We start from the raw sequence: 524,244 nt of genomic DNA, 5'->3' as shown, positions 1-524,244 counted from the left end.
ACTCATATAAATGGGAAAGAAGACCACTGTGAAAGGTAGAGAAGAATCATGGCTCTAGATAGAGCTGTACTAACAGGAGAGAAGAGATTGAAAATGTGAGCCCAGGTCCCAAGGAGCAAAGAAGCATGGTCAGGAGGTTGGTGGGAACAGGACAGAGGCAGCCAGGCCTGAGGTATCTGGCAGATCTGAGGAGGGCAGGGCTAGAGGGTGAGGGGAGGAGTTGGGCCAGAGTGAGGCTTGAGGGATTCAATGGAGGGGGAAAGTGCTGGGAAGGGAGGAGGGATTGGAAAGAAAGGAGAAGTAGGCAGTGGTTTGGGAAGGGGCTGCTGAAAGGGAGGGCAGGGTAAATAGAGAACCAGGAAAGGGTGCTAAGAGCATTAAGAGAAGGGAGGCTGAGAGGCTACAAAAGGGAGAACTGAGGAGGAGGAAGAAGCAGGTGGGAGACTCTCGGGCAGCAAACATCGCAGAACCAGGCAGTAGGTGGTGTCCTTCAGAGGCTGTTGGAGAAGAGCAGCATTGTTTGTTCGCCTCTGAAGAGTGAAGGTCATCCATGCACATCCCATACTATCTTTGGACCGTCGGAAGGCCAGAGCCACCCTTTGCAGAGCACTAATGCAGAGGGAAGAGCAGAAAGAGGCACGTCCACAACTACACTTTGATAGGACTCATGGGGACAGTCAGGCTTTTTGGCTGGACGGTTTTTCAGGCCCATGGAACATGCCACCATGCCTCTAATCTGGGCAGGGCAAGGTGAGGATGGAGTGGAAGGCAAGAGTAATTCCCTTAGAAGGGAGGGAAGCTTCTCATGGCAGCTGGGACATATGGAAGCTGTGCTGAGGGAGAAAAGATACTAGGACACAGTCTCACTAAGGTCCCTGACCACTCCCCTTTTACTGAGTTGGTAGGGTCACAGCATAACCATTGAAGGAAAAAGAGAACATTCCTCACCCCCACCCCCACATCCATGCTGAGGAAAGTGTTATCATGTGGGTAAAAACTCAAGAAGTGTTGCAGGCAGCATCCAAGAACAGAGATGTGGCCAGGGAACGCATCTCACATGGCTCTTTTCTCGGATTTTGACCTCGGGTCCCAGGACTAAGCCCCAAGCCAGTTGTAGAATTTGCTGGAGTTTCATCAAGTGTCTTCACAATAGCAGGTTTCACAATAGCAGGTTCACAATAGTGGGTTTCCATTCCTGGAAATAAAAGAAAAATGTGAGGGTACAAGTCCCTGACCAAGCATATTTGCTGTGAAAGTCCACTAGTCACAGAAGTTGCAATCAATTTTCAGTATTTGTTCATCCGCAAGAACCACCTAAGGATTGTGGAGGCAGCATGGAGCAGTGGTTGGGAGCCTGTATCCATTTTGTGAACTTGGCCACGTTACTCACCTCCTTTGGGCCTCCGCCTTATCTGTAAAATAGGGATAATACCTACCTCACAAAACTATCATAAACTTTAGGTGAATTCCAGGGCAAAGAAACAGAACCCAGATTCATAATATTTTTTAAATGGCCATTTTTTAAACCATTGTATTTTTATTGGACCACATTTGTTCTCTGAATAATTGGATGAAAGAACGTTTGTTGAATGCCTAATGTACACTTAACACTAATGGATACAGAAAGAGCATGTACCCTAGCTTGGTCAGGCATCTGAAATCTGATAGGAAGATGAGACAATGTGAGACCTTGCCAGGCTGCTGTAAAATTGAATGGTAAACTATATCATGTCCTTCCATGCCCTCAGCATTCATGAAAAGAGGGGCCGTGCCAGCTGCATTGGCTAAGGTAGGATGCATGAAAGGAAGGGTCTGGAGCAGAGCCTTGAAAGATAGGCAGGATTGGCCGGGCGCAGTGGCTCACACCTTCAATCCCGACACTTTGGAAGGTCAAGGTGGGTGCATCACTTGAGGTCAGGAGTTCAAGACCAGCCTGGCCAACATGGCAAAAACCCATCTTTACTAAAAATACAAAAATTAGCTGGGCATTGTGGTGCATGCCTGTAATTCCAGCTGCTCAGGAGGCTGAGGCAGGAGAACTGCTTGAACCCAGGAGGCAGAGGTTGCAGTGAGCCAAGATTGCACCACTTCACTCCAGCCTGAGGTGTTTGGCAGATCTGAGGAGGGCAGGGATAGAGGGTGAGGCTCTGTCTCAGAAAAAAAAAAAAAAAGCAAAAAGATAAGCAGGATTTGGAGAGGTGGTAGGTGAAGAGAGAGCATTCTGGGTCAGGGCGTGAGCTGAGCACCTGGGGCAAGGGCTCAGTAAATATTTAGCAGCTGGATGAATGAATGAATGAATGAATGAGCACAGATGACAATGAAATTATCAGCATAGTGTAAGATCAGCCTGATGGATGCTTTGTTGAATGAATGAATGCATGATTAAACAAAAAAGCAAAGACACTGAAATTAGAGAATGGTGGACATAGCCGTAAGAACAGCCTGACTGAACTGTGAAAATTGGGGAGTTGTGGAAAATAAGGTAGAGATGGAGCAGACAGTGGAAGAGCTTTTGAGACAGTAGAATCTTCTGGGAGGAGAATGGAGTCTGGATCCAGAGGGAGCATTTGGACTCTATCACAACATGTTGACCATGTGACTTTGAGTGAGTTACTTAATCTCTCTGTGCATTAGTTTTCTTGTCCAAAAAATATAGGAATAAATTGATATCTGCTTTATAGTGTCATTTTGAAGATGAACTAAGAAACCTATGAAATGTAAGCATGGTGCCTGGCACATTGTAAGTACCTTAAACTGTTAGCTTTTATTATTAGTAGTAGTAGTTTTATTAAGGACTGAGCAGATGGGAATAGATTCAATATGAAAACTTAGGGAACCACTGAAGTTTCTTGAAGTGGGAAATGAGAATGGAATGCAGTGTTTGGGAAGAATCACTTGGTTTTCAGGCTGGGTCAGAAGGCAACGGTACAGCCCCAAAGTGTGAAGAAGGGCTGATCAGGGACTAGAAGGAACCCCTCCTGAAAATGAGACAGACTAACCACTTGCTGATACATGTCTGAAAGTGGGAGCCTGGTATCTGCAGGCCCCCAGTGATCCTATTGAATGAAAATCTACTGCATCAATTGAACAATTATAATTTAGGAGCTCACAGGCTCAATGGCAAATACTATCAGAATTCTCCCTCAGCCAAGTATAGAGAGTTTTAAAGCACTGGAGAAGTTCACTAAGACTTGGTCTCTGGTTTATTTCAATTTCTCCTCCCCCGTGTAGCTGGCGTGTTTTTGTTTGGTTTTTGTAGAGACAAGTTTCACCATGTTGCCCAGGCTGGTCTTGAACTCCTGGGCTCGAATAATCCACCCACCTCAGCCTCTCAAAGTGCTAGGATTACAGGCATGACCACTGCACCCAGCCCTTTTGCCTCTTCTTTTTTCTGATCTATGTTTTCAAATTCCAGTTTGCTAGTCAGGAATTTCTCCATTGTAAGTTCTCAAACACTATTCAAATCAGCTTAAAGAAAGAGGGAGAGATAATGTATTGGCTCATGAAGCCAAAAATACAGATGAATCTCATCTTGTGGTATAGCTGGATCTAGGCACTCAAACACTGTCATCAGGGTTCTCCCCTCTTTCTCTCTTTCTCAGCTTTTTTCTTTGCATGGCTTCATTCTCAGATGTTACCTCTAAGGGTGTCAGAAATTCATTCTCACAGTGAAAAGTCTCAGCAGACAAAAGGATTTCTCTTTCCTAATGATACTAAGAAAAGCTCTAGAATGGAGCTTAGTTTTTATTTATTTATTTATTTATTTGAGACAGAGTCTCACTCTGTCACAGTTCAAACAATTCTCCTGCCTCAGCCTCCAGAGTAGCTGGTATTACAGGTGTGTGCCACCACACCTGGCTAATTTTTTTGTATTTTTAGTAGAGACAGATTTTCACCATGTTAGCCAGGCTAGTCTTGAATTCCTGACCTCAAGTGATCCACCTGCCTCAGCCTCCCAAAGTGCTGGGATTACAGGCATGAGCCTGGTAGTTACAGATTGGTCAGAAGCTTAGTTGGGTAACTTGCTTTTTTCTTGAATGTGTGGCTGTGGCCAGGGGATGTGACACATTGGCTGGTTCCATGTTCTCTTCTGGAGCTGGGGGTGAACTCAGCCTCTCCCAAATCCCACAGTTGAAAGTGTGGAAGGAATGTTTTCCCAAGGAAAATTGAAGTTTAGTTACCAGAAGTAGGAGGAATGGATGCTGAGCAAACAAAAAACACAACTGACCCCTACAGGCCACCAATACTGAAACCACAAGCATCTTGAAATCTCCTCTTATTGAAAAGTTCTGTAATACACTACTCCAATAGGCTTGAATTCACTTGGAAATCAACTTACCTTCTCTTGTATTTTCAGAAAAGTTGTATCTAATGAGAAACAAACCCTGGCACTCAGAGGTTGAGCTGTGTTGACATCATCACATAGAAACTGCCATTGGTTTTACCTAACTGCACTCTCCTTTTTGGGAGTATTACTTCTGATGAAAGGGTTTCAGGAGCACTTAATGCTTTAAATGTGTTTGTATAGCACCTTGAGTTCTCAAGAGGTATCACATAAATGCATGCATTTTAAATTTTGACTTGAAGCACTGATTCCTGAAGTAGCCTGGCCCTCTGATAGTGATCTTAGAAAATTGATCTAGAAGAAGAATACATTTTTCTCCCGAGCTGTGACTCAAATTATTATGGCAATGAATTTCTGTCAACTCTGAAGCATGTTCCTGCTTTTTAATCTTTTCACTAATAAGAAATTCGTCCAGGTGCGGTGGCTCACACCTGTAATCCAAGCACTTGGGAGGCTGAAATGGGTGGATCACTTGAGGTCAGGAGTTTGAGACCAGCCTGACCAACATTCTGAAACCCCATCTCTACTAAAAATACAAAATTAGCTGGGCATGGTAGTGCATGCCTGTAGTCCCAGCTAGTCAGGAGGCTGAGGCAGGAGAATTGATTGAACCTGGGAGGCAGAGGTTGCAGTGAGCTGAAGTTGCGCCATTGCACTCCAGCCTGGGCAACAAGAGCTAAACTTTGTCTCAAAAAAGAAAAAGAAAGGAAGGAAGGAAGGAAGAAAGAAAGAAAAGAAAGAAAAGAAATTCAACACACATAAATTTAAAATAATCAGCTTATAAGTCTACTTGCATATATATTTTTAAAATGGACCGATGACTTGCACATGATCTAAGAAGAATAAAAAGTCAGGGAAATATTAAATCCACGTATTCATTTAACACGTTTACTGAAGACCTACAGCCTACCATGTGCCAGGGACTGTACTAGGCCCTGGGGATGTAGCAATAAGCAAAACAGATTTTTTAAAAAGTCTTTGTTTATATGAAGCTTATATTCTAGTAGGTGTGTCCATTTACATACAGTCTTCAAGTCTCTGTGTCATTGACAAGGACTAGTACTATACACCAGGAAGCATGCATGGTGAATCTTCAGATTCCTCTATGCTAGGCTTTCTGCCAGTGCTCTGCATATATCATCTCATTATTCTCTTCTTCCTAAGGACTAAAAACAGCCTTTAGAGAGATGTAGACACCTGTTCAAGGAGCCACAGGAAATGAGTGGTAGGGTCAAGACTGGAACACCTATATCTATATCTGCCTTTTAGCTCATACTTGGGGTGTGGATGTCGGAGAGTGGTAGGGACTGGGGTATATCAGATGACAAGCTCTGTGCAAAGGGAGCAACTACTCATTCAGATCCAGCCACTTGACACTCAGGAATGTAGCTCAATGTGGTCAAGTTTTTTGATTTTTCAGGAAAAGCCAGCAAACAGGATATTGACGTGAAAACCAATTTCAAAATACTGTGAAAGCCAAACCAAATCTGTCTGGGCATAACTCAGGCCACAGATCTGCCTGTCTGTTAGAGCTCATGCTGTGACCAGGAAGGTGCCTGGGAAGGTAGAATTCCAGATAGCCATCTTGAAACTAGCCAGCTGAGTGCAGTGGTGCTTGCCCGTAATCCCAGCACTTTAGGAGGCCAAGGTAGTGGATCATTTGAGGTCAGGAGTTGAAGACTAGCCTGTCCAACATGGTGAAAGCCTGTCTCTACTGAAAATACAAAAATTAGTTGGGCGTGGTGATGCACGCCTGTAATGCTAGCTACTCAGGAGACTGAGGCAGAAGAATCACTTGAACCTGGGAGGCAGAGGTGTAATGAACCAAGATTGTGCCACTGTACTCCAGCCTGGGAACTCTATCTCAAAAAAAAAAAAACCAAAAACAAACTAACCAGAAACTAAATGTGGGTAGAAAACTGCATGTACATCTATGATGCTTACACAGAGTGTTTCTCAGGTTAATTTTCAAAGATTCAGATAGAAAAATGGGGCCCTTATTTACCAAAAAAGCAAAGGCCTTTAATGAAAGCTACCAGGGCGGCAGCAGCTGGGGCATTGCAACCCCCAAGCCATGGAGGAGGTCAGCGTGGACCCATTTGATGGTGGGCTGACAGGCCACACTTCTCTGAAAAGGAAAATTTAACTTCAGGGCAGGCTTCATGTTACATCTGAGATCCTAATAATGATCATTATGCTGTCAGCACACAAGAAATGGTTCAAAATAATTCTCCTCCTGAAAGTCACATTCTGTGTGCTTTCTGGTATTTCCTTGCCTCCTCCACCCTGTGGCCTCCAACACTCAACAAACCTTTCCTCTTCCCCACCCATTTGCCAAGGAACTGTGGCCATCAGACAACATATGGAGGTCTCATCACCGGGGTGGTCTGTAACTGGAAAAGAGTTGGTCAACTGGTGTTGGCAGCTCCTCTTCCTGTCATGGCCTTTGGAAGGAAAGAGGGAGGAACTCAGAATAGCATCAATGTTAAAAAACATTTGCACCATCAACAGACTGAAACTCTACAAGACAATAGTCTTACTTTAAAAGTGTAAAGGAATTCCCATCCTCTTGATCTTAGCAAGATCAGAAAACCTCTGTTTACTACAAGAATTGTTTCAGAAAGGGAAGTGAAATCTGGCACATGAAAAATCCCATTTCTATCCACTCTCAAGATAGTAACTTTGTAGCCATATGCCATGTGTATTTCATCATAGCAACACAGTACTGTAGTGCACTGGGGACAGATTTGCTGCCACTGCTGCTGCTGCCGCTGCTGCCACCACCTCCACCACCTCCTTCTGTTGCTTGGGTAAAGCTGAGGCATGTGGCACTGTTGTGAGATTCTTAGAAGATCCAGGCAAGTACTCCTGGCTAGGACCCTACAACTCAGTTTGAACCATGAGGCTCTAAATCTCAGCCTCTCTAGGTCCTGGTACCATGTATTTAGAAGACATACACAGGAAGGACTTAGATACCTTCTGAAATAGATGGGACAAAAAAAAAAAACCTTATACTCCCCCTCTCACCTCCTCTTGCTTGGAAGATCATTTAAGGTTAAGAGATGAAGTGACTTTTCCTACTAAAGGGGAAGCAGACATACATTTTTATTTCCTTTGGGTAAATACTTGCCTTAGTCCATTTGGTGCTGTTCTAACAGAATACTTGAGATAGGTAATTTATAAAGAGGTAGAGCTCACAGTTCTGCAGACTGGGAAGTTCAAATGGTGACAGCATCCACTTGGCTTCTAGTGAGGGCTTTTGTGCTGGGTCAAAACATGGCAGAATCACAGGGCGATGCTATGATTCGGAGTGTCCAGAGGTCTGCATTTCAGCCATGGTTCCCCTTTGTCTTCATCTTGGGACCCAGCACTACTTACTCAACATTTTTGAGTCTCAGTTTCCCCATCTATAAAACGGGAATAATAATAGGACCAACCACATAGAGCTGTTGTGAGGGTTAATTAGGCGAGATGCTGCATAGTAAGAGAGGCTTCCTTTGAACAGAGCTTGTTCTTTAGTTTACTGCAGCCCCCAGTAATCCCCTTCCTGCCTCCCTGTCTGCACGCTAGGAGAAGGTACAAATTAAAAGGCAGATCTCAGATCTATGTTCCAATTGTGGCCCCATCTCTTCTTTCTGTGGTTCCTTGGACTGGTGATCAGGAATCATTTTTCTGCATGATGACCAGGGCCACTCTACCTCAGTTCTTCAGCTGCAGCCGTGGAGACACATATTACCTTTGCTCCCATCACATCCAGGTCCTCATTTGAGATGCCACCTTTGTCTGATTCTCTGAGCTGCTTCAGACACAGTCCAGATGAGTGTGCTTGTCCTGCCCCTTCCCCAGCCACACTGGCAGCCTGGAAAGTGTGGCATGCACCTGCATCAGAGTAGAGAGAGTGTCACTTTTTGTGTATGCAGATTCCTGGGCTTCATCCTAGACCCACCGCTTCTGAAACCCTGGGAGCCAGGGCCTAGGAGTCTTCAGGTGTGACAAGCCTGCCAAGGGAGCAGAAGCACATGAAAGTTAGCACTTATGGCTCTCTGGGGCCTCAAGCTCTGGAGAGCTTTGCCTCAACCAGGACAGCCCCAGTCGCCGTTTAGCAGTTTGGCTCTACTCCCTGCCCCGCCCATCCCTGCTTAGTCCCAGGCCCAGTCCCCCATTATCTCACACCAGAACCAGTGGCCTTGCTTTCTGCCTGCCAGTCTGGAGGTCTTGATCTGAAGTGTCAGCCTGCCCTGATACTTCCTTACTTCCTGACTTTAAATTCTGCAGGGGTTTCCCATGCCCTGCAGGATCATGTCTGACAAAGCATTCAAAGCCTCTCTCTTCAGCCTCAGATCTCCTGCCACTCCCCCTCCTAGTTGGGAAAACTCCAACTAGGCTTACATTATGCTGAGGTCTCTGAATGTTCCATGAGGCTGCATGTTTCTGTGCTTCTATAGGCACAGTACCCTCCACCAGAATGACCCTTCCCCTCTGCTACTCTTCCAGTCTCAGCTGAAATGTTACCTCCTCTGGGAAGCCTTCTCAGGTGTCCCTAGGTAAAACTGCACACTACTCCTCTTTCCCTGTACACTCCTCAAACATATCACCCATGATCCTGAATTGCCTTTATTTGCTTATATGTTTCTGCCTCACAAAACTGTAAGGGATTTGTATTTTATTCATATCAAATTCTAAAACTTTATCAGGGCTGATAAGGCTCAGCATGATCTGGCTCCCATATACCTCTCCACCCTGTCCCCACCATTCTCTGCCCCACCCACTCCACTCAGTCACTGCTGCCTGCTGACTGTTCCCAAGCTCACCAAGCTCTTTCCTGATCCGGGGCCTTTGTTCCTGTAGTGCCCTTTGCCTGGAATGCCTCTCCCTCGATCTTTCCATGGCTGGCTCCCTCTTGACATCAGATCTTGCTCAAATGTCACCTTTTCAAGGCCAGCCAATCAAAAATAGTTTTGTTTGTTCTAGAACTTCATTTAAATGTAACAATATGCTATGTATGCTTCTATCTGGCGTCTTTCACTCAGTATAAAGTTTTTGAGGTTTATTTATGATGTTGTAGCACTTATCACTACTTTTTTTTTTTTTTTTTTTTAATTTAGATAGAGTCTCGCTCTGTCGCCAGGCTGGAGTGCAGTGGCACAATCTCAGCTCACTGCAACCTCTGACTCCCTGGTTCAAGCAATTCTGCCTCAGCCTCCTGAGTAGCTGGGATTAGAGGCATGCAATACCACACCCAGCTAATTTTTGTATTTTTAGTAGAGACAGGGTTTCACCACATTGGCCAGGATCGGGTCTCCAACTCCTGACCTTGTGATCTGCCCACCTTAGCCTCTCAAAGTGCTGGGATTACAGGCATAAGCCACCGTGCCGGGCTGTTCTTTTTCACTACTGAGTAGTAAGCCATTGTATGAAAATACCACAATCTGTTTACTTGTTGATGGACACTTGGGCTATTTCCACTTTTTGGCTATTATGAATAAAGCTGCTCTGACGTTTTCATGTACTAATCTTTGTGCAGACATATATTTTTATTTCCTTTGGATAAATACTTGCCTTAGTTCATTTGACATAGTCGTAACAGAATATTTGAGATAGGTAATTTATAAAGAGGTAGAGCTCACAGTTCTGCAGACTGGGAAGTTCGAATGGTGGTGGCATCCGCTTGGCTTCTAGCGAGGGCTTTTGTGCTGGGTCAAAACATGGCAGAAAAGGTTAAAGGGGAAACAGATGTATGCAAAGAGATTAAACAGGAGGAGAAACTTCACTTTATTATAACCCCTTGCTCAGGAACTAATACATTCCTTGAGAATCGATCCAGTCTCTTGAGAACAACAACAATAACAACAACAAACCCACTCATTACTAGGACAACAGCACCAACCTATTCATAAGGGATTCACCTCTATGATCCAAGCACCTCCCACTAGGTCCTACCTCCCCAGAGCACAGAACTGGCAAGCAAACTTGAACGTGAGTATTGGCACAGACAAATCACATCCAAACCATACTTATAATGGAGATTGCTGGGCATTGGTAAGTGTATTTTTAACTTTATAAGATACCACCAAACTTTTTCCCAAGTAATTGTTCCAGTTCACACTCCTGCCAGCAATGTATGAGAGTTCCAATTGTTCCATATCATCACCAATACTTGTTATTACTAATCTCTTAAAGTTTAGCCATTCTGCCAGGCACAGTGGCTTCTACCTGTAATTCTAGCACTTTGAGAGGTGAAGGCAGGTGGATCACTTGAGGTCAGGAGTTCAAGACCAGCCTAGCCAAAATGGTGAAACCCCATCTCTACTAAAAATACAAAAAATTAGCTGGGCGTGGTTTTGGGTACCTGTAATCCCAGCTATTCAGGAGGCTGAGGCAGGAGAATTGCTTGAACCTGAGAGGCAGAGGTTGCAGTGAGCCGAGATCCTGCCATTGCACTCCACCTGGGGGACAGAGGGAAACTCCGTCTCAAAAAAAAAAAAAAAAAATTAGCCATGCTAATGAGTGTGTGATGTTATCTCATTGTGATTTTAATTTACATTTCTCTAATGGCTAATAATGTTGAGCAACTTTTTGTGTGTTTATTAGATGTTTGTATGTCTTCTTTTTGAGGTATTTGTTAAATTTTTTTGCCCATATTTTATTTTGGTTGGGGTCTTAGTATTGAGTTATAAGATTTCTTGGCCGGGCGCGGTGGCTCAAGCTTGTAATCCCAGCACTTTGGGAGTCCAAGGCGGGTGGATCACAAGGTCGAGAGATCGAGACCATCCTGGTCAACATGGTGAAACCCCGTCTCTACTAAAAATACAAAAAATTAGCTGGGCATGGTGGCACGTGCCTGTAATCCCAGTTACTCAGGAGGCTGAGGCAGGAGAATTGCTTGAACCCAGGAGGCGGAGGTTGCGGTGAGCCGAGATCGTGCCATTGCACTCCAGCCTGGGTAACAAGAGCGAAACTCCGTCTGAAAAAAAAAAAAAAAAAAAAAAGATTTCTTTAGGCTGGGTGCAATGGCTCATGCCTGTAATTCCAGTATTTTGGGAGACTGAGGAGGGCAGATCACCTGAGGTCAGGAGTTCAAGACCAGCCTGACCAACATGGAGAAATCCTGTCTCAACTAAAAATACAAAATTAGGCTGGGTGCAGTGGCTCACACCTGTAATCCCCGTACTTTGGGAGGCTGAAGTAGGCAGATAATGAGATCAGGAGTTTCAGATTAGTCTGGCCAACATAGTGAAACCCTGTCTCTACTAAAAATACAAAAACAAAAACAAATTAGCTGGGTGTGGTGGTGGGTGCCTGTAATCCCAGCTACTTGGGAGGCTGAGGCAAGGAGAATCACTTGAACCCGGGAGGCTGAGATTACAGTGAGCCGAGACTGTGCCACTGCAGTCCAGCCAGGGTAACAATGGGAGATTCTGTCTCAAAAAAAAAAAAAAAAAAAAGAATTAGCTAGGCATGGTGGTGGGCATCTGTAATCCCAACTACTAGGGAGGTTGAGGCAGGAGAATTGCTTGAACCTGGGAGGTGGAGGTTGCAGTGAGCCCAGACTGTACCTTGGCACTCTGCCTGGACAACAAGAGGGAAACTCCATTCCCCACCACCAAAAAAGATTTCTTTATATGTTCCAGATAGAAATCTTTTGTCAAAAATATATATTACAAAACCTTCTCCTAGTTATCTTTTAAATGCTATATTTTTCCTCCTTTTATAGTTAAGTTTTTTCTATGATCTCTGCCTACCCCATGGTCATGAATTTTTTCTTTCTTCCAGAAGTTTTATAGGCTTTTTTTTTTTTTTTAAGACAGAGTTTCACTCTTGTTGCCTGGGCTGGAGTGCAATGGCACGATCTTGGCTTACCGCAACTTCTGCCTCCTGGGTTCAAGCGATTCACCTGCCTCAGTCTCCTGAGTAGCTGGGATTACAGGCATGTGCCACCACACCTGGCTAATTTTGTATTTTTAGTAGAGATGGGGTTTCTCCATGTTGGTCAGGCTGGTCTCGAACTCCCAACCTCAGATGATCTGCACCTCTCAGCCTTGCAAAGTGCTGGGATTACAGGCATGAGCCACCACGCCCAGCGGTTTTTTTTTTTAAACTAGTTCTTTGATTATTTTGAGTATGGTATGAAGTAGGGATTGAGATGCATTGCATTCCATATGGATATTCAATTATTCCTACACCATTTGTTGAAAAGTCCACTGCTTTACCTGTAGTTATTTAAATTTTGTTTTATTTGTATTAGTTTCTCATGCTAGTCTGTAAGTTTCATATATTTGTTCTAATTTAACCTGGACTCTTCTCTAGCCCTTTTACCTCCTTACAGGTAGAGAAAGAGCATGTTTGCAAGTTAATTCAGGACTTAATCCCAGGGAGCAGCAGTAGGGATTAAGCAGCAGTAGGGATTCTCTGGAGAGAATGAAGTAGGAACGAAGGCAAGCCAGTGCCATGGTGTGTTATAGAGCTGGTCTCCACTGTGGGCAGCTGGGGCTTGACTCGGCCAGGACGTGATGAGGAGCAGCATAGTGTGCACCTCCTAGTTGTCCACCGAGTGTCAGAGAAAAAAGCCTATATCCACCAACTCCAGCCACCAAGGGCCTGGTGTTACCCCCAAGGGGTTAACATCCTCAGATGTCCAGGTTGCAGCATTCAAGTCCAGAGAGGAGCCTCGGCAGAAGCCAAGATCAGAGCCCTGTGGAGCAGCTGAGTGTCACTGCTTTCACCTGCTCCAATCTGGTTGCCACAGTGATGGCCAAGTAAAAGGTGGGCTGAAAGGATGACAGGAGGGTCACAAGAGGTGTCCCATACACATTCATTCCACAAATATTTATTATTGCCTCCTGTATGCCAGGCACTGTTAAGCACTGGAGATAGTCATCAAAAAGCCGAGCCCTGTCCTCACGGGGAGACAGACAGATCGCAAGTCAACAATTGATATAGTATCATATCAAGGAGAGATAAGTGCTATGAAGAAAATAAAACAGGATAAGTGAACCGAGGGTGAGTGCAGGGACGGGGGCTCATTTTGACCACCAGGGAAGGCCTCTGAGGAGCTATTTATTTCTCATTAGACAGATAATGAAATGAGGAACTGAGCCATGTGGATACCCAGGGCAAGAACATTCTGGGCAGAGGGAACTGCAGGTGAAAGCCTATGGGAGGAAAAAGCTTAGGGTATTAGAAAAACAAGGAAGTCACTGTGGCTGGAGTGGAGTAAGAGGCAGAGGCATAAGAGATCAGAAGAGATGGTCTGGCAGGCCCTCTGAGTTGGAATTTTATTCTGAGGTTGATGGGAAGCCACTAGAAGTTTTTAAGAAAGGTTATGGGTAGGGCACAGTGGCTCTTGCCTACAGTCCCAGCACTTTGGGAGGCTGAGGTGGGCAAATTGCTTGAGGTCAGGAGTTTGAGACACACCTAGGCAGCATGGAGAGACCCCGTCTCTAAAAAAATCCAACAACCCCCAAACACCTAAATTAGCTGGGTGTGACAGTGTGCACCTGTAGTCCCAGCTACTTGTAAGGCTGAGACGCTGAGGTGGGAGGATCACTTGAGCCCAGGAGGAGGTCAAGGCTGCAGTGAGCTGTGATCACAGGACTGCACTCCAGCCTGGACAACAGAGCAAAACCCTGTCTAAAAAAAAAAAAAAAAAAAAAAGGAGATTTATGACTTGGTCTTATTTATGTTTTAAAAGTCATGTGGGTGAGACTGGCCTGGCCAACATGCAGCATGGTAAAATCCAGTCTACTAAAAATACAAAAATTAGCCATGGGTGGTGACACAAACCTGTAGTCCCAGCTATTCAAGAGGCTGAGGCAGGAGAATCACTTGAACGCGGGAGGTAGAGGTTGCAGTGAGCTAAGATTGCACCACTGCACTCCAGCCTGTGCAACAGAGTGAAACTCCACCAAAAAAAAGTGGGGTACCATTACACACCTATGGGGGGCAGGGCTAAAATCCTAAAAACAAAAACAAAAGAAGTGGTAATATCCAGTACTGGCAGGGATGCAGAGAAACTGCAACTCTCACACTGCTGGTGGGAATGCAAAATTTATACAATCAGTTCACAAGAATTTGGCTGTTTCTCATAAATATAGTCTTACCATATAACCCAGCAATCCCACGTGTAGGTATAATCCCACAGTGAAATGACACTTCTGTTCACAGAAAAACCTGTACACAAATGTTATAGTGACTTTATTTATAATGTCAACACCTGGAAACAATTCAAATGTCTTTCAACTGGTAAATGTAGAAACTGTATAAATGGTGGTACAGCCATATAAAAAGGAACGAGCTATTGGTAATGTGTGCAACAACTTTGAGGGACCTTGAGGGCGTTATGCTTGGTGGAAAAATTCAATATAAAAATGTTAGATACTATGAGATTTCCTATGTATAACAATCTCAAAATGACAAAAGTACAGAGATGGGAAACACATTCATGGTTGCCAGGGTATAGAAAGAGGGACAAGGAGGAATGAAGTAGGAGTGGATGTGAATGCAAAGAACTGTCACTAGCAAGTTCTGTGGTGATGTAACAGCTATCTATCTTAGTTGTGGTAGTTACATGAATCTACACATGGGATAAAACAGCACAGATATATACACACCCACATGTGTGAATGAATGCAGGTGGAAACAAAACAGTGTCTGTTGTCTAGTTGATAATAACGTGCCAACGATATTAGTTTCCTGGTTTTGGTGTTGTACTGCAGCTATGTATTAGGTTGGTGCAAAAGTAATTGCGGTTTTAACCATTACCTTCAATGGCAAAAACTAAAATTACTTTTAAGTAATAAGATGTCACTATTGGGGGACACTGGGAGAAGGGTACAGGAGACTATTATTTTTGCAACTTCCTATGAATGTACAATTATTTCAAAATCAAAAGTTTAGAAATACAACAGGTAAAAAACTATAGGTGGCCTTTTTTTAAACTGGGGAAGTTTGCAAATGGATGGGCATTAGATGACATTTGGGAATTATTGTCAACTTTCTTAGGTGTGATAGCATATGCTTATATGTAATATATTATATATATTATATAATATATATTTTTATTACATAAAATAATCATATATATTTACATAATATAATTTTCATTTGTATACACTCGCATATAAATATATTATATATTTATAATATATATAATATATGTTCATACATTTTTAGGTGGTATATGTTAAAGTTTTAGAGGTAAAGTGTCAAAGTGTCTACAAATTACCTGCAAATTATTCAGCAAATATATGCCTACACACATACATAATTTTAAAATATGGCAAAACACAGACAATGCAGAGGAACCAGCAACAGCTCTAGGAAGTGGCATCTGGATGCTTCCACAGAGGCCCACGTAAAGGCATCAACCTTTCTTCTGATACTTACACATGAAAACCAGACTTTCTTCCCCATGGTGCAAAGACTAGCTCTTTTTTTTTGTTTTTGAAAAAAGAAAGTTATTGGTAATTTCCTTTGCAAACTTAAAATGCTAAATAAACATGACACTTTTTTTTTTTTTTTTTGGGAGACAGAGTTTCGCTCGTTACCCAGACTGGAGTGCAATGGCGCGATCTCGGCTCACCGCAACCTCTGCCTCCTGAGTTCAGGCAATTCTCCCGCCTCAGCCTCCTGAGTAGCTGGGATTACAGGCACGCACCACCATGCCCAGCTAATTTTTTGTATTTTTAGTAGAGACGGGGTTTCACCATGTTGACCAGGATGGTCTCGATCTCTTGACCTCGTGATCCACCCGCCTCGGCCTCCCAAAGTGCTGGGATTACAGGCTTGAGCCACCGCGCCCGGCCGACACTTTGTTTTAGAACATAATAATAGCTATTTATTAGGAGTTTTCTCAATGCCAGGTCCCTTTTCAGGCACTATGCCATCCTCATAGCAATCGAATGGAGTAGCTATTTTTAGTTGCCCCATTGTACAGGTGAGGAAGCTGAGGCTCAGAAAGGTGGGATGATTTGCCCTTGGCTGCACCCTAGGGTGCTCTGATGCTTACCTCTCCAGAGGTGGCCTCTTTCAGAGCTCTCCTCCTCCCCTTCAGCCACTAACTCTACCCCTACCTAGGGACAGCCTTTACGTAGTGTCACTGTGGGTCCAGCAGCACCATTTAGGCCACAGTCATCTTTTCCTGGCTAAGAAGGCGAAGGTTCTCTCTCTCCGCAGTGGGGTGAGCGGTTGCATCTAGGTCAAATATGGGAGGGAAAGGAAGGGGATGGAGTGAGGGACCCGGAGGGAAGCGGGGAGCATGCAGAAAACACCAGATGCTCTTTATAGCTTCTTCAAAAAACATAGGCATTAGGGAACACAGGTTTTTATCAGTCTGTTAGGAGGGAGGAGGGAGAAGGGGGAGTAAAGGTTGTGAAGGATGTCTAACCAGACCTCAGAATTAGGTCTGGGGCCCAATGTCAATGACGGTAAAGATGGTGATGATGACAACAATAGCAAACACGGTGTGCCAAGAGCAGTGCTAAACACGCCACGCAAATTATCTCAGGCAGCCTTTTCAGGAACTCTACAGTTTAACTACTATCTTTGTCATCCCAATTTTCAGATTAGAAAACCGAGGCCCACAGAGCAACAACAAATTAACACATTTTCATTTGTATACACTCACCTATAAATACATTGAATGGGGTCATTGTACACACTAACACATTAAACTAACAACAGTAGGTACCTGAGGAAGCGTGAGTGTGATCAATGTGGGGAGCTTCAGCTTTGCATTGTACTGTGCATTTTTGTGTTTTTACAGTGGGAATGTGTAACCATGCCTGTGACATTTCTTTTAAAAAGTGGGTGATGTTAAAGACTGTGTCCAAGGAGCCCAGAACTAATTTGGGGCCACACTTCACACACTGCAGATCCCAGGTCTTGACCAACAGGCTGCGCAGCCTTTCAAAGGGAGCCCTGAACCTGCCCCATGTTTTTTTTGTTTTTTTTTGAGACGGAGCCTCGCTCTGCCGCCCAAGCTGGAGTGCAGCGTTGCGATCTCAGGTCACTGCAGCCTCCCACTCCCAAGTAGCTGGGATTACACACATGTGCCACAATGCCCGGCTAATTTTTTTTTTCTTTTTTCATTATTAGAGACGGGGTTTCACCATGTTGACCAGTCCTGTCTGTAACTCCTGGCCTCAAGTGGTCCGTCCACCTAGGCCTCCCAAAGTGTTGGGAATACAGGCACGAGACCCCGCGCCCTGCCTGCCCCCACACTTGGATGGTAGAGAGGAAGGAGGAACGACTTCTGAGAGGCGTCGGCCCCTTGCCCCATCCCCCTTCCCTGGGTCTCCTGGGGGACTGGGCTAGCCAGGCGTCCCGGCCTTGGGGGAGCCCAAGGCCGAGTGTCCAGTCCGGGGGCCCGCCCATTGTCACGGAGCGGACTCCCGGCCAATCAGACCCGGGTGATGCCACTCCGGAGATGAGAGTGGCAGGAAATCAAGGTCAAGGCCCCGGACACAATGGGGCCATTGTCGTTCTCCAGTCAGTTGACTTTCAAGCAGCAGTTCCCCATCCACCCTCGCTCCTTCTCCCACCCCCGCCCCCTGCCAGGAACTTACCCAAACCTATTGCCTCCTTATTAGCCACCACCTGAAGAAAGCCGCTTTCTGGATCCTACCCCAGACGCGGGAGGCGGGGCCGTCCCAGCATCGCCTATTATGTCCACCAGGTGGCGACAGAGCATCACATTTCTGAGTGCGAGGAGGGAGGCCCGGGGCTGGCGGCTCAATCACTGATCTGGGCGTGTGAGGGAACCCTGCCCTTCCTGTTTTATCCAAGAGAAACAAAACCAAGTCAGATTATACTTTCCCTCACCCTTTACTCTGAGGCCACAGGAATCTGGAATCTCAGGGACGCTTCCCTTACCAAACGGCAAAATGGCCGTGGACTGCAGCCCTTTTTCCCCCTTGATCTGGAGGGGAAACCTCTTCACTCCGCAAGTCACAGCAGGTGGAACCCTGCCGCCTCTCTAGCTTGGATTAATCAATTGGCTGATTGATCGGTTGTGTTAGTGTATAAATGTCACCTCTGAAAGGACTTCCCTGGCCCCCCAGTCAAAATTATGCCTTCCTTGTTGTTCTGCCTCAGAGCTGGCTCTAGTTTTCCTTCTTTGCATGTATCTGTTTGTAATTGGACATATTGGTTTGATTATTTTCCACTAGAATAGACTCTCTGTGAGAGCAGGGACTGGGTTTAGTTTTGTTCATCAATTTGTCCTTGGTGCCTAGTACAGTGTCTAGCACATAGTAGGTGTGCAGTAAGTATCTGTCAACATGATAAATTAATGAGTGCCCTATTGAGCAATGGGGGTGGAGGTGGGCTTCTGGTCCCTGAGAATTCAGCATGTGTGAATTCAGGTAGGCCCACTTAGCAGGCTGCACCTGGCCCAGACTATCACATTAGAGAGGCATGCCCCAGAGGCAGAAGAGATTTGGAGTTAAGACATCTGGTCTGGGCTCTGGTGACCTGGCTTCATGATCTCATTGTCCTCTCATGTGCTGGGCAACTTTGTGTGCATCAGCCTTTCTGAGCTTGTCTTATCATCATCTGCAAAATGGGGATGAACATGGCATTTATCTTCTAAAGCCATTGTGAGGGTTCTGAGAGAATGCATGGCAGGTGCTTAGCCCAGGGCCAGGGACCCAGTATGCACTCTGGGAATATTCGTCATTACTATTATTGCTGCTGCTGCTGTTAGAGACAGAGCCTTCACTGAGGCTGTAGCCCAGATGCTCCAGGCAGGTGCCAGCTGAGGTGAGGGGTCTGGGGTTGACAGGACATTCCATTGGTACCTGCCCCTTGGCAGTTCTCCAGTTTGATTTCTCTTATGAACTGGTCCTGGAGCTGAGGCTGATAGGGCCTGTTCCTCTCTCCTGGTGACAAAGGTCAGATCTGCCCCTGCTGCAGTCATGCTGAGGATATCCTCCTGCCGCCTCTCAGACTTCCTGGGACACTGTGGGCCCAGGCAAGCCCATTGGTTCATTCCTTTGTTTAACTCGAGTATGTCAGGTGCTGTACAAGGCCCTGGGGATAGCGGTGAACAGCGTCATCTTGTTCCTGTTCACAAGAAGCACATGGGGTTGGGGCATGAGGGGAGATGGTGATCAAAGCAACATGGGGAAAAAGTGCATTTATTTTAACTGTGATAGGGGCCAGGGCCTGGTTTAGGACATTCCCGAGCAAGTGACTTGTGGACCAGGAGCTGAAGGAGGAGGAAGAGAAGCTATTCAAGAAAATCCCTCCCTTAAAGCAACCACCCCTGGGGAAAGCTGTGATGACCCAATGGATCCTCAGGCTCTTCTTGGCCCAGTCAAGTGGACAGATTTGATTAAAAACAAACACACCCCAAGTACATAGGCTCCTCCTGGGGTCTACTGTCCCCACTCATGTTACCTGGACACAGACCCATACAATGTCAAGTCCCAGCCCTAACCCTGGCCCCAGCCCTGGGGGAAGAGGACCAGTCTTAGGGAGGTGGCCAGGAGAAGTTGCCATGTGTTCGAAAAGACCTGGAATGATGGGATCCTGGCATGACTCCTTGGGGTCAGCGTTCTGGGTGGGCTAGGGAGCAAGCTCGTGGTTCCAGGCGACCAGAGGCACCGCCCATCAGCACATTAGGGGAGCTGAGCGCGTGACCTATGTTATCTGGGTGCTGGTCACTTATCCCAGCTCTAAGGCTTGCCAGCTTTGGCAAATTACTTCACCTAAGCCTCAGTTTTCTTGCCTATAAAATGGGAGCAATAATAATAACACCAACCTCATCGAATATCTAGGAAGACTTAGTGAGATAATACAGGAAACGTCCTGCCACATAATGGGCACTAAACAAACATTAGTGTTATCATATATTCTTTTATTCGCTCCTTTACCACAGGATTCTGCCGGTTTGGGAACCCAAGACCCAGAGAGGCAAACTAACTTGCTTAGGGTCCTGCCGTTAAAAAGCAGAGGAGTCAGGATTTGAAGCCAAGTTTCTTTGGCTCCAAAGCCTGTGCTCCTAGGAGGTGAAGGAGGGAGCAGATCGGTGGCTGCCTGGGAAGAAGCGAGGGTCCTGTTAAATCATATTTTCATGGATTCAACAGATGGGCGTAAATCTTTCTGGGGCTGAGGGTGGAGTACACATCTTTTTCTAAATGTGGGAGTCAGGCAGGGCTCCCGCCGGTCCCAGTTGCTCTAACCATGAGGGAGTCAGGGCAGGCTGTGGGGAGGAAGAGAAAACCACTGGGGGAAGGGGGCAACTGAGTCCCAGGGCTTGGAGCTGGGCTGAGGCCACTCATGGAACCCTGGCAAGTCTTTCTTGCCAGCCTGAGCCACAAATCTCTGCTCATTCTCACCCCTCGGAGTTTGTGGCACCTCCTCCCTTTCCCATCTCAGCCTGGGACCCCTCCTTTCTCTCCTCCCTCCTGAATGCAGAAATTCCAGCTAACAAAAGCGACCATAGCTACTCTGACGTGTGGGGTGTGGGACGAGGATGCTAGCCAGGCCCTACCTGGTCAGTGTGCCAAGCTCGGCTCAGGCCCCTTCCCACGTGCCAGGTGCTCTGGCCCTGCTGTTTGCTCCCTCCCCATGAAAACCCAAGCAGCCCTCATTTTTGAGACAATGGAATTAAACAGCTATGGGGCAGGTGGAAGTGGGGGAGTGGTGTGAGGGTAGGGAAAAAGCAGAACCTTCCTGAGCCCGTCCTTCCTCCTCTCCAGCTCTGGAAGGATGAGCTGCAGACCAGAGCTTGAGAAGGAAGAGGTCAGACGGGATGCAGAGTGCAAAAGGGACTTCCCTAAAGGCCTCAGGTTTGAGGGTGAGCTGGCATGGTCAGGGAGGGGCAGTGCCAGCCCTGCTTTCCCCACCCTCTGGCAGGCTCTGGAGTCAGTCAGACCAAGTTTGAATCCCAACTCTGCCACATGTAAACTGTGTAAACTTGGGAGGTCACTTAAATTCTCTGAGCCTCAGTTGCCTCATTTGTTAAATGGAATTAATAAACTCTCCTGAGGTTTGTTTGGATTAAAAAACATAATGAATGAAAAATACTTAAGCATAAGGCCAGACACATAGCGAACACTGGATAAATGATCTCCCTTGCCGCCGCAGGGGCCGCTGGTGCTGTTACTGATGAGGGCTCTGAGCCATGGCCACGCACGCTTTGGCCGGCTTCCAGGGGACGGTCAGCCAGGTCTGCTGGGGAGCCTTCCTCCCTGCCTGGTCCTGCTGATAATGACACCAGGTCCTTCGGCCTGATACAAGAAGAGCAGACATCTTGCAAGGGAGAGTCACCATCCCCTACCTCATTCCCAGCACCCCACCCCCACCTTACCAGAATGCAAGGTGTCCTGGTTAGCCTGTGAGGTGGGATGGGGACCCTTTAGCTAGAGGCTGCCTGATTTCTCCTCCTTTCCTTTCACTGCTTCTCTGCCTTTAACTTTTCTGTTTGCCAATGCCAGAGACCTGCTTTCTTATGCCAAGGAAAGAAAGGGGAGGGGGGAGGGGGGAGGGGGAGGGGGGAGGAGCTGGAGGACGCGATCCAGTGTATAATGAGGAAGAGGCTTCTGCTCTTTTTAATGTCAAGTTGAAATTGGTGACATTGGGTTGCGTATTTAAGACATCTGTCCCCATGCCCTGTCACTCCCTTAGGAAAAAAGCTGCTCTCTGCATAATAGAATAGAAACTTTAATTAAAAAAATAAAAGTTTTATTAAATAAGAAAAGAAGCTTAATAAATAAAAACTATTACACAACAACAGAGTCTGCGGTCCCATTGGCCACCTGACCACTCATTTCTGGGCTGGGGGCTGTTGCGCCCATATCCTGGCCTGTGTCCTCCCACTCTGTGGGACGCGGGAGCGGCTGGACCTGGTAGAGGCCACAGTGTAGGCTTGGGCCCCAGCTGGGACTGAAATCCTGACCCTCGGCCCTTTTGGATAATAGCGGCCTGAGCAGGGGACCCTTGAGAACTAGGATCACCAAAGTCATGGTCCTGAGGCAGGATCTTTTCAGCTACCCAGCTGCTCAGAAGCTGGAGAGATAAAAACTCTGGGTCTCCAGATAAAGGACTGGAAAATCCTTGAGGACCTGGAAGCCCCCACTGCTGCCCCACCACACTTTGGGGCCGACCTCCACCCAGGCCGTGGCAGGCACCCTGGGTGGAGGTCGGCCCCAATGTTTGGTGCCTCCGGAGCTGGCTGATCCGAGCTGCGATTAGGCTGGAATGTTCCCAGTCCAGTTCACAGCGATGTGGCTGTGCTGGCCTAGGGAGGCTGTGCGAGGGTCTGGCTGTCCCAGGTTCCTCCTGCCTTGAAGGTCTGTGATTTCTGGCCTGCCCACCCCACCCCCATGACTCCCCTCTTTTCTCTGCCTACCGCACCCACCTTTCTCAGCAGCCCTCACACCCCTTAGGCTCCCCATGGCCTTGTACATTTGTCCCCTCCACCTGAAAGCCCTCCCCTACACCCGTCATCCCTCTTGCCTGACTTATTTCTATTCTGTCTTTCAGACTCCTCCAGGGGAGCTTTGCTGACCCCGCCACGACTCAAGCTGGGTTGGCTGCCCCTCCAACTGCTGCACTCTCCAAGTTCCCTAGTGCTCCTGGATATGGTGAGCATTAGGCTGTCTCCAGAGTACTTGCTTTGCAAAGTGTCTGTCCTCTCTCATCACTGCAGCTGCCTAAGGATAGAAACCGTGTTATCGCTGAGCCTTGATACATAAGATTTGCGTGGGGCAGATGCTCAAATGGAGTGGACCCATGAGTGGTGATTACACCATTTACCTGCGGATGGAGTGGGGAAGACTTCCTGTTCGCAAGTGCTGTTCCCAAAGCTGAGACTGCCTTTCTCCTCCCTAAGCCCTGGATTTTAGGTGCCCTTCCTCTTCTACCCACGCTCAGGCTCCTTGTCATAACTTGATAAGGGCTGAGGGACGAGGTACAGGAGATGAGTTAAGCATGGGGCCACCTGCCAGCTAAGAACCATTGACCCAAGCTTCCTTTTCTGCAAAATGGATAATAACAGCACCTTCTTAGTTAGAGTGGCTATAAGGACATAACAAGCCCCTTCCCTCCCCCTGTCCACACTCAACAAGGGGCTACATTCTTTCCTGAAGGTCTGTGATTGCCTCTGGAGGCAGGAGGGCAGCTCTGGAGTCTGGCTGGCTTGGCATTCTATTTGCAGCCATTCCATATCCCTCGTCCCTGCCCCCACTCCCTCCCTACGGCCACCCCTCTCCACAATGCAGAAGCTTTAGGTACTCTGGGACTTATGGCTGTGTTGTGTAGGGGAAGCTCCCGGAACAAATGAGTGGTTGTGCATGTGATTGCGTTTGGTTTTGGACTTAAGAGGGCACCTCTGGCTTTATGGGTCTGTCCTTGGTCTTATGCCGGCTTCCTGCCAGGTTCCAGGGGTCTACATCCCTGGAATTACTACCTAGGCCCACAGTGGGGAACAGAGGCAGATAACCCACGTGTCTGGGGCTATTTGCTGTCAGAAATATGGAACCTGACAGCAGATGAGCTGCCACTTCCTGACATTTGGAGGCCTTACTGCCCCACCCTCAGGTCATCACCTCTAAGGCCTGGCAGATATTTTTGTGAAGACAGAATGAAACTGAGTGAGGGTAGAGGCCAGCATGGCACCCACTCTTTTCCTTCAATGCTCCTCCCTCTCTCAGCTCAGGGGCTTAGAAGTATGGTATACAGGGGAGATGGAAGGTATGAACCCTAGAAGCAGACAGGCCTCAATTTTAATCCCAACTAGCTGTGTCTTGTGACCTTGGGCAAGTGACTTCATTTTTCTGAGCCTTGTTTCATAAGCTATAAAATGGGGATAACAATGGCACGTATCTTTTAGAGAGTTATTAGGATTAAACAATTAAATGGGGTTAAATGACTAATTAATTTTAAAGGACTATATAATAAAATTCATGCATGTACACACATTAAGTGAACAGTAAATGGTAGTAATACTCTTATTATCTGTCCCTTGCATGTTTCCAGCATCTATCCCGGGGACTTTAATGCTGTCCAACTTAACAGAGTCTGAATTTGTTTAACATTTACAGTACCTTAGAGAGAAGCTCAAATGAGCTCAAATGAGAGGAGGAAGGTAGCCACCAGGTTCTGAGCAGGGTCTGCTATCCTCTTCTGGACCCCACCCCTGTCCAGGGTGCCAGATGGTCCTGCTGCTGTCCTTACCTCTTCCAAAAGCTTGGGGAGGTCTTGCTTCATCTTCACATGTGGGAAACTCAGGCAAGCAGGCAGCCCTGCCACCCAGGGACCAAGTGCACTGGCCTGGAGGCCAAGGGGTGTTCCAGTAACTAGAGAGCAGGGATGGAGTCGGATGAATGCAGGGTCAGGAGAGTGGGAACAAGGATCATACCTTTGCTTGGATAGCTTTGTTCGGTACCACGCTTCAGGCTTTCCAGAGAGGATTCTCAAACTTTTCTCTCCATAGAAATGGCTCATGGGCAATGACATTGGGAGCAGAGGAAGCCCCTTTTTCTGTGCTGGGGTCTGAGTGGCAACCAGACCAGTGTTGTGGCCACCCTGAATATGGAGTGACTGAAGAAGGGAAAGGGGGAGGCTGAGAGACCCACATCTGCAAAGGCCAGGGCCATAGGAAGAAAGCAGGAATATAAAGCACTTCCCAAATTCCTAGGCTCTGGCCAAACTATGTAGAGCAACTCAAGGGTTAATACCCATCCCACCCCACCCCCATTGTCTCATCCTGATCTGTAAAGAGAAAAGGAAGCAAAACAGAGACCAGGGCTGCCTGAGGTGATAGGTGACCTCATCTGTTGTGGCTGCTGCTGGATAACCTTCGGCACTGGTATGGGTACTTGTGTGCCAGCTGAGGGACCTTGGCATTCCTGGGCAGGCAACCCTGGAGTTCTCTCCTGGTGAGATCAAAAGGCATGAGACAGAGGCTATGCCCAAAGAACTTAGGCCAATTGGTAGCCCTGGCCACATTTGCTCAAGGCTGAGGCCTGGGTCAAGCTCCCAGCACTGCACAGCACCCTCCCCTCAGCCACCAGCTGTGGGTAATGTTGGCACCCTGGTGAGGAGCTGGTCCTGCTGAGGGGTCCTATACCCTTGCTGAGGAAGAATAGAAGGATCCTCAGCCTTCTCTGAGCCAGCCTATGGTGTGTGGGCCTTGCAGGGGCTGTCTCTTGCCCAGGTACGGGTATTCCTAGGGGTGGGCTTTGGCTGCATGGGTGGCATAGTCCTTACCTGGAAGCAGGGCAGCCTGCCCCACCCAGATCCAGGCTAGAGTGTGGAGTGGACAAGAAGTCAAAGCCAGGCAGGACCAGGCATCTGAAATGGCCGTTTTGTTGGATGGGTCCCAGGCCCAGGGCTCTGCTGCCCAGGCCCTGCTACTCTTCTGAGGGGTGGGGGTGGGGAACTTATCCTAGCCAGGCCTTAAAAATGAGAAAGCCAGAGAACCGGTGGATTGGAGGCTAGGGGGTGGGCAAGGTGTGTGAATGTTAATGTGCCAAACCTCTTTGCTCCTCTCCTAGGAGTTCTTTTATTAAATGCCCCAATCCCAGTTCCTCTTCCAATGGCCCATGGAGCACAGAAGGCTGGGACTCAGCGGCCCCACAGGCCTGAAGTACCACCCCTTAGCTGTCCTGAAAACTTTAGTGGAGCACTAGAACCTACTGTTGCCAATCAACAGGCGGCAAGGAGAGAGGCTGGGGCATCCTCAGAGAGGGAGGGACCATACAGAAGGGCTGGCAGATTTCCTCTGTGTGGGGAATGAGGGATAGGGCACAGGAAGGGGCCTTCTCAAGGGTCTATGGCCATGTTTCAGGAGGAAGATAAGCACCAAGCCAGGTTCTGCCAGGTATATGCCTGGGTCCTGCGCCTCCCATGGTCCCTCCCACTCAGCCTGGCTTCCATCTCCTGGCCTTTCTACAGGTGCTCAAAGCATCCTGTGATCCTCTTTATCAAGGCTCTTAATTCTCTGCTTGCCAAGTGGTTTGATTAATGTCTGTGTCACCTATGGACCATGAACCTACATGTTAGCATTCTGAGGATGGCAGGTGCTATACTTGTCTTCATCGCTGTCTGCCCAAGCACTTAGCATTCCCCAGGGCTTAGCACACAGTAGGTGCTCAATGTACATTTTAGTGAATTAATGAATGAAGGAATAAATTCCCCTATCAAACACCATGAGCTCTGGGAGGGCAGGAATTGCTTCTTGTTGGTTTTCGTATCCCCAACCTGTAGCCCGGTACCTGGCACAAAATAGGTTCCTATTAAATTCTGTGGGATACTCACAATTTACGTATCTCTTCTGGTAAGAAAGGGGCCCCTGGCAGGGATAAGAAGGCCAAAGGGCAGTGCTAACTGGAAGAGGGTGAGAGGTGAGGTTTGGGTGGCTGAACTAGGGTGCTCTTCTAGGCAGGTTTGGGTGAATGGGGAAGCTCTGTGGGAGCCACTCCTGGTAAGCACTCACCTATGATAAAATTTGAGGAAGACACAATCCGGCAGCAAGGTCTAGGCCAGAGCCAGAAGCCATGGCCACACAGGCTGTTCACCCACCCCATTCCCAGAGCCTCTTAAGGGTGGGGACTGGGGGCAGGTCTCCAACAAGTGCCACTCTTTAGACCTGAGAGTCTTGTGGTCACGTGAGGCTCTGGAGTTCAGGTCACTCCTTGCCGTTGCAGGGCCAGGGAGTCTGAGACACACGGGAACTGAAGGACAGAGGGAGTGGGAGTGGCGCTGGGCTTGGAGCAGATCCCCGGTACTGTCAGAAAAGCGTCAGTGCTGTGTTCTGGGAGGTGAGGCTCCCCTTGGGGCTGCAGAGTCACTGAGGGCCTCTAAATATGGGATAAATTGCTGGATCTACTTTTGATGTCTGGATGAATTAAGGAGGAGATAGCCTCCTAGGATCCAGGTTCCCGATGCTAAACAGATTTAATGTCTGGAGTTTACAACCCAGCCCCACATCTCAGAGTCTGAAAGACACTTAGGTTATAAAGTGTCTCATGGACACCCTGGTGAACAGTTCAGCGACCTCATCCAAGACTTCCCCTCCTCAATGATTTGAGCATCTATCTAACAAACCCTGAATCAAAATAAGGACTGACACATATGTCAGACCTGGCACTCTCCGTGTGTAAACCTATGCTGAATGATAGGATTTGAAGCCAAAGTGTACATGAAGTTTCAGAATTAACTTTTAATTCTTGCTTTAAGTTAAAAACAACAACAACAAAACAAAACTCACCGTCTAACCAAAACAAAACGAAACAAAACAAAATGTGGGTGATTAGCGACAAGTAGTTTTGAAACAGCAGACAAGCAGAGAGGTGCTGCTTCAAAAACTTCCCAGATAAAAACTTGACTTCCTTTTACTCAGTGGTAGAAATTTTTACCTGGAGTGGATACTGGCTAATATGTGGACACACAGGGGATTTTTTTTTTTTTTTTAAACACTGGTTTATCACCAACTCTGGCAGTTTTGGTAAAGGCTCACTCGAGTTCCAAGGAACAGAATTTTTCTGTGGAAACTGCATCTCAAGCTGGACGATCCCCAGCAGTGCCAAGGCCCGGGAGCAGGTCTCCGTCCTCAGCTCTCAGCTCGTTGGCTGCAGCCCCAAGAGACCTACCGATATTTGGTCCTCATCAAGAGCTGACCCAGAGAGTCCATGCATGTAATCGTAAACCTCCCCCCCCTCCACCACCCATTTTATTTTTCTTTTAAACCTAAACCCAGCTGTGGTTACTGTGCCGCCCAACGAGCCTGTGTCGTGGAGGCCCGGCTCAAGTCCGAGCAGGCAGAAGCCCACTCCAACAGGTGCAGAGCGCGGCGTACTGCGGCCAGCTTGGGGCCACACAGCGCCCCCCACCCCCACCCCGCCCCACAGCTCGCCCTGGGTCTCTCACCCTGCAGCTGGCCCGACTTGGAGCCCGAGGGCACAGAGAACGGCGGGAGGTGAGAGGGTACAGTGGAAACAGAGCTGCATCTTCCTCGTCCCCTCCTTAAATTCCGGCATTCTCCATTCGCAGTGCCCCGGGTGTGGCCTACTCTGTCACCCTCCCCAAAACCCAGGTAGCCACGAGAGCAGAGTCGGAGCTGCCGGGAGGGCTGCGGAGGGACGGGAAGGGAGCTGGGTGACCCGCTGGGCATTGCTCTATGAGCGGGGAGCCTGGCGCGCCGACGGCCCGCCCACCTTTGCGGGGGCGCGGCGCCTTCACCCCCACCCCCCAACCCCTGGCTTGGGTGCACAGAATCACCAAGAGGGCCTGGGGGCGGGGCTGGAAGTCGCTGCCCGGCTGGGCTGCAGCGGCAGAGGGAAGCTGATTCTTGTCTGGCCGGGCCTCTCCTCTCCCGAGCGCCCGGAGTCCGAGGAGCCTGCGGGCACCCCATTCGCCCCCTGGCGGTGCCGGGGACAAGCCGCCGGGAGCCGCCGTAGCCGCGGCGGCGGCGGAATGAGCTGTCCACAGCAGCACTGGGTGCCGCCCGAGGTCACGCAAGAATCTGGCGGGAGGCTGGGAACTGGGGAAGCAAGCTGCCTTTGGGAGGCATGGGGAGAGACGATAGAATAAAGCAATTACGAGATTTGGGGGTTCCCCTGGATCCACATCTTCCAATTCCTGCATGGGGTTCTCCACTAGTGTGGTGACCAACACCTAGAGATCTCATCCTGAGTGGTCATCCCTCCTTCACCCAATCTCCCTCTGTTCTCACCCTTTCTAGAAAATGTCCCCTTATCTCCCCTCCTTCTGCAGTGACCTGACAATGACAGCCTTAGCAGGCCCAGCCACACCCCAAGGAGCTCTGAGACAGGGCCAGCAGGTCATTAGGAAGGGAGCAGCATTCAAAATGGTGCTTTGAGTGCACAATGGGAGCATGGCATTGCCCTTGGCCTTATGGGAAGTGGAAGATGTTGACCTCTTGGTGCTTCTAATCTCAGAAGACAATGGCACAGCAGTGGCCTGGCGGCAGGAGCCTCAGGGGAGGGCATGGCGGGGATGGGCTGGAGTATGAATACTGGAGTTACCAGAACTTGCTAAGTGGACAGGATTTGGAAAGAGAAAGAGAGTATTCCTAGCCCAATCTGGAGCGTAACAAGGGCTGTCATGAGAAAGCAAGTAGGGCCAACCCCAGAGGCCCTATAAAATATCTGTTTCTGCAGCACTAGAGACAGGGGAGGAGGAAGAGCTGGAGGCTGCAAGCCCCTTTGGGAGGCAGCAGCAGTAGCCTGCTCTGAAGTGATGGCTGAGGCAGGGAGAGGAAGGCTGCTACTTTTACAGTCCTGAGGGGCAAGTCTGCAGGTGGGGAAGCAGGGTTCCCAGGCCTCTTCAAGAGGCTGGGTCATATACTACAAAAAAAGAGACAGAGACAGAGACAGAGACAGAGAGAAAGAGACAGAGAGAGAGAGAGAGAGAGAGAGAGAGAGAAAGAGAAAGAGAGAGAGAGAGAGAGATTTGGTCAGACTCAGGTTTTTGTTAGAAAGGAAGAAGCTGGGGCTGGGCACAGTGGCTCAAACCTGTAATCCTAACACTCTGGGAGGCCAAGGTGGGTAGATCACCTGAGGTCAGGAATTCAAGAGCAGCCTATCCAACACAGTAAAACGCCGTCTTTACTAAAAATATTAAAATTAGCCAGGCATGGTAGCACGCACCTGTAGTCCCAGCTACAGGTTGACTCTGGGAGGCGGAGGTTGCAGTGAGCCCAGATCGTGCTACTGCACTCCAGCCTGGGTGACAGAGAGAGACTCTTGTCTCAAAAAAAAAAAAAAAAAAAGCCAAGTCACAGCAGGGGAGAGGGAGCAGCCCCAGGCTAGGTACGAAACTGAAAGGACTAAAAAAGAGTGAGATGGGGATGGGCAGAGGTGAGGCAGTAGTTACAGATACTGAGGCAAGTAGGAGGACCAGAAAAACCCCTGGGGAGAAAGAAGGAAGCCAAAAGGTGCCTGTCTGAGGGACCAGCAGGGGGCGCAGGAGCCTCCGAACTTCAGGCTCACCAGAGCTGGCTTGAGATGACAGTCTGGGGGTCTATTTCTGCCCCATTTCCCATTTTACTTTCCTTGCCAAAGCCATCTCAGGTAATTGGGGAGATTCCCTTCCCACTCAGCTTCTGGCTTTTTACAGAACCCACAATGAACCTGTCAGGCCTCGTTGTGCCCTCCAGCCCAAATCTGTCCAGAAAAGGTCTTAGGGCTGCTGGTCATCTTGCCCTAGTGTTTGATGTAGGAGAGCCATCTTTCTGGCAGCTGGAGACAGACAGACCACTGGGTCCTGTCTCAATGGCAGGTCTCTCCACTTGGTCTTGGCTTTCAGAAAGGCTTGTCCATTTCTGAGGCTGAGCTGCTTCATGGTAATTTCCCAACCTGACTCTGAGGCAACCTTTAATAGGGTCCAGCCTGGAAGACAGACTGAAAAGCCCAGACACTCAAGCACCGGTTTTGCTGTCACTTCTACAGGGAGAACTGAGGCTGCCAAGACAATCAGCTGAGAAAGTTAGGGGCTAGCTGTTTAGAGTTAGCAACCACAAAGAGGGCTTTGAGCAATGGGACTCCCCTGTAACCACACCAGCAGGACAGCTGTGAGGTGCTTATCAGGTGTGGTGACCCTGGAGGTGGCAGAGGACAGAAGGAAAGCAGTGTCACCAAATCCCACCACAGTGATGGCTTTGTCTGGGCACTCCACAGGAGAGGGCTAGCATTGCCGTGGGGCCTAAGGAAACACCATGTGGAAGAAGGATCAGAGCCAAAACTTTCTGGGATAAGTCTAAGGTGAGGTTCTGGTGTGCACAGGAACAGGGGCCAGGGAAGGTAGGGAAGACGGTCCTGCTCTAGCAGTATAGGCCCATACTCCTTTACCCAGGGCAGGTTTCCTTTTCTTTGCAGTTAAATTACAGCTAAAGGAAAGACTACATTTACTTGTGCTTTGCTTGAATTCCTCCGGAGTCAGCCACTCCTACCTTCTCCGTCTTCTAAAAGGGTCCTAGGTTAACATAGGGAGGATCATGCCTTACTTACTCAAGTATGATGCTCATGTGTGGGTGCCTGAGGGTCTGTGTCCCATGGCCTCTGCTACCATCACTTCTCTCTCCCTTGGAAGAGGCCCCAGAGGGGAACATGGTCTCCCAGTGACCTTTCTCTGCCACTCCTTTTTAAAATTTATAAACACAGCTATCAATTTCTAAGTCCTGGCTATGTGTCAGGTATGGTGGTAAACATGACCACTGTGGTCAAGCATGTTAGATGCATGACCTCATTCACTCCTCACAGTAGCTCAGAGGCCCATCAACCTGACTCCTTGGCTGGTTTCTGTTCCCAACCGAAGCCAGGTGCAAGGGGTTGAAGTCTATTGCCCAGGCTGATACACAGAACACAGTTCAGTCTTGGCGTCACTCACTGAGTGGCTACTCAGTTAATATTAGTTAACTCTGAGGACAAGCTGCACTTTGACTCACCTCTGGCTAATTAAATAAACCTGCCATGTAAATCAGCAGAGGGAATAGAGACATTAGGCTGTGCTGAATGGAAATGGGGCTCTCAAGGGTGAGACTGTTGACCTCCAAGTAGAAAATCTACCTTGGTCTGCTCTGGCTCTCTTCAAGTTCTCCAAGACTAGGGCCAGAGTAGTATCAATGAGGAATAACCCTGCCTCTCAGAAAGCCTTGCTCCTGAAGTGAAGAACTGAGAGGAGGGAATCCGTGTTTGAATGCCCTTGGGTACCACTGGCCCATGACGACATAAGGGTTCTCTAAGGAACCAAGACAGAACTGCTTGGCCTTCCCTCTCCCCTCTTCTACACCACCCCCATCCCGAAGGCATCATGTCTTGATGGTCCTGAGTCAGCTGGGGGAGGCTTAAGGCCTAAGGAAAATACATGGTGTGAATGTTCCTTCCAGCCATGCCTGGCAGTTTTTGACTTCTGGGGCTGGCAGGTGCCTCACTGTGCTCTGCCTCCTTTCTGCTCCTCCCTGAAGAAAATGAGCCAGGGCAGTGTCCCAGGCCTTTCTGACCAATGTCAAGCTCTTTCTGACTAACTGGAGCAGGCCACTTAACCTGCCCAGGCCTTGTCTCTTCTTGGTCAAACAAATAAATTGCAATGTCAGCCTCACAAGAGGGCAGAGAAGAGTCACAAAATATGTAAACTGCTGCCCACTGCTTTGCACAAACTAAGGGCCCAGTCAGTTGTGGCTATTCTACGATGACGATGTTGATGAAGATTGTATGGTCCATAACAATCAATTGTATCTCCCAGTAATGCTGGGCTGTCTTGAGACATACCTAGAGTAGCTACTGTCATTGAGCCTTAAGCTGTCACTTTGAAGGGAGCCTTTTTCTATATATTAAAAGAAAGAACACCATCTTAAAATAATGTCTATGAAGGTAACATGTAAAAATAAAATAAGTAAGGTAAGGGTGAAGGCAAGGGGAGAGTGAGAAAGGACACATGGGTAGAGCAGGATGCCTGCATCCCTTCCCCTCCCATCCTCGTCCCCCTGCAGCCAGCTGGGATCCCATGCCTCTCAGAGTCCCCATCCCTCCTCCTCCCCTGGGCTAATGTTTGGAGCACGGCTTAGGGTAAGGGCCAATTAAGGGTGCCTGTAGCTCACAGTAGGCAGTTCCCCACTAGGTCCTCTCCTATGAAGAGATGCACCTGTCACCATTGTGGGCCGGCAGAAGTCCTGCAGAGTTCTCAAGAGCTGGCAAGTAGGCACAAGACAAACATTTACATTCAAGACTTTGGAACAGATCAAATGTGGTTCTCAAAAAGCTCAGACTTGCAAGCTTTGGAGAAGGCCCAGGTTTGGCTCCCTTCAACTCCCCAACAAATTCTTGTGGGATGTTGCAATTACTTGTGACAATCCCTCTCCCTGCCTGGGACTTTGATTTCAGATTTAGACATGTAAAACTGGGTAGCTGGCTAGGTCTTAAGCAACTTGGGGGGTGGGGTGGGGACTGGGGAAAATTCTTTGTAGCACGTTGTGTTTAGAAGAGAGAGCTCGAGGAATTAGATGCTGTAGCTGTTTGTGTTACCAGAACTTTTCAGCCACTGTGGCAGATTTTCTGTCTCTGGAAATTGGTCCCTCTGCTGGGGAGTGGCTCATTCTGTCTTTTGAAACACAAATTTCTAGAAATTATTTTCTGCGATAGTCTTATGTTAGAGTAACTTTTCAATCACTGTACAAATTCGTAGTCTTTACCCTGAAATCTTGTCCCCTGTATAAGTAACAGATGAAGAAGAGTCAAGCCTAGGCAGAATATTTTAATGGTGAAGTGTGTTGACCTGGCGTCAGAGGAGCCTGGAAGCAGGAGGAGGTGATGCATAGAGAGCCAAGTAGATGTTGAAATGAGAGAGGAACATGGCTGAGAAGAATGTGTCTGGGTGTAGGGACTCTGGGCCTTTCTGGATGCTGAGGTGTATATGCAAAAGGCTTTGGGCAAACTTCCTGTGTCTTTACTTTGCTATTGTACCTGGTCTTAAAGTACATTCAGCCTGTTGGGGAAACTTCAATCCTGTATTGGGCTCCTGTTTCCTACTTTTTGGCTGCTGCTACACCTGGTCTGAGAGCCCAAACAACTTTAGTTCTGACCCTTTTGGGTTTCACATTGGCAATTACACAATAATTACACAATGGATAGTGCGGTCCCTGAAAGGGATTTGAGTGAAGAGGCTAGGGCCTTCTTGCTTCACCCCTAGGCTTCTGGCAGTTAGCCTAACCTAGAAGCCTGATTCTTGAGGCTGGTATACATGACAGAAATCAGGGAACAAAAATGGCTAGGAATTCCTAGATGGTCTGTGGAGTTCAGCCTGTTGGCAAATCTGGGGGCGATAAGCACTTGCCTTTAGAGTGGGCAGATGTCATAGAATCACCAACACTGCCATTCCTCTTCCACCCAAATACCCTGTGAACTCTTGACTCTTCTCTCAGGATATCACTTTGTCTGGACAAAGCTTAGAAATTACATAAAACAATGTGAAGGAGAGAGAAGGTCAGTGTGAGGGGTTTCATTTTAGGTCAACCAGGTTATCAGGGTAGTATGGGGAACTTTAGGGAAACATTAGGCTGTCCATCTCTAGAATAGAAGTATTAGAATTCCTGGGGGAACAAGAGGAGAAGGGAGATCCTGAGAACAGGATGTGAAGGCAGGGGAGAAAAGAGATGTGACAATCCCCCAGGAGTTCTTATAGGTCGTGGAAAGATAAAGCTCTGAATTCCTGAGCAGAAGCAAATGCTCATCTGTTTAATCCATTTCTAGATGGGAGGAGGGAATGAGTAAGCTAGGATCATAGGGCATTACAATACAAGGGTCTGGTGGCTCAGGGAACCAGCCAAGGGAAACTGAGGGATGTAGGAGTCAGGAAAAGAGAGAAAATCTTCCCTGGGAGCCTTTAAGAACATAGCCAAGACATTCTGTTCCTGGATGAGAAGACTCAATATTGTGAAGATATCAACTCTTCCCCCCAGCTTTTCTATGTAATCAATAAAATCTCAACCGCAATCATAATAGGACTTGTTAAATGAAACTTGACAAGCTGATTGGAAAGTACATCTGGAAAACATGTGAGAATAGCAAAATGATTTTTGGAAGAAAAAAACAAAAGAAAAATATGCTGAATCAAACCATACCTAAAAGCTACATCAATTAAAACAGCATGGTTGGTAGAAGAATACAAAAAAGTTCAATGCAACAGAGAATCCAGGAAGAGCCTCATGTATATATAGGAGCTTTGATTATGAGAAGAGTAGTATCTCAAGACACTGGGGAAAAGGATGGCCTATAGAATGAATAATTCTGGACAGCATGCAACTTTCTGAAAAAATAAAAATAAAAAAATAAAAATAAATAAAAATAAAAGTTAGATCCCTAACTCACACCATTTATGAAAATAAATTCCAGATGGGTTAAAAGACTAACATAGAAACACAACTATCAAAGAAGTATAAGAAAATCCAGGAGAATATGTTTATTATCTGGAAATAGGGGAGGCTTCTTTGAGAACCATAAAATACAAAGCCATAAAGGAAAGGAGTAATATATTTGATTACACCAAAATAAAAAGCCCCTGTATAACCCAAGGCATTGATAAGGGTAAAAGAATGAGTTGGCCTGGACTGAGGGGTGGCATATTCTGCCAGGGAGCAGACTGTGAGACGAAATGGCCTTGGAGGCCTATCTGCTCCCTCACAATTCCCTCAAAAGAAGTCAGGGTTTGAAAGGAAGCAAATATATGCCAGAGGGTAGCCATTCCCCATTGTCTATCATCTGTACGGCCCTACAATCAAGACATAAGTCATAGTTATCAAGAGCCAGCTCAAAATGAGTGGCTAAGTGGAGCAGGGTGCAGGAGACAGTAAAACGAGATGGAAGGAGCAGAAACAATTTTGCTGGCCTCAGGGGAGGAGCAGGAGGAAGGGCTGCCTCTTTTAGAAATCAGTCTCCAGTTCTTGGGCCCATCTTTCAGAGTGGATGTGGTACAGGCAACTGCTCCCAAGACCTCATTTTCCCTGAGTAGGGAGTTTTGGGGAGAGCATGTGGGGGAAATGTCACCTTATGTGGGCTTTAATAATCTCCATGAGACCCCCTGAGCTCTGTGGGTATCAGGGCTGTCCTGGGATAATGGCCTCTGCCCAGACCCCCAGTGGCAGTGATGATAGATATGCTCATGTTCTTGGGTGGGCTTGTATGGTCTGATAGCTCCAAGTCAGAGAGAGGCCTACGTCTTGGAGACATGACTCTGATGTCTGGAGAACACTCTGATATAAGGCCCCCAAGGCAAAGTGAAACTGTTGTCCCATGGAGGCTTTATCAGCCAGCTTACCCTATGGGGATCAGGCTGCTTCCTGGAGAAGCCAGGGAATTACTGCACTCAGCTACTCTCAGCCCATACTTCCCACTTGTGAGCTGACTGAGCTCAGAGGATGTTTGTCTGATTCAGGTAGGATGGCAGCCGCGTTCAAGTCTTAGGAAACCTCTGTGGCATTCTGATGACATTTGGTAAACTGCATTGAGCACATGGACCTGGGGTTGAGGGAAAGGGAAAAATTTGCAGCAAGCGATGTCAATGCCATTTTCTAATATGAACAAGGGGATATAACAAAGAATGATGGTACTGATAAAAGCAGAAGACAGTAACAGGACTGGCCAGAATTGAAGCATAGCCTCAGTGATGGAATCACATTCGAAGAAGCATCAACCAATCTCACGGACCCCAGTCCGACTTTCAGAGATATGGTTCAGGATTTGGAGAGTGAGGATTAAGGAGTAAATAAGCACAGCTGAGGATAAGATCAAGGTATCTGACCCCTCAGGAAAGGATGGCACAGGGGTAAAGAGAAATCACTGGCCCCTGAGAAATTTTTAAAAAATGGACTGTGGAGCTTAGATTCAATGTCTCTAAAAGGAAAGGAAACAATTCCTTTATGCAAATGCATGAACAATGGCCGAGTACCAACTGTGTACCACGTATTCAAGTGAGGGCAACATAAAACAACCTTTGTGCCTCCTACAATTACTACTAGCAACACACACCTAGTGAAGTCACCAAGCCTTGCCTCCCATCTCTGAGATGACACCAGACCAGCCCACTTATTTGGCACAAAGTATGTCAGTTTGAGTACCTTCTAATATGCAACCAAATTTCAGGGAAAATAGGGGATATTTAGCAAGCTCAAAAACTCCAGCCTCCCAAATGGATATGGGAGGCTACAATTAGACAACACAGGTCCAATAAGGAGGGTAGCTGTCTCCTCTCTCAAGGCCCAAGCAACATCACTTCCAGGACCTTTTTCACTAACAGTTCCTGATGATCAGCCAGATTGAAGGGTGTAGTCTTTTAGAGACTCCATGGAGGAAGATGCTGTGTTTACTCTCAGATCAGAACCAGTGATTCTGAACCTATGTGGACTGTGGCTCCCCTTGAGAGTTTTGATGAAAACTATGAATCCTTTTCTCAGAAAAATGTACATTGTACTTACAGATATAATCTTGCATAAAATTTCAGGAGCTTTAGATCCCCAAAAGCCCCAACTTAAGAATTCCTGCTAAAGACAAATCACTCCTTTTCTTACTCAAGAGCTGTTTCCTGGGGCTGATTAACTGCCATCTTACATGTCCAATAGGTAAGTGAATATTCAGCATTGAACCCTAGTCATCCCATAACATTGGCAGACGGCCGGGCCTCTGCTGTTGCCTGAAGCCAGAAGGAAGCAAAGCCCCTAGACTGAGACCACATTTTGTTTTACAAAGAAGTACTCTCCTCCACCTCCACCAGAAAACCTCAGACTCCCCAGGCCTGGAACACAGACACAAGTGACAAGCCAGAAATAAATCTGGTGCAGTATACGATTACATCTGTGAAGAGAGCCACAGACTGGGCTGTTCTTGGGCTGGTGGCTCAAAGCTGAAATGGAGAGTCGGATGGGTCCTCCTTTAGCTAAATGCAGACTAGCTGATTGTTCTAAAGAGGCACCTGCCTTTTTTTTGTTTTCTTGAGACGGAGTCTTGCTCTGTCACCCAGGCTGCAGTGCAGTGGCATGATCTGGGCTCACTGCAACTTCTACCTCCCAGGTTCAAGCGATTCTCCTGCCTCAGCCTCCCAAGTAGTTAGGATTACAGGCGCCCGCCACCACGCCTGGCCAATTTTTGTATTTTCTGTAGAGACGGGGTTTCACCATGTTGGCCAGGCAGGTCTTGAACTCCTGACCTCTACCTGCTCTTTTTCACGGTCCCTCTATCTCGAATGTAGTGGCTGCTAGAGGCTATGCCCTTATCAACTATTTAGTTCCGTATTTGTTTCCCTTTTTTCCAATAATGATGATAGCAGCATCAATGATTAAACATTAATACTGAACAGTACTCTGTGCCAAGCACTATGCTATAAGCTCTTGGCATAAATTATTTCATTCTCCCCAAAATCAAATGAAGTAGGCACTCTTGTTATCTCATTTACAGATCAAGAAATGAGAGTAGGAGAGGCTTAGTAGAGTTGCTTAAGGCCACAGAGCTAGTGAGAGAACAAGCCTGAATTTGTATCTAGGCTGGATTTCAAACCAGTACTTTAACCTCCACTCTCATGCTCCTTCCCAAAAGACCAATACTCTGACAAAGGCCTAGGAAATCCTCCAGAGTGATAATCTCCCGAGTGAGGGCTCTAGTTCTTGCTTCCCCGTCCCCATTAGCTGTCTACCATGTGGCAGCCTGGTTCTCAAAAGGGACTCACTTTATGGAGAGTTGGTTGGAAATCCTCAAAATCTATCTCCTATCTCTGTTTGACTTTGCTGTTTGAGTCCATACTCTATAGCCTTAAATTTATCTGGGAGCCTAAATTTATTTTAAACTCAGCTGAGCCCAGGAACCTTACTTCCCTTCAGGTTTAGAATCAAGGAGAAAGACTCATTTCTATTTCACCACTGGAATGTTGTTGGTGGAGGATTAGTTGTCATCACTCCCATGTTTTGTTTTTTTTTTCGAGACGGAGTTTTGCTCTTGTTGCCCAGGCTGGAGTGTAATGGCCCTATCTTGGCTCACTGCAACCTCCGCCTCTGGGGTTCAAGTGATTCTCCTGCCTCAGCCTCCCGAGTAGCTGGGATTACAGTTATGAACCACCACATCTCGCTAGTTTTGTATTTTTAGTAGAGATGAGGTTTCTCCATTTTGGTCAGGCTGGTCTCGAACTCCCAACCTCAGGTGATTTGCCTGCCTCAGCCTCCCAAAGTGCTGGGATTATAGGTATGAGCTAACGTGCCTGGCCATCACTCCCATTTTAAATATTTGGTGTGTGTACATGTGGAATGCTGAGGAACAGAGAGTAGAGTAGGCCAAATTTGGTAAAGTGTCACCAATAGTGCTGCTGCACTATGGGGACCAGGATTCTCTAGACACCTCCTACCCCTCAGCATCTGGAAACAGGGCACTTCACTTCTCAAATAGCTAGTCTCCTCTGTTTCCTCAGTTAGTGGATTCCAGGGAGAGTGAGTTCCCAGCTCATCAAGAGAAAAGTGCAGAAGTATGTTGTCCATTGTATGTCCAGTGGCCAAGGAGTCCCTATGTACATGCTGAATGACTAGAGCCTCAACTGGGTTTTGGGAGGCATTTGGGGGCAGAGTGGGCATTAAGCTATTGCTGAGTCCAGGGTTGCCTGTCCTTGCTCCAGAGCCTCATCTCTGAGATGAAATAGGGAGAGGAGATGCTGGGCCTACACAGAGGTGGGAGGTGCAGGAAGCTAATGAGGTTGACTGCAGGTGAGAAGATCATCTCATCTTCAAGGTGTCTGTTCTATACCACCTGTAGGACAGAGGAGAGATAAAGCAGTAACGACGGTACCCGCCTTTGAAGTGGATGAGGAAGTCAGCCCCAAAGGCACAGGTGACTCCCAAAAATGTGACTCCCAAAAATGGCCTGGACTCACTGGAGTCCAATCATTTTGTCATCAGATGTTTACAGAATGTGTGCTACGTGCCAGACTCATCTGGGCACTGGAGATGCCATGGTGAATCCTGCTCTCAGTGCCAGACCATAAACAGAAAAAAATACATGAGCAAGACAATGTGGACAGTGATAAGCACTAGGAAGAAAACTGAAACAGAGCAGTAAGGGAAAGTGATTGGAAAGGACTACTTCAGTTTGGTTGTCAGCAGAAGCCTCTTTGAAGAGAGAACGAGACCTGAGGCTTGATTATGAAAAAGGGCTAGCTATCTGAAGGTCTAGGGGAAGTACATTCAAGGAAGAAGGAAAAGCAATGCCAAAGGCCCTTAAGTGGCAGGTGCATTTGAAAAACAGAAATGAACAAGTGGGTAAGAGGAAGGAGAGAAAGCTGGAGAGTTAAGTAGGGCCAGATCATAGATGCCTTGTAATCACAGTAGAGAGTCAGACTTTTATTCTAAGAGTAATGGGAAGCAGGGAGTGATATACTCCAATTAGCACTTTTTAAAAGATCACTCTAGCTGCTGTATGAATGGATTACAGAGGGCAATCATGGCAGTAGCAGGACCAGTGAAGAGGCTGTTAGGTGAGAAAATCGGTGTACATCATTTGTCATCCAGACCAAGATACTTGTGCAGGTAAACAGGGGTGCTACAAATAATTAAGCAGGGACAACAGGCATAACCAGATGGTCTCTGGCAAAGTGGGACATATGGACACCCTGGATATGATAGACTAGGGCAGTGGTTCTCAAGGTGTTGTTCCTAGATCAATAATAGCATCAGCACCACCTAAGAACTTGTTAGAAATACAAATTCTCAGGTTCCTATCCCAGACCTTCGAATCAGCAACTTGGAATGAACTCAGTGGTATATGTCTTGACAATCCCTTTAGGTGATGCAATCTAAAGATTGAGAATCACTTGAGCTAGAGTGACAATGGTGTAGGTGATAAGGTGTGGCCAGACACAGGATATAGTTTGAATATGAGGGGTGAAAGAAACTAGAATGTGGAACCAGCTCTTTTTGTTTGAGTGATGTGTATATGGTGGTGTCCTTTACTGTAATGGGAAGGACTAAGATGGGGAGAGGAATGGGTTTTCTGAGGGTTATTAAGCTTTTGTTTTTGATATATAAAGTGAGAATGCAGACACAGGCCTTTCTTTCCTGGGCCACCTCTCAGAACAAGGATACATTCTACCAGTCAGAGGGCAGCCCAGTTCTGCAGCTATGGGCACTCTTTTCAGAGTCAGCCTCCTTCTTATGAGTCCCTGAATTTAGAGAAGGAACTTTTTTCCAATCAAGTTGCTCTGAGTACCAGTTCAAGGCATGGCCCAAGAATGACTGTGGAGAAAAAGTGGAGCACTGCCCTTCGAGTCAAGTAACTGGCTACTCAGGTGAAAACAGCTTAAGAAGGTACAATTTGAGATGCCTTTATCTAGAAAATAAAAGTTTGTGCCCTGACTTGGGAGTTCTGTTGGGAGACCAAAACTGGCCAATGACAAAGCTCTGGCTGTGGTCAACATAGCCCAGCTAGGACTGTCACAGGAAGTTCAGCAGTTTTAGCAGTTGTGATCTGACACACAGCTCCTAGCTCCAGGAGGAATCACTTTTCTATTTGGTCCTGGATTCCTAACCTGGCACCCCATGCCTGAGCATCTGGGTTTTGCTCAGAGCACATGGGCTATGGTTGCAGCACATACAAGGAGTAGTATGCCCTTATCCCTGTGCTGTCTGGTGCAGGGAATGCACACCCTCAGTGACATCCAACAGTACACAGATGAAAGGAGAAACAGGGAGTATGTGGCCATGCCTCCTTGTGGTACTAGAGCAGGTGGAAGCCAGAGATGGATGGACAAGCTCTATGCCCCACAGCAAGGATTCTGAACTTGGACCTTTGGGGATCTGTAATGCACTGAAGACAGCCTCAAGCTTTCATCAGATTCTGAAACCTGAGACTCCAAAAGAGATAAAGAACCTTTGCTTTAGAGAGCAGTGATGCTCACACTTTAGTGTGCTTCAGAATCACCTGGAGGGCTTGTTAGAACAGGGATGCTGGGGCCCAGCCCTAGCGGTTCTAATTCAGTAAGTTTGGAGTGGGACCCAAGAATGTAAGGGGATGCTAATGTTCTTGGTCCAGGGGCCATGCTTTGAGAACCATTGCTTTAGAGGATACCAAAAACCATGAGGAGTCCAAGTTCAAATTGTGATCTTTCCTTTTCAGACAGGAGTTCCAACAGATGCCATAGCCCTTGAAACCACCCCAAGGTCCCAAGGAACTTGAGATTTTATTTTTGGAAGAAGCCCCTGGAGAATTACAGACTCTGGACCTCTCCTTGAGGTCAGGAAACATCTGGGAAACAGCATTTTATAGGGTGCAGGAAAATGCTTCCAGAAACTTAAAAGTCCAAGCAAAACTGAGCTGAAAACTACATAGCTTTCTCTGGCTAATCCAATTGCTGCACCAATTGTGAACAGTGAGGTTTTGAAAATCTGGGCAGACCCAGATCCTCTCCTAGAGACTATCTCCTGACCGTTGTTGTTGAACTTGTATCTGAAGCCACATGGGCTAAGATAGGAGGTTGGCTCTAAGAAAGGGTATCTGCTGTAGGATAGAATCTGGGCATAGGAAGGAAATCAACAACTCAAGTAGACAGAATTCAAGAGCCTCATTCACAGAACCCTTTGATCAGGTCATTGTGGTAAGGGGGAAGAGGTAGGAATAGTACTCGGGGCTGTGCTTACTTTAAGCGAGAGCAGTGGAGAGAGGCCTAGTAGGGCCATCTGCCAGCTTCCTTCAGACCTGCTCTGAGTAAGTCATTCCCCCATGAAAGGGGAGGGGGAAATGAAAATGTGGATTCATTCATGAATCAACCTCTGAAGCAGGAACTGTGGCTTTTGAGCTATGCAGAAGAATCCTCCTTTGCTCAAGGTAACATTGGCTTTGACACTGAGCTATATACATCCTTGGGTGAGGCAAAGTCAAAGTCAGGGAGACCCTACAAATTAAGAGATGAGGAAGCAACTTGATAGAGAAGGCAACACATTAGAGTGACTAAGACTGTGGATGTGCTTTGCCATCATCCTACTTGGATTCCAATCCTGACTGTGGAGTTCTGGGCATGTTATTTAATCTTTGTGCCTTAGTATACTGATCTATAAATTGAGGGTAATAATAGTGCCTATTTCACAGAGTTATAGTAAGAATGAAGTAAAATAACCCAGCTAAAATGCTTAGTTTGGTGCCTTGAATGTTTTAAGCACTCAGTGTTTAAAAAATAAAGTGTGGTGAGCAAGAAAAAATTTGGGATGGTGGCAATACAGACCTACCTAAGTGACACTGGCAGAAACAGAAAGTGGAGCTATGTTATAGCTACTGCTAGTCTCCATAGAAGGCTGACAGAAGTCCGAGGTGTGAGATGAGTATGCAGGGAAAGCCAGGATGCCTACGTTGGTGGGGTTAACTAGACAACCCTGCTAGTTGTAAGGTAGGGATATCCTATTCCTTTAAGCCCTGCAACATTCAATGAGTTTGTTTTGTGACATTTTCTCACTGCCAACCTAAGTGCCAAATAGCCTAATGTGAGGAAATCGAAGTGAATGAAAATCAATATTGCTAGGAAAATTGTATTGATGTCATTGGAAACACTCTGAAGATTTGCAGTATTTAGGTGGAACCCCCATTTTCAGGGGAAAAACTGTGGCTCCTCCTCCTGAAGTTCAAGAAGGTAGTGGGGGAGGGTTGCTGAAATAAGAACAGTGGAGGTGTGTGCTAGCCCTGAGGTGAACTAGCAGGTAAACACTGAAAAAGAGAACTCTCTTTCCTCTGGTCCTGAAAGAGCAGGACCTCTTCCAAAACTCAGTACCCAAGACAAAACAGTCTTGACTGCTTAGAAATAAATTGTTACTGAGACAAGGAACAACGAGAATGGCTAAAAGCCATGCAAAATAGCCGAAATAAATGATATAGCACATGGTTAAATTAAAGTTAACATCCATCGGAGCTGGAGGTAGGAAGAGACAGCAAATTAAATCTTAGAAAAGAATGACTAAAGAAAAATGATAAATAGTTACGTTTGAGCATGTTGGGTTCTTTTCTTGTGGGACTTCCCATGGCCCTACGAGCATTGCCTTGTAGTTCCGACCTGGCTGTCTGGGATGCCCCTCCTGCAGCCCTCACCTCAGGGCCTCTTGCTGTCCAACTGACCATTGGACACATTTAATCACGGTCCTATTTGAAGTCTTTTTTTTTTTTTTTTTTTTTGAGACAGAGCCTAACTCTGTTGCCCAGGCTGGAGTGCAGTGGTGTGATCTCGGCTCACTGCAACCTCCGCCTGTCAAGTTCAGCAATTCTCCTGCCTCAGCCTCCTGAGTAGCTAGGACTACAGATGCTTGCCACCATGCCTGGCTAATATTTTGTATTTTTAGTACAGATGCAGTTTCAGTGTTAGCCAGGATGGTCTCAATCTCCTGATCTGGTGCCTACCTCAGCCTCCCGAAGTGCTGGGATTATAGGCGTGACTATTTGGAGTCTTTCAAAGATGACGGGCCTGACTCCTGTCTTCTCACTCCCATACTTACTGGGAGTAAATCATGGCTGGAATTTCTACCACAACCTCCTGTGCTTAAGAGTCCTCCTCTTGGACAGGGACCCACAGGGACCCAAGGATTTATCTGATCTCTGCAGAGGAGACAGCAGAATCTGGTTTCTTCTTCAGGAAGTAGCCACCTGTCTTCTGTGTGAATCCCCCAAATCAGGGAAACTGAACTTTCTTAGGCATCCCACCTACCTCACTAAAACAGTGGCACCCTGGCATCCTCACCTTTCAGTTTTCTTAAAGCAAAGTTTCTCCATTATTTTTATGGAAGTTGGTGCTTGTCAGATGTGGAAGCTAGTCCATCCTTCTGTCCACTACAAAGTAGGGCCTTTATATTTACTTATTTATATTTTCTTTTTTGAGACGGAGTCTCACTCTGTCACGTAGGCTGGAGTGCAATGGTGCAGTATCTGCTCACTGCAACATCTGCCTCCCAGGTTCAAGCAATTCTTATGCCTCAGACTCCCGAGTAGCTGGGATTACAGGCATGTACCACCTGCCTGGCTAATCTGTGTTTGTTAGTACAGACAGGGTTTCACCATGTTGGCCAAGCTGGTCTTGAACTCCTGACCTCCAGTGATCTGCCCACCTAGGTCTCCCAAAGTGCTAGTATTACAGGTGTGAGCCACCACGCCCTGCCAAAGGAGGGCCTTTTTAGCAAGAAAACAACAAAACAATACTTATAATTAACTCTCTTGGGATTCCCCCAGGGAAGCCTGGAACTGTAATAAAATGAACTTGAGCTAGCCTATGGACATGTATCAAGTTTTAGAGTATAACTGCTGTTGTATATCCTTAAGTAACATTGAGAGATTTTTCAGTGTAATTTTTTCCAGGTATCTTGGAGAACTACTTGCTCCAAGCATTTGCTGTATCCAGCTTGAAGGTAAGTGAAAACATAAAAAAAAGATAAAATAAAAGAGAAAGCTACAAATAAAACTTCAAACTCCACTTAAAAAGGCTGAGGAAAATATATAGCTGAGGATTCTGAGGCCCTTGTTGGTTTTTAAATTAGAGGTCAAAATGAGTGGTTCTTGTTGGTCAGACAATCTACTCTTCTAGAAGGCCCCACTGAAACTATCCTGAGGGATGGCTCCTGTGTCTTGTTTTTATTGGTAGCTTCATTCATCATCTGCCATTCCACTCACTAGAAAAAGTTTTGAAAGAGATTTTATTTTAAACCATATCCTCTATTTTCTAAGTGTTCAACAGCACAATAGGGCAACTATAGTTAAAAATAATTTATTATATATTTCAAATAACTATAGTGGAATTGGAATGTTCCTAACACAAAGAAATGATACATGCTTCAGGTGATAGATACTCCAAACATCCTGATTTAATTATTACATTGTATGCTTGTTTCAAAATGTTATGTGTACCCCATAAGTATAACTAGTATGTAACCATAATTAATTTTTTTTTAACTGTAACTGACAGAAAACAAAAAACCTCCCATGAATGGAGCATGATATATGGGAAAAGTTTTTCCTTCTCTTCAACATGATAGCTAGGTTAACTGTCATACCACCAGAGAATTTTTTAAATAACCCAATATGCCAGGATAGGGAGGCCATTCACATAAAATTTTTAAAAATAAGCCTATTTTAAAATAGAAGATAGCGTTCTCTAGTATGAAAGAGCACACTTAATGCCTGCAGCCAATAAATGATTATAAGTAACAGGCAAATATACCTGCTACTGAGTCCTAAAAACACTTTCCACCTATCCAAAACAACAACAAACAACAAAAATCCAAGAGCAACCAGACCCCTTCCCCCCAAAAGCACTGAAACAAAAGACTGATCTGTTTATACAGTCACATGAAAAATAAACATCTTTATTTTTTTGCCTACTTTATTTCATTTTTTCAAATAAAATTTAAATCTGTACAAAGTATACTGTTACAGTATATATTTTATAAGAATCAATGCCTAAAAGAATCACAATACTTCAATAAGCAGTACAGCAGACCTCGCTAGTTTTCAGCTTTGATATTGAACAAACTCAAGCCGGCTGATGCACAACACGTTTGCTTGGTTTCCACATGGTGAGTTCCCAGCACTGAGATGGGAGAACATGACAGCAAATATGGTAATATTACAGCCCGACACACTGCGTTTCTTCATGTGATAATAACTGCACATATTTAATACAGAATGCTCAAATTTACTTTTTAAATTGTATTTGCTTACTTCTTAGTTGGCAAAATTCAGCATTCTTAAATGGGGTCCCCAAACAGTGCAACTTAATGATATTCTAACTGTATATTGGCACATCTCCAATAAGGATTAACTTGTAAACTCAAAGAATATCAACAACTTAGTCCTAAATTTTAACTAATATACATCTGGTCCATTTAACCAAAGTCATTTTGGAAAGATATTAAAGAACAATTCTATTTCTGAAAGGATATTGTTTTGACCATTCTTTAGAGAAGATAAATTTTTTAATTGTCATTAAAATGTTTCACTATAAAAATTTTACAAACTTGATTAGAAATTTCAAGATCATGATTCACAGCAGACAAATACAAACTGTATATTCCAACAATACCTATTCTTAGACTTTCAAACAGAGCACAACCATGTCAGCTGTGTTAACTAAAATTCTGAACAGTGTACTAAATTTATAAGTGGTGCTGGGTCTAGCAAGTGTAAATACACAGTATATTTCAATGAAAAGAATTGTCTTCTTTATACTTTATTTGTTTTCCCATAAGGAAACATTAATGTTTACATTCTTTAATAAAGTTAATCTTACATCAGAATATAACTTAATACTGTCAGCAACAGGGACCACACACAGTAAATAAGAAGCACATTTAAAATAAGTCTGAATTCACATAGATTAACATTTGTTGGTTAATAAAATATCGACAGTATTACAATCTTACAATATTTACAGTAAGAAAAATCTAGAGTAATATATACCTTTCACAGCAGGATTCCTTTTTTTTAAAATTTCTTCCAGTTTGGGATTGTGTATACACGAAAAGCTCAAAATAAAGCAACTCTGCAATATAATCTTAAAATAATGGCTACTAGGGGGAAATTCTATCACAACCATTGAAAATAATGGTGACTTCTCACGGAGTCTGTGGCATCTGAGAACCCAGTTAATTAACCAAAGTCTTGCTCACATTAGCCTCAGTTACCCAGATTAAAGCAGAACTCCGGCCTTCCCTGACTGCTGAAAACCCAACAGATTTTCTCAACATGCTATAAGAAAAGAGGAAAAATTGGTTTCAGCTCACACCTCATGGCTGGAAGCCTCCAGCCAGTGCACACTCCCCAACTTATGCTAAAAGAGGGCCAATTTCATCCCCACAGCATCACAAGAGTCCCCTCTCTAACCACATAGCACTCTGACACCAAGCTCACCCATTTCTCAACTCTTGTGCCTTAGGATAATGCATTAACTTAGCCCATATAATACATACCAGCATCTTAGAGACTTGGGACCAGGGCAAAGAAACAGACTAGTGTAGTTTGCACTGAGATCAATAGGAAAAATGGGAAGTGATGCACATTTCCAATTAGAATGACAAGAAGAAGACCCACATCCCTAAACTGGAATTTGGTCAGGGCATCAGAGTTAGCACCCCCTCTCTGAGTACCACTAGCAATTAGGATGTGTGCTCTGGGCCTCCTCTAAAAGAGAGCGTCTACAGTAAGTAACACGGTATGGGACATCAGTTCAGTGACGACTCCCAAGAAAGCAGATACGATTCTTGAATCTGGGGCTGTCTATGGCACCTGAGGTCAATCATCCAAGCTGTGACCTGTCCCAACTCTGCTTACTTTAAGATATCTGATGGGCACAGAGCACTCAGGGATATGGCTGCTGGCTACTTTGGACTCTAGATCTCACAGGTAATCAACAGGTATCTGGGATTGAATTAGCAAACTGTACCATAGCTCCTTAAACAGACACTGTCAAGTTTGAAATCATGTCAAGCATGAATATTCACTGTCAGGTCAGAAATCAAAGTGGGAGTCTTCCCACATCAGCCAAGGTTATTTTGTCAGAACCTTAGAGGAGTTGGACAGTTTTTCATGTTGCAAGTGATTAGTTTACTTATTTCAGTCAAGCTGGATTGGCAAATCAGACTGATTTATTTAGTGAGCTTTGTTTTCTTGATTCTTATATGTGTGCTAACCCAAAGCTGTTGTATTTGGGCTAAATACACTGACAGAGAAAATTCAAATGACAAAAGTTTTCAGCAAACTTCTGTGGCATTTTTTTCTTTTTGGAAGTCAATACAAGATCTAAAGGTATTTCTACCCAACAAAGTCTGTTTAAGTGTTTAATGTTATTTCCTTTTTGGTCCTATACAGAATGCTATGACTTCTATATAGGTCTGAATGCTGCTCCATGTAGATTCCTTCTGTATATCTAAAAATATATACTTTTCAGTAGTTCAATACATGGTTAATCTTCCCACAGAGGAAGATTTTTGTAATCACATGTTGCAAAGTAGAAAACATCTCCTTTCTAAGAAAGGAAATATACTTTCCTATTGTACACTTTTGAATAAGCCCAAAGGCATGCACCAAAAATCATTATTAAAACTAATACATGCAATAAAATGGTGTAGAGTTAGACTTAAAGTGCTGCTTCTCGATTTTTTTAATTTGAAGAAGACATTTTGTCAGTTGTAGACTGAAAGATCTTTCCCCCACCCACCCACCCCACCCCATGGCATTAAGAGAGAAAAGTAAAAAGTATGCATAAATCTTTAACTATTCTTTACATGGGGAGAAGAACAGATATATCAACTATCCTATATATAAACTGGATTCCCAGTTTTAAATAAAACCAATATTTACTGGTAAAAATTGTCAAAGCGAATACACCCAAACAAATGTTACTAGTAAATAAATGTTCTACATAGAGAATAATTTACTTTGGTTTTATGCACTTTCTCAAAAATAACACTAGTGTCCCAACGTCGCCAAACTGATGTGTTCCAGCAAAGTTGTAAGGCAAATCTTTTTTTCCCTAGTGACATCTTGTTTCCCAACAGACAAAAACTAAAATCTTTTGGTGAGGAAGGGGTTAAGATAATGGCTAACCCCTTGGCATCCTGAGCATTGTGGTTTATCAGACTCTACCCTGCTAGAAATTGTCAGGCACCCTGACCCCTGCCTTGAACCAGGAATGGCTCCCATGTCTAGAGATGCCCTGACTCCTTATAAATAGCTTTCAGAGCTTTGCTTCTTTTTCCCCTCTCTCTGGATGTTATAATGTCTAACAAAGCTGGTTGCAATGTCACATTTTGCTAGTAGGGGCCACCATTTAACATTAATTCCAATCTGAAAGATTTTAAGCCAATAGTTGGTTCCTAATTTTATCAATGATTTGAGCTAAAATTCTCTACAATTTACTTAGAGCAGAAATCCTTAACTTGGGTTTCAGAAGATATGTGATGCCCCTGAGGTTATATGCAAAATTACCCAGGTTATGTGCATTTTTTTCCCCTGGGGAGAGGATCCATCACACTTTTCATCAGATTATCAAAGGTATCTGTGACCCCCAAAAAGGGTTATAGGGACTTAGAGGGATACCCGTAATTCATTTTATACCAGGACTGGGAAATGGGGGCAGAAAACTGAAAATGGCCTCAAAAAAGGCCAGAGACAAATTGCTGATCCTTTCCCTTTATTCACATTGGGAAAATAAGTACTTCGAACTAGGAAAAATCATTAATTAAGCTAGTTAAACTCCATTAAAAAATAATCAAATCCACTTTCTAAAATTTTTTCATTTTCGATATGCGGTAAATTTAGTCTCCCAAGAAAAGGTTCCAAGACTGAATTTTTCTCTTTTCCTAAAGGAAATTCATAGCTATAATGCTGAATATCATCCACATTTAAAGATTAGACAACATAAAAGTTAGATAACTCTTGATGTGAATCTTTGACTTACAATTTTGAGTAAAGGATTATCTAGAATCAAATATTCACTTATTAACCTTCATTTCCCAAAATTGGTCCATATTTAGACAATTACCTGACACAATTTCACTAGATAAACCTAAAATCTGAACAGTGGAAGTTAAACTTCTATCCAAAGCAAAAAACAAAGCCAACTGAATTGCCACAAACATTCAGACTATATTATAGAGGACTTTCTCATTTCAAATACATCACTGAATTTTCAACAGAATTTGCAAACATAAGATCCAGAATGACTAGCAAAACATGCTAAGAGCATGTCAAGAAGTAAAACACCCGCCTCCCCAATCCGGAAACACAGTCAGGCATTCCAAAAATAAACCACATCTGAAAAGAGGCCTATCACTTGGTTTTAAGTATGAGGTGTGTACAAAGCTATGAGAAAGGGAATATGAAATGAAATAACCAAATAACTTAAAAAATCATTTTAGTCAAAAACCCATCTCTCTGTTCCATTGATAAAACTATCAATTTTTAAATTTTTTTGCAATTCTGTGTTGCATAATATCACCAAGACAAAAAATATGTTCACAGGTATACTTTTTGTTATTTTCTTTCTGGAGCACAACTTTGAGGTCGTAAGACCACATCTGGTTAAAATAAAGTCTCTTATCCTTGCTTCCCTTCCCCCTCAAAAAGTGATTCAACCCTGAATTCCAAAAAGGAATATTCAATATAATTACTTTAAAACCAGTTATATCACTTAGACCATGAGGAAACTATATGAACATTATGGAAAACTACACAAAAGAGGGAGCTGCCACTTGCCACCCACCTCACTTCCAGCTTTGTAAGCATGTACCCAGCTAGACTCATATCTCACTGACTTTAGTGAAACAAACCAACACACCAAAACAAGGCCATCTCAGGCTGGAAGTTGAAACTCAAAGACATCATTTCATATACACACACATATATATTTCCTATCCTAAGCTGTCTATTTAAACAGTTTAATAAAGCTCACATTTACAAAGGATTTTATCAGCAAATAAAGGTCCATATTAAAAATTTTATCAAAACAAATTTTTGTTTTACACAGCTAACACTAAGAAATATTTTCTTGGTCTTATAAAGTATATTTAATTGCATATAAGTTTTGCTTTGGGTGGGATATTGAAAACATAATTCTGCATGAAATTAGAAAAGACTAGAAACAAAAGTGAAAGTGACTAGTCAACTTTCAAAAAATCAAGTGCAAAGATAAATAGTGCAAATAATGAAAACTAGAAATTTTACAGGCAACTTTACATAGTCTTTCCTGCTTTTGCACTTTTACACATTGACAAACTTTATAAACCCTAACAACTATATGCAGCATGGACATGGGCTATCGTTTATCTCCACTGACTAGGCTTAAAGAAGCCTTTCAAAGACTTGTCTCACAGTCATTTAAATCACTAGTTCTTGACACAGGTTTGGGAATTCACTTCTTTTTAAGCAAATTTCTAAGGGAGGGGTTATTTAAGAAGGCTCTGCACTGACTTAAATTAGTTATAGTATGTAACTTTATAATTTAAAATCTGACACAAAATGTGAAAATTATACTAAAGTGCCAACTCTATAAAACAAGCTATAGTAAAAACAATCCTGCTATTAATGAACTTGACATTCATAAAAAAGAAAAATTACCTTCAAAGTAGAAAATCAGATCCTCTTTTTTGCTATTTTTAAAAGAGATTTTTATCACTAACATATAGAGATGTGAGTAAAATGAAACTTGAAAGTAATCTGTCAAAATCACCAGGAATAAATCCACACTAAATTTGACAACAAAGAGTTAATCCAAACATACTTGAATTATGTAACTTTAAAAACAAATATTACAGTAATTCTTTGTCTTAATTTAAAATACTAATGGAATAATGGGAACAGAAATCTAAACACTATCAGCTTACCCTACAAAGGACATATGAACCTCCAAGATGTACTATTAATAACTTATTTTATTAATATTTGCCACCACTGAACTCTTGGGAATACTACAATTTTGAAGTAAGAGACCAAGTGGGGAAACAGGAACATGAGTTTAGGGGGTATGTTGTCTAATTTTAGAAATATAGTATTATTAAGTGCCTCATAAGGTCCACAAGGTTAAATGATTGCTATGGTTGCAAATATAAAAGAAATAAAAAAGATACCTAAAATTGCAAGTTAGTGTTTTTATCTGGTTTATTGTCCTTCGTCTAAGAAATCTGTGTGGGCCAAAGTCTCAAAGTTCTATGAAAGCAAGGAATAATAAGTGTCTTTGTGGACTGCAAAATCAAATAATCTAAGGACCATTTTGAAAAGTAAACTACATTGTAACAAGAGCCCAAGAAAATAGATAGTATGTGTGATAAATATTTCCGATAGTTTAAAAATAACTGTGAAAAGCGTAAAATTTCCTTCTCTTTTCCTCAAAATAACTCCCAGCACCCACTTGCCTTGACCAGAAAAGCTGTCATTCCACAATTGTGCTACTTAATTTGTCCCAGAAAAGCAAACATCCTATACATGAAAACAGACTTGTATAATGCTTCATCACCATCATAACTCTAGCTGTAGTAACTAACAGTTTTCTCATAATCAGTGAGGCACCCATTTTCTCCGGTTTTATTGAAACTTCCTTAGTGAAGGTCAACTTCATTTCCTTAGTAAATAACTCTCATTCAGACTCCATCATAGTACCTTTTCCTACCTCTAGTAAAAATTCCTCCCATTTTACTTCCAAACCATTCCCTATATACCTTCCGAACGCCCAACCACAAACATGTTAAACAGCTCTCCTCATCCTACTCTCAAATTTCCAAACCAGTAAGTCTCAGATCCCAGTAACTTGCCTAAAATACACATACCTCTTACTATCTTCAGTTCACAAGTTTCTTCACAAACATTAATTTAGATACCCTTCATACTGTCAGCTTAAGACTATGGGGAAAATAGCAATTGGAAAAAAAAAAAAAACTGCCCAGTTACCTCATAATACTGAAATCGTTCTGGATCATCAGTTAGCTATGTTCTAAGGCAGGAGTCAGAAATTTATTTACTTCTCTCAGAAGAAGTAAGCTTGAGTGCCACTGGTAGGCCTACAACAAGAATAAAAAAGAAGAGAGAAACAAAAAGAAGGATAGGAGAGAGATGCCAGATCTACATGGTAAGGAGGTAGGTCAAGTGCCACCAACAACTACCTGCATTGAAAACTGCCAATCCACTCCGGCTAAATGCAAGTTTGATTCAAACTCAACATGTGCCTGGTAAGTCATTAGCTGATGGCCGTCACTGAGCTAGTCAAGATGAAGAGGTAAGTCACCTGTCCCATAACTTTAACTGCCACTTCACAATAAGGACATATTTTCTTAAATCCTCCTAGGATCCTTCTGTGTTAATCTACCTTAGACCAAAACACACACTAACAAGAGTATTTCCATGTTTTTCACAACACTAGAATATAAGGACTTGGTCCTTGAACTTGGAGGCCTCTTGAATTATTAAAGTAGAACTGAAATCAAGAAAATTAAACTCTTTAGCTTAAATTTTTTTCCATGAAATGCTACAAAATAAGCTAATTGCTAACAATAATCAAATCAAAACAATGTATTTATGAAAACATGACAATCTTGTGATTCCAAAATGAGTGAAATATTTCTGATGTGTAAGAAGCAACTTTATTTTACATAGAGGATCACCACCATGTTTCTGCCTATCAACAGGACAATTTTCCACAAAAGCAAAGGACATCAGGAAGGAAAAAGACAAACCAAAACAATAAACATGGGGACAAAATAAAAATGAATGAGTAGTTATGACATTCTTGTTAAAAATGTTAACAAGTGACCTCTGCCACACTCAGCTTTCCTAAAGACATAAATTGCCTGGCCCATTCAACATCAAAACTTGGTAGTTAGTTTAGCAGATTCATTGGCTCGGAACCAATCATTATTTCATTTTTCATCTGGTTGTTCTTGTATCATGAAATTCTACTTGACTCGTGCTAATTCTGGCTTATTTTCACTTAGACTACAATAATGAAATTTCTGTTCAAAAAGAACCTGTCAAATGGCCTATGCCTTAAATTTAGGTTTTGTTTTAGGATCAAATACCTTCTCAAATATTAATAGGAAAATCAGCTTTTCTTTAAAAAAAATCACAAATTCTGCAAAGAAAACTCTACAATAATTAATTCATGAATAGCAGTGATCACTTTAGTTTTATATTGTACTTACAAATGGCCAAAATTTGGTTAATATGCAATGAAGTAAACAGAAATATTATGATTTAAAAATTGATACACTTAAACAAATCTGCACAAATAACTTTTGTGAATTTATGTAAGCAATTCCAATAAATTCTCTCTCCTACTTATTCCACTCTCATGGAGGGGGGTGTGTGTGTGTATACATATATGTGTGTATATATATATATACATATATATATATATATACATATATACATACATATATTCGTGTGTGTGTGTGTGTGTCTGTGCGCATGCGGGGATATCTCCCCCAATTATGAAGATATTCAAATTCAGGGATAATAAACTATAAACGTTAGCATCATCACCAACTATTCCAAACCTAAGGTGCTATAGATGCCCTTGTTTTAGCATCCTTTTATGTAGACAGCAAGATCTCATTCTGATACTCAAAAGATTTTAAAAAGGCAAAAAAGTCATTAGACTTGGTATCTCACTTTTTATGGTGAAGAAAATCTTAAAATTATGTTCACATGTAAAATAAACTGAATTGTGGAGCTATGAAAGCTACTCAAGCATCAGTTTCAGAAAACCCCATTCTAAAATCATCTGGAAATCTCTGTGTGTATATCACCTGAAAAAAAATGAGTGGGAATATTGTAGATGAGAAGGTAAACGATGTGTGGAAGATAAAAATAATCATGCCCACACAGTGGGGTCACCAGGGCTAGCAGATGACCCAAAATGTCATAAAAGAAAAACATGTTTAGAACGTTTCAACAGGGCCAAAACACAAAGTGTTAAAAGCACACAAAAAAAAATGAATGAGAGAATCCCCCCTCAAACATCAAGTTACATAAGAAAACAGGAAGAAAAAAGTCGACATAGTATCTTTTTAAATATATCAAATCTTAACTGACTTAAAAAATGATATAAAGTGCTTGGGCCATGATACCCACCCAGATTCTCATTATCAATGGATTTACCTTTTCCCCTCCCTTCCACCCAAATTTAATTCAGTTTTCCTGAAGAAAAAGTACAGCATCCCTATATTAATAAGAAATGAAAACAGTGAGTACAACTGATATAGATCCATTGACTTTTATTACAAATGTACTTGATCACTTGGCTTCAAAAAGTTTAAAATCAATACCCTATTTTCTGTATGCCAGTACAAAGCAAACTGTTTTACAAATTAAATACCTAAAAATTTGACAAAAATATTAAAATTTGATGAAAAACAATTATAAAAATCCTTAATCTCTCTCTTCAAAAAAGGAGGCAGTCTTCCCAGTCCTATTATACAATATTAATAATATTCACCATTTTTAGAATAGGTAGCTAAATTATATCTTTCTGTTAGCATACAAAACTTAGACTAATAGATTTTATTTGTATATGCTCCAGTTAAGTTTGTGAATGCCATCTGATTGCAATATAATCAACTATCTTTAACTGAATCCTAATTTACACTTATTTAATAATTTGCATAGTTTGAAAGGGATAAAGGTTATTCTACAACTAATTATCATAGGCTATTACAGTGCTACTTTTCAAGGCAATAAGTATTTGCTCCCAAATGAAATTATCTGTCTTTCTTTAGGCAGGGGTTACAATTACTAGCAGCTTTCTCTATTACCTGAAAAATCAAATTGGAAGTTAACCATCTCTAGATGTGAAGGCCTAAAAAAACATACTTTCCGCTTTGAGCCAAATTTCAACCCCTGCATGGGACAACTAGAAAGTGAGACTTTCAAGGTTTTTTATTTCCCTGTTGGTTTTGGTTTCTACTCTCCATGGCTTTTTGAGAAGCTGGAAAACAGTTTGTCTTTCCTGACTAGCATCGTCTTTTTTTCCATTTGGCAAATATTCATCTATCTCCAATCTGTATCTAGTAGAGGAAAAGCCAACATGGCTTTTCTTATGAACTTCCTTTGTTGTCAAAGGCATGTATAATGATTTCTACAGTTCTGGTTAGTTAACTTTAGCTCCCTCTGTGGTTGGATGACTGTTGCTTCTAACACCAGCATGATAAATAGGAGGCACAAATAAAAGTAGCTTAAAAAAATTTGGTGATTTAAAAGAAAAAAACCAAACAACTCCAAACACACACACATACATGAGCATTTCAAATCTGGTGGCTGATCTCTGGATTAAATTACTTGACAGTGTCTCTCATTTTAAAGAATGTCAATATTGCAATGCAGTTCAAGTTTTCTTTTATACTTAGGCAAGTAATACAGTTTAACCAAGCTCTTGGACCTTAATTGTAAGACAAAGCAGATCAATAAAAATAAGGCATACTTCTCAGGAATTAAGTTTTGTTTACTTGTTTTTGGCACATTTGATCATACTGTCTTCTATGAATAACACATATGGTCAAATATACCATTTCCTTATTTGTGTCAGCACAAACAGGGTTTGCCAACTACTAAAATAAAAACAAGGAAAAACTCCAACATAAAACACTGAGATATAGAACCTTGGTAAAGTACCGAGCACCTGGGAGGGAAGGGTAGGGAAAGAATGAAACAGGAGAGGGAAGACAAGGTTTGGGAGGGTGCTTGGGGAGGTAAAGTGAGATGCTTAAAAAAAAGAGCATCTTTACAGTCACTTAGTCTTTTCTACGATCACTTTTTAAGTCTTAAAAGATCTGCATGTGGATTTCTTTTTAAACCCACTGACCATAAATCAGACACTGGTTTCAAAATCTTAGTAAGATTGTATTCAACTGTTTTAGTGTAAAGACAACTGCACAATACATGTGCTTCTTGAGCCGGTGGGATTCCAAGCAGAATCTGTAGTCTATAGGTAAGAAAGGCTTCACTTTAGGTAACTCTGGCCCTAAAGAAAACCTCATGAAAGAACTCGCATCTCAAAGGAAGGACACTTTGCCTAAGTTTGCTGTTTTTGTTGACTTGCACTACTTATTGCTGGCTACTATGAAACAGTAATCTAGGAGTACTCCAACAACCTGTAGTACAAGGCTTAACTTTAAGAAGCTATAGTAAACAAGAGACAAAATCAAAGCAATTCTCTTTCCTAATTAGTAACAGCACAGAGAATGCAGTCTTTTCCATATCACAGTTAAAGTACAGTGAACAAAACAGCTCAACAAACCTTAAGACAAAAAAGTGCAGGTTATTAATGTTTACATGCAGTTGATAAGCATTCCAAATGTCACATTATGCACTGTAAAAGCTCAACTTTACTATATGGAAATAAGAAAAATGCACCTCTGGGGAGGGGGAAAAGCAATTTAATCATTTCCAGTGATTTTGTAAGTAAAGAAACTCCTAACTACTGTACGGTCACCTCATATTTAACATTTTATGAATATTAAAAGCAAACAATTTAATGAGAAAATGCACAGTACAATGAAAATAGCTTGTTATTCAACATATACAGTAGATCTCAAAAACGAAGACAACACACTAAACCAGGGAGCATAAAAATATCAAATCAAAACCCAAAGAACCAGCAGAAAAAAAAATCCTTCAAAAAGACAACTGTTTGCCTTCCTAGGCCAATGCTTTACAATATGAGAAGCACTGATACCTTCCCGCTCCTACAGGTGGTGTCTTATACATACAGCAGTTAGATCTATATGGCTGGATTTGCCAAGAAACAATTCCATCCCCAGAACTCTCTCTGTCAGACAAGACCCTTTTTTTTTTTTTAATACCAAAATACTTTCTACAGAATTCCAAACCAAAATGTACTGTTTAAGGCATCTTTTTTTTTTTTATAACATTTTCTCTTCACTCAAAGATGATAGTCATGCAGCAGTTTAATGATAAAAATATATTAATATTTTACTATACAGCAGCAAGAAGTTAGTCGTCAATTAAAAGCACACAAACATCTTTAAATGAAAACCTGTAAAAGACTATCGTTACAAACAATTTCAGTTTGGAGGACACCAGCTTGGTAAAGTGCTCTCCTAAACTTTGCATTTTTATACCCTACACCTTGAATATATGAGTTATAGAACATACTTTTGATAGAAGGCTTGTACACTTGGGGAACACAAATACACTTAGCATATAATGTAGCCAGTAATAACTAGCACCACAGCTACATGGAAATCCTTTACATACACCAACTTGGCTTTCACTTTAAAACAAAACTCAGAATCCATGGCTCAGTAGGATAACTATAATTGTGTTGCTCTGCTTTTTAACAGGTCTACATAAGTTAATAGCACTAGCGAAAATCAAAGGATAGCTTCAGACCTCTTACAAGTTTAGGAGACAGTGCTAGTGACCACAAATAGACTCACTACCTGATGTCCAAGTACAGGTTCACTGGAAATTGCTGCACGTTAGTTAAGTTTTTAAAATCTTTCTACACATAATAAAAAAAATATATTATGAACGATACAAGTACATCTCATATACACAATAATGACAAAACGCCTACTCAGTCAAAGCAAACAGATGCAGAAAAATATTATGGGAGATTTCCTTTTTCTTTCTTTTTCCTTTTACTATTTGAACAACTTTGGTTCCAACCATAAAAATCACAACTTAGCAAATTTCATTTAAATGCCTTTTTTTTTTTTTTTAATAATTTCTTCATGTTCACAGAAGTTTCACTGACCATTTTTATGTTTAAGGTCCAGATGCAATGCATATTGTATAAAAGAGAGCACTTATTGTTTACCTTGCATGAATTAAACCTACGTACCTTTAACTCTACAAACTTCTGCATAACATTTAGACAAAGCTCAGACACACAGCATGCCTAGCCCTCATATATATACACATCTCTAATCACAGGTATATAGGGTGTCAAATATACTATAATAACCTCCATGTAAGGTTTGAAATTTGGTAACAAAATGAGAAAAACTAAAAATATTATTTTACGTGTTCTAAAATATCTCTTTTTTTGTGCTAAAGTCAAATGTTAGCTCAACATGAAAAGGACTTTTATATAATTCAGCAATATTATAATCTTGACCATTTTGCAAACACTTTTTAATAATAATAGCTTAAACGTGTACAAAAGTTCTTGGTTAATTAGGGAAATAAACACTCAGTTCTTTATATTTTTTAATCAAGTAGGAAACACAGTTCATATAATGTTATTACTTTTTGTATTTTTTTGTTTTTAGCAGCTGCTTACTGTTTTATATGGTGGATAAAGTGGACAACATCCAGCGATGAGTGGCAAGTCAAGAAGAGAAACTGTCAGTTGGTGGAGGTTCTGTGGGTGGTGCTCCCTTGGAGTTAACAGGTTTTTTTTTTTTTTTTTTTTTTTTTTTTACTTTTTAACTTTTTATTTTCTCTCTTTCTTTACAGTATATTTTCTCTGTGTGTGGCTGTGTGTGTGTGTGTGTGTGTGTGCGTGTGTATGCATGTGTGTGTGGGGTTTTCATTCAGTTTGATCAATCTTCTTCCCCTTCTTCCTCACCCTGCAGTAGCAGGGTGGCAGCGGCGGTCTCCTCCTGCTGCTGCTGTTGCTGTTGGTGGAGCTGCTCACAGGCAGCCCGCTTCTCCCTCTGCTTCTCTTGAATCTTCTTCATCTCCTCCGAGTACTTGCAGAAGGTGTGTCCGAACTTGGCCCACACCTTGTAGGGCACGGTGATGGAGTTGCGGTAGGTGGGCTTCACCTCGCTCACTCGCATAAACACGCCGTACTTGTTGGAGCCCACATCGAAGAAGAAGCGCTTGTTGTCCACAGTCAAGGAGGTGCCCTCGGGCAGCTCGGCCGGCTCCTCCTCCACTCCGTAGTCGTCGATGAGCTTGGCCAGAGCGTCACGGAACTCGATGAGCCCCTGCGCGGGCAGCGCAATGGTCTGGCCCTGCGTGGAGCCCAGGCCAGGCCCCCGGTTGACCGTCTGGCGGATGCGCAGGAAGCGGCCGCGCTGGTTCTCCTTGAGATCCATGTAGTACTTGCGGTTCTCGCGCACCAGGAACTCGCTCTTGAGCGCCCGGCGCGGCTCGTCCTGCGCCTGGGCCAGGTCCGGCGGCTGGCTGGGGCCCAGCTGCGCGTAGTGCTCGATGAAGTCGCCCAGGTAGTCGCGGAACTCCACGGCCACTGACATGGAGAGAGTGAGGCGGCTCTTGTTACCGCCCGCGCCCACCTCGGCAATCTTCAGGAAGCGGCCCTTGGCGTTCTGCTTCACGTCCAGGTAGAAGCGCTTGTTCTGGATGTCCACCCGCTTGGAGGCCAGCTCCTGCGTCTCGTGCTGCAGCCCCCCTGGGGCCCCGCCGCCGCCGCCGCCACTGCCGCCGCCGCCCCCGCCGCCACCACCGCCCCCGCCGGAGCCTGAGCCCGAGCCGGGGTGCCCCAGGGAGCCGCCCGAGCCCAGCGCCGCACCACCCTGCTCGCTGCCGCTGTCTCGGTCCGCCATGATGCTGCGCTCCGCTGCCGTGCCGCCGCCGCCGCCTGCCGCTCCGCCCGCCGCCTCAGTCGCCTCAGCCGCCGCTGCTTTCCCTCCCCGGCTCCGCCTGCTGCCGCCGCAACCCCCACAGCCAGTCAGCCACTCTCGCGAGATCTGCGGGAGAGACGAGACAGACGAGACCCGGTAACAGGGCACTGACTCCCCAGTACAGTAGCAGGGCGCCCTACTGTACGCGCCCACCCGCCCGCCGACACGTGACCTGCGCCCCCTCCCCACTGCCAGCCCCCCGTCCGCCCGCCCGCCAGGCGGCGCCCACCCACCAGCCCTCACCCTACAACCCTGGCTGGGTGGGGGAGAGCAAGACGCGCCGCGTCGCAGCAGCTGCTGCTGCTGCCGCCACTGCTACCACCACCACCACCACCACCACCACCACCACTACCACCACCACCACCGTGGCTGTTGCTGTTGGCCAGACCCTAGGCGGCCTCAGCCTGGGGAATTAGGGGACTAGGGGTGAGAAGGAGTCTGCCATACTAAACACAAGGAGTGGGCCTAACCTCTGCTTTCCAGTGACCCCCCCCAAAAGAGGATGTGGGGGGAGGGGCCTGCGCAGCGCAACAGAGCCCGCTGCAGAGAGGGGACACCGAGTCACGGCCACCCCTTCTTCTTATGCGGGCCTCAGTCAGACCCTGAGCCAAACCTAGACAGGCCCGCCCGCCACCCGGTTGGACTGTCTCCTACCGCAGAGCCCTGGCTGCTGAGGCAGGCGAGGAAGAGAGGTGGTGCGGTGGTAAACCTTAGCTGCAGAGGGGGCTGCTGGGGATGAGGACGGGGTGCAGGCAGCAGTGGCACGGAGCAGCAGACACCTAGCCTGTCCCTCCCCTCTCCCTCCTCTCTCTCCCGCCGTTCCCCCTCCCCGCGCACACGGCAGTGGCTCTGGCCTCAGATGATCCCGCTCCCCCCTCCCCCCAACCGCAGCCCCGCACAGTCGGGCGGGCGGGCGGGCGCACTCACCGATGGGGGGAGCCGAGCAGAGGACAGTAGACGCACCAGGGCTAGGGTGCCCGCAGTGCCTGTTCCCATCGGCTCTGCCCTTCCCCACGAGCAACAATCAAAAAGAAACTCCACATTCACCCAAAAACCTGCAGCCAGTCCCCCTTGGGACCACGACTGCCTGCCTGCCCTCCCGCCTCCCCCTCCTCCTTCTGAGATTTGGGGAAGGGGGGCACCCTGCTCAGGGCTGAGCCCAGCCTGTGTTGCTGGCCAGCTCTGCGGATGAACCAGGCCCTGTGAGCATTCAGACCCTAGCCCACTCTTCTTTTCTGGAAGGACCCAGAATGGAGGAGAAAACCAAGCAGGCTTTCGGAAATTCATGAGCTAAAAATGTTAGGAATTTCCTGGGAAACGCAGTTCCTTAACGCGATTCATTAAAGCAGGTTCGCTTGCCCCTTTTACTCGTCCTCCCAGAAACTTGTGTCAAGGAGAGACCCTACTTCCAAAAGTAAAACATTAAATGATCAATGATTTTTATGCAGACAGCTAGGTTGCTGACCATTACTGATCCAGTGAATCTTTGGACGGTGACAGCTAAAAGGGATTTTCCCTGGTGTTAGAAAGGAGCTCAGGAGTAAAGAAGGGACTCAGAAATAACTGATTTCTCTCTTACTAGACCTGATGTATAACCCAGGGCCTATTTCCAGATAGGTACTGAGTGCTCATACTCTCTGACTGCAGTCTGCAGCCCTGGCACTGTGGAGAAAGCTAAGGCCTAACTCCAGGGGACCCCCTGCCAATGCTCCCACACTCTCTCCCCCATCACATTCTACAGGCAGCTGAGAGGATACAGATCACACAGCTCTGCGACTGGTTTTCTCAAGCACAGATTGCTGCCACTATCCTGAGAAAAGTGTACCTATTCCACCCGTGGGTTGTATTCCCATTGAGCATCTCTTCCCCCAAAAGTAAGGAGACTTGCCTCCCGCACTCCTAGCCAGAAGGACAACTGGAAATATGGTTGCCCAGCTTCTGAGAAGAGATTGGACTAACGATCAAAAAACCAGGAGCAGCCTAGGGAGTAAGCCTTGTTAATTCCTGAACCCTCAAAGCCCCCTAACATATCCCTTTGCCTCCTGAACAAACCTGCCTGCTAGGTATTCACAGCTTCCTTTTTCTCTTAGCAAGAGCCCCATTCTACTTAGCATTAGCTACTTCAGCCCTGGGCTGAAGTTTGCGACTTCCCACTGAAAAGAAACAAGCAGCACCTGGCCACCAAAGAGCAAACGGAGGCAGTCCTGTGCACCGGACCCAGAACAACCTACCTATGTCCAGTGGTCCCTGAAATGGCTCCCTGAAGGGAAGGCCCACGCTAAGAGATAAAAACCCAGGTTTTAGGCTCCATAAAGAACTTGCCCACTTTGGGGGCAACCTCTAGTACCACGTAGTATCATTTCCGTGTTGATTTTTCTACACTCCCTTCCCTGTCCCAAAGTCTATTGGGAAGGGGACACAGAACTTTTGATGCACTTTCCACTGCATAGAAATAGATGTGTGAAGAAGCAGTAGCTCCTCCAGGCTCAAACAGTGGCAATCAGGACCCTGGATAGACCCCTGCCCCTCCAGGAACAAAAAGGCGGAGTAGCAGGATCTCCACAGAGAATGGAGTGGGGCATTGCGCTTTGCTAGTAAACTGAGGCTAAGATCTGGTAAAATCCAATCTAGAAGGGCTGCTGTTCTTCCTCAAGATTTTACCTTGCATCAAACCAAGCCCCTGCTCCCTAATGAGAATTCAAGGCAGCAGCAAAGCCAATGAGAATACGATGAGGGCCCCACCCACCCCCTGCCAGTTCCTGCCTTTCTTCTGTGCTGATTGCTGCCCCCAGGACAGAAGACTTAAGACTCGAAAATGCCTTCCGTCCGATCCCAACTTCCAGTCTAAATTTTCTTGCCCTCCGTCCTAGACGTCTATATACAAGGATTCCGAAGCGATTTGTTTGGAAGTACCCTGTTTTTCTGAAAAAGTGACTGCTACCAACAACTGACTTCTCGTTCCCCAGCGCAAAGCCAATTATGAAGTTTCTAGACAGAACACAAGTTGAACATCATGTGTACACTTAAACTGAGAATTTTAAGCTCAAATCAGCAAATGACTGAGACCTAGATCTCTCCACATAAATATGTACTTATTTTATGCTATTTATTATCTATGTATAAAACTTTTCCCTTATATGCCAGCTTCTCTCCTACTTTATACGTTTCTGAAAAGCAAACAAGATTAACATGGCATTTCCAAAATAATTCAGTGATAAATAGGATATTTAGCATATTTTCACTATTGAAACCAGAGTTAATTTCAGGATAAGCCTTTAAGTATGGGTTTTTCCTCCGACTAAAGAGGTGAAAGGCAGCTTTCCTTGGGAGAAATGAATATAAACTTTCAGAAAAGTCTTAAAACAAAAAGTTTAAACTTTAAGTAAAACTTCACAGTTATATTTGCATTGTAACACTGAAAAGTCATTAGAAAATGAGTGGATTTTAAGACTTCTAACCATTCGTTAATTATCTAAACAATATACTAACTTGGTGAATGAAAAGTCTGTTCTAGTAGCCAGCTGTTTGAATTTGTTACTGTAAAACAAATAGTTGTAAAACTAAATGTGTAATTTCATTACAATGTAGGAAAGACAAAGGGAAAACGAAATATACAGCAAATTATTATGCAACAAAAATCCATGTTAATGAAAAACTTGTCAAAAATAAACATTTCCTTTCTCCTCAAAATTTGCTTACATTTTAAAGACATAATGTCTCTGGATTTCTTGAGCCCTTTTATTATTAATACAACAGACACATTTTAAAAAGAATAGAGACTATTTTATTTTTAATCCCACTGTCTCTGGGTATTTAACAAACTCTTACCAACAAAAAATTGTGCGCAAAGAAATAGACATTAGGCAGAACAAAAAGGGAAAAAAGCTTTAATTTTCTTCAGCCTGAACTACAGGTGATTCTGAAATAATCTAATTCAGCTTTGGTTTTATAAAGTAAAAATCAACACACATTTATAAAATAGAAAGAGGCTGTCTACCTCTGGGTAGTAACCCTTTTGATTATAGCGTTCCTAATAGAAACAATATGTTGATTAATATTTTACAAAATCACAAATTTCCAAAATAAAGAACATTAGCGCTTGTGTTTTCAAGTTCTTAGGTTAAATACCAGTCTTAAACCAGACAACTATCTTCAATACCTAACTCATTAAAACTAACTGGGATGTTGTACTGCAAATGTTCAAAGTGGAGAAATGAGCCATTTCTTCTCATGAGTATCTACCAAAATAGAGAAACTCCCAAATCAACATTTAACAACAACAGCGACTAATAGTAACAGCATTTCCCGGATCGTTCTTTAAAAGGGTATCCCTTTAGCTCACTTAATCTTGAAAATCATGACTCTTCAATGCTATTTTAATGTTTAGGATTAAAGATACGAAGTTAACATTTAAAATATGAAAAGAACAATCCACATGATAAAAATTCTTGCATTTCCAAAATGTTTTCATTTTAAGCATTTGCAGAAGAGTTAAATAAATGTAGCAGACATTCTAAATTCGATAAAAGATTCAGAGAACCCGACATTTTATGTACCCCAAAGGTCCAAACAGAACCGACGTAAATGTCAATAGCTCTCTCCCTTCCGGTTGATACTTAAATGATTTTACTAGTACTCAAAGCAATGAAATCAGCAACTCTCTCTCCACACTCTAGTCAACATTCCTATTTTCAAAGCCGCAATTCGCAAACGTCAGTTGGGCGGGGGCGGTGGGGGATCTTGAAGTAATCCAAAAATTTCCTTTCCCCTTTGACAGTCCACCAAAAGATGTCAAACCAAATCCAGCCTATTGCAAAGCTCTGGGACCTCCCTTCCAAGGACACCGAACACAAGCATAGACACCGTTGCGAAAAGCTGTCCAAAAGCGCCTGGTCGGACAGAAACGTAAGGAGCCCAGACCAAAACGAATTAGAACCCTCAACAGAGGGTCCCGCAGACACCGCGGAAAAGAACGTGGCATTTATTCCAGGGTAGACAGCTACGAACCGGAGTTACCCAGCCAGTCTCTTGGGCCTCTCCAACCCAAGTTCAGGTTTATGGCAGATATATTGGTTGGGTGCCTTCCCCTACATACATCACAGCCCGCCTCCGGGGTCCACTGCCGCTCACAGAGAAGACCCCTCAGCTTCACATCCGTTCCTTTTGCCCTCGGACAAAGGCAGAGGAGCTGTGGAGCTGACCCAGCGCTGTGGGGCAGTAAAAATGCCTTGTTCGGGTCACCCATCTTTGGGCCTGGCTTCATCTGCGATGTCAGCAGCAAAGGTTTTTTTTTCTGGTTTTGTTTTGTTTTTACAGCGCATCCTGGGCGGGTGTAAACATTTGGTGGTGGTGGTGGTGGTGGTGGTGGTGTGGGGGGAGCTGAAGAGAGGAGGGGTTGGCAGTAAAGCCTGGGTTATAGAACTCTCCTTCCTCTCCCTCCTCCCAGGGTTGCGTGCAGGGAGTGTCAGCCACGTCTAGCGCACAGTCCCAGGCCCCAGGGCGAAGGCGGCCAGGGGAAATGGGGCTCAGGGATTGCTAAGCAAAAGCATCATTGGTGGTCTCCAGCGCCTGCGGAGGTAGGATTGTCTCTTTTCTTAAGGAGCGCGTTATTTTGTTCTCTTTCGGAAGTAGGAGGGGGTTCATTCGTTTCTCGCTGCGGGGGGTGGGGGAGAACGTTGCTGCACCGCCTGGGTCTCCGAGAGGGAGGGTGCGGGGATGTCTGCAATGGTACTATAATTATTTCTGGGCTGAGAGGGCAAGTAGAGGGGACGGGGCGGGCGGCACCTCGAGCTGTGGCAGTGGCAGCAGGGAAGGTCGCGAGGGGCTTACCCGGGCGGGCGGGCGGGCGCTGTCCTGCCGCAGGTGAGGGAGGGCGCAGGCTGGCGGGAGGGAGGACGCGCGCAAGGCAGGCGCGAGGAAGGGGGGAGGGGAGGAGGGCGCGCGCGCGCACACCTGTCCTGGACAGCGGCGCTAGCCGAGCTGCGCCTCACTTGGGCTCTGCGGGCTGAGGAGGGAAGAGGGCGGGCTGGCAGGCGGGGGCGGGACGCCGAGGGGAGGAGGAGGAGGCGGCTCTGTTGGCAGGCTCGGCTCTCGCTCGCTCTCCCTCCCGCGGGCAAGTCCGGCTCACACCCTGCTTCTCCCGCTCACTCACAGCCCCCTTGGCTCTCCCTCCTCCTCCTCCTTCCCTGCGGGATCCGCTCGCCGCCGCCGCCGCCGCCGCCGCCGCCGCCGCAGACGGCAAGTCGTGGCAGCCAGACGTCGGCGCGTAACCCGGCGCTCCGTGCGTGACTCCGGGCGACGTCAGCGCGCGCACCGCGTTCCCCACCCCTCCTCCCCACTCCGCGGCTCGCGCTCTCCGCTCTCGCGTCCCTCCGTTTTCGCTGCCGCCGCGGCGGCCGCTGAGCGCGCTCTTCCCGCCCCCATCTCGCGCGTGAGCGCGCCCTCTCGGCTGTTGGCGCGTCAACATTCCGCGGCACAGGCCTTGGGGCGCGACTGAGGAGGGGGCTGTTTGTGGCCTCTCCACCCACACTTCTTCCCCCACCGTCCGTAGCGCCCACAGAGAACTTATTCCTCGTTGGGCTTCTGAAGGCCGAAGCCAGCCTCAGGCGGGGATAGAACCCTGAAGGGCCTGCGCCAGCTCCAACTTAGGGCCCTGTGCGTCGTTGCGGCTGCCGCTGCCGCTGCCACCGGATCACGCCGCACCCCCGCCCCAACTCCGCTCGGGTCTCTGAGGAGGCAATAGGCCTTTCATCTCCCGGGAGGGTCTCACCTTGGCCTTCAGACACCCGCCGAGAGGGGTTGGAAGGACAGAATTGGCGTGAAGCAGAGAGGCTAGACCACTTTTCAGGCTCTGGCCCCAGGAATCCTTGACAGGAAGCGTGGGGTTGCTGCCCAGCCGCCCACGCAGTGTAATATATTGAAGCCGGGGCCCCTTTGAGGGAATGCGACTTCCTTGAGCCGAGGGGGAAAGAGTAAAAGTTAGTTTTCATAAATTGCTATGCAAGGACAAAATGTAGAATTATAAAATGTGTTTCACATGGTCTTAAAGACTTCCAGTCTTTAAGACAGTCTTCTTGAAATCGTATCAAGTTGGACAGGATTTTGGGCGCACGGTAACGGTTTTCCTCGCCGCCTGTGCTGGCACGTCTCCATCCTGCAACACTGAGTTAACATAGATGGAACGTGGGTCCGCTAATAACTGCTGCAAAATAAATAGGAACTGCCTTTATAATCTTTATCTAATTATTTAAATAGACCTCCGAGAAGACAAACTGTGATTTAGGAAAACTCATTCATTGCCTCAACCTATTTAACTTAGTGTATTTTGTTTTAAAGTTACTTTGCAAATGCACAACAAAATGTCCCTTTATTAGGCAATAGTAGACTTTTAAACTTACTTCTTAGAGGATCTTTTCCAAGAATTATATCTAATTGAGGGTGCGAGACAAGTGGGAGTAAGGTGTAATTAATCCCATTTTACAGATGAAAACTGAGTTATCGAAATGTAAGTCAGTTGTTCAGCGTTGCGACGAGTCGGTCACTGATGGAGGGAAGAGTCTAAGGTCTATTATTGCCTGCTTTATCCACTAAACCAGAAATCTCTCAATTGTTTCCTTCCAAGTATCTTTTTTTTTTTTTTTTCCAGGAGCACGTGCGCTTTATTGAACCACTGTAGAAAAGTGTGTGAGGGTAAAAGGTTGATACAGGATGGGCCGTGGGCAGGGCGAGGGACGGAATCTGGATACTAGGGAGACAGGTCACGGGCAGAGCCCCTGGCCCGGGTGATTCCTCTGGATCTACTGATAGGCTTGCAGAATCAGGATTGGGATGATGATCATCAGAATGGTCGTGATGATGCCCAAAATCAGGGCCCAGATGTTCAGGCAGTGGAGGCGTAGGCCTGGGCCCCGGTCAGGTCGCCAACCATCTTCCTGTCCCTAGACTTCACGGAGTAGGCGAACGCTATGAAGCCCAGGCAGCAGGAGTTCATGAAGAGGGTATTGAACAGGGACCAGACAACATGGTCGGGCACGGAGGTCTCGCTTCGGATGTGGATCACGGTGGATGTCGGGGGTGCAGGGTTGTGGGACACCCCCAGCGCAGCCACCTCATGCTCCTCCTTCAGCATCTCATAGTTTGGGGGACGGTCGGTGCTGGCAGGAGTGAAGAAGGTTTGGACAGTGTGGTTCATGGTGTCCGGGAAGACCGGCCGTGGTGGGGTTGCTGGGATGCTTCTCCCTTCCAAGTATCTTTTGCTACCCGCTCTTATATATTGTAGGCAGTGCCTGATGGCTGAGAAGAATTGCAGAGGAGTAGAAAAGGTTTGAGTCTGAAATTTTCTGACGCAGAGAATTACAGCTCCGCAATAAGTTATCGCGAAACAGTTCAACTCGCGTATTAACAACAACAACAACAGCGGCAACAACACGCTTATTCCTAGCTGGAGGTGAGAAAATGAGACTGGCTTAAGGGTGTTAGGTTATTTCCTTTGAATTGCTTTTTTATTCACCTCATCTTTAGGTGGCAGCACTACTATGTAAATATCCTTCAAAGTACAGTCTTCTGCAGCTTATCCTAAAGGATATTCTGTCCGAAGTGTTTCCAACTGTATTATGGAGATTAGAAGCCGGTGATTTTTTTCTTCTTATTTTTGAGACGGAGTTTCGCCCTTTTTGCGCAGGCTGGAGTGCAACGGCGCGTTCTCCGCTCACCGCAACCTCCGCCTCCTGGGTTCAAGCGATTCTCCTACCTCAGCCTCCCGAGTAGCTGGGATTAACCGACATGCGCCACCATGCCCGGCTAGAAGCCGGTGACTTTATGATATAAAATCAGAGCTGAGAATTACAAAAAGGCGGTTCGAGAGGAGGCGAAACAGAAAAGCTATCAAAGACATTACTAAAATACGTGGAGCTATGGAGGGAAAACGTTGGAAAGTTTCAAGAAAAAAAGCTTTTTAGGTGTATGAGAAGCAAATAACATCTTTAAATCTGGTCTTTCATTGAACCTTAGGACAAGATAACCTTCGAAACAAACCATCCTTTCTCAGTGCTGCGTATTTATCAAGCATTTACAAGTTTGAATTTGTGAGTTACATAGTTGCCTGTACGCAATTGTAATTTTAAAATTCAGATGCGGTTTTTCCTAATTAACAGCACCAAGCTTATGAAGATTCCAAATAGGACTTTATTGTTGACCCTTGTTGAAGAGAACTCCACTTGGCTTCTTTCCTGGCTTTCCTAAATTGTTCACATACAAGATAAACTACCATCGCTCAGACTTACGGAAGTGAGAAGGCAAGCTGAACCAAATGTAAAATGATAGCAATTTACAGGTAATTCTATATCTTAATTTCTTTTACATTTTTATGGTAAGAAATTGTGATATATAGGGGTTATTTGGATCAAGTGTTTTCTAAGTAGAACTTTATCATAATTAATTTTATTTATAGTTCTCCCTGTGTCCCTTTATCCAAGCAACCCAATACAATTGAATTTATATGCATTTCGAAGTAGACTCCGTTTGATTTACTGTGGAAATGCAACCACCAAGTAATATAGAGGTATGAAAATCAGGAATGAGAAATAAAAGTACTTCTGGATAGAGGATGAAGTGTTAATAGTCTTTCTTCATGGCAGCTTCCATCTTTCTCAAGTCAAACTTGGAGGAGGAGTCTCAAGCAAATTGGTAGTACTCAAACTCCGCAGTATTATGTTAAGAATTTTAAGCTCTCTGTTGCCAACAAATCGTGCAGCCTGAGGGCCTTTGCTCCAAACTTCTGCCAACTCCATTTTGGCAGCAAAGTGTTCTGTTGAACAAAGTTTGCACGTGTTTAGGGTGCGAAGTGGTTCTTCAGGCATTTATCTGGTTTTATTCCAGTTTAGGGACTTGAAGACAAGGGTCAGAAGCGTAAGACTTGTAGAGTTCATATTCGCGCTGAAACAGACTATAGTTGCAATCTTGAATTTTTGCTTTAAGCAAGGACAGCTTTTTCTATGCTGATGTTGGAATTATTAAAGTGAATCCTTTCGTTTACTCCTTAAATGCTAACGTGATATTGAATTGGTTTTTATAAACAGGTAAGCATAACCGCTGGGGTAAATCATTCCTCATCCTCCTAACTATACCACCACCAACATGTTTTTATCCGGATGAAACTCACTAAACAATAATATGCAACTTGAGAGGAAAGGGACCAGTAATATTTAAACTTGATCTCATTTGTCAAATTTTATGTAACTCTGAATCTCTGATCTTTTTTGGTATCAGTTGTTGCCCTTCATCTTTTTGACCCATCTCCTCCTCCTCCTCTAGAATCATTTCACTGGTTAACAACACCTGAGTGAGATATGTGTGCTAATTTGTTTTATTCCAAGTATTTCTCTTCCTATAGAAAATCTATACAATCTCAATTACCTTTTTTCCCCCAAGTAATTCTCACAGAAAATCCTGACAGAATCTGGAATAACAGTTTGAAAGTCATTAATTAAGTAATGTTGGAGCATATTTTTCATTATCATTTTAAAGTAATGACAAGAATAAAATGCCAAAGTAGAAGTAATAGATGTTGAAATGATACTGTTGTCTTACATTTACCATAATCAGCAAAATGTAAATTTGTAGGCTACAAGGATGACAATTTGAAAATGGTAGTTATCCTTGATACTTTTGCAAAGAATGTGACCTAAATTCTTATTTGCACCTTTATTTTCTTTCCTTGTTTTTAAATGTAATTCAGATGTCAGAACTAACAAATGGATGAACTTAGCGATGGAGAAGAAAGCTGGGCATTTCCAAAGAACTGCATAGCACTACTGAACTTTGTTGCATATTTTATGGTGACTGTAAAACTCCTTTGCTTGCTTACTTTTAAATGCAATGTGTTGCTATACATATGTACAACCAGACACTATTGCCTTCTGAGGCTAATCCAGGCCATTTTTATAACCTAATGCAGTAGCGTTTTGCAATTAGATGAAGGTCAATGGGATTTCTTTTCGTGATGATTAAAATGTGTCAGGAGAAAAAAATCCAGACAGTACTCCAAGTGAAAAATATAAAGTCAGTTATTTCTTTAATATTTTGTGTTATAGTAATCATTTTTATCTTTTGACCATATTTTTTCTTGTCTACTTACTCAAACAAAATACTGAAAATTAATTATTAAATGTAAATATAACTGCAGTGAGATAGCATCTCATCCCAGTTAAAATAGCTTTTTTCAAAAACCAAAAACCAAAAAACAAAACAAAAAAAAACCAGGGAATAACGAATACTGGTAAGGATGTGGAGAATGGGGAACCCTCATACATTGTTGGTGGGAATGTAAATTAGTACAGCCACTAAGGAAAACTGTATGGAAGTGCCTCAGAATACTAAAACTAGCACTACCATATGATCCAGCGGTTACACTAGTGGGTATATATTCAAAAGAAAGGAAATCAGCATAGCAAAGAGGAGATAGCTGCAGTCCCATGTTTATTGAAGCCCTATTGAAATAACCAATATATGGAATCAACCTAAGTGCTCATTAGTGGATGAACGGTGAAAGAAAATATGATTTATATGCAATGGAATATTATTCAGCCATAAAAAAAGAATGAAATCCTGGCTGGGCGAATGGCTCATTCTTGTAATCCCAGCACTGATCTCATGAAGATAGATAGTAGATTGGTGGTTACTAGAGGTTGAGAAGGGGAGAGGAGAGGAGAGATGAAGAGAGGTTGATTAATGGAATCAAATATACAATTTGATAGAAGATATGACAGTATTTGATAAATCAGTAGGGTGACTATAGTTTAATAATCATTGTATATTTCAAAATAGCTAAAAGAGAATAATTCAAATAACATAAGGCAAAAATTGAAGATGATAGATATCCCATTACACTGATTTGATTTTTACAGATTATATGAATGTATTAAATTGTTACATGTATCCCCAAAATATGTACAAGTATTTTGTATCAATAAAAAATAAAATTTAAGATAAAGTAAATGTAATAATTAGCTTTTATTTCATAGCTAGGAAATAATTATTTACTTAAGTATATGTATGATGAAGAGATTTTTTTATATTACTATAAAAATAGACATGTTACATAAACATATTACAGTTGGTGTTTAGATGGCTTTTTTTTTCTGGCCTTGAACTTCTGGAAAGTAGGTATGACCTGCTATGTCAGGACTAGTTCTTGGAATCCTTTGTTATTTTTCAGTCAGCCTTATTTTCTTGGGTCATATTTTGAACAATATTTATCAAATGTCTGTTTACCAGATATTGTTCTAGATGCTTAAAGAAAATGAAGTTTTACTGTCATAGAGTTTCCAGTCTATGTAAGACAGATAATAAACAAATGTACAATGCTAGATAACAATAAATGCTAAAAGAAGAAGAAAATAAATACGGGTAAGGAGAGTTTCTGTGTGATTGTGTGTGAAAGTGTCCATGCATGCTGCTCACCCAGTATTTTGAATAGAGTGATTAAGGAAGCCTCTCTGAAGAAGTAACATTTGAACAGAGATCTGAAATAGTCAGTCATGGGAACATTTAGTGAGATATTCCAGGCAGGCATTGTGAACAATTTATGTCACAAAAAAGTCATCCAAGTGTAAGCCAAGTAACATCCTGTATGATAATTATATATACATTTTTTGTTTTTTCTTAAGTGAAAAATAAACTCATTAGGTTTTCTGGGTACTCACTAGGTTTTCAGAAAAGTTTTCATTTAATATCATTGCTCTATATTTCTCTTAATGATTATTCTATTATTTAATATGATTTATGGCTGTACAGATACAGCTTCACAATTCCTTATCTGTAATTCCAAAATATTAAAAAAAATCATTTAGTGGCAAAATCTGAACTGACATGAATCTATTTAAAATTATCCTTATGGGCCAGGTACAGTGTCTCAACCCTATAATCCTAGCACTTTGGGAGACCAAGGCAGGAGAATCACTTGAGGCCAGGAGTTTGAGACCTGCCTGGCCAACATGGCGAAAACCCATCTCTCCTAAAAATACAAAAATTAGCTGGGTATGGTGGCAGATGCTTGTGGTCCCAGCTACTTGGGAGGCTGAGGCACGAGAATCACTTGAACCTTGGAGGCAGAGGTTGCAGTGAGCCAAGATCAGGCCACTGCACTCCAGTCTGGGTGACAGAGTGAGACTCTGTCTCAAAAAAAAAAAAAAAAAAAAAAAAATTATCGTTTATTCCATTTAGTGTGACTACTGATACATTTCATTATAGAAACATTAGTGTGTTTGACTAAAGGTTGCTATGTATTAAGTAAAATATAGATAATACAATGTATTATACACTAAAATGTTAAAAAGTCCAGAAGCACATGTGTTCCCAAGGATTTTGGATAAGGGATTGTAGATCTGTGTCAGATTTCTTCTTGATTTTTTGATTAAATGTTATCATTGTTAATCTTTATATTGTATTTAGAAGTATAATACCATATAGTGCCCTTATATGCTGGTACTGCATAAGCACTCTTTATATATTAGCTAATAAAATGCTAACAACAACCTTATGAGTAAATTCTATTATTCCCATTTTATAGATGAGAACACTGAGATGCAGAGATTAAGACATCTGCCAAAATCACAGTTACTAAATGGCAGAGCTGGAACCCAGTCTTCCTCCATAGCTTGCACAATCGTAAACTAACTCTGCCTTTTCCTCCTCCTCCCCTTTCCCCGACCCGATTTCTGTACTATTTATATTTAACTTACTTTGAAGAAGTTTTTTTTGTTTGTTTGTTTGTTTTTTGAGATGGAGTTTCGCTCTTGTTGCCCAGGCTGAAGTACAATGGCTCAATCTCAGCTCACCGCAACCTCCACCTCCCAAGTAGCTGGGAGTTCCAGTGATTCTCCTGACTCAGCCTCCCAAGTAGCTGGCATTACAGGCATGCATCACCATGCCTGGCTAATTTTGTATTTTTAGTAGAGATAGGGTTTCTCCATGTTGGTCAGGCTGGTCTCAAACTCTTGACATCAGGTAATCTGCCTACCTCGGCCTCCCAAAGTGTTGGGATTACAGGCATGAGCCACCGCACCTGGCCTACTTTGAAGAAGTTTTGAGTATCAGCCCTTTCCAAGAGCATGATTTTTATATCTACTTTGAAATGTCAGCCATCAACATTTTACATTTTCTTTACAAATTGGTATCTTTCAATATTTTTTAAAATTTTATTTGTTCCTGCTCTAATTTCAGCCATTTCTGTTTCCAGTTGAATTTGGAGATTTGCTTATCCTCATTCTTGGTGTGATAAGTTTTCACTCGAATGCTCGCTTTCACCATCCTTTTTCTTTCCTCTGAATATCTTTGGATAGGGATGAGGCACTTCCTTTACTGTTGTGGCTTTGTCAGATGTCATATCACATCAAAAATTTGGATCTACTAGGATATACAAGGAACTCAAACATCTCAACAGCAAACAAACAATCCAGTTTAAAAATGGGCAATTGATCTGAACAGACATTTCTCAATAGAAGACATATAAATGGCCAAGAAATATATAAGGAAATGCTCAACATCACTAAGCATCAGGGAAATGCAAATCAAAACCACAATGAGGTATTATTTCACCCCAGTTAGGATGACTATTATCAAAAAGACAAAAAATAGCAAATGCTGATGAGGATGCAGAGAAAAGGAAACTCTTCTGTCCTTGCAGGAATGTAAACTAGTAGAGCTACCACTGAGAACAGTATGGAGGTTTCTCAAAAAACTAGAAATAGAACTACTGTATGATCCAGCAATCACATTACTGGGCATTTATCCAAAGGAAAGGAAATCAGTATGAGAAGAGACATCTGCACCCCCATGTTTATTGCAGTACTATTCACAACAGCCAAAATATGGAATCAACCCACAAGTCCAACGGGTGAATAGAGAAAATGTGGTATATATACACAATGGAATACTATTCAGCCACAAAAAAAGAATGATATATCCTGTTATTTGCAGCAACATGGATGGAACTAGAGGACATTATGTTAAGTGAAATAAGCCAGGAACAAACAGAGAGTTAAACACCGTATTCTCACTCATATGTGGAAGCTAGAAAAAGTTCATCTCACGGAAGTAAAAAATAGAACAGAAGATAACTAGAGGCTGTGAAGTGTAGGGGGAAAGGAGAATAGGGAGAGATTTGCTAAAGGATACAAAATTACAGCTAGATAGGAAGAATAAGTTCTAGTGTTCTACAACACTATAGGGTGACTATTGTTAACAGTAATACATAGTTTCAAATAGCTAGAAGGAGGCTATTGAATGTTGCCAACAGAAAAAAAGACAAATGTTTGAAATGATAACTATGCTAATTACCCTAATCTGATTATTATACCTTGCATATATCAAAACATCACTATATACCAATAAATATATACAATTATGTGTCAATTAAAAAATCAAATTAAAAATATTTAGATTTAGTTTGCAGAGCAGAAGCACCTGTTAAGTGAAACTCTGTAGGTTTCTCTCACTGAATCACATTATTTGCTTCAGATCGCTTTATTTTAAGCACAATAAATCTGTATTTTTTAGCTGGAATTGATTTCATTTTCATTAGTTTGTCCTTAGGCAAGAGTTTTTCTGCAAGCAATAAGAAATTGAGATAAGCTGGACGTGCTGGCTCGTGCCTATAATCCCAACACTTTGGGAGGCTGACATGGGCGGATATTTGGAGCCCAGGAGTTTGAGACCAACTTGAGCAACATAGCAAGACCCTATCCCTAAAAAAAAGTTTTTTTAAAAAAGAATTAACTGGGTGTGGTGCACATCTGTTGTCCTAGCTACTTGGGAGGCCAGGTGGGAGGATTGCTTGAGCCCAGCGTTGGCCATGGTAGTATGACTGTATTCCAGCCTGGGTGACAGAGCAAGGCCCTGTCTCTTAACAAACAAATTTTAAAAAGGAAAGATAGATTTTGTTATTTTTATTTTTAATTTAATTATTTCTGGCTATATACAAGCAAGATGAATTGAGGATATATTGGATCATGAAGTTTGTCCAAGACTAAAATGCCCGTGTAGCATTAGTAGGATCAATTTGAATACGTATAGGATATTGAACTTCCCAAGTATCTATTCCTGATTGTCGCAGAGATCTATTGTAGATATTTAAAAGAATCACATTTGTTGTTCTCTGTTAAAATTAATGTGTTGTCCCTGAATACAAAGATAAAGGTTCTGACATACTTTATGTAAAGCATTATCTTTTGAATAACTGATAGACTTGTTCTGAGCCAAACACAGTTTCTCTGAGGTCACTCAACAGCTCATGTTTGCTAAGATTAGGGGTGCAGTTTATGGCCACCAGAATTGAAAGGGAATTAAACCCATCAATTTTACTTTATTAGCACCATGCTGAACCAAATTAGCCAACAAGTCCATTATTAAATTGCTGAGAAGACAAAAAAGAAACTGAATAAATATGTACGTGTATTGAGATTGACTATAAAGTATATCAGTCTATTATATGACAAATTGGAGGCTTTGCTAAGACTTTCTGCCTCCATCTCATGAGGAATCAAACAGGAGATTTTCTGATAAGACTAACCAGAGACACAGCTGTTCTCCACTAGTTCCTCTGTAACATTCTACCTGTAGGGTCTACAGTACTAAACTTTTGAGGCACACCCAGTGTTATTCACCAAGGTGTAACAATGTTTTGGGTGTGCAAATTTAATAGTTACAATATACCTCAATTGTATAAGAGCACACATTAATGAATTTGTGTGATGAACAACTTTTGAAAATCTTCTGTTTTTCCTTTTATTTAGAACATCCCTCCTCTGTTCAGTGTGATGGTCAAGAACATGGATCTATTTAATCTAATCTCCTGGGTGCAAAACTCTGCTTTTAGATTCCTATGCAACTTTGGGCAAATTCAATTATTTAACCTCTACAGGCCCTAATTTCTTCACTTATCAAATGAGGATAATAGTAACTACCACATAGATATATTGTGAGGATTAAATTAGTTAATTCATAAGATGCATTTAGAAGAGTATCTGAAACAGTAAGAACTCAATAAATGTGGACTCCCACCCACTGCGACATCATTTTTTCCTGCCCTTCTCTCCAGGTCCAAGCCAAGCACAAGCATTCTCTCCCCCTTTCCGCCTCCTCTTATACTGCAGGATCATAGAGGATAAAGCACTAAGGCACTGTGGTGTCTAGACTCCCATATATTACTATCTTCTAGCCTAAGTTTAAAACTCTCCTCTTCCTCACCAACTGCATTGTTCTTGAAAACTTCCAAGTATTCTTCCGTTTCATCAGTTTTGGGCCTCTTGATAACTAGAGTTCCTTGAGTGTAGGAACTGTGACTTAATTATCTTGATATCTCCAGTCCCTTTCCTTCTCCCTGATGCAGAGTCTATGCTAAAAAATATTTGTTGAATAAGTGAATTAATTTATTTAACCTTCGTGTGTTTTTCCTCATTTTCTCCTAAGTATTCTATTCTGACTCCAGTTTTTCTAGAAATTTCCCTGCTCGTTTTTTAAATTTTTAATTATTTTTTAATTTGATACCAAGTTTAGCCCTTGTTGCCCAGGCTGAGTGCAATGGCATGTTCTTGGCTCACTGCAACCTCTGCCTCTTGGGTTTAAGCAATTCTCCTGCCTCAGCCTCCCGAGTAGCTGGGATTACAGGCACCCAAGCACCATGCCTGGCTAATTTTTTTTGTATTTTTAGTAGACAAAGGGTTTCACCATGTTGACCAGGCTGGTCTTGAACTCCTGATCTCAGGTGACCCACCTGCCTCAGCCTCCCAAAGTGCTAGGATTACAGGCGTGAGCCACCGTGCCTGGCTTTCCTGCTCCTTTATCTCTGGAAATCTGAACTCTATCTAGTGATGACGAGATTCCATCCTGTATCATCCCAATTTATTTCCTGACTGGCAGGTAAGAGGTTCAGTTTATGGCACATTCCATTAACATGTTAAGGAGGAAAAAGTTCCATTTAGTTCACGTGGATTTAATTCACTTACATTCTCTTGTCTCCAGCTGACTGATTATTCCCTTAAAAATCTGGCAGTAACTTTGAGATAGGTTCTATTTTGCAAAACTCTTTATGTCATTCCCCATTTGAGGATAGGGCCATGCCACCCTTAATTTCTTTACATGCAGAGTAAAAATCAGCTTTTTTATTTTTTCACTTGGAGGAGGTAAGGATGAATTTGACCAATCTCTTAAAAATTTGCTTTTTTTTTTTTTTTTTTTGAGACAAAGTCTCACTGCAGTGCCCAGGCTGGAGTGCAATGGCATGATCTCGGCTCACTGGCAACTTCCACCTACCACGTTCAAGCAATTCTCCTACCTCAGCCTCCTGAGTAGCTGGGATTACAGGTATGTGCCATCATGCCTGGCTAATTTTTGTATTTTTAGTAGAGATGAGGTTTCACTATGTTGGCCAGGCTGATTTCAAACCCCTGACCTCGGGTGATCCATGCAACTCTGCCTCCCAAAGTGCTGGGATAATAAGCGTGAGCCATTGCATCTGGCCAAAAATTTGCTTTTTAATACATACAAAATATATATGCAACACATATATTAAGTATAACACTTAATAACATAATGAATATTCATGAACCTCTAGCCACCCCAAGAATTAGGACATTTCCCAGTAATTTGTATCTCCTTTGTGTTTCTCTTCTATTTCCCTCTATATGGAAAACGAGTATCCTAAATTTTATGTTTATTATTCCTTTGCAGTTTTCTTTTCAAAATTTAATTTCATCACAAAAATGCTAAAGCAACATATTGTTTAATTGCATGCTATTGAGTTTTATAAAAATGCTATCATCTAATGTATAGTTTTCTGGAATTTATTTCTAAGATTCATCTATGTTATTGTATACGATGATAGTTCTTTCATTTTCAACACCATGTAACATTCTATTGTGTGAATATACTGCAATTTATTCTTCTGTTGATACATACTTGGGGGTTGTTTCCAGACTTTTAAAAATTATTATTCTGAACACTGCTGCTATAAATATTCTTATACAGGCCTCATGGTAATATATGCAAGTGTTTCCACCTAGGAGTAGAGTTGCTGTGTTGTAAGGTACGCAAATATTCAACTTTATAAGATAATTAATGCCAAATAGCTTTTTCTCTTACAGCGTGCAAGAATTCTTTTTTTTTTTTTTTTTTTTTTGAGACAGAGTTTCGCTCTTGTTACCCAGGCTGGAGTGCAATGGCACGATCTTGGCTCACCGCAACCTCCGCCTCCTGTGTTCAGGCAATTCTCCTGCCTCATCCTCCTGAGTAGCTGGGATTACAGGCATGCGCCACCATGCCCAGCTAATTTTTTGTATTTTTAGTAGAGACGGGGTTTCACCATGTTGACCAGGATGGTCTGGATCTCTTGACCTCGTGATCCACCCGCCTCGGCCTCCCAAAGTGCTGGGATTACAGGCTTGAGCCACTGCGCCTGGCAGTGTGCAAGAATTCTATGTACTCTTTAATGCTTGGTATTGTTATACTTCTTAATTTTTGCCAATCTAGTAGGGGTAAAATGGTATTTGTCTATTTTTTATTCAGTGGAGGAAAGAGTCATCCTTACTTAAAGTAAATTTCCTCTTCCTCTTCCTTTATATATCAAGAACTTGCAGCTTGATTTGACATTACTGTGCCTGGGAGTTTCCTTGAGTGAAAACCATTTATTTGTGTGATAGTTTCTGCCTGGGTTATACAAACTGAGATGGGCTGGAAGCTGCTAACTGGATTGTTTGAATGCTGCTTTTAAGTTGATCTTGCAAACAAATGCCAAATTATACACACTCTAAAATTTCTTGTTAATAGTCTACAAAAACGGAAACGTATAAAATTACATTCTTTATTGTTTCATACTATCACAAATTAATCTGGTCTTGAGCTTATATACCTATCTGCAAAACTATTTTAAATAAAGCTTCCTTCAATCTGTTGATCTAGACTATTTCTACTAAATCAAGTTTAGTAAAGATATCTTTGTGCATTTTCATGTATATATATATGGCAAATATGTAGAGACAGAAAGTAGATTGGTAGTTTCCTAGGGCTGCTAGGCTGGAGTGCAATGGCACAATCACAGCTCACTGCAACTTCTGCCTCCTGGGGTTCAAGCAAAATCTCGTGCTTCAGCCTCCTGAGTAGCTGGGATTACAGGCATGGGACCCCACGCCCAGCTAATTTTTGCACTTTTAGTAGAGATGGGTTTTCACTACACTGGCCAGGCTGGTCTCAAATTCCTGGCCTCAAGTGATCTGCCTACCTCACCTCCCAAAGTGCTGTGATTACAGGCATGAGCCACTGCTCGTGGGCCTGCATTCCTCTATATTTTAATTTTTTTAAATTTAATTTTTATTTTTTTTAAAGACGGGGTTTCACCATGTTGGTCAGGCTGGTCTTGAACTCTCGACCTCAGGTGATCTGCCCGCCTTGGCCTCCAAAGTGCTTGGATTACAGGGGTGAGCCACCGCGCCCGGCCCTATTCCTCTATATTTTAATTGAATCAAAGAGATTCAACTTACCTTCTTTTGACATGGTTACATGATGCAACACAAATTAATCTGTCAATGAAATTTCAAAACACCAAATACTCATTACTATTATCTCCTGAATTGACCCACACACATTAACCAGAAAAATAAGCCCAAACGGATGGTGCTGCTACATTGTACCCTAAAATATGTTTGTTTTTTTTTTTTTTTCTGAGACAGAGTTTTACTCTTGTTACCCAGGCTGGAGTGCAATGGCGTGATCTCGGCTCACCGCAACCTCCGCCTCCTGGGTTCAGGCAATTCTCCTGCCTCAGCCTCCTAAGTAGCTGGGATTACAGGCACGCGCCACCATGCCCAGCTAATGTTTTGTATTTTTAGAAGAGACGGGGTTTCACCATGTTGACCAGGATGGTCTCGATCTCTTGACCTCATGATCCACCTGCCTCAGCCTCCCAAAGTGCTGGGATTACAGGCTTGAGCCACTGCGCCCGGCTATGTTTTTTTTTTTTTTTTTAACTTGAAAAGTCCATTTTGTATATAAACAGTTGCACCAATAACTAAAAACACATGGAGATGGAAAAAGAGATTCAAGACAAATGGCAATATATGTTTATTTTTAAGATGAACTTTCATGGCTACTTGTGTTTATTTTTCTTAAAACCAAACAAATACCATTTTGTAATGCATGTGTTTTTTTCCTGTCTTCGAATGAAAGATTTCTGAAGGAAGGGACTGTGTGTTGACTTTATGTTTCTTTATTATATTGTTATGTATAGTGTCATATCCCAAAGGGGCACTTGGAGAATATTAATTGAGTGCAAAAGTCCCTTCTGGACTATTAATATTTGTTGACTGACAAAAATACTGAGTGAATATTCATGAACAAACCATAAGAAAGCTGTAGTTACTTTCTCCTGTATGGTACTGTAGCTGTTCTCGGAAATAATCATTCACCAGGTGAATACACTTAGGCCAGGTGAGTATTTTTCAACTTTATTTATACAACTAACACTGTATTTAGTCAAACAGCCATTGATTTCTTTCAATGTTCTCTTTTAAAGGTAGGTGTTAAGCTCCATTTCCTCATTCCTATAAAGGTGGATATTTACTTGTATATTCATTAAGGGACCTCAGGTGCTGCTGAAGCAAAACTGACTCCTGTCAAAGCTCCCTCTAAGTAGGGGCTACTCTTTTATATCATGCAGTGTGAGTTTTTGTTTGCTTGTTTTTGTTATTCTGGAGGTGGTGATCTATAAGATGGGGCAAAGCTAGAGCTTAAGCCTTTGCTTCTAACATGGATTGCAACATGACCACATCCTCATTACAGTAGCAGCTTCCATCATGGCCCCCAGTGATTCCTATGCACCCTTGTGTAGTTCTCACCCACATTGCACTAAGGTTGGTCTGTATCACCAACAGAACATGGCAGTATTAGTGATATGCCACTCGCAAGATCAGGTAATAAAAGACTGCAAGGACCCAGGGATCACAGACCAAATTAGAACCTCAGCTAGTTCTAAAGAGAATTGTTCCTGAAGCTAGGAAGTGTTAACCTGGAGCCTGAGCCAAGAAGGTCGAGGACTTTCTTGGATCTAGAAAAGTGAGAGAAAGAAATATCTGAATATATAAGCAGAAATAAAAAGGAATTTCACCAGAAGACAATGAAAAAAGGGAGCACCTAATAAAAAAAATTGAAATACTTACACATGCTACAGCATGGTTAAACCTTAAAAACATACTATGTAAAAGAAGTCAGTAACAGAAGACCAGACTGTATTATTTCATTTACATGTGATGCCCAGAATAGGCAAATAGAGAGAAACAGAAAGCAGATTGGTAGTTTCCTAGGGCTATAGGGTTGAGGTAGAGTTGGGGGTGATGGCTGGGTACGGGATTTCTTTTGGAAGTAATGAAAATGTTCTAACATTGATTGCAATGGTGGATGTAAAACTCTAAATGGACTAAAGCCATTGGATTGTACACTGAAAATAAATGAATTGTATGGTATGTGATTATATCTTTAAAAAGCTGTTTTAAAAAACACTGCAAGCCAGGCGTGGTGGCTCAAGCCTGTAATCCCAGCACTTTGGGAGGCCGAGGCGGGTGGATCATGAGGTCAGGAGTTTGAGACCAGCCTGACCCACATGGTGAAACCCCGTCTCTACTAAAAAAAAATGCAAAACAAACAAACAATCAAAAAAACATTGCAACTTTTGTCTTGAGCTCTCTCTTCTCTCACTTGTTCTGAGGAAAGTCAGCTGCCCTGTCTTGAGAACACTCAGGCAACTTGCCTATGGAAAGGCTTTCATGGCAAAGCACTGAGGTTTCCGGCCAACAGCCAGCAAGCAACTGAAGCTTGCCAATAACCTTGTAAATGATGTTTGCTAATCTGTTGGTGGAAAGTAGTCTCTTATTAAAGTTTTAATATGCTGTTCTATTTTGAGCTGTTAGGCATATTTTAACATGTTAAAAGGTATTTGTATGAGGAAGACAAGAAATAAAAACACAAACTTCATATTCAGTGCCATTAGGAAACATCTTTAACCCCAAGGCATAGATATGAAGGCTAAAAGTGGATGGAGAAATGATAAATGACTTAGCAAAGCAGAAGAGTTCAAACCTAGGTACTGAAGAGGAAGAGAACAACAGCAAGAAGCTCACTGATTTGTCTTGTGAAACCTCAGAAAGCTGAAGCCGGTGAAATACATGTGCAAGGAGAAAAGGGGCTGAAAAGGGCTGGATTATTTAAAGTTCTATGTAAGGATCAGATAAAACCCTGACCCTTACTCCTTCTCCTACCCCAAATAGACACTTTCCTCGTTTTCCCCATATAGGAGACAGAAGGTGTCTTCTCTGGAGAAATTGAACTAGAAAGATTCTGGACTTGGGTATCTCAGGCTCTGAGGAAGGGGTATGAAAACAAGGATATGATATAAAAACATGAAAGTCTGCACCCTAAAACAGAATGTTATGCATTTTTCCTGACCCAGCTTCAGAAAGCTAGCAGCCAGACTGTCGCTATCTCTAGGCAGGAGATAAGAGGATCTTTCTCTGGAGAAACTGAATTGATATAGATTAAATATTTTCATGTACATCAGCAGCTTCATAGTATAATAGAATTTATTACATATCCAAAATGTAACAAGCTCTCACCACATTCACTACTGCCATCCTGATGCCAGCCACCATCATTTCTGACTTGTACTGCTGCAGCATTCTCCTATCTGGTCACTTGCTTCTACCTTTATTCCTGGAGTCTTTTCTCAACCTAGCAGTCAGAAGAGTCTTTTTTATTACAGAGTCCAGATCATGTCATGCTTTTATTGAGAACCTTCTAGTGATAATAGGTCTCAATCAGAATAAAAGCTAATGTCCTTACTATGGTCTACGGGTCATACATGATTTGTCTCCTCTGCCTTCCACCTCTCTGATCTTGTGTTCTTCTAGTCTCCAATTTGCTTACTCTGCCTCAACCATTTCAGTGACCTTAGGAGAATGCTTAGCACTCTCCCACTTCTGGACTTTTGCATTTGCTTTTCTCTCTGCTTGGAATGATTTTCCCCCAGATGTTCCCTTGGCTAGCCTTCTGACCTCCTTTAGATCTTGCTTAAGTATCATGTTAACAGAGAGGTCTTCCCTGGTCACCTATAGCATCCTTCTCATCATTCTTTATGTTTTTAGCCTGGTTTATTTTCTTCATAGCACTTATCACTACCAGATGTTATTATTATTTGCTGAATTATTTGTTGTATATCTTCCTTGACTAAAATGGGAGCTTTTGAGGGCAGAGACTTTTTCCATTGTGGCTCATTGCTATATCTCAAGCATCTAGTATAGCACTTGGCACATACTAGGTGCTTAATAAATATTTGTCAGGATGAATAAATCAATGAATCACTGAAAAGAAATGGTAACATACTTTTTCTCTTTTGACTGTTAATATGATTATCACAATAAGTTTCCTAATGTTGAACAATCCTTGCATTCCTAATATGATCTCACTTGGTCTGGTATTTAATTCTCTTAAGATGTCACTGAATTTTGTTTGCTAGTATTTTAGTTACTAGTTTGCATCATTATTCTTAAGTAAGATTTCTCAGTAGCTTTTATTTAGTTATAATACCTTTATCAGATTTCATTCTTACATACACATTGGATTAAAACAAAGAAGCATCTTTTGTTTTTTCTCTCAAGGCAGCCAATATTATCCTTCTAGCAGAAGATAGAAGAGTTTTTTCTAACTTAAAGAACAAGGATTGGCTGAGCGCAGTAGCTCATGCTTGTAATCCCAGCATTTTGGGGGGATATCTTGAGCTCAGGAGTTTGAGACAAGCCTGGGCAACATAGCAAGACCCCATCTCCAAAAAAAAAAAAAAAAAAAAAAAAGAACCAGATTATTTCAGTTCTTATTTTTCTCCAATGTGTGAGACTGAATTCCTCTGAACTCATGTCTTCTTAATTGATCTGATCTTGTCCATCAAAGACAGTAAAAAATTATCTGAGAAGATGTTTATCTTCCTTGGGAGTTCTAAACTTCCCATTTGCTGGGTTAGAAATAGTCTTTCTAGGACCTTTAGGTTTCTTTTAATTGGAATCTTTCTCTGGGAGAGGGACTTCTGTCTGAACCTTGACCCTCTCTTAGAGTATTGACTTTTAAAATAAATCATTTAACTTTTAACCCATACCTTCAGGGTAGTTATTAGGAGTGGCAGTTATTTATGTGTACCACAGTGATATCCTCATTGGCTATTGTAGTAGGTAAGTGTGTTTGCATTATCTTACATAGGCCCATACTTACTATGCATTTTGTTATTTTGTCAGTGTTATTTTCATTTTTCTGTCTCTTCCTTCTTAACTTTTCTCTTCAAAATCAACAGTTTTATTTGTCCCTATCATCTCCCATGGATTTGAAAAACATTGACACATTTGTTAAAATTGTGCCTAAAATGAAAAGTCAGTAGGTCTTTAGCCCAAGGGAATCCCTTATGGTAGTATGAAAAACATTAAAAAACTTATGACATCTCTTTTGACTGCCAGAATTTTTTCATCATGTTTATTATTTTGCTCTAGATTATTTACTATACTATTAGATAAGTGCAGGTACTTTATAGATGTTTGGGTTCAAATCATGGCTAGCTCTGGTTTTGGAGCAAGAATCACAACTTTTCTGAGCATCAGTAACATGGGGATGATAATTAGATTTATCTCATAGGGTTGTTATAAGGCATAAATGATTTAATACATGTAAAACATTTAAAATAGTGCCCAGAATATATTAGGTAGTCAATAAATTTTACCTTTGATTATTATTTATTCCTAGAATAGCTTTCCCTGATGTTCTTCAAGTGCCTGATAAATATAGACAAAGACTGTCAAAGCCATGTTTAAATATCCTTGTATCAGCAGTATGAGTGCAATATTATTATTTTCCTTTTTAAAAAATTTTTTGGTATTTTGAAATGGAGTCTCGCTCTGTCACCCAGGCTGGAGTGCATTGGTGCAATCTCAGCTCACTGCAATCTCCGCCTCCCAGGTTCAAGCAATTCTTCTGCCTTGGCCTCCTGAATAGCTGGGACTACGATTGTGCACCACCACATTGGGCTGATTTTTGTATTTTTGTAGAGATGGGGTTTCACCATGCTGGTCAGGATGGTCTCCATCTCCTGACCTCATAATCCACCTGCCTCGGCCTCCCAAAGTGTTGGGATTACAGGCGTGAACCACCACACCCTGCTTATTTTCCTATTTTTTAAGTAAGAAAATTGAGTCAGAAAACAAAAGTGACTTACTTAATCATGCAAAACTTTTCTTTTCTTTTTTTGAGACTGAGTTTAGCTCTTGTTGCCCAGGCTGGAGTGCAATGGCATGATCTCGGCTCACTGCAACCTCTGCCTCCCAGTTTCAAGCGATTCTCCTGCCTTAGCCTCCTGAGTAGCTGGGACTACAGGCATGTGGCACTATGCCTGGCTAATTTTGTATTTTTAGTAGAGACGGTGTTTCACCATGTTGGCGAGGCTGATCTCGAACTGCTGACCTCAGATGATCCTCCACTTTGGCCTCCCAAAGTGCTGGGATTATAGGCATGAACCACCATACCTAGCCTCAATCATACAAAACTATTAAAGGCCCGTGAGTAATACCCAACTTTCTTCATTTTTCCTTTTGAATTTTTTCCACAAATCAATAATTATTATCATGATTATTAATATACATTGAAAAAATGAATTTCACATCCAGTGGCGTTGGATGCACCATTCATATGGCATTATATTTTCTGCTATGTTTAATTGGCTGTTAAAACAGTCAACATTATCACTACCATATTCATTGAAAACCCAGATTGTCTTGAAAATATGACGATAAATCCTAGTATAAGAAGTTCAATTGCTCCAGACTGGGTGTGATAGCTCATGCCTGTAATCCCAGCATTTTGGGAGGCCAAGGCAGGTGGACCACCTGAGGTCAGGAGTTTGGGACCAGCCTGGACAACATGGTGAAACCTCGTCTCTACTACAAATACAAAATAAGCTGGGCATGGGTGGTGGGTGCCTGTAATCCCAGCTACTTGGGAGGCTGAGGCAGGAGAATCACTTGAACCTGGGAGGCGGAGGTTGCAGTGAGCTGAGATTGTGCCATTGCACTCCAGCCTGGGAGACAAAATGAAACTCTGTCTCAAAAGAAGGAGAAGGAGAAGGAGAAGGAGGAGAAGAAGAAGAAGTTGTTCAATTGCTCAAAACCTAATTATTTCTCTATGAAAGTTGGGCTAAGTAAAAGATAGGGTTGAATGTTTGAGAAGCACTAAGATCTAGCTATAATAGAATGACATGGAGGGCAAGTATTCTAGTTCCAGGGTCCAGCAAGGGTGGGACTTAATCGATTATTTCTACTCTTGTTGTGCTATCCTGTCGAAACAAATTACTCTATGCTGGCCAGGCGGGTCTCAAACTCCTGACCTCAGGTGATCCACCTGTCTCACCCTCCCAAAGTGCTGGGATTACAGGCGTGAGCCACCGCGCCTGGCCGAGTCATCCTTCTTCACTGTACTATCTACCTGTCACACAGATTGCAATGCTCATACCCTCTGGTTAGGTACCTTTTTGCTTGAACAGGGCTGAAGACATACTGACCTAGTCTTATTTATCAGCTCTATTTTTTAAAAACAACTCTATAATGAGCTTGCCTTTGTTATTTACAATATCAGTTTTTGTCACACGGAGCTCCATCTCCTTTTGGGACTGGTAGTCCACTGTCCACTGGCTGGTTTCTTTAGATGAAATCCTGTGCAGCATTCATACCATCTACTCTTTTCTTTTCCTTAGTTCTTTCAGCTCCTAAAGGGGCTCGGGGGGCATGAGGAGCAGCACTCCTTCTTTTCCTCCTTTTAAATCTGTTCCTCAGCCACTTTGTCTCAAATGGAGGAATCAGTCGTCAGGAACCCTTGGGCTTTCCATACTTTAAGTGGCAACTTAAAGGAGGAAAAGAGGAACAGCTTCAGCTTTTAGGGGCTCTTGGCTCAAATTTCTACAAGAATGGTAGGGAGAAGGCTGGCTGTTTTAGTCATGAGTGATTATGTTCTTCAAGGCTAAACCTATAAATATTAAACGCCAATTTCATGGTGGTAAATGCCACCAAATTGGATTGCTTTTAAACTACACACAATCCTGGCAAATATAATTTCGGTTCTTTTCTCACACTGCGGTATCCTTTTACTTACTCTATACTTTGACAGAGAAAGAATGGAACTAGCTTCATTTTGATTCATGAATGTTGTTTTTATTCTAAATGCCCCATGTGAGGGGAATGCAAATGGACACAAGATATATGCAAATTCACTTGCATATCCAGAGAAGGCAAATGAGGCTTAGTTCTTAGTTAGATTCCTTGATCAGGCTCCCTGGGTGAGAAGGCTAAGGAGAGGTGTCTGCAACTGAATTACAGAGAACGTCATGTTTGAGAAGGGAGAGAAGAGATGTTGGCTGCCATACAGCTCCCAGCATTCCAGAACCTGCATATAAAAGTGAGTGCAGCTGCCAAGGCAAGTGAAGGAGCTCAATGAAAGCACGGCCTTCACTGGCATGAGGGCGCCCAGGGCACAGAATGCAATATAGCAGGATCAAATGGAGTCTCCAACTTTCCTGCTTTAGGTCTTGACCCCAAGTCTCTGCATAAATCTTTAAATCACTGATTGTCTTCCTATCTCCTCAACCTCTCTCTTACAATACAGGCAAGGACTAAGGTGACATGAGCAAGGCCCAAAACTTAAGGGGAGCCAAAAACTCCCCCTAATTTCTACTATCAGTAACTTTTAAATTTTCACCATCAGTACTTGAGATAAATGATGTTTTGGTGCCTTAATTTAAAAAAAAATTCAAAATTAGGCTGGGCTCAGTGGCTCATACCTGTAATCCAGGCAATTTGGGAGGCTGAGACAGGAGGATGGCTTGAGGTCAGGAATTTGAGACCAACCTGGGCAACACAGTGAGACCCCATCTCTAAAAAAAAAAAAATTAGCCAGGCATGGTGGCGCATGTCTGTGGTCCCACCTACCTGGGAGGCTGAGGGAGGAAGATCTCCTAAGCCCAGGAATTTGAGGCTGCAGTGAACTATGATCTTGCCACTGCCCTCCAGCCTGGGCAACGAAGCGAGACCCTGACTCAAAACAAAAAACAAAAACAAGCAGGACATACGTTTTTGGCAGAGAGGTTTTGTCATTTCCACCTTTCTTTGCCTTCCTCTGAAACCAGTTCCCTGGCAGAGCCTCCTTCATTGTCGTTTTCTGTCCTCTTGTCACTCCACTTCTCTTTCTCCAAGCGATGTCTTCTCAGCTTCTTGGTCCCAGCTATTCGAGTTCAGAACCTGACAGCTTTGTTATTTCAAAATGCCCCGTCAGCTGCCGTACTGACTGTAGATAAAGAGGAGGAAAGAGAACTCTGATCTGCTTGTGACACAGGTCCTGTTGCCTGAATAATGTTCATTCACAGGGTAGGCTAAGATGGCTTGCATAGAAGAATGGACTTTGTGGATATGTCTTGACAAAGACGGGTCAAAACAACCCTGAAGTATTTATTCCTGTGCTGTATTTGATAATAGAGGATTTATTAATATTCTCTACTTTGGAATACCTTAGCATGGATGGGGATTTATTTATATTCCTTACTTTGGGGTACCTTAGCATTTTTGTTCTAGTCTAGATTTGCATTACAGCAGAGTAATGTCATAAGTACTATTTTAAAATTATTTACATTCAACTATATATACTCAGTGAGAAAGAGGGAGGAAAGGAGAGGAGGGAGAATTTAAATTTTGAAGATAAATCTTCATCCATCCCCCTAAATGAGGCTATATCCTGAGTGAGCATAAGAAGGGAGATGTGAATCTGTTGTTTCTTTACAAATCTAAGTCTAGAGAACTGTACTTTATGTGCAATTTAAGGAATTTTGGAGATAATCAGCCTATATTTAGTTTTTCCCTTTTATGTTCATTTAGAAACTAACCCTCTATTAGATGTTACTCCACTGTACAATAATGCATGATTGTTGCTATTGTGTTTTAAGAGTGTTTCTCAATTGTTTAGTGCACTTGAATCATCTTCACCCAACTAAATTGATCTTCTGTGAAAGAAAATGTGAGGTCATAGATATCATACGATGTTACACTTAACCTTGTCTTCTCAGGGTTTGCAAAGGGCACAAGTTAAGACCATGGGCCACAGGAGTAGACCGCTTGGGTTCAAATTGTAGCTCTGCCACTTATTAGTTGAGTGACTTTGGACAAATTGCTTACCGAGCCTCAGTTTTTCTCATCTGTAAAATGAGGATAATAATAACACTGATCTTATAGATTATTGGGAGGATTAAGTGAAATAATACATGTAATGTACTTGGCTAGTGCCTGGTGTTTAGCAAGTATTCAATGATATTATCTATTATTATATCAGGTCTAGAGTTGCCTGCTGCATGGCAAGTCTGCAGTTTGAGAAGTTGCCACTACAAATAGTGACCCTGGGCTAAGACGGTAAGGTCCAAACAGGCTTCTTTCTTTCTTTCTTTCTTTCTTTTTAATTGTATTTTAGGTTTTGGGGTACATGTGAAGAACATGCAAGATTGTTGCATAGGTACACACACAGCAGTGTGGTTTTCTGCCTTCCGTCTCCTCGCCTGTATCTGTCATTTCTCCCCATGCTATCTCTTCCCACCTCCCCACCCCCCATCCCTCCTCCATTTCCCCCCAATGGACCCCAGTGTGTAGTGCTCCCCTCCCTGTGTCCATGTGTTCTCGTTGTTCAACACCCGCCTATGAGTGAGAACATGCGGTGTTTGATTTTCTGCTCTTGTGTCAGTTTGCTGAGAATGATGGTTTCCAGGTTCATCCATGTCCCTACAAAGGACGTGAACTCATCATTTTTGATGGCTGCGTAATATTCCATGGTGTATATGTGCCACATTTTCCCTATCCAGTCTCTCATCATTGGGCATTTGGGTTGGTTCCAGGTCTTTGCTATTGTAAACAGTGCTGCAATGAGCATTCATGTGCATGTGTCCTTATAGTAGAATGATTTATAATCCTTTGGATATATACCCAGTAATGGGATTGCTGGGTCAAATAGGCTTCTTTCTAACAGATATCTGGTCAGCATGGGATTCCAGTTTGTTATGAGTTTTTTCCATAGTAATGTGTTTGGGTAAATTTACAGATTTGCACACAAAGATGTGATACATTTAGACCATAATGTTAAGAAATATACGTAAGCAAAGTTTGGGTCACTTTTTAATTTCTATTAACAGTTAACTAATTTTCAGTTCCTGGTTGTATTTCCAGGTGTTAATAGGAAATAGCCTTCCTGCCACCCTTAATAAAATTGCTTTGCTGTTTAAAACCCAGCTTTGATAATGGTGCTGAAAGATTTTAGCAGCTTGGCAAAAAAAAGACACTGAGCAGTTTGCTAATTCTCTTATCTGGTTGTTGGTGCTCAGTCCTCATTCCATCAGATTTCTTAAGGAGAATTATTTTATTTCTCTTTTCTTAGTAAAAACTTAGAGGAAAAGGTAAAAAGAGAATTGTGAGTATATTGTGTACCTACCCCCTACTTTTTTTTTTTTTTTTTTTTTTTTTTAGCTGGAGTCTTGCTCTGTTGCCCAGGCTGGGGTGCAGTGGTGCACTCCACTGCACTCAGCTCATGTCAACCTCCACCTCCCAGGTTCAAGCAATTCTCCTGCCTCAGCTTCCTGAATAGACATGGTGTGCCATCATGTCTGGCTAATTTTTGTATTTTTAGTAGAGATAGAGTTTTGCCATATTGGCCAGGCTGGTCTCAAACTCCTGACCTCAGGTGATCGGCCTGTCTTGGCCTCTCAAAGTGCTGGGATGACAGGCGTGAGCCACCGTGCCTGGCAGGACATAACCCTTTTCTAATCAAGGGTTTCCTTTGTAGCCTTAAGCGGAGAAATTCCACAGCTTCCTTCATTCCTTTCTAATAATTGCTTAATATTATTATAATTGGTTTCTCTAGGGCAGGGATTGGTGAACAATTCACATGCCTGCCACCTGTTTTTGTAAATAAAGTTTTATTGGAACACAATACCAATTTACTATTATCTATGGCTGCTTTCCTGCTACAATAGCAGAGTTGAGTAGTCCCAGCAGAGATCATATAGCCCACAGGCTTAAAATATTTACTATCTGGGTCTTCAAGAAAAAGTTTATAGACCCATTGCTCTAGAATGTCTATATCTTTCAGCTTTGTATTAGCCATCTATTACTGAATTAAAAAATTACCCCAAAATAATGATGTGAGATAATAAATAACAAATATTTATTATTTCACAAATTGTGTGGGTCAAGTATTCAGTAGTTTAGCTGGGCGGTTCTGGCTCACAGTCTCTCAGAAAGTTGCAGTCAAGATGTTGGCCAGGACTCCAGTTATCTGAAGGCTTGACTGGAGTTGAAGGATCCACTTCTAAGAAGGCTCACTCACATGGCTGTTAGCAGAAGGCCTTAGTTCCTTGCTGGCAATGGGCAGGAGGTCTCAGTTCCTTGCCACATGGACCTCTCCATAGGGTTACCTGAGTGTTCTTACCACATAGCAGTTGTTTTTACCTAGCAAAAGTGATCTGAGAGAGAGCAAGATGACTTTACCACCTTTTATGATCTAGTCTCAGAAGTCATCCTGGTTTACATTGAGCTCTGTTAGAAGAAAGTTGCCAAGTACTGCACACACTCAAAGAAAGGAAAATTAAGCTCCGTCTTTTTTTTTTTTTTTTTTTTTTTTTAATGAGACAGGGTCTCATTCTGTTGCCCATGCTGGAGTATGTAATGACACATCATGGCCTACTGCAGCCTCGACTTTCCAGGCTCAGGTGATTCTCCCATCTCAGACTCCTGAATAGCTGGGACTACAGGTGTGCACCAGTATACCCAGGTAATTTTTTGTAGTTTTAGTAGAGATGGAGTTTCACTATGTTGCCCAGGCTGGTCTTGAACTCCTGTGCTCAAGCGATCCACCTGCCTCAGCTTCCCAAAATGCTGAGGTTTTAGGCTTGAGCCACCTCACCCAGCCAAAAATTTTTCTAGAAAGGACCAGTTAGTAAGTATAATTGGCTTTGTGGGCCATTTGGTCTCTGTTGCAAGTACTCAACTCTGTATCAGGAAAGTAGCTCTAGACAATAGGTAAATGAATGGGCGTGGCTGTATTCTAATAAAAATTTATTTACAAAATAGATGGGGAGTTGTATTTGGCCCACAGGCTACAGTTTGCTGATTCCAAGTCCAGAAGGTCTTTTCTCAAGAACACCAATCAACAAGTTGACTCACATAGAAGACACATGATTCAAAACTAGATATATACTATGCATCTTTGAATCTACTCAACCAGAGTGTAAACTCTTCCAGAACAAGAACCATGGCTTATACTTATTTTTATTCTTCTTCAGCACCTAAGAAGGTTCTGGGTATATAATTGCTATTTATTTAATAATTATTTATTATGTAGTTGGTTTATAGTATTTTGTCATATGAGATGGATATTCTATGATATTTAAGCAATTATTTCTGGTCTTCTGTTAGTATAAACAGGCCGCAATAAGTATACTTTTACATAGATAGATAAATAGACAGATAGATACAGATAGATAGATACTTGTATATACCTGTGAGTATATTCTAGGAGAGAATCCCAGAACTATAATTGCTGGGTTGACGTTATGTATATATCAGGTTTGGTGGTGTGCACCTATAGTCTCAGGTTCCTGGGACAATGGCTTGGGCCATGTGCAACATAGGAGACCCCCTTCTCAAAAACAAAGAAACAAATTAAAAAACCAAAGCAAAACAAATCAAGATTATGCATATTCTTAATTTGACAAAGGAGTTTCGGATTAAAATTAATGTTCCACTTGTTTCATATAACATATGTATAATACTTCAGGACAAAAGAAAATAACAAGTTGCCTTTAATTTTGTTTATAGACTTATACTTGCTATATGATCTTCATAGAACCCTGTATACTGTTTTTACAAAGAGTAGTACAACTGATTGTCAAAGTGGGGTCTGGAAGTCACAGAGCAGGCAGAATTTAAATATGTTTCCCATTCCTATATGCTTTCAGAAATTTCTTGAGATGCTTCATAGAACTTTTAGAGTCTCCATAACACAGTGTGTAGAAACCATGACTAGCACTGTCCTTGCCACATCAAAAATTCCTACCCCAAAAGTTTTGAAAAATACAAATATATTCAAGGGACAATATATCTCCTTATCTCACTATCATGTCAGTGTATCCTGTGGGAAGTGCCAAGGGATTGGCTTTGCATCAGTGCACCAAGAAGGGATGACTTTTTTTTTTTTTAACAGAGTCGTGTTCTGTCACCCAGGCTGAAGTGCAGTGGCATGATCTTGGCTGACTGCAACCTCCTCCATCTGAGTTCATATAATTCTCAGGCCTCAGCCTCCCAAGCAGCTGGGGCTACAGGTGTGTGCCATCATGCTCAGCTAATTTTTGCATTTTTAGTGGAGCTGGGATTTCACCGTGTCGGCCAGGCTGGTCTTGAACTCCTGGCCTCAAGTGATCTACCTGCCTTGGCCTCCCAAAGGGCTGGGATTGCAGGCATGAGCCACCATGCCCGGCCAGGGATGACATTTTAAAGAGCCATTCTTAACTAAGGTAATTATTGTGGGAGAGTAGAGGAAGAGACTAAACTGTACTAAGTATGTACTAAGTGTCAGATTCCTTACTCATGTTTCCTATTAAAACAGACATTATCATCTAGCTCTCTTTCACAGATGAGGAGACATACCTGACGAATTTATTGCCTTTCTGGTCATGAAGCTCTTAAGTGGTAGTCAGGATTGATTTGAACTGCGGTCTTTTTAACTCCAAAGCTCTTTCTCCTATATACTGCTGAGAGGCAGCAGTGTACTCAGGATGCACTGATATCCCCACAATGGAGACATGGAGGATTCCAGAGCACAGATTTTCCTAGCCTGACCTTGTGGCGCTAATGAATCAGGAAATCTCAGCCACTGCTCTCTTTTGCGCTGCCCAAGAAGAAGAAAGCAGGAGCTGTCCATCTGAAAACAGACTTTTCAGCAGATAAAGAGAAGCCAGCAGATGAACTAGCTGTAGTAACAAGAAGTCATTACTTTGCCATAGAATTGGGAGAAGTGCAATGACTTACTTTAGTCATATTTTCTGGTCATTTTGCTAATTAGAGGAAATAAATAGGGGAAAAAGAAAGCGAAGGTGAATGGAAAGGAAAGGGCGGTAGACGGATGACTACCTGAGAAGGATGAAACCACTTGCTAATTATGGTTCCAGTGAGGCAAAATCAAAACGGAAACATCTTGTCTTTTATAATTTTACTTTAGGTAGGGGAAAAATCTATTTTATTATATTTCAGTTTCTCCACCTAATAAATATTAGAAAAACACTCTTTGTGATCCTAATAACTACACTCCCTGTCTTAGGAAATCATTCCTGCATTGTATTTCTTCCTAATATGTAATACATATGTTATAACTAATGAAAAAACTAAAGTAAATTTTATTCATTTGGATTCCAGTAATTTAGAATTTATAATAAAAATCAGTTATATGTTGTGCTGAAATTTCTATCATGAGCAATTCAGGTTTCAAAAAAGACAATGATGTCATTGAAAAAATCAGTGGTGATATTCAGCTCATTTAAGGGAACTAATTGCCTATCAGCAACTTAACACCTATTTCATATTTGCTGCTTCAGTCTACCTTCAGAACAACACAAAACCTTAGATTTATTCACCAAAAAAAACCCCTTGAGCCTAGCCTGGTGGTGCACACCTATAGACGCAACTACTGGGGAGGTTGAGGGAGGATCACAAGCTAGCTCAGGAGCTCAGGACCAACTGGACAGCACAATGAGACCCTACTCTCAGAAATAAACCAAAGACCAAACCCCTTATGAACATGAAATAATATTTGAGTTAATTCCTAAGGAAAGAACACAGGGGTTAGATCAACTTTTGAGGAATGTCGAAAATGAGAGATTAAAAAATAATTTTGAGAGCCGGGCACAGTGGCTCGTGCCTGTAATCCCAACATTTTGGGAGGCCAAGGCGGGCAGATCACCTGAGGATGGGAGTTCAAGACCAGCTGGGCCAACATGGCAAAACCCCGCCTCTACTAAAAATACAAAATTTAGCCAGGTGTGATGGCGTGTGCCCGTAATCCCAGCTGCTTGGGAGGCTGAGGCATGAGAATCGCTTGAGCCCAGGTGGCAGAGGTTGCAGTGAGCTAAGATGGCACCACTGCACTCCAGCCTGGGCATGACTCTGTCTAAAAAATAAAATAAAATTTTAGAAGAAAGGGGTCATCAGCTATTTCAATGCCAAAAGGAAGTAGAGGGGAATTAGGGTTAGAAACTATTATTAGAATTGACACGGAAGAGGCTTTTTGGTGACATCAAGAGGTTAGTTTTGGTAGTGTGCTATAAAAGCAAAAGTTTGAGGACTTTAAGGAATGGCTAAATAGTAAAGACTTGAAGGCTTTGGGAGATCATTCATTCCAAATATTTGGCGGGAAAATGAACAGTGACAATGAGGAAAGGTGAGGATTTTTGCAAAAAGTGGGAGAATTCTGCATGACTGAAGACAGAGAACGAAGACTGATAGAATCAGATGGGAAGATATGGGATTAAAAAGCTAGGTAGAAAAGGAAAAATTAATGAACTGGATTTTATGAAACAAAAAAAGTCTGCTCTTTGAAAGAGAAAATGAGAAGACAAGCCACATACTGGGAAGAAACATTTGCAAAACTTATGTCTAATAAAATATTTGTAACCTGAATATATAAAAGACTCTCTGACCTCAATAATAAGAAAGCTACCAACCTAGTAAAGGGCAAAAGATTTGAACAGATACTTTATTTAAAAAGATATACAGATGGCGAATAAGTATATGAAAAGATGCTCAACTTCATTAGTCATTTACAAATTAAAACGACAATGAGATACCCCCTCATGCCTACTCAAATAGCTCAAATTAAATAAAAAGACAATGTCAAGTGATAGTGAGGTTGTAGAATAACTGGAACTTTCATGCATTGCTGGTGGGAATGCAAAATCGTACAACCATTTCAGGAAACAGCTTGGTAATTTCCTACAAAGTTAAACAGAAATATTTAAGTTTATGAGAAGAGATTGGAGAAGCAGGCATGGGCCAGGTCATGCTAAGTGTTGTTGGAAAATGTTGGGATATTATTCTTTCTCATACGAAGCCACTGAAGAAATTTTGTTTGTTTGTTTGTTTTTGAGACAAGGTCTCGTCTTGTTGCCCAGGCTGGAGTGCAGTGGGCCAATCTTGGCTTACTGCAATTCAACCTCCTGGACTTCAGCAATCCTTTCACCTCAGCTTCCTGAGTAGCTGGAACTACAGGCATGCATCACCATGCCCACCAGTTTTTTAATTTTATTTTAATAGAGATGGGGTCTCCTTATGTTGGCCAGGCTGGTCTCAAACTCCCGGGCTCAAGCAATCCTCCAGCCTTGGCCTCCCAAAGTGTTGGGATTATAGGCATGAGCCAAAGTGCGTGACCCACTGGGAGATTTAAATAAACATAATGTAAGAGGAAATGGTAAGCGAGAAAATTGCTAACCATGTGAGCATACCTAAATAAGCACTGATTGCAAACAATATAACAATGATATTAATGTCTAAATTGAGAAGATGGTAAAACTAAGTCCTAGATAACAGTAATGAACAAGACAGGAGGGATGATGATGATGGGAGGTAAAATTTCCAAGGCCCTTGATCATTCAGGAAGGGAACAGATAAACTGATTCACTTTAGACTTCAAATGCGCACATTAAAAATGTAAGGGCAATTACCAAAATAATAGACATAAAGGCTCTGCACCTTTATAAATACCTCATGAACAGTAAAGAAAGAGGAAAAAATAAAACTAGACCAAGCCAATAAAAGGTATACAAGGAGAAAAAATTTTAGAAAATACTATTGTAAATCATTATAAAAATCATACAATTGTAGAAATAAGTCCAAATATGTCAGTAGTTTCAACATATAAGTAGATTAAACTTGTCAGTTAAAATCAGAACTGCTCAGATTAGAAACAAATCTGGTTATATTATATTAACGATAGATATAGATAAATTATAAATGGATTGAAAGTAAGTAAGTAAAGAAATATATGGGAGGCAAATATCATCCAAAGGAATGCTAGTGTAACAATAGAAATGCCAGACAAAATAGACTTAAAGGTGAAAAATGTTGTTAAGAATAAAGGTATTTTTTAAGATGAAGTTTCACTCTTGTCCAGACTGGAGTGCCTAGTGGCGCAATCTCAGCTCACTGCAACTTCCTCCTCCTGGGTTTAAGCAATTCGCCTGCCTCAGCCTCCCAAGCGGCTGCGATTACAGGCATGCGCCACCACATCCAGCTAATTTTGTATTTTTAGTAGAGACGAGGTTTTACCATGTTGGTCAGGCTGGTCTCAAACTCCTAGCCTCAGGTGATACATCTGTCTTGGCCTCCCAAAGTGCTGAGATTACAGGGGTGAGCCACTGTGCCCAGCCTAAGATTTTTAAAAATAAACATTAAAGGAATAATTTACCAAAGAGATGTAGCAATTCTGACTCCACATATAATTTACAATACCCCTTCGGTACATGTAAAGCCAAAATGTCATTGACAGAATTGCAAGAGTTTAACAAACCCACCATTACAGTGGGAAATTTTTCTTTACCATATTTCCTACAGGAACTGAAAAAGGTGACATAATATTAATAAGGATAAAGAAGACCTGAAAAACATGATTCACAAGCTTGATATAAAGGATATAGCCAAAATCCTTCACGTAGTGGAGAGTACATATATGTTCTTGCTAAGTAAATGTGAAAAACTTGAAAATTTGGCTATGAAGCTAGTCTCAAGTAATATTAAGAGAGTTGATATCATACAGACCATGTTCCCTTTTACCATAATGTGATATAACTATGAAGCAACAATAAAAAGCCATGCACCCCACAATAGAGTGTCGTTTAGTTTCTGGCTTAAGCAATTAAGTAGATGGTGCTTATGTCATTTACTTAGATTGAGAAGACTGGAGAAAAACTTTTTTAAGAGGGTGTGGTAATGGGGTCACAAAAAAGATCAATCAGTTTAGAGATGTCTGGCCAACCAACACCTAGCAAGGTATTGGGATATATGTACCTCAGATAATTCACCAGCCATAGATTTAATGTGTTTGCCTAAACCACACTTCTTTTCTAGGAATCCTTTTTCTATTTTGGGATTTTGTGAATTTGAGTTTGAAAATCACGAGTTAAAGTAATATTGCCAATTAATTGGTTATGCTGCCACCCAGTGGTAGACTTTAGAATAGCAGAATTTTTTTGGTGAATTCATGGTTCTTTAAATAAAAGAAAGCAAAGATTATAAAATCGTCTATTTCATTGTTCAAAATATTGCCATTATTATATTTAAATTATAAATTATTTTGTATATGCCAAAATATCAGTATTGCCTTTATATTCAACTATTAATAGTGCAAAATTTAGATCCCCTCAAATGGAAAAAGCTTAATGCACAAAAGTTATTCAAATAGCTAATATTTGTTGAATGTTTAGTATGTTCCAGGCACTATTTTAAGTTCTTCTTCTTGTTCTTTCTTTTCCCTTAAGACAATGTCTCCCTCTGTAGTCCAGGCTGAAGTGCAGTGGCATGATTTTGGCTAACTGCAACCTCCACCTCCCCAGCTCAAATGATTTTCCTGCCTTAGCCTCTGATGTAGCTGGGACTAGAAGGCACGGGACACCAAGTCCTGCAAATGTTTGTATTTTTTGTGGAGATGAAGTCTCCTCATGTGGCCCAGGCTAGTGGGAGCTAAAATGGTACAATATTTCCTTCCAGGAAGCTAACTTGGTGATATGTATCAAAAGCCTTATTTAATGCACACTTCCTTTGGTATAACAATTTCATTTCTGCCAGTTGATTTTAAGAAATTAATTCAAGGTATATATCTATTACAATGGCCAAAGTCCAGAACATGACAACAACAAATGCTGGTGAGGACGTGGAGCAGCAGGAACTCTCATTCGTTGCTGGTGGGAATGCAAAAGGGCACAGCCTCTGTGGGAGATAGTTTGACAGTTTCTTACAAAACTAAACATACTCTTACCATACAATCCAGCAATTGAGCTCTCTGGTATTCACCCAAAGGAGTTAAAGACTTATGTCCATATGAAAACATGCACATGGATGTTTATAGCATCTTTAATGATTGCCTAAACCTGAGAGCAACCGAGTTGTCCTTCATTAGAGGAATGAATAAATGGTGGTATACCCAGTAAATGAAATACTCAGTGCTAAAATGAAAAAAGCTATCAAGCCATGAAAAGACATGGAGAAAACTTAAATCCATATTGCTAAGTGAAAGAAGCCAATTGTAAAGGTTGCATGTTATATGATTCCAACTGTATCACATTCTGGAAAAGGCAAAAGCATGCAGAGAGTAAAAGGATCAGTAGTTGCCAGAGGTTGGGGCGAGGGACGGATGAATAGGTGGAGCACAGAAGATTTTCAGGGCAGTGAAAATACTCTATCTGATGCTATAATGAATAGATGTCCTTATGCACATGTGCAAACCCATAGAAGGTACACTGCCAAGAGTGAACCCTAAGGAAGCTATAGACTTTGGGTGATAATGGTGGTCAATGCAGGTTTATCAGTTGTAATGTATGTACCGCTCTGGTGGTGATGTCGTAGTTGGGAGGCTGAACATATATGAGGCAGAGGCCATATGGGAAATCTCTGTATCTTCCTTTCAATTTGGCTCTGAGCCTAAAATTGCTCTAAAAAGTCTTAAATACAATAAAATTGGACCCTATCTCATACCATAAAAAAGAAAGACACTAATTGGATTTGTATGAAGATTAAGGTACAAGGATGTTCACTGTAGACCTTTTACTGGAGCAAAAAATATTATAAACAACCTAGATGTGCCATAAGAGCAGACTGTTAAATTATGGAAACTTTGTAAAATAGAATATTCCTTGCCTCCCACATCTAAGTCATCAGAGCAAATTCTTCATTACCTCTAAAATATACTCTGATTCTATTCGTTAGTCTCCATCTCAATGACCACCATTCGAGAACAATGCCCCACCCTCCTTCATCTGGATGCTAAAACACCCTAATAACTGGTCATCCTGTTCCAGCATCTGCTCCGTTGATATATTCTTCATATAGCAGTCCGAGCTGCCTACTTTGCTGACTGGCTAGCTATCCATTTGTTTAAAGTATTAAAAGCAGCAATAATCCTGCCACCAAAAGTAAAAGCTAGGATCTTGACAATCACCTACGTCTAACCATTTGGCCCCTACCCATGCCATGTCCTAACTCCTCACATGCCAGGCGGCCATCAACCTGAATCCTCACTCCCTTTCTTTCCTTTTTATATAGTGTTATTGCATTCATAAACATTCCTAAATATGCATATTTAAATGTTTTTAATTCAATAAAAAGTATATCATGTGGCATGCAATAATCTTTGCACTTGGTGGTATTTGTTAAGATTCATGCATATTGTTGCATGTCACCACAGTTCATTCATTCAAACAGCTGTGTGATATTCCACTGTGATTATAGACTTAGTTTATTCAGTCTCTTCTTGATGGGCATTGAAGGTTTTTCCCTAAGTTTTTATTATTGTGAATGATGTCATGAGCATCATGGTCCACATCTCTTATTGTATATGTGCAAGAATTTCTGTTGGATATATAGCTAGGAGTGGATTTTTTGCATTTTAGGGTGCATAAATGTTAAACTTTCTTTGCCAAACTCTTCATCAATTTACATTCTGACTAGCAATTTTAATCGAATTTTACTTTGCTTTATTTTGAGACAGGGTCTCGTTCTAACACCCAGTCTGGAATGCGGTGGCACCATCTTGGCTCACTACAACAACCTCCTCCTCCTGGCCTCAGGTGATTCTTCCGTCTCAGCCTCCCAAGTAGCTGGGACTACAAGGTGCACACCACTACACCAAGCTAATTTTTCTATTTTTAGTAGAGACTAGGTTTTGCCTTGTTGCCCAGGCTGGTCTCAAACTCCTGGGCTCAAGCGATCCTCCTGCCTCAGCGCCCCCCAAGTAGCTGGGACTATAGGTGTATGCCACCATGCCAGGCTGTATATATCATGGCTTATGGCTTTTGGCCTTAAATACGTCAGCATTGATTAAATGATTGAGAGATAGGGTCTCAACATGTTACACAGGCTGGCCTTGAACTCCTGGACTGAAGCGATCCTCCTACCTCAGCCTTGAGGAGCTGGGACAGTAAGAGCTTGTCACGGGGCACAAATCAGCATGTATTTCTGAAGGAAAGGGCTTCACTCTACAGTTACTGACTTCATAAATTTTCACTGATATAATGCTATCATCTAATTTACTGTTCGTATTTCAGAACTTTTAGCTGATTTAATCATGTCATTCACAGGTTTTGCCCCTTCCAGTACAGGTTGATTTTAGGGTCAAATATTGCATTTAATTGCCATGTCTTTTTAGCCACCTTAAATCTGGAACATTTCCACAGTCTTTCTTTGTCTTTTTTGACATTGACGTTTTTGAAGAACACAGCTCTCCCACCTTTTTTTTTGTTTGTTTTTTTAATAGAGCACTTCGTTTTCTGTGTGTCTGAGGTTTCCTCATGATTAGACTGCGTTTATACACTCTCAGCAGGAATATCGCATAGGTGATGTGGTGACCTTCTCAGGATATTACATCAGGAGGCACATGATGTCCATCGGTCTCTCAAAGTAATATTAATTTTGATCATCCAATCAAAGTGATGCCTTAGTTTTCCACTGTATAATCACTTTTTTTTTCTTTCTTTGCTGCAACTAATAAGTCTGCGGGTGAGACATTTTAAGATGATGCCGATGTCCTACTCCTTACCAAAAATTTCCTTTAGATTTAACTTCTATTGATGATTCTTGCTTGAATTAATGTTTACCATGAAAGTTGCAAAATGGTGATTTTCCCGTTTAGCACATGGTCCCCACTGGCCAGTTGTCCCTCGCAGAACAGCCTTATGAATTTCATGGGCCCTCGGCACTTCTGCCTCCATCAGCCCATTCCTCCGTATAATTTTTTAAAAACTGTATTTGATGACTTTGCTGCTATAAAGATGAATATAATCCAGGATGTTATTGCTAGTGCATTTATTTTTCTGATTTCTTTTAAAAGAAGTTAAAATTAAAGCATTTTCATGGGCCTTTGAAAATATCATGGGTCTCAGACACTATGCCTAATGGATCAGTTGGCTCTGGGCCCTCACTGTTCTACCAATGGTTTATAATTCATTACTATATGTACTTAGTTTGGTGCTTAAATTGTCTTAGATTTGGCCAGTTGGGCCCCTTCAAGTTAGTCCTCATGTCCTTGCAATATGCTGTCACAATTTTTTTTTTTTAGCACTTCCTTAACAGGATGGCATAACAGGATGTCCTAGGCTCCAACGTATCTATGCTGCCCCAGCCCTGGAATCAGCCATTTCTTGAAGGAGCACAGATTCCTTTTAGTGGGGAATGCTGCTAGAAACCAAGATCTAGGCAGGAAGTATACTCATTGCTACCAGGTTGTATTTGCTTCTTGGACTTTTGGACAGACAGAGACGGGAGGTAAAGCCATGTATACACAAGCGCATACACATACATATATACCTATGTATGCACATACATAAGCATGAATATACATATTCACATTTTAGAAATCATGAGTTATACCAGTTTCTCCAATTCCAGTTCATCTCCACAAGTTTCTTTTGTTGCCTTTCCCCATTTCAAACTTACATATTCCTTTTCCGCAGTGAGAACCCTGGCTCCCAGTAACAGCAACACGTTTACTCATTTGCTCATTAAAATAGTTTCAAAATTGCTTCACCCATGCCACTACCATAACAACCCTACTAAAAAGAGTTCATGACTCATTTGCACTTTTCTTTCCTCATCCCCTCCCAAACTGAGGCCATAATGTTTTCATACATTAAGTGGATTAGTTCTTTCTTTAAACCTTTTCCATTTATTGTGGTATGTTACTCACTTGAAATAGATTACGTTTATTTATATCAATTAGCATTTGGTTTTAGGTTCCCCCTCCTCATTCTTATTGATTTATTTTTTGAATATGTAAGATATTAACATGCTTTCAAAAGTCAAAACTATCCAAAGAGTTATAGTCAGAGAACAACCATCCCCATCTTTGTCCCTTCCACTGATCCCCTCACCCTTACTCCTTGCAGAAAACAAATTTCATTGTTTTCTGGTTTAACCTGCATTTCATTTTGTAATGATAATTTATATTTTCTTATTTCCCCTCTTTCTTCACCAAATATAACATATTATATGGTCTTTTGCATTTTGCTTTTTAAAATTTAATATCTCCTGGAAATCATTCCATTATTTTTCCTAGAGATCTTTCTAGTTCTTCTTTACAGCTACATAGTATTCCAGTGCGTGGATGTATTATAGTTTATTCAACTAACCTGTCCATTTAGATATTAGGTAGTTTCTAAAACTTTGATATCACAAATAATGCTGCAACAAATTACTTTGTACATGTGTGTTTTTCAATTATTGGGGGTGTAACTTAAGGATACATATTTACAAGTGGGACTGTTGTGCTGAAGAGTAAATTTGTATGTAGTTTTGTTACCTATTGCCATATTCCCATCAGCAATGTATGAGAATACCTCTCATGTGAAAGATACCCTCATACATTGCATCTTATATTGAGGATGAGATGTTTTCTTGCATCCTTACCAACAGAGTGTATTGTCAAATGTCCTGAGTCCTTTTGGACTGCTGTAACAAAATATAGTCATGTGCTGCATAGTGACATTTCAGTCAACAATGAACCACATTTATGATGGTGGTCCCATAATATTTTAATAGAACTGAAACACTGCTATGGCTTAAGTGAGATTGTAGCCATCATAACATAGTAGCACAACACGTTACCTTTTCCATGTTTAGATATGTTGAGATACAGAAATACTTATCATTGTGTTATAGTTGCCTACGGTATTCAGTATAGCAATGTGTCTGTCGTAAACGTTTGCAGCCTAGGAGCAATAGGCTATACTATATGGTCTAGCCGTGTAGTAGGATGTACCATTTAGGTTTATGTAAGTACATTCTATGATGTTCACACAACAAGTCAATTGCCTAATGACACATTTCTCATAACACTGTTGTAAAGTGATGCATGATTGGCTTATAAACAACAGAAATGTGTTCCTAACAGTTCTGGAGGCTGGGAAGTTCAAGATCAAGGCACTGGCAGATTTGGTATCTAATGTGGGCCCACTTCCCCTTAGAGGGTCTTTTCACTGTGTCCTCACATGGCAGAAGGAGAGAAGGATCTCTCTAATCCCATTTGAAGGGCTGTGTCCTCATAACCTAATCCTGCCAAAGGTCCCACCTCCTAATGCCATAACCTTGGGGATATGCATTTGTGGAGGATATAAACATTCGGTCCACTGTATCAAGGTTTTGACTTTTTTTTTTTTTGTCAATGTGATGAGTGAGAAATGATATCTTAACATCATTTTAATAATTTGCATTTCTCTTAGTATGAGTAGAGTTGAACATCTTTTTTTTTTTTTTTTTTTTTTTTTTTTGAGGCAATCTTGCTCTGTTGTTCTGGCTGGAGTGCAGTGGTGTGATCTCGGCTCACTGCAATCTCCACCTCCCAGGTTCAAGCAATTCTCCTGCTTCATCCTCACCAGTAGCTGGGACCCACCACCATGCCTGGCTACATTTTACATTTTGTTTTAGTGGAGACAGGGTTTCACCATGTTGGCCAGGATGGTCTCGATCTCCTGACCTCGTGATCCACCTGCCTCAGCCTTCCAAAGTGCTGCGATTACAGGCATGTGCCACCGTGCCAGGCCCAACATCTTTTCATATATGCTTAAGACTATATAGCTCTTAGTGGATTGTCTGTTTATGTATTTTGCCTGTTTTTCTCTAGAATTTTTGGTCATTTTTGTTATATTTTAAAGAGTTTTTTAAGAAGTAAATTCGGCCAGGTGTGATGGCTCACACCTGTAATCCCAGCATTTTGTAAGACCAACACAGGGTGATGACTTCAGTCAAGGAGTTCGAGACCAGCCCTGGCAACATGGTGAGACCCTGTCTCTACAAAAAAATTAAAAAATAAAAAATGAACCAGGCATGGTGGCACAAACCTGTAGTCCCAACTACTTGGGAGGCTGAGGTGGGAGAATCATTTTACTCCAGGAGCTCAAGGTTACAGTGAGCTATGATTGTGCCACTGCACTCCAGCCTAGGACAACATAGTGAGACCCTGTCTCAAAAAAAAAAAAAAAAAGAAGAAGAGGAAGAAAGAAAGAAAGAAAGAAAAATTAATTTGAGGTATCAGCTCTTTATCTGTGATACATGTTATGAATATTATATCCCAGTTTTTCATTTCCTTTTCTTATGTTTTGTCATGTAAAACATTTTTATGTCATCAGATTTATCGATCTTTTATTTGTCTTGCCTCTGTATTTCAAATTATAGCTACAAAGCCTTTCTCTACACAGAGGTTAAAAAGGAATTCACTCAAGTTTTCTTCTAGAACTTGTATAGTTTATTATTATTATTTAATAAAACTCTTGATCCATTTCGAGTTATTCTTGTGTGTGGCGTGAAGGGTGAATCTAACTTTTTTTCCTCCAAATAACTCTAATATGTTTTTTTAAAGACTAGAAGGTAATTATCTGAAATGTTAGTAATAATTGGTTTTAGATTCTTAAAACTATAGTTGACTTAGTTTTTCCTCTTTTTCACTCTTGCCCAGGCTGGAGTGCGGTGGTACAATCAGGGCTCACTGCACCCTCAACCTCCCAGGCTCAAGGATCCTCCTGCCTTAGCCCCCTGAGTAGCTGGTACTATAGGCACATGCCAGCATGCCTGGCTAATTCTTTGCGTGTTTTTAGAGAGAGGTTTCATCATGTTGCCCAGGCTGGTCTCGAACTTTTGGGCTCAAGCTACCCTTCCACTTCTGCCTCCCAAGTGCAGGGATTACAGGTATTAGCCACTAAGCCTGGCCCCAATCTTCCTTTAGTGATTTTTTTTTAACATGGGAGAAAAGATTTTCGAAAAACAATGGAGAGCTGTGACAAGGACATTGGCATTCTAGAAGTCGTGAGTGTCATTAATATCGCTTCCGTCCTCAGAACTGATAGCATTTACAGACTTTACTGTGTAGCTTAGGGCTTCGTTTACACTTCCTTGTGTTATTGCTGTTTCATAAATGTGTTTTCTTCTCAATTAGATTGTGATTGTGCATCCCATAAGTGCACATAGACTCGATATAGGCATTTTTTTCTGATTTTTACTTGAGTACACATTGTAACTATTTTTACATGCCCTTGGATAGTTCATTGTATATCTAACAGTAATAGATAAATACTGATATTGGTTAATTTAAGTATTCCAGGCTGGGTCAGAGAAAGCGATAGTAGATTTAATTCTATTTCTTTATCTCCTTTGTCTAGGCTCCAAACGCTTTTTGTACATATGTATATATCTCAATCTTAACAGGGAGATTATACATTAATTAACATACCTTTACAGATGAGAACATAGAGACTTAGAAAGTGGAGGAAATAGTTTTAATGGTTTTTAAATTTTTTGAGCCCTATCTCATTTTAAAAGAAATTAAAAATTTTATTTATTACACTTTGCTTTATGTGAGAATGCATCCTAGAAAAGTTTGTATAGGTAATTTTTAGTTCATTGTATCATTATTTCAATGCTGGCTAAATGATAATAAATAAAAATATGCATACATGTATTCATAAATGAAGCCCCAAACACATACACACAATCTATCACCAAGATTAGATGGCCTGGCTTTTGCTCTTTTGCAGACTAATCTAACATTTAGTCTTTGTTTGTACTTTTTCTCCAAGACTTGCGTTGCTATTTCTACAAAGGTGATATTGCCCATAATATATTTTGGGGAGATGGACACACTGTGTGATTTATGCAGGTATCTGTACCCCTTTATGAATGCCACTTTACGGTTTATGCCTTTGCCTTATATACTTTCCTCCTTGTCCTCCTGGTGAATTCCAATTTATGTTTTAGAAATATAATTGCATCATCACCTCCTTTGTGATATGTTTCTTGACAGAATCAATCGGTCCTTCTTGTTAGTGCATCTGTGCCTTGTACATACTTCTTTTGCTGTATTTATCATACTGCAGGGCATTTATATGTTTACAGGTGTTTCCTCTACCAGCGTGTTAACTTCTTGATACTTCTTAATACTGAGCTGTGTGCTCAGTATTTGATTACTTAACTGACCGGATATTGATAGAGGAATAACATGAATGGCTATCCAGGGGCATCAGCCTGGTGGGAGAGTTGAGGGCGCACTATATTACTGTGGCTCTCTGGGAAAAGGAATTTCTTAAATCTTCTTTCTACTCTGTGAATGTTCTAATGGGAAAAAGCAGGGATATTTGTAGGACCTAGACTTCTTCTTATGAGTTGTATTTTTTATATGAACAATAATTAAGACAATTTAAATGAGAAAACATACCCACGGTGTCACTATCAAATCAACAGCTATTTTCATTTTTCCCTGTTAACAAGTAAGAGATATTTATTCTTAAAATGTTGGATTGCTTCTGTAAATAAAGTGTTTTATTGTTTCCTATATTTTAATTTTATACAATAACCCCTCCTGATTTTAGATCCATTGTAAAGAAGGATCACTGTCACAATGCATTTTTATATCAACTCTACCACTTAAGCTTAAAGCACGTATTCAGATTCTTTAATGATTTTATTCAAGCCACCAAAGTATTTTTAGAGCCCTTTATATTTCAGATACTATATAGGATCTCAGTATACAAAACAGAGTAAGGTGTAATCCTTGCCTTTACAAAAAAAGTTGTAATCAAGGAGTCATAACTAAAGTATCATGTATACATAGTATACAGAAACCATTCATAGAGACTAATAGAAATATTTATATTACTATCTATATAAAGTTCATGAACTAAACCAAGGTTAAAGAATGACATTGTTATTATTATTATTATTATTATTATTATTTTGAGATGGAGTCTCACTCTGTCACCCAAGCTGGAGTGTAATGGTGCCATCTGGGCTCACTGCAACCTCTGCCTCCTGGGTTCAAGCTAGTCTCCTGCCTCAGCCTCCCAAGTAACTGGTATTACAGGCATGTGAAATCGCACTTGGCTAATTTTTTTGTATTTTTATTAGAGATGGAGTTTCACCATGTTGGCCAGGCTGGAAGGATGACATAATTATAATTATTATCCTTATTTGGCATGTATTCATTTAACATACACTTTTGAGTGCCTACTAGGTGCTAAGGAGTAGCCCCCAATCAATCTCTAGAACATGTCATTTTCATTATAGCAATTCTAACTCGCTGAGTTAGAACCAATATGGGCTCTTTTCACATGGAGCTTATATTCTAGTGGGAGAAAATAGAAAACAAACAAATATGCAAAAACCAAGTAAATAAGCAAGTGAGAATTACTATAATGAAAATGACATGTTCTAGAGACTGCTTGGGGGCTACTCCTTAGGTGGCATTCATTTAAGATCCCTCTGAGGAAGTGACCACCAAACTGATACCTGAATGATGAAAAGGAGCCAGCCATGCAAAGATCTGAAAAGATCTTTAGGCATAGCAAATAGCAAATGCAAAGGCCCTGAGGCTGGTATTTGGTTGGTGTGTTTAAAGAACAGCAGGTGTTTGTGTGGCTGGAACTGGCTGAAACTAATGAGAAAGTGACAGGCCATATGGTTGGAAAAGTAGGCAGAGGCCAGGTAATGCAAGACCTTGTAGGTTAGGGTAGATAGTTTTAATTTTATTCTAAGTGCAGTGGAAAATTTTGGGGAATTTTGAGCAGGGGAATGATATCTAATCTACATTTTAAAAGCTCTTTCGTAGGAAATTCATGGTTAGGAGGTGATTATGGTAGTCCAGGATGGAAATGATGGTGACTTGTCTAAGTGATGGTAGTAGCTGGTAGCAGTGGAGACAGGAATAAAGGAAGGATTTGCAATATATTTTGGAGGTAGAGTTGACAAGACTGGGATTAAATGTGGGTAGTTACGGAAAGAGTGGATTCAATGTCTTGTAGAATTTTTGGCTTAAGCATCGATCTATGTAGAGGGCAGGGCAATTTGCCAAAATAGGGAGGAGTAACTTTGAATTGACGTTCGTTTTTGAGAATGTTAAATTCGAGATCCCTGTTAGACTTCCAAGTGGAGATGGCAAGAGGATATGTGATTCTGGACTTCATGAAAGAGGTCAGGTATAGAAATACAAGTGTGGGAATCATCAGCTCTTAGATGTATTTAAAGCCATGAGAGCAGATGAGATTATACCTATGGTATGAGGGTAGATGGAGAAAAGAAGGTCTCTGTATTGATGCCGGGGGACATACTAACTATTTGAAGCTGGTCAGAGGAGGAACAGCCAGAAACAACTTTAAGAAAATAGCCAGTAAAATAGGGTAAAAACCAGAAGTGTGAGAAAGAAGAAACCAAAAGAAGAAAGTGTTTGAAGAAAGGAGTGATGAATTGTGTCAAACATCACCGAGAGCTGGAGGAAAATGAGGAAAGGAGATGACCATTCAATTTGGAGACAAGTTGGGATTTGTTGAGAAACAGTAGGTGGGAAAGTGGAGACAGAGACCATGGACACCTGATTCAGGATTTTTATTTTTGCTATAAAAGGAAGTAGAAAAATGGGACAATGGGTGGAGGTGATATGAAATCAATGTTTTATTTTAGTGGATGGTATTAAGGCAGGTTTATTTACTGATGGAAATGAGTCAACAGACATAAAAATTTACGATGTCGCAGAAGGAAGAGAGAATTGAGTGGAGTTCTTGAAAAGGCAAGAAAAGATGGGATCTGGGAAGCAACTGCAAGTGCTGGTTTTTGACAGGAACAGGGACAGTTCTTCCAGTGTCACAGGAGAAAGGTAGACAGTGTGAGTACAGGTGTAGAAAGGTCAGCGTATTTGGTGGTAGGAAGAAGGGAGAATGCCTGTCTGAATTTTTCCTTTCTTCTTCTATGACGTAGTTGAGTTTATCAAAACAAAATCTATGCCTACCATTATGTATGAAGAAAGCATGCTAGATAGTCTCCAGATAGTCCTACCTAAGATATTGTTTCAGTATCCATTTCTCTCTAACAAACTACAGCTGATCCTTGAGCAATATGGCGTTAGGGACACGGACATTCTCTCTGCCTGTGCAGTTGAAAATCCACACATAACTTTTGACTCCCCCAAAACTTAGCAAGTTAATAGCCTACTGTTGACTGAGAAGACTCACTGATAAGATAAACAGTCAATTAACACACATGTATGTTGTATGTGTTGTATACTGTATTCTTACAATAAAGTAAGCTAAAGAAAAATGTGTTACTAAGAAAATTATAAGGAAGAAAATATATATTTACCATCCATTGAGTGGAAGTGGGTCATCATAAAGGTCTTCATTCTCATGGTCTTCACGTTGGGTAGGCTGAGGAGGAGGAGGAGGAAGAGGAAGGGTGGGTCTTGCTATCTCAGGGGTGGCAGAGGTGGAAGAGGTGGAGGTGGAAGGCGAGGCAGGAGAGGCAAGTGCATTCAGTGCATTCAGTGAAACTTCTACTGGAAAGTGCATTCAGTGAAACTTCTACTGGAAAAAATCTGTGTGTATGTGGTCTCACGCAATTCAAACCTGTGTTGTTCAAGGGTCAACCATACTTCCAAACTTAGTGGCTTAAAACAACAACTTATTATTTCTCACTTTTTGGTAGATTGACCAGGTGGTCCTTCTGCTTCACAAGGGTTGCCTGGGGTGCTGAGAATGGTGAAATGTCCAGAATGGCCTCACTCTTATGGCTGGCAGTGCTGTTGGCTGCCAGCTAGAAGCTCAGCTGGGCTCCCAGCCAGAGGCCTTGGTTTTCCTCCATGTGAGCCTTTTCATACAGATGGTTGGGTTTCCTCACCCCATGGCAGTCTCAGGGGAGAAGGACTTCCTACTTATTGGTCAGCTGGATTCTTTGGGAGGGATTCAGTATTAGGTTAGTTTCAGCGTTGGGGACCACATTGTATAATTTATCTACTTGTACAATATAGAACTGAGAAACCGTATCCATATTTTGACTTGCTAATTAAAATTGTCTGATAAGAATTCTTAACAACAACAGCTGTGATTTTTCTCAGACCTAGAAAATAAGTAAAGCTTCATTTCCCCTTTGGTGACTTGAATTTCTTTTCCCAGGTAGAAAACTGCCACCTACCACCAGGACTCCTCTTATTTTTCTGTGCACATGGCAGATTCATTCTGGGTGCAAATTTTGAAAGTCCCACCCTCCCTACACACACACACACACACACACACACACACACACACACACACATTAGTTACAGCATTTTTCTGAGGCACTGTCAAGTACCACTGAAAAGGGAGAATTGACTCCATGATCAGACACAGGAAAACGCAGAGCTCTTGCTTCTGCCCCCAGGGATGTAAACACGGTCAATGTGAAATTATACTTGAAGCTTTGTGTCCCTGAGATAATGAGAAAAGGAAACCTGAAAAAGTGGCATATTCATGAGTAAGAAATGGTGAAGTCCAAAATATGGAAGGGAGTTAACTGACAAATCCCCAAATCATGTAGCTTCTGGGAAAAGCCGCTTGGCCCATACAGATATCCCTATAGCTTTTCATTGCCCCCCTCCCAAAAAAAAAGTTAGAACGTAAGCACTATAATTCATTATAAAGTGAATTCTGATTTCCCCTGAAGTTACATCACAAAAAAATGCAAACAAAAAATACCTGAAATTGAATATAAACTTCCATTAGAAAACTGTATTTTTGGTGAGGAAGTGGTAGGGAGGGGAACTAGTCCATGCGATACTGTGAGCTCGTATCTCCCTTGCACCCTTATGTCTACTAGAAATTGAACTAATGGTTAAGCTGAAAATTCTTATCTTTGCCACAGCTTCTGCATCTTACAGCATTTTCCCTGCTTTTGCCACCACCTCCCCTTTCCAGACTATGGGGATTTCTTTTTATATCTGAGATTCTTTCACAACTGAAGGGTTCTTACATATCTGAGGGCCGTCCAATAAATGTTCTACAATGTTAGAAATCTTCTATATTTTCACCATTCAATACAGTAGCCATTAGTTTTATATGATGACTAAATGCTTGAAAAGTGACTAGTGCAAAAGAGAAACATCATTTAAAATTTAAAATTTTATAGTTAGTTTTAATTATTTACAACTAAAATGTAGATAGCCACATGTAGTTAGCAATGACCACATTGGACAGCAAAGCCTAATGTCTCACTTGTAGCTCACGGAATTCTGCTCCTCCTTTTCTCTAGATAATGAAAAACCTGAGCTGATAAACAATGTCCACAAGTGTATTGTAATATTGCAGCTCAGATTTTTTTATTAATGTAATTACTACAAATAAATACTATGTGATAGTGCTTAGTAGTGTACTATATGATAGTAAATATCATATATTGTTTATTTGTAGTAATCTGTGTTTTGTTTTGAGACGGGGTCTTACTCTGTCACCCAGGCTGGAGTGCACTGGTGTGATCTCGGCTCACTGCAACCTCCGCCTCCCAGATTCAAGCAATTCTCCTGCCTAAGCCTCCTGAGTAGCTGGGATTACAGGAGCACATCACCATGCCCAGCTAATTTTTGTGTTTTTAGTAGAGACAGGGTTTCATCATGTTGGTCAGGCTGGTCTTGAACTCCTGACCTCTTGATCCACCTGCCTTGGCCTCCTGAAGTGTGTCTTTTAATTAATGTTGTGTCTGTCCCTCACTGGATCACAGGCTTCTTAGGAGCAAGGGCTTTGTCTGTTTTTTTTTTTTTCTCACTTTTATATTATTCCCAGCACCTAGTAGAGCACCTGGAACATAGTAGGTGCTCAGTAGAGATACGAGTAAATGAATGGATTGAAGAGTATCCAAATACCTTTGATATAAATGAGAAGTGAGGACTCCACTATCTACTGTGTGTGTGTGTGTGTGTGTGTGTGTGAGAGAGAGAGAGAGAGAGAGAGAGAGAATGAGAGAGAGTGCGATTGATTCTAGAGAAGAATCTAAACATATGGAGAGGAAACAAAGACAGGTTATTAAAGAGAAATGGAATTGATTGCATAATACTTCAGAATCAGAAAGTTGACTTTATTAATAGTAAGACTCTTAAGCATTTACTGCATGCCAGACAGTGCCCTAAGTACTTGACATGAAGTATCTCATGTAATCCTCATACGATAACCCTACAGAATAAGTGCTATTATTATCATTTCCATTCTACAGATGATATGGAGGATGACAGGAGTAATGTGATGGGGGTCACACAGCTAGTAAGTAGTAGAACATGCATTTAAACCCAGGCAGTCTGGAGTCAGAGCCTGCCTTCTGTTTGATTATGTCCATGTAGTGACAGAAGCTTAGTGACCTCAAATGTCTGCATCAGGTCTTTGTCCAGATTTAAGCTTCAGTAAGCCAGTGTCTCCTGGAGGCTTGGGCCTCTTTCCAGCGGTGCATGTGGAGGGGAGGTGGGAATAGTAGTACTAAGATAGAGTACCTCTTCTCCAAATCTCTGGTCTAGTAAGAGAGATGAATGAAAGCTAAGAGTTACTGTTGTCTTCATGTGAGTGAGAGTTTTACTTCACTTTCCCTCTCCCCTTCCCTACTCTCTATCATACATTTAGTCCTCCATAAAAAGTACAAGGTTGGCATTCCTATTTAGGTGCTACTTTAATTGTTTCACGTAAGAATAGCTTATCTTCCTGAATTAGCTATACTGTTTGCCCCCCAACTCCCACCCATCAGATTCACTCTCTGCCCTTCCCTGTCCTGTCTAGAACCCTATACATTGACCTCTGTGGGTTCCCTCATCCTCGGCTTCTGACTGTGGTTCATTCAGCAGAAGCTTGGCATGGTGGTAGGAGGAAGATCAGAAAGGAAAGATTGGAGTGTTTCTTCCCCCTTCCTTCTCCCTGCTTTGGTGCCACATTCTCGCAGGAGATGCCTGATGGGCCCTTTGGTATGGCTCCAGCACTTACTGGGATCTGGTGACACTCCTTCTTCACCTTGCCCTTGTCGAGGGAAGGGAATGTTTTATCACTCTTGCTAGCTCCTGGGTGTCTCTACTGTACTGAGTCTTGTTTCCCTTAACTTGGCCTACATCTTTGTAGATAATCCCTTTAATAAGTTATTTTCAGTAAACTGTTTTGAACAGAATACCATTTCCTGCTTGGGACCCTGCCTGATATATTTTGCCGCTAGTGGTTTTCAATTTTCTTAATGGCTGAAGGAGGTTCGTACTTCCAAATAGATGTAAGATTAAATGGGCCTCAGGTAAATTGTTCCACAAACTGGGTTATGAGATTGTGTTGCCTTTTTTCCCATATTGTTTAGGGGAGAGATACTCTGAATGTAGCAGACATGTGTGCCCTGTTACATGTATCAGAGATAGCTCATCCGGCTTTTTTTTTTTTTTTAACATCTTGAATGAAATAAACTCAAGATTTTCATTCCTTTTACCATGAGACTCTGATCAGCGAGCAACCTTGTGATTACTAAATTGATTTCCTAGGTATAGTGGTCCAGAGAAAGGGGTAACTTGGAGGATGGACCCCAACAGTTCAGATCCTGGAAAAGTGGAATCCTCTTTTATATTGATCAAATGGATTTTTTAAAAGAAAAAAAAACACAGAATACAGTGTCTCATCTTCCCCTCCCACATGCATACCACCTTTTTCCTTTCCAGCTTGCATTCCTCTTTTCTCTATGTGTGTGATTTTTTTCTTTTTTTGGTCTTTGTTTGTTTTTGCTTATGGCTTCAGCCCCGTGTTAAAATGAAGATTCCATTACTCAGCTCTATACACTCATCTGCATCCATTCTTCTTTACTGTGTCCATAGTCTGTCTTCCTTCCTGTTTTGACAAAAAAAAAATAATTTTTCCTGTCAAAGACCAGTCCCTCTCTTTGTGCTTTTGTGCTCATCTCTCTTGTCTTCTCCAGGATTCCCATTCCTCACTTACCATCCACTTCCTCCCACGGTTTCTTCCTTCTTCTTGCAACATTCCCATTGCCATAGGAGCATGCTCTGACATCTTCTATTTTAGTAAAAACCCTTCCTTGACTCCATATCGCCCTCCAACTGGTGCTCATTTCTCTGTTCCTCTGCACAGCAAAACTTTTTGAAACAGTTGTTTATACTGGCTGGCACCACTTCCTTGCTTTTCATTGCCTCCATTCTGGCTTCCCTCCAGGAAGCCATCGCTCCACTGAAGCAGCTTTAGTCAAGGTCATTAGTGACCTCCATGTTGCTGAATTCTATTGCCACTTCTCATCTTACTCAGCCTCTTAGAAACACTGGACACAGCTGACCAGTCCCTTTTAAAAATGTTTTCCTCTCTTGGCTTCTGTGGCACCATTCTCCCAGTTTCCTTTCCTGACTTCTCCTCTTCTATTCAACCTCTAAACATTGCGTTGTCGAGCACTTGAAATGTGACTAGTGAGAAATGAGATATGCCTTAAAGCATAACACTCACTCTGGATTTCAAAGACTTAGTATTTAAAAAATAAATAGAAAATGTCTCATGAATAATTTCTTATGTGGGTACGTGCTGAAATAATATTTTAGATATATTGAGTTATAAAAATTAATCTGTTTCTTTTTCCTTTTTAATATGGCTACTAGAAAATGTAAAATTACACATGCAGCTCACATGTGTGGCTCACACATTTCTAGTGGACAGTGCTGTTCGAGACCCTCTTCTCTATCACCCTTCTCATTTTATTATCTTATCTAGTTCTACAGTTTTAAATACCAACTATATGTTGACTCCCAAATGTAGACCTCTAACTCTAACCTCTTATTTGGAGCTGAGACTTAGACTTACCTACCCACTTGTACTTGAATTTCCACTTGGATATCTAACAGGCGTCTCAGTATTAATATGTCAAAGATGGAATTTTCTATTTCTTCTAGCCCTATTATGTTACTTACTGAATTTCTCATCTCAACCAATATTGCTATTCTTTGTCCAAGCCAAAACTTGAGTCATCTGTGATTACTCTATTTTCCTTGCCCACGTCATCCAATCTAGCAAGTCTTGCTGGTTCCATCTTCAAATTATATCTTAAATTCTATCCATTTTTCTTTGTCTGTATGGCTACTACACTAGTTGAAGCCACTGTCATCTCTCCTAGACTACTGCAACAGCTTCTAACTGGTCTTGTTGATTCTACTCTTGTACCACGACAGTCTCTGCCTTGTACCTCAGAGTGATCTCTTTTAATTATAAATTACATGACGTCTACTTCAACTGTCTGGTGACTTCCCATTAGGCTTAGAAAATAATTCAAACTTACCTTAGTTTGCAAGACTCAGCATGAATCTGGTCACTACCTATCTCCCTAACCTCATCCCATACCATTCTTCTTCCTTGTCAAGACAATCTCTGACCCCACTGGTCTTCCTTCCCCACTTTGATCATGTCAAGCTTATTATTTCCTCAGGCCTTTTGTATGGGATTCTTCTCTCTGCTTCAAATACTCTGCTTCCAGAGTTTTGTGTGGCTGACTCCTTTTCATTTTTCATGTCTCAGCTCAAATTCTGTCTTTGTTGAGAAACCATGCCTGTAAGCAGTGCCCTGTCTTTGTCATTTATTTATTTATTTTTTTATGAGTCTTGCACTGTCACCCAGGCTGGAGTGCAGGGGCGTGATCTCAGCTCACCACCTCTGCCTCCTGGATTCAAGTGATTCTCCTGCCTCAGCCTCCTGAGTAGCTGTGCCTACAGGCACCCACCACCATGCCTGACAATTTTTTTTTGTTTTTTGTTTTTTTTTTTTGTATTTTTAGTAGAGACAGGGTTTTACCACATTGGCCAGGCTGGTCTCAAACTCTTGACCTTAGGTGATCTGCCCACCTCAGCCTTCCAGAGTGCTGGGATTGTAGGCATGAGCCACCTTGCCTGGCCTGTTCCTGTCACTCTTTACTTCTCCCTGTTTTCTTTCTCTCACTGGTTTTTGTTTGTTTGTTTGTTTCCTTTTAGTGTCTGTCTCCCTTTACGAGTGTAAGCTGTTCAAGGGCAGGGACCTTATGTGTGTCTTATTTGCCTCTACGTTCTTAGTATCTGATAGAAAACTTGGTCCAGAGTAGGTGCTAACATCATTTTTGAATGGTAAGTTCTAAAATAAGTATTAATCAAACAGATGTTTTAAAATAAGAATGAAATAAAAATAGTATTGGAATGCACAAGTTCATTTTGAAATGAATAATATGGGATGCCTTAGAAATGAAGGCATAACTTAAGGAGTTATGCATTAGGCTTTAACAGATGTTAATCCTTTAGTTTGACTGAATTTGTCCTATCAGCAAATATTGAGGGCCTAGCATTTACAAAACACACCATCTCTGCCCTTAGAATTGGGAAAGCCGAGAGAGCATTGGGACACTGAGCCGCTGAGAGACAAAGGGGAAGGATGACATTAAAGGAGAAGTGAGTGTGTGTGTGTGTGTGTGTGTGTGTGTGTGTGTGTGTAAAAGAATCAAGGACAGGTGCCAATTCAACAGATAACAGCTCACCTGACTCACTCCAATTTTGCCTAGATTTTAGCTCTAGCAGAAACCATGATTATCATTTCTTTAGCATCTGGGGCAGTGCTATGCATAGTAGATTTTCAATAAATGCTTTTTGGTAGAATGAATAAATACATTTATGAATTGTAACAAAAACTCAGGGAAAGTAAAGTCTGAAAATTACTGACCTCAGGTGATATTGGAAGTGTCTAGAACCACATGAAAAAGAATGCACATGAACTAAAAATTATAAAGTAGAAACAGATTAATTGGACACTCAAAGGTACACTAGCATGAGCATTTGGGACTAAGAGAATAATTCCTTTTTCTTGTCCTGCTTCACGCCCCCAGAGTTGAATCAACCTCAGAGTTCCTGTTGACCTCAGGAGAGGATTCCAAAAACACAAATCAGGAAAACAGAGGGGGGCAAATATTTGAAAGTTGAACAGAAAAACCATCCATCTTGAGGACATCTCATTTTTTCCCAATCCAAGTTAGATTTGCTATGACATGTAAAAGAAAGTGAATGATGGTATTGATCATGAATATATTATCTGGTTGTGATAATACTGGACAGATACAGCTGTGTCCACACTATACTTCTGCTATGGTCTATTTTAGGGAGCTTCTGGATTTTGATCTAAAAGTGATATCTGGAAAAGAGATAATAATTTGTGCTCACATAGCACTCTTCAACCAAAGGTCTCAAAGTACTTTACAAAGAAATAATTATTATTATCCCAGATGGAACAACTCAGACAGAGGGGCTGCTGCCCTTTTCAGCAAATTGAGGAGTGGAAGCTCCTTCACTCCAAATGCAGCCATAGGCTATAAATTATTGAATCCTGGCCTTTTTTGATTGGGAGCTGGAACTACCAATGAGGAGCCTTTTTTAAAAAAAAAGTAAAGCAGAACATCAAGCTCCAGTCTTAAGAATTTCAGCATGTGTTCAAAATATATGAAAGTGAATGCTTTTAAAACTGATTAATTGTGAGCAGAATATGGCTACTTCAAATAAGAAAAGTGGCGATTACAGTCAAACTAATAATGGCTAACATGCTGAACATTATTTTAAGTGAGTTTTATAGATATTATTTTATTTAAGACTCATGACAATTTTAATGAGGTAGGAACGTACAGCATTTTACTCATTTTACAGTTGAGGAAACTGAGACAGAGAACTTAAGTAGCTAGGCCAAAATGTCAGTCAAGCAAACTGGCAGAGCTGGAATTCAGACGTAGGCAGTTTGACTCCAGAGCCATCACTCTTAGCAGGTTACTCTGTGCCAGCTACTGTGTGAAACATTTTACATGAATTATCTCACTTAATCCTTACACAATTCCTAAGAAGTAGATATTTTACTGGGGACCCCTTCCAGTAAAGGAAATCAGAGAAATTAGAGACCTCTTAGATGATAATGAAAATGACATTAAGAGACTGCCTTTTACCCAGAGAGCTCTGACGGGGCTGTGCATGACAAAGTGCTTTGGCAATGGGCACGCTTGGATTAGAGTCCCAGCTGTGTCTGTCATTTGGGCAAGTTATTAAACCTCTATAAATTTTCAATTTGTAAAATGCAAAATAGTTAAAGCACAGAAATTAAAAGGCTTAAGAAGGTGAAGTGACTTGTCCAAGCTCATGTTCCAGTAGAGGTGGAGCCAGGATTTCGAAAAGTAGACAAAAGAGCACTGGGTAAGGGGTCAGGGAATGAGGGCTGTTCCTGCTGCCAACCAGGCTGTGTGACCTTGAACAAATCAAATATTCTCCATGGTCTCTACGCTTTCCTCTGTAAAAGAGGGACATCAGGCTCCATTGATACTGAAGTCTTTCCCAGGGCTAACATTCTGAGTCTCAAAATCTGTTTTCTATTTAGTCCCTTGTTTGAAAATCCTTGGAGGAAAAGAAATTAACCACACAGAACCTGAAAGTGACTCTGGAAGCCAAATTTAGAAAACAGATCTCAAAAGGAGAAAAAAGAAGTTTACAAAATTTCTTTATTTAGAAAGCGAGACTGCCCTGTAAAGTGTTTGGCTTGATTTGTGAGACTCAGTGACCAGATAAAGGCCATATAGAGCTCCTTGACTAGCCAGTTCTCCTGGCTACAGTAAGTCACAGAACCTGGTTCAGTGGCCCTTTCTGGCCTGCTATACTGGCTTAAGCTGGAAGAAGCCCATCCTGTGTGGGAGGGATCTGAGAAAAGAAGCCAAGCTTTTCATGTGGGTGTTCTATCTTGAATTCAGAATGTCTATACCATTCTGTCTACTTCTGTTTTTGTTCTTAGTGATTATTATATAGTGACACAGCCCACTGCTACCATGAACCAGTTTTTTTTCACAACCTTGTGGTAAGCCATGGTATAGTGAACAGGTCTGGCTTCCATTTCTCCATGCGGTTCTATTCAAAAGTATGAGCTTGAGTTTGTGATAAATCTTGGCAAAAAAAGATATCCACAGCTTTGTGATCTTGGAAAAGTCACTTAAATTCTCTGTGTGTCAATTTTCCTCGTCTTTTTTGTAGAATGATGCTTATCCCACGTGCTCTTCAGTGTTATGAATTTCAAATAGTGTATATGTGGAAGTAGTCTGAGGAAATTAGAGATCTCTTAGATGACAATGAAAGTGATGCTGACTGGGCGCGGTGGCTCAAATATGTAATCCCAGTACTTTGGGAGGCCAAGGTGGGTGGATCACTTGAGGTCAGGAGTTCGAGACCAGCCTGGCCAACATGGTGGAACCTCTGTCTCTATTAAAAATACAAAAATTAGCTGGGCATGATGGCCAGTGCTTGTAGTCCAAGCTACTTGAGAGACTGAGGCGGGAGAATTACTTGAACCCGGGAAGCAGAGGTTGTAGTGAGCCGAGATTGCGCCACTGCACTCCAGCCTGGGTGAAGAAGCGAGACTCCGTCTAAAAAAAAAAAAAAAAAAAGTGATGCTAAGAGACTACCTCTTACCCAGAGAGCTCTGACGGTGCTGTGCATGAGGAAGTGCTTTGGCAATGAAAAAGCTTGGATTACAGTCCCCGCTGTCTGTCATTTGGGCAAGTTATTAAACCACTATAAATTTTCAATTTCTAAAATTCAAAGTAGATGAGACACAGAAATAATAAACACAAAGCTTCCGACAACAAGCCATTAATAGACAATCACTGTTTTTTTTTTTATTATCAGTTATTGAATTGCAGTGCAGAGTTAGCAGGTTTGGAATACTAGGTCTTATTTTCTAAGTCATACGTACTAATTCACTGGGAACTTCAGGAAAAAGCCAGTATAAAATTGAGCTGTGCTTCTGGGAAACCAAATACCCTAAATGGCTGAGACCAATTTCAGAAGCTTATCCTCATATACATCACACCTGGAGGAAATCTGGACAGGCACTTTTCTTCCCTTTATCTGTTTGATTTTTTTCCCATTTTTATGGAGAACAGGATCTCACTATATTGTCCAGGCAGGTCTTGAACTCTTGGGCTCAAGCTATCTTCCCACCTTTGTCTCCCTAAGAGCTGGTATTTCAGGTGTAAGCCACCGTGCCTGGCCCTTTCTTCCCTTTAGAAAACGCTGCCTAACTCCCAGCTTTCTGTGGCTACAGGAATTCTTGTGATCTGTTGGAATCTCAAAATTTATCTCAGCATTCTAAGTTTATTTGAACACGATAGAATTATAGCAAAATAAGTCCCAATGCTTTTTAGCATAAAAATATCATTTTAAGATAAAAAGAATTTTACCCCATGTAATAGTAGATCCCATTATATAGAATACTCTTTCTATATATAGGATCCAATATAATAGTAGTTCTACTTTAAGTAGCCTTTGATTGAGAAAAACACATGATAAAAAATCAGCAACATTAACAAAGGTCCCCATAAACATTAAAAATGTTTTATGAATAGATAGTACATGAACTTGATATAAAACTCGCAAGGTACAAAAGGGAATACCATGAACGTATCCTTCTTTCACTCCATCCCTCATCCACACACTGCCTTTCTCCAGAGCTGCCTATTATTTCATTTCTGCTGTATTTTTTCAAAAATAACTCTGGACTACAAATATTTACATATTTTCCCTTTACAAAAGACAAAGTGGTAGCATCTTACCACTCTTCTTCACCTTGATTTTTTTTCCACTTAATATCTTGTTATACTTTCTTATACTTTAACGTGGATATGTTTTGTTTTGTTTTGTTTTGTTTTTTAAAGGCAGGGGGCAGGTGTGGTGGGTCACACCTGAAATCCCAGCACTTTGGGAGGCCAAGGCAAGAGAATCACTTGATCCCAGGAGTTTGAGACCAGTCTGGGCAACATAGTGAGACCCTATCTCTACCAAAAAACAAAACAAAACAAAACTAGCTGCATGTGGTGGCATGTGCCCATAGTCCCAGCTACTCAAGAGGATCGCTTGAACGCAGGAGGTTGAGGGTGCAGTGGGGCCGTCATGGCTGCACTGCACTCCAGCCTGGGCAAAAGAGCCAGACCCTGTCTCAAAAGAAAAGGAGAGGCCAGGCTTGGTGGCTCACGCCTGTAATCCCAGCATTGTGGGAGGCCGAGGCAGGCATATCACCTGAAGTCAAGAGTTTGAGACCACTCTGTCCAACATGACAAAACCCTGTCTCCACAAAAAATATGAAAATTAGCCAGACTGGTGGCAGATGCCTGTAGTTCCAGATACTCGGGAGGTTAAGGCAGGAGAATCGCTTGAACCTGGGAGGCAGAGGTCACAATAAGCTGAGGTCACATCACTGCATTCCTGGAAAAGTGGAATTGACTCCTTCTCAAAAAAAAAGAAAATACATAAGAGACAGGAAAATAATATTTTATTCTTCATGACCTGTACTATTGAAAAATTGTATTGCTTTTTTTTTTTTTTTTTTTTTTTGACCTAGTGCTCCGTTGCCCAGGTTGGAGTGCAGTGCAGTGTCACGGGGCTCACTACAACCTCTGCCTCCTGGGTTCTAACAATTCTCCTGCCTCAGCCTTCCAAGTGATTGTAGGTGCATGCCACCATGCGTGGCTGTTTTTTTTTTTTCTTCTTCTTTTTTTTTGTAGTAAAGATGATGTTTCAGCATGTTGGCAGGGTAGTCTTGAACTCCTGACCTCAAGTGATCCACCCCCTTCAGCCTCCCAAAATGCTGGGATTACAGGCATGAGCCACCTTGTCTAGCTGCATTTTTTAATATACAGAAAATCATAGTGAATATTTTTAATATACAGAAGATAAACGCCACTTAGAGATTCTCAGCTCTTAGATTGGGAACCACCAGTATAAGTAAAATATTAATAATATTCAACTTAATTTTGGCCCTTACTGTGCACCAGACATTGTTCTAAGCACTTTACACATTATCTCACATAATCCACATCCTCCTCGTCCTTCTAGTCTCAGTTTAAATGCTGTCTCCTCAGAGACCATCTCAGCATCTGCTGGGAGATGCAGACCCGTTAAATGGCTGCTTGAAATACAGTATGGGCCAGTATCCCAACAGTAACTCTACGTGTGAGGCTCATGGCAACACAGAGGAGGAAGGGATTAATTTCATATTCCATCATGTATGTGTACGTTGGTGGGAGTAGAGGTGACTATTTAGGAAAGCAGAATGGATCAAGGTATAATGCTGAGCTGGGCTATGGGAAAATAATAGTTTTGCAAGTGGACAAGGTGGGGGTGAGGGTTTCTGGATACAAGCGACATCGTGCACAGAAGCACACTGAGAAACAGCATGAAGTGCTAAGGATTGCTAGGGTAGGGGGTTGGCTCTTAGGATATGAAGCTGGCTAGGCAAAGAGAGCCCATGAAGAGCCTTGCTGAGGAGTTTGGACTTTACTTCTGAAAGCAGTAGTATGGCCAAATTATATTTTATTTTTAGAAAGATTACTCAGGCATTGTTAGGACTGGAGGTAGGTGATGAGATGAAAGGAGTGGAGACCAGTTAGGAGGCTTCGAAGTTGTTCAGGTGAGAGATGATGGGGACTTGGACTGAAGGTATTTGCAGCGAGTTGGAGAGGAAGTAGATAAATTGGAGATTATTTTAAAAGGTAGAGTCAAAGGCCTAGGTGATTAATTGGATGAGGAAGAATAAAAGATGAGATGAAGGGACTTATTGTAATGGATTGATGTAGTATAAAAGAATAAAATAGCGGCATTAATAATTATAGGGAATTTGGAGTGAAGTGGAAGAAATAATGATGTTGGCTTTGCATATGTTGAGTTTAAGATGTCTCTTAGACAGCCAGGAGGAAAGGTACAGCTCTCTCCTTCCTTTCCAGAATAGCAGTCCTAGCCTAAGTCAGTCATCCTTGGACCAGTTTCCTGTGGGGCCCAATCAGGTATAAAATTCGCCAAGATCTCACTGGCATTTCTGAGCTCCACATCCTTCAAGGTTAAAAGCTGGATGTTGAAAACTCCCTGGACCCTCATTGATATGCAAATGGATTATGGACGTACGTGTGTGTGTGTGTGTGTGTGTGTGTGTGTGTGTGAAATCAGATGCTGGCTCCAGTGCAGCAAACTCTTCCGCCTCTTGCAAGCAACAACCCTGAAAAAAGAAAACCTTTTTTTACGAAGCAGCCTCTGTCCCTGACAGGTTCTGGCTCTCTATTGGCTCCCAAGAAGCTCCCCAACCTCTCTTAGCAGATTTTTAAAAGATAAGGTTGTACAGTGCTCAGCCAGATCCCCACGTGGCTGCTGAAGAAAGCCCAGAGTGTTGGGGACTCGACCCTTTCTCAACCATCACCTCTGCTTCGGTGTCCTCAATGCTGAGACAAGACACCTTGTAGCCCAACTCTTTCCAAAATGACGGGGCTGGGATCCTCCCCCACAAGTCGAATATCCAGCGCTCACCAGGCGGTGGCAGGACCGAGCACGTGGTATCGTTTAGGGGCTGGGCTCCAGGGTCCTCCTAGGAAAGAGGACAGCCCAGGAGGCGAGAGGCTGGCTGGCCACCCTGGCCATGGCAACCTCTCTGGCTCCTACAGCTGATGGCCAAAGGCAGGGGGCACGCCCTGAGTCCCATTCACACGTTCATAGGATGGTGCCAGGAGCCCGTTATCTCTTCTCCGCCTTCTCCTCACGCACCACCCCCACTGTCATGCCGATAAATCCCGAGAGCAAAGGGTGGCACGATTCCTCCCGCGCCCCTGCGGGCTGAAGGCGGGCACTAAAGCAGTGCAGTCCCAAGCTTCCCCTGCAGAAGCCGCGCTCCCCACTCAGTCCGGGGGCAGAGGGGGCGCGAGAGAGCAAGTGGGCGGGCGTCCCATCCTCCGCATCCTCCTCCAGGTCCTGGCGCACAGGGTGGGAGCGCTGCGCTGCGCCGCGCTGCGCGTCGCGGCCCGCTTGCCGCCTGCCCCCTGCCCTAGCTGGGCCACCTCCCCGGGCTGCGGGTGGAGGGCTAAGAGGCGCTAACGTTACGCTGTTTCCGGTTTTCCTGCGGGCTCTGTTTCCCCTCCCAAGGCGGCGGCGGCTGAGCGGCGGAGCCCCCCAAATGGCCTGGCCAGATGCGGCAGGTTTGCTGCTCAGCGCTGCCGCCGCCGCCACTGGAGAAGGCTCGGTGCAGCAGCTACAGCGACAGCAGCAGCAGCAGCGAGAGGAGCAGCAGCAGCAGCGAGAGCGGCAGCAGCAGCAGGAGCAGCAGCAACAACAGCAGCATCTCCCGTCCCGCTGCGCCCCCAGAGCCGCGGCCGCAGCAACAGCCGCAGCCCCGCAGACCCGCAGCCCGGAGAGCCGCCGCCCGTTCGCGAGCCGCAGCCGCCGGCGGCATGAGGCGCGACCCGGCCCCCGGCTTCTCCATGCTGCTCTTCGGTGTGTCGCTCGCCTGCTACTCGCCCAGCCTCAAGTCGGTGCAGGACCAGGCGTACAAGGCACCCGTGGTGGTAGAGGGCAAGGTACAGGGGCTAGCCCCAGCCGGCGGCTCCAGCTCCAACAGCACCCGAGAGCCGCCCGCCTCGGGTCGGGTGGCGCTGGTGAAGGTGCTGGACAAGTGGCCGCTCCGGAGCGGGGGGCTGCAGCGCGAGCAGGTGATCAGCGTGGGCTCTTGTGCGCCGCTCGAAAGGAACCAGCGCTACATCTTTTTCCTGGAGCCCACGGAACAGCCCTTAGTCTTTAAGACGGCCTTTGCCCCTCTCGACACCAACGGCAAAAATCTCAAGAAAGAGGTGGGCAAGATCCTGTGCACTGACTGCGGTGAGTCGCCCCCTCCCTCTGCTGGAGAAAGGGGGGAGGGGCGAGGTGGTGGAGAATGGGGGTGGGGCGGGGAGGTGCTGCAGGTGCCCGGGCCTGGCAGCGTCCGGGCTCTGGGGGGTGGGGCCGCCCCTGGGCAGGGCGCCTGGCACGGGTGGGTGAGGGGGTTGGGGTTGGGGAGAAGGAGGATCAGGCTCAAAGTGTGCCAGGGGCGGGGGGCGGAGGGAGGCGCTGGCTTGTGCCAGCGGGGATCTGCGGCTGATGTATGGCATGTGGGGCTGGAAAGCTGCCATCATAGCCCAGTAGCGGAAGGAAAGACGGAGAGGTCCTGGCAGTGCTGGCCTGAGGCTCAGTGAGTCAGGAGTGACCCTTGGAGGCCTTGCCCACTCTGCTCCCGCGGGCCTGCCGTGCCCAGGCTGGCAGGGTCTGCAGGAGCAGCTGGGCAGACTCCCAGGCTGTGAAGGCCTCCGCTTACAAGTTCTCCTAGGGAATGATCGCCCCCGCCCCCTCCTTCCTCTCCTGGGCTGGTTGCTCTGCTCATCCACACCGCTGGCGCAGGCAGAGTTGGACTTTTTCTGCTACTGTTTTCCGTCCTCCATGTGGCTCCGTTTTTTTTTCTCCATCGTGATTGCGTGTCTTTGCTAAGCAGGTAGCACAGCCTTTTCTTAAGACTAGCAAGCAGACCCCCCCCACACCTTTTTTTTGGCTGTTTCTGGGGGCTATTACAAGGTCTGCTGATTGTGATGATGATGAAAGAGGATAACGTACTTCTGCTGAATGCTTTTAAGTTCAGCTCTAACGTCTTACTCGCCGGATGTATTTGACTGCATCTCTCATCTTCATGATGTTAGATGCTGCACAGGAATGCAGGTGATTAGAAACAAAACACTGAAATCTGTCTATCTGTGCAGCTGGAAACGGAAGTCTCCCAAGTTAGAAGTCAAAGAAATGTCAGTCTAAGAGCTTTTTCTTCTTGTCCCTGAATCCAGTACTTACTTCTTAGTAAGATATTTCAAACTGACTTGTCCCACACTGGAGTATTTGGTGTAAGCCTGTCTTGTGCTTACTCACATTGGGGTTTCGTTTTGTCCCAACTAAAGCCGAATTTGTTGGCATGCAGTATGACTTGCTGGACTGTGTAATTGTTGAATTATGATAGACGTCCTGTACTCTCATAGAAGTTGGTATGTTTACCAGTTTACCAACTGATTCTGGGTAGTGTAGGCAGGCTTTTTGTCTGAGTAGCAAAATATGTGTAACAGCTTATAATAAGTTTTGCTGCCCTCATCTTTCTAGATTAATACCTATGACTTTTGGAAGCTTTCCTCCCCCAACCCCTTCAGGAGGCAAATTTTAGGAGCTTAGTTGTGGGAGTATATCTAGACACTAACTATGTTAAATTGTGGTCACTGTAATAAGAAGAATCTTGGCAATGTCTTAATAAGGAGGGGAAAACTTTGGGGGATAACAGCAGTTCATCACTCTGACATTATCCTTAGGAATATCGTTGACTGCTTTTTAATACTGGTTTTATGTTCTGAAATGTTTTATGATGACAAGTAGAGACCAGCTAAGAATTTCTAATTTTTTATTCTTTTAAGTATTTTATCTGAGATCCCCCGGGGAGCTGTGAAACAGTATTGTACAGTGGAAAATAGATAGTAAAAATATTTATTGAACCTTGTCCAAGGACAGCTTCTGTTTGGTTGTTGATGAGTTGCTCCTGCATATGCACAGTGTTCATCTCCACATAATCCCTAGTCTGGGCCGCTAAGGACTTGATGGTCTTTGTCAGGTAACCCCAGAGTAACTGGCTTCTCTGCTCCCTTGTCTCCCTCCTCCTACTCTCTCCTTCCCCCAACACAATACACCTTATCAATTAACACATTGTTTGTCCTAGTGACTAATAGCTTCACAGTTGAATGCAGAAATCATGAAAGATTTGAGGGTAAGAAAAGGTTTGTTTCTAGGTTATAGTCATCTCATTATCAAAATAGCATGTGTAGTAGAGTTCTTAAAAAGATACATTTAGAACTGCAATCATTAGTAACGGAAGGGCCCTCACATATCACAAATTATCAAGAATCAGAAATGAGTAGGGCAGCAAACATTTCAGAATGCAAAAAAATTGCTTTGAATTGATGTTCAAAGCAAAGTACATAAACAGGTACCATTTTGGGGAGCCTTATATAAGTGGATTAGAAATTAAAGGACATACTTGTGAAACGTGTGGGATTGATGGTAATGTGACAGAAGAGCATAAACTGTATTTTCTTATTTTCTATGATGTGGTTAAAGAAAACACATACAGGTAATGGTATATTAAATAAGGAAACAAAATCATCCGAACTAACCACAACACTGTCCTTGTGCTCAGCAGGAAATAACTAACAAATTCATTTTCTGTTTTCTATTCTAAAGAAAGCCCTCTGGGCCACAGGGTCATTGGGAACATTTTCTCCTTGGAGCAGATTTGCCCATTGCAAAATAGGGAAACTGGCACTTGGAAACTGTCGTCGTGGCCGTTACATTGAGCAACTGAGGTTGCATTGTTGCTTTGTTTAGCTAGTTTCAGCTCTGAGTGTGTGTAGGTTCTGAGAGGTGTGGTTCCCTGGGAGGTCATCTAGAAAGCTTGTGGGGTTTGTTAAGGGGAGGCATCATATGGAGGGATAATATTGTGTTTAAAAATTGGCCTCAGGAGCATCAATGTGGGGGTCACACTGGACCTCTTTTAAACAGTCATCATAAAGGGCTAATTTCCACTGTGAAATGTTGATTTGAAGTCTATGATCTAAGGTGAGGAATGGTAGACAGGGGTCTTGTTGGAATAGCAAGACCTGCTAGCGTGGTATTTTTACTTATTTAATGTGTATCATTTATCCAGAGAGAGTACATCTGGTGACAGAGTTGAGTAAAATCTTTGCGTTTCTTAGAAGATTGCATGTATGGAGGGAGGTGTTTTCTGTGCCTTCTGTGGAAAGGCGAGGAAAAAGAGTTAGAAAGGCCTTGCAGGGATTAGCAACTCTGTACAATGTTATAAAAGCATCCTGTTCTGCAAATAGTCCTGCATTTTAAAAGATGGTTGCATATATTTTGGTATAATTACACCCTATCTTGTTGTTTTCTTGTATTCATGTTTTTAAGCAGTTTCCTTATTGAATAGATGCAGTAAATAGCACAAAAAATAAAGATAATTTCTTTCTTTGGGACTTCCTGATTAGCAGTTTTCCAGTGTACAGTGTACTCTGTAGTTAAACAAGGAAAGGTGTATTCCTGGGGGGATTTTACATTCTTTAGGATAGTTTTAAATTAATGTGGCACCCAGATTCACATATTAGAGAAAGGTGGCTCATAAAACTCAGTATAGGAAAAGCGACTGCATATTTTTAAAATGCTGTTTATTTAAAGAATCTTTTCTTCCCCAGCCAGCTGGAAACCCAGCTGTGCTGCAGCTTGAAGATGGGAAAGTGAAACTAGATTAGAAACTGACCAGTTCCAGTGATAAGGACAAGGCATGGCTCTAGATTTAAGGATTGAATTACCACCATAATGTCATTATTTCCTGTAGTGGCTGCTTTCCTCGGAAGCCTGCAATTCTTGGGGCAGGAACAATATCTTATCTTTGAGGTCTTCTTTCTCCTAGCTCTCCTGCCCCCAGTGTTTCCTACTTTGTCTGGTTTACAGAAGGACTCTCCATCAGTGTCATTTGAATGGATAAAGTCAAGTGAAGTTAAAGAAAGCCTCCAGATTAATACTAAAATAATCTTAACTCTCTGACCTGTGACATCAAGTCCTGTGCTGAAAAGCTGAGTTTGATGATAGCTTTTACCTGTCGCTATGGGAACCTTTTTTCCAAAAGAATCATTATCAAGTAGAGTACTTAACCACAATGTGGTTAATCATTGTGCTGATTAGTGTTAATGGGATTTCAGTGGTGGAGAATAAAGATCTTGCTGGAAAAGACCCTCTTATTTTTTTCTTTTGGAAGGTAGATTACTACTTGCCCACCCCCAAATTTAAACAAAAATAAAACAACCGTCAGTTAGAATTAACAAACAGTTTGGGAGCTAGGGATGGTGGTATATTAACAATCTAGGTGACTAACTTCCTCTCGGCCCCTAATCAAAGCAAGTGTGCTTCCCCTTTGCTATCCTCTTTTATCTAGGGCATTTAAATTTTATTTCCTAATATCAATGAGTTTTTTCTTTATAAAATTATATTTATATTTTTATTTTCTGAATTTTGAGCCATGTAAATTATTTATTTAAATTATATAAATATAAATTATACATATACATATATGTATATATACACACATATATACATATAAATTATATAAATATAAATTATTTATATGGCTCAAAATTCAGAAAATACATAAAAATAAATGATGAAAAGTTTCCTTTTTAACCCCTGTTCTCAGCTACCCAGCTTTAAGGCTCTGTGGTAAAATATTCAAGAATAACTTAGTCTTGAAAGTGTGTTTTCTCTAAAAACACAATGTTTTTCAAAGTGGTCTCATTTTTTTTTCAACAGATGGAGAATGCTAATTTTGCCATTAAGCCAATTTTGTGGTAAATTCTTCCCAGGTAATACATATTTTCTTAACCTAGCCCAAGATCTTGTCTACCTAGTTCCCTGAGTTCTTCTCTATCTCAAGTATCTAGTTAAAGGCTCCTCTTTTTTCCTCAACCGATACTCTACCTCCCAAATATAATTCTAGAGTCAGGAGTGAAAATACCAACTTATTTTTCGGATACTTTGCCATTAAGTTTTCAGTGACAGTAAGTTTTGTAAGTCTTAATTGGGATGCTTCAAGGAGAGATCCAAAGGGTTATCACTGAGATTTAGGGCTGCATCTCAACCCATACAGCAATTCTTACTGTTTCACACGCTTGGTGATCTCACAGCAGAGTCCATGCGGGAGATCACATGATTTCACAGATAAAAAGAGAAAACTCCACTGTGCATGATTGCTTTGATTTTCATTCAGAAGCCAGAGACCCCAGTTGCCAATGAAGAGTTTGATTTTGACCATATTCATGCACATCTGGTACAATTCCAGGGAATTTAGCCACCTGAATACTGTTCTGAAGTATGCTTAAGGTAACTGATTTGAACATAGTGTTAAAATTTCAGAGGATCAGGGAATTGCCATTTGGATACATAGGAAAAAAAGTAAATACGCAAATATCAAAACAGCAGGAAATCTTAACCCTCTAAACCCTGTTTGCTTAGTGGTATTTGGCAATTTTGAAAATTTGGGAAAGGAATGGTGATATCAGTATCATTGAAGTTTCCCCAATGCAGTTTCCAACAACTTGTTCTTAGATCTTTCTTTGCAAGGTCTGAAGTGCTGTTAGTATAATTTGCACTAAAGGTAAAAGAAATTTCCCCCAAAATTTTGTGTTCGGATGGATGGGTGTATATGGTACAGGGATTTTTGTTTTACGTGTTTCTAGCAAAGTAACCCTCTCCTTCTGCTTACTTTTTGGAATTTGTACATGGAAATAAGTTCAGTTTATGAATGTCAAGAGATGATACAGGGAACTCTTTAGGAAACTAGGGAAATTAGATGAATTAATCTGTAGAAGCACTAAATTATGACAAGTTTGAACAATAACTTTTATATTTAATTAAAGTAGACTTCTTTAAAAACAGTAATACATACAGATGAATCTTGCTGAGCTAGAGCTCCATGTTAGGTTGTAAGAACTGAAGCACATATAGAGGATGATTAAAAGGTATTAGAATGGCATGAAAGGACACGTTGTACCCAGGCAAAGAGCTGGGAAACTTTTGTCAATCTGGGGCCAAAAGACAAATTTGCACTTATGGAGTGTGATTAGTTGCTGCTAATCAGCTATGATGCTTTTGATAGTTATGAAAGGAAGTTAAGTTAGGGAGCCTTCCTTCTCTGGCTAGTTGGGAGAGTGTGGCATATGAGCTCTGTTCTACAGTAACATTCCCTTCCCACTTTGTACACGCAGTAAGATCCAAATGGCCTCTCCAGGGATCTTCTCTGGGACAGAGGCCTGATGTTTCCGGAGCCTGTCAGCTCTGCTCTGTACTTCTGTTCAGGACCTGATTGTGCTGCTGGCCTCCTGGGTGTGGGGCAGGACTGGTGGTTAACATTTCATTTACCCTTGCAGATGTTTCTAGAGCGGCAGAGGCACAGCTACTGTGGAAGGTTTCTGAATTCTGCTAGCAACACAGACCTCCAAGATATGATGGTCAGGTTACTTTTTTTTCTCTCTCCAGAAACAGAATCCATAGTGTTTCTATTTAACATTCACAATTTCCTGCCCTGTGCTGAGGACACTGGCTCCCTTACACCTTCTTTCCCTGATCTGTTATATAAAGACTGAGGATCTGTCTTTGTCCTTTATGCTGGGATGTTTTACTTGGTCTTGATCTTGATATTGATCCAACTAACAGAAGCCAAGCTGAATTAACATTCCTCAGAAGTGAATGAGAGGAAGGTCACAACATAGCTAAATACCTGGTCCAGCCCATGCAAAAGTCAGGACATCATGAATTCTATTGTGACAGTGATGCAATTTGGTATCCCAGAAGTTTTATTACAGAAAGAGCTTTCTTTTAATTTAATCTTTTTTAAATGTTTGCTTCAACAAATATTTAAATATCTATTCTGTGTAAAGAACAAGGTACTTTAAAGGAGCTGCATCAGATACAGTTGCCTTCATCAACGAGCTTACGATCATTTAACAGTAATTTAACTTAGAATATGATAAACACTATAGGATAAGCCAACATAGTGCTTTTGGGAGGAGGAGAAGAGTCACAAGGACAGAAAAAAAAATCTGGTTGGAAGATTAAAGAAAGTTTCTTGGAGAAGTAGTTGGAGACGGGTTTCCAATAGTCAGAGGTAGTTGAGATGAGAGTGTGGTTTGGGGATAGAGATGAATCAATTGATTAAATCTATTTCATGCAGTAAGAGCAGCATTCTCAGTAGTAGAGGGGGATGTTTGTGGTACATAAAAACAAACAAACAAACAAACAAACAAACCCCAACCAGAATGAAAAGGGAAAATGAGTGAGGAGGCTGGAGAGGTAGATTAGGGTGATATTGTCTTTCTTTCTTTCTTTGCAGAGATGGGGTTTCGTCATGTTGCTCAGGCTGGTCTTGAACTCCTGAGCTCAAGTGATCTGCCAACCTCAACCTCCCAAAGTGCTGGGATTACAGGTGTGAGCCACCGCGCCCAGCCTAGGGTGATATTTTCATCAGTCTTGAGTGCTAGGCTGCTGAATTATTCTTAATTACGTAAGTAGTATTTGAAGGCTTAGGTTAAAAGTAACTCAGTAAAGTTCGGTGAATGGGTCTTGCACGTACTTCGTTAAATTTATCTGGAAGTTACATGTTTTTTGCTATGTTATTCATGTTATTATAAAGGGTATTATTCAGGTTTCATTTTTCAGTTACTCATTGTAGTATATAGAAATATCATTGTTTTGTTTTGTTTCATATATTGACTTCGTATGTTGTGACCTGAATACATTCACTTATTTGTTCTATTAACTTCTTTTCTGCATATTTCTTGGAATTTTCTATGTACACAATTCTGTTGTCAATGAAAAGAAGACATTTATTTTTCCCTTTCTAATCTGTGTTTCATCTGTTTCTTTTTCTTGCCTTATTACACTGGCTGGGACTGCCAAAGTAAAATGTTAAATAGTAGTGGTAAGAGCAGACATTCTTGTTTTTTTCATGCAGGAAAACATTCAGACTTTGACTATTAAAGTCCTTTAAAGATTTCAGCTGAAAGTTTTTCATGGCTGCCCTTCCTTTAAAAAAAAAAAAAAAAAAAGTCGATCCGAAACAGTGTAATGACTGAGTTTGGTCTCTGCAGTCAGATGGACCTGGGTTTAGAAACCATCTTTTGCATTTTCCAGCTGAGTGATATTGGGCAAGTTACTCTCTGCATCTTAGTTTCCTATAAAATGAAGATAGTGATAATACTTAATAGAATTGCTATGGGTATTACATGTGATAATGCATGTCAAATAATTAACATATCACTTGCTCAAAAAATGTTAATTATTAACCAGTGTGAGCAGGAAGACTAGGTAAATGAAAATATTAAGTTCAAGAAGCAGACTGAGGGAAGACAGGAAAAATTTTCATGAACAACCCTTTTTCACCCAGATGTTCCTATTTGTTTCAACTTGAGTTATTGGGCTGGATCTGGTGGAAGTGATGGTGAGAAGAGAATGGGTTATTTGTGTGATCTCATTGTAGAGACACCCATGTGAGTCCCAGGATATGAATGCTCATTCTATGGAAATCCCAAATAGCCTACAGATCTTGATGGGTGTATTTGTTGGTCAATTTTTTGAGAAGGCTGCAGATAAATATTGTTTTTCTCTGTTTCACAAATGGGAGAACTAAGACCCATACTCCATAGTGTCTCTTTTAAAATCCCATCATACTGGTGAGGTAACCAAGTTCTGGAGTCCTGCCAGTCTTGCTCATTGACTTCGGTAGGTCTTATATTACTTTTTTTTTTTTTTTTTTTGAGATGGAGTCTTGATCTGTCACCAGGCTGGAGTGGAGTGGCGTGATCTCGGCTCACTGCAACCTCTGCCTCCTGGGTTCAAGTGATTTTTCTGCCTCAGCCTCCTGAGTAGCTGGGACTACAGGAGTGCACCACCACGCCCAGCTAATTTTTTGTATTTTTAGGAGAGATAAGGTTTAACCATGTTGGCCAGGATGATCTCAATCTCTTGACCTCATGATCCACCCCCCTTGGCCTCCCAAAGTGCTGGGAGCCACTGTGCCTGGCCCTAACATTTTTACTGTCGTCAGAAGTTGCTGAAAGTCCCTGGAAAATGGCTGAAGACTTCCTTATTTTCAAAGAAGGGTCCCTGACTCATCCTGTTTTGATTTGGGGGTTTCCAGGGTTGGGGATGGGTTCACACTGAATCATTCATCCTTTCTCTTTTCTTGTTTCTGTAATGAGTTGTAATGTATCTGGTGGCTTCCCAAGGTCAGAGGAATAGAGATGTGATCATGTAACAGGTGACATTTTTTGAGTCTGTGTGATTTTATTTTTATTTTAAATAATTGATATGTGAAACCAGATGAAAGTATGAAATTTTTTAAGTGTTTGTAGGACAAAGACTGCTAATTGTTTTACATGCATTATCTCATTTAATACCCACAGCAATTCCATTAAGTGCTACCACTCTCTTCATTTTATAGAAAATGAAAACATAGAAACTAACATATTTGGGGGTTCTTCCTCTAAATATTTGTTGGTTATTATTACCCCTCAGGTCCTGGGCTGGCTATGAATCCCCTGACCTCAAGAAGTAGTCTTTACTTTTTCTTATTCTTAAAGTCTTAGTATTTATGGCCTATATTATTTATATAACACTTATCATTTAATGCCATTTGTTGCTAATTATCCTTTGATGGGCCAGTATCTTATCTCTTTTACGTGGTGGTAAGATCTTTGGGGGCAGTAACTTAAAATATGGTAAAGTTAATATTTGATTGCTGGCGATTGCCAAGTAAAAAGGGAACAGTGGGACCATTTGCTTTGTCTGCTGCCCACTTTTGTCTAAGATACATTTCAAGATTCATCAAATGACAGCCCAGGCTAAGAAACAACCATAGAAAGTGACTTCAGAAATGTTGATAAGAGCAGAATTTTGCTTCTTGGTCACATTTTGGTTCTATTTTTTCCCCCCTCAATAGGCCATAGTTTCTTTATTTTCTTTTTTGTCCTCTTTTATCGAGTTTTAGAATTATCTCTGGGTAGTTTTCCTCATATATGTCAATATTTTGGCTTGTGTTCTTTTCTGCGTTTTGGTTAGTTGGCATTCTGCAAAATTTACCAGTTTCACTTGCCACCTGAACTTTTTGGATATTCCTGATTCTAGTCTCTCACTGGAATGCCCAGCTGCACTCTTAATCTGGCCTATTCATGCTCTGGGCTGAATGCCTTCAGAGGTATGAGGTATGACCAGGTGCTTTTTCTGTAGTAAGCTGAGATCACAAATTTGGAGTGTTTGCACCTTTTTGCCTAGTAGACAGTTTGGGGGCTTCTGGAGTCCAGTACTGGTCCTTTGATCATTGGTTTTTGTTTTGAAAGGGGTGTGGTGGGAACCCAATGCTTTCTTCTAATGTTTCTCCTTTGGCATGTCCATTCTTTGACCATTCCCTTGAAATGAGGCATTTTTGCCACCTCTGCTTGGATGAAGTATTGGGTAGGGTGTGGGCTTCTCCTCCCTTCACTTAGGTCAGGTCGGCATTCCCAAGGACTGTTGGTCACTGCCTTGCAGAAGGCTCTGGCATTCAGCTTCCTTGAGTCTGAGTCCCTTCCACTGGTGCCTTTGGCCATAGGTATAACCTCAGTACAGCACCTTGCCCCGCTTGCTTAGACCAGCAATGGATTTCTTAAGCACTGCTCAATTGATGCCTGTTTTCTGGAGTAACTTTGTATGACTTCAGAGAGACGATCTATTTACCAGTCAGGATGGAACAAGTAGTGATTAAGTAGATAATCCGTCATGTCTGAATCTCTGTCTCTGGATGAGGGAAAACAGCAGGGCTGCGTCCAGGGCAACTTTTCCAGCATTGTTGTTGGTTGATTTGATTTTAGGGAAAAAAAGTAGTGAAAAGAAAACATTTTTTCAAAGAAAGAAAGGAGTCTCAGACTACGGCAAGATCCAGTTGTTACAGAGTAAATTCAGGGCCTGTAAGTGAAGAGTTTCTTTTAAAGGACTCTGGGACTTCCAAAGACAGCCTGTCTGACTGCTTACTGTTGGCTGGTTTTCTTTTTCATAGTCTGTTCATATGGGTTTTACTTCTGACATTCTCTTCCCTGAGGCTTCACCTCTCCCACCTCATCCCACCTGGCTTCCTTCCTTCCTACTTAGGCCTGAGGATTGTGTTTCTCTGAATTTCATATTCTTTCTTCAGCCCCCATTGTCAAGAATCAGGAAGATTTCCAGAAGTTTCTAGTATAAAAGTTTTCTAGTATAAAATTTTCAACTCTTCCTTAGACTTTAGGTCTAACAGACCTAGCGGGAAGGTAGGCACAAGCCTGGAATAGGATAAGGCAGAACCAAATCCAGTAAATCTGACTGAGTTTCACTTAGGTCAGGTTCTTTTGGACATAACATGGAATTTTTTTCCAGAAGTCACCTTCCATACTTCCAGGTCTCATTTTCAAATGGAATTCTTTCTCCAAAAAGGCTACTAACATTCACTGGCCTCTTAGTAACATATGTAGTAAGTTGACTTGGCCAAGTACTGACAGAGATTCCTTTCAGATGGCACCTCTAGAGCTCAGCCCAGGTGATTCAGGCCAATGCTAAGAAAATCCCACGACATAGAGCCAGGTAGTATTACACTCTGGGCAAAGCCAGAGACTACCACCTCTGAGAAAAAAGGAGAAAGGTCTTTCTGCTGGAAAGAATCTAATTTGTAAGTTGAAGGGAGGTACATGGGTGGCTCCCAGATTGGAAGGGAACTTGCCATATTTGTTTCTCACTGTGTAAATTATCTGAGCAGGTTTCCACTGTGTATGGTTTACACTTAGCCAACTGAGAGGGCAAATGGGAGCTGGAGCTGAGACTGGTTCCCTCGGAAGTACTGTTTTCACCTCTGCCAGGTTTGCCTCTGCTTCTACCTATGCCCACATACAATGTGGGCTTTGCACTTCTCCCTCATGGGGTTGCAGCCTCAGGGCCTCTGGCATATGGTCTGCCTTACACCAGAATTTGTACAGAAGTAAAAAAGTTAAAGGCATTGGTTTTAGATTAGATCTATAAAGGGATCAGTTAAAACTAGTGCATCCTAAGGAGCTCTGTCTAAAAGAAAACATTGAGTTGGTGAAGAGTCCCCCTGGGTTTGATGGGCTTCACTGGGTCAAGGTCATGAATCATATATTTTTTTTAAGTATAAGAATGTACTTTTCTCATGTCTGAGGTTAAATAACAGCCTTATCGTTCCAGAGTAGGGAAGAGGGTTGTCATTGTAAGAGGGAGGAAAGGGCAATCGATAGTGCTGCTCTGTCCACATGACTCAGGGAGTAATCCAGTGGACATCACTCTCCATTCTAGGGTTTAAAGATTACTTTCTGCGGAGGAGTTTGCTACTCGCAGTGTGGCTTTGGGAGAGGAGCCTTATGGTTGACTGGCAGTTGACCCAGTCAGCCTTAAAAATTGAAGCTGGTTTGTGGATCCTGCCGTGGGTTCCTCCAGGAATGCTGTCACAGTGTTTGGTTTTCCAACACACCTCTTTCCCTCCTTCCTTCCTTCTGAGGTCATTCCATCACCATGTCTTCTTTTGACCACTTGGTAGAGGGTACAGTCCCTTATGGGTTGTCCTTGGTTCTCCTCTCAATTTATGAAATCTGATTTGGAGGGTTCATCTGTTCATAGTGAATGGTTATGGCTGCGCACTGGAGATTTTTTTTTTTTTTGAGACAGAGTCTTGCTTTGTCACCCAGGCTGGAGTGCAGTGGCGCGATCTCAGCTCACTGCAACCTCTGCCTCCAGGATTCAAGCAATTCTCCTGCCTCAGCCTGGAGCTGACTTTTAAAGGCAAGTATTTACTCTGTGACTTACCAGCTGGATAACTTGGGGAAAATTAATTAACCTCGTTGTGCCTCAGGTTTCCCAGATATGTTATGGGGCTCGCAATAATAGCTACCTCATAGCACTGTGATCAAGATTTGGTGAGGTACTTCACATTAAGTGCTTAGAGAACAGTGCCTTCCTATAGAAAACATTCAATGCAGGCTAGCTGCTGCAATTACCGTCATGTCTGTCATTAGTGAAAAGAGAATGAATAGCTTTGGATTCAGATGGGCATGCTACTCCATTCCTGACTGTGTTCCTTACTGTTGGGTGAACTTGGGAAAAGTCCCTTAATTTTTTTGAGTCCCAGTTTCTACCTGCCTATTGCAGTTTTCGATTGCTGTATGGCAAAACACCCTAAAATGGAGTAGCTTAACACAGCAACAGTTATTTGTTATAATCTCTCAGTCCTGGGAATTGAGGGGCTCAGCTAGGAGGTTTAGTATCTTTCACGTATTTTAGTCGGATGGAGGCTGAACAGTCACACAGTGGTTGCGACAAGGTCATTTCAAAGTTTCTTCTCTGACATGTGAAGCAGATAATTCTGGTTGGTTTTCATCTGGGAGTGTAGCCGGGGCTGAGGACCAAGGACCAAGGACCTTGCCTGAGTTTCTTCACCGTACCATGGCTAGGCCCAGGAATAAGCATCCCAAGAGAGGACCAGGTAAAAGCTCTATTGTCTCTTAGGATCTAGCCTCAGAAGTCACATAGCATCACATCCACCACATTCTGCATGTTAGAAGACAGTTACTAAAACCTGACCAGATTCAAGGGGAGGAGAATTACATGCCACCTTTTGGTGGAAGGAGGGTCAAAGAATTTGTGGACATTACAGTTTGACCTCTGGTATAAATTATTTATAGTCCTCAGACATGAGAAATATACTCATCCCCACACAAAACCTCCCCTCGGCCCCTTGGCCAATGTCTCGTCTATTACGACATTAGGCTCAGGTTCAGGAGCCAAGGTCTCATCATCTAAATCAGGCCTATGTGAAGTTGAGACTCCTCAGTGTGGTTCCGTGAGTACAGCAGCTCGAGTACTGCTCCTTCTGATCTGAAGACTGTGAACTCAAGAGACAAGTTGTCTGCCCTCTACCCTAAATACAACGCTGGGACAGATTTAGGGTTAACTACTATAGATGCCTGTTTTAAAAAATTGGTAACACTTCCATTTTAAAATGACTATTTTAATTTTTTTTACTTTAAATTTTGAAATAATTTCAGACTTACTATAATACAAGAAAGTTACAAAAATAGTACCGAGTTCCCAAATACTCTTTGGCTAGCTTCCTCAAATGACACAACATGTAAAATGATCAAAACCAGAACATTAATAGTACTGATGCAATACTGTTAGCTAATCTATAGACCTTATTCAAATTTTGCCGGTTGTCTTACTAATGGCCTTTTTCTGGTCCAGGACCCAGGCTAGAATCCCACATCACATTTAGTTGTCATGTATCTTTAGTCTTCTGTCTACGGTAGATGCTTCCATTTAGAAACGGGGGAAATACCAGTCGTTAGTCCCTAGCAGTTTTGAAATCCAGCCTGGCATGTGTGTAGGGCTCAGTCCTATTACCTGAAAATGATTCTTCACTGTTTGTAGTTCTACCCTATGAATTCCTGGTTCTGTCCTCTGAGTTATCCTTCTTTTTCCATAAGATGTAGCCCGTGTTTGCAGCTAAGCAGTTTTCTCAGACTGCTTCCTACTTATAGGTGTCCCTTTTTATCCAAGCTGGTGATGTTCCTGCTCGTATAGTAGTCCCTCCCATCCATGCTGGGTATGTTCCAAGACCCCCAGCGGATGTGTGAAACCGCAGATAGTACGGAGCCTTATATATACTATGTTTTTTCCTATATGAACATACATATGATAAAGTTTAATTTATAAATTAAGTACAGTAAGAGATTAACAACACATAAGAATGAAAAGGAACAATTATAACAATAGATACTGTAATAAGAGTTATGTGAATGTGATCTCTCTCTCAAAATATCCAATTGTATTAAACCATGGAAAGTGAAACCATAGATAAGGGGGGACTACAATATACTTCCTTTAAAAGTGTATGGTTTTCCAGTGAATCTTATTAGGGTTTACTGCATTAGACAAAAGCCACACCCCCAAATCTTCTTAAGATAAACTCTTCTCTACTTTGAGTTCCCTCTGAGGCTGCAGAGGGATAATACTCTTAAGATTTGTAGAATTTCTATTTGTTAATAGAAAGGATCTGTGAGGCACATTCTTAAGATCTATGGAGAAGCATGCTGCAGTGGCTAATGCCTGCTGTAGTCCCAGGTCGCAAAGTCCCTTTGGGAGGCCAAGGCAGGTGGATTGCTTGAACCCAGGAGTTTGAGACCAGCTTGGGTAACATATGGAGACCTCCTCTCTACAGAATTTTTTTTAAAAAAATTAACCAGGCATAGTGGAGCTTCCCTGTGGCCCCAGCTACTCTGGAGGCTGAGGCAGGAGGATCACTTGAGTCTAGGAGGTTGAGGCTGCAGTGAGCTGTGATTGCACCACTGCACTCTAGCCTGAGGGACAGAGTGAAACCCTGTCTCAAAAAGAAAAACAAAGAGGACCCACAGAAGGACTTTTTTGTCTCAAACATTCTTTGAGGTATTGCCTTTGATCTTTCCAGGTCTTAACAAATGATATAATTCAAAAAGTCTCAAACTGAGTTCAATATCTTCTTGCCATACTTTGTTATGTTTAGGACACTCATATCTTAAATAACAGCATTTATCTAGTCTTCCAAGCTCTTAGAAATGTCAAAGTCATCTTCGGCTCTTTTTTCACTCTCATTCCCTGTATAGAGGACATTGACAAGTCATGACAGTTTTTACTACTGCAAAGTCTCCTCAATCCAATTCTTTTCATTCATGGTGCTCTAGTTGGATACTTTTATAGTTGGATGCTTTTATTTTATTTATTTCTTTTCTTTTCTTTTTTTCTGGAGATGAGATCTTACTGTGTTGCCCAGGCTGGAGTACAGTGGCTATTCACAGGTGTGATAATGGCACACTACAGTTTGGAACTCTTAAGCTCCAGCGAGCCTTCCACCTCAGCCCCCCAAGTAGCTGGGGCTACAGGCATGTGCCACTGTGCCTGGCTTCTAGTTGGATACTCATATCTCACTTAGCCTGCCTTAGTAGCTGTAAAAGGAATTCCCTAATTTCAGAGTCTCTGTTCTCTTTTATTATCTATTGCTAGAATTAGCTTTCTAAAACAGAGTAATTATCTCTCCCCAACCCAGAAATCTTCAATAGTTTCCTTTTGTGTATGGCATAAAGAGAAACTTCTTCACAGGGCTGGCAAGACCTTCCACAGTTTAGCCCCTACCTACCTGTAATCCCTCAGTCCACGCTTCCACACTTACTCTTTGCCATAGCCAAAATGATCTACTTGACAATTTCAAACAAATTTTACATTCATATCCTTTAGCGCTTTTGCTCATTCTGTTTCCTTGCAGGCTTAGTATGCCTTTCCATTTCCTCTTCTCAGTCAGTTTCTTGCCTCCTCTTCCTTCTGGGCTTAGCTCAGATTCCACTTCTCCTCAAAGCTTTTTCTGATCCCCTCAGTCAGAATGAATCATGGCCTCCTGTGTTTCTGTAGCAATTCATTGCTCTTCTGTAAACATAAAGGCCTAGTCTATCACTTGGCATAGTTGGATGGGGGAGGAGGGCATGTGTGTGTGTGGTTGTCCAGACTGTGAGCTTCCTGAGTGCAAGATGGAGCTGCAGCAAAAGATGTATCTTATTTATCTTTTTGTGCCTTATGTAAGTTAGCTGACAACTGCTGGGTAACTTGAAGAGAGTGACCTTAGGATTGTATCTTGGGATTAAAACTGTCCATTGGGAATAAGCGTCTGGCTCATGGAAGGAAATTGACCTTAGGTATGTCTATATTGGTAGAAATATGAAGGGAGTAAATTGAGACAGTTACTTTAGAAAAAAGCCAAATCTCTGATATGTGGATTGGAGTCTGTGTTTTATTAGCTTCTATGGGAAGCACCTTAAAAAGGTTTTTCAGGATCGGAGAATATGGCTGTTTTTTATACCACTATATCCCGACCAACTTTCTGGTACGTGGTACATAATAGGAGCTCAATAAACATTAATTTAGGGGAAAATGAATGAAGAAACAATTTCTTCTGTATGACTCTTCAGTGTACCTACATGTGGCATACCCAAGGAACATAGCCAGGAAAGCTGGTTTAAAATCAACCCGAGTTAAGAGAAGGTTTATTTATCATAAGTGATTTATCCAGGGCCCTCTTGATACTGAGAGCCTTCTGCTGTGCTACAGAGGAGTGGCAGATATGTGCACAGGATGACTGTTGAAAAGGAATGGCAGAATTTCAGTCTGAATCCGGCAGGCAGAAGTGACAGCAACTTCTTTTAGGTGGCCCAGAGGAATGTTGGGCTGTGTGTCTTTAGTTGAGGAAAAGGAGACTAATCCAGCCTTGTCAGGGGGTTGTTTTGTTTTGAAATAATGAAAGTCCTTCCTGGAAATCAGTCTCCCTGAGTTCAGTCTCAGTCCACTGCTTTCTATATGGCCTTGAGCAGGTTGTACTTACGTTCTGGGCTTTTGTTTTCAGCAAATTGTGGTTTCTTCTTCAGCTGTGAGAACTCATGCAGAGAGTGTTTTAAGCCTATTAGGTAAGTGGCATAGCCTCAAAATATAGAGCCTGTGTGGATTTATAGTTTTTCTGTGAAAATTTTAGCAAAATCCTGGGTTGAGAGACAATCTAGATGTCTCAAATGTTGAATGTTTTTCTTGAAGCTGGACTTCTCCTGTATTTCCTTCTGAGTCTCAAACCCAAGCAGCTTCCATAAGTCTGTGATTGTGATAATTGGATGGGAGGGGTTGGGACAATTTAAGAAGATGATGGGAGCCTGACCTCCTCCTGCCTTTGAAATCCGCAAAGGAGGGAGCATGGGGAAATGATGACTAGTTGATCAAAAAATGAGGATCGTCCCTCTCAAATTAGGACAACTGGCTCGGTGACAAAATTGTTTTACTCTTTACTAGCCCTCAGGATCAGATACTATGAAAACAAAAATCAAACTGTGACTTTGGGCAGCTCTCTCCATGCAGTGGGGATAGTGTAACCTCTTCCCTCCGCTTTGCCCAACTGGGTTCCTCTAGGATAGTTGAGAGTCCTGGGGGAGGGAGCTTGTTGCTGGATTCCAGAGAAGGGGTAGATTCAGTTGACAGATCTCTCAGGGGATGTCAGTTTTCCGTCCGTTTGACCTTTGGCTTGTCCTTGGAGGTCTTGTGCCTTCCTGTTTTTGGTAGGGCCAGCACAAGGTGACCTCTCTTCACTCCATAGATAGGAGACTTGGCCTGCTTGGTCTCTTTGATATTCCTGAGAAACCAATTTTGCTACAGGGCTGGGCGAACCATATGGCAGCCTAGATTACAGAGATTGTTGGCGTTTGTCAACAGAAAGAACAGGGTTTTGGCTATAGCAAATCCCCCAGGTAGGGTTTCCACACCATCTGTGATCACAGCATATAGGATCGGTTAGGTGGGTGTGCCGTCCCATTCTCATCCACTTCCTGGCTCCAAAAGAAAATAAGAGGCAAGTTCAAAATCAAATATTGGTCAGTGGATTGTCTTTTAAGCTCCTTGATTGGTTTTTTCTTTGAAGGATGCTAAGGAGGTCTAGTAATCATGTATCTTGATCTTGAGAGGTTTACAGTCCATTTGGGGATATCAAGCTCATGTGAATCAGTAGCAAGTGGCATAAAGCAAAAGATAATAATAATTGCAAAAAGGTAAGGTAGACTATAGGATTCAGAGAATGAGAATATTAATTAGGGCTGGTAATTTTCTAGTACAGAGTTAGGACTGGAGGTTAGCCTTGACGAATGAATAGATTTGGGGGATTTAGGCAGACAAGGGGTAGGCTGCTGGGCCAAAAGGACAATGTGAACAGAGGTAGAAACAAGCAGATGTCTTTACAGGACCACAAGGAGATTTAGAATGGTTGGGGTAGAGATATAGGGGAGATAAGATTAGGAAAGGAGGGCAGGATCAGATCAAAGAGGGCCGGTAGAGACAGACAAAGGAATTTGGACTTGGTTCTGGAGGTGAAAGGGTGTCATTGTAGACATTGGGGCGGAGATACGATAGGAAGAGAGGAATGTTTGCAAATACTTTGTACACACAGTTCATACTGGATTGATAGAGATGCATGTTTTGGGCTGGGTACAGTGGCTAACACCTGTAATCCCAGCACTTTGGGAGGCTGAAGCAGGTGGATCACGAGGTCAGGAGTTCGAGATGCATGTTCTGGAAATCAAGGAGGAAGTTGTAAAGACCTAGAAGCCACGGAAACTGGGGAAAGAGGCAGGTAAACTGAAAGACAATATCTTTCATGAATCTGTGAGACTTGGTGATGAGCTGAGTAGCAGGCATACAGGAGAAAAAAGGGTCAAGGTTTTGATCTTGGAAAGCTGGGAAGAATAGTAGCACCATTAACAAAAATGGAGAAGTTATGAGGAAAAGCAATTTTAAGAAGGAAAATGATGCATTTGGCAGTTATTTTATTTACTTAACAAATACTTATGTGACACTTACTATGTACTTGGCACTGTTCTAAACACTTTATAAATGTTAACTCATTTTAGTTCCCATAATAACCACATAAAATAAATACTGTTAGTATCATCTTTATTACAAAGGGGAAGACTCAAGTATAAAAATCACAAATCTGTAATAGCAGAGCCAGGATTCTGAATCCAGGCCATCTCTGCTAGACTTCCTCTTGTTGTTAGGAGACTGAGCAGAGATACGGTAAATAGTAGATGAAATGTTTATTGGATGCTTTCTTTGTGCAGAGCCCTTTGCATGAAATGTAAAAATGAGTGCAAAGTGGACATATCGTTAAAAAGCTTGTAAAGGTCTAATGGGGAAGTGACATATGGTCAAATCATAAGGGTACTAAGTCATGTGCTGTAAGAGATGGTAGCACATGAGGAAGGAGAGAGGGAGGACAAATATGTATTTAGGGACATCGGAAAAGACTTCCAGGAGGAGACGGAATTATTGCTAGACCCTGAAAGATGGGTCAAGTTGGATTTTGGTAGTGGGTAGTAGGGGAAGGTCATTCTTGGTAGACATAAAAGCTTGAATAAAATCATGAAGAAAGAAAGTTCAGAACATGTTTGGGACCAGCACACTGTACAGTGCCTAGCTCAGTACCTAGTTTTGCAAACCTGAACTAGGATGGCAGGTGGTTCTAGTTAGGCTGCAGCATAACGCATGAGTTGGAGAATCAGTAAGAGAGAAGGCTGGGACCGCCTTGAGAGAAAGCAGGAGCCTGAGAGAGAGGATTGGACTGGAGATGTAGAATTAGAAGTCCAGGCAAACAAATAAGGAAGGGATGGTTGATTCTGTAAGAGTACAGGATTCCTGGAGGGATGAGTGTAGGAAGGAAAGAGCTGAGGGCTGGGGATGGAGCCTTCTTTTATTCATGCAGATATCTAAGCTATTCTTTAGGATGAACCTAAATATTCCCTACAGAAAGGCTTATTAGCTTGTGGCAGGCAACGTGTTCCCCTCCGAGACCAGTAGACCATTTCTGGCTCTCTGCCTTTGCTTTTCAGAGGTCTCACTGCCAACAGAGGTCAATCAAATTCTCATTGTCGTTGTTTGTGTATTCAGAAATCCCATGGCCCTTCTGTCTGAACTCAAGAAGCCACTGATAAAATACTAAGCCATGCTCATGTTGTTGTTGCAGAGGTGATATTTTAAGGAATCCTCAGTTCCTTGTATAGTATGACATGAACGTGCTGAGATTGTTCTCTCTTAGGTCATGGACAGTGACTTCCAGGGCTTAGGCAAAGTATGGTCCATTCCGGCATTCCACACCACCTTTAGGCCTTAAAGGACCATTCTTAGCAAAACAGTGGTGAGTCGCAGCAGAACTTCAAAATACAGAGGTCAGACATGACTTGTGGAATTTTTCACTGGACATGCTGAAATAGTCCTAACCTCAGACTTTGTCTCATAAAACAGAGAGCACAGGTATAGCAGAGACAGAGAGATGTCAGTTTAAACTCCATTTGTCACTTACTGGCTGGCTCTGTGACCTTGGGACAACTGACCTTTTTGAGCCTGTTTTAACTGTAAAATAGGGCTACTGATATTTGCTTTTCTTACCTACCAGGGATATTGTGAGGATCAGAGGAGACGATGTCTGTGGAAGTGCTTTAAGATTGCCAAGTGCTGTATGAAAGTATGCTGTGATTATTACAACTCTGAACCAGCTTGCTCACTCAGAGATTAATGCTCTGGGAGTGCCTTTTGCATAACCTACTCACAGTCCTTCTGCCAAGGACTTAAAGGGCAAGGACACAGAGTAGGAGCCTGAGACATGGAATAGAGTATCTCTTCTGGCAGGCGTGTCCTACTTCACTGGCTCTGAGAGGTACTCAGCACACTCTCCACCCCCGTATGTGAACATCTCTGCAATTTGTCTGTGCTTTATAAATGATGGCATAGAGGATGTGATGACAAAAACTAACTCTTTTCCGAGGCAGGTCGGCCCCGTATGCAAACTTTCCTTTTCTCCACATGAAAAGCTATTTTTTTCTCAACCTTTGCTTGGAGAAGATCTTGCTAAAATGCACTGGGACATTTGCTGCTTCAGTAAGTGTAAGACTCTGTCTTTGAGCGTCGTTCAGTGTGTCCTGGTCATTCTTTCTCATTGCACAGATGTCTGGAAGTAGAAAGTTAGCTTGAACATATATGCCCAGATCTTGGGACATATCTTTTCTATTGATTAGAAAATCTCTAATGACATTTTGGCATCATTCCTGTTTTCTTTTAAAAGTGGAAGGTGAGATGCATTTTGGTTAACAGTTTATGTTATGCTGGATTTGACTGTATTGGGCTTTGAGGTGTTAGAAGTTGTAGAGCTGGGTCTCATACCTCTGTCCTGGAAATCCATAATATAAACCTTCCAAGTGATAGGTCAAGAAATCAGCCATTCACCAAGCTTCTCTTTAGGATGAATTAACCAAAGAAGAGAAAGGTCTCTATAGGATGAATTCTGTCCTTGTTTCTTTTTTACTTTTTGAAAGTGCATCAGATTTGACTACAAATCCAGAGCTGCTTACTTAGTACCAATTCTTATTGTTTCAGTCTCTTATTGATTCTCTGGGTGTAGACTTTCCACCTTTTGAGTTGAATAGCAAGGAGACTTCTGAGCCACTAACCCTCTGTCCGCTTGCTGTACGTTCAGGGTAAACAGATGAATAATTTAAAATTAAGAATATAAATCCCAGCTGGACATGGTGGCTCATGCCTATAATCCTAGCACTTTGGGAGGCTGAGGCGGTTGGATAATTTGAGGTCAGGAGTTCGAGACCAGCCTGGCCAACATGGCGAAACCCTGTCTCTACTAAAAATCCAAAAAATTAGCCAGGCATGGTGGCAAGCACCTATAATCCCAGCTACTTGGAAGGCTGAGGCATGAGAATTGCTTGAACCTGGGAGGCGGAGGTTGCAATGAGCCAAGATCATGACACCACACTCCAGCCTGGGCCACAGAGCAAGACTCTTTCTTAAAGAAAAAAAAAAGAAAAAAAGGACATAAATTCCCAGGTAAAGAGGGGTGAGAAAGAGCACTCACACTTATTGAGCATGTACTTCTACGTACATTACTTATTTGAGTCTTACAACAACCCAGGGTGGGGGGGCCCTCCCTTCCCAATTTTACATCTAGGAATCTGAGTCTCAAAACAATTAGGAGAGTTCCAGGCTAGTCATATGTGTTATAATGGGACTAATTTGAACTTCAACTTTCTTGAAAAAGTTACTTTTAAGGCTAGTCAAGGGAAGCAGTGGGAGTGGAGAAGGGACAAAGAACTCTGTAACTTGTGATCCATTAGTTGTAAACACTGCACTTGGACCAGCCTGAACTTATACTTTCTAGGAAGAGCCAGTCTGAAAACAAAGAGGACTGATAAGGGGATTATTTGCTCTTGCTAAAAAACCCAGTTTTTTTCCTCCTGCCTAATGTGGAGGCTCAAGAGATGACTGGACTTGGTTCTTTGAAGCGTTCTGTGGTTTCTTTGACTGTCCCCAACTCTGGGGTGATGGAGTGACCAAAGCCCGCTGGTTGGAGCTGGGCTGTGTTTTTCAGCCTCTGATTGGCCCTTCTGTGGCCCCTGCTTCCAGTGGCTCCTGATTCAGGTCAATGCTGCTTGATGCCCTAGAAATAACCGGGTTTCTAGCCCAGTGTGACTCCCTTGAGCCCTTGGGCCTGCTACGGCAGCACTGGCAGCACCTCTTCCCAGAGCTGTGTTTATTTGTCTTATGTCATTTGCTTATTATAGGCAGCCTGCTAAGTGTTAGTTATCACCTCCCCGTGATTCCCTGTCTTTTCTTTTCCTTCTGTCTTCCCCCGTGCTTTGGGAACTTTGGATAATAGGGACCTAGGAGGCAGCATTCTCAGTAGGCTCCCTCTACATTTCTTCTGCATTCAGAATTCAGCTTTTCTGCTGACTTTCCCTTGAGGATGAGCTTTTGTTAGAAACACTGGCACTGTAAATGAGTACCTCCTCTGTGGTCCAAGAAAGGAGTGCTTCAAAGATTTGAAAAGAGAGCACGCTTAAGGAGCAGGACCCAGACTGAGGAGGGTGGTGTTGGTTTGGAGCTGCAGGAGTCAAGTGTTGACCTATGATTTGGCAGCATCTGCTTTGGTGGTGTGCTTCCTTGTCACCTGGGCATGCACTTGTCCTCTTCAATCCCTATGGATTAGTGGTGTTTTCGCAGTTGGGCTGAGAGGTGCTGATGGATTCTCATCCTAGAGTCAAGTGCCACAGCTATGAGACAGTAAACTGGACAAACTGCACTCGATTCCAGGCTTTGGGAGCTATCAGTCAGGTGGCCGGGCAATGACATGGGTGGCATTTCACTACGGACCGTGCGTAAAACCAGATCCTGTTCTGTCAGGCACCGAGACTGTGCCTCCCTTCTCCTCTTCTAACGTTGCCACATGAAGGAACGGTGTGGCAGCTTTTCCCTGCTAACACACCCATCCCTTGTCTGCAGGCTGGCGCTTTGAGACTTTTCTTCTACTTCATTGCCATTTTCAATCACTTCCCCACATTTGACCTGGTTATTCCTGGGCCATCTCCCAGAGATCCTGTCACATGATGTGTGGATGGCTCAGCCTGCAGCCGTTCCCATTTTACCTTGTTCTGACTCAGGACCTTTGCATAGAACAGAGTGGAGTTTTCTACCAGGTGTCAAGATAAGGCCTATAGAGGTTGTTTGCTTCCTGGGATCTACATTGCCCACCAAGAACACATGGGCCTGTAGATTTTGAGGTTTTTCTTAGGAAAATTGGCAGAACTAACTTTATGACTTTGCATATTTGACGGGATGCATGTGAACTGATCTTTTTACTTACTGGTCCTCTCTTTCTCCCCTCTGATGCAACAGATGTTCCTAGTCTGAGGCCAGTCCTCCGACTGTGTCCTGTGGTTCATCCCTTCTCATCTTCTCAGGAGCCTAACACCACTGACTTTTTCTTCTCTCTGCTGTACATTCTCTCTCTTCATCTCTACCGAGCCCTTTCTGCTCATTTTTCATCGTACTCACGTCTCTCCCATCTTAAATTACCACCGATCTTTCTCTTCTCTTTCACAACCAATCTTCTTGAAAGAACAGTCTGTACATCTTGTCTCTGTGTCACGGCCTCTTCTCTTCTCACCCCCATTTCTCTGCTCTCCCATCTCCAACTCCATCGAAACGGCTGTAAGTGAACTTCCGGCTCCTGACCCTCATGTTCATGTTTCCTTCCCCATCTTCTCTCACCCCTCAGCACTTTGACACTGTTGGCTAATCCTGACTTTTTGTAATGTGCCGCTGCCTTGGCTTTCATTATGTCACCTCCTTAGTTGTCCTCCTTTCTCTCTGAGGGGTACTTCCCTTCTCTGTCTTTTAGCGCTTTCATTTCTCTCTGAGGGTTCCTTCTATTCTCTCTCTTTTTTTTTAAGTCCTTTCTATTTAAAAACTACAGAGTTGTTGAAGACCTTTCAGCTTCAGATTCATATATTCACCTTCTAACTCATCTTCTCTACCTGATATCTCACAGGTATCACAAACTGGACATGCCCCGATGAAACTCTCACCTGCTTTTCCACACTTGGCCCTCTAACAGTGTTCCCTCATCTAACCACTCAGGCTGCACTTTGTACTCCCTTCCTTCTTACCCACTCCCCACATCTTATCACTTTTACCTCCTAAATCTTTCTGGAGTCTATCTGCTTTTTCAGACATCACCCATGTCAAATACTGTTCATCTTTCCCCTGTTGTACTGTATTCGCTTCATAGCTGGTCTTTTGATATGGACTTGTGTTTCTTGGAGTTCATTCTTCACATAGTGAGCTTTTAAAAACCCAAGACCAATCACATTTCCGTCTGCCACTCCTACTCTGCTCCAATCTCTTTAGCATATATTATCACCAAACCCTGATGTGGCCTCCAAGGACCTGTGTGATTTCACCTGTGCTGACTTAAGAGCAACATCTCTGCCCCCTGCTCTGCACTCTGCCCTTGGCCACACTAGTCTTGCCACGAGAGGACTGCGCTGCAGGGCGTCCGTATGTGCTGTTCCCTCTCTCTGAGATGCTGTTCCTCCTCCTCACCTAGTTCACTGCTGTGTGTCCTTCTGAGCTCAGCTCAGATGTTACTTCCTTAAGGAGGTTTTTCTAGAATCCCACATGAGGCCATCGATGTGCTACATCTGTTCACACAGTGCCACTGTCACTCCACGTCTTTTGAACTCTTGTTCATGGTAGTAACTAAAAAATCGTTTGATGTCTCCCTGTAAGCTCCTGAGGGCAGAGACTGTTCTGTCATATTTGCTGCTGTATACCAGCCGTAGCACAATGCCTGGCACATAGTTCACACTAAGATATGTTTAATTTTATGAATGAATGACAGCTGAGCTGAGGAAGAGAGAGTCAAGATGGATGTTCGGGCAAGTGGATTGCAGACAATGCTGTGTTCCCAAACTATTGATTTAGAGAGATCAATAATAGTTCAGTTTTATTAGAATCATATAGTGAGATTATCTGATCTAAAATTTTAGTTTCAAATATGAGAAAACTAAGGCCCTGAGAGTGAAATCATTTGCCCCAAAGTTATAGAATTAGATCATAGCAGAATTATAACCACTCTCCCTGACTTCCAGGTTCACAAAAGCTCTCCTGCACCACCACCCTTTCTGCCTCTCCTGCAGGTGACAACCTCTATGTTCTCCAGTTGAAAGCAGGGCTTTGGAGTCAGGAAGGCCTGTTGCTTCCTCCCTAACTTGAGGGTTTGGCAAGTATGAGCCAGCCTATCCCATAATCTCAGCATAAGGAGCCATTTTACTCCCTTCCTCCCCAGTGTAGAATGAATGATGGGATACAAAGGTGTCTGAGCCAATGCCAGCCATACCTATTGAGATGTGGAGCCTCGAAAGGAAAAACACAAGGGATGTGTTTGTTGAAGTAACTTGATTTTCCAGTTTCTGGATTACTAGAATTTGGGGCTTGATGTAGCAGCTAAAGCATCTGGGAGCCTGTTTTGCATCTGTTACTTTTGAGATCACCATGTGCCCACCTGGAAACCCTACCTGTGCAGTCAGATGGTGAAGCCTTGGTTAAAGCCTACAAGGAAGCCCTCCTTGAATGAGGCGTCCCTTTCTCCATTGTGTTTACTGGACCACTTCATTCTAGTAATTGAGAATTGTATCCTGAAAGATCCAGAAATGGAAAGCTCCAGGCTGGGAGTGGCCATGGAGGAAGCAGGATACTTAGACATCAACCCTGGAATGCTGGCACTGCACAGATCCGGTCCTACCTCATTTATTTTCAGATTTTTTTTCTTTTAATTAACCAACATTTATGGAATCTCCATTAATGTCTTGGGTACTGGGGACACAAAGATGAATAAGTCACATCTCTGCCCGTAGAATACTTACAGTCTAGTGATAAGTAGACCATTTATTCCTCTATTCACTCACGTATAAAATATTTTGTAGGCATCTATTATGTGCTAGGCATTACATTGGGCTTATCCATTCATTCAATAATATTTGACTTCCTCCTATGTATTCATACTCCTTCCACGTGCTCGGAATATTTTGAAAAGACAGAAATCTCTGCCTTCATGGAATTTACTTTCTGGCAGTGAGAGACCAATAATATACATAGTAAATAAGCAAATTAAATAATATTTAGAAAGTTATAAATATTATAAGAAAAAAGAACAGAGGGAGATAATGAGAGCACAGAGGGGTGGATTGCAATTTTGAATAGAGAGGTTAAGGTAGACCTAAATTACAAAGCACGTTGGCAGAGACTGGAAGGAGGTAAGGGAGCTAGGCAGGTAGACATCACGGTGAAAAGAATTTCAGGCAGAGGGAGTTCTACCTAAGAGGGAAGCATACCTGGCATGTTTGGGGGACAGCAAAAAGGCCCATATGGCTGCAGTAGAATGAATTGAGTTTAGAGTGGCAATGGTGCCAGATCATGTAGGGCCTTGCGGGCCTTTGTGAAGACTCGGCCTTTTATTTCAGTGTAAAAAGGATCTGCTGGAGGGTTTGAGCAGAGGAGTAATATAATTTGACTATTTGAAAGGGATCACAAAGTGTGCTATGTTGAGAATAGACATTTAGGAGCAAGAGTGAAAGCAGGGAAACCAGTTAGGTAGCCACTGAAGAAATCTGGCGAGAGATGATGGTGGCTTGGTGTATTGTGATAGCAAAAGAAGGGATGAGAAAAGGCTGGATTGTAGGTATTTTTAAAAGATAAAGCCCAAAGACTTCTTACCTGTGCAGTCAGATGGACTTCCTTTGGGCTTTATCTTTTAAAGGGAAGGATAGATAAAATATGGAATGAGACAGAAAAGGAGGAGTAAAAAAATGAGTCCAGGCCGGGCGCTATGGCTAATGCCTGTAATCCCGGCACTTTGGGAGGCTCAGATAGGCTGATCGCTTGAGCTCAAGAGTTTGAGACCAGCCTGGGCAACATGGCAAATCCCATCTCTAGAAAATATACAAAAATTTGCGGGGCATGGTAAGGCATGCCTGTAAATCCTAGCTACTTGAGAGACTGAGGCAGGAGAATTCCCTGAACCTGGGAGGCAGAGATTGCTGTGAACCGAGATTGTGCCACTACATTTCAGCCTGGGCGACAGAGCGAGACTCTGTCCAAAAAAAAAAAAAAAAAAAAAAAAAATCCATTGAAATGAGAAGAGTGTAAGTGGATCAAATTTTGGAGGCAATTAAGGGGTTTGGGTTTGGATAGTGTGGATGTGTTAAGTGGACAGTAAGATAGAGGCTGGAGTTATAAATATGGAAATCAATAGCATATAGGTGGTATTAAAAGCTATGAAAGTAGTTGAGATCACCAAAGGAATGAATATAGGTAGAGTAGAAGAGAAGAGCAAGGACTTGAGCCCTAGACACTATAATATTAAAGGGTTAGGGGAAAGAGGAGAAGCCAGAAAAGATGATTGAGAAAAAGTGACTAGTGAGGTAGGAAGAAAAACAGGAGAATGTGGTGACCTGGAAGACAAGTGAAGAATGTTCACCAAGTAGGGGGGAGAGATTGACTGGTTCCAGTGCTGCTGAGGGGCCAAGTTAGATGAGTACTAACCTCATTAAGTGATGGATTTGGCAATGTGGGTGCCACTGGGGACCTTGACAAGAACAGTTTCAGTGCAGCGGTGGGGGTTAAAGCTTCATGTAAGTAGATTTAACAGAGAATGGAAGAAAAGAGAAGGATTTTATTGCAATTTTGCTACAAAGGGGAACAAAGGAGTAGGGTGGCAGCTGTTAGGAGAGATGCAATCTGGAGGGGTTTTAATTTTATTATTTTTTTTACTGTGGTAAAGTACACATAATACAAAGTTTACCATTTTAACCATTTTAAGTGCAGTTCAGTGGGATTAAGTGCATTCACGCGTCACCACCATTCATCTCCAGAACTTTTTTGTCTTTCCAAACTGAAACTCTTTATTATTTTTCAATACAGAAATAACAGCATGGTTATATGCTGGTGGGAATGAGCCAGTTGAGAGGAGGCAATTAATGGTGTGGGAAAGTGAGGGGAGACTGTCGAAATGCTTTCTTAGAGTGGGAAAAGAGTGAGATCTGGCACACAAGTAGAGGGACTGGCTCTGGGATCATGGGTCATTCATCTACAGTAACAGGAGGGAAGGCAAAGTTATGTGTATGGAAGCTGACAGATGCATATATGTTATGGTGGGAGTCAGTGGAAATTCTCTTCTGATTGCTTCAATTTTCTCAGTAAAGTAGGAAACAAGGTCAACAGCTGAGAGTATGAGGGAGGACTTGTTTGAAGTTTGAGGAGAAAGAGGGTGTGAAGTAGTCATCTAGGAGAGTAGGTGGGTGAATAGAGTAAACTTGGGAGGTATCGTATGATTGTCAGGCACATTAAGGGCTCATCTTTGGCTCATGGATATGAATTTAAAGTGAGACCAGTCTAGGTGATTATGTGCATTTCTCCAGCTTCATTCCATTGCGTGGGCGCAGGTACTGGGTTGGATTTAACTAGAATTGTGGTTTTGCCAAGTGAAGAAATAGAATTATTATAAAAATTGATCATGAATGAATGGAAGAAAGGGAAGAAAGAAAGAAAAGGGAAGGAAGAACATCATATTCACTGTGGATAAAAAGATGACGGTATTAATGAATTTAAATCCTGTTAACATAAAAGAATTGCTGGAGTCCAAACAGTAAAGTGTGTAAGCTGGAAGGTAGGAGTTGATGGATGGAGCGTAGGATGCATGCATTTCATATCATGACAGAGTTACATTTCTTGGTAATAACAAGGCAATGGCTAAAGATGACTCTCAAGTATGAACGACCATTCGAGTCAGTAGGTAGAATTGGGTTGAGCACAAGATGACTAGAGAAGAAGAGTTCAAGGAACTAGGAAACCCGGGTATTGGAATGACCACTTATGATTACAATGAGATTTCTGAAAGTTAAGACAGAACTACATTGTATACACAGTGAATGACAGATGTGTGCCCTGTCCACAAAGAACTTACAATCTAGCCGTGAAGATAAGCAAGTCAGAAGCATTTGGCATGATGGCACAGGTGCTGTGATCGGAAAAGTACGAGGTAAGGGGGAGCACAAATGAAGGATACCTAAACCCCACCTTGGGAGTTGAAGAATCTTTCTGGAGGAAAGAGATTTGGGTTGGGATTTTGAAGAACAAGTTAAAACAAATGAGGTAAAAAGGAGGGAAAAGTACTTCAGAAACGGGGAACAGTATGTACAAAGGGATAAAGATGAGACTGGGGCACAGTGAGGTAACTGAAAGGAGATTCGATGTCCAGGTACCGTGGACAGTGGTGCAAGATGAGTTTGGGAAGGTGGCTATATTAAGGAGTATGAATTCATCCCATGAGCAGTGGGAGAGATGGACTAGGGGAACAGAGAATATTAAGAAATGCTTGATACATGAGTGATTTTTGAGTTGGGTCCTCTTATTAGTTATTTGTGGTTGCACAACAAATTACCCCAAAATGTAGTGGCTTAAAACAACAAACATTTATTTTCTCATAGTTTCTATCAGTCAGAAATCCAGGAACTATGTGATCCATAGTTTCTATGAGAAACCCAGAATCCAGAGTTTATCAGGCAGGGAGGAGGAACCACTTAGAGAAAGGTGGCACAGAGTTGTAAGGAAGAGGTTATAACATGGGAAGTAACCTGAGGGCACCAAATGCACTATGTATCCAAGGGGGCAGAAGATGCTATTGCTAAGATATAAGATAGGCTGTGGCCAGATTGTTAAAAGTCTGGTAGGCTATGCTGAGAAATTTGGTCTTTACTCTTTATACCAAGATAAGATCACCTGAAGCCTTGTATAAGAAAGTGACCTGTTTCGTTTTTGGTCTCTGATACTGTATGTGGGACAAATAGGAGTGGGAAGGAGCCAGGAGGACCCTCTAGAGCTAGGATCTAAAAACTGTCAGTGGATAGATGACCAGGGCCTGCACCAAGGCAATGGCAGTAGACGTTGGGAAGCGGGGCCAGACTCAAAGAATGTTTGAAAAATGATTAACAAGTCTTAGAGAGCCTGTGGGGGAGCATGGATGTGTTCGATACTTTCAAAGTTCTCCACCTGGATCACTGAAGGTTCTGGCTATAACTGAAGGTATCTAATATAGCATGAGGAAGACACTGTACCTTGTGGATGGGAGGGAGACTCAGTCCTGGCACCTTCACCTGTGACCCTAAGGTATACATTCCTAGTTCTATTCACTGACAATAAAGAAGTATTTAGTTCAAAGCATATTTTCTGTCCTGGTTTTTAAAAAGACTTTATTTTTCTAAGAGAAGTTACAGGTTCACAGCAAAATCGAGAGGAAACACAGAGATATCCCATGTACTCCCTGCTCCCCTCAACATGTACAGCCTCCCAATTGTCAATTATTGTTGTTACAATTGATAATCCTACAACTGATAAGTTATAAGTAGTGTTGTTACAATTGATAAGCCTACACTGACACACCAGTATCACTCAAAGTCTATACATTAGGGTTCATTCTCAGTGTTGTACATTCTATGGGTTTGGATAAGTGTATAAGGACATGTATTCATCATACTGTCATACAGAATTTTTTTTTTTTGAGACTGAGTCTTGCTCTATTGCCCAGGCTGGAGTGCAGTGGTGCAATCTCAGCTGACTGCAGCCTCCACCTCCTGGGTTCAAGCAATCTGGTGCGTCAGCCTCCCAAGTAGCTGGGATTAAAGGCACCTGCTGCCATGCTCATCTAATTTTTGTATTTTTAGTAGAGACAGGATTTCACCATGTTGGGCAGGCTGGTCTTGGACTGCTGATCTCAAGTGATCCACCCTCCTTGGCCTCCCAAAGTATTGAGATTACAGGCGTGAGCCACTGTGCCCGACCTCATACAGAATTTTTTGACTGCTCTAAAACTCCTCTATGCTCCACCCATTTGTTCCTCTCTCCCCTCAGGCCCCAGCAAACACTGACCTTTTTATTGTCTTCATAGCTTGGCCTTTTCTAGAATGTCACATAGTTGGAATTATGTAATATGTAACCTTTTTTGATTGGTTTCCTTCATTTAGTAATACGCGTTTAAGTCTCCTCTGTGTCTTTTTGTGGCTCGATAGCTCATTTCTTTTTAGTGCTGAATAATATTCCATTGTCTGGATATACCACAGTTTATTTATTTATTTACCTACTGAAGGACATCTTGGTTACTTCCAAATTTTGGCAGGTATGCATAAATACTGACAACACCCAAAGCTGGCAAGGATGTGGAACATCCTCCCATTCATTATTGGTGGGAATGCAAAATGGTACAGTCACTTTGGAAGAGAGTTTGGCAGTTTCTTACAAAATTAAACTTACTCTTAGCATAAGATCGAGCAATTTCACTCTTTGGTATTTTCCCAAGGGAGCTGAAGACTTATGTTCACATAAAAACCTGGAGAAGGATGTTTATAGAAGCTTTATTCATAATTGTCAAAGCATTTTTAAAAGTGCCTCCTGTATGTAGGATCCCATTTAGAATATTATGGGTAACATAGAGTACAAGGGCCCACTCTTGGAAAGCTGTCTGCTTCGCTCTCAGTTAGAAGAGATCTGGTTCTTAGATTTAGGACACTCACTCTGAGGCCACTTTCAATCGGAGACAAGGCAGTGAGAGACTCCATGTGCTCCAGTTCTGCAGCAGCAGCAGAGGCAGCCACAATCAGAGATGCTGCTGATTTCTTCTGTGGGGCTTTGAAAAGCAATGAATCTTCACAGGATGCTGAGCTTCTGCTTTACTGATGAAGCAGCTCAGGGAAGTTCGTGGTGCCATTTTGCCAGGATCTTTTGGGGGAAAGCATAGGATCAGATTGGAGGATGAGTGCTAAATGGCTCCTAAGTGCCAGAAATAATGGTGACTGAATAGGCACTAGTGTGCTCCGTCATTGTTTTGCTGTGTAATTGTTTTGCTATCTCACTGAGTCCCCGCAACAACCCTGGGAGGTTGGTTCTATTGCTATTAGCCCATCTTTCATACGGGGAACTGAGACTCAGAGAGGTTAAGTAACTTGCTCAAGGCCAAACAGCAAGTAGCAAAGACAGGCCTGTCTGATTTCTGAGACTATATTCTAATCATAATACTAGACCTCCTTGTTTCATGCTTTGATTTTTTTGAACTCACCAATTTAGTCTCTGATCCTATCATTTGTCAGGTTATTTCTCCCCGACTGCTAGGGATAAATAGGCATTCTCTTACATTCCAGGTTTTAAGTTGGCATTTAATGCTGACCCATCTGGAATTCATTGTAGTGTATTATACATTTCATTTGGTTTTAGTTTTGCTCTTTCAGTCACAAGCCAAAGTTAGAATCTCCCAAGCTAGGTCAGGTAAAGATGAGCATACTATAGGGAAACTTGATTTGGTATGGAGTAAGGGATGTCTAAAGCAATCTCAGATGTGGGCCTATAATAGGACTAGACCTTAGAGAGAGTAGATCAGACCCAAATGATCATTGCCTAGTTCAGTTTCTGGCACATAATTGGTGCACAATAAATATTTGTTGAATAAACGCATCAAGCAGTTGTATGGTCAGCTATCCAAAGAAAGGGGTCAGCAACAACCCCAGTGGAACCAGAGACCTTTTGTTTGGCTGAAATCAGGTTTACTAGGCTACTCAAAGGACGTGGCAGTAGTAACACTAGAGCTTCACGTCTGCTGTGGAATAGATCTTTGATTTCCCTATGCATCTTCTGCATAGACTCTGAACTTGTCCTCAGTGGCCGCCGTAAAATAGGACATACGGATGTCAGACTGCCCATGTGAACGCATTCCTGTGTGGTGCTCCCCACATCTGTTCTCATGTGAAATGACACCAGCGAGTGACAGCTTCCTCCTACAGGACTGGCGGCTGTGGGTCTCACAGTATCAGACTTCCTGGTGACTGAGATGCTGTTAAGAATAGAGAGAATGGAAGATCTGGGTTCAGATACTGGCTTCACCATAGCTGTGTGAGTTGGGCTTGATTCCTGGCTTCCCTGGGACTTGGTTTCCTGATCTGTTAAAGGACAATGTTTGGGCCAAGGTTCTTTCTAGCACTTGAGTCCTGAGTTGCTAAGTTGGGCCCAAGGTCACAGGGAGAAGGAAATGCTGGCATCATATCTGTCTTCCCATGAAACCTCCAGATAAGTCCAAGGAAGTGGCCCCCTTTGATGGAGGAGAGTTCCCAAAAGGAGAAAGAATCTTTCTCAGGGAGCTCTTCCTTTTTCTCCTACCCTAAAGATACTTGGAAGTGAAGTCTAAAATGGTCACCCAGGACTTGTAGCGTCCTGGAGGTGAAGATGCAGAGAGAGAACCTGCAGGCAGGCCTCCTGCTCCTGAGTCCAGCTGGTGTTACCTGTCAGCACACACTCCCCACCTGCCGTCTCCAGCTCCTGGCTCATCTCCTCTGTCTGAGCTCCTGATCCTAAGCTGTGTTCTGTTTGTGTCTGTTGTGGCTCTGGAGTGAAATGAGCAGTTTATTTTTCTCCAGTTGGAAGCTGAAGGTTGCTTATTATAAGTAATAAAGTCCTCAGTGCTTTGTACCCTGGGGTGTTTCAACTGCCTATTCGAAGCAGAAGGCATTCAGCTCACACCGCATGTGAAGCAGGTTGGAGATTCCTGTATCTTTGAGCCACCTGAGCTTTTTCAAAGTCCAGTTCCCTTCTCCTAGAGCAGAGTTACTCAACGGTGGCCCTACTAGCATTTTGAGCCAAATGATATTATTTGTTACGGGGTACAAAACTATCTTGGACATTGTAGAATATTTAGTAGCATCTTTGGCCATTCCACTAGATGCCAGTAGCATCCACTTCCCCCGTTACCACAACCAAAAATGTCTCTGAACACGACAATTGTTCCTGCAGGGCAAAATCACCCCAGTTAAGAACCACTGTCCTAGGGTTACCATGGTATACATGTAGGCAGCTTGTGAGATGAGCTAGGCTTTTGAGAACCGTGGGATTTATTTTTGTTTTCACTTCCGACTCACAGAAGACCCTAGGTCAGGTTAATGAGCCTTTCTATAATGAGGACTATGGATTTTCCTTGTTTGAAAAGTAGCGTGTTTGTTGGAGAAAATATAGAAGCAACAGAGAAGTACCAAGAAGAAAAATTTAAAGAATCTGTCAGCATCTCAACCACCTACAGATAATCAGTATTAAGGTGTATTTTCTTCTTGCATCTTTTCCTAACACGTCTCTCTTCTCTCCTACCATATAAACACACCAAATCAGGACCATATTTTAATATATGGCAAACCATTCTCAGAAAACATGATTTTAATGGATGTATATTAGACAATCTGATGAATGCCCCATATTTATTTAATCAACTTTCAGTTGTAGAAAATTTCAATTTACTTACTACTAGAGATAATACTGAATGACAACTTTGTACATTAATCTTTGTGTGCGTCTCTGATTTCCTTAGGTTAATTCCTAGAAGTAGAATTTTGGGGTGAAAGGATAGGGACATTTTTAAGGCTTTTGATGCATGTTATCAAGTTGCCCTCCAGAATACTTATGCCATTTGACATCAGCAATGTAGGAGAGAGCCAAATAGGGCAATCTGTACTTAAAAGCTTTCTTTGAGAGCTCAGCCTTCTACCGAAGCTGAACAATCTCCATTTTGTTTATAATACCGCACAAGAGCCCTACAAAGCACAGTGGTGGTCTGCTTTCATGTTTCAGCTGGGCAGAACATGTACTGACCACAGTGAGTGACAGACAGCATATTTTAGTATTATTGACAGAAATGAGACCCAAGACTGGAAGACCCTCAGCAGGTCAGGCCATGAGTTAATCCTTGCTTTTGCCCTAGGAATGGAGCAACAAGTGCTAATGGCCCTTTTCTAACTGCTCTCCTGACAGGAGCACTGATTTTCAGAGCCTTTGACCCAGACATCTTCGGCATCTAGTTTTCTGGAGTAGGAATCCAGCTATGAGTAGAAGCATGACCAGTCTATGCTCACAGTGCTGGGGAGGATGATCAGTGTTGGCTTTGTTTGCCATGCCGCTAGGGCGAGGAGGGGAGCACCAGCTTCCAGTCTCTGACCACCTTTCTCTGGCCAGTAGAATCAAGAGTAGAGGTCTCTGGTGAACTGACAGGTGTCATTAATGGCAATGTCAGACCTATTATCAGGTCCTTTGATGTTCACAGGAGGAGTTTTTATATGTGGAAAGACAGATACTTCTTTTTTTTCTGGAGATGGTCTTGCTCTGTTGCCAGGCTGGAGTGCAGTGATGCCATCTTGGCTCACTGCAACCTCCGCCTCCTGGGTTCAAGCGGTTCTCCTGCCTCAGCCTCCTGAGTAGTTGGGACTACAGGCTCACGCCTCCACACCCAGCTAAATTTTGTAATTTTAGTAGACATGGGGTTTCGCTGTGTTGGCCAGGATGGTCTTGATCTCTTGACCTCATGATTTGCCCACCTTGGCCTCCCAAAGTGCTGGGATTATAGGTGTGAGCCACCGCCCCTAGCGGGAAAGACAGATACTTAAAGCTTTGGGGTTTTCCTTCCCTTATTAGCTCAAAACCTCATAGTCATTTTTTCAGGGCAGGTGGGGGAATCCACCCAATTCTACATCCCCTGAGAAGATGTTAGGTTCATTCTAATTTACAGGTAAAACCAAGGAAAATATGTGAAATTACAGAGTGGTGTTTAATCAATGGTAGATTTAAAGACAGAATCTTTCTTTTTAAACATTTTTTGGAATTAATTTTAGATTCACAGAAAGTTGCAAAAAATAGTATGGAGAGTCTCTTCACAACCCTCACCCAATTTCCCTAATATTATCACCTTACATAACCGTAGTGCAATGATCAAAACTAGGAATTAACATTGGTAGAATACTATTAACTAAACTATAAGCCTTATTTGAATTTTACCAGTTTTTCATTTGTGTCCTTCCTGTTGCATGAGCCTACCTGGGATCCCACATTGCATTTAGTCATTATTCCTCCTTCGTCTCTTCTAATTTGTAACCATTCTTCGGTCTTTCCCTGCCTTCCATGATCTTGACACTTTTGAAGAGTGTTGGTTGGTTATTTGGGAGAATGCACTGTACCTCAGTTTGAGTTTGTCTAATATTTTCTCATTATTGAAGTGAACTTATGCCTTATTGGTGAGATTAATACAGAAATGATGCTGTGTCTTTCCCAGGGCATCTTAGTGGTGACAGTAACCTTGAACACGTGGTTAGGTGGTATCTGCTGAATTTCTCCACTTAAAGTTACTGTCTTTCCCTTTATAGTTTAAAAAATATCTTAGAGGACATTCTTTGAGACTGTGCAAATCCTTTTTCTCATCCAACTTTTGGCCACTAATTTTAGCATCTATTGGTAGGTCTTGTCTGTAAAGGTTGTTTGTGGTGTTTGCCTGATGGTGGTCTTCTACTGCCCAAGTACCTTCTACGTTGATTAATTGTAGAATACTGTATTGATAGAGCTAGAGAATAATCTTAATAAGACGTATCATTCCTTGATCAAGTCTTTGCTCAAGAGCAATAGCTCTTTCTAAAATATGATCTGTTTATCTCATACCTGTCTGTATTAGTTTCCTACTGGCACTCACAGAAAATTTGCAAAAATAGTCCAGAAGGTTCCTGTACACCCCTCACCCAACTTTCTCTAATATTAACGTGTCACAGAGCCACAGTATAATTATCAAAAATGAAAAAATTACTTAGTTTATTTGAAGGCCACTCAGACAACTAGGCAAGAGATAATGGTGGCTTGGGCAAGTAGCTAATTGGGGAGGGGAGGTGAAGCTGATTCTGGATATATATTGAAGGTAGAGCTTGCAGGATGTGTGAAAGAATTGGATGTGGAGTAAGAGAAGAAAGGAGGAGTCCATGATGGTTCCAAGATTTTTGACTTGAGCAACTGGTCTTGCTGTTTTTTGAATTAGGAGAAGACTACAGATGGGATCCAGGGAATTTTTTGCTCAAATGACAAACTCCTCTTTTTAACGACAGTGCTGAAAAAAAATTACCACGACAAATTGCTGCAATGTAATGGCTTGAAACAACCCAGATTCATTATCTTATGATTCTGGAGGTCAGAAATCCAAAATCAATCTTAGTGGGCTAAAATCAAGGTGTTGGCAAGACTGTGTTCCCTCTGGAGGCACTATGGCAGAATTTGTTTTCTTGCCTTTTCCAGCTTTTAGAGGTCACCTGCATTTCTTGGCTCCATTTTCCATCTTCAAAACCAGCAATGTAGTGTCTTCCCACCTCTGTCTGTCTGACTCTAACCCTCCCACCTCCCTCATACAGGGAACCTTGTGATTACAGTGGGCCCACTCAGATAAGCCAGTGTCCTTAATTTAATCCATCTGCAATTTCCTATTTGTCCTGTGAGTAAAATACTCACGAGTTCCAGGAATTAGGATGTGAACATATTGGGACAGGGGGGCATTGCTCTGACTACCACACTCTGCATCTCTTTCTATCTCTATATAATGACATTCTGTTTTATCTGCGTTTCTTTAGTCAGGACTCCCGCTGATGAAGTAGCAGCTTGTCTGGAGCATGGGTTTTCTGATCAGTGATTTATATTGGTCAGTTTATGAAAAAGCACATTTAGTACCTCTTGTGTTGCCAAGCACTGTAGCTGAAAAGGAGAATTTATCAGTTGATGGGGAAGAAAATTGCCTGGATGTCTCTTGTGATCTTCCCCAGTTCCAAAAATGTTAAGACCAGTTATTCGGGTCAAAAATCTTGGAGCCATCTGGGATTCTCCCCTTCCTCCACTCCACACCCAATCCTTTTACAAATCCTGTGCATTCTGCCCTCAAAACACATCCAGAACCCAACTAGTTCTCCTCACCTCCCCAATTATCCACTTGGTGCAAGACACCATTATCTCTTGCCTAGTTGTTTTAATATCCTCCGAATTGGTCTCTCTGCTTCCACTCTAGCCCCTCTTCAGTCTATTCTGAACACAGCAATTTGACCAAAAAAAAAAAAAAAAAAAATCAGCTCGTGTGATTCTCCTGCTCTAAACCTCACGTAGCTTTCCTTCTCACTCAGAGTTGATGACTGAAGGCTCACTTGCGTGCTTTGGTCTGTGGCCTGATGCCAGCTCCTACCTCTCCCTTTAGTTCTCCTGCTTCCTCCAACTTGGCCCTTATTATTTTTTGAACCTGCCGGACATGTTCCTATCTCCAGCTTTTGGTATTCATTGTTCAATCTACTTGGAATATGCTTAATAAAAATCTGGGTGGCTTGTGTCCTTACTTCTTTCACTCCTTCAAATTCTGCCTTCTCAAGGAGGATTTCCCAGGCTATCCTATCTAAAATAGCAACGCTATAACCCTCCCAACCCTCCTCTGTTTTATTTTTCACCTCAGCTCTTATCATTATCTGACATTTTACCAACTTTTCTTATACATGATGTTTACCTCTTTCAACTAGAATTGTAGACTCCAAGAGAACAAATATTTTTGTCTTTTCCCCCGTCACATCTCTAATATTTATTTATTTGTTTTATTAGTATTATTATTTTTGAGACAGGGTGTTTATCTGCTACCCAGGCTGGAGTACAGTGGTGTGATCAGGGCTCACTGTAGCCTTGACCTCCCAGGCTCAAGTGATCCTCCTGCCTCAGCCTCCTGAGTAGCTGGGACCACAGGCTCATGCCACCACTCCCAGATAACACTTTTATTTTGTGTAGAGATGGGGTCTCCCTGTTTTGCCCAGGCTGGTCTCAAACTCCTGGGCTCAAGCAACCCTCCCACCTTGGCTTCCCAAAGTGCTGGGATTACAGGCATGTATCACCATGCCTGACCTACTTAATTATTTTAATTTTAATTTTTAAAATGTATTTATTTTAGAGACAGGGTCTCACTCTGTGGCCAATGCTGAAGTGCAGCGGTGGGATCATAGCTCATTGCAGCCTCAAACTCCTGGGTTTAAGCATTCCTACAGCCTCAGCCTCCCAAGTAGGTAGGACTCCAGGTACACGGCACTATGTCTGGCCTTTTTTTTTTTTTTTTTTTTTTTTTTTTGGTAGAGATAGGTTCTTGCTATGTTGCCCAGGCTGGTCTTGAACTCTTGGCCTCAAGAGATCCTCCCACCTTGGCCTGCCAAAGTGTTGGGATTACACACATGCGCCACCAAGCCCAGCTCACATCTCTAGTATTTAGAATAGTGCTTGGTGAATCGGAGGCAGTCAATAATTATTTGTGGAATGAATTATATCTGCTTTTATAATTGGGCTATAAATTTTCAATCGCTTCCTAAGGAGTATAAGGTACTATGTTATATGTTTTGAAGGATAAAAAATAAATGAAGACATGACCTATATTTCCAAATTGCTTATAATTTGGTTAGGGTAATGAGACACCCATGTGTGAAAAAAAAAAAAAACGAATGGTATCACCATCATAAGCTGTAGGTGTGTATTAAATACTCTAAAGTGTGGGGCACCGTGGTAGGTACTAGGGACAAACAAATGTGTCAGACACAATTTCTTATTTCAAGCTTTTTAAGGCTAGTGATGAGGACACAAAGGAAAACAAGCTCTAGCCAAGCACCAAACAAATGATATGGATACCAATGGGAGATCAGAGGAAGAGGAGTCCAGCATCAGACTCGTGTCACAACTGGGTCTGGAAAATCCAGGAAACTCTGAGAGGTCGGATCTAGGCAGAATAGGGGGTGAGGGTGGAGAAAAGGCAGAAGACAAGGCTACTGAAGTAGGTCACAGAGAGATCGAGAAGGACCTTGAGTCCTATATTACAATTTGATGTCATTCTGTAGGTGGTAAGGAGCCACTGAAGTTTTTAAAGACGGGATTGAAACTGTCACATCTGCTGTTGATGGGGATGGATTAGAAAGGATTGAAGGTAGGGAGAGCCATCAGGAAGTTCCGATAGGAATCCGGGGAAAAGATGATAAAGGCCTGACATACATCAGAAGCTGTAAAAAAGAAAAGAAGTAAACGGATTGGAGAGAGAGTTTGAAGGGAAGGTCAGTACATCTAGGTAAGTCATGACAAGTGGGGCAAGAAGCTGATGCTGAGGTTTCTGCCTTGGGTGACTGGCAGAGCATAGAAAGAAGAGTAGGGCTGGGTGTTGGGGGAAGCAGGAGCAGGGAGGTTGAAGGGAGGAGGTGATGTTAGTAAAGATGAGGAAGTCCATGTTAATCAATGGGGTAGAGTCTGCCTTTGACCTCCTTGAGTACCCTGGTGCCTAGCTTACATAATTTGTATGGCTACTGGGCCAGGAGGGACTGAGTCTGTCCCCAGGTCTGACTCCTGGTGCTCCAGGTGAGAGCCGCTCCTCTGCCCACTGCCTCCGGCTTCCAGAGTAATAGTGCAGACAAACCCAATCCTGGCTGTGGCAGGAGGAGGTGTGGTGCCTTTTCAAGGGCTCTGAAGGGAGCCGACAGAGAGCAGGAAGGAGGCTTGCAATGCCTGGGAGCCAAGTTCAGCTCTGCTCTATTTTGGGTGGCAACATTTACAATGTTCCTTCACCCAGAATCATTCCGCCTGCCTGCCCGCCTTCGGTGTTTCCAGCTGATGGGTTCTCACGCCTACTTAACAACTGGCTAGGTTCAGGGGCTCCCTGGCTCACCAACTGCTGCCCTTCAGTTCTCTCCCTGTTCGGCAGGATGCCTAAGTCCCTGGGGTGGCCAGAGTGCTAAGCCTGGTCCTCCATGCCTCTTGGGCAGGGGAAACTGGAAGCGTAGTGCAGAAGCTGGAGGAAGGGAAGGGTGATACTGATAAATGCCAGAGTCCAGACACAGAGGTGTGTAGGCAATGGACTTGTAGTTCTGTGCTTCACTTCCTCTGAAAAACCAAGTTATAAGGGAGAAGATGCCTAATAATGATGTTTTGTGTTCCAACATACCCTGTCTGAGAACCTCCAGATACAAGATCTAGATTGTGCTGTTGTCCCAGATGACCCCATTAACTGAATCTGTGGGCGTTTATAGGTCATTTTTAGGGCTCTGTGGATATCGTAGCATAGAAGAGACAAATGTTGATTTTTTATAATTAAAAACCTAAGAGTATTACACATTCATTGCAGAAAATGAATGAGAATATAAAGAAAAGAATAAAAATAACCCATAATCCCATCTCTTAGTGAGAGCTCTGGCTAATAATTTGATGTTTCTTCCTGCTTTTTCCCCCCGGGTATGTGTGTTTCTGTGTGTCACACATGCATGACATATTTCCCCAGGCTCCCTCTAGGTGGGTATAGATTGGGGCACCCACCCTCAGCACTGAAGTGTTCTCACCCAGAGTATATTTCCCATGTAGTCTGGGTAATTTCCCTCCTGCGATTCTCCTTGGTTAATTTCGCTCCTGTGATTCTCCTTCTCTTTCAAAAGTGAAACGATGTTCCTTGTAAAGACTGTTCTTCCAGGAGGGACTGATGTTTGGAGGACAGCATGGGACAGTGCACAGTGGGGAAAATGAGACTGAAGCTGTATTGTAATCGTTCCTTTTGAGCAGTGATTCCAAAGTGCTACCGAGTACAAACAGAATGTCTGGTCCCTTCACTCATTCCACTCATTGCTAGATAGGGCAATGCAGGCCAGGTTTGCCATTGAGTTGAGTAACTGGACCTGGTGGATTAATGAGGAGCCTGGTGCATTGAGGAGAAAACTTTTCAGAGCAATTCGGCATCCCTTGAAAAAAGATACCAGGTCACCATAGAACCTCCAACCAGTTTGTAAGCACCAGATTCTCTACTGATATTTTGGGTTGGATTCACCAGAAAGCAGAATCTGGTGCAAGAATTGAATACAGATATTTTGAGAGATAATTTCAGGAAGCAGAAATGAGGGAACAGCGTGAGGGGAATGAGGCAGGGATAGAGGATAAGCTGACATTAGGGTGTATTATTAAGGTTCCTACTGCGGGCAGTGGGGACTCAATTCCACCAGAGCTTCATGAGAACTACACAGAATGCCTCATGGAGTTGTCTGCTTGGAGGATGAGGGACTCCAGCTAGCTTCTGTCCCCTCCTGGCTGAGCCTTGTCCTTAGGACCGTGAAGGTCTTAGAAGGTTGTGTGTTTGAGGTGTGACCTTCAAGCAGGAAGTAGATCCGAACTCGCATAGGACAGCTGTGCTGAAAGAGGAGGTGGGCCAAGGGCCTATGATGCAGGGATCAGAGACTTCTGCTGTAATCTAGGAAGTTTAGAAGCCTTCTTGGTTTCATTGATTTGAGCAAATTCATTCCTTGTCTTAACTCCTCTTCCTATCTTCCTCTATTCCTATAATTCTCTAGTCTTCCCAGGTCTAGTGAGAGCAAGTGTTTAACAAAGTATGGTTCTTTGCCTTGGATGATAGATAGTGTTTGTTTGTTTGTTTGTTTTCAGCCAACTGGAACATTCTGACTCGTAACTCTAAGCTCATAATTCTTTCAGACTTGTCAGGAGCAAGCATCGGGCCTCTTGAGCATTGAGATTCTCTACTTTGGGTGACTCTGAGTTCTGTACTTCTATCCATGTCACCAGTAGAGACCAAACTTGGAGAATTCGAGGGAATGAGAAGAGTAGAAGGGGTGAGGCTGACTATCTTCAGCTGCAGCCCCATGGCTAGATTAGGTCCCGGTTTGGAAGTGGAGCAGCTCCTGTGTGGCTTTGGTCTGGGGTTGATCTGCCAGTAGATGGGAACACAGGCTTCCTGCGTATACCTGAGATGGTCACATGGCCGGCCCGCCGGGCTTTCTTGGCTTTCGATTGGTCTGGATATACAAATGTTGACCATAATAGAGGCATTTTTGCAGCCCTCTGGGGTTTTCTTCAGAACAATGTTCTGTGGGCAGTATTGGGGTTGGTCTTGCTTCTTTCCAGGGTAGAAACTAGAGGCCCAAAGAAGTTAAGTGATTTACCCAAGGTGGTGTCATTTTTCACTGGTGGCAGAGCTAGAACCAAGGCCTTTTGACTTTCAGTCTAGAGTCTTTGACTTTTGACTCCCTACTTCCACTCCCACCCCTTCCCACCAACGTAGAAACAGAATATTTTTGTTCCTGTTCTATCTCTCACTTTGGACTCCTAGCCAGATTATAACTCTGTGAAGAGAGGACTCAGGCCCCCCATCCCCCACTGCTCTTAGCCCAGGTCTAACCGGAGCAAGTATTTAACAAAAGCTTCCTAATTTACTTGGAGGGGCAGTCCTCAGGGCAACTGGCTCCTTCCCTGCTGGACCCTGGCCCATGGCCCTCCCTCAGTTCCAGGCTCCATGGAAAGGGGGACCATATCCATCTGTGATAGACCTTAGCCTGTAGGCAGCAGGCTTGGAAGTTCTTGATAAGCAGGATTCATATGCTGGCTGTTCCCAGGAATCTGCTTCATTCTAGGGCCAGTTGAGGGCTAAGTGTGGGTGTCCTCAATGACTCCTGAGCCCTTGGCTCTGGAGGCTGGTTTCTATCTATTTCTGCTGTTTGGCAGATGATGCCCCATACAGCAGAGTCAGCTCTGCCCTGTCTATCCTTAGTCTAGGATTAGACAGTGGTGTCTTCCCTTAACCTTTGGGGGCAGACCTGTATTGTTGACCATTGTTCTTCCCTCTTTCACTAAAGAGCATGTAAAGCACTGTTTGGAGATAGAGGCAGCTTACTACTTAACCCCTTAGAGCCAGCCCTGGCAGACCATGTATCAGATGGTCTTCATAAGATCATTCCAAGTATTCCTGCTACTCTTTGAGTTATAGTCAGAACTTCGATTGTTTAGGGCCAAAGAGCTGGGTCAAAGGCTGAGTGCTGAGCTTTAGCAGTGCCTCTGGATGGGTAAAGGAAGGGTGGGTTTATTTTCTAGCTCCTCATTCCCAATGACTACCCGTAAGTCCTAATTAAAATTGGAGGATTTCTCCTTCATGTTCCCTTCAAGCTTTTCTTTTATTTTTATTTCTATTATTTATTTATTTATTTTGTGTGTGACACAGGGTCTCATTCTGGTTGCCCAGGCTGGTGTGCAGAGGTGCGATCTTGGCTCACTGCAGCCTCGACCTCCCGGGCTCAGGTGATCCTCCCACTTCAGCCTCCCGAGTAGCTGGGACTACAGTCTTGTGCCATCATGCCCCGCTAATTTTTTATATTTTTAGTAGAGACAGGGTTTCACTATGTTGCCCAGGCTGGTATTGAACTCCCGGACTCAAGAAATCTGCTCCCCGTCAGCTTCCCAGAGTGCTGGGATTACAGGCATGAGCCACCACGCCTGGCCACCCCCTCAAGCTTTTAAATGAAATAAGGTAACAAATACTTGAGGACTCATTACATGTGCCATCATTTTGGGACTAAAAGAGGTAATTGATGTGATCTCTGCCTTCAAGGCTCTTATGGTATACTTGGAGAGACACGGGGCACATATGGCAAAGAACACACTAGACAGGTTGTAAGTGCCAAAGGAAGGGCGGGCCTGCTAAGCAGGGCATCAGAGTACTTGAGAGAGAGAGAAAGCACTTTGGATTGATCTTGTCAAGAGAAGCCTTCTTGGGAGAAATGAGATTTCAGTCAGGTCCCTGAAGGGATGTGCTTTCTTTACAACAGGTTTATGACTCTCTTTCTTTGTGGTGAGACTTTATTGCACATTCAACAATGACAACAATGTAAGGATCCTGGGACAAGGTAATTTTGTTCCTAGATGTTCATTATAGTATTGTTTGTAATAGCCAAAGATTGGGAACAGCCTAAGGATCCAGTGATGAGGCATTGGTCAACTAGACTATGGCCTCCCGTATTCCCCATGTTGTAGAATATTTTGTAGTTGTCATACATCATTTATGCAAAAGTTTATTTGTCAGCATGAAAGAATATTCACAATAGGTTGTTCATTGAAAAAAAATCAGGTTCCAAAATAGTATGTACAGTATGAGTCCATTTATATTTGTTAACTTAGTAACAAACTAAAACATGGCTTCTTAAAATCTTCTTTTTGCTTACTCATTTTCTAATTTTTGCTACGTGCACATTCTTGTAAGTAAAATATCTTTCTCTGCATACTTGTTTGAGGATTAAATAAATAAATAGATAACTTTCTGATGTTTTCTCTTCTTTTCTTTCTTTTTTCTTTTTTTTTAGAGACAGGGTCTTGCTCTGGCTGGAGTGCAGTTGTGTGATCATAGCTCACTGTAGTCTCAAATTCCTTGTCTCAAGCCATTCTCCTATTTCAGCTGCCTAAGTAGCTAAGAATACAAGCACATGCCACCATGATGCCTCATTTTTAATTCTGTAGAAATAGGGTCTTGCTGTGTTGCCCAGATTGGTCTTGAACTCCTCCTGGCCTCCATAGATCGTCCCTCAACCTCCCAAAATGTTGGATTTAGAGGTGTGAGCCACCATGCCCAGCCCTCCTTTTTTTCTTTTTTTTTCTTTTTTTTGAGACGGAGTTTCGCTCTTGTTACCCAGGCTGGAGTGCAATGGCGCGATCTCGGCTCACCGCAACCTCCGCCTCCTGGGCTCAGGCAATTCTCCTGCCTCAGCCTCCTGAGTAGCTGGGATTACAGGCACGCGCCACCATGCCCAGCTAATTTTTTTGTATTTTGAGTAGAGACAGGGTTTCACCATGTTGACCAGGATGGTCTCGATCTCTTGACCTCGTGATCCACCCGCCTCGGCCTCCCAAAGTGCTGGGATTACAGGCTTGAGCCACCGCGCCCGGCTCCCTTTTTTTTCAATAAGAACTTGGAATGCCCCATGACACCTGTAGGTGGACAGGTCCAGTGGAGTCACATGTCCCTTATTTTGTGGGAAATATTGCTCACAGCTCACTCTGGTCCTCAGTTTCTGAAGACAAGTTGGCTTGCTTGAGACGGGAGGCACTGGGGAGCCTGCCGGCTCCTGGTCTGAAGAGCAGTGCCTGGGAGGGAGCCTCTAGGTACTTCTTCCTTCTAGTTGTGGGAACCTGTATATTTCCCAGGCATGCGGCATCTGGGGCTGAACTGCCCGCCGGTCTGCATCTGTGGCAGCTCTATTTTTTTTTTTAAATCCACTTTCTTCATACTTTGCATTTTAGTCAGGAAATCACTGCTGTCCACTGTCTACCTAATTAGAGTGCCAGGAAGAAAAAGGTACTTCTGCCATTCGGAGCCTCTCTGGGAAAAGGTTATGAGACAAGAGTGATAGAATTCATCTTTTTGCATTAGTGGTGGGGGGCAGGGTCTCTGTTCCCTGAAAAGCTTATTCAGATGACCTATTTGGTCTAGACTCTGTCTGTCTCAGCAAGAGCTGTCATCTGAATGTCACTTTAGAAGGTTTGGGTGCATCCTTTTCCTTCCCTTTCAGCATGTTTGAAGTTAATGTGTACTATATTACAATTTGAATGCTAATTAGTGTTTTTTAAAAGTACCCCTTTTATCACACATTTCCCAAAGCTGAAACCTTTTATCTCTCCTCATTGCCTCCAGGCTGAAGTTCAGACTCTTCAGTTTGGACTCCAGGGCCTTTCACATTCTGACCCAAGCCCCCTTCACAACCTCCTTCCATCTCCTCATTTTAAAGCCCCTGTAGTTCATCAGAGTCAATCCATCCTTTCATTGACCCCAAATACTTTTGCAGGCCACCTTCTGCATACCCCTCTCTGAATCACCCTCCTTTTGTGGAACCCACTTCTACTCTTCTTTCTAGGCCAGCTCAGTCCTTCCTCCTGAAGTCTACCCAGACCTCTATGGGCACAGTGATTTCTCCTGAGCTCAACTCTTTTAGCACTATCATCTATACCAGTCTATACCACTTTATTTGGCATTTTAAAAAGTGATAGTAAAGAACGCATAACACAAAATTCACCATCTTAACTATCTCTAAGTATGCAATTCAGTAGTGTTGTGTGTTTATATTGTTGTGCAGCAGATCTTCAGAACTTTTTTATCTTGCAAAACTGAAAGTCTATACCCATTAAACAACTCCCCATTTCAATTTAGTTGGCATTTTATCCAGAACCATGTTGTGATATTACATATACTGAACTGTTTGATTCCATTGGATTTCAGTAAGCACCAGTGTTCCAGGTAAGCCATTGGTAGATTCTAGAGCAATACAAAGCTGGATAAGACACAGCTACCAAATATGGAGAGTTTGCAATTCTCAAATAAGAGTTTGCCCTTGTATTTATGTGTCTCATGTCCCTAAATAGATGAAATGAGAACAACCTTTTTATGAGCCACAACAATTTCTTTTTTTGGAACAAAGCAGAATAAAGTGACTAAATAAATGCAGGTATCGTTCTTGTGACACCCAGGATAGAAATAGGCATATACTTACTATGTGTTGTTGATAATTACATATGCTGATGTAAATGAGTTCCTGGGCTATTTGGGGAGTCTGTGTTCTTTCAAATAAATCATACATTTTTTTAAAAAGAAAGAAAGTGTTCTTTCATTATAATAAGGTTACTTTTTTATATAGTAAACACAATATGTGCCTGTCAGAGAAGTAAGAAGACAGAAAAGTCAGACAAGCAAAATAACATAAATGCCAGTCATAGTGATGACTGCTGTTAACCTTTGGCTTCTGTCCTTTCAGATATTTGACTATACAGATTCAGACACACACACAGGTGTATTTTTTTCTTTTTAACAAAGATAAAATCACATCACTGACCCATACTCCTTTTATCAGCTTAACATGGTTTGAATATCTTTACCTGTCCATAGATAACGTCCTGTAATGTAATTTTGATATAATAAATGTTTATTGAGGACCTATACTTTCCCAGGGACTAATTTAGGGATTATGAATAAAGCAATGAATAAGACTTGCAGAAAGCTTACGCTATGGGATGGGGCAAGATGAAAATCAAGTAAATAAATGGATAATTCCAGATACTGATACTGATTATTAAAACAATGAGGTGAGACTGACCATTTTAGATTGGATGGTCCAGAAAGGTCTTTTGAGGAAGGAAATTTTGAGCTAAGGCTCTAATGATACTAGGGAGCTCCCATGTAAAGATTAGGAAAAAACTAAAGTGGCATGTTCTGAGGAAAAAGAAAAATTTAAAAGAAAAAGGAAAAAGATTAGGAAAAAGCATTCCAGGAAGAAAGAATAGCTAATGGCCAAAGCTTGAGAATGAACTTGGCATGTTTGAGAAATCATAAGAAAGCCACTGTGGCTAAAACGCAGTGAGGAAGAGGGAAATTGTATATTAAATCAGAGAGGTAGATGTAGATGAGACTTTCTGTGGGTCTCTTGTGGGCCTCATAGCCCATGGTCAAAACTTTGGATTTTATCCTAATGTCAATGAGAAGCCATTAGAGGGAAATGACATGATCTGCTTTGGATTTTGAGAAGAAAAAAAAAGATGGAGGAACAACCTACAGATGGAAAGAGAGCCAAACGACATGCTAAAAATCGGGCAAAACCAAACCGTGGTGTTTAGGGATTCATGGTTGGTTGAGAGAACTGTGAAAAAACACCAAGGAGATGATTACCAAAAAGCCAACAGAGCATTTACTCTTAGGTAGGAGGAAGGAGGGGCTTAGAGCTAGGAAGAAACGAGCAAGGCTTTTGGGATGGTTAATTTGTCTCCTTTCATGGGTAGTGGTACAAAGGTGTTTGGCTTAGAATAATTAAGTTCTACTTTTAGGCTGTTTTCTACATTTTTGTTATTTTAGCTATGAAAACGTGTTTTTTAAATTGACAATTAGTCATGATAAATGGAATGATGGGAACTTCTAACCAACTAAGAGCAACTGTAAAAATACTAGAACAAACATCTTTCTAATAGAGACATGTTAGAAGTAGTCACTTTAAAACCAGGAATGAAGCAAACGTACCCATATCATCAGTGCAAAAAGACAAGAAAAAGAAATGAGAGACAAAAGAATGAGAAGGGAGGAAATAAAATGGTCATTTTGGCATTATTTGTTATTATTTCCATAAAAAACCCAAAACAATACATAGATAAATTATTAGCAGTAATAGGAGAATTTAGTCAGTTAGCTTTGTGTAAGATGAATATGTAAAAGTAATTTGCGTTCTATTTACCAACAGCAAGCTAAAAAACATAATTAAAGAGAAGACATTTAAAATACTACCAGAGAAAATAAAACACTTAAAAATAAATCTAACAAACATTGCACGTCTTATACTTTAAAAAATATGCAATTTCATTAAGAGATATTAAGGGAGTACTAAATAAATTAAGGGAAAGAGCACATTCATAGATAGGAAAATTTAATATCATAAAGATGGCAATTCTCCAGTTCTCCCCTATTTGACCTACAGGTTTTTTTACGTTGCCTGATAGGGATCTTAAAATGCTACAAAAAGAAAAGTAGGAAGAGAAGATTTGCCTTACCAAATATCAGGACTTACTATGAACTTACAGTAATTGAGACAATGTGGTTTTGGCACAAGGAAAAACAAATTGACCAATAAAATATATTAGAAAGCTTAGAAACAGGCTCACATAGATCGGGAACTTCTGTACATGACAGAAGTAGAATGTCAAATCAGTTGGGAAATAAAGAATAATATAGTACATGGAACTGGAAAAAAAAAATCATATGCAAAATGTGAAACTGGATCCCTGCTCGCATCCTATACAAAAAGTCAACTCCAGATGGTTTAAGAATGGAAATTTAGGTCAGCCTGGTGGCTCATGCCTGTAATCCCAGCACTTAGGGAGGCTGAGGTAGGTGGATCACTGGAGGTCAGGAGTTTGAGACCAGCCTGGCCAAAATGGTGAAACCTCTTCTCTACTAAAAAAACACGAAAATTAGCTAGGCTTGGTGGCGCACACCTGCAATCCCAGCTCCTCAGAAAACTGAGGCAGAAGAATCGCTGAACCCAGCAGGTGGAGGTTGTAGTGAGCCAAGATTGTGCCACTGCCCGCCAGCCTGGGGGACAGAGTGAAACTCTGTCTCAAATAATAATTATATTAATAATAATAATAAATTGAAATGTAAAAAACACTCCATAGCTTTAAAATTCTTAGTAGAAAATATAGGTGATTATCTTTCATAAATTGAGCAGGGAATTATTTTTAAACAAGACACAAAAATATTGACTACAAGAGAAAAATAAATACATTTGACCATATTAATATTGAGAATTATTATATACCCAAAGACACCTTAAAGTAAGTGAAAAGATAATTTACAGACTGGATAAAGATCTTTGCAGTACACACAACCTGCGAAAGACTAGTGTTAGGAATACACAAAATGCAACTCTTACAAATTAATAAGAAAGGCGCAAACAACCCAATTTTTAAAAAACAGGCAAGTAAGCATTTCACAGAATAAGAAACACTTAAAATAAACAAAACTATGAAGAGATGTTTAACATCATTAGTGATCAGGGAGATGCGAATTAAGAATACAATTAGATAACTTTTAGCACCCATTTGCTTGGCAAACTTTAAAAGTTTGACAATACCTGTGTTGGAAAGAAGGAAGATCCCTAGGATTTCTTCAAAATTGCTAGTGGGTGCTGAGCACAGTGGCTTATGCCTGGAATCCCAGCACTTTGGTAGGCCAAGTCGGTTGGATCATTTAAGCCCAGGAGTTTGAGACCAGCCTGGGCAACATGGCGGAACCCAATCTCTATAAAAATACAAAAATTAGCTTGACGTAGTAGTGTGCACCTATAATCCCAGCTACTTGGGAGGCTGAAGTAGGACAATCACCTGAGCCCAGGAGGCGGAGGTTGTTATAGTGAGCTCAGATCACGCCACTGCACTCCAGCCTGGGTAACAAGAGGGAGACTCCGTCTCAAAATAAAATAAAATATTGCTAGTGGGAATGTAAATTGGTGAACAGTTTGGCAAACAAAGTTTGACATTTACATACCCCAAAATGCAGAATTCCACTCCTAGATATATATCCAACAGAAATTCTTTCACATACGCAATAAGAGACATGGACCACAATGTTCATGACAGCATCATTCACAATAATAAAAACCTAGGAAAAGACCTTCGATGCCCACCAAGAGGCTGAATAAACTTAGTCCACAGTGGAATATTACACAGCTGTTCGAGTGAATGAACTGTGGTGACATGCAACAGTATGCATGAATTTTGACAAATACTACCAAGTGCAAAATTATTCCATGCCACATGATATTTGTTTTATTAAATTAAAAACTTTAAAAATATGTATATTTAGGAGTTCTTACAGAGGCAATAACACTGTATAAAAAGGAAAGCAAGGGAGTGAGGATTCAGGTTGATGGCTGCCTGGCATGGGAGGAGTTAGGACATGGCATGGGTAGGGGCCAAATCGTTAGACGCAGGTGATTGTCAAGATCCTAGCTTTTACTTTCTGTGGTAGGTTTATGGATGCTTTTAATACTTTAAACAAATGGTTAGCTAGCTAGCCAGTCAGCAAAGTAGGCAGCTCGGACTGCTATGTGAAGAATGTATCAATGGAGTAGAAGCTGGAGCAGAATGACCAGTTAGGAGGGTGTTTTAGCATCCAGATGAAGGAGGGTGGGGCATTGTTCTTGAATGGTGGTCATTGAGATGGAGAGTAATGAACAGAATCAGAGTCTATTTTGAAGGTAATGGAGAATTTGCTCTGATGATTTAGATGTGGGAGGCAAGGAATATTCTATTTTACAAAGTTTCCATAATTTAACAGTCGCTCTTACGGTACATCTAGGTTGCTCACAATGTTTGTTGCTCCAATAAAAGATCTAAAAATGAACATCCTTGTACCTTAATCTGCGTACAAATTCAATTCATGTCTTACTTCTTTACGGTGTGAAATAGGGTCCAATTTTATTATAGTTAAGACTTTTTTTTAGAGCAATTTTAGGCTCAGAGCCAAATTGAAAGGAAGGTACAGAGATTTCCCATATGGCCTCTGCCCTCATATATGTTCAGCCTCCCAATTATGACATCCCCACCAGAGTGGTACATACAACTGATAAACCTGCATTGACCACCATTATCACCCAAAGTCTATAGCTTCCTTAGGGTTCACTCTTGGCAGTGTACCTTCTATGGGTTTGCACATGTGCATAAGGACATCTATTCATTATAGCATCAGATAGAGTATTTTCACTGCCCTGAAAATCTTTTGTGCTCCACCTATTCATCCGTCCGTCGCCCCAACCTCTGGCAACTACTGATCCTTTTACTCTCTGTATGCTTTTGCCTTTTCCAGAATGTGATACAGTTGGAATCATTTAATATGTAACCTTTTCAGATTGATTTCCTTCACTTAGCAATATGGGTTTAAGTGTCTTCCATGTCTTTTCATGGCTTGATAGCTTTTTTCTTTTTAGCACTGAGTATTTCATTTACTGGGTGTACCACCGTTTATTCATTCCTCTAATGAAGGACAACTTGGTTGCTTTCAAGTTTTGGCAATCATTAAAAATGCTATAAACATCCATGTGCATGTTTTTGTATAGACATAAGTCTTCAGTTCCTTTGAGTAAATATCGGAGAGCTCAATTGCTGGATTGTATGGTAAGAGTATGTTCAGTTTTGTAAGAAACTCTCAAATTATCTCCCATAGTGGCTGTGCCCTTTTGCATTCCCACCAGCAACGAACGAGAGTTCCTGCTGCTCCACGTCCTCACCAGCATTTGCTGTTGCCATGTTCTGGACTTTGGCCATTGTAATAGATATGTACCTTGATTTAATTTCTTAAAATCAACCTGCAGAAATGAAATTGTTATACCTAAGGAAGTGTGCATTAAATAAGGCTTTTGATACATACCACCAAATTAGCTTCCTGAAATGGAAGATGGTACCACTTTAGCTCCCACTGGTATGAGGCAATATCCACCAGGGAGTATTGACCTGCCCTTTTCTCCATTCAGAGTTCTGTATTCAAGTACAGTCTTATTGGCAGTGGAAGATAGGTAGGTCTTTCTAGTGAATTTCTCCTGGACTGATGTATGTGTGGTTGCTCAGCACTCTCTGGCTGGACTCTTCCCATTTAGAGAGAGCATTTACTTCCCCTGCTTCCTGCAGTGGGCAACCTTAAAGCACAGGACCCCTGTCTTGGGTCCTTTCCTGGAGCATGAGTCAGGCTGTGAGGTGGCATAATATCCTTTTTCTTAGGAAAGGCTCCTTAGCATATGGATGAAAGAGATCTCTTCCCTTTTTTCCTGACCAGAATCTTCCACTCAGACTCTGGCTGCCTCCCACCCCTAAAGAGCCTTTGGGGATTTCTAACAAACCTGGGATTTTTTTCTGAGTCAATTTGGAAAGGTTAAGCAGACACATAAAAGAATTAATTAATTACTGAAGTTTATGTCCCCTCAGAGCCTCTAAAGCTGTGCTGTCCAATACAGTAGCCACCAGCCACAGGAAGCAATCTAAATTGGAATTTAAATCAATCAAAAGAAATAAGATGGAAAAATTCCATTCTCCAGTTACACTAATCACATTTCAAGTGCTCAAGAGCCACATGTGCTGGTGGCTACCATATTGGAAAACCCAGATATGGAATATTTTCCATCAGCACAGAATGTTTTACTGAACAGCACTGCAGGAGTTGGGTTACTCCAGAAATATTCCTGGGGCCCTTTTAGGTGTGCGGTTGAGACGGTCAGTGAGGGTGGGTAGGAGTTATGGTTACCAATCAGTATGACTTGATAAATTTCTCCTTGCTCATCTAGAAAGTAGCTCTCATATGTTTAGGTTCTTTTTGCTTCTTTCTATCTGGTCTTGATTGAGTAAGGGTCTCCAGTTGTGTCACAGTTATATCTTAAAGACTGTGTGTGTGTGTGTGTGTGTGTGTGTGCTTTGTAAGAGAAGAAGTCTGATCACCAATTTATATCATTGACTATGCCAAAGCCCCTTTCCTCTAGAGGGGGTCCTGGGATGTGGGAGTCTATCCCAGCGCCCACGCCCGACGTATAGACAGGCTGAAGTTTTGCCTGTATTTACAGTGGTCCTAAGGACAAATGTTAGGCTAACGCCAGAAATTCCGAATTTTTCATTCCTTCCTGTTACCTTAGTTTCTTTTTGTGCAGTATAAAGATGGAGTTGCTCCAGAGAGCATTTTGGAGATGCAGGAAGAGGGTGCTTAGGGTGACGAAGCTCCAGATTCTGTGTTCTTTCTACTAACCCTGGAGCTGGGGCAAACATGTGACTATGTTTATACCCTGCCTATGTCCAGACCCCGCTGTGAGAAGCAGCTCTTCCCAGTGGCCTAAATATAGCCCTGGGAGCCCCACATGCCACATTCTATCTAGTCTTGGCTTGCACACTGACTCATTGTATGACTCTGTGAAAGTCACTTCCCCTCTCCTCCCAGTGGGTCACTGGGAGTTGGGGGGAAGTGTGGATAATTGCCCTGACTCACCTCTCAGAGAAGAGCTAATTAGGGCTCAATGAAGCAGAAAGGTGTAAGCTGAAAGGGCAAGGGAACAAGCAACTCTGGGTAGAACTCTGAGGAGGGGGCTTGGCTTTCACACTGCCTGGGCAAGCTGTGTTCTGAAATCGGGAAGGCTGGGATCCGTGGTCAGCTTCGGAAGGTCTGTAAACCTCTTTGAATTATGAACAGGGACATGTGGATATAAGCCTGCATGCATTTTTATGGGGAAGGTCTATGGCTTTCATCAGATTCTCAGAAGTTAAATAACCCCAAATGGTTCTGAATCACTGCCTTGGGAAGTTTGACTTGTTGGGTTCTGAGGAGAGAAGGTGATGTTCCTGTTTAGGGAGGGGCAGAAAAGGTTGGGCTTCCCCAGGAAGTCAGAAGGCAGCTGCGCTAGGTACAGTGCTTAGAACAGCCCGTGCAGAAAGGCCAGCAACTATTTAATAAGTTCCTACCAACTGCCTGGCACTCTTTTGGGCCCTTGAGGTGGAAATGAAATACTTATTTTTCTTTTTTTGAGACCGAGTCTTACTTTGTCACCCAGGCTAGAGTGCAGTGGTGCAGTCTCAGCTCACTGTAGCCTCCAGGATTCAAGCCATTCTCCTGCCTCAGCCTCCTGAGCAGCTGGGATTACAGGTGTGTGCCACTACACCTGGCTAATTTTTGTATTTATAGTAGAGATGGGGATTCACCAAGCTGGCCAGGCTGGTCTCGAACTCCTGGTTTCAAGTGAGCCACCTGCCTCAGCCTCCCAAAGTGCTGGGATTACAGGAAATGAAATGCTCTGACTCATCTACATCTCCCATCCCCTGCTCTGAAGTCTGCTCTTCCCAGGTGTTTGGCCCTAAGTGGGCACACCCGAAAGACAAGGTTGAAGAGCATGTGCCTGAGGATGTGAGTGTGTTATGCTATGCAAGGATCTGGGCTGAAAGCAAACCATGAGTAAGGAATAGAAAAGCAGTCATCTGTGGAGGCCGTGTCACAAAGCAAAAGGGGTGTTAGAATGGGTCTGAGGCCACCTGGGCCCTGATTCTTATGTTGATCCTAAATCACTTTGTGACCTTAGCGATCACTTAGCTTCTCTATGTTTATTGTGCCATCTGTAAAATGGGCTAACTTCCCTTGACCTAAATATTGGCAGTAGCTGTTGTGAGAAATAAAAAGGAATTTAGCAAAAATTAGCATTTGTTATATTCTTTTATTTCAAAAGGTAATAAATGCTCATTGCAGGAATATGAAAAGCCCAGAAATATATGAAAGAAGAGAAAAATTATTGGCAACCTCTCCATTCTGAAGTATATCTTCTTATAAAGTCTTGGAAATTTTCCTTACAAATCACTTTTTCATGCATGTATTTTTTTCTCCTTACTCGATCTTAATGTTGATGTAATTTCATATACTGCTTTTCTCACCTGATATTATGTAGTGACCATTTATGTCATTAGTCATTCTTCAGAAACCTCATTTTTAATGGCTCATGTTCTATCATTGGAAGGCACCAAAATTTATTTAACAAATTCCCAAGTGTAGGCCGTTTATAAGTTGCTTCCAAATTATTTCATTATTGTAAATAATGATATGTTGAGCAGCCTTGTGTATAAATCTTTGTGTTTATCTCTCTTGCCTTAAAAGAAATTCTTAGAACTGAGATGACTGGGCCAGAATGTAAAGCTGATATAATTAATTATTTTAATATATGTAAAGCACAAGGCATTGATGAGACTTCTGGCAAATACCTATTTGTTCATTATTAATGTGATTCCTTGCATTTAAAACATTTCTGTGAATGAAGGGTGAATGTTTCCATGCTCCTGGTGCAGGGTAGTGCAGTTGAATTAGTGTCTATTTCTCTCTTTCGGAATTGTCTTATACCAGGAAAACAAATCATTTATGGTAAGAAAGTTTTCATTATGAGAGAACAGGGAGTGTCAACGAGGTGTCCTTTTAAAAGGATCAACAAACAAGCTCTTGCCAAAGTTCTGAAACTCAGTTCCAGTCAATACCCTATGTATCTGAATAACACGAGCAAGTCCCATTATTTCTCGGACTTCTGTAGCCCCACCTATTAAAATAGGGACACTAGTCCTTAACCCATCTGACATAAAGGAATATTGTGAAAATCTAATGAAATCGTGCATCTGTGAAAGTATAATAACATAAGCAAAGGTTGTTCTTTGCCTTCTCTTAATCATGAGACTGAGGGCTGCTGGGGGTGGAAGGAAACAGTGGAGAACCAGGGGCAGTGGAGGGAAGCATCTGAAGGACTCAAAAAAAAAATAAGGCCAAGAACTAGCACATGGAGTTTGTTAGAGGTCGGGCGTGGAAAAGCCCTGGAAGAGGAGCAGATCCAGATGGGCCCGCCTTCCCTTTAGGCTGGGCCTGGCCTTGGGCCAGCTCTGTCCTGGGGACCACTCTGAGACGCAGGAGACTGATACCTGCCCAAAAGCAGAGACCTGTCTCATTTGACACTGGATGCCTTGGGACTCAGCTCTCTGGGAAGCAGTTATTAGTGACTAGTCTGATCAAACTCACAGCTACCTTCTCCTCCAAATCTTCAGATAGGCTTGATCCTGTGCTGTGGAAATGGGGAAGGGAACGGGGTCCCTCTGAGCCAACTGCTAACCTCCAGGGGAGTGACTGTGAGAATCAAGGAGAATCCTATGAATGGCCCCTCTCTGTCCACAGAAATGTGCAACACTTCCCAGGCTCCCAGAGCCAAAGACCTAGTATTATAAACAGAAGCTGTGGTCCTGACCTGTCAGAGAGGTTAATCCCCCAGACATCAGGGCCTGGCCTGGTGGAGTTGGGAGCTGGGCTGATAAAGCCTGATAAAGGGAAACAGCAAGAGGAGAGGAACTGCAGGGGTGTGGCATGGACCCCCATGAAGGCAGTTTCTGATGGAGGCAAGTCATAAAACTTTCCCTCATTCATTCCTCTGCCCCTGAGCAAGACTGCTCCTCAGCCAGCTAAGAGTACTACACAAAAGATCTGTCACCTGCTCACTGGACACCTTGCAGGGGAATGGGAGAGGGTAACACCTGAAAGTTGTAAAGAAATAACTCCTGGCATTTTCTGAGCTGCCCTGAGGCAGAAGAGACAGAAGAACAATTCCAACATGGTTCCAACTCTCAAAGAACCGGAAACTCACTGTCTAGGACTGATGCGCTCTGCTGGCTCTCTTATAGCTCTTCCCTTCTAATTGACTTGAAGAAAAGCAACTAATGAACAATGTGAGCTGCTGGAAATGTGCCAGGTCATGTGGTACAAGCCGGGAGTGCTGTAGGAGTTTAGAAAAGGCAGAGATTGGTGTGGGTTGAAGTGATTAGAACACAGGTTTCCCGGAGAATGGGGGCCAGGACACAGTCACCATTCTGGAGGTTTGGATCCGCTGTAAAGAGGGCAGAGAGGTGGAAAGGAGGAGCTTTAGGAGTGAAGGGCATGTGCCTGGGCAGTGCTGAGGCTCACGAGTGCCCTGGGATGGAGCAGGGCGGCTGTAGGATGAGTGGCTGGGAGCGCAGGAACAGGTCGGGGGAGGAAGCCAGATTGTAGATTGCTTTGAATTCTAGGCAGAGGAGTTTAGGCTTCACTTTACAGCGAATGGGGGGGGGGGAGGTAGAAGAACCCCCAGAGTGAGGAAGTGTGGGAAGCCATGCCTTGCTGTTTACTCCCACCAAATTAATTCTTTTTTGCCCTCGGTGAGGCCACTTCAACCCCTGAGCCCTGTAACTTCTTTTCTAAGAGCTAGATGTCCTCCAGTCGTGCTCTATGCTGGCACAGTCTGGAGACTGCCGTCAGGCTCTTCTTTCTGCAGCACCACCCCTAGAGACCACTGTCATTCTTCATTGTTTTTCCCATGCCTTCTGTCCAGCATCCCCTCTAGGTTAACAGGCTCAAGGAAGGAGGGCAGACACTGGGAGCTTGCTCCGTGCTAGGGCATAGTCTTAAACAGGCTCCAGCTTCTGTCTACAAAGCCCACAGCCTGGTAGAGCCAGATTAAATGGACATGCAAAGCATGACAAGAATCTTTTTGGCTGGCAGCCTGGAGCCTCCAGTGCTGAACTGGGTCTTCCTCACAGTGCTTCTGGAACCATGGAGCCCTCGATGGAGTTCTGGGACCTATCCCTAGACCATTCCCTTATTCCTGAGGGAATCCTTGGGCTTTGGTGCCTGGGATAGAACCAGAATCTCAGCCTGGTTCTGCACGGGACTCTCTCTGGATTAGCTTCCCGGTGTTAAGAGAAGGGAAACAGCCACAGGGAATGCTTTCCAGAGGCAGGACTCGAACACTGCCAGAGTTAAGGGTTAAGGCTCCCTAAGAGTCCCACATGAGGGAGACCCAGGCCAGGACCATGGGTATCTGGAGGCCAGCCCTTCCCACTGTGGCCATGTGGGGTGAGGAGGCTGCATTTTCCTGCCTGTGAACTCCAGCCCTAGGAGTGGGAAGAGTGCTCCGAGCCACCTCTGGAACAAGGGGATGTCAGAGGGGCACAGATGGTAAGGGAGCAGCACCCAGTCCCAAATGAGCAGCTTGCTCAGGCTGGTGCTGGGTGTGAGCAGTCGCTCTGCTCAGCAACAGCTCTCGTCTGCCTGGCCTCAGAGCATCTACAGCTAGCCTAGCCTAGATGCTGCTGGCTCTATTCTGGGCCCTCATCTCTGCATCAGTCACACCACAGGGAGCCCTTCTTAGGAAGCTGCTGCCACTGTTGATGCTTTTCCCAACTCTTCACAGCCACGCTGCACCCCAGGAGCTGAGGCTTAGTGTCTCCATCCTTCTGCCTGCCCCCCTGAGAAGCATTTACAGAAACCACTTCTCTGCACAACCAAGCTCCTAGTAGGGGGTAATCAAGTCAAGAGATGCATAGATTTCAGCCATTTGGGACAGGAAAGTGGGAGGGAGATTCCCCAGGGAAAAGGGAGCTGCCTGGCAAGCTCAGAAAAAAAATTGTGGGGAGGATTTGTAGTGGTAGGAGGAAGAGAGAGGGAAGGAAACTGGGTGGCAAATTCTGTACTGAAGCCACCTGATTGTAGAGACTGGTACTGGTGTTCAGGCGAAGCCCATCCTGTCTGAACAGACGGTTCTCTCCATCCTGTCCCCCTACGAGCTCACTGAGGTTGGAAGTGCTGAATGGCAGTCGGTGACCCAGACTCTTCTTGACAGTCAGTGACTTAGACTTTTCTTGGAAGGTAGATTATTTTCCTGCCCCCAACCTTCAAGGATACCTGCCTGGGAAATGGCGGGCATGAGGATGGGGTGTCTGCCTTGGAGAGTACACACCGAAACTAGACTTGGGCTGAGAATAGAGCTTATTTATCTGCACATTCCTATGGGTCTAAGGCTTGGACTCTGACTTCAAGACGTTCTCTATATCCTGAGGACAGCCCTAGAAGGAACAAAACAAGGTACAGTGAAGATATTATTATTATTATTATTATTATTGGTGATGCAGTGAACATCCTGGGAATTAGACAAATCTCCCAAAGAGCTGGGGCTGGATATGCATTAAGATAACTGTTTGGCTTGACCTGAAGCAGGGCCCCTGTATTTTTAAGAGTCAGGAGAGAGCTGGGCTGCCTCACCTGTGTGTCCCCAGCCCCCAGGACTGCTGAGCTGTTTCCAGTGTGGGGAGAGAATTTCATGGCTGTCATCACCAAACCCATCTGCCTCCGGCTGTCCAGGGAGTAAGAGGAAGGAAGAGGCAGCGATAAGCAGAAATGGCATGGGATGTGACAAAGTGGAGTGGCCTTCCATGGGATCTGGTGAGCCTGAGGGTTTTGCTTTGTTTTGGTTTGTTTCTGGCATTACCAAATTTCTTAGTTTCCAACAGAGAATTTTCACACATGGCCTCTTACATTAGTTATTTATTACTGCGTACAAAATCATCTCAAAATTTAGACTTAAAGCAACAAACATTTGTTATCTCATAGTTTCTGTGTATCAGGAATGCAGGTGTGACTTAGCTGGGTGCTTCTGGTACATAGTCTCTCGTGCCATTGCAGCCAAGCTGTCCTCCAGGACTGCAGTCATCTTAAGGCTCAGCTTGCTCAGCTGGGACTGCAGGATCAACTTCGAAGTTCATTCATGTGTCGTTGGCAGGCTTCGGAAGATCTGCTTCCAAGCGCACTCACATGAGGTTCTCCACAAGGCTCCCTTGTAACACGACGGTTAGCTTCCCAGGGACAAGCAATCCAAGATGGAAGCCAGTCCTTTTATGCCCTAATCTGAGACATGACATCCCATCAGTCACCATATTCTATGTGTTAGAAGCACATCAAGTCCAACCCACACTCAAGGGAGAAGATTACACAAGAACGAGAATCCCGGGAGACGGAGATTTTCCGGGGGGCCGACCTAGAGGCTGCTGACCACATGTCTCATTTTGACCTGATAACAACTCTGTGCTCTGACCAGGGAGAAACAGTCCACAGGTAAGCAGGGAAAGGAGCTCCAGGGAGGTGAGGGGCTCTTTTGTGATCAAAGAGCGGTGAAGCGGTAGATTTAGAATTTGAACATAGGTGTCCATTTGACTTCAGACTTAGTAGTCTTTCTCTGATACCCTAATGCCTGTCAATCCCATTGTCTATTGATACCTCTGATTGGCAGTTGAGTTGATTGAACATGAAGGGATTAATGCTGGCCAACTTACCACTTGATTCTTTCTGGCTGTATCTGGATTCTTAGGGACATGGTTCATCATCCTCCTCCTCTATATAACAAGGACAACTTCTACAAAACTCCTTTTTATATTTTTTACCAAATTTATTATTTTAGAACTTTTATGTTTATAGAAAAATTGTGAAGATAGGCCAGAGAGTTCCATATATCCCAACCCAGTGTTCTGAAGTATTAACATCTTACATTAGTGCGATACACTTGTTAAAATTAGTGAACCAATATTAATATAGTATTATGAACTAAAGTTTATACTGTATTCCGATTTCCTCACTATTCCTTTGTAATTGAGGCAGGCACTGTGCAATCCATTCGTTTGATTAATTCTTAGACTAGTCCTTCGAGTTGGCACCATTATTATCTAAATTTCACAGGAGAGGAAAGTGAGATACAAAGAGAAGTAACTTGGCAGATCACAGAGCTGCGCAGAAGCAACGTGAGCACTTGAACTGGGGCTCTCTCGCTCCCATGGAGTGCTCTTAACCATTTATGCTTTCTTTCTCTCTCTCATCCTCTGACTCCTGCTCAGAAGGAGGGAATTATGCACATAAGTAATAACCTCACTGGTCCTACCCCGAGGTTCTAAGCTTATGGAAACATAAGAACCTGTCGGAAGACTGGCGGTGTTTCAGTACCTCCTCCTTCAGCCTCAGCTTTCTCATCTGTGAACTGATAGGATTATGTTAATGACCCTGGGGTCTCTTCTGCCTCTGACTTTCTGCAACCCAGTGATTCTATCTCAGAGGATTTAGGGGCTACCAGTGGGAAGTTGGGAAGAAGGTGGGTTCTGCTTCCCCAAGCTCAGTGAGTCATTGGCACTTCAGGGAATGAATCCACCTGTTTGACCTCACTAGCCTCTTTTACAGATCAGTGTAATAGATCACTCATTATGTAGGATTGAATCATGTGGCTGCCCCATCAAGTTAAGGCCCTAAGACTGTTGGCTCTGCATTTGAGGTTATTGCCTTTAAATACTTCGGGAATCAAACCTCTGGGGAAGGCATTGTGAGCAATATTTTTTCTATAGCACAAATGAAACCTGTTCTTTGAGGAGCACGAGCCTTATAGAAAGAATTTTTCTCCTCATATAAAGTGGTGGGGAGGCTCTGATAACCCTGACTGGTCAGGAATTCCAAAGCAGGATTGCTGAGGGTGTCTCAGAGCATTGAAGGGCATAGACTTGACAATCACATAGACCCGGCCTGCCTCTCACAAGTCGGTGACCTTGGACAAGTCTCAGCCTCTCTGTGTCTCTGTTTCAACATCTGTCACATAAAGAAAGTATAGGGATACCTGCCTCACAGAGTTGTTGTTAGATTAAATGTAATAATTTAGGTAAAATACCTAGTTGAACCCGTAATAAACACCTAATAAATGGTAGCATTTTTAGGACTTGTTGGAATAATGTATCAGTTTCAATTCCAGCTCTAAAAGTTATTCTCTCTTTTATTCTGAGGTCTATTACCCTATTGGAGTCCTAAGTATCTAGACAGCTCCAATTTTTGAAAAGTGTATTCAGCCCCAGGGAACAAGGTTTTCTTCTGGTGGACTGAGGTGGAGGTAGGGGCGGTGATCTGTTGAGCTTCACCATGTCCTTCACTGTCAGCTGCAAAGGAAGCCGGTGGCCTTGGCAGGACAGTCCCAGCCCAGCCTAACGGCCCCAGCCAGCCAGCCTTGCTGTCATCTGATGTTCCCCAGATGGCCCTTGGGCTCTGTAGGGCCACCTCCCTTGTCTAAGGAAGTGGGCAGGACTGCCCACAGGGTTACTCCAGACCTGGCACCTGGCTTTGTGTCTGCCCTCTCTGGCTCTTCATATACCAGTCAGGCTGGGGTCCTGGACATCAAGCTCAGGGAGGGGCACTGAGGCTACCCCTCCATAAAAGTAGGACCGGGGTAAGGGTGGCAGACTAGGCCAGGCTGGCCACACAGTGGGGCTGGCTCCTGTAGCCGAAGGCTCCCGCCTATGCCTCAGAGGCCCTGGGGCATGCAGAATAGGCAAAAGGGTCTGATCACGAAGTGCTGGGTAAGGTGTTTAGACCTGGCTTTTTTCCCCCTTTTTCACCAGAAAGCACTGCACCAGAGAAGCTGGACTTGATTTTGACTCTAAGTCCTTTGCTGACTGGAGTTAGAATTGGCTGAGTGGTTCCAAGAGATGTAAGGATGGAGAGGTACAGGGACATTGCGATATTATTGGGGGTGGCCTGCACGTTCGTACACATGGCAAGCAGACATGTACAACACTCACATGCGGTGCTTGTGTATCAGCATTCAAGAAACCTCTTTTCCAGAGGCAGGTTAGCTGCCAGCCTACACAGGGGGCTTATGGCTCACATACAGACCAGGAAATGGGTTTTCCACACCTAGAGAACATTTACTGCATCTAAGCAGCCATTCTGTGGGCCTGTCCCCCTCTGGGTTTAGAAAGGAAGTAGCCTCAAGCTGTGGACCAGAAGCAGAGGCCCCCTAAAGGTAGGAGCACCCCACAGGCATGTGTGCCAGGTTGGAGAGTTGCTGTCCTCAACCTTGGTGCTGACAACAGTTGGTCCTGAGGCTGGGGTGGAGGACATTTCTGAGGAAATTTCTGAGGCTTCTGATCTATGCTGAGAAGACAAGTAGGGGCTGGTGACAGCCAGGGAAGAAGAGGAGGCTAGAATCTTACATTTTTAATGATGTAGGCTCTCGCTGGTAGAAAAAAAAATATTGATGAATTATATATTTTTTTAAAATCATGACTAGTTGAGTGTGTGATTGCTTCGTGTCTGACCTGACACCTTGCGATTCAGTCATCTAGGTGGCGGCTCATCATCGTCACATTCACATGTTGTCAACTTAGCCCAAGCGCCCCTCTGCCAGACCACAGCCTTCTCCCTTCCCCCGGCTCAAAGTCACCAGCGTGGCTTGTGCCTTTTGGGGTACCCTGCTGCCCTCCAAGGCACAGTCCTTCCCCATTTTGCCAGGGACAGAGGGACTCCCCTTGGGAATGGAGGGAGGGGAAGAAGAAAAGGGGGAAAGCTTGGATCCTTGTCATGTCATAGCCTTTTGTGGTAGTTTTCTCAGTGAGGAGGAGAATCCTAGTGAGGATTTGGAATGAAACCATCTGGGGTTGGGGAGTATGTATTTTTAAGTTACGGGATTATTTTTCCTGAATGAAACATTCTCATCTCCAGAGCAAAAAAGACCAGGGAGGACTGGGTATCTAGGAATTGTAAGTGGCTCCTAGTTTTGCTTTTAAAAAAAAACTTTTAAATTACAGAAGAACTATTGAATTTTGTAAAGTTAGATGATATGGGTAATCAAAAAGAAGAAAACAAGAACACTCATAATCTCACTACTCAGCAAGAAAACTGAAGATTCTGGAGGACATTCTTCCAGGACTTTTGTTGTGTAGAAAAACTGTTTTAAAAATGGGGTCACACTATACCTACTCTTTCATAACCTGCCCCATTTTTCATTTAAAAGTACGTGGGGCCACCTTGTGAGGGCAATCACCATGGTTGTCTGTGAACCAGGACATGGGCCCTCACCAGACACTGAGTCTGTCAGCGTCTCTATCTTGAACTTTTTGGCTTCCAGAATTGTGAGAAATAAATACTTGCTGCTTAAGCCAAAATAAAATAAAATAAAATAAAAGTATATGAGGAACATTAGCAGGACGTGGTGGCTCACACCTGTAATCCTAGCACTTTGGGAGGCAGAGCAGGGGGATCGTTTGAGCTCAGGAGTTCGAGACCAACCTGGGCAACATGGAGAAACCCTGTCTCTAAAAAAACACACAAAAATTAGCCAAGGGTGTTGGCACATATCTGTAGTCCCAGCTGCTTGTGAGGCTGAGATGGGAAGATCATCTGAACCCAGGAGGTGCAGCTGAGCTGCAGTGAGCTGTGATTGTGCCACTGCACTCAAGCCGGGGCAACAGAGTGAAGTGTCAAAAAAAAAAAAAAAGTATGTGACGATATGAGGAAGGAACATCTTTCCGTGACAAGAGCTGTGTTTTTATGCCATCATTTTACAAGATCACATAGTATTTTATTATATGAATATAACCATAACTTATTTTATCAATTATTTATTAGAAATTTAGTTTATATTAAATTTTTTATTATGCCAGTTGCACTTCCAGATAAAGGTTTTTTTTGTTTTGTTTTGTTTTTTGCATATTCTTACTTCTTTAGGATGCATTCCCAGATAGAACTGAAGAAATTAAAGATATGTATGTTATAAGGCTTTTGGTTCTTATTGCCAAATTACAGTTCAGAAAGACTGTGCCAATTTATGCTTCACTTCCAGTATGTGACTGCTAATTTCTGTACACATTCACCAATGTTCTTTTCACTTTTACAAATCTGATATGCAAAATGTTATTTCATTTTAATTTACTTTGATTATGATTTAGGTTAACATTTTAATAAGCTTATTAGCATCTTATGTTTCTTTTATGTCTTTGCCTATTTTTCTATTGAAGTATTTATCTTTTCCTTATTATTTTACAAGTTTCCTTATATATCTAGGTTATTAATCTTTATTTTGATAAATGCTGTATAGAGTTTTTCAGCTTATTGTTTGCCTTTAGTTTGCAACATTCTTTTTTTTTTTTTTTTTTTTTGAGACAGACTCTCACTTTGTCACCCAGGCTGGAGTGGAGTGGTACAATCTCTGCTCACTGCAACTTCTGCCTCCTGGGTTCAAGCGATTCTCCTGCCTCAGCCTCCCAAGTAGCTGGGATTACAGGTGTGTGCCATCACACCCAGCTAATTTTTGTATTTTTAGTAGTGAGGAGGTTTCACTATGTTGGCCAGGCTGGTCTCAAACTGCTGACCTCAGGTGATCCGCCTGCCTCGGGCTCCCAAAGTGCTGGGATTACAGGCATGAGCCACCACGTCCAACTTGTGACATTCTTTAACACAGAAGATTTATATATTTTAATGTGGTAAACATTCTAAATATTTCTTTTTGGTCTACTTTTTAATTTATTACTAGAAAGACTCTTCTATTCCTCCTGTGTGACATAAACATCTACCTAAATATCCTGGTGTTTTATTTAACATTTAAGTCTCTTAACCAACCACAACTTATTTTTGTGTATTATCGACCTGGTGTTTTAAAATTTTAGTTAGCTTGTTATTCCATGTCATTATCGGACAGTCCTTTCTTTTTGTCTTAATACAAAATGTCACTTAACATTTTACACGTATCTATAATATTACATTTTATCTAAGTACTGATACTGTTAGCAAAGCCTTTGTTCAACACCTGGAATTGTTTCTTGGCTTTATGTTATGTTCCATGGACTGATCTGTTCTGGTACCTGAACATCATTTTTTAAATTATTGTAGCTTTATGTATTTTAATATCTGGTAGTGCACGTTCTCTTTTTTTTTATTCTTCTTTATCAGTATTTTTCTTGGCTAGTCTACATTTATTCTTCTACATGAATTTGAGAATCAGTGATGCCCTTGGGATTTTTAATTTGGAATGGTATTACATTTAGAGGTTACGATCTACATTGTAAAGTACTACATTTTTATGTTCATTTATTCCTTTTATTCCTTTTCGTTTGTTTCCTTTAATAGAGCTAGAGCACAATCTTCTATTGATAGATCCTGCATATTTCTTACTAACTTTAGTCCTATCATTTTATGTTTTTATTGATATTACTAATGGGATGGTATTTTCATTATATTTTATAATTGCATATTGCCCATGCAGTTGAGAATGCTTGATTTTTTGTACATTTGTTTTGTAACTGGAAGGCAAACATGCTGTCTTCTGGTCTTCCTTTCGTGGGTTTGGGCCAAAGGCATATTTGACCTATTTTGAAGCCACTTAATTTCCTTCTGGGTCTGGGCCACAGCTCCACCCCTCCCCCCACCCCCACCCACCATTCCCCGTCATTGTGAAAGGCGGGGGCTTGGGTGAAGAATGGCAGGCGCAATCAGCTCCTTGTTGGCTGCCCCTAAGGACAGATGTGTTGCAAAGCTAATGCCTACCTAGTTCTTTCCCTACTCCAACCCCAGCTGTTTGGATGCCAGGAAGGTGACTTACCATCTAGTGGAAAATAGGCCCATAAATTAAAGCTGACACGGCAGAGTGATCATGGAGGAGTTAGGGTGTTTAAACGAAATTTGGTGCCAACCCTGGAGGCTCTCAGGGAACCCTTAAGGGCCTATAAATATCATCAGCTTGGTGTCTGGGCTGGTTGAATGCATCTGAGATCGTCCTTTACTGTGGCCCAGAGGCAGAGGTAGATCTGCTTCTTTTCTTCCCATGTTGGGGAAACTGAGGTTGAGCCAACAGGATAGTCTCCAGGATAGTGGTGTTGTAGCTGTGTGCCCTTTCTAAGAAGGATGGATATTCATGAACTTTCAAAACCCAAGGGTTGGGGGTAGGGGGAAGAAAAACTGGTTATGGAGACTGGCCTCATTTTCAATTCTGAAGCAAACACATGTTTGGAAAGGTTTCACAGATAGTGCTAACTAAGGATTCCCAGCAGGTTTTACACATTCTACTTTGGTGGAATGTAAAGATTAGCACTGCCATTTCTGTCTGATTTTTAGCACTTGGGGTTATATGCCAGTCGTGAGCACTCTCTCAGCTCTCCTGCGTTCCCACTACTTCTGACCACAGGCCACCTCTTCTTTGCTCTGTGGTCTTTCATACACAGGTTGCATGCTAGAGGAGAAGATGGTCCCAGAGCTACCCTGAAAAAGGAGAGCAGCTCATCAGGGGATCACAAGGCTAGAATAGGCAGAGAGAAACAGAAGGATAAAGGAAGTTGGTGGGAGTGGTGAACACAGGGTAGAACTTAGAAGCCAAGTGGTCAGCCCAAATGAGCCTTGCATGCATCTTCTAGTGGCTCACTCTGAGTGCCCCTCCAGTGGAGGTGGGGATGTTGCTCTAGTCTTGGTGGTCCTATGAAGCCTACCTCCTTGTCACGTGGGGTGTTTTCAACCTGGCTGAAAAGCTCTGATCCTGTACCCAGACCTTATGTACTGGCCAAACCAGTTCATTTTCTCTACTCCTTTCCTTTTATCCCTAGAACCAAATGAATATCCAGGTTGTTGTTCAAGTGTTCCAAAGAAGGAAACATCACCGTCCTGGTTGATGTTTTACTCCAGTGTTTTGGACCATCTTGTTCCCAGGATGTTCTCTTTTATAGCTATCCCAGCTCTTCTTGTAATATAACCATCATCTTGTGGCATGAATTGGAGAATGTGGAGAACAGTCAGACATCTTTTTTTTGTATAACCCTTTAGGGACTTCTAAAGGTTATTCGGTTTGTCTTTGAACTTTTGCTGGCACGATTAAGTAAAAATAATACTTGTAAAGTAAGGGGCACAATGCCTGGCACATAGTAAAATGATATTCACTGTTTTGATTGCTTTATTTATATTATTCTTAGGCAATGATAGCACACTCTGTTTGTGATATTATTTAAGTTCATATGTCAATGGGTGGTATGGAATTGTTCCAGTAAGGACAGGAAAGGCACATAGTGCTTCCCTTGCCTTTCCTGTTTGAGAGGTAAACATAGTGAAAGCCAAAGGTCATCATCTATTATTTGAGGTGGAACTAGAGGCTAGAGGCTCACTGCTCCACTAAACTCTAAAATATTTGAGGGCAAGAGTTGTGTCTTATTTGGCTCTGAAATCTCTGGTTCTGAGCATAGAGTTGATTCAGTAGACATTTATAAAGAAAGGTAAGGAGACAGGGTGAAGCTGTGTGGCATCTCAGCATTGCAGGAGACACTAAGATCCCTGCACAAAAACTGTCCATCTAACATCTCTGCTCAACTGGGGATCCAGGCCTCTTGCTTGAACACACCTGTTGCCCGATAGCACACTCCTTTTGAAGGCTGCCAGGGGGTCAACTCTAATTAGTAGAAACGTTCCTTCCATCGAGGCAGAATCTGCTGTGCCTTGACTTTTGTTAGCTTTGTATCTGTCCCTTTGAGCTACACTGAATCAATTTAGTCCTTTTTCCAGATAACAGCCCTATCAATATAGCGATCATTTGTTACTTCTTATCATATCTTATTCTTGTCTTATTCTTATTTCTTATCATTTCTTCAAGATAGCTATCATTTCTTATTTCCTTTTTCCAAATCTAGAACTTGCTTCAGAAAAGCTGCAGGAAACTGTGTCTGAGTCATAATAAGTTATTAAAAGCCAAGGATGTTGGCCCTAATCTCGGAGGGTTAAATTAGAATGTCCCTTTCCTAGCACTGCCTCAGGGCCAGAAGCTACTCCTGGGGTCAGAAGAATATGGCAAGGCCTCTCCGAGCCCTAGAACACTACAACCCTTCACGTTCTAGGCTAGGACTTTGGGCTGCCACGCGGCGGGGCTGACTGCAAGCTCCAGAACCCTCTGCCGGCAGCTTTCCACCAGGTGGCGGGGCATTACCTGGCTGAACGCGGGCCCGCGCACCTTCCTCATCTCTCCACCAGGTGGCAGGGCAGGCTGTGTCTCAGCTCCTGGCACCGGCCTCGGAGTGCCTTCACCCGCTGGGCTGAGGCTGGAAGGAGGGCTCTAGGGGCTTTGGAAAGGTCGGCTGCCCTCCCCAGTGAGGACCAGCAGATGCCTCTGCTGCCCTGTGGGGGTGATGGAGCTGGGTTTTTGCTGGGCTTGCTGAGTCCTGGGCAGCCTGTCCAGTAATATGCCGTTGCTTGTTGGAGTGGTGTGCAGAACACAGCCTGCTGGGAGGCGGCCATCAGTGAAAGGCCCCTGAATGGAGAGCTCCCAGTGTGGACGCCGGCCCTGGCGCTCGGGAGCTACTCCTCTGCCCTTCCCAGCCCTCCTTCCTCCTTCCAAACCCCTGCAGGTGTGGAGGAAGGTGCTGCTGTTTCTAGCCCATCTCCTTTGGCGGGGATCGACAGGTTCCTCCCCGCACACAACTAAGATGAAGTCCCGGCTTGCAGAGTGAGCCAACGCTGTGGTCCCCGGGCCTCTTCTCTGCAGGAGGATGTTCCAGTGCTGCACTGTCCTAAACCAGACCCCTGTGGTCCCCAGGCCTCGTCTCTGTAGGAGGATGTTCCAGTGCTGCACTGTCCTAAACCAGACCCCTGTGGTCCCCAGGCCTCGTCTCTGTAGGAGGATGTTCCAGTGCTGCACTGTCCTAAACCAGACCCCTGTGGTCCCCAGGCCTCGTCTCTGTAGGAGGATGTTCCAGTGCTGCACTGTCCTAAACCAGACCCCTGTGGTCCCCAGGCCTCGTCTCTGCAGGAGGATGTTCCAGTGCTGCACTGTCCTAAACCAGACCCCTGGGGGCTCCGGGCCCGGCCTTCTGCACCCTCCCCTCCCGCACGCCGGCCCTCAGCTCCGGGCCCACCACGGAGGCCCGTTCCTTCTCTGGCCGGCCTCAGCGGCTGTCTCTGGCTTCTCATTTCCACATCTTTCTCACCCCGTCTCAGCTCGTCGGGCAGGCATGGTGATTCTGGGCCCAGCTTCGCCATGTCACTGGGATGGGACTATCAGAGAGCGGGAAGGCCTGACGTCAGGCCGCCATGCCTGCTAGGAAAGCAGAAGCTGTTTTCCTCAGCGGCCTGGGGGGGTCAGCGCAGCCTCCTCCCCTCAGAGCAGAGCACTAGAAGGGTCTTGAGTGAGCATGCGGTCCTGTTCTCCTTTCATGTTCTTATTTATATTTATTTTTTATTTTTTTTTTTAACAATTTTTGAGACAGAGTCTTGCTCTGTCGCCCAGGCTGGAGTGCAGTGGCATGATCTCGTCCGCTCACTGCAGCCTCCACCTCCTGGGAGGCGATTCTCCTGCCTCAGCCTCCTGAGTAGCTGGGACTACAGGCGCGTGCCACCATGCCTGGCTAATTTTTGTATGTTTAGTAGAGACCAGGTTTCACCATGTTGGCCAGGCTGGTCTTGAACTCCCACCCTCCTCAGCCTTCCAAAGTTCTGGGATTACAGGCACAGGCCACTGTGCCCGGCCCTTTTCTCCTTTTATAGTTAAGAAAATCAAGACCCAAGGTTAAAAGAGTCTTCAGGGCTCTGACTAGAGCCCAGGCATTCTACTTCTCTGATGAGGCATCTGAGGGCCCTCAGTTACCAGCCTCTCCTCAGAAGTGTCTCTGCTTTTCTTCCCACCTGGCCACCACCTGCCCTCTCCTGGGCCCACTTTGTGCATGGCAGCAGCGTCTTCATCAGCTTTTGATGTCTGGCCTGGTCGGAGGGTACATTGGCCACCTGTGGCCTTTGTTGGGTGGCAGGATTCGGAAAGAGAGGGGAAGGACACTTGTCCTTCAGTAGGGAGACTGTTGCGGTACGGGGTATGTGGGTCCTGAGAATGTCTCAGTGGGTTTTCTATGCCTCTGCTCAAGAGTACTTCTTGGGCATCTACCTTGTACCCAGGGCTGAGTGGGATACGGGTAATGGTCCCTGGAGTAAAGGTGCTTGTAATCTAGGCGTGAGGTTGTCTCTAAACAGCTTTCTTTCTTGAATCCCACGATCCCCGGCCCCAGCACCAGCCACTGCCTCCTCTTCCTTTCCAGGCACTCCCATTGACCCTACCCGCTTGGGCTGTGCAGTGTGGAGACCCCTCACATGTGATTCCGACATGACTGGCACCTCAGGTCTCCTGTAATCCCCTGGGTGTTATCTCTCGGAGCAAGGGGCGAGCAAGTTCTATTGATGTGGAGCCACTGGGGAAGGCTGGGGACTTGCACAACCCCTGTTCCTCCCAAGCCTTTTTTTTTTTTTTTTTTTTTGAGCAGTTCCTATATTCTCCTTCCCATCCATTAGGGATGGGAGAAGCCTCACCAGCCTCCTGCATGAGCAGGTATGGTCTGAGCTTACTTTTCTGTGCACTTAGGGAAGCTTCTAAACCAAAAGCTTAGATTCTTTTACTTTTCTCTTTATAGCCCATCAGCACTCACCGCACTGTTTCCCGGGCCCTCTAGATGCTCCTGCTTCTGCTCTCCACTCTCGGCACCTCCTCAGCATCCCTGACCATGCCAAACTTCCCTGTTCTCCTTTTTTAAATCACATACCCTCTCATTTCTAGACCCTTGCATATACTAACCTCTTTTTATGAAATCGTTTTTTCTTCCCTCTTTCCTCCTCCAGTCTTTACTGGCTAATTCACACCACTCCTAAGAACTCATTTAGAATGTCGCTCCTCAGGGAAAGCTTCCCATCTGCCTAAGCCTAGGGTGGGTCCTCTGATCTTACCTCTGATGGTGCTTGTCAGACTGAATCGTAGTCATTTGTTTCTTAATATCCCTTCCTTACCAAAGTTATGTCTCCGTAAGGGGCCGGTGGTTTTGTGTGTCTGTTTCTTGGAGGGATCCTCACATTCCAGTGCAGTACCTGTCACGTAAGTGCTCAGGTTAGACTTGTGGAATGTGGTGTGAGTACATGGGTGGATGGGACGGCCAGTGGGCCTTCCTAGAAGAACTTCCTGCCATCTCAGATCTGGATTCTCTGGGTGTTTAGGCACATCGCTCCTGTGTTTCTGTGGCAATGGAGCAAAGTGCACAGAGGTTCTATGGACAGAGACCATTCATTCATTCATTCGGTAAATATTACTGCGTCCCTGCTATGTGCCAGGCACCATACTGACACTGGGGATAACATAATAAATAAGCCTGACGTGGTTCCTAAAGTCATGGGACTTATAACCTCGTGGAGGAAACAAATAATAAGTAAGCAAATATAAAAAGAACATAATTATCAACTGTGAAAAGTCCTAGGAAGAAAATGAATAGGCTGATATAGGGCAATATGAGAGAATGGTAAGGGGGATCTTGCCCACAGTCCCCTCTCCCCCTGGCCAGCACACCTCTCCCTCTGCAAAGGCCATGAGCCTCACATCCATACCTCTGCTGGCTTTACCTCAGAGTCACATCCTGACCTTGGCAAGAGTTGTCCTAATGAACACTCCTGAGAGTTTTTCCTTTTAGCACCGTCTGCATCTGGGGTGAAGGCTCTGCCAGACTGGGAAGGAGGTATATCTTGGCAGAAAGTATAGCTCTGTGCTTTGCTGCTGGTAGGGAGACTTTCAGGAGGGCCAGGATTCATCAGCAGAAGTGCCAGAGTCTCTCTCTCCAGGGGCCTGAATGGGTAAATGTTCAGGCCCCGTTATGCATTGGGGCATTAGCAGCACTGCTGTGAGGTGGCATGAAAGCCATGGCCTCCTGCCGGCAGCTGGGGCTGCTGCTGCCGTCCCTCCCTGTTCATGAGGACTGACTGCATCACTCTGTCTTTGGCATGGTCTGGGGTTGGGGAATGCCGTGCCTCCAGCTCTGTTGGCAATTATGCTGGTATGGGTTGCTTTCTCTGAGCAGCTGTTTGCCCTCTTGGAAAACCTGTGGCTTTGGTTTGGGAGGAGTTGAGGGAGTCGGGGTGTCCCTCTGGGGAACTGTTCCCTGACCCACAGTGGTATACATAGTGAGCTGTCAGACTCCACCCATCTCCCCACCTAGTTCCCCTCTGAACCATTCATGCAGGCTCTTAAAAGTCTTAGAGCATGTGACAACTGTGCCTAGGGTGGGAGGAGGTTGCTGTTGTGGAGCCAGGTGGGGAGCTGGAGAGCTAGCTCAACCATGAGGGGTCGACAAGGTGGTGGCAGGGTTGCTGCCCTGGGGCAGTGCTGATATGTCTGCTGCCACCACCAATCCTAGTGCCCTTGCATCAAGACACCTTTGTCATGGGAAAGTTGGGAAGGACCCTCCTTCTCCCTGGATAAGACCCAACCACTTCAGTAACTTCAGGGGTTGGGTAGAGCAGGCAGCCAAGAAGCAGAGGTCCCGTCAGCTTTGGGAACCTCTCTGACGGAGGAGTCTAACTCCAGCATCCTTCGTTCTTTGAGCCTGTCTGCAAACGCCTGTGTCCAGAGACCTGGGACACACTCTTGAAGCATGCATGTGACAGTATTTGTGTCTAGTAGAAAGGGCATGTTTATGGCAAAGTTTGGAACCATGTGATTGTGGGTGCATGTGCTCATGATTATGTGTCTTAGCTTCAGGGGATTTTGCGTCTTTTGAGGTTTTGGGTACCTCTGAGAATTAGACTGGGCTGGGATGTGTGTTTATAATAGTCTCTGATTCTAGAGCGGGCACTTGTGTGTGTGTGTGTGTATGTATGTATGTGTGTGTGTGTATTTGTATTTCTGTGTGTGACTAACCATACATTCTCTCTGGAGCTATTTCTTTAGGCCAGAAAAGAGTTACATAAAGTTCCAAGAGAGTAGGGTAGACATTGGAGGGCCGGGCTGGGAATTGGAATTATGACCATTTTCCTGCACCTTTCTTTGATCTGCTTTTCTTCCTATCCCTTCTTTGTTCTCTTACCTCAGCCTTGGCTCTAAAGGAAGAGAAGACCCTAAAAAGGCTTTGTGATCAACGTTCCTGCTAAATCTGGGGGCCAGGCATGGCTGGGCTTGTCCAAGAGTCCGGGAAGTGAGGAACCGGGCAGCGCAAAGAGACGTTACAGTTCCTGGAACAGAGGCCCCCCCCCGCCCCCGTTTTTTCTCCCTTGTTCTTTATTCCTGACTTGGAAATAATAGGTCTTCAATCTGAGATTAGGAGAAAAGGAAACAACCAGAAGGGAACCAGTTTGAACAAAGACAAGTTGCTGGATGTGAACAACCCCCACTGTTGTGATCGAGTATTCTTACCTAGATGAGATTCTGTGTGCTGGGGTGGGGCTTGGGGCTAGGCAGGGACCAGTGAGGACATTCAAGGCCACCAGGCCTAGAGAGAGGCAGGACAGCAAGGGTAGGCAGGAGGGCGGGCTCTAGAGTCAGGCAGACTGGAGTCTAATCCTGTCTCTTTCTTTACTGACCAGACTTCACCTCTCCAAGTCTCAGCTTCCCCTTCTATAACCTACCGGGTGCTTGTGAAGACCAAATAAGAAAATATATATAAAGTGTTCGGCACAGTGGCTGGCACATGGTAAGCATAAATGGCACTGTATGTATAGGGCTCAGTTCTTTCCTTACATGAGGATCAGGGGGGTGAAGATGAGGGAGGAACCTCAGGGGAATACGTCTTAGCTGTCTGCAGAAGAAACACTCTTTATCAAGAGACTCCAGCACAGATACCAACCTGGTTGAGATGGAGGCAGTTTTCCCCCAGGGGCTGGCAACCATACTTTATTTGTACATGCAAATACATGTGTATGTGAGTGTGTGTCAGAATAGATAAGGAAGGAAGATACTCATCCTTTTAAAGGAAGAATATGGCCTAAGGATACCTCCAGACTACCCTGGACAGTGGTTATAAATATATCACGTCAGGTTATTCAGTGAATTTAGGGATGTTGGAGACTTCTACTTGAGAGCTACTTTATGGAGGTCAAAGTGTTGTGCTTGTCTGGAAACTATTTGTCTGTGTGTTCATTTATTCACTATTCATTCATTTATTTAATTCACTAATATATGTGCCATGTCAATCATGAGAGGCTTAGGCCTGTAGAGATCTGTTGACATTGAACCTTGAGAAGAGAAATCTGACCTGGAGAAGGTCAATCTTGAAAAATGACCTTCAGGTCTAGAGAGGGCTTTTATATGACTCCATCTTGCCTATGAACCAGAGAAGTTATATATTTAACTGCAACATGGTTAGGCGTAGTCTGAGGCCCAATTTGTTGGGATCTGGCCTGCTTGGGGCAAGAGACAGAGTAGGTCACTACTCTTGAGGACCCCTCCAGGCCTGGGCATCTAGAATATTCCACCAGCTTGGTTGCTGACTTACTGCAGGACCTTGGACAGATGACTAAGCACTAATGAGCCTCAGTTTTCCTCTCTGTTAAATGGGGATGAGAATGTTTTCTTTCAGTTCCTCCCTGCCTTCTGGGGCTTGGGAAGGATGAAGAAACCCCCTGTGTAACTTCATGGGGCTTCCTGTGAAGATGGTCTGAGTGAACACCCTGGCTGCCCCTGCACTCCTACCCTGCGCTTCATTCATTGCCCAGGATTCCCAAAGCAAAGGGTCTCTCTTCATTGACCCCATCCTCGTATGCCCTGTCAGAGCTGATTCTCCTAGAGATGCCAAACCACTTCCCTCTTCCACTTCTGGCTTTTACTAGTACCCCTGCCTAGAATGCTCTCCCCAGCCTTCTCCAAGTGAATCTTGTTCTGTCCCAATGGTTTCAAGCCATGCTGGCTCTGATTACCCTTCTCCCACTGGAGAAGGTTTGGCTTTCTCTCTTAATCCTCCGTAGCTTGTCTCCAGCACAGCCTTCCTCTTTCTGTGCTCTCTTCAGCTCTCCCCCATTCTGGCTTTCTGTGTCTGCCATGTGATCAGCTACAGGGGATTAGCAGCACTGGTAGAAGGAAGACTGTCAGGGGCTGAACTTGATGACCAGGGGGAACTGGAGGGAAGGATGAGAGGGGAAAATATGCTGGAGCAGTCAAGGGCTAGTTCATGGGGCCAGGGAAACAAATAGATTGGAAGAGGCAATCAGGTCACCACTGTGGGTGCCTCCTGCCACACCCGGCCGTCTAAATCCCAATGACCAGCTCTCTGTGCTCATCAGGAAACCAAGAGCCTCAGTGGAGAGGAGACAGTTTGGGAGGCCGGGGGGGCATATGCATGGGGTTGCCTTGGCCCCCACGTTATACAGGGATTGAGGCTGGATGAGTTTGCATGTCCCCAGGCTAATGCCAACTCAGGACAGCGGCTACTGCAGAGGCTTCCTGAAACTGGACTGAGCTGCCAAGGAGAGAGCTCTTCCTTTAGGAGGCTGGGGATGGCCTGATAGCAGCCGCTCTTTGCTTTGCCAGCCCCTCTTTCACCTCCAGCTCTCAGTGGGGAGCAGGGGCCAACCACAATCTAGAGACTGAGCTGGTGACACATAGCAGGAATGGCCCTGTTCTCTGGTCAGCCTCCCATGAGAAGCTCCCCAGGGGGAGGGAGGGACCTGCAGCATCTGACCAGATGTGGAGGTCACAGAAGGAGTCCAGCCCCATGCTGATCGGCCCCTTCTGGGTTGCTGTGGGCTGGTGGGAGAGGGAGGGCCTGGCCTTGAGGAATGTTTTATTCTTCTGGCTGCAGCAGCCAAAGACCATGGGTCCCACATGTTTCTAAACAGGCTTGATTGTCCTCTGGAATGATGTGTCACACGCAGGGCTGGAGCCTGAGTCCTGGCAGTGGGGGAGGAAGGGGGCAGGAATGGGGGTGAAGGGCACTGAAATTCCCAGAGAGACATGGCAGTAGGGCCTCAACTCAGGGAGTGAAAGCCCTGCCCAAACCTCGATCATGGCAGATGCACTTATGTATGGTGGCAGGGCAGACGAGGGCACGGTCTGGGGCTCCCTCTTCTCCCCAGACCACAAACCCAATCAACCCTCCCCAAACCCTACTACCAAGGCAAGAACCGTAAACAGCCTGAGTCAGAGCTGGGCAGCAGCGTACAAGCGTATTGGTTCTGTCATTAGCCATAATAGCAGCATCTCACCTGGCTGCCTATGCCTTTCATCCGAGCCTCTCAAAGAACTTGACAGACAGCAAAGGGTTCTATTATCTTCGTATTACTACTGGAGAAAGCAAGGCCCTGACGAGCCCGACAACTTCTTCAGAGTTCATGGAGGAGCTGGGAATGGGCAGGTCTCCAAGGTCTTGGGCTTGTTGGCCTCTCCTCCGGCATCCCTGACTATGCTGACATGTGCTAGGAGGCAGTGGGGTTAACTTGTTCCCTGAAACTGATGTTGGGAGGTTCTGTCCAACATAGGAATTAGGTTCTGAGTTCTTAGGCATCTACTTGTTTATTCTTTCTTCCATAAATTGTCAATATTAAGCAATTAACAGCAGTAATAGCTGCTACTACTTACATGGCATTTACTGTGAGCCAGAGGATGCTGTGTTACTTCCATTTACAGATGAGGAAACGGAATCACAGACAAGTTAAGTAACTTCCAGGTCATATATCCAGTAAGTGACGAGTTAGGATTGAGGCCCAAAAGTCTGATGCCATCATTTTTTTTTTTTCTTGAGACGGAGTCTTGCTGTTGCCCAGGCTGGAGTATAGTGGTGCAGTCTTGGCTCACTGCAGCCTCCGCCTCTCAGGTTTCAATGATTCTCCTGCCTCAGCCTCCCAAGTAACTGGGACTACAGGCATATGCCACTGTGCCCAGATAATTTTTGTATTTTTAGTAGAGACAGGGTATCACCATGTTGGCCGGGCTGCAGCAGCCAGCCTCAGGTGATCCGCCCGCCTCGGCCTCCCAAAGTGCTGGGATTACAGGTGTGAGCCACTGTACCCGGCCCAAAGCCATAATTTTAGCCATAATATTATATTACCATTCTGGACCATACCTACAGCAGACCTCTTTTATCAAAGCAGAGCTCCAACCTCAGCTCTGAAGAGAGGAAGGCCCCAGTCCTCTCTTCCTTCCTCATTTGGGGGCAATTGATGTTTGGAACAAGTTTCCAGGAACCTTGCCCTGGATCTTGGTTATAGGGACGTTGTGGAGTAAATTCCTGATTTGACAGTTTCTGATGTATCAGAGCCCGGGACCCAGGGATAGAGGTGCAGCATTACCAACCCCTACTCACCTTTTCCTCAATGCCAGTTGTGTAAGAACTGGGGAGAGAAGAGCCTCCCAGGCTACCTGGTAGTGGCTAGCACAGTGAGTATGCTCTTTGACAAGAGGCTGCCAAACTCATCTTCCAAGACAGGGAAGTCTGCTGGGTGTGGTGGCTCATGCCTGTAATCCCAGCACTTTAGGAGGCTGAGGTGGGCAGACTATCTGAAGTCAGGAGTTTGAGACAAGTCTGGCCAATGTGGGGAAACTCTGTCTCTACTAAAAATACAACAACAAAAATTAGCTGGGCATGGTGGCATGCCCCTGTAGTCCCAGCTACTCAGGAGGCTGAAGCAGGAGAATCACTTGAACCCAGAAGGCAGAGGTTGCAGTGAGCCGAGATCAAGCCACTGCACTCCAGCCTGGGTGACAGAGCAAGGCTCTGTCTAAAAAAAAAAAAAAAAAAAAAAATTAGGGAAGTCTTATTCTCTGTCCCAGGCCAACACCCTCTCTTGTACAATGCTCACCTTCTCCACGGTGGGCATATCAAAGCACAGCCACAGATGGCTACTTGTCCTGGCTTCTCAGAGAGGCCCACGGGCCCTACCCCAGTCTGCCCTGCAGCATTTCTGGGGATAGGGTTGATCGTCTGGTAAAAGCCACGCTGGGAATCTGATTGTGCCAAAGCTTGTTGTGGGGACTGGGGCAAGTCACTCATGCCATCAGCGGGCCTCAGTTTCCTCATCTGTGGAATGAGGGTGTTAATCTAGTGCCAAAATCTCCCCTAACACTCTGTTCTGTACTTGGCTCCTGGTTTTTGGATACCTAGAAGGTAAAATCTCTTACGAGATGCCTGGGTGAATCACAAACATGAGTGGTGAGCGAGGGTGGCAGGAAATAGTGGGAAATTGAGCTAAGCAAGGTCGCCAGTCATTTCTATTACATGCTTCTAGTTCAGCTATTTGTGACTTTCTGAAAAGTTTATGGTTTGGGGATTTTTATTTTTTTGGTAATTTTTTCCATATTTGGTCATGGCCTAGAGCAGTAATTTTTGGAAAGATACAGTAAAAAACCCCTTCAGCTGTTTGTAAGCATTGCAAACACCCACAAAAAATATCCTTTTCCCGTTTAGAAGAAATAACATAGTTATGTTTTCCTTTTCAGTTCAAATAACTCCCAAACAACTCCAAAGACTTGGCTGGTAATTAATCCTTAATGAGGGGGACTGGACAGTATGTGCTCTGCAAAGTTTGGAAAAGAGAGATTTCAAATAAAAAAGTATTGATGCTTGAAAAAGTTCGCCATTTTTTCCTGCTTGCTGGCCCTACCCGCTACACAGCAGCCCCTTCCCAGGAAACTCAGAGTCTCAAGCTATAGCTCATGTGAGAAGGAAGTGAGAGCAAGGTGAACACACCTTCTGCTTGAAGAGACTGGTGGTTTTCTTTCCCACACGAGTGGTCTTTGCCTATTTCACAGACTGAAAGACTGAGGTTGGGCAAAGTTGTAGTCAGGCCTTGCATTGCTTTGTAAGATGAATTGAATGGGCTTGTGAAAGCTTATATTTGGGGTCCTTGTCCCAGGAAACTTCCAGGAGGAGCCTTCAAATCCTAGGCAATGTGTCCAGGGAAGTCACTGGTTCTGGAGTCTAAGTCCCACCAGAGTGAGAATCCAGAAGTGCTGTCCCTTGCAGAATGAAGCAATGATGGCCAAAGTGCCCAGAGGAAGTGGAAGGGCTCTCCTTTGGATCAGCAAGGAACCTTCTTCCTCTTATCAGAACACATCCTCAGAGACTAGTGCTTGGGGCTTCTCTTTTCCATCTACCCACTCTCAAATCTCTCTTGGTTTCTTCTTTTCAACACTTTTATCTTGCCGACTCCAGGAGGAATGCTAGTGCTAACCTGGAAGAGAAATTGCCATCTTTTCATTGTTCTTCCTCTCTCTGACACCTGCATATCATCACCTGTAGCTCTTGACAGTGAGTGCCTCACCCCAGGAAAGAGAGGCTGCCCCGACTCTGCATGTCAGGGCAGAGATTGGACCTGGTGGGTTGGCAGGTGAAACAGAGTGGGAAGAGGTGGCAGTATGGAAAGAACACTAGACTCTCGACGCCTGAGATCTGGTCTACTAGACCCATGGCTGACTTCCTCCCGGCCCCTGCAGACCTCTCCTTCTCTCCTTCTCAGCTGCCTTACCTATACAGCAAGTGGGTGGGGCTGCATCCTCTCTGGGGCCCTTTTGAGAGCAAGGGATCTGACCTGGCCTCTTGCTCTTGGGATTCTTTATGTGAACACACACACACACACACACACACACACACACACACACACACACTCACCCTCACCCTCACCCAGATTTCTGAGTGGGGGAAGGTGACCAGCTGGTTCTCATCTCTGCTGAACAAGAGAATGCATAGATTCTGGGGTGGACCAAACCCAGACGTGAGAAACTACTTGGCCAATCATGAGAGTCCTGCAGCCTCAGGCCATGTAACCAAGGGAGGTTTGCAGGCAGGAGCATGGACAGAAGGACCTTGAGTGGACCTCGCCAGCGGGAGAGTTGAGGATGGACTCTGAACTTGCGTACCAGCCAGTGGCAGCATGTCATTTTCTCACATCTGTTTTCACATCTGGTTCCACATCTGGAACCAGCCAGATGTTCATTTCAAAGTGCTGATGAGCCCTGCCCTGATTGCCTCAGGGGGAAAGCCATTTGGTGACACTGTCCTCCAGGCCCTGTCATCTTCTCCAGATGGTAGCCCGTTTTTCAGCTTTGCGTCCTTGGGCACACCCACTGTACCACGAAGCTGGGGAGGGGTTGAGGGCAGCTGCTTGGATTGAGGCCTGGCCTCAGCCCCTTTGTCGGGCACTGAAACCTACAGTGTATTTCCATTTCTTTCTGAACAGCCATTAGCTTCCTGGAATTTCCACATCCTGACTGTTGGGATTGGGCCACTAGCTGCCCTGCTGAATTAACCTTTCCATCTAATGGCCATGTGGCCACTACTTCCAGTTTATGACCTTTGCCTGGTGAATCTGTTGCCATCCCTGGGTTCCAGCTGTGGCCCATTCAGACTGTCATGTCCTCTTCATACCTTCAGAAAGGAAGGGGCTGGAACCAGCAACCCCAAGCCTTTGAGAAGCCTGCACTGGGGACCCTGGAGGATGCTGGAGAGGCAACAACAGCCTGATCCTGCCCTCAGGGACCTTAGAGTCTTGGGGCTAGGAAGGGCCATCTGAGAGCCCTTAGAGAGGTCAGTCAGGTACTTCACATAGGTAGGGCCTGAAATTGCAAGAGTCAGAGAAGGGGGAGATCACTGTGAGTTGGGGGTTAGGGAAGGTTTCCTGGGAGGTTCCAACTGGTCAGGACAGGGACAGCCCGGAGCCTCCTGACCTGACTATCCAGGTGCCCATATCGTGCAGGTGCTGGGAAAGGTGACTGGATGCTGCGGATTGTTGACAGTGATTTCTACAAGCTGGGGAGGGAGAAATGAACAGAGGGACACATGTGAATGGGGTGGGGGAGCTGCTGAGAGGCACACATTTGTCTCTTTCCTTCTTGGCTTGGGCTTCCTTCATCAGGCTCCGGAGCCTGCCCTGCAGTGGTCCCACCTGCCCCTTTCTGTCTCAGCATCTGCCTGCTCCTGCGGAAAGAGCCCACCTGCGCAGGGCTTTCACCTGCACACTCATGTGTGGTGAGCAGGTAGACAGATGGCCCAATGCTCACCTTACAGAGGAAGAAGCTGAGGGCGAGGATGTTTCAGTGGCTTGTCTCAGGCTGCCTAGGGCTGATCTGACCTGGAACTCCCCTCTGGAGTGCAGAGCACCCTCCCGATTTGTCACGTTTCTCTTCCTCCTCCCTCATCAGACTTGCATGGAGGCCCTGCTCTGTGCACAGCACAGTGTAGCCCATGGTCTGCCCTCAAAAAAGCATCAAGTATCTGCTTACTGATATCCCACCTCACTGATAAAAGAGATGTGAGAAGGTGCTGGGTTATAATCTCCTGAGGAGACAAGTCTGGCAGCCGTGAGAGTTATCAACAGTCCAAGACACATGTGAAGGGTCAGCGTGAGCACCACAGCCCCTCCCATGATTCCCCACTGCCTGCAGGACTGGGCCCCAGTGGGCTAGCCCAGCTCATGTAGCCTGTCGCCATCTGGCTGCTGCCAAACCTCTCTAGCCTCAGCTTTCACCATTCCTTCTCACAGTCCCTTCTTAACTTTCCTGAGTTCATTGTAGTTTCCAAATCCGTCACCCTCCCTCTCCCCTCTGGGCCTCTGCCCCGGCTGCTCCTCCTCTTTGCAACACCGCTCCCTCCCTCCACTCCGCTAACTTCTTTTTGGCTTTCAGGTCCCCACTTGTCCATCACCTCCTCTGAGAAGCCCTCCTGTCCCTCAGTACTGACCCTCCCCTCTGTTCGGTGCATTTGTACCCTAAGCTCAGCATTTGCATATCTGTAACTACCTTTTACTGTTTGACTTTCTCCAGACTGTAACCTCTTCGAGGGCAGGGCATAACCCTCTCATTCTCCGTTTTCTCCATGCTGTCTAGAATGGTGCCTAGCGTAGCAGAGGGCGCCTGACAAATATTGTTTAAACATACATGAACTGAGTTGGCAAATGCAAGAAGGAGGGTGATGAATATCGTGGGTGGCCAGGTCAGGGAGACAGTGCCCTACAGAGAAGGCAGAACTTGGGCTCAGACTGGAAGGGTCATGAATAGAATAATAATAACAACACTAATAGCTAATGTTTACTGCATGCCAGGCTCTGTTTCAAGCATTTTCTGATTTTATCCTTACAAAAACCCTGTGAGGTAGGCATTAGTACTCTCTCGATTTCACAGGTGAGTGAAATGTAAAAGGGGAATAGTAATGAATTGGTAGAGACAAAAAAGGCATTTTGGGTTAAGAAAAGTGCGTGAGCAAAGATAGAGGAACTTGGCAGGATATGTAGGGGCCTCTGTGGAGAGTCGCTGGGGTGGAGGGCCTGGCCTGGAGAGCCCTGGGAGTGAGGATTGATGACGTCCAGGGTTACTAAATCACAGAGAACCTTTAAATTGGGGCTTAGAAGTTTATTTATCTTGACTGAGGCGTTGAGAAGCCATTGCCACTTCCGCAGCAGGGGACTGGGCGGTGGGACCGAATTTGGCCACAGTGTGATTGATGAATTGGGAGGGAGAAAGCAGGCAGGACAGCCAGGAGAGTGTTGGCATGATTTCCCTCCCTTTCTCCCCTCCAGCCATTTTAATTCTTCCTACTCAACTGTTGTCCACTATCAGTGCTGACATGGGCGACCTTGGGACCTGGAGCTGGACAGCCGCTGCAGGTCTCCTGGGGCCCCAGCCTGCTCCTCTCTGGCTTGGCTGCGGCTGGCTGCTTAGGACTGTGACCGTGACCTGGGTTGGGCTGGATTTCTCCTCCACGGTCACTTTTGCTAATAAGAAGCAGTTGTGCTTGCCACAGATCACGCAGGAGGCAAGGGGAGAGAACCGCCAGCCTGGCCTCATGCTTGCTCTGTGTCCCCCACCCCTCTCTGGGTCCTTTTTTTCAGCTTCCAGCCACTCCTCCCACCCCGCCCCTGCCTCCTAGTGAGCAGGCTACCTGCCCTCAACTCTGGCCCGCTTTTTCGGGTTCTCTTCAGGTTTCCAGTGCAGAGAAACGGCCAGGGGTGGGGTGGAGTTTCCTGAGGGCCCGTGAATCCTGTGTGGGGGACCTTTCATGGTTTCCTCCTGCTATTCGCCTCTTTTCTGCATCTTCTCCCTATGGTCCAATGGGGGGCTTGGACCACCTGGGCTCTGAGATGCTTCTGGTTCCTATGCGGTTTTTCTTCGCTTTCAGTCTGCCTTTCTCTGTCCTTCTCTCTCCCTCTCAGCATCTCCGGGGCGGGCCGGGGGCCCTCCTAGGGTGAACAAGATATGTCCTTTCCTCTTCTCATTATCCGGTCAATCCTGCTTATCTTTTGAGACTCCATAGCCTCCACGAATCCTGTTGTGACCACCCTACCTGGTCAGGTTCCAGAAAACGCTGGCTGGGCCCTGGTGCAATACCCTAAGGGTATCAGACCACCCACCCCTGATAGCCTTTCGCTGAGTCTTTGTGGCTCGTCTGGCTGGTTCTCTCGGGATGAGAGCCGGTGGGAAGGAGTCGGGGGATGGTGCACAGTGAGGATGGGAGTGGGGACAATGGGCATGGATATTCTAGTGTCTTCCCCACCAGAAGCATCCAGAATGCCTGGCATCATGAAGGCAGAGGAGAGGGGCCCAGAGCGTATCTCTGGCTGACCTCCTTCCAGCTCTTCCCAGACTCAGCACCCCCTTCCCCGGGTCTGTTAACCCTTCACACCCGGTCACAAAGGCCCTTTTTGGCTGCATCCACAGCTCTGAGTTTCAGTAGCGCTGTCTGCAGAGCAGAAGACCCACCTCCCAGCTCAACCCCATCTCCTCACAAGCGCAAGGGCGGCCACGGCCCAGGGTTAAATGCTAGTCCAGACTCCCTCCCCACGTCACCCCCCAACCCCAGAAAGTGTGTCGGAGGCCCACTGACAACTCTTGAGGCCTTGCTGTTTCTTCTTCTCTCTTTATTGAGGCCTCTTTTTTATGGCAATGCTGTTGATAGTGCACATATTCCAGAGTAATATGTTCAGGATTAGGCCGCACAATGAGGTTATGACTTCCTCCTGTGCAACCCCCACCCAGGGGAGCTTGCCCTCCATCTGGCCGGCGCACATCTGGCTCAGGCTTACAGCTGGCCAGATGTTGCATCCCTCTGAACCCAGGCCTGCAGCCTCCTCTGCTAAGGGCTGGAGCTGCACACATACACATGCGTGTGTACACACACACACACACACACACACACACACACACCCCGCCCCACTCCGTTTGGAGCATTGAAGCACTGAGGTCATCTGGCTCTCCAAGGCGGAGGAGGAGGAAGCTCGGCCTTGGTGTGATTATTCCTCCTCCACTGTGGTAGGGCAGGCAGGCTGTTGGGACACATCTGCGTAGGTATGGAAATATCAGGTTCCCTGCTTCCAGCCCAGACAGGCTAGACGGAAGGACCCACTTGAAACCAGGCTGTGAATCTGGAGCCTTCTCCCACCCCATCCAGGGGCCAGCTGCTCTTAGCAAATTCCTCGTGCACTGATTTCAGGGTGCTCTGGGGTCTCAACTACATAAGCTCTCCTGTCTCGTGCTGAGGCTGCCCTGTGCACCTTTTTTCTGGCCGCCCACCTGTTTCCCACCCTTGCCTCATTGTCTTTTCCTCTTCCCGCCTTTAGTAGTTCACGGATTGTGCAGTTTAAAGGACAAAATGTACAGAGGCTAGGTCCTGGACCCTCAAATAATTGAGAAGTGATCTGCCAAGTTTGTTTGCTCACTGGTGTTGGCAGAGGCCGGGCAGAGGAATAGGGTGGAAAAGACAACTGCATTTATTGGGTGCCAACTATGTGTCAGGCACTGAGCAAGATGCTTTGAATATATTATCCTGGTTGATTCCTGCAACCACTCTGCAAAGTAGATATTATTATCTTTATTTTACACACCAGGAAAGTGTGTCTCAGAAAGGTTAAATCCCTTGCCCATGGTCACATGGCTAGGAAGAGACAGAGCGAGAATTCCAAAACTTGACGACAAACTAAATGACCTTATGCCATGCTTTCTTCATGGCGATGTAGTTGGTAAATGCCTCTACCCATCTGTAAGTCCTCCTGGCTGGCCACTGCATGCCCTGGATCTTCCAGGGCTAAGACCCTGAGGCTGCGAGCTTTGTCCTTCCTACCAGGCCAGGCCGAGCTGTCTGGGTGAGCCAGGGTAGGGCGTGCCTCAGCAGGGCTGAGGTTGCAGTGTTGTAACCAGTTGGGTTTTCTGCATGGTCGGTCAAGTGCCTGGGGATTGAGGTCTCAGAAACACAATTAGGAGTTGAGAAAGCTGGGTGGTGTAGGATGAAAGGCAGGCGGATGGGCCAAGGAGGCATCTCGGGGAACTTGGGAGCTTTCCATGGCTATGGGACAGAGGAACCTCATTAGAGAGAAAAGGGAGACACAGAGCCCAGGATGCTATTGTTACCTCATCATTCCATCAGCCCTCCAAAGGGCTCCCAGCATAAGGACTATTCCAAGGGCCCTCCAGGGTCCCTTCTTCCTGACCACAGCATATGGCACCCCAGAGAGGCAGCAGGGGGTGGACAGGCACCCTCCGGCCTGGCCATGATCCACTAGGTCCCCATGGCAGCAGCTGCATTTGACTGCCCTGGGCTTGGAGAGCAGGAACAATGGAGAGCCTCACTCCTACCTCCTAATACATAGCCAAAGAGAGACATAGACACCCAAGACACATACACAAACACTGCTCTGTATCTTTCTGCCTCAAACAAAACTGTCATTTTAGAGATGAAGCTGAAGCACAGAAAGTGAGGGACTTGACAAGGTCACATAGCCAGCAAATGTGTCCCTTCTCAATCTGGTCCAGAGCTTGGCCCACAGTAGGGAGGCAGCATGGGGCAACGGAAACAGCACAGGCTTGGAGTCATCCAGGCCTAGGTTGAAAGCCCAGTTCTACCTCTTCTCTGCCATGTGACAACTCTTGGAGCCAGTTTCCTCTTCAGTAAACTTGCAGATCTGCATTGAGGATTAGAGACAACATCACAGATGCTCAATAAATGGGAGCTGTTATTGGCAGTAGTGGCCAGGATATTGACTGGGCCAGTTAGTTGAGATGCAGCTAGGATGGTGGCTGGGAGAGGGGCCGAGCGGTGGGCTGGAATGGTGGCAGTGATCATCGAAGTGATGGTAACGATTATGCGAAGCAGACCTTTGTTTGGGGGAAAGAGTGGTCCATTCAGGGTAGGTCTCTCAGGAAGTTCAGACCTGAATTTCTTTCCCATCACCAGAAGGCTTGATATGTGGGAGCCTTGTGGTTGGATATGACCAGATGTTGGTCGCAATGGGATTAGTTTAATTCTGGCATGTGGAGAGTATTTGCCCCAGGAAAGGCAGCAACTGTGAGTGCAGTCACCTGCAGGAGGCATGGTTAGCTTGGAGATGACCAAGGCCACCTTTATCCTCCCCCTACTGTGGTTCTCCAGGAAACTGCAAGTCACAGTACAGCTTTGGGACCAGAACCTTCCTAAAAAGGCGGGAATGGGAAGCTCTTTAGATTTCAGTGAAAGGGGAGAGTTTAGCTCTCTTAACATCAGGGAATTTACTATTTTGAAAGAAGCTAAACGTTCTGCAGAAGGCATATCACACTCCTGGGTGTGAGGGAAGTACTGGGATGCCCAGCACTGTATCCCAGCTCCCAAGGGACAGGCAAACCCTCCAGCTCTCCCCTGGAGTGGGTGGAGATGGTCCTGCCAGTCATGGAGGGGGCCAGTGTTCATCGTCTGTGTCCCTGGCATTGGGAGTTTGGTCTGTGGTTTGTGGCTCACTCTGGCTGACCTTCTGAAGGACATAGAAGAAGTGTTGAAACAGAGCTTGGTTCCAAGGCTGCTCTACCCTCGGGAGCCTGAAAGTCTTTTTCTACTAATGATCCTTTGAAATAATCCTTTTAATCAGGTTCCCCCTGGGAAGAGTCTGGGGCACTGCTCTTAACAAATTTTCCCTTGTGCCTTTCTCACAGGCATGCCATTCCCAGCAGCCTTTTGCTATTTAGACAGAGGAAGGAGCCGTGCAAAGAACGTAGCTGTACTACTTGCCCTGTGGGAGGCCTTCTCCCCGACCAGCGCCCTGCCGAGCTTTGAGGATGTCTATTACTTTCCTTTTCTCGTGCTCCAAACCCAAGGCGAGCAGGACTTGTCTAGGGGCAGCTGGTAAATATAAACGCCTAGCCATGGCCAGACACCCAGCAAAGCCTTCTTTAGAAGCAACCATTTATGTGTGAACCTTAGAGATGTGACTTTTGAAGACTAAAGGAAAGTTCTCTGCACCAAATAGCAGTCATACTGGAGTTATTCCTTAGTGTAAGATGTTCTTCTTAAGTAAAATGTAAGTTCCCTAGTTGAAACAGAACATAAGCATAGAAGGAAAAAAAATAAAATTATGTGTATGTATATATATCTATATAAGTCTGGCAAGATATACACCAAAATGTTTCTAATTGTTATCTTCAGGTAGTGGATGATCTAGTGACTTTTATGCCTTACTGGTGCTTATTGAGAATTACTTTTGAAAGAAGAAAAAATATATTCATTCGAAATTCCCTTAAAGGAAGGTCACACTCCATTACTCATCTGTTCTTTCATAAAAATTAGTTCTGGGTCTTTTCCTAAGAGCAGGATTTGCTGGAGAGGGGGAGGTCATCTCTGATTCCTTAACCCTAAAATAGTGATATCATAGCTTGTACATAGCATGACCATTATGTCTGTGGAATAATGTATTGATTGATTTTTAAGGGCTGTTGGAGAGGTGGAAATGATGAAAATTTGAGAGAGGAAAGATGGGGGCCCCTGAAGCCTCCTTAATATACAGCTTCTTTTTCCCTTAAAGGGGGAAACAGGAGATTATTTTTATCGTGGTCAAATTAGTCTTATTCGTTTCATTCCTCACTGAAGTGTCTACATTACGGAGTTTTGGAGAAGCCCGTTGATAGGGAATTGAGGGATCTGATCCTAGAAGCCTCAGGGTCACCAAGACTCAGAGGCCTTAATTGTTTTTTTTTTATTTGTTTGTTTGTTTGTTTGTTTGTTTTTGAGATGGAGTTTTGCTCTTGTTACCCAGGCTGGAGTGCAATGGCGCGATCTCGGCTCACCGCAACCTCCACCTCCTGGGTTCAAGCAATTCTCCTGCCTCAGCCTCCTCAGTAGCTGGGATTACAGGCACGCGCCACCATGCCCAGCTAATTTTTTGTATTTTTAGTAGAGACGGGGTTTCACCATGTTGACCAGGATGGTCTCGATCTCTCGACCTCGTGATCCACCTGCCTCGGCCTCCCAAAGTGCTGGGATTACAGGCTTGAGCCACCGCGCCCGGCCTTGAGGCCTTAATTGTTAATGGAACATGGCTGCCTGTGGCTGCAGAGCCTTCCTGTGGTGAGGGAATCTTGACTCTAGCCTCTGTCTCATCCTCAGGTCCAATCTGAATTCAAGTCCTGTAAATTCCACCTCCTAAACACGTCTCAGATTCTACTGGTTATCTTCATCCTCACTGCCACCACCCTTATCTCACCCAGGACTCCTGCAACAGCCTGCTAACTGGGATAACTCCTGTCAGACTTCTATTCTGTGTGCTGCAGTCAGAATAAATATTTTAATATGCAGATATTATCTTATGATTATACTGCTTAAAACCATTCAACAACTTCCCATAGCACTCAAGATAAAGTCCAGACCTCCTGGTATGCAGTTTTGCAATGAGGATTAGACACGACGTAGCAGATGCTCAGTAAATGGGAGCTGTTATTGGCAGCAGTGGCCAGGATATTGACTGGGCTAGTAGTCAAGACGCTGCTAGGATTGGGAGAAGGGCTGAGTGATGGGCTGGAACGGTGGCAGTGATCATGAAGTGATTGTAACAATTACATGTGAAGCAGACCTCCGTGTGGGGGAAAGAGTGACTCAGGCTAGGTCTCTCGGGAAGTTCAGAGCTGAACTTTCCCACCACTAGAAAGGTTGGTATGTGGGAGCCAGCAAGTTGGAGATGACCAGATGTCAGGTGCAATGAGACTGGCTCAGTTCTGGCTACGGAGAGTATTTGTCTCAGGGAAGAAGCCTTCTGCCTGTTTTGGTATAGTTCATTAACATTATGCTGAATGAAATAATCTAGTCACAAAAAGACAAATACCACATGACTATTGATATGAGGTGCCTAGAGTAGTCAGATCCATAGAGACAGAAAGTAGAATGGTGGCTGCCAGGAGTTGGGTGGGGAGGAGAAAACAGGGAATAATTGTTTAATGCATACAGTTTCCATTTTAAAGATGAAAAGAGCTCTGGAGAAGGAGAATGGTGATGGTTGCACAAAAATGTGCATGTACGTGATTCCACTGATACACTTGAAAGTGATTAGAATGGTAAATTTTACATATGTCCATTTTACCACAATAAAAAGAATTGGGAAAAATGGGAAAAGGATCTAAATGGGCACTTCTCCAGAGGCGCTATACAGATGGCCAATAAGCATGTGAAAAGATGTTCAACATCATTAGTCATTAGGGAAATGCAAATCAAAACCACAATAATATACCACTTCACACCCACTAGAATAGCCAGACTAAAAAACATGCATAATAATAAATGTTGGCAAAGATGTGGTGAAATGGGAACACTCATACGCTGCTAATAGGAATATAAGATGATACATGGAGCTGGTTTGGAAAGGTGGTGACCCACCAGTGCCATTCCCAGGTATATATATACTCAAGAGAAATGAAAATGTATGTCTTTTAAAAACTTGCACACACAAATGTTCATAGAAATATTATTCATAACCAAAAAGTAGAAACCACCAAAATGGCCATTAACTGATTAATAAAATGTGGTGTATCCACAATGGAATATTATTTGGCAACACAAAGGAACAAGGTACTGATACATGCTCCAACGTGGATGAGCTTTGAAAACTTTATTCAAAGTGAAAGAAGCCCGTCACAAATGACCAAACATTTGTATGATTTGATTTATATGAAATGTCCAGAATAGGCAAATCTTTAGAGACTAAAAGCTGATTAGTAGTTTCTTAGAACTGGGAGTTGTGGGTGGCCAAAGAGTTGTGGGTTACTTTTCAAGTTGATAAAATATTCTAAAATTGATTGTAGTGGTGGTTGTACCACTCTTTTAATATACTTAAAAATCACTGAATTGCACACTTTAAATGTGTGAATTGTATGATATACAAATATGTCTCAATAAAACTATTTTGCCAGCAATGCACAGGCATTCAAATTTCTCCACATCCTCACCAACACTTGTTATTTTCTTTTTTTTTTTTTTTTTACAGTAGCCATCCTAATAGGTGTGAAGTGGTATCTCATTATAGTCTTGACTTGTGTCTCCCTAATGATTAGTGATGTTAAGCATCTTTTCATGTGCTTGTTGACCATTTTTATATATTCTTTGGAGAAATATGTATTCATGCCCTTTGAGTAGACATTTCTCCAAAGAAGAAATTAAAGACATTTCTCCAAAGAAAAAAAATTAAACCCATTTTTAATCAGATTGTTTTATTGTTGTTGAGTTGTAAGCATTCTTTATATATTATAGATATAAGTCCCTTATCAGATGTATGATTTGCAGATATTTTCTACAATTCAGTAGGTTATCATCTCACTTTCTTAATGATGTTCTTTGAAAGACAGATGTTTCCGATTTCGAGGAAGTCCAGTTTCTCTATTTTTTCTTTTCTTGTTCATACTTTTATTTATTTTTTATTTTTATTTTTTTTGAGACCGAGTTTCGCTCTTGTTACCCAGGCTGGAGTGCAATGGCGCGATCTCGGCTCACCGCAACCTCCGCCTCCTGGGCTCAGGCAATTCTCCTGCCTCAGCCTCCTAAGTAGCTGGGATTACAGGCACGCGCCACCACGCCCAGCTAGTTTTTTGTATTTTTAGTAGAGACGGGGTTTCACTATGTTGACCAGGATGGTCTCGATCTCTCGACCTCATGATCCACCCGCCTCGGCCTCCCAAAGTGCTGGGATTACAGGCTTGAGCCACCGCGCCCGGCTGTTCATACTTTTAGTGTCATATCCAAAAAGTCATTGCCTAATCCAATGTCACAAAGAAATAAATCTATTTTTTTTAGAGTTTTATAGTTTGAGCTCTTCCATTTAGGTGTTTGATCCATTTTGAATTCGTTTTTGTGTATGATGTGAGGTATCCAACTTCATTATTTTGCATGTGGCTATTTAGTTGCCTCAGAACAATTTGTTGAAAAGACTATTCTTTCCTGATTACATTACTTTCATACCATTGTTGAAAACTAATTAACTGTAAATGTGAAAGTTTATTTCCGGATTCACAATTCTATTCTATTGATCTATGTTTGTCCTTATTCTGATACCACACTGTCTTAATTATTGTGGCTTTATAGTAAGTTTTGAAAGTGGGAAGTATGAGTCTTCCAAATTTGTTCTTCTTTTTCAAAATTGTTTTGGCTATTTTGGGCACCCTGTCAACTTGAATTTTAAGATCAGCTTGTCAATTTTTGCAAAAAAGCCAGCTGGGACTTTGATTGGGATGGTGTTAAATCTGTAGATTGATCTGGGGAATATTGCCATCTTAACAATACTGAATCTTCTGATCTATGAACAGAGGATAGCTTTATATTTATTGGGAGTTACTTTAATTTCTTTCAACAGTATTTTGTAGTTTTCAGAGTTTATATTTTGCACTTCATTTGTTACATTTATTCCTAGTTACATTACTCTTTTTGATGCTATTATAAATGGAATTGTTTTCCTGAATTTCATTTGCAAATTGTTCATTCCAAGTGTATAAGAGTATAATTTATTTATGTAGATTTAGTATCCTGCAACTTTGTTGAATTCATTTATTCGTTCTAATGGCTTTTCTTAGTGGGTGCCTTAATACTAAGGAGTATTTCGATATATAAGATTATTTCATCTACCTATCAAAATACCAATGACATTCTTCACAGAAACAGGAAAAAAATCCTAAAATTTGTGTGGAACCACAAAAGACCCCAAATAGTCCAAGCAATACCTCCAGTTTTATTCTTTTTGCTCAAATCTGTAGTAACCAAAACAGCATGGTACTGGCCTAAAAACAGACACATAGAGCAATGGAACAGAACAGAGAACCCAGAAATAAATCCACATATTTACAGCCAACTGATTTTTGACAAAAGTGCCAGGAACATTCATTGGAGAAAAGACAGCTCTTCAATAAAGACCTATATGTAAGACCAGGATTGATGAAACTACTAGAAGAAAACATAGAAGAAATGCTTCAGGACATTGGTCTGGGAAAATATTTTATTAATAAGACCTCAAAAGGACAGGCAACAAAAGCAAAAATAAACAAATAGGATTATATCAAACTAAAAAAAGCTTCTATACAGCAAAGGAAACAACCAACAGAGTGAAAAGAAAATACAATGGAAGAAAATATTTGCTAACTACTCATCTAATAGGGAATTATGATCCAGAATGTATGAGAAACTCAAACATCTCAATAGAAAGAAAATATACAGTCCAATTTAAAAAATGGACAAATGGTCTGAACAGATATTTCTCAAAAGAAGACATACAAAAGGCCAAAAAATATATGAAAAATGCTCAACATCACTAATCATCAGGGAAATGCAAAACAAAACCACAATGAGGTATCATCTCACCCAGTTAGGATGGCTATTATCAAAAAGACAAAAAATAGCAAATGTTGGTAAGGATGTTGGTGGAAATGCAAACTGGTACAGCCACTATGGAAAATAGTATGGAGATCTCTCAAAAAAAATACAAATAGAACTACCCTATCATTCTGCAATCACACTACTGGGAGTTTATCCAAAGAAAGGGAAATTATATGTGAGACACATTTGCATCCCCATGCTTATTGGAGCACTGTTCACAATAGCCAAGATATGGAATTAACCTAGCTGTCCAGCGATAGATGAATGAAGAAAGAAAATGGGGTACATACACACAATGGAATACTATTCAGCCATAAAAAAGAATGAAATTCTGTCGTTCACAGCAATATGAATGAAACTGGAGGACATTGTATTAAGTTAAATAAGCCAGGAACAGAAAGTTAAACACTTCACATTCCCACTCATATATGGAACCCCCAAAAAAGTTGATTTCGAATATGTAAAAAAGAAGAGCAGAGGATACTAGAGGCTGGGAAGCATATGGGGAAGGGAGGATATAGAGGGATTTGTTAAAGGATACAAAATTACAGCTAGATAGGAAGAATAAGTTCCAGTTCTATAGTCCAGTAGGATGACTATAGTTAATAATAATATATAGTTTAAATACCTAGGAGGATATTCAATGTTCCTATCACAAAGAAATGATAAATGTTTGAGATGATGGATATGCTGATTGCCCTGATCTAATCACCATATCTTGTATGTGTTGACATATTTTTTTTTAAAGATCATCTCATGTGTATTATCTGAGAGTGAATTGAGATAGTTTTGCTTCTTCCATTCCAATCTGGATACCTTTTATTTATTTTTTTTGCCCATACATTTTTTTTAGTGGTTGAAAAAAAATAAAATAACTACAAATGAGAATAGTTGAGAAAATACTAACTCAGTACAAAGAATATTTGTAATGTGAAAATTGTATGAAATTCAAAATTGTGTCTATAAGTAGTTTTATTGGAGGGCATAGCCATGCCATTTGTTTGCATATTGTTTATGGGTTTGTTTGTTTGCACTACCAGTGAGTAGTTGCCATAAAAATCGTATATGACACTCTCATCACTGCATTGCTGTAGTGATAAAGTTATAACCTAACAATGTTAATAAGTGACATGTGGTGTACCATACTGTGGTATTTCATTTTATTTTTTATTACCAGTGCATCCTCATTATGTTAAAACAAGAAAAGAAAAGTGGACTTTGATTGTCATGCTTTTGAGGCACAATGTACTGTATATTATTTTATTATTAAATTAGATACCAAAAAATAGGTTTATTGAACAATGGCATTATAGCTATGCTGAAAGAGTACAAAAATGTCAATATTACCAAACACTTAACATTCATCACAATATTCCCAACTCACAGACAAGCAACAGTCAGAAAAATCAGAAAATTTAAAAGCAAATATCTCATTACAGCAAAATTTCTTCACAAAAATAAAAAGTGAAGCCAGGCATGGTGGCTCATACCTGTAATTGCAGCACTTTGGGAGGCAGAACTGGACGGATCATCTGAGGTCAGGAGTTCAAGATAAGCCTGGCCAACATGGTAAAACCCTGTCTCTACTAAAAATACAAAAACTAACCGGGCATGGTGACATGCAACTGTTGTCCCAGCTACTCAAGAAGCTGAGGTGGGAGGATTGCTTGAACTCAGGAGGCAGAGGTTGCAGAAAGCCAAGATTCCACCACTGCACTCCTGCCTGGGCAACACAGTGAGACTCTGTCTCAATAAATAAATGAATAAATAGTGGAAATATGGCTGCATCAAACTAATTTTCCAAGTGGCTGATTTGTTAGCAGAGCAAGGAAAGTTGTTTACAAATAGTGAGTTAATTAAACTGTGTACAGAGAAAATAAATTCACTGAAGACTATTAGTCTTTCTGCAAAAATAATTGTTCAAAGAACCACAGACATTGGGGGAACATAAATAGTAAATTTAAAGACAAGGAAAATGATTCTGAGCGGTTTTCCTAGGCTCTGGTTGAGTTGACATGTGTTAACAATACTGGCCAGTTACTATTGTTTATTTGAGGAATGGATGCCAAATTTGAAGTCACTGAAGAATTAGCCTCTAAGAATAGTGTAGAATAACTACAGATGAGAATAGCTGCAAAAACACTAACTCAGCACAACCTGAAGTGGAATCTGCTAAGACGTGTTATAGCTAATGATCACAAAAATATGTATATAGCAGAAAAAAAGGCTTAATTAGGCAAATTTGCAAAACTTGTGAAAATGTAAGATGTTTAAAGCCTATGGTCATTCATTGTGTTATTTATGTACAGGTACTTTGAAGGAAATATTTTAATCTGTCATGTATTATTGAACCAGTGGTGTCAACAGTGAATGCCATTCGCTCGTAGGAACTTAATATTGACAGTTGTGTGATTTTTTTTGTCAGAAATAAGAGCTAAACGTTTTCTATCATACATTTTGATGATTTAACAGGAGTAAAATTTTGTTGTGATTTTTCTTTTAGCTCAGAGCTGACATTGATATTTTTCTGGATTAAAAAAACTGCCCTTAGCCAGTATTATTAAATACTAAATGACTTTGGATAATAGCTTTTGCTGCAGATTTGGTATTTCTTAATGAATTTAACCAAATATTACAAGGTAAAACAATGCTTATTTGTAAAATGTATATGGTAGTAAAATAATTTTGACTATAACTAATGTTGTTTGAATCACAAATCATGTCAAGCTGTTTTACACACTTCCTGTGCTATGAGAAATTGAAACAGGAAGCAAACTCTCCGTGCCACACAAGTTTGCGATGGACATATTTTCTGAGCTCAAGCTATAGTTTCAGCAGTGTTTTTTCCCCAATATTGATGCAAGTGCAAATGAAATTTCTATACTTCAGAATTCACTTACCTGTATAATTGAGGGACTTCCACCTAACCTTCAATTGGAAGTAATTAACCTGCACTGTAATGACAAGCTAAAGACAAATATCAAGAGAAGAATCTATCAGAATTCTATAAATGCCTCCCAAGTGACAAATATGCTCAATTAAAATCACATGCTCATGGCTTGATTATCAGTATTTGGCATTACTTTTCTATATGAAAAACACATTTTCAAAGATGAAATCAGACCTCATTACAGATCAGCATTAACAGGTGAATATTTGCAATCAATTTTGATAATAAGGAAAACTAGCTTTGGATCACAGTTAAGTGAAATGTTTTTCCCCACCCCCAAAATTCTCCTATTCTCATTAATAGACCTGTATTATAAAAAAAAAAATACTCAATTATTATAAATTGATTTTTTTCAATTCAAAATTGTAAAAATTTTGTGTGTGTCTTGTGCAAATACCCACAAAAATTATTTGATTTTTGCCTCTTGGCCCATTAAGTCAAAAATGTTTAATATCTGGCTCTTTACAGAAAAAGTCTGCTGAGCTTTAGCTCACAAGATGAAAACCCAGCTCCCATGTATATCATCAGTCTCATATTTGTTCTTCAATATTCCAGCTCCACAGGACTACCCTGTAGTTGCCCACTGTCACATTTTCTTTTTCTCCTTGTGATCTTTGTATATGCTATTCTCTCTGTTTGGAATGATCTTTTTTTTTTCTTCCCCACTTCTGTTGACTAATTCCTTACTGTCCTTCAGGTCTTAGCTTAAATATAACTTCTTCAAAGGAGTATCTGCTGACACTCTCCACCACCGTGAGATAGAAACCCCTCCTATGAACTTCCACAGAATCCTGCAACTCCTGGTATCCGTGTCTTTTTTTTTAATGTACGTGGCAAAAAAAATCCCAGAATGTCTGATGGAAAATGAAGTCTCCCACATTATTTCAGACTCCAGACACTGAATTCCTATTCCTAGAGGCTATCATTATTACATTTTCTTGGATATCCATCTAGAGATATTCTCTGCCTATATGGCATATACCTACGTGTTTTCTTTTTTCCCCTCACAAATGATGCATACTGTATCCTTTTTTCTGCACCTAATTTTTTCTTCTTAACTAGTAACTTTGAAGTCTATTCCATATGCACCTTGTAGAGCTGCCTCATTTTTAAAAATTGAGATAGAATTGAGACAATAAATTTTACTAATTTTAAGGGTGTAATTTGATGAGTCTTAACAAATATATGCAGTCAGGTAAACACCACTACAATCATGTTATTGGATGTTTCCATTACTCACAAAAAGTTTTCTCATGCCCCAAGTAATCACTGATTTGCTTTCTGTCAGTATGAAATCACATAGTATGTATTCTTTTGTGTCTGGTTTCTTTTGCCAAGAATAATGTTTCTGAGATTTATCTATATTATTGCATGTATTAGTAATTCCCTCCTCTTTATTGCTCAGTAGTATTCCATTGTTTTTATATATCACAATGTCTCTATCTGTTTCCATCTTGGACATTTGGATTGTTTCCAGTTTAGGGGAATTAAAACTGCTATGAACGTTTGTGGAGAAATCTTTGTGTGGACATGTTCTTATTTCTCTTGGATGAATACCTAGGAATAGCATGGCAGGGTTCTAGGAAGGTCTATGTTTAATATTTCAGAAACTACCAAACTGCACCATTTGACCTTCCCAGCAGGAGTTACTAAGGAGTTCCAGTTGCTCCATGTCTTTCTCAACCTTTTGTATTATTATTTGTTCTAATGTTGACCATTCTAGTGGGTGTATAGTAGTATCTCACTTTGGTTTGATTTGCATGTTCCTAATGACTTGCATGGTAAGAATCTTTATGTGTCCTTTTTTTGCCGTTGATATATCTTTTTTTGGTCAAGTGTCTGTTGAAATTTTTGCCCATTTTTTGAATGGACTTTTTCATCTTTATATTAGTTAAGAGTTTTTTAAAAAATATATTCTAGACATAATTCCTTTGTCAGATATATTTTGCAGATTGTTTTCCAGTTTCTCATTTGCCTTTTTATTTTCATAACACTGTCACTTGAAGAGCAGAAGTTTTAAATTTCGAAGTCCTATTTATATTTTTCTTTTACGTTTCCTACATTTTGAGTCCTATTTAAGAAATCTGCCCAGACATAGTGACTCACGCCGGTAATCCCAGCACTTTGGGAGGCCAAGGTGGGCAGATCCCTTGAGGTAAGGTGTTCACGACGAGCCTGGACAACAGAGCGAAACCCTGCCTCTACCAAAAATATAAAAATTAGTTGGGTACAGTGGCTCATGCCTATAATGTCAGCTACACAGGAGACTGATGTATGAGAATGGCTTGAACCAAGGAGGTGGAGGTTGCAGTGAGCTGAGATGGCTCACTGCCCTCCAGCCTGGGCGACAGAGCAAGACTCCACTTTTAGAAAGAAGGAAAGAAAGAGAAAGAGAGAAAGAGAAAAAAAGAGAGAGAGAGAGAGAGAGAGTAATCAATCTTTGCCAAACCCAAGGTCACTAAGAATTTCTCCTTTGTTTATTTCTCAGATTTTTTTAGCTTTTACATTTAGGTCTGTGATCCATTTTGAGTTAATTTTTTTATATGGTGTGATATAAGGGTCAAGGTTCTCTCTTTCCTCCCTCCCTCCCTCCCTCCCTTCCTCCCTCCCTTCCTTCCTCCCTTCCTTCCTCCCTTCTTTCCTTCCTTCCTTCCTTTCTTTTCTTTCTTTTCTTTTTTCTTTCTTTCTTTTTCTTTCTTTCTCTTTCTTTCTTTTTCTTTCTTTCTCTTTTTTTCTTCTTTCTTTCTCTTCCTTTCTTTCTTTCTGCATATGACTATGCAATTGTTTCAGCACCATTGTTAAAAAGATTATCCTTTCCCCCAAGAATCTCCTTGAGTTGCCTTAGAAACTTTGTCAAAAATCAATTTGTGTGAGTATATTTCTGGATACTCTATTGTGTTCTGTTGATCTACATTCTTGATTATTATAGCTTTTAATATGTCTTGAGGCTGTGCATGGTTGCTTGAGCCTGTAATCCCAGCACTCTGGGAGCCCAAGGTGGGGATTCATCACTTGGGCTCAGGAGTTCAAGACCAGCCTGGACAACATAGTGAGACTTCATCTCTACCAAAAATTAAAACAAAAATGAACTGGGTTTGGTGGCCTGGGTTTGTAGTCCCAGCTACTCAGGAAGCTGAAGTGGGAGGACTGTTTCAGCCCAGGAGATTAAAGCTGCAACGAGCTATGATCACACTATTGTACCCAGCCTAGGAGACAGAACAAGACCCTGTCTCAAAAAAAAAGTCTTACTGGCCGGGCGCAGTGGCTCAAGCCTGTAATCCCAGCACTTTGGGAGGCCGAGGCGGGTGGATCACGAGGTCAAGAGATCGAGACCATCCTGGTCAACATGGTGAAACCCCGTCTCTACTAAAAATACTAAAAATTAGCTGGGCATGGCGGCGCGTGCCTGTAATCCCAGCTACTGAGGAGGCTGAGGCAGGAGAATTGCTTGAATCCAGGAAGGCGGAGGTTGCGGTGAGCCGAGATCGCGCCATTGCACTCCAGCCTGGGTAACAAGAACGAAACTCCGCCTCAAAAAAAAAAAAAAAAAAAAAAGTCTTGAAATCAAATCGTGTAAGGTTTCCAAAACTTTTTTCTTCTTTTTCAAAATTGCTTTTGGATATTCTGGGTCTGTTGCATTTCTACATACATTTTAAAATTAGCTTGTCAATTTCTACTAAAAAGCCTGCTGGGATTTGATTGGATTTCATTGAACCCATAGATGAATTTAGAGAGAAGTTACAGCTTAATATTGAGTCTTCTCATCGCATGAACACATCTCTCCATTTATTTAGTTCTTACTTTTTCTCAGCAATGTTTTACAGTTTTCTTTATCATTATTATTATTATTATTTTCATAGACAAGGTCTCACTCTGTCCTCCAGGCTGGAGTACAGAGGCATGATCATCACTCACTGCAGCTTCAAACTCCTGGGCTTAAGCAATCCTCCTGCCTTATGCTCCCTGAGTAGCTGGGATTACAGCATACACCACCTTGCCCAGCTTGTTTCATAGGTTTTGGTGTGTAGTTTCACACCGAAAACAATGTATGTGTAAGAGTTTTAAAAAAATATATTCTGTATGTTCACAGAATATATATGTGTGTTTACAGTTTTCATTGTGTGGTTTTAGTGTGTAGTTTTATATATCTTACGTACATTTTTTTTCTCTAGGTTTTTTTTATTTTTGATGCTATTGCAAATGATATTGTTTACAGCTATGTCATAGAATATTCCCTTTATCCCCAAAAGTTCCCCTGTGCCCTGGGTAATCACTTTTAATATATAGAAATACATTTGACTTTTGTATAATGACCATATATCCTACAACCTTGCTATACTCATTTATTAGTTCTGGTACCATTTTTGTAGATTCCTTAGGATTTTCTGCATAGACAACTATGTCATCTGTGAATCAAGACAATTTTACTTCTTTTCCAATCTGTATGCCTTTTCCTCCCCCGCTTACATGTTTGCACTGGCTAATACCTCCAGTACAATGTTGAGTAGAATTGATTCCTGGCCTTAATCCTGATCTTAAGGGAAAAGCATTTAATTTTTCACTCTTAAGTATAATATAGCTATAAGTCTTTTGCAGATGCCTTTTATCAGATTGAGGGAGTCCCCTTTTGTTCTTGAGAGTTTCGTCATGAATGGATTTAGATTTTATCAAATGCAATTCTACACCTATGAAGATCATCTCTTTTTGTTTGTTAATAGAGTGAATTACATTGATTTTTGAACGTTAAATTAATCTTGCAGTCTTGGGATAAACTCCATCTGATCATAATGTATTATCCTTCAAAATGTTGTTAAACTTTATTTTCTGGCTGGCTGCGGTGGCTCACACATATAATCCCAGCACTTTGGGAAGCCAAGGTGGGCAGATCACGTGTGGTCAGGAGTTTGAGACCAGCCTGGCCAACATGGTGAAGCCCTGTCTCTACTAAAAATAAAAATGTTAGTCAGGTATGGTGGCACACACCTGTAATCACAGCTACTCAGGAGGCTGAGACAGGAGAATCACTTGAACATGGAAGGCGGAGGTTGCAGTGAGCTGAGACTGTGCCACTGCACTCCAACCCGGGCGGCAGAGCAAGACTCCATCTCAAAATAATAATAATAATAATAATTTATAAAAACCTTTATTTCCTAAAATTAATTTATAATTTTTTTCATGAGGAATTTATGAGGAATATTGGAACATAGTTTTCTTTTCTTGTAATGTCTTTGTCTGGTTTTGGAATCAGAGCAATACTAGCCTCATAGAATGAGTTGGGAAGTGTTCCCTTGTCTTCTATTTTCTGCAGTAGTTTGCATAGAATTTGGTATTCCTTGTTTCTTAAATATATTTAGTAGAATTCACCGTGAAGCCTTCTGGGCCTGGAGCTGTGACTGTGAGAAGGACTGTAACTACAAACTCACTTGGTTTAATAGATATAGGGCTATTTAGGTTATCCACTGCTTTTTGAATAAGTTTTGGTAGTTCAATGATTTTTAAATAATTTAATCTAAATTATTAGCATAACATTGCTCATGAGATGCCATTATCATCTTTTAGTGTATGTGGAGTTGGTAGTGATGACTCCTTTCTGCTTAATGCTGCTAGTTTATGTCTTCTCTCTTTTTTTCTGATTGATCTTACTAGAGGTTTAGCAATTTTATGAACCAGGTTTTAGCTTCATTGATCTTTTCTATTATTTTTGTGTCTCTATTTCATTTATTTTGTTGCCTATTTTATTATTTCCTTTTTCTCTTTATTTTGGGTTTAACTTGCTCTTTTTTTCTAGTTGCTTAAGGTGGGAGTTTTATTTCATTGATTGAAACCTTTCTTTTTTTCTCATTTAAGAGTTTAATTCTATAAATTTCCCTGTAAGTACTGCTTAAGCTGCATCCCACAAATTTTGATTTGTCATGTTTTTATTTTATTTTATTTTTAGACAGAGTCTTGTTCTGCATCCCAGGCTAAAGTGCAGTGGTGCAATCTTAGCTCACTGAAGCCTCCACCTCCCAGGTTCAAGCCATTCTCATGCCTCAGCCTCCAGAGTAGCTGGAATTACAGGTGTGCACCACCATACCTGGCTAGTTTTTGTATTTTTAATAGATATGGGGTTTCACCATGTTGTCCAGGTTGGTCTTGAACTGCTGACCTCAAGTGATCCACCTGCCTCAGCCTCCAAAAGTGCTGGGATTACAGGCATGAGCCACTATGCCCAGCCTTTATTTTCATTTGATTCAAAATATATTCTAGTTTCTTTTGATTTCTTCTTTGACCCATATATTATTTAGAAATTTATTGTTTAATATATAAGTATTTGGATGCCTCTCCATATCTCTTTCTGTTATTGATTTCTAATTTAATTCTGTTATGATTAGAGAGCATGCATTGTATGATTTGAATCTTTTAGAATTTATTGAGATTTGTAGTATGGCCCAGAATATGGTCTAATTTGGTAAATGTTCCATATGCACTTGAAACAAATATATTCTGTTGTTCAATGGAGCATCCTATGAATGTTAATTAGGTCAAGTTGGTTAATAGTACTGTTCAAGTCTTCTATATCCCATTGATTTTATCTACTTATTCCATCAACTATTGTGAGAAGGTGTTGAAATCTCCAATTATAGTAGTGAGTTTTTCTCTTTCTCCTTTCAGTTCTACCAGTTTTTGCTTCATGTACTTTAAAGCTCTATCATTAGGTGCCAAATCTTAGGATCCTTCCTTCTTTTCCCTCCCTCCCTCCCTCCCTCTCCTTCTTCCTTCCTTCCTTCCTTCCTTCCTTCCTTCCTTCCTCTTTCTTAGTGAGATGGAGTCTCACTAAGTCTCACACCCAGGCTGGAGTGCAGTGGCACAATCTCAGTTGACTGCCAACCTCTGCCTCCCAGGTTCAGGTGATTCTCATGCCTCAGTCTCCCAAGTAGCTGGAACTACAGGTGCGCACCACCACACCCAGCTAATTTTTTTGTATTTTTAGTAGAGATAGGGTTTTGCCACGTTGGTCAGTCTGGTCTTGAACTTCTGACCTCAGGTGATCCACTGCCTCAGTCTCCCAAAGTACTGGGATTACAGGCATGAGCCACTGCGCCCGGCCAGGATTGTTATTTCTTATGAATGAATTGATCTCTTTGTCATTATAAAATGACCCACCTCATCCCTAGTAACATTTGCTTTGACATACACCTTGTCATGTATCAGTATAGTTCCTCAAGCCTTCTTTTGGCTAGCATTGACATCCTTTTCCATGCTTCTACTTTAACCTACATTGTTGGGTCTTTCTTTTTTATTCAATTTGACAATCTCTTCCTTTAAAATTAGGATGTTTACACCATTTAATATGGTTATTGATGTGGCTGGGATTAAATCTACCATTTTACTATGTTTTCTATTTGTCCCATCTGTTCCTTTTTTTTCCTTCTTTTTTGTGATTTCATTTTATCTTTTTATTGGCTTGTTAGCTTTACATTTTTGCTTTTTTTGATTTATTTTTAGGACCTATGGCATACATGCTTTAGGACCTATGGCATACATGTTCAACTTACCTATCTTCAAGTAACATGATACCATTTTAGGTATAGTGTAAAAATTCTACAATCACATACTTCCATTTCCCATTGCTTAGTCTTTTTGCTATTGTTGTCATACATTTTACTTCTATATATGTTATAAATTCCATAATACATTGTTATTTTTGTCTTAAATCATTTCTTTTAAAGGGATTTTAAACATAGGAAAAATATGTTTGAGGATTTTCTAAATGTTTTCTTTTAATTAATTATTTTATTATTTTGTTTTATTTTATTGAGACAGGGTCTCACTCTGTCACCCAGGCTGGAGTGCAATGGCACAATCACAGCTCACTGCAGCCTCAACCTCCTGGACTCAAGCAATCCTCCCACCTCAGCCTCCCAAGTAGCTGGGACCACAGGCATATGCCACCAGGCCCAGATAATTTTTGTACTTTTTGAAGAGACAAGATTTCTCCGTGTTATCCAGGCTGATCTCAATATTCCTCCAAACTCCTGAGATCAAGCAATCTGCCCACCTTGACCTTGAAAAGTGCTGGGATTACAGGCATAAGCCACCACACCCAGTCTCTTTTAACTCATTTTTAACTTTAATTTTATCATGGTCAAAAACCATATTTCTTAAAATCTACCGAGGTTTGCTTTATGGCCCGGCATATTATTAATCTTGCTAAACATTCTATGTGAACTTGAATGTGCATTTTTCATTTGGGGGGTATAATTTTCTATAAATATAAATTAGATAAGGTAGTTAATAGTTTACTCATTTATTTCATTTCCTTATTGAGTTTTTGTGTAACTAATCTGTCAATTACCAATAGAAATGGGTTAAGATTTCTAGCTACGATTGTGGGTTTTTCTATTTTTCCCTTTAGTTCTGTCACTTTGCTTCATCTAATTTGAAGATCTCTGTTTAGAGGCATACATATTTTTAAATGTTCTGTATCTCTCATGTATTGACCTTTTTATCATTATTAAATGTCTTTCTTTGATTCTAGTATATTCCTTTTCTTGAAGCCTATTTTGTCTTGTATTAAAAGAGCCATTCCAGTTTTCTTACCTTTAAAATTTGTGTAATTTCCAGCCTTCTGCTTTTAGTTTTTACTTTTGTTATTGGTATTGCTCTATAGTATTTTAATTCTAGTCTATTTGTATCTTGGTATTTATGTATCTTGGTATTTAAAGTGTGCCTTTTGAGGAAAGCACATATTTGTTCTGGCTTTTTAATTTAATTAATTTATTTGAGACAGAGTCTTGCTGTGTCACCCAGGCTGGAGTGCAATGTCACGATCAAGGCTCACTGCACCTTCCGCCTCCTGGGTTCAAGCCATTCTCCTGCTTCAGCCTCCCAAGTAGCTGGGATTACAGGCAGGCACCACCATGCTTAGCTATTTTTTGTATTTATAGTAGAGACAGGGTCTCACCATGTTGGCCAGGCTGATCTTGAACTCCTGACCTCAAGTGATCCACCCACCTTGGCCTCCCAAAGTGTTGGGATTATAGGTGTGAGCCCACTGCTCCTGGCCTGGTCTTGCTTTTTAATATAGTCTGTCAATCTCTGCCTTCTCATGGAGTCAGTCCACTTACATTTAATGTAATTATTGATATAATTCTTTTAAAATTTTAAATAAATACGATTTTATTTGAACCTTTTTCATTTATGGTTTAACCATCCAATATGTCTATTTACTTTATTCTTTCTCTTCTTGACACTTCTATGAGATAGCTTTCTCTAGTCTCTCTTCCCTCTTTCCTGAGTGAATTTTGTTGCATATACTTAAGATTTACAACATGCTATTATGGGATACACATAGATAGCGAAATACTTACTATAATAAAGAAGATTAACATATCTATCATTTCACAGTTACTTTTTTGTGTGATAAGAATAGCTAAAATCTACTTAATGAGCCAAAATCCCAAATACAGTACAATTCTATTAACTGTAGTCTTCATGTTGTACCTTAGACCTCTAGATCTGTTCATCCTACATATCTGCTACATTTTATCCTTTGACTGCCATCTCCCAATTTCCTACCTTGCCACTCTCATAGTAACTAATGCTTCATTCTTTATCTCATGTATTTGAGCTTTAAAAAATATAAATAAAAGAATTCTTTTTTAATTCCACTTGTAAGTGAGATCATGCGATATTTTTCTTTCTATGTCTGGCACTTAGCATAAGATCCTCCTGTCCTCCTGGTCTATCCATGTTGTGGCAAATGACAGGATCTCCTTTTTAAAGCCTGAAAAATAGTTCACTGTATGTATACACACACACACACACACACACACACACACTACATTTTCTTTGTCCATTCATTCATCTATGGGCATTTAGGTTGTTTCCATCTCTTGGCTAATGTAAATAATGCATCTGTGAACATCAGAGTGCAGATGCCTTTCTGAAGCGGTGATTTTCATCTCCTTTTGGGATATACCCAAAAGAGGGGTTTCTGGGTCATATGGTAGTTCTGTTTTTAATTATTTTGGGAATCTCCATACTGTTTTCCACAATGGTTGTACCAATCTACATTTCCACCAGCTTTGTACAATGGTTCCCTTCACTTCATGCCCTTGTCAACATCTTTTATTTCTCGTCTTTTTTATAATAGCCATCCAAACAGGTGTAAGGTGATAGCTCATTGTGGTTTTAATTTGCATTTCTCTGGTATTTCATTAAATAAGACAGTTTCTTTTCATTTGTCTTCAAGTTAACTGATTATTTCTTCTCCCATGTTAAATCCTCAGTTGAGCCCATCTAGTGGTTTTTAAATTTTACATTTAAATTGTACAACTTAGCTCTGTAGTCCATTTTATCATGTGTTTCCATTTCCTTGTTGAGATTCCCTACTTGTTTGTTTCTTGATGACATATTTTCTTATAATTATTAGAACATATTTATAATAAATCTTTTGAATTCTTTATCGTCTAAATCCAATATCTGGATCCAGTTGGGGTTCCTTCAAAACTAACTTGGTTGTAATGGCCTTTGGGCTTCGCTCTTTAAACTTGGCCCCAGCATTTTCCCATGGCCTCGGAACAGGGGAAGGGCCTCCTTTCTGTTTCATCTCTTCCTACTCTACTCTCAGGAACCTGCTCTCATTCCACCTGCTCTACTCTGACTTTCCTGATGATTGTGACCCTCAGAGATCTTGTTACTCTCTGAACTGCTATGTTTAAATTTATATCCCCTAATCTAGTGCCAGACCATATCCTATTGTTTGCTAATGTTTATGTAGTTTGGATTCCTAACTAGATTGTAAGCTCTTTCAGGATTCGGAGTATGGCTTTTTCTCCAGAATATCAGTAAATTGAGTTCCTTCTGTATGACAGGTCTTGTCCTGAGCACTTTATACTATCTTTCATTTAGTCTTCAGAACACCCTTGTAAGACAGGTATCATTGTGCTCCTTTTCCATATGAGGAAACGAAGACCCAGAAAGGTTCAATGATGAAGCCAAAGTTCCAAGCTAGTGAGAGAGAATGACTAGGCTAGCATTCAAACTCAGATCTATCTGACTCAAAGCCCATGTGGCCATGGCTTTTTATTCTAGTTGGACTTGTAACCTCTTGTTCTTTCTGGCCACTAGTCTGACTGTTACTGTGTGAAACAGAGTCAGATAAATCTATGGATTCGTTGAATGGGGTCTGGCGGCCCAGTGTTCCCTGCACAGCTCTTATTACTTCAGACAGCATCCCATGGCCTGCCTGCCTGCTTTAGCCCTAGCTGTGCTCTTCATCGGGATCCACTCATGGGCTGCTGCACTCGGAACCCCTGCTTGGTAGTCCAAAATAGCCTTTGTTTTCTCCTGGTGGCTGGTGGATTTTCTCCAGCCATTTTTGCCAAGTGGAGCCATTGAGTGGGACTAGCAACAGATGGTAAGTATCTAGAAGCCAATGAGGCATGCACGTTATCGTCAGAAGCAGAAGTGTGTTCCGCAGAGATGGAAAGCAGACCTCCTACCAGGAAAGGAAACACAAACCAAAGGGAACCTTCCCGAAAGTTTGAGCCAAACTCTGTTTCTTTTCTGTCTTTGAGACCTGGAGGAGTGTGGTCCTCTTTGTTGAATCCTTTTCCAAACATACCCTACACATGGCTAAAACGGGTAAAACATAAGCCATCTCTTTGCAGGGATTCTTTAGGATACATCTTGTTTTCAGTGCCTTATAGACATGATCACCTCCTTGCTGCTTAGCCAAGTCCTTTGGTTTACAACAGCATCAGCAGACTGGAAGAGAAGACTTCTCTTTTAACTCACTCCCCTTCTTTCCCCTGGGAAAGTATGAAACAGCACATTTGTTGAAAGAGACAAGTTGTGCATTAGGCTGGTTGTTTACGTGGGTCTGAAAGGCAATAAACCCAGTCCTGACTTGGAGTCGGAGAAACTTAGGGAAAAGCAAGGGTGCTGTGGAAAAACGCTGTAATCCTGGTTTGTCCCACAAACAACCGTGTTAAAATGTTGGTACAGAAGCTGAAGAGAAGACCTTGGATTAAGAATCTTGTCACAGTGGCTTACCCTATGTTCCATCACGAATTCAGGCAAATGAGATGTGACTGTCCCGCTCTGGGGGATGCTATCCTATTTGGAGATTTTCTTGCTTTTTCTCCAAGGTAAAGTCAGAATCTATTGAAACATCAGTCACTTTGTCACTGACACAGTAGCTGATGGGAGGGCTGACCTGTGAGGAATTTGTGGAGCGTCAAGCCCCAGCCAGAGGAAGGAGTCAGACTCTTGAGAAGTCGTGGCATCCGATCTTTTGACCAAGGTGGGAAGCAATCCTGTGGTTAAAAACATTTGAGAAAAGAGGCCTACAGATAGCCTCTTGTGGGTACTGTTTCCTTGGCACCCATGTGGAAGTATGGCTTCTCTGCTGGGCAAGCATTTCTGTACAGCTGTGACCACTCTTCGTACCTGGCTTCTGAGGAATGCATAGCCCATACCTGATCTCATCTATTATTTTGCATCCCCTAGGAAACAGGAATTATATTTTCATTCTTCTTACAAGCCGGATGAAAGCCATTGTTACGTGCTGGTAGTACAATAAGGAATGAAAAAACATCCCATAAATCAAAGATTATGGTCAAATCAGAGCAATGAGACCACAGGATTCATTGCAGTAGAAGGTATGACATGGTTAATGTCATTGGAGAGAAGCAACATAAGATTTTGTTCTTTAGGGATGGGTAGGTTTAGAATAGCAGATATGCCATAAGATACCTAGGAGCCAAAATAAGAAATGTTGGGCAGTAAGGTATGTGTGGGAACCATGTGACCAGATGACAGACCGTGAGGCAGAGCAATGACAAAGGACACAAGATGGAGTGTCTTGAGTGGCAGGCCCTGCGGCTGGACACTCTTGAGAGTTGGCCAAGAGCTCAGAAGGACTTTCGAACAGAGAAGTGACAAGATAAAAGCTTTTGGGGGGAGATTAATAGAGCAACTATGTGTGGAACTTTTTGTGGGGTGCTAGAATAGAAAACAAGGATAAAAGGGGAAAGTTGAGAGATGCTGGAAGGCTTGATTTTGATGTTATGATGAGAATGAATAGAGAGGAAGAGGCAAATGTGTTAGACCAACACTGTGCAGGCAGAATTAGCCAGGTGCAGCGAGTGACAGAATGTGATGCCACACCGTCAGTTAGAGACAACTGGATTTTCAGCTCAAGGGACTGAGGAAAAGCTGAGGCAGATAATAGATGTCAGAAAGTCAAGAGCCAGAGAGCAGGCTCAGGGAGAAGACGGTAAGTTCCATTTGTAGTGGCTGAGCTTCATCTTCCAGGGGCAAGTTTCCAGCTAGAGTTAAGAACACAGAGTTGACCATCAGGAAAGACCAGCATCAGAGACACAATTGGGTTGTTCTAGGAGAAGGGATAGCTATTGCTCTGGGGGGTCATAGAAATTCTTGAGTGGAGAGTAGGAAGTAGATGACCAATGCCTTGGCCCAGGTCAGGGCTCATATGCTTACAGAAGACAGAAGTAAATTAGTGGATGAATGAGACAAGGGCAGAATCTGGAGAAGCACTTCCATGTAGAGTGGTCATCAGTGAAAAAGGAAGACGCGACCTTCAGAAAACTGGAAGAGCCAGGAGAGGAACGCTGGGAGAAGAGGGCAAGGAGGGGCAGGAACTTCAGGAAGAAGGTGACCCACAATATTCATTGCTGCAGAAGAAAATGGACCTCCTGAGAAGGCTATCAGGGTGGCTGGGCTCGTTGTTCTGATGGGGAAAGACAGAGTTTGCCTCGGCGATGGGACTTCGGCCCTGGGCATTCATGCTCACTTGTTCTCTTTGGCACCATGGCTGCTCTGGTTATGAGTCCTGGTCAGAAAGGGCTAACCGATAGCAAGGGAGCTCCTTTCTGTCTCTAGCCTTTGGCTCTTGGTTGGGGACTCTGGGATGTGTAGGGGGGTGATTGTGTGAGGATTGGGATGGCTCATGCTTTCTAAGATAAATGGGGACTTTTCTAGAGTAAGAGGCAGAGTAAGGGCATAGCACCTATCTCTGTAAAGATCATATCTTGGCCTCCCAGAGGGGAAGTAGATAAAGCTATGAGCTGGTGGCCATCTTATCCAAGGCCAGTGAAATAATCCTGGGGATAGTTTCCTTTTGGAACTGAGATAAGGGGAGAGGGGACCAGAGAGTGCTACAAACTTGTCCTGTAGACTTTGCCAGATTACTTTGTTATAATTTTATTTCTCCTATCTGATTCATTCTTTGAGGAGCTATCCCACGGTTTCTGAGCAGGGAATGAGGACTTTGGGACTAGGAGCAAGAGTAAGGGCGGTGGGGGAAAGGAGGGAGAGAGGAGTTGGCTAGAGCTCACTGCAGTGAAGGTTTCAAATGGAACAGGGCAATAGGGCAGGTGTGAGGCATCTGAGCCCAGAGTGAGCCAAGAATAACCACAGCAGGGAGGGGAGGGAAGAAACACTACTGCTCCCACTTGCAAACGCTCCCAGTATGGTCTCCTGGAGACACAACTGTGACCCTTGCTAGGTACCACATCCTTTTATTAGGTTCTTCTTGGCCTCATAGAACAGGACTGTATGAGAATCTTGAATGTGCACAATAAACTAAGGTTAGGCACAGTAGAGACAGCCCAATAGTGGAGTCCTGGGGGTGTGTGGTTGGCACAAGGCCCTGGACTCCTTCCTTGCAGGAGCCAGGCAGCCCTTCTTCCTTCCGTGGTCACAGAGGATGCTGTGTTCAACTGCCTGGCAAAAGGTCTGGTTGGAATGTCCTTGGAAGGTGAGCTCAAGTGATAGACTTCACAGATGGGGTCCATCGCAACCACTTTGGAATGGAAAGAAAGTTATAAGGAGTAGTATCAGACTTCCCAAAGGAAGGGGAATGGGGATTCATCCCTGGAGAGGGTAGGGATTCAATTGCTGGACGGATTTACTTGCACCTGACCAAGACAACATTAAAGAAGAAAACCAGACAGTAGAAGTTATGCATCAACTGGTAGATACATTCATGTGTCACCTTCGGGCTAGAGGCAGCCTTGCCTGAGCCTGGAGGCTGGAGGCTGACCACTTCTAGCCTAAAGTACAGGTAGGCTGTTTCCTGCCCACAGGTATATGCGCAGCCCTGCTCATGCTTACTCAGCAGCACACTTGACGCAGGCCATACTGAGGCCATAAGCACTGCATCATCACTCACTGCAGCCAGCCTGAGGTCTGACAAGCAGGGAGAATCAGAAAGGGGTGGCTACCTTAGCAGACCGTAGAGAGCCAGGCTTATGTGACCAAATGCGACTGAGCACGACCATGTGTGCTGCGTGTGCACAGGGCTCACACACCAGCACTTCTTCCTCTGCTGCCTCTGTGGGGCCATCCTTCCCTGGTCAGCATCCATGACAAGCTCAGAAAGTACGGAGACAGACGTCAAGTGCGGGGAGCGAAGATGCTCATACCCACACCATGCTGACCCCGGCAGAGCAGCCAGAGCATGTGTGGGATGACACATTACCTCTTGGGGACCCAAAGAAACAAATCTTCAGGTGTTAACTTTGTGGGTGTTAAAGGTACAGGCTGGGCGCGGTGGCTCACGCCTGTAATCCCAGCCCTTTGCGGGGCCGAGACGGGTGAATCATGAGGTCAGGAGTTTGAAACCAACCTTGCCAATGTGGTGAAACCGTCTCTACTAAAATACAAAAATTAGCTGGGTGTGGTGGCAGGCGCCTATAATCCTAGCTGTTTGGGAGGCCGAAGCAGGAGAATTGCTTGAACCCGAGAGGCAGAGGTTTCGGTGAGCCAAGATCACGCCATTAGACTCCAGCTCTGGGCAGCAAAGCAAGACTCTCTCTGGCGGGGATGGGGGAGCAGAGAGGGGAGAGATACTTTTACTCTCTTCCTGTGTCAAGCGAAGGCCCTAGGTTCTCTCCACACCCTGCTGCTGCTGTGTTAGGGGCAATGGGGTGACTCAGAGGCTGCAGCGGCCACATTGGCTGCACCTGCTGGGTGCATAGGGCAGGGGGCTGAGTTGAAAGGAAATAAGATAAAGTTTCCTGGGCAGCCAGAGTGGAGCTGGCCGGCTGTCAGGAGCTGCCTCTCTACATCCGTAGATGGGTTGCTCGGAAGACCCTGTGGAATAGGTAGAAAGGTGGGGCCTGGAGGTCTGTGCTGGCCAGGCAGGTTTGGGAGAATGGACCGGAGGAGTACCTGACATCGTCCCTCAAGCTCCCCATCCCGGTAGATGTCCTCTACCAGCCCTCAGGAGCCTGTGCTGCAGGCTACTGCCCATGGCCTCGGCCAGCATGGTTGTACATCCCAGGGCTTGGTTTGGCTGCAAAGCCTCTGCTTTACCCTTCTCTCAGTTGGCTCAAGAGCCTAAACTGTCTTAGTCCCAGGGGCTAGCTAACCTACAGATAGAAGGACTCCTGGAGGAAGCTTCTAGTCTAGATCATAGTAGAAATCAAAGGATAATATTTGCCAGGAAAGAACTGAACCCAGCCACTTAGCTGCAGGCTTCCCCTTCAGAGCCCTTCAGGGTACACAGTGGGCACCAGCCCTCCGGACCTGGGATTGTTAGTGCTTTGGGGAGCACCATCTCAGTTCCCTAGCAGTGCGGAAGCTCCTTGAGTATAGCGGAAGGTCCCCCCAGCACAGTGTTTCAGGCTTCATGAGTGTCCAGCAAACACTGATGAAGCTGAGGAGCAGCGGAAGGCAGCAGAGGGGCGAGCGCTGAACTTGTGCGATGCAGATGGCTACACGGTGCCACCTCAGTCGGAAAATAGGACATTCGTTTCACGGGGATTTTTCTACCTTGCTAGTCAGGATTTTGCTCCTGACCAAGAAAACAGCAAGAACATCATACAAGAGAACTTACGGGTGAACAGACACACTCTGTCACCCCTACTTCATCTGAATACCTTTATTAGCTTCACATCTTCCTTGAGTTCTGGGCTATCCTCCTGTTCCTCCTCCCCATGCCCTCCCTGCGGGCTGCTCCCAGGCTTCATGTGTCCTACTCTCCTGAACTCGGGCCAGCCCTGGGCAGCAGTCCCCATCTCTTCTCAAGATCCCCACCCCTGTGTCATTTTCACTCTTCTACCTTGACCCCATTCCAAAAATCTATTAGCAACTCAATGCCTTTGCATTCCTCAGATCCAGGCTCCAATGAGCAGTGGTCTTTGTTCCAGAAGTAGCAGCGAAGAGACTTCAGCGAGGCCCTGGAAAGGGAGGTGGCTGAGGGAGCCTGTGCCAAGCCCTGTCAGCCCAGAAAAGCCTTACAGAAAGATTCTTTCTAGAGGAAAGAGGAGATTAGCTGAGCCTCCCCAAAAAAGACAAGTAAAAAGGACACAGAAATATTTCCTTTAAAAGGGAGCAAGAGCAGATGGAAAGAGGGTTTATATTAATGAAATCTCCGGATATTAAGGATGAAATGAATGCCAGGGAAGGTTATTATCATTTCATTAGAACACAAAGGAAGAAACAAACACGTTATTATGTGAAACCAAGAAGTTATGAACAAGGGAATCCAGCAGGGAAGTTATTAGCTGGGTTAATTAAAACAGAACAAGCCGGTTGAGTAATTCCATCTGTAGAACCCAACAAGGAAGGCATAATTCACTGCCCTTAAGAAAAATACTCAGGGTATTTTCCTTTTTCTCCTTTGCCAGAAATTCTGCACTTTGGATATTGTCTCACAAACCAAAAAGATTTATTCCTATCAAAGCTGAACTGGTTTAGCACTCTTGTGAAAGAGTTCAATTCTGACCAGAAGAGATAGCAATCGCCCAGAGATTGTTGAGCCGAGACAGCCAGGGGCTCTCCCCTATCTAGGATCGGGGGCCTCTCAAAGATCCCTCCAGCGCCTAGCCTACAGGATTGCGGGAGGTGGCAACGGAACGTGGGACCAGGCCCTATTCATCCGTCCTAGTGAGGGCTGGACCAGGCCAGGTTTGCTTGCTGTTTTCTCTTCACGTCCTCTTGCCATCCTGAAGCTGGAAACTCCTTGGCACAGTACCTGCTCCCTAGAGCTGTCAAAGCCAATCTTTCCACCTAGCTTTGCTGGCATCTAGCAAAAGGGAGATGACCAACAGGACAGCTGTTTGCAGCATCGAGCCATCTAGCCATATTGTTTGAGTAGTGCTCATATAGCTGAGTTGCTGGCTCCCTTCAGGAGGCCTAGAGGTCCCAAGTGTGATAGTCCCAAGCCGGCCAAATGGGTCCCATCAGTCCTCGGGATTTTGCTTGTCTCCCATTTGTTAAGCCTTATGAATTAAAACTGGGCTCTGGGTTTGGGTGAGCCCTTGGAGGCTGATCTTCAAGTGCTATTTCTCAAGTTCACATACCAGAGGGCCAGAGCTCCCAAGTTCTTTGGCCTGTGAGCACAGGTACAGGATGTGAGAGCTGGAAGGGGCCTTGCTAAGGGTATAGTCCATCAAAACCTTTTGTTGGAGAGGAGGAAACTAGACTTTGGAGTGAGACAGGAAAAGTCTGAGACCGATCTGAGGCTGCAGCACTAGCTCGTGACTGAGCAGGACAGGAACCAAGGTTTCTTAGCGAGTCCTGGTAACCTACTTCTGCCCTGTCCCCCTCATGCTCTGTCCCTCCACTTTGGAGCTGTCTCCCACAGAGTGCCTAGGAGATTCCTGGAGAGGACAAGATACATTTTAATAAGGGTTAGAGCATGTGGCACAAACACTGCTTCATAATTGTCTATTGCTTTTTTAAATCGATGTACCTTTTTTAGGGCAGTTTTATGTTCACAGCAAAATTGGGCAGAAAGCACAGAACATTCCCATACGCTCCCTGTCCCACACATGCACAACCACACCCTCTAACCGTGTTCCCACCATGGTGGTACATTTGTTACAATTGATGAACCTAGATTAACACATCATTCTCACCCCAAATCCAGAGTTTACACTAGAGTTCACTCTTGGTGTTGTGCATTCTATGGGTTTGGACAAGTGTATAAGGACATGTATTCATTATAGTATCATACAGAGTATTTTTCACTGCTCTAAAAATCCTCTGTGTTCCACCTCTTTATCCTTCCCTCCCCTCAACTTGTGGAAATCACTGCTCTTTTTACTGTCTCCATAGTTTTGCCTTTTCCAGAATGTCATATAGTTGGAATCATACAGTATGTAGTCTTTTCAAATGGACTTCCCTCACTTTGTGATATATATTTAAGTCTCCTCCATGTCTTTTCATGGCTTGATAGCTCATTTCTTTTTTAATGCTGAGTAATATTCCATTGTCAGAATTCACCAAGTTTATTTATTCATTCATCTCCTGAAGGACATCTTGGTAGCTTCCAAGTTCGAGCAATTATGTATGAAGCTGCTATAAACATCCTTGTGCAGGTTTCTCTGTGGATATGTTTTCAACTCATTTGGATAAATACCAAGGAGCATCATTGCTGGATCATATGGTATGAGTATGTTTAGTTTTGTAAGAAACAGCTAAACTGTCTTACAAAGTGACTCTACGGTTTGATATTACCACCAGCAAAGAATGAGAGATCCTGTTGTTCCACATCCGCACCAGCACTTGACGCTGTTAGTGTTTTGGATTTGGGGCATTCTAATAGGTGTATCATGGTATCTCGTTGTTGTTTTAATTTGCAATTTCCTGATGATAATATGATGTAGAGCCTCTGCTCATATGCTTATTTGCCATCTGTGTATTTTCTTTGCTAAGCCACCTCTTTAGGTCTTTTGCTCATTTTTTAACTGGGTCTTTTGTTTCATTGTTGCGTTCTAAGGGTTCTTTGTATGTTTTGGATAAAAATTCTTCATTAGATGTGCCCTTTGCAAATATTTTCTGTTTGTTGTTTGTCTTCTTAGTTTCTTGGCATTGCCTTTTGCGAGAAGTTCTTCTTTTCTACTCTTTTATTTTCTTTTCTACTTCCTTTCTTCTCTGGAAGATGTAATCCTTACTCTCAAGAAACTAATGGCTTATTTGGAAGACAAAGAAGACAAACCACAAAGGTGAAAGTAATAATAAACTAACACTTAGCTCTTTTCTAAGAACTTTACTTTTACTTTTAACTCATTTAATTCTCACAGATGTGAAGATTAATGAGAACTGCTTTCCAAAACCCTCAGAAACTCTCCTCAACCTATAAAATTGAATCCAGACAGGTTAGATTGGCCTATATGCCTTCACATCAAGATCTCAATCTACATTTCCAAACTAAGCTGGTTTACTCACTATGTCTTGATATAGTCTCTACGTTTTTACCTCTGATGGCTTGCACATGCTATTCTCCCTGTTGGGGATGTTCCCTGTGGTCTCATTTCTCTATGACCATTCCATCCTCCACATTCTTATTGCACTTATTTTCTGGACCATTCATTTTTGTTAGGAACCTAAGCAAGTTTACAGGAACAGAGCTTATGGGATGCCAAATGGGTCAGCTCTTACTGCCCTCCACAGTCTTTTGGCTTTGGGTTTCGAACACTGCATAGCTGTTTCTGGTATGGTCTCTGCCTAATCCGGTCTCTGCCTAATCCAGTTGCTGTGTTTTATTTATAATCTTTGTACACTAACATAGCCAACATATTTGTCATTGAAGTGGTTACTTAGTATTGCATGATGTGCATTCATTGCTTCTCTTTTAAAGTCCTGTATTAGTATTGTGATTCAATTTTGTTTTCCCAAATATTTGCATGCCAAGTATATGCAAGAAACCACATCTCTTGTCATTAGTCTGGCAATTGCGAGCTCCTCCAGAGAGACTGTCTTCAATATTGCTGCATCCTCCACCGTCTTTCGCTTGCACGTCCTAGATGCTCAGAGAACCCTGTTCAATTGAATCAAACTAGTGTAAAGCCAGGAATTTAGCCATGTAACTAACCCCCACCTCTATGCTGATAAAAACGAATCTCATGAGGGCTAAGATGTGTAACTGGAGAGGATCCAGTAACTTTCTCCAGGTGTTTGATCAGTCTAACATCACTTCTCTCATCTTGTCACCTCCTCTCTCCAGAGTATCATTTAGCTACAAGGATTCAGGAAACCTTAAAGATCATTTTCTCAAGCAGCTGATGCATATAAGCTAAACATAAGGATGAGATCCCTGGAAGTGCTTCTTGCTTCTAGTGATACAAGTCTGTACAGGGGCCCCAGGGGTCGTGGGGTGGAGTGGGTTAGTGATCCCATACTTGCCATTTCTCTGACTTTGAGTGAAAGCTCAGAACTCCCAGCATTGCCTGCTTAATCTGTACTCAAATTGCAGAAACCTGGCCTGGCTCCTCTGCCTTTGGGAGGGTAATCATTTCAAAAGCATGTTGTGCTTACTTCTGCAACCAGGCACGGCTAGATTTAAGCAAAACTTTTTAACTTCTTTATTCAGTGTTTGCTATTTGTTGACCTACCCTATCCTTTTAAGAAAATTCTCCTCTTGCTTTTCCCCATCCACTGTTTTGCTCCCTCCTGGCCTCTCCACCAACGATTTCTTCCTGGCTTCTAACGTATGGGCATCTTCCCATGAATCTCTCTGCCTCTGTCTTCCTCTGTCTACCCTTTCTCCCTAGCGGTCTTGCCTGCCATGATGACTTCACTGATACCCCTCAACAGTGACTCCTCAAACCCCACCTTCAACCCTGACCTCTTGAGCCAACTCTAGGCCTACGTTTCCAGATGTCTGCTAGGGATTTCCTACTGGCAATCCAAATCTGACCCATCTCGCTAGCTCAAGTGGCTCTCCCCCACTGTTTTCCCAACTTCTGTCACTGTTCTAGTGTCTGACGTTAAGAACCTTAGGGCTTGTCTGTGCTGCTTACTAACCACATCTTGGACCCTCAGTTTCCTCATCTGCTATGTGAAAATGGTAATGCCCTCTCTATCGCACTAAGAGCACTGAATGAGACAAGCTATCAGGAAGCATGTTTTAAGCTGTAAAGGGGTATGCAAAGAAGAGATGTAATAATTGTATTATCATCTTTAGTATTTTAGCTAAGAAAGCTAAAAGCTACTATCATCTTTAGCCACAAATTCACCCCATCACCTTGTGTTACCATTTCCTTTATGCCTATACTTCTCATCCATCCTTTTATCTCAATTCTTGGTATGACCACCAGAGTTTAAACTCTGTCACCCGCTGCCTCATCTACTTCTATATCCTCTGACTCAATGGTTCCCAGACTGCAATCTACATAAGAATTACTGGGAGAAGTTTATAAATAAATGCAATTATAGTCTCTTTCACAATTGTGCTGGGACACTGAATACCAACAAACCTCATACCATATACAAAAATACCTCATACCATATACAAAAATTAACCCACATAGGTCAAAGATTTAATAGTAAGAACTTAAAATACAACACTCTTAGAAGACAAAATCAGCATAAATATTTGTGACATTTAATTAGGTAATCGTTTCTAAGATATAACACCATAAGCAATAATATAAGTAATGTAGAATTCATCAAAATTTTTAAAATGTTGCACTTCAAAGGACACCATCAGGAAAGTGAAAAGACAACCCACAGATTGGGAGAAAAAATTTTATCAGATAAGAGACTTGTATATCTAATATAAAGAGCCCTGGCAATTCAATTACAAAAGGATAAATTACCCAACTAAAGATGGACATACACAATTTTTATTTGTCAATTATACCTCAATAAAACTAGGGAGAAGTGAGTCAAGGATCTGAATAGACGTTTCTCCAAAGAAGACATACAAATGGCCAATATGTACAAAATAGATGCTCAGCATCATTCGTTATCAGGGAGATACGGATCAAAGCCATAATAAGGCTAAGCACAGTGGCTTACACCTGTAATCCCAGCACTTTGGGAACCTGAGGCAGGCAGATCACTAGAGCACGGGAGTTCTAGACCAGTCTGGGCAATGTGGCAAAACCCTGTCTCTACAAAAACATACAAAAACATACAAAAACATATCCAGGCATGGCAGTGCATTCCTGTAGGCCCAGCTACTCAGGAGGCTGAGGTGGGAGGATCGCTTGAGCCTGGGAGGTCAAGCTGCAGTGAGCTGTGATCACACCACTGTGCGCCAGCCTGGGTGACAGAGTGAGATCCTGTTTCAAAAAGAAAAATAAGTAAATAAAATAAAACCACAATAAAATAATATATGTTCCAAAAACCATTGACTTGTACACTTTAAATGGGTGAATTGTATGGTAATGTGAATGACACCTCCATAAAGCTGCTTTAAAAAAAAAAATTACAAGATACCATTTCACATCCACTGGGATAACTGGAATCAAAAAGTCAGATAATAACAGGTGTTGATGAGAATGTGGAAAATTAGAAACCTCATACACTGCTGGTGGGAACGTAAAATGGTGCAGCTGCTTTGGAAAACAGTCCGGCAGTTCCTCAAACGATTAAACATATGAGTGAGCAATCTTACTTCTAAGTGGGATTTCAGGTATTATACATACCCAAGATAAATGAAAGCATATGTCCACATAAAAACTTATACACAGGTGTTCATAGAAATATTATTTATAATACCCAAAAAGTAGAAACAGTCCAAGTGTCCATCAATTGTTGAACAAATAAATAATGTCTGGTATATGTACATATAATGGAATATTATTTGGCCACAAAAAGGAATGAATACTGATCCATGCTACAACATGGATGAACCTGGAAAACATTATACCTAGTAAAAGAGGGCAGTCAAGAAAAGCCACCTAATGTATGATTCCATTTATATGAAGTGTCCAGAACAGGCAAATCTATAGTGACAGAAAGTCCATCAGTGGTTGCCAGGGGATGAAAGGAACGGCAGGGAAGGCAGTGCTAAAGAGTGTGAGCTTTCTTTTGGGGATGATGAAAATGTTCTAAAACTTACTGCAGTGATGGTTACACAGTTCTGTGAATAGACCATAAACAGTGAATTATATACTTTAAATGGGTCATTTGCATGGCATGTGAATTATATCCCAATTAACCTTAAAAATGCAGTTATAAGGGGAAAATTGATGGTGGGGAGATTTTACAGAAGGCTTTAAATGCCAATTTGAGCAGTGAGAACTGGATTCTCTGGGACCAGTTTTCTCTAAGTGTGCTTCATATACCGTCTGCCTTGCAATAGTTACACATACCAAGTACTGGCTGCGCCCCAGAGACTGTAATTCAGAAAGTTTTCCGTGGGATCAGTACTTGCATTTGTAGCAAGCATCCCACAGAGGCTGCAGGCTCCAGCTGATCAGTCTTGCTGCCTCCAGACTCTGCTCCATTCTGCCCTGCATGTTGCTGCCAGATGAGCCTCCAAGAGTATAGTTTGGGTTGGGTCCCCTTCCTGCTCGGAACCTTTCAATTTCCTTTCATTCCCTTAGCATGAGCTGCAGGTGCTCTGGGCAGCCTGGTTCCCACCCAGCCTTTCTAGCCTTATCTCCATGACTTCCTACCTGTCAGTCAAAATGTAATATTCGTCATTCTCTGAACTTGCTTTGTGGATTCCCACTTGATGCCTTTGCCAGGCTGTCCCATATTCCAGGAAAGCATCCCCTATACTCTTATCTTGTCTTCTGGGATACAAATGTCACATGATCCTTCCTTTCGTTTTAACTAGCTGATCATCTAGAATTTACCACACAGTCTTTCATAATCTTTTAAGCTATGCAGATCTGATGCTTGTAAATCAAAAGAGTTGTTATGAGAAAACACTGTGGATCAGGCAGTGCAGCCTGACACCTGGTCAGAGTGCAGTACCAGGAATAAAATCCTGGTAGCAATCTCCTTCGAGGAATTCAGTGTCCTCCCTGGTGATCCAGAGATCAGGGGTCTGCATCAGGTACCAGTGGAATATAAGCAGGGCCTGGGAGGCCCTGGCTACCATCCAGTCTATCAAGCCTTAGCAGCTTAGCTGGTGCCACCTCCTTACAGAGGCTGGAAACTGCTGAACTGAATCCTCATTTCAACTGGTGACACTAAACAGAAATGCTGTCCCGATTCCATTGTCCTCTGTCCTCTGTCCGTGAAAGCATCCCATCTCAGTAGGAGAAGAGAAGGCTGGAAAGCCCTTCACAGCCTATGTGGTAATAAGCTCTTAAAAATAAAATGGTGGTTGTTAGATTATTATTTTACAATACAGCAAGAGCCCCCTTGCATCCATTTCCATAATTACATTAAGCCAGTTTATTTGAAAGAAGCTTAATGGGAAACGAACTATTAATTATCATTTGGTCTTTTCTCCCACTACCCCTTCCCCCTTGAATTACTGGAGCCCACAACCTAGGGCCACGTATGAGGGTGCGGCTCCCCTTGAAGATGGGAAGGCCAAGGTTCACTGGGAAGGAAGAATAGAGAGCAATGGAAGGTACAAGGTTGTGGTGGCCCCTGTAACCAGCCAGGGGGCCAGTGCTGCTGTACATTCACTTCTTTAGACCCGGAATGGAGGAACTGGGAGCTGTAGGGCAAGCTGAGCCCAACATGGGCATGTTCCCTGGGGCCTCAGAGCTAGTGGGTGGGGCGGGCACCTGGGCAAACAGAACTAAGAAACGGGCAGGAATGAATCAAAGACAGCTTAAATATGCAGAAATGCAGTTCATACCTCTGGGCAAAACTAATCCCAAACAGAGTTATGTAATGGGCAGGTAGTATGTGATAGGAGGGATGAGGCTGGGAAGTATGTATACAGGCATGAGGGAATGAGAAAGAGAGGTTGAGAATGGAGTGGGAGGGTCCTGGGGAATTTGGCAGAGGAGTTCATGAAGCTGTTGCTTGGAGGTGGGTGTGCATGTGTGTATATACACATACTGGGAACCCTGGAAAGCAGCAAGAGGAAGGTAGCTCTGAATGAGGCTGAGGTCTATGCCTGGTGTGGCCTTAAGACCACTCCAGATGTGTGCACTCCTTACTCTTGAGGTGGCAGGGACAGAGAAAGGCCTGAGGGCACAGGTGTGGGGTTTGGAGCACCACCCTTATAAGTTAGTGTACCTCCCTCTGACCACCATACTCCCACCCCGAGCTTGCTCGCATCCCACCCATCTCCAGCCCTTTCTGCTAATTGGAATCTTCCCCTTCCTTTTATAAAAAATCAATCATGACAGACCACCCCAGGTCACTTTTTTTTTTTTTTTTGAGACAGGGTCTGCCACTCAAGCTGGAGTGCAGTGGTAGCAATCTTGGTTTTTCACAACAGCCTCAACCTCCCGGGCTCAAGCAATCCTCCCACCTCTCAGTCTCCCGTGTAGCTGGGACTACAGGTGTATGCCACCATGCCTGGCTAATTTTTGTATTTTTTGTAGAGACAGAGTTTCACCATGCTACCCAGGCTGATCTCAAACTCCTGGGCTCAAGCAGTCCACTCTCCTTAGCCTCCCAAAGCATCGGGACTACGGCCTTGAGCTACTGCACCTGGCCCCAAGTCACATTTAACTATCCCTCCAAGGAACTTCCAGGATACTTAGTCTGATCTCTCAAAGGAAATTGTGCGTAAGTTGCTGCTGCTATCTTAGCTGTGATTTCTGTCCATCTGTGTAAGTGTTGTCCCCCCTCTAGAGTGTAAGCTTCTTGAGGACAGGCTCTTTGTATGCTGTAATGGCCAGTACTGTGCCTGTCACTAAGCAAGTGTGGAGTAAGCATTGTCTGGTACTGAGCCTGGTAGCCCAAGGAGCAGGCAAGGGCAAGGCAGGGGAAAGGGCACAAAGGCTCTGGTAGGGGCCCCTTGGGCCATTCAGCTATGAATCCTCTGGCTGCCAGGGGAGCGGCTGGGCCTAGAGGGTGGGTTAGTAGTGTTGAAGCTACAGAATAATTTTGGGGAAAATTGTGGATAAAATCATGTAAAGGAAGTACTCCGCTGGACATCAGTCAGAAACCCAAAACAATGCAAGCAATTAGACAAAGGCTTGTGGTGGACACCTCAGTGACCATAATTTTCAGGACCCACTGCTTCAGAGTAGGTGGAGAGGCCACTGGACTCATCAGAAGCCTAAGTGACTGGGGGCAGAGTGTGGGAAACAGATATAGAGGTGAGCACAGATTCACAAGGCCATCAAGATCAGCAAGTTGCATGGTGAGTGGGATGCTGATGAGCTGCTGTTGATTAGAAGCCTGCAAAGACCTGAAGCATCCAATAACCAGACGCAGGGTCTCAGAGCTCCCGAGGTCATGTGTGTGCACACTCGTTCCCCTCAGCAGCCCCACATACATCCACAGACTGGGCTTAGAAGAGTAGAAGTTTCCAGAGAACCAGTAGTTAACCTTCAAAGATGGGAGGGAGGCTGGCAGAGGGCCATCTGTGGAGCAGCAGCTGATGGCAAGGAACAGAGGTCCTAGAGCTAGAAACATATGTGGAGACTCAGGGCTCCTCTTTGAAGATTTACTGCTAGAAGGGCCCTTGGAAAGCATCTCGGTTTTCCCTTGTGTCACAGGTAAGTAGACATGGAGGCCCAAAGAGAAAATATGACTTCCGCAGGAACCATCAGAAGAAAACCGATTGAGCTAAAAGGATAATTCAGGTGTTCTGACCCTATCTTCATATCATTATCTGCTTGGAATTTGTGTATCCTGCTCCTGGGCCAATTACGGTATTTGCAGTCCCAGGGTACCCCAAGAGCCAGCAGTCTAGCAGGTCTAGTGGTTCTTGCTTTGTGATTAGGGCTGGGACTTTCATAAGCTGTAAGTGCATGCTCTGAAGAGAAAGATTGGGGTGATTTGGGGAGTAGGAAGGAGGGCAGGGGCAGAGCTGGGTCTCCAGGCTCCCTGAGACCTGCCATAACCATTGTGAAGTTAGTGTCTGCAACATTGTCCATTGGGGAAATTCCCAAGAGGGCTAAGTGTGGCATGGGAACCAGCACCCAGACCAGGCCAGGGAAGTTGGGCTGTTGTCCCAGGAGCAGCCAAGCCTGGGGTGGGCAGGGCTGGGCTGGGTTGGGCTAGGCTGGGCAGGGCTGAGAGAAGAGAATTTTTTGCCTCTGGGCTCATAAATGCCTATATTGGGCAAGGCCTCTTGTTTCCTTGGGCGGTGACCAGGAGTCTCTCCAAATTTGCCAACCTGGCTTGAATTGTCTCTCTGCCTGGTAGGAGACTGCATCCTTCTAGAGGATCCACCTCAGTCCTCAAGGGACTAAGAATGGATGCTGACCCCAGCAGCCTGACCTCCCAGAGTGGACAGAGAGATATGAGCAAATTCCATCTAAGAGGCTGGGCTGCTCATTACCTCTGCTAGGCTAGGATGGGACCCACAGTAGGGGACAACTGTTTCTGGGAACCATGGTTCCTGTGGGTTGCTGGTCCATGCAGTCACTGTGCCCCAGAGCGGTGTAGATAGTAGCTAAGGCCTTGTCCATGGTCCCCACAGCCCCTAGGCCAGTAAATAAGTCATTATATCATTACATAAATAAATAATGTACTTACACAGGCCTTGGTGTGTAAGTGCCAGTTATTATTATTGCTGTGTAATTATGCAGTTAGCTTGATGAGGGAGGCAGGTAGAAGGGTTGAATCACCCCCCATCCTGGGGAAGGCAGACAGGCTCCCACTTCTCATCTCAGTGGGAACTGTGGCTCTGGGTCACCCAAGATAAAGTTCAAGAGTCTCCCAGGTGTCTCCCTGCAGATGGGGCAGTTTACCACAAGGCATGCCCTAGAAGAGGCTGGCAGCAGGAATCCAGGCAGCTTACTCACCTGCAGCAGGGCCTGGTACCATGCCGTGGACTTTCTGCCAGCTCCTGACTGCCTCTCCCAGCCTAGCAGAGGGGCTGGCAGACAGCAACCACGGAAGGTGGGGGCTGAGAGATCATGGGGCTGGGAGAAGGGCCTGTGGACAGAGTAACATCTCTTCTTCCTCATGGGGCTGAGGGCCATCTGCTCCTCTAATCCCAGCCCTTTCCCTCTCGCTGGCAGGTTTGGAAGCTTAGGTTCCTCGGGTGGGAGGATCTCTCAACATCGCCCAGCCCAACTTCACATTTTCTAGACGGGGAGGCAGGCCAGGGAGGGAAAAGTACTTACCCAAGAGCACGCAGCAGGCCCTGGGGACACGGATTAGAGCCTGGCCTGCCTCGGGGGGCCTCTGCTCTGCTGGCCTCCTTTGTCTTCTTGTTCACATGCTGTCCCCCCACCCCACTGTTGGGACTGCTCCAGCTTCTCACTTCCTCTCCGCATCCTGCTCCCAGCCCTGTCCAGGCCTGCCTGTTGCCTCACCTCTCCCCTCGTTCGCTCTCCCATTGCTGCCTGGCTTCCTTCTCCTGGCCCCTGGAGCCAGAGGAGGCTCCCCACCTTCTCTTCGGCCAATGCTTTCTTCTCTGTCCTGGTCCCTCCCAGTTTGCTCCTGAGGCTCCTCCTGCGATGGGCCTGCCTCTTCCCTTCCACCTTCTGCTCTCTCCAGAGAGGGTCTGAAAATGAAGCAGGGAGCATGAATTCTCTTCTGGGTTTGGGATTGGGTGGGTTGAAGCAAGAAGAGCCTCCTAAATGGTGGGAGTGGGGACAGAGGTGCCCACGGCAGCTCCTACAACCGGAATCCCAGCTCAGGCACTGTAACATCTGATCTTGTATCCCGTAGGCGCAAAGGAAAAGGGAGCAGGGTCAAAAAGGCATGGCAGGGCAGTGCAGCTCAGCACTGTTGGCAAGGGCGTCTGGACATAAGGAGCTGCCTAAGACTGGGTCCTTTTCAAGTGTCCTCATTTCTGGGAGATCAGAGATGAATTTCCTCATCCACTCTGACATCCCTGTGAGAAAGGCCTGTGGGGCCACTTTTTTTGTTTGTTTGTTTTTGTTTTGAAGGGGAAACTAAGTCTTGCTCAGAACGTCACAGTCAGTGGAGGACTGGGTTTGGAGTCTGGGTAGGTGGATATCAATTTCTCAGCTGTTTCAGGGATCAGTGAAGTTCATTCACTTAACGAGGAATGTGTATGTGCATGTGCTGAGCAGGCAGGCACAATTCTGAGGGGAACAGCCAAGGTTTACAGGGCTGTGTGTGTCTCTAGAAGCATTCTCCCCTGGCAATCAAAAGCTTTTCTGCAGGGATCTGTAACTCTCACTCCTTCAGCCATCCAGATTCTTGTCGCCTTTCTGGGTTGGCTGGCAGAGGAATCTGGAAGCGTGTCTCCCTGGTTCGTAGCCTGAGTGCCTGGTGTGTAAAATGACTTTTTCAGATTAACCTGATCTCAGGAGCAAAACTGGGCCCAAACCCAAGTGTTCTCGTATCCAAGCTTGCCCTTTTTATCCAAACCATACAGCCCCCTTCTTTCTGGCCACCTAGTTCTCTGCACTGACTGAGGGAGGTGGAGGCATGAACAAACTTTTTAAAGAGAAGAAACCAGTTGCGGCTTACTGGGATACTGAAGCTACAGGCCATGATGCAGATTTGGCAAGAGACCCTCTCCCTTCCTCTGATGCGGCAGGGGCTCTCTAGCCCTGGGAAGCTGGGTCTGGCACCCATGTACTCCTCAGGATCTGACTGGCTACAGCCAGGCCTCCACTGCATCCTAGAGTTATGTGGGGAATGGGCTTCCAGGCTTTTCCTAATCCTTCTGGATGACTGGGAATGTCTCTGGTCCTGCAGCGAGTGGCATTTTGATCTATTTTCTCCTCTGACAGCCTCACTGAGTGAGGAGTGTGCCTCATGACTTTGAGGCACTAAAATCAGGGTGGCTAAGGGTAAGAGTAGCCTTATTTTCTTCAAGGCCTCTTAACTCACGGGCAAACATTCCATGGGCTCAGGGATGGCTTCTCCTGGGATGGAGGGAGTGGATTCAAGGAACTGCTTAAGGCTCTCCCTAACCTGAGGCCACTGAAGCTCTCCCTCAAGAATTCCCGTGAAATAGTGAGTCCAAGGGGAGTGGGTAAACTTCAGCATGGTCCCCAAGACCCCTTTGCAGGAAAATTTTATAGGTAAGACTTGGAGTCCCAAATTCTCAGGTCAGGGAAGCAGCAGTGTGGGGTTTTTTTCCCCTTTCACTCAAAGGCATTTCTGCACATGACTCAAACAAGTCTAAACTTCCCTAAACTTCAAAGTTTGCCCATGGCACGGCCTCAAAGTGGAAGGGAAAATGTTAAAAAGAAAAAAAAAAATGTTTGTAAGCCAGTCAAACATTGTGTTTTTTCTCCTTAAAGGAATTGAATTAACTTGTTATGTTACTATTAGTGTCCCATTGTGAAACTAGGGTGGGTCTTTTCTGGGTGATGTGGTCTCTGGGCCCATCCCCAGGACCTGCTCACTCTGCATGAGGTTGTACACGGCATTGCACAACCTGTGGTAAGAGGAAGGAGTTCCCATAGCAGCAGGCCTGGCTCACAGGGTCATTCTCAAGCTCCTGGCAAGAGCCCTGGTCCAGGCCAGAGGTGCTTCAAATGCCTGGCTGTCCTCCCTCGCCTGAGAAGCCTTTGCTGTGGGAACTGGGAGGCTGGGGAAGTGGGAGTCCAGCTGGCACACCCCAGGGTGCCACGTGACTCTCTCCACCTGCCCGTGATCCAGCACTGAGCATCAGTCATAGTGCTGTGGGGACTGTGCAGGTCCTGAGGCCCGTAGTAAGGCTTGAGGGCTGGGGGCTTTCTCTACTGCCTCTCATCTATCTTCTTGAGCAACACCATAGAACTGCGCTTGAGTGTGAGCTCTGGGTACCCAACTGCATGGGTCCCTAACCTTGCTCTGCCACTTACTAGGTATTGACTTAGACAAAAATTACCTCACCTCTCTGTGCTTCGGTTTCTTCCTCTGCAAAATGGGAATAATAGTAGACCTACTTCATAGTGTTGTCGTGGAGAATTCAGTGAGTTAACACTATCATATTAGTGACTCTTCCTACTGCCCTTTTCATTGCCTTTACTGCTGGTTCCGGTACTCCCTACGTGACCCTCAAAATGTTCGGAGCGTGGCTCATAAAGGGCTCTAAGGAAATATTTGATGGTTGACCTGCTTCACTGGTCGCCTTTTCTCCACCATCTTCTCCTTCCCATACATCCTGCACATCCCAGTCAGATTAATTTTTCTAATACATAAATCACTTCTTTCCTCAAAAAAGCATCCTCAACTTCCCATTATTTACTAAATAAGGTCCGAAAGCCTCAGCTGGCCGTCCAAGTGTGTCTCCAGCCTGCTCACAAGCAGTTTAGTCTCAGAGGAAAGAGCATGGGCCCTGGTGAAAAATGGCAAAGGCTAGAGTCCTTGCTTTGCAGCCTCCCAGGTACGTGACTGTGAATGAGAAGCCTCATTACCCCTAGCGTTTGTTTTCTCATCTGTAAAACAGGAATAAGAGTTGACCTTCCTCACAGGATTGTTGTGAGGATGACAAGAGATTAAATGTGTGAAGTGCTTGGCACTAGGCGGAGGCAGATAGCACGTGTCCCGTCAGTGTTTTCGGTATGTATGTATTCGCAGCTCCCATAGTTTCCTAACATAAACCTGGTCTGCTCATTGTCTGCTGGGCAGATGTCCTCTCCCTAGATCTTTGCCGTATCCCACTCATCTGGAATCCCTCGCCTCCCTGTCATCAAAATCCCACCCATTCTTCCAAGCTCTTCTTCAAGCCCAACCTCCCTCGGCACCAGGTCTGGATCCCCCAGCCCAGGGAGAGTGCTTGTGCCCCCTTTGAATTTCACGGCATTTCTGGCTCATATCATTCATTTGATACCAAGCCATGAGCTGCTTTGGACGGCAGGGAGAGCTACCCCCGCCCCCCCAGAGAGAATGTCTTCAGCTGGCCTGCAGACTCCCACTTTGAGCCATTTTTTTCTTGCTGATACTCTTGGCCATTCTTTACTAGTGAAAAGGGGGTGACTAATCTATCCCACAAAGAGGCACCTACTACCTACCGTGTACTGGATACTGGGGTCACAATCCTAAAGGGGCTCTTCCTGTCATGGAAGAGACGGAGGTGGAAACAAAAAACAATACAAAGTCAAGTGTTCTTACAGGGATACATTAAAAGAATTCAGGAAGCAGAGGATCTCACCATTGCCCTCTCCCACCCCTCACATACATGCTGAAGAGCTTTCAGTAGCAGACTGCTGCTCTTAAAATTAAACCCTAATGTTTCCATTGAAACTACAACTGTCCTGCTTGATCTGACCACTGCCTGCCTCCTCTCCAGGCTCCTTTTACAAATTTATACCATTCCCCCACAGACCCCCTCCAACAAACCCCATGTGTACACACACATCCCTTAGACACAGACATACACCCATATGTACACACACCTCATGCACAGACACCCATGTGCACACTGACACTCATACACACGTGCACACACACCCCTCCACACACTCTCTTGCAAAGGAACAAAAGCTCCTTCCTGCTTCAGGGCCATTGGATGTGCTTCTGCCAGGAATACTCTTCCCCCAGTACCCCTTTAGTCTGGCCAACTCCTACTCATACCTCAAATCCCAGTTTAAGTGTTTCCTGGGGAAAGCCTTCCTTCACTACACTTTGTTTCCTCTATCAAGCGGTATGTCAACATATATAAAGGTTTGTCGAATGCATGTCTCCTGAATACTTCACACAAATTTTAATCAATCCGTTATTTGTGTAATCAGCTATTTGTCCGTCCCCGCTAAACTTTATGTAACTAAGGCCCATGTCTGTCTTGCTCACTGCCGTATCTCCAGCAGCTAGCACTGTGCCTGAAACACAGTTAGCCTGACTACCTGTGTGCTAAACAAATTAATACAGAGGTCAGCTAGGCCAAAAAGGGAGGAAGGCCATCCTGGGCAGAGAGATTAGTATAGTGTGTGCAAAGGTATGAGAGGAGACAGAGTAAGTGGGCGTGGCTTGTAGGTCAGTGTGGCTGAGGTATAGGCTCTGGGGCTAGTGAGCTAGGGCCAGGTAAAATAGAGCTTTGGATGCCCATGAAAAGTTTAGGTTTAACCCATGAGTTACAATGAGTGAAGTAATCTAGGTTGTGTTTTAGAAGGCATATTCTGATGGCCTTCGAGAGGTCAGAACTGAGAGGCAAGACTTCAAGCAAGGAGACCATCATCTATGGTATAGGAAGAGGGAGTGACCTGAGGCAGTACCCGAGTGGCTGAGGAGGGAGGGACATGAGTGCCATTTTGGAAACCGAATGAGCAGGGGTTGAAGCAGAAGTGAGACCTGGCCCCTGGCTCTGGCTCTGCCCGGGGCCCCTTGCTGCCCACCTCACAGAGAGTGATACTGTGTGAAGCAAGGTGGGTGCTCATTCTCCCTCAGTTGGGGTGGGGTACAAAAGTTGTCTCTTACACTTGGCCTCCCCAGAGCTGGCCCCTGCTGAAACGGGCTTGTGCCCTGAGAGCACCGGAGATCAGCCCTTTGCGTGGTCATCACCTCCAGCTTCCCCCTTTCTGTGCTCCCACCCCGCAAGTTTGGCCTCAAGTTCTGGCCGCATCCCCAGACAGCCCTGGAGCTCAAGTCTCTGGCCTTGACCCAGAGTCCTAAGCCTGCTTCAGGCTCTCCTAAGGAGAACACTGTCCAGAGAGGCCTTGGGACCCTTCCCGAGGAGACAGAGGACTGGGCGAGATGATCTTTGACTTGGATTCTTGTTGGGATGGCTGTAAGGGGACACCTCAGGCAGCGCTAGGCAGGCAAACCGCAGGCTCGGGCTTTCTGGGAGCCAGAAGAGGGAGAGCTTTTGCTATGTAACCCTTTCAGCACCACACCCAGGCGGGAGGCACGACGCTGTCCTCTCCAGCAGCCCCTACCCAGTGGTTGGGTGGGGGCGGGGAGTCAGTGTCTGAGTTCACCTCGGCAGGCCTTGTAGAAAGGAGCCAGCTGGTGCCGGCAGCCTGGGCTGTCGGAGTTGCAGCCAGAGTGTGTGTGTTTGGGGGGCGGGGAGCTACAAGCCACCTGGGGCACCCAGGTTCCCTGCAGACTGCAGCCCGCCCTAGCTGGGAGGGGCTCTTGGGCCACAGACCCCCTGCTGCCAGGCACAAATGGTGGTTGCGTTAAAGGTGTTCCCCAGATGGCGATGTCCCACGGGGTTGAGGCCAGTCCTGCAGGGATGAGAGGCACAGGCAACCCGCCTGTACGGCCGGGGGAGCCTGGAGGCTGTGGAGACCCACTGCAAGAGCCAAGGGTGCTGGCTACCCACCTGGGCTGGCTAGCGGGCTTCATTTAGACCCCTTCCTGGGCCCTTTTCTCGCTGTCTCCCCACCCCCATGCTGTCCTTAGCCTGGCCCTCGCTGGGGGATCTCTACTCCGCCCTCCCCAGTCATGCTCAGGCCCCCAGCCCAGCTCTAGCCCCCTCTCCCGCGAGGAGGTCCGTGGAGCCCTATTTGGGCGCCGGTCCTGCCTACCTCGGGGGGCCGGGGGAAGGGGCCTAGGGCCCAGACCGGCCGCCCACACGCCCTCGCGGCACGAGCCGGCGGGGAGGGGGGCGAGGGTGGCCGGCGCGGGAGGGGAAGAGTTAAGGCTCGCTGCTCCCCTCCCCCGGAGGGTGTGACCGCCTATAAGAAAGGCGCCGCGCTTGGGCACTGAGGCTGCAGGCGGCGGGGGCGCAGCGCAGCAGCGTAGAGCTGAGGACGTCCCACCGCCTGGGACCCGGTGCAGAATGTCGGAGTCCAGGAGGAGGGGCCGCGGCCGCAGCAAGAAGCACCGAGAGGGGAGGAAGCGGGAGCGGGAGCGGGAGCAGGAGCCAGACCCTGGGGAGAAAGGTAGGGCACCTCCGCGCGCCCAGAAACCCGGTTTCCCTGGGAGAAACCTGCCGCCCGCTCACCCGCCCTCAGCGCCGCGCGAGTGAGCCTGGGCTGCTCGAGCGGCCGCCGCGGTGACAGGCATCGAGGGCGCGCGTGCCTGCATGCGAGCGGGTCGTCGCGCCCGGGTGGGCAAGGGGCTGCGTGCCAGGAGCCCGGCGGTGGCCGTGCGCGCCTCTCCCCGGGCAGCCGCGTCCCTACGGAGGGGCGGGCAAGAGGCGCTGCACGCCCTTACCGGCCTGCAAGCGAGCAGCCCCGAGCGAGCGGGGATGGAGCCGCGGGTACCAACGGAAAGGCGGCGACGGAGCAGACCCGGGGCCCGGCCTGGCCACCGAGCGCTCCGGGAGCTGTCACTGCCTTCGCTTCCTCGGAGGGATCGGAGCCCTCGGGCTTGCCCCCACCCATGTGCCACACCCCCCTCCGTTCTGCTCGGCCATTGGAGCGTGGGCAGCAGCGCCCGCCAACTCCAGAGACTCGGAGGGGATGCCCTGCCCCGCTCGCGAACCCCAGGGAGTAGGGGAGCCTCTGCTTCTGTGACAGATAGTTCCTTCAGAACTGGACCAGACATTGGGAAATTGTCCCTCTTGGTTTTTGGGAGTGACTCCCTTGGGCCTTTGGATTCTGTTCTTGCCTGGAGGAGCAGAGCCAAGATTTGCGACCCACTTTCGTGCCCTCCCTGGGCAGCTGCAGAGTGAACGAGGAGTGCGCTGGTCTCGGGCTTCTCAGAGGCCCCGGGCATGTACATCGGTTCCGCAGAACCAGGCTTGCACTGGGGCCCAGTTGGGGAAACCCTGGATTCTCCATTCTTTTCTCTTCTTCAGGCAAGCGTTCTGTTAATTTTGTGCTAATTTTATGTGTTTTGTATTAGTCACAGGCGAGCCATGTTCAAATGCTTCATCTCCATTTAATCCTCATAACAATCCTGGGAGCAGGTAGTCCTATCTCCATTTTACAGAGGGAGTAACAGAGGCTTACTAAAGTTAAAAGTAACAAAGTACGTTCCAGAGATAAGACTGGACTTCAAAGCAGCATTCTCAGGACAAAGATGCCTATCTTGCTGGGTCTCTATCCCCTCACTGGAGTGCCCACCATATCGGCAACATAAAAATGCCTTCAAAAGAGCATTTGACTGGAAGCTGGGAGGCTTCGATTCTGCTTGAGAATTTGGCCAAATCCCTTTCCTTTCCTGAATTTCTGTGTAATGATGGAGAGGGGTAGCAAGCTTCTCAGGTCTCTATTGGGAAGAGCCTAGGCTTCAAACACTGTTTTCAGCAGGGTAGAGAGAAGCAGCTAAGGAAACTTAAGAGGCCAGAACTGTGTTCTCTTCTTTTTAAGAGAAAACCTCTTTGCCCATTTCTGCTGGACAAGTGTGTCTTAGAGTGCTCCCTAAGGACGTTGGTGGTCTGCTATGAGGAGCCTGTGGGTCAGCTCAAGCTGGGCTGCTGCAGTGTGGGATGAGCTCCCAAACTGAGATCTGAAAGAATGCAGGGTGCCTCTTTTTAGGATCGAAAATTTATGGATTTGGTTCAGTGAGCCACCTCCATTACCCACCCCACCCCCACTTCCCCTACATACATATCCTACCTTGGGCATTTTGGAAGGCAGGCTAGGTAAGGGCACTCTCTCAATGTCAAGGATGCAGGAGCTGAGCTAGTAGCAAACAGCACTCAGTGGGCTTCGGCTGGTGGGAATCACAAGTGCCAGGGAAACGTACATGGAAAGTATGAGCAAGTAGTTCATTAAAACCTTCATCTTCGATGTAGGGTGGGAATCTGGAAAGTGGGAGGGAGAAAGGAGGGGAGAGGGAAGGGGACACTAATTAATTGTCTCCCCCTGGTCCTTGACGACACACTCAGCACCCTCCAACAACTCCTTAATAAATAGCTGGAGGAGGTACATCTCTCCACACACACCCAGGCCAGTGTGGGGAAATGGGCTTTTCCCCTGCCTCAGTGCAGGAGTTCTGGGTGGGGCTGAACTGCAGCTCCATGACTCACTGAGAGTTTGTGGGGCTGACGCCTGGTATCCCTAACCCAGGGCTGGGTCCCCTCACCCCCATTTCCCCTTCCCCCAGCTCAGAGCCTTGCCAGCCTTGGCAGCAGTGCTGGGGGCATTGAGTAGTAAGCTCACTCATGGTATAGTGGAATGGCATGGCTGGAAGCCAGGCACCTGGGGTTCATCCCTGTTGGGCCTCTGTGTGACCTCGGACATTGCCCTCCCTTTCCGTGGGTCTTGATATGCAGTCTACTCTCAGCCCTCACCTACATGGGAAGGGCAGTGTGAGCCTTCATACCCAGTAACTCTGAGAAGCTCCAGAGGAGGAAAACTGTCAGACTGGAGGAGTGGGGAAAATTGGCCTTAAAGAAAATCAGAATCCCTGGAGTTGCTGTGTTGTTTTAAATAATGACTTTGGAAGGGGATTCTAAGTTACCAGCCTTTTCTGTGTGCACCAGTTGGTCAGGGTTTGATAAAAAGGTCTCCTCTGCTGGAGGTCCCCTAGGAACTGAGAATCTGAAGCTGCCTATAGGCAGACATGGGGCAGGCTTTGGTCTTCACCAGAGTGTCCTGGAGTGTGATGGTAGACTAGCGTCACTGGCTGAGGGCTCTGGACACATCTCATTTGAGTTCCCTGGACACAGATAAATCTTTCCAAGGTCTTTCTTTGCCATCTTTCCTATCTCCTGCCTCTGATGAAGATGCTGCCCTGACTTCTAAAACAAACTCCCTTTTATAGGCTGTCCAGGACCAGGTCAGAGGTGGGATGTGCTCATGTGCATGTGTCGGAGCCACATGTGGGGGTTGCTTCTGGCAGCCTCCACCTCTGGTCTTGGCCCCTGGCTGACCCTGCTGAGCCAGGCACCCGGAGCTGTCCTCCTGCCACTCTGGAGCTCAGCCTATGCCTCATTCTCTGCTCTGGCTCCCTGGCACCTCGGGGTTCGTTGCAAACAATAACAACAAGCAGAGAGTGACTTTGTACTTCCCAACAGTCTTTCATCCCGAGAGCTCAAAGCAGTTTACAGACCAGGACTCATCAGTCTTCATCCCAGGTCCCAGGCATTCAGTAGGGGTGAAGAGGGGAGAGAGAGCTCTAGTCTTTCCAGATTGGCACAGAAGTATGGCTGGGGTAGGGCAGTGAGTCACCCAGGATGGCCAGTAGGTCTGAGATAGAAATAAAATTGGACTATTGGCTTTAGGTCGCAAGTAGAGGGGATAGTCCCCTTAAAAGAGTATGAGCTGGGCCCTTCCTTCCCCAGGTGGAGGCCTGGGCCCTCTGGCCTGTGTGGGCTCATCGAGTTGCTGGAGGAAGAAGCAGTAGCTTTTTGGAAGCAAAGTCCCTTGGAGTCAGATTTTTGCAGGAGTCCCAAAGTGATGCCTGTTGCTGCCTTCTTCCCCTTGCTGCTGGGAGCTTCAGGGCCAAGTCAGAGAAGCCCTAAGCCTCTGACATTAGGGCATTACCAGAGTGAAGATTCGTGGAGGAAAAGGTGCTGGGCCACCCTGGGCAGGCCCTAGCCCTGGCCTCGGGATTGGCTTCCCAGTTGCTACCCATACCTGGTCAGCCCCTCTTACTCCACGAGATCCTCGTCTGTTCGTTAGCCCACTGGCCTGAGGGATTGCTACTATAGGGAAGAGGGGCTTAGCAAAAAATGAAAACAACCCCTGACAAAGCATTGCCAAAACATGAGACCTGGGCCCCATTCGAACCACATTCTTATTGTATTTTCCACGATTTCTGAGCCGGTAGCACCCCCTTTGTTAACTTGACGGGAAGCAAGTAGCAGCCCATTTTTCCCAGTCTTCCTCCAGCCTAGCCATCCTCTCATCAAGGCTTCCAGGCTCTGACCACCTGGTAGCTACACAAACTTCATAAACTACATGTGCTTTCACTCACTTTTGTGTCTTCAATTCTGCAAGCATTAACTGAGCTTCTATTATGTGAATAAACCATAGGCCCTGCTTTCAGGAAGCTCAGAGACAGATCCTTATACAACTACCTGTGATCGGAACCAAGAGTAAGACCCAAGATAAATGTGCAACATATGGTGAGGAGAGGAATGATTTGTTCTCCTAGGAGGGTGTAGGGAGGACTTCACAGAGGAGATGACATTTGAGCTGAGCCTGGATGGTGAATAGGAATTTACCAGGGAAAGGAAAGGGACTTCTTAGAAGTAGAAACATGTCCATGGCCAAATTGCATTGGAGACAGGGAGGCAGTACTGGCATGTAATGAGTGCTATAGTATCAGTACTGGCATGTAATGAGTTCTTAGTAAATAAGCTGATACTATAAAGGGTAGGTATTATTTTGTCATCCTCACTTTACAGGTGAGAAAACTGGGGTACAGAAAGTCCCATGATGAACCATGAATTAGTGGCAGGATGGGATCTAAGTTCAAGTCTGCCCCCTGCCCTGCTTCAGTCATGCACTGTCCACCTGGTTCTGGGCCCTTCCATGCGCCTCAGCAAAAACCAGGGAGAACAGAGGATCTTTGCTGGTCCACTTGGAGCAGGCCCCTCCCTATCAGGTCACCTGGTCAGATATCTACTTCCTGGGCTCTTGGGTGGGGTTTAGAGGATACAAAGATAAGCAGGTTGGGTTCCTGCCCTCACAGGGAGCTTGTAGTGTGACTGTGGCTGTAAGGTGTGAACAGGAACCATGGACGCTGACACAGGAGGGCAGCCCTGAGGCCTTGTGGCTGCACAAATAGGCAGGAGCTCCTAGAAAGATCGTGGTTTATTGTGGTCAAATGCCTAGCCAGAAACCAAGCTAAAGGTCTAGAGTCTGGCTAGATCTAGCACCAGAATGGGTAGATGTCTGTGGAGCTCTTTGTGCAAAAGATGAACATTTAAATTAGTAGGAACCTGACTTAAAGCACAAACTGGGGACTTGTTAGAAATACAATTTCTTGGGACCTATCCCTGACCAACTGAATCAGTAACTATGGGTATGGGGGCCAGTAATATGCATTTTGCCGTGCCCCTCCCCATTGATTGTGTTTAAGAAACACTGATGGAGCTGGGTGGCCCAGCCTCCTGGAGCAGAGCCCTGTGGAGGGCATGTCAGTTCCATAGGTGTTCACCCAGCTCCGTGGTGTCAGGCATGAGGCTTGGGGTCTGCAGTGCTGGCTGAGATCCTGTCACCTGGCAGGACAAGATAGACATGAATGGACCGAATTCCAATGGCAAGGCCCAGAACAGATAGAAGAGATGAACTCTAACCAGAGGAATCTGAGGAGGCTTCGTGGAGGAGGAGATGGGGTTGAGGCCGACTTTGGAGCGTGAGAAGGACTTTGGCAAAGGGGCTAGGTGCTCAGATTGAAGAAGTCACTTAAGCAGGTATGGAGGCTGGGAAATGGGATATTTGGGGAAATCAGGCACAATCCAGAAGGTATGCTGCCAACACAGTATGTAGGAGGGAGAGACCAACAAAGCCAAACAGTGGATTTTCTGAGTGCCAGGCTAGTGAGTGTGGACTTATCTGAATCAGCAGGGAATGAAGGATTCTGAGCAGGAGGGTGACCTGGTCCAAGCTGCTCTTTAGGAATCATAGCCACCCCCAGAAAGGACAGGAAAAGGGAGAGCATAGTCAGGAGCTCCTGCAGTAGCCCCTCTGAACGTCAGGATGTGTGTGTGGTGATGGGTGGGTAGAGGAGGCCACAGACTTTGCCTCAGGATATCTTGCCAGCTGCAAACACTTTGGGAGGATTCTGGGGATTTGGGTCTGGCAAAGGAGCTGTGACTTCTCGTGCAGTCAGGTGAGGCCTGGATCTGAATTCATATTTCACTCCCTTCACTGTAAAGATGGAGAAACTGAGGCCCTGAGAGGGAAGTCCACACACCAACACAAAGGACTTGACCCTATAAGGCAAGAATGAGGGTAGCAGGCTGCTCCCCTCAACCAGCCACTGCAACCGGGGTCTCACCACTCATGCCTACGGTGCAGTTGGATTCCACTCAGTTCCGTGAGTGCATCATGGTTCCTTCCGGCCTTGTTCCTGTGAACCTGCCGTTCACTTTTCCTGGCATACGTTCTCTCTTAGTAAACTCTTGTTCATCCTTCAGGCTCAGCATAGGCTTTGTTTCCTCCGCAGGGCCTCCCTGGTCCCTAGGGTGAGGAGCACATTGATCAGCTAGAGTCTCCACCAGGGCCAAGGCCACATCAACTTGACCCTCAGCACTTGAAATGTGCTCAGTGCTCAATCCATTCTTGAATGAACACATGGATAAGAACATTTTCAAGCTATTTCACCCTTGTATAGCTTGGGTGAAATAGCTTGAAAATGTGGAGACCTGGCTGGCCCCTCCTGTTCAAAGAGATCAGTCTCATGGAAGGAGGCTGCCCCAGTCGAGCATCCTGCCCAGGCTGCAGCCCCTTAGTGATTGGGCAATGATAGGCTGAGCAAGAGTCATCTTTCTTTGAGGGCCCCGACTTCATCATCTATTCTGCCATTCCAGGGCAGATGCCTGTTTGGACTGATGGGGAGGGAGAGGGATGCACTGGAGAGGAGTGTTGGGTAGAAAAGGGCTCTGGGATTACCTGTCAAGGGACCCCACACTCCAACGAGTGCTCACAGTCGTCTCGATCTGGGCCACTCTGAGGCACCCATCAGTTACAGTCCAGCCTTACATCATTAATTCATTTTCTTGGCCTGTGATCAGTGAGTACCTACTCAGTGGGAAACATGGCCATGCTGCAGCACGTACCCCACCCAGCTCCTCACAGTCTAGAAAGATAAGAACCTGATTTTCTCCAAGGTGAGAAGCCCCTAGAAGAGCATGTGAAAGGCTCAGGGAGTCTGTGTGAGGCAGAGACTGCTTCTAGCTGGGTGGATTAGTGAAGGCGGTGGCATCTGAGTTCTCGGGGGATTTTGATTAATAAGAGCTGCAGGTTATTAAGCTATCTCTCTGTTTCAGGCACCATGTGAACTTCTTGACATACATTACCTTCATTTAATTCTCACCACAATCTTAAAAGGTGCATGAGATTGTCCCTGTTTCACAGACAAGGAAATAAAGGCTCAGAGAGATTAAGGAACTTCCCTAGTTATACAAGATGCTGGGCAGAGCCAGAATGCACAGTGGCATTAGTCTGGCCCCACAGCCTGATGTCTGACTGTCTCAACTCAGCTTCCTGTGTGAGGGATGACATTTAGGGGAAGCAGGAGCAGAGGGCATGGAGGCAGGACAGAATAGGCATGGGCATGTTTGGGGAGAAACCAGTGATTTGGTTTGCCTGAAATATACGATTCTTGAAGGGAAGTGATAAGGGAATGTAGAGAGGCATGTTTGGGAAGGAGGCCCATTCATTCACTGACCTAGCAAACATGACCTGAGGGCCCTGGCTGCCAGGTAAGGAAGGTGGGCGGCCTTTCTCTTCAGACATCACAGAGCCAAGGAAGGTTTCTGAATGGCCACGAGGCACATTGAGTTGGAACTGCCAACTGTACACTGTTCGTGTCGTGGTACCGCGGCATGGGGACCAGTATGGCCTGAGCCAGGGCCTGGCAGATGCTGGAGAGTTATGAGGATAAGAGGATTGGTAGAAGCCAAATGGACTCAGCCTTTGGGGAAAGTCAAGAGAGACACAGGGTTGTCATGGATGACAAAGTGACCGAAAGAGGGAACTCAGGAGGAGCACTCTTGGGAGAGAAGACGGAGAAACTGGTTTTCCACATGTTATATTTGACCTAATGACTAAATACTCAGGTAGGAAGGTGTTCATTTTGGGGTGAGTTCTTTCCAGCCCCCTTGCCCTCACTAGCCTGGACCACAAGGACCACATCTTAGCCCGCCCAGGATCCCAGCATGCCTAGCCTGGGACTTTGATGCTTGTAGTTGAATTTGAAGGGAAGGAGACAGGGCCTCTGGCAGCCTGGGCCCCCTGTGCCTATGGTGAGCACATGAGCCTGTTCCTGCTTTGCTTCAGGCCAGCTAAGACCTTTCTCCTGAAATCCAGCATTTCTTCAAAACCTTGTACTTTTCTTTCTTAAAAATCCACATGAACTTAACACTCTTCTCCATCATATGCATTTGTTCTGATATAAAGGTACTGCTTTTCCTTATTAATAAGCTTGGCAGATCCTCAGAAACAGGCCCTGAGATCATCCTGCGGCTTCGCATGTATCCCGGTTTGAGAAGCCAGTCTTTTCTGCGTGTACAAGGCGCTTCCCCCTTTCCCCAACCCCTGCTACATTTCCCCAAGACTCAGAGCTTCAGAAACAACTTTCTCCAAACAGGCGAGGAGGCAGGAAGCGCAGGCCCACCCCAAAGGGGATGGAGCTCTGGGAATCCCTCCTTGGCCCTTTCTGAATTCCCCAAGCAAGAGGCAGCCTAGTCCACCAACAGCAGGCTCTTTCCACAGAGGGTTCTCCTGGGCCAGGGCCCACGACTTTGGCCCAGAGCCCAGCGTTCCCCAGTAGGGAGATTAAACAGAGTTTGGGTAAATGGTAAGTTTTTCAGAACTGTCATCTCTGCTTTGTCCCCAACCTCCGCCCTCAGCAGCTGAAGAGATGATAATGGTCAGAGGCCTTCCATCCCTCCATAGAGAGCTTTCTCTTCCTTCATTCCTCTAAAATAGACAGAGCCTGGTTTATAAATGAGTCAACTGAGGCTCAGAGAGGCTAAACGACTTACCTAAGGGCAGACAGCTGAGAAAGTGGGAGACTGGGACAAAGACCTGGATTGCTGTGTCCTCAGCTGCCTCTCTTTCCCCTGTTCCTGCTCTGCTTCCTCTGTGCCTCATCCGTGCCAGCTCTAGGTGTCTGCAGCCTGTGCCCCAAGCACTGCTAAGAACCCAGGGAGACGGAGGCGTCTGTGCTGAGGATCCCTATGCCACCCCAGCAACTGCTGCCCTGCTCTGTGAACCTGTGCCGTCTCTCATAGACATGGGTGGCATCCCCCTCCGACCCCACTCTCTGCTGCTCATGTGCCACACTGTGTCCCAGTCCTGCACTGGGTGGTGCACTCTGGGTGCACCATATCCCAGTCCTACACTGGGTGGCGGCGTGACTCCGGGGACTAGGCATCTCTCCCTGGCCTTGCAGAGTCCTGAGGAGGCCAGTGTTTCTCTCAGGATGCTTGACTCCTAGCAGAGGGGGCTATGGGTGGGAATAGTGTTGTCCCTGCTGGTCAGGCCTGGGCCTGTGCATACCTGCTGTCACATTGCAGGTTGGGTGTCAGTGGATGGATGCTTCTGTATGGGCAGGTGAAGCTTTAAGGCAGGAATCATTTCGGTTGGTCTTGGTGCTGCCGAGTTTTGCCGCCTCCTCCTCCTCCTCCTCCTTCTCCTCCTCCTCCTCCTCCTCCTCCTCCTCCTTCTCCTCCTCCTCCTCCTCCTCCTCCTTGCCCCTCCCCCTCCCCCTCCCCTCCCCCTCCCCCTCCTCCCCCTCCCCCTCCCCCTCCTCCTCCCCCTCCCCCTCCCCCTCCTCCTCCTCCTCCTCCTCCTCCTCCTCCTCCTCCTCCTCCTCCTCCTCCTCCTCCTTCCCCCTTCTTCTCTACCTGCCCTCCCGTTGCAGTGTCTGCCTTCCCTCTTTAGTTCTCATCCCAGCCGGCCGGCCTGTCTTCTCCTTGCAGCTGAAGTACCAGGCACCTGGGCTGCTGAGCTGAAAGCCCATCAGGTCTGGGCTGGTTTTGCTGGTGCAGGGAAGGTGGTCCTCTTTGAGGCTCTACTCCTTTCCCGGCCTCTGTGGGAGCCCTCAACGGGAGGCAGAGACCAAGCCAAGGGCCGGGCCATGCCTCATTTCCCACCAAATCCCCAGTGACTGGTAAGTGCCTGGTACATCATAGGGACTGTTGCATGTGGGTATTTGTTGGATGGATGTAAGAAGAGGGCAAAGCCAGCCCAGGCGTCGGGCTGGGCCTAGATGGCTGAGGAGATGTGGCTCAGGGAAAGCCAGGCAGCCCAGCTGGGCATACACTCCCTTTGGGAGCCTGTCCTGTGAGTGTGAAATGGCTCTTCTGCAGGCCATGGGGAGGATGCCTGGCTGCCTAGGCCGTCTGTGCCCACTTAAACCAGCTGTGTTTTTAATTTAGTGGGTTTTCTTTTTTCCTCATTTGAACTTGGAGTCTGTAATTAACCTCCAATAGGTTGCAGTCACTTTGTGGGTGGGAGAAGGGTGGGAAGGGGGCCGGCCCGCAGCTGGCCAGCAGCAGGACAGTGGGAAACTTTGATGCCAGGCAGGCTGGCCACGTTGTCTCCAGGTGTTGCTCTGCAAAGGGAACTGCTCAGCCTTAGTCATGAGGTGAGGATCATTAACCCTTTTAAGAGCCTGCTGCCCCTGCCCGCTGGGTGCCAGGAAGGAGGCAGAGCCAGGTCCTTTCTGGCTGGGTTGCCCAGCCATGTCCCGAGCGTCTGTCTTGCTCTCAGATCTGGGTAGGCTCCGCACCCACCGCCCACTGCCGAGAGGAATGAGATTAAGCTGCTGGCAGCAGCGGCACCTCCTGGCCTCCGGGCTGGGATGTGGGAAGGAGCAGTCCTGGTTGTCGCTGTTGTCGCTATCTTTAATGAGGTGCTTTCTGGGGATGGCCTGTCAAACAGATACAGGCCAGATGCCCCGGCTTGGCACTGGGAGATAGGAAGCAGAAGCCACCAGATACCCTGTGGCCCAAATCATGGCAACCATGGGGCGATGTCCTAAGGTTTTATGGATTCTGTTCTGGCAGAAAATATTTTTGTGGAGGCCGAGGCCATCCTTGAGAGAGCTTCTTCTTGTTCTTATAAAGCTGCCAAAGGAGATCTCCCCACACCTCCACTACAGTAAACCCTAGTCCTGTTTAGGTGAGCCCTCTCCCAGAAGGAAGACGACTGGATAGAGTAGCCACTGGGCTTCCCCTGAAACGAAGGAATATGGGAACTCAGCAGAGGGGGCTTGGTCTGAGGAGGAAACCCTAGGGGAAGGGAGAGCCGCCGAATACCCAAGGACCCACCTGGGTCATCAGCTTGCCGCCTGCCTCTTTATCTCTGGGGAAGGAGCCGCTGCAGGGATCAGGGTGTCAGTGATGGTCATGGGTGCAGAGTGCTGGGAACTTCCCCACTTCTTGTGCACACAGAACTTCCTCTTGCTTTTGCTCTATGCTGCTCATCTGTCCACTCTCCTGTGTGCTGGACCTTTGAGGGTCCCCTTTCTGCATGAGAAAGCATGCATGGACCCCCAGGACTGCTGCTTCTCCCTTCAGCCACAAAGCTGAATTTATGGAGAAATTCATTGCTATATTGTTATTATTAGCAGAACATTGGAGACAACCTAATACACTCATCTGAACAATGAAATATTATGCAACGATTGAAATGATTCTAGACTTGGAAAAATGTTTGGAATGTATATTGACTGAGAAAAGTAGGATATAAAGCATTTTGGAGAGCAAAGTCTTTTGGGAAACATTTGAAAATGCCTACAGTGCCTTTCTCTCTGGTGGCAATTGAATTGATTTAGATGTGTTTTTCTTTTTCCTTACTTGTGTAATTTTTTCACAACAAAAATTTCTTATGTAACAACACAACAACAGAAGGGGACGAGCTAAACTCTTTGGGGAGTAGGGGGCGGTTACTGCATATACAGCTGGATCATTTCTGTCTGGGGCCAAACACAGAACCTGGCTCAAAGCAGGCATTCAATAAACAGGGGAAAGGAGAGGTGCTCAGTACTCAAGGGCTCAAGTAGCCATGGGCTTGCTGCCCACCCCTCCATCTGTCGGGAAGGAGCAGCGGTAGGGATCACTGTCGATTGAACGGGGAATAAGTGCCTGCCCACTGCATTGCTTCAGTTCTTTCCTCGACAGATCCTGTGCATCCCAGGAAGCCTGTTCCTCTGCTTGGTTCAGCTCTGGCCCCAACACATTCTCGGCACATGGTGCGATGGTCTCTACACCCATACGCTAGCATTGCATTCTGGGCCCTGGGCCTTGTATTGTTACAAGAGACACAGATAATACCTGACCTCGCTCAGAGAGGGTGTCTAGGTAAGGGGCTGACCCAGCCCAGTCATGTCTGAGGCCCCGTAAGAACTGTCTCTGGATGCACATATGTCTGCTGTGCAAACAGCCCCTCAGCCTTACCCCATATGACCCCAGGGGCTGGTACTAGATCCAATGGCTAGATGACGCATAGAGAAAGGATGGTGGCTGAGAACAAGAATGAATTTAAAATGTAGAAAGTAAGATCAATCATCCCCCAACTTATAAGCCTCTAATGCCTTCCCAACACACCTACAAAACAAATCCAGGGCCACCTTGGGGAGGTCACCTCAATCCTTGCCACAGAAAACCTGGCAGGGCTCTAGGCCCAGGAGTTAGGGTCGGGAGGGCATTGTTCCAAAGCCATCTGGCATACATTCTTCTCTTTCCTGCCACCTATGCTGCTGCCACTGCCCCCTGACCCCAAGAAACTTTCCTACAAGGTTTGCCCGACCCTGGCTTTCAACTTTCAAATGACTGCAAACTAGGATTTCTGTGAGCAAAAGACCAGGACTGGCAGCTGCCAGAGCAGGAGGCATGGCTTTTAGCATCACAGATGATGAACTGTTAAGAGCTATAAAGGAAAACTCTTTGTAAAGAACATGGCATGATTCAAATATATGGTTATTTTTATTTTGTCATGCTTTAAACCAGTGCTGTCCAATAGAAATATAATGTAATCCACGTATCTAATTAAAAAACTTCTAGTAGGCACATAAAAAGGTCTTGTTTTTCTTTTAATGCGCAAAACAAATCCAGACTTCTCATCCTAGCTTGCGCAGCCCATGTCAGCCTGGGCCCTGCCTACCTCTCCAAGCTCCCCTCACACCCTGCCCACCTTCTACTACCTTCCAGCCACATACGCCTCTTTTGGCCCCATGAACTCACCAAGCCCATTCCCACCTTAGGGCCTTTATCCAGCTGCATTTTGTTTTTACTGTTGCATATTTAGCGCTGGCTTTTTGCTTGTTGTCCCCCTCACTAAAATTGAGACTCCCTAACAGTAGGATGTTTACCTCTTGGTGTGGTTGAATGAATGAATGAATGAATGAATGAATTCATTTGGAGTGAATTGAATAAATACATAAGGAACAGGTGAACTAGATAGGGTTGTTCTGAAGTGAGTGGACTCTCCAAAAATGGCTGAATCACACAAGGTTCTCACTAGATGGAGTGGGCTCCCTGTGATTTGAAATGTGGTCCTGTGTTTTCCATCGGTGGTTGGCAGTGACTTTGGAGCTCTCAGTTCCTCAGGCCCTCTAAATTAGGGCCATGCCTACTGTTTCTGGGGACAGTCCTATGTAGCACCATCATCGCTAAGCAGTGGCCACAGGCTCAGTGCACAGTATTGCACTGGAACTTATGTCAGGAATCAAGATGGTAGAGTCACCTCTGCTTCCTCCCACCAGGTGCCACCACCATCCCCACCCCACCTTGCTGGGAGGGAAGTGGCCCATGGTGGTGGGGACAGGTGGTTGGTTCCCTTGTCTCTAAGTTGCAAGAAAAGTCAACACACTCCAAGTAGGGTAAGGGAACACTTTAGACCCTGAGATGAGCTCTCTGTGTTGTGTCCCCAGATGACAAAAATGGGGAAGGGACTAGTTGGAGGTCACCACTTGACCAAGAAGTTAGATCATCACCAGGTGTCAACCCAATCTTAGCACAAAGCCACCTGTGCATATGTGTTCAGTTTGTAACCAGTCATTGAGCTATACACTTACAATACGTGCACTTTCCTGAATGTGTCACATTTCCAAAAATAAAGGAGCACACCTGAAGAGCCCTTTAGAACCCACAACCTGAACCCACGCTCATAGCTTCGGCTTCAGAATGCCTAGGATATGTCACAGGTACCTGATTGTAAAGCTTCCCATGTGATTCTGATTAGCATCCAGGGTTAAGGCCTAACATAAGCAGTGACTGGGGACTCCAGAGCAGATGAAGGAGGGAGTGGGGGGTGGGTAAGGGAAGGAAGATAAGGCAGGATTTCAGTCACACTTAGAATAATCAAGTTCCAAAACATCCAACGCATTGATAGATTGATGCACATAGAATTTCTGGGTGCCAAAAAAAAAAAAAGAAGAAGAATCAGCAATATAAAAAAACAGGTAACTGAGGGGAAAAAACTTTGTAGCAAAAGGTTAATAGCCTTAATATTTATAAAAAGCTCTTACAAATCACTAGGATGAGCACTCAGTAGAAAAACAGATGGCGTGCATGAACAGGCAATTCAAAAAGAAGAAATACAATGGGCCAATACACTTATGAAAAATGTTCAGCCTCATCAGTAATCAAATAAATGCAAATTAAAACAACAAAGAGACATTACCTTTTGCCTAGCTAATTGGCAAAGATTAAAGGCACGATAATACCTTGTGTTGGTGAGGGTGTGGAAAAAACAGGCACTGTCATTCACTGGGGGGAGTGCAAATTGGTGCAACCTTTCCAAAGGGCAATTTGGCAATGCACAAAGCTGAGGAAGACTGTGTACCCTCTGACGCAGCAATTCCACTTTTAGGAAGATCGCCTTAGGAAATAATTGTGAATAATAATAATAATAGCTAACCTTTGTTAAATGTTCTCTGTGTGCCAGATGGTACATGCATTATCTCATAGAATCCTCACAGCCATCATCCTAAAAGGTAAGAGCTATTATTTATCCCTGTATTTTACAGCTGAGGAAGTTGAGGTGCAAACAAATGAAGTTAATTCTTGAGGACACAAATCTAACAAGTAGCAAAGTCTGGATTGAAACACAGGCAGCCTGAGTCTAGAGCCCTGCTGCCCCGTACAGCAGTGTACATGGGGTGTGTGCAGAGATAAAGCTGCAAGGATGTTCTTTTGGGGTTTTCTGTAATGGGAAGGTGGAGGGGGGCATGCTGTATATTCCACACAGGAATCAGTTACATAAATTATGATGCACCCATACAGGAACATTATGCAACCATGAAAAATGATGCTGTAAGAAAAACGGTGTGTGAATATTTGGGGGGAGGGGAGATTTGTATATGCATAAAAGATTTCTGAAATGAGGTCAAAGGATCTGGTAAGATTGATTGTCTCCTAAGAGACAACTGTGTGGTTGTGGCCAGAAGTTAGAGAGAGACATGTTTTTAAAGCCATAGACCCTTTTCACTTCTTGAATTTTGAATCATGTTGATGTCTATCAAGATATATGTATGTATATTCCATGGAATCATTGTCAAAATATATACATAAACATATATACACATATAAATATAATACACATATAAAAATAAATACACATATAAGTTACATTATAGAATTTGTTCCACATAACTTCATTTCCTTGAAATGCTACTAAGAGTTCTAAGAAAAAAAGCTTCAAGGCCCTCACTTAAAGAACGATACTGAAGTTAATAAAGATACTTCTTTTTTTTTTTTTTTTTTTTTTTTGAGATGGAGTCTCGCTCTGTTGCCCAGGCTGGAGTGTAGTGGCACAATCTCAGCTCCCTGAAACCTCTGCCTCCTGGGTTCAAGCAATTTTCCTGCCTCAGCCTCCTGAGTAGCTGGGATTGCAGGTGTATGCCACCATGCCCAGCTAATTTTTGTATTTTTAGTAGAGACGGGGTTTCACCGTGTTGGTCAGGCTCGAACTCCTGACCTCATGATCCACCCTCCTCGGCTTCCCAAGTGCTAGGATTACAGGCGTGAGCCACTGCGCACAGCCAAAGATACTTCTTTAACTATGTTTAACCCACATGTTCGCCAAACTCATTTTCGCATGGAACCCTCTTCTCAAGGAATACCTGTTTTCATCTCTCCAGATACTCCTGCTTATAGAATTCAGTTTGGGAAATACTATTATTAATATTTAACACCCAGGCAAAAGGGTTACATTGTTTCATTAAATGAAAGAATACATAGAGCCTGGCACATAGAACTTAAGAAAGGTTAGCTATTATTGTTACTATTATCCACAAATGGCATTGATTCCTTTTTGTTTACAAATGGGGGAGGTGTTATTTATGAGTATGGAGACAAGGGATGGTTTTGTTTTCTTCTTTTTTCATCTCTCTGTATTTTTTAATTTTCTAAAATGAACAAAATTATTTTACGAGAATTATTGCATAAGCCTACATCATTCATTTTTAAAGGCTTCCTTTCTGTGCTTCCTCTGTACCCTGTACCCCTCTCATCTACTCCCTGCGTATATGCAGCAGCTCAGGGTGAAGTTCAATGAGGGGACCCTGTTCTAGCTGGGCCCTTCTGCCTGCCCTTCTCCAGAGCCAACTCTGAGCTGCCAGGGAAAGGGCCATTCAGTTCCCAGGCAACTCCCTGGCTCCAATAGACCCTCCCTTCTGCTACTAGAAGGCTTTTAACCATCTCACAGAGAGAGAGGATACCACAAAATCAGACACAATTCTGCTACTAGCCTGACACATGGCAAATCCTGTTACCTGAGCTTTGCTCCCAGCTCTGCGGCTGCCTGGCTACATGGCTTGAGGCAAGTGTCTTCACCTCTCTGAGTCTCATCTGCACCGTCAGTGTCAGTATGACACTACCTCACAGAGCTCAGGGACCAAACGAGAGCCTGCATGAAGGCTTTGTGTATCCTGTAAGGGACTATCCCACTGGAAATTATTATCCACCTCTGGAAATTATTATCCACCTCAGCAGTGAGCACTGGCTTGGCCTCACCTTCCTGAGAACAGACTACTCTCTCGTGTGTGTGTATGTGTGTGTGTGTGTGTGTGTGTGTGTGTGTGTGTGTGGTGTGTGTGTGTGTGTGTGTTTTGGTGAGGAGAGGAGCAAGGAAGTAAAACACGGGAGACTGGGGTGTGTGGAAGCAGAATGTATTTAATCAGCTTGGCATTTGCAGTTTTGCATCCGTGATTGGGCCTGAGCCCACCGATGCAGTCCCCATGGCTTGTTACCCATGATTTTTAATCCTGAGCACCGATGTCAAGATCTGGGTTTGAATCCCAGTTCCATCATCTGCCCTTAGGGAAGTAACTTCACCATTCCAAGCCTCTGTTTTCCCATCTGTGAGTGGGTTTAATCATGGGGTTATTGTGAAGATTTCATAAGCTAATATAAAGCTTCATACCATTCAAGGCATAAGGAAACTCTGCAAGTTATAACTACATCGATGTCATCGTATTACTCACTGTAAATGTTTATTGAACTAGGAAATGACACCAGGAGGGGTGGCTCTCAGGATCACCCCTTCCTTCCCCGGTTCTAGCCCAAAGACAGTGGCCCTTACTCTCTGCTACTCATGCTTGGCACTGCCCCTACCACCACCATGCTCAACTATCTGCCTTGTACCCACAGCCACCCGGCCCAAGCTGAAGAAGATGAAGAGCCAGACGGGACAGGTGGGTGAGAAGCAATCACTGAAGTGTGAGGCAGCAGCTGGTAATCCCCAACCTTCCTACCATTGGTTCAAGGACGGCAAGGAGCTCAACCGCAGCCGAGACATTCGCATCAAATATGGCAACGGCAGGTGAGCAATACCCAGCCTGTCTTTCATCCAACCAGCTGTCCTCCCTCTTCTCGAGGTGCGGGGGCCTGAGCAAAGGGCAGGGCTGTGCCCCCAGTCTCACCCGTAGAGCCAGTCCTAGCCCTTCTCCCTACTCCCCTTCCTTGCCACTCCCAGCCTTCTCCCTGCAGCTCGGGGACCCTCTGGTCATGGTGGCCCAGGATCTTGCAGACCACAGGCAAGAATTAAGCCATTAGCTTCTCTGGATAGTTGAAGGCAATTTGATTGTTCACAGTCAGCTCTATCAGTGTAAGTCCCTGCTCATCCCTAAAACTTCTCAAAAGACCTGCTGCAGCGTCGGAAAGCCCCATCGTTGGTGAAAGACCCTAACTCCAGAATGCCTCTGGGAGGTCACACGTGATGGGCTGCTTTCTCAGCTTATCAAGCTGTCCCTTGTCAGAGAGCTAGGTAAGGGGAAAGGGATCAACACTTTGATTGGTGTTGGAGAACTCTGTTCCTCAGACGGTTTTCCCCTAAAACATGAGAATTGTCTTTAATCCTGGATCAGTGCTTCAGGGAAGTGAATCAGAGAAGTTCCCTGAGTCTCCAGGCTATGAGAGATGATGGCCTGTCTTCCATTTTGGGTGGGTCAGGCAGGGGGCTTCTGGCACCAGAGAATCTGATCATCCAAGGCAGACCACCGCCTCTCTCCTGCCTCTCAGAGAGAAGCAAGGGGAAAAACCCCTGCCTGCCAGCTAAGCAGGCACTCTACCTGATGTCTGCCCTGTCGGCTCCAGGGACCTAGACCTTCCCTCTCTGACTGAGGCGCTCCCAAGGCTTTTCCGCACCCCTCCCAGGGTAGCTTACAGCCACTCCCTTACTGGCTGTCATTTTCCTCCTCACCACCTCACCACACACACAAAATGCAAATTAGGATGATTTTAGAGCACACCAGCCTACCCACAACAAAAAGTGGTGGAAGGCCCGGGCTGGGCCGGCTGCCTGGGTTTGCCATGGCCCTGCCTCCGGCCCTCTGACTCTGGAACCTGGAAAAGGGATGAGGGACTCAGGGGACTGGGAGTTGCTTCCAGTTCTCTGATTGTCCTTGCAAGAGTGGGGAACAGAAGTAAAACTGATCACTCTAGAAAATGATCCTGGCAGAAAACAGAATGTAATTAAGGAAGGGTTTGGCTTGGATCAAAGGTTTGTGGGTGAAAGAATGCCACTTCCTAAGGAACTTGCCATGACCAGCGGCAAGTCGGGAGTTCTGGATGTCCCTATTCTACAGCATTGGCAAGTGCTCAGGCTGCCCACCCAGCTCACCTTCTGAGACCACCCCACCCCTTCTCACTGTCCTTCCAAGGCTGGCTCCAAGCTGGAGCGAATGAGCAGGCTTCTTGGAGCTGGGCAGTTGGGTCCCATCTCCCTCCTATCCTCTTTCTAGAAGATGGCTTCTCCCCTGCTTCACTGCGGTGATGGAAGTCGGGAGAGCCCCCCTTTCCCTCCTCATGGCTCTCAAACATGTCCACAACCTGCCTATCCTCATCCCACCCTATCTAGTGGCCCACACTCACACTCACCCTCCCTCCCACACCTTCCCACACACAGAAACACGCCCGCAGAGCCCTGGTGCCACCAACTCACTCCTTTCTCTGGTAACTTCAGCTTTCTCTCCCTACCAACAAACCCACGTCCATGGCTTTTTTTTTCCTCAAATGCTCTTTCTCCACGCCGCTGCTCTCCTGGCCCTCCAGCAGTTGCCCCGTCTCACTTCCGCCCTCCACCACCACAGGAAGTCACTAAAGGAGCTGCCCTCACGCCCACTGACTGCACACTCTCTCGTCCTCCACCCACTCGTTGCCCTGCTGGAATCCACCTTTCAAGTAAATCCCCAACCTCTCGATGGCTGTGGCCCTGGAGAAACCCCGGTTATCTCCACGCTCCCTGGCTCAGGCCTCCAGACCTCTCAGCAGCCTCGGCATGGGAACACCTGCCCCCTGGTTCTGTGGTGCTCCTCCTGGTCCTGCCGTGAGTCTGGACACTGTCTCTTAGTTGCCGTCAATGCTGGAACTTTCCTGAGCTTTGGGCCACACTCTGCTTTTCTCCCTTTCCACCGGTGGGTGATTTCACCTTCTCCTGTTGCTTTAAGAATCTGAGACCCCAAGTCTCCATCTTCAGACATGATAGCTTTTCACCTGAGTTCCAGACCCGTGCTGCCAGGGAGACAGTAGGGGCCACACCTGAGACGCCCCACAGACACCTCCGATTCTGAATGCCCCATCCGGCCTCTCCCCTACCCGCTCTAGACCTTTCTCTCCCTCCCGTGTTTTCCTCTCACCTATAGCTCAACCAGACTCCCTGATGCTCAACCCTGACCCCTTGTCGTCTGCGCGGGGGGGTCACTCCTCTTTCCCTGCCTGCACATTTCTTATCTGGTCTCCCTGTCTCTAGCCTCCTTTCCTCCTCTGTCCCACTCTCAGCCACTCCCCACGTTTTCTGAACCACAGGCCCCTTTGAGAATTCATTTCTGAATCTAACGTATCTGGGTGGAGTATCAACTATGTGCCAGGCACCCTGCTAGAGGCTCAGGATATGTCAGTGAACGAAACAGACATGGTCCTTACCTTCAGGAGTCTCTAATCTAGCTTCTAGTATAGAATCTGGTAGAAGCCTCATCCTTTTCTTCAAGAAAAAATTGTGGCTTACGTGCCCAGTTTGCTTGTAATTCTAGAGGTCCACAGTCACTGAGCCCTGTGAGTGCCGGATGGGAAATGATCTTTCTAACATGAACATCTATTCAATCATCCATTCGAGACAGAGCTTGAGAGCCTACTGCATGCCAGGTACAGCCTTGGGGCTCTTCCGACTCCTATTCCTGGCCTACAAGTCACTACCCTGCTGTTTCCTGAACTGCGACACTCCCAGCTGCTGGTCTTTCCTTTCATGGCCCAGGCTGTTCCCTATGCCGGCAGCTCTCCTCCCCTCGCTTGTCCCTGGCAAGGCTCTCCAAGGCCCGGCTTCAATGTCGTATCTCTGCGACACCTTCCTAATCTCTCCAGGCAGCTCTCATTGTCTCCTCCCATGGTGCCTTAGACGTTGCCTCATTGCTTTGTGGAGGGATCTCTCTCTCTCCTTCCAACATGAGAGAGCCTAAAAGCCTGGAGCCCTACACCCAGACACCCCCTTCTCCCCTATAGGACCTGGCAGAGAGCTCTGCACTGAGGGCTGAATTGAGGAGAATCTGACAGGGGTAGCAGCACTTCTCTCCTGGGCGTAGAGTCCCACTGGGACTGGGCAGCAGGCCCTTTGGATAGTCTTAGCCTTCTGAACCAGTTACTATCCTGGTTAAGCCTCAGTTTCGTCTGACAAATGGGTTACCCAGTCCAGAAACAGGGCCTGGTCTTCTCCTGGGTATTATGGACCCCTAAGAGTCTAAAGTGTGCCCCCTGTCCCCTACCTTTCAAGGCCCTGCCCCATTTGCTGCATCCAGAAACTTCCTTGATCTCCCTGTCCTGCCCTGGGCTCTCAGCAGTGAGGTGTGAGTGCTGGAGGAGTGGGCCACGACAGGGAACCTCTGACTCCCTGCAACCAAGGTGCCCTAGGAGTGACTTAGTGAGAACTGCCACCTGTACACACTACCCATCCTACACTACACACCTCACCTAATAGAGGGGCCTGGGCAGCAGCAGGAATCTGCTTTCTGACAAAATGTTCTCTGTCCTGGTCTGCCCACACAGCAGCTGGCTCCCCTGCCTCCTGGCACTCTCCCTGCCCAGGTCGCGCTCTGTCAGGGCATCTCTGATGGCCTGTAGAGACCCCCTCCTCAGTGGGTGCTGTCTGTCTCTGTGCCCACTGCACTGAGACATCTCATCCAAGCCCTCCTGTGCCAGGAGAAAACTGCCCCCCCAAGCCCTGGGCACGGGGCCTTCCCCTGCAGAGCCACATGTTCCCTTGTTTATGAGGGGCAGGCTGGAACAGGCCCCTTGAGCAGGCAGGGGCGGTGGGGAGGCGCTGAGGAAAATGTAGAGGACATAGCTGCCCAGATCACGTCCCTGCCAGCAGAGAACCACCTGGGGAGGTGGGGGGCGGGCATGATCACCATCTCGGGGCAAACCTGAGTCAGCGTGTGATGGGGCAGCAGGAGCCGAGCACAGCACCCAGCCTGCCTCTGAATCCTCGGGCTTCCGCCTGGAGCTGGTAGTGAGGAGGGAGAAGGTGGTGACTCTAGCTCTTGCGGGGCCTGAGAAACCCACAGAGCCCCGCCCTTCAGCCCTGACCCAGAGCCCCATGTGCATCTCCAGGGCCTGCTTCGGTGAAACCATCAGACAGCTGCTAAACCAGGACACCTGCAGCAAGCCTCAGGGTCATTGTCTCTGTCCCCTGCCTCTTTATTGTTCCTCAGAGGGAAGGGGTTCTCCCGGGGCCCTGGACCTCCATTCTACAACCTGCTTTTCCTCATCCCACCCTACCTGGTGCCACATGCCTGCATGTGGGGAGTCCATTCTTAAAATTCTGCCACATCCTGCTACATATGATGCTGTGTAAGGGAAGCACCTCTGAATTCCGTAGTGGGTGACAAGGAGAATCTGGCTCTGAGTCCCTTGTGCATCAACACCCCCACCCCCAGACCCTCAGGTGATACCCCTTCCCTGCTAATCTGGTCGGTACATTGGGAAGTGAGAGAAGCCATACCCTGGGGAAGCTGGAGTTTGTGGCATCTAATTTGGCTGGAGCAGGGAAAGAGATGCTGTCTTAGTCAGAGGGGCCTCCAGGGTTCTGTTTAATGAAGGGAACAAACTGTAATTGACAGAAGAGGGTTGTGGGCTGGCACCAGGCCAAGGAGTCAGAGACCAGCTTGAGCCAGGAAGGATATGGTATCGTTAAGCAGCTGTCACCATAGCATCAGCGAGGACATCGCCACTCAATAGGATCTGTAGACAAGACAACCTTGTAGCACCCTTGTTTGGAGGATCTGGGGGTAAGGATGCCTGGGAAGAGGCTCCCCTCAGAGGTGGAGACAGCCCAGGTAGGGATCGTGGGCCACTGTGCATTTCCTCGACCCTGGCCCAGCCTCTCTGCTCGCCTCCCAGCGGCCTCCTTACCCCATCAGCTCCACAGCTCAGCTTTACACCCCCTAGGCTCAGAGCAATGACACCTCTACTGCCCTCCCTCATGTTCCCCCACCTCTCCAACCCACTACACATAGTCTGGAAATGTGGCTTTAAACTCAGCACTAAAAAGAGGAGGAGATCATACCATGTACAGAAATAACCATGTTACTTCTTGCTTCCTCCTGGGGGCCAGGCTGGGGTTCCAGGTTTTATCCAGAGCTCATGCTGAACCCTGGAGGCAGAGGGAGGGGTGAGGGCTGTGAACAGACCCTTGCAGAGCCTAAGCACCCTGGGGTAGGTGCAAGGAAACTCTGAGGTAGAAGGAGAGGTTTGGCTGGGGCTTCAGAAAGAAGAGGGGGACCAGGGCTAGGTGCCCTGAAAGCACAGCACTGGGGGGATCCGCCCAGGCCTGGCCACACAGTTCTTAGCATGCAAGGACTAGGTGCAAAGCTTCAGGGCTAGCCCCAGCTTCGGGCTGCCAAAGATAGCCCATGTCCTCATGAACTGCAGCTCCTGGCATACCTCTGCCTTTGCCTTGCCGAGTGCCCTTGGGCAAGTCAGGAAGTTCCTCTAGGACTCAGTTTTCCCTTCTGTAAGAAGAGAACCCTCAGGTTGACCCTGAAGATCAAGTTCAGGATCTTTTTGTTCCCCAGGGTTTACAAACTCCTGGCACACAGAAGGTGCTCAGTAAACGTTTGCCGAATGAATGAGTGAAACAGAAACCCCTTGGAGAAGCCACAGAGTACCCCTTAGTGGCAGGGCTGATTTTGAGAAAAAGGGAGAGCCCCAGGTTTGCACTGGGAGTCTGGGCACCATTGCCATGGGAATCTGTCAGAAGAGCTGCCCTCCTGGGTATCTGGGAACAGGCCTTGCATACCTGGAATGACAGGCTGCCACTTCCCAGGGGAGGTGGAGGCAGCTAGGAATGAGGGAGGTGGCCATGTGACTTCCTACGGGGGGCCTGTCTTTACCCCCGCCGAAGAATGTTACAACCCTCGAAAAAGGTCCAGCCCTAGAAAAGTAGATGTAAGGGATCATAGAGTTAGGACCTGTGCGCAGCCCTAGTCCTGCCCTGTGTTGTCCCGAGGGCTCAGGGCTCCCTGCAGCTGCAAGGACTCCCTGCTCCACCTGGACTCCAGAAATGGCTGGGCGGAGGGAATCTCCTTCCCATCTAAGCCGCAGGGCCACCGTGGCTCTGTGGAGAGGCGACCGCTGGGTGACCGCTGGGGAGCCACAGCCAGCCCTGGCTCATGCCTCTCCCCCTCTTATCCCCTCCCTAACCAGAAAGAACTCACGACTACAGTTCAACAAGGTGAAGGTGGAGGACGCTGGGGAGTATGTCTGCGAGGCCGAGAACATCCTGGGGAAGGACACCGTCCGGGGCCGGCTTTATGTCAACAGCGGTAGGTGGGCCCCGACAGAGGGAAGGGTCCTAGAGGGATTTGGCAGGGCAGGCCAGGGGCCCCCCAGCCCTCGGGCCCTGCGCGTGATCCCTCTTGCACTCAACTCCCCTCCCTCCTGCTGGTGCCGTATCAAGCCCTAGATCTCAGCCGATTCAGAGAAATGCAGTGGAAGCATAAATGTTTAGCTTTGTTATCTGGGCCTGGAAGAGCCGCCAGCTCTCATTTTAAATACCCTGAAAACCAAATATTTTGAAATCAAGAGGTGGGGGTGGGGGGAAGGATATTTTTAGAAGGCAATTATAGGAGGCTGGGCTGCCGGGAGCGGGGCTGCAGAGAGAGGCAGGCCCGGGGTGTGTGCAAGCCAACTGCCTGGTGCCTGTTGCTTTGCTGGGCCCCTGAGCGCCGGCAGCCTTCTCCGCTGGGCCATGGGTGGGCAGCTTGGATGCCTGGGGCCCCTGGTGGCAGCCTCCGTTCAGGGAGGACAAACTCCTCCCTCACAGGCCATCCCCATTCCTTCAAGTCTTGCAAGGTCAGGACCTCACACACCTCTTACCTTCTTGTCTGGACGGTGGCAGGCCCAGCCTCAGGGTGGAGGCTGCCTTCCTGCTGTGCTGCCCTCTCAGGCCCTGGTTCTTTCCCTTGGCTGGGAAATTGCCGCTCCTCTCTGCCAAAGCTGCCTGTCCTCAGACAGTGCCCCCTCCCCTCTAGCCTGAGTACCTCAAGTCCCACAGATCACCCTCCTCCTCCCAACACATGCAGAGTGTGCCATTTGGCTACCTATCTATTGGGGTTTACTTCCAGTCCTGCCTGTCACAGAACCTAATCCTATATCTGTCATTATCTGCCTCTATTTCCACGAGACAGCCTTCCAATACGCCCTAAACCCAGCATGGTCCAAAAGATGACATGGAACACCCTGTGCACTGTGGCCCTCAGACAGAAACCTAGTTCAGACCCAGACTGTCCTGTACTGGTGAGGGACACCCCATCCTCCCAGCCCCTTGGGCTCCTTGGTCTCCCTTGCCACTGTGTCTAATAAGTCTGAGTCTCCATGTCCTTGCCAGTCTTCTTTCTGGATCTTTCTCATGCCTGCCTCTTCTGCTCCTCTAACTATCCCTCAAGGGTAACGCTGGCTCAGGCTTCATCCCTAGTCACCTGAACCAGAGCAGCGGCCTCCTAAGGTGCTTTTATCCTGTCATGTTCCCCACCCCACAGAACCACAGAACAGGGGCTTTGTTCTCACCACCCTGGCCTAAGTGATCTTCCCAACCTGACTTCCGTCAGTCCCCTGTCCATTCCATTCTTACTCTTGCTCCTATCCCATCTCTCCCAAGCAGCCTTCCTCCTGGACCATCCCAACCCACTACAACGTCTCTCCAGCTAGGGCTCCTCTCCTGGGCCCCTCCTTGGCCAACCACGGTCTGATGGCATCTCTTGAATTCTAGCCTTTCATTAGCCTTCAACTGTCATGCTGTTGCTGAACTTTCTCTGTGGACGTGGCCACCCCAGTGAATCTGTGAGCTCAGGAATGGGAGAACAGGGAGGATGTTTCTCCTGGAAGTTACAATGAGAGTATTTGTTGAGCCAAGTTCCACATTATCCCAAGAACCCGTGCTCAAAGCCAGGATATATTTTATAAATAATGAGAAGCTCAGAGAGGTTAAATATTTCACCAGGAGTCAAACACCTAGTTAATGATAGAGCTGTACCATGTAAAAGTAGTTGGCAAACACTTAGCCTTTGAGCTCCATGGGGCTATGTCTAGTCTGTCTACCACCCTAGCCTCAGGGCCTAGCACAGCACCTGGCTCACAGTGGGTGCCTGGTAGATATTACATAAGAGAACTTCTAACCTGCTCCGAGGTCTTTACTGCTTCCTCCATGGCCCAGCCTGGACATGATAGCAGTGGGGGTGTCTGAGCGCCAACTTCTCTCAACCTATCCCAAGTTTGGGAAAATGGGCTGGTCTGGAGTCTAGCACTCGCCACCTCTGCCATAGTGGTCAGACATTCTCAGATCCACTTTGGACTTGGGGCTTCCTGTTTCATTCGTCAAGACTTTCTTGATTAGAATTAACTTAAACCTATCTTAAGGGACTTATTTATTGGCTATATAAAACTGGTAAGTTCAGAAGTGGAACTGGCTCCAGGCGTGACAGAATCTAAGAACTCAGAGGAAAGGTCCAAGAACTCACAGGATGGGTCAAGACAGTTTCTCTCACTATATGTTGGCCTCATTCCTTCCTACTGTAAAATGGGCCTCTCCGTGTTTGGGGAGTGAGGTGGGAAGAGGAGGCCATGGCCTCAGACAGTTCCAGACCTACCACATCCCGGTTCCTTATAGTCAGAGCTCTGTCACCCGGAGGAAGGAGATAGCTTTGTCTCTGTGTCCATACGTACAGTCAGAAGCATGGATTCTGACTGACCTGTGCTGGGAGGGTGGGGACCATCTTTGCCTGGCCTGTGTGTGCACAGGGACTACTGAGAGGCAGAGCACTGAGTGACGGCCTGGCCAGAACTCCACGGAAAAGCACTTCCATAGAGGGGTGCTGTTAGCAGAGGAAGCGGGAGCAGCTGCCATGCAGAAAAGCACAGGAGTGCCCCCTCTCTTATACAGGGCTTGGGGCCTGTGGCCAGAAGTGGTGAGACCCCTCAGATAAGCCACAGTCCTGTCCCATGCCTGGATTCCTGTCAGCCCTCAGCGGGTGGTGCTCTGATCAGTTTAGGGACCAGAAGTGCAGGCTTTGGGCTGAGCACTGAGCACGTATCTGGAATCCCAGCTGCTCATAGCCTTCTTGCCTCTTGATCCTCCAGGGGAGCGGCAGGGCAGAGCAGGGGAAAGAGGTAGAGATTTGGTGTCATCCAGGCTCTATGTCATGCAGCCCTGAGTAAGTCACTTCATCCATCCCATTCTTCAGTTTTCCCATTGTGGGGCTGAACTAGATGATCTTTAAGCCCCTGTCCCTCTAAAATTCTGGGATTCTGAGTTTGATGTTGAGGCTGACATCCTGTGCACGTAACCAGTACACACACACACACATGCACACACGCCACACCACACCACACCACTTCTGCTGCCTCGTGCAGTCCGTGGCAGGCAAGAGCCTATCCTTGATGTGGAGAGGTGAACAGGGCCACTGCTGGGGACAGGAGGCCCCTGCTGTGGATGTTTTCCCAGGCAGAGATGCCGAAGCTCCTTGTTTATCCATGGAACCTATGAGACCTGCAGCAACCACACCCTGTGGTCTGCCCCCTCTGACTCATCCCAAGGTGGGTTGGTTTGGCCCGCCCAGGCCAAAGGGAAACCAGGGCTATAGGGATGGGGCGGCCAGAAGAGGGAACAGGGAGGCCATCGGGGCAACGCTTCAGCTCTTGGGTGGCTACTGGTCTGTTTGGGTGGAGCCCAGGGCTCCTTCCTCAGATCAGAGTAGGCCTTCCTTATAGTCAGAGCTCTGCCAGCTCTCAGCAGGTCCCCTCCTTCCTGAGCTGGCGGGCAGGAGGAGGAGCCGCAGTTTGTGGTACTAACACAATAGTCAGTTTGGTCCAACCCACTTCTGAGCTAGAGAAACAGATGCCTCATCTCAGGTGAAAGGCAGCTTGGGAATGTCCTGAGGTGGCTGTACCAGCCCTGATGTCAGGCTTTGCCCCAGAGGACAGGCAGGTTTGACCTGGGGTGTCATAGGACCATGGAAGCCGTGGAGAGGCCTCTGGGCCAGTCCCTCACCTGGAGTCTTGAAAAGGCTGGCTGTTTAAAAAACACACACACACGCACAGATGCACACTCATGTCAGTCACGCATTCAGCAAGTGCTTATTCAACCAGATCTTGCTGCAAGCTCTGGGGAGTCACAGTCTTGGCCCCCAAGGAAGTCCCTCAGATGGCAGGAAACTAAAACCTGAACTCTAAAAGTCTGTCTTTTCTAACAAACTCAGAGGAAGGTAGGCAATTTACCAAAGGGAAAGGGGCCTCGATGGATGAAGAGGCACTCGATCTGAGTCTTGAAGGACAGGCAGAAGTTGTCTCCATGAGCAAAGGTGGTAAGCAGCTGCAGTGTGGACAGCAGGGGACACATCTCCACAGCAGCGGCTCCCGCCCTGCCACTCTCACTCTGCAGGGGCTCTGATAAACTCACACCAAGACACTAACAGTTTATCAAAACTTCCTGGGCTTACCCCTTCCAGGCACTTTTTTAAATTAAATTTTCGAGCTATAACTTACATACCATAAAATTCACCATTTTAAAGTATACAATTCAGTGATTTTTACTATATTCACAAAGTAATATAACCATCACCACTAATTTCAGAACATTTTTGTCACCCCAAAAAGAAACCCCATAACCTCTAGCAGCCATTCCCATTTCTCCCTCTCTCCAGCTGTGGCAACCACTAATTCTGGACATTTCATATAAATAGAGTCATACAATATGTGGCCTTTTGTGACTGTCTTCTTATACTTAACATAATGTTTTCAAGGTTCATCCTTGCTGTAGCATGCATCAGTACTCCGTTCCTTTTTATGGTTAAATACTATTTCACTGTATAGACATGCCACATTTTATTTATCCACTCATAAGCTCGGATTCCTGGGTCATTTGGATTTTTCCACATTTTGGCTGTTATGAATGATGCTTCTGTGGATATTTGGGCACAAGTTTTGTGTGAGCATAGGTTTTCAATCTCTTGAGGATACACCTAGGAATGGAATTTCTGGAGCACATAATGACTATGTTTCATTTTTTAAGGAACTCCCAGACTGTTTTCCAAAGCAGCTACACTATTTTACATTCCCACCAGCAATACATAAGGGTTCTAATTTCTCCACATCCTCGTCACCACGTTATTACCCATCTTCTCGATTCTGGCCATCCTAGTGAAAGTGGCATCTCAGAGTGTGTGTGTGTGTGTGTGTGTGTGTGTGTGTGTGTGTGTGTTTTAGAGAGATGGGGTCTTGCTACATTGCCCAGGCTGGTCTTGAACTCCTGGTCTCAAGTGATCTTCCTGCCTTGGTCTCCCAAAAGTACTAGGATTACAGGCATGAGCCAGCCATGAGCTTGACCTCACTGAAGCTTTGATTTTCATTCCCCTAATGTCCTTTCCAGAATATTTGCATTTAATAGGAGACAGTGCTTTAATCTACCAAAAAGATATCATCATCCTCCAAGGATACCAGACTAGTCCCTGGGATGGTAGCAGAGAGCACTGTTTCCTCCAAAGAATAAGATATTTATTTTCTCATTCATTCATTCAGTAAATATTTGTTAAACACCTGTTATGTGCCAGGCGCCATTGTAGACATTGGGGTTCAGGGCAAACATGTCAGACATGGCTCCTGTCCTAATGGAGCTTACATTCTAGCAAAGGAACTAAGCATTAAACAGCAAAGAGGTGGTGGGGCGTGGTGGCACATGACTGTAATCCCAGCACTTTGGGAGGCTGAGGCAGGTGGATCACAAGGTCAGGAGTTTGAGACCAGCCTGGCCAATACGGTGAAACCCTATTTCTACTAAAAAAATACAAACATTAGCTAGGTGTGGTGGCATGCACCTATAATCCCAGCCACTTGGGAGGCTGAGACAGGAGAATTGCTTGAACCCGGGAGGCGGAAGTTGCAGTGACCCAAGATCACGCCACTGCATTCCAGCCTGGGTGACAGAGAAAGACTCTGTCTCAGAAAACAAAACAAAACAAAACCAAAAAACCAGCAAACAGTTGCATACCTGGTCATGTAATTATGTTAGAATAATCATAAGTAGAAGTATATGAAGCTAAGAGAGGGAATAAGGGAGAAGCCTGACCAGCTTAAGAAGTCAGGAGACTCCTCCCTGAGACACTGATATTTTGAACATCGTGGAGGGCACCTGCTTCTTAGAGAAGCAGAGCTATGACCAGTGTAGTGTGAACATACCGGAGGAGACAGGTGGGAGATGAAGTGGGAGAGGTGGTCAAGCTCAGATTAGACCTGGGGAGAAGTTGGGGGCTTTATTCTAAGTGCAAATGGAAGCCATTGGAGAGCTTTGATAATAGAAAAGATTTATTCCATTGACATATTTTAAAGACCACTGTGGCTGCTGCAAAGTAAAAGAGATGAAGGCAAGAGTGAAGGCAGAAAGACCAGAGAGCAAGCTATTGTGGTCATCAAAGAAAGAGACAACAGTGGCCTGAAGTAGGGGAGGAGATGCGGGCGTGGATGGAGTCTGTGTGTACAGATACGCCGCGTTGCCACGGGAGCCCACACGTGCTAGAACAGTGTGACTGCACCACAGTGTGAGTGCACATCTTCCGTGTGGCATCTCCCTAGAGTGTGGCTTCCCCGCTGGCAGAGGTGGGCCGTAGTGTCTTAGGAAGACCTTGCCATTACAGAGGAGTGGCCTTTCTGAGGTGGAAACTCCTGTGGTCACTCTTGCCGCCACACCCCCTGTGACTGGCTCCCCGACTATCCTCCCTTTTTACCTTTCCGGGGCCCCAGCCTAGTCCCCACGACAACATGATGCTGGCAGCCTGCGCTCAATGCACGTGGCTGGGGAGGCCCCGTCTTTCTTCGGGAGTTGTCCTTGGCCTCCCAAGGCCTCGATGAGCGCAGACATATGTGTGAGAAGCCCAAGTGTGCAACTGTGGCCCCAGCCACCCCAGCATCCTCCCTGCTCTCCACTGCTCGCTTGGCTGGGGTGAAACAATGGGCACAGCAATGGGCAGTATATGCCACCCGCAACTGCAGAGGACACCAGACTGGTCCTGACAGATCCAGGCTGAGATTTCTCTGGCTGAGCCGAGGCCCACAGGAGATCCCAGGCCTGTGGTCCTCACTGTGCTTGCATTCGTCTGCTTATGTCAAGCCTGGGTGCTGATGACGAGGGTGCACAGCCAGGGGTTAGGAGCCCTGCGGCTCTGTTGCAACACACACTGCACTCTGGCCAGACACTTTGCTGTCTTCTCTCTCTTCATCCCTCCCGTGCAATGTGAATGAAGGGCAGGACAACCTCAAGGGTTCTCCCAGCAAGGGGGTTTTACAACTGGCAGGCGAGGTCACCTCAGCTGTTGCTCTTCTCTGTCCCTTTCTTAGTTCCCTGGGTCTCACTGACCCAAAAGTGGGGCAGGGATCAGCAGGAGGTCTCCAGTCCCAGCCAGCATGTGGGTTCCAGCTGGGTCTAAGGTTGAGCCAAGGAGGGAGAGACCTCAGCAGGGGTGGGGCTCCGGGATGCCAGCTCAGTAGCAGGCATGATGTGGAGGGGACGGTGAAGCCGGCCCTGCCCGCTGGATTTTATCAGCGTGCTCCTCAGACATATACAGAGGCAGAGCTGTGTATACACTCCCAGCCCCCCGCGCTCCATCCGTCTCCCCACGTCTAAACACTGAGGATGCCGAGTGCCTGCCATCCTCCTCCTCCTCTCACTTCCACCCCCATTGCTGCGGGGAGTGAGAGAGACCCGGTACCCCTGAGGAGACAGGGCCAGCCAGGGCAACTCGGGCCACCTCATTCAGGAGGCCACTGCCCGGCTGCGTGGAAACCAGAGGCCCTCAGAGGCCCTGGGAGCTGAGGGAAGCAGGACCTGCTTCTGGCTGTCCGGTCTGGATTGGACAGGGCATTATCTAAAACTGATGTTTGGGGCAAGAATGTTCACTTGAAGCCAGCTTTCTGGATGCCATTCCCTGATGAGGAGCAGCGCTCCAGTGACGTTCATTTCTCAAATGAGTCCAGTCAATCAGACATGCAGTCTTAAAGCCCAGCCTTGCTCTCCCCAAGTTTCACATCCCAGCTGCCCCCATCCCTTTCCCCAGCCCTGTCTCCTCAACAACCTGAAACCCATGATTTATGACCGGGGCTCTCCAAGACCTGGAGGCTCCCTCCAGGAGCAATAGCTGATGAGGTTGGGGAGGAGGGGGCTGTCTGGGATGGGGAGATGTGGAGAAGACCCCAGATGCTTATGGAGATGGGGCATGGTAGCCTTTGAAGCATTCCTGGGAGGTTTGAAGCCAGCCCAGCCCTTGGAAAAAGGGGGAAGAGGGTAGAAGCTAGGGTTTCTCCTACCCCCAACACCTCTCCAGATCTTAGAAAATGACAGTGTCCTGAAGGTGCCATCCCCTGCAGTCCCAGCTCCCTTTCAGCCACTCCCTGGTCCACCATGAGAGCCCAAGCCTTGCAGGCAGGTGTAGGTGTCTTCCCTGCAACCCCTCATGGGTTTGTTCCCCACATGAGACATCAGAATCTCAACTACCTGCAAGGGAGCCCCCAGAAAGCCAGGCAGGGAAGGGGAGAGGTGGGCTCTTATTCAGCATAGGAAGCAGTTCCTGCTATTTTCTCACCCCATGCCCCGCCCCCAACAAAAGAATGAAAATCTTCCTGGCCTTTGGAAGCTCGCCTAGAGCTTGGGTGCAGGGTTGCACTGGGCAGACGGGCAGAGCTCATGATGGCCTCTCCTTTGCCTCAATAATGACTAGAAGGGACCATCCCAGTCGTTCCTGCAGCCTCTGGTCATCTTCCAGTTTTGAGATGGGGCATGAGGGAGATGATAGCTGGGGCCTAGACATGGTCTCAGTGGGTCACTGGCACATGTCTCTCATACCCTCAGTGAGCACCACCCTGGCATCCTGGTCGGGGCACGCCCGGAAGTGCAACGAGACAGCCAAGTCCTATTGCGTCAATGGAGGAGTCTGCTACTACATCGAGGGCATCAACCAGATCTCCTGCAAGTAAGTGACCAGTAGGGGTGGGCACGGGGGCAAGAGCAGGGTAGGAGATGCTGGGTCCGAAGTGGAGGGCTCTAGGAAAAGCGGGTTCCAAGCCACTGACAAGGGTTCCCCAAGGGGTGTAGACAGGAAGCTTTGTCCTACTTCCTAGCCCTTTCCTGGAATATGAGGAGATATAAGCTCTAAGGGGCACAGGGGCTTGTACAGTCCCCATTTCCCAGGCCCCTACCCACCCCATCTCCTGATGTCTACCCTTTCACCAACACCCTTTAGGGAAATGGTGAAAGTCTATGCCCTAGGCACTGGGCACTGGGTTCTGTCTCTTTCTCTCTCTCTCTTACTCTCCCTCTCTGTCTCTTTCCCTCCCCTGGTCTCCCTTTCTCCCCCTCTTTTCCTCCCCATCTCTCAGCAACTCTCCAAACTTTGTTCTTAATGAACATGTCCCAGGCTGCATCTTTCCCAATAACAAGGAGCCTGGCGTGGCCAGAGCGCAGATGCCAGAGCCCTCTGCTCCTGTAGTCTTGAGAGGAGAAGAGGGGTCTGCCCAGAACCCAGTACTGACCTCAGGATCTGGCTGCCCTTCTGCCCTACAGGACCCCATTGTACAAAGATGCCCTGGGTGCTGCCTGTGCTCCTTCAGCCCTAGCCCCCTCTCCATGGGATGAGGGGACACCCGCCACTCTGAGTATGGCCCAATGGCAGAGGTCAGGGTGGAGGAGAGGCTCAGGCTGGGGTCTCTCTGCCTCCCCAGGAGCTAGAGCCTGCTCAGCAGCCAGGCAGGGTGGCCCCAGCAGGAACTCCAAGGGGCTCGGAACCACCCACTCCCCATAGCAAACAGGGCAGGTGGGAGAGAGGCTGTCAGGGAGGCCTTGTTCAGGCCCAGCCAGATCTTCTGGGCAGCTGGGCCTACAGTGCCCGCTGGACAGATTCTCTGGTGAGTGTGTGAGGAGGGGAGGAGAGCTTGGTGAGGGCAGCACAGGCTCCCGACAGATCTAGGGGAGGAGTGGGGGGTGGGGCTAGTTAATAACTTAAGTGTTTCAAAGCAGCCCAAGCCTAGAGCCCTGGCAAGGTGCTAAAGCTGCCCCATTCCCATGGCATCTGGGCAAAGGCCACCAAAACATCGGTGGAGATTCAGAGAGAGATGTTTGACCTTCCCCCAGACCAGGTCAGACTCAGCACTTCTCAGCTCCCCTGCCTCTGATCTCCCACTCCAGATCCACAGGCCCCTTCCTGGACACAGCCTTGCCCAGGAATGTTAGCCTGGTGAGGAGGCCAGGACTTTTAAAGACCCCTCCACCTAACAACATGGTAACAAGGGGCCGCACCTCCCTTATGCTCACCTCAGTGCTGGGTGACCAGCCCGCACTGCCAGGCAGAACCGTGACTCTTGCCCCCACTGGCCTCTTCCCTGGCCCCAACCATACCTGCTACCATCTCTTTCCCACCCTCCCCAATCCCAAATCTTAAGGGACAGTCCCAATAGCAACAACAGGCCCTCTAGGGAAGTTCTCAACCCACACTCAGCCCCTCATCCTTCCCCACCTTCTGCCTCTAGGAGGCTGCCATGTTAGTATGACAAACCCTAGGGAACATTCTAGCCTTGAAACTTGAGTTCTTTGGAACAGATCTACTAGAAACTCACAAGGGTCCAGCATACCTCACAGGGATGGCCCAGCCCTGCATCCCCCTTTCCTTGTCTCCTGCACCCTCTTCCTCCCCATGACATACACACCAGGTCTCTCCTCTTCCCGAGCCCCTTGGACCCCTGAACCTTGAAGGGATCCAGCACTGCCACTGAAGTCAGCCCTCATCCAGGCAGGGAAGGTTCTGGCCCCTCAGGCCAGGTGCCAGGGCTGAGGAGGGCCATGGGGGCCAGGGTTCCAGTGCTAGAGTTTGGTGTGAGCAAGGGAGTGGTGAGCTACATGGGCTCCAGGAGGGCCCTGCCAGCAAGGTTGCACCCCTAGGGCTCCTGAGTCCTGCCCAGCTAAATGAGAAGAGCAGAGGCAGGAGCCTGAGCCTTGTGAAGACGGTGCCCTGTTCCCCTCCCCACCAGGGCAACTGGGCTGCACTGCTTAGACCTGGGTACCCAGAGCCACCACTTCCCCATCTCGGCCACCCCTGGTTCCAGCTGAGGTGCCTGGAACCAACTTCCCTGACTCCCTTTGTCAGCCCTTGGGGGAGAGGGGCATCCGTCCGAATGGCAAGTCCTCAGAGCTGTGCTGGAGAAGGGCAGGGGGGTGGGGGGCCGGGCAGAGCCCAGAGGCCATTCTGGGGGTGGACGAGCTGGGAGGGAAGGGGGGCAGGCCTCTCGGGGTTCCTGATGACACCTGAATGGAATAAAAAGGAAAGAACTTAGGAAACGGAACTCACGTCTTACCATTTGTGCTGTTTGTTTACTTTTTATTTTGATTTTTTTGCATTTCCGCTTAGCTTGGATAATGAAACTACACTGGTCAGTTTCATTCCAGTTTCTATAAAAATCAGTTTTCCTTCCTGGTTTTCTTACACTTGTTGTTGTGTATTGGTTCAGAGCCCTGCAGGGAGTGTTGGAAAGCAGGCACACTCCGTCCCTCCTGTTTTTCTGGAATTCAGTGCCAAAAGAAACAGTGTCACTGATACTGAATTTTGTTTTAAAAAAGACAGCGTAGAGGGATTTGAAAATGGGAGTCCAAATCAAGGTGACTGTCCCCTGTCTGGGTCAGACAGGGGCCTCTGCACTCCCTCTTGCTGCTTTCTCCTCTTCTCTCCGTGTGTTTGTAGAGCACGGTTGGTGCGTGACTCTTGGGGACTGGTTCAGGGGATGATGACAGAACAAGACTCTTTCCAGCCCTGTGCACATACCAGTGGCATGCCTCCCCTTCCCATCAGCTCATCCCCCTCATCCCTCTGCCCCTACCCCACCCATGTCCAGGTAATTCCCCATCCCACCCCCATCTGCCTGCTCACCCTCACCACATCTTCACCCTTCTCATGAACTCAGAGGCCCTTCACTCCCTCCAGTGCCCGGGGCACACCGTCATCCTTCATCCACCCCCTCCTCCGGGTGAGGGCAGCACACATGGCATTATCCCCAGGCTACTAAAAGGAGAAACTGAGGCCCGGGAGGTGGGGTGGGGAAGGGGAAGGCAGAGGTCCTGACCTCTCTGTCACCCCAGATGCAGCCCGTGGGCTCTCCTCTCTGCCCCTCTCTCACCCTGCTCTTCTCCAGCCCTGGGGACAGACCTTCCCAGAGTCATAGCCGATGACCCAGTGGGAAAGGCTGGGAAGGCTGTTACCTGCTGCTTCTAATCTGTCCACTAGGCCCCTGAAAATCAGAGAATCAATCCCAGTTTCAGTGGAAACCACCAACCACCACCCAGCCCCCATTGCTCAGTTCAGACTCCCATCCTGGTTGATAGGCTAATGTACCCCATACTCTCTTACCCTGGTCTTAGGTGCAGGTTAGAGAGGCTATAGGCCCAGCTCACCCACAAAGCCTTCTCTAGGGAAGCCCTAGCCTCCTGAATGTGACTCATCCTCAGCAAACAAGACTAAGGAGAGAAACAGGAGTGTCCAGGAGGTCCCTGAAGGAGCCAGTGCCCCAAAGAACGAACAGTAGTTGCTGTCAGCCTTCCACCACCCCTCACTGTGCCTGTCCCCAGTGCCTTTTGTTTTGTTCAGCCAGCGGGGAGCACATTTTCTTAAGGAAGGAAGGTTAGGACCATAATATTGTGCAACTCAGCGGCCATGAAAGATGTAAGGATGTAGTCAGGGTACTCCAGGCCACAGGGACGTATGGAGTTGTCATTGATCTCCAAGGGTCTTGGGGCAGTGGCCCCGCTTATCAGCAATGGAAATACATTTCCCCTTGCCCCTTCTGCCCCTGTACTCCCCTATTCTCTCTCTGTCTGTCATACACACACACACACACACACACACACACACACACACACACACATTCATACACATACACAGGTTTCCCTGCCTCCAAGAGCTGGGCTGATCGCAGACATTGGACACACGTGCATCTGTCTCTTTCTTGTTCCTTTGTGGAATCCAAGAGTCATTTTGGCAACTTCCTGGGTCTTTGGCAATCCTCCACTCCCAAAGGCACTTATGTTTGAAAATCACTTCTCCCCCTCTAGTCCCCATCACACGTGGACATCAGTTTCCAAGAGCTGAGGAAGAAGAGCTGAGCCTGGCTGGAGCTGGTCTGGTTGGGAAGCCTTAGCCACTACCTCCATTTTCCTGAGCTGGGATGAATAGGGACGAGCGCCAGGGATCAGAGAAGGACGTGTTGACGAGGGGGCTGATGGTGGTCTCCTCCCCCAAGCCACCTGTTCAACAAGATGAGCATGCACCTCTCCCCACCAATGCCACTTTCCTGATACACTTCCCAGCCCTCCACTACCCCTCCATTAGCCAGGCAAACCTCCACACAGACTCCTACCACTACAGGACGAACCTCCTGCCTCCCCTGGGGGAGATGCCATCAAGGCCCAGAGAAACTACAGCCCTCTGCTCAATGCCACTCCCATTCCCCACTCCTCCAGATCTGAGGTCACAGATGTTCATGAGTATCTGCCACAACCAATGGCCACCACTTACTGTAAGCCTAAGTGGCTTCCTGATGGTTGCTATATACTGTAATGCTAGGAAGTTGAGTACACTTGCCTCTTGAGGAAGTTTAAATGGATTAATTTTGAAGAATAGTCTGTTACTGAGGAAGATACTGGTGATACACCAATTTCCTAAGGAAGAAGATGCAGAGGCAACATAGACCCATCTCTGAGTAGGGAGATGTGGGGAAGGGGTCCAGCCCTCCCTGTAAGCTTCTCCTTAGGTATCTGGCCTTGTTGGGGTTCAGAAGAGAGTACAGAGTTGGGCATGTCTCCCAGAAATCTTCAAGAAATCTGAGACTAACTTGAGGAGAGGGGTGGCAGCCAGAGAGCAGAAGAAAGTGTGCCTTAGGGGTAGGGACAAGGTCAGGGAGATTGAGTGGGTGGTGCTTTGGAGCTGTAAGCAAGGCAAGATCAGAGAATGAGATCCAGGGCAGGGCCAGGCAGTGATGGAGGAATAGGTCATGGGGAAATGGAAGGGCTTCCCAGGATGGCTGCCAGTAGGCCCTTGATGGGGACCAGCTTCCAGGGTCCCCCAGTGAGCCTGCTCCAATCCCTGTTGCGGTCCTTGCCACCTGAGACCAGATTCCCTGCACCTGGTATCAGGAAGGCCCACTTTGGGATGCTGATAATTCCAGCTCCTTCCAACTTCCCATTTCCCTACTGAGCTTTTCCCATGTACATTGCACTGGGGCGGGCTTCTCCAAACCATATTCTACAAGGGTTCCTCAAAAAACAACATCCACGGTGAAATAAATTTGAGACGAACCTACATGGAAAGTTCAGCTATTTCCTCCTATGCAACTTTCATAGTCTTTCATAGGTGAATGTGCACTGCAACTCTGCAAGGCACCCTGAGAATGCATTTCCTACATTGATTTAGCCACAGAACCCTCTTTGAGAGAACAGATAAAACATCTCCTAGATCATAGACATACAGTCTGGGAACAGCATTCCCAAGTTCTCCGAGCTTTCTGGGAGCTGTTTCTTGGATGAGAAAACCTGCCCAGGGCCCAGGAGAGAACCCCTCAGTAGGTCCTGGGAGGAGCTCCCAAGAACTTGGTATTCCTTAAGGCTCCCAGATCCCTACCAGCTGACTGACTGCCTGGCACCAAGAGGCCACAGTTCTTGCTTCATGGGGCACCAGGCAGGTAAGAAGGAAAGTCTCAATGGCCAGTAGGACAACTTCCCATCTTCCCTCACCCCGCTTCCCTAAATCATCCTCCTCCCTGGCCCACCCCACCGTCCCCACCACCCATGGAGCCACATCTGTTAGACAGATTTTTAAGGAGATCTCAGAGCCCTCCACCCAGCCCCGACTCCAGTCCCTTCAGCTGCAAGTATGACCCCAAGTGCCTGACTCGGTTTTTCTCATTCATCACTGTGCACTTTGATTTCTAACCTTAGCCTCGCGGATGATGCCAGTTTGTTCTGTGATTTTTCCCCTTTTCCTTCTCCAGATGTCCAAATGGATTCTTCGGACAGAGATGTTTGGAGAAACTGCCTTTGCGATTGTACATGCCAGATCCTAAGCAAAGTATGTTTGAAGATACAAACACAAGTCCCTGCTCCTTAGAAAGCTTCCGGGTGCAGTCCCCCCGATGTAGGGCGTAGGGCCAGGGGTGTTGGTTGTTTTGATCTTTGGCTGTTTTGTTTTGTTTCTCTTTTCTTTTTTGTATTTTGGTTTGTTAGTTCTTTTTGGTTTTGGTTTTGTTTTGTTTTGCTTTGTTTTCATTTTTGGCCTAATCCTTGGGTTTAAAGTTCAGGGCTGCAGGTAAGGGGCAGAGTGGCAAGGCCAATACAAATGGTAACGGTGGCAAGGAACCCAGCTGGCATTGGCAGGAGCCCGTGCCGGGGTGTTGCAATGCCTGTGTCTTGCTATCCTGGCTCTCTCTTTCTGGTTTTCTTTCTTTTGGTAGGTGTCCTGTGGGATACACCGGGGACAGGTGTCAGCAGTTCGCAATGGTCAACTTCTCCAGTATGTCTCTTTCTTCTACTTCTTCTCTTCCCTGGTGACTGACAGTCTCCCCCTGGGGAGGGATGGGGCCTTGCTTAGCAAAACTAGGAGGAGATGCAGAGGGTGTCCTGCCCTCCTCTCAATCCTCGGTGCTCACAGAAGCCTGGGCAGAGGGGATGGAAACGCCCCCTGGCACCCCCACTTCCGCATGTGGGCTGTACCTCCTGGGCACAGTAATGCTGAGATCTCTCTGCAGCAGCCAGGGCCACACCCAGGCCTTCTCCTGACTTCTGGGGGTCAGGCAGCCCGGCCAGAATGGGAGGAAGCATTTGCAGAGCCTTCCTGTGCCTCCGAAGGCTACCTGAGGGGACCGATGGGACGGGCAGTGAGTGTGTGCTCGTGTGTGTGCTGGCGTGTTTGAGAGAGAAAAAGTTCTCAGAAAGCCCATTTTCCAGAGTTTGTTTGTTTTGAGGGTTTGGAAACAGGGTAGAGGGAAGAAAGGGGAATTAAGGGAGAGCAGGCCCCAGGGCAATGGTTTCCATGGATACCAGAGATATTCACGTGGCTACAAGATGGGGGGGCGGGTCGGCGGGGGGTGTGTTGGTGCTGGAGATGCTAAAAGGTTGAGGAATTGAGGGGTAACTGGTGACTCTCTCCAGCACCTCTGTGGTCTGAATCCTCCTATCTAGGATTTTATTCCCTTTCTTTCTTCGAATTCTGATGTTAGACTTTTCTCTGTTATACAGTTTGCAAAAAAAAAAAAAGAAAGAAAGAAAGAAAGAAAAAGAGAGAGAAAGAGAAAGAAAGAAAGAAAAAGAGAGAGAGAGAGAAGGGAAAGAAGGAGAAAATTTAAAAAAAGAGAAAAAGAAAAGTGAGCCCCGAGCTCCAAGGACACAGCCACAACTGTGGAGTGTTTTCTTTGGGGCCTGAGAGCAATTCCTTCCAGCACCGCCAGGTGGAGGTGAAGCAGAGCAAAAAGCCACTGGCCAGCCACGGATTCCGCTTGAGGGCTAGGGGTCCGCTGGCTTGCAAGGCCTGTCCCCAGTCACCCATCCCATCCTGCAGAGCAGGCTGGGCCCCTGCTTCCCCCCACCCCCCACCTCCTCTTCTCCAGGGAGGACAGCTGGGCCCCATGAGGAGTTTGGAACCAAGTGTCCACAGGGCACTGGATACTGGGAGGTGGAATTCTGGGAGATGCTGAAGGGGGGACCCAGGGAGCCATGTCGGTAGCCCTTGGAGAAAAGGGGTTTGGGGATTTGGGTCTCAGGGTGGAGAAATGATCCTTCCCTGTCCTTGTCAGACCACAGCACAAAAGGTCAGCAAGTTACTCCCCATTCCAACCCCACAGGGGCATAGAGGCCCCATGGGTGGGAGCTGCTTGGCCCAGATGGTCAACTCTTAGTGGAGTTTGGGAGGCCAAGGAGGAAGGGCAGAACCTGTGGGCAGGACATGCGGCCCAACAGAATTCTCTAGATCATGGGCTCTGCAATCATTTCAGAGTCATACCCAGCCCTTTGTGGGAGACGATAGAGCAGGAGGGGCCTCAGGAGAAGGCAGAGCCCAGGCAGAGCAGGGGGGCAGGTGGGAGACACAGTGAGGCGATATTCTTCTCGGCAGAGAGCCTCCCAGGCTTGCGGGACTGTTCTGGACGGGGAGCCCCGGCCTGTCCTAAATCAGAGCAGCAGAGCCTCCGGAACCTGGGCTGCAATCCAAGGCCTCTCTGCCAGCTGGGCTGCTTCAGCTTTCAGCCCAGGTCTGCGGGGAGGGTCAGCAGGGCCCCAGGAGCCCAGAAAAGATCCTGTAAAGGCAGTCCAGGCCTTTCTGCCTAGTGTCTTCAGGAGCTTGACTGTTACCTTTTCGTAAAGGATTTATCCTCTTCAAGCACTTTCCCAGAGAGCACTCATATATTGCTCTAGCAGATAATTACAGAAAAGGTGGTATGAAGTGCTGGCTTAAGTGTTCAGGCTTCAAATTCAAAGAGATCTCAATAAAAATCCCAGCTGCTGAGCTTACTAGTTTGGGGGCCTCTTTAACCTCTCAATTTGTTTTCTTATCTGTAAAATGGGGATGATGACATTCATGCCTGTGGGGTCACTGTGAGGATGAAATGAAGGGCTGCATATGAAGGGCTTAGCAGAGAGCCTGCCGTTATGATTGGAGTGCAGTTTAGTACCTCTCCCAGCTACAGCTGGCATGCGGGGTGGGCAGCATCAGCCCCCTAGAGGCTGACTCCCAGCACTTCCTGAGCAAAGCCTCCAACCTTCACACCCTGCCCAGGCAGCATCTAGACCAGGTTATCTTTTGCAGAGGTCAAGGAAAGAGGCTGTGACTGCAATAGCACATTGAAGCTTCTCCTTCTTCCACAAACAGCCCCTCCACTCCCCATGGGTCAAAGCTTGTCCATCTTTATGTCCCCATGTAAAAGAGCACACATACTTGTGCACACAAGCACACACACATGAGCACAGGCTCATATATGCACAAACACACAATCATGTTCTGACATGGCTGCACACATGAGGAAACCCATGAGCATGTGCTCACACCTGCCCGTACATGTGCAAACACAGGAACTCACGCTCACCTCCGTACACACATCACTGCCTCCTTGTTCAGGCACCCTATGACTGTGTGTTATGGAACATGTCCAAGATGAAGAGTTTGCATATTGTCTGGTAAGCACGGCCCTGTCGGGAGTCCAGCATCATGTTGCCATGGTTACTGGGTCACCATGCAAATTTCTGGTTAATAGGCCCTTCCTGTGACTCAATGGTACCACTCCACCCTGGCTGAGTGGCAGCCAATGAACATAATGAGTGGGAAGCTCTTCTCTTTGCTGGGGCAGAGCCAGCCATAGGCCCCTCATGTTCCATCCCACCCTTCCCAGTGAGAAAGCTGCCTACCCAGTGAGTGGCCAAGCCCTCAGTGACCCCACCAACGGTGCCAGCCACCACTCTAAACAGTACTGGCCTTTGACTCAAAGAGGAGGCCAGTTAGGAGCCCTGGAAGGTGTCACCCCAGAGGGGTGACACAGAAGAAAACACTTACAGGGCTTTGGTAGCCCTGCTCACTTCTTCAGATGGCCATTGTCCTCAGGAATACCCAGCCAGGCCTGCCCAGAGACTCAGTGGACAGGAAAGCCATGGCTTGGCACCAAGGGACCAAAGATCTGGCTTTCAGTCTGCCTTCTGCCCCCTAATTTGCTGTGTGACCTTGAGAAAGTGTCCTAGCATCACTGGGCCCCAGCTGCCTCATCTAATACAATCTTGACCAAAAGCGGGGCCCAGATCAGTGCTATGAACCCGATCTTCTTAGTGCCCCAGGTCCCTGTGGTCAAGCTGGGCTGTCCTCTCAGGGCAGCATGGCTGGACATCCAAACAATGTGAGCTTTCCGGCTGCCTGAAGGGCCCCTGGGTGTCAGCACTAACTACTCAAAGAGGTGCGCCAGGGTTCTTTGAGAATTGTCAAGTTTCTACTGTCTACTCAGCCCAGCTGACCAGCCCTGGGACACCCTGGAGAGAAGTGGACAAACTGTACTTAACTTTTTCCTGCCTCCAAGCAGTCAGAGTGAGACTGCAAAGAAACCAGAACTTCAAGGTCACTCCCCAACCTGGGATTTAATAGCAGTACAAGAAGGGCTTGTGTCTGGAAGGGCTGGGAGTAGTGCTTCATTGGTGTGGTCTCTGCATGGAACTGGGGGGGGTCAAAGCCCCAGGATCTTCCTCAAGGCTCTTCAGTCAGAGCCATTGCAGACCCTGGCTCAGAGCCACCCTGCTCTCCTACCCTTTTCCAAATGCAGAACCCTCTGGAATCCCTATCAGGAAGTAGATGAGAGGTCCAGGGATGGATAATGCGCAGGACTTCCTGCAGATTGCCACACATTCACCTTCCTCCGAGGCAGATGAGAACATCAGACACAATATAACATCCTCCCTGGATCTAGTGGAGCCAACTGCACCTAGGGAAGCCAGAAAGTGAGCAAATCAAGGCTGGCAGGAGCAGGGCCCTTGCACGGGTGCTGAGCTTATGCCTTTAGGCTTGTTCACATCTTCCTCTAGCTGTGTCCAGGCACTTCGGACAGACGAGGAAACAGGGATTATGCCTTATCCACATCCACATAGTGAATTAGGGATGAAACTGACACTCCAGGCCTGCAGACCGATGCTGGCTGCTACCTTAGAATGGTAGGTGAGATTTTTTAAAAACACTGTTGAGATTTCTGGGCTCCCACCCCAGAGCCCGACTGCCTTCGTCCAGACGATTCCGAAGTTCAGCCAGGTTTCCAAACCTCCTAGGATCCTATGTCCCAGCCTGTTGCCCATTTAACAGATAAGAGACCGAGACTTAACTAGATTGGTATCACTCAGGGTCTCACAGCAGCAGGTCAGTGCAGAGCTGACCCTTGAGTCAGGGTACATTTATCTAACCCTTCCTGGTATGGGGGTCTCCATCATAGGGTCCTGAAACCACACATTCAAAACACGATCCCACTTCCAAGAATGTAATTTGCCCACCATTTGAGGAGCTCAGGCATTCAACAAGTGAACCCACTTGTCTCTTGCTCTGAGTTGCCGTTTGCTCTTCTCAGTAGTGAAATCAGGCTCAGGCACCAAGGTCCAGCCCTGTAGGCTTCTAGGGTGTTGGAGTGTCAAGTAGAGAAGTGGCCTGCTGTCTAGAACCTTGTCCTCTTCTTCCCGCTCCCTCCCGCAGACTCTGAGGCTCCCCACCCGGGCTCCCAGTAGGTGGACAGGCCAGCTAGGCCTGTGGGGCAGGCAGGGACATGGGGCCGGTCTGGGAAACTCATGCCTGCACTCTGAACGACAACGACAAAAAATAGCGCCACTGATGAGGGAGCTGGGCAAGCTGTCTGCAGGAAGGCTTGAGAGTTGAGAGTGCTGAAGGCCTGGCACTGACGCTGGGAGGAGCAAAGAGCTCCTGAGACCCCACCCCACTCACCTTTCCTCCCAGGGACATTTGCCAACTGACTCTTGCGCCTCTGCCTCCCCACCAGGTACTAACCCCACAGCTCATCTCTAAAGAGCCTGCCCTGCCTGCTGTTTCTAACATCTCCCTCTCTACTCCTTGGGGCTCACTTGGGGACTGGGTGTTAGGGAAGGAGCTCAGGAGGCCGGGAGGGGACACTACTAACCTGCTTTCACCTCGCAGGGTGGCTTCCTGGTGTCTGAAGAGTCCTGACCAACGTTTCTGTCTCTCTCTCCCCCTGCCCCGCCCACCTGTCTCTCCCTCCACCCTTCCCTCTCTCACCTTCCTCTCTTCTGCACTGCCAGAGCACCTTGGATTTGAATTAAAGGGTATGAAATGTCTGTGTGTCACTCAGCGCCATCCACGTGGCCCCTCTCCACAGCCTCCGATGCCATGTGTGCTGAATGTTTGGTTTCCTTTCTGAAAAATGGAAAAGGGATGATTCCAAAAATCTCTCCTGGCCACATCGAGATGTCCTATCATAAACTATGTTGATGTAGGGGAAGACAAGAGAAGCTCATGAACAGCAGGGCACTCGGGGTTTCAGACCGTGGCCCTCAGTGTACAGTAGCGCCCCTCACATGGGGAGATCAATAGCTAGGAGGCCTCAGAGGAGAGGCCCCCTTCTGAGCTGAGTGCAGCCCCACAGGCTGGCAGGACAAGAGTTAGGCCCCTTGTATGAACACGGTCCCCGGAAGGGCTGGTGTCCGGGAATCACAGCAGCCTGGTGTGGAGAGCTGTGCAGAGAGGCATCCCTTTCCATTTGGCTTTAGTCCTCCTTCTTTTCCCCATTTCCACGTCCATTGCTTCTCATTCTGCATCAGGCCAGTAATTGATTAACTCCTAGTTTTTCTCTGTCCCTCTCCTGTGTCTATCTACCTGGCTTTGCCATCTGCTTGAGGCTGTCATTCCCTCCATGATCTGACCCCACACTGGCTAGACCAGCCAGGGTCTGGGTTGGGCTAGCCTCTGGTGCCTGCCCCTTGTCCCCCAGCTCAGAATCTTACATGTGTCCTCCAGCCACCTGCTGTTACCCCCCTCTGGCCCCTGGGAGACTCCGTGGGCTGGAAGGGACTTCAAGGGATTAGCGTTTCTGGCTAGCTGGCTTTGTGCCAGGAGGCTCCTCCGTAGCCTCAAGTGCCCAGGCATATGACAGCAGGAGGGAGGCAGGGGGCTCCAAGGGTAGGGGCTCCAGTGGAATGGGATCTCAGATGTGGTGCAGATTCTACAGTTTAGGAAAGGCTGCTCTCGTGGCTGATCTGGGGAGGCCTAATAGCCCCACCACCTATCCTCTATCAGCCGTTCTCAGGAGAAGATAAAGTATAAAGTTTGTGTGTAAGATGCATCTGTCTATGGCTACTGGCTGTGATGGGGCGGTGGGAGAGGCACTGAGTCTGTGTGGGGTCTGTGATGGTGGCAGGTTGCACAGGGGTGAATCTGCAGGTACGTGTGTGTTGAGAGTGAAAACGTACACACCTTGTGAGGTATCTCGGCAGGATGTGAGCAGGTGTGGGGGGCTGTGGAACACCTTTGTGTTAAGGGTCGAGTGCTGTGCTAAGGGTGGATCTGTGAGTGGGAGGAGGTGAGTGTGAGTGTGCAGATATGTCTGTGTCTATAAGGCTGGTCTGTATATTCACTCACAGTGCAACAAACATCTACGGAACAGACTTTACCAGACACACAGTCCCTGCCCTCCTGGGCTCACACTCACAGGTGACAACAAGCAAACAGGAAAGCATCAGGTGGTGTTCCAGGCTGCACAGAAAATAAAGAGAGGTGATGGGATAGTGCCTGGCTGGAGTGGGGTGCTAGTGTAGCTAAGTGGTCAGGAAAGGCTTATCCGAGGAGGTGACATCTATTTTAAAACCTGATGAAGTGTCCAACCCTGCAAACAACCAGGGGACAAACAAGTCCTGCAGGGGGCGACACAGCAGGAATAGAGTGAGTCATGTGGTTGGAGCAGGCTTGCCTTATTCAGTGGATGGAGACTCCCAGCAGCTCTGAAGCACGGTGGACGCAGGGGAGAGGACCACAGCTGAAATCCAAAAGGAAGGCGGGGACCAAGCAGGTGCGGGCCTCAGAGGCCATGGTAAGGCTTTGGGTTGCATTCAAGTTGCAGTGGGAAGCCATCTTGAGTTTCTAAACAGGGGAGTGAAATGATCTCCTTTATGGCTATAAATAAATGTAGCTTTGGATGGACAATAGCCTGGGCTGGGGGCAGGGTGGGTAGGAGAGGAAGCAGAAAGACCCATCAGAAAGTGACCATCTCCAGGTGAGAGGTGACGCCATCCTGGACTAAGTTGGAAGCAATGGAAATGGTAAGACACGATCAGACCCGGGATCTACTTGGGAAGCAGAGCTGAGACGACTTGCAGCTGGATCCAGCAGCAGGGTAGATGGGAAGAAAGGGAGTAATCAAGCATGAGCCCAAGGTCTGGCGCCTGAGCAACAGGAAAAGTCAGGCTGCACCCAGGGGCTGGAAAGAGTCGAGGAGGAGTTTGGAAAGAAGGTGTGGAAGCAGGGATTCTGTTTGGTCATGGCCCTTAGATGCATGAGTCTGGAGCCCAACACAGCCCAAGCTAAATGCCTGAAGAGAAAAGGACATGAATAGCAAGCAGAAAGGGAACACAGATGACTCCAATCGGAAAAATGCTCAACCTCACTCATGAGTGAAATGGAAATGAAGCTACACTGAGACAGCACAGTTCACCCTCTGGACTGGCAAACCCAACAAGTCTGATAACACCATGGAGTGCGGGGAACCAGTGCTCTCATCCATACCTGATGGGACAGGGGCTGCCAATGGGTACAGACTCAATGGAGAGCCATCTGGCACGATTAGACTCCAGAGAGAAGTCAGGGCAGGAGGTATAAATTTGAGAGTCTGCAAATAGATGGTATTTAAAGTCTCAGTCTGAGTGAAATCACGAAGGGAAAGAGGGCAGGTGCAGGAAAGAAAGAAGCCTGAGACCCAGGCCCTTCTACCTTCCTGGCCAGTAGAAAAGAAGAAAGCACAGCTAACACAGAAACAGATCAGCCAATGAAGTAGGAGGGAGAGAAGAACCATGCCAAAGCCCAGGGGGAGTGGGCCCCAGAAGGAGGGGATCAGCTGGGAAGGAAGCAAGTGACCTCAGGACTTGGCGGCCTGGAGGTGGTTGGTGCCTGTGACCAGAGTGGTCTCGGAGGAGTGACGGAGACACATGCTTGACTGGACTGGATGAGGCACATGAATGGAGCATGAGAGCTAGAGCCAGTGCTGTGAGCACAGAACCAAGGGATGGGACCTAGGGTGGAGGTGTTGTGTCTGGGTGTTTACAACTCGACCTGACTGTGTGTCAGTGGGCGTGGGTGTGTGTGTGCACCTGTTGCTGGAGTGTGTGGTTAACTCTGTGTGTGTACATGTGCTGTTGTGTGTGCAGGTGTGTATGAAGGGGGTCTGTCTGTGAATCAAATAGGCATAGTTAGAAATCTGTGTGTGTCTGGAGGATTTGTGGCCCTGGGTGTTTACTGATGTGTACACCTTTGCCACAGGGTATGCTGAAGCACAAGAGGTTAGGGACATTTCCCAGGGCTCTGCTAAGGCATTGAGGTCCAGCCTTCACTTCCCCCTGAGCTGGGAGGTCACAGTGTGGAGGGGCCAGTCAGCAGGTTTGGTGGGCAGGGGTGGGGTCTCCGGGCTGTAGCCTTGACTATAGCTAGTGCTGTCACCTTTTACTTTTTCTTCCTCCTGACTTTCTCTGTTTTAGAAGGGTTGCCTCAGCAGCAGCAGAGGGCAGAGAGGACAGTTGGCCTTTGGGAGGGCTTTGAGGCCCAGCCTAGCTCAGCTTCTCAGCAAGGGTGGGGGCTGTTCCTTGCGTACCAGCACTTTCCTAGATGCCAGGTGTCTATGGTGCCACTGGCAGGCTTCTCAGAAGCAGACACAGGAGGCCTGGAGTGGCCCAGGGCCACACCCTGACCAGGCTGCAGGGGTTAACAAAGGCCTTTCTCCCACACCCCTTCCATGAGCTTGGCTGGTCTGTCCCTGCTCCTGGTCCTGGCATCCCCTCTGTCCAGCCTCTGAGTCCGATGTGCTGTCACCAGCCTGCAACAAGCCACTTTCCACTTTCTTAGGGAAGCTGAGGTGGCTGAGCCAGGCTTGGCCCAGGGGCCACATGATCACTGCCATGAAGAACAACTCCTCTTGGCACACCAAGGTTCTTTGCAGCTACCAGGCCACGGTGGAGCAGGGCAGGGGAGCCGGCCAGACTGGGCTGTCCTCCCCGGCTCTACGGCCTCGGGAGCTTTGCCTTCACTCCATCCCTTCCCATTCTCCTGCATTTGCCACTCATGTGCTCTGGGCAGGCATGGGGCCTGGGGAGGGGAACTCAGGCAGAGTTGTGTGTGACCAGATCCATGGGTAGGTGGGAGCTGCGGGGGAGTAGAAAGCAAAACAGAGCGTGCAGGAGGGAAGGAACTGGCTGGAGAGAGAAGGGATGGACAGGAGCTGGGGAGAGCCTGTGGCTTTCTGGGAAAGGGGGTCTCTGCACCACTGTCCCCATGGGGCTGCCTCCTACTCCGTCCCTTACATCCACCCTGCCTCTGCAGAAGCCGAGGAGCTGTACCAGAAAAGGGTCCTGACCATCACGGGCATCTGCGTGGCTCTGCTGGTCGTGGGCATCGTCTGTGTTGTGGCCTACTGCAAGACCAAGTGAGTGACAGGCACTCGGGCTGGGGACAGGCCAAGCCAAGGGATGGGCCTCCAAGACTGTTTACGAAGGAGGTTCTCCTCCCCCACCCCACCGGAGCCCTCCACACACTCCTAGGCCCCAAGTGCCCCTTCGGGAGCCTCTGTAGCTGGGTGGGTGTGGGGCCAAAGGTCTGAGCCAAGAAGTAGAGGCAGAGGGTGGGGAAGGCCCCAGGGCACTGACAAAGAATGGTCCTGAGCACAGGCTTTGGGAGAAGACAAAGTCTGGAGGAGGGTGAGGAGGGAGTTGGGGCCCAGTGAGCCCAGAGGAGACTAGGCCCAAGAGGGAAAATTGAGTCCAAGAATTGCAGAAAAAGCAAGCCACCTGTCCTGCCCCCACTGCATTTACTCATTTCTCCAACAGACACTCATTTGGTGCCTGCTGGACACCAGGCCCCGCCTCAGACACATGGCCGGTGCTCTGAGCAAGTGGTCCGGTGTCACAGGATACCTTTTAGAGGCACCTAACCTTGGCTGGGGAGCAGAAAGAGTTTCCCCGAGGAAGCAGCATTTAGGCCAGGGCCTGAGAGGTGAACAAGAGTTAGCAGGTGAAGAGGAAAGTATTCCAGGTGAACGGCCTAGCATGCACAAGGCCAGGAGGCCAGAGAGAGCGGGGCACGGTGGAGGATCAGAAAGAAACTCACCACGGAGGAGCTAGCTGGAGTGCCGGGTGGGCAGCGAGACACAGGGCTGGGAGAGAAACAGGACACTAAGGCCCAATAAAGGGGTTTCATTTTCATTTTTGCAGGTACATAGTAGGTGTATATATTTATGAGCTACATGAGATATTTTGATACAGGCACGCAAGACATAATAATCATATCATGTAAAGTGGGCTAGTCATCCCCCCAAGCATTTATACTTTGTGACCCTGAGCAAACTGATCGGTCCTCATGGACCTTTGTGTTACAAGCAATCCAATTACACTCTTTTAAATGTACAACTAAATTATTATTGACTATAGTCACCTCATTATGCTATCGAATACTAGGTCTCTTTTATTCTTTCTAACCACTTTTTGTACCCATGAACCATCCCCACCTCCCTCCCAACCCCCCACTTCCCTTCCCAGCCTCTGGTAACTATCCTTCTCTCTATCTCCCTGACTTCACAAGGAAGAGTCTTAAACAAGGGAGTGACATGATTAGATTTATTATCAAATAAATTGAGCATTTAATATGTGCCAATCTAAAGTAGTCCCACAGCTAACCACAGCACCCTGGGTATTTTCTTCATGGCACTTTACTCAAAGTATCTAGTTCACTTCTTTGTTTACGTATTTCCCATCTGCTTCCTCTACTGCTCTACAGGCTTCAGGAGGGCAGATACCCTATCTACCTATCTATCTTCTCTGCTCCAAAACAATGTCTGCTACATGGTGACACCTCAATAAATACCAAATGAATGAATAAGGGAGAGAGGGAGTCAGCACACACGCACACATACACACACACAGATAGAGAGAGAGAAAGAAAGAGAGAGAGAGAGAGAGAGAGAGAGACTCTTGTCCTGTCACCCAGGCCGAAGTGCAATGGCGCAATCTCAGCTCACCATGACCCCTGCCTCCCAGGTTCAAGCAATTCTCCTGCCTCAGCCTCCCAAGTAGCTGGGATTACAGGCATGTACCACCACGATGGGCTAATTTTGCATTTTAAGTAGAGACAGGATTTCTACATGTTGGTCAGGCTGGTCTGAAACTCCTGACCTCAGATGATCTGCCTTTCTAGGCCCCCAAAAGTTTTGGGATTACAGGCGTGAGCCACTGCACCCAGCCTTGAATATTTCATATACTTTTAATCATCAGTAGTCTTTGGAATGGATAAATGATCACCGTTTTATAGATGAAGAAAGTGAAACGTGGAGAGCTTAAGTAACTTGTCCAGGGTTGCATAACTAGAAAGCAATGAAGTTCTACTCTCTGAGCAGAGCCAAAGCTCCCTGCCTGGTCCTGCTGGATTCAGGGTGGTGGTGATGGTGTAGGGGCAGCTTGAGCACAGGGAAGAGCAGCGGCCCTGGCGGCCCTGGACAGGGGCAAAAGCTGTTTCCCTAGAGAGGCAGCTAGGGAAGTTCATCATTATCGAGTTAGGGGAATGCCAGGCTCACTTTCCCTTCCCTTGTGCAGAAAACAGAGGAAGCAGATGCACAACCACCTCCGGCAGAACATGTGCCCGGCCCATCAGAACCGGAGCTTGGCCAATGGGCCCAGCCACCCGCGGCTGGACCCAGAGGAGATCCAGATGGCAGATGTGAGTGGCTTTCCTGGGCCCCCTTCTAAACACCCAGTGGACAGCCAGCCTTCTCATGCCCCCTGCAAGGATGGGCCAGGGCAGCAGCCAGCCTATCCCATGGCCAGCCTTTCCTGCTAGGCACTGCCTCAGCAGGATGGCTGGCCTTGCCTTGCTCACTTTCATCAGGAAGGGGTGGGGGTTGATTTGCTGGAGCCGTCACTGCCCCAGAATCAAGTCACTCTCACCCAGTGGGTCTCCCCAACCAGGAGCTCAGTCAGTGCTCATCACATCCTGTCCCCAACAGGAAAAGTTGATTTAGGCCACGGTCACTAACTCTCACCCAACTCTGTCCGTTCCAGTATATCTCTAAGAATGTGCCAGCCACAGACCACGTCATCAGGAGAGAAACTGAGACCACCTTCTCCGGGAGCCACTCCTGTTCACCTTCTCACCACTGCTCCACAGCCACGCCCACCTCCAGCCACAGGTAGGCACCACCAAAGCCCACGGAAACCTGGAGACTCAAATACTTCATCTGGCACAAAGTGCCCACTTACTCCAACATCCAGAGCTACTCGATACCCTCTCCTGAGCTTGCCACAGGAATCACAGCGCACCTCTCCAGAACTTCGAAGGCTGATCCACACAGCACAAAGGCCCAGACAGCTCAAAAATAACATGGCTGGCTCCCTTCTTCCCTGGGAGCACCAGGAAATAGGGCCCTCACATACTGGCCCCTGGGGCTGGGCTTCTGAGATAGGTAGCTAAGGACCACACAGGGGGTTTAAGGTAAGGCTAGGGGAGGCTGGTTGCAGGGAGGAAAGAAATGGATTTCTGCACAGTACAACTCACTCATCCATGGGACCCCAGCCCTCCTTCTTCCAATATTGGAGTTGAGCATTTGCAACACTCTACATCACCCCAGAATGGAGAAGGGCATTGAGCTAAGGGAGCTGGAGGTGGAAGAAGAGCCAGGGAGGTCCATGGAACCACACCTGCTGGGCGCTCTGCCCTTCCTTACTCTTCATCTCACCCCATCTGGCTTTCCCAGACACGAGAGCCACACGTGGAGCCTGGAACGTTCTGAGAGCCTGACCTCTGACTCGCAGTCGGGCATCATGCTGTCATCAGTGGGTACCAGCAAATGCAACAGCCCAGCGTGTGTGGAGGCTCGGGCAAGACGAGCAGCAGCCTACAACCTGGAGGAGCGGCGCAGGGCCACCGCACCAGCCTACCATGACTCTGTGGACTCCCTGCGTGACTCCCCACACAGCGAGAGGTCAGTTCCTACCCCCTGGCTTATGCCCCACCTTAGCCAAAGGGCTGGCACCACTGGCCCAAGGCTGACCCTTAGAGCCCCTCAGAAACACTCCAAAGAGTCTCATCTCCATTTTTGAGATGGGAAAACAAGGTCCTAGAAAAGGTGAAATGGCTTGCTCAGGACCATAGCATGTTAATGACAGATTGGGACTAGAGCTGGGTCAGCGGACCCTGGTGGGCAGAGACCATCTAATTTAGGACACTTTTCAGATGAGAAGAGGACATTATTAATAGTTACACTGGAACATCAAGAACAAACAGGGAGCCAGGCATGGTGGCTCACACCTGTAATCACAGGGAGCCTGAGGTGGATTACCTGAGGTCAGAAGTTCGAGACTAGTCTGGCCAACATGGCGAAACCCCATCTCGACTAAAAATACAAAAATTAGCTGGGCATGGTGGCACATACCTGTAATCACAGCTACTTGGGAGGCTGAGGCAGGAGAATCCGTTGTACCTGGGAGGCGGAGGTTGCAATGAGCTGAGATTGCGCCACTGTATTCCAACCTTGGCAATGGAGCAAGACTCCATCTAAAAAAAAAACAAACAAAACAGGGGCTGTTCTGGACAAACTAGGATATATGCTAGAGGCCCCATGTCCAGCAGGAACAGAAAGACACTAAGATGGAGTAGACTGCAAGGTGAGAGGAGAGGTTGTCTTTGAGGACACACCAGCACAAGATGGACATGAGTCACGAATGACGGCAGCCCTTGGCAGTGTCAGCAACAAGACCCCATGGTTCAAGGCCTGGTTGGGTTCCTAAGTAGTGGATGCAGTAAGAATCAGGAAATGTCCCTTCTTCCCTGACTCCAAGCCAGGAGTCTCAAGGGCCAGCACCCCCGCCAGCTTGCTCAGCCCTGAGTGGCCCTCAGCCAAGTGGGGTCTGTAGGAGATGAGCAAAGAAAGGTGAGTGGTACTAAACACTCCAAACCGGGGTATAGGGAGAGGACCAGATATTCTCCTGCTCTCAACTCAGCCTACTCCATGCCAGACCCTGTGCTGGGCAGGCCTGCCTGGGAATCCAGAGATGGGCCACCAGATTCCTGCTGCTGAGGAGCTCCTGGCCATGGAAACAAACCAAGGAAGCTTACAGCAGCCTATGGAAAGTGCTAAACACAGGACACCACACTAGGGCAGAGAGACCCAGTCTGACTGCAGGCTCTGGGAAGCAGCCAGGTTTGCCAAGCCCAGCTCCACCACCTGTGTGATTTGGGGCAGGCTGATCACCTCTATACCTTGTTGCCTCAGCTATAGAACAGGGAGAACAATCGCTACTATGCATGGTTCAGGTGAAGGCCACCTGAGATCATGTGCACAGCGCTCTTTGCCTCATCCTTGGCATGGAGCTCATGCTCACTAGGTGTAGCTATTTATCAGGCGTAACCACAGCAATGGGACTTCCTAATGGGTGGTAGGAAGAGGAGAGGCAGGAGAGCGGGCAGGAAAGCATTCCAAGCATGGGAAACAACTTGAGCTGTTCCAACAGAGACATTTAAGAACACGGCTGATGAGTGAGGTGCCTGGAACAGGGTGGGCTGTAGGGAGCAGAGGAGCTGGGCCTGAACAGGCAAGCTGGCCAGACAGACTGACCCCGGGTGCGTAAACAGGAAGACCTCCTTCAGCAGATCTGTGACTTTTCAAGATTGCTCTGGGAACCACAGAGTGAAGAAGGAGAGACCCTGGGGTGGAAGCATGACCACAGTGAACAACTGGGCCCAGGGTGGGATGGAGAGTGTGCTTCCCGAGAAGGGAATAGCTAGAACTTGGTGGCTGATTAGATGTTGGTGGGAGAGGGAAGAAGGAGTAGTCAGGCGACTGAAAATAAACGTAATGGGGACTCCAGGCTGGTTCCAGAGAGCAGTGAGGTGCCCAGCTGTGCAGTATGGAAGGGAAACACAGAGGTGGGTGGCCCCTGTCCTGAGGTGGTGACGGTGGGGCAGAAGACTGATGGACTTACAAGGGGGATGTGGAGGACAGAAGGGGGCAGGTACCTGGGATCCAGTCTGGGAGATACTAGCCAGGGCAAACTTCTGAAGGAGCTGGTGGTGTGGGGATGGGTCTGCAGCCACAAGCAGACACACCTCAGTGGGACCTTGGTACTTCCCTGAAGCAGGTTTTGACTTCAGTATAAGAAGGACTATTTCCCTCACTGAAGCCACTGGGGAATGGGATGAATTGTCCCTGTGGGGCAGTGAGTACAGGTCATAGGGGTATCTGAATGGGGACTAGTGGGTTCTGGAATTGGGTAGTATGAGTCCTGGTTCCTGCCTAGCCTCAAGTCACATCCGAGCTTTGCCACTTCCTGGCTGTGTAAATCCTGAAAAAGTCATTTAAACATTCGGAGTGTTAGTTTCCTGTGTGTAGAATGGGACTGGCGGAAGGATCTTACAGAGCTGCCGTATTAAACCAGATGGAACCTGTACTATACCCCAGTGTGAGCCTGACCCCGTGACGTAACGGTGCGCCATTCATGGAGACTAACCGGGTCAGGCACGGGGCTAACACATCCCACTGATACATTCTGGAATCAACCCAACAGAGCTATGGAATGAACACCATGGTTATGCCCGCTTAACAAATAAGGAAACCAGGACTCGGAGAGGTTTAGGAAATCGCATAAGGCCACTGAGGGTTACCGCCATCATTCTTGCAGGCGGGTTCTGGGGCAAGGTTACTGCAGGTCTGGGTCCGCCCCTCCCAGCCTACCCCACCCCCAACCCCCGGCCCGGGACTGGCCCAGGCCCATGCCTCTGCCTCTCCCCGCAGGTACGTGTCCGCCCTGACCACGCCCGCGCGCCTCTCGCCCGTGGACTTCCACTACTCGCTGGCCACGCAGGTGCCGACTTTCGAGATCACGTCCCCCAACTCGGCGCACGCCGTGTCGCTGCCGCCGGCCGCGCCCATCAGCTACCGCCTGGCGGAGCAGCAGCCGCTACTGCGGCACCCGGCGCCCCCCGGACCCGGGCCGGGGCCCGGACCCGGCGCGGACATGCAGCGCAGCTACGACAGCTACTACTACCCCGCGGCGGGGCCCGGGCCGCGGCGCGGGACCTGCGCGCTCGGCGGCAGCCTGGGCAGCCTGCCCGCCAGCCCCTTTCGCATCCCGGAGGACGACGAGTACGAGACCACGCAGGAGTGCGCGCCCCCGCCGCCCCCGCGGCCGCGCGTGCGCGGCGCGTCCCGCAGGACGTCGGCGGGGCCCCGGCGCTGGCGCCGCTCGCGCCTCAACGGGCTGGCGGCGCAGCGCGCACGGGAGGCGCGGGACTCGCTGTCGCTGAGCAGCGGCTCGGGCGGCGGCTCGGCCTCGGCGTCGGACGACGACGCGGACGGGGCGCTGGCGGCCGAGAGCACGCCTTTCCTGGGCCTGCGCGCGGCGCACGACTCGCTGCGCTCGGACTCGCCGCCGCTGTGCCCGGCGGCCGACAGCAGGACTTACTACTCCCTGGACAGCCACAGCACGCGGGCCAGCAGCAGACACAGCCGCGGGCCGCCCCCGCGGGCCAAGCAGGACTCGGCGCCGCTCTAGGGCCCCGCCGCGCGCCCCTCCGCCTCGCCCGCGCCACTGTCTTTTAGGAGACGAGAGACCGCCAACTGGAGAGAAAGGAGGAAAAAAGAAATAAAAATATTTTTATTTTCTATAAAATGAAAAAAAGTATAACAAAATGTTTTATTTTCATTTTAGCAAAAATTGTCTTATAACACTAGCTAACGGCAAAGACGTTTTTATAGGGAAACTATTTATATGTGACATCCTGATTTACAGCTTCGGAAAAAAAAAGAAACAACAAAAAAAAAAGAGAGATGGGCCAATTTTTTGACTCTTTAATAGAAACCTATTTTGTGGTGCCTTTTGCTGTACGCTCATCTGGGGCTCCGGGAGAGAGGTCTCTGGGTTGCGGAGTGCTGGGAGTGACAGGGAGAGAAGAGGCTGTGGGGTTCAGGTGGCGGCGGGGGTGGGGGGTGGTAGGGGCTTGGCCCTGAGGAAGAACTGAGGACAGAAGTAGCTTAGCCCCCAGGCAAGAGCTGGAGTTCCGAACCCCTGGGGGGTGAGGGCCAGGACTCTAGACTTGGAGCTGGTGCTGGGGTAACTTCCAGTGGAAGATAAAAACACAGCTACCCGAATGGGGGAGCCCTGGCTACTCACAGCTGTTAAGGGAGCGGGGCAGAGAAAGGTCTCCCAGAAAGCCTGGGCCCAGGGAGGGGCAACTCTGCCAGGGTCCCAATGTTGGTGGCTCCTGTCCCCCACAGCCTCCAGGGCGCCCCTCCGTCCTCTGCAGCGCCTTCGTTTACAGGTCGTCTTTTCTATTTTACACCTGCATGTCCTTTGCATTTCAGATTCTTTAGATTGGATGCATGGTCACGCTGGGACCGAGAAGAGCCACTCGACAGTGTATTTCCCTTTTTAGCAATAAAGTAACACCATTTCCTTCTCACAGGCTGCTTCCCAGCCCCCAACCCACCTATGACTTCCACTCCGTCTCCAGTCCTGCCCTCCCACCCCCAAAACCTGGGTCCACTGCTAATTTGTCAAAAAGGTAATTGTTTAAAAAAAAAAAAATTCCAAACAGAAACAAATGGGAATCCTGCCCTGAAATGTCTGAACACCTGACTGTTGACACTTGAACATTTTTATATTATAAATAAAATCAGAAATGACTCCTGTTTGACTGTGTGTGCCTAGCCCCAGATGTGGAGGGAAGTCAGAGCGCCAAGCCCTGTGGTGGAGGTGGATGATCTGGCCTGGAGGTCGGAGGGAGCCAGGACCGTCCCTGAGAGGAAGTGACCCTCTCCAGTCTCAATGGCCCCAGCTCCCAGGACAGACTCCAGCCCTCCTCCTGCTTCCAAGTATTTACAAGCTGTCCCCCTGGCTGCTGGGGAACCTGGCCAAGGGACTGACGCAAATTGCTCTGCTTCAAACTCAGCCTTGGAACTCTGGCCAGTTCCTGCCTTGGATCTATGGGCCGGACTGAGGCAACAGTTGCCAGCCTAAGTGGGTGAGGAGGGGTGGGTTGTGGGGTTGGCACTGGCACAGCTGAGGCAGGATGACCCTTGGACCCTGAGGCACGTCACAGGCAAAGTCTGGACATGCAAAGTGGCATAACAGGTACCCCCAGCTGCCAGGAGGACCACAGCTGCTGCAGCTCATAAGCCTACAGGGTGTTGCTCTTTCCCCAGTTTATACCCCCTCAGAGCCAGGGCCTGTCTAAACCCGCAGCCCTGAGGGAGAGTACATGATTTCAGTATGGAGAAGGCAGATGGAGGCCCAGGGTTCAAAAGCCTTTTCCCTCATCAACTAAGTTAGTAAACCAGTGCCCAGCACCGGGAACTATTCGGTTCCAGCCAGACACCATGACATCTTCCACCCAAAGAGCTGAGGTGGTTGGCATCCACTGTCGCCTGCTCATGTGTGTGTGTTTGTGAGGGTGTGGGTAGGTGTGAATGCCCCTAGGATGTGTGTAGTCACAGACCTACAGGTGGGAGGGACAGAGAGGCTGCGGGTTGAGAGGGCTTCGGCATCAACAGGGCATGAGTTCAAATTCCAGCTCTGCGACTCCCAGCTGTGTGATAGCTCTAGGCCACAGTTTCCTTGCTGGGAAATGGTGATGCAAATAACTACCCCAAAAGGTTTCTGTGGAGATTATAAAATACCCAGTGCTGATATTGGCATGTGATAGACTCCCATTACATGGCTAATTTGATAGTGGTGATGACAATATCCCGTGCCTTGCATCCTTGTATCACATAGCCAGGGTGACAAAAACTAGATTAGAGGGAGATGATGGAAAGAACAAGCTAAATTTTTTGTATTCATTGTGGGGGCTCTGGGGAAAAGTATCTGCTAACAAAAAATTTTAAAAAAGGAAAATAACTCAATGCTGCATAAAACCTGCAACTCACTGGCCCCTCCCAGCCCCCTTCTGTTGATCTCACCCAGCCTCCTCTGCTGTCTTTGGATGTGTGGTTGGCTTTAAAATCCTCTGAAAGCCAGTTACTCTTCCATGGGACCCACGGCTTCTGTTGGATCCCAAGTGAACTCCATATGAACTCTTCGGGAGTTCACCCATTGACCTTTGTGTGATCCAGCTTAGTGTCCTCATGTGACCTTTACCTTTACCAGGGCTCTAGGTTGTTGCCGCCTTCTAAATTTTAGAGTCAGATGCGACCCAATGAACTCACCAATCCCTTTGTGGCCCTCAGTTGATTCTGAATAACCACTTGGTGAACTCACCGACCTTTGCATGAGCATCAGGTACCTTCATTACATGCTCTGTATCCTACATTACCTGCCATACATGCCGAGAATGCAAGGCCAGCACCTAACGGAGTTCTTTCTTCACCTGTCATCCACCCATTCATATCACAGGTATGGTTAGAACCGGGGCACACATATGAGTAGAGAGGCCCCTTCTCCATTCTGCTTCTAAAATCTCTGCCTTGGAGAGCCTTCCCATGGCCTTTCAGGAAGAGTCGCAGTCCTGTCAAACTACTTCCCTTCCACCACCCCATCACTGGACCATGTAGGATGACGTCCAGGCAGCTTTCCAACTCAGAGGTTTTCTCCCCAATTTCCCAGTTCCTTCTTTTCCAGGTCATTTTTTGGCTTCTCTTTCCAGCCCCTCCCAGAGGTCCAAGTGGTAACGGTAACTGCCTGTTCTCCCCACCAGAGTGTGAGCCGCACGAAGACAGGGAGCAAACTTCCTCCCACCACCGTATCCCCATCACCATGCCCAGCGTGCGGCACACAGTTGACCCTCATTGAATTAGAGGATGAAGGCGCAAGGGACACTGTCATCAAGGGCAGCCGTAAGTCCCTGAGCCCGAGGACACCTCCCAGCACCACCAGGTGGCGCAAACCACTCATTTCATGTCACCAGTCCCGGATTTGAACAGTCCTAGAAAATGGGCATGTTTGGAGACAGCAGTTGTGGGGGAAACATGAGGATCCATTCGTAGGCAGGAAAAAATATTAGAACTTTGATTTAGATTTATTTTCATCTCATCTTTTTTAAATGTCTATTTTTGTGTATGTTTTATAATGTACATAATATTTTAGTACAGTAGTACATGTATATAATTTACAAATAAATAATTATACAATTAAGGAAGTGAACTAAACACTTTTTTACGATGGGAGGCACAACCCGTGCTCAGGAAGCACATCTGTCCACAGCTGCCGGAGCTCCCGCTCTGCTCTCCACTCACCCGCCCTCGGGAAGTGAAGGGTGAGACTGACCCCAAAAATCAAAGGACTTTTGAGGCAGCATGGAGAAAGTACCTAGAGCTCTTTTGTGGTGCCACATTGCATTTTCAATTTCATTTAAGTGAACATTTACTTCCTCTGAGCGAAACGAAGGGGCCAGATGGTTTGGGTCTAAAACACACTTCAGCTGATCCAACTTAAATAATCTGAATTTAAATCACTACATCTCTCCACATACTCAACAGCCCCTTGCCTCAAAAGTGAGTGGGCCTGTAAAGTTAGATACTTAGTTGCAAGCCTGGCTTATTTTATTAACTAAGTATGTTACCACTGATGCCAAATTGCTGGCCAAACTACAGTAATCTATTTAAATAGAGAGGATTCGCTCTTCACGGCGGTACTGCAGGTGCCATCACCCCCACCCACTTGTCGGTTGGAGGAATGCAGGGCTTAAAGGTGCTAGCTAATCCATGATCGTCAAGTGGCAAACTTCTCCACTCTTCCCAGATACATCCTTAGCTAAGCCTTTCTGATTCACTAGACAAATGAACGAAATAGCAACAGAAAAACAGTCAGTAACTTGTCATTCCACCTTTTCCCAAGACCAAGAATTAATGGCTTCCATAACCTTCCTCTGACAAGCATCTTTGGACTTGTTGACAAGTGGCCATTTTCGAGGCAGAGTGTCTTTTATTCCTACAGCTGTAGATCTGTCCAAGAGGCCACCTTGGGAGCTCAGAGACCTGGCAGCACCACATAAAGACCCAAATATAAACAGGGCCGTGGTCCCATCCCACTCACACCCCAGGATATCCATGGGACAAATGGGGCAGTGCATACAGGCTCTATTTTTTCCAAAAGCATCAACTGTAAGGGCAGTGTAAGTCACAGGTCAGCTGGAAGAGGGAAAACAGGGAGAGGGAGGCCAGCACTCCAGCACTGCCTCCCCTTCCCTCCCAGAGTGTCAGGGGAGCCAGGTGCAACCATCCTTCCTAAAAGGGGAAGCTCCAAAATAGGCTTTTCCTTCATCTGATTGCATCCTCTAACTGATTTCTGTTCCAAAACCACCTTTCAGGGGTTCCTTATGCAGGTATTATTCTTACAGGTATACATTTGTGTCTGTATAAAAAGGAGGCAGTAGTGATCTCAATGGATGAAAAGAGGTGGACGCACATGTGCGTAGAGTCAGCTTGACACTGAAAGGGCATAAGCCTGGGTCCCAGATTATTGTGATGTGAGGCAGGAGACCTGGGCGTGGTTCTGGAGGCTGCTGGGAGGAGGGAGGAGGGGATGGTGCTGGTGGTCTGCAGACCTGCTGCTGGTCAACTCAGAGGAAGGAGGAGGAGAAAGGGTGGGGTTCCAGCTGAGACCTGGAGTCAAGACCTGCCCTCACAGACAAGAAAGATGAGGAGAGAAGCTTGATGAGAAGAGGAAGACCTGGAAAGACAACAGCTCTTCCAGCTTCTCCAGCAAGGTGGTGTCTAGAGCATGCACACAACTGGCCTACAAAATGAGGCTCCATGGTGGAAAGGGAAACAAGGGCTGGGGAGAGGGTCTGATGCCCAGAGATGCCCACGGATGCAAGGAGGTCAATGCCACAAATGGCATCTCCGTCTCCTGGGCCCACAGGCTCTCTTCACCCCTCTGGCTGCCCATCAACTGCCTGGAGCTTGGTCCGCGTGGCTCCTGGCTGGAATTGTGCTCACCGGCCCCACTGGAGACATTGCCCACCTCTGGGGCCTGCACATCCATGTCAGCTAAGTATCAGGCCCAGTGGCATCCTTTGTGCTTTTGCTGCTAGTCACGTGGCCCTGGCTGAGGGCAGGGCTTGAGTGTGTCTTCCGGAGAGAAGGGTCATCCCCTTCCAGAGTGGCCAGCCGGGCCTCAATCCGCTCCAGATCATCTGAGCCCACTTTGATCTTCACAGACAGGAGGTGGATATAGGTCTCATAACGGCTTTTCTGGGGAAAGGCCAAACACAAGGTCAAAAGACAACAAAATAGGAAAAAAGGATGTGCACCTTATATGACAAAAGACTAATTTCCTTAATATGCAGAGAGCTTTCAAAAATCATTAAAAAGAAGATGAACAGTGCAATTAAAAAATAAGCAAGGGACATGCACATAAACTTCATAATTTTAAAAATCCAAATAATTGGCAATCATTTCTTGGATATGACACCAAAAACCCAGGCAACAAAAGTAAAAATACACAAATGGGACTAAATTTAAAATCAAAATTTAAAACATCTGCAAAGGATACAATCAATAGAATGAAAAGGCAACCTACAGAAAAATATCTGCAAGTCATATATCTGATAAGGGTCTAGTATTCAGAACACATAAAGAGCTCTCAGAATGGAACAACAGAAGACAACCCAAAATTTTTAGATGGGCAAAGGACTTGAATTCACATTTCTCCAAAGAAAACATACAAACGGCCAACAAGGACATGAAAATATGCTCAACATCATTAGTCACTAGGGAAATGCAAGTCAAAGCCACGCTTACTACTATCAAAAGAGCAGAAAATACATGTTGGTGAGGATATGGAGAAACAGACAGAACTCTTGTGACCTGCTGGTGGGAATGTAAATGGAGCAGCTGTTATGGAAAGCTGGTAGCTTATCAAAAAGTTAAAAATAAAATTACCACATGATCCAGCAAGACCATTTCTAACTATAAACCCAAATGAATTGAAAGAAGGGTCTTGAAGGGATATTTGTATACCCATTTTCATAGCAGCATTTTTCACAATAGCCAAAAGATGGAAACAAGCCAAGTGTTCACTGAGGGACAAATGGATAAACAAAATGTGGTGTATACATACCATGGAATATTATTCAGCCTTAACCTATTCACGCATAGTGTTTCATTATGGAATGGTAAGCTCATGGGAGTTATTTACATCTACTACTCAAGGTCACCTCCAAGGTCTGATTTTTCACCAAAAAAAAAAAAAAATGTTGCAACCTCCACCATAAATGAGTTAAAAAGAAAGGGAATTCTGAATACATGCTACAATATGGATGAACCTTGAGGACATTATGCTAAGTGAAATAATTCAATCACAAAAGACAAATTCTGTATGATTCCACTTGCAGTAGTCAAAATCATAGAGGCAGAGAGTAGAACGGTGATTGCCAGGGGCTGGAGGGAGGGGAGAATGGGGAGTTATTATTTAATGAGAACAGAGTTTCAGCTTGGGAAGAGGAAATAATTCTGGAGATTGGTTATACAACAGTGTGAATAGACTTAACACTACTGAACTGTACACTTAAAAATGGTGAAGATGGTAAATTTTATACTACAAGTCTTACTGCAATTAAAATGTCTTTAAATCCAATTTAAAATAGTGATGAGGCTGAGGGCAGTGGCTCGCACCTGTAATCCCAGAACTTTGGGAGCCTGAGGCAGGTGGATCACCTGAAGTCAGAAGTTCGCAACCAGCCTGGCCAACATGGTGAAACCTCATCTCTACTAAAAATACAAAAAAAAATAGCTGGGTGTGGTGGCACCTGCCTGTAATCCCAGCTGTTCGGGAGGCTGAGGCACGAGAATCGCTTAAACGCAGGAGGCGGAGGTTGCAGTGAGCCAAGATCTCGCCACTACACTCCAGCCTGGGCGACAGAGTGAGATTCTATCTCAAAAGAAAAGTAGTAATGAAATACTAATTGTTAAACCTATCAGATTAGTGAAGATCAAAATGTTTTGCAATGCCCAGTGTTGGTGAGGACATGGAGAAATAAGTACATTCACAAACCATTAAAGGGGTTAGAAACCAGCGTAAGCATTTAAGAGGAAGGCTTGGCAGCATCTGAGAGGCTTCGTCTGAGCTCCAGCCCCTCACCCCTGTCAGGGAAGGCTGGCACCCTGGAAGGGCTTGGGACTAAAGGTCAGGGGACCCTGTTCCCTGCCAGCTGCCACAGGAGCAAGCCCCTTTATCAAGAGGCTTCATCTCCCCAGTCCCACATCAGGTCAGGCAGGAAGGAGAAAGAGCAGGGCACTGGGCTTTGCAATCCAACCCCTGGACGCTCACCTCGAAGGTGAGATAGTGCTCCTTCAACCGGTACTCCTCGGCCTCCTTGGACTTGATGCCCCTCTCAACTGGGTGACACCTGTGTTCGGCCAGCTCCGCAGTTAGCTGCCTCAACTTATTCTCGTGAGATCGCAGTTGCTCCTCCTGCGAAGACAAGTCCTGGATTGTGAGGCCTTACTCTCAGGATGTCACGGGGTGGATCAGATCCTGTTCCACCAGGAGCTGCTCCATCAAAGGGAAATGAAGGCCTAACCAGGGTCACCAAAACATGGGGATAGAGCCAGGCTCTGGACCCAAGGGCATGCTCCTCCTTCCACCTCCCTCCCTCCTCCCCCTGCTCCCATCAGGAAGCGCTTTCCTCAATGCCCCTTCCTCCACACCCCGCAGGCTCAGGAGAGGAGAGACGCTGACACTTATATGTGCACATAGACAATCCCCAACACAGGCACACACTGACCCCCACATACAACCCAGCTCATATGCATTCCCACGTGCACCCACAAACACTCTAGACCTGGCCCCGCTATCCCCTCCTCCATGTGATACACGCATTTTCTTACATTCATGCCCAGTCACACGCAGCGGTTACAGACCCAGGATCACACCCAAAGACAGGCCGAGACACTGTCACTGATGAGCAAACACATACTTATACCCCTACTGCAGGACAGCCAGGCCCCCGGTGCTGTGCGCATGTGCATGCGTGTGTGTGAGTCACTGCCAGCGTGTTTGCACACGTGAATGTGTGTGGTGTGTGCGCATATGTGGTGTACGTGCATTACATGTGCATGCACAGGGGCTCTGGGCAGAAGCAGGAGCCCAGGAGTTCAGTGGGGAGACCCAGGGCAAGGACTAGTGGGAAAGCGGCCAGTTGCTGGCAAAGAGGAAGTACGGGGCTTCCACTGCCCTCTACCTCTCAAGCTCTGGGCCACCATTTCTCCTGTCCTCTCCAAAGAAGCCCTGAGAGCCTGCAGCATGGGTGAGTTGGGTTTTCTAGTATTACAAATAAAATATTTACGAATAGGTGAGGGCAGCAGAAGAGCACTGGATGAAGAGTCAGCCAGGGGTCACTGTGTGAGCTCCCTGTGACACACAGTCTCTTCCATTTGTGCCCAGATGCACACGAGGCCACCAACTTTCGGTCACATCCACAGGGATGCACTGGCAGAGGCAGCTCCACGCCACCCACCACAGCCGTGGCCCCTGTGTGCCATGCCTCAGTCTCCCGTCTGGACATGGGGGTGGGGTGCGTGGGATAGAGGGAAGAGCTGCCCTTCTCTGGTGTCCTTCAGCCCAGGATCACCCAGCCTAGAGACGAAACTGGGGTGGGCTCCTGAACAGATGGTAGCCTGGGGAGCCGGCATCTTGACCCAGGAGTATGTACCTGGCAGAGGCGGGTAGTGCAGGAGGGCAGCAGGGGCCGACAGAACTTCTTCATGGAGCTGACAGCGGCTGGAAAAGCCGGGGCAGAGAAGATGGCTGCCACCAAGTTGATCCTGAGGATCCAGGACTGCATTTCCTCCTTGCTCCTGGGGACAGGAAGGGGAGAGGGTGCTGGCCTCTCACACAGGACTCCCTGTCCTTCATCCAGCACCCCATACCCAGCACTGGGCTTGGCACTGAGAAGGCACCAGTACCTCTAGATGAGCGGGTAAAGGAGAGAGGGAGGACACATAGGGGCTGGATGGGCGTGGAGCTACGCAGGGAGCTCCAAAGCTAAGCAGGGAGCTCCCTTTCTGTCCCAGCTTCCAGGCACACCAGATTTTCATGTGAAAATCAAACTTCCTAGGTCCACAGCTAGTGGCCCTGGAGTGAATGGGCGGGAGTGACCATGAACTGGGAATCATCAGAGGCAATGGCAACTGGGCACCTCCCCACAGCCCTCCTGCCCTGCCCCGCTGCCTGCCCAGCATGGGTGCTGTGATCCTGAAGCCTTGTCCACCAGCGTGCCTCCTTGCAAGTTCATGTGACACATGCACCCCAGTCTCAAGTCACAGGAGGATGGGGGGTGGTAGAAGGAGGGTCACCTGGAGGGTGCATCTGTCCCACATTTAAAGTGAAGGATGATTCATAAACATGCCACCTGCCCCGCATTGCAGACTCCAGCGCACTCGGCAGCCCCTGCAGGGCTTGTTAAACACAGTTGCTGGAGCCATCCCAGGGTTTCCGGGCTCAGCAGGTCTAAGGTGGAGCCAGAGGGACTGCAAGTGATACCGAGGGGAACCACACTTTGAGAACCGCTGCTTTTGGGTAAGCCAGCTGTCGGTCTGTGTCATGTGGCTACACGTACTCTGTGGCTGACTCACGAGCAGGAGAGGGGTTGTGTGCCGGGTCCCTGCGGCAGGCCTTGGGCCCTGGGCGGGAGCGAGGGGCTCCAGCTCCTACTCACGGTGCCTGGAAGAGGAATACCCTCCAGTCGGCTGTCTTAAGCTTGAGCACGTTGGACTTCTTGCTGTAGTCAGAGGCCCTGGTGGCCAGAGCATGATGCACGCGAATGGCGTTCTTCAGGTCACCCTCCGATAGAGCTTTGTCAGGCCTGTACTCATCCTGGATGGGGAGGGATGGGTGAGCTAGGGTCACTGACCCACACCTTCACTCCCCGCTGCCCTCACTCCCCTCTCTGTCCCTATAGCTCCCTTCATTTTCCATTCCTGCTGTCTCACCCACCCCAACGAGAATTCAGGTACCCTTCCCCTTACCCCAGTCTCAGAGGCCTGAACAGGCCTCACACTGAGCCACTGGGCACCAAGTCCTCATATAAAAACCTCCAAAGCCCTGAGTGGGCCCAAGTCTGGGGAAGGACCCGGCATGCGCCTGAGGCACAGGTCTTGCCTGGGGCCCTCAGGGCACCACAAGGCCAGGGCAGGATGGGACTGAGCTGGCCCTTTCTGAGTACGTTTTCTGGGGCAGTCTCACCTTCTGCAGGTACAGTATGGTCCCTTTGAGCACCGCGTAAAATTTCTTCCAGCCACGCCTCCCACGGGGTGCTGGAGAGAAGGGCACTGGTAGTGTGGCTGCAGCCACCCTCTGCAGTCTCTCCAATCCCACCTCCCACTACATGTCCACCTGTATGTGCAACCCCAAGAAGTGGCCTGGCGGCGCCCCCCTCTGTACCAGTGACCCTCCCATGCCCCTCTCCCAGCCTGACACCCACTCCTCTTGCCATCCATGTCAGCATGAGTCTTCCGGGTCAGCACACCGTGCTTGTAGGTGGTGGCACTGAGAGCCTGTGGGACATCCAGGAAGGGATTGCCACCATCCAGGATTCGCGTCACCTTCTTCGTGCCTGTCCCGAACTTGTCATCCACCAGCTCAGACAGGGATTTCCTCAGCTCGTCCTCATCACTAGGGAAGTACTAGGCCTGAGCACCACCTCCAGGGAGGCCTCAGGCCTGCATTGTCATGGCCTTTCCCCACCAGCCACCCCTCCTGGAGCCAGGGTCATTGAGGAAGAGCAGCCCCAGGAGGTAGAGATGAGGAGATTCCAATTCCGGACGGTAGATCCAGATCTCTGACCCCTCCTCTCATCTCCACTTCTGACTCTGACCTCTGATCTTTGATTTTTGTCCAAGTCCCAATTGGCATCCTTGGTCACAAACGTGGAGACTTTACTGTCTCCAGGTCTCCTTCCCAGTCTTCCTTCACCTCTCTCCATCACAGGGAGCACTAACCATGACCAGACTGAAGATGCTGCACAAACCCCACTGACATGCTGGCAGAGGGAAGCCAGCAGGTAAGGCCCTGAAGTCTGGGCCCCCACAGGAGCCCGGGCAGAAGAGTGCCAGCTCTTCCCTGTGGTGTGGGAGTTCCCGCCAATCTCTTCCTGGGGTCTCTACATGGACCTGGGCTGCCCTGGGGAGCACAGCAGAGCCTTTCAAAGTCTCCCCAAACAGCAAGGTCACCACCCCTCTTTCCTGACGAGACCTACAGATCTCACTGCTTTTGCAAGGGAAGAAGTTAGAGGGGCACTCTCCCCTTACCATTGTCAATAGCAGTCACCATCTACACAGTCATATTGTTATAGGGGCCTCGTGCCTCCTGCCTGCTTGCTTCCCAAAGGGATAGGAGCTGTCATCAATGGGAATTGGAACACTATCCCCATATAGAAAACCAGCTGTGGATATCATAGAACTAAAGTCACAGTTCAATCTATTCCATAGTAATGTAAACATTGCACTCTTTTTCTCAATACAGAAAATGAACCAAAGGGGAATTCAACACCAGGTGTGGGCCAGCTAGACACGTGCGTCAGGCACTGGATTGGGAGGGATCAGCACCATGGAGAGTGGTCAGAAAGACAAACCTGCACCCCCACACTCCCCCTCCCAGGGATGCAGGCTCCCCATACCTGTGCCCGTAGGCACTACTCACATGGCCCATTCCAGCTTTTCATTTTTGATGGAGTTGTAAAGGGTCTGGGAGACAGAAAAAAGAGAGAGAGGAATTCAGGTAAAGAGTCAAAAGAAACACCCATCTACCAACAATAACGTGGGTCCAGTGAGGGAGCATCGTTTCAGCCAATGGGGTAAAGTGGGCATTTGATTCATACTTGTTTGTTAGATGGATAAGTGAGCGGGTGGGTGGATGTACGGATGAGTGGTATTTAATTATGTGATCACTTAATGTCAATCTCACAGGAGACTGTAAGCTTCACAACATCAGAGGCTGTCCATTTGTTCACTACTGAATCTCCAGTGCAAAATCCAGAACTCAACATACAGCAAGTGCTCAATGGGGTAGACTGATGGGTGAGAGGATGAATGGGAGGATGGGTGAGTGGAATGGATGGATGGGGAAGTGGACAAGTGGAAGATGAAAGGATGGGTGGGGAAATAGGCAGGTGGATGGGTGAATGAATAAAAGATGGGTGGGTGGATAGAGGGTATATGAGGACAATTTAGGGGTGTAAGTACGAGGATATGGGTGGGCAAATGAATGGCAGGGTGTTGGGTGGATGATTGAGTAAATGATTGAGTGGATAGGTTTGAGGATGAATGTGTGAGTGGTTAGTGGGTAAATGAATGGGTAGGGAATAGTTGGATAAGGGGATCGGTGAGTAGATGCGGTGATGTTTGTTGAGGTAAGTAGATGAGGAAGTGTTTGAAGAGCATAAGGTATCTGTGTGGGTGCCGGGCGAATGGGTTAGTGGTTGCTATGGGGAAGTGGGAAGGGAGGGTCTGGGGATATACATGGGTGTTGGGGAATGGGTGGGTATATGGGTAGGTGAATGACTGAGTGGCTGGGTGGATGCATGGGAGGAGGAGTGGATGGGTGCAGAAGTGGGCAGATGGGTGAATGAGTAGACGGGGAGAAATGGATAAGTGGATGGTGAGACTGCAATTGTTTGATCTCACAAATACGTGCTTAACAAATGCTTCTCAATGGTGACGAATACACAGTAGGAAGAGTGATGAAGACAGTGTTCTATGGAACACTGGAGTTTGGATGGAGACCTCCAAACTCATTATTCAACTACCCCTGTAGTATCATCAGATTTTTCAAACCCACTATCTAAAAATGAAGCTGGCTGGGTGAGGTGGCTTACACCCGTAATTTCAGCACTTTGGGAGGCTGTGGTGCAAGGATTGACTGAGCCCAGGAGTTTGAGACCAGCCTGGGCAACATAGTGAGACCCCAGCTCTACAAAAAAAATAAAAAATAAAAATAAAAACCACCAGGCACAGTGGCATGCACCTATAGTCCCAGCTACTTGGGAGGCTGAGGCAGGAGGATCCCTTGAGGCCAAAAGTTCAAGGCTGCACGAGCCATGATCACACCACTGCACTCCAGCATGGATGGCTTGTCTCAAAAATATACAAATAATAAAAATGAGCCCATCACCAGCCCCCTAAAACCTTCCCCTTTTCCTCCAAAGTGGAGAAATGACCAGAATATAAAGGCCAGAGTTCCACCCTTGGCTTCAGCCTCAAAAGAAAACTGGATTCTCTTAATTCCTGGTGATGATGAAGGAATGAGTGGGCTTTTCCTTGAAGTGATCATGATGATGTTTGTAGTGAAGGTGGTGGTGGCGGTTGTGGTGGGTGGCAGCTGTGACAGTTCATAGTAGTATTGATTATTACTATGACAGTAATGGTGATAATGGAGTACTAAAAACAAATCTCGCAAAGCCTTCCCCCCGCCTAATTCAGGGAACAAAGAACAGCCAAATGTTGAGCTCAGAGGTTTGTCATCATGGCCCTGCGCCCTCTGTTAAGACCTTTGAATGCCAGGATTTAGTGGGACAGAGACTGCTCTCCTCTCTCTCCACGCAGGGCACAGCTAGCGGGATGGGGGCTCTCAGCAGACAATACCTTCAGCAGGTCTTTGGCAAAGTCTTGGCCATCATTCAGCTGGTCCAAGTTGGCAATGAATTGCTGACAAGACATCTTCTTACCAATGTTCTGTAATGGAGAAATGGTTCTGCCTAAGAGTAGGGAAGGAGGCTGATGTGTTCCCCATACACCCTGCCCTGCCCAGCCAGAGGGATGAGGCAGCATCAAGGGCAATAATGAAAACTAAATTTCGTGAATTTTCTTTTGTCTACAAGAGTTTACAGAACTCTTATCACAGTTAGAACTGTGCTTAATTCTCAAGCATCTTGAAAGGTTGGGCTTCTCCTGCAACCCAGGTGAAGGAGTCGGGCTGGATGAAGTGTTGTAAGAGCTGACATTTGCCAAGTCCCTACTGTGTTCCAGGTCTTATGCCTGACATGCATTATCTTATTCCTTTCTCACCCCGAGGAGAAGGCGAGGTGCCCATTTTTATCATCCCCATTTGACAGGTAAGAAAACTGAGGTACAGGAAGGTGAAGTGACATGCCCATGATCACACAGCAAGGAAGTGAAAGGGCCAAGTGTGTCTGACACCAAAGGCCATGCTCTCACCGCTACTCCATGGTTAACTCTCCCAAGGTCACTCAGCACCAGGACTTGAACCCAGGCCTCTTGGCTTCTGAGCAGAAGCTCTGCGTATTCCGCCACAACTGTCTCACCCTCTCACCTGCACAGAGGGGCAGCAAGGCTTCCAAGACATAGGTGAAGTGAGGGAAAGGTTGGTCTTATGGGAGTCAAAAATCCATTGCTATGGACACACACGGGTGCCCCAAGCTGAGCTGAGCTGAACTGGGACAAAGAGAACCCAAGCAGATGGTTTCATGCTTGGAGGCAGAAACAGGCAAAGAGCTGGAAATGACTAAATCCCCAAGTTCTGCCTTCTTGTTTTAACCAATGAGTAGTAGAGGGGCTCAAGCCCTGCAAACCCAACACCTGATGTTCACACTTCCGGACTCTCCGTGGAGTCACCACGTTTGAGAAAACACTGAACAGCACCTCATCTTTGTGAAGATAAAGACTCTTGAATACTGGATACTTATCACTGTAGGATTTTGTGGATTGGGGTTTGCTATAAAGCAGTGTTTTCCAAGGTTTACCTACACAAATAGGTATTCGCTCAAAAAAAGATTTCATAACAGAACAAGTTTATTTACATGTTTCAGAGTCTTTACCATGCTGATGTGCGCCGGTGTCTTCAAGGAGAGGATTCCACATCATTTCCCAAGTTTACTGACCTTGGCACTATTTTAGCAAAGACACTCTATTAGTGTCATGTGGGACATTCACACACCACAGAAATCATTCAGAAAACAGTGATGTAAGACTTTGTAACTAGCTGACAAGTAAGAACTTTCTATGCCCTTCCAAAAAGGTTCAGGAGAAAAGATCCTATGTTTGCCTTGATACAAGTGTGTTTTGTACGTTTCCTTGTATAGTTTTACATATATACGTGTGTCTATATATAAGTATATATGTGTGCACATTTACAATAGAGGATTATGAGGGCAATGTTCTTAAGACTATCTTTGAGGCCAGGCACGGTGGCTCACACCTGTAATCCCAGCATTTTGGGAGGCCAAGGCGGGTGGATCATGAGGTCCAGGACATCGAGACCATCCTGGCAAAACCCTATCTCTAATAAAATACAAATTTTTATCTGAACATGGTGGTGAACACCTGTAGTCCCAGCTACTCGGGAGGCTGAGGCAGAGGAATTGCTTGAACCCAGGAGGTGGAGATTGCAGTGAGCAGAGATTGCACCACTACACTCCAGCCTGGTGACAAAGCAAGACTCCATCTAAAAAAAAAAAAAAAAAAAAAAAAGACTCTCTTTGAGTTCCACACAAACTGAACCTTCCCCAGCCATTAGTCAGGAGTGCAAAATCAAAAAGTAACCAGGCAAGATTTCTAATCTAAGCAATGTCAGACTATCTTGTTGTGGGTGAACCTTCCCAGAAGAAACAATTCTTAGTCAAAATATTCATAGCACATCTGTGTGAAGGTATTGGAGGCATTACAAAAGCAATGAGGTTCCAGGGTGAAGACTCTGTAGGGGAGTGTGGAGAGGTGACCCCAGAAAGAGCCGCATTTCTCCCTGAAGCATTTGCTGCTTCCCAGAAGCAGCCAGGGGCCGAGCAGCTGAGTGGCCTCTTAGGACTGGAGAACCGAGACTGGAGTTCAGGGCCCACCAAGGACAAGGGAAAACACCCAAGGACTTGGGAAACACCCCAGTCACACTTCAACAAAAAAAGCTGAAATTAAGAAAAAAAGAACTGAAAGAATAAAAATTATCCCAGATGGAAATATGGAGAAACAGAAATGAATGAAATAACAAAAAGAATTGGTAACCCTAAATGGAAATTGACTATAAAGCAACAGTAAAGTTTTCCAGGGAATAAAATATAAAGAGATATAATAATTAAAAGCATGGTAACAGGAGTATATAAGTTAAGGCAGCAGTAAATGGAACTAAAATCTTTCAAGGTATTTCATTGCCCAGGAAGTGGAACAAGTAGTTTATAAGTTGAGGATGCAAATTGCAAACCATAAAAACAATTCCAAAAGAATGCACAACTAACAAGCTAACAGAGCAGGGAAATGGAATTCCAAAAACTACTTAATCCAAAAGTAGGCAAAAAAAAAAAAAAAAAAAAAAAAAGAGAGAGAGAGAGAGAGAAAAGAAACAACTGAAGAGTCAAAAGGAAAATAGTCACCTGGTATACTTAAACTCAAATATATGATGATTCATTAAATGTTCAAATTAGCATTATTATCAGACTTTATTTTTAAGTATATGATACAAGAGACATACCTTAAATATAAAAGAACAGAAATCTTTGAAACAAAAAGTCAGAAAAGGATATACCACATAAACACTAACAAAAGAACTCCAGTATAGCTACACTAACATCTGACAAAATAGATTTGAGGGCAAGAAGCATTACTAGAGATAAAGAAGGACGTGTTCATAGTGATAAAAGGGTCAATCTGCCAGGAGATATATAATCATCCTAAATCTGTATACATCTAGTAGCATAGCTTCAAAATACACAAGGCAAAAATTGACAGACCCAAAGATGACGTATTCAAAGTGTTGGCTGGAGATTTTAACACTGCTCTCTTAGTAACGAGCAAGCAAAAAATTGGCAAGAATACTATGCCAAAAAATTAGATAACCTAGATGAAATGGGCAAATTCTTAGAAATACACGAGCTATTAAAACTGGCTCAAGAAGAAATAGAAAATCTGAATAGACCTACAACAAGTAAAGAGATTAAATCAATAATTAGAATAAAAAATTTAAAAGGCCAGGTGTGGTGCCTCACACCTGTAATCCCAGCAATTTGGGAAGCCAAGTTGAGAAGATCACTTGAGCCCAGAAGTTTGAGACCAGCCTGGGCAACATAGGAGACCTTGTCTCTACAAAAAAAAAAAAAAAAGAAAGAAAGAAAAAGAAAGAAAGAAGAAAAGAAAAGAAAGAAAATTAGCTGGGCATTGTGGCACATGCCTGTGGGCCCAGCTACTCAGGAAGCTGAAGTGAAAGAATTACTTGAGCCCAGGAGATTGAGGCTGCAGTGAGCCAGGATCATACCATTGCACTCCAACCTGGGCAACAGAGAGACCCTGTCTAAAAAAAAATACCACTATCAAGAGATGAAAAACAACCCACAGAGTGAGAAAAAATATTTGTAAATCAAATATCTACTAAGGGCCTAGTATCTAGGATACATTTATAAAGAACTCAAAGAATACAACAACAAAAGACAAACTAATTTTAAAATGAATGAAGGACTTGAATAGACATATCTCCAGAGAAAATATATTTTAAATGGCTAAAAAGCACATGAAAAAATGCTCAACATCACTAATCATTAGGGAAACACAAGTCCAAACCACAGTGAGATACCACTTCACATCCGCTAGGATGGCTACCTTTTTTTTTTTTTTTTTTTTTTCCAAAAAACAAAAAAGGGTTGGTGAAGATGGAAAGAAATCAGAACTCTGCACACTGGTGGTGGAAAATGTAAACTGGTTCAGCCAACAGTTGGGCACTTCCTCAAAAAGTTACGTGTAAAATCATCCTATGACCCAGTAAGTCCTAGGTATATACCCCCCAAAAATGAAAACAGGTATTCAGACAAAAACTTGTACATGAATGTTCATAGCAGCACTATTCACGATCACTAGAAGATGGAAACAACCCAAATATCCATCAACAGATTAACAGATAAACAAAATGTGGGATATCCATACAATGGAATATTAGTCACCCATGAAAAATGAACTACTAAGACATGCTATGACGTAAATGAACCTTGAAAACATGCTAAATGAAAGAAGCCAGTCACAACAGGCCACATATTGTGCGATACCACTCATGAAATATCTATAATAGATGAATTCACAGAGACAGAAAGCAAATTAGCATTAGCCAGGGGCCAGGTGGAGGAGGAAATGGGGTATGACCTCTGAGGGGTATGGGGTTTCCTTTTGGGGTGATGAAGATGTTCAGAAACTAGACAATGGCAACAACTGCACACCACTGTGAAAGTTCTTAGTGCCACTAAATTGTAATCTTTAAAATAGTTAAAATGGTTACGTTTCGTAACAAGAAAGTAAATCAGTAAGGATATACATGATTTTTACAACACATATAGACACCTTATTGGCACGTGCAGAACATTATGACCAACAACCACAGAATAGATTCTTTTCAAGTCCACATGAAACATTCACTAAAATTTATCTTTCTTAGGACCAAAAAGCAAGATGCATGCACAGAAGTAAAATTATACTGGGTAAGTTGTCTTCTGTAAAATACAATACTCATAACGACAGCTAGTCAAAAAGACATGTACCCACATCATCCCAAAGCCCAAGGGAGGTCCATGATTTGGGGCCTCTGAGTTCCCGCTTCCCCCTCTCCCTCCCACCCCATTTGGATCAACAGGGCCTTCCAGGCTTTCCTAAGCCCTTGGACTTCTTCCTCTGTCTCCCAGCAGAGGAAAGTCAAAGTGGGTCCAACAACAGCCCCATCCCAAGGCCTGACCCTGGCACTCTCAGGCCAGGGCTACCATCTTCCCAAACTTATCTCCTTGCCCAGAAGAGAGGCTGGATGGGTACAGAGTGATGCCCAGGCCATTGTCCAGGTAGTAAAACTGTGTCACTGCCTTTGGCCCCACAGGAGCCAGGCCTTTTCCCACAAGTCTGACTTCCATGTGCAGTCCTGAGGTCAGAACAATGCTAGCCTGTCTTTAAGGCTCATTCCAGAAGCAGGATGAGGCAGGACAAGCAGAAAGAAAGCAGACATCACCCTTAAGGAGGAGGGCGGGACTGATCAAAGCTCCTATGAACAGAAAAACCCTTGCTTGCCACCATTTGCAAATCTAGGCTGACCCTTAATTGTACTTGGTATCCCCTTAAGGTTCTTGTATGAGGCTCTGTCACCATCTGAGAATGCACAGACCCCTGCAGCCCTCGGGATAACATCCAAAGCCCTGGCCTGTCCCTCCAGCCCTCCATATCCATCCCCAACGTGCCTTGCCAGCAACTCCTGCTGTTGCCATTCTTCAGGCAACCCAAGATTGGAGAGAAATTAAGCTATTCCTGAAAAACAACTAATCTTTGTTTCAACTTGAGCTCTCCTGGAATGACGTCTTCCACCCACCCCTCCCTGTTTGTTTGCCTCAGCCCTGGTGGTTCTCCCTCCCTTACCCCAGCCTTCAGTCCACTCACCAGTGCCATAGGCTGTGCATCCAAAATACCTCTGGAATTTCTCTCCTGGTCTCCGTTTCCAATTCTAACCCACTCTGCCATCTCCTCAGGGCTGGAGCTTGCAAATCACCATTCCCTGACATCCCCCTACTCAGTGCTTCCCAGGCTCATTTGCTGATCCGTCACCACCCATCATCACCCATCATCCCCAGCATCCGCACCATCTCAAAAATCCCCATTTCAGGCCGGGCACGGTGGCTCAAGTCTGTAATCCCAGCACTTTGGGAGGCTGAGGCGGGTGGATCACGAGGTCAAGAGATCGAGACCATCCTGGTCAACACGGTGAAACCCCGTCTCTACTAAAAATACAAAAAACTAGCTGAGTGTGGTGGCGCGTGCCTGTAATCCCAGCTACTTAGGAGGCTGAGGCAGGAGAATTGCCTGAGCCCAGGAGGCAGAGGTTGCGGTGAGCCGAGATCGTGCCATTGCACTCCAGCCTAGGTAACAAAAACAAAACTCCGTCTCAAAAAAAAAAAAAAAAAATCCCCATTTCAAATACAAACTCCTGACCCCCATCTCCTGCTCTTCCACCTCTTTCCCCATTCTCTAGAACCCTCACTCCAACAGCCCTTTGATCCTCTGTTGAGATCTGATACAGTGTGGCCCTGTGTCCCCACCCAAATCTCATCTCGAATTATAATCCCCACGTGTCAAGGGAAGCAGGTGACTGGATCATGGAGGTGGTTTCCCCCATGCTGTTCTTGTGATAGTGAGTGAGTTCTCAGGAGATCTGATGGTTTTATAAGTGTTTGGAAGTTCCTCCTACATTCTTCTCTCTCCTGCCATCTCGTGAAGAAGATACCTACTTCCCCTTCCGCCACGATTGTAAGCTTCCTGAGGCCTCCCCAGCTATGTGGAATTGTGAGTCAATTAAGCCTCTTTCCCTTACAAATTACCCAATCTCAGGGAAGTTCTTTATAGCAGTGTGAAAATGGACTAACACAAGATCCAAAGGACCTCACTTTCTTTTCTATCCAGTTTAGTTTCCAGGCCCCATCAATAACCACTTCTCTGCAAACCTCTCTCTTGTCCCTTTCTGCTTCTGTCATATTTGCCTAGAAAAAGCCCAGTACTGATGAAACCCAACTGATTTCCTATACTGTAACTGTATCCAAGTTCAACCAAATATACTTGCAGGACACACAGCTGTGCTAACTGGTCCCATTTTATGTCTATGACCACAGTCACATAGGCATGGAGACCTCCTGACACAGCCACATTTCCTACGTTTGCTCTTCATCCTCCAAAATGACCATGGCACACCTTTTCCTTTCCCTTAAGCCTCAAAGTGCCTGTAATAGACACTGCGGCTCTCTCTCTCCAAAACCTCTTTCCTATTATGTACTAGCAATGAGGTGTGGGTAGGGAAGAATGACCCCACCTTCCAGCTCAGAGCTAGCCCCTGGGTCACTTCATTCCTCCTGCCACAGAGATTGATTCGGTTAACCTAGGCTTTTTCCAGCTGTCCCATGGTACTCCCTGGTGCCTTCTCTCTCCTGCAGTGATAGCGTCTTGTCTGCTGAGTTGATCCTGGTGGCACACGCACAAGGTTGGGCTGTTTTAACATCAGACTCACCGCCGGCTCCTTTCAGGCCCCCACACACAGCCAAACACCGCAGAAGCTGTCTATGGCCACCACACCCTCACGTCCTGAACTCATCTCACCCACTTCAACCTGGCAGCTGTCCTCTCCACTCCACCTAAGGTGCTCTTCAAAAGGTCTCCAATGACCTTGACTAGCCCGCAGATGACCGCTCCAACCCCAAAGGGCACTTTCATGCCGTCACCTTACTTGACCTCATGGCAGCCTTTTATACAGTTGGCCACTCACTCCCTTCTCCTCAAAATGCTGGCTTGTCTGGACTTCAGAAATGCCACATACTCCTGGGTTTCCTCTGACTTCCCGGATGCGCTGCAGTCTCTCCCACTCCTCTGCCTGGCCTCTGTATAACACTGAGCCCCCGGGCTTAGCCATCAGCTTGTTCTCTCCGCAGGGGCATGGCAATCAGCCAGTCCCATAGCTTTGAATTCCACCCCACCCCATCTCCATCTTCAAACTGGGCCCAGACTCATCCAACTTGCCGCCCCTTTGGTTCCCCACACTGATGTCCAGAGGCATCTCAAACCTCAAACAACGGGTCAAAAGCAGGACTCAAGTCTGCCTCTCCCACTTGCCATCCCTACACAGAAGTTTCTTCCCCATCTCAGGAAATGGTGCCCCCAGCTAGCCAAATGTCAAAGGCACCCTTGCTCCTCTCTTTCACTGATCAACCCCATCAGCAAGTCCTGTGAGACTCAGTCCTGAAAGGTGTCCCTCATCAGTCCCTGCTCTCCACATTCACCACTCAGTCTACCCATGCCACCATCATCTCCCACCTGGACCATAACCTAACACCACTATGGAAACCGTTCTGCAGCTCCTCAAAAACTTAAACACAGCACAACCAGATATATGACCCAGAAAGTCCACTCCCAGGTAGAAACACCAAAGAACTGAAAACAGGTGTTCAAATGAAAACTTGTACACAAATGTTCACAGCCGCGCTATTCCCAACAGCCACAAGGTGGAAACCAGCCCTGCTGCTGCTGGCCCCATTGCCTGGAATGCGTGATCCCAGATCTTTCCATGGTTGGCTCCTGCTGATCCAGGTCTCTGCCCAAACCTTGCAGGTCCTCCCGGGCCCCCAGTCCAGACCCCACCACACCTTCCTGTGTATGCCCTTCACGGAACCAGCACTACTTGTAATCGCTTGCTCACTTCTGTGTTGTCCACCTCCTGTAACAGACGGGGCTCCCTTTCCTGTCTTGTTCATGGAACACAGAAGGCACTCAGAAGACAGGATTGTTGTTGAGCCTCCAACCCGGGGGTCCCAGCGCCCCTCCTATGCAAAGCCTCCCCAGGTCCTCAACCAGACTGTGCTTATCTCAGGAGCATGCCTACAGCCCGACAGCCCCTTACTGCGTCCTGGTCGGACCAGAGCTCTTTCTGTGGGCACCAGCAGGGCCCCTGTTCCTGAGATCCCCACAACCCCTAGGCCTCAGTCCCTGCTTGATGAATGACAGGGGCAGAGAAGGAGGCAAGGGGAAAAGTGCAAAGCATCAGGTGCTCTGAAGAGTTCCCAGTAACTGCAACCACCAGACCTTGGTCATGAGCCTTACTTCCCATTCTTTATACACTGGGACTTTATCATGGGGAAACTGAGGTGCAGTGAAGTAAGTTAACTTGTCTCAGGCCACAGAGCCTTCATGTAGAGCAGAAGAGAACACAGCCTCAGAACCTGTGCTCCTGATCTCTGAGCAGTACTGTGTAAAGAGAGAGATGAAATCCTCAGTGTCTGTTTGCTGCAAACATGAACAGTCCTCCCAGTCCACTTCTGATCTATGAAGTGCTGACATTTCTCCCCAGCTGTGGCATCAATGTGAGACCAAGCCAGCTAAGGCCCATCAAGCTCTGAGGTGCTCTTGGCCCAGGGTTCACTGGACAGTGGCTGCCGCCCTCCTTAGCAGCTCTTAGCCATAGGGAGGAGCAAACAGGGGTTGGTCCAGCAGAGACAGTCCTGAGATTGCTCACAGGCCCAGCCAGGGGTGGGGACAGGCAGCGAGGGGCATGCTGAGTGCTCCTTTTAAAGCAGGCTAGCAACACCTGCTCGCTGTCAATAAACAGAGGACGCAGTCTGGGGGAACATCCACAGGCTTGCGGACTTTGGCGCTGGGTGACATTTATGTGGAACGCATCTTCTCTCTTGTTCCACACTTAGGTTGCCTGCCCAAGTGGACTTGGCCAAAGCTGCTGCACATTTGCTCCTCCTGACACAGGCACTGAGGCTCTGGCCCTCCCCAAGCCAGGTGCCCCAGTGCACTCTTGAGCCCAGGCTACCAGTAGACTGGGCCTTCACAATCTCACCTTCCAGGGGTCTGCAGGCTGGGTCTTCCAGCTTGCCCTCATTTCAATTTTCACAGCAATGAGGAACACTATTGTTCTTTTTCTGTAACAATATTCTTCATAATAAAATCCTTACTAGGTGTCAGACCTTGCCCCTTGGTGCCGCGTATATTACCTCTCAGTCCTGCCCATGACAACGTGGAGAGATCATTATTCCCACCACACGGATATAGATCCTGAGGCTCAGAGAGGGCCAATGCTTGCCCAGGGTCACACAGCTACCACGTGGAGGCAAGAGCAGAATCTGAAGTAAGTCGGGTCTATCCCAGCTCTTTCTTTCACCACCATATCCCCTGGACTTCCTGGTTAACACGCTGGCCTGTTGCCCCCTGAGTCACTGAGCTATTCCCTACCTAGCAGGGAGCTCCAACCACCCTGGGTGAGCAATGATGGGGCAGTGATTGGGTGGAGCCAGATGGTGATGGGGGACACAGACAGGCAACATGATGAGGGGGACCTGGGCACACAGGGCATGCACACCACTAGCTACACTTACCACCTACAAGGGCAAGAGAGCCCAGAGGGGGTCCCGGAGCAGACAGAGGAAAGAAGAAGGAGTTATTGAGCCACGAGAAGCACTGAGACAGCCTGGGGCCTGGACCAGACACAGCCTCACAGCCTGGGCATCCCACACCAGTCACTTCACTGCTTGGCCTGGTGGGGGCTGGGGGGTTGGGAGGGGCTGCCCTGGGCATGGTATTTCAATGCCATAGACTGCATTCAGGCTTGCAGGACAGGTGCAAAAAGGGCACATGATCTCTTAGCTTGGACAAGGAGCACACATCTGTGGCTCATCTTAAACTCCCGTGACCCAGCTGCCCTCACTGCCCTACATGGGGGTGAGGACTCAGGCGGATCGCTGGGGGATGAAACTAGGGTGAGGTCAATTAGAAGCCAAGCTGCCCAATCCCCAGGGCTTGAAAAGAAGCCTGGCCACTGAGTGAGAGGTCTCAAGAAGGGGCTGGAATCAACACAAGATGGGTCCCTGAGAGGACACACGACCCCGCCCCCCATCTCCCCAACTCACGTGGCCGTGCAGGTCTGTGTTGAGCAGCATCAGGGCACAGGTGAGCGTGTGGATCCCATCTGAGTCACAGACAGTGGCACTCTCAGTGTGAGGGCCCACCTCTTCCCACCCCGTCTCCTGACGGAACCCGCCAGGAAGTCTTGGACACAGAGGGAGGCCAGCCGCCTGCCAAACTCACCTCAGAGGCCAGGGACTGTGTGATGCCCCTGGTCCGCCCCCACTGCAGGGCCCAAGTCACATGCCTGCCCCAGGAGCCTGACCATCCTGGACCCACTCTGCCCCAGACTCCTGCCTCCTGTGGCCAAACTCACCTGGAACCTCAGACTGAGGAATGGCTCTGAGCCCCCAGCCCTGCCCCTGCATTGGCCTGTATCTCTCCCAATAATGGGCCTCGTCTGGGACTTGGGCCCATCTATTGGGCAAGCCCTGTCCCTAAGAGGACTCCGACCTAGACCTCCACCACGTCGGGACAGCCACCACACCGGGACAGCCACCACACCAACAGTCAGCACCACGACAGGGACTGCAGGAGAAGGAAGAGCCACAGGACTGAATCCCGAGGCTGGAGGACTTCCAGGCAGTAGGAGGAGAACAGGCAAGACTGTGCCTTGCTCAGCAGGCAGACCCTGTGCCATAGTTTACTCAATTAGCATTCACTGAGCACCTACTGCATGCAGAGGACAAACCATGTGGGCCTGGCAATGGGACTGAAGTGCCAGGAGGACCGGGGTGGGAGGGGGCCAGGGCCTGGCTGAGTGGGGTGGGAGGGGTCGGGCAGAGTGGGCAGGGCGCCATACCTTCCGAGGTGCTGTCGTCAGGGTTGCACTGGCAGTACCGGCGGGAGAAGTGTGTGAGGACCCGCTCACGCTCTTGTGTCTCCCCCATCAGCGGGAAGGCCTTCAAGAATGTTCTGGAAGGCAATTCAAAGCTGCTGAGGGCAGTCTGAATCCTCACCCAGAGTTAGACCACCCCCCCGCCCCCGACCACGCACACACACACCACACACTCGCCCCAGCGGGCCAGGGCTCCAGTGCCCAACTCTCTGGGTCTGGACATTCTCCACGCTCGGAAGCCCTGGCCCCCAGGATGGCCTCTGGAGTGCTAAGGCCAGGGGACCTGGTAAGCTTTAGAGTTTCAGTCCTCATCGCCCTCCAGGGACCTACCTTCTGGAAGTAGGCAGAGGACAGATGGTGAAGAGCAAAGACAGAAGAGCACCTCAGCACCAGCCCTTCTTCAGGGCAGATGCCCACTCCTTGGCCCTCCCCTACAGCTGGGCCCTGTCCACGCCTGCCCTTCAGAATGCTCCTCCTCAGTCATTCCCTCTCTTTCATATGCCACAGCTGAACCTCAGGCCCAACCCTGTCCCCCTACTTCTCCCTTCCCCACCCCAAGTCTGAGCTGCCACCAAGTCCTGACAGTTTCTTCTTCAACCTCAACCTTAATTCTCCACCACTGCCACCATCCTCATCATGTGCCCAGGACAATGGGGCCACCCCTGCACCCAGTACCTCTTCTCTGCAGACACCAAGTTGTCTTTCCAAATAGACATGCAGGCAGGACTCACTGCTGCTTAAAACCCATCACTGGCTCCTTGGAACCCTCGGAATAGCACCCAGGCTCCTCATGTCATGGCCATGTTCGCTGCCCAGACTACCCTCCTGTACCTCCAACCTGGCACCCGCCTGCTGCCTTCACACCCTGAACAGAACAGGCATTTCACTATTCAGTGCCTCAGAGCAGTATCGCCACCACCAAACTTTCGGGCTGTCCCTAGGGGCAGCCTCACCACTGCCCATCCTCCCCCACATCTTGGCACCACCAGCCCTTCTACTCTACCCTCTGTGCAGCCTCTCTCACCAACCCTTCCCATCTGCCCAAGCTCATGCTTGTTCTCTCCCACCTGACCCTCTTCAGAAGCCTTCACGCCTCTGAAGGCCACCAGTATACTGGCACCAGTGTTGGCTCTCAGAATGTTGCTTTACAGCCAGTACTTCTGTGGCTCCCCAGCACCTGCACAGTTGAGCGTCGGTATTGCGCTGGCATACAAGGCACTCAGTCCAGCACCCATATCTCCGATTATGAGCTGAACCAAGGAGCACCTTCCCTGACCAATCTTCCTCATTCTGATGCAATCTTTACAACTCAGCTCAGAATACAGTAGCTTACAGCACACCAACACTTCCACTGAGAACAATAAAAACCATGAGTTTCCTCAAGCTGTGGGAAAATTGCTGACACAACAAAGACCAAAAGGGCCAAGATTCTAGAGAGGAGAGAATTGCAGAGAGGTAGTCTGACCCTTCTGCGGCTGCTTTTTCCCTGGGGGCACTGCTGATTATGGGCACAGGCAAGAGGCAGGGCATTGGGTGGAATCAAAAAGCTGGAGACTTCAAGGGCTGTAAACACATGGCCACTTTTCTCTTTGAGATATTTGCTGAATTTCAGAGATATAAAAGATATAAAAGGCAGGAAACTAAAAGGCTAAGCAGGCCCTCTGAGAAGTAGAGGGATTTTTGTTGTTCTTGTAGCGGGGGCAGTGTTGCTGCACTGAAAAGACAAAATTAGGCTTCAGAGCCCACAAGGGGGTTTGCCATACTCAACACCCCAGGCTCCCAGTAGAAAACTCTGAGGGCCTCTACCCTATGATCAGAGCAACCCCTGAGCTATACCAAACTTCAGGGCAACCTTGATTAGATTAGGACTGCATCCCCATACCCTTTCTAACTGCCTAGCAAAGGACAAGGTAAACCCTCTCTGGAGGAACACAGAATAATCTAGAACCACTATAATTCTATACAAAGTATACAGCATCCGATTTTTTTAAGAGTTACTAAGCATGCAAAGCGACAGGATATATGATAGAAAATCAAGAGAAAAAAAAGAGATTCTAGAAACAGATACAGATGATTCAGATGAGAGATACTGGAGTCAGCAGCAAGGGCTTTACAAGTGGTATGTTCAAAAAAAGACAGGGAAAGATGGAGAAAATAATGGAAAAGATGGATAATTCCCCTAGGGAATTAGAATCTATTTTTTAAATTTTTTAATAACACGGAAATTCTAGAAATGAAAAATACAACAAATTTAAAACTCACTAAATGGGTTCAAAACCCGTTTATGCCTAGTGTTCCATTATTGGAATGCTAAGCATGTGAGAGTTACTTATACCCTACTTACTGCTCAAGGTCATCAACAAGGTCTGATTTTGCAATTCAGAAAATTGCAACCTCAGGCATAAATGGGTTAATGACATATTAGACACAGAAAAAGAGTGAATGAAGTAAAAACAGGTCAACAGAAAATATCCCAACAGAAGCAGAGAAAAAAGAATGGAAATTACTTTGTGTGTGTGTTTTTGTTTGCTTGTTTATTTGAGATAGGGTTTCACTCTGTCACCCAGGCTGGAGTGAGTGATGCAACCATGGCTCACTGCAGCCTCAGCCTCCCCGGGCTCAGGCGATCCTCCCACCTCAGCCTCCTGAGTAGCTGGGACTACAGGCATGCACCACCATGCCTGGCTAATTTTTCTACTTTCTGTAGAGACTGGGCCTCCCTATGTTGTCCAGGCTATTCTGAAACTCCTGGCCTCAGGTAATCTTCTGGCCTTGGCCTCCCAAAGTGCTGGGATTACAGGTATAAGCCACCGTGCCCAGCCAGAAATTACATTTTTTACAAGTGTAAGAGACATGTGGAACGCAGTAAAAAGGTCTAACATGCATGAATCACCCCACCCCTTAGCACCGAGACGAATCCATCTCTCCTAGGGCCTGGCCAGTATCTGCCCAGCCAGCCCCTGCCACCAGAGCCTCCTAGATACTACAGGACTGCACCCATCCATTCTACCCTCCTGCTCCCTGGAACCTGCAATTGGCCCTCCTGAGGTCTACTCCCTGGGTCCAAACACCAATAGAGTTGAAATCAAATCCCATTTTACCATCTCCTCCCTCGATGACAGTGAGAAAGTCTCTACCCTTCTGGCACATAGTTTCTTCATTTGAAAAAATAGGAATGATAATGCCTACCTTACAGGGGTACTGAGGATGCGTGAGCAAGGTGAGTAAAGACCTGGAGCATCCCGCAGGCAGGAAGTGCTCAATACAGGCAAGTCCTGCGCCTCCCTTCCTCTCCTAGAGTCGAGGCTACATTTCCACCCTCCTCACATCTAACAGCTACCACAGAGGGGGCACTCGCCCAACTGCTGAACTGTTGCTGCTCCTATGGCTTCTTCCCCACAGCCTCACCGGGGATCAAAAGACTTGCCCAAGGCTGCACAGCAAGTTTATGGTAGAGCTGACATGAGAATACAGATGTGCAGCCTGTACCCCTTGTGGGCACTTCCCATCCCAGCCCCACTGACCTGAGTGCTCGGTCCAGAGTCAAGCCCGAGAAGTCGAAGAAACTGAGGTACTCCCCGGCCACCAGCCTGCTAAACTCGTTGCTGCCAGGAGAGTATGGAATGTCTGTTAGAAGCACGGTCCCACCCAACGATGACAGAATCGTAGGTGTTACTTTAGGAGTAGGGCCCAGGGTACCCTGACCGACTCATCCCCAAGACCTGCTCAACCCCTAAGCTACTGGCCAGTTGGGCCGTAATGTTCAACCTTGGTCTAAGAGTGTCAGGAAGGCTTCCTGGAGGAGGCACTGTCTCAATCAACACAGGGAATTAAGAGCTAATCAGAAGAAAGGAGTAGGGGTGAGATGATGCAGTGTCCCCAGGGAGGAAACTGCACGACGTGTCCAAGAAGCTACCAGCAGGGCCATGTGGCCAGAACCTAAAGGGCAGGAATGAGGCTGCAAGAGTTGAGGCCAGGGCCAGGGCCTGCAGCCAGGGGAAAGACCGGGACTTGATTCAGAAGGGTTAAAGTGGGCCGGGCGCAGTGGCTCACGCCGATAATCCCAGCCCTTTGGGAGGCTGAGGCGGGTGGATCACGAGGTCAAGAGATCGAGACCATCCTGGTCAACATGATGAAACCCCGTCTCTACTAAAAATACAAAAAATTAGCTGGGCATGGTGGCGCGTGCCTGTAATCCCAGCTACTCGGGAGGCTGAGGCAGGAGAATTGCCTGAACCCAGGAGGCAGAGGTTGCGGTGAGCCAAGATCGTGCCATTGCACTCCAGCCTGAGTAACAAGAGTAAAACTCCATCTCAAAAAAAAAAAAAAAAAAAAAAAAAGGGTTAAAGCAGGATGGTCAGTTTGTATTTTGGAACACGCCACCTGCTGACTGGAGACCCACAGTAGGCTACAGTAGTTGTCCAGAGAGAGACAGAAGGGATGGGAAGAAGAGAGATTTAGGGGGCGGAACCCACAAGACACAGAGATGGAATGGGCATAAGGCATGGCCAAGAAGGTGGTCCCCTGAGGGAGATGTCAGACTTCAAGACAAGGCATCCGTGTGAGAGTTATCAATCCACAGCTGGTCAGTAACAGTGCAGGGTAAGGCTGAACCCATACAAGAGGAGAGGGCACAGACAGGCTAGCAAGCCCAGAGCCCCGAATCAGGGTGAGGACCCAGGAGCGACCCAGCGAAGGAGGCTGAGAGCCAGCAGCCAGAGGTGGGGTGTGTTGTCCTGCAGGCCAACAAGGAGAGGGTTTCAAGAAGACTGGCATGAGGAATTCTTGTCAAAAACTAGAACAAATTTCCACCTGATTCTAATTAAGCCTGGAGCTCACCCATCCATTTGCAGGACCCGTGGGAAATAGAGAAACGTGTTAAATAACACCATGAGGATACCACATCCGAACTGTGGAACATTCTTTAGGACAAATGGCTTGGTTTCTTCAACAAATACATGGCATTAAGAAGGGAGGAGGGCTGCTCAACTTCCAAACTGTTGTTGATTAAAAGAGACTTAACAGACCAATCAGCCAAGTGCAACGTGTGGACCCTGTTTGAATCTTGATTTCAATAAACCAACATTTTTGAGACAATCAGAGAAAATTAAACACAGACTGAATGTTGGAGAGATTAAGAACTTTTTGTTCCTTTAGTTAGAAATTATAACAGAATCATGATTATGTAAAGAAAGATCCTTATCAGTTGGAGATACATGCTAAAGTATTTATAAATCAAACCATAGTGTGGGCCGGGCGCGGTGGCTCAAGCCTGTAATCCCAGCACTTTGGGAGGCCGAGGCGGGTGGATCACGAGGTCAAGAGATCGAGACCATCCTGGTCAACATGGTGAAACCCCGTCTCTACTAAAAATACAAAAAATTAGCTGGGCATGATGGCGTGTGCCTGTAATCCCAGCTACTCGGGAGGCTGAGGCAGGAGAATTGCCTGAACCCAGGAGGCGGAGGTTGCGGTGAGCCGAAATCACGCCATTGCACTCCAGCCTGGGTAACAAGAGCGAAACTCCGCCTCAAAAAAAAAAAAAAAAAAAAAAAGATAGAGTGTCTGAAATATGCGTTACAATCTTCCAGCACATGGAAAAACAAAGCTGTGGGTCATAGAGGAAATGAGAATGAAGGAATAGTAACTTTGAAACTCAGTCTTGGGTACAAAAAGGTTTCATTTTTTTTTTTCTGCTTTCATGTCTGTTAGAAATTTTCCTAATAAAAAGTTTAATTAAAAAGAAAGAAATGGCTGGTTGCGTGGAAGCTGCTGAAGGGGCTAAGATGAGGCCTGGAGAGCAGCCACCAGATTCAAAGACACAAGGCCGCCAGTGACCTTGGCACAAGAGGTTTCTGAAGTTGGGATGAGGGGGAGGAAACCAGTCTGGAGGGGCTAAGTGTAGAGAAAGAAAAGGGATAGAGAGGCCACCCTGGGCAGAAAACCCAAGAATTTTGGCGGGAGAAGGAAGTGGGGTTGAGAAACTATTTTTGTTTTTCAGATGGGAGAGACTTGAGCACAATTAGCTGCTGCAGGGAGTGGCTGAAAAGACGGAGGAGGCAGGGGCAGGCCATAAAGAAGGCTCCTGAAAGGATGGCAATAGGTCTGGAGGTCCAGCCCAGCAGGAGACATGAGGGCATCTGAGTTGTGATTTCTGGGCTGAAGCGGTTTTCAGGGACCCTGTGCAGGAGGAGCATGGAGGCTGCAGAGGGTGGAGGAGGCAGGAGGGAAAAGAGGGGGATCCAGGACCTGAGCCGCCATCAGGGCTCCCAGAGGCCTCAAGCCTGCATGTCAGCTCTGCTCCTATTCATGGACAAGAGTCTGGACTGTCTCCCAGCCCCGTGAGCAGCGCTGTGGGGCCAGACCTGCTCCTGCAAAGCTAAGAGCCTTAATGTGGACACTGGGAGGCACTCCGGACGAAAATGGCAGGTGGCAGGTGGACACACCAGTGGTCAGATGTGTGCAGGATGTGCCGGCAGACTCCCACAGTCCTGCAGTCCTGCCTGTCCCCTGGTTCCCTTTGGGACCCTCATCTAAACAGTTCCCTTTGCACCAGTCTGAAGGCCAGAGTGTGTGCTTTGGGGTCTTCAGCTCCTTCAGCTGGTTCCGATAAACAGTGAGGCTCAAGGAGGTCCAAGAGCCCTTTCCTGAGCTCTGGGTCCCACAGGTGTCCCTCGAGGCCCAGGTTCTCCTCTCTGGCCCCATTAACTAGGCCCAGCTCCTGCCGGCTTCTCTGTCCTCACATCCACTGTGACCCCATAACCACATCCCACATCCCGCACCCCCAGCCCTGAGGGGCCGTCCGCCGCCACCCCTCCCTGAGAGCATCAGCCTCGCCCAAGCAGCCCAGAAAGGAAACAGATTTAGGCCGAGGCCAGGAATGAGGACAGTGGCAGGAGGAGGTGTCCTTGGGGAACTGTTAGGAGCACCCCCCAGCACCAGGCACCCCTGAAGGAGGTCACCTACACCTCCTTCAGGCTGAGAAAGACACGAGGTTTGCCTGGGTTGGGGGCAGGGGAGACCACACTCACTTCTTGCCCAGCTGTCGGGCCACATCGCAGCGCTGAAAGCCCTCGAGATGGTAGAGGCGGCGTGCCAGCCGGCGAGCAGCTTCACTAACCCCCTGGCACCCGTTGGCCAGCGGGTCTGCGCTACCAGGCTCCAACCCCTCCGAGCTGCTGAGCTCAGAGTCTGAGTCTGACAGGCCGTCCTTCAGGCTGGGGTCACTGCAGATGGAAGGTGGGTGGAGGAGTAGGGTCAAAGGCCCTGGGGAGGTGGGGAGGTTTCTCAGGCCTCTGCAAACCATGCAGAGGCCAGAGCAGGGAAAGAAGCTCCACTGCAGCAGGAGGGAATGAATCAGACTTCCGGAAGAGCCTCTCACGTCAACTCACAGCACAGCTCCCTGACTCCCCCCAGCTTCTACCAGGGCTGAGAAGGCCTGGAAGAGCCGAATGAAACCTCAGGACACAGGGTGGGAAGTCTGGATGCAGACGGTAGACCAGGTGGCCTTGAAGAGGGCGTGCTGACTCTGGACACTGAATCACCCTAACTTGCTTTGCCTCCTCTGGTTCTCAGTTTCCCCAACTGCTCAGTGGTTCTCCCAGCTCCCAGCCTGGGCCCTGCCTCACCTGGCTGAGTTCAGCAACTTGTCCGTGTCCTCCTCCTCATCATCTTCGTCCCCCACTGGGCCCTGGGGGCCATCTTCATGGAATCCATTGGGCATGGCCAGGAGAGACAGGCGGCTCAGGACATTCTCTGAGCGGCTGCTGGAGATGGAGCGCCTCAGAGGGCTGCCCAGCTCCCCATCACCACCAGCTGCCCCCATGTCCCCCTCAAATCCCATGTCCCCTATGCCCAGCCCAGCCCCTGGCTCGGGGCTGTCACGGGCCCGCTGCTGGATGAGGGGTGTGAGGGGAGCCTCGAAGCTGACACAGCTGTCACTTTCATCCGTGAGGCTCAGCCCATCTAGGGAGTCAAGGCTGCTGTACTGGGTGCCCCGCAGCAGCTCTGACTCCAGAATCTTCTCAAACGTGGCGCTGAAGCCATCCCGCACATCTGGCTCCCCGGAACCATCCAACCTGTGGGATGCAAGAAGCCAGTCAGCATCCTGCCAAGGTGTCCCCCATATGCGTGCTGGTGACTACACTCATCTGTGTCTTGGAGGCCCCTGGGCGCACAACATTCCCCATCCTTATCCCTTCAGCCAATGCTGACTGAGCACAAGGTGCCAGACACCGGGCTGGGTACTGGGAATTCCGTAGGGAAAAGAGCAGGCCTGGGGCCAGGGCCATAGTGGGCATCAAATATATATCTGAATGAATGAATATAAGGCCTTGTCCCCTAGCCCAGCCTAGGAGGCTGCTTCCTCCAGGCTCCCAGAGCATTGTGAACATCTTCCTGTCACAACCAGTGTCACACTGGATCATAATTTTGTTCTTCCCAAACACATCCCAGCTGTCAAGTCTGGCCTCAGTGCTACCTTCTCAGAGAGACCAGGGGAAGCAGGCCCACAGCACACTGGCCTCCTGCTCCAGAATCTCTTAATTTACTCCCCAGACCTTCCCATCATGTAAGATTCTGCCTGTTCCCCTGTTTACTGTCCATTTCCCAGCCCCAGAACAAAAGCTTTGCGAAGCCAGGGAGTACCCGACACACAGTAGGTGCTCAAAACATCTGGCCGAATGATGCACTGGGTGAATGAACATATGCTTGTCAGCCCCACGGCCCCACCCACACTTCCCAAGCCCTTGCAGGACCCTGTGCTGTCCCCCAAAAGAGGCCTTTGTACTGGCTGTTCCCTCCGCCCAATGTTCTTCCCCAGCTAACGCCCTCCTTCCACATCCCTTTCTCAGTGAGGCCTGCCCTGACCTCCTGACCCAAACCGTGTCCTGTCTCCAAACACCTCAGGTCCCTTTGTTCCTATTTTTTTCCCCAAAGCACTTATCTCCTTCCAACTTACTAGGTAATTATTTATTATTTTAATATTTATTGTCTGGGTCCCCCCTAGACCGTAAGCTTCATGAGAGCAAAGGTTTTTGTATGTTTTGTTCATCTCTAGCACCTGGAAGAGAATATTGCACATAGATGAACTGAGGAGGCTAGGAAGATTCTTATCCACCAGGGAGATGAACAGGTACACAGGGAAGGAGGGAGAGAGAGACTGAGGAGCAAGACCAAGAGATGGGGCGAGATGGAGACAGAGGAAGAGGACAACAGGGACGGGGAGAGAGATAAAGACAGAATTAGACAGACAAGGATGGAGGTGGAAGATAGAGCCAGCAAGAGGAAGAGACACCAGGAAAGAACTCAGCAAGCCAGCCCAGCCCATTTCAGATCAACTGAGGCCCATCACACGCAAGGAAGCACAGCCCTCCCTCTCCATCATTCTACCCTGAGGCTCTGGCCACGCCCTACTTTCCCCCCAGCCCCTGCTGCCTATTTAGAGGAAGTGCCCGTTCCCCTCAAACATCTCCTTGGCCGTCCCCCACCCCCCACCTGCCCCACCCCCGCCTAAGATTCCATCCCAGTGTGCTTCCTGGAGAAGGCACTCCCACCCAGCCCCAGCAGGCGCTGAGACTGAAGCCTCATTAGGCTCTCTCTTGCCAAGGAACAAAGTGGGGAGGGGGGCAGAAATCTAAAAGGCGCATAATGCCTGGCAGGGGCTAGGGTGGAAGTTTCCTCTACTGACCTCCAGAAGGAGAGAAGAGGAAAGAAATTTCATGGCCCTGGCCACCAGTGCAAATACTAAAGTCAGCCTAGTAAAAACACCTCTGCCAGGCCTGTTCTGAGCACTAGAGATATCCAAACAAGACAGAGCCCTGCCTGTGAGGAGCTCTCAGCTCAGTGTCAGAGCCACCGGTGGAACCCCCATCTCCAACCCCCTCATGCAACTGAGCATGCCTGAGGGGTGGCCTGATGGGAGCTTGAAGACCATCAGCCCAATCTCCAAGCATCCAAATGCCCCCAGCCTCTCCATTCCAAGTAAAGATGCCACCTCATATGGTGCACTCCAAGAAGCCCCAGTCCCCTGCCCCCCCCCCCGCCACTGCCAGCCATGGGGCTGCCCTAGGCCCTGCCTGGATGGAAACACTCTGATGGCCACGCCACATCCAGTGCCACAGACACCCAACCCCACATACTCACACTCCTGCCCAGGGATCTAGAGACATGTGTCCCTACATAACACATAACATGCCCCCAAATGTGCAGCCACAAATGACCAGGCCAAGGGCACCAACACCCTCCACCCACAGCCACCAGCCCCATGCACACCAACACGTTCACACACCCCTGTGCACACACGATGTTCAGGGCAGGCACCCACGCATGCCCCCCATGCACACTCCCACACCTCCCACACACTGCCTGTTCAGGCCAGAGCCTGCAGCTATGCATGCTAAGACTTCTAAATGCCTTCTTTTCTCAGCACACCCTGGTGCCTTCTAGACATTTCTCTGTCCCTTCCTCACCCTGCTTGTCCAACACACCCCCAAAACTCCAAGTCTCTCCACCACCTGCTGAGGACAACAGAAATTGGGCTGCAACTGCAGAACCGAAGTGAGATCCCTGATAGAACTTCCTGATGATTACTGCAGGTGAGAGTAGCTGAGAGGGATTAAAGCCCAGAGCCTGCTTTCCTGGAGTCAGTTGCAGGATTTGGGAGATTCTCATTTCCAGGAAGCAGAGGGATAAACCAAATGAATTCTCACACTGGGCATTTTAAAAGGATTTGGAATTTGAATGCCCAGCCTGGGATGGAGGGAGGGCAGCACCCCCCCAACACCAACCCACATAGAAGCAGCTCACGATGGCTTGAGGGGCTGAAGGTGTGGCGGGGGTGTAGGGTGGGCACAAACTTCAGCCCTCCAATCTGCTGGACTTTGAATTCTCTCTCCGGGCTCTGTCCCTTCAAAACACCCAGAACCTGGGCAAAAGAGGGATATGAAATCCCCGTTTTATTTAAGAGAAAAACAAGAACCAGAGAGACTAAGTGGCTAGACCCAGGCCACACAGCAACAGAGCAGCCAAATGTGGCGAGTTCCCCTTCTGAGACACCCACTTACCCCAGCTGAGGGTCCTCAGCATCTGGGCAGAGGCTCCTGGAAGCATCATCCCCCTCTGCCAGCCTGCCAGCCCTCCAGGGCCTGGACTCTGTTGAATCTTCCAGAATGTTCAAGTCTGGCCCCAGGGCTAGGCCATTGGTGAGGGAGAGGCCAAGGCTGAGGCCATGGAGGGCCACATCTGGGTCCTTCGTGGGATCCTCAGTGTCTGCTGGGGTGCCCCTTCGCTCGTCCCCTGGGCTGCAGAGGCTGCTGTTCAGGCCCTCACTGGCCATTCCATTCTGGACTCCTGGCTCCTCCTCAGGCTCCAGGCTGGGGTCATGGGCAGCATTGCCTTCCTCAGGCACTGCAGATAAAAGCTTGTCCTCCTCCATGGCAGCCACTGCTTCTGCCCGTCCTGGCTGCTCTTGGAACTCCTCTAGACCTGGCAGCAAGGAGAGAGGAAAGCCTGGTCAGACAGGGCTGGGGCTGGGGCAAGGGGGTGCCTAAAGTCCAGCAGAACCAGTGGCAGAGCAGCCTGCCCGGGAGTGGGAGATGGCCAAGACAGTCCCCTAAGGGGCCTTCCGGCTGGAATGTAGATTCAGGCCACGGTCCCCTCATTGCCCTGCCCAAGTAGCCACCTCACCTCACCTTTGACCCTGGCCAGCCCATTGTGCCCCAGTTTCTGCTCTTCCTGTTACCTCTTATGTCTCTCCTGTGCCTGCCAGAGTTCACCAATGCCCTCTGAGGAACATCCAGGTGGGAAGGAAGTGGAGAAGGCTCCAGCAGGGCCCCCTTCCATTCCCACTTGTCAGTGATGGAGACAAACCACAGGCTGACAGCCGTCGGTCCCCTAGCCTCTTCCCACGTTCTCACTCTGGCTCCAGGAACCAGAGATGAGTGAACCTTACCTTTGTGGTTAATGGAGGGAACTGGGCTGGAAGACTATCTTCAAGGAGGAGTTAAGAGAGGAGGCAAGGAAGTCAACAGATGCAGCCTGATCAGAGCAGGGCCCAACCCAGAAGGAAAAGTGAAGCCTGGAGACAGCCAGGAATGGACCAGAGTGGGGCGCTGTCCAGGGTGCTGGGCAGGTGGCACAGCCCAGGAGCCTCACAGAGAGCCCAGGCTGCCTCCACCACACCCAGTGCCCAGAGCTCCAGCTGTCTGGGAGGAAGGAGGAGACCTGGGTTCCCCTCCACTCCTGGGTCCCCTTCAGAGCTCACCCAGCTGCGAGGAGGGACTCATGAAGAGGCTGCCAAGGGGCACTCTGGGGAGAGCACTAGAAGGGGAGTTAGGCCCTGCTCTGCCCAACTCTCTGCGTGACCTCGTGTGAGTCCAGGTCAGGCCTCCTCACTGGCCTGCCCAGGCCAGCCCCACTCCCCTCTGGGTCTGTTTCTCTGCTGTAAAATGAGGAGATGCATTTCCCACCATCCTCACCTCTGCTGTCTCAAATGGATTGGGACCAGCCCACATTTCCTAAAGGCTTCCTACCCAACCTAATCCCAGACGTAACGTGCAATGGGCTATGTTCTGGCTCTCCCCATCTCCCCTGTCTGCTCCTGGCCCCACCTAAGCTAAGTGGCCTCTGCTAGTGGGGACCCAGACCAGCCCCTCCAAATGCCCTGGAGAGAAGTGGGAATTAGGGCCATTTCTCCCAGTTCTGGCTGGGCCACTTCTTTCCTCCCCTTGCTGGGCCTTGGCCACCACTCTGCTCTGAAGACGGATGCTGGGGGTTCAGGAGAGGGTGAACGAGAGGGACCGGCCGGCCTTCTGGGATGCAGTAGAATGAGCTGTAGGGCCAACAACAGGGATGTAAGTGAGGCCCCAGCTTCCTATACTTGCCTGGTCATAAACACCACCTGAGGAACTTGGTACAATGCAGATTACCAGGCTCTTCCCCAGACCTCCCAAACCAGAAGCTACAGAGGAGGGTTATCGTCCTCTGTGATTCTTATAATGACGCAAGTGTGGGAACACTGGGAGAGGCTCCAGGAGAAAAGTCCCACCTAGAAGAACCTGGGGAGGAAAGTGGGTCCACTTCTCAGGAATTCTGGGCCCTTGAGGGGAGCTGGACCACCAGAGTCCAGTTAAGATTATTTAACTTGGGTTTCAAATATGGAGTGGAAAAGAAGAAGACTGACTGACAGACCTGAGACCCCCGCTGGTTTACGCTGGCCCTCACTTCCTAGAGTTTTGATGACAGCATAAGGGGGATTTTTACTTAAAAAAAAAAAAAAAAAAAAAAAAAACAAGCCCACAGACTTTTAAACATCTGAAGAGCCATGCCCCAGAATATCTGGGCCCTGATCCTAGGACATCGGGTACCTCTAGAGGTCCAGCCCTGAGTGAGGAATTCTTTCTGGTCTGCCCTAAATCCCTGCTGCTGTAGTTGCTATTTCAATCTGTTCCCTCTGGTTATATACTCAGAGGAAAAATAAGAAGTCACCTCCTCAACTGAGACTTCTGGTTGCGGGGTAGGGGGAACATTTAGAAAGGAAAAAGAAGAGGGGCTACTGGCCTGCTGCCTGTGTTCTAGTCCTCTGATCTGCTTTTTAGACCAGGGGCCTGAATGAGCATTTGCTCTGGGGCACAGTGTTTCAAACCGACTTCACCAGGATGATTCAAGCTCCCCTAAGCATACCTAGAGGTTGAGCACCCACCCCCACCTTGAGTCAGGGCTATGACTAAACTTCTGTGAAACCCAACATATAAGAGTATCACCAGCTTCGCTTGATGCTCAGCCTATACCAGCACCAAAGCCAGAACTGTGGACAAACTGAGGACCTCTTGGGAGACCCCTCCATCCCACCCCCAACTTCCAGCAGCTGCCTCAGGCTGGCTCCAGCCCTACCTGCCCTGCCATGTCCTCCTTTAGCTGGGAGTGGGATGGAGGTCCTGCCAACACCAGGCACTGGGCCATGTCCTTGGTTTCTGAGGGTGGGCAGACAAGGGGCAGCATTGAGCTCTACTCTGGGCGGGGGGCCCAGAATCCCTGCCTGGGCGCGGACCAGCTGAGCCCAGAAATAGCTGAGCCAGAACCCCCTGTCTTGCTGAGCCCAAGGGAGGGTGGCATAGAGGGGAGGTTTTAGGGCAGAGGTGTAAAATAATGCCCCGCGTCCTCACTCTGAACCACTATGTACCCTGGGACTCATCATTTCTCCCTCTGGCCTTTGTGAACCCATCTACAGATCGGGGGCATCACCTCAGTTCACCCTCAGGGCCAATGGGAAACTTAACGTCACAAACGCTGAGAGATCTGAGGTCCAAGGAAGGGCAAACTCAACACAAGGTTGAGGATGAAAGGTAGCTGTGCTCCATCCTTTCTACCACCATATTTGACAAATGAGGAAGGCTGAGGCACAGAACCCAGAATGGTTTTGCCCGAGATCCACAGAGTAGCTGTCTCTAGAACCCAGGAGTAGCCTCCTTCTGCACCTAGATGGGCTGGAGATGAAGAATAAGCCCCCAGTTTCCCAGGCCCCCCACCAAACCCCCCCCCAGGAGATCAAGGGCCCAAACCCTCAACCAAGAGAGTTGGCCCAAAGCAGTGGCCCTTCCCACCTCCAGCCCTGCTGGCAAGAGCAGGGGAGCGGGTGCAGCTGGGCCACTGGGCTCCCATCCCACAGAGACGCCTGCAAATGACAGGCTGGCATTGGCCAAGATCCCCCACAGCCTCTCTTGGCCTGATCCAAGCCCCTCTCCAGGCAAGGGCTCCCACTAGCCTCAGCCCTTGGAATGACCTTGGGCTTGGCAGCCTCTTTTCAGCACCAGCTGAGATGGGGCCCATGACGATAGTGGAACCCTGGCCCCAACAGCTGCCAGGGCTGAGTGCCGAGAGACAAGCACTTCCTGGGTCTCAGCTTTCCTGAGTAACTCTGTTCCCCTCTGTTCCCACTCTCCCTGTGGCAGCTGGAGGGAGCTATAAAAACACAAACCTCCATCCCTCCTCATAGCCCTCTAACGATCTCCCTTATATTAGAATCCAGTCTCCCCAGCATGGCCTGAAAAGGTCCTGCAGGAGCTGGTTCTGCTGTCTTCTACCAATCCTCATGCTCTCCCACATCAGCCCCAATGGCCTTCTTTCTGCTCCCTGAGTTCATTCCCACCTCAGGGCCTTTGCACTAGCTATACCCTTGGCCTAGAATGCTCTTTCCCTAGACCTTTAAAAGAGCCTCTTCTGCCACTCGGGGCTCAACTCCAACACCGCCTCCTGAGAAAGGCACTGTCTGACCCCTGGCACTCCATCACACTCCTCCATGGAGCACCATAAACTCAGCAGAACTGAAGCTCTATTTTCTATGTGTTTACTGATTCCCTGCCTGACTCTGTACTAGGATGTAAGTTCAGTTATGGTGGGGACTATACTTGGCACACAGTAGGCACTTAGAAAATATTTGTTAGATAAAAGCAGGGATTATCATCATGCCTATTTGTGGCAGAGCCAATAAAGGTTGAGGGAACTGCTCAGAGTCACAAAGCTGGAAAGCAGCAAGGCTGAGGTTCTGATGGAATGCTAGATTGTCATAGAAATAATCTTACGTCCCTTTCATGCTGGGATTCAAGCCGGGGACTGTGGGAAACTCAAGGACAGGGCCAAGGTAGGGGCCCACCAAAGAGGGCTCCAGGGGCCAGCATGCTCTATAAGACACAGGGGCAAGTGAATGGGTGCTGCACCTGAAAGCAGACATACAACGCAGGCATGGGTGGGCACATGCACACATGCACACATTTGCCCACACACACAAGCTCACACACATGGACGCACACGCACACACATGCACACACACGTGCACATGCACACACATGCACGCACACACACATGAGCACACACACACATGCACATACACAAATGCACATGCATACACACATACAGGGAACTAGACAGCCACTCATGAGGTAATCCTCCTGGTTTGCCTGGTAAGGTGGGGACAAGGCACCTGCAGGCCTACGGGCAAGGTTAAGGGCAACTAGAGCTACATCATTGGGCATCCAGGTTCAAAACTGTCCTGGGTATGCAGAAGAGACTGGGATCAGAGAAAATTATTCCTGAATGCCAGCGTGGCGACAAGGCTGAGCCCATAGCTGACCCAGGGAGCAAATATAGGAGCGCCAGGACCCTCACGTTTTGCCTCCAGTGGGCTAGGTGAAGTTGGGAAAAAAGCTCCTCTCTAGTCTCATGCTCCCACGTGCACCATTGATCCCTGACCAGTTCCAAGTCTTGGACCTCTTGGTGCATCTGATAGAGAATCCCGCCCCGAACTCTCACAAATGTATGCAACATTTAGAGTGTATTTGGAAAGGCACAAAGCCCCCTATCCATCCTTGATTCCATACCCTAACCTGGACAGTCTCCAAGGACCTGCCACCTGATACTGGATACTTGGAGAGAGTTCCATGAGGGGTACTTGGCAAAGAAATCTTTCTTTCTTGGACCTATTCTCTGCCCCTGTGGAAACCCACCCTGAACACCCACATTGGCTCACTGTTCTTCCCCAAAATCCCTACCCAAAATTCCCTAGATCAACCAGATTTTAGCACATGGGCTAGGATCTTCAGACACACAAACACACGTGAACATACACAAACACACAAGACACACACAGACACTTAAAAGATATGATCAATGGAAACAGGTGGCATGTAGGAAGTGTTTATGGCAGACCCTGACCAGCTGGCCCCCACATCATCATGGGGCCTAGGATGGCCCAGGCCTGGGCACTCCAGGGCTCCACAGAACCTGCTAGGCCACTGGCAGCATAGGCAGTAGGGTGCTGCCAGGAGGAGCCCTCAGTTGGGCCCCCCTCGCCATGTTCCCTTGTAGTCTCTGCCAACCAAGAGGCCTAGAGTTAAGGGTCTTCCCATCTCCAAGAGCTCCAGGCCCCCTCCCTAATCCCAGGCCAGCCTCCCTCACATCCCAACTGCCCAGGGAGATGCCTAGGATAATTTTGAAGGGATGCCCACCAAGGAGCCTCAGGAACTTCCTGGATTCCACACTCCAAAGTGACCCTAAACCCTCCTAACCCACTTGGTCTTCCCAACTTGGACTGCCTTGTGCTGAGACAAGGGCCTCAGACTGGGACAGTCCAGGAGAGCGGGTCAGTGCCCCTACCTGTATGCTCAGAAAGACCAGGCTCCAAATCCAAGCTCTGCTACCCACAAGCTGTGTGATTTCAGGCAGACTGCTCAACTGTCTGAGCTCGGTGTCCTCCTGCATAAAAGGGGTGCCAACAGCTTTTGTCCTCACAAGGCACCTGTGAGGACTAAAGGAGATGGCATGTGTTCAGTGCTCAAGGGTGGGCTGCTGCCTCTCAGAACCTTTTAGGGGCTGCAGGGAACCCAGCTGGCTATCCCCAAGGATGCCATGCCCAGGACAGCAGCACACAGCAGAGGCCACTCAGCCGGCAGCCAGTGGATATTCATCCCTGGCAGCCGTCAGAGCGAGTTCTGACGCAGGGGCTTCAGAAGCCCAGCCTGAGGGTAGAAGCAATGAAGGACTCCCTTGGTGCCAGAAGGGTGGCCAGAGAGGACACCCCCTCCATTTCCCAAGGCAACCGAGGTCCCTACTGTCCTGCCCTCCCAATGCTCACACCCAAAGCCAGGCTCACTCCTACCTTTCCATCTCAGGGCACACGAGTGTACGGCAAGAGCCAGGAACCTAGGACTCCCTTAAAGATGCCCATCCTTTTCAGATAGTGCCAGTTTAGAGTGATGACCAGCCCCCACCTGCTTTCCTTCTCTCAGTGTGGCCACCAGGGAACCAGACCTTGCCTTGGGCTCCTGTTCTCACAGTCAGGCAGGCAGAAGTCCCTGGGGCTGCGTGCACATTTGCATCTTATCTGCATGTGCTTTGCTGGGATTCTCAGGGGCTGTTGGGCCTCGATCCACAAAGGTCATTCCTGGACATCTCCCAGCTTGCTTCTCCCCCCAAAACCCAGCCAATTGACACCTTCATTTGCTTATAATTTGCATACATCTGCATGCTGGTTGAAGAGCCCTTAACACTAATGAAATCCACAATGTCTGCTGTTAAATTTCAAATTATGTTTATAGCTGGTGACTCTACGCCCACTGACTTCCTTCTCTACGGGGTGAACCCTCAGTTAGCAGGAACCACAAAGGACTAAGCTGTCCTGGTCAGGAAACTCCATAGCCAGACTGACCACTGTGCCACCTTCCTCAAACTTCAGAGGGCACTGGATTCACGCTGCTTCAGCCCACAGGCTCATGGAGCCCATAGATTAGCCTGAGCCTGTGGGTTGAGAGTTGAATCCTGAGAGCTACAGCGGACTGACCAAGTGCAAGTCCTCCCAACCAGCGCAGCCTCGGATGAAACACCTGGGCAGAGGCAGCACTGAGGGAGCTCAGCATCTGAGCAGCCACCCCCAGGCTGCTTCCACAGCCAAGAGACATAAACCAAGAAGCTTCCTCCTCCCTTCTCTCTGCACTGTTTTCACATACCCCACACCCTCTAGGTCCTCACATTCTCCATCCACGCCCCCAACTCCTCTCCCTCTCTGCCTCTCCTGCTGTGGCCTTCCTCCCCATCCCCTCCCCAATCTCTGTGTTATGTAGCTTCTCTTCACTCCTCCCCAACCGAGTCCTCCCTTCCCCTCCCTCCTCTTCCCTGTCCAGTCTTTTCTCTTTAGGACTTCAGCTCAGGGTCTGAAGGTTGTGGCCTCCTTGATAAAAGCATGTGGGATGAAGTAAGCAGGTGTGAAAGGGGCTGTGCCGGTCCATTTAACTGTCCCCTCCTCTCTCTCATGGCCTGCTGAAGGGAGGTCAGGAACTCTAAAGCCTCACCTAGCCACAGGCTGTACATGGGGCAGGAGAGAGCGGGGACCCGAGAGTGACGCCAACATTTGTGCTCTGAGCAATTAGAAGGATGGAGTTGCCGCTCAAGAAGGGAACCTGGGTGGAGCAGGTGTGGGGAGGAAGATGGGGGCAAGTCGAGGTGGGGTGTCTAGCAGGCAGGACAGCTGAAATGCTGCATAGGCTACTGGAGCTTGCAGGAGAGGTTAAGACTTGGAATTTAAATTTGGGGGCTGGCAGCACATAGGTAGTACTTAAAGCCACAAGACTGAATGAGATCTGTACGGAGGAGCAGAGACAGAGGAGAGATCCTGTGCAGGGTGAGTGCTGGGGCACCCTGATATCAAGATGGGAGAGACAGAAGAGGAACCAGCAAAGGAGGCGAAGGAGCAACCCACAAGGTAAGAGGAAAACAGAATGGGTGTCCTGGAAGCCAAGGAAGGTATTTCAAGGAAGAGGGAGATTGGATGTGTCTACTCCTGCCGACGAGACTGAGAATTGGCCACTGGCTGCAGCAACAGGAACATTACTGATGATCTTGAGAGGAGAGGTCAGTGGAGTGAAAGGGGAGAAAGCCCAATAAGAGTGGTTGAGTCAACAGGGAGCGGGAGGATAGGATGTGGAGACAGCGAGTCTAGACAACCCTTCCGGGGAGTTTCTCTGCAAAGGGGAAGAGAGAGACGCAGCAGTAGATGGCTGGGGAAGACAAGAGAACCATTTTTCTTTTTTTGAGATGGAGTCTCTCTCTGTCATCCAGGCTAGAGTACAGTGATGCAATCTCAGTTCACTGCAACCTCCAAGCAATTGTCACCTCAGCCTCCCAAGTAGCTGGGATTACAGGTGCCCGCCACCACACCTGGATAATTTTCATATTTGTAGTAGAGATGGAGTTTTGCCATGTTGGCCAGGCTGGTCTTGAACTCCTGACCCTCAGGTGATCCACCTGCCTCAGCCTCCCAAAGTGATGGGATTACAGGCATGAGCCACCACGCCCAGCCAGAATCATTTTTAACACAGAAGAAATAACAGCAAGATATCTGCTGATGGGATGCTCTAGCAGAGGGGAGGATCCGATGATACAGGCAGGGGCCCTGCTGGAGTGATGTTCTAAAGCAGGCACAAGGGGCCATGATCTCTGCACAAGTAGAGGGGTGGTCTTAACCAGGAGCAGGGACACTTCGCCCACAGAGACAGGAGAAAGCACAGCAGTGAGTGCAGATGCTGGCCGACAGGTGAGTGTGGCTCTGGGAGCCTCAGGACTCTCTAACTGCTTATATTTTCTCAAAGATGATCCGCCGAAAGGAAGGATGGGAGGGACTAGGGGGTGAGGGTAGAAGAGCAAGTGGGGCCCAGGTGCAATTGCTCATGCCCATAATCCCAGTACTTTAGGAAGCTGAGGAGAGCAGATCACTCGAGGTCAGGAGTTTAAGACCAGCTCTGGCAACATAGTGAGACCCCATCTCTACACACACACACACAAAGAGCAAGTGTGAAAGAGTCATCTAGCAGGGGGAGAGGCGACAACCTCAGAACCTGTGCTGTGCCTGCTGGACTGCACTAAGGACCCACTTGAAGTTCAGTGTTCATGGGCTTGGACTGAAAGTGAGAACAGTCAGGGCAGTGGTTTTGCTCAGCCCCAGTCAGCTGCACGTGCAGGCATGGGATGGGTCAGGCATTGGATTTAACCAGCGTTGGGGTTTTGCCAGGCAAATATGAAGAAGCAAAATGAGGTAAGGGTATTGGGGTCTGCAAGTTAGTGGCAGGATTATCCTGACTTCCACAGGGGCAGCTGCCATCTGAGCTGGCCTAGCCCTGCTCAGTCCCCTCTATGCTGGTGCCTGAAGCCCACCGTTCGTCCATTCCCTGCTGTGGGTTATGTGTGGCTCTTCTTTCTGTCCCCATCTCAAAATGAGCTTCTGCAAGGGGGCCACAGGTGGTCACCACCAAATCAACTTCCCAGATACCATTACTCTGGCCTGGAAAGCACTTCAGACCTCACACACTCAAAACCACAGCCTCCATCTCCCTTCCCAAGCCACTGCATGAGCTCATCTTTCCCACTTTCCCACCTCTAATCAGACACAAGAGCCTGTCCATTCTGCTTCCTAAATCTCTCCCAGCTCCATCCCCTTCTCCCATCTCCCACCGGCAACACCATCCCAGCAGAGTCACCAAACCACATAACTCCACTCCCTCTGTGCACCACACACAGCAGCCCCAATCCAGTCCCCTGTGTCTTGTGCTGGGTGCTGCCACAGCCTCCTGGCTGATCTCTTTCCCATGTAGTGGCCCAGCCAGCCCCACTTTATACTCCTCAGAGTGCCTTTCCAACACTCAAAACTGCCCCAACATCCCCTCTTCAAAACCTTTCAGTGGTTTTGAAGTGCCCTTGGGGAAAAGGCCAGCCCATCATCCCACATTCCAGGCTAGCTGTGACCTGAGCCTGCCTTCCTGTCTGGCCCCCCATGCCCTCTCCCCTTGCTGTGCCTCTTACTACTTTCTCTGGGCCTCCCCTCTCCCCCACCAACAGCACAGGTCTGAGCAGCAGCTCCTCCACCCCCAACCCTGAGGTTGCAAGCTCCCCGAAGGTCTCTGTCGGCCTTTCCATTCTCCAACATCTGGTCTGATATAGGGGTTCAGTCAGATTTGCTGACCTGGTACACAGATTAAGCTTTTGGAGGTAAAGAAGGGGGAGGAACAGAATTGAAATACAGGGACCCCTGAGCCAAGTGACCTAACTTAGTGCCACCTACTACAGAACAAGCAAATAACAGGTGCATGCATTCTCCGATATCATGCACGGAGAAGGACATGACATCATCTATGGGATATTCTTGCCCAAAAATGTTTAACTTGAATCTAATCATGAGTAAGCAAAAAGACCAATCCAGAATGTGAAACACACCACAAGCCTTCAAAATTAACAATGTCATTTAAAAATTTTCTTAAAAGCCAGGGATTCATCCAGATTGAAACACTAAAGAGCCATAATAACTAAATGCAATGTAAGTTCCATGATCAAATTAAAAAAAAAAAAAAAAAACAAGGGCTGGGCGCGGTGGCTCACGCCTGTAATCCCAGCACTTTGGGAGGCCGAGGTGGGTGGATCACGAGGTCAAGAGATCGAGACCATCCCGGTCAACATGGTGACATCCCTTCTCTACTAAAAATACAAAAAATTAGCTGGGCATTGTGGCGCATGCCTGTAATCCCAGCCACTCGGGAGGCTGAGGCAGGAGAATTGCCTGAACCCAGGAGGCGGAGGTTGTGGTGAGCCGAGATCACGCCATTGCACTCCAGCCTGGGTAACAAGAGCAAAAACTCCGTCTCAAAAAAAAATAAAAAAAAACAGTTACAAAGAACATTACTGAGACAATTAGAGATGTAAATACGGACTACATGCTAGGTTAAACTGGATATCACTTCTCATCATAAGCTTGGGTATGACAACAATATAGTCTTTTTGTAGAAAAATGTCCCTGTCTCAGGAAATTCATGCTGAAATATTTAAAAGTGAAGTGCTATAATGTTGGCAACTTACTTTCAAAAGGTTGAGAGAAAGACAGAGAGAAACAAGTGGGGCAAAATGTTAACAGTTGGCAAATCTAGGTCTCCAGGTGAAGGGTATGTTGGTGGTATTCACCATATTATCAGCTTTGAAAAGATAAAAAGTAAGGTGGGAGAAGAAAGGGAGTGGAGGGAGACATTCCAAAGAGGGGAGCTCAGGGGGCTGGGATTTGGGGGCGGGAGTCAGAGGAGAAGACATTCCTTCCCTGGGGCAGCCCACAAACCTGGGCAAGGAGGGCTGTGAGCTAGCCCTGGGCTGGACGCTTGAGTCACGGCAGACCAGGCAGGCACAGCGCTGGAGTGGCTTACCACCTAAAAAAGAGGCCAGATCCTGAGGAAACAGACTCACCTGTGGGCAAACCGGCTTAGAGGGACAAGGAAAACAAGCCGGCCCCAGGGAGACCAGGGCAGGAACATGGGCCCTTAATCCCTCCACTGAGCTGTGGCAAGGAGCCAGGTCTGGCCCCAAGCCTACCCAACCCCCAAACACCACTCTAGGGGCGACAGCCTAAGTGTATCCTCCTGTTCGGAGAGCCAGTCTAAATACGGAGCCTCAGACATAAGATGCCGCTCAAAACAGATTTTCCTGGAAAAGACCATCTGGCAAAGGAGGTCTAGAGCATCGTCTGTCGCGAGAGGCAGTGTTGATCTCCTGCAAGCCAACGTCCGGAATAGGAATGCCTGATCCCACCTCCCTAGGAAACTCTAGCTTAGTGCTTGTTTTTCCCAAGGTCACTCCCTTGCCCAGATGGAGAGGCACTCTGTCCCACCTCCCACCTCCCTCCTAAATTGTATCTCCAAGGCAGAAGAGGATGAGGATGGGGACATAGGTCTGAGTATCAGACAGTTGTGGCCAAGTGCAAACCCTCACTCTGCCACTTACTAACCAGGGAACTTTGAACAAACAACTCCATCATAAAATGGGAATAATGGTAGTGTCTCCCTCTAAAGACAGTTATGCTACAAGGGTACTTGGCGACTATGCTCCATATATGGAAGCTGGGTGAGGTAATGCCCCAAGCCACTCTCTCTCTCTCTCTCTCTCTCTCAGTCCTGTCTAGAGCAGGAAGTCACTGTTTTCAGCTAGCTTTGCCCCCTCCCTTCAGGGAAGACCCTGGGAGGCACTACTGGTCAGGTCTGCTTGTGGAGCGTGCACCCCATAGTTGTCAGGTCAGGACAAGCTGCAGGAGGGAGATGTCTCTGGGGATCCCTGGGCTGCAGGGTACAATTCACCCAAGCACTGAGACTTCAACCTTGCAAGAGGCACCAGTGAGGGAGGCCTTCCGAGGACAACCTAGTCATTCTCCTTTAGCTGGGCCACACCCACCTACTCACCCCATTGGGTGGGAATCTTCTGGGGGCTCTGGCCAAATCCTAGGGACTGCTACGTTTCCACCAGGACCAAACTTTGCAGTAGCCCCACTCAAAATCCACTGCCTCCCACCATATATTGGGGAAAGGGGCTGCTAGAAGAACAGCAGGCACATTTTACTGATTCGGAGATCCCAGGTCACAGAACTTGGAGCTTCCCTGGGAGGCAGGTTCCTAACCTCCTGGGGAGAGGGTGGACAGAATAACTGCATCTGCTCAGGGCCACAGGTTGGGTTTGGAGGCAGTCCCAGCCCAGTGCCCACTGCCACCCCCATTAAGCAGCTCTTGTCTGTAGGATCTAGAAAAAGGAGCTGGGGAATCCAGGAAAGTCCAAACCCAGGCCACTCACCTGCCCTGGCCAAACCCTGAGCCCTGTCCCCATCCCCATCAAGCTCAACCTGGCTTATCCCGAGGCTGCCAGGAGTCTAAGGCCCTCTTCCATTGTGACTGCTGCTTCTGCTCCGGGTTCTCTTCCTGGGCCCCCCAAGATGGCCCCAAGACAAAGGGGTGGGCTTAAGACAGTGGCCCCCTGGGCCTATGCAAAAACAATGTCCCCAGTGATCATTCCAGGGAGCCCCTGGATCCTCTAGAACAGCAGAAGTCTGAATACCTCCTCTGAGGAGGGGGCCCGCTGGGCAGGGTGGTCCCCAATCTGGACTCCTTCTCCACCCAGCCCCAGCAGCCGGCTCCTGGGACCCCTCCCTCCCGCTGCTGCCTCAGCCATTATTTGCCTCCTCGGCCTTGCCTGCCACGCCCCCGTGCGAGCCCCCGCTCTAGCGGCGGAGCCGGGAAGGCCTGGCCGCCTAGCCGGGCTGTCAAAGTTGGGAAACTGGAAACAGAAATAAATCCTCAAAGCTGCAGCCTCGTGAAGGCGGCTGCCGGCAGGCCCCGGCACCCAACACCCCGATCTCCGGCCACCAGGCTGCCACTAGCACACCCCACGCACACGCGTACCCCCAGATTATACAAAAGCGGTGAGAGGGGAGCGGGCGGCGGAGCCGGGAGACAATCGGGCCGGCAGCCCCCACCCTCCTCCCTCAGGCTGGGCTCGGGCTCGCCCGCGGCGCCCCCTCTTCCCTGCCCAGACCCGGCCAGCCCGGGCTTCCTCGCTCGGCCCCATCTCCATGACAACCGTATCCTTCGGATGCTCCAGACGCCGCGGAATTGATCTGGAAATGCAGCTTTGTTAGCGGACCCGGGCGGGCACCGAGGGCGAGGGCGGCGCCCCCCACTCCGCACGCGGCCCCCTCCCCGGCCGCTCCCGCCCCGGCCTGGCCACCAGCGGGGAGGGGCGGGTCCCGGAGCTCCGCGGCCCCACTCACCGCTGCTGGTCCCCGCCGCGGGTCCGGCCTCTCACGGTGGGGCCATCGGAGGCCGCCGGGCTGCCCGTCCCGCCCCGCCGCCGCCGGTCGGAGCTGCCCGCGCCCGCCCGCGTCCCTTCAGGTGCCGGAGCCGCGGTGTGGAGAGGCTGAGCGAGGGGGACGGACGGCAGGAGGGAGGGAGCGGAGCCGCGAGCAGGAGCAGGAGGAGGAGGAGGAGGGAGGAGCGGGAAGGGCGGGGAAGGGCGGGGGCACTGCGGGCGCGCGAGCGGCGGGAGCGGAGCCGGGAAGGGAGCGCGGGCCCCAGTCCAGCCCGCTGGCCGCGCACCGCTCGCCCCGGGACTCCGAACCTGCCGGGGAGGGCGCGGCCCATCCTGTCTCGCCCCGCCCCGCGTGGGCCCTTTAAGAAGGTGGGGGAGGGGAGCGCCCGAGATTCCGCCCCTTCCTAGCCCCGCCGGGCCCCGGCAGTCCCCGAATCCCTGGCCAGAAGCAACCATCTCCGCCCCCCAGGCAGGACCCTGCGGCCCAGAACCTGAGCCCTCGGGACCCGCCAGGCCCTCGAGGTGAAGGAAGGGGCTTGCCCTCCTCCCACGGTCTGTTCAGGGAATGACCCCTGCCCCAACAGTCCCCCGACACACGGCCAGTCCCCTGGAGACCCTGCCAAGGGAGGAGCAGGGAGTGCAGGGGGCCAAGGTGAAGGATCTGAGAGAGGAAGACTGAGCCCCTGAGACCTAGAGACAGACGGGATGGAGACCTGAGCCGTGGGATGAGAAGGGGCACTCAGGACAGAGTGGGAAGGGAGGATGCAGGAGAGAGGAGAGACAAAAGAGACCCTGAGGGAGGCGGAGGTGAGAGGTGAGTCCAACCAAGAACGCAATCCCAGTGCCAGGTCAAGGGGAAGTCACCCTAGGCAGATATAAAGAGATCAAGGGAGAGACAGAGGGGGCCCAGGGTGGAGAAAACCATCTCCCAAGGCACCTGTCCCACGGTGTCTCTCCCAGGGCAAGTCAGGGCCCTGATGCCCACCGCTCACCCCAGGACCCTACCTGAAGAAGAGGGTTGACCACCTGTACCTGGACTGGACATTAACAACTTCCTGGCTGTGAAGCACCTGCGGAGTAAGAGTCCACCTCTCTGAGTGGCAATAAAGGGGCCCCACCCACAGGGATCTAAGGAGAGAGAGGGGAGCAGGCCCAGTGCCTGGGTGAAAGCAAGTCAGGATAGAGACAGGCCCTGCCACAGGAGGCCACTTTCTACCCCTCTCCCCGTCTCCAGCCCCTGGGGATGGTCACCACACCCAGCTGCTTCCACTTCCAGACCTCCACAGACCATCCACACCCTGCCCAGTGGGGCCTTGATCCTGCTGTGCTCAGTGACCTCCTACTGGACCCTCAGATTCCTCCTTAAATGCCTCTTCCTCTATGGAGGCTTCTCTGACCTTCTTTCTACCCATGAACACACAGACATGGACTCTTCTTAGGGAGGAGGAAGAGAATCTGCTGACCTCTTAGGGTGGCAGCAATTGGAACTGTGGAGTCTGAGCTGTGCTTAGTCTCCCTCTCTTCAAGCTGGGTAACAGCTGGAGCTGGGACTTCATCAACCATGGTGACGTCCCTAACAACCATGGATCTACCAAGGGCTCTTCGTGTGTCATATTTAACTTTCAAAACAATCCTACAACCCATTTTACAGATGAGAAAGTTGAGGCTCTGAGAGCATAAGTCACTTGCTCATGGTCCCAGGAGACCTAAACCTGTGGGCACAGCTGGCCAATTAAGAGGGCACTCAGACCACAACCACAGAGCCCACAAACAAGGGAGCCACTCTCTGTACAGGTGCCCGGGATCTTAAAGGGCACAGAAGGAGCTTAGCTTCCCTGCTGTCCTGCACTCTACCCCCCTGCGCTCTGCTACCTGAAGTCAGAGACGGGTGGCGGCCAGCACGGGCTGTGGAGAGAAGTGCACGTGGCAGGGCTTAGATTCTACACTCCCCACCCTTGGCACCCACGGCCTCAAGTCACAGCTGGACCACCTTTCTGGGCTCCTACTTCCTCATCTGCCCAACGAGGATGGTAGCAGGCCCCCTCTTGTGGGGCTAGGATGGGGACCAAAAGAGCTGATGTGCTCAAGACCTGGCACACAGATGCCCTCAACAGCCCATGGCTATTCCAACTGTAATGATGACTTACTCATGGAATGCATTATTTAATCGCTGTCCACCAGATGGACTCTGAGCCCCTTGAAGGGTTCACAGTATATCCTCAGCACCTAACACTCGGTCTGGCTTAATAAGTTATATAGAAGGCAATAACAGGGAAAGGGGAAAGGCAGACACAGCTGTCTCTCCGGCTAACCTGCTCCCAGCTGGCACAAAGAACCTAGTCTCTGGCCCCAGATCTGCCCCCTGTCCTTTGTAGCTCCAAGAGCCTGTGGCAGGGGGAAGAAGATCCAGGTTCTAGTCCAGTCGCCTCCACTTTCTAGCTGTGTGGCTATGGGCAGCTATACCCTTTCCTGGACCTTCCTTTCCCCTCCGTCAAGTGGAACTAGATCCCAGGGGCTCAGAGGGCTGTCTGGAGGCCACAGGTGGGCTCTGTGTGAGTGCTCTGGGTGCCAGAGGACACTGGAGAGGGAGTATTGTTACTGTTCCTTGTGGTTACTTTCACCTCTTCAAAGAAGCAGGGTCAGCTGGGTGTGGTGGCTCAAGCGTGTAATCCCAGCACTTTAAAAGGTCAAGGTGGGCGGATCACAAGGTCAGGAGATCAAGACCACCCTGGCCAATATAGTGAAATTCCGTCTCTACTAAAAATACAAAAATTAGCTGGGCATGGTGGCACGCACCTGTAGTCCCAGCTACTCGGGAGGCTGAGGCAGGAGAATTGTTTGAAGCGGGAGGCACAGGTTGCAGTGAGATGAGATTGCCCCACTGCACTTCAGCCTGGTGACAAAGCAAGACTCCGTCTCAAAAAAAAAAAAAAAAAAAAAAAAGAAGAAGAAGAAGGAAGGTCCCTCTGGGCGAGGTGGCTCAGGCTTATAATCCCAGCACTTTGGGAGGCCAAAGCAGGCTGCGTCACTTGAGGTCAAGAGTTTGAGGCCAGCCTGGCCAACATAGTGAAACCCCATCTCTACTAAAAATACAAAAATTAGCCAGGCATGGTGATGCATTCCTGTAATCTCAGATGCTGGGGAGGCTGAGGGAAGAGAAGGGAAGAGAATCACTAGAACCTGGGAGGTGGAGGTTGCAGCGAGGCAAGATCATTCCAGCCACTACATTCCAGCCTAGGTGACAGAGCAAGACTGAGAGAGAGAGAGAGAGAGAGAGAGAGAGAGAGAGAGAGAGAGAGACAGAGAGACAGAGAGAGAGGGAGGGAGGGAGGGAGGGAGGGAGGGAGGGAAAGAGAGAAAGAGAAAGAAAGAAAGGGAAAAGGAAGAAAAGAAGGAAGGGAGAAGAAAGAGAGAAAGGAGGGAAGGAAAAGAAAAGAAGGAAGGGAGGGAGGGAAGGGAAAAGACAGCAGGGTCAGCATCCCCCTACCCAGGAGCCAGAATAGACTATGGTTTCATTCCTCAAGGGAAAGAAAAATGGGCAGCTTCTCCCTGTTCCTCCAAATGACCTCCCTTTCCTCCCCCACCCCGCCTTCTCAACTGAGGAGGTCTCATAGGAAGGCTCTTGACTGGTCCCCAGGAGAGTACAAAAGGTATGGGGGGGGGGCAGCTGCATTGGGCATGGTCAGCACCCTGGGCAGGGACAGATAGACCCACCAACTGGAGGGACTCATTTGAGTCCAACCCAGAAGAGGCTTGACTTAGAGGGCCCCTAAAACACCCAATTCTCCATCTTCCAACTGGGACCCTGATGCCCAGGAGGGGCGCCTGGGTAGAGATTCCCCAGGCCAATCCCAGAGAGCTCAGTGAGCACCTACTGTGTTCTCAGCTCTGCTGGAACCTGTCTCTGCCCCCAGCACCCCCACACCCCTAAGATAAAGGCCCCAATTCACCTAGTCTATATCCCCTCTCCTGACACTTCCCACCTCAAATTTGATGTCCTAGGACCCCCCCCCCACCCTCATACGCCCTCAGCCACGTCTAGTGATCTCCCTTTGTTTAGGCAAGCTCTCTGCCTGGGATGCCTTGCCCTCCACCCACCCTCATTTGGCCAATTCCTCTCCACTCCCCTGCTACCGTCCCATTTTGTTTTACCTATTACAGCAAAGCTCCTTGAAAAAGTTGTCCGTGCTGTCTCCAATTCCTCTCTCTCAAAGAAACTCCAGTCTAGCTCTTGTCTCCCTATACAGTCCATTGACACCACTCAGCAAAGTCAACACAGTTGCCAAGTACAGATGTGCAGGTTGGGCACCACACAAGGATGCTGGGTACACAAAGGGTGGAGAGGTAGCTGAAACCCAGTCTGCTCTTTCCTCTCACCATGCTGTGTGCCCTGAGGCAAGGCTGCATCTGTCACGGGAAGAGATGCCTTTTTCTTTTTCTTTCTTTCTCTTCTTTCTTTCTTTCTTTTTCTTTCTTTTTCTGAGAGAGAGAGAGAGAGAGAGGGTCTCAGGTCAGCATAGTGCAGTGGCACGATCATGGCTCACTGCAAACTGAGTACACTATTAGCTGTGGGTTTTTCATAAATGCCCTTTATCATGTTGAGGTCATTACCTTCTATTCCATCTCACTCTTGCCTGTGATGACCCCATCCCAGCTTCAAAGCCCAGCTAAACCCTGAAGCTTTTCAGTGTGTGATTCTCCAACCTGGACCTTTCCTCCTGAGGTCAGACCCCAATACCCCAGTGCTGACCTGGAGTTGCCACCAGGATTTTCAAAGAACAGTTCCACTTTTTTTTTTTTTTTAGACAGAGTTTTGGTCTTGTTGCCCAGGCTGGAATGCAATGGCACAATCTCGGCTCACCACAACTTCTGCCTCCCAAGTTCAGGCAATTCTGCCTCAGCCTTCCAAGTAGCTGGGATTACAGGCGCGCACCACCACAGCCAGCTAATTTTGTATTTTTAGTAGATAGGGGGTTTTACTATGTTGGTCAGGTTGGTCTCGAACTCCTGACCTCAGGTGTCCACCCACCTCAGCCTCCCAAAGTGCTGGCATTACAGGTGTGAGCCGCTGCACCTGGCCAGGAGCAGTTCCATCTTAACCCAACCCAAACTGACCTCCTCTTCGTCTCTGCAGTAAATGTCAAGACCACAAGGCTAGGCTGGTCTCAGATTCCTGAGATCAAGTGATCCTCCTGCCACGGCCTCACAAAGTGCTGGGATTACAGGCATGAGCCACCTCGCCCAGACTCAAACCAAGTCTTTACACCAGCCACAAAATCCCACAAGATCTGGCCCCCACCACTCCTCTGACCTTATTCCCCTCCCTGTTCCTCCAAAGCACCAGGCACATTCCCACCTCGGGGCCCTTGCTGCTCTCTGCTTAAAACACTCCCCCTCACCGAGGTACCTGCACCACCCACCCCTCACTTCCTTCAGCTCTCGGTTCCAATCTCACCTTTTCTGACCACTCTTCTAAAATACTACCCTCTCCTCACCCACATCTCCCATTTCCCCTCCTTCTTTGCCTCCATAACACATATTTATATACCACATGCTTACTTGTCCTTTCTGGGAATGGTCTGCTGCCATCCCTAGGCCATAGGCTTCATGAGAGGAAGAATTTCCCTCTCCTCCTTGTAGATTCCCAGGGGCCAGAACAGTGCCTGGCACCCAGTGGGCATTTAGTGAAGCCCTCATATAATGAGTACCCACTGTTCCTAGTTGTTGAGTGGGTTTCTTTGTTTTTGTTTTGTTTTGCTTTTTGTTTTTCTTTTAGAGACAGGAATACCCAGGCAGGGGCACAATCTCGGCTCACTACAGCCTTGACCTCCCAGGCTCTAGCAATCCTTCCTTAATAAAGGAAGACATCATCTGTAAATATTAGAAGGGCTTTGAAACACACAAACAAGCAAAACCTGGTGTGTGACCACAGCTGGCTGGCAGGTAGGGCTGCTTCACCCAGCTGTTCAGGGAGGGCCTCTCTGAGGAGGTTCCCCCAGATGGGGCAGGTCTGTCTCCATCACAGCACATGTCACACTGTGTGGTGACTGTCCGGACTGGACACTCCTTGAGGGCAAGAACCCTGCACACTCCTCTCTCAGTCCCCACTCCTCCCTGAGCCCAGGGCCTGCATGAAGTTGGTATCCAAAGAGTAATGAACCAAAGAATGAATGAATGAGTGAGTGGCCAGAGACAAACGCACACCTGGCCATGACCCTGATGGGCCCATAGTAGGGAAATCATGCAGTCAGGAGTCGGGGCAGAGAGCCACTGAGGTCTGGGAAGAATGCCTGGAGCCCTGGGTCTGGTCTGCAAACGGAGACAACATGACCCACCGTGCCCATGTTAGCTGGGAGGGAGCTGGGGAGGACTCACACTCCTTGCTCACTGGACAGCCCTGGCCATGGAGGCCAGCAAGGCTGAGGTAAGGGGCCAGTCACCTGGAAGAGGGTAAGGCCACAGGCTGGAGAAAGGGAGACTGCCCGAGCTCTGCGATCTGCCTGTGCGCTCCCTCCCCCAGCGGACAAGGCCTGGCCAGCACGGGGCCAGAGCTCGTGGACAAAGCCCCACAGGAGTGCCAGGGACTTGCAGTGCCGAGAACCAGCCGGCCGCCGGCCCGGGGCACCGGCAGAGCCTGGCCCAGAAATGCATCTAAAGGCCTTTGTGGGCTTCCGGGAGCCTGTCCAGGAGAGTGCCGGGAACTGGCCGGGGTGGTATGGGGTGGGCAGCCCCCGCTTCCGGAGGTCCAGCTGGCCGTCCAGGCCTGGGTTGATGGGGGTTAGGGGTAGAAGCCCCTTGCGCCCCCTCCAAATCTCTACCCTAGTTGAGGTCTCCCCACCCTGTCCCAGGAATTCGCAGCTGCTAGAATTAGAGTGGCCAGCTGGTCCCATCACCCGCACTGAGGTCCAGGGAGTGGGGGGTGCAGCGGAGTTAGGGTTGAGTTCGGGTTGAAGCTGACCCTCCCCTTACCCCACGGGCTCCTCCAAGAAGCTGGGCGGGAGAGAAGAGGGCAAGCCTTTTTCCAAAAATGAAGGGACACGGGACATGTCGAGTCCTGCCCAGGGAAGGAGGAGCGGCCAAGCTGGGAAGGTTCCCACAGGGAGAGCTCGGGCTGGGGGAGTCGGGCCAGGCCGGGGGATGGGAGAGTGGGGGGCTCTCTGCCTCCTTCTGCTGGCCGGACGCAGAATTTCCAGCGCCCCCGCGTCCCAGGGCCCAGCACTGCCTGGAGCCCTCGGCGAAGTGCAGCCACACTCACCCCCACTCCGAAAGGAAGCGAATACAGGTCATATGGGTCATCCCCCTGCCGAAGCACCAGGCCCAGTGGCGCCCCGAGTCCAGCCTCAGGCACTCAACAACCAGCCTCCGCGTCGAGATCCCGCCCGCTCTGGAAGTCTCCTATCCGCTCCAAGCCGGGTAGTTTCTCAACTTTGCCCAGGCTGTCTGCGCAGGCCGTGCCCTTACACAACACGGATGGAAAACAGACTCCCCGACTACCCCATGGTGACCCAGAACCCCCTCTTCCTTGAGCCAGAGACTACAGAGAATTGAGGGGAGTGCACGTACGGGTCCCCCCGCAGCGGGGAAGGTCGGGGTCTAACTGGCCGAGATCCAAGAGGCCGACCCGCCCAGCCCCTCCCGGCGCTGGGAAGGCCAGCGAAGGGGGCTCTTTTGGGGTCGGGGCGCCACCTGCTGGTGTTTGTAGAAACTGCAATCGCGCAGCTGACCGCTGCTGGGGCTGTTCCGTGAGCCAGACCGGTGCTGAGTTCTTGGGAGGCACGACCTCATCTCACCCTCACAGCAGTCCGATGAGGTGGATATGATTCCCATTTTACCTATGAGGACACTAGCTCAGAAAGTTCAGTGACTTACTCCAGTGCACCCCTAGTAAGTGGCAGAACCCAGGCCCCCCTCCTGGTGTGTGCTGGAACTGGGCTTTCTGTTGGCGGGGGCGGAGGGAGCTCAGGAGTGAGCTCTAGGGACGTGGTCTCCCCGTTCCTACTCCCACCCCAAGCTTGGGCAGAATGCATCCCAGCTTAGGCTGCAGCTCAGGCGCGGCAGGAAACAGCTCTCTGTTTGCCCCTGTTCGTGCCCGTGTCCTTCTGCGCTGACAGCTTCAGAGCGCTTCTGTGACAAGGCCAAGGCAATCTGTGTTCACTCCCCCTCCATCCAGCACTGCTGAGCGACTGCCCTCCATGTGCTCAGCCTCTCTCACTTGGGATGACCACTGCAGCCACACATCCCCAGACCCCAGCCAGCCCCTCCTCACTCCCGGTCCGGGAGCTTGGGGAGGGAAGTGGTTTCAAGTGGCAAATCCCAACTCAAACTGACCCGTGAAAATGGGCTTCTCTAAATGGAAAGTCAACTTCAGGAGGAGGTCAGGCAACACAGAAGACGCTCTGGAATGTGGTCTTTCTCTACATCTGTAGCCCTGCGTTCCTCTGCATTGCCTTCATTTCCAGGCACGCTCTTCCAAAAAGGCATCAAGACGGCTAAAGCAGGTCTGACCTTCTTTCCAGCTTTGAGGGAAAAAAGCCGCCCCCATCCCAGCAGTGCAGTAAAGCGGAAGTCTTAGGACTCAGTCTCATCAGCCCAGCCTGGGCAACATGGCAAAATGTGAAATGCTCCCAGCCCTGAACCAATCACTGAGTCACCAAGAGTCACCACCCCTTTGAAGTTAAAGATGGAGTTGGCCTTAGGCGATCCACATGAACTGACTGATGGTGGGAGGGGATTTGTCCCAAGGGAAAATTCGGGAACATTCCAGGAGAATGGGGACAGCTGCTGCACAGCAAACAGCTCTAATGTCCACAACACCTGGGCATACCAGAAAGCCACCTTGTCTTGACCCTAAGTCATTTAAAATTTTTATTTATTCATTCATTTATTTTTAATAAAGTGAGGTAGGGTTTTGCTCTGTCCCCCAGGCTGGAGTCCAGCAGCAGCGATCTTTCTTCACTGCAGTCTCAACCTCCTGGGCTCAGGTGATCCTCCCACCTCTCAGCCTCCTGTGTTGCTGGGACTACAGGCACCCACCACCACACCTGGCTAATTTTTGTATTTTTTGTAGACACAGGGTTTCGCCATGTTGCTCAGTCTGATCTCAAACTCCTGGCCTCAAGAGATCCTCCTGCCTCAGCCTCCCAATGTGCTGGGATGGCAGGCTCGAGCCACAGTGCCCAGGCTATTTATTTTGAGATGGGGTCTCACTCTGTCATCCAGGCTACAGTGCAATGATGCGATCACAGCTCACTGTAACCTCAAACTCCTGGCTTCAAGGGATCCTCCTGCCTCAGCCTCTCGCGTGGCTGGGACCACAGGTGTATGCCACCACTCCTGGCTAATTTTTTAATTTTTTGTAGAGACAGGGTTTCCCTGTGTTGCCCAGGCTGGTCTCAAACTCCTGATCTCAAGTGGTCTTCCTACCTCAGCCTTCCAGAGTGCTAAGATTATAAGCATAAGCCACTGCACCGAGCATCTAGCCCATTTTTTGATTGGAGACCCCTTCCCACATTGTCATACTTTCTTCCTTCATTCATTCATTCGACAAATATATATTGAGACCCTACATGTACTTAGCACTATTCTAGGTGAGCCGTATCAGTAAACAAAAAACACAAACAACCTTGCCCTCCTGAATCATGCTTCCAATGAGGGTGGGAGGAGAGAAGAAACAATAAACGTGGTAAATGAGTGAAGTATATAATATTGCAAACAATGACAAGCACCACAGGGGAAACAGGCCTTCAGAAAGGTGTTGAGGGCTGGACACGGTGGCTCACACCTATAATCCCAACACTTTGGGAGACCAAGACAGGCATGATTGCTTGAGGTCAGGAGTTTGAGACCAGCCTGGCTAACATCAGGAGTTTTAGTAGAAACCCTGTCTCTACTAAAAATACAAAAATTAGCCAGGCATGGTGGCACACACCTATAGTCCAAGCTACTAAGGAGGCTGAGGTGGGAGGATCACTTAAACCAGGGAGGCAGAGGTTGCTGTAAGCCAGGATCGTACCACTGCACTCCAGCCTGGGTGATAGAGCAGAGCTTGTCTCAAAAAAAGGGGGGGAGGGGAATGAAGAGGGTGGACAGGGTAAGAGGTGTTCCAACTTTATTGAATAGAGTGTTATCAGTGGGCACTTTGAAGGGATGAAGTTGAGCAAAGACAAGAAAGAGGTAGGCCGAGCGCAGTGGCTCACACCTGGAATCTCCGCACTTTGGGAGGCCAAGGCAGGCAGATTACCTGAGGTCAGGAGTTCAAGACCAGCATGACCAACATGGTGAAACCCCATCTCTACTAAAAATACAAAAAAATTAGCCAGGCATGGTGGTGCATGCCTGTAATCCCAGCTACTCAGGAAGCTGAGGCAGGAAAATCACTTGAACCCAGGGAGGCGGAGGTTGCAGTGAACCAGATCACACCAATGCACTCCAGCCTGGGCAGCAAGAGCAAGACTCCATCTCAAAAAAAAAAAAAAAAAAAAAAAAAAAAAAAAAAAATACTGCAGGGCATGGTGGCTCACACTTGTAATCCCAGGACTTCAGGAGGCGGAGGCAGGTGGATCATGAGGTCAGGAGATCAGAGATCGAGACCATCCTGGGCAACATGGTGAAACCCTGTCTCTACTAAAAATAAATTTAAAAAAAAACAGCTGAGAGTGGTGGCATGCTCCTGTAGTCCCGGCTGCTCTGGAGGCTGAGGCAGGAGAATCACTTGAACCCAGGAGGTGGAGGAGGTTGCAGTGAGCCGAGATTGTGCCACTGCACTCCAGCCTGGGCAACAGAGGGAGACTGCATCTCAAAAAATAAAAAAAGAGCTGGCGGAGGAGAAAGGGGAAAAGGGAGAAACAGAAAGAGGGACTGAGAAGGAGCATCCTCCCTCCAGAGCGGCAGAGGAAAAGCAAGAAATCCCATACGCCGAACGAAGAGACCTTATCAAGGAGAAAGGAGACTGACCAAGTCAGCTGCTGCCAGTGAAATCACGTGAAACAAGAACAGAAAATCTCCCTTGGCTTTAGCAGCATGGAGGCCACTGGGGACCTTGACAAGAGCCGTTTTAGTGAAAAAAGACTGGGGAGAACACAACAGCAGGGTTATGAAATAACAATTAGCAAGCAGCCTAGGCGACCCAGCAAGTCCCTGTCTACAATTAACAAACTTCAGAGCAGCACGACTCACCACAGCCAAGAGGTGGAATCGACCCTGGTGTCCACTGACAGATGAGTGGATTAACAATGCGCGCTACACCCGTACAGTGGAACATCAGCCTTAAAAAGAAAGGAAATCCTGACGCCTGCTACAACATGGACAAATCTGTTTTGAGACAGGGTCATGTTCTGTCGCCCAGGCTGGAGTCCAGAGGTGCAATCACAGCTCATTGCAGCCTTCAACTCCTGGTCTCAAGCGATCCTTCCGCCTCAGCCTCACCCGTGGCTGAAACTACAGGTACCCATTACCCTGCCCAGCTAATTTTTTTTTTTTAATTTTTGTAAAGACGAGGGTCTCACTATGTTGACCAAGATGACCTTAAACTCCTTGGCTCAAGCAATCCTCTCACCTCCACCCCGCAGTGTGCTGGGATTATAGGTGTGAGCCACTGTGCCCAGCCAGATTAATCTTGAAAATGTTAAGCTAAGTGAAATAACTCAGGCACCGAAGGGCAAATATGTGATTCGATTTATATGAAATGTCTAGACAAGGCAGTTCATAGGGATAGAAAGTAGGATAGCCGGGCGCGGTGGCTCAAGCTTGTAATCCCAGCACTTTGGGAGACCGAGGCGGGTGGATCACGAGGTCAAGAGATCGAGACCATCTTGGTCAACAAGGTGAAACCCCGTCTCTACTAAAAATACAAAAAATTAGCTGGGCATGGTGGCGAGTGCCTGTAATCCCAGCTACTCAGGAGGCTGAGACAGGAGAATTGCCTGAACCTAGGAGGCGGAGGTTGCGGTGAGCCGAGATCGCACCATTGCACTCCAGCCTGGGTAACAAGAGTGAAACTCCGTCTCAAAAAAAAAAAAAAAAAAAGAAAGTAGGATAGACACGACTAGCAGCTGGGGGGAGAGGCAGTAGTGAGTTCTCGTCTAATAGACAGAGTTTTTGTTTGTGAGGATGAAAAAGTTCTGGAGCTATCATAGATATTAATGATGATAATATGACATTTTGGGAGTACCTAATGTCACTGAAGTATACACTGTAAAATGGTTAAAATGGTAAATCTTACAATATTCTACCACAATAAAAAATAAAATAAAGCCAAGTAACCTTCAAAAACTAGTCAGACCCAGCGCAATGGCTCACACCTGTAATGCCAACACTTTGGGAGGCCATGGTGGGCGGATCACCTGAGGTCAGGAGTTCGAGACCAGCCTGACCAACATGGTGAAACCCCATCTCTAATAAAAATACAAAAATTAGCTGAGCATGGTGGCGGGCACCTGTAATTCCAAGCTACTCAGGAGGCTGAGGCAGGAGAATCGCTTGAACCTGGGAGCTGAAATTGCACCATTGCACTCCAGCCTGGGTGGCAAGAGTGAAACTCCGTCAAAAAAAAAAAAAAAAAAAGTACTAGTTAATAAGGCTGGGTGCATTGGTTCATGCCTGTAATCCCAAAACTTTGGGAGGCTGAAGCAAGAGGATCACTTAAACCTAGTAATTTGAGACCAGCTTAGGAAACACAGTGAGATTTCTGTCTCTACAAAAAAAAAAATATATATATATATATATATATATATATATAATTAGCTGGACATGGTGGTGCACGCCTGTAAGTCCCAACTACTCAGGAGGCTGAGATAGTAGGATTGCCGAAGGCTGAGAGGTTGAGGCTTCAGTGAGTAATGATTGCACCACTGCACTCCAGCCTGAGCAACAGAGCAAGACCCTACCTCAAGAAACAAGTCCAGGCGAGGTGGCTCACACCTATAATCCCAGCACTTTGGGAGGCCAAGGTGGGTGGATCACCTGAGGCCAGGAGTTCAAGACCAGCCTGGCCAACATAGTGAAACCCCACCTCTACTAAAAATACAAAAATTAGCTGAGTGTGGTGGCACACGTCTGTAGTCCCAGCTACTAGGGAGGCTGAGACAGGAGAATCACTTGAACCGGGAGTCAGAGGTTGCAGTGAGCTGAGATTGCACCATTGTACTCCAGCCTGGGCAACAGAGCAAGACTCCATCTCAAAAACAAACAAACAAAAACTAGATAACAAGCATTTATTAAGCATCTACTACATGCTATATTCTGGGCTGAAAACTAGGGCCTATGAAAGGCCCTATGAAGGGCCCTATTAAGGGCCACTGGGAGCCCATATGGGCTCAAACAAACACTGCCCCAGCCCCACTTTCTGGTCCCTTTGTTTTCTCAGGCCCCTGGGCAGGTAAATCTAGGCAGGCAATTCTGATATGAAATGCAATGGGTGGTGTGTGCAATTTCAGAAAGATATGTAATGAAGGCTGTCCTGAGACTATGGTGAAAAGTCACGGCTAGATCCCAGCTTTATAACCTTGCAGCTGGTCAGGTAATCACTGTCAAGGATTCTGGACAAATGGAATAAGGCCAGTGCAAAAGGAGATCTCTAGAGGCAGATCATCAGGCTCCATCCTTGGCCCTGGACTTCTCTGGTCCATAGCATTTTTGTTTTGTTTTGTTCTCTTTTAACCAATAATTTGAATGAAGAATTGGAGGCATGCTTGATGTGTTTTCAGAGACTGGAAGATGAAAACAGACGACATCAGAAGCTGAAGAGAGGCAACAGGGTGAATGATTAAGACCATGATGTCTGGATCTGATCTATCTGGGTTCCAATCCCACCATTTATGACTAAATCAACTTGGGCAATTACTTAACTTCTTTGTGCCTCAATTTCCTTATCTCTAAAATGGGGATAATAGTAGCTCCCTCACAGAATTCTCCCAAAGTCTGAATGAGTTAACCGAGGATCTGGACATGGCGCATGTATGTGAGTTTGCTACTCTCATCATTATCAGGACCAGCTGGGGGCCGAACTCAAAACCAACAAGACAGAATTCAATGAGGAGAGCCGGCTGTGATGGCTCATGCCTGTAATCCCAACACTTTGGGAGGCCAAGGTGGGTGGATCACTTGAAGCCAAAAGTTCAAGACCAGCCTGACCAACATGGTGAAATCCCATCTTTACTAAAAATACAAAAATTAGCCAGGCATGGTGCTGCGTGCCTGTAATTCCAGCTACTGGGGAGGCTAAGGTAGGGGAATCACTTGAATCTGGGAGGCAGAGGTTACAGTGAGCCAAGATCACGCCACTGCACCCCAGCCTTGGTGACAGAGTGAGACCTTGTCTCAAAACAAAAGAAAGAAATTCAAAGAGGAAAAATGAAAAAGACAACATTCAGGTTCCAACAAAGCAACTATACAAGTTCAGGGTCAGGGAGAACCGGCTGAGCATCCATCCATTCACCCGTCCGGGAGAAACAGCCTGGGGTGTACAGTTGATTGCCAAGTCCACTGCGGCCAGCCCTGGCATTGTGACCTTCGCTGGTATCCACCAAGGTGCAGCATCTGAAACCAAGGAAGTGACAACCCCTTTGTGTTCTGCGCTGAGAACTCAGTGGTTGAGTGTAAAACGTTGGTGGGAGTGTGAAATGGTAGAACTGCTTTGTAAACGGGTCAAGCAGTTTCTTACATAACTAAGCATATGCCCACCCTGTGACCCAGCATTTCCACTCAAGTCCCCAAGAAAAAGTGAAAACACACGTTCACACAAAGATTGTACAACAGTTTCATAGCAGCTTTATTTACAATGGCCCCAAACTAGAGACAGCTCAGGTGTCTGTCAAGAAGCAAATGGATTAACACAAACTATTACACGTCCACACAATGGAATCATACTCAACAATAAAAAGGAGCAACTATTGATATAGGCAAAAACAGGATGAACCTCCAGAACATAATGCTGAATGAAACGAGCCAGGTAAAAAGAGTGGATACTGCATGATTCCATTATTACGACATTCTGGAATGAGCAAAAGTAAGCTATAGTGGAAAGAAATCAGAACAGTGGGGGCAACTGGAAAACTAGGAAATGTTGTGAAGTGATGGAAATATTCCTTATCCTGATAGAGTTGGGCTTATACAAATATATGCATTCATTCAAACTCAATAAATGAGCCGGGCGCGGTGGCTCAAGCCTGTAATCCCAGCACTTTGGGAGGCTGAGGCGGGTGGATCACGAGGTCAGGAGATCGAGACCATCCTGGTCAACACGGTGAAACCCCGTCTCTACTAAAAATACAAAAAATGAGCTGGGCATGGTGGCGCGTGCCTGTAATCCCAGCTATTCAGGAGGCTGAGGCAGGAGAATTGCCTGAACCCAGGAGGCGGAGGTTGCGGTGAGCCGGGATCGCGCCATTGCACTCCAGCCTGGGTAACAAGAGTGAAACTCCGTCTCAAAAAAAAAAAAAAAAAAAAAAAACCTCAATAAATGATATATTTAAGAAGTGTGCATTTCATTGTACAAAAATTTTGGCCGGGCGCGGTGGCTCAAGCCTGTAATCCCAGCACTTTGGGAGGCCGAGGCGGGTGGATCACGAGGTCGAAAGATCGAGACCATCCTGGTCAACATAGTGAAACCCCGACTCTACTAAAAATACAAAAAAACTAGCTGGGCGTGGTGGTGCATGCCTGTAATCCCAGCTACTTAGGAGGCTGAGGCAGGAGAATTGCCTGAGCCCAGGAGGCGGAGGTTGCGGTGAGCCGAGATCGCGCCATTGCACTCCAGCCTGGGTAACAAGAGCGAAACTCCGTCTCAAAAAAAAAAAAAAAAAAAAAAAAATTTTGCCCTCCTAGAACAAAGAACCCTACACAAGCATTGAACTCTAGCTGGTGATAAACATGTTGAAGTGTTTGGGGCCAAAGTGTACTGATATCTGTAACTTGCTCTGATATACAAGACTTGATGGGCCGGGCGTGGTGGCTCATGCCTGTAATCCCAGTACTTTGGGAGGCCAAAGTGGGCGGATCAAGAGGTCAGGAGATCGAGACCATCCTGGCCAACGTAGTGAAAGCCTGTCTCTACTAAAAATACAAAAACTTAGCCAGGTGTTGTGGCACATGCCTGTAGTCCCAGCTGCTCGGGAGGCTGAGGCAGGAGAATCACTTCAACCCGGGAGGCTGAGGTTGCAGGGAGCCAAGATTACACCACTGCACTCCAGCCTGGGCAACAGAGCAAGACTCTGTCTCAAGAAAAAAAAAAAAAAAAAAAAAAGGCTTGCTGGATGGAGGAGGGATGCATAGATAACGACACGACAAAGACAGCACTAACATAAATTAGGAAACCCGGGGCTGGGGGTGGCTAGATAGGTGTTCACTGTAAAATTCGTTCAACTTTTTTTATGTGTTTGAAATTTAGCAATAAAATGTGGGGGAAAGACAGACGAAAGACCACAGACTGGGTGCAGCATATACTGCTCGGGTGATGAGTGCACCAAAATCTCACAAATCACTACTAAAGAACCTACTCATGCAACCGAACACCACCTGTTCCCCAATAACCTACGGAAATAAAAAATTTAAAAATAAATAAAAGACAACTGGTGGCTAAGGCCTGGGGAAATCGGCACAGGCACACAGCTATCAGAAGTTAGGAGGCAAATGCAGTGCCACCTTTTGGGAAACAATTTGTCAACATGCACCAAAAGCCTTAAAATTGTTTTTGTTCTTTAACCCAGTAGTTCTATTGCTAGGGATAATTGATTGATTGATTGATTGATTGATTTTCTTTGAGATACTGGCTCGCTCTGTCACTCAGGCTGGAGCGCAGGGGCACTAGCTTGGCTCAACGCAGCCTCGACCTCCTGTGTTCAAGCGACCCTCCCACCTCAGCCTTCCAAGTAGCTGGGACTACAAGCACGTGCCACACTACTCAGTTAATTTTTTGCATTTTTGTGTAGAGATGGGTTTTTGTCAGGTTGCCCAGGCTGGTCTCAAACTCCTGGGTTCAAGTGATCTTTGGCCTCCCAAAGTGCTAGTATTAAAGGCGTGAGCCACCATGCCTGGCCCTCATGGTCAGGGATTTATTCTAAGAAAATAAAGATGGATGTGGGCAAAGACATAGCTACAAGGATGTCCATTACCATACTGACTACAATGGCAAAAAGTTATAAACAACTTAAATGTCCTAAAATAGGGCATTGGTTAAAGAAATTGTGGCATCTTCATGCAATGGAGTGTTATGTCATTAAAATGATGCATCACAGATCTTTGCTGAAATGTATACAGTTAAGAAGAAAGCAGAGCCTCTGGAGTCACCCATCTCGACTAGAGACCCCATCCCATGACATGGGCTACTCAATGCACCACCCCGTCCCAAGCCTTAGAGTTCATGGGGGGCCTTAATGTCTCCTTATTGTGACTAGCTGTTCTCCTGACGTTCTCCATCTGCCTTGCACCTGTTATGTGCACTGTCCCATTTTCCCCTGCACTGTCCCCTGGGAACCATACTTATTCCTTCATACCTCAAGTGCCACTAATTGGGCACACAACTTGACTGACATTTGGGGTGAAGGCATAACTGGACCTTGTGTGGGACTTTCCTAGGGGGTCAGCACTGCAGCCCTCGATTCTTCCATTCTGAAGGAGGCCCTGCCCATGGGGGCCTGGGTTTGCCTTGCTCCCGGGGTCTAAGAGGAGGAAGGTGGTGGAGGCTGGGAGGGAATCGTTGTTGGGAGCCTGTGGGGGGGGGGCAATGCTTCAGCAAATACTCCTGCATTCCTTTGTTTGTTTGTTTTTGAGACAGGGTCTCCCTCTGTCACCCAGGCTGGAGTACAGCGGTGCTATCATGGCTCACTGCAGCCTCGACCTCCTGAGCTCAAGCGATCCTCCCACCTCAGCCTCCCAGGTACCTGGGACCACAGGTGCATGCCACCACACCGGCTAATTTTTGTATTTTTGTAGAGTGAGGTCTGGCCATGGTGCCCCAGCTGATCTCGAACTCCTGAGCCCAAACACTCCACCCACATCAGCCTCCCAAAGTGCCGGGACTACAGGCATGAGCCAGAGCGCCTATGCTGCTCCCTACGTTTCTTAACTGCACTTTTCTTTATCATCAGAATTAACTCATTCTCTTTGTCCCAACCCTCGGTCTTCCCGAGCAAACCTGTCTTACAATCAAATGACCCTTCAAGCTTTTTTTTTTTTTTTTTTTTTTTTTTTTTTTTGAGATGGAGTTTTGCTCTTTTCACCCTAGAGTGCAACGGCACAGTCTCCACTCACTGCAACCTCCACCTCCCAGGTTCAAGTGATTCTCCTGCCTCAGCCTCCCAAGTAGCTGGGATTACAGGTGCTTGCCACCGCACCCAGCTAATTTTTGTTGTTGTTGTTGTATTTTTAGTAGAGATAGGGTTTCGCCATGTTGACCAGGCTGGTCTTGAACTACTAGCCTCAAGTGATCTGTCCGCCTCAGCCTCCCAAAGTGCTAGGATTACAAGTGTGAGCCACTGTGCCTGGCCCCTTCAAGCCATAAAGTTAGGCAGAAGTTGCCTTTCTCCCCTACAAGGTCTCCTTCCCACCAGCTTTGATAACACCTTGCTTTTGCCTCTCACGTTACAAATGCACACATTGGCATCTGCTTGGAAAAAGAGGCCCCAAAAAGCTAAAAAAGGTTGTCTTCGGGTAGTGGGGTTAGGGATATTTTTCCCTTGTGTACATTTTCTACTTTCCCTATAACAAACACATATTTTCTTGTGTAGTGAGAAAAAGTAACTACAGAAGAGACCATTGCCAACTAGGGTATGCCCAGTGCAGGGCTGCCCAGGAGATAAAGGGCTAAAAAGGTTGTTTATAGGGAACTGGCACCACTGAAGCTGGAGAGAAGGCTGGAATGGGGGTGGGAGGACACAGGCCTCTCCGCGGCCACCTGGGGCCTGTGCGCGGCAGATGGAGTCCCTTGTTCTCTGCTCCACAGAGTGAGCTAGCTCCAGCAGCCGGACAGCACAAGAAAGCCAGCTTGGTCTCACTAGAAGAAACTATCCTACAGTGGAAACCGCATGCCTTTTAAGGCACTCATCTCCCCATCACATGGAGTATGCAAGCAAGATGGGCAGCCGATTGTCCGGAGGGTTAGAGAAGGGATTTATAGGCTGGCCAGGGGGATGGACTATGGTTCTTTGAGGTACCTTAAAGAAGCTCACCATCTACTCAGGAGGCTGAGGCAGGAGGATCTCTTGAGCCCAAGAGTCTGAGGCTGCAGTGAGCCGTGATGGTGCCACTGCACTCCAGCCTGGGTGATAGAACCAGAACCTTACCTAAAATTTTAAAAAATAAAAAATAAAAGGCAGATCAGAGTGAGTTTTTTGCCTCCCTGAGCAGACAAAGTGTCAAGGGAGGTCTGCAACCGTGTCTGACATTGGTGAATAGAGGGATGGTCAGGGAGGGCTTCCTGGAGGAGTTCAGAGAACTGACCTTATGGCCCCTCAATCTCCAGCCTCTGGGTACATATCTTATTGACCCCTTTTTCTAGGGTCATCCAGCCCTTTCTGGACAAAAACAAACAAAGCCTCGGCCCCTGCCTTGCTGTGGGATCCTAGATGACACCCTGACGCTCTCTGGGCCTCAGAATGCCCTTCAGCTCCACGGTCTCAGCTGAAATCACCCATGCTGTTCCCTCCAGGGCAGACCAAACTGCCAGTCAAGCACTTGGGTGAGGGAGGCTGCTGAGTTTTTTAGGGGGACCCTGGTTGTATTCCAGCTTACAGCCCTTGGGACTCAGGCCCAATTCTCAGAGGAGATTCAGCAGAGGTGGTAGGAGCCCAGAAGCAGGCCAGGGGCTCAGCCAGGCTCCCTGGATACCCCTCCCCAGCCCTCAGCGGCAGAAGGTCAGAAACAAAACTAGATGTTATCCTGCCAGTGTTGTTACCATGGTGATGGGGTATGTATCTGAGCTCTCCCCAGGGCCCTTGAACCCCTCCTCAGGGACCTTGGAGAGGGATCTGGGGAGGGTATTCTCTGATGAGGCAGAGTGTGGTGGGGGCTAAGTGAGGCCAGAAGACAGGTGAAGAGGCCCGAAGACAGGTGAAGAGGTCAGGTGCAGTGGCTCATGCCTGTAATCCCAGCACTTTGGGAGACTGAGGCAGGTGAATCACCTGAAGTCAAGGGTTTGAGACCAGCCTGGCCAACATGGTGAAACCCCATCTCTACTAAAAATACAAAAATTAGCGGGGCCTGGCGGCCCATGCCTATAATCCCAGCTACAAGGGAGGCTGAGGAAGGAGAATCCCTTGAACCTGGGAGGCGGAGGTTGCAGTGAGCCGTGACCACGCCATCGCACTTCAGCCTGGGTGGCACAAGCAAGGCTCCGTCAAGAAGAAAGAAAGAGAGAAAGGAAGAGGAAGGAAGGAAGGAAAGAAAAGGAGGAAGAGGAAGAAGGAGGAGGAGGAGGAGGGGGAGGGGAGGGGGAGGGGAAGGGGGGAGCAGGAGGAGGATTCAGGCCAAGTAATTAGTTCATTTAGAGTGGGGCAGTGGGTAGCGCTCAGGCTGGGGGGTCAGGTGGGCCTGGTCTGAATTCCCCTGCTGAGTGATCTTGGGTAAGTGGCTCGACATCTCTGGGCCTGTGAGGATGTTGATATGACGATGAAATGAGACGCCACTGGGACGGTGATGAGCTCATGACTTTATTTTCTCCTCACACGCACAGCCATTCGCAGATGGGCGCCCCGGACCTTCCCGCTGCTCCGACCAGCGTCCTCGCCCGCCCCCGCGCGGCCCTCCCAGGTACTGCAGCAGCCTCCGCCACTCAGTGAGACAGTGCCCCCCCACACTCCTGCGTCCCCTGCTGCCTTGCAAAGATCGGGTGTGGAGTAATCTCATGGCCTCAATCCGGCAAAGCCTTATCTCCAAACCTTCGAAGCCTGGGCTGTCCTTCTCGGAGTCTACCTCAACTCCTGCATATGGGTTCCAGATCCATCTTGCTGGTCCCAGGCTGGCGGTGGGAACCGCAAGCGACATTGGCTGGGGCGGCCAATGGCACTGCAGGCAGGAGCGGGGCGGCACAGCGAGGTGTCCATAGAAGTCAAATCATGATCGGGGCTGCTGGCGGTGTCCAGGTACACTCTCCACGCCCCCGTGTGCACACATTCACAAGCACCGCACTCCATGGTGGGCACAGCAACATCACTGCCCAGTCAGGCCCTGTCCCACCCCTGTGCCCTGAGGAAACCGGTGCTGACTCTAAATTGCAAACAGAAAGCCTTTCCAGGGCCCACAGCACTGCAGCTGCCAGCCCTGCCCACCTCTCAAACCACCTCCTCCCCATCCCCTCTGCCCATTATCCACTATTTCCCAGCAAAAATAAGCGTGCTCACTCACAGGTCAGTCCAGTGCACACACCATGCCCTCTCCCTGAACCTCCACTCCTTACCCCAGATCCACCACTGGCTGCTTCCTTCCCTTCTTTTATGCCTCAGTTCAAATACCACCTCCTCAAAGAGTCCTTTGAGACCACTGGAGCTAAGAGGCTCCCCACCTTCGGTTCTCAAAAAACGTGTTTCCTGCCTAATGTGTCCTCTAGTCATTAGGACAATGCAAATTAAAAAAAAAAAAAAAATGAGGCTGTGTGCTGTGGCTCATGCCTCTAATCCCACACTTTAGGAGACGGAGGGGGAAGGATCACCTGAGCCCAGAAGTTCGAGGCTGCAGTGAGCTACAGTGTAAAGACACTGAAATTTTGTCCTTTGTGCACTCTTGGTAGGAATATAAAAGGGTTCAGCCAGTCTGGAAATAGCATGGTGATTCCTCAAAAAATTAAAAATAGAATTACAGCCAGGCGCGGTGGCTCACGCCTGTAATCCCAGCACTTTGGGAGGCCAAGGCGGATGGATCACTTGAAGTCAGGAGTTCAAAACTAGCCTGGCCAACATGGCAAAACCCCATCTATACTGAAAATAAAAAATTAGGCTGGGCGTGGTGGATCACACCTGTAATTCCAGCACTTTGGGAGGCTGAGGCAGGTTGATCACCTGAGGTCAGGAGTTCAAGACCAGCCTGACCAACATGGAGAAACCCTGTCTCTATTAAAAATACAAAATTATCGCCAGGCGCGGTGGCTCACGCCTGTAATCCCAGCACTTTGGGAGGTCGAGGCGGGTGGATCACAAGCTCAAGAGATCGAGACCATCCTGGTCAACATGGTGAAACCCCGTCTCTACTAAAAACACAAAAAATTAGCTGGGCATGGTGGCACATGCCTGTAATCCCAGCTACTCAGGAGGCTGAGGCAGGAGAATTGCTTGAACCCAGGAGGCGGAGGTTGCGGTGAGCCGAGATCGCGCCATTGCACTCCAGCCTGGGTAACAAGAGCGAAACTCCGTCTCAAAAAAAAAAAATACAAAATTATCTAGGTGTGGTGGTATATACCTGTAATCCCAGCTACTTGGGAGGCTAAGGCAGGAAAATCACTTGAACCCGGGAGGCAGAGTTGCTGTGAGTCGAGATCATGCCATTGCACTACAGCCTGGGCAACAAGAGTGAAACTCCATCTCAAAAAAAAAAAAAAAAATATATATATATATATATATATATATATATATATATATATAATTAATTAAAAATTAGCCGGGTGTGGTGGCACACACCTGTAGTCCCAGCACTTGGGAAGCTGAGGCAGGAGAATCGCTTGAACCTGGGAGGCAGAGGTTGCAGTGAGCCAAGATCGTGCCACTGCACTCCAGCCTGGGTGATAGAGTGACATGCCATCTCAAAAAAAATAAAAAAATAGCCGGGCGCGGTGGCTCAAGCCTGTAATCCCAGCACTTTGGGAGGCCGAGGCGGGTGGATCACAAGGTCAAGAGATCGAGACCATCTTGGTCAACAAGGTGAAACCCCGTCTCTACTAAAAATACAAAAAATTAGCTGGGCATGGTGGTGCGTGCCTTTAATCCCAGCTACTCAGGAGGCTGAGACAGGAGAATTGCCTGAACCTAGGAGGCGGAGGTTGTGGTGAGCCAAGATCGTGCCATTGCACTCCAGCCTGGGTAACAAGAGTGAAACTCCGTCTCAAAATAAAATAAAATAAAATAAAATAGAATTATATGATCCACCAATTCCCCATCTGGATATATTCCCTTAAGAATTGAAACAGGTGGCTGGGCACAGTGGCTCATGCCTGTAATCCCAGCACTTTGGGAGGACGAGGCAGGTGGATCACGAGGTCAAGAGATCGAGACCATCCTGGTCAACATGGTGAAACCCCATCTCTACTAAAAATACAAAAAATTAGCTGGGCATGGTGGCGCGGGCCTGTAATCCCAGCTACTCAGGAGGCTGAGGCAGGAGAATTGCCTGAACCCAGGAGGCGGAGGTTGCGGTGAGCCGAGATCGCGCCATTGCACTCCAGCCTGGGTAACAAGAGCAAAACTCTGTCTCAAAAAAAAAAAAAAAAAAGAATTGAAACAGGAACTCAAAGACATGCTTATACCCCCACATTCATAACAGCATCATTCACAACAGCCAAGTAGTGGCAGCCACCCAAGGACCCATCAGCAGATGAATGGATACGTACAGTGTGGCCTATCCACATAGTGGAGTACCACTCAGCCTTAAAAAGGAAGAAATTACAACACATACAACATGAGTGAGCCTCAAAGTCACTATGCTGATGAAATAAACCAGTCACAGGACAAATACGGTATGATTCCACTTACATGATGTACCTAGAATCATCAAATTAATAGAGACAGAAAGTAAAATGGGAGGCCAAGACGGGAGAATTGCTTGAGGTCAGGAGTTCGAGACCAGCCTGGGCAATGTAGCAAGACTCTGTGTCTAGAAAAATGAAAAAAGGCCGGGCGCGGTGGCTCAAGCCTGTAATCCCAGCACTTTGGGAGGCCGAAGCGGGCGGATCACAAGGTTAAGAGATCGAGACCATCCTGGCCAACATGGTGAAACCCCATCTCTACTAAAAATACAAAAAATTAGCTGGGTGTGGTGGCGCACGCCTGTAGTCCCAGCTACTTGGGAGGCTGAGGCAGAAGAATTGCTTGAACCCGGGAGGCAGAGGTTGCAGTGAGCCGAGGTCGCACCACTGCACTCCAACCTGGCGCCTGGTGACAGAGTGAGACTTTGTCTCAAAAAAAAAGAAAAAAAGAAAAATGAAAAAAGGCAGGGTGTGGTGATGTGTGCCTGTAGTTCAGGTATCAAGAGGCTGAGGCAGGAGGATTCCTTGAGCCCAGGAATTCGAGGCTGCAGTGAACTATGATTGTGCCACTGCACTCCAGCCTAGGTGACAAAAGTGAGGGCCAGTCTAAAAAAAGGAAGAAAAAGAAAGGAAGGAAGGAAGGGAGGGAGGGAGGGAGGGAGGGAGGGAGGAAAGAAGGAAGGAAGGTGGTTGCAGGGGTGGAGGTGGGGGTGTTACTGTTTAATGAGTTCAGAGTTTCAGTTTTGCAAAATGAATGACTTCTAAAGATGGATGGTGGTGATGGTTGCACAATAATATGAATGTATTTAATGTCACTGAACCGTATGCATAAAAATAGTTAAGATGATAAATTTTGTTATGTATACTTTACCATAAATAAAAAATACGAATCAACACATTTGTTGGCTTTTTCAATCCTGCCTCATTCATTAAACTGTGACCTCCATAAGAACAGGACCTGTGTCTGCCTGGTGCACCTACTATGTGCTGCTAGTCACTGAAGACTTGAGTGAAGTCTTCAGTGACTTCTTCACTGAAGACACAGATAAGGTGCCCACTACCTGGAGCTCACAGCCTTGGGGGGATGGGAGAAAGATACTGAACAAACAAATAAACAGGAATATTATCACCTATTACCTGCTGTGCAGAAAATTAAAAAGTGAAATGTAACAGAGGGGCTGCATGAGGAGGGGTGTCAACTGGAGCAGTCAGGCATAGAATCCCAGAGGAGGTGACGTGTGCAAAGATCCAAGGAACGATCAAGAGTCTCATCAAGCATCCAGGAGACTCGAGCTGCAGACAGAAGAAACAGCAAGTGCAAAGGCCCTGGGGTGAGTGTGGCATGCTAGAGGAAGAGCAAAGCCAAAAGGAGGGATGAGGAGGAGAGATGAAAGAAGGAGGCCCTGGGAGAGGGAGAGGGGACGGCAGGCGTTCCTGCTCGCAGAGGAGGGAGGACCCAGTGAATCACCAGCCTCCTCTTCACAGCAGGGGAGGAGGGGATCCGTGAACCAAGACCTCTAAGTGTCCAGCTCCACACTAAATGCTTTTTGCAGATCAGCTCGGAGAATGCTCTCAACAGTCCTTGGGGCAGGTACAGTCATTAGCCACAATATAGAGAAGGAAACAGACTCAGAGAGCTTGGCTGAGCTGGGGGATCTGGGACTAGAGTCCAAGTCATAGAAGGGGAGGAGGGATCGGCTGGGCGCAGTGGCTCACGCCTGTAATCCCAGCACTTTGGGAGGTCAAGGCGGGTGGATCACAAAGTCAGGAGTTCAAGACCATCCTGACCAACATGGTGAAACCTCGTCTCTATGTTAAAAAAAAAAAAAAAAGCCGGGCACGGTGGCTCACGCCTGTAATCCCAGCACTTTGGGAGGCTGAGACAGGTGTATCACGAGGTCAAGAGATCGAGACCATCCTGGTCAACATGGTGAAAACTCCGTCTCTACTAAAAATACAAAAATTAGCCTGGCGTGGTGGCGCACACCTGTAGTCCCAGCTACTCGGGAGGCTGAGGCAGGAGAATTGCTTGAACCCAGGAGGCGGAAGTTGCAGTGAGCCAAGATCATGCCATTGCACTCCAGCCTGGGTAACAAGAGCGAAACTCCGTCTCAAGAAAAAAAAAAAAGAATGGGCGGAGGGATCTAATGCCCCCTGTGCTGCCTTCAGGGACCCACTCTGGGGATGCTCTTTCCTCCCACCCAGCTGCCCTGCCACTCCCACTCCGGCTCCCTCTGCCTCTAGGGCAAGGGCCTCCCACAGGAGGCCTGGCTGCCGGCTGATCCCTGCCAAGGGCTTTCTGTTCTTCCTCTCATTGTCCCCTAAGAGCAAGCCAAGGAAAGAACCCAGCACCTCTCCCTCACCTGGCAGGGGACAGGAGCTGGGAGGGAGGAGACGGAAACCCATCTCCAGTTCTGCAGCACCATTTCTGAGGCCCCTCTGCAGTCCCCGTCCTTGGAAGGGGATGGACCATGGTCTCCTTGGACGGCAGCCTGGTGGTCAGTGAAAACATCCCCCCAATGGCCAGTGGGCAACAGCATCTTGAAGTCTGGGGAGACTGATTCCCCCAGATGCGCTATATTCCCCCAGATGCGCTATACTCCCCCAACCCTAAATAGCCTGAGGCACACCAGGGGGAGAGCCAGACCCCAGTGTCCGCCAGACCTTCCACCAGCTGGGAGCAATGCTATGGAAAGAAAAGCAGGCCTGCTTCCTGCCTGCATTCCTGGGCTCAGGGCCTCACTCACCGCAGTGGCTCCACCACAGAGGGGGTGCACGGGGGTGGGCAGTCCCGGTCCCCACACTCGCAATTCCTTACCCTAAAATGGAACTCCGCCACCCAGGCCAGTCACATTGCAGGACCCAGCACAAAATGAAAACGTGGAGCTTCTTGTTCAAAAAGCAGGAAGGAGATGCCTAATAATAAAGGCGCTAAAATATAAAACTGTATCTAGGCGGGGCGCAGTGGCTCACGCCTGTAATCCCAGCACTGTGGGAGGCTGAGGCAGGTCGATCACCCGAGGTCAGAAGTTTGAGCCTGGCCAACATGGTAAAACCCCATCTCTACTAAAAATACAAAAAGTTAGCCAGGCTTGGTGGCACTGTCATCCCAGCTACTCAGGAGGCTGAGGCAGGAGAATCGCTTGAACCTGGGAGGCAGAGGTTGCAGTGAGCCGATATCACACCACTGCACTCCAGCCTGGGCAACAAGAGTGAAACTCGGTTTCAAAAAAAAAAATTGTGGCCCAGCGAGGTGGCTCACACCTGTAATCCCAACACTTTGGGAGGCCAAGGCAGATGGATCACCAGGTTAAGAGATCAAGACCATCCTGGCCAACATAGTGAAACCCCTTCTCTACTAAAAGTACACAAAATTAGCTGGGCTTGATGGTGCACAGCTGTAGTCCCAGCTGCCCTGGAGGCTGAGGCAGGAGAACCGCTGGCACCCGAGGCGAAGGTTGCAGTGAATGGCTTGAACCTGGGAGGCGGAGATTGCAGTGAGCCGAGATCGCACCACTGCATTCCAGCCTGGCGACAGAGTGACTGTCTCAAAAAAAAAAAAAATTGTATTCATGTATCTACACCTACAGATACATAAAGCTTCGCTTCTTTTCTGTTGGTCTACCTCTTGATTTGTCATGAGTTTGTATTTGTTAAATATCATTTTAAGTAAAGAAAAATGAAAAATCTAAATGACTAATATGGATTTTACTATTCATCTCCATACTGTGCAATGTCAGTTTTAAATGCAAATATAAGGGTGTTTAATTCATATGCAGAATCATCAAAATTGTTTAATTTGCATTCTGCACCTTGTGCACACACGTGTATTTCATTCTTACCTGAAAAGGTGGGAAAGCACACAAAACTCGCTCAACAGTTTTCATTTCTTTTCTTGACTTCTGCACATTCTCTCATCATGCTCCGCCTTTAGCTTCTGATGTGAGAGGAGGGACTGAAAGGGAAGGAACTAGGGATTGCCTCATCTGTCCCTGTCCTCAGTCATCATGGTCAGGGTCAGCAGTTGGCTCATCCAGGGAAATAACACAAGGAAGGCTATGGCAGGGTTCCTGGGCCGTTCATGTTTCTTCTTCTTTTTTTTTTTTTTTTTTTTTTTGAGACAGATTCTCACTCTGTCACCTAGGCTGGAGTGCAACGGCACGATCTCAGCTCACTGTAACTTCCACCTGCCCTGTTCAAGCAATTCTCCTGCCTCAGCCTCCCAAGCAGCTGGGATTACAGGCACCTGCCACCACACTCAGCTGATTTTCATATATTCAGTAGAGATAGGGTTTCACCATGTTGGCCAGGCTGGTCTCAAACTCCTGACCTCAGGCGATCTGCCTGCCTCAGCTTCCCAAAGTGCTGGGATTACAGGTGTGAGCTGCCACGGCGCCAGGCCTGTTCATGTTTCTTAGCATACCACTGCCTTCTTGCATCTGGCAAGTTCTGGCTGAAATGGAAGGCAAGGTCCCTCAGGGCTCTCAGCGTTCCCCCCTACTCCGTTGTAAACACAACATGCTTACCTTACACTCACATTGAGTCTCACTGAGCCCCCACCTATGGTAGGGTCATCAGAATCCTGTGCTCATGAACATTACAAGTGCCGCGTGCACGCGGGAGCCCCAGCAGCCCGCATGACACCCAGATTGCACCCTCTCTGTGCACTCACATGCCCCACTGTCCCACTGGACCCCACTTACAAAACACAAGGTCGAAGATGAAATTATGAGTCATTTCAAGACAGCTATGGCAGAGCATTAAGCTAAGCAGACCCTTGTAAGCATGGGGCCCTGTGTGACTCCACGTCCATGAAGCTGCCCTGCCCCAAGCCACATGGAAACTTCCAAGGAGGACTGTGACTGTCCCCACTCAGGGCACTGCCCCCACCCAACAGTGTCTTGAGTCTGAAGTGCAGTGACTGACCCAGCCTGGGTCACAAGACCACCCATAGCCAGTTAGGAGGTGGAGGTGGGGCATCCATGACTCACAGCCCCTAGGGAACAAAGGAGTGTCCCTGAAGAGCTGGGGAGTGCTGGACAGATGAGGACTCAAGCCACCACAGTCCCTGCCCCCAGTTCAGGCAGGGGAGAAGCCTTTATCAAAAGGAGGTGGGAAGCCTGAGGGGCCGCAGGTGCTCCAGCCTGGCTGCCCCCCACAAAGGAACTTGGAGAGACGATGGCATAGAGGTGGCATAGAGGGGAGGCCCTGAGTGCCTTCCGTTGGGCCTTATCACACTCTGACCATGCCACCCCTGTCTAGAAGCTTCTCTGGCACCCATCGCTCTCAGGAAAAAACCCAGAGCCCTATCCCTGAGGCCCGAGGCTCTGCCTCCTCTCCCCCACCCCTGCTGCCACCAGCTCTGCCGCAGCCACAGCCCTGCTTGCCCTGGGTCCTGGGCCCTGGGGCCTGCTCTTCCCTCCGCCTGGAGATCTCTTCCCGCTGCGCTCCTTCTTCCGACTATGCATACTTCCTCTGCATCCTGGCATGAATATCACCTCCTTCAGGAAGCCTTCCCCAACCCACCAGGCTGGGGCACGGGCCCTGAGCCTCTCCAGCATCACTGCCTGGTGACTCATCTTCCCCTGCCCCTCACCAACGACAGAATTTCTTGAGGGCAGGGATTGGCTCCTATTCAGGGTAATAGCCCAGGACCCCAACACGTAGTAGGCGCTCAATAACGTTGTTGACTGAATGCACGAGTTCACAGGGGGTGAGAGCCTGGACTCTGCATGAGCTACTGTCTCGTCCTACACATCAGTCAGTCCCGGGCACAGGGACCGAGCGGCAAGACGCACCCACCATGCTGCAGGCCTGACTGGCTCTGTACATTCCTGATCTCTTTCTTAACTCTGCCCAGAAGGAAGGTGTTTATTTTTTGTTTTTTGTTTTTTGTTTTTTGTTTTTTTTTTTTTTTTGAGACGGAGTTTCGCTCTTGTTACCCAGGCTGGAGTGCAATGGCGCGATCTCGGCTCACTGCAACCTCCACCTCCTGGGTTCAGGCAATTCTCCTGCCTCAGCCTCCTGAGTAGCTGGGATTACAGGCACGTGCCACCATGCCCAGCTAATTTTTTGTATTTTTAGTAGAGACGGGGTTTCACCATGTTGACCAGGATGGTCTCGATCTCTCGACCTTGTGATCCACCCGCCTCGGCCTCCCAAAGTGCTGGGATTACAGGCTTGAGCCACCGCGCCCGGCCGTTTTTTGTTTTTTTGAGAGAGAGTTTCGCTTTTATTGCCCAGGCTGGAGTGCAGTGGCATGATCTCGCCTCACCACAACCTCCATCTCCCGGGTTCAAGCGATTCTCCTACCTCAGCCTCCTAAGTAGCTGGGATTACAGGCACCTGCCACCACGCCTGGCTAATTTTGTATTTTTAGTAGAGATGGGGTTTCTTCCTGTTGGTCAGGCTGGTTTCGAACTCCCAATCTCAGGTGATCTGCCCACCTTGGGCTCCCAAAGTGCTGAGATTACAGGCATAAGCCACCATGCCCAGGTGAGGGGGGTGTTCTTATACCTGTTACACAGATGAGGAAACAGAGGGCAGAGAGTGGGTCACATTCTCTTTTTTTGTCCTCCTCTCCCGACCACACGCATCCGAATCCCAGCCAGGGTGACGAGTCCACTGGCCTCTCAGCCTGGAGTCCAGAGATCTTCTTTTCTTGGCCAATCCCAGAGAGAACTCTTTCCAGCTGGGGCCTGTCCTATCCTTTCTCCCTTCTCTTCCTCCCCCTCCCCACTTCCTTCCTTCCTGCTCTAGGATATTCCCTTTGCAGGAAAGGCCCCAGGTTCCCAGGCAAGGACCCCAGGTCCAGCTGCCCAGGCCGGGACACATGTTTCCTTCATAAGGCAGCCCCCTTTGCCCTCCCCGGGGGGCCGGATATCTGAGCCAGGCGCAGAGGACAGGGGAGCACTGCACAGCCCTAGCTCAGGCAAAGGACTCTGGAGCTCATCCTGGTGGCCTAGGGCCAGACACAAGACCTGTTAAGGGCTTTGTCACCCTGCCTGTGAGCCGGTCATCACTGAGAGCCTCTGAGCAGGAGCCTTACCTCTGTCAGGCTGGTATAACCTCTTGGATCGAATGTGAATTACTTTGCACAGCACCTGGCACAAACTGAGTGCTCAGTTAACATTATTAACAGCTCCCGTCATTGTTATTATTCTCCCCGATATCATCCTCATCTGACTTCATCTTTACAACTCTCCTGGGAAGTAGTTAGAGTTTGATCCTCACTTTATAAATGAGAAAACTGAGGCTTAGAAAGACAAAAGGTGGGGTGGGCCTGGTGGCTCACGCCTGTAATCCCAACACTTGGGCAAGCCAAGGCAGGTGGATCACCTGAGGTCAGGAGTTCGGGACCAGCCTGGCCAACCTGGTGAAACCCCATCTCTACTAAAAATACAAAATTAGCTGGGTGTGGTGGCAGGTGCCTGTAATCCCAGCTACTCAGGAGGCTGAGGCAGGAGAATCACTTGAACCCGCGAGGCAGAGGTTGCAGTGAGCCAAGATTGTGCCATTGAACTACAGCCAAGGCAACAGGGGGAGACTCCGTCTCAAAAAAAAATAGACTGGATAGGGAAAATGTGGTACATATACACCATGGAATATTACGCAGCCATCAAAAACGATGAGTTCGAGTCCTTTGTAGGGACATGGATGAACCTGGAAACCATCATTCTCAGCAAACTGACACAAGAGCAGAAAATCAAATACCGCATGTTCTCACTCATAGGCGGGTGTTGAACAATGAGAACTCATTGTTCGGATCCATCTGTGAGTCCTTCATCTGTGGACCCAGCCTTCCCCCAACACCACCATTCTGCTCCATGGTCCCTCTCCCCAGGCCCTGTGCTCCACACCTCCCTACCCAATGTTCTCCCTTCATCCAGACCCAGGCTCTCCACCCAACCCCTCAGAGAAGGGTCTGGCTTGCGGTCACTCCATCCCCGGCAGCTTGAAGACAGGCCCAATAAAGGGGGACAGAGGAAGAGAGAGGGAACTAACGCATCGCCCCGGGTCGGAGCGGCGCCCTCTCCCCAGCAGCAGAGAAAGCTGCACTGCTCAGCAGTCACCAGAGGGCGCGCGCCCCTTCTCAGAGCCAAAGCCACGACGGCGGCGGTGGTGGACCCGGCGGGGTTTGCAGAGTATGCGGGGTAGGGGCGCGACACTCCGGGAGGAAACCCCCCCGGGACGCAGCCGCACCCTGGGCTCAGATTTAGCCCACATAAGAAGAGGGCCTTGGATGCAGCCCCTCGACCCTCGCCCCAGCCGCACCCCGCGCCTCGGTCTCCGGCTTACTACTCGTGCTCCCCCTCCTGGCCGCTGCGAGCACTGCGGCCCGGCGGAGCTTGGGTTTGGAGGGTGGGAGATGGGCAAGGGGGCGAACGGGGATTTACCTGGAAATAATGTGGCAAGGGGCCGCGTGGTGAGAATATACTGGGCTGAACGCGGTTGTGGTGACTGGGACTAGGTGAATAGAAGTATGAAGAGGTGCTGGGAACTACAGTGGGTGTGCAGGGTACTGGGCAGATTAATAGGAGGGCACTGGGGGCCCCCGGGCAGGTAGTGGGGGCAGTGGGTGGTCCCTGGAGAATATTTAAGGGGCACCAAGCTTAAACTGGAAAGGGCGCTGGGTGGTTTCCTGGTGGTAACGGGTTCCCTGAGTGGATATTGGAAGTACCACTGAGTAGGTACTGGGGGTACTGAATAAGAGCTGGCGACACTGTGCTGGGAAGCGCCGGAAGGCAGTGGAAGACAGCGAGGACCAGGGGCACTGACTGGGAACCAAGGGTGGGAGGGTCATGGACCCCGAAGTGGGAAGTACTGAGTGGGGCTGGGGCTATGGCACAACTGAAAGGGTGAGAGGGCATTGGAAGGGTTCGTGGCAGGTACTGAGCATTATCTATGAGAAGTGGGGACACGGGTGGACACTGGGTGGGTCATGGAAGTCACTGGAGTCCCACTGAAACCCTGGAACAGTATGGCACTTCCCTGGCAGTGCCTCAGTGCCCCTCACAACAGCGCCATTTTCACAGCCAGGACTTAGATCAGAAATGTCCCTTCGCCAGTGGGGGTCTCCTGCCCTGACCAGAGCCTGTTCCTGCTTTCCTGGCGGGTGTGGAGGGTGCTGCTCATAGACAGAGGACAGCTGCTATTAGCTACCTCTCCCAGATGGGGTGGGAAGTAAAGGCAGGTCGGCCCCTCATCCCTAGAAAACTAAGGAGCCCCCTGCTCAGCCCCTCCCATCAGGCTTCGGCCTCCTGGCCCAGCTTGCTGGCTGCTGGGCCGGGAGGGGCTGCCAGGCTCGGCCTCCTGCCCACTGCGGGGCGCCGGGGGAGGGCGGCGCGCGGCTAGAGATGCCGCGTTGCCATGGAGACGCTGCCGCATCCTGACTGCTCCTGGCAACGGGGTCCCGCAGCCAGGCAGGCGCTCGGCGGGGACCCCAGGGAGCGGGCGCGCCAGGCTGCCCACGGCGCCGCCAGACCCCCGGGACACGGATATGGCTCCCCCACCCACAGGCGCCCCTCACTCACACTCGCAGGGGCACACGCATGTACATCCGCGCCCCAGCTGCAGCAGCCCAGGCGGAACTGCAGCCCAAGCCCTCCCTGCAGCCCCCACTCATTAATTCAGCAAACATTTGCCGACCTGTCTCAGTGCCAGGCGCGAGCTGGCCACTGCGGTTACAGCGGCGACAAGTCACACGGGGACGCTGCACTGCCCCCCTCCCATCTCACAGCCCGCAGGGGAGGCAGACACAGAAACAGTGTGATCAATACTGTGACCCCAACAACAGCCACCCGCTGACTGTGCTCAGCCCTCCTCATGCAAGGTCTTGCCTAAACTGTACAACCCTTGGGAAGCACTGTGAGAACTCCTTTTCACAGATGGGGAAACTGAGGCACAGGAGAGCTCATCTATTTACCAGAAGCCATGTAGTTAGGGTGAGGCGGAGCTGGCCTTCCCATTTGGATCTTGGTGACTTCCCCACGATACCCCTGCCTGAGCATTTCCCGAGCACAGATGAGGGAGGACCCAACTCAGCTGGGGAGAAAGCAGAGAGAATTTCAGACTCGAGCTTGGGTCTTGGGAGAAAGCACAAGTCAGCCAGGCAGAGCAAGAGGCAGGAACACTAGACTGAAAGAACAGCTGGTACAAAGACCTGGAGAATGTAGACTGGCAGGCTGGGTGTGAGAGCAAGGGTAGAGATGTGGTTAGGAAGCTGCTTGGAGGCCAATCCTGGAGGCTCACTGTGCCAGGCCGAGGGGACCGGCCTCCATTCCGAGAGGAGGAGGGAAGGTGTCGGCAAGGGAGGGCATACGTTGACTGCTGCTCTGGCAACCCCGAGGGTGAGGGGCTGGCCCAGAGGGGGTGAAGCTGAGGCTGGGAGACTAGAGCACAGGCCACGGTGATCATCCCAGCAAGAGACAAGTGGACCCACTCGGCTTGATTCCAGAGAGGATGCAGGACACGGCCTTCTTGCCTTTCCCCGCAAAGACCCTTCTGCCTGTTAGACACTCAGGGAACGACCCCAGAGCTAGCTGCATGACAAGGTGGGGAGTCCAGGAGGAGCCAGGGCTTAAAGACAGTGAGGGCAGTGAATGGAAACATACTTCAGCGTGACATGAGGAACAACTGGGGCTAGACTCCTGGAAGGACTTCCCAGGAGGAATGGGTGTGAGTTCTGAGAGAGGCCAGGAGATCCTTGAGGAGAAAAGAAAGAGCCCCACATACCTCAAACATCTGGACATGGAAATAAACAAGATGTCCCTTCTAGACCCCTCCTGCCAGAGTTATTCCTTCCTGGCTGCCCAGCAGAGCCTGTTCAGGCACCCCACAGAGGAGGCACAGCATCCGGCCCCTAACCTCCCCCCATCCCCGCCCCCCACCCCCGCAACAAGGTTAGCCTAATTTTTTCCCTTCCATGGATTCAGGTCATTGCTCCCTGTCCTCTCTCTGAGGCGCTGCAGAATGTGACTAATTCCCTCCCTTCATTTATGGGTCCTGTTACCTGGAAGGTATTTATAGCGCAACAGCCTCCCTCTCTCCCCGGTGACTCGGTTGCTCTCCCCCCAGGCCATCTCTCCCCACTCAGCCAACCTTTGCCTCCCTTCTCTGCTGCCACAGCCCTGCCACCTCCCCAGCTAGGCCTCCAGTCCTACAATCCCCCTGGCAGGAAGTGGGGCTGGCTCTGCTGGGAGGGGTCTGACCAGCGGCCTTTCTGAGTGGAGTGCTATCTGCAGGAGAGATACCCCTCCCCTCTTGGACACCCTGAAAAAGGCAATCTAGGGCCAAGCTAGAGGAAGGTGACAATTGGTTGACCCCTCTGTGACCTCAATAAGCAGCCTGGTACTTCAACTAACAATAGGCTCAGCATGGACAACACAGGGATACCTGGATCTATACAAAACATTCCATTACTTAGCGAGACATGGTGGTGCACACCTGTAGTCCTAGCTAGTCAGGAGGCTGAGGTGGGAGGATCATTTGAGCCCAAGTTTGAGGCTGTAGTGAGCTATGATTATGCCACCTGGGCAACAGAGCAAGACCCTGTCTTAAGAAAAAACAAAATAAAGACTGGGCATGGTGGCTCATGCCTGTAATCCCAGCACTTTGGGAGGCCAAGGAGGACAGATCACCTGAGGTCAGGAGTTCAAGACCAGCCTGACAAACATGGTGAAACCTCATCTCTACTAAAAATACAAACAAACAAAAAAATTAGCTGAGTGTGGTGGTGGGCGCCTGTAGTCCCAGCTACTGGGGAGGTTGAGGCTGAGAACTGCTTGAACCTGGGAGGCAGAGGTTACAGTGAGCCGCTTGGTGCCACTGCACTCCAGCCTGAGCAACAGAACGAGACTCCATCTCAAAAAAAGAAAAAAAAAAAAGATTGAGGGCTTACCATGTGTCACGCGTTATTATTACCCATGGTGTACAGATACAGAAACAGAGGCTCAGAAGGGCTAAGTGACCCTCCTCAGGTCCTCGTGGTTGGGATGAGGTATTCCCCCACAACTGCCTTCCAGAGCCCTACCTGGCAGTAGGAACTCACCTTAAAAGGCAGGCAGGATGAGGGCTGCAGACAGCCAGGAGTCCCCGACCAAAACACCTCTCACAAAGTCAACAGTGTCCCCACTGGTCCTGAGCCATGGATGATCTGCCCAAGCACTGCCCGGAAACAGCACCGGATGGAAGCTGCTCTTCCACATCCCCGCTTCACAAATTCACGAAGCCCCTTTTGCAGCCAGAAGCATGGAGACCCTGACAGGCGAACAGACTGACTCAGCTTTGCCCAGATCCTCTGGCCAGAAATTCTACAATACTGATGAAATGGTTTCTGGGAGACAGGAAAGAATGGAGAAGGCTGGGTTCGAATCCCAACCTTGTGCTCACAAGCACAGTGACGTTGAGCGAGTAACTTTGCCTCTCTGTGACTTGATTTTCCCGTCTGTAAAATGGGCTGACATCACATCTTACCCACAAGTGGTCGTCAGGACTCAGTGATGTGGAGCAGGTAAAACACTGAGCACAGGCCTGGCACACAGCAGGGGCTCCGGAATGTGGACGGGCAGTGCCGTGGTTTGTATTCCCCGAGTCTGGCTTCTCTCAGTTCTGAGCAAAAGGGTCACATCTTCCCTGACACTAGAGCATCTTGGGGATGGGGCTGTATTTCCCTTTTATTTATTTGTGTATTTATTTTTATCATCCTAACCACAAGACCACCAGGGAAGGGCTATGTCTCCTCTATCAGCCTAACACTGACCCTGGGACCAAGAGACACCGAGGGCGGGCTGTTGTTGGGAATGCGCATTCATTGCTGTTAGAATCTCATTCTCTATGGCCGTAGCACCCTCAGCACACACCCAGCAGGCTTGTGGTTCTTGTTTGGGAGAACCATCCCCCCTCATACTGCCGCAAAGGTAGGCCACAAGCCCTATGCAGGGTGTACCCTGGATCTAGCAGCTCTCATTATACCCCACTTGTCACTACCCTTCGTGGGGTACCAGGAGCCTTCCTGGAAGAAGAAAGTCACTGAGCCATTCTGAGTCCTGCTCCGGGAGCCAGAGTCAGTAGTAGAGTCAGCCAGCCCAGAGGCACAGCTAGGATCCTGGGACTCTCCTGGTGGCTCAACCCAGGGCCTGAGCATGGTGGGACCAGGAACCAAATTTGGGTGGGGAAAGGGAGGTAGGAAATGCAGGGCTCCAGTGACTGGACCCTGACAGAACAGGAAGGGGCAATGGCAGGCATCTGTGAGCACACCTGTGGATCTGGCACCAGGCCAAGTCTCTACCACCCTGGGAGACAGAGACCTCGACACAGTTACAGGTCCCATCAACTGCCAGAAGTCACGCAGCCACTGGTAAGAAAGTTCAGGCAGCAGCACTCTGAGAGACTCAGGTGGGTGGATCATGAGGTCAGGAGATCAAGACCATCCTGGCCAACATGGTGAAACTCCTTCTCTACTAAAAATACAAAAAAAAAATTAGCTGGGCGTAGTGGTACGTGCCTGTAATCCTAGTTACTCAGGAGGCTGAGGCAGGAGAATCACTTGAACCAGGGAGTCAGAGGTTGCAGTGAGCTGAGATTGTACCACTGCACTCCAGCCTGGTGACAGAGCAGAGCAAGATTCCATCTCAAAAAAAAAAAAAAAAAAAAAGGTTCAGGCAATGCCTGCTCGGATGCCTACAAGCCTACAATCCTTGATCTTCATGTTCTGAGTGCACAGCCAGGCCCAGAGATGGGGTAGGGGAAATGGAAGCAGTCAGCAACCCTGTCCACACTGGCAGATGAAGGGTGGGACCGGGCATCACAGGAGATTGAGGACGGAAGGTCAGGGAGTAGGGCAGGAGAAGTGAGGCATTTCGGGAAGTGGGCTGCAGCCTGGGCCTCAACATCAAAGCCCTTTGTCCTCAGCCTGTCAGCCTGGCTCACCCCCAGCTTGCCATGTGACCTTGGGCAAGGCCTGGGCTTTCTCGGTGCCTCAGTTTCCCCAGTTGCCCTATCAAACTCTGAGCTCCGACCCTCTCCCTATCAGTTCTGAGTCAGGCCTCCCCAGACATGCCAGCAGGGCTGACAGGTTTGAGGGGACAGAGCGGGAACTGTGCCCAGGAGACCGTCCTCTCCTCACCCATGGGCACACAGGGTCTTTGGAAGAAACACGGTGTATACAAATAATTAAACCGAAGAATTGGAGTGATTAGGGAAGATGATTATTGTCAAATTATGATTTATCTTGTAGTGGAATTAGTATTCCCCCAAAGGGCCCGGCGTGGCGCGGCGCCCGCCACGGCCCGTGATTAATCGCCGTCTCCAGAAGGTCACCTCCAGCCACTGCAGATTAACTCAGTGGGGAAACTTCTTTCCGTAATTCAAGCTGTTGTTCCCACAACCTGTCATCCGCCGCAGAAAAGGACGATTTCGTCAGGGAGCCCGGAGTGGGGGCCGACCGGCTCCCAGGCCCCTCCCGGCTGCAGACATGATATATGGTGTGTCCCGACACGGGTGACCGCGAGGGGGGGCAGCATCCGCCATGGGGTGGGCAGCAGGAGGCTGGAGCAGGGAGAATGTGGGGGAAACGAGCAGAAGTAGGCTGTGAGTGGAGAGAGAGCGCGCGCGGGCGGTGGCAATTAGGAAGAAAATTGGATTTTTCAGCGTCCAGAGGCAGCTGGGATCTGCGGTGTGCGGTGCAGCCAATCCTCCCTTTCCAGCACACACAGGCACCCAGCTCCAGACAGGCAGGAACTCCCCAGGAGAGACACAGAACAGGGGAGGCCGTGGGCCTCCTTCAGGAAGATAAGAAATGTAGAACCAGCCTAAGGCAGAGATTTCAGCCCCCAGCTCTGTGGCCTGCACCACCCCCACGTCTCCCCTTGGAGCATGGAATGCCAGCTGGAGGAGAAGCCACTTCAAAAGGCCCCTGCCAATCCGGCCAGAAGAACGTGGTGAGGCCTGAGGCTGGGCCCTGCAGAGCCCCTCAGCAGCAAGAAGGAGCTCCTGGGCAATGGCAGCTTTCCTGACCTTGAAGCCAGAACCATGATCCCATTTCCCCAGTGGGAAACACTGCCCAAGCCACATGCCCAGGCCAACTGGAGCTGCTAATCATGGCCACCTCTTGTGTCTGGCAGCCCAGGCCAGGTCTGGGAGGAAGCATGGGCTTCCTGGCCTGTCTCCCTGTGCTTGGAGAACAGTGGATACAAAGACCCCAGTCCCTGCCTCCCCACTCCAGCCTCACTCCCTAACCCCTAGTTCCCAGATGCAGGGAGCGAGGCAGTAAAAGGCGTAAGTGCCTCCCCTTCCAGTCTCTCCCGCAGGCTGCAGGGAGGATGGCCTGTGCCTACACTACACAAGTGAGGAGGCTGAAGCAAGGTGACTTCTCCCTGAAGCTGCCCCGGCTCCCCAGCACCCTCAGGATTACTTTGCAGATCCTTCGGGGCCCTGCCCTTTCTGCCCGCATGCTCCTCGGGACTTTACAGCCCAACCCCGGCCCTTCTCCCCACCTCCAGAAACACTCACTGTGCACTATTCTTTGAGGCCTCTGGGCTTCAAACATTCCTGAAATGTACTTCCTGTCCCCAGCCCTCAACCAGCAAACTTCTATTTATCCTTCTCTATCCAGCTCACTTGTCTCTCCAGAAAGGGTGCTCCCAGGCCCACTAGAAGCCCCACCACCCGTGAGCACAGGAAGCATGCTCCACCGGCCTCTCCCACCAGCCAAGGCACCCCTGCATCTATCTGCGGCCTCCTACCCCTGTCTTCCCAGTGCAGTGCAGACTAACCCAACCCATGCTGGTACTCAAGAAACCATTTGTTTTGTCATTTCATTTTGTTTTGTTTTTGAAACAGGGTCTCACTCAGTTGCCCTGGCTGGAGTGCAATGGCAAAATCCTAGCTCACTGCAGCCTCCACCTCCTGGGCTTAATCTATCCGCCCACCTTGGCCTCCCAAAGTGCTGGGACTACAGGCATCAGTCACCTTGCCCAGCCTCAAGAAACCATTTGTAAGACACCAGGGGCTGCTGAGGGACCTCCAGTCACCATTCTCTTCAGCCCATAACCCCAACTTGTCAGGCCCCAGAACCAGGTATGGGGCAGTGAGGGTCTTTGCCGGCTGGTGCCCTCAAGGTCTGGAGGTCTATTTTCAGTTAAGAACAGAAGCTTTTTTTTTTTTTTGAGACAGAGTTTCACTCTTGTTGCCCAGGCTTGGGTGCAATGGTATGATCTTGGCTTGCTGCAACTTCTTTGCCTCCCAGGTTCAAGCAATTCTCCCGCCTCAGCCTCCCGAGTATCTGGGATTACAGGCATGTGCTGCCACAGCCAGTTAATTTTGTGTTTTTAATAGAGATGGGGTTTCACCATGTTGGTCAGGCTGGTCTCAAACTCCTGACCTCAGGTGATCCGCCCACCTCGGCCTCCCAAAGTACTGGGGTTACAGGTGTGAGCCCCTGCTCCTAGCCAAGAACAGAAGCATATATTATGTATACGTTGGTTTGCTCAGAACATTCTAGGGTTGGAGATATTTAGAGTTGTGAAGACCCAGTACTATTTGGAAGAGAAAATCTCTTTCTCTTCCTCTCAAGGGTGGGGGTGGGGGAACAACTCTCTCCAAAATCGTTGAAACTAACACTGGCATTTTCTTTGGGGGAAGAAGGGGCCTTTCCATCTCCTTCAGGGACTGCCTGGCAGACACTACCCCACCTTGAGTCTTTGGCTGATGGTGATAAAAATTCCCATCCACACTGCATCTGAAAATTTGCTTTGCTAGGTCCACTCACTGACTCTTCAGGGACAAGATGAAGAAGCTTGTGAACCCCCTTTTACAGATCAGACGAAGGCCAGGGTTGGGGCGGTGGTGGCAGGTGACCTGCCCAAGGGCTGTAAGTAGTGGAGACAGCTGTGAGTGTGGGGAGGATGAGTCTGCCCCCACTGCCTACCCAGCCCACGCTGTGCTCTGTGGATCCACTGGCTTCTCACGTAGGCAGCTCCAAACCCTTTACCCTCATCCCAGAACCCAGAAGCGGTGGGAGAGCAGCAGATGGCTTGGCTAGGGGCCCTCCCAGGAGATAACCCACTTCATGAAATCTATGGACTTGATTCCAATCCCAGCCATGTGCCTCACTAGCCCTGGACCTTGGGCAGGTCACTTTCCCTCTCTGTGCCTCTGTTTCCTCATCTGTAAAAACATGAGTTCCAACTTGTAGAGCTGTTGCGTGGATCAATGGAGACTGGGGCCTGATCTACAGTCAGAAAGTGCTCACGAAATCTGAGTTGTGCTTGTTTTGGGTTGTCTTATCTCCTTCATCACCTCACTATCCCTTGTGGAAGAGTTGGGGAAAAGCTAACAGCTTCCCCATTTCTCAGCGGAGGAAACTGAGTCAGGGCATAGCCTCTAGCAAACAGAGGACATCCCCAGATAAAGGATTCTGAAGGCCAGCTATGATTCTGCCCGCCCCCTCTCAACCCCTTCCACTGCTCCTCACCCTTGCAAGACAACAGTCTCCCAGCCAGAAGAATCCCACCAGCCAGGTTCTTCCCTATTCGCTCCGCTGAGTTCTGCCTCTCTGCTTGTGCCCAGGGTGATCCCTCCGCCTAGAATCTCCACTTAAAGGCTGCTCCCTCCATGAAATTATCCCCAAGGGACCCTGGTGCTCCGCTGGACCGCGCAGCGTAACCACTGGCCACCTGGTCCCCCCAGGCAGCCCTCTGAATCCCGCACGGTGTGGGCAAGGACTCCCCGGTCTGACCCTAGCTGCTTGAGCGGGACCCCTGGTGGGTGCCCCGACCCCGGGGGAGCGCAGCCCGCTCCCCCACCCCACTCCCTCCAGCGCTGCGGCCCCGGCTTTGATCCGGCGGCCTCTGCGCCCCGAACCTGATTGGCATCGAATTACGCCGCGCGGCGGAGGCAGATAATGGCGGGAGGCGCGGCAGACATGAAAGGGGGGACGCAGCGGCAGTCCGGGCGGTTGTTAATGACCCAATAAAAAGGAAGAAGGGGGAGAAATAACCCTCCCTTCCCTCCCCGCCCCCAGATCGCGGCCAGTGCACACAAAGCCGCCGCCGACTCGGAAATTACCGAGGCACAGCCCAGAGCAGCGTGACCGGTGGTGGGGGCTTCGCTCACCTGGCGGCGCGCGGGAGGGAGGGCGGCAGCCACCGGGACACTCGCGGAGGCACAGACACAGCTACACGGACAGGCGCGGACGTTGAGCCTGTCTTCAATAGTCTATTTTCATCATTTTTTGCATTTTTTTAAAAAGTCTGCGAAAATATGATTTTTTCTGATTATTGAGATTTGATGGAGCCCCCTTAAATTTTGTGCCCCCACAGTCCAGGTCCCGAAACAGTCACAGAGACAGCACCATTTAGTCACGCACACGGTGTGTCACATACACACAGAACAGTTACAGTCTCACACACAGTCACACACGGATACAGAGACACAGTCACACCATCACACACACTGTCGCACCTAGAGTCACTTTCGGAAACAGGCACAGAGCCTCGTGCACACACACACCCGGCAGGGCTGTAGAGAGGCTCACACAGAAACAAGCCCAGAAGCAGGACAGACGCAGACATGTCAAAGAGACACACACACAGAGGCAAATAGGGAGGAGGCTCACAGGGACAAACACACGTCACACAAGCAGTGCAGAGAGGGACACAGAATGATGCACGCAGGGCTACAAACACAAACATGCAGCGATACACAGAGACCAGCACAAACCCAGAACATGTCCCAAAGATACCCACGCACACGGACGCCCAGGCATGTTGGGACACCCACACATCCAAGCCCAAACCCCCTCCCCACTCGAGACTTTGGAGCACATACATACCGTCACCCATTTCCCACCCACATTCACACATGTTCAAGTGTATTTGAGCAAGAGCCCAAGGCTGGGTTGAGTCACGGCAGAGATTAGGTGGTGTCCCTGCAACACAGACCCCAGAGGATCCATCTACCTACCCAGGACATGGCAGTGGGAAGGGACACGGGTGGCACTGCCTCAAATCCATGAGGCTGGGGCAGATGGCTTAAATTGTCAAAATCTCAGTTTAATTTGTCTGTAAAACGGGGTTCAGCTCCCCCCCTACAGGACTGTCTGTGACTCAATGAGCAAGCACTAAATGTTGGCTGCCATTATCACGTGGATTCCCTGGGGGGCAGCCCAGAGCCTCTCCAGTGCACACATACATGTACGTGCGCACACCACACACACACACCCCTTGGCTCCCAATCAAACTCTACTGCTGAGGAGGTCCCTTTCTTTCTTTCTTTCCTTTTTTTTTTTTTTTTTTTTTTTTGAGACAGGGTCACCCAAACTGGAATGCAGTGATGCAAATCACAGCTCACTGCAGCTTCAGCCTCCCAGATTCAGGTGATCCTCCCACCTCAGCCTCCCAAGTAGCTGGGACTACAGATATGCAACACCACACCCAGCTAATTTTTTTAAAAATTTTGTAGAAATGGCGTTTCCACATGTTGCCCAGGCTGGCCTCCCAAAGTACTGGGATTACAGGCATGAGCCATCATGCACAACCCCTCTTAAATCTAATCTGACTTCCTTATTCTGTAATCTAAACCCAACTCTGGGCCAGGCACAGTGGCTCACGCCTGTAATCCCAACACTTTCGGAGGCTGAGGCGGGTGGATCACCTGAGGTCAGAAGTTCGAGACCAGACTGGCCAATATGGTGAAACCCAAGTCTAGTAAAAACACAAAATTAGTTACATGTGGTGGCACATCCCTATAATCCCAGCTACTTGGGAGGCTGAGGCAGGCGAATCACTTGAACTCAGGAGGCGGAGGTTGCAGTGAGCTGAGATCAAGCCACTGCACTCCAGCCTTAGCAACAAGAGTAAAACTCCATCTCAAAAAAAAAAAAAAAAAAAAAAAAAAAAAAAAAAAATCTCTGAAGAGGGAGGTTGAGCCTTTCCTGGTCCAAAAAGCAACCCCATGTGCAGTGGGGCAGGATGGGGCTTCTGTGGGATCAGTCTCTAGGACTTGGCCTCTCTGGGTCCTGGTTCCCTTCACTGTCAAATGGGGTTAACAGCATCAGCGTCCAACACAAGATTCTTCTGGGAGGATGAAACAGCTCTTAGGCTGAGTTCATGGACCATGGCTAGAGCTGATGGCCCATGTTAGGGTCAGAGGTAAGGGGTCAGGGTGCATATACCCCTCCCACCAGGACAAAAGTCCTCACTGCCACTCCTTCTTAGGTGGATAAGGGGACTTTATGAGCCCAGCCTCAGAGCCTAATTAATGCCGTTAATCACAGGCCCAGCCACACTAGCCATGGGGACAGCTGGGAGGCAGGGTCACAGCTCAGTTACCCAAAAGGATGGAAGGGCAGGAAACAAGGTTACTGGTGCCTTCTCCTCCTCCAGGTCCTGAATGGAGGCTTTCCTATACCCTGCTGGTCAGAGCCTATCCTGCAGCCCCAGCTCACTGGGCAAGTCCCTTCTCAGGTCCAAATCCAGTTTCTCCTGCTGCAGCTCAGGAAGCATGTGGAATTTGCTGTCAAGGTCCTGGCTGTCTCAAACCAGGCAAGTTAGTTAGTTTGGTCTCCTAGTGGCTGGACTGAGTAACACTGGGTTTGATGGCTGTGGTGGGGTGGGTGGGTTGAGGCATAATTTCTCGGAGTCCAGTGTCTGGCCCAGGAGAAAAGCAAGAATGAAGACAGGAGCTGGTGGCAAAAAGGAAAATGCCCCTTTCTCCCTCAACGGGGCCTATGCATGTGATGCTGTACAGGGGGCAGGGGGGCTGGGGTGGGGGTCAAAGACTCTGGACAGGGCTGCAGCAGGAGGGGGCAGCTCACACGGGCAGGGGCGCTGCCGTGTTATAAATCACCCTCAACTCAATTAGAGCCTGTGAAAGGTTGTGCACACCCAGCAGAAAGCTCTGTGCTTGGCAGGCAGCCAGTTCTCTGAGGGGGGTTGGGGGCAAGCGCTTGTGTGTGCCTACATGTGTATATGTGTGGGCCTGTGTCTTACTGTGCGGATGTGCATGTGTGTCCTTGTGTGTGTTTCTGTGTCTGTGTGTACCTGTCTGTGCCTGTCCTATGCGTGCATGTGGTGGGGCAGAGTATACATGTCTGTGGACTCTTGGATGTGCAATATGCTCCAATGTCCTTGTGTGTTTGTCACCAGGTGCATCTGTGTGCACCTGCTCATGCCTATTTGTGCTGTGTGTGCACCTGTATGTGTGTCGGATGGGTGGCTGTCCTTGTGCCCGTGTGCACTCAAGTGTGAGTGTGTGCGTGCTTGTGTCTCTCCACCACTTTGCCTCTGTGTGTCTCCTTACCTGTGTGCACCCAGGTGAGAGTGCATGCTGGTGATGAGTTGAGCTGGATGTGTGGGCGGGAGTGGAAGGGTGTTCTTATGGTTGGGAGAGAGTTCTGTGTATTTAAGGAGAGGCAGAAATGGAAAAAGAGACACGGATGGATGGAATTATGGGCAGGCAGGGAGAAAGTGAGAGCCAGAGAAACCTAGTAGAGAGAGACTGTGACTGGTAGGGGTACCAAGCTTTGAAGAATGTGAGGGGTTTGGCAGTGTGGAGGACCTGCCGAGGCCACCCCCCTCTACCACCGAATCAAGAGGCTGGGCTGGCTGGTGCAGGGGCTCACACCTGTAATCCCAGCACTTTGGGAGGCTAAGGCAGGAAGATTACCTGAGGTCAGGGGTTCCAGACAAGCCTGGGCAACATAGGGAGGCCCAGTGTCTACAAAAAAATTTAAACATTAGCCAAACACGGTGACATGTGCCTTATAGTCCCAGCTGCTTGGGAGGCTGATGTGGGTGGATTGCTGAGCCAAGGTTGAGGCTGTAGTGAGCAGAGATCATGCCATGCCACAGCACTCCAGCCTGGCTGACAGAATGAGATACTGTCTCAAATAAATAAATAAATAAATAAATAAATAAATAAATAAAGGCTGGAGCCTAGTCATGCCATGGAAGCACTGTCCTGGAGTGGCCAAGGAGCAACCTGGGAGGTCATCTCTCCTTCCCTGATGATGGACAGTGATGAGCATCGACAACTCAGTTATCTCACAGAACCCTCACAAGTGCACTGTGAAACATGCACTATTATAATTTCCACTTTGCAGATACCAAAACTGAGTCTCAATGACTTGCTCTTAACAAGTAGCGTAGAGCCAGGATCTGACCCTGAGTTTGTCCAATTGCAAAGGTCACATTCATTATTGTTTCCCCTGGGTTCCCAGTGGGTCCCATTGGAGGGGGTGGGAGGAGAGTCCGTGTGCCTGAGTATACGTAGGTTGGTGGGTATGCCTCCCCATCTGCCTAAGCACGCTCCGAACCCCAGGCTGCTGTGCCCCTAGGGCCAGCACACAGTAGATGTCAAAGAAATATCTAAGTAGGGGACCAAGAGTAGCTGGCAGAAGGGAGCTTGGGGTGGGGAGAGGAGTTTGTGAACCATCCCAAGGATACTGGCCACCTCCTCCACCCTTCCAGGTAGGAGGTGCTGTCCTGAGTCCCAGGAGACTACAGAATAGGAGCTGAGACTTTCCCAGAGCTGGGCTGGGCTCTGCCTCATCTTCATTCACACACAGAGCTGAACCGCCTGGATGTATCTCCACACCAGCATCATGTCTCACCTGTCCCTCCTCTACCCAAGCCACAGTGACATTCAGACCCTGCCATGCCCCCAGGAACACTTGAGGCCCTGAATCAGAATCTCCATGGGAGAGGCCTGCACAGGCACCATTAGCCAGGAACCAATTTGGAGCCCTGAACTCAGTTTCCCCCATCTAGAATGGCATTTCTTTGAGGAGGAGTAGGAGGGATCTAAATCATTCAGTCCTGGGCCTCCTTGCTCAGCCTGGAGAACCCCACTCTGGAAGTCGCCCCAGGCCCCAGGGCCAGCAAGGCTGGATAGAGCAAGGAATGCAAACCCAGAATGGGCTTTAAGCTCCTTCTTGCCCCAGACACCCAAGGCCAGCAAGGCTTTCTCTTCCCCAGGGTCTTTGGAGACTCCTTCCCTGAACCACCATCTCATCAGTGGCCTTGTTCTGCTCACATTTACTGATCAGGTGCCAGGGGTGGGAAGGGCATGGGCCTCCCCTAGAGCAAGCTCCAGGAGGAAACCTAGCTTTGTGTTGAAGCTTCGCCCTGCCATTTCTGCAGGCCCCATATCTGGAACCATTTCAGGCAGAAGCATAGGGCTGAGCTGCCCCTCTTTGATTCTGTGGCTATGGGGGAGAGTCATGCCCTTTGGGAGGCTGGGGGTCACAATGCATGGATGGCACTCTTCCTGAGGCTAGGAAAAGGGAGGAGAAGGAGCAGCAGAAATGGGCAGGGCTGGTGGAGGCTGGGCAGGATAGAGTTGACATATTTTCATACTTTGGGTTTTTTTTTTTTTTTAAGACTGTCTGGTTCTGTTGCCCAGGCTGGAGTATAGTGGCACAATCATGGCTCACTGCAACCTCGACTTCCTGGGCTCAAACCATCCTCCCTCTTCAACCTCCCAAGTTTCTGGGACTGTAGGCTCACACCACCACACCCAGCTAATTTTTGGTGTTTTTCATTTGTTTGTTTTTGTTTTTGTTTTTGTTTTTGTTTTGTAGAGATGGTGTTCTGTCATGTTGCCCAGTCTGGTCTCAAACTCCTAGGCTCAAGCAATCTGCCCACCTCGGCCTCCCAAAGTATTGGGATTACAGGTGTGAGCCACCATGCCCAGCCAGTTGAGGTAATTGTGTCTTGGTGCTCAGCACTGGATGAGGAGCAGCTCCTCCAATATGTGGGATCAGGGGGTAACTGCAGAAAGGATGCAGCAGATGACCAGCATCTTCATCCCGGAGGAAAAGAATCCAAGCTTCAGTCTTCCTAAACCTCAGTTTCCCCATTGCTAAAATGGGGATATTATTATACAGGATTCTGGGGAGGATCCATGATGAGAGGGTGTTTTGGCACAGGGCCAGCACATCCTAGATGCTCAGGATGGGGCAGTGGCTGCTGCTGCTAATACTATCACTGCTTTGTTTAAAACATAGCTGCTTCCACCAAAGCTGCCATCCAGCTAAGAGGATCAGGAAAACACACCCAAATCAGTCAGGGAAAGTGCAATCAGACACTGGAACTCTGGGAGGGGAGGATCCTGGAGGGCTGGGCAGTCAGGAAGAAGTTCTCAGAGGAAGTAACCTGGGACTGAACTTCGGAGATGGGAGAGTGAGGCCAGCCAGAGCGGTGAGGAGAGGGCATTCGAGAGGGGGCTGGCTGAGCAAAGCCCTGGAGACTGGAAGGGTGCCCTACAGGTCAGGTGGGCCTGAGCATGTGAGGAGCAAAGAGGCCAGCTGGGGTTGGTTGGTGCTCCAGGGGGCCTGACTCACCTGGAAAGACGAAGGCGAGACTGGATGCTAACTGCCACCTCTAAGGAAGGACTGTCTGCCCTGAGGCCCATCCCACCCAACCTGTGCTGCATCCCAACAGAAGCCCCAAGGATCTGCAGGGACCACTGATGCCCACCCCTTTGTATTCACCCCCTGACACACACCAGGGCTTCTAGAAATCAGGTGGCTGCTCCTTTCTCTTTTTATTTATTCCCTGGGTTTTTTTTTTTTTCGTTTTCAGGAGACGATAATTATTCAGATCATCGCGGTGATTTACTCGGCAATCAGAGCCGCTCGATGCGGTGGCCGCGGAGCCGAGACAGACGAGCATCGCCTAGGAGGACAGGCCGGGGGCTCAGCCCCCCTCCCTCCCACCCAGCCGGCCTTTGTTCTCTTCGAGGTCTGCACCCGCGCTGCCTGGCGGGCAGTGGAGGCGCCCACCCGCGCGGACATGGCAGCAAGCTCGGGGGCTTAGAAAGGAGTGTGCACATGAGTGCATCCCAGGGAGGGGGATTTGGGGGCTCGTATGTTGCTGGGTGCTGGTCTGAGAATGATGGAGTACCTGTGTGCATGTTTGGGGGTGGTAGTGGTTGGGAGTGTACCAATGCATGAGCATTTCGGTCAGGTGTGTAATTGGAATGTGTGCACCTGTGTGATTACCGGGGGCCTAGGGTACATCTGTCTCCGCAGGCTTGTTCAGAAGTGCAATGGACAGGTGCCCAAATATGGGTATTTTAGGCACATAGCGGGGAGGAGAAGAGGGCTGGGGCTCCTGTGCTAAAGCTGTCTGAGGTGATCATGGAATCGCGGATGTGGCGGGGCTGGGTTCTAGCTCAGCCTCTTTGACAGTGTCTGGTTGGGGAGATGGGGTGGGGGCGGGGGAAGTGGGATGGGGACGGGGGAGTGTGAATCAGCTCAGCTCCAAATGCCGAGTTCTCCTGGGTCAATGCTGGGACCCCGGGGGTCACGTGAATACAGATGTGGCTCCGTTCACAGGCTGTGTTCACACGTGTCCGCAGACCTTCGCCCCCTCCCGTCCGAGGGCTGGCGCAGTGACGGTGACCTCATTACCGCCTCCGCAAAGGCCCCTTGAAATCCCTGCGCCGTCGCATTTGGCTGCTCAAAGTGATGGGAACGGCCTGCGCTTCCTGATCAATCGCTTAAAATTCAGGGTCGGCTCGCTCGCGGGAGAGGGCTGCCTGCCAGCCCCGCGCACCGCGCTCTGCCGCCTCCCCCTACACCCCCTCCTTGCTTGGGGGGGGCGATGCTGTCGTATTGGAAAACATCCCCGCGCTGGCTGGGGGGCCCGGTGGGGCCAGCGCTGGAAGCCGTTCCACTCGAGCAGATGGCTGTGAAACTTTGGCGGCGAGATAAATTGGGTCTGACGGCGTGAGGCCGGCTCACAGATGGGCGGGATTCTCACGCCGGCCCCCACGTCCGGCCCGGCTGCGGGCAGGGCCGACACCGCTCAGATCCCCCTTTGGGCACCCGCCTTGCCAGCACAAGCCTTCAGGAGGCCACCCATCCAGCAACAGCCTTCCTCAGCCGAAGGCGCCCTCCACCACATTCCTTCCGGCCCCAGATCTCCCCACAGACGAGCCTGGAGGGAGGGACAGCCCCCAGCCCCCGCCCGGTCACCTCCGCCAAGCTGGCAGCTGGGCTTTCCCCCTCCTCTGCCATCCGCAGAGGCCTGAAGCGTGAAGGTTAACAGCTGGGGGGGAGGCTGCGTCTCCCTCTCTCACCCCCGCTCTGCTGCAGCCCCGCCCACCTGCCAGCCCAGGGGATGTCGTAAACAGGGCTGTGAGGTGTGTGTGTGAGGCGGGGTGGGGGGGTGACTGAAGAGGGGGAGAGAAGAGAGAGTCAGACAAAGAGAGAAACGAAAATCAGCAAGAGGCGAGCGGAGACCTGAGCAGAGACCGAGGGGCAGAGACAGCTAGAGGCAGAGACACGCAGAGGAAGAAATGGAGATGGAGATGTGGAGATAGACACGGAGACACCCAGAGAGAGAAGGGAGGGAGGAGGAACCTCAGAGCCAGAGAGGAGACACACAATGAAAGTGGGAGGAGGGCGAAGGATCGGGCGAGGGGACGAGATACTCGCAGAAATGCAAGCGGCCTCGAGCTGCGGACGACTGTGGAGGGTGGGGACGAGCCGAGGTTGGTAGCAGGGTGCGACCCTGGACTACCCTCGCCCCCGCATCCCCGCACCCCCGCCGCCACCAGGGCTGGGAGCCAGAGCGAGGAGGGAGCGTCGCTGCCCCTGGCTGCGCCCTCCTTCGCTACGCCACTTGCCCGCCTCGGTTTCCCCGGGAGCGCTAGATGAAGGGAATGGCGGGGTAGGGGGCTGTGGAGCTCCGGGGGTGCCGCGCGGCCATCACTCTGCAGCAAAGCCAGCCTGTCTAGCTGCCTCCCTCGCGCATCAGTCCAGCGGGCAGATATCGATCTGGCCCAGCCAAGCTGTATACCCGCGGCCTGCGGCCGCTTCCGCGACGGTCCTACAAAGAAAGGGGGGCTCATTTCTCAGGCCTCCCTCGCGGGGGATTCTGTACCAGAACAAACCCCTCTGGGCCAGGGTCAGGGCGGCACACTCGCCCCCACCTGTCTCAGCGCGGTCCCATTCCGCGGGCCAGGTAGCGTGCGGCTGGGAGAAGGCTCGGGTGACCCCGGGCCCCGCCTCCTGCAGGGCGTGTGGGGCCAGAGGAAAAATCTTCGCTGAGTTGATGAAGTTGAAGTTTCGTTCAGGGCGTGAAGGAGACAGCCAATCAGAGGGCCGTTATTTACATGGGCTCGCTGATTGGCTCTCGCGGTGCCTCTTTAGAACGTTACTTTTAGACCTTCATAGACCGAAAAGTCCCCCGCTGGGGGTGAGGAAAGGCTCAGAACCTCCAGGGTTTCATGTAGGGCTCCCCAGGCCAAGATTTGAGGGAAGATGGGGAGCTTAGACATAGTTTTGTCCAGCTGTCACGAAACAAATGACCAACTTGAGGCTAGAGGGACAGAGAAGTGGAGCTTGGCCTGAAACCACGAGACAAGTTCGACCTAGCGCTCTAGAGTGGGCCCAACCGGGACACCAAGACTGTGGTCACATTGGCAGTGGAGAGGAGGGGCTTGGTCCTGGCAGCGCCTCTCATCCAATAGCATGGGAAGGACCGATTCAGTGGTTTGAGGGGCAGGAGCAGGGAAACCTGGTGGTGCTGGTCTTGTTTGTGTTGGGACAGTGTGGGTGGTATCACCATGTTGGCGATCCCGCAAATAATGCAGCCCCAGAAGCAGGCCAAGCTGACCCCTGAGGTCATGTTTCACCCGACAGCCTGGGCAAGCACGCATGAACACATGAGAGCCCAGAGAAGTGAGTTTGCTCTGCAGGGAGTGGCACTGGGCAATCCGCAGCTGCCCCACACTGCCCCTCATCCACACCCCCGGGTCCAGCAGACACTGAGTCACTCTTGGGGAGTGGGGAGAAGTCAGAACATTGGCAGCTAGGACCAGAGAAGGAGTTCTCTAAGAAGGCCTCCACCCTGCCTTCCCCACTGAGTTGGTCCCATCCACCCATGCTGGGAAAAGGGCCCCCTGGGGTTGCCATTTGCCAATCCTGCCCACCCTCCTGGCCCACTTTCCTCCCCAGGGGGCTCAGCATAGGTGACTCAGGACTTGGAGTGTGGCTGTTAAGGGGCGAATGTGGTGGTGGGAGGGCCTGAGTGTGCGTGGCTGAGGCTGGAAAGTTCCTCCACCATCTGCCTGTGGCAAACTGGGGGGCAGGTAGAAGTCACTCTAGTGGGGTTCTAACCCTGCCCCAGTTCTTTCCCAGTGACACAGCATGGAGACCCAGCTCTGTCACTCAACTCCATACGGACTTCACCCAGAGCCTGACAATGTATAAGAAGGAGTTGCTATGCCTGTGAGTCCTTGCATGCCTGCAGCTGGCCTTGTGACATGCCCCTGTGGGATCTTGGGCTGCAGCATCAAGTGCTAAGGCAAACACACCCCATTTGCGGAACACACAAGGACCCCACAGCCAGTGCCAGGACATCTAAGAGACTCCACCACCTGCCAGCCCCCAGAGCTTAGCCTGCTAATGAACCAAACTTGCTGTGTGACTTTGAATGCAGCTTGCACATCTCTGGGCCATAAACTGCTCTGTAAAACCATGACCTTCTGAATGTACCATTCCTAGTGGTGGCAGCTGCAGAGAAATCATAATAGCAGGGGCAGGGTCCAAGGGCCTGAGAAGCTGGTTCAGCCTGTGGTCTGGGAGCCAAGTAGGGCAGGGACAAGATTGCCAAGTCCCACGGTTCTCACCAATTCTCATAATCTCATCTCTCCTCTTGTCTTCCTGCCCATCTCATAAATAGCAGGAGGCTGGGCTGGGTCTGGGGCAGGAGCAGGGAGCTGCATGTGTGCGTTTGTGTGTGTGTGTGTACACACACATGGGGAGGGTGTGAGAGCCTTCCCCCCACCCCCGCCACTGCCGCCATCGCGCTCTGAGAAGCTGAGATAATCCCTCGCCATCTGTCTTGTGTTGCTAACCCACTCAGCCGGACAGCTGCCCGGGCCGCAGCTCTTCAGGCGAGCAGGCGGGAGAACAAGGGGCATGGGGGGAGCTAGCCAGCTCTGAGGACCAGGAAGCAGGGACACTCAGTCCTCCCACCCCAGAATACCTCTGCTCTAGAAAGGGAAGGTAAAGTCAGAGAAGGGACGGGCAAGGACTTCCCCCATGCCTGCTTCTGAACCTGGGAAGGAGTGGAGGAATAGAGACCACTCCCTGGTCTGGGGGTTGGAGGCTGAGCCTTTCAGAATGCAGAGAGGTCAACAAGATGACCACCTGGCTTATGTTCTCATGAGTCCACACAGGTCACTGATGGGAGGGGTGCAGTAGGACTAATCAGGCCTTCTGGGCCCAGGGAAGGGAAGAAGAGGTCGTTTCATCCTTCCCCAGCCTCCAGACAGGCCGGTGACCAGGCCTCCAATGGTCAACTTCCCAGAGCCGAGCAGGCTTATAGGATTTGGGGTGGGTAATGCTTACTGTGCAGGCCCATGTAATGCTCAGTTCTGATGATGAAACTGAGACTCAGAGAGTGACTTGCCCCAGCTCACTCCCATGAGTGGAGGAGCTGGGACCTGGAACAGGCTTCAGGCTCCAGCAGCCCTAGCTCTGTTGCCAGTTCTATCTGCCTGCTCTCCATCACCAAGTCCCTCACCCTGCCTCACCTTCCCAACCTGTGGCTCTCCCGGCCTGGGGCTCTGATGTTCTGCCAGCTGAAGCCCAGCAACCAGATTCTCAGTATGGTCTCAAAGCAGTCCAGGGGATTTCAGTCATGACAAGCAGAGCATGAGGAAGGATGAAACCATGCACCTCAGTGTGGGCCTCCACCCACCGCCCCCTCCCTGTCAATCATGTTTCACCTCTCCCACTCAATTAGCATGCTTCCACACACATCCACTCTCAAATACAGATCACACACACGCATGTGATCACACAGACAGGTCCTCACTCAAAAAAGACAGATAAACAGTCACACCCACAGGGCTTATAAACATGCAATCTTACAGATACAAAGGCAAACCCAGACAGCCTCCCACCTCCTCACACCAACCCCAGCACTCACACCAAACACAGACTCCAGCACTCACACCAAACACACATTCCACCCTCACAACCTCCACACACTGCAGACTCCCAGTTCCTAAATCTCACTGGACTCCAACCTCCCAGGTACTCCATCTTACTCCACATGAAGCAGTAACCCTCCAGGGCCAGTGCATTTGTAGGAGTGGGGACCAAGCAAATAGAGGTCTGCTCTGTCCTTACTGCCTATGGGTGAGGGCCCTCCTTCAAGGTGCTGGTAAGCCCCCATCCCCTCCCCATCCCCCAAGACCTTGGAGAGCTTCCACCTGGCCACAGATCCAAGAGAACAGTCCTCACCTCTTGCCCACAGTGGCTCACAGCTCTCCTAGGCCCAGGAGGAGGAAGGGACCAAGGGTAGGTAGGGAACTGCCTCTCTTCTGAGGGGCTCAGCTTGCCGGGAAGTGACACGTACCAAAATAATCTGACTGGCAGTGTTCTGAGACCCCACGGAATCCAAGTCCTGTTCGTGATCCAACCACTACATACCCTTCTTCCTAAACTGTTACCTCTCTGCCTTTTCCCCACTCTCACCAGCCCTTAAGGGACCCTGGAAGCAAAGGTGAGCTGACCCCCTCCCACTCCAGGCTGGAATCCAGCTCTCAGATCACTGCGTTCTCTGTAGCCAGAGGGAACTCCTCTCTAAGCCCAGCTCCCCCACAGCTAAGGAGAGCCCAGGCTCCAGATACACTCACACACTGATTCACACACAGTGTGGCACACTCACACCTGCCCTCACGCAGATGCTGACCTGACACATCCTCACACACCCTTACAGCCACACACACACTGTCACCCCTCCTGCTCTCACATGCTCACTGTCACTCTCATGCTCAGCCACACCTCGCCCTATCACACTCACTGCCCTACCTGAGCAGGCTGCAGCTTGGGGAGGGGGGGCGGGCCTGAAGTCCGAAGATAGATCACTGCCAGAGGCCCAGAGGCTGGTGTTGACAGCCCAGTTGCGCAGGGAGAGGGGAAGGGCAGCCACTGAGGCCTGGAGGGTCTTGAATAATTCAGGGTGGTGGTGGCGTTGGTGACCGCAGCCTGTCAGCTGCAGGGAAAGGCTGGTGCCTAGATTGTTCTGGGAAGCTGGCTCACGGTGGTTTGAGGAGAGTCAGCCCAATTTGAGGGCTCACCAAATGCACAGAGCACTTTTCCCACACGCTTTCACTGTTCATCTCACAAGGGCCTGCACAGCAGGCATATGGCCCCATTTTACAGGTAGAGAAACTAAGGCTTTCATGAAGGAGAGCTCACAGCTACGAAGCAGGGGCTTCCAGGCTCCCACCTGCACCCCTCTTCCCCATACCCACATATACCCCTGGAGAGAGCTTCCTCTGGTCATTGTGCCCAGATAACGATGAGAGATGCCAGCCATCTGAAGACAGTCTGGAGTGTGGTGCCGGGCCTGAATCCAGGAAGCACCTGGATTAGTAGAGTGCTTGCACTTAGCAGGCACTCAGTTGGTGCCTGCTGACTGAAGGCACCACGCAGAGGCGGCACGGAGCAGCCTGGGGCCATACCTCTGCCTCTTACCCAAGTTGCTAAACCTCTCTGAGCCTCAGTTTCCTCGTCTGTAAGATGGGCACTAAGTGTATTGACCTCATGGGATGCTGGTGAGGACTAACGGAAAACATACCTAAGCCAGTTAGCCTGGGGTCTGGTCCACAAGAAGGGCTCCACATTGCACCTAAATTGTGATGCGGATAGCCTTGCCACAAAGACAGACAGCCACAAGGCGCTGGTCTGTGCACACACACACTCTGCCTGGGGCATACTCTACTGTCCTTTGCTGTTGTCTCCTCTTCAAGGATGAGTGCTTCTGCCACTTTCTCCAGGATGACAGCCGTGGACTCCTGCCAGATTCACCACCCCCTTGCTGACCTCCCCACCGCCCTCCTTGGCACCCAGGTGGCAGACCTCCTATGGGTCTTGCTGTCTTCTCTACCTTGTATGCTGAGGGTAGGCCCAGCCTCAGAGTCTGGACATAGTAGGTGCTTGCATGTTGCCTGCTAAATTGACAGCCCTGTAACCATGTCAGCACAAAGCAACCAGCATTTTGGGTGCATCTACAGTTAAAATAAACCACTGAGGTCATGGGTCTGTTCTCTCTACAAAAACAAAAATACCCCACTAGTCGTGTCTGATGAGAACCATAGCAAAAGATCAGAATGTGGTGGCTTTACCCAGAAGCCAAAAGTGTCAGGCTCCAAGCCATGTCCCTGACCTGACGGGGCACCTGCCCAGGCCCAGGGGTGCCAACTCCCAAAGGCAGCTGGCATGTGACTACTGTGCCCAGTAGAGAAAGGCAGGCACTGAGTCCCCAGAGCCCAGAGCCCCAAGGAAATTATGGAACATTCTCCATATTTGATTCAAAATAAAAACCACAGTAAACCATAGACCCAAAACTTATACGTCGGCTGAAATTAAAATAGCTTCTTGCTACGTTTTCTGGTTTCAATATTCTGGATAAGCTCATGGAAGCTGAATCAGGCAATTTGTCTATCTCTTGCTTTGTTTCTGCTGTTGCCCCTGCTTTGCAGGGATCTCAGCACACGCTTGGTCTCCCCTCTGAAGCAGACCCCAGCTGGGTCTGGGGGTCCCCTGGTCCTGCACCCCCAGGGCTGACCCCCCCAGGAAAGTATCCATGCCTATGCACACCCCTGCCATGGGTTCTTGTGGCCCCTCAGGAGGGGAGCAGAACCATGGCCCAGCCTTGGCCAAGAGGTGCCCCCAGCAGACCTCTCTCTGCCACTGCTCCCCACAAGGTTTCCAGCACCCCCACCCCTCCCTCTTCTGGGGAACCTTGCGGCTGGGCCCGTGCCTGCGGCGAGTCTCACCCCAGTATTATTTTAGTCACAGACAGACACGAGGCAGATGGTGACAACATCCCTTCCCCGCTCCCCACTGACGAGCCGTTGCCGCCCTGAAGCCTCAGGGTTCTTCTCCCTCAGGAATATTTCAGTCCCGACTCAGTGGCTAAATGCGGCTGCTCGTGTGAGACAAGCACACATCTGCGCCTCCTCCTCCCTACCCCCTACCCATTTCCTGGGGCTGAGCAGAGAGCCCTGGGGAGGCCCTGCCCACTTGCAGCTCTGCTCCCTCCTCCCAGCTGCCCTACTGTGTGCCTGGCATCATGCCATGTACATGGTACCACTGGCAGAGGGCAGTTACTGTGCCCACTTTACAGATGAGGAAGCTAAGGCTCAGAGTGAAGCAGGGGCCATCCCAGGTCACAGAGCAGGAGAGGAGGCATTCCCTTGGGTCCCAGTACACGCTGGAGACAGACATAGGCTCCTCCGCTCCTTCCCCACCCCTCAGTCCTCCACCTTACCACCCAATGCCTACTCCAGGCAACTTGCCTTCCTAGAAGCTCAGTGTTTCATTGTGCCTACTCTCCTGCACCAACCCACAACCCAGGGCACGGGGCTAGCCAAGTGCTGACATGCCCCCTTGCCCCGCTGGTCCTAGCGCAATGCAAATTCGGCTGCTGGGGACAGGTTGGACAAATGCAGAAGGAGGAAGCCTCTGGCGTGAGACAGACTTGGTTTCAAATCCCAGCTGTTATGACTCTGGGCAAATCACTTCACCTCCCAGGACCCGTTTCTTCATCTATAAATGCACAGCAGCAGTATCGCCTCTCCTCACCCCTCATTCAATGAGTGACTGCTATATTCCCAGCACCTAGAGCAGGGCCTGGAACACAGCGTGTGCTTAATGCGTTATTTGTTAAATGAATGACACATGTAATGAGATGAGCATCAGCTCTGGCTCGGTGGAGCTGGTCTTCGCTGCAGCCCCACATTCAACAAGGCCTGGGGCCAGCTCTGCCTCGGTGGCCCACTAGGAGCTGAAGTTGGTCTCAAAAGCCAAACAGAGCCTTGTCTCTAGGCCTCTCCCCAACCCCCATAATGCAAAGCGCTTGGAGCCTTAGGGAGTGAGCCATGGGTGCGGGGCGGGGGCATAACAGGTCTGGGTGCCAGCCAAATGTGGGATTGGGCTGAGGTTGTTTTGGTTCCCTCATGCCCCCTTCTCCAGCCATGCACCGTGACTGGCTGACTGGCCAGGGGCGCTGAAGCTGGACAAGGGCTCTTTGAGCGCTTGGGACACTTTCTGGGCAGGTGAGGACATGTCTATTCCCCGTCAGGCCTCCCGGCTGTGGGCTCCCTACTCCAGCACAGTCCAACCCCCCACCCCCTGCCACGCCTCAGCTGGCCTTCTGGGGCTGGGCCAAGATACACGCCGACAAACCAGCACACAAAAACACCATCCACCACAGTGACACTCACACCCTGTAAAGATATACAAAGTATATACACACAAATGTACACCACCCGACTGAAAGCACAGAAACAAACACAGACGCGACTCAGTGTGCACAGCAAGGTGCACACGTTCACAACGACTGTGTTGCAGAGCATGCCATGTGCACCCAGCACAGACTGTGTGTATCCACACAATCACGCAGCATGGCTGCGAACACGTGTGTGGCACAACCCAGCCCAGGCACACAGACGTGCACAGCAGAAGGAATGAGGCCAGTCTTGCACCAAAGCTGAGGTCCGTCTCCCCATACCAGACCAGCAGCTCAGGGACAGGTCGGGGCCATCAGAAGAGGAGGAGGGCAGGCTGGGTCCAGGGTGGAGGTGTGTCAGGGTCAGTTCTGCAACCCCCACTTTCTTTTTTTTTCTTTTTTTTTTTTTTTTGAAACAGAGTTTTGCTTTTGTTGCCCAGGCTGGAGTGCAGTGGCTCGATCTCAGCTCACCACAACATCTGCCTCCCGGGTTCAAGCCATTCTCCTGCCTTAGCCACCCACATAGCTGGGATTACAGGCATGCTATACCGTGAATGACTAATTTTGTATTTTTAGTAGAGACAGGGTTTCTCCATGTTGGTCAGGCTGGTCTCGAACTCCTGACCTCAAGTGATTCACCCGACTCAGCCTCCCAAAGTGCTGGGATTACAGGTGTGGGCCGCTGAGCCCAGCTTGCAACCCCCACCTTCACAGGACTTGGGCCAAGGCATCAGTCCCTGCAGCAAGCAGGTTTTTTTGTGGTAAAGAAGGCAGGACCCTCACCCCTAATCACACTGATGTGTCACTACCAATCTCGCCCCTCAGCAGCCACCTCTGCCCGGGTCACACTCATGCATGGCATAAGAAACTGGATGAGGCTACTCACTGTTATCACAAAAGCCAATACAAAGGAAAAGAGAGGCTGAGTGAGAGTGCAGCTGTGGAGACACCTTTCAGCAGAGAGTTCTGGGCAGCAGACCACCCTCTGCCAATCACGGTCAGTCAGGAAGGTGAAGTTCATCGAAGTGACCACACATCACCCCCACCGTGAGAACACAGCCCTGAGGCCAGCCAGCTTGGGCAGGCCTCCTGGTGGAGGACGAAGGCCTTCCTCTCTGGCACTCCCTGTCCTTGGCACATCTCATCCGTTGCTTCCCATCTCTCAGCACTGCTCTATGGTGCCCAGTGCCCTGGCACTGGCCTTTGAGGGCACTAGTTATCTGACCCCATGCAGAGCTCTTTTCTCCAGGCCTTTACCAATGCTGTTTCCTCCACCAAGGGTGCATTCCCAGCCCCCACTTTTGGCAGCCACTCCATCCATCAAAATCAATGCCACCTCCCCAAGAAACCTCCCCAGTCCCTGCCAGGAAAAGAATTCTCACTTCAGTGCTGGAATGAGAGATGAGAACCCATGTGGGGCTCTGCTGGACCCCAGTGTCCTAATCAGCAAAATATGAAAGACACGGCCCATCACCCCTGAGAGCAGCAGAGACAGAATAACAAGTGCAGTGATTCCCAAAGCAGGGTCCACAGACCCCTGGGAGTCTCCCAGACCTTTTCAGGGGTGGATGAGGTCAAAATTATTTTACTAATAATACTATGATATTTGACTTCTTTATTATGTTTAAGCAGTACTGGGTAAAACTGTTGGTAGCTTAGCACAAATCAAACTGTATTAGGAATCATATTTGGTACTCTTAAACACATATATGTGGAATTCATGTAAAACACTTCTATAGCATTCCAAAGTCAGCCAGGAGCAGTGGCTCGTGCCTGTAATGACAGCACTTTGGGAGGCCGAGGCGGGCAGATCATGAGGTCAGGAGTTCGAGACCAGCATGATCAACATGGTGAAACCCCATCTCTACTAAAAATACAAAAATTAGCCAGGTGTGGTGGCACACCCCTGTAGTCCCAGCTACTGGGGAGGCTGAGGCAGGAGAATCACTTGAAACCAGAAGGCAGAGGTTGTGGTGAGTTGAGATCCCACCACTGCACTCCAGGCTGGGCAACAGAGTGAGATTCTATCTCAAAAAAACAAACAAACAAACAAACAAAAAAACCCGAAGTATATTGGCTGCCTCAAGAAAAGCATTTATGCCATTGTTTTAAGTTGCGAGCTGAACTAGCTGACATTTTTGTGGAATGTCATTTCTACTTGACAGACTGACAGGCAGTCTTGGATATCTGGCAGTAATCTCTCACAGATAATGAAATAAACCAGTCACTTCTAGAAAAACAACTCACAGTATTTGTTGCCAATGATAACATTGTTCTGTTTTGTTGTTGTCTGTCAGTTTCCTGGTACATTTCTGATGAAACTGTTGGTAATGGCGGGTCCTGGTGGCTCACGCTTGTAATACCAGCACTTTGGGAGGCCGAGGGAGGTGGATCACCAGGTGAGAAGCTAAAGACCTTTTCGCCAAGATGGTGAAACCCTGTCTCTACTAAAAATACAAAGGCCGGGCACAGTGGCTCAAGCCTGTAATCCCAGCACTTTGGGAGGCCGAGGTGGGTGGATCACGAGGTCAAGAGATCGAGACCATCCTGGTCAACATGGTGAAACCCCGTCTCTACTAAAAATACAAAAAATTAGCTGGGCATGGTGGCACGTGCCTGTAATCCCAGCTACTCAGGAGGCTGAGGCAGGAGAATTGCCTGAACCCAGGAGGTGGAGGTTGCGGTGAGCCGAGATCACGCCATTGCACTCCAGCCTGGGTAACATGAGAGAAAGTTCATCTCAAAAAAAAAAAAAAAAAAAGTTAGCCGGGCACGGTGGCAGGTGCCTGTAATCCCAGCTACTTGGGAGGCTGGGGCAGAATTGCTTGAACCTGAGCAGCAGAGGTTGCAGTGAGCTGAGATCCAGACACTGTACTCCAGCCTGGAGTACAGTGAGACTCCAGTAAAGAGTGAGACTACTTTAAAAAAAAAAACAAAAAAACTGTTGTTGATATCCATGGATGTGATTTTTTAACACGGCATAATCAAATGTATGAACACTTGAGAGATCTTTATAACTCAGTGAACTAATATTTTTTATTTTATATATGTATTTAGTCTTTTTTTTAGTAGAGTCGGTAGTTTCACCATGTTGGCCAGGCTGATCTTGAACTTCTGACCGTGTGATCTGCCTGCCTTGGCCTCCCAAAGTGCTGGGATTACAGGTGTGAGCCACTAAGCCAGATATTAATGAGATTCACAAAAATGAATAACAGTGCCACTCTTCTTTGCTCATTTTGTTTTGTTCTAGAAAATAAAGTTATTTTTCTTTTTTTTTCTTTCTTTCTTTTTTTTTTTTTTTTTTATATTGAGACAGAGTCTCTCTCTGTCACCCAGGCTGGAATGCAGTGGCATGAGCTCGGCTCACTGCAACCTCCACCTCTTGGGTTCAAGTGATTCTCCTGCCCTTGCCTCCTGAGTATCTGGGATTACAGACACCTACCACTATGCCTGGCTAGTTGTTGTATTTTCAGTAGAGATGGGGTTTCACCATGTTGGCCAGGCTGGTCTCAATCGCCTGACCTCAAGTGATCTACTCTTCTCAGCCTCCCAAATTGCTGGGATTATAGGCATGAGCCACCACGCCCAGCTAAGGTTGTTACTTTTCATAAAAATATAATATATATGATAACAGGTAATGATATTATTACTGTTCTTCTTAAATGAATAAATATTGGCCAGGCATAGTGGCTCATGTCTGTAATCCCAGCACTTTGGGAGGCTGAGGCAGGAGAATAACTTGAGGTCAGGAGTTCAAGACCACCCTGGCCAACATGGTAAAACCTTTTCTCTCCTAATACAGAAATTAGCCAGGTATGGTGGTGCACACCTGTAATCCCAAGAGACCAAGGCATGAGAATCGCTTGAACCCAGGGGACAAGGGTTGCAGTAAGCCAAGATCGCACAACTGCACTCCAGCCTAGGTGACAGAGTGAGACTCTGTCTCAAAAAAAAAAAAAAAAAAAAAAAAATTAGTGGAGCATGGTCGTGTGAGCCTGCAGTCCCAGCTACTCAGGAGGCTGAGGCAGGAGAATCGCTTGAACCCGGGAAGAGGAGGTTGTAGTGAACTGAGATCACGCCACTCCACTCCAGCCTGGGTGACAGAGCAAAACTCCGTCTCAAAAATAAATAAATAAAAGATAAATAAATAAAATGAATAAATAACTGTTTTTAAATTTTCCCAGTCTGAATATCTAACATGGTAAATCTTAACGGATATAACCCATGTAAACAGAAGTTCTTTGAGGACTTTAGTAATTACTAAGCATGTAAAGGAGTCCTGGGGACAAAAAGGTTAAAAGCCACTAGTCTAATGGTTCCAGGGTGGGAACAACAGGGACAGGCCTACAGAAAGCCTGATCAGCAGAGGCAGGCAGTGACCAAAAGGGGCTCCCAGAGAGCGAGAGTGCCTTTGAAGTCTGGGCAGGCAGGGTGAGGAAGGAGGGCTTGGAGCAGGGCAGGGACCACGTGACTTCAGGGTGAGGGGCTCTGGCAGAGGCTTCTGGGAGTCCCTGACTTCTCTCTGTAGGGGTTGTGAGTATGCAAGGGAAGACCCCAAACAAACCCCAGATCCCCCCAACACACAGAGCTGAAACCCAGCCCTGGAGCTCCCACCCTCCCCAGAAGGCTTCCACCCTACCCCACCCCCAACCCAACCCTCACCCCCACCCACAAAAAGGATTTGGGCCTTAAAATTATCGTCACCACAGCAGTGCAGCAGACAATACAGAGGGGACATTATGTGCCGAGAGAGAGAGAGGCCCCGTTGTTGCAGCGGAGACAGCAGTGCTCTGTTCTGAGCAGGCTGGGGGCTGCTCATGTGCTCAAGCAAGGACCCCTCACACCCACAATCACGTCCTCACCCACATGCACACTCATGGACTCACCAAGGGATTCCCTTCGAGTGCACGCTGCAGCACACAGGAGCCTTTGGATGTGGCCCTCCAGCCTCTATACAAACCCCCACTCACCAATATCCCCCTGGGCCCACACTGCCAGCCCCACATGCCAATGTACTGCGTGGCACAGGCATTCCCACCTAGGGAACCCTGTGGGGGTGCAGGGGACATAGGCAGCCACAGCGAGGGTCCTGAGGAAGCCACCCTGCCTGCACCGCCTGGCTGGGATCACAGGGTGCTGAAACCAGCAGCCGCCTAGGCTGGGCTAGACGTGCCTAGACCCACAGAGGGACACAAAGGCAGCGTTGTTGCCTTGCCAAACACTCCCAGCTCTGAAGTGGGAGGGAGGGACCCGGGCAACTGGTGCCCCTACCCCCAGCGCCTGGGCTGGCCTCGGAGCAAGACTGGACTTTAACCTCTTAGGCCACTACCAGTGCTGGGGCCAGAGGGAAAGTGGGGAGCAACCCAGGCCTCTGGATAAAACCTGCCTGAAGAGGGCTCACAAGCCCAGAGCTTGAACTCTACCAAGATCTTATTCTCCTGAGTCGGAATCTCTCTCCCTCCCAACATTTGCACAGCTTGTTCCCTCTGCCTGGGAACTCCCTCCCCTTCCCTTCTCTGGAAAACTTTTCATTTTCCTTTAGGACACTGTTCAGAGAGCACCTCCCCCAAGAAGCCCTCCTGATCCCTGAGCTGAACCAGTTGCTCCTCTGTGCTGCCCCACTAAACAGGGAGCTCCAGATGCTCACAGGGGGGTCCCCAGCACCACACTGCCCTGCCTAGCCTGGGCTGGGCTCACAGGGAGCCGCAGCACCGTCAGAGGAAGGGGTAAGTGAGGCAACCCCAAGACCATACTGAGACAGTGGAAGGGACGGGGCAGAGTTACCAAGTCAAGTCTCAGACCAGGAGAGTCACCAGCCACCCCATCCAGTAACACAGAAGGACACAGGGGAGTTCCCTGGAGAAGCACATGCAGGCCTTGTCCTTGCCTGGGACATGCTTTTTCTTTTTTTCTTTTTTTTTTTTTTTTTTTTTGAGACGGAGTTTCGCTCTTGTTACCCAGGCTGGAGTGCAATGGCGCGATCTCGGCTCACCGCAACCTCCACCTCCTGGGTTCAGGCAATTCTCCTGCCTCAGCCTCCTGAGTAGCTGGGATGACAGGCATGCGCCACCATGCCCAGCTAATTTTTTGTATTTTTAGTAGAGACGGGGTTTCACCATGTTGACCAGGATGGTCTCGATCTCTTGAGCTTGTGATCCACCCGCCTCGGCCTCCCAAAGTGCTGGGATTACAGGCGTGAGCCACCGTGCCCGGCGGGACATGCTTTTTCATCCATTGCCAAGTCCAACTCATGGTAGCTGTTTTTATTTACTTATTTATTGAGACAGAGTCTCGCTCCATCACTCAGGCTGGAGTACAGTGGCTCAATCTCAAGTTTACTGCAACCTCCGCCCCCTGGGTTCAAGCAATTCTCCTGCCTCAGGCGCCCCACACCACACACCATCTGCTCTCCCACTCGCTGCAAGGCCTGTGCTGTCCCTGGGTAGCTGGGGCTGTGGGAAGCTGGGGAAGGAGGAAAGGAGGGGCTACCAGGCCCACAGGAACACCTGAAGGCCCAGCTGTTCCCAGGTCTCTGTATCCTTCAGGCAAAGGGTCTTTTGAAATTCTCAGGTACCATGAACCAAAAAGAGAGGGTCATTTTTTGGGTCTGCAGCCCCAATGCTCTCTTCTTATACCCAAATTTCCAGCCAACTGGTTAGTTTCTCTAGCTTCCATCTAAGGTTTCCAAACTGCTGCTCAGACCCCAGCCAGTGGAGAGATGTGGATGCAGACAGGCAGCTGCACCCCGTGGACCAGCCAGATTGCAGGGCCCTCACCCTTCACTGTCATCCTCCAGACACAGCCCCTTCCTCTAGAAGCTCTACTTCCATTAGCGTGGCCCCACCAGGAAACGCAACCAAGCCCCAGCCCGTCATTGGCTGTCTCTGCAGGTCTAAAGAGCTCAATCCCACACCCGGAAAAATAGCCCCAGGATAGGCACCGCTGGCTCTTCAGTCCAGTCTTCCCAGCCCTGAGATTGGGCTGAGTGCTCAGAAAAATGTTGCAAATATTATTTATTTATTTATTTATTTATTTAGTCACTGTGTCACCTAGGCTGGAGTGCAGTGGCATGATCATGGGTCACTGCAGCCTCAATCTCCCAGGCTCAAGTGATCTATCTCAGCCTCCTGAGTAGCTGGGACTGAAGGCTTGCATCATTACTCCCAGCTAATTTTTATTGTTGTTGTTGTTTGTATTTTGTAGAGACAGGGTTTCACCATGTTGTTCTTGAATTCCTGGGCTCAAGGGATCCACCCACCTCAGCCTCCCAAAGTGCTGAGATTACAGGCATGAGCCAGGTGGTCGGCCAGGTTGCAGAACTTTAGGGAGGAGTCCCTGTGCCCTCTCCCATCTCCAAGTACGTATTTCCCAGCCTACCCAAAGGTCAGCTCATCTGTTAATGTTACTCAGTGTCGTCTATGAAGGTGACTGAAGACACCTCATGAAAGGAGCTGAGGTCTTCCCAAACCTCATGGAGGGGGTGTGTGTGTGTGCACGCACCCAGGCATCTGCATACACGTGTGTGTGGCTGGACAGAGGCAGCTCCCAAATTCCTATTTAGGAAGGACTCCAGGTAGCAGTCTTTGAAAGGGAGCTGGGCGCCTTGCTTGGAGCAATGTGTAAACCGCTGTTTGTACTTAATAGGTTATATAGTCCAGGCACAGTGGCTCACATCTGTAATCCCAGTACTTTCGGAGGCCGAGGCGGGAGGATCACCTGAGGTCAGGAGATCGAGACTAGACTGACCAACATGGTGAAACCCTGTCTCTACTGAAAATACAAAAGTTAGCCAGGCGTGGTGCCGACATCGGTAATCCCAACTACTTGGGAGGCTGAAGCAGGAGAATGGCTTGAGCACAGGAGGTGGAGGCTGCAGTAAACTGTGATTGCACCACTGCACTCCAGCCTGGGCAACTAAGCAGGATTCTGTCTAAAAATAAACAAATAAAGAAATAATAATAATAGGTTATATAGATCATGGATCAATAAAAACAGCAATGTTTTCTAAAAGTGCTTCATATAACATGAAGAAAATGTCAGTTGCCCATATAAAACAATTAATTATTGAGCTGGGGGCAGTGGCATAGACTGTAGTCCCAATTACTTGGGAGGCTGAGGTGGGAAGAGCTCTTGAGCTGAGGAGTTTCAGATTAGCCTGGGTAACACAGTGAGACCCCATTTCAAAAATAAAAATTAATTTTTGTTATGTTGATAATAAAGATTTCATGAACACCAAGGATCTTCAAGTCGTTTGCCTTTCCCCTACCTGGGTGTGAGGGCTGCCTGGACTGAATGAGGCCACATCCCTTGGAAATGTAAATCAACCTCAACTTCAACTGAAAAAATATGCTCCAAGCCACAAAGCCCTGGACTGGCCCTGTGGGGAAGAGAGATGTGATAAACTCCTAGATCTGCCCTCTTAGATTGACTACCCACTAACTAGGCTGGATACCTTTCACCATCCTTTAGGATCACCCTACAAGGGAGCAGTGAACTGCTACACTTGTCACTCATGTTTTTTCTTTAAAAATGGGGTCTTGCGCCAGGTGTGGTGGCTCACGCCTGTAATCCCAGCACTTTGGGAGGCCAAAGTGGGCAGATCATCTAAGGTCAGGAGTTAGAGACTAGCCTGGCCTACATGGTGAAACCCCATCTCTACTAAAAATACAAAAATTAGCCAGGCATGGTTGTGCATGCCTGTAATCCCAGCTACTCAGGAGGCTGAGGCAGGAGAATCACTTGAACTCAGGGGGCTGAGGTTGCAGTGAGCCGAGACGGCACCATTGCACTCCAGCCTGGGCGAGAGAACGAGACTCTGTCTCAAAAGAAAAAAAAAAAAAAAGATGAGGTCTTGCTTTGTCACCCAGGCTGGAGTGCAGTGGCATAATCATGGCTCATTGCAGCCTCCATCTCCCAGACTCAAGTGATCCTCCCACCTCAGCCTCCAGAGTAGCTAGGACTACAGACACACGTCACTGCGTCTGGATAATTTTTAAAATTTTTTTAGAAACAAAGTCTCGCTATGTTGCCCAGGCTGATCTTGAACTCCTGGGCTCCCAAATTGTTGGGATTACAGGTGTGAACCACCACACTCAGCCTAAAAGACTCACTTTGTCACCCAGGCTGGAGGGCAGTGCACTGCATGCAGCCTTGAAGTCCTAAGCTCAAGCCATCCTGCCACCTCAGCCTCCTGACCTATGCTGAGATTTTAAATTCATCATCTATTTCCTCCCCACTATAGCCCCATTTACTAATAAAAAACAAACAAACAAAACTCCTGAGGCTTATAAAGTCTGTTGCCCTCTCAAGATCACAGAGCCAATATGTAACACAAATAAGATTTAAACCCAGGCCCCAGGCCAGGCATGGTGGCTCATGCCTATAATCCCAGCATTTTGGGAGGCCAAGGCAGAAGGATCACTTGATCCTGGGAGTTTGAGACAAGCCTGGGCAATATATGGGAAGTTCTGTCACTACAAAATACAGAAAAAAATTATCTGAGCATGGTGGCACACACCTGTAAGTCCCTGCTACTCAGAAGGCTGAGGTGGAAGGACCACTTGGGCCTGGGACATTGAGGCTGCAGTGAGCCGAGATCCTGCCACTGCACTCCAGTCTGGGAGACAGAGTAAGACCTTGTCTCTCAAAAAAAAAATGGTGCCGTGGCTCACGCCTGTAATCCCAGCACTGTGGGAGGTTGAGGCGTGTGGATCACCTGAGATCAGGAGTTTGGGACCAGCCTGGCCAACATGGTGAAATCCCATCTATACCAAAAATACAAAAAATTAGCCGGTGTGGTGGTGTGCTCCTGTAATACCAGCTACCCAGGAGGCCGAGACAGGAGAGTCACTTGAACCCAGGAGGCAGAGGTTGCATTGCGCTGAGATTTCGCCACTGCACTCCAGTTTAGGCAACGAGCAAAACTCTTGTCTAAAGAAAAAAAAAGACTTAGACCTAAATAAATACTGGTCTGTCACACCTCCAATCCCTGGGCACACAAAATATATGTGATAAGGGCCCAGACAGCTGCACAAATAGAACTGTGGGGGCATAAGAGATAAAGGAACCCCCCTTGCTTATGTGTGGAGGCCAGAGGACTCTAGGTGGAGGAACAACACAGGCAAAGAAAGGTTATCAGATGGGAACCTGTGGAGTTTAGGGAGATGAAAGGGGCTGATTGTTCACTCTGTGGAGCACAGGACAGTGGGAAATTGGGTCCTGACAAGATAAGAGCAGGGCATCAACTCCAGGGAAGGCAGTGGACTTCATCCCATCAGCAGTGGCAACTAATGGCTCAGCGAATCTGAATCCTGGCTTTGCCACCAACCAGCTGTGGGACCTTGGAAAAAATCTCTTCTCCTCTCCAAGCCTCAGTTTCCTCATCTGTAAAATGGAAATAATAATGGTATCTGCCTAGGAGAGTTGTTGTAGGGATTTACAAAAAGGCTCTATGCCCAGACTAAGGTAATCACTCAAGAACTGAGAACTGGCCGGGCGCAGTGGCTCACACCTATAATCCCAGCACTTTGGGAGGCTGAGGCGGGTGGATCACGAGGTCAATGGATCGAGACCATCCTGGTCAACATAGTGAAACCGCGTCTACTAAAAATACAAGAATTACCTGGGCATGGTGGTGCACGCCTATAATCCCAGCTATTCCGGAGGCTGAGGCAGGAGAATTGCTTGAACCCAGGAGGCGGAGGTTGCAGTGAGCTGAGATCGCGCCATTGCACTCCAGCAAAACTCTGTCTCAAAAAAAAAAAGAACTGAGAACTGTAGTTACTAAGCAATGGGGAGCCGCTGAGGGCTCCTGACAGACAGGGACACAAGGAAAGCTGGGCTGGGAAAGGACTGACCCAGCTGCTCACCCTCACCAAAAAGGAGCCTGGGGCTCAAGAAGAGTGAAAGCACATCCTGGGGCTGGGCCTGCTGCCTCATCCAAGGTTTCTTTGACATCTCCCGTTTTATATCTTTTTTTTTTTTTTTTTTTTTTTTGAGACAGGATCTTGCTCTGTCACTCAAGCTGGAATGCAGTGCCACAATCATGGCTCACTGCAGCCTCAACTTCCTAGGCTCAAGTGATCCTCCTGCCTCAACCTCCCCAACAGGTGGGCCTACAGGCACGTCACTACACCCAGCTATTTTTGCTTTTATATTTATTTTATTTTTTTAAACGGAGTCTTGTTCTGTCGCCCAGGCTGGAATGCAGTGGCATGATCTCAGCTCACTGCAAGCTCTGGCTCCTGGATTCAAGCAATTTTCCTCCCTCAGCCTCCCGAGTAGCTGGGACCAGAGGGACCCACCACGACGCCCATCTTATTTTTGTATTTTTAGTAGAGACAAGGTTTCACCATGCTAGCCAGCCTGCTCTCAAACTCCTGACCTCAGGCGATCCACCTGCCTTGACCTCCCAAAATGCTGGGATTACAGGCGGGAGCCACTGCGCCTGGCCTCACATCACTCTAATGCTCACCTAGTACTCTTCCCTATATGATACTTTTTTTTTTTTTTGAGACAAGAGTCTTGCTCTGTCGCCCACACTGGAGTGCAGTGGCCTCGTTTCACTGCAACCTCTGCCTCTCAGGTTCAAGCGATTCTCTCGCCTCAGCCTTCTGAGTAGCTGGGATTACAGGCGTGTGCCACCACGCCAGGCTAATTTTTTGTATTTTTAGTAGATACTGGGTTCCACCATGTTGGTCAGGCTGGTCTCGATCTCCTGCCTTCGTGATCCACCCCACTTCGGCCACCCATAGTGTTGGGATTACAGGCATGAGCCACCACACCCGGCCTTTTTCTTTTCTTTTTTTTTTTTTTGAGACAGAGTTTCGCTCTTGTTACCCAGGCTGGAGTGCAATGGCACGATCTCGGCTCACCGCAACCTCCGCCTCCTGGGTTCAGGCAATTCTCCTGCCTCAGCCTCCTGAGTAGCTGGGATTACAGGCACGCGCCACCATGCCCAGCTAATTTTTTGTATTTTTAGTAGAGACGGGGTTTCACCATGTTGACCAGGATGGTCTCGATCTCTTGACCTCGTGATCCACCCGCCTCGGCCTCCCAAAGTGCTGGGATTACAGGCTTGAGCCACCGCACCCGGCCTCTTTTTTTTCTTTTTTCTTTTTTTTTTTTTTTTTTTTTGAGAGAGAGTTTTGCTCTTGTTGCCCAGGCTGGAGTGCAATGGCGCAATCTTGGCTCCATTGTAATGGCGCGATCTCGGCTCACTGCAACCTCCACCTCCCAGGTTCAAGCAATTCTCCTGCCTCAGCATCCCGAGTAGTTGGGATTACAGGCATACACCACCATGTCCCACTAATTTTTTGTATTTTTTGTAGAGATGGGGTTTCACCATGTTGGCCAGGCTGATCTCGAACTCCTGACCTCAGGTGATCTGCCTACCTCAGCCTCCCAAAATGCTGGGATTACAGGCATGAGTCACTGTGCCCAGGCCCTATATGATAGTTTCTTATTTAGCCATGACCAGTCTTACCAAACCAGACCGTATGCTCCATGAGAGCAGGACTTGGGCTGTCTTGTGTATCACTGTGTCCTTACCACACAGGGCAGTGCCTGTGACATAGCAGGTGCTCAGGAAATACTTATGGAGATAGGGAAGGAAAGAATGAAGAGAAGGAGGGAGGGAGGACAGAAATCAATAAAGACAGATTAATAAAGAACGTCTGGGTTCTGGTCCCCAAGACTAGGAGGCACTTTGAAACCTCAGTCATCCGCTCTGTAGAATGGGCAGGCCCTCCATCCCCGAGGCACTTGGGTTAGTGCCATCGTGGTCACGCTGCAGGATCCAACCCCTCCCTGAAGTGCTGTCACAGGCCTGCCTCTGGAGCCGCCCTTCCTTCCCCACACCCCATCTCAGAGAGGCAAAAATTAATTTCCTTTGGCATAAACTGATTTTGATGAGCCCAGTCCCCAGCTAGTCCTCACAGATCCCTGGGGGAGCAATGCAGGGAACGGCAGGCAGCAGCATGACTTACGGGCCTCGAGGCTCCAGACGCCCAGCTGCTTCTGATGGCTCTGGACACTTCCAGCCCCCCTAAATCAGCTGCTACACAGCGACCTGGACTGCTGCCCAGCCCGTCCTCAGTCTCGGCTGGTGCCCCTGGCAGGCGCCTCCCAGGTCAGGGGGCGCAGGCTGCATGGAAGTAGGTGACTTCATCCAGGCTGACTCACCCCAGCCGGCCACTGGGGAGGGACTGCAGGAGGGAAGGGGTCTCAGTCCCCTCCAACCTGGAGCTTTGGCAGGGATCCTCACCCTCCCTCTGCACCCCCAGGGGTTCCCCAAACCAGACTGTGCCCTACTCTACTCCATACCATCGTCAACCAGAATCCACACTGAAAGTCTTGAAACTGGTCCAGGCCTTCGGCTCAGAACCGAGGCCCACTGCCCCTCTTAGCAGCCAGGCAAAGCAGACCAGCACTATAACCTCTGAGAATCAAGTTTCTTCATCTGTAAAATGGGCATAGTGACTCCTGCTCCACCCAAGAAGTATTGGGTGAATCTGGCTGATGTCAGAAGGTCTTAGAGATAAGAAAGTACCATATGGAAGAGGGGATGGGAAGCTAGATCAGTGAAACCCTATGCCACAACGCTGAATGCCCTCCCCCTTGTCCCCTTATACTCCGCCCTCTGCCTCATTTAGCATCCTTAAGTTCCACAGATAGGCTGCCCTCCTTCCTGTTTCAGGCCTCTGGGGTGCTATTCTCCCAGCCTAGAACTGGGAACTCTTCCTTCCCACCCCATCTTCTCTGCCTGGCTCAATCCTATTGAACCCCTAACTCTCATCATCTTGGAGGATGGATGGTATGAGATAGGATGGGGCACAGTCTGGTTTGGGGAACCCCTAAGGGTGCAGAGGAGCTCAGCCCAAATATCACTTCCTCCTTTCTAGCCTTTCCGCCCCTCAGTTTGACATCAGGTCCCCATGTCTGTGCCCCCACAGTCTAGCTGTTCCCCTACATTAGCGCCATTGTCTCACATCTGCCTCCCAGATGCTGACCTCGTTCTCCGCAGTGCCTGGCTCATGCCTGGTGCTCACTACCACGGGCTGATTTGAACTGCAGGCCTGTGCCTTTTCCCTCTGGCTGGCTGTGGCTGTCTGAAGCACTGTGTTGACAAGGATTCTGAGGCTTCACACACACGCACACATAAGCACCATGCCTGGCACGAAGTGAGCCATCAATACACATCCACTGTTCAATTAACACTGGTGTCGCTATTGGGAGGTGGTTTTTGGATCTGCACCCTCCCCTAGCCTGTCATTAGTCTCACGTTTGCGGCAACCCAGGGTTGGGGAAGGGAATCAAAAAGTCTTCTGTTCTCAAATTACCTGAAGACACCTGCCTCTCGCAGAAAGAATATCAGCACGGTCCAGCTCATGTCTGTAATCCCAGCACTTTGAGAGGCCAAGGCGGGGGTATCACGAGGTCAGGAATTTGAGACCAGCCTGACCAACATGGCGAAACCTCATCTTTACTAAAAATACAAAAATTAGCTGGGCGTGGTGGCACATGCCTGTAGTCCCAGCTACTCAGGAGGCTGAGGCAGTAGAACACTTGAACCCAGGAGGCAGAAGTTACAGTGAGCTGGGATCATGATACTGTACTCCAGCCTGGGCGACAGCAAAATTCTGTTAAAAAAAAAAAAAAAAAAAAATCCAGAGGCAGGCCAAGCTCGGTGGTTCACGCCTATAATCCCAGCACTCTGGGAAGGTGAGGCAGAAGGATCACCTGAGGTCAGGAGTTCGAGACCAGCCTGGCCAACATGGTGAAACCCCATCTCTACTAAAATACAAAAACTAGCCAGGCCTGGTGGCAGGCACCTGTAATCCCAGCTACTTGGGAGTCTGAGGCAAGAGAATCACTTGAACCTTTGAGGCAGAAGTTGCAGTAAGCTGAGACCACACCATTGCACTCCAGCCTGGGTGACAAGAGTGAAACGCCATCACATACCAAAAAAAAAAAAAAATCCAGAGGCCAGGGCCTGGTTTACATTAACAAAGAACATTCCTCAGCCTGCACCTCTGAGGACTGGGTATAGGCTCAGAGGGTAGGCACCCCAGAACTAGAGCCATTTCCAGCCATGGTAGAGTCCTTATTCCTAGGACCCCCACCCTAAGATCCCTGTCTTCACACAATTGCAGGGCGTACTGTGAAACCTTTTTTTTCTTTAGAGACAAGATCTCACTGTCTCCCTGGCTGGAGGGCAGTGGCACAATCACAGCTCACTGTAGCCTGGACCTCCCAGACTCAAGAGATCCTCCTGCCTCAGGCTCCCAACTAGCTGGGACGACAGGTGAGTGCCACCATGCCCAGCTAATTTTTGTAATTTGTGTAAAGACAGGGTCTCCCAGGCTGGTCTTGAATCCTGGGCTTAAGTGATCCTTCTATCTTGGCCTCCCAGAGTGCTAGGATTACAGGCGTGAGCCACTGTGCCCAGCCAGTGAAATCTTCAGAGCAGGGTTAAACCTCCACTCTCTCACTCTCCAGCTGTGTGACCCGCAGCAAGTCCACCTCAATGGATCTGTTTCTTCATTTACTTACTTATTTTTGAGACAGGGCCTCATGCTGTCACCCAGTCTGGAGTGGTGGCACACTCACAGCTCATTGAAGCCTTGACCTCCTAAGCTCCAGCAATCCTCTCACCTCAGCATCCTTAGTGGCTGAGACTACAGGCATGTGCCACGGGCCTGTGTGTGCACCACGACACCTGGCTAATTTTGATATTTTGTGTAGAGACCGGGTTTAGCCATTGTATTAGCCTGTTTTCATGCTGCTGATAAAGACACACCTGAAACTGGGAAGAAAAAGAGGTTTAATTGGACGTACAGCTCCACATGGCTGGGGAGGCCTCAGAATCATGGTGGGAGACAAAAGGCACTTCTTACATGGTGGCAGCAAGAGAAAAATGAGAAAGAAGCAAAAGCAGAAACCCCTGATAAACCCATCAGATCTTATGAGATGCATTCACTATCACAAGAATAGCATGGGAAAGACCAGACCCCCATGACTCAATTACCTCCCCTTGGGTCCCTTCCACAACACATGGGAATTCTGGGAGATATAATTCTAGTTAATATTTGGGTGGGGACACAGCCAAACCATATCATTCTGCTTCTCGCCCCTCCAAATCTCATGTCCTCACATTTCAAAACCAATCATTCCTTCCTAACAGTCCCCCAAGGTCTGAACTCATTTCAGCATTAACCCAAAAGTCCACAGTCCAAAGTCTCGTCTGAGACAAGGCAAGTCCCTTCTGCCTATGAGCCTGTAAAATCAAAAGCAAACGGCCGGGCACAGTGGATCACACCTATAATAGCAGCACTTTGGGAGGCCGAGGTGAGTGGATCATTTGAAGTCAGAAGTTTGAGACCAGCCTAGCCAACGTGGTGAAACCTCAGCTCTACTAAAAATAAAAAAATAGCCGGGCGCGGTGGCTCAAGCCTGTAATCCCAGCACTTTGGGAGGCCGCGGCGGGTGGATCACAAGGTCAAGAGATCGAGACCATCCTGGTCAACATGGTGAAACCCCGTCTCTACTCAAAATACAAAAAATTAGCTGGGCATGGTGGCGCGTGCCTGTAATCCCAGCTACTCAGGAGGCTGAGGCAGGAGAATTTCCTGAACCCAGGAGGCGGAGATTGTGGTGAGCCGAGATTGCGCCATTGCACTCCAGCCTGGGTAACGAGCAAAAACTCCGTCTCAAAAAAAAATAAAATAAAATAAAATAAAATAAAATAAAAATAAAAATAAAAATAAAAAAATAAGCTGGGCATTGTGGCACCTGCCTGTAGTCTCAGTTACTTGGGAGGCTGAGGCAGGGGAATCACTTGAACCTGGGATGTGGAGCCTGCAGTGAACCAAGATCACGCCACTGCGCCCCAGCCTGGGCAACAGAGCAAGACTCTATCTTAAAAAAAAAAAAAAAAGAGCCGGGCGCGGTGGCTCAAGCCTGTAATCCCAGCACTTTGGGAGGCCGAGGCGGGTGGATCACAAGGTCGAGAGATCGAGACCATCCTGGTCAACATGGTGAAACCCCGTCTCTACTAAAAATACAAAAAATTAGCTGGGCACGGTGGTGCGTGCCTGTAATCCCAGCTACTCGGGAGGCTGAGGCAGGAGAATTGCCTGAACCCAGGAGGCGGAGGTTGCGGTGAGCCGAGATCACGCCATTGCACTCCAGCCTGGGTAACAAGAGCGAAACTCCGTCTCAAAAAAAAAAAAAAAAAAAAAAAAAGGCCGGGCGCGGTGGCTCAAGCCTGTAATCCCAGCACTTTGGGAGGCCGAGGCGGGTGGATCACGAGGTCGAGAGATCGAGACCGTCCTGGTCAACATAGTGAAACCCCGTCTCTTCTAAAAATACTAAAAAAACATTAGCTGGGCATGGTGGTGCGTGCCTGTAATCCCACCCACGCAGGAGGCTGAGGCAGGAGAATTGCCTGAACCCAGGAGGCGGAGATTGCGGTGAGCCGAGATCGCGCCATTGCACTCCAGCCTGGGTAACAAGAGCGAAACTCTGTCTCAAAAAAAAAAAAAAAATCAAAAGCAAGGTAGTTACTTTCTAGATACAATGGGGGTATAGGTATTGGGTAAATACAGCCATTCCAAATGGGAGAAATTGGCCAAAACATAGGAGTTACAGGCCCCATGTAAGTCCATAATCCAGTGGGGCAGTCAAATTTTAAAGCTCAAAAATAACCTCCTTTGACTCCTGCAGCACTTTGTCACACTGATGCAAGAGGTGGGTTCCCATGGTCTTGGGCAGCTCCACCCCTGTGGCTTTGAAAAGTACAGGCTCCCTCCTGGCTGACTTCATGGGCTGGCATTGAGTGTCTGAAGCTTCTCCAGGTGCACAGTGCAAGCTGTATGAGGATCTACCACTCTGGGGTCTAGAGCACGGTGGCCCTCTTCTTACAACTCCACCAGGCAGTTCCCCAGCAGACACTCCGTGTGGGGGCTCTGACCCTGCATTTTCCTTCTGCACTGCCCTAGCAGAGGTTCTCCATGAGGGCCCCACCCCTGCAGCAAACTTTTGCCTGCGCATCCAGAAGTTTCCATACATCTTCTGAAATCTACGCAGAGATTCCCAGACCTCAATTCTTGACTTCTATGTACTTGCAGGCTGAACACCACATGGAAGCTGGGAAAGCTTGGGGCTTCCGCCCTCTGAAGCCAAAGCCCATGCTGTACATTGGCCCCTTTCAGCCACAGCTGGAGCAGCCGGAACACAGGGCACCAAGTCCCTAGGCTGCACACAGCATGGGGACCCTGGGTCTGGCCCAAGAAACCACTTTTTCCTCTTGGGCCTCCAGGTCTGTGATGGAAAAGGCTGCCAGGAAAGTCTCTGACATGGCCTGGTGACATTTTGCCATAGTCATGGGGATTAACATTAGGCTCCTTGCTACTTATGCAAATTTCTGCAGATGGCTTGAATTTCTCCCCAGAAAACGGGTTTTTCATTTGTATCGCATATCAGGCTGCAAATTTTCCAAACTTTTATGCTTTGCTTCCCTTATAAAACTGAATGCCTTTAACAGCACCCAAGTCACATCATGAATGCTTTGCTGCTTAGAAATTTCTTCCACCAAATAACCTAAATCATCTTTCTCAAGTTCAAATTCCACAAATCTCTAGGGCAAAGGCAAAATGCCACCAGTCTCTTTGCTAAAACATAACAAGAAGCTGGGCATGGTGTCTCATGCCTGTAATCCCAGCACTTTGGGAGGCCAAGGCAGGCAGATCACGAGGTCAGGAGATCAGACTATCCTGGCCAACGTGGTGAAACCCCATCCCTACTAAAAATACAAAAATCAGCTGAGCGTGGTTGTATGCACCTGTAGTCCCAGCTACTCAGGAGGCTGAGGCAGGAGAATCACTTAAACCCAAGAGGTGGAGGTTGCAGTGAGCCAAGATTGTGCCACTGCATCCAGGCTGGTGATAGAGCAAGACTGCATCTCAAAAAAAAAAAAAAAAAAAAAAAAAAAGACATAACAAGAGTCACCTTTACTCCAGTTCCCAAAAAGTTTCTTATCTCCATCTGAGACCACCTCATCCTGGACCTTAATGTCCATATCATTATCAGCATTTTGTCCATATCATTACCATTATTAGCATTATCAGCAAAGCCATTCGACAAGTCTCTAGGAAGTTCCAAACATTCCCACATTTTCCTGTCTTCTGAGCCCTCTAAACTGTTCCAACCTCTGCCTGTTACCCAGTTCCAGAGTTGCTTCCACATTTTTGGGTACCTTTTCAGCAACACCCAACTCCTGGTACCAATTTACAGTATTAGTCCATTTTCACACTGCTGATAAAGACATACTCAAAACTGGGAACAAAAAAAGATTTAATTGGACTTACAGTTCCACATGACTGGGGAGGCCTCAGAATCATGGTGGGAGGTAAAAGGCACCTCTTACATGGCACCAGCAAGAGAAAGATGAGGAAGAAGCAAAAACAGAAACCCCTGATAAACCCATCAGACCTCAGGAGACTTATATACTATCACAAGAATAGCAAGGGAGCCGGGCGCGGTGGCTCAAACCTGTAATCCCAGCACTTTGGGAGGCCGAGGCGGGTGGATCACGAGGTCAAGAGATCGAGACCATCCTGGTCAACATGGTGAAACCCCGTCTCTACTAAAAAAAAATACAAAAATTAGCTGGGCATGGTGGCGTGTGCCTGTAATCCCAGCTACTCAGGAGGCTGAGGCAGGAGAATTGCCTGAACCCAGGAGGCGGAGGTTGCGGTGAGCCGAGATCGCGCCATTGCACTCCAGCCTGGGCAACAAGAGCGAAACGTCTCAAAAAAAAAAAAAAAAAAAGAATAGCAAGGGAAAGATCAGCTCCCATGATTCAATTACTTCCCCCTGGGTTCCTCCCACAACACATGGGAATTCTGGGAGATACATTCAAGTTGAGATTTGGGTGGGGACACAGCCAAATCATATCAATCATGTTGCTCAGGCTGGTTTTGAATTCATCAGCTCAAGTGACCCACCTGCCTCAGCCTTCCAAAGTGTTGAGATTACAGGGGTAAGCCACCGTGCCTGGTTCGCTCCTTCCTTCCTTCCTTCCTTCCTTCCTTCCTTCCTTCCTTCCTTCCTTCCTTCCTTCCTTCTTCCTTCCCTCCCTCCCTCCCTTCTTCCTTCCTTCCTTCCTTATTCATTTATTCATTTGAGACAGAGTCTCACTCTGTTGCCCAAGCTGGAGTGCAATGGTGCAGTCTTGGCTCACTGCAACCTCCGCCTCCTGAGTTCAAGCAATTCTTCTGCCTCAGCCTCCTGAGTAGCTGGGATTACAGGCACCTGCCACCACGTCCAGCTAATTTTTGTATTTTCAGTAGAGATGGGGTTTCACCATATTGGCCAGGCTGGTCTCAAACTCCTGACCTCATGATCCAACCCCCCGCCCCCCTTAATCTCTCTCAAAGTGCTGAGATTATAGGCATAAGCCACTGCACCCGGTCTGTTTCTTCATTTATAAAATGACAATGGCCGGGCGCGGTGGCTCAAGCCTGTAATCCCAGCACTTTGGGAGGCCGAGGCGGGTGGATCACGAGGTCGAGAGATCGAGACCATCCTGGTCAACATAGTGAAACCCCGTCTCTACTAAAAATACAAAAAATTAGCTGGGCATGGTGGCACGTGCCTGTAATCCCAGCTACTCAGGAGGCTGAGGCAGGAGAATTGCCTGAACCCAGGAGGCGGAGGTTGCGGTGAGCCGAGATCGCGCCATTGCACTCCAGCCTGGGTAACAAGAGCGAAACTCCGTCTCAAAAAAAAAAAAAATAGGCCGGGCGCGGTGGCTCAAGCCTGTAATCCCAGCACTTTGGGAGGCTGAGGCGGGTGGATCACGAGGTCGAGAGATCGAAACCATCGTGGTGAACATGGTGAAACCCCGTCTCTACTAAAAATACAAAATATTAGCTGGGCATGGTGGCACGTGCCTGTAATCCCAGCTACTCAGGAGGCTGAGGCAGGAGAATTGCTTGAACCCAGGAGGCGGAGGTTGCGGTGAGCCGAGATCGTGCCATTGCACTCCAGCCTGGGTAACAAGAGCGAAACTCCGTCTCAAAAAAAAAAAAAATAAATAAAATAATAATAATAATAATAATAACAATGATAATGAAAGCTGCCTCCCAGTTTTAGAACAATTAAGGCCAGGCATGGTAGCTCATGTCTGTAATCCCAGCACTTTCGGAGGCCGAGGCGAACAGATCACCTGAGTTCAGGAGTTTGAGACCAGCCTGGCTAACATGGTGAAACCCTGTCTCTACTAAAAATACAAAAATTAGGCCAGGTGCAGTGGCTCATACCTTTAATCCCAACACTTTTGGAGGCCAAGGCGGGTATATCACTTGAGGTCAGGAGTTCGAGACCAGCCTGGCCAACATAGCAAAACCCCACCTCTACTAAAAATATAAAAATTAACCAGGCATGGTGGTCGTGCCTATAGTCCCAGCTACTTGGGAAGCTGAGGCAGGAGAATCATTTGAATCTGGGAGGCGGGGGCGGAGGTTGCAGTGAGCTGAGATCGCACCACTGCACTCCAGCCTGAATGACAAATCAAGACTTCATCTCAAAAAGAAAAAAAATTACTCAGGCGTAGGGGCACATGCCTGTAGTCCCAGCTACTCTGGAGGTTAAATAGGGAGAATCACTTGAACCACTTGAGAATCACTTGACGGGGCAGGCCACAGTGAGCCAAGATCTCACCACTGTACCCCAGCCTGGGCAACAGAGCGAAACTCCATCTCAGGAAAAAAAAAAAAAGGATTAACTGAGATAATTGGGTAAAGAATGCACTTAGCATTTAGCTTGAGGTCTAGCAGGTGCCTGGTAAATATTACCCATAATCACCGTCATCACATCATCATCCCCCTGAATGCTGTGGCTATGCATGGTTTAAGATACCCATGTCGATCCTGGTCCATGGTCTTCCACACAGTAACTCCTGGAACCCTCACAGATGACTATACTGTCATCCCCACTTCCTAGACAAGTAGAGTGAGGCTTAGAGAATCTGGGACTTTTCAGACTGAAAACTCCCTGAAGGCAGAAGCCATCCCTCCCAAGCCCCTGCTCCTCTTAGAACTGAGGCTGCGTCTCCCCATCAGACCAGGTGTTTTGTCTCCCCCCGCTTAGCCAGGGTTCTTTTTTAGGCCTCCAGCTAAGCTCAGAGGAGCAAGAGGGGTGAGGTCCAACCTCCCTGCCTCCTGCACAGCACAAGGAGAGGTTCAGGCTATGGACAAAGGTTAGCATAGGCCTGCCATGTCTTAGCTGCCCCAATTAATGCAGGGAGGCCTCGTGACTGCTCCTACCCATCTCCAAAATGGCTCCAGCTTCTTACCTGAATAGGCTAAGCCTTTGAAATGAGGCTGCAGCACTGGAGATGATGGCTAAAAGGGGGAGTCGGCAGCTCCCTGGTCCCCAGGTCCCCCTCTAGGCACTCCAATCAGTGTTGGCTGGTCAGTATTGGCCACCAAATTCCTGGCGGATAGCTCTGGGTGCCCATGCCATGACAGAAAGAGCATGAAAGCTTCCAGTGCACCAGCGAGCCAGGGCAAATAGGGGCCAACTCCTTCATGCAAGCAGGCTCTATATGCCCACCTGCTAGCAGGAAATAATAGCATCAGATGGCAACCACCAGGACGGACACACACACACACACACACACGCACACACGCACACACACACACACACAAACACTGTACCTGGCCAGGGGATGGAGTTTTTACCAAGAAATTCAAGTTAAAAATTAGGTCTTGCCGGGCGCGGTGGCTCAAGCCTGTAATCCCAGCACTTTGGGAGGCCGAGGCGGGTGGATCACAAGGTCAAGAGCTCGAGACCATCCTGGTCAACATGGTGAAACCCCGTCTCTACTAAAAATACAAAAAATTAGCTGGACATGGTGGTGCATGCCTGTAATCCCAGCTACTCAGGAGGCTGAGGCAGGAGAATTGCCTGAGCCCAGGAGGCGGAGGTCACGGTGAGCCGAGATCACTGCACTCCAGCCTGGGTAACAAGAGCGAAACTCCGTCTCAAAAAAAAAAAAAAAAAAAAATTAGGTCTTTGGCTGGGCATGGTGGCTCATGCCTATAATCCCAGCACTTTGGGAACCCAAGGTGGGCAGATCACCTGAGGTCAGGAGATCGAGACCAGCCTGACCAACATGGAGAAACTCCATCTCTACTAAAACTATAAGATTAGCTGGGTGTGGTGGTACATGTCTGTAATCCCAGCTACCCATGAGGCTGAGGGAGGAGAATCGCTTGAACCCAGGAGGTAAAGGTTGCAGTGAGCCAATATCACATCACTGCACTCCAGCCTGGGCAACAAGACCAAAACTCCGTTTCAAAAATAAAATGAGGTATTTGGTGTGGGCCCTAATCAATATGACTGGTGTCCTTATAAGCAGGGGTAGTTTGGACACAGATATGCACGGAGGGAAGACAAGGTAAAGAGATGCAGGGAGAATGTGGCCATCCATAAACCAAGGGAAGAGGCCTAAACAGATTCTTCTTTCAGAGCCCTCAGAAGGGTGCTACCAAGACCTTGATTTTGGACATCTGGTTTCTAGAACTGTAAGCCACCCAGTCTGCGGTATTTTGTTATGGGAGCATTGGCAAACCAATTCAGGTAATGACTGTTTCTCATAGCCTCAGTTCCCAAAGGCCTAAGCAGAAATTATAAGAGTACTTGCCTCGGGCCGGGCACGGTGGCTCAAGCCTGTAATCCCAGCACTTTGGGAGGCCGAGGCAGGTGGATCACGAGGTCAAGAGATCGAGACCATCCTGGTCAACATGGTGAAACTCCATCTCTACTAAAAATACAAAAAAAATTAACTGGGCATGGTGGCATGTGCCCGTAATCCCAGCTACTCAGGAGGCTGAGGCAGGAGAATTGCCTGAACCCAGGAGGCGGAAGTTGCGGTAAGCCAAGATCGCACCATTGCACTCCAGCCTGGGTAACAAGAGCGAAACTCCATCTCAAAAAAAAAAAAAGAGTACTTGCCTCATAAGTTGATGTGAGGTTCAGATGAGAATGGTACCAGTAGCACAGGGTTAGGCACATAGCTCGTACTCAATAAATGGTGGTAGCATTTACTATTATGGTTATTATTCACCATAGGTTACTCATTTCTATATACACTTATACAATTATTCATATATTCCACACAATACTGTATTGTACACCTCTGAAGTACCAAGCATGTGAGCTCTGAGGTTGAACAAACCTCTCTTCTCTTGGGGCACTTGACAATGAACAAAGATACCCCTATCTTCATGGGAGACACACTTTATATACATGCAAATTCACTGATGGAAGAGCAAGTGGCTGTGGGTTTGCCCATGTGTGTGCATTTGCTACCATGTGTGTGTACATGGTGTTAATGTATGCATGGGTGCATCAGGGTGCCCATGTGCAAGTTAGTATGTGTGCATCTGGGTGTCCAAAGGCGGACCTGTGCATGCATAAGCGTATACATGTGTTGTATATGTGGTGGTATAGCATGTGTGCATGTGTACATTAGCATGTACATAAATGTACATATGGGAGCATGAGAACATATGGGCTAGTATGAATCTGGGTCAGTGTGGCTGAGCATGGACAGATGTGCAAGCACATGTGAGAAGAGTAGGGTCCAAAGCTGATGCCCTCTGCTGCCTACAGCCCAAGAAGGAGATCTAGGAGCTCATCTCAGTCTAGGCCACCTGGCAGCCTCAAGTAGACAGGCACTCCTTCCCCAAGTCAAATTAGAATGCTCCCATCAAGGCATCTGCCCCAGGATCCTCCCCAGTGCTAGCCCTGGTTTTCAGGAAGTCCTTCCTGCATTTTGAAGCCAGCAGTTTCCAAGATCCTGAATGAAACAGACATCAGCCCCAGATTCCAGGCGCACATTGGTACTAGGTACTCACTCAGCTCCCCTCAACCTGTCTTTCCAAAGAGGGAAGTGAGATTCCACATTCCAAAGGCTGTTCCCATTTGGGTGTCCTATTCCTGCACCCCCACATGCTCAACATCAACACTCCTGGTCCTCCACCATCCAGGGTTGCAGGAGCCTAATTTACGCAGGACCCTTTACCACCATCACAGAACCTGATGCTTCAGAGAGAAGTGAAGCTAGAAATGGGTGTAGGAGGGGCAAGCCCTCAAGTACTAGCTAGACCACTGCCCAGTGGACATCTGTAGCTCCAAGATGGTGCTGTGAGGGGGCACCCAAGGGTGAAAGAGACCTAAGGCACTAGAGCTTGGGGTAGGGAGTGGAGAGCCACAGTTGAGACCACACCCAGGGGACTGACCCTTAATCCACTCCCCTGCCTAGGACCTGGTGGACCCCTAAAAGACGAGACTTGGAGAACCAGAACCAGTTGGGCCAGACTCTCCTCCACCCAAAAACTAAAGTCAGAACTATAAATCTGAGTTCCAGTAGTTCTAATAGTGATGGCAATGATGACAGAGGCTCAGATGTATCATGCAGTTACTAAGTACCTGAACCTATACCCGGCGCTTTCCATGCCCTGTCCCATAGAAGCCATACATTGTTTTGGTGGGGTTAGGGACTATCAGTGTTGCCCCCATTTTACAACTGAGGAAACCAAGGCTCAGTTTGGGTCATCTGCCTTCCAGCATGCAGTCAATTAGAGGCAGAGCCAGGATTTAAGGTTGATCCTCCTGAGTCCAGAGCCCACACTCTCAACCACCAAGTTCCTACCTTACTGAGTGATCCCTCTCTCAATCTCCCTTTGTTCAGTGACTTGCTAGACCCCATGACCTCCGATTTCTGTGGGACTTCCAGCATGCTGCTCAGTGAGGGCAGGGGCACAGGGGCCTTCCCTCAGCTCTCATGAGTGGTGCAGATGACAGGACCACTCCAGACCCACTAAATCAGACTCTCCACACTGGCCTGCACCCTCCTCCTCACATCTGCATGCTCACAAGGACAAGTGGTCTGCTGTGCACCAGGATTTGAGAATTCCTGGGATGGTGGGATCCCTTGGCCAGAAGGAAGCTAGGAAAAGGTGAAATACACCTTGAATTCCAATCCTTGAATTTCAAAGGTGTTGCCAACTATGGGGGTGGGGAGAAGGAAATTGAGTTCTGCCCAATCACCTCCCTACTAACCCTGAGCCAGAGGGGCACAGGAGTCTGAACAGATCCTCCCCTTCAATTCCCCCACTACCCCCCTGCCCCCAAACTTGAGTAGAGTGGAAGCAACTAGCACTTTTTAGGGGAGTGGGCCATGTCAAGCTAGAGAACAGGAATGTGGGAGCCCCTCGTAGACAAAGGCTGACCCCAGCCAGGTCGGCTGGCCAGCCAGCCCAGCCCCACCCCCCGGCGGCAGGCAGCTTGGCAGGGCTGAGAGCCAGCTCCTCGCTCCAAACCGAGTTCCCGCCGAGCGTGCTTAATGCAGCGGCGGTGACATTTCTGCCTTCAGAGGCAAAAACAGGAACCCGGCCATTTTGATGAAGAGCGCCCAGAGCGCTGGCGGGAGACAAGGAGGGTCAGGTTCTGACTCCTGCACCCCGCTGCCCCTAACGTGCTCACCCCTGCCCAGGCCCAGGGATCAAGTCAGAGAGGGGGTCACGAAACCAGGGTCACCAGACTGACAGGGAGGCTGACAAGAAGAACCCCCACCCTCTAGCATAAGTGGGGAAACTGAGGCCATAGCGCTGACACTAGCCAGATGCTGGGAAGGTAAACGGAAGGATTAAGAAAGCCCCAGGAGGATGCCTTGAGAAATGTCAGGTAGGAGCGCTCAACTGAGGAGCTAGAGGGCTGACTCCAGCCCATCCCAATAGCCCATCCCAAAGGAGTCTGCACACCTGGAACCCCCCGCCTCGGCGGGCCCTCAGGAGGGCACTCCCTGCGCCTCTAACCCTCCAAGCAGCGAGAGGGTTAAGCTTCCTCGCAGTACTTGCCGCAGTAAGTGGAAAGGAAAGAAGTGTCAACTCTGTTCTCACCACAGCGGGGCTGTCGGATGGCACCTCCCCCCGCCCCGCGCACCCCGCCCGGCCTGTTCCCTCGCCCTCCCCTCGGAGCGCGCGCGCACACACCTCCCACCGCTTTGCCCAAATTATTTTCGATCCCGGGAGACTCCGGATGCCAGACGCGCTCGGCGGCGGCGGCGGCGGCGGCGGCGGCGGCCGCGCCTGATTCATTGCGCCAAAGCTGCAGATGCGACCTCCCGCCTGCGCCCCGTGCCCCGGCCCGCGCTGGGCTGCGCGAGCGCCGGGAGAGATGGGGGGCAATTTGTAGGCGCTTCCCCCCAACACGAGAGGCGGGTCCTGGACCCCCGGGGCTCGGTCCCCCTGTCTCCAGCTCCCTGGGCTGCGCTAATTAGCTTCCTCAGGGGGCGCCACGCGGCGTGAGGGGCGGCAATTTCCCGGCTGGGCTGCGGGGGAAGCGCTCCCGCCGCCTGGGAAGGTGAAATGGGAAACTCGATTCAAAGAGAGCTTTCCTCCCCCCTCCCGCCAAGCGCCGTAGAAAACGGGTTTGAAATTCCTCCTCCTTTTTTTTTTTTTATTTATAGTGCACGGTCTCCATAGCAACCGCGGAGGAGGTCACGGTAGCTGGGCCCCCGCACGTCACCCCGCGCCTCACCGGCTGCAGGCGCCGGGATTGCGGCCTCCCAGGCGCCGCGGCCCGCGTGGACTCAGCTCCGAGTTCTCCGCCCCCGCTCCGCCCTGCTCGCGGCTCAGGCCCCCGCCATATGACTCTGCCGGGTCACAACCGCGAATGGCGCACCTGGGCACGAGTGCGCTAGGCTATACCTCTGTCGGGGTCTGACACGCGGGACTGCACCACGAAACACGTGCCCAACCCCCAAGACGAGAACATGTGCGGCGAGACGCCGTCAAGAGGCTTGCTGCATTCGTGGATGTCCTGGGTAATCGACCTATATTGGCACACAACTGCGGAGCTCTTGCTAAGACGTGACCATCCGAGGCTAACAGCACTGGCTTTGGAGTCAGAGCCCCGCCTCGATAACTTACTAGCTATGTGACTTGGGCCAAGTCACCATCTCTCTGCGCCTCAGCTTCCTCATCAGCAAAATGGAACTGTTGTGAGGCTTAATTGACACAAAATACGTTCAACTCTTATCATGGTATTTGGCACGTGGTTCTGAAAAATCTGTGGTTGCAGTTATTTCTTCCTGGCTGTAAAAGCCGAGACCCTAAAGCCTTTGATTAGGGGAGCGCCCTTAGCCCAAAGGCTAGGAGTTCCACCTCGGGAGCTCCCCAGCACCTCAGCCTAGGCACACAGGCGGCTAGTGGGAGGCGCGTACCAGCTGCTTAGGGCCTGGGCCCGCCTGGGGCGCGGCGAGCGGCGTTGCAGTCTCCACAGCTCGCCAAGTCCGCACCAGGAACCCTGGAAACGGGGCTCCCATAGGCTCCCCGGCTACCATCCCCCCGCCCGTCCCAGCACCATTAGCAACAGGCCTACCAGCCCGCCCTCCCAGGCTGAGGCCGCACCTGACCCACCGGATGGCGGCTTCGTGGCCGAGCCGTGCCCCCCACCGTGCACACTTCCTCCCGGACCCCCAGCGCCCTGTCGAGTGCACAGAGGGAGGGGATCGGGCCGCCCCTACCCCGCCAGCTTCCCACAGCCAGAGCTGCCCGGAGCCGGGGAGGCAGGAAGTCTCAGAGCCGGGGCGTGGAGGCGGGGTGGGGGCAGGAAGTTGGGGGTGACTCTCCCAGAGACCCCAGACGGGGCCCCGGCGTGGGAGCGGGATAGGCGGGCACGTAGGGATTAAGGGCGCCCCCCTCCTCTGTAGCCTTAGACCACGTGACCCCGGCTGGAACACCCTGCAGGGTGAGGGCGAAGGCCGCTACCTCTGGCGACCCCCAGCAGCGCGCACAGGGAGGGAGGGGCCGCCTTTGTCTACTTTGCCGCAGAGGCAGCCCCCCACAACCCCTCCCCCCAGCGCCCCGCCGGGCCCTGCACAGCCCGGGTTTTCCATCCGGCCCGGCTCGGCTCGGCAGCTGTCAGGGGACCGAGCTGACCTTCGCGAGCAGGGAGTTTCAATTAGCCGCAGATCAGATAAGCGGGCGGGCCCGTCTCTCCGGGCACCGCGGGGGCGCAGCCCCGCCCCCGCCACGCCGCGCCAAACGCGCTCCAGATGGGAACAAAGATGAGGACGCAGCTCCACCTGCCTCCCCAGGGAGGGGACGAGGAGGCCCCGCGCGCCCACCAGGGGAAGGGATCGCGCGCCTTGCCCTGCCCTTCCCTGCCAGTCTAGGATTCCATGGGCAGGGGTCCGGCCAAGATGATCTTTGCGGCTCTGCTTGCCTCCTGCACTGAGGAGAGGTGCCTGCTGCACTGACCTCATCCCCAGGCGGGCGCCGTGTCCTCCCTCTCCCGGAGGGACTGTTTTGCCATCTCTGATCTCATCCGGAGCCTCCCTGGGAGGCTGAGAGAAGCCAGAGCCCAACAAAAAAAGGAAACTGAGGCTGGGACTTTTTGATCCAGGTCACACCAACTACCTACTGTTCGGATGTGTACTGAGTGCCTACTACATGCAAGGCACTATTTAGACCATGGGAACACCAGAGCACAAACAGTCTCGTCTCCAGCCTCCTAGAACTTTCATTCTAGTTACGTTGAAGTAAACAAATAGTTGACCAAGGTCACTTCAGAGAGTGTGAGGAGCAATGAGGACGTTAAAATAGGTCATGTGAGACTGACTTCAGGGAGGGGTCCATATGAGCTATTGTCGTCAGGAGAGGCCTCTGAGGAGGAGACATCTGAGCTGGGGCCTGAAAGACCAGGAAGAGCCAGTCAAGCAGAGGAGAGGGGGCAGAGCATGCCAGGCAGAGGGCACAGCAGGCACTGAGGCTCCAAGGCTGTAAAGAACTCACCTCTAGAAGGTGGGGGGAAGGCCTTTGTAAGCCCAAAGGGAATGCCTATGGGGCTGGGCCTTGTAGGCCCCCTGAGGAGTCAGGGTTTATGCAAAGTGCCATCCATGGCAGCCTTCCGTGGGTTTTAAGCTGGGAGGGCTGACTTAAATATTTTAAAGATCCCTCTGACTACCCTGTAGACCAGTGGAAGGCTAAGGATCAAGCAGGGAGACCTGGGAGGAGGGGCTGGGGGCTGGGATAGCCAGGGGAAGATGGTGGTGGAGAGGTTGCTGGCTTAGTGAGATATTTTAACAGATGAACTGGATGTGTGGGTGAGGTAGAGTAATAGAAGCGTGCTGAAACAGGCAGGCTTTGAACCCAGGTCAGTCTTTGGGAGCCTTGGAGGCCCAGCTTAAGAGGTTAAGGGCAAAAAGCTATAGAGCAAGAAGCCAGGGTTGAAATGCTGGTACTGTTATTTACCATCTGAGTGACCTTGGGCAAACATCTAGATGAATTTCCTTAAGCATTTGAAAAGAAAACGATGGGATGATAATCCAGATAGTCATTGTGAGGTTTGAGGATGATGTAAGGTGGAAGTGTCTAGCATGGAGCCTTTGGAGGAGTAGGTGCTCTATAAATGTCGGTTGTTATTGTGGGGGTTGTTGCTACTCCACCCACCCCCAAAACACCTGCCTCTTAGTACCAGAACGGTCCTCAACACACAGCCTGGCCTTTCCACCCTACCTCCGGCTTTGTTTTCATTTGCCGAGGGCAGAAGTTCCTCCTCCCATCAACCACCACTCCCCAACACACCTTTGTTTGGAGGGCTTTTGGAGGGGGTGGAGGTCAATGGGAAGAGACCCACCCAGTCCTTGTCCACTAAACCGTCTGCTGCAATCCTCCTCAGCTCAGGACTCTTAACTCCCCACCTCTGGCTACTCTAAGAGTTGCTCAAAGGTCTCAAGATGAGCCCTCCCCCACTGCCTGCCTGAAGAGCTGAGACCATTCATTTATCACTCATTCAATCAGTTGAGTGACCCTCCAGGGCCCAGGGTGGTGGTGAGGACAGAGAAAACCAAATGCAGTCCCTGCCCTCGGGCAGAGGCCTGGACTCTTTCTTGAATTGCAGTTAGTTATGGCATTTTAAGCTCTGCGAGCTGAAGGAGCTGAGCAGGGCAGGTAGAAGGGTGGGGGTGGAGGCCAAAATCACAACTCCCATTTATGAAATCTTTACCCAGGGCCAGGCGTTTTGCTCTGGTCCATGCATGTCACACATACATGTCATCGAGTCCTTACAGCCACCCCATAGATTGGTACTATCACTGTTATTAATTTATGAGTAAATAAACAGAAACTTCCAGAGGTGATGTGCCTTGCCCGAGATCTACCATTAAGTGGTAGGGCTGGGAATCAAACCCAGGCCTGGCTGAAGCCAGAACAGGAGAATTTAGCCATTTTGCTCTCTGGTCTCATATGCCATTTAATGGACAAATGCCTCTTAAAGGCCTTCAGCCAACATCCTGTAGAGATGGATCTGCCCCTTCTGCCCTTGACTTCCCTGTGTGCCTGAATCTTCAAGGACAGAAGTTGAATCAAGCCCAGCCAGGTGCTAGGTACACAAGTAGGTACTGCTTGAATGTAGCAACCTCTTGACAGAGCAGTGATGATACCTGCCCTCACCTCCACACCTTCCCTTGGGTTCTGGCCCCCCTTCAGCCCATTTCAGAGCACCTCAGAGCTGTTGACTAGAAAAAGAAAGCTCTACTTTGCATAATATTTGCATCTACTTTGCATGCTGTTCACATAACATCAAAATGTACAGAGGCCTGGCCCTGGCACCCTGTTCCCCTTCTTGGCCTCCTAAGCCCACCCACCTGCTAACCCAGAACACAAGGTGGAGTTCTTTGGGGACCCATTTAGGCTCCACCGAAGTTTGTCTACTTCCAGTATGCTGGTGAGGGAGATGGGAAGACTCCTGCCAGCCATCCTCTCTACCCCTCCCTCCCCTCCATCCCTTCCTGGGAGAAGTGTGGTGGGTCAGGGCAGGGAACCTAGGCAGCACACACAAGCATGCACACACACACACAGCAGCGCAGCGGGAACTATACAGGATCTGGGAGCCTGCTTGGGAGCCTGAGGTTGCAGAAAAGGGAAAGGAGGTGTCGCTGCTGGAGTTGCTGCTGCTGAAGGCTGGCTCGGCTGCACCTCGCAGGATCCTCACACCCCAGCTTCTCTTCACGCAGGGCCGGACTGACAAATCAGGAGCTCACCCCTACACACCCTTCTGATCAGGCTGCTTGGTTTGGAGGGAAGGAGAGGGGAGAGACGGGAAGAAATAGAGGTGCCAGTAATGGGATGGTAGCAAGGACTAGAAAGGAAACTGTGGTTCTGAAATCCTGTGGGGAGAATGGGGAGAGTCTGGAAACAGTCCGGCCTCAGCCTGAAGCTTTAATCAGGTCAGGGCCCCATAAGAGACCCTGATATGGAAATATAGGAAGAGGGAGCTCCTGTGATTGGCTGATGAGGCATGACCCATGTGAGTTAACAAAGGCCAGTAACCTGTCTTGATTGGATCCAGCCATCATTGTTCCCAAGCCATGAGTGTCTTGGGGTCTTATTGGCCATGAGGTGTCTGCAGTTGAGGACTGTGGTTAGCAGCAGCATCTTGCACCCCACACATCCCCTGTCCCTATGTCAGGTGACGATTTCAGGCTTGGAGGCACCCAGCGGGTGCCTGAGTAAGAACCAGAGGCCCAGGAACTCAGAATGCTGGGTTCACCTGGGGTCCATAGATAAGGGGAAGCAACAGGATACTTACTGAGTGGCTTTGTGCCAGCCATGTGATGGGTGCTGAGGGTGGCACAGGGTGCTGACAGCCTGGCAGGGATCCTCAGACCTGAAGACAACTGCTGCACAAACACTAACCTGATACCCCTTCCTGGAGGAGGGAGCACAGGTATTGGGCTTCAGTGGATGGGCTAGAGGGCCAGCACAGTGGCTCACACTTGCAATCCCTGCGCTTTGGAAGGCCAAGGTGGGATGATCACCTGAAGCCAGGAGTTCAAGACCAGCCTGGGAAACATAGTGAGACCCAAGGCCTGAGACCCTGTTTCTCCAAAGAATATTTTTAAAACACACGCACAGGCCAGGTGCAGTGGCTCACACCTGTAATCCCAGCACTTTGGGAGGTAGAGACTGGAGGATCTTTGGAGCCCAAAGAGTTCAAGAGCAACCTGGACAACATGGCTAAACTTCATCTCTACAGAAAATACAAAAATTAGGTGGGTGTGGTGGCATGCACCTACAGTCCCAGCTACATGGGAGGCTGAAGTGAGAGGATGGATAGAGCCTGCGGGGTCAAGGTTGCAGTAAACCCTGATTATGCCACTGTACTCCAGCCTGGGTGACAGAGTGAGACCCTGTCTCATAAATAAATAAATACACACAAAGGATGGGTGGAAAAAGTGACAAGACGTGACTGAAGACACATTGGGCAGGGACTTCTCCAGGGTGTCACAGACCATGACAGTAGAGGAGAAGGGAAAGGAAGCAAGGCAGGGTTGTGCCAGGCTTTGAATGCCAGAGCCAGGAGGCAGGAGTTTGACAGGCAGGAGGGGACGTGAAAGGTAGAGGCAGACTGGAGAAGGAGGTGGAGATTCCCCCTACCTGCCCCTATACTCGAATCCTTGCCCTTGCCCTGGCAGGCAAAATGCCAGGCCTGCATGGAGGTCCCCAGCACACTATCTGCTCCATGTACCACCTACGCGCAGCATGCTGGGTCCTGTCCCCAGGCCCTGGAGTGGTCCCTCTGCTGCCCTCAGCTGAGCCCCTAAAGGAAGCTTCTACTCTGGAGTGGACTCTCCTGGGCCCTGGCTCTTCTCCTTGTGCGCGTCCCCCTCACCAGCCTGGGCTCAGCTGAGTGGCCGTGCTGGCAGAGACCCTGACAATAATTCCCACAGCCCTTTTACCTCTAGGTTCTTACAGTCTTGGGCTTCCTTCCAGTTACCATTACTTACAGTCACATAATCTCCCTGAGCTTCAGTTTCCTCACCTCAAAATAGACAAAATACCAAGTTTCTAAGATTCTTGTGAGAATTAAGTTGAATGAAGTACCTAATAGAATACCTGAGTTTCACCAGGCACAGTGGCTCACGCCTGTAATCCCAGCACTTTGGGAGGCCAAGGCAGGTAAATCACGAGGTCAAGAGATCAAGACCATCCTGGCCAACATGGTGAAACCCTGTCTCTACTAAAAATACAAAAAAAAAAAAAAAAAAAAAAAAAATTAGCTGCGTGTGGTAGCACATGCCTGTAGTCCCAGCTACTTGGGAGGCTGAGGCAGGAGAATTGCTTGAACCCAGGAGGCGGAGGTTGCAGTAAGCCCAGATCATGCCACTGCACCCAAGCCTGGCGACAGAGTAAGACTGTCTCAAAAAACAAAAACAAAAAAGAATACCTGAGTTTCACTGATTTAATCGTTCTCTCTTTGTTAGGTGCCCTCCATGTGCCTGGCATTCTTGCAGGCACTGGAGCTTTAACAGTAAATCACACAGAGAAGGTCCCTGTTCTCAAGGGTTTCCATTCTAGAGGGGGAAAATGAATGTAAAAAGGAAGTCATTTCACATTATGGCAAATGTTGTGAAAGTATAAATACAATAAAGTAACAGGGGAACATAACAGAGTAACTGGAGGTGGGAGAGTAATTTTGTTTTGTTTTGTTTTGTTTGAGATGGAAGCTTGCTCTGTTGCCCAGGCTGGAGTGTAGCGGTGGGATCCTGGCTCACTGCAACCTCCACCTCCCAGGTCCAAGAGATTCTCCTGCATCAGCCTACTGAGTAGCCAGTATTACAGGCACCCACAACAAACACTGGATAATTTTTGTATTTTAGTAGAGACACGGTTTCACCATATTGGCCAGGCTGGTCTCGAACTCCTGACCTCAAGTGATCCACCTACCTCGGCCTCCCAAAGTGCTGGGATTATAGGCGTGAGCCACCACCGGCCAAGAGAGTGATTTTGGATAAGGTGGTCAGGGACCTTGTCTTTGAGGTGTCGTTTGTGTTGAGACCTGATGAATGTGGACCCAACCATGCTAAGTGGTAGGGGAAGGGTGTTCCACAGAGCAGAAATAGCAAGTGCAAAGGCCCTGAGGCAGGAAGAGCTTGCTCCATGGGGAGGCTGGAGTGGCTAGAGCAGGAAGAGCAGGGAGAAAAGAGCCATGAATACTGGAGGTCCTCAAGGACTGTGGAAGAAGTCTAGTTTGAATTCCAAGGGCTGTAGAAAACCATCAGAGGGGCCAGGTACAGTGGCTTACGCCTGTAATCCCAGTATTTTGGGAGGCCGAGGCAGGCAAATCACCTGAGGTTGGGAGTTCAAGAACAGCCTGACCAACATGGAGAAACCAGTCTCTACTAAAAATATAAAATTAGCCAGGTGTGGTGGTGCATGCCTGTAATCCCAGCTACTTAGGAGGCTCAGGCAGAAGAATTGCTTGAACCTGGGAGGCGGAGATGCAGTGAGCCAAGATCGTGCCATTGCACTCCAGCCTGGGAAACGAGCAAAACTCCAACTGAAAAAAAAAAAAAAGGCCAGGCACAGTGGCTCATACGTGTAATCCCAGCACTTTGGGAGGCCGAGGCAGGCAAATCATGAGTCGAGAGATCAAGATCATCCTGGCCAACATAGTGAAACCCTGTCTCTACTAAAATTACAAAATTTAGCTGCGTGTGGTAGCACATGCCTGTATTCCAAGCTACTTGGGAAGCTGAGACAGGGGAATCACTTGAGCCCAGGAGGCAGAGGTTGCAGTGAGTCGAGATCGAACCACTGCACTCCAGCCTGGCAACAGAGTGAGACTCAATCGCAAAAAAAAAAAAAAAAAGAAAAAAAGAAAAAAAAAGAAAAGAAAAGAAAACCATCAGAGGTTTTCAACAGGTGTCCTTGATTTACACAGTAATTGCTCATTAAAGCCTTGCTGTTATCCTTATTGATGATAATATGAAGCCCAGAGAGGAACAGCAATGCCCAAGGTCACAAAGTTCCCATCCCACGGTCCCTTCCTCCTTCCCACTTCTCCTAAGGAGCCATGTGGATCAGCCCCAAGCTGGTGGGTAGGAGGTGAGGATGGCTTCCCCTCTCATTCCCTCTCCTTCCCTCTGGCCATTTCCCATGCTCCTGGTGCCTGCGCCCCAATTAGCTGACAAGGCTGACGGCCTCAGCCTCGAATGACAGACACCTCCTGTCACCCCCTGACGGGCGGGCGAGGAGATTAACTCAGAGCAGCGCCAGGGACGAAGGGACAACAAGGAGGGGCGGAAGGGGGAGGGGACGACCAGACTTCCTCCAACCAAGGTCCCCTAGCGCCTCGAAGGAAGTGGGTGAGGGTGGAGGGGTTTTACCCCTGAGAGCCCAGTGCTGGCAGCCTGGGGAGGACCACCTCAGCCTCCCGACTGGGTGCTCCGGGCTGTGGCCACGGCCCCAACTTCTATCCTTACCTCCTCTGGGAGCAGAGAGTATGTCTGTTTGAGTGCTTCACAATGGTGCCCTCAGCTCTGGGCCCAGGCTGCGTGGACCGACAGGAAACTCAGTAAAGGAGAGACTGGTCCAAAGGTCACACCGATGGGCTAGAATTTGAGCTGAGACCACCTGATGCCAAAGCCAAGCTTCTAACTGCCCTGTAGGAGGGGACTCAGCTCATGCCATTCAAGAATTGCAATCCACTTTGGGGCTGTGATACAAGCCCCCAGAAAGGAAAGTAACACAGCAGTTATAGGCACAGACACTGAGCACCAGGCTGGGGGCAGAATTCCACGTAACTCTCCAGGAGAGCGGAGCCAAAAGAGGAGTGTGCCGCGTGGAAGCCAGCCCCCTGGAGGAGAGTAGCTGGGCCTGGAAACACAGGCATGGCGGGTCAGGAGAAAGCAGGAGGAAGGCTCTCTGATTCCAGGCACAATCACATGAACTTGACATTGGGCAGCAGGGTGCGAGGGATCATCAGGGTGGCCTGGGCCCTTTGCTCACCCCCATCCCAAGACCCATGACCACACCCACTAGGAGAATTCTGTGGTAGGTGGAGTTCCTCTGAGTTCCAAAGGGAGCTCAAGGCAGCCCTTTCTGGACCTCAGTTTCTCTGGAGCCCTCTGGAGCTTTTCCTCTGGAGCCCTCAGGCTGGGGGCAGAGGTGAAAGGTAGTCCTTCCAGAAGAGGGTGGCAACCAGGGGCCATTAACACTAGGGTGCCCTAGCCCCAGGACTGGATTCTGGGCCCTGGAGGCTTCTCCATGGGCAGCCTGAGGAGCCCCACTTTCTCCCCCGTGCTAAGAGTTCCACCTGTGTAGATGATAACCAGCAACCCAGCTCTGGCTAGGTGAGGGGGCCCCCAGAAAGGATCCTGATCTAGGACAGGACAGGTGTTGGGAGTTTTCCCTGCCGGGCTGGCTCTGGTGCCTTGGATGTCGCCATGGGCCTATCTCATCTCTCCGCCCATCCTTCACTCTTAGCTCAGCTGTGAGCTTCCTCCTAGAGTTTGTTTCATAGTCAGAGTCTTTACTTGCCTTTTACAAAGTTACCAGCTCTGGCTAAAGCCCAAGAAGGGCAGTCTTGCAATAGCAAAGACTATGGCCAGGTGCCAGGAAGGACTGCCACAGGGAGAGCCTTCTACCCTATAGCCAAGCATGGATGGGTATGACTGTCAAGCAGGAGGGTAGTCAGCAGCCAGGCTGGCCCCAGGTTAGGGTGAGAGCTGCAGCATCCCAACCTGGAGCTAACGACCCTGGAAGTAATGAGTTGGGTTCACCTGCCAGAAACAGGAGGCACTAGACCAGGCGTCCCCAGACTTTTTACACAGGGGGCCAGTTCACTGTCCTCAGACCGTTGGAGGGCCGCCACATACTGTGCTCCTCTCATTGACCACCAATGAAAGAGGTGTCCCTTCCTGAAGTGCGGCGGGGGGTCGGATAAATAGCCTCAGGGAGCCTCACGCGGCCCCGCGGGCTGTAGTTTAGGGACGCCTGCCCTAGACTTTTGACAGCCATGCTCATGTGTTTGGAGCATGGCCTTGGAAGTCATACTGACAGAGACTTGAATTCTAGGTCGGCTGAGTGATGTCGGACTTGCACCTCCAGCCTTGGTCTTCTCATCGGAAAAATGGGGATAATGCAAGGAAGGCCTGACCTCAAGGGGTAACAAAGTTCCATCAAGATATTGCACACCAGGTATTGGCACCACTCTTGACACAGAGATTCTTCCAAGAAGGGGCAACTGTTATCACTAATGTTCTTCTAGCTCTGACTGGCCCTTAGCCTGGAGCTCAAGGCAGCCCTTTCTGGACCTCAGTTTCTCCATTTGGACTTCCAGCCCTCTCGCTCCCAGAGTGGGTGACTTACTTGAATGATCTCACTGAGGGGAGGACCCCTCCCACATCGGTCAGTCCATAGGGGTGTGTGTGGGGGGGGTGGGAAGGCGGTGGTGCCCAACCAACATTTTCACCAGGCTGGGCAGGCAGCGCCAGGCAGGCGGGAGCTGGTCAGGTTTTTAATTGAACACGATGCAAATGAAATGTAAATACCATGCAAATAAGCTCTTGCCAGGAGGCGCTGAGCTGGTAGCAGAGGGAGCAGGGAGGGGACTGCTGAGCAGGGCTCCTCCCCGGCCCCCCCTTTTCTCTCTCCTGTGGCTTCCCACGCCCATCCCCTGGTGCTGCCCACCCAACCAAGCCATTCCATTTGGGGAACAGCAGGCACTTCACCCCCCAGTCCTCTCCCAGATACCTGTGGCTCCTGGTGATGGTGGGGTGCTTGAGGAGGAGGTAGGGACCCCATAGATGGGGCCAAGCTAACACAAACATAGTCACACAGAAAGACCCACACGTAGACATAGAAGGAACAGATATAGACACAGAAACGCACATTCCCTGTCAAGCTCCCTGCAACACTGAGACCCACTCAGAGACAGCCAGTCGCACATAAATATACACAATTGTATGTTCAGTAATAAGTACACACAGTGGCACAAATTGACCCGGCCACAGGGGCACATGTGTGCACACACACATACTCACACATACACAGCACACAGAGACACACACTCGCATACATACACACTCACACCCACTCTCTCTCACTGCCTGCCCTGCCATGAGGACTGCAGACTGAGGTCCTTGTGCTGGCCCGAGGTCAGAGGGAGTGGGACTTTGGAGAGTGGGGGGACAGCCACCCTGTGTGGTCAGAGCTTGGTGGCCTGAGCAAGGCCAGGCAGGCAGTAGGGTGGGGGTGGGGATCTTCAGGGTGGCCTGGGCCCTTTGCCCACCCACACCCATACCCCAGGGCTCATGGCCACTAGAGATCCCAGGTGTTGGTCCGTCCCCTAAAGTCCTCAGGGTGTGCTGGGCCCATCCTGGGATTTGGAGCCCCCTGTGGTCCCACAACATCCACTCCTGAGGCAGCCGGCCATTTGAGTGAGGCTAGCCCAGGGTGGCAGAGCCTGGTCAGCAAGGTCAGGACTCATGCCTCACCCTGCCAAGGGTAGGGGTGACGCACAGAGTAGGGAAAACAGCTGAGCGTCTGGACCCACATCTGGGGGTGGTCCCAGCCCCCTCTCAGAGGTGACTCACGCCCTACATTTAACTCTCATTAGCGCCTCTGAGCCCAGCTGGGAGGGACAGCGGCCAACCTCTCCCAGCAGACAGGGAGCTCTGGGTGGGCCGCCCTCAGCAGCCTCAGTTTCCCCCCTCCCCCCGGGGGCCTGCGTGGGAGAGAGGGGCTCCTAGTTCCCTTCGTCTTAGCAAGGGCTGGCCTCCACCCCACGGAGGGAGGGACTGGGTGTGGCCTCTTCCAGGAACCACCCTACCAGGCCCACGCCGGATGCAGCGGCCGCGGCACAGTCCTCCACCCCACCCTGGCCCAGAGGTCGGGAAGGAGGGGAGAGCCAAACGGCGTAGGATCGGAGGCGGCGGGAGTGGCTGCTGCTCCGTCGCCTGTCCCTATCCGGCCGCTGCCCTCCGACAGCCGCCGCGCGAAGGAAAGCCTGACCCAGGGCGGGGGTGGCTGAATGGGGGCCAGGGAAGCAGAGACGTGGCCAAGGACCCATGGCGGTTCCCGGCCTCCTTCCTTCGCTTCCCAAGCGCGGCCCTGCTCTCACTGTGACTGCAGCTGCCCTGTGCGGCGCTCATCGCGTGCCGACACCGAGGGCGCAGGCCCCAGGGAGGCCACGCCAGAGACCCCCACCCCGCCCTGGGAGGGGCCGGTTCCGCCAGCCTCCACCACTCTCCCTCCCCTTCCCTAGTCTGTGGGAAGGAGGCAGCTGGGGCGGGGGTGGCCGCGGGAGCGTCTTGCCCGTGTGATCGTGCCGAGCGGGGAATTCGGGGCCATGTGGGAAAGACATTAGTGCCGGCCGCCCTGCCAGCCAGGAATGCGCCCCCCGCTCTGCAGCCGCCGCCTGCCTGGCCCAGAAACGGTGACTCACCCGCTCCGTGTTCCCACCCCCTCATCATGCACCCTCCCCTGCCCACCACAGGCCTGGCCCCGGGCTTTCCAGCGTCCCCGTTCTGCTCCTGCGGGTCCTGCTACCTGCCATGCCCATCCTCCATTCTTAGTTTCTTAGAACACTGAACCAGCTCGCACCTCGGAGGAGTCCGAAAACACGGCCCCCTCCCCAAGGAGGCCCGTCTATCCCCCACAGGCTCTGGTTAAAACACTCCTTTGGGACTTAGTTCCTGGGGCTGTCTTCCTCTCTCCAGAATGATCGCTGTCCCCCGTATGGTACCAAGCCTGGAGCACAGGGCAGGTGCAGAAAAAAGGAGTTAATGAAACCTTTTCAGCCTGAGAAGCAGAGCACTTCGTGGGAGTGCTGCCTGGAATACAACGAGGCCACCTACTTCAAAGGGTGTGTGACCCTGGACCCTTATTCACCTAGTCTGAGCCTTCCTTTCTGTAGAATGGGACAGTATCTACTCCATGTGCTAATGGGGACAGATATCTGTAACATCCTCAGCTCAGGGCCAGCTGCTGGGAGGGACTCAGTCATCGTGATGGTGGTGATGATATCTCTGGTTATCAAGGCTATTTAATGAACACCTACTATGTACCAGGCCCTAGTATTTTCTTGTTTTTTGTTTTTTATTGAGACGGAGTCTTACTGTGTTACCCAAGCTGGAGTGCAATGACACAATCTCAGCTCACTGCAACCTCTGCCTCCCGGATTCAAGAGATTCTCTTGCCTCAGCCTCCTGAGTAGTGGCGATTACAGTCTCGTGCTACCATACCCAGATAATTTTTGTATTTTAGTAGAGACAGGGTTTCGCCATGTTGGTGAGGCTGGTCTTGAACTCCTGACCTAAGGTGATTCTCTAGGCTGGGTACTTTCTTTCTCTCTCTTTCTTTCTCTTTCTTTTTTTTTTTTTTGAGATGGAGTCTCTCTCTGTCACCCAGGCTGGAGTGCAGTGGCATGATCTCTGCTCCCTGCAACCTCTGCCTCCTGGGTTCGAGTGATTCTCCTGCTTCAGCCTCCTGAGTAGGTGAGATTACAGGCACGTGCCACCACGTCCAACTGACTGTTGTATTTTCAGTAGAGACAGGGTTTCACCATATTGGTCAGGGTGGTCTCAAACTCCTGACCTCATGATCTGCCTGCCTCAGCCTTCCAAAGTGCTAGGATTACAGGCATGAGCCACCTTTCCCGGCCTAGGCTGGGTACTTTCTACACATCATCTCATCTCATCTCTGCCTCAGTCCTGTGAGGTGGGTCCTGTTACTATCCTTCCTGTACAGATAAGGAAATACCCAGGTTTGGCAAGGGAAAGGCACTGACCCAGGCACCCACAAGAGACGACAGGGCTGTGGCCCCAGCACACCCACAACTTTCCAGAGTCCATACCAGAGCACCTCCTAGGTCTGCCTCTTCCAAAGGTCAAACAGTCCCCTTGCTGTCCCCACCCTCACTGGAACCCTCCAACCAGCCTCCACCCAGGGCCACCTCTCATAACTTTTAATAAGAGGTAATAGCACCAAGCAGCGGGCATCAGCTTCGTTTTTAATTATCTAATTTACATTTAATTTTCCCCAACAATGTGATGCAGTTTATTAATGTTTTACCTAAGAGCATCCGTTCATGGACTGAAAACGCGTTCATAAAACTAATGGGCGTTGTTCCTGTTTTGGAGGCCCCTGGTTCAGAGTAGGGAATCCCAGCTAGGGTTTTAGGCCCCAAGATCCAGCAACCAACACAGCTCCCTGCACTGCACTAATTAATGAACAAATGCCCAATCATGGTGGCTCATGCCTATAATTCCAGCACTTTGGGAGGCAGAGGCGGAAGAATAACTTGAGCCCAGGAGTTTGAGACCAACCTGGGCATCATAGCAAGACCCCGTGTATATAAAAAAAATTTAAAACTTAGTTGGGCATGGTAGCATGTGCCTGTAGTCCCAGCTACTCAGGAGGCTGAAGTGGGAGGATTGCTTGAGCCTGGGGGGTCCAGGTGCAGTGAGCATGCTACTCGCACTCCAGTCTGAGTGACAGAGTCAGGCGAGACCCTGTCTCCAAAAAACAACAATAACAACAAAAATGTCCAGAATTCTTTTTTTTTTTTTTTTAAAGGCCTCAGTACCACTGGACTGGGCTGACAGTTGGGGGCCCCAGAATTCTTTTGGAGCATGCCCCTTCCCTGCTAGCCTCCAGAAATAATTATTACTCTGACAGACACTTTATGGGACTATCTCATTTAATCCTTGTGCCAACCTTTACTGACAGGTATGGTGTGAACACCTGTTTTACGGATAGAAAAACTGAGACCCAAGGGAATGAAGTGTCTTGCCCAGGGTCACACATGACAGCTGGAGGGAAGAGGGGGGCATTGCAAAATTAGGATGTGGGGCTCGAAGTCCACTTTCTGCATTGCAGTATTGGTTGACCCACTCAGAAAATGCAGTCTCTGATCCTGTAGCACTGGCTTCAAACTGTGAGGCCTTGGGTCTGTGGGGAAAGTGTGCCTTGTTCTCAAGATGTCAGTGGAATTGGATGACAGGGCTAGCAGGGAGAAGTGTGGGAACTCAGTGACTCAGATCCCACAGCAGTGGATCTCCCAGGCATCCCTGAGGCCAGGGTCTGGCTTTCCAGGTTTCCCAGTGCCCAGTGGCTGTGATTTCCATAATGGATTTTCCCTGGTTCCCGCAAGAGGGTCCCAGAAATGGCAAGGGGCTCCCATCTTTCTCCCATTGGCCCCTAGATGAAACTGAGATCTTCGAAAGCAGAAATAATGAGCAGAGAAGATGATTCTCATTTCCAGGAAAGAAGAGAAAATATGAAACCCCAAATGAAATCATGAGCCCAGAACTGGTGGAAAGAAGACTTAGGCCCAGGGCAAATGGACGGTGTATTTAATCATCTTAACCTTCACTCCAGCAGGGCAGTGTAAACCCTCAACCCAACCCCAGCCAGGCTGGGCAGGCAGGTAGCGTGGACACACCCCAGCCTTGGTCAAGCCCAGGTAAATGAACAATATGAGTCTCACGCAGGACCAGACCTTGACCAAATGGACAGTGTGGCTACTCGTCGGTATCTCAACCACACCCACCCTGGATGGGCAGTGTGGACCCTCACCTTGGCCTTGGCCAAGCACCTTGCAGACAGGCAGTGTGAACACTCACCTCAAGCTTCAGCCAGACCCTGGGTAGAGGCGGTACGGCCTCCCCACCCCATTCCCAGTCATGTTCGCAAAACTGGGAACTTACTCTGAGATTTGATGCCACTAACACCTGCCCCACTATGGAGGCAAGATCTATTTTTTGACAAATGCCTGGAAGTCCCAGCAGCCCAGTTGGCCACCACAGGGCAAGAGAGGGCCACCTGAAACTCAAAGAGCTAAAGTAGCATGCCTTCAGCCACCGTCTCTGGTCTCAGAGTACTCATCTAGAAAAAGCAGATTCTGACTCAGTGCATACTACAGGGAGCTGTCAGGACTGCTCCAGTAATTAAATGAGATGGTGCAGGTGGGGCCCTGACCCTCTACTCTATTCCTGAGCCTCCCCTCTTCCATGTAGCTCCCTTAGTACACAAAAGGGGAAACCAGACCCAGAGAATCCAGAGGACTACCCCAAGATCACATGGCAAATTGGGGTCAGAGGTGGAGATCATCTGGATCTCACACAGGGCCAGGATTTTGGGAACATCCATGGACCACAGTACAGTGTGGTTAAGCAGCACCTTGATATCTGGTCCAGGCTGGGCTTTCGGGGGGTGTGTGTGTGTACGTGTGTGTGTGTGTGTGTGTGTGTGTATTGCTGGGAGTGGGGCGGCAGTGGACAGGGTGTTGTGGGAGCTGCTGCTGCTGCCTCCCTGGTATTTTTAGCCTCGAGAATGAGCTGAGCTCAGGGCTCTGAGCTCCCATCGACAGTGAGGGAAATGGGAAGGTCCCCACCACCCCTCCCTCCTACCAGCAGCCTAGAGCTGGGTTGGGTGGGGGTGGGCCTGAAAAGGAGCAGGCACCCCAGGAACTGGGAGCAGTCAGGCCCTGACCCCCTGCACTCCTGCCCACACCCCTCCAGGCCGTCCTTCCAATGCCCCATTCCCTTGGGGGTGTGTCAGCACCCAGCCAAGCTGGCAGGGACAGGTGCCCCCATCTGCCCCCTGCTACCCTCAGCTTCCCTTGCTAGGAGCTCAGGGCCAGCTCTTGCCTGCATCAGGTCAGCGCTGGAAGGTTCCCATGACAACGGATGACAGCAGCAGAGGCTGCTGGCTGCAGGGTCAGGGGTGAGGGAAGTATGGGTGGAAGAGCAGAAGGGAAGGGGCCCAGCATGGGGGTGGGGGAGGGGCTAGAGTGAAAGATCCCCAAATTGCAGCCCCTGTCTTGAGTCTCAACCCCCCAGAAAAGGTCTAGAACCTTGGCTGATTGATACTGAAAGGTCCATTGCACTAATTGGGAAAGCTAGGCTCAGGAAGGGCTGGCTATGCCTTTGGTCATGTGATCATGAATCCAGCTATGGGTAGGGCTTGGATAGAAATCCTATCCCTCTGCCTCCCAGCCCAGGACTCTGCTGCTTCTAGGCTAGGGATGAGGCCAGATGTCCTCTTATCCTCATCTCCAGGAAGGGAGTGGGTCCTGAAGCTCTCTGACTGGCCTGGCCATTCTGTGACTTGGATTCCCCATCCTGTAATGAGTATTCAAGACTCCTACACTAACAGATTACTTCTGGTCAAGCCTACCCCTCACTTTTTGTTTATTTTTGTTTGAGACAGAGTCTTGCTTTGTCACCCAGGCTGGAGTACAGTGGTGTGATCTCAGCTCAGTGCAACTTATGCTTCTGGATTCAAGAGATTCTCTTGCCTCAGCCTCCTGAGTAGCTGGGATTATTGGTGTGCACCAGAATGCCTAGCTTTTTTTTTTTTTTTTTTTTTTTTTTGAGACGGAGTCTTGCACTGTCGCTTGGGCTGGAATACAGTGGTGTGATCTCGGCTCACTGCAACCTCCATCTACCGAGTTCAAGCAATTCTCTGCCTCAGCCTCCCAACTAGGTGAGATTATAGGCTCCCACCACCTTGCCTGGCTAATTTTTATACACACACACACACATATATATATGTATCTCAAAACATATATATATATATATATTTTTTTGAGACGGAGTTTCGCTCTTGTTACCCAGGCTGGAGTGCAATGACGCGATCTCGGCTCACCACAGCCTCCGCCTCCTGGGTTCAAGCAATTCTCCTGCCTCAGCCTCCTGAGTAGCTGGGATTACAGGCACGTGCCACCATGCCCAGCTAATTTTTTGTATCTTTAGTAGAGACGGGGTTTCACCACGTTGACCAGGATGGCCTCTATCTCTTGACCTCATGATCCACCCGCCTCAGCCTCCCAAAGTGCTGGGACTACAGGCTTGAGCCACCGCGCCCGGCATATATGTATTTTGAGACGCAGTCTGGCTCTGTCACCAGGCTGGAGTGCAGTAGCGTGATCTTGGCTCACTGCAACCTCCACCTCCCGGGTTCAAGGGATTCTCCTGTCTCAGCCTCCCGAGTAGCTGCGATTACAGGTGTGCACTACTACACCCAGCAAATTTTTGTAATTTTAGTAGAGATGGGGTCTCACCATGTTGGTCAGGATGGTTTCAAACTCCTGACCCAGTGATCTGTACGCCTCGGCCTCCCAAAGTGCTGGGATTACAGGCATGAGCCACTGTGTCCAACATTTTTTTTTAATTTTTAGTAGAGACAGGTTTTCACCATCTTGTCCAGGCTGGTCTTGAACTCCTAACCTTGTAATCCACCCCCCTCGGCCTCCCAAAGTGCTGGGATTATAGGTATGAGCCACTGAGCCTGGCCTAATTTTTGTATCTTCAGTAGAAATGGGGTTTCACCATGTTAGTCAGGCTGGTCAAGAACTCCTGACCTCAGGTGATCCGTCCACCTTGGCCTCCCAAAGTGCTGGGATTACAGGCATGAGCCACCTGGCGCATCCCAGCCCTCCACTTTTTAATGTGAAATGTGTTTGGCTCCCCTGGAAGGAGATGATATGTCAGGGATCAGCCTCTGGCTGACATCCTACCTCACTCCCAGGGGCCCAGAGTGGGGTTGGGAAGTTGCCCCTAGATTGACTAAAGGCTTCACTCCAGATACATTTTAGCCCCTCCAAAGTCTAAAGACTAAAGGTTCCAGAACCATCACTGGCTCCCATTGTCCCCAAGACAAAATATATCCATTTGTCTTGGATCTTGAGATTGGCCCATCGTCCCCTGGGCTCTCTCCAGTGTGGTCTCCTCACTGCCCCAGAAGTATCACTCTCAAAGCCTCCTAGGTAGGCAGCATGGTGCTTTGAGGCTCAGCTTCACTCACCTCCTCCAAGAAGCCTTCTTGGCTCTTCCCATCCATTCAGAATCTCTTGCTTACCAAGGGGCACAAGGCTAGAGAGTTCACAGGGACCTTTCACACAAGATTTCTCATTCCACCCTCATAGGATATCTGAAAACCAATGTTACTTGCCGATGAGTAACTGAGGCCCGGAAAGGAAAGCCTTTGTAGGTTACATAGCCTGTGAATGTCCACTGGTGCCTGGCTCCAGACCCCCTTTTCTCTTGAACCTTCTTGGGGTCCCCTCTTGGCATTCACCAGCTGGTGGCCCTGCAGCTGGGCTCCCCAAGCTCAGACCTAACAGTTCTTTCCCCAGCCCCTCATATACAACAGGCCAACCCATGTCCTCCTCCAGTTCATCCATTGATTCAACATGATTGACCATTTGGCATTTGCCAGGCAAACAAACCCCTCCCTCCTGGAGTGCTCCTTCTAGCTTGGAAGATCAGCAAGTGAACAGATGAGTTCACCCAGTGTGATCCCAGCAGGGCTGTGAGGGGAGCACTTAGGGCAGTGGGGGCATAGAAGAGGGTACCCCAGCTCTGACTTACACTGAAGGCCGACTCCAACCTTGGGAGTTTTCAGTGCAAAACAGCTCAGCCTCCCTTAGGTCCCACCTGCCTGGGGAACTTTATTCCCATGTCTAAGCTCAATATCACCTGCTGAAACCCCTCGAAGACTCTCAGTGAGTGACTGGCTGAGAATGGCCAGTACGCAGGTCCTAACCCCAGTGCTTTATCACCTGTATCTGCCCAGGATCTTCTCTCTCCACCATCTATCTCCACAAGCCTCCCAGGATGGTTCAAGAGGGCTGGCGGGAGAGCAGACCCAGAGCCATCAGATCCATCACACATTTCAGAGTCCCCCCAGATAAATACAGCAGGTCCAGGGACCTCCTGCAGCGACCCCAACTTCTAGCTCTGTAGTAAGGAACTGGCAGGTGAGGGGGCGGGGAGCCATGGGAGTTGGGGAACCAGTGGGGCCAGCAAGAAGTAGGCAGGGAGGCAAGGGCCAGAGCCTCCCCTTTCCAGGGCTGCTGAGCCAGGACAGAAGCTGGGGTAGGGGAGAAGGAGACCACAGGATTGCCGCTTGGTCCTCAGGGACCCTGAGGACCACCAAAATGGGAAGAGAAGGAAACTCAGCTCCCAAAATCCTCCCACGAGTTGGACTGGGGGCCATGAAGGCTGCAGGAGGCAAAGCAGGCTCCTAACACGGGACCCAGCACCCCTTCTGGGGGTGGGAGCCCAGAGCTCTGGGTGCCCTCGTGATGAGGCCGGATGCAGGGCGATTAATCTTGTGAGGCCTCTGCGTCAGACCCCCCCCCACCCCCAAGCCTCCCAGGGCCAACCCCGCCCGAGCTGCCCTGGGAGTTAATCTCCGCTCTGGGGGACTTCTCAGCCGCTGTCACTGCTGCATTAATTCTGAGGCAGAGGGAGGCAGGAAGGAGGGAACGCAGTTGGCGGGTGGTGGATAGCTTCCGTGGGAGGGTTTTGTGATTAAGTGGCTGGTGAGGAGGGGTCCCAAAGGATGGGGCCTGGGTTCCTTTCAAGGCCCAGCCCTGGATGAGGGGTGGGGGCATTCGTATTACTTCCCCCAGGCCATCAAAGCCCTTGAACCCCGGCCTCTAGCCCTCATCATTCACCAGCCTAGCCCCAAATGCAGTTTGCAGTTTTGACAGCAGATGTCTCTGCTATTATGATTTATCAAAATGCTTAAGGTAAATAATGCACACATATTTATAGGGAAGGAGGAGGTGGTAGAAGGGGAGGGACTGACTGGGGTAAGAGGGCTTTGGGGCCTGAGAACTCAGAGCACTCCTCCCTCTGTCCTCGGCCCTCCCTACTCAGACCCAGGATTGGCCCCAGCCTGGCCGTGGGGAGATGGCTGGGTGACACCAAGCCTGAACAGTCAGCAGCCCCGACCTGGCCCCCAGAAGGGCAGGGAGTGAGGCAGCCAGTGGCGGAACCTGTCTCGCTGGGCCCCTGCCAGGCCTGGGAGGCGGCCACCTGGGGGAAGCAGCTGAGCCAGCCTCACACCTCGGCCATGTTTCCATGGCTTCACTGCGTCCTTGCTCCTGAGAGTTCCGTCGCCTTATCAACGGCAGCGGGCACTGCTTGCCCTCACCCTTGCTGCCGCTCCCCCCTAGTCCCAGCAGTCTGACCCACGGCTGCAGAGCCTAAACTCAGCCACGGGGGTGCCCCTCCCGGGTGGGCTGCAGAGCCAGGCAAGGGGCTGGGAGCCTGTCGGGAAGACACCAGCGGGGGTGGCAGCAGGAGCCTTTGTGGACTCAAGCTGTACCCACTTCAAGCCCCCAAATACACACCTTTCTGGGCTTGAGAATGTTTGGTTAAATAACTTAAATAAATTTATTAATAAATTAGGTATTTCAATTTGAATAGCAATATATGTTCACGGAAAAAAAAAAAAAAACCAACAACAAAAAGAAGTGCAGACAAGTTTAAGGAAGTAATATTCGACCCTAATCCCGCATCTGGGCACGATCACAGGCAGCGTGCGGGATGGGGGAGGGGTCCTTTCAGCCAAAGCCTCGCAGCATGGCCAGGTGCTGAGGGCCAGCTTCCGAAAGCAGACGAGCCTGACTGTGTGACCTTGTGTAAGTTTTGCTACCTCTCTGAGCCCTAACTTTCTCATATGTCAAATGGAGAGAACTGCCTAACGCCCCCACATGGGTTGTGAGTGTGTCAGTGCACTGGAATGGCCCAGTGCCTGGCTCACAGGCCACAGGCTTTATTCCTTGAGGCAGGAGGATCTCATTAAGGCCTTTAGCCAAGAGGTACGGGCTCCAGGGGCTGGAGGAAGGAGGCTCTTTGTAGTAAGTTTCCCTCACCTGTGGACAGCCCCCCAATTAGGTTGGAAATGTGTGAGACGAAAATGACGTCTAAAAAGGAGAGAATGTGTTTACTCTGCCTACAGATGTTTCCTACCCCTTCCATGCACCAGGTGCCAGCACCGACCGCCCTTATTGAACTGCAGACCACAGCCCTGAAGCCAGGCCATGTACCAAGAATGACCAGTGTTGTGATGGGCTGGGGGTGGGGGGCAGGGGGCAAGGGACGCTAGACCCAGCTTGCAAGGGACAAGGAAGCTCTGATGGGGGGTGCCAGGCGTCAGACAGGTGGGAGATGGCAACAGGAAATGAAGAAGCATCAGGCTGTGGCAGGTGGCCACCTGAACCCCCCCACTATGCCCCAAGAGTCCAGCTGCTTTGCACCCAGCCCTGGAGCCCTGGAGGGCCCAGCTCACCTCCTCTGGGCCAGCCCTATCTTCATACCCTGCTGCTTGGAATCTGAGGCAGCCCTTGTTCTCCGGCAGGAGGGGAATTTAATGCCGCTGAGAGATGGCAGGTCGACAGGTGGAGAGAGATGAAAGTGTCCCCACTGGCAGCCTGGCCGGCAGCCTCAAGGGACCCTCCTGTACCTCCACCACCCTCTCCTGCCATTCTCTACTCCGTGGGGCAGAAAGAGCCCTCAAGGGAGATGTCGGCCTCTGGGACACGACTCCCTGCAGGGCTGTGTGACCCTAGGGGACAGCTGGGCCTCTCTGTGCCATGCCTGCAGGGTGTTTGGGCCAAGGTCTGTGTTATTACCAGGCTGGTGGCTGCCTATCCCTCCTCTAACGGTAGCTGGCTGTCTTCAGCCCAGGGCTATGGGTGGGCAGTGGGGGGCTGGGGCCAGGCTGTGCAGTGACCTCCATCCACCCATCTCTGGCACCTGGGAGTGGGTGGGAGCTTGTGCTGCAATCAGGTCAGACCCAGGTGGCCTTGACTCTAGCCGAGCCATGCAGCCATCGCTGCCTCCTTTTTTGTGGCAGCACAGAGCTGGGCTGAGCCTGGGAATGGAGGCCGGGGCCCCAAGCCAGAATCTGTCCCGGTTGGAGATGCTGTAGGTCTTGGCACTAACTGTGAGATGACCTTGTTGCTCTGCAAAGCACCCTGTCAAGCTCCCCACCCCACCATCCCTGGCTATGTTGTCCTTCTTTATTGGAACACAGAGAGGTAAGGGCACTTGGCCAAGGCCATCCAGCAAGGACACACACATACACACACATACACAAACATGGCTTTGACACACGGTGACCAGGAAATAAGCAGGGACCCATGTGTCCAGTCTCCCAGGCCCCTCTCCATCCTCCTGGAGGCACCTGGTCTTTCTCCCAAGGTAGCCAGGAGCCTAGGTTCTAATCAGGTCCCTGCTACCATCTTGCTCTTGCTCTTGGGGGAGTCACGTACCCTCTAGAGGCTTCGGTTTCTTATCAATAAAACAGGTAATAATTCCTGTCCTGAAGACTTCTGGGAGCCAAAGAAGCAAACTTACCAGACAAACTGAAACCATCCCTGGGCCTCCAACCAGCCTTTGGCCAAGGGGAAATACCCATACAGAAATCCCAGCTCCTGGCCCACAATCACCCAGTATAGCCACAGGACCTATCCTGCTTCCTTCTTCCTGTTCAGCATGACCACAGCAAGTTTGGAGCAGAGGGTCAAAGGCTCCGTCTGGAGCTCTGAGTCAGGTCCAGGGCATGGGACAGGGGCCTCAGTCTGGGTGGGGGATAAAGGCAGCTAGAGACTAGGTCAGGCCAAGCCTGGCTGCTGTCGGGGGAGGGGGCGCCTGGCAGGCGCTGGGCAGGCTGGGGTGGGGAGAGGCCTTTGGCGGCCTCGGAGAACAAAGAGGCCGGGGTTGCCAGGATATTCTGTGGAGCTGAAGCCGGCGGTGATGAGGCTGGGACAGGGGCAGCAGCGGCCGTGGGAACTGCGCCTGCTGCCCCCACGCCAGATCCCCCAACCAGACTGGGTCTCAGGGCCATGCAAGGGTGCAGGCTGAGGGTGAGAGGGGCTGTCAGATCCTCCACTCTCTCCCCAGAGATGCACGGCTGTCAGGGCGGGGACCCAGGAAATGCTAGAGGCAGAGACACACATGGCAAGAGTGTCAGCACCACTGAGAGGATCACAGGTGCACAGACAAAGCCACGACCACACACACAGGGTACGGGGTCACACCATGGTCACACGGAGACGTCACACACACACAATCCCTGATGTCAGTCCCAGCCCACATCCATGATGGCCACACAGAAACAAAGTCACACACTCATTAAATCATCCAGTTTTGCCCTAGGGTCACGCAACGCCATGCGTGTTGTAAACCCAATTTCACACACGCACATAGAATCACCCAATGTCACACACCCACACAGAATCACCCAATGTAACACACCCACACAGAACCACCCAATGTCACACACTCAACACAGAATCACCTGTCACACATCCACAATCACCCAATGTCACACACTCAACACAGAATCACCTGCCACACATCCACAATCACCCAATGTCACACACCCACAGAGAATCACCCAACATCACATTTGTACAAGCCGGTATCACACTGAGTCTGTTACAGAATTGTACAGTGTCACAAGATCACGCACGCAACATCACAGAACATTCCAAAGTGTGACCACTAACATCATACATCAACCCTTGGCAACAGGGTCTCCTATCTCAGTCACCCATACACTGTCACAAACCCATTTTCATGTCACACCCGATGTCACACATAGCCACATTACTGCACAAAGCCTCACACAATTGTTAGGCCCTTAAAGCAACACACACACACACACACACACACACACACACACACACACACACAGGTCCATGCAGGGGCTACCTGGAGTCTGGACTTACCTCTAGCCCAGTGTGTGCACCCAGCCTCTCAAACCCCCACCCTTCTGTGCCCAGAGCTGGCTCTGAATGCCAGATCACCCAGGTGGGGGTACAGAGTACCCAGAGGAAAGTCTCCCAGGTCACCAGAAGTCAGTTTCCCAACTGTAGCAGAGGAGAGGTGAGGGCAACTGGGGTGAGTGGAATTGGGTGCACAACCCTGCCAGGGAGCCTGCCTCTAAGGATGGCTCTGTCAACCGGGGAACAGCAGGGATGAGCCTGCAACAGACAGAGTACAAGATACAGGCAGATACAGAGACGGAGAGACAGGAAGGGCAGAGACCCAGGGACACAAAGAGGCTTAGAGATCAGGAAAGATGGAGACCCAAAGACACAGGAGCATCGGGGACCAAGAGGCCTTCAGCACATGCAGTGAGAGTGAGCCAGAGACAGAAAGCTGCTGCAGGCTGGGTCACTCTACCAAGGTGGGAGGTGGGAGCAGCCAGGGCTTCAGGGAGGACACACAGCCAGGCAGAAGGTAAGCGACATCTTGGTGAGATTTAGGTGAATAGTTTAAAAATAGCAACACCAGCTGCCATTGACAAAGCTTACCACAATCCAGGCCCTTCCCAAGGGTGATTGCATTTCATCCTCAGGCAGCTTTATGTGGGAAACAATTAATGCCCCGTTTCTCAGATGAGGTAACTGAGTCCTCAGCATGTTTTGGGGCTGGCTTACCATTTCCACAAAGCGGCGTGAAGCTGGAACAGGTGAGGGATCTGAGCCTGGAACGGGTGAGGGGCTCTGAGCCTTGGCTGTGTGCTGGGGAGTGGGCTCAGGAGACGCGGCTGGACTGTGGATTGGCACACTGAAAGGTACAGGCCGGCTGAGTCACAGCACCCCCTCGGGGCTGGCACCAGAGCCGTCCACCCCACACCTGTAGGTGTGCCAACGAGGGCCGGCTGAGGCCATCTGCAGCCTGTGCGATGCCAGCAGCGGGTGGGGGCAGGAAGGGGCCTCCTGCCCGCAGCCCCCTGCTAGCCAGGCTCCCCCCATTCCCACTGGAGGACCCTCCTCACCCTCTTCGAGGTTCTGGAGGTGCCGCCGTTTGCCTTGTGCTGGGGGGTGAGGGTGCCCCCCAGCTGCAACACCTCCCCCTACTCCCTGCTGGACACCCTCCTTCGGCAGAGCCGCCTGGAGAGATCACAGGCAGCCACATGAAAGGGAATTTTTCCCAGGCAGAGCTGAAGTTGAAAGCTGCCTCCCACCGCCCCTGCCTGCCCCTGCTGTGCCAGGCCAGGCTGCTGAGGCCCTGGCGCTGGAAGAGAGCTTGTGACACCTGGGAAGGGGCTGGGGGTCAGCACCACCCCCACCCAAAATGGCTGCTTTCGCTTCTCAGGACAATGGCAAAGATAGCCCACCTCCCCCACCTCAGCACCCACTCAGCCTCAGAAGTTGCTCCAGCCTCACCTACCTGAAGCCAGGGCCCAACACTGTCAGGAAGTCCTTCCTCAAGTCTAGCCTCCATCTCAGCCAGGCTCAAAGCAGCTGGGTGAGAACACTCCCCCAGTGGGTGGCTAAGCCTCCTCCTTCAGGATGGCCTCTGGGATGTACAGGGAGGGGCACGCCACTGCCACCCCTTCCTGGCCCAGACCATGTGGCTGTGTGATGACTTCCCCAGACATCTGACCTCTGAGGTCCCAGACAACCTTGTACCAACAAACCCTCTGAGAGTGGGGACAGTCAAAGCCAAGGACACCCTCAGAACTCAGCCTAGCAGCCCTCAGACCTAAAGAGGAATGGGTACAGGAGCCCTAGATCCCTGCCAGGTAAGAAAGAAAGAAGACCCTGAACAGGCGGCTCAGCCCTGCCACCACCTGCCTTGTTCTGCTGGCTGCTTTACTCATTGGGCCCCGATGAACTTAGGTGAACAGAGAAGGTGGCCCCAGGTGAGTGAGGATCCCTGGAGGTCTAGATTCGGAGGCAGGAGGTGAACCAGGCCGCTGAAGTACTTCGGTTCCAGCGACTTCCAGGTTAAGAGCCTTTCCCTCCTGTCTGCTGGGCTGACTGCTCCTGCTCTCCCCCATTCTGGATCCAGAGGTCCCCAAGAAATCCCCGCTCTCAATGTCCCTGGGTCATTGTTCTTCCTCCTCCAGCTGGCCCCAGACAACCCCTGCTCAGGAATGGCCCCCAAGTCAGCCCCCCAAAACCGGAGAGCAAGAAGCCAGTGGTGCTTCGTGACACAAACATGCATTCGTTTTATTCACAAAACAGCCTGGTTTCCTAAAACAATACAAACAGCATGTTCATCAGCAGGAAGCTGGCCGTGGGCAGGGGGGCCCAGGCCCCCCGGGCACCCACCCCCACTGGCAGGGGACCACGCAAAGAAGCCCTTTCTTCTGTTGCCATTAGCAAGGCCAGAAAAAAAGGACTTATTTTCTCTAAGGAAAGTAGCCAGGATTGGAAATACCGAGACGGGGCTCCCCAGATCGCAATGGATAAAAGAACAGAACTTTCATTTTCTTTTTTCTCCAAAATCATCACTGTTGGGGTGGGGGACCCCAGTCTGGGGGCTGTGGGTGCAGCTCGGCTGGCCTGGTGCTCCCTCCCCTTCTGTGAGCTCCCACTGGCAGCTCTGCACGCGTGGATGGATACAGAGGGGCTTCTACACGGCGCCATCAACATTCTCTTTATGAACGTGAGTGGATTCTCCAGGCAAACTATGCACTATTTCATGGTCGGAAAGAATCAAAGGAAGTTTAAATGAGGGTGGAGTTAAACTGTGCTAAATTACAGTAGTGCTTATTAGTAACTAGATTTCAAAAGGTTACAGAAAATTTACATTCTCTACACAAAAACTGCATCTCCTGCACAGACAACATCGACATCAACACAGGAAGGAAACTGATTGTCCATTCTTTGCCCAGGAAGTCTCGGTACTTTATAGATTCGTCTTTACCTCTTTTTTGTTGTTGTTCTTCCAAAAAACCAGTTAAAATTTTTTTCATTTCTTTTTCTTTTTATACTAGGGACGTGGAGATGTTAAAACGACAACAAAAAATATATATATAAAAACAGGAATGAAATCTGTGAGAGAATATTTTTGGTTCTAAAGACGGGTGCATCCATTTGTCTTCGCCCGAATCCCTTGCTGGAGACCACACGAGCAGTGACATTGCACGGAGAGGGCAGCTTTGGGTTCCGCCGCCGTCACTGAAACCACCGGAAGGCGGCTCCCGTCGGAAGCATCACCTTCTGGTGGGGGCGGGAGACAAAAACAAGGAGAGAGTTCAGTCAGGGTCCGGGTGGGCCTGAAGCAAAGACGTTCCCCCGAGGATGGCCTCATGGCGGAGGGATGGGCATGGAGGAAGAGCAGCCAACCCTCGGAGCTCCTGCCACCCCAGCCGGGCCAAAGGAGGAGCCTGACCCGCTGGGCTGCTGGAAGGCCCAGAGGACTCGGAGGCCACCTGAGCCACTGTGCCCAGGAACCCTCCTTCCAGAGAGGAAGACCCTTCCCCTGGCCCAAAGGCAACAGCGCCAGGTGGCTGTGGCGTTTGTGTAAATGAGCGTGTGCCTGTGGGTGCGGGCCTCAAGCGATGCTGAACTGTGTGGTATGGAGCTGTGGGAGGCAGGGATTTGCGCTGTTTCTCAAGCGGCTGTGTCTAGGTGTGTGTGCATGTGTGTCCGCTGGACTAAAGTGGATGCCTTTGTGTGTACATAGGAGAGCAGAAACAGGAGGGCGAGGGCTGGGGCTGGGGGAGCGGGACCAGGAGGCCATGGCTGGGATACATCATTGTTGTTTTCCAACCATTCCGGACATTTGCGTCAAGCCCACTCATAGAGGGGTGGGAACAGAGGCAGGGACGGCAGGCTGAAAAGATGCTTTTGTACCCAGGCCTGGCACTCCAGCTAGGTTGCTGCAACTGGGGGAACGGGCAAAGGCCCTGCCACAGGGGTGCAGAGACAGCAGCATGGGAGCCCCCTGCTTTGTCCAAGCCAATCCCACAGTGGCTAGGCCCTTGTCCACTCCAGGCTCATGGTCACCTCCCCTTACTCTGGCCCCAAAAATCTGTCAACTAGGTGTCCAGATCAAGGGTTCTTCCAGGCCTCAGAGCAGGGCACCCAGCATTGGAGCAGCTCTATCCCTGGGTGGCCCTGGGGGAAAGATGGCCCTGGAGGAGCAAATAAAGGGCTTAAGGGCGCAGGGTCTGTGAAACAGAATCCCTTCAACAGGGCAGGGGAGAGTCCCAGAGTTCTAGGTCTTGGACTGAATGCTTTAGGCCATGTCTGAGCATCAGAAACTTAGGACCTATATGAAAATCTCAATACCTGACCCAGAACCCCAGGAGGGGTATCAGAATCCCAGGGCCTGGCTGAGAATGCTAAGCCCTTGCCTGGAATTTTAAGCTTGCCTTGCAAATGATGGCCTGAAGGGATTCTCAGAATGTGGCTCTGACTTTTGAGGCAGTAAACTGGTGTCTCGATGGCAGACCCCCGGCCTCAAGGCCTGGCGGGGCATCTCCCAGACCCTCGCCCAGGTAGGAAATGTGGGGTCAGGGGGTGGGGGTGGGTTTGGACTGCCAGACAGACACAAGAGCCCACACACCTCCCTCTAAGGCGCCGTTACCTCCAGAGCAGCGGAAGGCTTCTTTTTGAGTTCCTCACATTTTCTGAATTTGCAAATCTGATGGCCAGTCTTTCGGTTCCTACAACTGCTGCACTGCTCGCAGTTGATGCGCCGCCGGCAGGGTGCGCACATGCCGCAGCGTTTCCGCTTCTTCTTGCCGGAGCTGATGGCAGAGGCCAGCTCTCCCTGCATGGGGTACTCGGCCAGGCCCGCCATGTGCAGCGCGCTCTCGGCCAGGAACACACCTGCCGGGGTCATAATAAAGAGGCCTGGGTTGATGGGGAAAGCGCCCAGGTAGGGGAAGTCGGACTGGCCATTGAGGGCTTCGGCACCTGCCACGGCCTCCATGTCAGGCAGGCCAGCACCCGCCTCGCTCATCAACGGGAGGTGCTCCTGCACCACGCGCTTCAGCATCTCCGTGGACTGCGCAAACTGCTGCAGCGTCAGCTGTCCCTCGGCTGCCAGCTCCGTGGCCCGCTCTGCCTTGCTCAGCAGGCTGGCCACAGCACCACTTTTGTGCTTTGAGGTAGGGTTGCTTTTGTCCACCGCCAAGGCCGCCGCCAGGTCGTGCCCATTGGCCAACAGGGAGGCAGCGGCTGCAGCTGCAGCGGCCTTGTCAGCAGACTCCCCGCCCATCATGCTGCCACCGCCACTGCCACCACTGCTGCCAAAAGAAGAGTAGTGGGAGAGCGGGCGGGAGCGGCGCAGGCTCTTGTTGAGGGGCTCGCTGATGATACCACTCTTGTTCCGACGTTCGGGGGGTGGTGCGTCATCTGCCACAGAGGCTGGCGCAGCGGCAGCCACCGCTGCACTCTTGTCTGCTGCTCCTGCCTTTGGGCCACTGCTGCCACTGCCACCGCTGCCACTGGTGTTGGTGTTGCTGCTGCTGCTACTGCCGCCGGCGTCCTGGGAGCCACCGCCGAGGCTCGACATGGTGGGGCCGAGGCCCAGACCCCGCTGCAGAGGGAGCCTGCCAACTGCCAGGAGTCCACAGACCAGGGCCTGGCCCTACTGCCCACAAGAGATGCCTGGTGGGCCTCGCTGCTCAGGGCAGGCACATGGTCAGGTGTCCAGGTGGAAATGTCTTCACTCTGTCACAGAAAAGGATACAGGGTCAGGGCAGCAGTGAACACCTCCCCCTTCAACATTGTCACCACCGCCACTATCAACTGTCCTGGCATCCTGACCACCACCAGCTTGACCAAGCATTTATTAAGCACCAGATCCACCCTGGTGAGAAATGTCTTATCTATACTATCTCAGTTAAGACCCACAAGAACTCTAGAAGCAGTGGCTGGTAATTCTCTACTTCACAGATGAGGGAAACAAGATTTAGGAGAACTACCAGTCTATGAACACACAAAGCCACCAAGTGGCATGGTGGAGGCCCAGTCCAGGTCACTGCAGCCCAAATCTGCCCTGCTAGGGTTCAAGAAGACCTGCCGGAAGCAGGGAGTCCTTCCTGTGCTGAGGTGGGGGAGTGCTAGAGATGCTATTAGCTAGGTGCAGTGGATCATGCCTGTAATCTAAGCACTTTGGGAGGCAGAGGCAGGCAGATCGCTTGAGCCCAGAAGTTTTGAGACCAGCCTGGGCAACATGATGAAACTCCATCTCTAAAGGGCCGGGCACGGTGGCTCAAGCCTGTAATCCCAGCACTTTGGGAGGCCGAGGCGGGTGGATCACAAGGTCAAGAGATCGAGACCATCCTGGTCAACATGGTGAAACCCCGTCTCTACTAAAGATACAAAAAAAAAAAAATTAGCTGGGCATGGTGGCACGTGCCTGTAGTCCCAGCTACTCAGGAGGCTGAGGCAGGAGAATTGCTTGAACCCAGGAGGCGGAGGTTGCGGTGAGCCGAGATCGTGCCATTGCACTCCAGCCTGGGTAACAAGGGCGAAACTCCGTCTCAAAAAAAAAAAAAAAAAGAAACTCCATCTCTGCAAAAAATGCAAAAATTAACCAGGTGTGGTGGTACATGCCTGTAGTCCCAGCTACTCAGGAGGCTGGGGTGGAGGACTGCTTGAGTCTAGGAGGTTGAGGATGTAGTGGGTTACAATCATGCCACTGCATTCCAGCCTGGGTAACAGAGTGAGATCCTGTCTCACCAAAAATAAAAATAAGTCACCTCCATATCCTAATCTCCTTCGCTATCCGAGGAGAAGAGTGCTTGACAGGACACATCATAAAGTCTGGAAGGCTGCCCCTGGATCCTCATCTGGAGATTCCTAATACACATCAGTTATTTCAAGGCTCTGACATGTCCCGCAGGCAAGGGAATCTGGTTGCCTTTGTATAATCCAGAGTTTCCCAATGAGTGCAGAACACTTATTTCAGAGAGCTTCTCCCCTCCTGCTGCAGGGTGAGGAGCACAGGGACAGAGGACAAGCCGTCCCCTGCCACAGTGAGAGGACATGCTTATGCACACTCTGGCACACGCTTCCTCCTCAACCCTGAACCACAATCATTATCGTCTCAGACCCCATTCTTGTCTCTAATCAGACCTCACTGTGGTGCTCTGGCCTGGCTCCCAGATCAGGGAGGGGGCAGAGGACGCACAAGGCCTGTAGAGTAGGGCCTGGGTGGAGGTCTCAGTGAGAACCCAGAGAACCGGGGTGGGCTCCTGCCAGGAGGGGCCTAAGGCTGGGGCAGTCTGGCACTGAGAAGGAGGTGTGACCCTCAAGGGAACAGAGCCCAGCAGGAACCTGTCCTCTGACCACCTCACATTTCCTAGGTGGCCCTTCCCAGGACAGGGCCTGCTCCACTCAGGCCTCAAGGCTAAGGCGTCTGCGCTGCCTCCTCAGCTGGAAGGAACTGAGCCAGATGGAGCAGGGCGGCGGTTTCCTCATCAGTCCTGGCTCTCCGGCCTCCCTTCCCTGTCTGCCTGCTGTGGCCTAGCATTCCCCAGGAGAAGGATGGGAGGACAGGGCCCAGCCCCGGAGCAGCTGGCGGCTCAGGGGGAGGCGCACATCTGGCTGGCCCCATCACGCCCTGGGCTTGAGGGCAGCACACACTGGATCTTTGTCCCCAGGCAACCCCACCACCCCGCAAGCCACAGGACTTAAGCCTGTCCCAGGAGAGCATCTAGTCCAGTCCTCTGCATTTACAGAGGGGGAAACAGGCCCCAAGCGGGACAGACGAGTGGCCAGAGAGGACCGGGTGTGGGGAAAGGAAAAGCTGTCTCCAGAGTGAGGCGAGTGGCAGGAGCAACAGCCAGATGCTCCCTGTACCACCCCAGTGGGCCCCGGCCACCTAGGGCTCCTTCCTAGAGGAGGGAAATGGGTGGGGAGGAAGAGCTGGGCAAGCTGGCAGATTCCACCAGGAGAGATGTAGGGGGCCCTGGCGGGCATCCAGGCTGGGCTGGTGGGTATCAGAGGTCAGAGCTGAAGCAAGAAGACCATGTGTGTCCAAGGGTAGCTGTGTTCCCTCCCACCTCATAAAGGCCAAGACCAGGCCGGTCTTTTCAGCCCCTCTCCTCAGATTGTGACCCCTTCAGGAATCAGTGACTGGCCCTGGGTAGGTGTTGGGGACCAGGGTCAGTGAAATCAGGAACAAAAACCATCCAGTCAGCTCCTCCAGCTCCTGCCCAACTGAACTCATCTGCCCTGCCCCAGACAACAACCCCAGCATCCCAGATATGGGTGAGGAGAGAAAACAGAAGGCAGGTGTCTGTGGGATGGCGAGGTGGGGAGGGGAGGGGAACAGGCTGCGCCCCAGCCCTGTGTGCGTCCCCCGCCTCTGCGGCCTGCTGGCGGGTGGCAGAAATCGATAGCTGCATTAACGCTGCTCCCGCTCTGCTCACCCCCTCCATCCTCCCAGCTCTAGGATCTGGCTCTGCGTGCGGGGTGGGCAGGTCAATTAGAAGTCAGTTCCCTCCAACACAGCCGGCCTGCGCTCAGGGCTGGCGCTCTGACTGAGTCTCTCTGCTTTTGTCTCCGTCCCGAGTCCCTCCTGGTGGGGACCAAACCTCATGTCCTGTTCTTCTCTTAGAATTTCTTTCTCTGATCTTCCACTGTTCTGTCCTTCTTCTGGGCCCACCCATCCCCAGCCTCTGAGGTCCTGGGGCACGCTGAGCTTGGGACCAGAGGATGTGATATGTCACCAAACAGGTGCTGCAGGCAGAACACTACGGTGTGCCAGCCACAGAAGCTGAAGAGAGGTGGGTACACGGGGGACTGGCTCACAGGGACAACTCGGTTTTCCAATCCAGAGTGGACAGACATGAACATCTGGTACTCTAGCTTGTTCCAAATCGGCCTTAGTACCTGGCTCATCTTCTCCTTCAGACCTTAGGAAAAACTGATGTCCTGGTCCCAGTGGACCCCTGACCAAAAGTCCCATTTGCCATACTGATGGAGAGGACACAGAGGGGACGTCTTCCCAGGTCCCAGACTTCTGCTCCAGGGCACACAGCAACCCCCTTCCAGGCCAGGAAGGGCCTGGCAGTGCCCAGGCAGCAGGGGAGGAGCCGGGGCTGCGTTGAAGCGGAGCGGGAATGAGCGGGAGGGAAAGCTGGCGGGCAGGCGGGCGGCGGTGGGCGCATCCATCATCGGCCCTGCCAGGAACGCATCCAGCCCCCAAAAAGAAATACTGCGCCTGAGGAGGGACAACAAAGGGCTCCGTTTCATCAGCAATGCGGAGCCAGCGCCCCGCCGCCCCGCCAGCCGCGGTCAGCCCACAAAGGACCCCTTTGTCCATGCAGGAGCCGGCCAGCCGGGAGCTGGGACCAGGGGCTGACGGGCGGGGACAGAGCACGAGGGGCTGAGGGGGGACGAGTCATGGAAAGCTGGGGGGCAGAGGGGCATGTGGGAGCAGAACAGAGACAGGTGGTAGGGACAGAGAATCATGAGACAGAGAACTAGAGGGGTGGGTCAGAGAAAAGGGGACCTGGAGAGGAGGAGCAGGGTCAAGGTTAGTGGAGAGAGTGTCATGGGGAGCCGTGTCTGGGGCAACAGAGCTCAGAGACCCAGGGACCCAGGATATCTTGTCCAGGCTCAGGGACTTAAGGGTCTAAAAGACAAGGAAACAGCTTTGAGGATTAAGTCCCAGACACAGGAGTACGAGGACCAGAAGGCAGCTGGGCATGCCCACAGGAGAGGGAGGCAGAGGTAAGGGTAGAGGGGAAGTGGGGGATAGTGGGGAGACCAGATCAGTCCCACCGTGCAGCCCAAGGCCTGAGGAGGTGAGCAGGAGGGCTGGGGGGCAATGGGTTCTTGGCCCCAGAGCATGGCTGCAGGGCTCAGTGCCTCCTGTGGGCCCAATGCCTCCTGTAGTCTCCAGCTCACTGACTGAGCTGGAAAGAGAGGGAGAGTCAAACCTGGGGGCCACCCTCCTGGCAGTGGAGACCACCCCATGCCTCTACCCTAAGGCCCAGGCCAGCCCCAGAAGGCACAGAGCCGGCCCCCTTCTAGCCAGCTCCCACATCTATGTTGCTGCTCAGGTTTCCTTAACCAACAGATCCTATCGACTAGCATTTACTGAGCATCTACTGTGTCCCAGGCCCAGTGCTTTTATGCTTTACATGTCTTAGCTCCTGAACACTTCCCCAGAACCCAGGGAGACAGGAACTATTTGCCAATTTCAGACGTGAGGAAATTTAGGCTCAGAGAGGTTCAAGCTGTCAGCCTGAGGTCAAACAGCTAGTGCCCAGCAGGGGTAGAACTTGAACCCAGAGCCCAAGCATCAGTCACTCTGCTCTGTGGCCACCTTTGCAATAGACAGAGTGGCCCAAGGCAGGTGACCTAGGTACCCCTAAGGCTGCTCTCACTCCCCAGGATTGTTACCGTGCCTGTCACCTCTCTGTGGTTGGGGGCCAGCTGTCACAGACCCCAGGAGAGAGCCCCCACCTGGAGGACTTGGAGATGCCCAGGGCCTGGAATGCTGATCCAGTGACATCATAATGCCAGCTGGCAGTGAGGTCACTGGAGGTGGTGCCAATGCCCTTATTCAATCCTCAGCCTTAGAAGAGTTTCACTTCACCCCCTGCAGGGTTCAATCTTGAACGCTCAGACCAGACAGGACTGGGGAGGAGGGAACATCCTGGGATGGGATGGTGCCATCTGCACACAAACGTGTACACAGGTGGCCCACAGCTGGATGTTCTAGACATTCCTTTGCACACATCTTCCCTGCACCTACCCCGACAGCAGCCCTGTGCCTTATGGTACCGGAGAGAGAGTGGAGGACACAGACACAGACCCCAGCACCGCCTTCCAGGAGGGCACAGGAGCTGGGCCCACAGTCACACGAGCCAATGTGAAACAAGAGCTGGAAGGGGACACGGTGAGCTATCTGGGGCCTTCCTGGAGGAAGGGATTGCTAGGCTGAGTTAAGGGTAAGGAGAGGTGACCAGAGGGGACAAAGGTATGAAAAAGAGCCTATGCAGTGGAGGAAGTGGGCATGATGTGTGTCTATGAGGCCGGCAAGGTCCCAACTGTGCAGGGCCTTGAGGCTAAATGCAGGATTTTTATTTCTTTCTTCCTTTTTAATTTTTAGTAGGAATGAGGTCTTCCCATGAGGATCCAGCAATCCTCTCACCTGCGCCTCCTCCAAAGTGCTGGGATTATAGCTGTGAGCCACTGTGCCTGGCTGGCAGGATTTTTTAAAACTAGTTTTATCAGCCGGGCGCGGTGGCTCACGCCTGTAATCCCAGCACTTTGGGAGGCCGAGGCAGGTGGATCACGAGGTCAAGAGATTGAGACCATCCTGGTCAACATAGTGAAACCCCGTCTCTACTAAAAATACAAAAAATTAGCTGGGCATGGTGGCACGTGCCTGTAATCCCAGCTACTCAGGAGGCTGAGGCAGGAGAATTGCCTGAACCCAGGAGGCGGAGGTTGCGGTAAGCCGAGATTGCACCATCGCACTCCAGCCTGGGTAACAAGAGCGAAACTCCATCTCAAAAACAAAAACAAAAAAAAAAAAAACAAAACTGGTTTTATCGAGGTAGAGTTTACATACTATAAAATTCTTTCATATTAAAGTATACATATAATTTAATGATTTTTACTAAATCTACAGAGTTGTGCAACCATCACCACTGCCGAGGGCAGGGTTTGACTAAGGCACCGTCTGTCCCCTATTCCTTGCTGGCTCACCAGCCTTGCAGCCATCCTGCCTGCCCAGGGAGGCTCGTGGAAGAGGCTGCATTTCAGGACCCCTAAGCGCCGGCCCAGCAGATCTGCACACCCCAGCTCAATGCACCCTTTCCATGATTCCACGTTGCACTTGATACTCTCCCCTTACCCTCTCCCCACCACCTTGGTGGGCTGGTCTTCTTGGCCTCCCAGGGAGGCAAAATGGGAAGACAGGCTGACGGTGGGCAAACCAGACCACAGGCTATGGTGGTTGAACCGAGCTGGGCAATGGGGTGGAAGGGAGGGTGTTCCATCTCTGATTTCCATGATTCAGCCTGGGGAGTTTCCAGAGGGAAAAAGAAGCCCTGCTCAGGCCCGGGCAGATTGGTCTTGGAGGCAGGGAGAAACACAGCCCCAGGCAGAGAGCACAGGGCACATGTCCAGCTATGGATGGACACACTGGCCACTGCAAGCACCCAGCAGGTGGCCTTGGGTGAGACATGCCCTCAACCCCACTAGAGTCACCCCAAGATGACTGCCAAGGACAGAACAGGGGATGCCATTTCTATGTAACTGACTCTACACTCCCGACCCTCTGACACCCCTCTTCCTGGGGCAGGTACCAACCATGCCCTGGCCTGAGGACTAAACCACGCTGCTGGGACACAAGGGTTTAAGAAAAACCTGGAGTACATAGGGCTCTGTTCTCTCTTTTTTTTCTTTCTTTTCTCTCTCGTTCTTTTTTTTTTTTTTTTTTTTTTTTTTGAGACGGAGTTTCGCCCTTGTTACCCAGGCTGGAGTGCAATGGCGCGATCTCGGCTCACCGCAACCTCCGCCTCCTGGGCTCAGGCAATTCTCCTGCCTCAGCCTCCTGAGTAGCTGGGATTACAGGCACGTGCCACCATGCCCAGCTAATTTTTTGCACTTTTAGTAGAGACGGGGTTTCATCATGTTGACCAGGATGGTCTCGATCTCTCGACCTCGTGATCCACCCGCCTCGGCCTCCCAAAGTGCTGGGATTACAGGCTTGAGCCACCGCGCCCGGCTTTCTTTCTTTCTTTTTTAAGAGATGAAGTCTCATTCTGTTGCCCAGGCTGGAGTGCAGAGGTGAAATCTCATCTTACTGCAACCTCCACCTCCTGGGCTCAAGCGATTCTCCTGCCTCAGCCTCCAGAGTAGCTGAGATTACGGGCGCTCGCCACCACGTCCAGCTAATTTTTGTATTTTTAGTAGAGACGGGGTTTCACCATGTTGGTCAGGCTGGTCTCAAACTCCTGACTTTGTGATCCACCCACCTCAGCCTCTCAAAATGCTGGGATTACAGATGTGAGCCACTGTGCCCAACCTCTCTTTTTTTTTTTGAGACGGAGTCTCGCTCTGTTGCCCAGGCTGGAGTGCAATAGCACAATCTTGGCTCATCGCAACCTCCACCTCCCGGGTTCAAGTTGATTCTCCTGCCTTAGCCTCCGGAGTAGCTGGAATTACAGGCACCCGCCACCAGGCCTGGCTAGTTTTTGTATTTTTAGTAGAGACAGGGTTTCACCATGTTGGTCAAGCTGGTCTTGAACTCCCAACCTCAGGTGATCCACTCGTCTCAGCCTCCCAAAGTGCTGGGATTACAGGCATGAGCCACTGCACCCCACCCAGCTGGGCTCTATTATCTTTTACAGAGTTCCCCAAAACAGCCGGAGGGGATCAGCCCATTCATGGACAGCAAACACTGAGGCCCCAGGCAGGAAGTATGCTCTGACCTGGGGCTCTGGGAAGATGCCTGGGATGCCTCAGATAAAGACAGGACCTTTCCTCAATAGGCATCTCCCTCAGGCCAGGTTCCTTTCCTGGAAGAGTCAAAGGTTCAGGAGGGCTCTTCCTCATTTTTTGACCTTGGCAAAACACTGGCCTCTGAGCCAGTTTCCCATCTGTCACATGGGACCACAGCTAACAGGTATGGGGCTCTTCCTATGTGCCACACTATCTATGCTTTATCTCAGGTAATCCTTCTACCCAACCTCTGAAGGAAGTTCTACTATTGCCCTATTTAGAGCAGGCCATTTGATAAGCAGGTGTGCTGACACCCTGCTTATCTGGGATCCCTGAATCCTGCAGTAAACATTTCCCAATGTGGTGATGTCTGAGCTGACACCAATCAGAAATCAGGGCCCACATACCGCCTCAGGACCTCCCTCCTGGTGGGCCTCACCACGGGACAAGCCAGGGAAGGCTAGCCCAGGGATGCAAAAGCCAAGAAATCAGAGATGGGGCACTGTCCTCCCGAGGCTCCTGTGTGGGGTGTGTTTGTGTGTCTGGAGTAGGGGAAGGGATACGTCCACAGGACTGGCTAGAAAACTGGAGTCCTGAGGTCTAGGTTTGTGGCTCCAACCTGTCCTTCCCTGACTGTTGACTTCGACCAAGCTTTCCCCCACTAAGCCTCAGTTTCCCATTTGTAAAATGGAGAAGAATGGCTCTTGTTCCTCATCCCAAACTACTGCAGGAGCCACGATCCCAAGGCATACCATGGGGAAGGAGATAGAGATACAGGGGGAAAGAAAGATTGCAGAGAGTGATCTCCTCCACCCTCCAAATCTCAGGAGAAAGGCCCCAGAGGCCTTGATCTGTCACTGATATAATCTCAGGTAGGAAACTGATTTGAGAGAAGGGTTTTAAGCCGGGTGCAGGGTTGAGACTGAGCCCTAGAAGAGGTGAGACCTATCGGGGCAAGGAGCATCCAGTCCCTTCCGCTCTTAGTACCCCAGAGGATGTGAAAGCAAACAGCAGGTCCTAATAATGTACACTCACCATCTGCCAGGCACTGTGCTAAGCATTTCACAAGCATTTTCTCACTGGATTCTACGACAACCATTATCACTCTTATTTTACAGATGAGGCAACTGAGGCTCAGGGACATAAAGTCACCTGCCTAAGGTGACGAGGTCAGTAAGTGGCAGAGCCAGGATTTAAACCCAGGTCTGTGCGACTCCAGGGCCTGGCACTCCAACCCTGGCCGAGGGCTTCGCAGCACGTGGAGGTTTAGCCTTCAGCTGCAGGGTAAGGTCCAGTTCAGCTCTCGGCCGGGGGAAATCCCCTAGGTCTCCTTTGGGTCCTGGGGGGTGGTTCTCAGGGCCCTGTTGCACTGAAGTCTGCAGTCTTACCCCAAGGCCCAGGAAAAGACGGGGAAGGGGCTGCGGGTGGGCCAGACGGGCCAGGTTGGGCCACAGCTCCGGGCATTCCGGCGGCCTCCGCAGGAAGCAGAACGGGACGGAAACCGGCTCCTGCCTCCTCCCCCAGAATCCTGTGGGCAGCCCAGCCGGCCGCACAGAGGCCCTCTTTGTGCCTGCCCCAACCCGCCACCCGCGGCTGGCCCAGGGTTTTGAGTTTCCTGGGGGGTGGGGACCCAGCCACTGCTAAGACTCCAGCTAGCTCCCCTCCTGGGGGCAGCCACAGCAGTCCACAGCTGGAGGAGGAAGAGAGGGGATGGCCAGGGCCACTCTAGAGACCCTAGTGGCCTGGAGTCTGTTCACACCCCATTTCCCCAACATTTACACACCCAAATCAGGGGCGGGAGGTGGGAAAAGGGATCCAGAGACAGAGCTGAGGTCACCCCCCCCCCCCAGTCTGCCTCTGCCAGCAGCCACCAAGCCCATGACACACCTGGAAGCCCCCTCCATCCCACCCATCCTGGTGCTCCTGGGCCTAGAGTGGTGCACATAGTGAAGCTGGGCAGTGGCCCGGGTGGTTCATGTCAAACCATTTCCCACTCTCTGAGGCTCTCCAGACACACAGGGCTCAGCAAGCAGAAGCCTCAAGCTCACTTCCCAGTATTTCAAGGGACAAAAGCCCTTCGGATGGCATAACTGCCCAAGGACACTGGGCACCAGGGAGTGAGCTCAGGGTTGGGGTGTGTATGGTGAAGAGAGCACTGCATACAGTGTGATTACACGTCTACCCAGGAGGTGTGTGGCACAACTGTGTGTGCGTGTGTCCGGTGGCCTGTGAGTGTGCCCAGTTGAGTGTGTCGTCTAAGTTGTCACCCTCTACAGACCACAGCACTGAGGCATACACGGGGCTCATGCACCGGTGCTGGCAGAGATCTTTGACCCTGTGACCTCCCCAAATGTAAAGTGGACACGTGTGCGACCCACGTCTGTGAATGTACACATATGCCCAAGTGTGTGCGTGTGCCAGGACGGTGGGTTACGTGGTGAGACAATGTCTGTGGGTTCTTCTGGTCTGTACGTATCAACATATCTTTGTCACATGAATGCCATGTGTACGTTCGCGTGCACTGTGAGTTGTGTCAGGAGCTCTGGGCTGTATGTGAGTCTGGGGCCCTACTGGAACGTGGATGGTGTAGACAGGAACTGATGCCAGCTGCTGGGGCCTCTATGGAAACAGGAAGCTGCCCACAGGTGCACCTGGGCTGTGGTGGGGGCTGGGCTCCATCCAGGTTTAGTTTGTGCCCCTGAGAAACCAACCCAGGGTTCGAGATAGGGGGACTCCTGTCTTGTCTGCTGTTCAAGGTCCAACAACTCTGGCCAGTGTCTACCCGCCTGCCTGGCCTGAGCGTGGAAAAACTGGAAAACAAAAGCCCCCAGACCGCAGGCCCTCCCTGCAGAGGCTTGGGGGAGGCAGGCGAGAGGCGGGAGGTTGAGGGGGAGGGAGGGAGGTGTCGCAGCAGCCCCGCCGCAGCCCCGGAACACAAAAATAATGAGGCGAGAGGGGCCATGGGGCCGAGCCGGCTGGTTCCGGAGTCGCTATCTGACCTTGACAGATGCCACAGCTGGGCGCCTGGAGAGGAGCCGCCGCCACAGTGCTGCAGAACCCCCCAGCACCTCCCCCGGGCCAGGGTCGATGGAGGCTCAGGCTGGCCCCAGTCACAGGCAGCCACCCCATGAGGCGGGAGCCAGGAGACCTCGGAGCACCTCCCAGTAGGGGGCGCTGGGGCTGGGGTGGGGGGTTCTGGAGGCAAGGGAGTGGGAACAGGGCCACTGCAGGGCATGGGAGGCAGCAGTGGGGTCTCCTGAGGGTGCCCCCGCCCTCAGGTAAGGCTACATGTGTGAGAAGCACACAACGCTTGTCATTGTGTGTGTGTAGCTTGGCTGTGGGGCTATGTGTGGAGAAGGGAAGTAACGCGTGTGTGAGCGTGACAAAGGTTGTACTTGTGTGCGTGTGTCCTCCTTGGGTTCATCACACAAGGCTGGGAAGACAGGCTAATGTCCCTGAAATGGGGGTGGCCACACCACTCGGTATGGGCACAGATCACTCCCCAAACTCATTTAGAGCCACAACTGTCCTGGCAGGTGCAAGCCATGCTAGGTCTAGGGGTGGGGAGGAAGACAAAGAGAGCCACCAGTCCTGCCCTTGCAGATGGGGGAGAGGCGACCCTCCAGCCCTCCCTGATCCACCCTCTCTCCCACTGCGGCGGTGGTCCCAGGCAGTCAGTGATGGGCACGGGGCTGGGCACCGCCACTCTAGGGACATCAGCCAGGGGCTGGGGTGTGAGTTGCAGGAGTGGATGCTGGGCTGGAGGTGGATTAGCAATTCCGAGCACTGGCTGCATAATTAAAAAATCATTACGGCAGGCGGGCAGAGCTGAGTGTGAGCTCACGCTCAGAGCGGGCGGGGGACACTGCCATGGCGCTCCCCCTCCCACTGCTTCCCCGAGGAAAAATCCCACCTGCTAATATAATTATGGAAAAACACAAGCACGGAAATTTGGTTTCAGCAAACAACGTGCCTGAGTGCCCAGGGCCTGCCTGGCTCTCAGCGCAGCGAACAGGCTGGCCACTGGCACCCAGGGCTCATGGCAGTGAGGCAGGCCCTGCTGGGTCCCGACATTGCCTCCACCCCCTCAGCAGCCCACCAAGAGAGGAGAGTGGGAGGGGTACACAATGCCCAGCTCCCTAAATCCCAAATCCAGGAGAAAATGGGCTGGTCCTGACGGTTTACAAATGGGGAAACTGAGGCTAAGGAATCTACATAAGGTCACTGTGTGTGTGACAAAGCCAAGAGGAACTAGATCCCTGCTCGGTGCAACATCTTGAGGACTCAACACCCTCTGCCGACTCCGCCATCAGTCATCCTCCAGCCCCCTCCACTCTGCCTGGGATAAGCATCTCTCTCCCCCAGACTGAAGGGGCCTCCAAGCCAGGTACCCGGGCATGGCCCAGAGCCTACCCAGACCTGCACGCCTCGATGGGGTTCAGGGACAGGGCGTCCTGGGCTCGTCTGGGTTAAGCCAAGCGAGCAGAGCTGGCTCCCGCCCCGAGAAACGCGGCCAGCTCTGGGGCACAGGCCCCAGAACGGCAGGAGCAGCCGCCATCACCTCGGGCCTGGAGCGGGCAGCGGGCCTGGAGCGGGCAGTGGGCGGCGCGGGAGGGAGCCGGGACTAATTAGTCGGCCTGGGACCCGGGCGGGCGCCGGGGCGGCAGACTCGGCCGCCAGAGCCGTGCAGGCACGTCCGCGTCCGGCTGGGAGGCGGCAGGGAGCCGGGAGGCGCCCTGAGCCGCGGCGGGACAGGCGGCCTGGGAAGGCCTGGGCCAAGGAGATTCCGCACCGAGAAGGCCGGCCTCCTCTCATTCCTCGGTGCCACCAGGCGCAGCAATTAGAGAGGCTTTCAAAGTTTGTCCTTAATTGGTTTCATTTTTGCCTCATAAATGATTCATGGCCCCAGAGGTCTGGGAGGCGGGGGGGAGTGGCAGGGGAAATTTGGGGAGGCTTTTGCCTGGGGCCAGGCCCCCTACCTGAGGCTGCGGAGGGGGCCGCAGCCCCAGTCCTGGAATGGATGAGAGGGGCTGGGAAGCCTTGGGCAGGTGGGACCCTGCAGCAAAAATTAAAACCCAGGCCCTCTCCTTGGAGCGCTGACTAATTAGGAACTGCAACTTTTTTTCAGCACACCAGAGCTCTGCATCCAGGCCTGGAGCCACCGCAGCTGCTGGGGCCCTGGGAGCATGAATAATAATGTGATGATAACAAAATAACAGTGTCAGTAGTAATAAGGAGGAGGCCGCCGAGGAGAACATATGCGTGATCTCTTCCAGCCACCAGGCTCCCCCAACAACAGAGGTACTAGGATCCCTGTTTTTTGTTTGTTTTTTTTCTGAGACGGAGTTTCGCTCTTGTCACCCAGGCTGGAGTGCAATGGCGCGATCTCGGCTCACCGCAACCTCCGCCTCCTGGGTTCAGGCAATTCTCCTGCCCCAGCCTCCCGAGTAGCTGGGATTACAGGCACGCGCCCACATGCCCAGCTAATTTTTTGTATTTTTAGTAGAGACGGGGTTTCACCATGTTGACCAGGCTGGTCTCGATCTCTCGACCTTCGTGATCCACCCGCCTCGGCCTCCCAAAGTGCTGGGATTACAGGCTTGAGCCACCGCGCCCAGCCAGGATCCCTGTTTTACAGATGAAGAAACTGAGGCTCCAAGGCCTGCCTCTGACCCTCAGTCTGATGCCACAACCCTTTATCCCCCAACCCCTCAAGAGCACAGACTGACTATTCGCCCTCCAGGAATACTGCCTGCCAGGAGGGTCAGGAACTGCAGGGCCTAAGGAAGCCTGGGAATGGTCCTGAGGTCTGAAGGAAGGCTCCAGCAGGCAGCAGTGGCCCCATACCTACCTGAGCCAGGCTGGCTCTGCCTCAACAGGCTGTGTGACCTTGCAGGGCCTTAACTCACCCATCTGTAAAATAGGAGCACAGGAGCCCTATACTGCCCCCACCCCCCACTGAGTGCTAACCCAGTGCTGGGCACTAGGTAGACAGGAGATACCATCGACCCCACAGTCAGGGAGCTCCCAGTCGAGGGACACACACAGAAGGGTTTAACAAAGTCTATGCGGAGAACCCTGAGAGCTCAGTCAATGGGCAAAGTGCTGGGGAGCAGTATCCAGAGGGCTTCTTGGAGGAGGCGAGGTAGGAAGTGGAAATGCCTCTCCTCTGACCCCATAACCAGCCCACACAGAATGCTGAGGGAGTGGGTGTGGCCCACTTAAACCCAAGACTGGGGTTGGACCTTGAAGAAACCCAGAACTACAAACCACATCAGAGTGACAGGGATGCAAGGTGCCCAGCTCAGCCTGCCCATGATGCTCCCTGAACAGCTATGGGAGGTGAGGCCTACTAACCTGAGCAGGGCACACTTGGCCCCTGGAAACCCTGGAGGTGAGGGAACACACAAACAAGTCCCAGGGTCAATGCTGGGTGCACTGACTCCCTCGGAGCAAGCCCCAGGGGTCTCGAAAGTATCATCTCCTCTTGGATCCTTCAGTTCCTCTGACACATGCACCAGGCTCCCGTCTAGAAACCCACTGGTCCTCAGGCCCCAGCCACAGCACAGTCCTGGTCAGCTTGCTGCTCTCCCATCCAGCCCGACTCCACTGGGCAGCAAAGCAGCCCGCGCCAGGGCCAGCACCACTTCGAGTGGTTATGCATCCCCGAACCTCTCCGCAGCTCTCTGAAAGGAATCTACAATCATCCCCATTTCCTAGATGAGGAAAGTGAGGCCTAGAGAACCTAAGGGACCTGCCCAAGGCCACACAGCTCAGGACACCCATGTTTCTCATCTCGCTGGCCTCTTCGTGGGTCAGTATCCCTGACCTGTCCCAAGCCTGGCCGCTTCTTGCCCCAGCCCTGACCCTTCGCCTGTCTGGACAAAGACCACACCAAAACCCATGCTCCTCCAGAAACCAGGACTTGGTCTGGCGGAGGCTTGTGGTCAGAGACCCTACATGGGGTCCAGAAAGTAGTCAGGGTCTGACCCCTGGGGCATGGGGGTCTTCTGAGGCTCAGATGGGGTAGCAGGGAAAGCTCCCACAGGCACACACAGGGATGGAGGTGACAGGGGTGAGGGGCTGGCTGTCTTCTGTGGCTTCGTCCCTGGGGAAGAGTCAACTTCAAGGCCCCTATCACCCACACTTGGTAGGAGGCTGCCCATGGGATTCTGAAGCTGGGGCACATGTTCTCTGGGAATGAGACTGAGCTCTACCCATCGCTGCTCCACCCACTGGAGGTTACTGCTGAGGACCTGGGCATGCCCCCCCTCTCCCAGCCTCAGTGGCTTCATCTGCACACTGGCCCAATAATGTCCTTTTTTTTTTTTTTTTTTTTTTTTTTTGAGACGGAGTTTCGCCCTTGTTACCCAGGCTGGAGTGCAATGGCGCGATCTCGGCTCACCGCAACCTCCGCCTCCTGGGCTCAGGCAATTCTCCTGCCTCAGCCTCCTGGGTAGCTGGGATTACAGGCACGTGCCACCATGCCCAGCTAATTTTTTGCACTTTTAGTAGAGACGGGGTTTCACCATGTTGACCAGGATGGTCTCGATCTCTCGACCTCGTGATCCACCCGCCTCAGCCTCCCAAAGTGCTGGGATTACAGGCTTGAGCCACTGCGCCCGGCTTTTTTTTTTTTTTTTTTTTTTGAGACGGAGTTTCGCTCTCGTTACCCAGGCTGGAGTGCAATGGCGCGATCTCGGCTCACCGCAACCTCCGCCTCCTGGGTTCAGGCAATTCTCCTGCCTCAGCCTCCTGAGTAGCTGGGATTACAGGCACGCGCCACCATGCCCAGCTAGTTTTTTGTATTTTTAGTAGAGACGGGGTTTCACCATGTTGACCAAGATGGTCTCGATCTCTCGACCTCGTGATCCGCCCGCCTCGGCCTCCCAAAGTGCTGGGATTACAGGCTTGAGCCACCGAGCCCGGCCCCAATAATGTCCTTTGAGCCCTTGGAAAAAGCCTTTGAGAATAGGTTTAGAGGTTTTTCCTGAGAAAAGGGGTTTGGAAGAACTGGTCTATTTTTGCCCGGGGGCACTGGAGACACTGGAGTCAGTGTACCATAGCAGCTTGACAATGGCTTGTCGAACACACAAACAAGTGGCTGGGTTCCTATCCTCAGCAGGTCTAGTCCACAAACCCTTTCCAGGTGCCCACTCTGGGCCAGGACACTGGTCTACCCTCTGGTCCTCACTGTCCATCCACCTGTCCCACGGATGCCCAGCCAGGTCACTGGGGTCCCTCTCCCCAGCCTGCTCGGAAGCTACACATCTCCAGTGGGTCAGCACTAACGTCAGCAAGACTGGCCGGGCGTGGAGCCCGCCACCTCCGGAACTGCCAATTAATTAACTTTTTCAAATTAATTTCCCAAGCAAAATTCCATAATTACATCTGTCTCCATTAGCCCAAGATGGGCAGGCAAGAGGACCCTGCAATGAGATGGAATGTGGTATAAGGGGGTGACCATACTAGCCCTGGGACCAGGTCAGAGAGACCACTGGGGGCTAGGTTACACCTCAGTCAGTCACTGGCCTGGCATCATTATGGCAGGGGGGCTGAGAGACCAGAGCCCCCCAGCAAGGAGATGGGGCCTTAGGGAGACCCATGGCCTGCCCAGCTCATCCCACTGTCCCCATCCCCCACCCCAGTGCCCCTAAAACCACAGTGGGTCTTGGCATGGCCCAGTAGCAGCACAGGCACCATGAGGCTGAGGAGGCCGCGGCTGCAGCGTTCTAATTTCCCAAAGGGGCTGAGATTAATTAGCTCACACACAGGCACAGAGAGAGGAGAGTGGGAGCAGGAGCGGGCAGCGTCAGGCGAGGAGCTGGCTGGCACTCTCCCCTGCCCGCCCGGCAAGCAGTCGGCGGCCTTGACAGCCTGGGTGCTCTGAAGGTCAATGGCCAAGTTGGCTGAGCCAGCAGATTGGCACCGTCTCCTTCCCAGAATCCTCAAGACCAAGGGTGGGGGACAGTGACCAGGAGGATAGGATAGTCTGGGGGAAGAGGCTCCGCTATCAACAAGATCTATTGGTTCTGTGCCAGGTGCTCTGTCCACACCACACCATCTTGTTTGATGCTCACAGCAACCCACAGAGGTAGGCACAGTGGTTCTCCCATTTCTCAGATGAGGACACTGAGGCTCAGAGCTGAGTGGGGCACTGGTGTGGTCAAGGTCAAGTGTGGACAGTGAAGGTGAGGCTGGCCTAACTCTAGAGCCCACCCTGCTTCCACTGGACCCCCGTGCGGGTGTGAGGGCTGCAGGAGCTCTGGGCCTGGGAGACTGGAACACCAGTCACAGAGCTCCTGAGTGTGTCTGTCTGTGGGGAATGAACTTACCCCGCCTCCAAAAGTGTGCAGGCCAGACTCGCATAGTCATTTCACAGGTGAAGAAACTGAGACCAGAAAGGGGAAGTGATCTGAGGCTGGGACCAGCCTCTAGTAAAGTCAACCCGATTCAGTGACCTTTAGCGAGTCCTGACCCAGGGCCATGCAGCACCTGGTGCTGAGTGGCACACGGACCACGGGATGGCGGGGGGGCGGTCATTGTGGCTATGTCCTCGTGTACCAAGGAGGAAGTGCCAGCTCAAGGGTACTTGCTCAACTACTCCCTGCAGGGTGCCCAGGAGAGGGAAATGGAGCCCCTAGGGAGGGGTGGGGGAGGTGCGCAACCCTGACCAGGCCCCAGGCAGCTTCCACAGGCCTAAACATGGAGTTTCCCAGAACCTGTCTGCAGGAAGAACCCAGAAACCCCAAGGGGCATCCATCTGCTCCCCAGGGGATCTCCCACCCACCACCCACCACCCACCCCCTCCCCTGGGGTTAAGGGATTAGCAGTTCCAAGGCTCTTAGGTTCAAACCTGGGAAGTGCCTTAAGACAGCAGAGGGCCCTAGGGCAGTTAAGGGGCTGGGCATGGGGGAGGGGCTGGCCCAACTAGGAACACTCCGAATCTTGTGTGTGGGGTGAGGTGAGCCCCTCATCTCAGAGACAGGCTCAAGTCATGCCAGGGTCCAGATGGGTCTTGGAGTCAGGATTCCTCTCCTAGCTCTGCAGTCTCCAGCCTAGGTAACCTCAGACAGATTGCTGACCCTCAGCTGAGCCCAACCCCTAGCCTGTGAAGAGCAGCCACTGACAACCCCACCCTCCTCAGGTCCTGGAGAGGACCTACGTGAAGGGGCCAGTGTAGGGTCCACATGCAGTAGGTGCTCAACTAACCATAGCTGTGTTATTGTTTTTACTGTCATCATCTGCCAGCATAAGCGTGAACGTCACGGACAAGTCAGGCCAGGCGTGTTGGGTAACCCAGGTCATGGCCCTGGTTCTCTCTCATCATTTGCTTTTGAGCTCTGAGCCAATCCCTCATGCCTCAGTTTCCCCAGCCCCAAATACAGAGCATTCCCTCTCTAGCCTGCAGGACCTCGGGAGAGATGGGCATTTGGTAGGAGCCTAAAGGTTACAGCGTGGGTAACATCCTGCTGACCAGGCTTGCATCTCCCCTTTGCTCAAAGGCAGGCCTACCCACACTTCCAGACAGCCTTTCCTCCTAACTCTGTGGCCTCAGCCCTGCCTGCTCACGTCAGCTCTTCTTAGATGGGACAGCCCTGCCACAAAGGCACATGCCAAGGCCTCTCACTACCCTGCAAAGGCTCCATTTGCCATCTGGAAGTCCCTGCTCAAGTCTAACTTGTAGCCTTGCTGTGTGAGTGTAGGGGATGGGAGACAGAGAAAGCCTTGAAACTACGGTTGGCTTTCTCTATTCCCTCTGATATTAGGAAGCCTCCAGGATTTTCCAGCCAAGGATCATGGGTTCTTCTGCCCTGGGTCCAACCCATTTCCACCCCTCCCCCAAGCCCTTGGCGCCCCAGCTCCAGCCTCTTCACTCGGGTACCTCATCAACCCCATCTGAGAACAGCCCTAGAGAAGGCTAAATCCAAGCCATTCTAATTGAGGAGCCCTTGTTGTGGGCTGCCACCCCCAGAAAAGTGCCAGCTCTAGTAGAGCAGGTGGAGGGCCACTCATTATGTCTCACTGACATAATGAGAACTGATGACGACACACACCACCATCTACTTCAGGTTCTGCCGCTTTGGGACAGAGATGAGAGTCATTCCGATCTCACAGGTGAGAAACATGAGGTCAGAGAGGTAAGCAGATGATTACACAGCAGGCATTGACCAAGCCAGGTGTGGAGCCCAGGCCTGGCCAACCCCAGAGTCCTCAGCACAGGGGCATCCAGTTTCCTGACTGGCCACTGCTGTTTGTGTCCCTCTGGATGCTTGGGTCCCTCTCTCCCCCTCAACCCCAGCCCAGTTCTTCATGGAGACCTGTGTGGCTGGGAGGAGGGAGCCCAGCTGGGCCTGTGTCCTTATAGCCACATGCCCTTTGACCACCGCGAGGCTGCCTCGGAACCGCAGGCCCAGAATGACCTGCAGTCTGGGTGTTAGGAAACTGTCCAAAGCCCTTCATGACCATGAAGCCATTCCCTCAGACTCAATTCTCTCATCTCAAAAATGGCTTTTTTGGGCAGTATATGGAAAATAGGGATACTCTTATTTCTGCCCAGTGCAGGGAAGGCAAGCCCCAACCCCAAAGGGGAGGCAAGGCTTAAAAAGGCTCCTCAACTCTCAGCACCCCAGGACTTCCTTATCCACAAGCCAGCTCTGTACCCATTTTGCAGGGCTGTAGACTTAAGAACCAGGGCCATGGTGAAAATCGAAGTGGGGGCATTGGATAATGAGGGCCTTGGCAACTAGGGACAGAGAGAGGCAGATGTGGGGTAAGCAGGGAAGGTGGGCAGAAAAACTCCTGGGGACAGCCCATTTGATCAGGGGTCTCATTCTTCCCCCATCTCTGGCAACACCCCCCAACCTCTCAAGAACCCCATGCCCCGGGGCAGGGAACCAGCCAGCCACTTGGTGGTCCTGGGGAAATTGACTTCCCCCTACACTCCTCTTCCACCCTTTCCTTTTCCCAGCTCCCCTGTATCCCTCCCCCACGTGCCCAACCCACTCTGCCTAGGCCAGAGGCCCTGTACTGGAGGGCAGGTGGGTTTAACACTCTCATGCCTGATACTTGGGCCTCTTCCTCAGAGAGGGCAGAGCCAAGTTGGCAACATAAGAAAACCGTCTCCACCTCCCCAACCACACCTTGCAGAACCCAGTAGACTCAACATGGCTGAAGGCCGAGCCTCTTCTGTGTGAGCCTAAACACGGGTGTCTGGGGCAGCAGAGTCCTGACTGCAGCGGGTGTACCTGTGTGTGCCAGTGCCCTGCCCCAGTCTATGGCATCATCGGGGGGTAAGCTATGGCCTGAGGATGACCAGGCCCCAGCATGTGGAGCCAATGGGGTGAGAGTGGCCTCCCCGCAGGGGGCACGCCGTGTGTGCCTGTGTGTGTGTGCACTCGCCTACGTCCGTGCCGGTAGGTGTGTGCGCCAGAGGCTGGGCTGTGACTGGAACCGAGAGAGTGCTTCTGGAGCGACACATGGGAACTGTGTGTGCACGGTGCATGTGACCGAGTCTGTACCATGCGTGTCGGCTGGGTGTGCTGAGTCGTGTGGAACTCCGTGTGCTGCGAGTGACTGTGTCTGTTCTAAGTGTGTGCCCGGGTGTGCCGTGTGTGGGGTGCGTGAGTGTGCACTCTGCCTGCCAGGCCGCAGGGCCTCGTGGGGCTGCTGGGGATGGGGTGACTCACGTCTCCTGAGCTAATCCTGCCGCCTGCCCGCCCAGCTCACCCTGCTCTGCTGGGCTGATGGCCGCCAGCACAAGGGGGGGTTGGAGCGGGCAGCCGCGGCGGGGAGGCTGGCTTGATAAATAACCTGCTGCTTCCCCAGGCCTCTAAGAAGGAGAGGCTGCAGCATGGGGAGGAGAGTGAGGGCGGAGGTGGGGGAGGTTGTCCTGGCCCCCCAGGCTCCGGCTGCCCTGGCCCCCTCAGCCCAGGCTGCAGCTCCGGTTCCTGTTTCATCGAAACCTGAGCTGGGAAAAGCCTATCGGGTCATCTTGCCTGTCCCGAGGCCACCAGGCCCAGGCAAGCTGCCCCTCAGGGGACAGGCCCGCAGCCTGGCCGCCCAGCCAGTGAGTGGGTGGGTGGGGGGGAGGATATTTCTGTCCAGACTAAATGCAGCTCTGGGCCTCTGTCTGTGTACCCCCCCCCCACCCCAGCAGTTGCTCCCAGAGGCGCCCTGGCTCTGCAGGACTGACTAAATATAGGCCCCCCCACCCCAGCGAACCCCCCATGTTCACCAATTCCCAGCGGCCCCACCCACATGAGGGTAGAGGGAAGGCTGGGGGAGCCCACTGTGTGACCTTGGGCCAGCGTATCCCCCTCTCTGGGCTCTCAAACTATAAAAAACCAAGGATTACTCAGCTCTGGGTCCTCGCTTGCCTAACGGGTACTTTTGGAGCATAGACCACAAAGGTGACTGGGGTGGGGTCTTCAAATAAGGAGGTAAGGGCTGAGGTCCCCTCCTCCGAGCAGCCCAAGTGCCTTTAGGCTTATAAACACGGCCCCTCCATCCTGCCCGTTCCTTGCCCAGGCCGGGCAATACCAGGCTCCTCCAATCTGCCCTGGCCGGACCCTGGCCAGGAAACAAGTTGTGCCAGGCTTGGGGTGGAGGGGCAGGAGCATGACAGCTGCTATTTCCTGGAGGCCACAGTCGGGCAAAACCCGGATTCCTGCCTGGCTCCACGCTCCACCAGAGCCTCTTCCAGGCTTCGGGCCTGAGACAAGGCGCCCCCTTCCCTGTGTCAGAGCTATTATCAGACCCCACAGGATCATCCCACTCCCCTCCCTCACTGCACTGGCACAGGCGGGAGGAAGGTGCCTGCGTGCAGCCCGCCTCTAGGACTGAGGAGAGGTGGTCTCTGCAGGGTCTCTGCCTCTGCGGGAGGCAGCCCCAGCTTCCCTCCTCCTGCCTGCCTGCCCACCCGGCTGCTTCCCCCAGCCCCACACGCACCAAATTCCCCACATGCCTGTCTGTCTCTGACAGCTCGTGCAAATACTTGGCTGCGCGGGCACCCGCTGTTCTGAGCCCGCTGCGCCTGCCTCCTCCCTGCCTTCCCGGGGGGCTCTGCAGACGCAGCCAGTGATGGGAGGGGGCCAGAGCCAAGAAGCTGGGTGGGCAGTGGGGAGAAAGGGAGGGCAGGAGGGACCAGCCTCAACGCAGAAGCACCATCCCCGGCCCCTGGGGCCTAAGGGACCTGGGAGGCCACCATGAGCCAGCCCAGGCGGGGCAGCAGCTGCTGACACCCCCGCTGCCCCCCAACACCCCCGCTGCCCCCCGGAACCTCCCAGGAGGACCTTCCGGAGGCCTCCCACTTGCCTCGGCCGATGAAATAGCATCTGTCGCCCCCGCGGCGGCAGCTCAGGACAGGGCGGAGGGCACCACAAGGCCCCTGGGGAAGGCTTTGAAATCTGGACGAGGGCCCAGCCCCTCTTGGCAGTCCCAGCCCCCCAGCACTCAGAGCATGGGGGTGCATTCCAGCCCTCCTGCAAGGTGCGGGGCACACCCGCCCAACTGCCAGCCTTGGGATGTCTCCACTTGGACCGGCTGGGGCCTTATTTGCCCCCACTGCCCTCCTTCTTCCTGCTAGCCTCGTCTCCCTCCCAGGAGACCAGCGGAGGAAACACTTCCTGACAACAGCTGGGATTTTCCGCTGGACACTGCGCCTCCCTGGCCAGCTCCTTACCTCCCCCCACCTCAGTCCTTCCCCAGAGTCACCAATCACGCCCCCACCCCACGTCTGCAGCAGAGGAATCCTTCCCTCCTGGCTGATCTGCCACTAGCCCCAGCATCCAGGCCCAGCACAGACGCTGAATAAATGACCTCATGGGTAACAGCCTCCATTCTGCAGATGGGTAAACCAAGGTTGGGAGACAGCCCAGAGAGCCAGAGCCAGGACTCCCCAACTGTGCTCTTCCCGAAAGGGGCCAACTGCAGGTCCCTTTGCCACTCCTTTGCCTCCCACCACACTTTCTGCCTTAGGAGCCAACTGAGCCCTCCCAGGCTTCTGGAGTAATCAGGATGACTCCAAAAAGAACCTCTCGGTGTTCTGAGTTCAAATGCCCAGCTGGGCTGCTCTAGAGGATGCTCCCAGCTCTCCCACAGCCCAACAGTGGTCTTGAAAAGAATCCCAAGGTATTGTCTCAGTGACGCTACACCTTGGATAAAGCCTCCTCTCCCCATTGCACAGATGGGGCTGCTGAGGACCCCAAGGGAGGGGGAGCTGCAGGCGGCCATGAGTCAGAGGGGGAGCTGGGAAGCCGCCCGGCCCTGCCGGCTGTTGCTGGAAGCAACAGCCTGCATTTCCTCCTCACGCTGGTGCCTCGGGAAGCGTGGGCAGCGGGCGGGCGGGCACCGCCGAGAGGACCCCTCCTGTGCCTGTGGGCCAGCCACATCCCCTCGCTGCCTGACTGGGCCCACAGCCTACTCTCCACGGCAGCTAGAGCTCCAGAGAGAGGCAGGCTAGAGGCAGAACAGGCATTTCTGTCCCAGGTATGGGCTCATGTCACCTGAGGGCACCAGGCCCTGTGACCTCAGGGCAGCCTCACCCCCAGAGCTTCAGTGCCCCCTAGCATCAAACAAGGAGACTGAAACATGACCATCTAGACTTCCTTCCACAAGCAAAATCCATGGTTCTGTAACTCTAAAATCCCAACAAGAATCCTGACTTCAAAAATGTCTCCATTCCAAGCATTCTGATTCTAGACTCCCATGACTAAGAAATTCTAGGCCACCAAGATCTAACACCCCAGGAAGAAAGGGGGCCAGGCCCACTTCTGCCTATTGCTATGGGCCCAGTTAACTAATTTTCCATCTAGCTCTGGAGGAGATGGGGCAGGCAGGAGAGGGGCTGGGTCTCTCCTATCCGAGTCAGCAGGAACTGGCATGAAGCGGTGGGGGCCCCTGGCCTGGGGAGGAGCTGGTCTAGTCCTAGAGGACAGGCCACCTCCTTCTGGCACAAACAGCCACTGATGCCACAGATGTCAGGAAGTCAGCCCGAACCAAAGCAAGAGTGGGTGGCGGGGAGTTTGCATGCCTGCACCCCATCCTGCGGCTAGGAGGGAGTGAGGGCATGCGGGTGTCAGGTCAGAGCTGGTCTCTCTGCTTCTCAGGTTCCAAGCCAAGCTCCACGCTTTATCTTCCTGTCTTCACCACCCACTGCTTCCTCCTTCCCGCCACAGTCCCCTTACCTTCCAGGCCAGTCCCAGCCCAGGCCAGCCGGCAGCCAGCCAGGGCAAACGCTCCCAAGCCCATCTGATAGATGAAAAAACTGTGGTCCACGAAGAAGACAGGACTTGCCCCAGTGACTTGGCCCAGCAGCCTATTGCTCTCTGGCCACATCTCTCTGCCCTGCTCCCCGATCTTGCTTCCCAGAGTCCTCCACAGGGTCAGTGGGTCTCCACATGCCAGCCTGTTCACCAGCACACACCCTATCCCAGGGTCCCCTGACAGTACTCATCCTCACCACCATTCATCCAGTCATTCACTAATTCATTTTTGTTTGTTTTCTGAGACAGAGTTTCGCTCTTGTTACCCAGGCTGGAGTGCAATGGCGTGATCTCGGCTCACCGCAACCTCCGCCTCCTGGGTTCAGGCAATTCTCCTGCCTCAGCCTCCTGAGTAGCTGGGATTACAGGCATGCACCACCATGCCCAGTTGATTTTTTTGTATTTTTAGTAGAGACGGGGTTTCACCATGTTGACCAGGATGGTCTCGATCTCTTGACCTCATGATCCGCCCGCCTTGGCCTCCCAAAGAGCTGGGATTACAGGCTTGAGCCACCGCGCCCAGCCCACTAATTCATTTTTATCCACCCAACTAGCCCATCAGCTCATCTCCCCACTAGGTCCAGCCCATTGCCAAGGGTTATGGGGGCCTCAAGGAGGAAAGAGCAAGGCCTGTGCCCAGCAAGCATTGAAGGAGTCCCTTTTGTGTGCCAGGTAGTGTGGAAGGTGCAGGAAACAGCACACACAGGCCAACAGCCTATCAAGGGCCAGGACTCGATCACCCTAGGCAGTGGCAAGCCACAAACTCCCGAGGCCTCAGTTTCCTCATCTGTATATGGGGATGCTAACAACAAGTATCTGTCACAGGTATGGGCTCATGTCACCTGAGGCTATTGTGGGGATGAAAGGAGGTGAAAGCCAGAAATCTGTTCACATGGTACCTACCACAGAGAGGACTTTCGTTGAGCTACTCCTTATCAAAGGTTTGTTACAATCTATTATAACAATAGCAGTAATAGGCCAGGCATGGTGGCTCATGCCTGTAATCCCAGCACTTTGGGAGGCCAAGGCAGGTGAATCACTTGAGGTCAAGAGTTAGAGACCAGCAGGCTGGGCGCAGTGGCTCAAGCCTGTAATCCCAGCACTTTGGGAGGCCGACGCAGGTGGATCACGAGGTCAAGAGATCGAGACCATCCTGGTCAACATGATGAAACCCCATCTCTAAAAATACAAAAAATTAGCTGGACATGGTGGCATGTGCCTGTAATCCCAGCTACTCAGGAGGCCGAGGCAGGAGAATTGCTTGAACCCAGGAGCCGGAGGTTGTGGTAAGCCAAGATTGCACCATTGCACTCCAGTCTGGGTAACAAGAGCGAAACTCCGTCTCAAAAAAAAAAAAAAAAAAAGAAGTTAAAGACCAGCCTGGCCAACATGGAGAAAACCTCAGTCTCTATCAAACCCTTAGTCTCGGCCGGGCGTGGTGGCTCACACCTGTAATCCAAGCACTTTGGAGGCCAAAGCAGGTGGATCACTTGAGGTCAGGAGTTCAAGACCATCCTGACCAACACAGTGAAATCCCGTCTTTAAAAAAAAAAAAATGGCCGGGCGCGGTGGCTCAAGCCTGTAATCCCAGCACTTTGGGAGGCCGAGGCGGGTGGATCACGAGGTCGAGAGATCGAGACCATCCTGGTCAACATGGTGAAACCCTGTCTCTACTAAAAGTGCAAAAAATTAGCTGGGCATGGTGGCGCGTGCCTGTAATCCCAGCTACTCAGGAGGCTGAGGCAGGAGAATTGCCTGAGCCCAGGAGGCGGAGGTTGCGGTGAGCCGAGATCGCGCCATTGCACTCCAGCCTGGGTAACAAGAGTGAAACTCCGTCTCAAAAAAAAAATAAATAAATAAATAAAAAATAAATCAAAAAAATAAACCCTTAGTCTCTAGTAAAAATATAAAAATCAGCCGGGCGTAGTGGTGGGCACCTATAATCCCAGCTACTCGGGAGGCTGAGGCAGAACTGCTTGAACCCAGGAGGTAGGGGTTGTACTGAGCTGAGATCTCACCACTGTACTCCAGCCTGGAGGACAAAGTGAGACTCGTGAGACTCCATCTCAAAAAAAAAACACAATAGCAGTAATGATTACAGCAGCTAAAGTTCTTCAAACACTTATTTGGGTCCAGGCACTGGGGGTACAAGAAGGAATCACTGCCATATCCCAATTGCAAGGCTGGCAAGGAGCAGGCTCAAAAAGCCCCAATAAGCATCTGATGAATGAGGGGATCAATGACAGGAGGCATGCCCCTGCCTCCAAGGAAGGTATAAGCCAGAATGTTTTCATTCGTGAGAGTGTCTTTCTGCACACACATGTGTGTGTATATAAGCACTTAGGTGTGTTACACGTACATATGTGTGCCTGTGTGAGGGACGTGAGGGTCCAGTGATGCCAGGGCACCACCACTCAAGCCCACTTAGACCCCTACCTGACACCACCCCTGCCAGTGATCACAGCAGCGCTGAGGGGACTGGGGCAAGAGCAGGGGCCAGGCCCATGGAGAGAGGCCTGGAAAGACGCTTTGCATAGTTCTGGCCATCGGATTACAGGCCCAGCCTAGACCCTGCTTGGGGGTGCCAGGGCCGCTAGGTGTTTACCCACAGGCACCCAGGCCCCCTCTGCCTGAACATTACGCCCATACTGGCATGAAATACAAGTGTTCCTGCTGGCAGGCTGGGCACGTCTGAGGAGGTCAGAAAAGGTCACAGGCGAGGGAGGGAGAGGTGGGCCCAAGGGCCATGTGGGGTCTGCCAGACAGGGGAGGGCGGGTATAGGGCTCCCCCGGGGCCACCAGGCAGGCCTGGCTCTGCCCTGCTGGGGCCGGCAGCTGGAGGGGAGTAAATATAGCTGGGGCGTCCCGGCCACATTCCTGGGAGGCCAGCGAGGCCCGCCTGCCCGCTGCTCTAAGCAGAGCGCAGCAGCCAGGGCCCAGAGCCGCCACTGCCCTCTTCCCAAACAAACAGAAAAATAAATAAAACCAGCTCTCACGGCCGGCACAGCTTAGGGGGAGGGGGCAGGAAGGGGTGGACGGGTGTGGGGGGGGTGGGCAGGCAGGCGGACCAGTTGCCGCGGTTTCTGTTCCACTGGAAAGGAGGAAGCCAACAAAAGAGAAGAATAGAGGAAAAGGGCAGGGAGTGGTCAGAGATGTCAGAGAAGGGGAGAGGATCCCTAAGAGATGAAGGGTGTCACAGGAGAGGTGTGGGGGAGGCAGGCCAGGAGGGACAGGGAAAGTGTCAGGGGCGGGCACAATGGGGGACAGTTAGGAGTAGGCAGAGGCAGCCTCTGAGTCGGTCGGTGACAGGGATGCCCCGGAGGGGTGGCAGGCAGAGACAAAGGGGGTGGTGTGGGCTGGGGCAGGGGGCCGGCTTGAAGGGCCATGAAATATTAAAGAGCTAAGGCCAGTGAGTGACAGAGGTCATAGGAAGCAGGAGACTAGTCAGGGAGCAATGGGGGACCCTGAGGCGGAGGGCTGCCCCACCTCTAGCGGGTCTCTCCACCACCTCCATCAAGGCAGACTCCCAGGCTCTGCTGCGATGGAAGGACAGGCTGAGGGTGGGAGGGGCCATGGGGATTAGTGATGGCAGGGAGACCTCTACAGTTCCCTCTTCCCTCGGGCTGATCTGGGGACAGCCCGCCTTCCAGAGCTGCCAGCCACCCTATCAAGAAAGCCAGGAGGCCTGTCAGCACAGCCGCTGCCATGGCATCTCCTGGGGAAGGAGCAGGAGACGTCCAGCTTCTCTTTCCCAGGAAAAATTAGCTAAGCCACCGCTTTCCACAGAGACCTGCAGGAGGAAAGGCTGGGCCTCATAGCTCAGCTGAGCCAGCAGGTCACCCCCCCAGCCCTCCCACCCCACCGCTGCCTGGCCCCATTACCAGCTTCACAACCTTGGTCAGTCCCCTTGTCCCTGAGCCTGTGTCTTCACCAGCCCCCCGCCCCCAGGCTTGGTGTGAAGAAAAGGCAGGCAGCAAATAACACATTGAAAACATACTGAGGCCAAGCATCTGCATGCACCCTCCTAGAGAAGGCTACCATGGGCCCCATGGGGTCTGTCCTATTATCAGTCCCATTTTACAGATGGGGAAGGGAAAGTCAGCCAAGTGATGCACCCAAGGTCACACACCTGGTGATCAGACGAATGGAGACAGACCTGCTAGGTATGAGCCACGTGTTCTTTGCTCAGGATTCACGGGGCACGTGCATTCCTTGTCTCTATAAAAGCCAATGTCTACTGAATACAGATTGCAGGTGAGCACCTCCCCCCACCAGGCACTATGCAGCCATCTGTGTCCATCTGAAAATGACCTTGAGAGGCAGGCATTCTCTTACTGTCCAATTTCAGAGATTAGGAAACTGAGATTTGTAGAGATAACACAACTGGCCCAAATGTCACACATCCAGCTAGGCAGTGACATGGCCAGGATTCAGAGTCAGTTCTGATGGATTCCAGAGCCACTGCTCATCCCTACTTGTCTGGGTGGGGTTAGGAGGACCCAGTAAGTAGAGCTCAGTGGTTCAGTTGGCTTGACAAGGAACACCCAGAAAAGGTCAGAAACAAGGTCACAACTGCTGTGGGGTTGGGGAGATGGCAGCTGCTTTGGAGGGAGCAGAGCCTGCAGGAGCCCCAGGTGAGGGTACAAGCTAGGAGCCTGACTAGAGTCATCTGCTTGGGTTTCTACCCAGAGCCCCTGTACTGGGTACCAGCAACCCTGCCCCAGTGTAAGGATACTGAGGCTGACCCAAAAAGGGTCAGTGAAGCCCTGTCTTGTTGGTACCCAGGGTTCTAACCTGTGTTCCGAGGCCAGTGTGCCTGGAACTAATAACCTCTTCAGAGGCCCTAGTGCTGTGGAAGGGGGGCAGGATCCCCTCCCTCTCTCCCAGGCCCTGTGAGCCCAGAGGGAGGCCAGCATCAGAGGCAGGAAATGAAGAAGAATTTGCGATCTAATTGAGCTGGCGGGGGATTAGGCGGCAGAATGCAATTACAGGGGCTGGAGCGGGGCCAGGGGGCACTGACACCCCAAGATGTGGTCTGGCCCAGGTGACTGGGCCCAGCCAGTCTCTGGCCAGAGACACTAGACTTGGGGTTGGGAGGATGGCTACAGGCAAAGGTTGGGACCAGACAGCTTCTCAGCCTACAGAGGACTGCAGGGTTCCAGCTCCACGTGATACCCAGAAGCAAGTTTTCCTGGGAATCGTCCCCCAGGGAATGAGCCTATGGACTCTCACATGGGGAGCAGGCAGCCAGACACGCACGCTGTCACAGGCTCCGCTCATACATGTTCAAGCATGTGCTCGCACTCCTAGGTAAGCCCCACTTAGCCACATTCACCTGCATCGGGGCAGGCTTCCCAGCCTACAGACACATAGGCTGGCCCTTTGCTGCCACTGGCTCCAACAAATGGTGGGTTGGGGGAGCACAACCTCCCCTCAAAAAAACCCACCCATGACCTTAAAATCCTTTTATTCCCATAATCACATGCTGCCATCGCCTTGGATACACGCTGTCACCCTGGCCCCAGCCTGGCTCCCTCTGTGGCTTCCAAAACTCCCAGCAGGCAGGGGGACAGGGAGGCTGCCCAATTACTGCTGGGGTAAGGGGGGGTTATGGGGGTTGCAGAGGGAAGGACTGGGTGGGAAAGGTTCAATTCTACACATACACACTCCATGCTACATATATTCAGGGCCTCAAACAACCAGACGGAGAGATTCAGTAAGACAGACACAGAAAGAAAAAAGAAAATAAGGGCCGGGCGCGGTGGCTCAAGCCTGTAATCCCAGCACTTTGGGAGGCCGAGGCGGGTGGATCACGAGGTCAAGAGATCCAGACCATCCTGGTCAACATGGTGAAACCCCGTCTCTATTAAAAATACAAAAAATTGGCCGGGCGCGGTGGCTCAAGCCTGTAATCCCAGCACTTTGGGAGGCCGAGGTGGGTGGATCACAAGGTCAAGAGATCGAGACCATCCTGGTCAACATGGTGAAACCCCGTCTCTACTAAAAATACAAAAAAAATAGCTGGGCATGGTGGTGCGTGCCTGTAATCCCAGCTACTCAGGAGGCTGAGGCAGGAGAATTGCCTGAACCCAGGAGGCGGAGGTTGCGGTGAGCCGAGATCGCGCCATTGCACTCCAGCCTGGGTAACAAGAGCGAAACTCCATCTCAAAAAAAAAAAATAAAATAATACAAAAAATTAGCTGTGCATGGTGGCGTGTGCCTGTAATCCCAGCTACTCAGGAGGCCGAGGCAGGAGAATTGCTTGAACCCAGGAGGCGGAGGTTGCGGTGAGCCAAGATCATGCCATTGCACTCCAGCCTGGGTAACAAGAGCGAAACTCCGTCTCAAAAAAAAAAAAAAAAAAAGAAAAGAAAAAAGAAAATATAGCCAGCAGCCACCACAGACAGAGACCACTGTCCATACAGCAAAGACACGCCCACTCCCACATTCACAATTCAGACACACTCTATTCAGAACCCCCAGATTTATAAGCATACACAAAGCACACAGATACACACAAATCCCTAATACAAACTCTCCAAAATTCCAAGCACACACAACACACAGAATATATTCATTCCCAGATTCACAGGGACATAGCCAACCTTCAGAAATACAATCTCAGACTCACAAACACACATGTACACGTGCACTACAGATCCACACACGTCTAGATCCACAGATATACATGCCCCGATTCATAAATCCATGTATGTTCAGATGCCCACACCGTGAGACAGACATTCAACACAGAGATTCACAGACATAGATGCACAACTTAGAGACACACATGTCCTGAGTCATAAGCACACATCATCCAGATTCCCACATCCCAGAACAACAGACTAGTGCCCACACAGCCTCATCTCTGTCAGCTGACACTGCCTCTGGCTTTAGGGGGCAGGTGGAGGGTTTAAGATTCCTGGGTCTTTGAGGGCGCAGTCCCTTCTCATTGCTCAAATCCAGGAAGGGTGGGCTCGGTGTTGGGGGGAGGTGAGGGGGAAGTAAGAGAAAGCAGAAAAAAACTTTAGTGGGATATTCTTGTTGGGCAGTAGCGCGTGAGTAACGGGGGAGGCTTTTTGTGGTCTGGTGAGTTCCAGCTATGAGTGAGAGTTTAACTATTAATACACTTAATCAAGGACACTACACACACACACACACACACACACACACACACACACACAGCCACGCACACACACAGGGCTAGGATGGGACCAGGTGGTGGGGGTAAGAGAGGGAGAGCCCCAGAAAAAAGAAAAGAAGGAAAGCCCCAATCAGGGCCCCAGGGGGCGGGGAAAGGGGGCGGAGCTTTATCCTGGGCCGGCCTCCAGAGCTGTAGCAGTGATTCATTTGTGCACCACCAGAAGGGTGGGGTTTGATACACAGTAGGTGCTCAATACAAATATACTGGGGCAACAAATGAATAACATATCAAGAGCAGGCAATAATAACAGTAATAACAATGTGTGAACCCCCCCATCCTTGTTCAATTAGGGCATGCCCCAGAGCATCATGCTTGGGGGAGTTAGTTGGGACTAAATGGTCAAGCCACCAGACAGGGGCTCTAAGAACCCAGGATTGGGTCTGGCTCACCCGTATTCCCTCATTCCTCTACCCTATCCTGCAACCTGGAAAGTCAGCCCAGCCCACACCTCTCTCTCCTCTGAGGGAGACCCCCTCCATTCCAACCTCCCATAAACAGCAAGGTGCAGTCCTAAAGAAGGCGGGGTTTTTCATTCCCCTGGACTTGTTTCTTTACCCAGATCCAAGCCTGCCCCCACACTCCTATGGGTCTCAGTTTCACATGTGCCAAATGAGTAGGAGGCAGGCAGAGCTGGAAAGGGGCAGCAAGAGTTGAGGGTCACAGTGGGAACCCACAGAACACGGGCCTGTGCTGGCTGGGGCCCTGGATGCAGAATCCTCCCTTCCCCTTCCCCCACCCCAGCCCAGCCCAGCCCAGCCCAGCCGGGTGGACATTCCAGGTCTCACGTGATAAAGACGAGGCCACTGGCCCTCGGGTAAGTCAACAGGCTCTGTCGCGGGAGAGATAGGAGGCCCCAGCCAGGGTCACCTGCTGAGCGGGGAAAACAGCCAGGACCAGATACACACATAAATAAGACACCAACCCGACAGCCAGCCAGCCAGCCAAGGGGTCTGTCTTCTGCAGAAGCTCACCTTGGAAAGGGAGGTGGCATGGAGAGGGAGGCCAAGGCTGACAAGGGGCGTCGCTGGGAGAGACGCAGCTCCTGGAAGGGTGAGGGGTAGGGGGGTGCTACCCAAGTTCCGGGGGCTGGCTGGGAACTCTGAGACCAACCTCCCTCAGCTGTTCCCATCTCTTTCCAGGGCAAAAATCAAACCGTCACCCCCTCTCCCTCCTCCCCAAGGAGAGGACAATTTCCGTTCTGGGAGGGGGGTGACAGCTGCAGAGCGGGCCACTCCCCACCCTCCCCGCCAAGCTCCAGCCTGACTCTCGTTTAGGGAAAATGCTAAATCAACAATACGCAGTTGCGGGTAGGTAGCGCGCCGGCCTGAGTCTCCCGGCACGGCTCTCAGAAATCCGTTTAGATGGGGGCTTTGGTCTCAGTTCCTGGTTTTCTAGCGGCGGTTAGAAACCAAGGCACGAGCGTCTTTCGACCAGGTGAAGCTTAGGCCAGTAGGCCCCCCCACAAGACGTCTAATTTAAATACTACCAATTGCAAAGGACAGACGCCCCCCACCCCGCGGGCTGGGGCAGCTGAGGTGGCGCCGGGTGTTCAAATCGCGCTCCAAACAAGTCCGCAGCGACCGCGCTCGCAGCCCCCGCCAGGCGGCCCCAGCGGAAAACTTGAAAGGGACTCTGTTTGCCGGCGGCCCTGGGGCGGCTCCGGCGGGGGCCAGAAATCGCACACACGCCCCCTCCCCAGCGCTTCCAGAGAAATTCGGGGGAGGGGAGGCAGGGCCCACCACAAATCCAAGGGCTCCAAACAGCGCCTGCGGTGCGAGGAAAGGCGGGGGTCAGGAATCTGGTGCGCCGGCCACCCCCCTAGATCCCCCCCCTCCAAAGACAAGACAAGACTCTCAGACCAGCCAGGGTCCAGGGGGCAAAGTAGGGCGCAGTTGCCAAACCTTCAGACCTCCGTCTCGGGAGACTAGAGGGAGTGGGTCTTTCCGAATGAGTCACTACAGAACCCCCCGAATTTACTGGTGCTTCCTCGCAGCCCGTGGCACCAGCCCAACTCCGCGCACCCCTTCTGATTCTCGGGGGGCAAAAAAGAACAAAAATAGATCTTGCTCCCACATTACTTGCTTCAGTTCTTCTGACAGGTCCCAGAGGTGGCCCCCCATTTAAAAACCGGGGTCACTCACTTTCCGTCGATCCTACAAATAAACAAAGCCAGGCGCACGCCGCGCTCCCCGCCGGAAAGCAGCCCATTCCGGGCAAGGACAACTTCCCCCAGCCAGAAAATTAACACATTCCTCTCGCGGCGGTTCAGCCCCTCACTCCGCTCCGGGGAAGCGAAGGGGAGGGGGCTTGGGCTGAACTTCAGGGGTAAATTTGGGGCCAGAGCAGCGTGGCAGGCGCCTGGGACGTCCGCCCCCCACAGTTCCGCAGCTAGAGAAACACCCCCGTTCTCCCTCCCAGGCTCTGCACGCTGCTTGGCCCACGCGGGGCTCTGGAGACAGCCCAAAGGACTCCCCAAGGCTGGGGAGGGAGGGAGGGACGGAGAGGCCGCGGGGCACCGGGGAAGATACTTTGATGAAAAAAAGGTCAAACTTCATCAGCCCGGCGGGCACCCCGCGGGCAGCGGGGGCGAGGAGCCGCAGGAGAAATGCAGAAGTGGCCGTCGCCTCTTCCAAGTGGTGGGGGAGGCTCAGCCACGCGTGGTCGAGGACGCCCAAAGCAGTTAACGTCGCCCCTCAACACAGGGCTGCGAGTGGGGTCTGATGGGGGGAGTGCGCGCCAGAGATCTACAAGCAGCCACCCCCGCAGGCTGAGCGCCCGCCCAACGCCAACAGGCGAGGACCCCGGGCGCCCGCCGCCCCAGCGCCTGCAAGCAGGAGTAGTGGGGGGGCGGCACCCGCAGGGAGCGTCCCAGCCCCACTCCACCGCGCCCAAGCCGCCGTCCCAGACCCTAAAACCCCTCTTTTTGTCTGAACTCAGTGATCTGCGACCAAGCATACTGCGGCTTGAGGAGCCTTGGGTATAGCAGCGGCCACCGAGCAATCACCGGCGCTAGGTTTCCTAGGCTTCGGGGCTTCGCGGCTCATACTGCGGGCGCCCCCCGCCCCTCCCAAACACGGACCCCTCCTTCCCCGTCCCCGGGTCTCCGCACCTGAACTTCGGGGAACCCGCGCCGCCAAACTTTCCGCCGACTTGCAGCGAACTCCGGCCCCGGCCGCGCACCGAACCCCGGGGGAGGAGAGGGAGGTAGGCGGGGAAGGGGAGGGGGCCGGCCTCCGGGGGGGGGGGGTCGAGGGAGGGCCGTGGCCCGACACCTACCGGCTCTCCGAGTCGTCCAAGCCGCCACCGCCGCCGTCGCCGCGAGGCCGAGGGGGAGGGGCGGGGCGGGGAGCTGCGCTCCGCTCTGGGCACCGCCGCCGCGGTGCGCTCCGCTCCAGCCGCCAGCAGTGCCCGGGTCCGGAGCCGGAGTCGCGCCGCCGCGGCTGGCCCGAGGCGGGGAGGGGGGGGAGCCTGCAGCACCTGCCCCTCCTCCCCCTCCCCGCGGCCCAAATTAAAAAACAACAAAAAGCAACTAATCACCCCCAAGCGGAGCGCGGCGCGGCGGGCGGAGGGTTCAGCGTGCGGCGCCCGGACTCAGCAGGCGGCGCGCATGGCTGGGCGCGCGGGCTGGGACGCGGGGCCCGGCTTTACTGGGTGAGGCTCTGCCGCTCTTCTCGCTCGGCTCGGGCGCCTGCTCTTGCCGCCAGTGCCGCCTCTGCTGCCGCCGCCTCTACATCCCCGCTCAGGCTCAGCCGCCTCTGCCGCCGCCGCCGCGCGCCCGCCCGGGCAGGAGCTATGAACGCTGCCCGGGGGCTGCCGGCAAAACCCGGACCGGACTAACCGCTCCCTCCTCCCCCCTCCACCTCGGCTCCCCTCCCTCCTCCCACCGCCTCCCTCCCAGCGCGGCTCTGGCCACTTGGACGCCGCGGGCTCTGAGGCCGGAGCTGCAGCCGCTGCGCCTCGAGCTCCCCGCGCCCTGACGAGGTCCACCCAGGCTCAGCTCCCTCGCGCGCACTGTCTTCACCTTTTTCCCGCAACTTTACAAAAAAAAAAAAAAAGAAAAAGAAAAGAAAAGAAATGGAAGACTACCTCCCGGCTCTGCTTGGGTTTAGAGACGCACCTCCGGGGAAATCTCCTATCCTTCTCTCTCTCCCCTCTTCAATGGGGCCTGAAGCTTCGAGGACCGGGAAGGAGAGTTTGGCTGCGCCTCCCAGCTCAGGTGTGCGGCGGGCCAGAGACTCCTAGCCGAGGGCTCCTGGGAGATAGACGCGTGTTCAAAGACCCCACCCTTCCAAGAGCACTTTCAGGGATTCCGTGGGCACTAAGGGCTCCGGTACAAAAGGGGCGGAGGTTCCCGTTCCCATTTCTCAGATGAGGAAACCGATCTGAAAAAGGATACATTTTCTCTTACGCAGGCGCCGGGGCTGAGACGACTACAGACATTTGGTGCCCTGAGACCTTGGCCTACGCCTTCAAAACCCGAAACAATGCCTGGAACAGCAACGCTCAATTGGTACCTGGAACAGCAGCCCTCAGTAGGTTGAAAGACAGAAGGAAAAGTCAGCCTGGCCGGAGTAGGCGCCCAGTGGGCACAGGACAGATTAGGGCCCGTATATCCCGTTTTCACTCCATCAGTGCCCCCTTCATCTGCCCATCTTGGGCTAAGCCTGTGGCTGCAGATGTCTTCACCTCACGGACCCACAGTGCAAGCCCCGGTCTCATATATTCCCAACTGCCCGTAATCCCAAAGTGAAAGTTTTCTTCAATTCTTTGGGATTCGTGGGAGCGTGTTTGTGCAGCAAGGCAAACCTTCCTCTGCGTGGCGAAGAAAACGCAGTCCCCAGGCCCAAGCAGGGGAGGGGGAGGGGAAGGGCGGTTGGGGAAGTCAGCCTAGGGTTAAACGTTACAGCCTGAGATCGATTGGGGCCCAGATAACAGGGAGTTAACTGCGGCGATCCGGGCGCCTCTGGCCACTGGCGCGGCCTCGGTGGGAGAAGCGAAACTGTCTCCCACCTCGCAGCTTCCTCTCCTTTGCTCTGCGCAGCCTGGCTGTCGCCGAGGCTGGCGCGAGGGCCATGGGGCATGGATCTCCTGGCAGCAGCAGCTGGCGCCCACCTTCCACACCGTCTATATGTGGTCTTGGGGCCTTGACCCAGCCTGGGTGGGGTGGGGGGAGGTGTCAAAAGACAGAGCTCATCTGGAATGTCATCTCTCACACTCCTGACATCCAAGGCCACACGGAGTGACCCCTCCCCTGACATCGTGGACACCTGCTCCCAGCCAGTTCTTTCCTAATGCTGAGAACTGTTCTCCCTTAATTATTATGCCAAGAAATGGCTCCCCTGGGGAGGCGTTTAGTCTCTCTTCTCCTTGCCAGCAGTCCTTTTAATGCCCCCCTCCAAAGAAACATGCCATGTGAGTAAAAGTAAGGTGCTTGCTATGGAAACAGTTTTAAGATGTCCATCACCCCCAGAAGATCACTCCTTAACTGCTTAAACATAGGTATTCTGCCTGTAATCCCAGCACTTTGGGAGGCCGAGGTGGGCGGATCCCAGGTCAAGAGATCGAGACCAATGTGACCAACATGGTGAAACCCTACTCGGGAGGCTGAGGCAGGAGAATTGCTTGAACCCGGGAGGCAGAGGTTGCAGTAAGCCGAGATCATGCCACTGCACTCCAGCCTGGTGCTTGGCAACAGAGTGAGACTGTCTCAAAAAAAAAAAAAAAAAAAAAAAAATAGCCGGGCGTGGTGGCTCACACCTGTAATCCCAGCACTTTGGGAGGCCAGGTGAGCGGATCACGATGTCAGGAGTTCGAGCCCAGCCTGACCAACATGGTGAAACCCTATCTCTACTACAAATACAAAAATAAGCTGGGCATGGTGGCACGCACCTGTAATCCCAGCTACTCGGGAGGCTGAGGTGGGAGAATTGCCTGAACCCAGGAGGCGGAGGTTGCAGTGAGCCGAGATTGTGCCACTGCACTCCAGCCTGAATGACAGAGTGAAACTCAGTCTCAAGAAGAAAAAAAAAATGGTATTCTGGGCCTCACTGTGAATGTCAGACGCTGTGCTGGGCACTGACCATGCAAGGAAAAAGGAAGTAAAATTCCCAGGTGTAGGATCTCTAAGCATTTATCTCACCTCTAGCTACCTTTTTTGGGGAAGCTGAGGCACAGACTGTGAAGGGAGGGCCTGTTTCCTGGGAGTCAGCATCAGGTGTCAGAGGGTTAGGATCCACAAAATGAAACTGTGTTCCACAGATCTCCTGAAGCCTAAGGTCAGCACAGTCAGGTCACCCCCAAAAAAAGCTTTATGCAGGGGTCCATGGGGGAGGGTGTAATAATTCCACTTTAGGAAATTGCTATTATCCACTTTTTTTTTTTTTTTGAGACTTATGCCCCCACCCCCAATTCTTCCACTGTAGCCACAGGCTACAATGGAGGAAGGCCAGGTGGTCCCAATGGTGATGGCTTCCTCAAGGGAGGGGTATTGACATATCTGGTCCAGTTTAGAGGGTGGATCTGTGCATTTTCCCTTGCTGGAAATTAACAGTCTAGGGAGGGAGACCTAGACTGTCACTTATCCAACCCACGTGGGAGCCACAGAAGAGAAGGGCGAAATTGTCCACAGAGAAAGTGTTACACAAACAGAAAATATCATGTGCAAGCCATCCACAAAGAACTCTCCACCACAGATGCCAATGAAACAAGTGGGGGACATCCAGGAAAGATGGGGTGAGGGTCTCTGCCCTTGGATAAGACTGTCCCCACCCCAGCCCCCTTCTCCAAGAAGAAGGGAATCATGGTTCACTATTCTCCCACCTCTCCCTACCTCAAAAAGGAGTATGGAAGTCTCACCTTCCTCTTTCTTAAACTTTTTGCCAAGTTCTTTGAGCCAATCAGTTAGCCTTCAAGTCAGGAAGAAGCTCCTTCAGTCTCCAGCACTGCTGGGGGCGTTGGTGCCTGCATCGCCTGCCTTGTCTTCCAGGGAGGGGTGCGTCAGCTGGGGACCCTGGATTTTACTCTCCTGGATCCTGCTGATAACACCCGTGGCTGGTATTTGTGCAGCCCTTACCCTGAGCAGGGCATTGTGCTAAACAGTTAAGGTATATTGTCTCATTTAGTCCTTATAGCAACCCCTTGCAATAATGTCATCCCCATTATTCAGATGAGGACACTGAAATGAGATTGGCCTCAGAGCTGTTCTCAAATCCCTGAGGCCATATCCTGTTCTAGGGAGGCTTTCCACAGCCTCTAGTGAGGCTGACCAGGAGCTACTCGGCTTCTCATCCTGCAGTGGCTCCTCACAGACTACAGGACTCAGCCTAAACCCCTTACCCTACTCAGCCTGGCTTCCCTAACTGGCCCTCTTGTCCTCCCCTGGCCCTGCTGGCCAACACCATCTAACACTGGCAGCTCCCTCCGACACCCTAAGACTCCTCTCCAGGTCTCCAGGTCTTTGCATGTAGCATTCCCTCTGCCAAGACAGGCCTCATCAAACTCACTTCATGGAAGACCAGGAGCCCATATCACCTGGGAACCATCTGAGACTGCCACTTCCAGCTTGAGTTTGGGCCATACCTACAGGGCCACCATTAGCCTTTGTGCAAATGAGAAAAAGGTGCCCAGCCGGGCGCGGTGGCTCAAGCCTGTAATCCCAGCACTTTGGGAGGCTGAAGTGGTTGGATCACGAGATCAAGAGATTGAGACCATCCTGGTCAACATGGTGAAACCCCGTCTCTACTAAAAATACAAAAAATCAGCTGGGCATGGTGGCGCATGCCTGTAATCCCAGCTACTCAGGAGGCTGAGGCAGGAGAATTGCCTGAACCCAGGAGGCAGAGGTTGCAGTGAGCTGAGATCGCGCCATTGCACTCCAGCCTGGGTAACAAGAGCAAAACTCCGTCTCAAAAAAAAAAAAAAAAGAAAGAAAAAGGTGCCCACTTTTGGCAGATACAGGAAACCATGAAGGAGGTCACAGACTGCCTTTCATCTTCCTAGCTCCCTTTGCTAGGTGACTTTTTCCAATGCATGCACTACACAGCTATACCCTGGCCTGGCTTTGGGTCCCTCATCTGGCTTTGGGTCCCCTCCTATGGCCACAGTGACCATAGTGCACAGAAATAGCTTTTATTTGCTTATCTCACTACTCATCCCCTCACTACCACCTCCTGCCATGAAAATTATTTGAGGATAAGGAGGAGTTCCCTACCTGCCTTGTGCCTGAAGCTTGGCCTCCAAAGAGGTACCAATAATAACAATTGTGCCGGGCGCGGTGGCTCACGCCTGTAATCTCAGCACTTTGGGAGGCCGAGGCGGGCAGATCACCTGAGGTTGGGAGTTTGAGACCATCCTGGTCAACAGGGAGAAACCCCGTCTCTACTAAAAATACAAAATTAGCCTGGCATGGTGGCACGTGCCTGTAATCCCAGGTACTCAGGAGGCTGAGTCAGGAGAATTGTTTGAACCCAGGAGGCAGAGGATGCAGTGAGCTAAGATGGAGCCATTGCACTGCAGCCTGGGCAACAAAAGCTAACCTCTATCTCAAAAAAAAATTTTTTTTTTTTTTGAGGAGGAGTTTCGCTCTTGTTACCCAGGCTGGAGTGTAGTGGCACGATCTCGACTCACGGCAACCTCCGCCTCCTGGGTTCAGGCAATTCTCCTGCCTCAGCCTCCTGAGTAGCTGGGATTACAGGCACGTGCCACCATGCCCAGCTAATTTTTTGTATTTTTAGTAGAGACGGGGTTTCGCCATGTTGACCAGGATGGTCTCGATCTCTTGACCTCGCGATCCACCCGCCTCGGCCTCCCAAAGTGCTGGGATTACAGGCGTGAGCCACCGCGCCCGGCCAAAAATAATTTTTTTAAGTAACAGTTGTAGGCAGAATCTTTCTGAGCTCTTGCTATGTGTCACAGTTCACGCTAATTGCTTTCTGTACATAGCCTTATTTAATCCACAGGCTTGGATACCTCTGCAAGGTTACAAAGTAGCAAAACCAGGATTTCAATCCATGCCTTGTCTGAGGCATTTTCCATGACTACCATTTATTTGCCAATATCCATCACTGATTAGACATCTAGTGGCTGGAAATGGCCACGTGGAGAGAAGCGTAGGCATTAGGGTCTCCAATAAAGATGGCCAATCTGAAGCTTGGTCTAAGGTTTACCCTTCTTTTTTTTAAATTTAATTTAATTTTTATTTATTTATTTATTTATTTTTATTTTATTTTATTTTATTTTATTTTTGAGACGGAGTTTCGCTCTTGTTACCCAGGCTGAAGTGCAATGGCACGATCTCGGCTCACCGCAACCTCCGCCTCCTGGGTTCAGGCAATTCTCCTGCCTCAGCCTCCTGAGTAGCTGGGATTACAGGCATGCGCCACCATGCCCAGCTAATTTTTTGTATTTTTAGTAGAGACGGGGTTTCACCATGTTGACCAGGCTGGTCTCGATCTCTTGACTTCGTGATCCACCCGCCTCGGCCTCCCAAAGTGCTGGGATTACAGGCTTGAGCCACCGCGCCCGGCCCCTTATTTATTTATTTATTTGAGACGGAGTCTCCTCTGTTGCCCAAGCTGGAGTGCAATGGAGTGATCTCTGCTCACTACAACCTCCGCCTCCCAGGTTCGAATGATTCTCCTGCCTCAGCCTCCAGAGTAGCTGGGATTATAGGCATGTGCCACCACAC

At 48.4% G+C, this 524,244-nt stretch overlaps 5 protein-coding genes, 2 long non-coding RNA genes and 1 pseudogene across 25 annotated transcripts; 2 read left to right on the top strand and 6 right to left on the bottom strand.

Annotated features, from left to right (window-relative positions):
• Positions 1 to 874: 874 nt before the first annotated feature.
• On the bottom strand, positions 875 to 20,797 carry LOC141580217 (uncharacterized). Of its 2 annotated transcripts, none has more exons than XR_012512349.1 (3): positions 17,911 to 20,797; positions 6,657 to 10,038; positions 875 to 1,195 (listed from the first exon to the last, which is right to left on the bottom strand). It is a non-coding gene; the product is annotated as an uncharacterized LOC141580217 (long non-coding RNA). The 2 variants fall into 2 exon arrangements; XR_012512350.1 differs by lacking the exon at positions 875 to 1,195 and having other exon boundaries at positions 4,290 to 8,224; positions 9,973 to 10,038.
• Positions 20,798 to 45,549: 24,752 nt separating this feature from the next.
• IGIP (IgA inducing protein) lies at positions 45,550 to 59,603 on the bottom strand. Its single transcript, XM_074380293.1, has one exon. It carries the CDS (start codon positions 46,468 to 46,470, stop codon positions 46,309 to 46,311), a length of 162 nt encoding a protein of 53 aa, XP_074236394.1. The 5' UTR covers positions 46,471 to 59,603; the 3' UTR covers positions 45,550 to 46,308.
• A 96-nt stretch (positions 59,604 to 59,699) lies between these two features.
• PURA (purine rich element binding protein A) lies at positions 59,700 to 67,722 on the bottom strand. Of its 3 annotated transcripts, none has more exons than XM_074380288.1 (2): positions 67,666 to 67,722; positions 59,700 to 60,962 (listed from the first exon to the last, which is right to left on the bottom strand). In XM_074380288.1, the coding sequence occupies exon 2, from the start codon at positions 60,816 to 60,818 to the stop codon at positions 59,850 to 59,852; it is 969 nt and encodes a 322-aa protein (XP_074236389.1). In that variant the 5' UTR covers positions 60,819 to 60,962; positions 67,666 to 67,722; the 3' UTR covers positions 59,700 to 59,849. The 3 variants fall into 3 exon arrangements, with proteins under 3 accessions (XP_074236389.1, XP_039324177.1, XP_074236385.1); XM_039468243.2 differs by lacking the exon at positions 67,666 to 67,722 and adding an exon at positions 66,726 to 66,859; XM_074380284.1 differs by lacking the exon at positions 67,666 to 67,722 and adding an exon at positions 61,824 to 65,699.
• Positions 65,714 to 74,386, top strand: LOC104652333 (uncharacterized). 2 transcript variants are annotated; one of them, XR_012512348.1, is made up of 5 exons: positions 65,714 to 65,801; positions 66,343 to 66,472; positions 69,175 to 69,342; positions 70,049 to 70,227; positions 71,632 to 74,386. It is a non-coding gene; the product is annotated as an uncharacterized LOC104652333 (long non-coding RNA). The 2 variants fall into 2 exon arrangements; XR_745661.3 differs by lacking the exon at positions 65,714 to 65,801 and having other exon boundaries at positions 66,270 to 66,472.
• LOC101034026 (interferon-induced transmembrane protein 3 pseudogene) lies at positions 68,693 to 69,129 on the bottom strand (annotated as a pseudogene).
• Positions 74,387 to 126,490: 52,104 nt separating the features above from the next.
• On the top strand, positions 126,491 to 317,698 carry NRG2 (neuregulin 2). 5 transcript variants are annotated; one of them, XM_039468262.2, is made up of 11 exons: positions 126,491 to 127,739; positions 277,880 to 278,051; positions 284,423 to 284,541; positions 293,109 to 293,229; positions 299,744 to 299,802; positions 305,070 to 305,093; positions 309,349 to 309,451; positions 311,610 to 311,733; positions 312,075 to 312,202; positions 312,767 to 312,994; positions 315,803 to 317,698. In XM_039468262.2, the coding sequence occupies exons 1-11, from the start codon at positions 127,055 to 127,057 to the stop codon at positions 316,560 to 316,562; spliced, it is 2,523 nt and encodes an 840-aa protein (XP_039324196.2). In that variant the 5' UTR covers positions 126,491 to 127,054; the 3' UTR covers positions 316,563 to 317,698. The 5 variants fall into 5 exon arrangements, with proteins under 5 accessions (XP_039324196.2, XP_039324203.2, XP_039324201.2 ...); XM_074380246.1 differs by lacking the exon at positions 126,491 to 127,739 and adding an exon at positions 260,382 to 260,594; XM_039468269.2 differs by lacking the exon at positions 305,070 to 305,093.
• A 2,292-nt stretch (positions 317,699 to 319,990) lies between these two features.
• Positions 319,991 to 409,243, bottom strand: PSD2 (pleckstrin and Sec7 domain containing 2). 6 transcript variants are annotated; one of them, XM_074380258.1, is made up of 16 exons: positions 409,108 to 409,243; positions 371,484 to 371,810; positions 353,249 to 353,669; positions 349,814 to 350,263; positions 349,217 to 349,411; positions 345,710 to 345,790; positions 342,150 to 342,262; positions 341,351 to 341,411; positions 330,587 to 330,677; positions 328,647 to 328,690; positions 327,430 to 327,620; positions 327,192 to 327,262; positions 326,665 to 326,822; positions 325,660 to 325,804; positions 324,276 to 324,419; positions 319,991 to 322,198 (listed from the first exon to the last, which is right to left on the bottom strand). In XM_074380258.1, the coding sequence occupies exons 2-16, from the start codon at positions 371,581 to 371,583 to the stop codon at positions 321,995 to 321,997; spliced, it is 2,469 nt and encodes an 822-aa protein (XP_074236359.1). In that variant the 5' UTR covers positions 371,584 to 371,810; positions 409,108 to 409,243; the 3' UTR covers positions 319,991 to 321,994. The 6 variants fall into 6 exon arrangements, with proteins under 6 accessions (XP_074236359.1, XP_010342764.2, XP_039324215.1 ...); XM_010344462.3 differs by lacking the exon at positions 409,108 to 409,243 and adding an exon at positions 374,587 to 374,730 and having other exon boundaries at positions 330,587 to 330,676; positions 341,353 to 341,411; XM_039468281.2 differs by lacking the exons at positions 371,484 to 371,810; positions 409,108 to 409,243 and adding an exon at positions 367,294 to 367,632 and having other exon boundaries at positions 330,587 to 330,676; positions 341,353 to 341,411.
• Positions 409,244 to 479,863: 70,620 nt separating this feature from the next.
• On the bottom strand, positions 479,864 to 518,664 carry CXXC5 (CXXC finger protein 5). 6 transcript variants are annotated; one of them, XM_074380227.1, is made up of 3 exons: positions 518,646 to 518,664; positions 482,257 to 483,347; positions 479,864 to 480,884 (listed from the first exon to the last, which is right to left on the bottom strand). In XM_074380227.1, exons 2-3 carry the CDS (start codon positions 483,187 to 483,189, stop codon positions 480,840 to 480,842), a joined length of 978 nt encoding a protein of 325 aa, XP_074236328.1. In that variant the 5' UTR covers positions 483,190 to 483,347; positions 518,646 to 518,664; the 3' UTR covers positions 479,864 to 480,839. The 6 variants fall into 6 exon arrangements, with proteins under 6 accessions (XP_074236328.1, XP_039324245.1, XP_003933960.1 ...); XM_039468311.2 differs by lacking the exon at positions 518,646 to 518,664 and adding an exon at positions 517,836 to 518,368; XM_003933911.4 differs by lacking the exon at positions 518,646 to 518,664 and adding an exon at positions 517,669 to 517,758.
• Between the last annotated feature and the right edge of the window lie 5,580 nt (positions 518,665 to 524,244).

This window comes from Saimiri boliviensis, chromosome 1 (genome assembly GCF_048565385.1).
Source record: "Saimiri boliviensis isolate mSaiBol1 chromosome 1, mSaiBol1.pri, whole genome shotgun sequence".
Taxonomy (NCBI): domain Eukaryota; kingdom Metazoa; phylum Chordata; class Mammalia; order Primates; family Cebidae; genus Saimiri; species Saimiri boliviensis.
Note: the sequence above shows the minus strand (reverse complement) of the source record. Positions and strands in the feature narration are given on the sequence as shown.

Bases quoted from the DNA above. Each gene is read 5' to 3' on its own strand.
- IGIP (XM_074380293.1), bottom strand. From the start codon at position 46,470: ATGTGCAGTTATTATCACATGAAGAAACGCAGTGTGTCGGGCTGTAAT.
- PURA (XM_074380284.1), bottom strand. From the start codon at position 62,183: ATGAATTTCCGAAAGCCTGCTTGGTTTTCTCCTCCATTCTGGGTCCTT. The intron at 60,963-61,823 runs GTGAGTGCGCCC...TCTCTCCCGCAG, and splicing joins CTGCTCGGCTCCCCCCATCG to ATCTCGCGAGAGTGGCTGAC.
- NRG2 (XM_039468262.2), top strand. From the start codon at position 127,055: ATGCGGCAGGTTTGCTGCTCAGCGCTGCCGCCGCCGCCACTGGAGAAG. The intron at 293,230-299,743 runs GTAAGTGACCAG...TTCTTTTGGTAG, and splicing joins ATCAACCAGATCTCCTGCAA to GTGTCCTGTGGGATACACCG. The intron at 311,734-312,074 runs GTGAGTGGCTTT...TGTCCGTTCCAG, and splicing joins AGGAGATCCAGATGGCAGAT to TATATCTCTAAGAATGTGCC.
- PSD2 (XM_074380258.1), bottom strand. From the start codon at position 371,583: ATGGACTGTATAGGGAGACAAGAGCTAGACTGGAGTTTCTTTGAGAGA. The intron at 342,263-345,709 runs GTCAGTGGGGCT...ATTGCCTTCCAG, and splicing joins ACTCTGGACCGAGCACTCAG to AACATTCTTGAAGGCCTTCC. The intron at 324,420-325,659 runs GTACATACTCCT...TTGTCTTCGCAG, and splicing joins GCACTACCCGCCTCTGCCAG to GAGGAGCAACTGCGATCTCA.
- CXXC5 (XM_074380227.1), bottom strand. From the start codon at position 483,189: ATGTCGAGCCTCGGCGGTGGCTCCCAGGACGCCGGCGGCAGTAGCAGC. The intron at 480,885-482,256 runs GTAACGGCGCCT...CGCCCCCACCAG, and splicing joins AGCCTTCCGCTGCTCTGGAG to AAGGTGATGCTTCCGACGGG.